The sequence below is a fragment of the Natator depressus genome, chromosome 1, assembly GCF_965152275.1.
Source record: "Natator depressus isolate rNatDep1 chromosome 1, rNatDep2.hap1, whole genome shotgun sequence".
In the NCBI taxonomy this organism is placed as follows: domain Eukaryota; kingdom Metazoa; phylum Chordata; order Testudines; family Cheloniidae; genus Natator; species Natator depressus.
Window position 1 is genome coordinate 228,786,125 of NC_134234.1, and position 488,807 is coordinate 229,274,931.

The window sequence follows — 488,807 nt, forward strand, 5'->3', positions numbered from 1 at the left end:
GCTCCATGGCAATGTCTAAAGTGATGACAGAGGTTAGTTAGAGTAAGATGACAGCAACACAGTATAGTTATGGGTGTATCACTGTTCTCATATTTTCCTTTGGGGTTTTCAGAAGAGGTAGTTTTATCTCACCCACTGAAATCCACCTTAAGTTGAATCTTATCAGACAAGTTCCTGGCAGTTGAAGCATCCACGTTTTCCACCTTTTAAACAAAAATTAAAATCAATTTGGTAACTACAAAGTTAGGTCAGCTTAACGACCTTGCTCAGGGCTGTGAAAAATTTCACGCCATGTGAGATGTAATTAAGACACCCAAAGCCTAAGAGTTCTTCTGTTGACCTAGCTACTGCCTCTCAGAGAGGTGGATTTACTTCATCAATAGAAGACTACCTTCCAGTGGTATAGTATGTGACCACATTACAGTGGCGCAGCTGCAGTGGTGGCGTTTCTAGCATAGACATACCCCTATTTATCCAAGGCAGAAGCAATTGCTAAATGTTTAAGGTGAAAGGAAGTTTTGCGTTAAAGTTTAGGAAAGCTTTAGAACTAGAGGTTCATTGAAAATGTGGTGATTTGTATGTGGAAAACTTGAATCATTTTCTCAAAGTATCAACCAGCACTTTTCACAACCATTAAAATAGTGCTAAGCTGCCAAAGAGGATTGTGAAATAGCCCTCACAGCATTCAATAGACTGAAACATGTATTTGATAATAGAAACAAACAATCCTCCCACCTGGAGCATGGACACCACGAGACTTGTTAGAAGCCACTTCCAACACATTGATCTTCTTAGTGGTAAAGAGCATGACCTTTGATGTTGCTACTTCGAATGCCGAGCGATGTAATCAGGGCAAAGTATAAACAAACAAAATCAATGAAAACTCTGGAATTTAAGGCCAAGTTTGGCTTTGGCTTTTAAGCAGTGTCACAGTTAAAAATCCTTCCCTTAAGTACTAATCCCAAGGAGCATGGAAGATGTAATTGATGGAGATGACCCCTTTACCTTCTTGAGCTTTCCAAGAAGGGGTCCAACCAGTAACTTCTTTTGCAGCAGGGGATGAAGGAGAGTCCAGTTTGCAAGGACACCTCACTTTGCAAGCCAGTCATACACTGCAGAAGAGAAATGTGTGTGGTTCAGTTTCCCTCTGTCTCCCATCAGGGCTTCACCCTTACTGGCAGATGGAAGGGGAATAACTGTCCATCAGCTGCTTCCTCCATCCAGATCTGAAAGTTGCATGGTGGCTTTGCAGAGGGGGGGGAACTAGATCAGGTCCTTACAGTGGCCCATCAGTCTCCTTAGAGATTGATCTTTTGCAATTACATTGCACCGTTCATTTACAAGGCCGTCTCCTGTGTCAGACAGGGAAACAGAGGTACAGAGAAGGTAAGTGACTTGTGCACTCCCCAGTTAGTCACACAGCAGTTCAGTGGCTGGGCATACAACCTTCCATTTTTCAGGGCCCTTGCTCTAACCAAAAGATGAATGGCCTGACCCCATCTAGATATGGCCCTAAGCACTTTGCATTCACAGCCTGCACACTCATGTAATAATCTTTGTACAAAGTATGCCTTGAGTGGTATCATTTGAAAACTAACAACTTGCGGGTCAGTCACATCATGGTAAAATGTATATAGCAACATTATATGTAAAGTTCTGAATTCCCCTGTAGAAAGTCACTAGCATATGTTCAAGACCAGATGGCCTTGCCTAGGTAAAGTTGGGAAATGGATCTATCCTAAACAAAGGAGTGGGTGTTTACCTCAATTTATGTATATGCAGTAAGCAGGACCATCAAGACAGGGGGAGGAGGAGGAGGAGATTGCAGGGAACAGAACAACTTGCATTTTAGCAAACACCAGTAGGAGGATGAGGGGGAAGAACATGTGGGTGAGAAAAGCAATCTTGAACAAAGCCTGTATCTTGCTAGATTAAGTTTTAGACTTTTAGATGCAGATTTTCACTTTTATTTGCTTGTGACCCTAACTTTCTCTTATACTTGAATTAATTTAAAAGCCTGTCTTCTTTTGTTAATAAACTTGTTTTACTATTAAGCTCAATGACCAGTGCTGTGTTTGAATTAAAGTGAATGTTAACTCCAGTTACTATGGCAAACTGGTGGGTTCTCTCTCTTCAAGGAGCAAATGAATTTTATTATCCCTCTGAATGTTGCAGGAGAGGGCTTTAAAGTGGTTTGTGTGTGTATTGGTGTTACCTGCTGCCATTAACTAAGTCTGGTAAGACCAGAATGGGTCTGTGATAACTGCTGGCAGGCTGTTGGATTCCAAGTGTTGAATCAGTGTTGTACAGCAGACAGAACACAGAGTGCATGCTGACTGCGGGCTGTATGTATGTCCTGGGCAAGAAGCCATAAGTAGAAACAGCATGTAGGGGCACTTAAGGTTATAATAGAAGCAGTGACAACCTCTCACTGGTCTGAATTGCACCCCAGAATGTGACAATAGATGTTAGAAGTAATATGCTGAAGGACAAGGAAAGCAAAAAGTTTACCAATTGTATACTACTGTAAAACAGTTAAATCAGTACCACCATACTCAGTATAATATTTAGGACCCCTAAGCAGAAATAGGAACATGTCTTTTCGAAGGTCTCTTTCCCATAGGAGAGCTAATGAAATAATAAAGCATGTCACTGGTCTAATGACATGCAGTAGCACTCACTAGCTCAGCAAAGCCACACACACACGTACGTTAAACCACTTTATTCTTTGATGCAGAATTAAAGAATGGAAACAGCCACATTGGGTATTCTCTTCCTGTCATGAGATGGGATCTTCCCATGCTGATAGCCTGCTGGTTTACATATAAGCTAAACAAAGGATGGTGCCTCCTTCAGTACAGGCCCCCTAAAATTCATGCTGTGGTTTGCGTATAGCTGCAGATTGTTGGGTGGCAGTGAGGCTCTGGAACAGCTGAGGTCTGATTGTCCTCTCAACTAGAGAAGTGCAGCTCATTTACTGCTATACCGGATGGGATGCTCAGACTCCCCTGGCTCAGGGAACGGAGAGAAATATTGTATAAAAAAAAAAAATCAAACAGATACCAAACTCAGTTGTTTCTCCAAAGCTTGACTTGTTACTAGCTCCGCTGATAACTGAGGGCCTCACTCTTGTAAAAGATGCACAGCATACTTGTGAAACAAATGTATAATTTTACCCACCAAAAGAACTACATGTGCTTAAAAAGTTTTATATATATAATCAATGTATATTATTGGTATCATTCCTTCTACCTCACTGAAGCGGCTACTACTGTGTAATAACCAATTGCCCAGTAAACACCGGTGTCTTAAGGGGTCACATTGCTCTCATTTCTCAGATGCTGCACAATCCCAGTTGTGCTGCCCAGTGCTGCTATTCTGCAGTCATTGCATTTGGGGCCCACATTCTTTCCTGCAGGGTAGCAGGCTGGGTGGGGTTCAGAAATCCTCTGCTGCTCTGAGGCTGGGGGTGAGAACAGTGGTCTTAAAAAAAAAAAACAAAAAAACAAAACTACAAGAATAGAAAGGAGACTTGCATGTAAAACCAGATTGTTTTCCACATTAAAAAGGGCAACTTGGATACTACAATAAGTAGGGCCCTACCAAATTCACAGCCATGAAAAACACGTCACAGACTGAAATCTGGTCTTTTATATGCTTTTACCCTTCACTATACAGATTTCACAGGGGAGACCAGCATTTCTCAAACAGGGGGTTCTGATCCAAAAGAGTTGCAGGGAGGTCACAAGGTTATTTTAGGGGCGGGTCGCAGCATTGCCACCCTTACTTCTGCGCTGCCTTCAGAGCTAGGCGGCTGGAGAGTGGCAGGTGTTGGCCGGGTGTCCAGCTCTGAAGGCAGCACCCGACCAGCAGCAGCACAGAAGTAAGGGCAGCATTACCGTACCATACTTCTGCATTGCTGCCTTCAGAGCTGGGCAGCCAGAGTGGCAGCTGCTGACTGAGGGCCCAGCTCTGCAGGCAGCAGCGCAGAAGTAAGGGTGGCAATACCATACCAGGCCATCCTTACTTCTGTGCTGCTGCTGGAGACATCTCTGCCTTCAGAGCTGGGCTCCCAGCCAGCAGCCACCGCTCTCCAGCTACCCAGCTCTGAAGGCAGCGCCGCCGCCAACACAGAAATAAGGATAGCAGTACCACAACCGCCCCTACAATAACCTTGCAACCCTCCACAACTCATTTGGGTCAGGACCCCTACAATTACAATACCGTGAAATTTCATATTTAAATAGCTGAAATCATGAAATTTACAATTTTTACAATCCTGTGACCGTGAAATTGACCAAAATGGACCGTGAATTTAGTAGGCCCCTAATAATAATGGTATCAGTGTGGAAAACCTGATGGCAAAACACAGGAAAGCCACCTGGTTTAATTGTAGTGACTCCTAGCTGCCCTATAGGCTTAAATTTGAATGCATCACCAGCTTTCTACAAGCTCCACCCCTCCTATTACAGGTCTAGTCTACCCGCTTGGAGTTCTGATAGGCATACACCTTCTGGTACAAGCCTCCTCACTGTACTCAGACCAGTGGTCTGCTCCTTTTCTCTCTCCCCCCTTGGGGTAAATTCCCTCTTTAGGCGAATAAATAGAGAGCCCAGATGCTCAGCTTATGTCCAACACAACTTCAGTTATGTTGACATAGTTAATGAATTTAGAATAAACATTTCTGAAAGCCTTTTAGATATATGTGCGGTATGCTGTCCTGTCTTCCTTTCATACCAGATATTCTTCAATGCACAAAAACTGTGACAACTGCAGTGTGTTAATGTGAGATGTACAATGCATGCCAACAAACCACGGATTGTAGAGACCCAATGATTCAGGGGAGATTTATTGTACTGGAGAATATCCAATATTTTTCTTCATAGCACTGAATAACAATTCATGAAAATAATCAGAAAATATAAGCTTTTTAAATGACAGTCAAAAGAGAAACTAATATAATTACATATAATACAGATTTCCATCTTGCAGTTAAAGCAAAGCAGTACTAAAAATGGTCATTTTTGTCTTCACAGTTAATGAGCATTGCCTCTCCTGTTTAAAGCTTCAGCAACTCAAATCTCTTAATCACTGTGTGATTATGTTCAGACCGAAGCTGCATCTGGGTTGTAAACATATTCTTCAAATCTTCCTCCTCTGTATTCTATAGAGTGGACACACTTAAATTCATTCTATTTGTGGGAATAATAAAGGTTTCAGAGATACCAACTATACATAAAATGAGGAATCATCACTAGAACTGTTCTCTCTCGAACCAGAATGAACTTTTTAAGGCTATAATTCAGCAAAGCGTGTGTGTGCTTAAGCACGTGCTTAAGTCGCATTGATTTCAATGAATTTTGAATCATGCCCTTTATGACTGTCAGTTTAACGACTAGCCCTAATTAGCATCTGCTTCAGCGATGTGCTGAACAGGGATGGATTTAAGCATATGCTTAAGTGCATTACTAAACTGGACTTAAGTGCATGTACTGTGTGTGTGTTTACGTAAATACTACACACATGCACACACAGTTACTGCCATTAGCTTTCTTGTGTTTGAACATTCTATACACTAGGGCAGAACCTGCACTTGTTTTGGTTTCTACAAACATAAAGAAGTGCCTGAAGAGAGCTATTGCAGCTTTCAATCAGGCACTGTATTGGCACTGAAAGCTTTATTTTGAAAACGATAAGCAGCAATACTGAATAAATAGATAGAATGATTGTTTTGTCATCTCCATACAGCCGATGGCCTTCATCCAAAACATTAAAATACTGTAGCAAATAAAACAAACATGCATGTTTCAATGTTCCAAAAAAAAAAAAAAGAGGCATAATATAAAAGTAACACTTTGACACTTATTTTAATACCGTACAGGCCATTAAAGATTATTTTCTGGAAAAAAATGAATAAAGTTTTGCTATTTACATAGATAATTAAGGCCCAATTCATTCTAAGTAATGCACACTGGGAAACTGTATACTTCAGTTCACTAAAAATCACAGGATCAATTTTTTCCCCACACTCATATAATCCCAATTCACCATAATGCAATACATAGTGTGCTTTTTTTTTTTAAAGGCAGTTATAGCCCCAATTAGAGGTTTTCCTCTCTCTAAAAGGTCTTCTCTTAATCACAAAGAAAAGTAATATTTGCAGATTCTGTAAGCTAGGATAGTGATGGAATGTTCGCTTTCAAGTTTCAGAAGATGGGTATCATTTTCAAAAATGCTTGAGTGACATGGGAGCCATTATGATCTTTCAATGAGATTTACTTTTTTTGAAAATTTTATCCTAAATCTTACTCTATTTTTCCATTTATCTCCCTTCCTACACTTGTGAGTGACAACATGAGGGATTCACACAGTTAATTTCCATTAGCAATAACAGGAGTCTTTCATATAAATGTCCTGTGCACTTAGAGGAAAATAGATAGTTGCATATTGAACTAGTTAATGAAAACAAAAATCTATATTTATTACGCTGGCCAGTATAGAATCTGGCACCTGTTAAAGTACATGCTGTTTTTGTTCTACTCACGCCCCTTTGACCAGGTTTGAAAACGCTTTTGAAAATGGAAGCATGATAAAAAAAAAAATCTACATTTCAAAAGGGTCACACGTTGATATGGAGTGAAACTCTTAATTCTTTATGATGCTGCGATTGAATCGAATAATATAATAAAAACACACAACTCTAGGGCATGCCATTTTTTTAGTTAATCTACAGACATGGCACAAACATAGGACCGTGTAAAGTTCAACACGTCAAGAAGATGGAAAATAAAGGGATTTTCTCAAATTTTTAAAAACATTTCAGTGAATGTATTGTTTTACTAACAGCAGCTCTGGAGCACCAACTGTTCTATTTACCCTCCTGGTGAGCAGAAGCAGTGAAAGCTCCTCAGGTGCCCTGATGATATTCTTCAGCTTTAACCTGGGGAGAGCAGAAGACGGGATGCTAGTCTCCAAACCCACTTACTGCTTGACCTCTCTGCCAAACAGCAGTCACCACTCATCTATGCTAAATTTAAACCAGTAAATTAAGGGGAAAGGCTCCAAATTTTATTACTGGAAAAATATCTTGAGCCATTCAAAACCCTGAGTTTTCTCACCCACCCACTTAAAGCACAATAAGACACACCATTCTTATGATCTTAGCACTCATGGAAATCAATGGGAGCTGGCTCAGACCCTTACTGCATAACAGGATAAGTACATTTATCTGCTTTAACAATCCTCTATATCAGTATGCAGAAAAGATTTGATTAAACTTTTCTTTGTGATTAAGTGACATAGGTTCTTTGCTATGCAACGCAATTTGGGCCCGATACTGCAAAGTGCCGACTGCCTGAACTCCAGTCGACTTCAAAGGGAGTTGAGGATACTAAGTATCCTACCAGATTGGGCCATTTGTTTGGCAAAACTGGACCTGGAAAGTAAGGCATATATGCCCCTTGGACACAGTATAATCTCCAAATTATTTGTGTGTTTTATATTAACAAATACATTTTTATATAAGAAAAAGTTATGAGCACAAACATACATGAGCACAGAATCATCAATAACTGATATGAAAAACTGAGCGTGGCAAAGATTTTTTTAGGCCAGAGCAGCACATTTACCAGTTTGTTCACAAGTAAAAAGAGACATGGATGCTGGCTATTTTTGAACTGAGTCTGTTCTTCACAGCCTCATTTGAAGTTGCTGTTAGTCTAAATACAGCAGCATTTTTAGTATTTCTGATGCTATTAATAAAAGAGAAATGCAAAAAAATTCCATTTAATGGTGATTCCTTCATCTCATGCTGTATCCTTCAAACTTTGATTTACTGTTTTGATGTGGAAATTCCTGGTCTTTTTTTAAATAGGAAAATTAATTTAGTATTTATCTGGGCACAAGTAAATCCAAGCAGGAGCATGTATATTTTAAAAATAAAAAGATTTCTAAAGTATTATTCTTTAATTATTAAAGCTTGGGTTTTTACTCACCAGGGATGAAATCCTGATCCTACTAAAGTCAAAAGAAGTTCTGCCATTGACTTCAATGGAATCAGGATTCTCCCTCTAGATTTTGATTTTTGGGGACCCGAAGGGCTAAATTCTGCTCTGGATGCACAGGTACGGCTCCCACTGAAGTCAAAGGGATCTGCAGGCATGCAATGGCAATATCTGGTGCTGTTATAATGGGCAGTCCAAATGCAATACATAAGGCCCAGATTCTGTAATCCGATCCATGCAGGTGGACCCCCCAGGTCGGCAAGAAGGAGTTCCACTGATGCCCATGGTGTTCTGCACAGACTCAGCACTGTGTCCACTGCATTGATCCGAGTGCAGGACCAGGGCCTAGCATCATAACCGCACTTTATTTGGAAGTGTTTACTTTTACATTCTGCTGGGGAGCCACTTTATCTAAACCTTGTTTTATTTTTGGTTGTACTAGGTGACCTCAAAATATTGTAAAAATAAATGGAAGTCTACTAGTGAATCTGTGAAAGTCTATCTTCTACCTCTCACTTGTAAAATACATGCTCTATAAAACCCTGAACAGAAATAATCTTGCATATCTAAGGAAAAACATGTTCCATAATATTTTGGGGAGCAGGAATGAAATCCTGGCCCCAATGACGTCAATGGGAATTTTGCTATTGATTTCAATGGGACCAGGATATCACCCCAGCTCTTTTAAATATCATTTTGCTAAATGGTGTGTGTGTTGATTTTTTTTTTATTTTTTTTTAGAATAGCAACATTTACAGGAAAATAAGAACACTGTCATTGCTGGTGAAAAAAAAAGTCAAAACCACACAGTGAGAAGCCTCACACCCCCTTTTAGTAAGACATATGATGAAGACCCCTTATATTGTTTCTCAAAAGGCATACACAGTGTGGCACAATATCTCAAATATACATTCTATATAATAAAATACTGTCTAACTAGTGCATCCTCAATCATATGCTGGAAATATCCTTACCAAGCCAGCTTTAAATTCCATAATATCTTTTAATGATTCATTCAAGGCAGAATCAATAGGAAGCTAATCCCACAAACTCACCTTTCAAGCCTAAAAAGGTAGCAATGGATGTGATGATGCATCATAATCCACAACGTAACAAACAAAATCAGTGGTTCGAGACTATTTTAAAGATACAGCACCCCCACAACACTCCTGTGTTTGTGAATTGTTAATGTGATGAAACACTGGACATTTATACACACAAAAAAGTCATCTGGTCAGACTGAGAAATACGATATTCTATAATTAGTCACAAGTTTAAAATAATAAAATAAACACCGTAAAGGTCAACATTCACACCACCATGGATTGCATGGAATAAATTAAACCTTAAACCAGTTGCAAACAGGTTCCTTCACTCTGCTCAGTCAGTGTTTTATTTATGCCTATACATCGAATAATACTTTTCTAAATGCTTCTGAAGTAGCAGTAATACAAATGAAGGCTTTTGCATCAATAGTTATTGGACAGTAACTTCAGCATTGCCAGCTGGGTAGCTACACAGTTCCTTTGTTCTTTTGCATCAGTGCAGGGGGTATGGCTCCACGTGGTGTGTAGAATGAAGAAACGCAACATGTGGTGGCTTAAAGAAGAAAAGCTTCTTTCATTCATCATTGGTAGAATCAAAAAGGAAGGAACTTATACTGTCCATGGTACCTTCATAGGTCCTCTCCAGAAGAGGTATATATTGTTATACATAAATGCCCTCAGGGTTAAAACCAGACGACAGTGGATTCTGTAGAATTCGAAGATTACTGGGGAGCTGCCTTGATGAACCTGGGCGTTTCAGGGACCCAGACTGAAATGTTGTCTCTACACAAAAAAGATGATAATTAGTCTGATTTACTTAATAATTACTAAATATTATTCATAACATTTAGAGAACACACTTATTCCCTGGTGTACCAGTGTACTTGGGTGCAGCACAACCATAGCCATTTACATAGAATCAGCCACGCCATCAGGGGGCTCGTTCACCTGCACATCTACCAATGTGATATGTGCCATCATGTGCCAGCAATGCCCCTCTGCCATGTACGTTGGACAAACCAGACAGTCTCTACATAAAAGAATAAATGGACACAAATCAGACGTCAAGAATTATAACATTCAAAATCAGTCGGAGAACACTTCAATCTCTCTGGTCACTCAATTACAGACCTAAAAGTGGCAATTCAACAAAAAAACTTCAAAAAACAGACTCCAACAAGAGACTGCTGAAATGGAATTAATTTGCAGACTGGACACCATTAAATTAGGCTTGAATAAAGACTGGGAGTGGATGTGTCATTTCACAAAGTAAAACTATTTCCCCATGTTTATTCTCCACCGCCACTGTTCCTCAGACGTTCTTGTCAACTGCTGGAAATGGCCCACCTTGATTATCACCACAAAAGGTTTTCCCCCGCCCCCTCCTCTCCTGCTGGTAATAGCTCACCTTAAGTGATCACTCTCGTTACAGTATGTATGGTAACACCCATTGTTTCATGTTCTCTGTGTATATAAAATCTCCCCACTGTATTTTCCACTGCATGCATCCAATGAAGTGAGCTGTAGCTCACGAAAGCTTGTGCTCAAATAAATTGGTTAGTCTCTAAGGTGCCACAAGTCCTCCTTTTCTTTTTGCGGATACAGACTAACACGGCTCCTACTCTGAAACCTTACATAGAATAGATACGCAGGTGACTGTAGAATGGTTGACATTTAGACACACAACTGCCACTCATTTTAATGTGAGTTGTTAGTTGGCTTTGAAAATATAACCCCCCCACACACCCAGACAGTGCACATATATAGTAGGATGCATGTAGACATGCACCCAAACTACCAACTCCCTGCCCTCCTAAAAGAAACACCATGGCATCATTAGCAGAAGGGCTCTACACAAGGGTTGACAATAAAGGCCTTGGAAAAAGGAGTGTTTGCAGAAGATTTTTGAAAAGTGGAAGGTATGGGCTGAGATGAAGGTCCAGGGAGGACTTGCAGGGCTGTCACAGCAGAAGCTCAGTTACCTGCTAGGTACAACAGTGGTTGCACCACTGGCACAACCATAAGTTGCATGAGTATATTTCAGGGGGGTGTGTGTGTGTGTGTGTGTGTGTGTGTGTGATTTTTTAATGTATGAAAAAAGAGAACTTGCATAGCATGCTCTTGCTACTTAGTTATCATTATCTGCTAGTCCCTCAATATAAAAAGAGTTCATTTGATGTTTACTGTATTAGTATTAAAGGAAGAGAGAAGAGTATTTTTTTTTCCCTTACAAAACTTTCAATTTTGTACCTCTTTCGAGCTGTGTGAGAGAAGCCTCCACTTCAATAGGGTCTGCTGGAAGCACTGTGACCTTTGTTCCTGTTTGCTGGATAAATTGTTGGAGATTTACTTGTCTTAGCTCCTTCGTTAGCTGCTCCAGTTCTTGTTCTCTGTCCTAAACAGAAAGGGGGAAAATAAGTCTGTTTAGAGGTGGGTAAGTCTGGAACAGCCGTTCAAAATTCTATCCATCCATTTGTCTCTGGGGCAAGTAATTTTTTTTCTTTGATGGGTAAATAGAAAGTTAGTTTTTAAGATATTGTTTTTTTTGAAAGATGGTTTGCTGCATAACTTACAAAAGTAAAATGATACTGAGTCACGTGGACTTATCTACTTGTTAGCAGTTATCAGATCTTTATATTTGCTTCCTTGTCCTCTCTCAGACACTACTCAAGTCACCTGAACAGAAACGTAGCACAACAGCAGCAAGAGGCCCTGATAATCCATATCCTGAATGCTACAGAGGCTAACCTTTTGTTTAAGGCACTGGCCAGAACCCTGAAAATCTGGCTCTAATTTGTGGTTCTGCCACAGATTTCTTGTATAATTTGGGCAAGTCACTTAATACCTCCATGCCTGAGTTTCCCATCCGTAAACTGGCGATGATACTTCCTTTCTCTGTACCCTTTGTCTTGCATATTTCAACTGTAAGCATTTCTGGGCAAGGACTGCTTCTTGCTATGGGTGTGTACAGTGTCTAATAAGTACATTTCAGAGATTGCTCTGGTTTTAAGAAAATAAGTCCTCACAGATTTTTGCCAAAATTCTTCAGAATCTATTTTGTCTCAGCTTGCATTAATATCTTACATTCCGAAATCATGCACTCAAATGTCAGGAAATTCCAAAAATGGATATCCCCCCCCCCCCCATGTTAACTCTGTATTTGTTTACTCTATCCTATAAAATACACAAAAACAGTAATGCACTGAGGCATTCATTGAACAAAAGGAAGAGGATCAGAAGACATTAAAAACATGTAAGTAGCAATACTAACAGTGTGAATAACCTCAGCCTTTGGAATTTCCTGACTTGAGTGCTGGAGGGTAAAATTTTCAAAAGTATCCAAGTCCCATCGAATTAAGCTCCTAAATCACTTAAGAGCTTTTGAAATTTTTCCCTTGAGGTCTCACACCTAATGTTGCATCAATGCTTTTTTTTTGCATTTTAAATCTTCTCCTTTTCTAAAAATGCCAATGGCAAGGAAAGAAAGGAAAATTGCTAAATCACAGCACATGCTTGACTGAAGGTGTCCTTAAAAATACAGAAGGAGAAGAGTGATTAGGAAATTCTCACATGCGTACATGAAAATGCTGACTTTACATGTTCATAGCCTTAGAACTACTGAACCAATTTTCTTCCCTTCCTTATTATTCAGCAAAGACCATAAAAAACAAGCCACATTTAAAATTTCTAATTTCAAATCAGTTAGTTATGCAAGCACTAACACTTCAATCTGAGATTATAGAGAAACATATATCCCCCTCTCCCTTGCAATAACTCAAACACAGCTGAACTGATTTTGCTCAAACTTTCTGGAAAAAAAAAATCTTTAGTTTGAGAACAAGCACTGAAAATTTAGCCTACTAGGAATTTGCTTGCGACAGCCAGAGCATGTGAGAATGGGAGTCTGAACTGAGTGAGCCTCAGTGGATGTTATCAGCATTGTTATTTAACTAAAATAAATAAATGAAAAGGGGGTTCTCCTGGCATCACAGTAACTAAAAGGATAATTTGTAATGTCACTAGAGGCTGGGGATGGGTGGCTAAACATATATGCTTAGAGTTTCATGTGTTTTTTTCAGATGCCCATATTAACCATATTTTTATTTAGTAAAAACAGCTTAAATTGATATGGTACTGGAACCTGTGATTCTAAGGATCCCCAAGTCCTTTACATAGTGACAGCAGAATCATTTCACACTACTCAGCTACCGTGGAATGCAGCAGCAGTTTAGTACAGGATATTAAAATAAATAACAGTGCTAAAACCAACTGAAACTGAGTGCCTTAATTCTAGGGTGCCTGGGATATTAGACATACCAGGAATAGGGAAATTTGCTTCCCAGTGTCATTGTATCCCCCCTTGCCACTATTTGCTACAAACTGGATTTCCATTTATATTCATTATTTCATGCTCTACTTAGGTCCAAGTGACACCATTAACTTTTGCAGGAAATAAAAAACAAACAGTGACTTGATTCTCCGGTGACATGGGCTCTATAATTGCTTGAGGTAGACAGAAAACAGAATCTTGAACTCAAACAAGTCAGGTAGGAAAAAGGAAGAGCTAGTCTCCAAACAATTGTTTTATAACCTATTAGTTACTTTAACACACCCATTCTGATACTACTTTTGGATCTGTATCTTTTTTCTAAATACTATGCTCATGGAAGATTCTGGAGAGCAGCACTAGATGGCTCTGGGTGCTGCCTCTGCCGCAGGCGCCACCCCCGTAGCTCCCATTGGCCACAGTTCCCGGCCAATGGGAGCTGCGGAGCCAGCGCTCAGGGCAGGGGCAGGGCGTGGAGCCCCCCTGGCAGCGCCTCTGCCTAGGGGCTGCAGGGACATGTCGCCACTTCTGGAGAGCCGCATGAAGCCAGGTAGGGAGCCTGCCAGCCCTGTGCCAACCAGACTTTTAATGTCCCGACTGGTCAGCAGTGCTGACCAGAGCAGACAGGGTCCCTTTTCAACCGGGTGTTCTGGTTGAAAATTGGACACCTGGCAACCCTACTGCCTGCCACTGAACCTGCAACTAGAGGTGAAATGTTCTGTGTTGCATTCAGCACTAATTCCTCAAGTAATTGAGTCCCTCTGAATATTTAAAGAGCAAGCACACAAAAATCTTTATCATCTAACCTGAGAGACTAAGGGGCAGGGGAATGAGACAGAATCACTTATGTCATGGGATTAGGACTGGCTGGTCCAAAAATTGCAAATTCTGAAAATTTCTGATGGAGAAAAGACAGACAAGTTTTTCACAAACATCATCATGGAAGATTTCCCCTGTTTTTCTAACCAGCTCTGTCAGATCTTTGACTAATTAAAAACTTAAACCTGCTATCTTTCCCCAGGCAGAAAAAAAATGTTCTTACCTGTAATCTTTTGGTGGCTTGGCCCAATGACCTTTCTACAGCTTTAATGCCATTTTCTAGCCTCAGACTCTGTTGGCCCTGAATATCAATTTCACTTTTCATCTTTTCAATCTTCTCTTTGACTTCTTCTTCATTCACCTGCGACTCCTGAACTTCCCGGTGCAACTTCTCTGCTTCAAGGCCACTCTCCATTCTGTGGATTTGAGCCATATAGTCTTTTAACTTGCTCTCGCACTCCAGGATTCTTTGCCTGATCTCCAGGAGTTGTTCCCTCAACTGCTTCTCATTCTCTTGCTCAATCTGCAGTTCATTTTCCCAGAACTCTTCCTCTTCAATCTCTACTTCATTTCTTTTGATTTTCTGTTCGAGTTTGATAATTTCCTCTTCCAGGCTGGAATTGTACTTCTGTTCCCAGTACCTGATTTCAGCCTCGTTTGAGTCCAGCTGCTTCTCAATGGACTGAAGCTTCTCAGTCTGGAGGTGGATCAGTTTTTTCAACTCTTCAGCTGTTGTTTTATAGTTGAGCACCTTTTGCTTGAACTCAGATTCTTTACCTTTCCCAAAAATGTCCATTAACCCTTTTGCACCCCCAGTGAAGGTCAAAGATTTCCTTTTTGGCTCTCTCCTTTTTATTAATTTGTCATTCTGAGGCCTTAGCTTGGCTAATGGAGGTAAGCTTTGTCGGTACAAAGTTCTTTCAGGTATTCGAGCAACACTGTCTGAAGTCGGCCTCTCGCTGAGAGATGGCCCTGTGCGGCGTAATATTAACTGCACATCACTTGCATACTGTCCCCATTTGTTCAATGAAATTATAGGATTTTCATGAGGTGCCAAATGCCTCTCTGTATCTCTCCATTTTTCTATCAATGTGTATCTTCCAGTACGACCTAGGGGAGAAAGAATAATGAGAAAGGTGAAAATTGCATGTGTAATACCTAAAACAGTCCAACAGAGGGAACTATTGGCTAAGGATATATACTGACAAGTTATAAGAGTGCTGCATAGTCTAGATAATCCAATCATACATTTTAAGGCTAGGAGGAACCATTACGATAATCTAGTCTGATTTCCTGAACACCACACATGATAGAATCTCATCCAGTAGTTCCTGGATCAAACTCAATATCCCAAGTTCCATGTCAGAGCATTAGTCTCCCACTGATTTTCGAGAGTACGTTTAAGAAGTGGTATATGGGAGGTAGATGTACAACTCTAAATTACAACAGGATTAGCATAGATTTTTTTTGTATGTACTTCCAATACAATGCTTTAAAAATTATTAGTCTACACAGCATTAATCTATTATTATTTAGATTGCAATTGCACCCATAAGGAGCAAAGTGCTTTCCAACACAGATGAAGACAGTAATCTACTATACTAGAACAGGTTTTAAGTGAAGGCAATAACATCTATTTTGAAAAATTTTGCGCAAAGTAATACAGTGGGTGCCCCGACTCTTTTTAGTCATGAATTGTGCTAAGACAAGTTCTGTTAGCATACAAGAGTAAATGAACAAATTAGTACTGGGTTTCCTTTGAATTTGTGATTTGAAACATAATACCTCATGGAAGCTGTAGGACAAGAAATCATATTTTCACTTTGCATTTCAATATAGCAAGCCACCTAGTCTACATTATAACAGTGACCCAATTAACTCTGAATTCTAGCAATGGGAAAAGATGAGAGTTTATTATTAGAAAATGACAAATCAGAGACTAGAAAAGTTTCTAAGGATATTTTCTATCTCCACCTATATAATTTGCAAAATTAAATTCTGTGTTCTCACCTGGACAAAAAGTCATCAGTTAGTGGCCACTGTTATAAAGACCATAACCCACAATTAAATCCCTAGTTAACCAAGACGATGCTGACACAGCATTATTCTAGTCTAGGCCATGATCAGCATTGTGTTAATTAACGTGATTGCTGACAACCATGTCCAGACTTCAATACAGTAGACGAGGCTAAAGAGACACCACTAGAGGATGCCAAACTTGGTGATTGCGGATACGTGGCTCAGAAAATTTACATAGCAGCGACCAATCAGATCTTTTTTTGGGCTTCAGAGGATTCAGAAAAATGCTCCGATATGTTGAATCCTTTTACGATTACTGTGACGATCTCTGACCTCTATCCAAGCAGCTGGCTTTACGATGTAATGTGGTTATATTTTCAATAGAGAAAATAAATTATGTTTTTGCTGCCACCAAATTATCCCTTACATATTTATTCATGACCCAGGGTCATCTCCTCCTTGCATTCCTCTATAATTAGATCCAACAGAATTAGATTTTTATTTTTTATAAATTCAATGGATATTCATATTTATTTGTAATCATTTCCCCATTTTTATTGATTAAAATGTTCACAGTTGCATGAAATTATGGAAGGGGCTAGAAAATAGGTAGGAGATCAGCCAATTATTTAGATATTGAGATTCAAAAAGTTAAAGCTTTATAACCAAACACAAACTGTCAACATCACATGTCAAAACATATAAAGTAAATATCCTTAAATCAGACTCAAATATTTTCTCAGGCAAAGTAGGAAAAATACTGCTTATCCTTAAATTTCAATTAGCTCTACAGAAATTTTTCCCCCCATCAGTTGGTGGGTGGGTGGGTGGGTGTGTGTGGTGAAACCGACATTTACCAATACAAATTTAATCCTTCCAAGCCGATCTATAATACTGCATATGAAGCCAACATGTTAGTCTCCTTCTCCCCACTCCCGCGCCGCATTATTTTTTAAACACTATTGTTATTTTAAAATAAATCAGTCTTCACAGGTAGGGAAAAATAAAACTGAACTCCCCCTACCTTGTGAAGACTGATTTATTGAAAAGTAAAGGAGTACTATGGAAAGGGATCTGGGGGTCAGAGTGGATCACAAGCTAAATTTGAGTGAACAGTGTAACATGGCTACAAAATATTATATTAAAAAAAGTAGCATTATATTTAAAAAAAAGAACTGGGAAAGAGTCTAACTGCTTTCAAAGCATGCTGTGCAATAGTTTGTGACAAAGCTCCATAACTATTAGTTATCAGAAAAATGTAATCACATGCTCTCTTAATACAACCTCTCAAATACATTCTTCAGGGGAAATCAGAATGAGCCAGGCAGTGCTGGATTTCATCACTTAATAAGTGCCTGAAATGCAAGTCTTTTTAAAATTTCTCCTTTTTCGAAGCAATTGTAATTGTTCCTTATCCCAGGTAAATGTGAACAATGGATGTCTATGGGATAGAATTTCTTCCCTTTTTCAGCTTTGTACACACTAAGGGTATGTCTACACAGCCTGTGGGGGTGAGCCTCCCAGCCCAGGAGGCTTCAGAACCTGAGTTCCAACCCAAGCTACAACTTCAAAGCACTGTCTACACAGATTTTTAGAGAGCTAGTCCGAGCCTGTCTACCTTGATTCAGAGGCTCGTTGCCATGGGGCTGTATAGACATACCCTTATTTAAGAGACTGATGGGGAGTTAAGGTTATATCAGAAGAAGTCCATGAGAGAGCCATCTGGGGAGATCCAAAGCAAAGATAACCATTCCCCAAACCACTACTCCTTTCCAAACATCAAAAGGTATTTTAATCTTGTGTAGAGTTGCCTCTGGCTTGCAATTACATTTTCTCAAGACAGCACCCTCAGATAGAATTTTTAGGACGCACACACACAGAGTGCTGTTGTAGGTCAACTAGTTGGTATCATCTGATATCGTCAGATCATCCTTGGAAATCATGTTTTACAGCATATAGATAAAGCGTCCGAAATTATTACTTCTGTATCACTTTGGGAGCTCCCACTTCACTATGCCCAGGAACTAAACATTAGCTTGAGAGGGATTGACTAGAAGAGAGAAAACTAGAGCTGACTAGTCATATTAACAAGACAAGGTGGATGTAAGATCAGTTATTGGATCACCATCTGTTGGTGAGAGAGAAGCTTTTGATCCTACACAGAGCTCTTCTTAAGGTAGCCCAGACCCAAAGAAGAGCTCTGTGTAACCTCAAAAGCTGGTCTCTCTCACCAACAGAAGTTGGTCCAATAAAAGATATTCCCTCATTCAATTTGTCTCCCTAATACCCTGGGTCTGACATGGCTACAACAACATTGCATATAGTCATATTAATAATATTTAGCCAGTTAGCAAGAGGGAAGGGAAGAATAGGTCTCAATACATTTCCTCAGAGGGGAGAGGGTATGTAAGTAAAGACTACCCACTGTTCCCACCCCCATGAAAGAGATAGACAAAATGAGGCAAGTAAAAATGGAAACCGCAGGCCAAATTCAAAACTAAAAACCTCTTTATAGTGACTCAAGATAAGCACTGGAGGAAATTCTATCAGTGTACCAATCTACTTGGCTGAAATTCTTGGAATCAGTTTTAATGTTTATTGGAATAAAGTAGTTGAAAAAGAGCCAATGTGCCAAGAGACACAGCTGTAGATTTGCCAACCCAAAATATTCTACATTTAACATGCAGTATCTTAAGAGTTTGTACTAAGCATCCATGTCACTATTGGTAAATCAAGCCTAATGCAGTTCACCACGGCAAATTAAACACTACAAATCCAGGAGAGGAAAAACATGTTCCAGGATCTCAGAGCAAAGGTTGTAGCTTTGCACTCTACATTGTTAATCCTAAACGCTCATAGCTCTTTTATCTTACAGTCACAGTAATGCTACGAATGTTATTTTGTGTCAAAGAGCCAGGTTCAAATAAACCTTGTAAATCTAAACAGCAGCCCACTGGGTGAGTGCTTGGCATGCAGTTTCCATTCAGTTTGCTACTAAATGCACTACTGTAAAGCAACATGAGAACAAGATAAAATAAGGGGATAAACATGGCACTCTCAAAAGAAAATGCAAGAAGGATATTTACTGAGGTGCTGGACAAAAACATAGCTGTTCGTATCTTGGGTTATGGTTCAAGGTCAACATACAATCTTAAAACAATAAACTTAATGGTCCCAACTCAACCCAAAAAACTGTGGCCCAGATTGCAGAGTTAGTGATTTTATATAGTGCAACAACCATGCTTTGAATCCAGTGCCGCCCTAAAACAAAATAACCTTTTATCCCAGGTAAATATTTTTTGGTTTGTTCTCCAGGCCACTTATGGTATAGATTAATCCTCTTTGCTGTAAACAAACCTCAAACTCTAGTTATGAGAATGCTAATTCACAAGTAAAAATGCAACCAAAGTTCATTCAAAACAAACCTCAGAACGTTTCAGAATCAGAAACCTTTAAAGCTAAATTGTTGTTTGTAATCTGCCAGCATTAGCAAAGAAAGACAAGCTGCTTTGATTCCTAATAAAGACCAGCGGTTCTCAGGTTAAAGAAAAATTCACTGTGTTCTGTTTCTTGCAGCATATGTTCCATGCCAGCAACTCGTGACTCAGTAAGACATAGTGTTTCTTTCTGAATTGTGCAGTTTAGATATCTAATCACACAAATCCGTACAAAAAATGATGTTGAGAGAACATTAAAGTTGTACAGTTAAGCATCAAAAGGCATAAAATGTCAAAAGCTAAGGTTGCATGCACAATTTTAACACTGACCCCTTGTGCATATTTATCATGATACAATCTTTATTTACAATGCCTGCTTACTACATCCCAAACAATACAATTACACATTTTTCTCTACTCACTAAGGTACATGGGTAGCATCTTAGAATAGTCTTATTTTTGTACGTGTCTGCTGGGTCAATGTGCCAATGAAAATGATTTGTCTATCGAGGGACAAATGATATAGTAAGTTCATTATTGATAGAAAAGGAGTCAGAAGTCCTGTACTACACAATTTCCCTTCAGACAAGCAGCAATTCAGGAGAAGCTAGTGATAAATGCAGGTCCCCTACATAAGCCAACAATTTTTCCACTAGTAGCCTAATATTGTTACACTTCCATCAGAAGTACACAGTGTAATAAGGACTGTACTTTGCAGTTTTAATATAAAATTACTTCCATTGACTGAAAGTATGAGTTTGTATTTTTTTTTAAATTGGCAAGATCATGTATAGAGGTTTGGCCCCAGCTCCTTCTACAGCTCATAGACATCCCTTTTTCAGACAGCCAGAGTTAGCTTTAACAAGTGAGCTGTGCCAGCCACTGCTACACTGGAGGGTCAGGACGTAAACACCAGCACCTTGCATGGCAGGCCACTCTACTGCTGGTCTGGCATTGACCTTAGTTTTAGGGTATAAGAGAGACACAGTTACATGGAACTATGATTAAACTAATGAAATATAGTTACTGTGGAATTAAGGTCTTTTTTAAACTAACCTGAAAAATGTGGATTTGTAGATCATACTTCATGACTATATAGTTTATAATTAAAAATGAGCAGGCTTCTGGTCCTATTTAACAGTGATCATTTTAAACCCTCTGTTTAAGTTTAGCACTTCGGTTACAATCATCCCACACAGGATTATTTCTGTTAGTTAAAAACCAGTGGAAGTTCAAAGTAAAAGTGGTACCATTTCCACTCCCATGAAATACCTTTGCTGGGTCTGTAATACAACTGACCACCAATACTGCATTTAAAATCAAACAACACATTTTCACAATTGCACCGCTCAATGTGTGATACACACACCCTGAGCTCTTTTGGGCAGAGACCATCTGTATTTGTTATATGTCTGCTCAGTGCAATTGGGCTAGGGCCTCTAGTTATTACCACAATACAAATAATAAACAGTATCAGTAGCAATGATAATGAAAGCACAGAATATGATTTCAATGGGATGGTCCAAATTTGAACTAAATACAAGGACATTTAGTCACCTGTGCTCCTGCCTTCTTCGTAAGACCTCAGAAATCATCTTTTTGCTCTGTTTATACACAGCGGGGTCCTGCTCCGTAACTAGAGCTCCTAGACACTATGGTAATACAAATAATAATGTCCCTTTAATAGCCTTGCTGTGCTTGTGTACCAGATCAAGCCAGACTTCTCTCCCTCCCACTGCACCTCCCATTGCAGAAGCAACATCTACTCTTGTACTATGAAATGTGAGGTGTGAAGAAGAGCACTGTGCTTGTGCCTCAGTCTGGATTCCTAACATGCCAAGATATTGGCTCTTCTCTTGATCCTGACACAACAGTTTTCATTGGTAGATCTTGGGATTAGTAGGGGCCCTCACTGCAGCGGAGGACAAAAAGACAGAAAGGTAAGTGAAGGAATCGAGAGAAAGAATGTGAGACTTTCGGAAAAGAAAATCAGTGACTTCACCATCCCCAGTCTTCATAAGCCAACCAGCACAAGACAAGAAGGATCAAGAAGAGATGGTAATATGAACAAGGAATGAGAGAAGGGAAAGAAGGAGAAAAAACCCTGAGAAGCAGGACAAATTATATAGAAAGAGGGAGAGGTGCAATCAATAAGGTGGGTTTTTGGTGGTAGGGTAAAGCAAGGAGAGAAGAAAACAAAACAAAAACAAAAACAGCAGGACCTAAAGGATCCAGGGTAAGAATGACACACCAATGGGTTGGGCAAAGAGAGACAGTGACATGGGGCAGAAGAACAAATGAAAATCCCAGAGCGTCCCAGTTAGAAATGAAGAGATTCATTCTGTGAGGCCCAAACCATGAATAGTATAGAGAAGGTAGAGCAGGTTCTTCTGTTCACCTTCTCTCATCATACAGAAGGACAAGGGGACATTCCCTGGAATAAAAAACAGCAAATTTTTAACTCACAAAAGTAGTACTTCTCCCTTGCAATATACACTCAGCTTTTGGAACTCACTGGCATAATATAACACTTATTAGGATTCAAAAAGATAACAACAATATCCAGAGTTACAACAGTCAGGATTAATAGCCACCAAGAGTTTGGAAGGAATATAAACTCTCATACTTCAGGACTTAAACCAAATTCTAACTGCTGGGGATTAGAGGAAGTTTTCCCGGTTGTCAGGTTATTCCATAGGTTAAGGTGTCTACCACCACGGTTCTTCCACTTCGTTCTGACATGTGGCACTGGCCATAGTCAAAGACAAAAACAGTGGACTCGATGGACCTTGGCTCTGGTCCAATCTGGCAATTGCTAGTCAAGATGTGACCGCTATAAAAACAGCTAGAAAAGAGAGCCATTTGTTTATCTAATGTAAGACACAAATAGGACTAATCTGGTCCCTTTACTATCTGTTTGGATCTCTCACATGTGGCATTCTAACCCCAAGAAAGAGATGGAAGAGAGAGAAATTTAACTCTGTCTTATATATCATGACAATTTAAAAGGCTGTTTTCTAACATGGCTGTTTTTAGAGAGAGATTACACTGGCTGAACTGTACTTTTAATCAACTTTTTTTTTTTAAAGGTGTGAAACATTTTAGGTTAGATTTTGTTTGATTTAGCAAAAGTAGTAATGCTAAAGCTCTAATGGCATTGATGGAAAAATAATTGCGAGTAATTTTAATAAAAATTTAAGGTTTGAACTCAATACCTTTGAACTATGAAGCTGACATTTGATCCACTAAGTGACAGAGGCTTAAGCAATTTAAATCCATAGCAATTTAAAGGCATGATTCTGGTTACCTGAGAACTCATTTTCCATTAAATGCCAAGAATGATTAAAAGAATAAAAAAAGTAAAAGTAAAGACTAGAGAGTTTAAATTACTATGTGCTCCCATGATCTCAGAAAGTAATGGAAATCAGATTTAGATCCTAGTCTTATAAAAACCAAACACAGACGCTCAACTATACTGATGTAAACAGTCCTATTAAATTCAATGGGTAAAAGTGAGTAAAGTTATTCATGGGCAAAAGTATTTACGTGACTAGGGCTTATCTACATGTCAAGTTACAGTGCGGCAAGCCAAGGTGTGAATGTACAGTGCACCACTTTGCTGCACAGTAATGTCCCATGTGGACACTGCTACAGCACAGCAGAAGTCCTAGAACGCTACTGTACACCAAGATGCACTCTGGGACTTTCAGTGGACTGTAGCAGTGTCCATACAGGATAATCCTGTACAGCAAGCTGATGTGCTGTAGATTCACACCCCACCTTGCTACATGGTAACTTGCCATGTAGACAAGCCCTGAGCTTATGATGACCTCCTTCAATAGGAAAGTGTGAGCGCAAGGTAATACCCCTATATTCAGGCAAGCTATTATTTTACTATAAAATACTTTGCACTCCTCTATTGCCTTCCATCTGAGCATCTCAAAGTGCCACACAAACATTAAGCCTTACACATGATATAACAATTTTACAGATGGGTAAAGCCAGGCAGAAGATGTTTGAGTAAGCAGCTTGCCCAAGATCAGAGAGCAAGTCATGGCAGATTTGATGATAAAACAAGTTTGGCTCACACTTGCATTCTCTACCACTAGACAAGACACTCCACCTTATTAACAGGAGCAGCAAAAAACAATTTATTTTATGTGATGACAGTGTTATTAGGTCTGTGGAAAAAAAGTCAGAAAACTTATTTGAGCAAGTCAATATCCCAGATTCTAAAACACAAAGTTGTGGGGTCATCCCATCTCACTGCTATCTTATACGTCCATTCTATTAACAACTCTGTCTTTAGAAACTGCAAAGAATGTCATAAGTTACATATTTAATTTGCAGTGTTTTTGTAGCCGTGTCGGTCCCAGGGTATTACTGACACAAGGTGGGTGAGGTGATATCTTTTATTGGACCAACTTCTGTTAGTGCAAGAGACAAGCTTTTGAGCTATAAAAGACCTGAAGAGCTCTATGTAACTTGAAAGTTTGTCTTTCACCAACAGAAGTTACTCCAATAAAAAGATATCACTTCACCCACCTGTTCTCTCTAGAAGTAACATATGCAAGTTTTAAGCTGTACTACTTTATACTACATGATTACTTCAGTGTTTCTGTAATAACAAACCTGAGTTTGCACTTTGATTTTTTTTTTAAACCCAAACTCAAGCAATAATGTGCTCCTTTTTTCTAATCCACTGTCGATTTGGTGCAACTCAGTTTCATCTTGGAGCTTTTACAACAGGTGTGTTCCACAGCCAACTCTGGTGTTTTCTTCAATGGAAATTACTTGCCAAAAAAGGTAGCATTTATGTGATTTCCCAGATCTAATCCCAGCTAAGCCATAAAATGCTGTAATGCAGATTTGGAACAACTTTAACAAATCTTTGCTCTTTCTTCATGAGTCCATCTCTCTTTCACAAAGAAACAAATACACTCCAGGAAGCCAATAAAATATTGCTTTGATGGACTGCATTTTTTTTTTTTTTTGAGGAGACAGCTGTGTTTCTTGTTCAATGGGCCCATGTTTTGCTGATATTCCGCTACAGCTAAAAACATCCCTATTTAAAGCAATTCTGTCATTTTAATTATTTTCCACAGGAAACTGTGGCTAGGATAGAAGAAAAAACATAAAAGGGCTTTGGTTAGAAATTCAAACTTAACCTTCTGGAGACTGAAATATTCTGTTTCCATGAAACAAACATACATTATTGTTTTGACTATTAAGGACCCATTTATTCCCTGGAGGGGATGGAAATCATAGCAAATGCAATGGGTGGTTATAGGGGGTAGGAGTCAGAGGAAATCACTACTGAAAAACAGGACAAGTGTACTGATGACAGTAATATTCATTGTTCTTCCTCTGGAGGATAGGTCATATTTTAGCAGGGTAGGGAGAGGAGTTTTGAATGGAAAAACACTAAAGAAAGATTACTAGTATCCACCTAAGGCTTCCCATTCTAATCAGCGAGGAAGGTCACACTGTGTTCTTTGAGATAGGGATCATTTTTATTCTACAGCCCCAAACTTGCAATGCGATCTGGATGGGTGGACAACTGTGCTCACTTGTACCACAATGAAGGACTGGGGTCTGTGACTGGATAGTACTTAGTACAATGGGGTCCTGATCTGTCTGGGGATTCGAAACACTGCTGTAATACAAATATTACAGACATGTTTTCACCTCTAAGTTCCTTTTTAAAAAACTTAGCTTGTACTTTTCAACATTAAAAAAAGGGGAATTAAAAGAAGATTCTCTTTATCAGAAGCTGCACTGGTGAAATGTTCATAAGACCCCTCGCAGAACAACATTGGAAGTACTAGTCCTGGTAAGAAGCAGAAAACTAGCAGGACATTTTTTTATTAATTATAATTATTATTATTAATAATAAAACTAGACAATGATGAGTACAATGGAAAAAGCAGCTCACATCTCCTGGCAAAAGTTCCTTTTCATAGTGAGACTTCCTACTTTTCCATTTAAGCTGTAAGCTGCTTGTTTTTAATTTTACCTTTTGGAGAAAAAAAAACCCCAACCTTTCTCTCTTTATGGAAATTGTGTTTCTCTGACTCATCCAGCATGGTTAAGTTTTCCTCACCTTGTAACAATCATACAGTACTAGATGAAACCTGTACAGTGTAACATAATTGTTCCTCAGTATTCCAGTGGGAAGCTTTTTCAGTAGAGGCACACACACACACACACACAACTTGGTAGTTCTACTTCTTTACTAAAGAGAGTGTAGCTCATCTCCTCCAGCTAAATCATTTCCAGCTCCTTTCAAGACACAGCTATAGGAAAATGTATTATCTGAAAAAGTGGTATTCCTTCAGGCATAATGATCTCCCTGAAGGTTTTTTTTCAAATCAGCGTTGCTATTTAGTTCAAAATTTGTGCACTTTTCATGTTTCTTTAAAGGCCAAGGAGAACTCCAGATGTAAAAAAAACAAAAAAAACTGACTTCCACGTGAGATGGAAACTGAAATCTACTTTGAGTAAAAACTTTGAGCAGTATCGTTTTCTATTTATACCTACATATAGAGGGGGAATAAATGGGATTCTACATGAAAAGTCTGCTGTTTTCCACAACATATCTGAGCAGTTACATCCATCAGAAATGCAATCTCGATGGACACAAGATAGAAATGCGCTTTCCATGGAAGGGCCAACAGAAAGGGCCACACACTTGTAAGGCACAAGTTAAAAGCCTTATCCTGCATCAAAGTATGTGAGTGGCAGAACTCTTACTAATTGCCACAGGATCAGGCCCCAAGTAGCCAGGGAGCAGGTCCTCACCTGATATAAACTATCATCGGTCCATTGTTTTGAATGGTGTTCAAATAGCATTCCTCCACCTCAGTCTCTATCTGGCACTTTCCCATCCAAAACCCTTACTGAGGGGTAAGCAACTTCTGGTGATTTTTCCATTCCTTACTGAGATGAGGAGGTTTTCACCAGTCTTTACTGGTCGAGTGAAGTGAGGCCTAACACTCAGATTGATGGCATTTCTTTGCCTGTAATGTGATAACTTTTAAAGACCTGCAGCACCAACTGGCCACTGTCAAGGGGAGAGGTGATGAAGGCAAGCATCAGGGTTAGGGTTTAAGGTTAGGGTCCCTAGAGTGAGTGATGACTGCCTGAGTTAGTTCTGGTGTCAAAATATTACTGCTTAGGCTTCTCTGTTTGCAGCAACAAATGAGCACCATCATGGGGAAGATGTTGATATGAAACTGATTAAAACAATGAAGAGAAGCAGTTTAGACACCAGTGAAATTTAGGTAAAATTTAGGTAAAATAAAAAATCTTGTAAAACTTCTGTGGGTTCAGGGAGAGATGGTGTTTCTGCCTGTCATTGTTGGTTGTTTGGCCAATAAGAGATTGGTAGAAGTCCACTCAGCACAGCAAGGAATGGAGAAATCAACAAATGGTGCTTAACACACAATAAGAGTTTGGGACAGAAAGTCAGTCCAGGAATCGGAGAACCACTTATTGGGTGAGCCAAAACAGCAGGAGTCATTCGTGTACAAAGGAAGTGCAGCCATTCGACTGGAGTGGAAAGAGATACAGGTGGAAAAGTGCCAGACAGAGACTGAGCTGGAGGGATGCTGCTTGTGTGAGAAGAAGCAAGCATGTCAGATCCTGCTACCCAGAGGTGAGACTGGCAGTTCCAGAGCAAGAGACAAAGAGGGGAAAAAGTTGAGTAAGTAAGTACAAAAGCACAAGCCAAAAAAAAGGAGGGAGGAGAAAGGGAAGAATGAGTGACGTAGTGAAGAACAGAAACAAAGTGCAGAATCAAAAGCAGAGTGGCCTCTTTCTGACCTCCCCAAGTGCCCTTTTAAAAACCTGTTGTAAAATTATTTCTTCAGCACTGTGAGGAAAGAGGCAGCTGTATTGTATTTGAGACCATTCGTGAGCTATGAATGACTTTAAGGGGGTAATGGCAGTTACCACTGGCCAGTGCTTTCATCAGACGATCCTACTGAAAATCAGTCTGATGGTTGCAAGAGCTCCTGGTGTTGTTTTGGCATGAATGATGTACCTGCTACATTCCAGGTTGGTCAATAAACAGGTTAATAGGTCTGTGCAGCTTTGGAATGGTTTTTAATTTAAGACAATCACATACTCGTGTACAATTAGAAATGGAAAAACAAAGTATCTGCAAAGCTTTGGAAACATGCCAATAGCAGCCTCTGAGACAGATGTTTATTAGCTTGGCATGGCCAGTGTGACTTACTTAGGACACAGACTCTGCACCATTAAAAATTTAAGATCAGAACCAGCCAAGGTGGAGGCCAATAGCAACTGGCTCATATCTACCGCAAAATGCCAGATGAGGGCTTTCCTAAGGCACTGACGGCTTATAAGTGGCTATAATTTTTTTAAGCCCCTCTGACAGATGCTACCGATGACTAAGCCACCTGACAAGCTGCATGGATGGACAAATCAATTTGTATGAATGCACATAAGGGAGTGCTTAACTTGCTGCTGGCAGAGATGATTATTCCCCTTGTTGTGCGAGTTTAAAAAAAATAAAGATGTCATTTTATCCAGTAGAATGCACAATCTATCTCAAAATTCATGGCAGGCTTTACAGAAGGCCTAGGGGAGGCAGACAGTGATACACTGTTCTCCTAAAGGGTTAATAGCCCCTTCCATTTTGGTACCTGATAGCCTCGTCTAAAATGCCTGGCTTGATGGCTCGAATGCATAAGCCATACAAGTTTAGTACATAAGTGACTTCACTTCAAAGATGTACATGCAGAATGCAAATTGTGCTGCGTGTGGGTGACACACCAAACCATTATCATCAAACAGGCTTGATGTCCTTCAGTAGGCTCTAGAAGCATAGGGAAGATGTTGGATCATGAGAGAAAGGGTTGGTTGGTGGGGGAAATATAGTGAGAGCTGAAAAAAGCTCTAGAGGTGGGTCTCTGGCCAAGAGGGCCAGATTAGGGGATAGGTGTTACAGGAATGTGCTTGTGCCCCAGCTCCTAGAGTCAAAGTATATATCTAGCTCTCACTGTTACAAGAAAACACGACCCAAGTGTAATTGATGCACCAGTGTTTGCTGGACTTTGCAGAGAAGCCATAGCTTTGAGAGGTGTGAACTGCTCTATTCATCCCAAAGGGTTGTGAATTCAAAGCTGCTGGTTTTGGGGGGGGGTCTCTGGCCAAAACCCCCAATAGTGGACTCTGTGTGGGGGGCAGAGGACCTTTGCTGCTCTCAGCCCACCATTGTTCTGCTAAGGTGGTGTCAGCAGAGGTTCTCCATGGCATGGGTTTTTGTTGCTTGAGTGGGCTCCAAGACTTTGTAACTATTTTTTTAAAACCCTACAAAATTTGAGAACAGAGTCTGGCAACACTGATAGTTGGCCACTGTGGGTATGTCTGCACTGCAAATTAAGCCTGGGTCTGTGGGACTCAGGCTTGTGGACTCGGTGTTTCTAAGTCCGTGCTTGAGTGTCAACAGAGCACTGTAAACCTGGGCTTACAATAGCTGGACTCTGGTCTCACAGCCCAGCTAACTCATCCATGCTGCACTATGCAGACATTCTGACTTGGGTCTGTGGCCAGATCTGTGGCCACGCTGCAAAATGATAGCGCTTGGACCTGAGTCACAATAGGACTCAGGCTCTGACCCAGCCCCTAGGACCTGGATCCTGAGTGCTTGCTGACCTGGGTCAGACTGATGTGTGTGTAGATGGAAGGAGGGGCTAAAACCTAAGTCCGAGCCTGGGCTTAGTGTCCAGGATAGACATACCCTGCAAGCACTCAAGTGAATGATGTCTACACAAACTGTTTTAGCAAATAGCAACCAGAACACTAAACACACTTAAGCAGATATTCAAGACACACCTACCACCACACAATGCTAATGAAAGGGTAACATTAAGAAGAGAAGAACTGAAGAGACTACACTCTGTTGATGGGCAGCTAGGAATACTTGCATTGTATATAATTTCAATGAATATCACCAGCTTGTAAAACAGACATCTAGTTATTTTATGCTAGCTCAGTTTTTCCTTGGTACTTCGCAACCAGCACTGACAGTTTAGTCCTTAAAGTCTATTAAAGAAAATATGTGGGCTGTATTTACAAACTAAAACGAAGAGCAGCAGCAGAGGGGTAGCCGTGTTAGTCTGGATCTGTAAAAACGGCAAAGAGTCCTGTGGCACCTTATGGACTAACAGACGTATTGGAGCATAAGCCACGAAAGCTTATGCTCCAATATGTCTGTTAGTCTATAACGTGTCACAGGACTCTTTGCCGTTTTTAAAGAGCAGCATGTTATTAGCTGGAGAGTAACTTTATGCAGAACTAAAAAGTTTGCAGATATGTGCATACATTTCCTTTTTGCAAATTTCAAATGATTCACCATAGCTATATATTTTAGCCAAACCCAAAGGGCCTTAGAAGAGGGATACTCAAAGTTTAAGTCTAGAAAGGGACCAGCAGATCATCCAGTCTGATCTTCTGTATATCACAGGCCACCAACACCACCCCCACACTAAACCCAACAACCAAAATTAAACTAGGGTATTACAACCCTCAGGAGACTAGGCTATCTTCCATCTGGTTTAATAAAATACATCACACCAATTCATTCCCACCAATCCAAATAATCCTTTTGCATACCTATAGCCTGAGCCAGGGCTATCACCACCTCCTGGCAAGTTGTGACTTCAGTGACCCCACAAACGATTCTCTGGACTCCATCTACCCATACTTTGAGCTCCATGGTGCACCAGATCATCCAAGAGCCATGAATGTAGTCATCAGGATGTCAAGTCATGTTTACAGCTACACCAAAGACGACGAGGCTGACTTCTAGTAATCAGCTGGAAAAGAAAATAATGCTGCCTTTTAGTGTAAGGCATTGACAAGTTATATTACAAACAATAATTTATGGGGCTGGGGGAGGCCTACTTCAAAGTCAAACATTTTAAACCAAGTTAGGTTTTGTAACATGGAATGAGATGTAATTTTTATTTTAAATGAACTCATTTTGAGGGCATTTCTGCATTCTCTTTTAGGGCTGGAAACCCTAGCACAGCAGCACTGTGGTAGGTCTCAAGAACAAGAAAATGAAACCGCTAATTCCTGTTCAAGATGAGAAAATTTCATACACATACAAAATAAAAATTAAAAAACCTAGCAGAAATAAGGTAGAGTAAACCCCATTTTAAAAATTCATATGGTTTTAATAACCTGCAGCTTTACTAACAGTTCTTTAAAAATATGATTTTAATTTTTACCAGTGTCTCTTTACTCGCTCTCCTCTTTTCCCTCAGCTACATCAGTTTACTCTAAAGTAATAAAGTTTAAGGTTTCATGCAAGTTTTTTGCCTGCCATATAGTACTTGGCAAGTATTTACAAACAGAACACTCAACATTTTGAGAAACGGGCAGAAAGTAATTCCTAAAATAAAAATGAGAAATAAAATAAAAAGGCCCTAATACATTGATTGGATCTCTCAAGGGATTGGTAACTCGTTGCAGAATCTTTTGGCACTAGTTCAGTTGCTTAAATAGGTAGTGGTTTCCAACTGATTGCTCCTAGAGTGGGCTTCAGACCCCACCTCTTCCCTTTTGAAATTGAATGCAGTGGAATGTGGGTGCTTAACTCTTAGGATACTTTGAAAATTCTAGCCCTACTCATTTCATGAAGCAATTTGGTGATCACTGTTCAGTTCCTACTGCAGAAGCATCCACATCATAAAACCCACTGTTACCTTGCATCATTGATGGCAGACTCAGCAAAGAGACCAAACAGACATGGAAACAGACACAGCTTAATGGGACTAAATCAGGTGGCCCAGATAACCTCCATCCAAGAATACTGAAGGAACTGGCACATGAAATTGCAAGTCCAATAGCAAGGATTTTGAATGAATCTGTAAACTCAGGGGTCGTATCCATGACTGGAGAATTGCTAATACAGTTCCTACTTTTAAGAAACTACAGTCCTGTTAGTTTGACCTCAATTGTATGCAAAGTCCTGGAACAAATTTTGAAAGAGAAAGTAGTTAAGGACATATAGGTGAATGGTAATTGGGATAAAATACAACATGGTTTTACAAAAGGTAAATCGTGCCAGACCAACTTGATCTCCTTAATTGAGAAGATAACTGATTTTTTAGACAAAGGAAATGCAGTAAATCTAATCTACCTGGATTTCAGATACAGTTCCACATGGGAAATTAATAGTTACATTGGAGAAGATGGGGATTAATAGGAGAACTGAAAGATGGATAAGGAGCTGGTTAAAGAGGTGACTACAACGGGTCATAATGAAAGGAGAACTGTCAGGCTGGAGGGAGGTTACTAGTGGAGTTCCTCAGGGATTGGTCTTGGGATCAATCTTATTTAACACTTTTATTACTGATCCTGGCACACACAAAGATGAGCATGTGCTAATAAAATGTGCGGATGACACAAAGTTGGGAAGTATTGCCAATACGGAGGAGGACCGGAATATCATACAAGAAGATCTGGATGACCTTGTAAACTGGAGTAATAGAAATGGGATGAAATTTAATAGTGCAAAGTGAAAGGTCATACATTTAGAGACTAACAACAAGATTTTTTGCTATAAACTGAGGGCTTATTATTTGAAAGCGACAGAGGAGGAGAAAGACCTGGGCGTATTGGTTGATCACAGGATGACTAAGCTGTCAATGTGATGTGGCCATGAAAAAGGCTCATGCAGTCCTAAGATACTTCAGGAGAGGTATTTCCAGTAGAGACAGGGAAATATTAGTACCATAATACTAGGCACTGGTAAGACCTCATCTGGAATTCTGATCTTCCACGTTTAAGAAAGATGAATTCAAACTGGAACAGGGGCAGAAAAGGGCTACTAGGATGATCCAAGGAATGGAAAACCAACCTTATGAGAGGAGACTCAAAGAGCTTGGCTTGTTTAGCCTAACCAAAGAAGGCTGAGGGGAGATAGGACTGCTCTCTATAAATACATCAGAGGGATAAATACGAAGGAGGGGGAAGAGTTTAAGTTAAACACCAATGTGGACATAAGAACAAGTGGACAAACTGGTCTAAAATAGTTTAGGCTTGAAAAATAATTGAAGGTTTCTAACCACCAGAGGAATGAAGTTCTGTACAGTTTTCCAAGTGGGGGGCAAAAAACCTAACTGGCTTAGAGACTGAGCTTGATAAGTTTATGGAGGGGATGGTATGATGACCCTGCCTACAATGGCATGTGGCCCATCAATTTTCTACTCGCACAAAACCGAACACCCCTGCCTGGCCCCTCCTCCGTGGTCTCTGGGCTGAGGCAGGGTGTTGGAGAGTGGGAGGTGGTATGGGCTCTGGGCAGGGCTGCAGGTTCTGGGGTGGGGCCAGAAATGACGGACTGAGGATGCGGGAGGGGGCTCTGGACTGGGACATGGAGGACGTGAGGGCTCTGGCTGTGGGTGCAGATTCTGGGGTGCGGCTGGGGATGAGGGGCTTGGGGTGCAGAAGCGTGCTCTGGGCTGGAACCGCGGGGTTTGGAGGGGGATCAGGGCGCTCCGGGCTGGGATCAAGGAGTTTAGAGGGCGGTAGGAGGATCAGGGTAGGGACAGGGGGTTGGAGAGAGAGAGAGAGAGAGAGTGTGAGCACGCGCTTACCTCAGGCAGCTCCCAGAAACAGCAGCATGTCCCCACTCCAGCTCCTATACAGAGCCGCGGCCAGGTGGCTCTGTGTGCTGCCCCGTCTGCAGGCACCACCCCCGCTGCTCCCATTGGGTATGGTTCCTGGCCAATGAGAGCTGCAGAGCCAGCGCTTGGAGTGGGGGCAGCATGTGGAGCCCTCTGGCTGCCTGTACGCGTAGGAGCCAGAGGGAGGATATGCCGCTGCTTCCGGGCCACAGCAGGCAGGCAGCCTACCTTAGCCCCACTGCGCCGCCAACCAGACATTTAATGGCCTGGTCAGTGGTGCTGACTGGAGCCGCCAGGGTCCCTTTTTGACTGGGTGCTCTGGTCGAAAATCGGACACCTTGCAACCCTACCCATCGGTGCCGGCCAGTAGTAAAAATCTCTGTAACTGGAAGTCTTTAAATCATGTTTTGAAGACTCCAGTAACTCAGCCAGAGATTATGGGTCTACTACAGGAGTGGGTGGGTGAGGTTCTGTGGACTGCAATGTGCAAGAGGTCACACTAGATGATCACGATGCTCCTGTCTGACCTTCAAGTCTTTTAGTCTATGGACATTGAACTATCTTCTCATCTCACTTGCTCCCGATCTGGAAGAAAGGACATTGGGAAGACACTTTCACATATACTGAACCTTTCACATATACTGCATTGAATATATTACCAAAACAGAGACAAATTGCATCGATCTGCAGCTGGCATAATTCAGTGTATTTCCATTGCCTTCAGTGAAAATATGCCAGGTTACTCCAGCTGAAGAACTGGCCCATTGCATTCTATCACCACCACATCCAACATTAAAAACAAACTTCCCAAGAGAAAAAAGAGATACTTCTCTTCAATTTTAAAATTTAATTTTGAGTAAACAGATATGCAATATAAAATGTATTCCCAAATTCATCACTATGCTGGCATTTGAAAGAATTGAACTGAAGTACAGGAACAGCAAACAAAAAGTTGGGAGAACTAATTTGTGAGCACCTCATAAGAACATTTTGTTCCTTGCCCATTCCTTGTGATAAGCTGCCAGTATAGACCTACCCCCTCATTAGCAACAGTCAAACTATGCAAGGGTTGTCAGCTTTAGTTTCAAACTAACTATATATCTGAATAAATGTGGTTTTGCAACAGTTCAGCTTTCCAAGGTTGTGAGAGTGTGAGAGAGAGCGCGCGAGCTGAAACAAATCTGTCTGGATCATGTCCCACAAAAAGTTAATTTCTTGCCAGGACAGTGAAGATGTTGAATTTCAAAGACTTCAAAGTAAACTCCAGGGAAGCATTACCTAGATGGCTTAAGATATGATACTAGCGATGTTGGTTTGCCTTTTAAATCGTAAATGACAGCTGAATTATATAAACAGATGGAGAAAAATAAACCAAGTTAATTCAGCAAAGGAAACTGAAATATTTGTGTAATCCCACATGGATAAAAGGTGATCAAACAAAAGAAGACTTTTTAAAGTATCAAGAAAGTGGACAACACAGGGACAAAGAAAAAAGATCTGAAAGTTACTTAGAGGAGATTAGCAAAAGATAAAAAAGGGCCTGGTTGCACAAAACAGCTGGAATTTGATGATGCTGATGGATTTAGTACAATTGTGCTTGCAGGCAGAATTGGGGCAGAAAGAACTCAAAGTAAATACTAAATAGTTCACATTTTACAAACTGTAAACTGAATTGCATTCTTCTTAGGATGCAAACATTCATCAGCTTCTATATGTAACAAAATAGGAGTCCAGCCCAATAGTTATAATATAGAAGAGATTATTCAGTTTTAAACCCAGCATCTTGTTGCTACAACTGGCAGGTATCTGAAGTGCTGTTCAGGAGGCATACTGATCCTCATTAGGGAGGGTGTGACTCAGAGCCAACAAAGGACTCCCTTTGCCCCCCCAACATGCAAATAGGGCCTGAACCAGTTCCCACTCAAGTCTGTGATTCAGGCCCTTCTGAAGCAGCATCGAGGGACTCGGCTGTGAAGTCTGTCCAGCGCACACAAACAACTGTGTGAAATACATATTTCAAAAAACAAAAACAAGGACGAGTGAATATTTGATTCCAAATGTATGAATAAAAGCAGATCTCAAATATGTTCAACTCTTTAAACTCAAAGTAATATATGTCAAGACTCTTAAGAATTCTACTTCACACACAGTAACATTCTTTTCAGTAAGCATCGTGTAAAATTAATCCATAGGGGGTTTAACAGTTTAAACAAATATACTTCCCACACATAAGATTGTATTTCAAACACAACCTGCATATGCAAGTATTACTAATACAAATACTGCAGTTGCTCATCTGGTTAAGACTACTGCCATGTACCAACCAACTAAGGAGGTCTTTTATTGGCCCATAATATAACAGTATGACTGAAAAGCCTCATAAAAGGTCCCATCAGTCACCTTTAATTGTTTATTCTTCGAAAGGCTGTCTTTGCAAACAAACAGACTTCACATTCCAAGTGAAAATGTAAAGAACTTTGCTAATTAATTTAATATACTGCTGAGAGCTGGACAGTTCAGATTTACTGGCACAAAACAAGCCATCTCTCTATGTGACAACACACACATCAAAGCATCCAACAGCCCTAATTGTTTTTCTGTCTGTCAACATCCAAAGTATTATTTTAATTTAGCAAGACAGACAGTGCTTCCCCCCGCCACCATGCAGTCAGCATACATAATGAACAGTCCTGCATTCAGTGTAACACACGATTTTGCACTTCCATTTTCTGAATGCCTTTATTTGAAAAAAAAATAAAATTGTTAGTAGAATATTGCAGTCACTTCCTGCTTCAAAAAAGCAAAATGTTCTGAACAATAAAATCTCTTTTGCAGTAGTTTAACTTAAAGAAAAATACTGACATTTGAAATTTAAAAGGGCAAAATAACCTTACTGGAACAAACAAGAAAAGGAAAGCAAAACAACAAAAGCAGTTTATTGTATGTGCTTCAATCAGCATGGAATCAGTGCCCAGACACAGGACCGAAGGCAAGAACTGCATGATCACCAAAGACATTAATATGTCAGGCTTCCTAATATCTGCCAAATGGAACACACACATGGACTTCAGACATTACGGTCTGATGTAGTGATTTCAGAATATATATTACATGCTTCCAAATAAAGCTAAAAACTGTTATCAATCTAATGTAATGTGGAATGAATCTGGATTATAAGACTATACTATAAAAAGTTTACAGGAATGTTTGAGAAAGGAAAAAAATCTTTTGGCCTTTATAACCATCTCTCTTCCCAGAAGATCCACTCACTTATGAGGCTAGACTACCTTTTCTATTACAATTTGTTCCCGCCTGCGCCCCCTCCCCCACTCCCGCCTCACATTTATTCAAGTCATTGTTTGTTGCCAGAAAACTCTTAATATTGTCCAGTTATTGGTTTTTCTGCCTTCTCAGAGTGGTATGTGCTGGTAACAAAATAATATATATATATTTTTTTACATTGGAATTAGTGCTCAAAATGTGTTAGGTACTTTCCAAACACAGATCATAACTCTTGCCTTGAATAGCATATAAATCAGTCACCTTAACTATTACTGGATAAGAATAAGAACTAGCTTGGACCTCTTACACTAAATGGAAACTTAACTTCAACTACCTTGTAAGTTTGAATATAATTCAACTAATAAAATAAAAATCTGTGCCATGTTGCCTTAGTTCCTGGTTTTAGCAAGGATTGGAAAGAGCTGTAAGGATGACTCATTGTTCTATAATATTTCTAAACCAAAGGAGCTTTGAAGCTTATCTGGTGGGCATGAGACATAGTATGGCTCTCATCAGAAATGTCCTAAAGTTCTTGTATGTTTTAGGTCCAGGATTTTGGTTCAGCTTCATCTTAACCTGAGACAAACCTTTTCAAGTTTGACAATTACAAAGCTACACCTTCTTCATCTCTTTTCTGTGCCTTCTTCCAATTGGGCTCATGTATCTGGATCTCCTCAATTATTTTGATTCATCATGCACAAACCCTTTCCTTTAAGTCCCCCCTTTGTCCCATTCTTTCTTAGATCTTCATATTCTCTTATTTTCTAAAGGAAAAAAATGAAGTGCCACTATATGTGGGTACACTAACTATATTATTGTTACCCTCTATCCCGCAGCTTCCCTTCACTGCTGGTTTGTCACCTGCACAGCTACGCTAAAGACTGCAAGCTCATTGGAATAGGTATCCTATTTTTGTGCCTTCTCTGAAGTGCCTTCCACTCTTTCAGGTGCTGTGGAAAGTAATTCATAATAAATACCTATAAAATCCCCAGAAGAGTTAATCATTTCTGATAATTTTAAATTAACATGGCAGTTTCATACCATCCCTCATCTCTACATTGTCCATTTAGATTGAAGGCATTTCTGGACTGGGATTGGGGTGAAGTCCTGGTTCTATTGAAATCAATGGCAGAATTCCTGCCGACTTCAGTAGCACACCCCTGGTCTTCTTCTTAACTGTAAAGCAACTAGCACACCACTCAGGCTATATAAATAACTTCATTACTAAGGTCAGAGCAGATTAGCACTATATTGGTCAAGAGTTTACCAAATCTTTCCTCTCCATTTCTCATCTCTCCAAAAAAAATTTATTTCTTGCCTCACTCAAAGCTGCACCTTCTTGTCCCCATGTGCGACTTGACCTAAATGATTTGACCAGAACACAACTCCTCCTCCCCTAGCTCCCAGGTTCCACACCACCAGTCAGCTGTGGGCAGTGCCTTCTGCTACTCAATGACATTCTACTGCATCAGAATCTAGATCCCAAATACCTTGCCTTAATCCTCCCCTACATCTAGGCTAGGTTACGGGCAAGAGAGTCTGTCCAGCTCCTTTAGAAATAATATATAAGCATCTACAAGGGTATGGCATTACAACTGATGGACAGGGAAGGAAGAGACTGTTCCCCCAGCAAGGAATTTCTGGTATCCAGGAAGAAAGTAAAATTTTCCAAACGACTAGGAATGGAGAATGTGCCATTAGGAACAAGACAGCTAATATTTAGCTAAGCCTCCTGCACAATATGGTGAATGGGAAAGATCCTGTAAGGTGTTCTCTCTCCCACCAGTAAAATCCTTTTTGATTACACATTTGACTCAGGAGACCAACTATGAGGTCTCTTTTCTGTGATGTTTTACTTGGTTCTTTTACATAGTTTTATGTCGCGCCTCATCTGCCTGTGCTAGCTTTGGACATGAAAATACCTGCCTATAGAAGGTACATCAAGCCTCCACATTTTTGGTGGGTCACAAGAGAGCTCAGCTTATCATCCCTTTCAACAACTTAAGAAGGTCTCAGATTATCAGCATTGCCTAAGGAATCCTTGAAGACAAGGATGGGGTGGGGTGGGGTAGGGTAGATGGGGAGAAATGATGGACCTTGCCTCACAGGCAGTGCTTAATTTCTGCCAGGTCTTAGACCCAACACCTCTAGGCTTGGCAGTTCATATCCCTGGCACCTCTGGGCTTGCCGTGTCAGTTATGAAAGTAAAAAAAATTGGTTGAGCCCTGGCACCTCTTTCATTACAAATTAAGCACTGCTCAGAGGCCTAACTCATGTCCATGCCAAGATAAAATCAGTTCCATTCAGAAGTCATGCAGGATCAGGACAAAGGAAATATTGGCTTAGCAGTGCCAGAAAGCCCTGATATAAAAATGTATCTGAACTCTCCATTAACTGAAAGAGGTGTTCCCTAGCAACAAACACCTTCAGGGAGTCTCAACTCCAGACAAGGAAAGAGGCCAACCCAAAACTTGTTGTTTCTGATACAAGATATTTAGCTGATTTGCATCCAGGGAACATCAGAAGTAGCAATCTAGCAACAGTTGGCTGCATCATTGTGGTCTTAACTTGTTCGGCATCCTTAACGGTGCTGCACGGAATTGAGGAAACGAAGCGTTGCCTCAGAACAGAATCCACATCAAACCTGCATTAATAAAATTCTTCCTGATATCATAGAAGATTTCCTCTCTCTCATTAGGTTTCAATTTTATTTTTCTGTTGTAGAGATAGGGAGAAGGCAGAATCTCCCCTTTACAACTGCGTAGGGAGAATTTTTCTTTTTTGGATGAGGGGGCATGGATTGCCATAGTCAGCTGGATTGGTAACTGAAACACTCAAACCCTCCTCCCACCCTAAATTTTACACAATTTCTTTCAATATTTTAAATTTCTGTCTCTTCAGTTCCCACCCTCACCCACAACCTCGGGATTTGTCTTTTTCTTTATTCACATATCCGCTCCCCCACTCCATCTTATTACCTCCAGCTCCTTCTATCCCCCCTCTAGTCCCTATTTTTCATTCTTGGCCCTCTCCTAGTACATGATTTTTCCTTCCCTCTCCCTTGAGAAAGAAAGCTTTGCAGATACAGCCAATCCCCAGCTGGCCATGTTAACTGAAGCCTGCTGATCAGATGCTTTAACTCAGTGTTGTCTCTTCCCTTTCTTTACTGCATTCCTGGTGTTAGTGGGAAAGATGGAGCCCGTAGTAATTTCCCTACTGTGTCCTCATGATCTCTTATGAATAAGCTGAAGACCCCACCAGCATGTCTAGCTCTTCCTACCCTATGAAGATGCTGCTGGAACAGATGCAGCAGTGCTAGGATGTAGGCCACATTTGTTGACCCCTCCCTCTCACTCCTGCTGGCAGGTGATTGGCTACAGTGTTACCTAGTGCTGAGCTGCAACTCCACTCAGGACTGAATCAAGCTGACCATGAAGTGAGATTCTCTGCAGGATGGCTTTAAAGCCTCACGATTGCAGAGCAAATTTTAAGTCCATCTGCCTATTCAGAACCAAGCCCTACCCGTTGCCATTGTATTTGGTCAATACTTTGTACTGTTAATAGTTTCAAAAGCAGCTCATTCAAACCTTGCTTCAGTGCTTCAAAAGTAGGAGTCAAGGTGCAATGAGGCTTGGCACACTTTGACGCATCTCAGAGTACCCTGGAAGCATCACAAAATTGATTGCAAGGAAACAAAATGGAAGGTATACTAATGGAACAAATGGCCTATTTAATTCCCTCATTTTATTTTGCCACTATTAGGAATGGAACTTTAGCATTTGTAACATTTCTTAAAATAAAAACAAAACAACCCCCCCCATATATACACTTAATCCAACAAGAACAAAAACAATCTGGAGCTAAGGTCCTCCCTCTGTCAAGCCTAAATATAAAAAAATGCTCTATTCTAAGATCACTCCTGACCTCAGGCACAAAGGGGAAAGGTTTTCAGGCTATAGGCTTAACTCGGACATACCACTGAGACCCAGTGATTGTAATTTCCATCTACTGCACCAGATCTCAGTGCAGCACAGAGTCTTGAAGTAGACAATCTAAAGCACAAAGATAGGTACCAGAACATTAAAAAGAGTATTCCATACATTTATTGCATCTCTCCAAAATGATCCCATTAAACTTATTTTTATACGTGTTTGGCTCAGACTCAGGTGAGGACTCCTACTAAATAGGATCTGAAAACTTTCACGTCCTGAGTCACCACTTTGAATCTGGCTCAGTTTGGTAGTAACTATCTGATGAGGGATTGTTGTTCTGTATGAAAAACTGGCAGCATCAGTCCACATTCCAGGTGCCCACATTACAAAATCATTGGCACAACTGGTTTTAATTGGCAGTCTAAGTAGAGATCAAGGATTGAATGGGCATGGGAAGTAAACATCTCATCTTTGTACATCAGCCCTGCAGATCTGGGATGGGATGTGTTGCTTGTGTAACATAGGGAAGCTTATACTGATGCTATCTGGGTTTCACCTGTTTAGTGGACAGAAGATGTCACTCTCCAGAGGTATCAATCCAAACCTTTCTTCCAGTGCTAACTACACAACTACCCAACCAATCACACACACACTTAATATCAATTCCAGTATGAGTCATTCCATGTCAAGTCAACAGATAAATTCACTACATTGTGGTGACCTCCTGGGCCCCTAAAATCTCACTTCCTTTGTACCTTACTTATGGAGAATTTACTGAACCTATGTAGCAAATGCAACGGTACTGAAAAATGGCAACTTTCAATGGAGGTAACTTCTGAAAGGGCTTAGGCACGTGGTCCATATTTGTACAATTTAATGTGATCTGGAGTAGAATGGCTTGGTATTAAAAAAAAAGCCGAGTCTAGGGAACAAATTCTATTGTAGCACAAAGATTTATAAGACAACTGAACTACAATCTATGCAAACTGCTTCAAAATTCCCATGATGCCACAAGTACATCCTGAGTTTATCCCTCCAAATATCCTCAATTCATAATGGTGTTTCTTCCCATTGCTGTATGGGAGCAGGTTATTTTCTTAATGGGCTTCACAAAACATTAGTTAAGGCAGAAAATTCCTGTTTGTTCACAGTTCACAATATCCCCTGTACATGTTGCCTGCAATTGCTTAAGACCTTGTCAGGAATTTGAGTGAAGACATTTGTCCACAATAATTGCCTGCAGTTCGACCAAAGCACTAATGAAATAACCAACTCAATTTCAACAATAAGTAGTTTAACCCTTCTTTCTGTGAAGTTAAGTCAATTCTTTACTGTTCATTCAGGAACACATGCAGTACCTGCCAAGTTTTTCATTTCTAGCAGTTTTCAGTCAAGAGGAAAAGAGCATCTGAAAAAAATTAACAGGTGGAAAAAAAAGTTTTCATCCTCTAACATAAAAGATTAATGCAAATTGATTAAGCTTAAAAAAGCCACAGAACCCCTAACTACACCTCCCCTACTTCTTAGGCTGAGACGCAAACAAAGAAAATGACAGGTTTCAGAGTAACAGCCGTGTTAGTCTGTATTCGCAAAAAGAAAAGGAGTACTTGTGGCACCTTAGAGACTAACCAATTTATCTGAGCATAAGCTTTCGTGAGCTACTGCTCACTTCATTGGATGCATACTGATGAAGTGAGCTGTAGCTCACGAAAGCTTATGCTCAAATAAATTGGTTAGTCTCTAAGGTGCCACAAGTACTCCTTTTCTTTTTGCAAACAAAGAAAATGTCACCCTGAACCACTACATTTTTTAAAAAAAACAAGGAGTCCGGTGGCACCTTAAAGACTAAGATTTATTAGGGCATAAGTTTTCATGGGTAAAAAAACCCACTTCTTCAGATGCATCTGAAGGAGTGGGTATCTGAAGAAGTGGGTTTTTTACCCACAAAAGCTTATGCCCTAATAAATCTGTTAGTCTTTAAAGGTGCCACCAGACTCCTTGTTGTTTTTGTGGGTACGGACTAACACGGCTATTCCCTGATACTTGACACCATGCAAGGCACTATATTTTTGCAGAAAGTTACAGGTGTGGAATGAACTGACATCTCATCCTTAACGCTTTTCCTGAAGATATCTAAAAAAAGAAAAAAAATTAGGCCTTACAAATGAAGTATTTATTTGTTTTAAAGGAATTGGCTTAGAAGTTTTAAAGTCAATTAAGTGTATGGTTTACTGCACACGTGACTATTAAAAAAGGAGAAATTATCTCAATGCAAATAAATAAATGAAGTTTATGAAACAGAAATAAAGCAAGGCATTTAAAGCTCAACCAGCATACCACGGATTTTAAAATGGTGACAGACTCTTGACAATTTTCTTCAGCGTTAGAAGGTCACATCATTCCTTAAATAGGCAATCCTCTAAGAAGCCCCAAGTTACCAACTCAGAAGCCCTTAAGGGAAAAGGCCTCAGGGTATGCCTGTATAACAGGGCAAACCGGGATATAATTTATTTCCACAAGGGAGTTTTTAAAACAAACTGACCTGAAACAACATCAGTGAAATAAAGTGAATAGGCAGGGAGGAGAAAGGGGAAAGTTCTCTTTCTAAAGTTTGTTTTGTTGACTGCACTTACTTTCACAATTCCCCCAGGACAAAAAGAACAAACTTCTCTGTGCTTTTCCATCCCCTATTTATAAGGGTCACCTGCATCAATTAAGTATTTCACATCTCTAGGCAATTGTTAAGATTTTTTTAATTGAGTTTTTACATCATGGCAAATTTACATGCAGTAAAGTCATAATATAAGGCAATAGGTTAGATACTCCTAGGTACTTCAACTCCAGGCTGGGAGATATGGAGTTAGTTCCACTAGTCCTGCTTTTAACCCAAATACAAAGAGATGGGAACTCAAATACTCATTTGCGAAATTGCCAAGAACCTTCCAGCATCTGCTGGAGAGGCAAGGAGCCTGGCTGCTCCACTCTCTACCTTCCAGAGTGAGGGGATAAGGCTGATGGTCACTCCACCATTCTGCTTCTCTGGACTCAGAACTTTGACAAAATCCTCCCTAGTGGGCAGCTGGAGGAGTTGTCATTTCAATTTTTCCTGCTGGAAAAAAATCAACATTTTATAGCAAAATTGACGTTTTCCTGCAGAAAATTTCAGTTTTGCCAAAGGACATTTTTCATTAGAAAAACATTTAGATGAAAATATTCTGACTCGCTCAGGTCTTCATTTCAACTGTGTCACTCTCACTGAGTCTCTCCAGCAGCTCCCTCCTTTCTCCACTGTATCAGCCACAAGCCACTCATCTTCATTTTAAGGCCCTTCACTCCATATGCCCCAGCCTACTTATCTGGCCTACACTCTCCAGACATTGACCCCCATCTCTGCTCTGCCAGCAATGCCAGCTTTCATCACCCATGTGTTAATTTCCCATGTGTTAATTTCAACTGGCACCATTGCATTTCTCATGCTGCCTCCTACACATGGGAGGAACTGCACATAAACGTCAGCTAAGCCACCTTATTGTCCTCCTTTAAATCCCTCCTTTAAATCCCTCATCTGATGCAATGCATATAAAAACCTCAACACTGTTGGGCAGCTGGTGGGCTAGGACCACTACTTTTCATGCTGACCAGTTTTGCCTCAATGTCTCCTTGTGCAACCCCTCTCTGTCTGTTGGATCCATCTGTTGTCTCTAACATTATACTTGGATTGTAAACTTAGGGCAGGGAAAATCATTTTATTATGTGTTTGTACAGAGCCTAGCATAGTGGGGCCCTAGCCCATGACTGAGACCCCATGGGCTACCAAAATACAAATAATGGTAATGATAATATGGAGCAAATATAACGATAATGAGCAAAAATAATGATAATATGGAGCAAAACAATTTTGCATAAAAAGTAAATTGTGCACATATGGTATCCCATGTGTAAGTTCTTTGAGAAAGTTACTACCATTTAGAAATGGCCATTTTCTGAATAGATGCAATTGCATGGGTTTAGTGATTTGATCAATCTGAATCTAGGGAACTGAAAAAAGTTAGGATTCCAAGGCAGCCTATCATTGGTCATGGGAAGAGCATGTAAGCCCTTCCCAAAAACCAAACAAGGCTCTCTCAATGCTCTCTGCTCCCTACAATGTATGTCCTGATTTAGTAGGGAGCAGCCCTTCTAGCTGTTTTGTTAAAGGAGTTAAAAAATTAAGCTAGTTTACCTACATTTTGGAAGGAAAGATTAAGTCCTAGCTCTCAAAGGAGAGCTCTTCTCCGGCCCTGAAGCCCATAGCAATGATTCAAATAATCATTAATGTGTTTTCATCATCACTGGAATTGAAGTACAACTCTCTTTTAGGCATGCTGGATTGCTTGAACTTCAACCTGAAACACTGACATCATTGTCAAGGGAATTGTTCAGCATTTTAAAAACCTCAACATGGGCAATGCAACACAGCTGACAGTACTTTTTTTGTTTTCATTTTTCCTAAAAAAAGAAAAAAAAATAATAAAAACAAGAATTCACTGCTGCACACAAATTGCAGGGAGGTATATGCAAGGCAGACTTAAAGCTCTTGTTTTCCCTCCCAGAGAATCTCTGCTGGAGGATACAGAAGTTCTGTGGCAAGGGAAGTTGTTTTTGGTGTGGGATTTACATACTATGTAGGTGGTCAAGCTTGTTCCCTCCCCACCCAATGGAAGGATGAGAGAAATTCCAGGCATGGAAACAGCTGAGTTCCACTCCCCTATATGGGAGTAACCCACAGAAGAAAAAGACCCTTAATTAAAAAAAAACAGTTGAGGTTGAAGTCTGATTTGTCCATTTATTTACAGCTGTTTCACTTAGTGAAATGGACTGGTGACATCCTAGTTGCAACACGAACCAACAGGTAGGGTCAGTGGGTTTAATTTAGAAACATTTCAGAAAAATTTAAGTTGATAGTGCATTTTATTTGTTGTATTGTTTTTAAACTGCATATCCATAAAGACCTAAAAATGATATTGTGAAGTCATAACTGAAGTTTATGAGTTCACAAAGTTAAAATTCTCAAACTGCAGCATAAGGTCACATTCAAAAGCTTCAATACATAGTCCTTATGTTTAGGTCTCTTCACAGAAATATAAAAGCTAGAGAGAACAGTATCACTTTAACTGAATTCCAGTGCTGGCTGGGCCTACGGTCATATTGTTTCCATGTGCAAACACCACGTGGTATATCCTGCACTTTGCTGACAACCAGCAATCTAATACCAGTCTTCTGAATCCTAAACAAACAATACCGTAATCCACTGTCAGCCACACAATAACTGCTGCACTCTGTCAAAACATACATTAAAAAGATAAACGCTCAAAGGAAACCTGTAGGAAAAAAGCCCAGATTCTAGTCTAGCCTCTTTTCTAATGTGTCTCTCCATATGCGGTCACCCTTTGAATTTTGATGTTATGGATGCAAACCCATACAGGAGTATGAGGTTCTAAAAACTTTGTACCGAAAGCTAAGAATTCCAACACACACACCTCTATCTTTTTTCTAGCCAAAAATAATTTAGATTAATGCAGTCTTTTAGTGAACAGTAAGTATCTAGGCACCTGAATTGCTCAAACAGATTTCAGCACAGATACAAATATTACTGTAACTTCCTGTATTTACACTAAAGTATTATAAAAATAATTAGTTTTTGTCACAGCACCTGATAATATAAAAACTGACAAATCATTCTATAGAATTGTAGTTGGTGAAGAACTAAGTTTTTAAGTCAGGAACTTTCCTCTTACGTCTTTCAGGAATAGATGGTAATTATTCATTTGAAACAGGACTAAGCCATGGAAAGACTTGGGAAACCTGGGTTCATGTCCTTGCTCCACCACTGCGCCTTCTTGAGTGACCTAGGGCAAGTCATTAAGTCTCTCTGTGCCTTAGTTTCCCATCTCTAAAATGGGGATAATAGCATTCTCCTATCTCCCAGGGGTGTTGCTAGGATACAAACATTAAACACTGTGAGGCACTCTGATTACAATGTAATAGGGACCATACCAGTAGGTAGATAAATGAAAGCAGTTAAAATGGATAGGAGGAGCATTAATTTTTACATATTTTTAAAACCATCCCAAAGAGAAAAGGGATTCAGAGTTTAAATAGCATACAAGTATCACAAGCAACTTTCAGGAATGCTAAAAAGGAAACCGATATAGATCAGGTGTTGAAGTTTAAAATCAAACACTGAGCCTCACTTATTTTGAAAATCAGTTTAGATTTTCAATATTTTTGCATATACCAAAAAGAATAAACAGGGATTAGCAAATTTTGAAAAGCCCACACAAAATAACATGCTCAGAAATTTCACTTTAATCAGTTTAGAACACATTCTTGGGAAATTTAGTGTCACCTCTACATTCCTATCAACATAAAAACGTAACAAAACACATTTTAACTAGGCAACTCGATGAACAAACAGTATATCTTACCTACAGCAATTTTAATCCCTGGTTCAAAAAACATACTGAATTCTTCATTAAGCGTGCATTCCCTCTTGTGATAATACTCAGAGGGATCTAATGAAAAGTGACCAAAAGTGACCATCTACTTTATTAAATTTTGACTTTAATAACCAGGGGGCAGCTGGAACAATTAAGCCTTCAGTTCTGTGATGCTAACAGACCTCTGGTATTGTTAAGATTTATTGCTTTCGCTGCCAATTTTCCTTGTGATGTTGCAATACTAGAGGAAATGCAGCTCTTGGCACAGAGATTCAGTACAATACAATTGGTAGTTTCTGTCCAGACACGACAATATGTTGACTTTTTAAAAAATGGCCTCCCAGAGGTCAAGCTGCCCTTCGTGTGCTTTACTCAGCAATGGGACTCAGCCTTGAAATCCAACCTTAAAATCTGATCTAAGGTTAGTTTTAACTTCGAAGCTGTCATTATCAAAGTCAAACACAAGGGATGTGTCTTGCTGCAAGAGCAGTGGTAGAAAGTGCTTGTCTTTTCACCAGGCAAGTACTAAAGTGCTCTGTAAGCCTTTAGACAAATGAAGAAACCTGCCACTGAATGAAGTGCTTTACACACTTCATAGAAGAAAAACAGATTCACCTTAAAACTTCTACTCAAGTAGCACAGCATGAACAGATCAACATTAACACAGAGCTTATGAAGACTACAATGGAGCTTTCTTAACCTAGTTATGTCCTATGGCATTAGTGTTAGATCACTGCAAAAACAAATGGAGTAAAGCTAAAATTGTGCTATTAGCTGAGTTTAACTGAGTATTGTACTTCACTCAGTGAAATACTTAAAATTGGCCCAGTGCAATACCTGAATACAGATTATAGGAATTTTTCTTGAACCAGAGAGATTGCACAGTCTCTCCACTGTACAACTTACAGACTCGGTATTCAGTTATCATAAAAAATTAAACTGAAACTGCACGATTCCAGACAGAACACAGCTTTCCCTGAAAAATGCCACTGAAGGCAACAGGTTGTAACTGCTATACTGTGCAGAGGTGTCAGCTGGCCACCACAAAATGAAAACTAAAATGGACATAGAAGAAAAGATGGAAAAGTAATTAGTGGGGAAAACCTAATTCAGTTCTAAACAAAAGCTATCAATTTAGCATAAATCACTGCCAATATATATTTTTATCTCTTATACCCTATGAAATAAGCACCAAATTCCCCTTATTTAACAGGCAAATTAATCAGCTTAGGCCAAAGGTCATGATTCAACCCACACACATGTGGGATGAAGTATCTACAGACTTACAAATCCTTAATGAAAAACAAACAGAGGAACTGAAAGTAAAGCACCACAGATTTCCCAAGCTCATCTCAGATCTTAACCAGTAAATTAAGCACCAGAACAATATATACAAGTTTACAAAGAAATAAACCCATGGCTAAATTTTTAGTTTAAGTTGGTGATGTCTTATATGATACATGGCAATTTTAGAAAATGATCTTTAAGGGAGATGATCACCTACTACATCATATACAGTTTGTTTCAAAGATTCCAGAGCACTTTACAAAAATTAATCCACAGGTAATCATGTAGATAGGTATTTTATACCCACTTAGACAGGAACTCTGAGACAAAGCGTTTAAGTGATTTGCCTGAAGTCTAAGTGAGTTAGGGCTTGTTTACAGAGGACAGTTATACTAATATAAGGTAAAACATGAATTTGAAGTATTATTGCTATACTGGTATAACCCCATTGTGGATACTCAGATTCCATTATGTTAGTGCCTTTCCGCAGTTCAGCTTGTTGCTTTGGAAGCGGTTTAAACTAACCGGGAAAAAGCTAATCTTATTGTGGAATGAGAGTGCCCACACATGGACTTATGCTGGTATAACTACAATGGCTTAATTATACCTGTATAACTTGTGAAACTTTCCTATGTAGACAAGGCTTTAGTGGCACATCCATCAATAAGACAAATGCTACTCTGTCATAATTTCTTTGCCACTGCTTTCAGGATTACTGTAATACAATATTTGTTTTAAAGTATCACTGAGGCCCCAACTAAGATCAGACTCTGATTGTGCTGTATGAACATGTACAATAAGTAACAGTCCCCGCCCCAGAGTTCAGAATTTAAATACACTAGATAGAAAATGGGTGGGAGGGGAAAACGGAGGCACAAAAGAGGTGAAGTGACTTACTTAAGGTCACAGAGCAGAAAAATGGTACAGCCAAGAATAGAACCCAGGTCCTACTAGCTCCCAGTCTAATCCACTATCTGCTAGGCTATACAGTCTCTCAAGCAATTTGCACTGAAAAATTGAAAACAAAAAAGAAAAAACTCTTTTTAGGAAGGGTCTGGGTGTTTTATACAATTTATAGCTCATTTTATTTATGTGCCTATTGTCTAAGATTTCTAAATTTTCCAACTGTTCACAATACAGATTCTGCTCCCCCTTCTTTAGCTAAGCCTTCTAGTGCTACGCTTAAGCAGTCTATATGTCCCCCATCATTAGACTCAAAACTTTACAAGTTAAAATGTTGGTAAAAAGAAAAACCGAATAAAAATTGGACAACTATGGAAAAATACATTACAGTGGAATCTGCAGCAACACCTAGGGAATCTATACAAAATATAAGGAGACATTCCCTTATGTCTAGTTCTCCAGTCAGAACCACAGCATTCAAACCTGTTTGGCTCATTGACAAAGCTTTCAGATTTCCCTAATCTTCTATTCCTCTTACACGTACAGTCTCTTTGAAAACCATATTTCTTACAATTCAGGGATTGGAGACAAAAATCTGCTGTGTTTAATTTAGAGATTCAATAACAAAGTTAGAGTGAAAAACAAAAGAAGAATTGATTTAAACATTTTTTTTTAAAAGAGAAAGAATGAACTGGAACCTGAACCATTTATTGATGCATTAATCGGAGATACTTCCTTTATATACTTTTCAGAAATATTTAGTTTGCTGTATAATAAAACATTCCACATTAGAATACTGACATTTTCTGAAGTATTCAGAGGAGGAGAAAGTTCTTGATTTAAACAATTCTATAGCTGCTTTTGACCTCTCTCTGGATAATAAAGGTATTCAGGATATGAAAATAAGTGTCACTGTCATCTAAATCTGCAAGGTCAAGTTTTCCCTCGAGTGTAATCATAGCTTTTACATCAATTGTAGACAGGGAAATATTTATGCAACAAGTATGGAAGAGAGAGTTTTATATAAGGATAACAGCCATATCTTTCTAAGGCCACAAGGTGAAAATTATTGCTACTTAGAATGCATTGATCAAGAATCGTTTGGTGTTGTGGGTTTCTTGTTTTTTTGCAAAGAAGTTTTGTGCACTGCAAAGCTCTACTTTTTAAAAAAACAGAATATACTTTCTGTGATGACGACGACTGTAAAGAGCCTCTGATTGCTCCAGTGTCGTTAAAGAACAACACTTAAAAGTCTTGAAAGTGACTGAATTAGAGATTTTCAACTGATGCAATTTTGAGGCCCTGTGGCTAACATACTTTTAAAAAAAAACCCCTTTGTGCTGTTGATTACAGTGTTGTTAGATCTTTACGGGCTAAAGATAGAGCAATAATTAACAAACTTGGTTTTCTTTGCTCCCCCTTCTGAGAGATATTTCTACTTTAAGATGTTAAGTGGCTTTAAACATCATTGAGAAACGATGATGTATAATTATTGTGAGATTATGTAGTTGTGCTGTTTGAGGCATTTTGTTTTGGATACTGTTTATTGGAACAGCTTCTGAATTTAGAAATAAAGAGTCAGCTAAATGATGGGCCACAAGCTGCTGCTGAAAATGGAGCCAGAACACTGGGGAGAGCAGAAGAGTTCACATTGTCAAAGGAACTTCATAGAAGAGGGAGAGCATGCATGTAGGCAAGAAGAGGCCAGGGAAAAAACATCAGAAAATACAAAAGGATGAGAGTTTTTCCCCCTATCTACTATACTCTTAGCTTCCTACTTTGATTTTTTTTTTCAGAGCAAGCAGACACAATGCAAAACCCTTCCAAAGATCATTTACAAACATAAAAAAATTAAAAAGAGCCATGTTTTGATAGCAACAGGCTATACCAGGATGTCCTGTTTATCAATAAGTTACTGGCACATTTCTCAGGTGGTTGGTGACTACCAACATGTGCCAAAGGTATGCACAAAAAACCTGCTAGTGACAAAGCACTAGGACAAATTGCTTTATTGGATTTGAAATGCACACATGCAGGACCTGACTCACCTCATTTACACCTATGTAGATCACTGAAGCCAGTGGAATCATATGGGTTTAAAGCCAGCGTGAAAAGAATCAGGCCCATAGGGTACACGTAAATCAAGAAGTGATAGTATAGTTTTCTGACTGGTTCTGGCATTCATAAGTACATGATGTCCTTTTGCCTTTTTTAAAAAAAAAGTGATGTGTTTTCAACTGACAACTGTGTTCTATACATTAGATTTCTGCAAAAACAAATTCTTGAACTCTCAGAGTATAAACCCCTTTTCTAACAAACCGTGTATCTCATTTCTAGAAACATTACATGCCCTTCTGACAATCAGTCTTGCTAACCCCACGCATTCAAATATCAACTCAGGTCCCCAAAATATCATGAGTTTCACTTAAAAATAACGAGAATAAAAACAACTATGAATCTATAACTATGAAATCTGGGGTTTTTATTTTCCTAGTGGTTTTTGGGCCATTAGGTCGTCACATTTTCAAACTTTTCTCTGCAACCACGATGGATACAAAAGTACTTTTTTTTTTTTTGGTTCAATGAAAGCTGAAATACTCCTGTAGCCACACATCTCCAGGAGCTGGAACTTTAAGAAATATCACAAGACTTGCAATAAAATCATGAAAGTTGGCAAGACTTCAGGCATTGTTTTGAATGCTCCTGCTCTGAGGTAGGATTTAAGTAAAAAGCTACTTACTGGCTATTTTGTTCAAACAAAACTGGGACAACAGATAATAAGAACAAGGGCACAAAAAGCAGGACTTGATCCATGTGAAAGTGACCAGAAACATAAAAGGGGACGTATTCCTTAAACTGCCTGGTGAAGTGACCAGAGTGCATTTAGGAAAAGGGGACCACGGGGAGCTTTTCTGGGCAGGGCCGGCTCTAGGCACCAGCAAACCAAGCACGTGCTTGGGACGGCACTTCTCAAGGGGCAGCACTCTGGCCCCCCCGCCTTCCCCCCCCCCACCTTCCCCCCCCCGTTTCGGCTGCACTCCGGCTTTTTTTTTTTCTTTTTTTTTTTTTGCTGCGCGCTTGGGGTGGCAAAACGCCTGGAGCCGGCCCTGGTTGTAATCAAACAGTGCCAGGAAAGACCTCTTTGCATTTTCCCTTTGCCTCCCCTGACTGACGGAACTGGAAGACCTTACACATTACTGTTACTGAAATTCACTTATTTTCTCTTTTGACATGCACTTGGATATAGCCCATTCTTGCTTGCTGCCACAGCCAGCAGTCACTGTCAGCTTGGGGCAGATTTAGTTTGCTATTACAATTTTATCAGAAATCCCTATTTTCTCCATTGGACTGATCTGGAGTATAAACCACTGTAATAAAAACATGACCCAGTCCTCATACTCAAATTTGTCGAACATAATCAGCGATCTAAAAAAAAAAGTTAAGGGAATTTACACCACCAGTATGTGAACAAACAGTGGGCTTCTTTATGTAGTAGGGTCTATTTCTCCTCCCCCACCCACATACATAAGGCACCAAGGCAGAAATACAGAGTTCCTTGTCAAGCTATTTTTATTTCCATACTGTTTCCTAACCTTTCCTGCATAGCCTGTGACGATATCATCATAGGGTGCCTAATCATATTTCCAACTCATTAGCACAAAGGTAACTCCAAAATGTATGCATGTGCATAACTTTTTAACAGATGAACTCATGTCTGCAAAATTCTTTGCGGGGATAAGGGACAAGGTTTATAAATTATACTTCTGTAGTAACAATGAGGAGTCCTTGTGGCACCTTAGAGACTAAGAAATTTATTTGGGCATAAGCTTTTGTGGGCTAGAACCCACTTCATCAGATGCATGGAGTGGAAAATACAGTAGGCAAGTATATATACATAGTACATGAAAAGACAGGAGTAGCCTTACCAAGTGGGGGGTCAGTCTAATGAGACAATTCATTTAACAGTAGAATACCAAGGGAGGGAAAAAAAAATCACTTTTGGAGTGGTAATGAGGGTGGCCCATTTCAAACAGTTGACAAAAAGGCGAGAGTAACAGTAGGGGGGAAATTAGTTTTTGTAATGACCCATCCACTCCCAGTCTTTATTCAGGCCTAATTTGATGGTGTCCAGTTTGCAAATTAATTCCAGTTCTGCAGTTTCACAGTGGAGTGTTTTTGAAGTTTTTGTTCTTGAAGAATTGCCACTTTTAAGTATGTTATTGAGTGACCAGGGAGCTTGAAGTGTTCTCCTACTGGTTTTTTGAACGTTCTGATTCCTGATGTCAGATTTGTGTCCATTTATTCTTTTGCGTAATATAATCTTTTTCTCATCTTGTGAAGTATTAAAAAAAAGCCTCCCTTATTATGTTCTGACTCATCCCTTCTTTACAACATACTAAAAATGCAACTATGTTACATTATTCTTTTGTACATTTGCTCACTCTCACTCACTCACCCATCCACTCTCACCCCTCTTCAAAGGCAATGCTAAAAAGAATTGGTACATAGTGACATGCTCTGTATTTTGTTTTTAATGGAGAAACAAAACACCATTTTAGAAACCAAAACAGATATTTGTTCCTGAACAGGATAGTCTTCCTACAGATTGCAGCTATCAGACCTTCTAGCATGTGAATATGATAAGTTCTTGTGACAAGGCTTCCCTCTGTGAAGTTGTACAAAAACAACCCCCAAAAGGTGGACATAACTGTATGCTGTTGAAAAATAAGCAAACTTTTTGCCATGTATAGGAGTAATTTTACACTTTTAAAAGTAGAAAGATAGGATTGCTTAGAGTGAAAAAAAAGTGAAAAAAAAATATGTAGGAATCCATGTGTTTTCCTTTCTGACTTGAGTTTTGAGTGTATTGGTTGTAAAATTATTTGTAATCTACAAAAGTCTTTCTAGACTTGAAATCTGCAAGGTATTAGACTTTAAGCTTGCCTCATTCCGATTCCCATCTGACCTTTTTCTTCCCACTTTTACTCGTGTTATTTTGGTGCTATCCTGAAAACAGCTAGAGCTTGGAACCAGTGCTTTATGCCCCCAAAGCCTGGAATCCCAGTTTTCAAACAACATAAAGCCTTTCTTTTTAGTGATTGAGAAATATGGAACAGTTAAATTGAAGAGGAGAAAAAACAAGATTGTACTCAGATTGACACTCCTCTAAATGTCCAGTCTTCCCTCAAGCTAGGCTAAGAGTGACTAAGGTGCATTTCAATGAGTTTAAAATCAATACAACATGCAAGCGCAGGTTGTGAGAGAGACTATAGCTAAGTTTTCATACGGGTTTATACAAAACATTAAGAGGTCGAGCTTTGTCCCCTTGCCATAGATGGTGTGTGTAATACACATATTGCTTTTGCTCTAAGCATTTTTAATAGCTGCATACAATGAAGCTGGCATCACATTTTACTATATCTGGCTACTGCAATAATTAAGCATAATTTCCCAGCAGTCGATAGATCAGTGGAATAACTGAAGCTAAGCTAAACTATAAACTATAAAAGATCAGCTAAATAAACTATAAATAAAAGTATGATTTCATAGGAAGGATACTAGTTTCATTCTTTTCACTGCTCCGTGACAAAAATATCTAATATTAAAAGGTTCTATTTGAAAATATAAAAAAAATTGTTCAGATGTTTTTGCAGTACAACAGTCTGTATACATTCTGATCTTGCCTTCCTTTGTATGTAGTACATTTTCTTAGAGTGATCTCTTCTTCCTGTAGTCTATTTCTGTGTCCACTCCCCCTCCACATGTTCCCAGATGCATTCTGTCTCAGTCTTCCCACCTTTAAATTTTCACTTTGGCACTTAGCAGGAAAATGAGAATGACTGCAAACTCCAAACCACCATCTAGAGATACATTAATGATCACATTTTTAGTATTCCCCCCCCCCTTCCCATTACCCAGCAACACATCCAAAACCTGTTTTATCTTCAAGGGCAACACCCAATCACACACCTGCCCCCCCCCCCCCGTACCTGTTTCAAGAACAGTAAGTGACACTTTGCATTACAATTTTACAGCAACTGCAGAAGTCAATCAAAAGCCATTCACTGGTGCTTATGCTTTTTTTCTGATAAAAATCTACCTCTGCCTTGTAAATCTAGTTTAACATTTGACCATCTGCAGGAAGTTTATCATTTTAAGCCTTTTGCAGTACACTTGTTCAATATAATGAAACTACAAACCAGGAACAACTTGCAGGGATTGGAGGGGGGGTGGGGGCATCTGATCCAGGCTTGATCTACAGCTGACAGCGGTAGGTTCATGCTGTTTCCTGCCCTTAAACTGCCTACTGGGGGAACAGGAAACCTGCAATCTCCCCCCCCCCCCACCCCGGCAAAAAAACCCAAAACAACCCAACACAAAAACCACCACAACAGACCTGTGGTGGTTATCTAAAGACAGGGAAAAAACACCCTAGAGCAACCTAGGGAAAGAATCAGTTGTCCCTCTGAAGACAAGTTTCGGGCTTGGAGGAGAACAAGCCTGGTGGTTAAACACAGGAATTACAGTCAGGAGATCTCAGTTCTATTCCCAGCTCTGCCAGATTTCATGAGACACACTTTTGCAAGACACCTTGGCCAAAATTCTTATTAGGAGGTGACTCACTACTTTAGGTTTTGGGTGGCCAGCCGGAGACACTTCAAAAAACAGTCTAATTTTCAGAGGGTGGGTTTTCAGCACTTGCTGAAAACAAGGCCTCTTTTAGGGGGGTCTCAAGTTGGGCACCCAAAATTGAGGCACTCCAAAAATCACCAGTCGCTTTTGAAAATTTCAACCTCCTCTGTACCATCATCTGCACGCTGGAAGATATACTTGCCTATTTCAGTATGGTGTTCAGGATAAATTCATTAATATTTGTAAGTTGCTTTGAGAGCCTTGAATGGAAGGCGCTATACAATTTATTATATTTGCATGTGCAGCTCTGCACTTCAGCAGTTTTGCATTAAAAAGATGAGAGGGGAAAGCAAGCACTCAGTCATTGTGACAAGGGCTACAAGCAAGGAAATGGAGAAAAGAGATGCTTTTATCATGATATTCTACAGCTATGCTCTCTCACCAGTTTGAACAAGTGCAAGGTCATTAAAAAGCTACAACACAGACAGTGCAGGAACAAAAGGCACATTGTGTTTTGTTCTACTCTGAAGAGGGGGGGGGAAAAAGGGAGAAAAAGATGACAAGCGATCTTGTACAGTATTCAGAAAAATGAAGTAAAATCCAAGAGTTGGGTTCCAGAGATAACATTGTCATAAAAGGAATCCTGATTTTCTTTTCCATGCAGCTGTAGCCCAAAAGAAGAGAAGTGAGGCAGGTATGCATAGCAATGCTGAAATATTTGTTAGAAACACTGAAAAAGCTAGAGGTAACACTTAAGTTTCCTTTCTGATTATTCCCTACACCAGCCCTAACTTCCAGGGCAGCAGAAAGGGGGCGGCGGGGGGGAATACTCCACTCTCCAGACACCTTTTTATAGATTAGCTTGGAACTCACCCACCTCTTCGTTCCTCTCTGTGGATGCCAGCAGCAAAGTGAAGATGAGAATCAGAGGAACTTAAGTCCCACAAACAGAAGCGTGATGAGACACCCCTACATTCAGAGAGATGAAGTTCTGCTGCATTAAATGATCCAAGTGACGATTTTCAAATAGAGAATAAATACAAGCCTGTTTACCAAAAAGGGCCTCATGTATAGTGAGCAAATATGCCAGCAGGGTTGAATGTTAACAAGGCTGTACAGAGCACATTGAGTCAGTGGGCACTGGGCTCAGTCCGATTCTCAGAGGAATAAGGCCATCCTTTGTAAAATGGGATGGCTCTTGGTAATTTGCCCACTTTAAAGGGTGCTGCTGGAGCTGAACAAGAGATCCAACAAACTATGAGAACTATGAGCTGAATTGTAATGGAAAGGAAGAGCTGAAGAGGCAAGGGAGTGGAGAGTTCACCAGTCAAAAACGTCTGCAGCCTGTGCAAAACAGCTTTCCAAAACGCTGATGGAGAGGGGTCCTGGAAAAATCAAGAGCACTGCCTGAGTTTATAGCAATAGTGTTTGCTGCAACAGCAAATAGGAATGAAATGTGCTGAAAACAACAACCAAAAGAAGCTCCCTATCTCCACTTGTTGATGCAGAAGGGTGGAATCTTAATGTTCATGCCAATTTTGAGCACATGGAATGTGTCACTGATCCCATAAATCTAATTCTTCGTTCCTTCTCAAGCCTCTAAGCAAATGTAATATCCTATTTCCGGTGCTGTAATCCTGTCAGTTTTCAGGAGCTAAGTAGAGAACTGGTTAGTAGCTCTACCATCTAAGTAGATGGAAAAAATCAGACCATTGCAGGAAGTGGTATCAGTGATTCAACAGTTCTCTTCCTCCTGAGTCAATAACGAATCAGCGTTCTAGAATGTTAGCGGGCAGAGTACTGCCGAAGAGTCATGCTTTGAAATAAAATTTAAACTGAGGTCATGACTGCTTTTATTCATTAAAGGTCCCTAGGCACTTTTTTCAATTTAGAGAAAGATGTTAGATTAATAGATTCCAAGACCATTGTGATTATCTAGTCTGACCTCCTGCATAGGGCCTTGGAATTTCCCCAAAATAATTCCTAGAGCTGAGGCAGAGCAGGAAGCAGATGAAAGCCTCAAGGGAGCTTGGATAGCGACACGGAATGACCCACCACCTCTCAGCTCTTCTAATAGGTCCAGGTTTGTTGTAGAAGGAGGGTCTTATACAAGGAAGCCCTTTCTGGTGCGTACAAGGAGGACTGGCATCCTCAGAGACAGTTGGTAGTTCCAACTAAGTATTGGGGAAAGCTCTTGAGGGCCACGATAACCCTATTGGCCATGCTGGGGTGAATAGGACCAAAGACCGTTTGGGAAAGTCATTCCACTGGGAGAGAATGGGCAAGGACGTTTCTACCTATGTCCGCTCTTGTGAGATGTGCCAGAGGGTGGGAAAGCCCCAAGACCAGGTCAACACCTCTCTCCAGTCACTCTCCATAATTGAGGTTCCCTTTCAGCATGTAGCTGTGGATATTCTGGGTCCTTTCCCTAAGACAACACCCAGAGGAAAGCTGTACATACTGACCTTCATGGATTTTACCACCTGATGGCCGGAAGCAGTAGCTCTAAGCAACACCAGGGCTAAAAGCATGAGCCAGGCATTGGCAGACATTTTGCCAGAGTAGGTTGGCCCTCCGATATCCTTGTTGATTCGGGAACGAACTTCCTGGCGGGGACCATGAAACATCTTTGGGAAGCTCATGGGGTGAACCACTTGGTTGCCACCACCAAACGAATGGCCCAGTGGAGAAGTTTAATGGAACTTTGGGAGCCATGATATGTAAATTCATAAATAAGCACTCCAATGATTGGAGCCTAGTGTTGCAGCAGTTGCTCTTTGCCTACAGGGTTGCACCATATGCCAGTTTGGGGTTTTCACCCTTTGAACTTGTTTATGGCCACGAAGTTAAGGGGCCATTACAGCTGGTGAAGCACCAATGGGAGGGGGTTACATCTTCTCCAAGAACTAACATTTTGGACTTTGTAACCAAATTGCAAAACACCCTCAAAGACTCTCTAGGCCTTGCTTGAGAAAACCTACAGAGTACTCAACAAGAGCAAAAGGCCTGGCATGATAAACATGCAGGAGGGCATTCCTTCAGAGTAGGTGACCAAATCATGGTCCTGAAAGTACTCGAGGCCAATAAGATGGAAGTGTCATGGGAGGGGCCGTTTATGGTCCGAGAGTGCCTGGGAGCTGTTAATTACCTCATAGTGTTCCAAGACCATACCCTAAAACCTAAATTAGACCATGTTAATTCTCTAAAGCCCTTTTATTCCCGAGAAATCAAGGTTCTCCAGTTTCCAGACTAAGAGAGAGACGATGATGCTGAGTGGCCTGAAGGAGTCTACTATGGAAGGGAAAAGCAATGGTGGCGAAGAAGAGGTGAACCTTTCCACAAGCCTTGGACGTAAACAACAGCAAATACAGGAGTTGTGCACCAGCTTCGCGCCAATGTTTTCAGCCACCCCAGCACGGGCAGAACGTGCATACCACTCCATTGACACAGTTCAGGATCCTGACGCAGGGAAGAAAGGTAAGCAGCAGGATACGGACCCTGGACTTCAGGAAAGCAGACTTCGACTCCCTCAGGGAACGGATGGGTAGGATCCCCTGGGGGACTATCATGAAGGGGAAGGGAGTCCAGGAGAGCTGGCTGTATTTCAAGGAATCCCTGTTGAGGTTACAGGGACAAACCATCCCGATGAGTCGAAAGAATAGTAAACATGGCAAGCGACCAGCTTGGCTTAATGGTGAAATCCTAGCGGATCTTAAACATAAAAAAGAAGCTTACAAGAAGTGGAAGGTTGGACATATGACCAGGGAAGAGTATAAAAATATTGCTCGGGCATGTAGGAAAGATATCAGGAGGGCCAAATCGCACCTGGAGCTGCAGCTAGCAAGAGATGTCAAGAGTAACAAGAAGGGTTTCTTCAGGTATGTTGGCAACAAGAAGAAAGCCAAGGAAAGTGTGGGCCCCTTACTGAATGAGGGAGGCAACCTAGTGACAGAGGATGTGGAAAAAGCTAATGTACTCAATGCTTTTTTTGCCTCTGTTTTCACTAACAAGGTCAGCTCCCAGACTGCTGCGCTGGGCATCACAGAATGGGGAAGAGATGGCCAGCCCTCTGTGGAGATAGAGGTGGTTAGGGACTATTTAGAAAAGCTGGACGTGCACAAGTCCATGGGGCCGGACGAGTTACATCCGAGAGTGCTGAAGGAATTGGCGGCTGTGATTGCAGAGCCCTTGGCCATTATCTTTGAAAACTCGTGGCGAACGGGGGAAGTCCCGGATGACTGGAAAAAGGCTAATGTAGTGCCAATCTTTAAAAAAGGGAAGAAGGAGGATCCTGGGAACTACAGGCCGGTCAGCCTCACCTCAGTCCCTGGAAAAATCATGGAGCAGGTCCTCAAAGAATCAATCCTGAAGCACTTACATGAGAGGAAAGTGATCAGGAACAGTCAGCATGGATTCACCAAGGGAAGGTCATGCCTGACTAATCTAATCGCCTTTTATGATGAGATTACTGGTTCTGTGGATGAAGGGAAAGCAGTGGATGTATTGTTTCTTGACTTTAGCAAAGCTTTTGACACGGTCTCCCACAGTATTCTTGTCAGCAAGTTAAAGAAGTATGGGCTGGATGAATGCACTATAAGGTGGGTAGAAAGCTGGCTAGATTGTCGGGCTCAACGGGTAGTGATAAATGGCTCCATGTCTAGTTGGCAGCCGGTGTCAAGTGGAGTGCCCCAGGGGTCGGTCCTGGGGCCGGTTTTGTTCAATATCTTCATAAATGATCTGGAGGATGGTGTGGATTGCACTCTCAGCAAATTTGCAGATGATACTAAACTGGGAGGAGTGGTAGATACGCTGGAGGGGAGGGATAGGATACAGAAGGACCTAGACAAATTGGAGGATTGGGCCAAAAGAAATCTGATGAGGTTCAATAAGGATAAGTGCAGGGTCCTGCACTTAGGATGGAAGAATCCAATGCACCGCTACAGACTAGGGACCGAATGGCTAGGCAGCAGTTCTGCGGAAAAGGACCTAGGGGTGACAGTGGACGAGAAGCTGGATATGAGTCAACAGTGTGCCCTTGTTGCCAAGAAGGCCAATGGCATTTTGGGATGTATAAGTAGGGGCATAGCGAGCAGATCGAGGGATGTGATCGTTCCCCTCTATTCGACACTGGTGAGGCCTCATCTGGAGTACTGTGTCCAGTTTTGGGCCCCACACTACAAGAAGGATGTGGATAAATTGGAGAGAGTCCAGCGAAGGGCAACAAAAATGATTAGGGGTCTAGAGCACATGACTTATGAGGAGAGGCTGAGGGAGCTGGGATTGTTTAGTCTGCGGAAGAGAAGAATGAGGGGGGATTTGATAGCTGCTTTCAACTACCTGAAAGGGGGTTCCAAAGAGGATGGCTCTAGACTGTTCTCAATGGTAGCAGATGACAGAACGAGGAGTAATGGTCTCAAGTTGCAATGGGGGAGGTTTAGATTGGATATTAGGAAAAACTTTTTCACTAAGAGGGTGGTGAAACACTGGAATGCGTTACCTAGGGAGGTGGTAGAATCTCCTTCCTTAGAGGTTTTTAAGGTCAGGCTTGACAAAGCCCTGGCTGGGATGATTTAACTGGGAATTGGTCCTGCTTCGAGCAGGGGGTTGGACTAGATGACCTTCTGGGGTCCCTTCCAACCCTGATATTCTATGATTCTATGATGCTCGCCCAATTAGAGTCCAACTCTACCGAATGGCTCCTCAAGCCAAAACCACAATAGAAAGAGAGATTAAGGACATGTTACAGATGGCTGTAATCCACCCCTCAGAGTGCATGGGCCTCTCCAGTGGTTCTGGTTCCCAAACCAGATGGGGAAATCCGCTTTTGCATGGACTACTGTAAGATAAATGATGTAACTCGCCCAGAAAGCTATCCAATGCCATGCGCAGATGAGCTGTTGGAGAAACTGGGATGTGCCCAATTCATCTTCACCATAGACTTAACTAAGGGGTACTGGCAAGTGCCGCTAGATGACCCCGCCAAGGAAATGTCACCCTTCATCACCCACATAGGGCTGTATGTCAAAGAAGCAGGTCCAATCCTTCTTGGGCTTGGCCAAGTATTAGACTATTTGTACCACACTACAGCAAAATTGCCACCCCACTGACTGACCTAACCAGGAAAAAAACAGCCAAATGCAGTTTAGTGGACTGAGAGGTGTCAAAAAGAAAAGGAGTACTTGTGGCACCTTAGAGACTAACCAATTTATTTGAGCATAAGCTTTCGTGAGCTACAGCTCACTTCATGGGATGCTGTAGCTCACGAAAGCTTATGCTCAAATAAATTGGTTAGTCTCTAAGGTGCCACACGTACTCCTTTTCTTTTTGTGAATACAGACTAACACGGCTGCTACTCTGAAACCTGAGAAGTGTCAGAAAGCCTTTAACCAGCTGAAGGCGGCCCTTATGTTTGACCCTGTACTAAGGGCCCCGGACTGTGACCAAGACAGGCTTTGCATCAAGCCCTGATAGTAAAACAACAAATTCCAGAATCCATCTCCACCAGAAAAAAAACTCAGCCACCACCCTCTTATCTCAGTGCAGTTAGAAGTACCTTGTGAATGACCACTTTTTGGAAGATCAATATAGTAGAGAAAAAGGTAGCCATGACCCAGAACTACCTCAACAGAATTCCAACTCCAAGAGGAACTGCTGTTCCTTAGGAAGAGAAGTGATCACTACAAGGCTTAAAAAGGATAGTTTAAAATAACTCTTTGCACATCTATACAATTGCACTTTCAGGTGGGGGAAAAAAAAAAAAAAAGAGTGTAATGGAAATTTGAGAATTCATTGCCATGGCTTCATATTCCATACCTCTAAGTGGAGACACACACAGATTAATTCTGTTGTGAAGATGTTTACGTGGGTTCTGTAGACTTAACGCTACCCTTCTGCTTTGAATAAATGTAAACAATTACATGTTTAGGGAAGCCAATTGCTAGAATAGAAACAATTTTGATTTTCTAATTTAAACAATTTTTCAAACAAAGTTTGTTCAGTGTAAAATTCATGTCTTTTTTTTAAAAACCAGAAAATCATCATCATCTCTGGGATAAAATGAAATGTAATACAAGTGCGTTTTAATTTGTTAAAAGAATCCCATTGTGTCACATTTTACTGCTATAAATAAGTAAAAGTGGTACATAGTAATTCAACAGCTTTCTAGAACAGCATGAAAATTAAACAGACACCATATAGGTAGTCACGAGAGTCTACTAATGCTAAATTCTAACTAAGGGGGGAAATTATTTTCTTAAAAAAAAGCTTGTGAAATAATCCAAAATCTGGAGAAGTTCCAGATGTAAAATTTCCAAGGGCACTAAGACTATATACCCATAATTCCCCTGAGATATTGGCAGATTGGTTCATCCAGGCCAATGACATAATGCAAATAAGGAACAAAAAACAGACACAATGCAACACAGATCTCAACTGTTGGTTAAAAATTAAGACAATTAAACATCCCTTTCACACTGATATTAATTATAACATCAGTGTTTACTATATTTCTACAATAGCATTACGTTTACAAACACTGTTTTATAGCAAGTCACAGCCACCAAGTAGCGCATATTTATAGATGGTTATTTTTAAATCCTTGCCACAGACCCTCTTAAAATTACTTTAACAACATCTATTACCCTTAATGCTAAACAGGAGTTTTTAATATATTGATGGGGATCTAAAGGGAAATCTTTCCTTGCCTTTGAGCCCCTCCCCATTTTCTGTAGGAAGTTACTTTATTGTGACAAGACACACTACCTTCCGCCAAGCTACCTGTCAATCAGAGCTAGACATACAGATTAAATAAGTGGATGACCCATGCGAGTATGGCATAAAGAAGTTGGAATGTGGCATGTCCTGTTAAAATACAAAGCTAAACAAGAAGAATGCATCAATCAGATACCAAGTTATAGATCACAAGGACTACACATTAAACCCTTATGAGGATAGTTATTTCGTTCTAAAAAGGTACAAATTAAGATGTCCAATAAATGCTGAAGTTCTAGGCCACCTCATTCTCAGCCAGTGTCTCAGGCTGTATACTTGATTTTCGTTCACAAGGCAGCATTCATTAAGTGTAAAAACCTCTAAGTTTTCATGCTGGTTTTTCCTTACCAGTTACATTGATTGCTGTTCCTATTTGGGCACAAGAGATAAGACACCTTTCACAGCCTATAAAGACATTTATAGACATCAAAGCAAATGTATCTCTTACAAATTATTTAGATCCAAACAAACCATGTACCAGTAGGAGAAGTTAAACAGCCTGTCAGTTTGCCTGAGTGATAGGAGATGAGATGCTGATTGGCTCTGGGAGGGTCAGATTTCTCCAGGAGAGCCCAACTATATGACAGTTCAATTTTTTTTTTAAATTAGGGATGTGGCTGGAGTGTGGGAGAGAGAGAGAGTGTGGAAGCAGATGCTTGGCATAAGCAGACTGGAGAAAAAACAGGCAGGATTGTTATGCATAAAAGAGAAGATTCATTACAAAGTGTGTTTTTTTTCTTTTTAAATATGCATTGACTGATGTTAGGGCTTTAATAATGCAGTCAGGAAGACTTCCAAGGCCTGAAACGTTGGTACAGAGTATCAGTAAATGTGGGGTAGGAGATAGACAAAAAAAGTGCAACTAAAGGAAATCTTAATGTCAGTCCAAAGAGATAGCTGGTGGGAAAGTTTCCCTAAGGAAGGGAGATGGTAGCTGATTCTAAAGAACAAGACTGGCTAGGAAAAGCATTGGAATCCCATTCAAAGGGCCATGAAGGGTTTTTGCCAAGATTTTACAAAAAGGAAGAAAGGTCAAAGGGGATCCATCAAAATGGCTGATTAGTGAAAGGGATATTTGTTTAGGTTACCCTAGATTATGCGAAAGGGCAGGGGTTCAGGAGAGGCTCTCACAGCAGGGAATGGGAGAGCTGTATCATGAAAGTATGGAGGATCTACCACTATACAGGAAGTTGAGCAAATCTCTGCTGCAGAAGTTCCAAAAAAGGGGAGTTGCTACAGATTTTGTGGGGCGGAGGGAGATATAGAGTGTAATAGGCTAGGAAAACCAGAGAGCCATGAGAGGCAAAAGAATGAGCCTCAGATGGAAGTATTAGACATCTAATAGACCTATTAGCCTTGTTTAAGCATATATTAAGTAATGAACCTTAAAACATGGGGGTATTATATGTTGAATTATATACCAGTTATGATACTACTCTTAATGTACAACTTCTACCAACCAATGACCTACTGAAAAGTAGAAAACTACCTCAAAGAGTGAGCTCTCTTCATGAGCCAGTATGCACATATTTCAGAATGGTTGCCTTCATCCCCATTTCTAATTATACATTTGAGTAACTGCTTACTCATATATACATGCAAATGAAAAACACAGAATTCAACATATATATTTTATACTAACACACACACTATATATTGTTTAATGGAAAACACCTGTGTACTAATTAAAGGTTGTGTGTTAACCTGAAACCACGGGTGGAGACATTATGTAACCTTTTGACCATTGGCAACTGTGCTTATCTTCTCTTGCAGCTAGATCTATCCAGGGGTTTGGGACTGCCTACCCAGTCATTTCCCTCTGCCCATAGAAAATCCATATAAACCATTGTAATCAATTGTTTGGCAGTGTCTCTGAGCCTAATAAGCGAGGTGACACTCCATCAGCGCGGCATGTAATAAACCCACGTGCTTGATTCTACACTGTGTCCATATTTGTTCCTTCACTTATATTTCACCTTTATATCCTAAATATACCTGACATCAGGACTCCTATAGCCAAGGATAAAAGGTATGTGATCTGGACTCCTGTAGCCAAGGATAAAAGATGTCAGGTCTATTTAGGATATGAAGATGAAAATATAAGTATTAATAAGTATAATATAGGGCCTATTGGCCTCAGGCCTATAAAATATTCACTTTAGTCAAAGTAGACCTTAGGACTTCAGGTAAGTTAAAGTAAATAATAAACCTGCTGAGCTTGTGTCTATGTTTGTGATATACTTATGTTCTGAAAATAACTACTGAGTTTGGATAATAGTGTCTATGAGAGATCAGTATAACAGCACAAGATGACTATTGGTAGCCAAGGCGACATGTTACTGACTTCCTTAAAGTCATCGCCTGTTCATCATCGCCTGTTCCTTAAAGCCATCGCCTTGTCATCGGTGACAAGGTGACAAATGTTAATGAGTACAAGGGGAACTAATGAGTTAGCTTATGAAAAATGGGGCACCCCAAATGAAGTGGGGTGTGGAAGTTTAAATAAGGAAAAGGGAGTTAAAACCTTCATAAATATGTATGAACCCCAGTGGGTGTCAGCATAACACAGTATAAAAATCTGTATCCTGGCCTGCATGCCTTGGTGGGGGTTGGGAGATGCCAGGATGACAACCACTGGTGGTGAGGACGATGGCGAGGATGAACGCTAGCACGGTGTGAGTAATGCAAATGTTACATATTCTGTGTTGGTGTGTCTCTCTCGCCTTTACCAGATTGCAGTGTGTGTACTGTTTAGATGGTTAATAAAAGTAATTATTTCACAAAAAGAGCACTATGCAGTCTCTGTTGTGCACTATGTGGTCCCCCTTCTATTCATTACCTCTCTACAGTAGTAATTTTGGGAGCTGAACTCTCATAGATTAAAGTAGGTGTGAATCCTCACCTTGGAGTGGGTAATTGGTTAAAATAACCCACAACTATAGATAAGACTACACTCCACATCACTTATTTCTCATCCACTGGTAAGCCAGCCTGCCAGGCCTCAAACATCGGCTACGGCTTGGCAGAGGGGAGACACTGGTGTCAAAATGGGACACTGGTACCAGAAGGAGTAGAAACAAAATCATGAAATAGAAAAGACTGATAATGTTGCAACACATTGGTTTATTCTAGGCATTTGCTGGGAAGAAATGAATTAGTTGGCGAAATATATACTGGTTTTGTATTTTCCCCAACAGCTCATGCATACCTGCAGGTTTGTTTTTTCTTCTTCTTCTAACAATCAGTTCAGTTACTGTTTAAATAGCAGTTTGTTCTTCTGTTAATTTTTGGTCGAGTGTAAATATCACTATACAGCCTCCCATGGCCAAAATTCCATGTTCTCCCATCCCCTGAAAAGGTTAAGTGCAGGAGGTAACTGATTTTCATTCTACATCTGAAATGTATTTATGGTACAATAAATCTGCATCCTGAGTTGCATACCAATTTTTAATGCTTTCATATACAATTCAAGCACAAAACTTCATTTTATTTATGCAAATTTATACAAAGAATGAAAAGTGGTTCCTCTCCAAAGCTCCAGATGCCCCTGACATAAATTACAAACAAAACTGCCTACAGAACACAAACTCCCCTCCTACTAACTAACAAATATAGTCTATCAGAATAATAGAAAGCTGACTTTATAGACTCATGCGGGATTTTCAGAATAAATTCTTGTGAAATGATGCCTTGAATTTTGTACCTTATGGGGACCCATCACAATAATAAAAAAAATAATTACATCCAGCTTCTATTTTGTATGTCAAATTACAGCTACTGAGTCAAGCACCAACCTTAACTATCAGTGTGAATCATCAAAACTAGGGCACCAATACCTCTTATCAAAACCCATGTGCACTGATGCTAAGGCATATTAATAGGGATATAAATAAAACTGCAATGTACCACAGTGACTCAGTTTATCTGAAAATGTACATCTGCTCTGGAAAAAGCTGTCAGAAATCAGCTTCAAGACAATCCATCAATTTACTGTAAATGAAGACAATGGTAGAGACTGTCAAGGAAGGTCAAAACAAGTATTAATTGAAATTCTTCCTGTTAACTGCGCCATCAGTCTAGTTTAACACTCAAAAGGAAAAAACGGCCAATTTTTACCTAAAAATGTAGTGGCTGTGATGCTGATCCATCACTTCGGACTGATGGCTAACCTGCGGCCACAGCCAGAATGATATTTATTTTAGCTCCACTTGAGCACTAACCCCTGAAAAGGGCTTATTCAAAACCTCACAAAAAAAGTTTTGAGTGGAGAGGGGTATGGGGAAAGTCCAATCAATCAACACCATTCTCTCCTTAGAGAACCACTTCTTTTGTAAATCCAGTTTTGCAGCAACCACCACCAACAGCTTTGTGTCCTCAAATCAAATCACTTCCTGACAGGATCTTTATAACAATAAATCCACCAATCAAGCTATGGCTGGGAAAGAAAGATCACTTGCTATACCAATTTCCAGAGAGCTAGACATCTTGGGACAAAAAGGATTCTGGTAAGAAAAAAGCAGTCCAAGCAAAAATGCTGAAATTATATCTGCTCTCACACACTAACCTTCTAGGCTCCTAACTCCCAGTGCTTCCTGGTATGGGGCCAGGCACAGACGGGAATTACTACACAACCCACATAGTATGTATGTACTACCAACAAAGTAGGAAGGCCAGAGGAAAAACAGATATCAAGATCAACTTACTTCTCTGTAATACTATGCAACCTCTGAGAAAACATACATAAGTGAGGATCTTATGATGGAATCCAGCAATCAATCGACACAAGCGTAGTTTTACAAAGGACGCACTAAGCTTTAGACTACAGAAAGGACAGAAGCAGTGGACTGATTTGGTAGGCTGGGATATCTAATTTGATTTAGATCTCTAGGCTAATAAAAGCAAGAATGGGAAGAGTAATCATTCTATCCATGAAGAAGGAAGAAATAAAAACCCATTTTTTTGTATATTTTATATATACTGTATATAATATACACACACCCCACCCCCAACAGAAAGAGCCACAGAGGACGCAGCTGCCTACTAGGCATCCTATGGCCTGAGAGGAAAAACAAAATAATCCACTCAAAGTATGGCTGCCCCTTGGCCGTGAAGTTCAGCATGTAAACCCATCAGTCTAGTTTGGAAGATATGCAGTCAGAAGTGCAACTTTTCTTCAAAGTAGCATCAGTTGTGGTATGTGTTAGGTGCTCCACTATAAGAAATGCAATAAAGAACACAGATGACTTCCAAGAGGCAAAATACTTTTGGTGCTGTGCAGCTATTTCAAAAACAAAGCATTTCCCAATCCTCCCTGCTAGTTGCTCAAAAGATCTTAGAGCAATACACGTTCAGTAGAACTTAGCACTCATTATGACCAAACTTCTGAAGTGTAATCACTTTACATGGCATATAAATAGTTAAGCTACAATATAACCTTATCAGATTACATAAACAGGAATTGAAAAAAAGCTCTCAACAGTGGAGACCAGGAAGTTTCTTTTGGTAAGCCAATAATTTAAACTTTTAAAGAATTAAAAAGACTAAGATCTTATTTCAGACAATTCAGTTTCTAGCTCTCATAGCTGTCACCTTCTTAACACAAGGAGAAGGAAACAAGTCCAGTGCCTATGATACTGCCCTTTGCTTTGCCAAGCTAGAGTAGGGTGAAATTAACAGGACTCTGATCAGTTTCAATTTTGCTATTCAGAACCCAGTAGCAAAACCTTCAAGAATCAGGTCAGTTTCATGCTGCTGATGCTGGGAAAAGCTACCAGTGACACTGTATTTATTCATGGAGGAGACACTTTTTGGGTGGGTGTGTGGGGAATGGAAATACAGTAATGCATTCACAGCAACCAAGAGGCTCGGGGCAGTGGAGCAAGAAAGAAGAGGGGAGACAAAAAAAAAAGTTCAGAGTAACAACCGTGTTAGTCTGTATTCGCAAAAAGAAAAGGAGTACTTGTGGCACACAAGTACTCCTTTTTGAAGAAAAAAAAAAAGTTTCTCTCTTGTAGCATCTTCTCAGTCTGAATCCTTCCTGCACTATCAAACTTTGCTTAGGGTATGAACAAGGTTCCACCACCACTGTGTATTCCGTGCTGCTGTTTGCATGTCCTCTATGTCGCTAAGACCCATAAGTGTTCTCTATCTCTCAGTACTGTTCAATGGAGTGATTCTTTCAGTTGGCCCTTTTCACATGTTCCTTCAGCTGCCAAATAGCATGCAGGACAAGGTGGGTGAGGTGATATCTTTTATTGGACCAACTTCTGTTGGTGAGAGAGACGAGCTTTTGAGATACACAGAGTTCTTTAGCTCGAAATCTTGTCTGTCTCACCAACAGAAGTTGGTCCAACAACATATGATATCACCTCACCCACCTTGTCTCAGTAATATCCTGGGACCGACACGGCCACACCACCACTACAAACAAATGGCATGGATATCACGGCAAATACTTTGGCTTCATTCCTCACACGTCTCAGATATTTTCATCTTCTTTGCTGGATAACTTTGGAGATAAGGAGTTGTTGAACTTTCTGATAAGCCTTGGCATTTGTTATAAATTCATTCCTGTTGACCTAGAGACATTAGCTTCCAAAGGCGTTTAGACATCTGTCTATACCTCTCATGGATTTTTAGCTTTCACATCCATATGTGAACACGGAAATAACATTTCAGTTGAACATTTGTAGTTTGGTTTTTACGTAATACATTTTTTATAACAATCTTAAGTTGGTGAATGTAGCAGCTGCCTTGCCAACTTGTGACATTATTTCTTTCTGGATATCTCCACTGGCTTGCACATCACTGCAAAATGCATCAGAATCAACCAACCAGACACCTAGCTACAAACTAATGTTAGCTAACATATGGCAAGAACACACTTTTTCCCCTTACTGAAGGCAAGATGCAAAATAGAGGCCCCCAAACAAGGTTCATCGACAACATCCTGAAATCGCAGCAACATCCCATTTCCCAGAAGAGGCGGGGCACTGGACTTCTCAGCAGGATGCCATCTTTGGGCAAAGCTTGTGCCTCCTCCTCTCCACTTCATCATTCACATCCACAAGAACACAGCAGGAGACAACAGGATGGAGAAAAGATGTGCACACATATACTAATGTGATACTTCCAACTGCTTCCATGACAGGAGGTAGGAATTTGGACCATATGAGATATTATTCTTCATATGTGTGCTCATCTTTTCTCCCTCCTATTTCCTCTTCTTCTGTTCTGGTTATTTGCTACTAAATGGTAGCCCAACAGCTATATCATGCTTCCACTGAAGTCAAGGGCTAAACTTTCACAGTTTCAAATGAAAGCAGGACTGGGTTTATAGTAACTCTTTCTGACCTTAAAAATCACCCTTTATTCACTCTGTAGTTGTTCTATAGTTTACAGGATAATGGCCAAAATGATGTGCCTGACTATTTAAACTGAATTAATCCCTTGTTAAGGGCAGTCAAATTGAACAAGAAGCAGTTTTTGACACTGAAAGAGACCTTTTGGAAAACTGAGGGTTGAAAGAAATTTTAGAAACAGTTGGCTTTTGAGAAGCGTTTTTTGTATAAATACAGGAAAGCAGGATTCTTGATGACACGTAGGAACTTTTAAATGAAAGTCCTTTTTGTCTTTGTTGAAGTTAAGCAGCAATTAACCACAGAGGGAAAAATATAGGCGCAGGAATTGCAGAAGACTAAGTCATTATCTCTAAGGAGACACTGTCTATAGTTTAACAGGGTCAGAGTTTTAGTCAGTTGTATAGGAGAACGGAAGTTGCATGATGTTAGGCTGAATGTCTGTCAAGCTAATGACAATTCTCGAAGACCATAGTAATCAAGTGACATCTAAGGTTGCTCATTATTAGACTCTAGGTCATCCAATAGAAGAAAAACCACCACATCTTGTTACAGCCATAAGTCTGCAAACGTTGTGGGTTGGTGGTGCTGGAAGGGTATGTTTGGTTTTGGGCAGGATAGCAAGGGAAAGATTGAGTGGGACAGGTTGGGGAGACTTTCATATCCAGGTTATTTAGTACTAATCACCCCCACATCATTAGTAGTGATCAAAAAAGTGATCATATAAATAGCTGTATTAGCTTATTGTGAGAACAGTGTTATCTCTGCCTAGTTTCCATTGCCTGGGGGAGAGGGTCACGGGGGGAAGCTTCTGTATCACAAAACCATATCAACAAAAGGGTGGGGATCTGAATTGCTATGGAGAAGGAACTATATCCTCTTACTGATGTGGAGATGGTTGTTCCAGGTTAGGAATGAGATACATTGTTAGAGCAAGATAGGGAAGCTCAACCTGCTGCTGCCTTTGCTGGACCTAGTCTGTGGATGTATTCATATTCCAAGGTAGCCAATCCAGCACGTAACAAGATTACAAAATTAACTTAAAATCTCTAAATAGGTTTTGTTATACTTGCTGCACACCAATGATTGAAGGATCATCAACATTACATGGATAACCTATGTGTTTTAATTCTATTTCTAATGTGCCCATTACCATGGTATTTGAAATCTTAAATGCAAAGTATCTAAAAATTCCTGTTTATGTTATTACTCTTTCTAGTTCATCATTTTGGCTAGAACAGCTTAACGTATCTATACAGTGAACAAATATTTAATAGTGGACTCTTCAGTCTAGCAGAGAAAGGTATAATACACCCCAGTGGCTCAAGGTTGAAACTAGACAAATTCATACTGGAAACAAGGCAGACATTTTAACAGTGAGCGTAATTAACCATTGGAACAACTTACCAAGGGCTGTGGTGGAGTCTCCATCACATTCAACTTTTAAACCAAGATTGAATTTTTTTTTAAAAAGATACGGTGTAAGAATTTTAGGGAAGTTCTATGGCCTGCGTTATACAGGAGGAGGTTAGATTATATGATCACAGTGGTCCCTTTTGGCCATGGAATTTATGAATGTCCAGAGCTTCCAAATCAGGAACTTTAACATTTACTGGAATGAGTGGAGTGACAGGTTTTTAATTCACATCTCTGTATTAGGCAGGGGAGACATGACATCTTACTTTCTAGTCACTACTAATATTTCGATGCAACTGTCTTAGGAAGGAAAGAAACTGAACCACAATTGGCATTTCCAAGTCCAGTACTCATTACAGTTAGTCTTCCACAAAGGATGTTTATACAGGCTTCTCCATCCTCTATTTCAGCATACTTAAAACATGTTGAACACTGGAAAGACCATGTCAGACTTATTGAAAGGAAGAGTTAGAGCAAAATCTACTTGATGTAAAAGACCGCCATTGCTGTTACAATTTTATACAAATTTTTTTGGGGGGGGGGTAATGTGTGAAAGGCACCTGCTTCCATTGGGTCAAATAGCAGTGGACTTACATTAAGGTAATACAGCTCTAATTATTGTTGAGACCAGAGGGGAAAACTCTTTGGTAAATATGGATTAGAAAATAAACTTTAAATTTTAAATGGAATGAACTCGAAACAAAGACTAATCAGTTAAATGTGGGATTTTTATTTATTTATATTTGTTAGGTTGTTTAAACAAGCATTCTAAAAGAACCACACAAATAAACCAAGACGACTATAGTATAATTAAGGAGCTCAGCATAGATAGAAACTTCATTTTCCTATATTTGTATTCTTGTTCCTGCAAATGAAGAGATCTTCTCGGTGTTTCTAAAAGGTGTATCCTTTGGGTAGTCAAGCTCTGAATCTCTAAAACCCATCATTGTAAGTTTGCCAGAGTTAAAAAGATACACATGTGCCAAAAACACACTGTTACAGCGCATCCATAAACTGCCTGAGCTCAGCCCTAGGTACTGATCCCCCTCACACTTCCCATCCCCAGGTTGCTTTGGAATAACTTGGACATGGGCTGCATAGAGACCATTGTGTTTGTCTACCTACGTTGCTGCAGATGTATATTCATGGTCCAAACCCTGAGATAATCCTCCATGACACCAGTTGGAGAATGTGCAAAGCAGTCCCTCCTCATGACATTCTAGGAAGATATGGGATAGTCATCTTTCATCATGCAGTGTTGCCGGTTGCTGACGTTCATATCACTATGTACATCTATGGCAGAATAAGATAAAGCAATACATAGCTTGTATTGCAATGGCATTGAAGAAATATGCATAAACTATCATAACTGGTTTTTGTAGGTTTTTTTTTTTTTAAAAGGAGCTAGATTTCATTAACTCCACTTTTCAGATAGAGAAATGGAGGTACAGTAAGGTTAAATGACTTGCACAAGGTTATCCAGTAAATAAGTGGCAGAAGTTAGGACAGACTTTGGGCCTCCTCATTCCAAGGTCCCCTGGTCTAACCACTAACATTTGTGTCTTATCAAAAGGAATGTCTAAATTGGTTTAATTTTATTTAACTGAAGTAAGATATCTTTTAAAAAAGCCAGTGACAAACTAAAATATGTTCCTTTAACTATAGAATGAGAAAATATTATCTACATAGATTTGCAATTCTATAACTTCATCCAAAAAGATCTCAAAGTACTTTTTGTGAACACTCATATCACCCATATGATGATCTCTTTAAAAACACCCACTAACCCACTCAAGAGTAAATGAATACAGTACCCTGGAACAGATTCTCCTTTTACTTACACTGGTAGCTACATCATTGTAAAAACTGGTGCATATGGGAACAAACCATGCCTTTTTCTTTGTCACTACACGAATACCCTAGTCAGCATGTGAGTAGCTGTAATGTGAGAACAGCAGTAGTGTAAATGCACAGATTGTGTTTACAATACACAGACTCCAATAACGCCATGAGTTCCCTCAAATGTAACTGACATTTAATTCTTAAAGAAATGATTCTCCACTTTTGAGACATTGCCAGACAACAGTAATTTCCACTTTCACCTAATGACAATTTGTAGTCATGCCAAGAAATCTGTCATATTAAAAAAAAAATCTTAAACTGTCATCTTGGGAAATGGAGGACATTCATTTCTGTTCAATGGATTTTATCTATCTTGGGCCACTTCTCACAAAAAAGAAAAGAAAGGCTAAACTGGGGTGAATTTTTCTTCAGTACAGCCACTAAGTTTTAATGTTTATATACTCAAATGACAGTGGCAGGGCAATGGCTAAACTGCCAGTGTTTTTAAATTAATATATTAATTTTAAAAAGTCTACTTATTTCATTTTATTAAATCGTGGTCCCTTCTGACCTTAATATCTATGAATCTATGATGCAGTCAACTGCCCATTTACTATGTGTTAGCATGAACTTGGCCACGCACTTCACCTCAGAGACCATAGCAAGACTAACAAAAAACAAACCAGAAATGTATAGTTTTTGCAGAATCTACAGATTTGTTGGATAAAATTGAAAATGGTTATTTTAGTTCACAGATAACCAAGAAACAGAAAAGTTGAGCAGTACATTAAATATCTTAAAAATTCCAGTTTCATGGGTAATGTGAAAGTCCAGATCTGCCTCCATTTCTCTCTGACCCAGTCAATTCAGAACACCAGGGGGTTCTCATCTCAACAAAGCAAAATGATTCTCAGAGACAGGGCCATCCCTATAGGGATGTGGGGCAAATGTGACATATTCGTCTCTTCCGGGACTGACCGTACCAGCCAATCACACCGGCCCGCGGGGCCTCGAGCGGTTGTCCCAATTCGCCCTACCCAAGGGACGACTCTGCCCAGAGATCAAATTTGGCAGGCCTGGTTGCATCTGCATTAAGACCTGCTTTATGGTGCTTCGTTTCCAGCCTCCCTTCCTGTAATATAGGCAGATACGTAGTTCATAATAAGAAAGCACATAAGTAAATACAATTCCAAGTATTAACAGGAAGAGGCAAGACAGACATGGATTGTGCCATTTCTAAAGAGCTGCATTCACTTCTTTTTTCCTTCCCATTATGATGGAACTCTCACATGCAGTTCAGGACTTTGCCTTTGTAGTTATGTACTAGATCATCAAAGCTTTTTCTTAATTGTTCACATAAAAGTTAAAATGTTTCATATAGTTCTCCACCATCAGACACTTTTACTTCCAGTACCAAAAACTGAATGCACTCTTTGAAAGACTGCAGCTCCGGCACACACTGGTAGAGGCAACAAAGGGGAGATAAACAGCACACTTTTTTCTATTCCCTCCTGCTTGCATTTTTTTATTCACAAATAATACTGCTTAGATATTAAACATGGTTTAGTGCAAGATCATATAAAGGTTAACAAAGAAAATGGCTACAATGAAAGAGCACATACAGTGACACTTGAACAGAACATGGGCACGATATGACACACTCAGCCTGGGATAGCTTCTGATTACCACCACTTTTGCTTCCTTCATGTATACTGGATGGAGAGGGAAATAGACAGGGCCCTACCAAATTCATGAACCATGAAATTTGGTCTTATGTACTTTTACCCTATACTATAGGATAGAACTATACAAAAGTATACAGTTTTTCTCAAACTGGGGGTCCTCCTGACCCAAGAAGGGGTTGCAAACCTATTGTAGAGGGGTCATGGTGATTGCCACGTTTACTTCTGTGCTATCAGATTTACAGCCTATTTCTAGGGTTCTACTTAAATCGTGGAGAAATCACAGATTTTTTGCGGGTTGGTCAAGGCCTGAACAACAAATTTCACGGATGTGCTCATACCATGCCACCCTTACCCTCTACGCTGCCTTCAGAGCTGGGGGCCCAGCCAGCAGCTGCTGCTCTCTGGCTGCCCACCACGTCTTGATATGAGGATAGTTCAAGTCTCCATTTTATTCCAGGAGCTAAACGAAATCAATTAGCGTTTCTTCTGTTGCAGACACATGACTATTAGGAACTGACCAATCTATTACCAAAGGATACATCACACAACAACATTTTTCCAGGTGTACTAAGGTTGAACTGGTCAAGGTCAAAGGGTTCTACATTCAATTACCAATACTCTAGGCTCTTCTTTCGTTATTTCTGATCAAGTTTTCCCAAAAGACCCAGGTATAGTATGTTGACTGCAACAGGATGGCCAATCAATAATTGACTTTCTTAGAAAAAAAGTTGTAGAGAAATAATTGTATGCACTATTTTTTTAAACCAGGTTATTACATCATTTCTTCTGATGTTTAATTTTTCTTTTTTCCCCATTATTCAGCTAAAATTTAAATAATTGCATAGACAATGGGCAAAACTGACAGCTGATATACCCCTATTTCCACCGGCCGAGGACCGGGCCTAATGTTCCCATAGATTAGTCCCCACTCTTTCCTAGAGCACATTTATACGCATGGCATTCAAACTCTAAAAATCGATATAGTTGATAAAAACATTATTTGTATCTATAAGCGAAAAGGTAAAACGAGAACAAAAGCACTGGGAAGTGTTCTCTGGTACAACAACAAAGCCATGATTCTTTTAAAGCTGTCTATTCATTGAAAAGTGAAACATTAAGACCATTGAAGATATTTACTGAGTCATTAAATAAGACTGTTTTACACACAAGTATGAAAGAGTAGCAGCAGTTAAAGAAAAAAGAAATCCTTTCTTGCTTACATCTGGAAACTTCTTCAGAGAAATATCTAACCTGGTATATTAGGACACATCTTCCAAATTAGAGAGAGAAGGTGGGTGAGGTAATATATCTTTTACTGGACCACCTTCTGCTGGTGAGAGAACTAGGCTTTCAAGATTACACAGAGCTCTTCTTCAGGTCTGGGTAAGCTCAAAAGCCTGTCTCTCTCACCAGCAGAAGTTGGTCCAATAAAAGAAGATATCACCTCACCCACCTGGTCTCTGTAATATCCTGGGACCAACATGGCTAAAACACTCCACTCATCTTCCAGATGGCAGTCTCTCTTTGTGCCATTTGTTCTGCCAAATACTCAGCTCCTGTAAAATGAACTGCAAATGCCTCTAATTGCAAGCACACATAAGGTAATTAAAGGTGAAAGTACTAAAATATGCAGCTGCTATTTATATTGTGGCTACAAAAATAGGGTCCCAAATTGCACCTGCAGAGAGGGAGGCTGGGCCTCAAATCTTTTGAAAACGTGCAACATAATTTTCTTCAACAAAAAGGTTATCCCTTGTTAGAGATGGGGTCTTTCCCAATCCTTCACCAGCCCCATGCCAATTACCTTCCTCACCCCCCCACCTTTTATTTTTTTAAACATGGTAGGTTTTAAGGGGTTTGCTATAAAGATTTACCATTTCCTAATTCTGTTTCTATACAAGTGAATGAGTGTTTCCAAAGTGCATAATTTGCTTTTAATACAATTTTCTGACCTCACATTAAATTTTGTTTGGAGGTTTAATTTTCTATTTCATTCATTACAAAGCCAAGCGCCACCAAAAGAAACACACTTGGATTAGCAACGAGTCACTGAAAGAGGTAAATGAAAGCTAGCTGTAAAATTATTCAAAGAAAATTTTTCAAGTTGCATAGCCTTAAGAACCGCCAAGTCAAACATCCAATGGTTACAGGGCCGGCCCACAACATATTGGCATCTGAGGCAGGGAGCTCAAATGACGCCCCCATGCCCCCTCGCTTGGGCCAAAACTTTGAAAGGTCTCAGTTCTGCCTTCTTCCTGTTCTACTCCTCTCATGGTACTGCTCTGCTACCTACCCCAATAAAGGAGAACTAACAACTTAAAATGCCTTGTTCAAAAATGTTAAGTAACACTTTACATTTGCTGTTCAGGCATTTGAAAGTTACTTTTCTTGTCTACATAGTAAACAGTCTGCATGGTGTCAAGTATTATGGGGTAGCAGTGTTAGTCTGTATCCACAAACACAACAAGGAGTCCGGTGGCACCTTAAAGACGAATGGATTTATTTGAGCATAAACTCTTGTGGGGTTTTTACCGACTCCTTGTTGTTTTTGTAGTAAACACTGGCATTTTTATCTGTTTGAATAATCAAAGTGGTGCTTTCCGTGCCTTCTTGGTTGCAAAGATTTGAACTGCTTCCTGAAGGTCCACAGTCTGGGCCAGCTCGTGCTCTATTGAGATGGTTGCAAGGCCGACCAGCCTCTCCTGTGTCATTGTGGAGTGTAGATGTGGTTTTATTAACTTCAGCTTGGAGAAGCTGCGTTCTCCACTGGCAACTGTTACCGGAAGTGTTAGAAGTATGCGCAGAGCAACAAAAGCATTTAGAAAGAGGGTGGTCTTCTTATTTATGCACATAAATTGCAGAACAGCCTTTGGAGTTGATCCTGCTGAAATGTATCTTGAAAGGGCTTTCAGTTCATCACCTAAATCACTCGCATCAATATCGCGCATGTCATCATGTGTTAACACTGTCTCTAGTGCCCTGCATCGCTGGTGTAGGTCTTCTTCAGGTATAGTGAGGAGTTTTGGAATATCCTACAACAACATCGCAAATATACTGCTGTGTTCCTTGAGCTGCATGAAACGTTCAGCTGACTGTATTGCACAATCTAGCACCTGGTTAAAGAATTCAACTCTGAATTGTTGTTTGGGGTCTTTTATGGGATTATCCCATGCCTCGTAATCAAAATGTCATCTTCTTCGGTGACTCTTGTATTCTTGAATGGGTGGGAAAATAGCTGCAGTGTGAAGTTCCTCTGCCAACTTCTGTGCACTCTTCAGAATGTTTTGAAATCCCTCATCTGACTGGTAAGACTGTAGGTCTGTCTTTGCTTTGTCCAGTTGTTCCATTGCTCCAGATATATCAAGGTCAACACCTTGGAGTCTCTTGCTTACAACATTTCAAACAGTGTGGCATGCTACAACACTAAGCCACACAAAAATTTGAAAGTTATGTATGTGTCTGGTGATTCCTTTTCCCTCTGCCACTGTTCTCCCATGAACAGTTCCTGTCATAGCATTATCCTCCATAATGGCAACTATGTATGGCATCATCTATCTTCCCAATTTGGTGTTCGATAGGCTTTATCGCCTCCACTCAACTGTCTGATCATGTGGCACTCAGTGGTTTCAGTGTCAGAGAGGATGTTCCCAGATGTTGCTTCAAAATTTGCTATCAATGAGTTGATGCAGAGAAAGATACATAGATGCTTTAAATGTAATTCAAAAATTCAGCAGCTTCACTAGAAGCTGATGCTGCATCACTGACCACCAAGTTCAATGGATGAGAACTGCATGGGACAAAAAAAGCTCGAGGGTTTAACTCTCGGATCCGTGTCTGCACTCCTCTGTTCTTTCCTCTCATGTTGGCACCATTATCATAGTCCTGACCTCTCATGTCAGCTATTGCAATTCCCATATCTTCCAGCTTTTTAAGAAGCACATTTGTCCTACCAGCTCTTGTAGTATCATCAATGTCAATAAATTCTAGAAAATGCTGACAGTCACCACTGCAGGGACATTTTCACTAGGTTCGGTTATTGTTACAAAAATGCACCATTAAAGTCATTTGTTCCAAAGTGATCTGGGTAACTACAGGCCTGTTAGTTTGACATCTGTAGTATGCAAGGTCTTGGAAAAAATTTTGAAGGAGAAAGTAGTTAAGGACATTGAGGTCAATGGTAAATGGGACAAAATACAGCATGGTTTCACAAAAGGTAGATCGTGCCAAACCAACCTAATCTCCTTCTTTGAGGAAGTAACAGATTTTTTAGACAAAGGAAACGCAGTGGATCTAATTTACCGAGATTTCAGTAAGGCGTTTGATACCCTGCCACACGGGGAATTATTAGTTAAATTGGAAAAGATGGGGATCAATATGAAAATTGAAAGGTGGATAAGGAATTGGTTAACAGGGAGACTACAGCAGGTCCTACTGAAAGGTGAACTGTCAGGCTGGAGGAAGGTTACCAGTGGAGTTCCTCAGGGATCAGTTTGGGGACCAAATCTTAATTTTGTTATTACTGACCTCAACACAAAAAGTGGGAGTGTGATAATAAAAAGTTTGCGGAGGATACAAAGCTGGGAGGTATTGCCAATTTAGAGAAGGACCGGGAAATCATACAGGAAGATTTGGATGACCTTGTAAACTGGAGTAATAGTAATAGGATGAAATTTAATAGTGAGAAGTGTAAGGTTATGCATTTAGGGATTAATAACAAGAATTTTAGTTGTAAGCTGGGGACGCATCAATTAGAAGTAATGGAGAAGGACCTTGGAGTATTGGTTGATCATAGGATTACTATGAGCCGCCAATGTGATATGGCCGTGAAAAAAGCTAATGGGGTCTTGGAATGCATCAGGTGAGGTATTTCCAGTAGAGATAAGGAGGTTTTAGTACCGTTATACGAGGCACTGCTGAGACCTCACCTGGAATAGCGTGTGCAGTTCTGGTCTCCCATGTTTAAAAAGGATGAATTCAAACTGGGACAGGTACAGAGAAGGGCTACTAGGATGATCCGAGGAATGGAAAACCTGTCTTATGAAAGGAGACTCAAGGAGCTTGGCTTGTTTAGCCTAACAAAAAGAAGGTTGAGGGGAGATATGATTGCTCTCTATAAATATATCAGAGGGATAAATACCGGAGAGGGAAAGGAATTATTTAAGCTCAGTACCAATGTGGACACAAGAACAAATGAATATAAACTGGTCATTGGGAAGTTTAGACTTGAAATTAGATGAAGGTTTCTAACCATCAGAGGAGTGAAGTTTTGGAATAGCCTTCCAAGGGAAGCAGTGGGGGCAAAAGACCTATCTGGCTTTAAGATTAAACTCGATAAGTTTATGGAGGAGATGGTATGATGGGATAACATGATTTTGGTAATTAACTGATCTTTAAATATTCATGGTAATAGGCCCGATGGCCTATGATGGGATGGGATCTGAGTTACTACAGAAAATTCTTTCCTGGGTATCTGGCTGGTGAATCTTGCCCATATGCTCAGGGTTTAGCTGATTGCCATATCTGGGGTCGGGAAGGAATTTTCCTCCAGGGCAGATTGGAAGAGGAGGAATCTCTGTAGTATGGGACACAGGTCACTTGTTGGAGGATTCTCTGCTCCTTGAAGTCTTTAAGCCATGATCTGAGGACTTCAATAGCTCAGACATAGGTGAGAGGTTTTTCACAGGAGTGGGTGGGTGAGATTCTGTGGCCTGCGTTGTGCAGGAGGTAGGACCAGATGATCATAATGGTCCCTTCTGACCTTAGTATCTATGAATCTAGGGCTGATGTCAGGTGTGTAGTCCAGAATAACAGAGTAATATCTTGCTGACTTCAGATCTGCCACAATCTTCTGTTTGACTTTTGTTGCCAGTAACTGTATGATCTCATTTTGAATTGTTTTTCCAAGGTAGTGGTGTGTACACATTTCTTGGGTGGTTGAGTCTACTTAGATGCTCCTGGAGTACAGCATCAAACTCAGCCATTAGCTCCACAATTTTAAGGATGTTTCCATTGTTTGGCACATACAGCTGATCTGAAGTGCCACGCAGTGCTAGGTTTTGGGTAGCAAGCATTCTCACAATTGCAATGAGCCTTTTCAGAACATTTTGCCAGTAAAGAGAGACTGATGCAATCTTCTCTTGATGATGATCATCTGTGGTGGCCTTTAACCTTAGTCTCATCTCAAGCTCTTTCCACCTACGGAATGCTCTCTGGTGATTTGCTGCCTTCTCATGGCATGCCAGATTTCTTGCCAGATTTTTCCAGTCCTTTGTTCCTGTAGAACCCAATGTGGATGGAACATTAGACTGGAAGAGTTTGCAACAAAAACAGTATGCAGCATTCTGGGTTTTTGAGTACATAAGCCATGGTCTCTCCACTTTGTCACCATTGGGGATTTCACGCCAGTAATGTGTTGGATGGAAACTTCTATTTTCATTGTCTTTGAGGAACATGAAGTTTTTCACTTGCTGTGGCCCATGCAGTACAAGGAAGTCCCTCAGGCTACTGCTGAAGTCCTGGATCATCTAGATTTAAGGAACTGAACTCAGCAGCAGTGGTTACTTGCGCCTCCATCACACTCTTCTCTGGTCTAAACTTTTCTTCAGGAATGTGCATGGTTACATCCATTTGAGATGGAGATATGGATGCTGCAGTAGCTGCCAGGTCACCTGTACTCTGACTAACTGGAAGATCAGGCATCTCCTCACCACTCACATCCTCACTGGAGCCGAAAGGCTGACCATGAACATGTGTGTCCATGTATCTTAGGAGAGCTCCTTCTTCCTTAGATAGAAAAGCTTCCTTTGCTTTCTTTTTTTCCTGAATGCTGCCCCAGAGGGCGTTTTCTTCTTTCACTGATGACTGCTGTTCTGTGCCAGCTATAGTGGCTCTCAACACTCAATTGAAGGGGACAAATAAGCAGGCCGGTAGCAGGGCCTGAGTGAGAGAAGATATCAGCGTCTTAAGGGCCTAACTGGCTCCTACTACTTCAGCCGAATGCCTGTTCTCTCTCCTCAAGTGGGTTCAGGGAAGCAGCAGGAAACAGGAAGCTCCCTGAGAAGCTGGTATTAATCAGTTCAGGCTCCTGGAGGTGCTAGAGAGGTACATAAGAGGCTGCTCCTCCTCTCTCTCCCTGCAGCTCCTGCTGCTTTCTGTTCTTCCCTCTCACCTTTTCTCCTGCCAGCCTGTTATGTCTCTTGTGTCCTCCTTCTTCCAGCACAGCACTCCACCATCTCTGTGCATCTAGAGCAGAGAGAATACATATGCACCAGCAGCAGACACAATTTTCTATACTCTGGGTCCTAGTGGCGCCCCCCCACAGTCTGGCACCTGAGGCGGCTGCCTCAGTTCGCCTCATGGTAAGGCCAGCCCTGAATGGTTGAAACAGCTGAGGTCAGCAAAGGCTGCCAAAATATGCATATTAAATAGCTGCTCTGGTTCAAGATTCTACCTCTACTGTCCCCCAAATTTTTAACTCTAACTAGAAGCATTTGTTGTCATAACTCAAATTCATCCTGAAGATGACAAAATGGATTTTCCTGCTATATGAAGGTGCAGAGGAATCATTTGTGATTTCATTAGGAACACAGAACATAGGAATGGGAGTGACCTCTTGGGTCATTGAATCCAACCACCTGATCTCACAGGAAACCCCATCACATAATCCTCTATGGATAAACTCCTCAAGATCAATCTTAAAACTAGTTAGGGTGTTTGTCCCGACTACCCTTACTGTGAGGCTGTTCCAGAATCTCACTCCTCCAGTTAGACCTACCTTCTACTAGTTTCCATCCTAAACTTATTCATGTCCAGTTTATTCTTGTGCCAACGTTTCCGTTTAGATACCCCCCCTTCTAAAAAAATTAACAAAAGAGGTAACAATGTTGGACAAATTCACACCTAGTGTAAACAATTACACCATCATGTCCGAATTTGACCTACAAGATCAAATTATTGTACTATTACAATTTTTAAAATAATTTCTCAGATTAAATACATCACTGTATTCTGAAGGAAAATGAAATTCAAGGTTAAGTTTCTAAAAGGATTTGTTTAGTGGCGGACTGACTTCTCAACCCCCCTTTTCTCCCATGAAGCATTTGACGTAGGCAGGAAAAAAAAACCTCTAAAGCATTGTCTACGTGGGAATTTTTTTTTTTTTTTTTAAACAACCAACTATAGAATCATAGAAATGTAGAGGTGGAAGGGACTTCAAGAGGCCATCTAGTCCATCCCGCTGCGCTGAGGCAGGACCAAGTATGCCTACACCATCTCTGACTGGTGTTCATCTCATCTGTTCTTTAAAACCTTCAATGATGGGGATTCCGCACTAGTCTAGTACTTAGCTATTCTTGTAGTTAGAAAGTTAGGAGTATAGTAGACACCTACTGAGATGTTGCCTCTTTTTTCCCCCCACCTTTTATCTTCATCCACAGACTTTCTACTGGTCTACCTCCCATCCCCTTCTAGACCTCAGAATGAGTGAATGAATACTTTACTGATGTCTAGTGCAACACCTCCTCCCTTTTTTTTGTCTGTCCTTCATGAACAAGGTGTACCCCTCTGTATCAATACTGCAGTCATGAGATTTATCTCACCAAGACACCAATTAAATCAATTTAGCTTATGTATGAAGACATCCAGAGTTCTTCCTGTATATTTCCCAATACTCCTTGCATTTTTGCACTAATATCTAAAGATGTTGAGCAGCTTCCCCCACTGTATTCCCTCTTGCTGCTCCAGTGACCTTATTGTAATTGTAGTGGTCTAACCTCCTGTGTGGACACTCTTATTCCAATAGAAGAGTGGCTTTTTTGGTTTTGATTAAACCCCTTCCCAAACAAGAAACACTAGCTTTTTTTGGTTTCAGAGTAGCAGCCATGTTAGTCTGTATTTGCAAAAAGAAAAGGAGTACTTGTGGCACCTTAGAGACTAACAAATTTATTTGAGCATAAGCTTTCATGAGCTACAGCTCGTACTCCTTTTCTTTTGGCTTTTTTTGGTTTAGCTTATGTAACATGGGAAGGGGTTTAACTAAAACCAAAAGAAGCCACTCATATACGGAATAAGAGTATCCACAGACAGGGTTAGACTGGAATAAACTATCCATTTAAATGAATGAATGAATGAAAATTAAAAAAAAAAAAATCACACCTTGACCTAACTATTTTGGTATAAGCTACGTTTATTAATAGCAACTTAGCCATTTGTTGTTGTGCCAAAACCAAAATATATTACAATAAAACTTAATTAAATCCAGAGTTTTAAAATATTAAAACACATAATTACAAATTAAAAAAGAACAAATCTATTAAACCATATATCTATATATCACCATTCTACTTGCCTTTTCTTTAATTTAGCAGCTGACAATGCAACAGGGCAACCAATCAGATCACAGATACACTGCCAGTTCCTAATAAATGTTCAATTTTCTGAGAGATCGTAGAAAAAGGTATTTGGAACAAAAATTACCGGAAAGCCATTTTGACCTCAAGGGCAACACAAATTACAATATAGTAAGTAATGAGGTAGGTCTTCCACCTGCCCAGAGCCGCCTGGACAGAGAGGGTTACACTTCTCAATGGCACTATCTTGGCTTTCTAAGTAAGCTGACTGCACAGATCGAAAATAGAGAACTGTAAAAGTCCTCCTTAGCTTGTTGTTGGACATATTGTCTAAATATCTGGCATACCCATGAGTCTTTAACAAGCGGGAGCCAAGGCAAAAATGTTTGGAATGCAAACTGACATATCTAGTTGCTTATTAATATCTTCTAATCTCAACTTGATTAGAGATTTCACATTTTTAAATTTAAATCTGCTCATTTCCAATTCTTAGAGGCCTAGAGAATGCAACAAATTTTGAATATTCTCTAACAATAAATACTAAAATAAGTTCTTGTATAGTCAAGTCTCAAAATACTAAACATGGATTTAATAAACCAAGGACAATAGGAATATCCCAAGTATTATCTGTGCCTGTGTAAACTCGATACGCAAAGCTAAAATTGATCTTAAATTTGTTTTTCTACAGACTCTCCCCCATCAGCACTAAACAATATAATTTTACCTTACTGAACATTTACATTAAAAACAAGTCTTTTAGAAAGTAGCTCGGATTCCTACAAGACTTTCAGGAATAAATAGTTAAGTAATAATGACTTCTGGTTAGACATTTCCTGGTAGTTAATGGACTTCTGGAGGAGCTGAGACTCAGCTGGCGACCAGCTGCCAGGAAATGCTCAACCTGGAAGAAATTGCTATTATAAATTTTGACATTTATTTAGAAGTAAAAGCTATTTACCTTTTTATGGTGCTGCAAAACTTGAAATATGTTGCCAGGGACACAGGATTCTGTTTACAGTACTGGTCTTTTCCTAGCACTTAAAAGCCAGCTGTAACCAATAGGAACGCAGCACTTCACTCAGCATTCCCTTAGGTTTACAATTAAGCAGTAATACCCAACAGGGTGAGTATTATAGTCTAATAATGGCACACCTTACTGGATGGCAGTAGGCCATCCAACGATGTCTATCACTTAGGTATTATTACATCAAAATTCACAACTTGTATTATCTCAAGTTACATATTAGGACTTAACCCTAGGTGCTGTGAAACACTTCTGTCTACTACCAAAATCAAAGGGAATTGGCGACACCTGATATCCACCAGAATCAGGCTTAAATCTCTAGGAAAATAATTCTATCCAAGGAAAAAAAAATCCTAAATATAAAAGATGACATTAACTTAAGCACAAGGTTAAATTTGAAGAAAAGTCAGAAATAGCAAAAGTTTCCATGATAAGCATCTGACAACATATCTTTAACTTATTTTTCTCAATGTGCCAATTTTTGTGCGTGGAAAGAATACCCGCTGATACAATACCCTGAAACAGAAAGTATCCCTTACCTCTTACAGGAGGATGGGCATGATCCGATAACTCTTTTCCCATCTCAAACTCCTGGTCCTAAAAAATGACTGGTATGTAAATTCAGCTACAACGAGAATTTTAAAGTTATTTAAACTGTGTCTAAAGATCCAAAAAATCCAGGTGCTTTTGTTTCACAATGCGATGTTATGCTTTTCAGATAAATTAAAGTTGTGGAGGCGGGGGAGAGGAATCGTGCTTTCATAACCAGTTAACACTGTTTACCAGGGCAAAACACAATAGAAGGTACATGAAAACAACACGGATTGTATAGGAACTGCATTACTGCAGAGTGTTTAATAGTTTGGCAATGCTAGCAGAAATTTTATTGTACAATAAAGTAACAATACGCAAATATACAGCACAGCTTATTCTGAGATATTACTAAGCCTGAATATCAAGAGGTCATACCCTTCCTTGATTTCTTTAGAAAGGCCCCAGCCAAAATTAGGAGATCCTGTCTGGCTTTTTGCAACTGGTTAATTTAAAAAAGTTACCTCATCTTAAAATCAATTCAGTGCTAGGGAAAAAAAGTAGAAGATGTTGGATTAGACACTTGTTCCTGCTGAGTATTAAATTTTGAACCCTTTGTAGACAATTATTCAGACTCCTCGTTACTTAATTTTAAACGCCCCATCCCAGCTCTCTCAGGCAGACTGACAAACTGTCGTTTTTCCTCCCAGGTTCAAAAAACCTCAAAGTTAACAGAATACAAAAGCTCAAGAGCACAGAAAGCAACAGCTTAGCCTGTCACACCTTTATTACACTGATCCCAGACTTCATTAGCAACTTCTTCATGAATTAGAACACACACATCCTTGGAACTCCCCAAAATAGCTCTGTAAATGAAGTACATTACACCAATAATCTGTGGGAAGTGCCCACTCACTACAGCAGTTAGTCATGCTTCTGTAGCTAGAAGTTAAAACGCTTTATGTGCACACCAATGAGGTGAGCATACTGTAAATAGCACTAACGTCACTGTATGGAAAACTTCATTTCTTCAGTGCAACAAATATGCTTCCTGAAATGCATGATGTATTATCACAGACCCTTCAAGCCCCCATAGTTACGTGGAAGGGTCTACAGGGAATCCAAAGCAGCAGCTTGTAGTTCAATACAGATCTTCAAAAACTGATTATTTAGAAGTCTAAAGGATCCTAACAAGCCTCCTGACCCTGCTTTCAAAGAAATACTGAAGAATAGCCTATATTCATTCATGATTTCAATTAGCAAGCATTGAGGTAACACACCATCTCACAGACCACTGAGAAGTCACCTGGGCAAAAATGACAACTTAGATTAAAAACATCCATTCTACCAGAGTCTGTGTGTTGGCTGGGTGAAGTTGCAAATTTATAATTTTCCCACTAACGCCATTCAGTCTCAACATTTAGCTTGCCACTTTTGAGCTACTGCAGACGCAATATCTCCAACACTACCTCAGGAGACAAGAGGTATGTATAAAAGGCATAAGAGATGGGAAGGATGGTCCATTGGTTATGGCACTAGACTAGGCCTTGGGAGACCTGGGTTCAAGCCCCTACTTGCCCACAGACATCAAGTGTGATCTTGGGCAAGTTAGTCTCCCTGTTCCTCAGTTTCTCATCTGTACAATGGGGAAAATAGTATTTCCCTACCTCACAGGGGCGTTGTGACGACATGTACATTAAAAATTGTGAGGCGTTCAGATATTATGATCATAGGGGCCCTATAAGTACGTAATGTGGACATAATGTAATCAGAACAAGGGCCAAATCATGTGGTCTTACTCATGAAGGTTCCTATTGATTTCAATGGAAAAGTGAGTAGTGACTGATTTTAAGTTCTCAGAATGGCAAAACCACCTACAAACAATACATCAAGCACACCTCTGCCGCTGATTATTTCAAAGCAAGTATTGCCAAAAACATACTAAATAACAGAGTGGCTATTACAATTCCAACTAGCAAAGGCAGAGATCACGGATCAAGGACTCTGTGCTTGCAAGTGGGGAAGTATTGCCTCTTAGGATCCCAGGGGTGGTGTGTAATTTTCCCAGGTTACTGGGTGGGGGCTCAAGCTGGTTCTGTGTTGTATCGATGGAAAGGAACCTCTAGATATCAGTGTTACAAGGTCTACAGGAAGAGGGAAATGGCTTGAGTGGTGGCACGTGGAGTTACGGTACAATTCGAGAAAACCAAAACCAAAGCACAACCCCAGAACCCCCTTGTTTAAAACAGTACTCTATTGAATTCAAGTCCGCACAGAGCCAGGGTAACGTTGTACTACCGGTACAGAACATTTTTTGTCAAAAACGTATCATAAGCAAAACAATGCGTAGTATAGTTCTAGAATGGCAGCAGAACAGCCAAGTCAGCATAACCCTTTTCTAAAGCACATAGTTCACACCCTGAACCACTGGCAGAGACACATTTTGTGCTCATGTCCTTCATTTTGTGCTCTATGTACAATTCAGGGGTAAAATGTACTCTTCACTGCTCTCTGGGTTCCTCAAACCTGAAGCATAGCAAATAGCTGCCAGTCAGCTTTTCTAAGACAGGCTGGCTGAAGAGGACTGCATCAGCCAATACTCTGTACAAGGGCCAGCTAGGTCTGGGGACAGGCTGTTCTCCTAAAAGGGCTGCACTAATAAGGCTGATTTTTCCAAAGGTTTCAAGTGCCTCTTGAGAGTTTTGATTCAATAGGATTCTACTGTGATTGTTACCGTACATAAATATATTTCGATTTGAGATCTATGCACATGTGCGCACACACAGTAAACAAACTGGTTTAGCAGACCAAATTCGGTGATGATCATGAGGCATGTTGCACATATGCTAAGAAGTAGTTTAAATAATAAACTGGTTTTAACCTCTAAGGTTTGCATTCGTCCTCCCTCCCCCCGCAACTTTTTGGCATCTCCCAATTCCAACAACAACCAGAAGCAAAATTATCTTGACTTCTAATAACCCAAAAGTATGCTAGGTGCTGCACAGAAACAAGGAAAAAGCCTACAATCTAAATTCAAACATAACACAATAAGTGAGGGTCCTGTACAAAAGAGATGAGGAGGGATAAAGGGAGCAGGATTATTGAAATAGCACATGAATGACTCAATTTTGCCTGTTCAGTAAGGTTTGCATAAGCAACTGACCCTGTGAACCTTTGGATGTTTGCCCATAATTGGCACAGGTACAGAACATGTGAAGTTATAGTATGTTTCTTTTTCTTGAAACTGAATGATCAGAGCTATATTTTTAGTTATGTTGTCTATTTTAGAAAGTAGAGTCAGCTTGGCCCCAAAATATTTTGGCGATCACTTACATTTTCAAGATGTTTGCTAATGATTACATTCACTTCTGGGACATTCTTGCTATCAGGCAGAACAGTTAAAATAAAATCTTGGGGATGGATGGGCAACTCCTGGATCCCAGACAAAAAGCAAGGCTCCTCTCTACAAGACATTTTTCAGATCACTAGCAACCATTTTACTATCACTATTGAATAAACCTATTTTAAAATTTACTAACTGACAAAACTATGACAATAAATAAGTGAAGACAGATCTATCAATTGGGAAACCATCTGCAGAAGTTTGGCTGGCACATATATTTTAATTATATTCAATACCTTGCTCCAATATGCATCAAGCATTTTTAGTCATTATTGCTAACATTAATGGTCTGATTCACTATTCCTCTGCTCAGTGCCCATCTGTTACACAAGACCCCAAGAACTTTAGACCTGCCTCATTACATTTGGTTTCTCCTTCTCGGTTCTGAAAAGTCTGTCACCCAGACAACTTTTCCATACAGATGCCCAATCCTGCTCCCATAGAAGGTAAGGGGAATTTATCAGGAGGAAGCAATTTGGTAACTTTGACAGCCCCAAAACTCAGCCACCTAAGCTTAGCTCACGTGAGGCCCGCACTTGCTTCTTGTCAAAGGCTGTTTGGACTGCAGATCTTGTTGATCATCCCAGCCCAAAGCTTTTAACTAGAACTGTGAAGTTAGGTAACATTGTTACCTTAAAAACTCCCATGTTATACTTTTTCCTGGATTGAAAGCAGCACTTGAATTACAAGGGCACTTGACAGGACCACACTTAACTCTCTGCATTAATAAAATATATGGAATGATCCCAGGGAGGGCTCAGTTCTTAGGACCTGAGCCAAAAGTCCACTGACATCAGTGGAAGCCTTTCCTTGATTTTAATGTGCTTGAGCCCCTTCAATGCTCCATTCCAAGAGGAAAAACCTCTCTGGGTATAAGGTACCCAGACCTGTCTACTCTATCATAAATCAGATCCAGCTCCTTTTCGCTCTTTCCTAACTATACACACTCCGTTATTGGGGTTTTCCTTCTTTCAAGAAGGAAGCATATCGCAATCCCTTGAGTCAACCAAGGATGCTGGGGCATTTTCATGAAGAAATTTTCATTTTATCATCCTGCATCATTCATGTATTAAAAACAGACTGTGTTTAATACATGAATGATGCAGGATGGGAAAGTGTTTTAGTTCCACCCCACATTGTATTAATCAAACCCAAGAGTTATGCAGATCTATGTCATGGTATTTTGCTGTACCATGAGCTTCCCCACATTCCTAGTTAAAACTTGAAGTTTTATGATCTCAAATATTGGGGGGGGGGGTCATAGAACTGGTTTGTCATTAACCCCTTTTCCTTATGCCAACCCTATGTTTGTGTTTACCATACCTATGGATGATCTAATTAAAAACATTTCTATCCAAGAAGAGGGCTGGTCAGAACACTGCTCCTTTGCCCCATACCCATAAATTACTTCAGTCCCAGATTGGGCAATGAGCTCGTGCAGACACCTGTGCCCAAGAAGAGCCTGCCTCATTGCAGGACTGGGACCTTAAAAGTGCCATACATACACTATTTTTTCATTCGAAAAATCTCTGTTCATTTTCCCGGAGTCTCTGTATTTGTTTCTCTCGGTCCTTTGGTTTTCACTCTATGCCACTTCCTTTTCAGATGGTCTCCCTGTAACAGAACTTGGATAAAACTACATTTGAATTGCAGTCAAACTTTTAAACCCATCCATATTACAGACGAGCAAACTCATTTTGCCTAATTTCAAACCCAAACCAATTCTAACAACTATATCACTTTCAAATCCTTTTTAAAATTCCTAATACAAACTCAAAACTAAGCAAAAATTTGATTTTATAGCTGGGAGATGTGGGAAAGTTTTCAATAAATTAATGACATACTAATTGTTTAAATTAAAACCAACAGTTTTGAAAATGTTTACCAGCTATGGTCTTCTTAGTCATAGGAAGATGTCAAATTTCAGCCATAATCCTTTTATCAAGTGAAGAGAGTGAAAATACATCAATAGCAATGAAAATTTTATTCAACCCCAAAGAGTAATAAAAGCACCTACCTATAGCTTTTATAGTATGTTAGCTGCAACACACAAATGCAATATGAAATTCAGCTGCAGTGCTTATGTATTCTCCTTGCACAGGATAGCATAACAAATAAAAACCAAAGACTTCATTTTTCCATCCTCTGCTCTGTTCTTCTGTAACTATCACTACACTGAGGAATGGCCAATGTATAAGAGAGTCTTGAATGAGCTCTAGCATCAGCTGTCTTATGTTAAGGCTTCTCTGTATTTTAAATTGCCAGGTGAAGTGTCTGTCTCACACCAAGTCTAGCCAGTCAGTAGACCAGCTAGGAGGGCAATAATGCTCTTTGATATGATCCTGGTTCTGCCAAGTGGATGCTCTGCACAGTAGACTGGCCTCTATGCCAACAAAAACAAGCATACTGTAGGGAGAAATGCCATATAAAGAGAACCATGTACCATTTGAAAGGGTTCAGAGAAGGGCAACTAAAATGATTAGGGGTTTGAAACGGGTCTCATATGAGGAGAGATTAAAGAGGCTAGGACATTTTAGCTTGGAAAAGAGAAGACTAAGGGGGGATATGATAGAGGTAAATAAAACCATGAGTGGTGTGGAGAAAGTGAATAAGGAAAAGTTCTTTACTTGTTCCCATAATATAAGAACTAGGGGCCACCAAATGAAATTAATGGGTAGCAGGTTTAAAACAAATAAAAGGAAGTTCTTCTTCACACAGCTCACAGTCAACCTGTGGAACTCCTTGCCTGAGGAAGTTGTGAAGGCTAGGACTATAACGGGTTTAAAAGAGAACGAGATAAATTTATGGAGGTTAAGTCCATTAATGGCTATTAGCCAGGATGGGTAGGGAATGGTGTCCCTATCCTCTGTTTGTCAGAGGGTGGACATGGATGGCAGGAGAGAGATCACTTGATCATTACCTGTTAGATTCACTCCCTGTGGGGCACCTGACATTGGCCACTGTTGGCAGACAGGATACTGGGCTGGATGGGCCTTTGGTCTGACCCAGTATGGCCGCTCTTATGATCCTTGAAGACCCAGTTTCTGTCATCCTTATTCACATCAAGCAGTGCTTGTGCACACAATCAAGTCCCTTATCTCAATGGGACCCCTCATATAAATATATTTCACTTGAGTAAGGACAAGGGAAATGGGGCCCAAGTGAATTCCGTCTGCAAAACGCTGAGCAGCTAGTTCTTGTCTGTGGGGGTTTTGGGCTGAAATGTGGTACTGGACAAGGCTGCCCCTTATTTCCTTCATTGTTAGCTACTTCCTGTGAATGCGTGGCCCAGAGAATTTACACTGTGTGAAAAAGTCAGGGATATTGATAAAAAGATTACTAGCAGCACCTCACTTTTTCCAAGCCCTGTCCTCTTGCCAAGATATTGAAGCACTCTTATTTTAATGGAGAATTTTCTGGATTAAAAAAATATTTTATTTTCATACTGTAGATGTGGCCAAAATAGGACTAACAGGATTTCCATCATTGCTGGAAACTACATTATTGAAACAGTCTCTTGTAATTTAACAGTACAGGGAATTCTTATGCAACAAACTAAAGAAAGATTGATGGTCTCTAGATTAAAGCACAAACTACTGATAAGAGTCTTCAAGCAGTCTGCCTTATCTAAAAAGGCTGTAAAGAAAAACTACCATAAATAATAGAAGGCTGGACATTACAGAAAGTCAACTAATAGCTAAAAATAGACTTGAAGAGGTTAGATAAAAAGGTAATGCCAACAATTTTTAAAATCATTTCTATACAGCACCATAGGTTTGCACACTCTTACTGAGAAAAGTAAACAGCCCCTTCCATGAAGGGCTTATAATCAAGGTTATATATCCAAGATATGATGGAGAGAAATTACAACATCAAACAAGGGAAAAGAAGAGGGAGTTTGAGGTAGGTAATTTTCCCAGGATTCAATGTGTGTGTGTGGTGTAGATATATATAAAATATATAAAAAAACCTGAGGGTTGGCATCTGAGCATGAATCATTGTCAAAAGGAGTGAGATTGTGTGTTCAATATTTTCATTAATAACTTGTATAATGGAGTGGAGAGTATGCTTATAAAAGTTGTGGATAACACCAAGCTGGGAGGGGTTGAAAGCACTTTGGAGAACAGGATTATAATTCAAACTGAATTTGATGATTTGAGACCAATTCTCTAATTTAACAAGATAAAATTCAATAGAGAAAAGTGCAAAGTACTTCATTTAGGAAAGAAAAAACAAATGCACAACTACAAAATGGGGAAAACTGGCTAGGCAGTAGTACTACTGCAAAGGATGTGTGGGTTAGCGTGGATCACAAATTTAACATGAATCAACTATGTGATGCAGTTGTGAAGCAGGGTTATATCAGGCTAGGGTGTTTTAACAGGAGTGTTGTGTGTAAGATCTAGGAGGAAAGTGTCCTTCTCTACTCGGCACTTGTGATGCCTCAGCTGGAGTTCTGTGTCACAATTTAGGAAAGATGTGGATAAAGTCCAGAGGAGGGTAACAAAAGTGATAAAAGGTTTAGAAAACCTGACCTAAGAAGAAAACGTTAAGCATGCCCAGCTTTTTTTAACCTAAGAAAAGATGACCGAGGAGGGACCACACAATCTTCAAATATGTTAAGGACTGTTATAAAGAGGATGCTAATCAATTGTTCTCCATGTTCACTGAAAGTAGGACACGAAGTAATGGGATTAATCTGCAGTAAGGGAGATTCAGGTCAGATATTAGGGAAAAAACTCTCTCTAACGTTGAGGGTAGTTAAGCTCTGGAATAGCCTTCCAAGGGAGATGATAGAATCCATACCTTCAGAAGCTTTTAAGAACAGCTTGGACAGACCCTGCTCAGGGGAAGGCCCAGGTTTACTTTGTCTTGCCTTAGCACAGGGGGCTGGACCTGAAGACCTTTCAAGGTCCCTTCCAGGCCTATATTTTATGATTCTATGAGGGAAGTGAATTTGCAGAAAGAGTTTGACAGTGATTTTATGAATGTACACAACAGGCGTTCAGAACTCCATGAAGGAAAAAAGCAGCACTAGAAGGATAACTATCTGACCACTGTTTTATGTGACAGAAAAGAGAGTCAAATCTTATAGCATCCAGGAGATCCTTGGCAGCATGCCAGGGGTGGGAGTCGGGGAGAAGTGTCTTCTCCTCAGATCAAAGTCTGAGGACTGACAAAATGCAAAATTCCTTGCCCGCATTTAAAAAAAAAAAAAAAAAAAGACATTGACAATGGAAGGGTGAAGGTTGCATATTCTTCCTGTCTCTACCAGAGTATGCTTGCATGGAGAGGAAAAAGTTATACAGACTGTAACATCAATCCCAAATAGGTAAGACCATATTTTCAAAAATCCAATAAAGCTACTGTAGCCAGATCCCCCACACAACACTGTATGTTCACCCTTGTGCCTCTCTCTCCTAGAGATAGCAAAAGCCTCTCCCCAAAAGGACACTTTGTTTCACTTTCCATTCTTGTAGCCCAGAGGTGGGCAAACTATGGCCCACATCCGGCCTGCGGGACCCTCCTGTCCGGCCCTTGAGTTCCTGGCTGGGGAGGCTAGCCCCCAGCCCTTCCCCTGTGGCCATGCCGCTGCATGGGCAGCGCAGCTGGCTCTGGCCTGGTGGCAGAGCTGCGAGCTCCTGCCGCTCTGAGCTGCATGGTAAGGTGGTGGGGCAGTCAGAGGACGGGGAACAGGGGAGGTTGGATAGGCATGGGAGTCCCGGGGGGGCTGTCAGGGGGCAGGGGTGTGAATAGGAGTTGGGGGACAGGGAACAGGGCGGGTTGGATGGGGAGTGAGGTCCCGAGGGGGCAGTTAGTCCCGGGATGGGGCGGTCAGGGGACAAAGAGCGGGGGGGGGGGGGGGTGTTGGATGGGTTGGGAGTTCTGAGGGGGGCAGTCGGGGGTGGTAAGTGGGAGGGAGCGGATGGGGGCGGGGGGGCCAGGCTGTCTGGGGAGACACAACTTTCCCTACCTGGCCCTCCACACAGTTTCGCACCCTGATGTGGCCCTCAGGCCAAAAAAAGTTTGCCCAGCCCTGTCCTAGCCTCTCTCAAACCACACACACATCAGCAACCTAGCTAGTGAGGGAGGGGAAGTCCATTATACTATAAATTGAAGCTTTTTCAAAAGATGAATTAAAAGTTCACCAGACCAGAGTCTTGGAAGAAAAAGCAGAGTCTTAAGGTTACATGCAAAAATAATGCAGATTAAGAAGCCTACAATGAGCATTTGTAACTATGGCTTACATTTGATGCCTAATTAATTGAGGAAAATAACTTCTTTTTGTGGAGAATTTTTTTTTTTAAAACCAGCATAAGCACTTAATATCGCTTCTAGTTGTGTGACATGGGACACTTAATAATAGCTACGCTCATTCTTGTAGATAACGAGTATCTGACTTTTTAAAAATAAATTTAAAACAATTCTAGACACGTTTCACTAATTTTTAATCCTTCTTGAAAGAGTTCCTTGTGACATTATTTTGTATGTGTTAAACTATAATATGGATAGCACATTCTGTTCTGCAGATTAAAAGCAACTATTTTTTGTATAAAAGTAATCAGAGTTCTGCAACATATTTTATGGAATTACTGTTAATTCGGTTTCATCAATAAAATATTGTGTTTTTAAGATATGGGCAAAGAAACTAGACCAAAATATTCTAACAACAACAACAGAACTTTACACCACAAATATTATAACAGGAGTGGAAAGGACATATTGCAGACTAACAAATGATAGATAATCAAGGTCCAGGATGAACACAAATTGCTAACGTTTAAATCCTTGGAAGACCATTTAATTTACATCTGTAAGAACTCAAAATCCAAGATAAAAAAAAAATCTTTTGAATCAGAGCTATGGAGTTAATTATTCATTCAGTTTTAAACTCTTGGAGATGTATACGCTAAATTTAACATCATAGTTTTCCTTGATTTGTCCTATTCAAAACATAATGGATCGCTTCATTTTTTAACTAGTACTCTGAGTCATGGTCAAGTTGGTTAACAACCTCACTTGGGGATGATTTTAGTTCCAAGGGTCTAAGCCTTACTCAACATATTAGATGGTTAAATTATTTTTAAGATTGCCCATGATCTATTTTGGAGGTAATAATTCAGAACAACTTTCCAACCCCATTCATCTTTGCTGTAGGAAATTTCTTGTCCAGACTGTTTGCTATCCAACATTAGTCACACCGCAAATTGGTGTGTGTTTCTTTGCTTTAATACATTATTTCCTAATACTGCTGTGATTCTGCATAGAAGAACCTAATGTACATTTAGGAGTACAGTGATCCACTGCACATTATTGCATAGCTGAAATACAGACATGACGTGTATGTCTGCACATAATTCCAGAAAATTTGGTATCAATGGATGTTTCACTCAAAAAAGGGGTAGTGGACGATAGTAGCAGGCTTGGTACAGGTCAGGTTTGTGGTGTGTTGGCAGAAGTATATGGAGAATTTGTACCGTAACATCTGTACACAGAGTTTCTCTCTAATCACAGCCATTAGTTCTTCAACTTAATCCAGTACAAAATTTACTCACAAAAAAGTAATTAAGTTTCCCCATCAACAGAAAAACTTGGAAGGAAGCAATAGGTCTAACCCAGAATTCTGCCTCTCAATATTTTATCTAGCTGTTAATAACACTGTTAAAACAAGTAGTTAAAAATGAAGGATGGGAAAACACATTAAATTTTAAGCCATATGTATAAACCAATATCATAAACTCTAATCTGAAGTCACTCTGGTTAGCACACACTGCGAAATGACAACACAAAGAACTCACTGAGAATCCTGCAATATTTTTGTGAAAGTTTAAACCAATTTTTCCCCACATTGTGAAACGCTAGTGTTAGGTTATAGGGAGGTCTCTCTTCTGAGTAATAGAGGAGGAGGAAAGCAATTGGAATGTTTACCATCAAAGAAATTCTTCAGCCTTAGTATCCCAGGAAGTGCTTTAATGCAGGTTTCCATGACTACTGACATTGCAGAAAACATGCATTCCTATCTCACCAAGTTGCCTTTCTTGGAAGACATCAGAACCCTACTCAAGGTTGTACAAATGAATTGTCTTTGACAACATACACACACCTCATTATAAGTGTTTTATTCTGGAGGGCCTCCCATTAAACCTTAAAATGGAATACAAAATAAGTGGCATTAAACCTAAATTGGCAACAAATAGCTATGCTGACTGGAGAAGCACAAAATACCCTTCTTGAAAATGAATTTGGGGGTCATTGTGAAAATCACTAAGATGCAGCCAGTGGTGGAGTGCATCCAGATAGCTCATTGGATACACTGCAGACTAGGGTTACAGTATGGTGACATTGATTATGGAACTAAGACCTGTTCATCATCATCCATTCATGACTAAAGCTTTGTTGTAGCTGTTGTTGGGGAAAATGGGGACAGATGAATTACTCTACTTTCAATTAAAGCGGAAGGAAGGAATCTGCACATAATCCAATGCTGTGCTTACACCAGACACACATTGAACTAAGTCTTCTCTAACAAGTATGGAATCAGTGTTTATTGGCCCTCAGTCTGCTACCTTCAAACCAACTTTAGGATTATTTTCCCAAATGGTCAGCGGAAGGGGAAAGGTTATAGAAGAAAACCAGAATCACAGACCAATGTACCTTAAAGAGAGGGGATGAACAGCTCAGACAACAGAGGTTATCATTTTAGAGAGAGAGAGAGAGATTATACTGTGAAGATTAAGGACATAAGAATGGCCATACTGGGTCAGACCAAAGGGCCAATGCAAAGAATTTATTTAGCTTCTCCGCAATGGCCTTATCTTCCTTGAGTGCTCCTTTAGTACCTTAAGTGTCCAGTGACCACACTGATTTGGCAGGCCTCCTATTTTTGATGTACTTAAAAAAAATTGCTGGTTTGTTTGTGTGTCTTTGCTAGTTGAGCTTCAATTTATTTTTTGTCCTGCCTAATTATACTTTTACACTTGACTTGCCAGAGTTTATGCTCCTATTTTGGTTTCCTCAGTAGGATTTTTCTTTCAGTTCTTAAAAGGATGTCTTTTTACCTCTCATTGCCTCTTTTACTCAGTTGCTTAGCCATGGTGGCATTTTTATGGTACTTTTACTATCTCCCCCCCCCCCCCCAATTTGGGTTACACATTCAGTTTGAGCCTCTATTATGGTATTTTAATATAGTTACGATGCAGCTTGCAGGCATTTCACTCGTGCCTATTCCTTTTAATTTCCATTTAATTAGCTTCCTCATTTTTATGTAGTTCTCCTTTCTGACGTTAAATGTGACTGTGATGGGTTTCTTCAGTATTTCCCCTCCTACAAGGATGTTAAATGTAATTACATTATGGTTGCTGTTACTGAGCAGTTCAGCTACATTCACCTCTTGGACCAGTTGCTGTACTCCACTTAGGACTAAATCAACAATTGCCTCTCCCCTTTAGGTTCTAGGACTAGCTTCTCCAAGAAGCAGTCATCAATGGAATCTAGAAATTTTATCTCTGCATCCCGCCCTGAGATGACATGTACCCAGTCAAGAGAGGGATATTTTTGTAGCCTCTCTAATCTCCCTCATCAGGTGGTTGGTAGTACATTCATACTGCCATACCCTAGTCAAGCATGTAATTTCTACCCAGAGAGATTCTATGGTACAGTTTGAGTCATTTAACATTTTTACTATATTTATCTCTCAGCTTTCTTTCACATATAGTGTTCACATTAAATTCCAATAGGACAGTATATCATAGAACAGCCATTGGGAAGTTCTGGAAAGGAGTCATTTGGCACACTTGTTGATTCTGTTAGCCATTATCACACAAGCTCAGAAATGCACATTTGCCCCAAGACCATATGCATTTATGTATTGAAAACTGTTTGTATAGTCTCGGTGGAAAAAAGTTATGATTTAAAAAACACAGCTTCATTTATTCTGAAGTACTAAAATAATAATTAAAATTGACTTCCTCTGTTGAACAGCTGACTAAAGGCTATTTTAATAATGTGATTTATAGATCTGTGTAAATCCCATGAGTGTGAAGTTATGGGAGCTAATGAGTCAGAGAGCCAACACACAACAGTCTTTGATCCTAGGTGTGAATAGACTACTCTAATGCTCACTGACAGAAGAGCTGTAACTAGGAGGGGAAAAAAAAAATAAGAACACAGTTTTTGCTGCTTGGAAGGAAGAGTGCAAGACTTGCAATTATATGTAATGTCCTGAATACATACAAATGCCCACTACAGCTCCTAGAGAGAACTAGCAAGAGCTTCCCAGTTTTATATCTGCTCCAAGTATAGCAAAATATGAGAAGACAATTTACCACACACAAAAAAGCCAAGAGTAATCAAATATAAATCCTAAAATATTAAAAATAAAGAAGGGTCAATAAATATTTAAGTCCCACTAAATAATGGGAAACAGAATCTTTATACAGCCCCAATCTTGCTAATATATCAGTCTTCAAGCTGACAAACTGGCTTGAGTTTTTCTTCACTGTCAGCGCCATGATGACATAAGTATTATACAAGGCCGTATATTTGTCAGTTCATGTGTGCTGCTAGTTCCTGGCATGCACATTGCTGGTAATAGTTCTCGGGCAGGAAAATATTAATTCCTAGTACTGAAAAGTTTAGGGTTAAATATTTTCATAAGTTAGTTTTGGAGGATACCACAGATTCTAGTGAGTTATATCACTTTCAACTGTAAGGATTAGAGACTGAAGTGTTACTTAATTTGCAACAAAACCCCTCAATGCTACTAAAAGGAATTAGGACATGGGCTAGGTCAGACAATTACTGGTACAGAAATCAGAGCTAGTTGAGAATTACATGGATGAATAATTTAACCCCAACAGTAGGTGATAGAACCAACTACTTTTAGTAATCAAGAAGTTTACCAGTGACACCAGAAACCTAGTATTACAAGTGTACGTTAGTAGTTTTTGTATCCATTGATTATGTGGCAAAATTGAAAATAAAATGTCATTTCACTTTCTATTTAATGATGTTGTTGCAATGATATTTAACTTTGCTAGGTCTAAACCTAGCAGATGAACTATGATATCAATGAATAGCTACTTACAAACTGTGTAGAATCCCATGTTTCAGGCAGTCAGGAGCAACTCCTCCAATCACAATACTAATTAATTTTATCCTAATTATTTCTTTTCGAGTGGATGAATTTAGTGTTCACTGAAGTGAAAGACCAATAACAAGGCCTGGAGATATTTTGAGCTCACATTGTATAAGCATATCTTACAGTTCTATCCATACAGCTCAATTCTAATGTGCAACATACATACTACAAATAGAATTCTTGACTGGAGATGCCAGTTGTGCTAAACTACCTGGTCATTCTGTAATATGGAAAAAATGCATATCAGTGACTAGAAGAGGGAAAAATTCATTTTCACTTTTGCAACAGATCATGAGAAGCGAACAGAAAAATGCATCCTCACTGCACCATACAAGGCCATCATGACAGTAGTCACAGACATCAGGGTCCTGGCCCTTAAGAGCATCTTGTCATGCAGGAAAGACATTTTATGCATTGTATAAGCTCTATTCAGGAGCTCAGTGTTATTCAACTGAATTCATCTGCAAGGCAGGAAAACCTCACAAGAGAGGTGGAATGTTAAAAGGGCCAGGACTATATTGTCTGTAGAAGTGGGACTTCCAGGCATGACTAAAGTAGAAGCGTCACAGCAGTCAGGAGTGATTACAAGTATGTCAGTTACTTTGGGAGTACTTGCAGGTATCCAAAATATACTGAGTGTGCACACAATGACTAATCTGCCTTTTTAGAAGCTTACTTTCCACTACATTTCAGACTTAATGACTGCTGGAATGAGAATAAAAATAACTAACTGCCAGATAATTAATATGTAAATATATTTTAAACCTACAATGCAATTTCTTCATAATAAAAGCCATGATTTCTTGGCTACAATTAATTTTTACAGGTAGTAACACACTTATTCACTTACGATTTTGGGTGTGGGATTGGGATAGAAAGAGCAGAAAAAAATGTATGAAAAATGCACCTGCCAAAACTCCCATTGTTTTGCTATCATTTCATGCTAAAAATTTGCATTTTTATGCCTGAGTACTTTGGAGTTCTAATAAGTTTGTGCATATGACAATGTAAGTCCTTAGTGTTCCAGAACCGACCTTGAGTTTCCTTCCCCAGCTGGTGACAGCCGACAGCATCACAGAAGCAACACGCCATATTCTGAGGGCGGCATGGCTTGACAATATTTGGAGCCCTTTCTAAAGGCTGCAGAAGTGTGCTGCACTGCAGCTAAACCAATAGGCAAAATGAAATTGGGATTAACTGAAGGGGTGAAAAAGCCAGTCCGACAGTATGAAATGAATGAGAACGCTGTACCTCACATGGAAAACGAAGAGAACAATCTCAGATACATAAAGTTCACTGACACAAAGTAAAAACAATCCATAGAATAAGTAATTTGAGCCCCACGACAGTAAAGGGAAATAGAGAGCCCAGGCAGACATCTGTGTCCATTCAGCACGCCAATGACTTCACTGGTGCTCCATGTGGTCACCATGATCTATCTCAGCATGATTCTCTTTGCAGGATCAGGGCCTTCATCTAACACTACATTAAATATTGCCCACTGCCCCCTACATTTTTCCATTCAAACTACCAGACTGCAAATTTCAAAAGGTAGGATGCACTTCCTATGACTAAACTGATATTTGTGTAAAATTAAATCTTAAATCACAAATGGCATTTGCTTGCCTAAATTGTGGAAGACACCTTCTTGCTAAAATACCTATAAAATACTGTTCTAGAGTTATCCTAATCTCATGTTTTAAAAGCAAGGTGGCACCTTCCTGTAGGCTAATTAAATAAAAAATGGCATTTATTTGAAAATGTAAGTGGTTTCTCACCTTTCAAATTGTCATACCATTGGGCAAATAAAAGTAAAGGGAACACTCTTTGAAATCTGGCTTGTATTTATAAATTGCTCACATTTAAAAAACAGTCACATCCTACCCTCATTTTCACAGGATAGTCTCGATCCTGAAGAATTAAGAATTTAACACCTCAGTCCTGCAATGAGCTCCATGTAGGGAGATCACTGTGTCTGTACTGGTTTCACTGGGGTTCTACATGGATAGTCCTTGATATTGCAATAGGTGCTAAGGATTTAAATGAAACTGTCCAGTGAGAACTCCCATTCACCACACCACTATCCCACCCAAAAATGGAGGTACTTGCTACAGATAAGTAGATTAGCATTGTCTGTACAATGATCACCACTAAAACTTTTATCATTTTACCTTTTGCATCAACTTCACTGTAATATTCCCTATATATTTTACATATTATACACTTCCTCCCTCCCCCATATGTAATGGTTAATTACTTTCAAAACAGTAACTATAATGGCTTTCATGGGCACAAATGCATCTTAAAGTGACAGCAGAGGTCACAGATAAAGCATTCCAAGGTAACTGGAAAAAAAGTGAGCAGTGGTAACTGGTCATGTGACAATCCTGAACCTGAAGAAGAGATTAGAATAGCGACCTTACCCACAAAACTAAGAGTCACTCATCCGTAAATGAGAGCCTGCCAAGTTTCTCCAGTCAACACTTGCCCTGTACAACAGAGTTTTATCATTAACAGACTACAACAATATTCTCTATGGATATCCCAGAGAACATATCCACCATTCCATTGTAGGAGCCTTCTAAAGTGAAGATTTCCTATGCTGCTTCTTCTAGAAGATAGATTTCTGTCACCTGCTTTTGGTGTTACCCACTTGGTGCAGATAAAACCATTTCTGCCACTGTGTACTAGCATGCAGTGTAGCTGTAGCCATGTGGGTCCCAGGATATTAGAAAGACAAGGTGAGTGAGGGTAGTACATTTTATTGGACCAAATTCTGTTGGCAAGAGAGAGAAGCTTTTGAGCTTACACAGAGCCCTTCTTCAGTATCTGCATTTTACATCAGTACTTAGTGGTATCAGATCTGTTTGGTCAGAGAAGGCAAAGAGTCATACGGTTAAACTGAACCAAAGGCTTTCGGAAAAAAGACAAGAGGAGTAGAAACAGTAATATATGTACATGTACATACGTACATGCATTCACACATGTGTAATGTAAGGATCAAACAGAACTTACCAGAAAAATACAAATAGGTGATTACTTGGCAAAAACTCTGAATATTTAGATACCAGATTTGCACTTCACGAAAACAAAGGAGAAAAATAGCAATGAAAGCATTTCAGGTACTCTTCCAGGCCTCCACTAAAACATGTAGCACTGCTATACAAACATTACTAGACTGCGATGCTGAAAGCCTATAGATACAGTGTAGAAAAACAACACTTTAAATTTTCTACAGGCAGGCAGCCAGCTGCTGCAGCTGACAAGTGACAGAATAAAACTTTCCACTTCCATGGAAATGGACTTTTAGGCTTTGAAATCTTTGTTTTTAAAGATCCAAACAAAACCCTACATTCCTTGTATTTTTTGATCCCACATCCATTTCCCTGGGAATTAGGAGTAAAATGACAAGTAGCAGCTAAATTAATAAGAGCTCTGACCCACCAATTCATTATTGTTACCATTTACACTCAGAGATGGGCATCGTCTCACAAATGATAAAGCAATAGCATCAAACTGGCCATGATGATACTAGACAACCAGTGATATTCTAGAAATACTACTGTGTTTTAATTGGCAGATTCCGGAGCACTGAGAGGGCAATACCTACATGTGTTATAAGCAGCTAGCATTCCATTCATATTACACTGCGCATTCGAACAGTGGTAAACTGAAAGTCACCTTGTTACTAGTAACACTAGACATAAAGGCACTAAAACACATTACGACCCAGTTGTTTTTATTGCTAACTGCTCACTGGTAGCCAGAGTTGCATAGTAACAGCAGAACTCTGGAAATTTTTTAAATCATGAAGATATATCCATGAAACACTCTTAAGCAAAAGCTGAAAATGCTTATCCTGGTTTCACCTATCTGATGTTTCCTCAGAAATGGAAACAGAAGCCGGTAGCTGCAAGTTTAAGAACTCTGCCTTGTCAATTTCATCTGCAAGTTGCTCATTGACAACTGAAATACCACTTTGCAAACAGTGTGTCTGGCTTCTAGTTCACGTACCATGTGCTGGGTAATAAGACTCCATGGTTCTAAAACTAAATGGGCTCTTTATTAAGAGAACTATTTACAGAGGTGTTACAACTGTAGCTTGCACGCCAGCCATTTGCAGACAGAGTCAGACTTACTTTCCGATGTCCCATGCAAACTGTTCCTGTCAAGTGCAATGCAGGTTGCTACAGTTCCTGAAGTCTATAATACTAGTTGTTAAGGGACTGTGGAGGGTAGGAAGAAAAAATGAGATGGCACCCTCAAAACAGCTACCTTCAGAAGAGTCAGGGTATTGTAGACAGGTTTGTAACTAGTCTACGTTTGTCACTGAAACACAGCCTTGGATACTGCGTGCAGATGTGGTCGCCCCATCTCAAAAAACATATATTGGAAGTGGAAAAGTTCCATAAAAGGGCAACAAAAATTATTAGGGGTATGGAATGGCCGCCGTATGAGGAGAGATTAATAAGACTGGGACTTTTCAGCTTGGAAAAGAGACGACTAAGGGGGGATATGATAGAGGTCTAAAATCATGACTAGTGTGGAGAAAGTAAATAAGGAAGTGTTATTTACTCCTTTTCATAACAGAAGAACTAGGGATCACCAAATTAAATTAATAGGCAGCAGGTTTAAAAACAAACAAAAGGAAGTATTTCTTCACACAACACACAGTCAACCTGTGGAACTCCTTGCCAGAGGATGTTGTGAAGGCCAAGACTATAACAGGGTTCAAAAAAGAACTAAATGAATTCATGGAGGATAGGTCCATCAATGGCTATTAGCCAGGATGGGTGGGGATGGCATCCCTAACCTCCATTTGCCAGAAGCTGAGAATAGACTGGGAAAGGGGATGGATCACTTGATGATTACCCATTCTATTCATTTCCTTTGGGGCACGTGGCATAGGCCTCTGTCAGAAGACAAGATACTGGGCTAGATGGACCTTTGGTCTGACCTAGTATGGCTGTTCTTATGTTCTAATGGATAGAGTGCTTCAGTTTTCACACATCATTCTGACACCTTTCATAAGTACTAATGAACAGATCACAAATTCTGAAAAATTAAATATACAATTTAAAGCACTTAATAGATATCCAACACTTTTCTAGGTATGAGCTTTTTACCACTATCTGCACTTCCAGATGATTGCAGGTATTTGCCTTCAGGTTCATCACGGTTTAAAATTACACATCGCACACACCGACATTTGGTATAATTACTCCACTAAATATACTATTGTTTGACTTATATTCTACAAGTGCAAACAAAGTACAGAAGTTTTGTTTAAGAACACAAAATATTCTGTGCATTTTTAGTACGTGGGATAACCAAGTTTGCAATAGCGCCCTAAAATAGGCCTGATACTGAAAGGTGCTGACCCCGTACAACTCCCACTGACACCTGCAAGCACTGCAGATGCTCAGCACTTCTCAGGATTAGGCCACACTGTTAGCACAGAACATGGCAAGACCATCTGCCTTTATGAGCCAGCTTAATATAACAGAGCATTGCATTTGGTTGCCTATTACCTGGGATGCAGAACAAGTGCTTTAACATTTGTATTGCTGTGCAAGGGAAATATAGATCTTTAAGTTATTGGGTTCAATGTAGGGATAACTCAGTGAAATTTTATGTTCTATTCTGTGTTATGCAGCAGATCAGACTAAGTTATCCTAATGATCAGTTTGGGTCTTCAAATCTATATTAGTATGTAAAATAACTACTATTACAATTCATATGCCTGTGAATCCAGGGCTGTGTCTTCCCAGAGTTTACATTTTGTTTATTTCTACTTTTCATTTCAATGACAACTTGAATAGGTTACTCAGAAGGAAAAAAAAAACCAAACAACAACAACAACTTAGTTTTGTAAGTTGGAGAGAACCTTTAGGTACCAACGTACCTCAAAGCAAATTTTGTGTCAACAAGCTTTCCCCCAATTTATTATTTTAATTATTTGTAAATCCCTGACCACATGAGCAAGTCTAGACAAGCGAGGGATTTTGACTAATCCTTTCTCCTCCCCCACACCAAACCCCTAAAGATAAACTTTATGGAAGCAGGTTAGTGTTACAGGGCATAGGCTACCAGAGCAGTGAAAATCTGAAGGGCTCTGATCAAATAAATTTGCATTTACATATAGCACTGAATTTTACTTTAATATTAAATAAAAAACTCCCCAGCAGCTTTTCTGACCACAGAAGTCTGTTCTAGCTACGCTGTTTTTAGTGGATTAGACTTAGTTACCCAGTCTTAATACCCTTGTTTTCAAATTAACCATCTGTTCCGTAGCATTTAGACAGATAGACCCAGAACAAATAGAATGCCAACATAGATTTGTTTTACACCTGAAAAATACACGACAGATATGTTTTCAAAAGGGCAAAGGCACCATCTTTCTAGAACATGTAACCTTCCCAGAAAGGAAGTAAATTACAGTCTTGATTTTCTAGTCTTTTTGGTCTGATTTTATCTGATTAGCACAAAAGAGTCCTAAAGAGAATGGTAAGCATATTTATTATATCTTTTAAACTAATTAGCATGCTGAGAGAATAGCCATTAAAAATAAATCTACAAAGCATAAGAAGCTGAATATGTCTGAAGGGTTTTTTTTTTAAAATAAGATCCCAACAGCTGTAGGTCAGACAGAGATCTTAATTTAGCTCCTTTTAAAGAAGATTGCCAAAAACAATGCAAGCTGTACATCAATTGTCACAAAGGGTATGTAAAATTCTTAAGTGAAAATGTACATTGAAAAAGAAATAGGGTTCCATAGGCAACATGATACATATATTTTGAAACATCTAATGTAACTTGAAAAGACATGGGCTTCTCTTTACACATCTGTGAATGGGAAAGAATAGCAAGGATGCCCAGTTGTTTAAAGCTACATTAAAAAAAGTTAGTTAAATGCCACTTATAAACCCTAACAAAAACTATTAATGGATATTTTTAATCAAGTAGTCTATTTCAGAGAAGTGTGCCTTTATATTAATGGATACATTTGTCTTGCAGCGGTCTGTCAACAAGAGTACTTGTTTGAAAATGAAAAACTGAATCATAAATGGCTGAAGCTGGCCTAAAAAGTAACCCATGAGTACCTGGAGCAAGATCACCAGAGTACTGAGATCCTCTGGTGCCGCTTCCCTACTTAAGAGTTATATGTAGGATCCAGCTCCCTCTGTACTGGTTTCCCACACATTGCCTTTGCTTCACTGAGTGCCTGTGCTTGGAACAGTAACTTGGGGTCTCCAAACCCTGGTGTCATATCAACTAGTCCACTTCCCCGCCACCCCCAATAACAAGTACCCTCCACCTGACCCTCTCCAACTTCCAGAACTTTACTGCAAACATTTATAAGCCACCTCCCATTCCTTCAGCTGTGGACCCTGACAGTATTTCAAGATATCATTGGGTACCCCCATACCAGTCAATTTTGCTCAAAGAAGGAAGTACAAGGTCTATATCTTCTTACAAAGGTAAAACCACAGAACCTACAGCACTTATTATTACCTTCTCTAGAAGGACATATGCACAAGTGCCTCAAAAAATCAAGTGAAACAACAGGCAAATTTAAGCTAACTGGCGTGTTTTTTCAGCAGCACATACATTGAAAAAAACCGTTTGCAATGCACTGCAATCCAGCTTGTTATGGCATCTTTTAATTGTAAGTCATTTTTCCATTACATTGTACTTTTAGGGTGGGACTTCCGAAGCACTCAACACTGGGATAACTTCGCTACTATTGAGCTCCAAAGGAGTTTTACCATGGATTTCAACAGAGTTAGATCAATGCGGAGTGCTTTTGAAAATCCCTCCCTTAAATTTCCAAAGCTAGTCTCTTTTCTTGGATTCTAGATTAACTTTTAGTGAAATAAACCAGCCAGCTTGACAGCCTATGCGAGAAGCTAGTTTAGACCATCAAATGCATCAAACCTTGGCCATTTACAGGATCTGCAAGAGATCAGAACGCTGGAAAGCGGCTGCTCTTCGTGACCCCAACAGCAGCTAAAAGCACCAGTTACCTGTCATTTAGAGAAGGAAAGTGGAAGCATGCACCTCAGTATTACCAATGCCAATAATTATGAATATCAGTAGAGGGTGCCAGAGTATTTCATCTTCCCAATGCCTTTTTTCCCCTGAAGATTAACATTTTAGGCTCTATAAAATACACTTATCTGCTGCTTTCTAACCCAGAAATGCAGAGCCAAGAGTTTCAGCACTGGGAACCTTAAGATAGGCATCTCCCACCGAGGTCTGAGAGACCTGCTGGATGCTCAGCACTTCTGAAGATCATGCTACTTATTTAGGTGCCCGTAGTGGGCTTCATTGGAGGCCTGGCAGGCTACAGCTGAACAGTTGTCTTGGGACGTCCATCTTGGGGTGGCCTTGCTGGACAGTCAGAGGGCCTGGTGAGTTATAGGATGTCATCCCGTAGTCCTCTGTGCATTCTCTCAGTTGGATGGAGGAGGAGGGAAGGGTAGGAAGAACCAAGCCCTCCCCCTTCATCAGGTCCCAGCCCAGGTGCCCAAGGGAGAAAGAGGTGGGGAGAGTCTCAGACCCCTCTTAGTTGATGCACCAGACCAGCTTCCTACCTCCCCTGTACTCTCTTCATTTTGGAGCACAGTCCCAGCCCTTTGCTTCCCTGTCAACAGAAGGTTGCTAACACAGTCTCAACAGATCAGATAATCAGCTGGGGATGGCTGGAATGCCACCCCTGGAATTGTGCTGCCCCAAGCCCATGCTTGCTTTGCTGGTGCCTAGAGCCGGTCCTGGTTGTTCCCCTTTATCATGAGAACTGGTTAGGGGGAAAAGGGGTCAAGCCCTGGCCACATGGTTGGGTCTTACCCACAGTCCAGACACCTCCCCTGTAGATCGCTTGGACTGCAGGAAGGCAATCAGGCTGCCACTTCTGGGGCTCTCCCACCCCCATTTCACTGTCAGAGTTCCCTTTTAAGCAGGTCCTCCATGTGGAGAATGCTCTGCAGCTGCTGAGGGGCAGGGCCTTCTTGCCCCAATACTGCTCTACCACTCCCTTAGCCTTAGCATGGGGTCTGTAAACCCCACCAGAGGGGCTAACTATAGATTTGGAGCCTAACCTGGGCCAAGATTTTTAAAAGTAGGAGCCCCAAGTCTTCCATTCCACACTTCCATAATTTTCTGCTGACTTACATTTTCTATAGACAAATGGGGGAGGGAATGCAAAAATGAATCATTTAGTTTGATTTGCTTGCTCTAGTGTCACTTTTCTCTAGCATAATTCTGAAGTCACTAAACGTGTGCATATATAAAAGGATAAAGAGGGTGAATTTCCATCTGAAAGATTAACCAATCCACAAAGGTCACATTAAAATTACTCTCTCTCAAAGTTGTGTGTCATTACTTTTATTAACAAATTCTATCCTAGCCCACAGTTCCATTAGAAAAATTAATTTCATAACCGAGTTCTCACAACACAGAACTAATCACATGGCATCAATCAGATAGTCCCATAATTTTGTTTAAAATATCTGTTCTACTACTGCTTTGTAGTCCGTGGCTGTAAAAGGCCAAAATTTGTTGTCTAAGGAGTGAGACATGTCCATAACTGCAAAAGATACCATGGGTAAAAGACAGACTTGGCTGTCACATGAGATTGTGAAACAGTCTAACCTGCACAATGAATAACAGAGTGGGTGTTGCTTTTTACAAAGGAACTAGTGTCTGAATAAGCAGACCTGAAATTCTGGATCCATTATTAGCAATTGCCTTCTTGTCTGCAGCCTCGGTCAAGCATGCAGCACACCTGCTTACGAGACTGGTCTTGTTGCTTCTGTTCTATGGAAGTGTCCATATTTTTGACTCTTTATTATGGCATTAATTAGGTTGTATTTATGCATGAAGTACTGGGGTTTAAACTGCTCCTCCTTGTTCTTCTTTTGATTAAAATATATAATGCCAATATAGGCAGCCTATATTAGATACAGTGTAATTAATGACAGGTTTCAGAGTAACAGCCGTGTTAGTCTGTATTCGCAAAAAGAAAAGGAGTACTTGTGGCACCTTAGAGACTAACCAATTTGAGCATAAGCTTTCGTGAGCTACAGCTCACTTCATCGGATGCATCCGATGAAGTGAGCTGTAGCTCACGAAAGCTTATGCTCAAATAAATTGGTTAGTCTCTAAGGTGCCACAAGTACTCCTTTTCTTTTAGTGTAATTAATACATGTATAAGTAAAGCAAGGAAAAGCAGAGAAAAAAAAGTCCACCTAAATCATTTATAGGGAATTTCAATGCGTGATAATTTATATCAAACACTCCTAAATACACAAGCTCTTGTCTGATGCTGCATAGAAGCAAAGTATCACCCACTATGAAGAATTTCAGTTCCTGGAATATTTGAGAATTATTTTAAAAATTGGAGGTGGAGGAAGGGTTCCTCCTACATGAAAAACTTTTAACAAACGTACTATGGTGCCCATGGGAGGGGATGAGCTGACAGCCTTAGAAGTCCTCCAGTTATCAACAGAGAAGGAACACCATAGGCAATAGAAGTTTTGGTTGTGTACTGAGGGGAAGCTTATATACCTCAACCTTAACTTGGAAAGACCATTTGTAAGACTGAGAGTGTAATTTACCCTAAATATCTATTAAATTCTTGGCCCCCTTCATGAAACTGCCAATAAGGGGATCCAATTACAGCCAGTTGTGATGTGCACACTTCTTTTCTAGGAAATGGACCTGAAACCTTTAAGAATTCAAAACACAGGACACCAAATATTAATTTCAGACATCATGAACTTGGGCCAGATCTGAGCCAGTAACCTAAAGATAAAAGCTTACATACTCTGCTACCATGCAGTTCCTATTATTTACTTTTTGCGGGGCAGCGTTAATAATTATTAACCAGAGGAGAGGCAAAATATAATACAGTTCAATGTTTTGTATATTTTCCAACATATTCTGAAGTGTCAACACGATAAACCAGGCACAATGCATTTTTTAAAGTTTTGCACTGCATATTCTTTGTTAATGAAAATGCATTTAGTGTATTTACTAAGTCAAAGCAAATGCCTAATCCTAAGTGAAAACACCTCTTCATAAGTAACTTATCAAAGGGTCAATGGCAGGTCTATCAGAACAAAGAAGGTAGAGCACAATTCTGGATTGAAAGGAAAGCATCAGCTGACCTGTCATGAATGATAAGCCAAACATCAGTGCTTTCACTTCAGCAAAATCAACCAACTCTGATTTCATTCCATACAAATCACATGGGTGCCAAAATCTACATTATAATGTGTTATCAGCCTGCTTCTAAACTGCCCCCACTTCCACTAGTTTACAGTGGATTCAAGCTACGATGTACAAGCACAAACAAAATTAGTGCACTTCAAGTAGCAACATATGTAGCACCTGATGTAACAAAAAGGATTAGCTTTGTTAGTTTGCCCTGCTCACTGGTCTACAGAAGATACCATACTGACAGAGATATTCGAACAGCTGTTTACTCTCCCCCTCCTTTCAGTTATACGGACGTGTACAGATACTTCAGTATTTTAAAACCTCAATTTGTATTTGTTATGTTAGCGTATCTTACAGAAAGTGTGTATGTTTGTTCATAAATCATATGCCAACAAAACACTGCTAATTATTGGAGTTATATGTAACTCAACACCTAAAGCTATTCTTTGACCATGTACCTGCTAATGCTGTGCAAGCAGCTCATTTAATATAAAGCTCTTTTTAAAGGAAAAAACAAGACTTAGTTAACTTAGAATTAAGGCTGCTCAACTATTTCCCCCCACACACAATACCAAAACTTAACCAAGGAATCTTAAGGTAAGGCAACATTTACATCCTATACAATGCCAATCTCCAGGCATTAGTTCTACCATCAAGCCATTCACACTCTAACAGTCACTTTAAATTCAATGTTACCACCCACGATGCACAGAGGCAGCACAAGTCACATTGGACAGGGCAGAGCTGGGAAGGTACTGGAGTGGGGGGCAGCAAACCCCAAGGCTTCTGCAGGTGAACCAGGAGAGGAGACCCTCACCTGTACACCTTAGGAATTGCCCAGTAGAGAAGTTCTCCTGAAGCTCTTAGGAAGGCTGTAAGAACACAAATCCCCTCCTGTAGGCTTCCGAAGGTCCAGGAGACAGACCTCTGGATACAAGAGCTTGTTTACGTGTTAGCCTGTGAAGGAGTGACAGTCCTTTTAAAGAAGAATGCACTGTCCGCTTCTCTGGGGTATCTTTTTCTGAAAAAGACAACATACAATCCATTCCCTCTGTTGAAATAATTACTACAAAATCAATTATGCCACCATATCCCCCTCTAAAATGTTTTCCTACAGGCTAGAGAAAAAATATTGGATAAATATCTGAGGAGTCATGATTAGCAGAGCTCTTAAAAATAAAAATGTGCACATCAATAAAATTCAAAAATAGCCCAAGTCTTGGATTTGGGGATTTCATATCAATTGCAGGTTAAGTTCTGTCATCTAAGGTTTCAGACCTCAAAAACTTTTGATGCAAACTTATGTGTCACACAACCCATTAGTCATCAAATGCATTTTTCAAATACTACAATAAATCCATGTGTCACAAACTGGATTTTTCTGCTAAAACCATAACCATAGAAATAATGCTGACATGTGGACCCTGAATGTGCTTAACCTTGACTTCAGTAGGGCTATTCACATGAATAAAGTTAAACATCTGAGTAAGGGTTAGAAGAACTGGGTCATAATCTGTAATCTTTAGGTTACAGAATGAACCACGCAATTGAAGGGAATCAGAAACAATTCACACTTCTCAGAGTGATTGTTTTAGGCCACCTGTAGTCTTTGGAAAATACTGCATCTGTTAAATTTTTTTTTACATTTTCAAAGTTACTCCACAACCATGGAGGTCAGTCTGTCAGATGATAAGCACCATATAAGAACCTATACAGAACAGAATAAAAAGCATAATTCTTAAGTGAAAGTTTACATTCTGGAGCATCCTTTAATATTTTCATCAAATATTTGTCATCTAAAGAACCATTTTTACAATATTGGTAGAAATAGCTATGACTGACAGCATTAATAAATAAAAACAAGCAATATAAAAAGTAGCCTACATGTTAGATTGTAATACAACCTAGCATCAAGTCAGTTTTCAAATCTCGAATCAGGAACTTAATTGTTAGAGGAATTTTAAAAAAGAAAGACCACTACAGTTCTTAAAAGGGGACACTGTAACGTGTTTATAGTGAAAGCTAGCAAACAGATCCGTTTGACAATTCTCAGGAAATCAAGGACTCAGTCTCGCAATGAGCTCTGTATGGGCAGACTTCTATGCCTGCACGGAATTTATTGCAGGAGTAGCATTTTAGTTTGCAGTCAAAGAGTAAGGGTTGTACAAGATTAGGCAGAGTATACTGTATTATTTATATAGAAAGAGGTTTAATCCCTGGTTTAAAGACTCAATCTAATGTCCATGAAGATTAATGGAAAGACTCCAGTTGACTTTATTGGGTGTTCGGTTGAGTCTTAAGTTCAAATGTTAAGGTTAACTACAGTGCCTCAATAATTAGTGAAAGTCAGATTTTCTTTATTAAAAACTAGTTTACAGAAGTCAGTCTAACATGGGAGTACTCACACTGCCCTTTTAAAAAAGAGGTCTATGGATAGTAGCTTTTCATAATAAAAACAGAATTCTTATACTCTAAGATTATTCTCAAATTCCGTTTTGTATAGGAATACACACAATACATGAGTCAAATGCAATACAAAATAAAACTGAGGATTTGGTTACTAGTCCTTAATGCACTCCATCTCACAGGAAAAACAATGCAGAAGTTTCAGCACAGGGAGTTGGTGCCTAGCTACTACAATGATTGGCAAATACAATGGTGTTACTTACACACACAGCAACAGCTAGGATCAACAAGGTGAGCTAACAATGCAGTAATATAAAGAACAACCTCCTTAATTTGCTCTAATGGTAGGGACACTGACGGCAAATTAGCACATTTGTGCTAATTCAAATGTGCTAGGTCACTGAACAACCGAATCACATGACTTTGACAGTTGTAGTTTATTTACTGTCAAATATTTTGTAAACAAATAACAATCTTAGTAATGTGTGAACTCATACCAGCACTCTACCATTAAATATTTGGTAAAAGTCAGAAAGAGACCACCATTTATATTTGCAAAAGTACAAGTTAGCCATGTTTATGTTTGCAAAGTTCTACTTTATTACAGAGAACACTTGCTAGAATTTGTTGCTGATATGATCTCTCATTTGGCTTGAATGTGCCTTTGTCAAGGACTGGTCCTATAGACTAATATAGTTAACCAAAAGTCAAAACCAATAAATGTGCATACATAAAACTGTGGCTCAGTGCTCAAATACTGAAGCGATGAGCAGTACAGAACACACAGAGAGATGAAAGAGGTGGTAGTTACACAACTGGAATCAACTAACGATCAGGAAATTAAGGTTTTAACATTTATTTAGGATCTGTGAGAAGTGGTCCAATTTTTTTGGGGGGGGGGAGGGGGGAAGAGACTGAAATTTGGCAACTATCTTTTGCCACTATCATTAAGCTGTTTTGCAAGTACAAGGCATACGTCTCCTGTTTTATTACCTGTTTCAATATTGTTCTTGGTTTTGTTTACCTGGGCAGGGGTCTCACACAGTGCTTTGGCACACTGCCTGTTTTATTGTACTTTCCATAGCCCATGAAAGTACTTATTTCTCCTCAAAGTTCTGCCAATTTGAAAGGAAAATACTTACTGTTATGAATACAGAGCACATCTCCTCCTTGCTCTAAATGACAGTGTTATTTTATTTCCACTCCTTATCCAAGAACAAGATGCCTTGAAGTTTGTCTCATTAGTTTAATGCATCTGCTTTCACTGAACAGTTGAAAAGTATTTAACAGATTCACATTTCCTCCCACTTCCCAGCACAACTTTTGCAGATGGCTATGGTCAGGTCAGCTGACCATTTACATGATTTTTCTACAGTGCTAATTATTATTTATATTGTGGCAGTGCATGGAACACCAGTCATGGACTAGGACGCCACTGTACAGACAGAATGAAAAGACTCTCCCTATCCCATAGTTTAAACATTAGGTGTTTGCATCTTCTAACACTTAGCATGCAACAGTAGACAGGCAAAAACCATTTCAGTCTACTGTCGATAAACACTGGGTCAACTGTACACTTTATAACAGAGGATGAGGAAAGAAAAGAAGGCCTTGCAGTTAAGAGATGAGGCTTCAGATCCCAGTTCTGTCACACACACTCCTTGTGGCCTTGGCAAGTCCCGTTGGACTACACTGCAAAAAAGACCCACAACAGTGAGTCTCAAAGCTCAAGTCAACTGAATCAGCCTTGCAGGGTGCACGCTACAGGCTATAAATAGCAGTGTAGACATTTGGGCTCAGGCTTTGAAACCCAGCAAGAGGGATAGTCTCAAAGCCCAGGCTCCAGCTCAAGCCTGAATGTCTACAATGCTATTTTTAGCCCCGTAGCCAGAGCCTGAGCTACATGCAGTATGCTGATTTATTTAAGAAACAAGATCCAAATTAAAGATGGGGAAAAGAGGAGAGAACCCATCAGCTGTCAAGTTGTGACATCATTTTCACCCCCTTCACCTTAGAGCTAGAGTAACCTCCTGCCATAAACAGACAGGAACACAGTGAGGGTGACAGGTTTCAGAGTAGCAGCCGTGTTAGTCTGTATTCGCAAAAAGAAAAGGAGTACTAGTGGCACCTTAGAGACTAACCAATTTATTTGAGCATAAGCTTTCGTGAGCTACAGCTGTTGCATCCGATGAAGTGAGTAGCTCACAAAAGCTTATGCTCAAATAAATTAGTGAGGGTGAGATATCCTGGCCATCACAGAGTAAACCTCCCTTCTTGTTCTACTTCTCTTTGCATTCACATTGCAAGTAAAAAGGTTTCTGCTGCATGGCTTCATGCAAACATGAGCAAAAGAAAGAAATTTACTCCTAAAAACAGTACATAATTGTATGCTATTTCACTCACACTGGTTATGCTAGCAAATAAAGGAGAGGTTCATTTGAAATCATGTCATCCAAAGCAAAATACAAGTTGTTCAAGACATCTGAAATACTTGTACAATCTCTCAGATAACAGCAGGTCAGAAGGTACTCTGTTCTCTAATGACATTGTCTGTTACAGACACATTCAATGGTGAAAAATCTAAAGAGCGTATCAATAGAGCTGAAAGCATTCCCTGAATGCATATATTTAATTATTCATACCAACATCTCACACACAAAATCTAGTCATCCACTTTTGCCCCACTCACATTAAAATAAATATTTTATGATATTACAAAAGTGGAGACAAGCAATTAGATTAAAGGAACAATTTCGACAAACAGGCTGAAAGAATACGGTATTGTTATAGCCATGTTGGTCCTAAGATATTAGAGAGACAAGGTGGGTGACTTAATATATTTTATTGGACCAATTTCTGTTGGTGAGAGAGAGAGACTAGCTAACGAGCTTACACAGAGCTGAAGACGACCTCTGTGTAAGCAAGAAAACTTGTCTCTCTCACCACCAGAAGCTGGTCGAATAAAAAAATATCACCTCACCCACCTTGTCTCTTTGACAGCATGAAAGAGCAGTTCCCAAGCAAATCGGAAGCCATGTGTTTGAGATGGATGATCCTGCAAACACTTTCACATGTGTTGAACCTTAAGCATGTGATCAGTTCATTTAACGTCTATGATGATTTGGGTGAATAATAAATCTTACTCACGTATAAAGGTTTGTAATTCAGTGAAAGGGCAAAACTTGTCATTGTTATTCAGACATAGCAAAGACTTGTCTTTTCGATCTTTCCTGAAAAGTGTCAGTTGCTAGAAAAAAAACATAGTTAGCTTCTTTAGGTCCAAGATTTTAAGTCATGTTTACCTGATAAACCTGTTGTCCCAAGAATCATGAGCATGAGACTGATGCAAACCAATGGAAACTGTCCATACAAGCAGTCTCACATTGAAGCAGACTGAGATACAAAAGCATCACAGGCGTGGTAGACAGATCTGGGAGCAGGTACATAGCTCAGTAACATGGGGATTATTAAATGGAGAATATTTGTTACTTCTCCATAAATCAAGTCTGACGCTCAATTTTTCAGCATGAATAAAGTATATTTCATTTTCCATGCCTCTCTCCTGAGGCTACCAATATAAGAATCAATATGAAACAATTGTGGCATTTTTTGTAATCTATAAACTTGAATGAGACCAACTCATCTGACACTGATAGCAGGACAGCAATCAAATGGTAACAAGTTTTGGTCATTATATTGACCTAGGTAGCATCTGAACTAGTAACCTAGAGGTGAACAACTTAACAGATTCTTCCATTCCCAGTCCTATGAACCGTATAGTCACACAACGTTACTTTGTTAGTATAATTAAGGTCTGTATCAATCTTTTATTGTAGTTTAGCATTCACAGGTATTCCAAGTCCTAGGGACAAATAAGAGCAGATGAAACTGATTCTTATTTTTCCATTGTTCACAGCTACAAACAAAACACACAGGAAAGTGCTTAGCTAAAATAGTCAGTTTTCTAAGAGTTGTTTTCAGGACTATTTTCCAAGGAGAATGCTTGAATTTTTTGACAGAGTTGAGGTTCAGTAATTGATATCAGTAAGTGGGAAGAATTCCTTAGAGTTCTTAAAATAATGTAGACATTTATTCTTAGAGTAGTTCTTGTTTTATCTGAGGAGAAGGAGATGTTGGCAACTGAATTTTGATGTTAGTTTATTTTATGTATTATTTTTTTAATTCCTGGCACTTAGAAGGGGAATGTGCGGGAAAGAACCACTATTTATGCAACAATGATTTTGATATGAATAATCAGTCATAACTTTTTGCTACATACTATGAGTATCTCATTTGCTATTTTATTTTTCCCTATACTGAAATCCAACCCATCCATTTTCTTCTGCATTTGTCACTCTATGATATGTATTTTTCATCTGTTTTTATTAGCATATCCTACAACTGAGGTTGCAAAATAGCTTCAATTAAAATGCTCTTCACTCTGATATAGGGTTAATTCTCAAGATCTAGGATTAATTTGGGGGAGGTGAAAGTGGAAATTTATGCTGTTTCTTACCCATCATTATTGATCAATTAAATATATTGTGTGGCATGTAAAGTAATATATACAGAAAATATTTATACACCATAGTAATTTTTGTACTAAATTAAAATTAATTCAGGGCAAAAGGGTACAATACCATGTATGGATTTGTAAAACAGAGCGAGTTAACACTTACGAGAAGTCATCTGAAAAAATTTAAAAGGTGAGAATGAAAGGAAAACCGCAGAAAAATGAAAAACATAATTTTGTCAAGTACACAAAAGGTCAGTGAAGGACCTAAGAGAAAAAAATTGCTAAAATGTTCTTTTCTTGAGTTTTTTCAAAGGAGGATCTTCTAGAAACAAACCAGTCTCCTCAGAGGAAGAAGAGAGAACATATAGTGGAGGAAGTCAGGACCAGGACAAAAGAGGTGCTCAAGAGATTATCCATATATATTATGTACATCTCCTAGTAAAAGAAATGGCAAAAAGTTCAGGATACACCAGAGTAGAAAGGATTGACTGTGCTGCTTAATGCACTGAGCACACCAACAGTCCACTAATTAAAAGTGTTAACAGAACAATAGCAGGTACTATGTGGAATCAACAGTGAAGGTTAAGAAGATTCAGCATACATTGTAAAAGGTAGACTATACAAGAAATAAGTAATCTGATAACAGAAACCTGGAAGATATGTGGGAGAGGAGATGTACAATGGATAAAGAAAGTGGAACACAGTGTGGGCTAATGAATGGGGCACACATCTGGGAGACCTGAATTCTATTTTTGACTCTGCTACAACCTGCTGTGTGACCTGGGGCCTCTTGGTGCTACTATAATACAAACAAACAGTAACAACAACAATTGAAGATGCTCAGATATTGAGGTCAGCAGTTTGACAGAGAGAATACAATTGCAAACCTGAAAGGGATCAGATAAGCACACAAAACCTCTTGCCCATTTATGTCTACAAGACTGAGCTGGAAATCTCTCATAGGATACCTCCCATCTGAAAATACTACAATGAATGTTGTAGTTGTGGTATTTTGGAACTTCTAGTCCCAGCCAAAAAAAAAAAAAAAAAAAAAAAAAAAATCAGATGTGAAACAAAATGCCACTTGGATATTTCCGAATATAAAGGGATTTCTTTTATTTCAAGTCTACAGGTATAAAAATGGGTCTCCTCCTTCTTCCTTACGCTGCTTGGTCAATCCCTAGCAGAGTGTGATGAGAATTGGTATTAGGAATTAAAAGTTCTTCACCTTTCTAGAAGATCAAGGACCACTGGAATCCTGTGGTACTACAGTCCAAGTTCTGTGGCAAGATTCCTGAGGTTGTGTCACACTGACTGACTTCACAAACTATTTACCATAGACCTGTCTTTGAAAACCCCTGGATTAGATCATAGTTTCAAACTTCATTGCACCGCATCCCCCTTCTAATAACAAAAATTACTTCAGGGCCCGAGGAGGAGGGACCAAAGCCTGAGCCTGCCCAAGCCCTACTGCTCCAGGTGGGGAGGCGAAAGCCTGAGCCCCCCCACTCTGGGCAGGGGGGCCAAAACTGAAGCTCAAGGGCTTCAGCCCCAGGCAGGGGCCTGCAACCTGAGCCCTGACACCTTCTGGCTTTGGCCATGAGTGGTGAGGTTTGGGCTTAGGCCCTGGACCCCAGCAAGTCTAAGCCAGGTCTGGCGACCTCATTCAAAGGGGGTCGTAAGACTTTGCGGTCCCAACCCACAGTTTGAGAACCACTGCTCTAATCAGTTTCAGAATGTACTTTTTGCTTCCTGTTTTATGCAAAGAGAGCAAGCAAATGAAAAACAGCTTGTTAAGCTTTCAGGGCTACCAAATGCCTCAGAACATGGCACTGCAATAAGGGTGCAAATATTTACCTATTTTATAATTTGCCCTAAAGTTCTTTTTTCGGAGAAGCAAAGCACAACCAGGTTTAGCATATTCTGTCACTTACAGTCTAAAGCCAAAATGAAAGTTAATTTTGTGTAGCAAGAGTTAAACAGCTTGCTGCTATCTTATTAGTTATTGGAATGAAAGCATATGCCAGAAATAACTGTTAAAAACACAGTAATTTCCAGTCAGATTATTCTGTAAACTCTTGCTAATTCATCCTCGGTTTACCTACAGTTCTGGAGTTTGAACAATGTTTCTAGCAAAGGGTTTCACCACAAAATCAGATGGCCTCTCTCCAAACCAACAGTGAGGTGGAAGCATTGCACAACACTCAGCTGCTGTTCTCCATTAGTTTCTTTGCTCATCAGTACTGCTTGAAACACATGGCCTGCGCAGGGTGTCCAATCCACATCACAGAAGTGCTTTACTTAGTAAAGGCCTGATCTGACTCCCAATGAAATCAATGAAAAGTCTTCCATTGACTTCAGCGGGACTTGGAATAGGCCCAAAGAAAGCGGATATGATGCACACAGGGAGCAGCACTGATGAGTAAGGTGTTTTTTGTTTTTTTTTTAAAAAGTCACTTTCTGACTGGCAAGTGCAAAGACACACTTTTCCTGCCACATTTCTATTTGAATGCTAATTACTCTAGGTACTAGTATTAATAAATATTACTCGCTATAGATATTAGCATTACATTTGTATGGCTAGCAGTATTAACTAATAGCACATTTAAACAACTCCTATCTAGATTGTTTGTTTTTTAAAGTAGTTAGCAAACAAACTATTAACTCTGGCCTTTTTCCAACCTTTCGTCCCCAGGAATATTGTGACATGTACACACTGGATAACTTACTGTTATATCCTCTGCTTAAGCCTAGAGTGATGAATAACACTGCTTCTCACTCCAAAATCTCCTTTGTGTGCTGTACGAGGGTATGTAACTGGGTATGATTTGGGAATGTGAAGCTTTTCTAGAGTTTTTCCATTTTTGTTATCTGCTAGCTAAGGTAAATTGTTATCTCTAATTATTTAATGCTGCTGGTTGGTATGGTTAAATTCTCTGTACATAAGTATTAATGCTGCTGGGTAGTTATTGTAAGCCTAATTATTGTCAAGGCACTCAAAGCTTTTGTATGGGTGTTATTTTTTAATGTTCAATCTTAAATCACCACCACCATCAAAACGTCGAGAAAAATCTACTCATTATTTGGAACTAAGGATTAATACCCACCTCTTATATAGTGCTTTTCATCAGTAGATCTCACAGAAGTTTACAAAGTATCAGTATCATTACCCACATTTTACATATGGGGAAACTGAAGGATACAAATGTGAAGCGACTTGTTCTCGGTCACGCAGTAATCCAATGGCAGCACTGGGAATAGAACCTAAGTGTCCCAAGTCCCAATCCAGTGCTCTATCCTATAGACCACACTATCTTCTTTTTTTGTATACACTCTTTGCACGTGGAAGTTTCCCTTGCCCCTCACAGCTTTAGGGAACAGCTGAATTTAATTATAAAGCCAACATTTAAAGGGCAGGGGAAGGTTTCTGGGGAAGATTCTAAATCCCCTTTAAAAATAGAAGTCTGAAACACTGTTAAGTGATTTAAAAGTCTAATGACCAGAAGATATTATTCTCCAATTTCCTTTCAATTCTGTTGAAGAAATGCAGTACTTTAAACTTCCAAATGTGAAAGACAGCATTGAAACTACCCCAGCCACTTCAGAACTGGATGATCCAGAGTCATAATAGAGGTGTCTGTCAGAAACAATACATGTTAAGTATTGTTGCAATGAAAGGGCTAACAACACACAAGGTTATTTGTGGTACAACTATCAGAACAATACATTTGCCCTATTAAATGAATTCAGACTACCATAGAATCATAGAATATCATAGAATATCAGGGTTGGAAGGGACCCCAGAAGGTCATCTAGTCCAACCCCCTGCTCGAAGCAGGACCAATTCCCAGTTAAATCATCCCAGCCAGGGCTTTGTCAAGCCTGACCTTAAAAACCTCTAAGGAAGGAGATTCTACCACCTCCCTAGGTAACGCATTCCAGTGTTTCACCACCCTCTTAGTGAAAAAGCTTTTCCTAATATCCAATCTAAACCTCCCCCATTGCAACTTGAGACCATTACTCCTCGTTCTGTCATCTGCTACCATTGAGAACAGTCTAGAGCCATCCTCTTTGGAACCCCCTTTCAGGTAGTTGAAAGCAGCTATCAAATCCCCCCTCATTCTTCTCTTCTGCAGACTAAACAATCCCAGCTCCCTCAGCCTCTCTTCATAAGTCATGTGCTCTAGACCCCTAATCATTTTTGTTGCCCTTCGCTGGACTCTCTCCAATTTATCCACATCCTTCTTGTAGTGTGGGGCCCAAAACTGGACACAGTACTCCAGATGAGGCCTCACCAGTGTCGAATAGAGGGGAACGATCACATCCCTCGATCTGCTCGCTATGCCCCTACTTATACATCCCAAAATGCCATTGGCCTTCTTGGCAACAAGGGCACACTGTTGACTCATATCCAGCTTCTCGTCCACTGTCACCCCTAGGTCCTTTTCCGCAGAACTGCTGCCTAGCCATTCGGTCCCTAGTCTGTAGCGGTGCATTGGATTCTTCCATCCTAAGTGCAGGACCCTGCACTTATCCTTATTGAACCTCATCAGATTTCTTTTGGCCCAATCCTCCAATTTGTCTAGGTCCTTCTGTATCCTATCCCTCCCCTCCAGCGTATCTACCACTCCTCCCAGTTTAGTATCATCTGCAAATTTGCTGAGAGTGCAATCCACACCATCCTCCAGATCATTTATGAAGATATTGAACAAAACCGGCCCCAGGACCGACCCCTGGGGCACTCCACTTGACACCGGCTGCCAACTAGACATGGAGCCATTGATCACTACCCGTTGAGCCCGACAATCTAGCCAGCTTTCTACCCACCTTATAGTGCATTCATCTAGCCCATACTTCTTTAACTTGCTGACAAGAATACTGTGGGAGACCGTGTCAAAAGCTTTGCTAAAGTCAAGAAACAATACATCCACTGCTTTCCCTTCATCCACAGAACCAGTAATCTCATCATAAAAGGCGATTAGATTAGTCAGGCATGACCTTCCCTTGGTGAATCCATGCTGACTGTTCCTGATCACTTTCCTCTCATGTAAGTGCTTCAGGATTGATTCTTTGAGGACCTGCTCCATGATTTTTCCAGGGACTGAGGTGAGGCTGACCGGCCTGTAGTTCCCAGGATCCTCCTTCTTCCCTTTTTTAAAGATTGGCACTACATTAGCCTTTTTCCAGTCATCCGGGACTTCCCCCGTTCGCCACGAGTTTTCAAAGATAATGGCCAAGGGCTCTGCAATCACAGCCGCCAATTCCTTCAGCACTCTCGGATGTAACTCGTCCGGCCCCATGGACTTGTGCACGTCCAGCTTTTCTAAATAGTCCCTAACCACCTCTATCTCCACAGAGGGCTGGCCATCTCTTCCCCATTCTGTGATGCCCAGCGCAGCAGTCTGGGAGCTGACCTTGTTAGTGAAAACAGAGGCAAAAAAAGCATTGAGTACATTAGCTTTTTCCACATCCTCTGTCACTAGGTTGCCTCCCTCATTCAGTAAGGGGCCCACACTTTCCTTGGCTTTCTTCTTGTTGCCAACATACCTGAAGAAACCCTTCTTGTTACTCTTGACATCTCTTGCTAGCTGCAGCTCCAGGTGCGATTTGGCCCTCCTGATATCTTTCCTACATGCCCGAGCAATATTTTTATATTCTTCCCTGGTCATATGTCCAACCTTCCACTTCTTGTAAGCTTCTTTTTTATGTTTAAGATCCGCTAGGATTTCACCATTAAGCCAAGCTGGTCGCTTGCCATGTTTACTATTCTTTCGACTCATCGGGATGGTTTGTCCCTGTAACCTCAACAGGGATTCCTTGAAATACAGCCAGCTCTCCTGGACTCCTTTCCCCTTCATGTTAGTCCCCCAGGGGATCCTACCCATCCGCTCCCTGAGGGAGTCAAAGTCTGCTTTCCTGAAGTCCAGGGTCCGTATCCTGCTGCTTACCTTTCTTCCCTGCGTCAGGATCCTGAACTCAACCAACTCATGGTCACTGCCTCCCAGATTCCCATCCACTTTTGCTTCCCCCACTAATTCTACCCGGTTTGTGAGCAGCAGAACCTTGGGGCAAAGGCAAAGAAAATTCAGGCAGAAAAGAACGGTATCTGTACATCTACATTCACGCAAAAGAGCAACAGGGAAATAAATATACAATTAAAATTCTGAAGCAAATGCTAAATCCTGCTATCTTAAAACACTAGAGAGAGAACTTCACTACAGCAGCCACCTAAAAGAAGGAACCACGCACTCAAGGGATAAAAGTCACATGAAAATCCTAAATCAGGAAGTCAACAAAAAAAGGCAAAGGCCAATAACATTCAGAGTTACCTGCATGGTATGGAGTTTATTTTGGTATTTCACGTTCATAAAAAAAGTATCATAAAAGTCTTGGGAACCAAAGTACTTTCTTTACTGAGTCTGTTCTCCCATCAATGTGCACACAATTCCCATTAGCACTAAGAGCAGGAGACTGGACCCACTACAGACAAATAAGTAATGTGAATAGGTTACAACATCAATGTTGCTGACCCCAAATGTTCAAAAATTATGAAGTGTAGTTGTAGCCACGTTGGTCCCAGGACACTTTCACCAACAGAAGTTGATCTGATAAAAGATATTAGCTCATCCACCTTGTCTCTCAAAAATTATGAGTCAGGCCCCAAAAAACATGATATTTTAAATATATTTTGGGTTCTTTCTCTTGGCCTTTTGATTTCTGAACTTTTAGGGTGAACTTGGGTCACATTTTCAAGCTTTACTGTGAAACCATGAGAGCTAGAAAGTTATTTTTAAATTAAATCAGAGATTCTCACGTAATCAGTTGACTCCAGGAATGGGGAATTTAAGTGAAACACCAAATAAAAATCACAAAACTCAAGACAAAATCTCGGGGTTAGCAGCACTGCAATAGACAGACAAATTGATAGAGAAAATATATTTGATAAATATGTAGCTTATACAATTCAACAGAGAAAAACAAACACAAAGAGGAAATATATTCTCTATGCTCAAACTTGAGGACGATAAAAGAATTAGCTGTAATTATTAAGGTTTAAAAGGACTTTTTGTTTCACAAGGTCTTTGGCAGAATGTGTTGCTTTTATGAGGATTTTCATTAATATTGTTGGATTTTTAAATCCATATATGATTTTTTGCAAGCATTTGGGATACTTAGCCAATAAGAGTATTATATAAATACAATTCTAGTATTAACAAAATATATGTATAATCAATCATTTCAATTATGAAAGGAGAGGGCATCCCTATATGGCCTGTTTCTCTTCTTCTTCTGTTCTCATTATAATAATGCCATGTAAAATAAAATAGAGCACAATACCACCAGGAATTAGGTAAAGTCAATATTATATCAAAAGGCATCCTTGACAAAGAGCCTCATCCTTCTTTACTGAAAAGGGATTTTGAAGATCTTAGCACTGATAAAATAGGGAATGTTTAAATGCTAGCTTCCCTCTAGGTGGTCCTCCAAAGTAGGTTCCATTTCCAGATGTAATTGCTTGTCAGCCCTAACTGGATGCCTGAACAGTCTCTGATAGTTCTGTAAAGTACTTAAACAGCTGGATGGTACAGACCATTGAAACTAAACTCTTTTTTCTCTTGCCATGGCTCTATTTCACTGCCTTCCTTTGAAGTCTATGCCACTGAGGAATCAACAACAGCTGAACAACATGTGTTATCATACAACATTGAGTGCAACGACAATACTGAACAGCAAGACATTTTGTTCAATAATCCTGGACTGTAGGAAGAATTGAGATTTCTATTGTTGGGAATAATCCCTTTTTCTAACACAATATTAGAGTAAACAAGACAAGCTAAATTAAAAGGTGACCTGATTACAGGAATGCATTATGCATATAAAATGCAACAATCAATTTTTTCCTTAAAATTAACAGAAGTGTTTCCTACAGAAGTGAACTGCTGCTTAAATCCTCACAGGCAAATTCCAAACAAAGTCTTCACTTATTTGTGGCAACATAAAACTGAAAACTTACAATGATATGAATGAAAGCACTACAGACTGATGGAGCTGTAATTACTGTGGGGGATTCACCAAATATTCACTTCATGGGCTGTAGATAATCCCATTTTCCTGTCCCATCTACAGCAAATTCTGTGCTCTCAACTCAACATCTAACAGCCAAGAGTATCACAGGACTATCATACAACTTGACACAGGCCTGTAGAAAGAACCATATATTCTGCCAATGCACAAAAGATTTAGGCAAACTCCTCTTAGTGTCAAAAAGGAGAAAATAGTGTCAATTTCCTTTCACCAACTGGAAAATAGTTCTGAGTTAGTTATGGGCAAAATTTTCAGTTGTGGATACTCAATGTTAGACCTCTGACTGAAAGTCTGGCCACTTTTATTTGGGTGCCTCAGTCTGAATACTTTGGTCTAACTGTCCAGGTAGAATTCGGGGTTCTGACAGCAAGCAATTTAGTCGTCCCTACAGCTAAAGTGCACTCAAGTCTAAAGGTGTTCCATCCATACAATATTGTGGCCTGATGCTGCAAAAATCTCACTCCTGTAACTAGTTCTCCAAACACTACATCATCAGAATCTATATTATGACTGATCCTAAACCTTGCAGAAAAGCAAATATTTGAGATTACAACCTGGACTCTTCAGTGCACCCTGAATGCTCAGAAACCAGAAGGCAACACAAAGAACCCCAAATGTTTGTGTGTTTTTTTAATCTCATGATTTTTGGGACATGACTCAATTTTTAAATGCTTATGGTTCGCCATGCTGTTTGTAGATATTACAAAAGCAAATAAGATCAGAAGTTGTATGCACCAGAGTTGATGGCACAGTCCAGTTCCTAGTGGACATTTCTCCACACTGCAATTTGGACTAATTGGTCTCCTTTCTGCAGTGTCTGCAAAGAAGCTAAGAAATAAGAATGGAACTATTCCTTCAGGTCAGGTTTGAGATACACAGATGCGGTATTATGAGGAAGCATATACTGATATGTCAAAGCCATGCCTGCTCTGTGGATAAAAAGAACTTCTGTCTCCAAATGTCTCAAGCCAACACTAAATTCCCATCAGCTCATGTATGGTATATTACTTTCAAAACATAAAATAAATTGTGTGCATCAGGAATTTTTTTACTTTGCAGTTTTATAAAAAACAATATAGTGCATGAACACACATGGAATATTCTAACAAATATGGTTCCTCAACTAGTATTCTAAGGCACTGTCCTTTTTAAGCAAATATACTAACACATTTACACGTAGTCACTTTCAACAAATGACCTTAGAGTAATTTACAGACATGAATGAAAAGCTCAGCACCATCATTCTCAGGTACAGATAGGTAGACCAGATGGGTAGACCAGATGGGTACTGTATGTAAAGCTCCCACTGCTATTCAAGGCAGAAGTAGAAACAGAATCCATGCTCTTTCAGATTACTGGGGACACCACCAATGAATGAAGTCCAATATATAGTTTTAAAAGATTCACAAGCTTGTTGCCAACAGTATTTGCCATGTTCCTGATCTGTCTTCTATGAACCCATTCAGAGTTTTCTTTTAGTCTCCAGCATGCTCTGTACAGCCAAAGAACCATCTTTTTATTAGCTGACTAGTTTAAAATAAGCAGGGTCAGCTTCTATGGGGATTGTTTTTTCTTTCGGGGGAGGGAGGAAGTGGATTTACAGGTTCTTATATAGCTGTAGAGACTGCATTATACAAATTATTTTGTTATTGAGTAGTATGTCTTTTCAGAACAACTCTGTGAATGAGATATAATCATTTCTGTTCCCCAGGGACAGAATCATTGTGCTGTCTTTCATTGAAAAGATTGTTTTCAGCAATTAAATTTTGTTTAGCTTTAAAATGTTATTACAAAATAGGTAAGACTTGACATTTAAAAAATTACTAAGCCATAAAAAAAACATTGACCCACTCCCCTACCTCTTTACCCACAAAAAATGAGAAGGGAGGCATCAGATCAATCTGTAATGGCATTTTCTGAAAATATATACAGTGGGTTAATGCAACATAACCAAGATTAAAACTGACTGGTTCAATTCTAGATAAAGTAGTCAGCATTTTATTCATGAATTATACACATTTTTGCTAAAATAATATAATCAGACCATCAGGTTAGCGTTCTCTATGTTAGTCATATAACACAATCAACTAAAAAAATCTTTAACCAGGTATCTTCATAGAAATCAATAGATAATTGGTTTACTCTCTCTCTACAGTTCAGTGCATATTTAATTTTAACTAGAGGTGCTGCCTATGGACCGTGCAGAATACAGTAAAGCACAAGCCAGACTTCATAACCCACAGTACAGCACACTTTGTCCTGGATGTAATTACCATCTAGTGGTTTTTGTTATTATGTCAAGCTTTGATATCTTTGCAAGGGTCCAAATGCAAGATGTGACAGGTGTGATTCTACAGAGCATGCCAAAATGTGTACCCTCGATCTCCTTCATATTTACAACACTTATCAAATCCAAGGGTAATACTGACCTGCAATTTAACGTGTGGCTCTGTTGATCACATCAAAATGACATTTAACTGTGAAGCAAAAGGAGTTAGCAAACAGGAATATGACAAAAAAAATTTAAAAAATGTATTCCATAACCAGAAATCACCAATAGCCACAGATCTTTACAACAATCTTCACTACTGCATAAACTAGGGACCAAAATCCATCTCCTTATCCCTTAAAGTTCCAAGCCTTGTTCTTGTACATGAGTCACTCAAGCTTTCCTCACACTGTTCCTAAAATGTGATCCATTCCCTGCTGGCAAAACAGATTTACTTATAATCTTTCCCTCCCCCTCTACTAGCAGAGAGAGGGGGCAGGGGAGAGGAATAAGAAAGATTAACCATCAAACAAACAGTCACTGCCTGGACAGGAAAAACAAAAACAAAAAACAGTCCACGTTGCCAAAAAAACAAAACAACAACTTCCTAATTTCCATTCAAGAAAGAAAGAAAGTAAAAAGGAGCCAGAGATTCCTCTGCTCAGGAAAAGTGGTGTCTAACCTCTCGTCTCAAGGACACAGAAAAATACCTCTTACTTTTTAAGACTTGTATGCGGCTGCTATAAGAGACAGAAGATACAAGAGGGACGGGGGAGGGGACAAAACTGCAAGGAGGCAGGCAAAGGTGAAATAGGAGGGGAGAGGAAACGTACAAGGAAGGAAGAGAAACGGGAAGGAGAAAACCAGGGAGAGGGGGAAATGCAAACGGAAACAGTAAATAATAAGGGCTGAAGGTAGAACTGCAAAGAGGAGGGGAAAGTTGGGGATGGCAAGTCGGAAAAAGGGAGATGAAAAATTCTGAAACATGAAAAATTGAAGAAGAAAAAAGAAAGAGGAAGAGATAGGGGGATTCGGGAAAAAAGGGAGAGGGAGAAAAACTGCCAAAAAAAAGGGGAAATACGAAGGGAACTGAAAAAACGCAGGAGAGGAAGGAATGGGGGGGGGGTGCAACAGAAAGCGAGAGGAAGAGGAGGCAGGAAAACACAGAGAGGAAAACTGCTCAGTAAGAAGGGAGCGAGAGGGCTCCTGGCAGGGGAGGAAGAGAGCGGAGCGAAGAGAGAGCCCGAGAGCGGCTGCCAGAGCCGGGGGCTCTCCCGGAAAAACCACTCCGAAGTTTGCACTTACAGCTCGGCCATGGCAAAGCCCCGCGGCGGCTGGCAAGTCGGCACTTTCCCCGCACCGGCTCCTCCAGACAGGCAGCAACCCCAAGTGCGGGCAGCCCGCTCCTCCGCAGCGGCCAAATAGCCTGGGAAGGGGGCGGGGGATGCCGAGCGCCTCGCGGCCAAGCGCAGCCGGCAGGGGGCTGGGGCGGGAGAGCGCCGCTCAGGCGCTGCCGCGGGCGGGCGGGCGGGCTGCGGGGCGGCTGCTGCTCCCTCCCCCTGTCCCGGCGTTGCTGGGGCCCGGGTACCCAGCTCCTCCCCTGTGTGTGTGTGTGTGTGTGTGTGTGTGTGTGCACGGGCGGGGCGGGGCGGGGCGGGGCGGGGCGGGCCGGGGGCTGCCTCGCACAGCGGCGCCCTGTGCTGCGCGCCCTGGCTCCTGTGAGCGCACCGCGGCGGCGGCCGGGAGCGAGAGTGTAACGGGAACTGGGGCACCAGCGCGGCATTGTGGGAGCTCTTAAAGCAGCCGCCGCCGCCAAGCACAGCCCCAGCCCCGTCCCCCGACATCCCCGGGGGCTGCCCGCCCGGCGCCCCGCAGGGAGGGAGATGTCCCCGCAAGGGGGGGAAGAGGGTTGGAAGTGCCTGACTGCAGCACACAGGCGTGTGTGTGTGTAGTATCCTCCCCCCTGAGAGGGTTTAAAACCTGGCCTGAAGGAGAACCCCTAAAAAGAGACTCTCCCGTGCCAGCCCCCCAGAACAGGGGTGTGACACTCAGGGATGCGCTGCCTCTGCCCTCCCAACGCTTCTGGGAGTCCGCCGTCTGCATCAGCACCAGCCGGGCGAGGAGCCGGGAGGAAGGAAGGAAGGAGGCGAGCGTGCGATTTCCCATAGGAGATAACAGGTCAGGAAGAGCGATCAACGAAGCGTTGCTCAGCTGCATGCTCTTTGGTTTGTCTGACTTAGGTTTTGTTTTTCATTCACCCTGCGCGGAAGCTATCGATTCTGACCACCCGCAAACGTTTGCGGATTTTTGGTTCCACTCATTATAGACCGTGGCCAGTTGGGACTTAATATATTCTTTCTCTAGAGGGAGTCCCGTTATACCACCACAGAGAGAGAGAGAGAGAGATAGGGAATGGTAAATATTTTCTCTAAAACTTTGAAACGCGCTTTTTTTTTTTTGGCAGAAATATTTTAAAAAAAAACCGAAAATCAACATGTTTGATGGTCATTTTTGGTTTCCAAAAGCCAAAAAAGTTTTGACTTTTTTGATAGTTTCTCATTTTTGCAAATGGGAAAAAACCTGGAAATTTTGAAAAATAAAGTAAAAATTTGTGTTCCAAAAAAACCCAAAACCAAACAAAACCAAAATAGACCATTTTTGTCCAAAAAAGTTTTTAATGACCAATTTTTTCCAGCTTTAGTGTATGTATATACATGTACATCCTCAAGACCAACTCAGATGGGGCCTGGGGAAATTTCTAAAAAGATTTTGATTATTTGAAACTTTAAAATAGGGATATTTCATGAAGGTTCTTTTCCTTTTGTTTTGTTTGAGATTCCTCCTGTTCACCTTTTAGCAATACTCCAGATTACTCCTGTAGGCTAAGAGTGTCTGGTTCTGTTCCCGTCTGCCTCTGAGGCCCCAGTCTTTCAACTGACTCCAAGCAGACAGAGTTCTGCACCTGCATAGATCCCCACTGAAGTCAGTTGCTGTAAGGAGCTTTATGGGACTATTCACGTACTTAAAACTAAGCACATGCATAAATACTTGTAAAGTCAGGGGTTTAGATTATAATCTCTTCCTCTTCCTTTTATGTCCTGTATCTCACTGAGCACATTGTGGACACTTCATAAACAACAACGATAACAACATATGGCAAAGCCATAAGCTCCTGCTGAAGCACAGATATCTTGGTATTCATGTGGTCATCACTTCTAGTCCCTAACTTTCCTCCAGTCCCTTCTCTGCTCTTAAGAGAGAGAGGGGAAGGGGCATTCATTTGACTAAAGGGCCAGATGTGGGCTGATAAAGGTAGTGCTCTATTAGATTGGTAAAATGAACAATTTGTCATGCTTTTATGGATTTAGGGCGTGATTGTCAGAAATGTTGAGCACCTGCATCTCTCATTCACTTCAGCTGGAGTTCTGAGTGCTCAGCTTTTCATAAACCAGCATGTTATAAAAGAAAGTTTCCTTCTGTTTTGAAAATGTCATTGATAGCCAGGATTATAAATTGTTGCTTTAGGGAGACAGAGAGCGAGAGCAAGAACAAGCTTTGGAGAGCCCACAGAAGGCTCTGGTTGTGCTTAGAGATGTGCTCATCTCTATTCCTGACAACTGTCTCAACAATTGTTGTATTTTTCAGTTGTTTCTCTACATTAATATGATTACTTTTGTTCAAGGTCTTCCTAGCATAAGTGCAATGTGCCTCAGGTGGCATGTGACCAGGATTGATCACCGAATTTGGTCTGCTGGTAGGATCATTAGCTTCCCCAGCTTGGGCCAGGTACCGATTGGGAGTGCGACGTGAACACTGATCCATGCCCCTCTGTTCTAGATACGAATTTATGAATACACACATCTTGAAATGAAAATGTAGAATTGTTATACTTGCTGTTGGACTATGGTCATGTCCTAAGCTGGTGTAAATGAACATAGCTCCATAATATTGGAATCATAGTCACAGAGTTTAAGGCCACAAGGGATTACCAGATCATCTTGTCTGACCTCCTGCCTATCACGGGCCACCTACACCACCTGGCATCTGTACACTAAACTCAACAACCAAAATTATCCCATTAAGTTGTTCCTTGGCATCTTATTCAACACTTGTAAATAAATACATTTCTAGCCTTTATGGTTGTGAAGATACATTCTGGGCACATTTGGAAAGTTAACATGATACAGTGCCATCTTCTGGAGTTTGTAGTTGGGCAGCTCCAGGTCTGGTCAGTTTCACAGCTGATGTACAAAGCTGGATGGGGAGTGGTGGAACTGTGAAGAATCATGCCAGTTTCATACTAATGCTGCTGCTGGAGAAAGTTAACATAAGCAACAAAAGTTGTTCACTGGGGAGGAGGATCCAGAAAACAGACTAATAGGTTAAATAGCAAAGACCTGTCCCCAGTGCAGTTAGGAGGCTCTGAATTTGAGGGGGGAAGCAAAAAGCTCCGTCAATTAAGGGATTGTAGATCAAAATTATAACCCATCTATATGCTAATACAAAAAATAGAGCTCCTAAATAGGTCGAGGGATGGCACATAAAAGAAATCCCAGCACCCAGTGGCTGGAGATGAGAGAATTGGATTCTTCACCAAGAGAACCTGGACTTTCTTGGTGGAGCCCGCTCCCTGGCTTTCCTATCTACCTGTGCCTAATAGGATTAGTCCTCTGGCTAGATGTCTGGTAAATTTCTCAAGCTCTGTCTAAGCAGGATTCAGTTTTGACGTTCCTTGCTGTTTTTTGTAAATATTTCTGCAAATTAAAGTTTGTTCATATGAATTTTTTACAGAAAGCAAACCCTGGCCCTGTATCTGACATGCATTTCATCACAAAATGAAATTTGCTTTGGGCAGTAATTGAAAAAGTTTACAAAGATTATGCCATCCAGTCAGGGAGAAGAAACAATGCTATGTGATGTAGGTGACCAATCATATACTTTGCCCATAAGGAGTTGCAAATATAGACCATCCCAACAGGATACTTGCAGGAAAAGAAATACTGGCGGCAAACAGTTTGCAATCAGTCCACAAGATGAGATTTGTTTGCACAAAGCATTTCTACAACTAAGAAAAGTGAATAAATTAATATAAGTCACATTCTGATTGCAGAAAATTCACAAACAGGAAAAAAAGCTTAAAATTTGCCAAATAAATTGTTTGTTGCAAGTTAGTTGGCCAGCTATTCTTATAAAGATTGCAAAAAGTACAGCATTCAGAATACCACTCCTCCCTTCCTTCCTAAAACATGCAAGCAGAACAGGAGTTGAAATACTGGCTGGCTGAAGATACAAGACTATTTCTCAGAATCCAGGGTTCACAGGAATTTGTATATGAAAAGGAAAGAAGTTTTGGGAAACCAATTGTTGTTAGCTGAAGAAAATCCTTGTTTAAAAATTTTATTACTTACTAAAAACAGTCACATGATGAGTCATTACATTTCTATTGTTTACCACTTCAAAAGGTCAACAGAACTGGAGCCTGGAACATTTTAAACAATTAGATTTCATATCCAAAACTAGTTTTCTGTCTTCTTTCTCAAAGTTAAATCATACCCTTCTTGGACTTATAATTCCACTTCTTTTGGTAGAAGTTTGTTTAAAAAAAACCCTGTTACATTTAAGTAACTCATGGCCATACTAGAGAGATTTCAAAATATTTTTGATATATTCAGGATATATGTAATAATGTATACAATGTTCACCAATATTGACTTTTGTTTCATCTGCTTGTTTTAGGAGGCTTGTTTGCTAGTAGAAAGACAATGTAACTGTTTTGACTATATTCTCACTCTTCCCCCACTTCCCTCCCCCAATTTAATTGTAAAGGGGAGGAAAGTAGCACAAATTCCTGCTAAATCAAGGTGGCATGCACGGAATTTTCAGAATCACGTGTGCATGGCCTGATAAGCCAATATGTCCAATAGAGGCATCTAATATATTTTTCAGCAATTGTTTTTCAGAGTAAAAAGGGAAATCTTTTGGAAGATGTGGTGATGGGAAGAGGAAAAAATGAAACCTTCTTATTGGCATTGAGTAACCATCTGTGATTTGATATGCTTAGTTCCTGAACTGGAGGTGACAAGAACAGCTGGGAAAGAAAAGAGGAAAATTGGGTTTAAGACAGACTGTCAAGAATAGGGCTAAGAAATATGTAAAAATATCCACCAACATTCTGTGGCATAACAAGCAATGAAGTTATTTTTTCAGCTACAGTGGCAAAGGACAAGGGATCCACTTTGCTGGAAACATAGTGGCTCAGTACATTACATGCAATTCAGATTAATCTGTTGAATTTGGCTTCAATCCATCTTCCCTCTGTATTTTTGGATTGGAAAAGTGCAGACACTGATTCAGCAAAGCACTTACATACACGTGCTTCTTTTAAGCATGTACTTACGTCTGATTTAAGTCAATGGAACAGAAGAACATGCATAAAAGCTAATCACATGCTTAAGTGCTTTGCTGAATCATGGTCATACTTACTTCAAGATATATACTGGAGGAAAAATGGTTTACTCAGTTCTTTTTATTGGATGGTAAAGGGAGAGTGATTGCTAAAAAACAGTTTCTTGCTAATATCTAAGAACAAAAGGTGAGTTTCTTTGAGGAAAGCCAGGGAACATTTAGCTCTTTCAAATGAATTAATGGGGATGTATATTCAATGAAAAGAAAAGGAAAATCAGAGACACTAAATATATCCATATGAGCAAATTACGAACAACTACAACTTAAAAATTGATAAAAATATATAGCTTAATCAAATTACACCCTTGATAAGATATGGACAATTTTTGTTAGGATAAGTAAATTACAAAATAAGAAAAAATAGTACAGACAATGTATGTTTGTTTATGAGACTACGTATTGTGGTATAAGTCTCCCAATCCTGCAAACAGGTAAGCATATGTATATGCAATGGGACTTGAAGTTAGCAGTTAACAGGACTCTTCATATGCGTAAAGTTACACACATAGAATCATAGAAATGTAGGACTGGAAGGGAGCTTGATAGGTCATCTAATCCAGTCCCCTGCACTGAGACAGGACTAAGTATTATCTAGACCATCTCTGACAGGTGTTTGTCTAACCTGTTCTTAAAAAACCTTCAGTGACAGAGATTCCACAACCTCCCTTGGTAATTTATTCCAATACTTAACTACATTAACAGTTAGGAAGTTTTTCCTGATGTCTAACCTAAATCTCCCTTGCTGCAATTTAAGCCCATTTCTTCTTTCCTGTCCTCAGTGGATCTGGAGAACAATTTATCACACTCCTCATCAGTAAAAGTACCTTCTACATACTTGAAGACTATTACCATGTCCCCCCCACCCCAAGACTTCTCTTCTCCAGACTAAATTAACCCAGTTTTTCCAGTCTTTCCTCATAGGTTATGTTTTCTAGACCTTTAATCATTTTTGTTGCTCTCCTCTGGACTTTCTCCAATTTGTTCACATCTTTCCCAAAGTGTGGTAATCAGGACTGGACACAGTACTCCAGTTGAGGCCTTATCAATTCTGAGTGAAGTCAAATAATTACTTCTCATTTCTTGCTTACAACACTCCTGCTAATACATCCCAGAATGATGATAGCTTTTTTTGTAACAGTATTACATTGTTGACTCATATTTACTTTGTGAGCCGCTATATCCCCCAGATCGTTTTCTGCAGTACTCCTTTCTAGGCAGTCATTTCCCATTTTGTATGTGTGCAGTTGATTATTCCTTCCAAAGTGTAATACTTTGCATTTGTCCTTATTGAATTTCATCCTTTTTATTTCAGACCATTTCTCCAGTTTGTCAAGACCATATTGAATTCTAACCCTGTCCTCCAAAGCGCTTGTAACCCCACCCAGCTTGGTATCATCCACAAACTTTATAAGTGTACCCTTTCTGACATTATTCAAATAATTTAGGAAGATATTGAATAGAATCAGACCCAGGACAGATCCCTGTGGGACCCCAATTGAAATGTCCTTCCAGCTTGCCTGTGAACCATACTCTCAAGAGTATGGTTCTCCAACCGGTTGTGCACTCACATTATAGTAAGTTCATCTAGGCTATATTTCCCTAGTTTTCTTATCATGAGGTAAGTGAGACAGTATCAAAAGCCTTACTAGAGTCAAGATATATGACATCTACTGCTTCCCCCCCATCCCCAGGCTTGTTACCCTGTCAAAGAAGGATATTAGGTTGGTTTGACATGATTTGTTCTTAACAAATCCATGTTGACTGTTACTTATCACCTTATTGTCTTCTAGGTGTTCACAAATTGATTTTTTGATTATTTGCTCTATCGTCTTTCAGGGTGTTGAAGGTAAACTGTCTGGTTTGTAATTCCCTGGGTTGTCCTTATTCCTCTTTTAATAGATAGGTACTATATTTGCCCTTTTTCAGTCCTCTGGAATCTCTCCCGTACTACACATGAGTTCTCAAAGTTAATTTCTCAGAGATTTCTTCCGCCAGTTCCCTAAGTATTCTAGGATGTATTGCATCTGGCCCTGCAGTCTTGGAGCTTGTCTTCACTATTGGGGAGATTGACGCTGCTGCAATCGATGCAGCGGGTGTCAATTTAGCGCAGCGGTCACCAATCAGTTGAGTGCGATCGACTGGTCAATGCTGGAGACTGTCCCAGTTGATCGCGATCTCCGGCGGTGTAGCGGGGCTGCCACTAAGGCAGGCTCCCTGCCTGCCCCGGCCCCACGCCACTCCTGGAAGTGGCCAGCATGCCCTCACAGCCCCAGGGGATGGGGGGCAGGGGTCTCCACGTGCTGCTCCTGCCTGCAAGCACCACCCGCGCAGCTCCCATTGGCCAGAAATGGGGAACTGTGGCCAAGGGGAGCTGCAGGGGTTGTGCCTGCACAGAGGGGCAGCACGCAGAGCCACATGGTCCCCTGCAGAGGCCGCAGGGGTGTGTTGGCCCTTTCTGGGAGCAGCGTGGGGCTGGGCCTGCCCGAGGTAAGTGCCACCCCCTTCAATGGGCAGGTTCTGAATGGCTCTGCAGCATTCAGACCAGGAGTAGCATGAGTACAGCAGGCCCTGCTATGCTGGACCAGCATTTCGCTTCCACCACCCAACCTGCAGCCTCCTGGAGCCAGCCCCCCATACCCTTTCCTGCACCCTGTACCCCATCCCAGAGCCAGCACCCCATACTCTCTCCTGTAGCCTGTACCCCCTGCACCAGCCCTGGCCCCCCTCCCAGAGCCAGCACCTCACACCCCCTCCTGCATTCCAACACTCTGCCCCATCCTGGAGCCCCCTCCCTGCCTCCAAACTCCCTCCCAGAGCCCGCATCCCCACCTGCACCCCAACCCCTTGCCCCAGCCCGGTGAAAGTGAGTGAGGGTGTGGGAGAGCAAGTGACGGGGGGGGAATGGAGTGACAGGGTGGGGCTTCGTGAAAGGGGCGGGGCCTCAGGGAAGGGGCAGGGTAGATCCTGGGTTGTCCTTAAATTCAAAATGTGTTCTTGGGCATAAAAAGGTTGGAGACCACTGATTTAGTGGGTCTAGTGAAGACCTGCTAAATCAACGGCAGAGTGCTCTCCAGTCGACCCTGGTACTCCAGCTCTCTGATAAAAGTAAGGTAAGTTGACCGGAGAGTGTCTCCCATCAATGAAGAATGGTGAAAACACTGCGGTAGGTCGATGAAGCCTGCGTCGACTCCAGCTACCTTATTCACGTTGCTGGAGTAGCGTAACAAAGATGTCTAACTTGTCAAAGTTGGTTTTAACTTGTTCTTTTTGCTAGTTTAGCCTCAGATCTTACCCCATTTACACTGATGTTCATTATGTTAGTCGTCCGATCACTGCTAACCTTTTTGGTGAAAACTGAAATGAAAAAGTTATTTAAAACTTTGGCCATTGCTGCATTTTCTGCTATCGTCTTTCTCTGCTCATTGAGTAGTGGCCTACCTGGTCCTTGGTCTTCCTCTTGCTTCTAATGTATTTGTAAAATATTTTGTTACCCTTTATGTCCCTAGGTAGTTTAATCTCATTTTTGTTCCTTTCTAATTTTGTTCCTACATGCTTGTATTGTTTTTTAAAAATCATCCTCTGTAGTTTGACCTAGTTTCCACTTTTTGTGCGACTCTTTTTTGAGTTTCAGGTCACTGAAGATCTCCTGGTTAAGTCCAGGTGGTCTTTTACTATACTTCCAATCTTTCCTATGAATTGGGATGGTTAAATGTTTGCAGGAGTGGGGCCCACATTAGATGTTAACATTTATGTGAAACAGAGTGGAAAAAATGGCTGCCAATTATCTGACAAAAATTATCACAAAATGTGAACTAGCAGGGACATATTTATAAAAGAAAAAAAAAGTTCAAGTAAGACTCCTTCATTTTCGTGAACTGAATCTATGAAATCTGCAAAAGACATTTTCACAGCATTATACTCTCTATAATTCCATGAACTGCTGTTTATTATTCAGTAAAATCACATTATTTGAAAAATGTTAAGGGTTCATCATTAGTTAACTCAAATTATCTCCCCTTCACTTTCCCTAGAAAAAAGATTGGAAGAAGTTTCTATTCTGACTATTTAGAATTTATCTGCATTTATATATTGCATTCCAGGGTCTATAGTTCTTTCATCCCAGTAAATAATACTTCTGATGAGTGGCAACAGTATCATGGATTATGTGTAAGAAAACTCCTAGAATTGATCTCTGTGGATGTAGAACATATAAGAAAGGGCACTTCTTTCAAATACTATTGGAATTAGCACTAGTTGAATACCACCAAAAACAAAGCATGAAGCTTTTTCTTCTAATTTGAATAACATTTATTTAAATTGAAATACTCTTGTGTGAATTTGCTTCGCCCATGTTTATGCCCCTTTTGGATCACTTTCCATGAAAAGTTCAGAGGCTGTATTTTAACAGCATGAATGCCAGGGGAAGTGAACTTAAACTTGTATGCTGACATAGTCATGCTGGAATTGGTGCTCCATATCCTCAACCCCAGCTCCATCCCCTTTGGCCATGCTGGCAGCACAAAAAGGACAGAGAGAGTTGCCCTAATATGTATGGCAGCTGGGGATTTCACTGTATTATTAGATGGCATAATGCTGGTGTAGCTGGTTGTACACCACAAGTCCTGGTCCCACTAGTGTAAGAGACATGACAAGGACATTCCAGAGATGGGAGGGGATAGAAGGAGATGAGGCAGAGTGTGCTGCTCTCCTGAAACCTTGACCTATCAGTCCTGGGGCTTCTCTAACTTGTGCCAGGGACCAAACTTTTCTCCTGCTATCCTCAATCACCTATGCCTCTCCTTCCTCAGATGCATTAAGGGGAGCTCTGGCACACCTGAAGATTTAGGTAAGTATATTTTTTATGGTATGGGACACAGCTTGACACAGTAGGGCAGCAGGGTTCCTAAAACTCCTTGGCAGAGTTTTGGCAAAGAGGCAATTAAAGTATCCAGAAAATATCCAGGAATGTACCTTTGAAATTAGGGCCATGTACATTATACCCAGACACACACATGGTACAAATGTGAGGAGGAGGAAATTTAATGGAAACTCTTCACCCAGGCAATTTATTTTATATTATCCTACTTTTTCTAATAATGGCAGTGTGGGCCAGAAATGAAGGATATACAATTCTCTAAAATTTCCTAATCTCCTGCTCTCCTTGAGCTAATCTTTGACTCTCCTGCTACTTCTGCCCTTCACAATATCTCTTGCTGAGAAGTTCGAAGCCCCAGCGGCTTCTTCAAACTCTTGTCCTGATTATAAGTTAGCTTCAGTCAATCACAGAACAGAAACATTATGTGACTGATTACAAGTAATCAACACAGATTGTGAGTATCAAATATTTACAGTAAACTGTTCGTGATCAATCCACATTGTAAAAATACTAGCAAAAAAGGTCTTGAGTACATTCAAATAGGCCCTGATTCAGCAAGTTAAATTTAACCATGTGCATATATGTAAGCACATTGGCCTAGGTCCTCAGAGGTATTTAGGCTCCTAATTTATATTGAAATCAATGGAAGTTAGGAGCCTAAATACTTCTGAGGATTGAGGCCATAGGCACTACTTATGCGATCAAAGTTATGCATGGTCCTAAGTACCTTGGTGAACTGGGGCTGTAATGAATAAATCTGAGCAAGTCCTACCTGCTTGCAGATATCCAACAAGTATTAAAACAGGCTAATTGTTTTGAGTAGTTTATTTGCTGCAGATTTGCTCAGTTTTAACAGGAACATTTTGAGGGTTATTTTAAATTGTAGATGCTGTCTAAAACACTAGGGAAATATGCTAGCATTAAATTACAATTCTTAAGTGCATTCTTCAAGCTCTTTCTTCTTAGTTTTATTATTCTCTAATTAGTATTTAGTTTGGAGCCTGGAGAGCAATAATTCTTTATTGTTGCTCCTCCACATTTTCCAACTCTAGCTTTGTTGTTTACTATTGATCATTAGCGACGTGTTGCAGCAAATGTAGAGGAAAATACAGTCCCTTCCCCAAGGAACTTCTAGTCTAAAAGATTGGCACTGCAAATTGCTAAATGCCCTCAACTGCCATTGGCTTTAGGAGGTATCAAATGCATTCAGAGACTTTGCGGTATTTAAGTCTGGGCCCAGAGCAAAAACAGAGCAGACACAAAATGGTCTGAACCAAATATTTAGCTGGTGTCAATCGATTTAAACCACCTGATGATCTGGCCCTAGATGATTAAGAGAGAGAACCATCCCATATTATTATTGTTAATTATTTGTATTAACTGTAGCACCAAAGAGCCCCAGTCAAGGATCAGGGCCCCGTTGTGGTAGGTGCTATACAAACACATAAAGACACAGCTCCTGCCCCAAAGAGCTAGTAGTATGTGCTACAGAAGTGTTTTTTTAAGTAGGGGAATAATAGCTTTTCCACAGGTGGTGAAAAAGCACTGATAGGCCTTATGCAAGTGAGTTTTAAGTTGGGATTTGAAGGAGGAGAAGTCAAGTGAAAGAAGGATTGAAAGGGAGTAGGAAGGAAGTGAGAAGCACATATTATTCTAGGAGTGTAAATAACATCTACGTTTCTCTAGTTACCTCTAAGGTGCCACAAGTACTCCTTTTCTTTTTGCGAATACAGACTAACATGGCTGCTACTCTGAAATCTATTAAAAGACAAATAGAGAAGGCCAAATTAAGCCTTTGTGCAACTCCCTTGGACTTCCCTGGAACAATACTGGGTTTAAATTTTGCCCAGAGACTCTAAAGAAGTGTTCAAAAATAAATTTGTCAAAAAGAGTATCCTCGTTATCTTAGTGACTTCCAGTTCTGTCAAGCAAGACATTCATGAACCCAACACATAGTCTTCTGGATAAATCACAGGAAAGGGAATCAGGAGATCTTGGTTCTATCCCTGTGTGACCTTGGACAAGTCACATCATGGTTCTGTGCCTCAGTTTACCCACCTGTAGAATGGAGAAAAAGATATCTCAGAAAGCTGTTGTGAAGTTAAATTCAATTATATCTGAAAAGCACTTTGAGATTTGTGGATGGAAGGTTCTACAGAAGTGTGGAGTATTTCTAGTAAAGGTTTTATTTCCTATTCCCTGGCCATCAAGTAATTAGAACTGAGGAAATACCTACTGATAACCTTTTAAAGTTTTCATAGGCCTGCTTAAAAGGCAACATCAACAACAGTAAGGTACCCAATATTGGCAACTCCTAATTTTATTAAAATTTTGCAATATTTGGCATTTTTCTTGAAGCCCCACCTCCTGTAATCAGATGACTACATGAGAATCTCGCTTTAATTAAAAAAGCAAGTTTCTAGCCCTCATGGTTGCAGAGCAGAGTGGGACAATGCTAACTATAGAGGCTCAAAAACCAGAAGGCAAATAAAAGGAGCCCCCAAAATCTCATAATTTGGGGGGAGGCCCTCACAATCCTGGGCATGCTTTGGAAATCTAACTGTAGTTTGTTTAATAAGGGAATAATCTGCCTGTAGATTTTATGTATTCTGCATTACCTTTTTTGCTGAACCCTGTGTCAGTATAATTTTAAAGCAATTTAAAGGCAAGAAAGTGACATTGTAGCTGTGATAAAGTATGTACGGTTGTCAAGTAAGAGCAATCAGCATCCCTGCATTAACTCCACAATCAATTTGCTCTGGAGGAGTCAGACAGGTTAAAGAATGACAATACTCTAAAGGTACTTTAGGACTCAGAAATCATTTTAAGATGGAGCTACATGAAATCAGTCTTTTCTTTCAGATCAAGATGAGAGGCAGGTGGGAGGGGATTCCAAGAATTAGAAGCAGCCAAATAGCTGGCACAGAAATAGCTGAATTGAACTGGCACTAAAAGACAAGTAATAACTTTGCAACTTGGCATATTAGAAACTTTCACTTGAAATAAACAAGAGGTTTAGTGTAGCAGTGTGGTAGCTTGATGCTGGGCAATTAGTGCCCTTATCTGTCCAGGCCATCAAGACAAAAAGTTCCTGTATATTCTATGAAGAGGCTTCAGAGACTATTTGGTCTGCTAGACCAATGGTTCTCAGCCTTTTCCATAGTGAGACCCCTTTTTCCATAAGAGAATCCCGCTCTCATCTAGCTGGATCCCGAGGACCCACTCCTTCTATTTAACGATAGGAGGAGAAAAGGCTGGACGTGACACCCAGGTAGAGTATCCCATCTCTCTTTGGGCACTTACCTTTCCTTTAAGTGCCAACAGACTTTAAAAAGACAAGAATGCCCCCCTTATTAAGCTCACTAACCACCACCATTTAGCATACATCTCATTATTCTACCTGTGCATTTGATTTGTTCACAAAGAAATGTGTGGTGTGTACTTATTATTCTACCTGTGCTTTTGATTTCTTTCACAAAGAAAGGTGTGGGGGACACTAAGCATCATGGCTAACTGCTAGGCGCCTTGAAAATCACTGGGATTCACAAAGCCCGAGTTAGGTGCCTTGGCTCCCTATACAATGAATGGGGAGAGAGAGAGGTGTCCTCAGAATGGGATTCACAAAAAAACAGTGGGCTAGGTAGCTGCCTAAAGTGGGAAATGCCAGGGTGAGGGGTGTGTCTCAAGCTCCAGCACTCTTAGGGAGTTCAGAGCTTAAGTCCAGGCTGGAAAGAGGCACTTCGCTCTGCTTGGGAGTCCCAGTTGCAAACCCTCTCTCGGCTTTAGGCGCTTATGCTGTTTTTCCCCATAGTGTTTCCCCCAGTGGCTAAGGTACCCACCTGGGATGTGGGAGACAGCTGCTTCAAATCTTCCCTGCACCTGAGAGGAAGAAGGGATTTGAAAAGGGATCTGCCACCTTTCCGGTGAGTGCCCGAACCACTGAGCCATGAGATATTCTGATGTGAGTATCTCCTGTTGAAGCTGATGTCTAAATACCCCAGTCAGTTTTGACTAAGGGACCTTAGGCTCCTAAATCACGTAGGTGTTTTCTGAAAATTTTTACATTCAGTCACCAAGGGCTTGCCCCCACATTCATCGGAGTTATAAGACCACGTTCTGTTCTCCATTTCACAGGTATAAATCCAAAAAAAACCTCACCGTTGACTTCCCCAGGAATAACTCTGAATAGAGTAGTCTTCATGGTGCAACTGAGAGCAGAATAGCTTATGGTCTTCATTTAGGAGCAGGACCAGGTCCTAAGCCAAACCTCTAATCAAAGAAAGCAACATGTAAATAACACTGAAAAACTCAGGTGCACAGGATAAAATTCTCCTTTTTTGGAAACTGAGAACAAGTGAGTCTTAAACAAAGATAGCAAATGGTGTAAAACAATGGAGTTTAAAGTGTCCTATTTGATCCAATAAAGTCTTGTGACCTTGTTAAGGAACCATATTAAAACTTGGTTTAAACATGGTTTCTGATCAAACTGTTTCTAATGCAGCCTGAGTAGGGATGATTTCCTGAATCAGGACCATAGGGCACAAGATAGGCCCTCTTTCATTTTGTGTATTTTAAAAATATCGTATGATCCAAAATAAAATAAAGATTGGAACAAGGTGTTACTGCTAATATTTCAAAATTAAGAATTTTGCATGGGAAAAGTAATCATGAATTTTCATGGATTTCATGAAAAGTTTAGGAATGAATATAAAACTTCACCAGACCCACATATTCAAGAATATTTTGCAGATATGTTAGTTCTTGCTGAGCAAATCTGCCAAAAGCATAAATTGGTGGCTTTGCAAAGAACTGCATTTAACATGGATTCAGCAGGTTAATTCCTCTTTTGAAAACAGTTTCCCTGTTGTTTTTAAAATGTCCCTTTCTCAGGTTTGTTCCTGGCTTTTGCGCTCTGTCAGTTGGGAAATATGAGAGGACATTCAACAAAGAGCTAATTTCTTGGTCCTTATGACCTAAGCATGCCAAGCTTTCCCACAGAGAAACAAATTGGATGACTATTTTAGGATAATTGGGTTACTCGATGCCTTTTAAGTTACTGGAAATCAGAGCTGTGAAAAGCTCTTTTTCCCCCCACTGCCTATCCCAGAAAATGTGTTTTGAGGGGCTTTTTGTTTTTGTTCATTTCAAGCAGATAAGAACAAGATGACCAAAGAAACAAAGCGGGTTTATGAGCAGGTTAACCTTTGTACATTATAAACTGGATGTGTCTAATTAAAAGTGTCAGTCATACTGCTTTTCTCAATCCCAGCCCTTCATTTACATAGTGTCTCTTTAAGCCCCAATCCTGCTAAGAGAGATGTACAAGCAACACCCTACACTTGTTCACATATATACTAGGGCTGTCAAGCAATTAAAATAAAAATCACAATTAATCGCACTATTAAACAATAATAGAATACCATTTATTTAAATATTTTGGGGTGATTTCTACATTTTCAAATATATTGATTTCAGTTACAACACAGAATACAAAGTGTACAGTGCTCACTTTATATTTATTTTTGATTACAAGTATTTGCTCTGTAAAAATACAAAAGAAATAGTATTTTTCAATTCACCAAATACAAGTACTGTAGTGAAATCTCTATCATGAAAGTTGAATTTACAAATGTAGAATTATGTACAAAAAAACTGCTTTCAAAAATAAAACAGTGTAAAACTTTAGAGCCTACAAGTCCACTCAGTCTTATTTCTTGTTCAGCCAATCACTCAGACAAACAAATTTGTTTACATTTACAGGAGATAATGCTACCCCTTCTTGTTTACAATGTCATCTGAAAGTGAGAGCAAGCATTCACATGACACTGTTGTAGCTGGCATTGTAAGATATTTACGTACCAGATGTGCTAAAGGTTCATATCTCCCTTCATACTTCAACCACCATTCCAGGGCAGGGGACATGCGTCCATTCCGATGATGGGTTCCGCTCGATAACAGCCAAAGCAGTGTGAACCGACACATGTTCATTTTCATTATCTGAGTCAGATACCACCAGCAGAAGGTTGATTTTTCTTTTTTGGTGGTTTGGGTTTTGTAATTTCCGCATCAGAATGTTGCTCTTTTAAGACTTCTGAAAGCATGCTCAATACCTCGTCCCTCTCAGGTTTTGGAAGGCACTTCAAATTCTTAAACCTTGGGTCGAGTGTTGTAGCTATCTTTAGAAATCTCACGCTGATACCTTCTTTGCGTTTTATGAAATCTGCAGTGAAAATGTTCTTAAAATGAACAACATGTGCTAGGTCACCATCTGAGACTGCTATAACATGAAATATATGGCAGAATTCAGGTTTAACAGAGCAGGGGACATACAATTCTCCCCCCAACAAATTCAGTCACAAATTTAATTAACACATTTTTTTAACAAGTGTCATCAGCAAGGAAGCATGTCCTTTGGAATGGTGGCTGAAGCATGAAGGGGCATATGAACGTTTAGCATATCCGGCACGTAAATACCTTGCAATGCCGGCTACAAATGTGCCATGCAAATGCCGGCTTATTTACAATGTCACCAGAAAGTGAAAAGAGGGCAGCATTATCTCCTGTAAATGTAAACAAAACTTGTTTGTCTTAACGATTGACTGAACAACAAGTAGGACTGAGTGAACTTGTAGGCGCTTAAGTTTTACATTATTTTGTTTTTGAGTGCAATTATCTAACAAAAAAATCTACATTTGTAAGTTGCACTTTCACAACAAAGATTGCACTACAGTACTTGTATGAGGTGAATTGAAAAATACTATTTCTTTTGTTGATCATTTTTACAGTGCAAATATTTGTAATAAAAAATATACACTTTGATTTCAATTACAACACAGAATAAAATATATATGAAAATGTAGAAAAACATCCACAATATTTAATAAATTTCAATTGGTATTCTGTTGTTTAACAGTGTGATTAAAACCAATTCATCTTTTTAATTGATGAATTTTTTTGAGTTAATCTCATGAATTAACTGTGGTTAATCGACAGCCCTAATATATACTTCTCATCACAAGACCAAGGCCTTAGATGTTAAGCTCTTTGGGGCATGTAGCTTGTCTCCATACATTTCTATAAAACACCTGGGCCCAGATCCCCATAGGTGTCCCAGGTCTTGAACCCAGGCCTGGAGTCCCAGTCAGCCACTGCATCTGCTGGAACTTGGTGGACTGAGAAGCTACTAGGACTATATCCTCAGCCGGGGCACCACCCTCTGGAGCTCTGATTGACGGATCATCCATCTCCAGTGATTGGTCCAACTAAACTATTTAAGCCAGAAGGGGAACAGGAAGTTTGTCTGAGCAACAATGTGATTTCCTGTTGTGGCTGTATTGGACCCTGCATATGCCTGCCTCCTGCACCCGACCCTGTTCCTGATTCCTGCTCTGCTCCTGCCTTTCCCCTGTCTTTGATCCTGTTCCTACCTTGCTCCTGCTGCCTCTGTGATCCTTGCCTTTCCTCCAGCTCTTGCCCTTACACCTTACCTCCAATCCTGTCATCAGTCCTGGCTCCGGCTCTGACTCTGACGCTGGCATTTGGTATCTGACCTCAGCTTCGATTCCTGGTTCTGACTCCGGCTTTACCCCTGACTCTGGTAACTGGCAGTTGACTCTGGTGCTGAGCATTGGCTTCATTCACCAAACTGGACGCTTGTGCCACCCACTAGATCTGACTACTAGGCCAGACAACCTACATCCCAGTTCATAACATTAGGTGCCTAACTCCTATTTAAATCAATAGGAGGTAGGTGCCTAAATGCATTTGGGGATCTGGGCCCTAAATAACTGTTTATATTATATACAGTAACTCCTCCCTTAACGTTGTAGTTATGTTCCTGAAAAATGCGACGTTAAGTGAAATGATGTTAAGCAAATCCAATTTCCCCATAAGAATTAATGTAAACGGGAGGTTAGGTTCCAGTGAAATTTTTCAGACAAAAGACACTATATAATATATATCTATACACACACACACACGCACACACAGAGTATAAGTTTTAAACAATTTAATATTGTACACAGCAATGATGATTGTGAAGCTTGGTTGAGGTGGTGAAGTTAGAGAGTGGAAGAGGGTGGGATATTTCCCAGGGAATGCCTTCCTGCTAAATGATGAACTAGCACTTGGCTGAGCCTTCAAGGGTTAACACGTTGTTAATGTAGCCTCACACTCTACAAGGCAGCACGAATGAAGGGAGAGGAGACAGCATGGCAGACGGAGACACACACCCTGTGTGTGGGGGAGAGAGAGAGAGATGCTCATTGTCCCTTTAAGTACGCTGACACCACTCTAAGTACATTGCCTTTAAAAAGATCAGGAAGTTGAGACAGCAGCTGTGGCCAGCAAGCTCTCTCCATCCTAACCCCTGTCGTGTCCCCGCCCTGCTCTATATGGAGAGGGGGTAAGCGGGGGGCAGGAGTAGGGGGACACCCTGCCATTAGCCCCCCTCTTCTCTCCCCTGCACAGCAAGCAGGAGGCTCTGGGGAGCAGCTCCAAGGCAGAGGGAAGGAGCAGCACATGGCAGTGGGGGAGGGACAGCTGAACTGCTGGCAACTGGTAGCCTGCTGGGCAGCTGCTGCACAGGGAACTTAGGGGAGTAGGGAGCTGATGGGGGGCTGCTGGTCCGCCCTGGTTCCAAGCCCCAAGCAGCTAGCTGCAACAGGCTGCTCTTCCTGCAAGCAGTGGACAAAGCAGGTGGCTGCCAAACAACGTTATAAGGGAGCATTGCACAACTTTAAATGAGCATATTCCCTAACTGATCAGCAACAAAACAATGTTAACCGGGACGACTTTCATGAGGAGTTACTGTATAAGCAATATTTATTAGTAATATATCATTGACTGGGTATTGAGCAATAAGGAAACTTTGCATTAAAATAGCACTTTTCACTGGAAGGCCTTGAAGATCTTTTAAAATATAAATATAAAAGAAATTTTTACATCCTTATGAGGTAGGTCAATGTTGTGTCAGTTTTTCAGGTGGGTGAACACACACATAAAGGTTGATAGCCCAGTTTTTAAGACCAGCCACAGATTTTTGGATGCCTCCTGCTAGTGGCAATATTGGCCTCGAGGACTTGCTTAAAGTCACACAGCAAATCAGTGACAGGGCTGGGAATGGAAGCCAAGATTCCAGACACCTATGTTATATGCTTTAGCCCCTTGACAGCACTGAACCTCTTGATAATCTCAAACAAAACCCACTTCTCAATAACTTTAAAATTTGACACAAACTAAGCCTAGCAGCCATAAGAACTGTGCTCCATTCCCAAGAGGTACTTCTCTTTCAGGAGCAGTTACAGAACGTCTGATGCTGCCAAAGACTAATCTCGTCCCACAGACTGCTCCCTGCCCAGGTGACACTCAGACTCTTGGGAATTATGTTAGTGGACAGAATGCTGGGTGCATCCTCCAGTATCCCAATACAAGGGAGAGTGCTTTGCACTAGCTGACTGGCAGTAAACCAGGCAAATACTTTAAAATCCTCACCCATGTTTTCATCAATTAGCTTGTTGAAACAGTATCAGAAGTTTCTACCAGTGCTCAATATAGATTTAGATCACAATGGAGCACTACAGATGTCATTTACATTGTGAGAACATTCAGGAAAAATATATTGAACAAAACATGGCACTGTGTGCGGTCTTCATGGACCTAAAAAAAGAAGATTTGATACCATGAGAAGAAATGGCCTCTGGATAATTTTAGAAAAGTTTGGCTGCCCCACCAAATTTAACATTGTCTGTCAATTCCATGAAGACGTGACTGGTTAAATATTCTCCGATGGTAGCCTTTTAAGCCATTTCCTGTATGTAATCAGGGTGAAATAAGGCTGTGTGCTGGCACCTACCTTTTTCTGGTCCTTTCTTTGCAGCAGTTCTGAATTACACAGCATACAATCTTCAAAAGGGCATCTAGATAAGTTACACAACTGACAAACTCTGTTATCTCCAGAGGCTAATTGCAAAGACAAGCTCTTGAGGAACTCATGTGAAGCCTTTTTTGCTTACTACTTAGCCAGAGTGAAAGTCGGACCTACAGGTTCTCAGAGGCAACTAAACAGTTTGGACTCAACATCAGCCTGGAAAAAAATGAAGTCCTCTAACCAGCCCCATCAACCATTACTACTGAGACAAATGTTACCTCAGTGGTATAGAGCTAAAGAGCCTCCTCAATTGCTTTGCATACGTTGGCAATACCATCTCAAGTGACAGTTCCCTAGATCAAGAAATATCAAATAGAATACAAAAGGCAAGCAAGGCCTGCAGAATATTTCTTCCTAGGATACTCAACTAGCATGCCATCAAACGGTCAACAAAATTGATGCTGTTCAATGCCACAGTGATAGCAGCCCTTTTATATGGGTGTGAAACACACCGTATGCTGAAGACACATTAAGCAACTTGAAAAATTTCCCATGCACTGTCTTCACTCTGTTCTGAAGGTCCACCAGTGAGACAAGTTCAAATGTTAACATCCTTGAAAGAGCAAAGACAACCAGCATCAAGGCAATGATCAAAGCTCACTGTGAGTTGTGTTTTGAGAATGGGTGATGATAGACTGCCAAAGAAAGTTTTGTATGGCGAGCTGAAGCCGCGAAGGCTCTAGAGGCAGTGGTGCTCAAACTAGGGGTACTGCCGCACCCCCTGGCTTGAAGTAGTAATACCAAACACCAAATACATGGTTTCCATCATCAGCCCCCACCCCGGCTATAAAAATTGTTCCAGTACCCCTGGCTAGAGGGGAGGTTAGTAAAAATGTTTCAAAGACATCATTAAGCAGAATCTCACCTCATGCAGCATAAACATGGATAACTTCAAAGACATAGTTGCTCCACATTTGGATCTGTCCTTGGCTATCATAAAGGTTGTAAAGGAAGATAGATACAAAAACCTGAGTGAAAAAAGGGCCAAGCATCATGCCAAGACTTCAGAGGTAACCTGCACCTGACATCTTTTCGTGATCTTGCTCCTCACAGATGGGACTATACAGACAATTGAGTACACATGTGCTGCCATGACATTGGATATGACGGACAGGCTATGACCTATTCAATTTCCCCTCGTGGCTGCACAGGGGGGAGGATTATTTTAGCACTAAGGCTCTGAGCTGCATAACTCAGGTGGAAGGGGATTTACTACCTATTATTTATTATAGTTACTGTGGTAACACGTAAAAGCTCTGATCAGGGTCCCATTGTGTAAGTGCTGTACACACTTACAAAATAACTGTCCCCTGCCCCAAAACAGCTTCCAGTCTGTCCAGGAATTCCCTAGAATAAGGAATTAGATAATAAATAATGAGTGTAGGCAGGAGGTAACTCATGCCTGAAATGATCTGCCACTTACCAATACTGAAGGTAAGCAACCCCTCTGAAAATAAACCCCTCTGAAAATAAAGCCAGAAAGGCTATTTAGACATACTTTTAATTTATTTTTTTTATTTAGCAGAAGACCAGCATCCTGCTCTTACATTAAAGCCTAGATGCTCTAATGCTTGGAGGATAATATATTTTTTTAAGGCCCAGGACCACATTCTGACCAGGCATAGACGGTCAGAGCTCCAAGTGAGCTATGGTGCTTCACACCCTATGAAGAACTGGTTCACAGTTTCCTTTTCCAAGAAAACAAAAACAGTGCAAAAGTTTCCCCCCCCTCACATATAGCCTGAAATACAACACTCCAGTGAGCAAAATGATGAATATTTCAATGTCTTGAACACAATGTATTTTAATTTATTAGGGGAGACAGAAATAGAGAAAGTGGGAATAGCTTTGGGAAGAACAGATTGTTATTTTTTAAAGGGCATATACATTTGCCTGGTACTCTCCTGTGTAAATGATTTTCCTTAAAATTTGATTTCCTGCTTCCCATCTCTCTTTTTTACATTGTGATTTTATTTTCCACATCAGATGACAGATATTCAAGGGAAAGAAGAACCTTAGAACGTAGTAATGTCTTGGTGGGGTTTGTGATGGTGGTGCACAGCAGGATAGATATGAGTAGAGCCAATTAGAAAATGGCAAAAAAAATAGGTGTAAAATTATTGCTGTTTTTCTAAACACTTCGGCTTCAGATAAGAGTCTGAAACATGAACTGGTAGCAATTTTGGGGCTCCAGTGCAAAAGCATCATGTGATTTTATGCACCCAAAATGTCCCCTGACTTCAGTGGGAAATTTAGGCACGCTAGACAACCAGGATTTGGCCCCTGTTACTTGAATCAATACAGGACATATTAATCTTTCCTTCCTGAACCATCACAGCTGAAAGCTAGGTTTGGATGGTTGGGCAGTAAGTCAAGACATTTATAATAAGACAAACAATGTATCCAGGTGGAAAGCAATAAACACACACTAAATTGCTTATAGTCCCTCTTTTTCTTCATTCAAACAGTGATAGCAAATAACCTCTAAACCTCTGTTTTTCTTTTCACTTAGTTTGTGTCACTCTTCGCACTTAAATCAGAAGACAGTATAATCTTTTTCTGCCATTTCTGTTTGACTGTAGTGAAAGCCTTTAGAAAAAATGGCAAATGCTGTTACAAATTTAACCATAGTTCAGGTAGTAAGTTCAGACTTCTTCCGGATCATAATACTGAGTAAAAATTTAAGTAAGAAGATCTTGAATAAAATTAATTTATTTTTGTAAAGTATTTTGTAAAGGGATCTCTTGACTAACTAGTGAGTTTGTTTTGTTTTGAAAGACTAATAAATCCGTTTATCTGTTGTAAGGTTATCATTCTGTTTATCTATGCTAATTAAATGCAGCTTGTAAAGTAATAAAGACTTTGCACATAAATAATACAATTCATTCAAGGTTCTCTGTGATGGATATTACAGACCTTTGGTACTCAAAAAGGAGTGCTAAGGGGTATGGCTTCTCCATACCAGTTTCTCCAGTTTCCCTTACTAAGACTTGCTGAGGTGTGTAACCTAAGACTTAGAGGAGTACTTCCTGCAGGTGCTGAAGTGGAAAGTAGTAAGAACAGCTGGACCCAGTTCCTAAGAGGAGATATACAGAGGCAAATGGAATATAAAGGTATCTGTTTAGAGAGAAATTCTTCTCTGCTTCCCACCTATGAGAAGGGGGGAGGGATAGCTCAGGGGTTTGAGCATTGGCCTGCTAAACCCAGGGTTGTGAGTTCAGTCCTTGAGGGGGCCATTTAGGGATCTGGGGCCAAAAATGGGGATTGGTCCTGCTTTGAGCAGGGAGTTGGACTAAGATGACTTCCTGAGGTCCCTTCCAACTCTGATATGCTATGTGAGAGGGTTTTAAAATGTACATGTTTTGTATGTGATTTGTTTCTTGGAATAAAGTCTATTTTCTGAGGATCCTTTATGAAGAAAGTTTACTTGGTTCCGGCTCTAAACTGACCTCTTTTACCAAAAGAGGGATCTCTTCCCAAGGCAGTTTGTCTCTGGATGTTTTGTGAGTGGGGTTCTGAAGCTGGCTCTAATCTGTATCTCAGACTGAATTGCAGATACTCATTAGTTAAACCTTACAATGCCCATATGAGGTTAATAAGTAATGTTATCTCAGTTCGACAGATGGGAAGGTGAGGCACAGAGAGATTAAGTGACTTGCCCAGGGTCACATAACAGGTTGATGGCAGAGTCAAGAGTACAACCTCAGAAACCAGGTGTGGGATACAGGTGCACACCTGGCTTAAAATCGCTAGACAGCACTCCTTTCCTTTAAGTAACAAGTTATCATCATGGTTGCAGCTCTAATGTATTGTTCTCTGATGTAGGGTTAAAGTCACATGCACATCAGCAATGGCTTGAACGACTGTGTTGTGTGTGGAAATTCTGAAGGAGTTGGAAGACCAAAGTCCCTTCAGTAATCTATAAGGCCACTATCACTATTTCAAGCTTGTTGACCTCTTCATGACCAGCATAGAATCTCCTCCATGAAAAGCGACACTTTTGTGTAGCTATTCCATCGCAACCCCATTTTGCACTGACATGAGGAGTATATTCAGTGATATGGAGGGTTGTGCGCAGAATTTTCTTGCCTGGATTAATTTTCCCCTTAAGGCATAGTTAATTGCTGGATTGAAGACAGCATAGCAATAGTCCATAAAATTCCATTGTAGAAGACTCAGCAGTGATTTCCCGGATTGAGTACAATGTTCACTCAGGGTAGGATTCACCCTGTGTAGAGGGCCAGCACAAGGCCTATGCACTTCTTAAGCCTTATTTTGAGGGCTTGAGTGGTGTATAGGCATTATGCTGCCCCTCTGGACAGGCATGAATTTCACCCTCAGTGACTTTTTCTCTGGGTAGGTGGGAGGGTTCTTGGGATACCCAGGACTGCAGTCACCTTGTTACTGCCCTGCCTCCAGCATGAAGGAGACTTGTGCTCACCTGGTGTCGGGTCCCTGGCACCACCAGCTTGTGAACTACTCAAGCGCTCTCCTCTTGGGAATGCCAGTCCTTATTTTGCCCCGCAGGTTAAAAATAGGTGTACCCCAGTCCCTGAGCGCCTTTGAAGCATTATCCTGTAGTGTCCAGCCCTTTATCCACTAAACACTCACAAAAATACCAGGACTGCTATCCCCAAGGGAACAGTGTACATACCAGCTTGTGAGATTCAACTCTGGATCAGCTCCTTGTATAACCTTGTGTCTAAATAAGGTCTCCTCACCCCCAAAGTCATTTGTGGCATTTCAGCCAAGGCTGGTTGTGATCTCCTTTTCATGAATGTCATCGCACTACTGCCCGTTTACTTCCTCATTGGAGGATAAGGGCATGTTCTCTTAGTCTTGTACTTATATTCCCTAAAATTCATTGTCTGTTCAGAGTCAGTATAACCACCCACCGCTTGTTTTTTCCCCTGTGGTCTTTCCTGTGGACTTCACACCTCTATTGGACTTTCTATGTAAATGGGTATCTGTTGTGTTAGCTTACAATGCTTCTCAACAAGGAGAGGGGTACACAAACATTTCTTCCCTGCTAGAAAACCTGTTTATTAACCCTGCCTTGTTACAGGCCTTAACACATATTTAGTATACACTCATAACTCCTTACAGAGTATCTGTAATACCATTGTGAACTATATGTAATGACCAGTGTGGCCCTGGCTTTCATTTAAGACCTCACATGGTATTCCTTGGTGAGCCAGAATGTACATACTAGAATCAGGAGATTCCTGTAACCCCCTTGCCAGTTGGCACTGAGGGGTTCTTAGGTGACAGTAGGATTCTACAATATGACTTTGGAGTCAAAACATATGTTAATATATTTTATTACATGGGAGGCAAATAAAGAAAATGAGCTGAGAGGTTGTAGCAGGGCAACAACTCACCAGCATGGTACCTCCTGCTGGTCAACTGGGAATTAGCTCTTTCTAGTCTTCTGAGCGCCCTCTGCAGGCCGGTGTCTTGCCTGCCACTGGCCCCCCCATGTCCCTTCCAGACCCCAGTGCCCTTTACCCTGGGGTTCTGCCACAGCAGTATCCCTATACTCTGGGTCTCCCCTCCCAGGAGAACCCCCAACCCCACCTTGCCTCAGTGGCTACTGCCAGTCATCATCTAACCTCCACTGACTGGGGCAGAATGCAGTCTGTAATGGCCACTCATCATTGGCATGAGTTAGGACCAGCTGCCTCTGCCTATTCCCAGGCTGCCCCTCTGGAGCCTCAGTACCATTCTGGGCCTTTACCAAGGCCTGCAGGTTTACCAGACTGGAGCTCCCTTTGCCCTTCCCCAGCACTGCTCAAGCTCAGGTACCTTGCTCCTAGGCAGCTAGCCCTTCCCACTCCAGGGCTAGAGTGAGACTCTCCCAGCTTCTGGCCCACAGCCCTCTTATAAGGACCAGCAGGGCCCTGATTGAGCTGGCCACAGCTGTGGTCAGCTACGTAGTCAGCTTCCCTCAGCTGTTCTTAATCCCATTCTCTTCTGCAGCCCTCTCTAGGGCTGCCTTTAACCGCTTCAGGGACGGAGCGGGGTGACCACATATGTTTTGGGCTAATTGCTACTGTAGTGCACTTACTGCAAGTACAACTTCACTGCTGAGTTAATGTACAAGTTTACATGTTCCTGATTTCTATTCTCTCTCTCTCACACACACACACGTTCCCCAGATCAGCATTAGTTTTCCAAGTTCTTCTGAGAAAATATGCATTTTCCACTGATTCTTAAAAGGCCTGCTCTTATAAGCATGCATCCTTCATATCTGCCATGTACGTGCACCCTTCATGACCCTATCTGCATGTAACTTAGAGGAATTGCTTCATGTAAGGAATACTACACTGGAAACTAATGTGAGAGTCAGACAGCTATGGCCAAATGATTTCTGACTATGGTTCCCAAAGCAAACTCCACACATCTGTAATATATTTAAGGCACTGCTTACTCATGCCTTCTCCTCCCTGTGGTCCCTTTTAATGAAGGGTATGAAAAATTAAACTCCTTAGTAGATTCCAGCAAACTAAACAGGCCTCCGAACAAATGCCTAGTATTTTCCTCACACACCATTATATCCATAACTGTTACTAGCTGTGGAATTTACATTGATAAATGAAATGGGATCTGTTATGAGTTTCCTGCAACTTATAATACATTTGGGGCCACATGCTGCCTGAGGTTGGGGGCTGTTTTGTGGCCTTTAAATTAGCAATGGTTTTTGTGAGGCAGTAAGAATGAGTGAGCGTACAGTATGTAACTCCAGAATTACATTTATTAACAAAATAACAGCAAAATAGCACAGAGGGGAGTAAGCAGACTAAATTACATTTTGTGATGGGTGTAGCTAAGTAAAAGTAACAGAGAGGTTGTAACTGTTCTCTGTATCCCGCACCTTTAAATAAAAGGAGATTTCCTGTCAGCTGGAGACAGGGCAGTGAGGCAATCCAAGATGGATGTAACTATAATCTACTGGGGAATTACGTAAAACATATTTGTTCTTTGGTTGATTTCCTTAAAGAGATACCATCAACTTAGATGTTACATTTCTGTTCAGTCTGTGGGGTTAATGCAGTTGTTAGACACATCCTAGTGTAGTAACAAGCAATATTTTATTCCTTAGAAGATATGAAATCTGCCAGAAATCCCAGTAAGAATTTGGAGGCCCTGCCACGATCAGCCAAGTTGGTAAAGCCACACAATAGTAGTATAGATAGTAGGATGGTCACATAATCAACGTGCAGTGCCACTACATTCACAAGGAGAATGGGATGCCGAAAACTGGTAACTATAATTTGAGAAGGTGACACATAAAAAGACTCAGACATGGAGGGAGCTAAGAAAGGGGAAGCTCTCTGAACATTAAACAATGGTCATATTACACTTAGAGCTGGGCACAAATTTGGTTTGGTTTGGTGACTGAATTCGGAGGGGGCGGGGGGATGTTTCAGGTCAATCAGAAACAGAAATTTGTTGGTATTCTCAGTGAAGGAAAAACCTGAAAAAAAAATTCATTCTGGTTCAGATAAAATGTTTCATTTGACCTGAAACAAAACGTTTTATTTTGGGGTTTTTTTAATGCTTAAATATTTAAAATTTTTGAAACAAGTGTCATTTCAAAAGGAAAAATCAAAATGTTTTTTTTTGAAAATGTTGAAACAAAACATTTCAAGTTTCCTATTTTTTTTTTCATTTTTTTCAGCCAAAACTGTTTGCCAAATTCAACCCCAATTCATTAATAGCTTTGTTGCCTCTGAAATGTCATCTTTTGGGGGAATTTACAATTCACAAATCAAAAATAAATTTAATAAATACATTAATGTGGCTAGATCTACTTACCGAATATATTACAGTAATGCCTCAGTAACTCCAATCAGAATTAGGCTATTGTTGTGCTAAGTATTGTCCAGACTTAGGGAGAGAATTAACTCCTGTACCCAAGGCCATCCCTAGGCGGGTGTGGGGCCTGGGACAAATCAGCCTCCCCGCTAGTCTCCTCGTCGTCCGCCCGATGCGCCCACCTCATCTGCCCGCCCACCAGCCTCCACACCCCGCTCCCGCCTGCCACTCACCTCCTCACCCACCTGCCCGCCGCTCACCTCCCCACTAGTCTCCTCGCCGCCCACCCGGCGCGCCCATCCCATCTGCCCGCCTTCCTCCTCACCCCCTCCCATCTGCCCTCCTGCCACTTGCCTCCTCACCCACCTGCCCGCCACTCGCCTCCCCACTAGTCTCCTCTCCGTCCACCCGGTGCGCCCCCCATCTGCCACTCTCCTCCTTGCCATCTGCCCACCCACCTGCCTCCACACCCCCCTCCCGCCTGCCCACCCGCCACGCGCCTCCTCACTCGCCTGCCCGCCGCTTGCCTCCTCGCTAGTCTCCTCACCGTCCATCCAGCGTGCCCCCCTGTCCACCCAAACCCCACGCTCCTCCTCACCATCCACCCACCCACCTGCCGCTTGCCTCCCCATTTGCCTTGTCACCTCACTCGCCCACCCACCTGCCTCCTGCCCCATCTCCCTGCCCACCTCCTCACCTGAATATCGGGACAAATGGAGTCCCAATCACACATCGGTCGGGACGCAAGATAAAAGGCTAAATATTGGGACAGTCCCAATTTTATTGAAGTGCGGGGGCCCCCAAAGCATGGGGCCCCGAGTGGTCGCTTCGATTCGCCCTACCCAAGGGACGGTTCTGCCTGTACTGAGGAGCTTACAATCTAACAATATATAAAGAACAAATACAAATACCTCTCAGGTTATTGATTGAATGCCTAGCTTCCAGGAGATTTGAGGGAGATTTCCAGTACAAATACTCCCATCACAAGGCATCACTTAATAAGATTTTTACCCTAATAGTTGAAATGCGCCATTGGGAATCATGATGGTATCCCCAGAGTGCACAGGATGAATGCCTATTGCCAAAGTATAAAGAAGATGGCAGTCTTCCCAGACCATGCATCACCAATAAGGAAATGGTATGGGCAGCAGCTTCATAAGATTGAACCTGAGAATACAAAAACAATCTCTGTTCCAGGAGAAGGCCCAGATGCTAATAATTGGAATGGGAAAATTTATACTTCATTAATGAGGAAGACTGTGGATGCACAAAGTGCCAGCAAAGCAGCTCTATTGGCCAAGCAGTGAGGCTACAGATGTATGCTGAAGGAACATCAATGTCAAAGAGAAATTAGGCCAGTAATCCTCAATGCACCAGAATAATCAACACAGGTTAACTGCCTTGGCTGAAAAACCCTCCTTGCCTCAAAAAAGGGCTGAGAAATCAAATATGACTTCAGCCACACAGCAAAAAACAAAAACAAAACAAAAACAAAAAACCACTAATGAAGGCATCGCTGCTGCAAAGAACTAGTCTGGGGCCTGGGGATACTAAATGGGAAAGCAACAAATGATGGGTTCAAGAAATGCTGTTCAAATCAAGCGCCATTCCACAGGTGCGGCAGAGAGCTGGAAATGGCCTAATTAGAGGCATTTCTGACAGGAAGTTCATTAGCTGACCATGGTTAGGAAGGAACTGAGGCTGAGTGTTCTAGACGGCACTGAGAAGAGGCACTGTCAATTGGTCTCACCATGAGGTGGGTCAGCTGCTTCGGACAGCTGAGGAAACTCCGGCCTGTCTCTCACTAGTGGGCTGAGGGTCATGCATGGGAACTCAGTTGATATGGTATCTTCAGAGAAGCTAAGCTTTTCCTGAGGGTGGGGAGCCTCTGTACTGATTTCTCCTGCACAGGTGCAGGACCAGGCAATGAGGAAATAGGGTGAAAGAAGAAATATGGGGAAAACTTATTTATCAGGCTTTGATAAATGAGAATACGTTTCTCTTTTTTGCTTGGTTAATAAGGATGATACTTCTGCCAAATATCAAATCTAGCTAAGTATGGGAAGGAAAGCAGAGTCCAACAAGCATTATCTCCTCACCTCCCCAAGTTCATGGAAAACCATCTGTGAGAGCAAGACATGGCTGGAACCACAACTTGGTTGAGGCGTGTCAGCTTGGTGGTATGGACACAACTAGGTGATAGACACTCCCCTAGCCTGAGTAGTTTTAGATGGGCTTTCCAGTAGGATCTTGTGCTGCACCACACCTTGCAGGGTGGTTTAGTGTTCGAACTCAGGCAGTCAGCCAATGACAGCATGATTTCAGACTCTGACGCAGTGTTTGAGTAACTCCTCTCTTCCTGTGGGCATTTCCATGCAAGGAATAATTTTCTCCCACATATTTAACAAGAATTCATCTTTATTCAAGAATTTCTTGGTTTACTCTTGCACAATATTTTAACCATAACCCTAATTGCTTCTAAAGCACATCATCTTGTATTTAGCAACATAGCATAAGAAGGACACGAGAACAATATTCACATCTTGTGAATTTCAAGGTATCTTTGTGGAATTTAAAGTAAATTACATTGTTCTTTTGAATAATCTCTTGGGACTTTGAAACTGAAATCTTTCCCTAACTTAGAACATTTTTGTTAATTTTAATGTGAGCATTTGGTCTGAGCACAGGATTTGAATTGCACTCCTGGATCTGCATTTGTGGCCTTGGACAGTCACTTGACCTCTTTTCCTCAGTTTTCCGATCTGTAAATTACTGACATTCCTAATTTAAGCATGCTGTAGGGACTAATTTAGGGTGGTTGAAGTGAAGTGCTTGAAGCTATACACTGCTACACAAGAGCTAGTCATTATGATTCCTCTGTTTTATTCTGTGACAGCCTGATTCTGTAAAACCTAAAGAAATGTCTGCAAGGCATCTTTCTGGTAACATATGGACACAGATTCCATGCATCAGTTTTTTGGCAATGTAACTGATCCTCAGCCATGAAAAATCACTAAAATCCTAATAATTAGGTGAAGGAAAGTAGTAAGCAGGGAAAAAATTGGGACAACCTGAATAAATGGAGATGTCAGAGGGTAAGATATTTTTAAGTGCCTGAGTGATTCAGGGGCACAAGTCCCATTTGCTCCTAAATCACTAAGACACTTTTGAAAGTTCCACCGAGAGTCTTCAGATAAATTCTTGGCCCAGATCTTCAAAGGTATTTAGCCACCTAACTCCCTTTGACTTCAATGGGAGCTAGGCACCTAAATACCTTTGAGGACCTGGAACATTCTTCTGAAGACTACCTGAATAATTAATAAGGGGAGCATGTTCTCCAAAGACTTTGAACGGGCATTCACAAGACATTTCCTGTGTTAATTAAGTTTTAAAGATGAGGAGAAGAGTTTGCACCCTTTTTGTCTTTTCTTCATGTATAAAGAAGGCCCAACATATTTTTAAAGGTATTTTCTGCTTGTATTTTTGCACTGGAAATTCAGGTCTTGTCTAGCCTAGAAGAATGTCTAATGCCTGGAGAACTAGTGAAATGACGACATCAGGAGAGTGAATGTTGAGCACTTGATAGTGGAGAGGAATTCTAGCCAGACTGTTTGAAATTCTGTGTCTTGTTTGTGTTTAACTTCAGTGACTCTACCGTAGATATTAAAAGATCTCAATGTTAATGATTCAACATCCCACTCCTTACATTAAATATAGGAGGGAGTTACAACTTCTGGGACAGTAGGTTCTCCTGCAAAAGGCGGGGAGAGTTGATGTTCCCAGGGTTATGGTTTTATCCTGAATGTCATGATAATTGATTATTTTTTCTTAAAACCCTAAACCCTGGCATCATGTGAATATACCAGAATTTCAGCTTTCTTTTTTCTTTTTAAAGAAGTTTTTAGCCCTCATGTTTTTTGAGAAAAGCTGGAAAACACAAACCCTAAAGGCTCAAAGGCCAGAAAGCAAATAAACAGGATCCAAATGCATTATTTTGAAAATCTCATTATTTTTAAGACAGTGATTTTTGAAAGTTTAGTATTGATAATGCTGAAGTCCTGATATTTCTAAGAAGAAAATAATTAAGCATTTTCAGGCCCTGTTTATACACCATAAACCCAAACTTTAAAAAAAAATCCTTACCAGATTGCTTTAAGAATCTTTAGTATTACAGATACACTTGTTTCATAACTTTATCTCCACTTGTCTCTTGTTTAACAGCATAGAGGACATGGATTAAGAAGGAAGGGAAGCAGTCTGGCCATGACAATCAAAACATCCTAATAGAATATTATACAAGCTCATTTGCAAACTTCAAATCCAGAACTGAGTTTGGATTTTGGGTGTACTCAAATATGGTGGGCTGATTTGGGCTCATATTTATTTATTATCAAAGGTTGGAAGAATGACAAACAGGGAGATAGAGTCAGGAAGGGACTATTAAACACAGCTTTAAAGTTTGTGTTACTCTTGGTACTGGAAAGAAGAATGACCATAACCAGTTTGCTATGTGTTTATAGTTTTTACCTGGATATGTTGTTTGTCTTATAATAAACCTCTTGACTCACTAATCAACTATCCAGAGTAACTCTCTGAGCTATGACTGTGCAAAGATGAATGTCTTGGGTTTTGAAATTATGCAGCAAAAGGCTACTCTGAATATTTTAGCTACAGCATGATATATTATCTAATAAAATACAAATGAGAGAGGCTTATGGTATGCTGAGAAACAGCAGTCAACAGGCTGCTCAGAACAATGGGAAGGAGGGACTCAGTGAGGTATGAGATGCAGAGACTCAGTTCAGCACAAAACCTACAGGCATTAGCTGCCACTTACAATGTGAAAAACTCAGTGAAGTATGAGGTGAAATGGAAATCAATACACTATAGCTGGGTTACATTTCAAAACAGTTGATTAATAAATTAAATTGGCTAAAAGGAAATGAAAGTGAATATAAAAAGCATTAATATGTCTGAAATTATCATACAATTAAAACACAATAAATACATTTATTATCTTAATTTGCATACAGCAAGGCTGGTCAGGTTCATTATTAGCTTGAAAGATGTGAATAGCTGAAAGTTATAATGATTCATTTCTATACTTACTGGTGGTATAAATTACTAGAGTTGACACATGGAGAAAAGTGTAGCAGCATTGTGAAAATATCTATATAGAATGTTCCAATGGGCAGTTCAGGCAAAACTCCCATTAACGCTCCTTGCTTGGTCAAAAACTCCTCTTCATCTCCTTTTGCTTGAGTCAGGACTGCAGGATTAGGCATTGAAATCTTGTTTATTCCAGATGGATAATTTGAGGTAGTTTATGGAAGGCTAGTGATTGTGAACACTGAAAGTAAGGTCCTGTGTTTCTGGTAGAAAACATCTGAATCTGAGGATTCACCATCTTTCAATCAAGGCTGGATGTCTTTCTAAAAGGTATGCTGTAGCTCAAAACAAATGTTATGGGCTTGATGCAGAAATTACTAGGTGAGGTTCTCAGGCCTGTGTTATGCAGGAGGTCAGACTAAATGATTACAATGTTCCTGCTGGACTTGAAATCTATTAATTTATGAAGTGAAGGTCTCAAATTGGAATGTTACATAGTAGAAATCAATAGTTAATAAGGTTGTTAGAAAAATAATCTTTGCAGACAAGCCATAAAAGACTGCAGAAGAAAGTGATGGCTATTAATCTGATACAATGAGACAGAACAATGCGAAGAATCTCTTAGGAAATCACAGTATGTCATTCCCCACAACTATTACTTATCATGGTCGGGCTTAGAGGCCAACCAAGAATGGGTCCTGTGGAAAACAGCTTGTGTTCATTCAATTAAAGACTGTATCACAGTGCCTACACCAATAGGGGGCGGGGATTAAGGTTAGACAGGCAACCTCAATTCTGGCATTTCCCAACTTTTGAGTGCTTGATTTTGGAAAGTTAATGTTCTTCTAACATAGTTCATGTTGTATGTGTATGAGACTTCCTCAGTTTTTAAAAAAGTAAACTGAAAAAAACGAATTCCATCATGTGTCATCACATTGACACCCACATGTTTCATCAGCAGGGTTGGAACCTTTAGATCTGCCACACAGACCTCTGCCGTGTGAACTAACAAAGTCACTGATACTACTAGTAGGCTGTCAATCCTTTTGTGGCCCATCACTTCAGAGGGATGAGGTGCTTTGCCAGTGGCTTTTCACAGACATTTGCTGACTGCGGTGGAATGGTGAGACTCAGGAATCTTTGGTTCCTTTTCAGGCCCTGGAGAGGAATGTGCTGTAGTAGATACAGACTTTTCTGCCCACTTTCCCCAAGCATGACCCATTCTGCCCTGTCTCTTCCAATCTGTCTATGCCCCAGTCCTGTCTCTTCCCCACCCCTGGCTCCTTGTCCCAGTCTGATTCCCCTCACCTAGCCAATGCCAGCCTCCACTCCTTAGGCTTCTCATCCCAGTCTCCTTCCCCAGCCAGTCCTAGTTTCCCCTTTCTGACTCCCCCTACCCCTGCTCCCAGTCTCAGTTTCCTTACCCAGACAGTCTGTTTCCTCCCTCCTGGCTCCCCATCTGATCTCTCTCTCCCTGCTCCGGCCTCCAGTTATATGCCCAGCAACCACATTCCCCTCACCACTGGATCCCAGGCCTAGTCTCCCTTCCCAGACTCCTCGTCCAATCTCAAGGTCCATCCTTCGCCCAGCTTCTTCTCACAGTCCATTTGGCCAGGAACTATGGTTCTTCAGCAGATCTGTTTCCCCTCTCCTCACCTCCTTTCCCCCCTCCCCAAAAAAGTTTACAGTCCCAGTTTCCCTGTCAGCTGTTTGTCCAATCTTAATCTTATCCACTGACTCCCAGTCCCTTTCCCCATTTCCCTGCCCAGCTGCCAGTCCTAGTCTCCTTGCCCCAGCGGTCCTGGTCTCCCCCAACTTCCAGTCCCAGTTTCCATTTCCTCCCCCTCCATCAGTCTCCCATGCCAGTCTTCCTCCTTGGGCTCTTTGTCCCAATCTGGTTCTTCCCCCCACCTTCCACATTTGGCTCTTTTCCACTCTTCATTTGTTTCAGGTGCCTTCCTCTTCCACACTGCCTGGGCATCAGCAGGGTGGTGGGGGGAGTATTGAGAAAACAGGAGAGAGAGGCTCCCTGCGCTCAGTTCCTGTGCCTGGACCCAGATCTGAGCAGCCAAGAAAATTGAAGGGAAAGTCATGCTCAGCCCTAGACTGCAGTATCTTCAGTGTAGATGGAATCTTCTGTGAATTAAGCTGTGAAGTTCTGGCAAGTATCTATTCAGCATGTGAAATCTGCAATTTTTCGAAGATTTATAACTTGGCCAAATTTGAGTGGATTTTCACAGGGATGGCAAAAGGCAGATTCCTGATGCAAAGGTGACCCCCCCCCACACACACCAAATTTGAAGCTTTCCCCAAAGTGCAGGGGTGCTAGAGCTTCTCAAAGAAGAAGTTGCCCCAAAAAAACCCTAATGTATTTGCCCCCTGGCCTCGTTCTTAAAAGAGGCTGAACCTTTTGGACTGACATTTTCCAAAACTTTTCAGCCTGCGGCAGACACCCAGCATATAAAATTACTGTAGAAAAAGTTAAAGGTTGGCAAAGTTGTAAGCAACGGAAAATAGAGCTTTCTAATGGGCGGTATTGGGCAACCTTAATAATAGGCGGTACTACAAGTCCTTCATATAATGAAAGAGTTTTCATGTTTTTTGGCAGAGACCAAGATTTGAATGAGCACAGAGTAAAGCTGGACAAATTTTGTTGTTCAGTTTCCCAATGATTCATCAACACGTCTTTGAAAGCTCCCAGTTACTAACTTTGTTATAATAACACCTCTTTAGCACACACAATATGCTTTGCTTCAAAAAAGTAGCATTATAATGAGAGAGGAGTGGGAATACATATGCTTTTCATCTATGCTGAATAAAATCCTATAAAATGTAAAGCAAGTCTTAAAGGCACAAACAAGCATGAGACAGAAAAATGCTAGTAAAATAAATCCGTGTGGAAAAACATTTCAAATGCGTACTGGAAGCCTTTCATACCATACTATATATTAGAACTAGACTGAGAAAATTGTGTTATGAGTCACAGAATGGCTGATAAAGGCATGTCTCCAGAACTGATAAACAAGTTCCATGCAAATCTCTTGCATGTCATGTTACTTTTCCTCTGATAAATATTTAAAGAAGAGATTTGTCTTATCACAATCACTCTTTAATGTAGGACAGTGAGAAAAGACAGCAGATTTTTTTTATTATTGCACATGGGAAGTAACTTTACGTCTTGTGATTTTTTTGATTTTTTTTTTTTGGTCTGTGTAAGCAGAATTATAACAAACTTGTTAAAAACTATACCATACAAACTTTCATATACTATAGCCAGGAACCTGCAAACACTTAGGCATGTGAATATTACTCACATACATAAAGTTACCGACATACGTAAGTGTCTGCAGGAATGGGGGTCTAAGTAAATTTCTTTATAAGCAGTTGCTGTTCTAGTTTGCCTGTTTTCTGCCAGCACCTCTTGTGGTTTGCAGTGCCCAAGGAAACAGTAGAGCACAAGCTCCACCCTTCCAGTGGAAAGTTCATGGCAACCATCAATCAAAATTAGTTGCCTCTGGCAACCAACAACAAATCTGGCTGAGTTAATCACAGGGATCAAGCATGATGTGAGACATGGTTATTAGTACATTGATGTTCCGCTGAGAATTCCTGGCATCGGGAAGATTTAACATGCAGGAACTTCCAGAAAGTAAGTATTATGTAATGTCTGAAGGATAACTAAAAGAGAACAGCAAATTCCAGGATTAATTTAAAGCTCCTACAGCTTGGTTGTATCCAGTTGCTGTAACTTAGAGGAGGAAGATACCCAGAGCCAGCATTAAAACTAATGATCAGAAGATTAAACTCTTGCTCCTTTGAGATGTGCTTGATTATGTTATGGAGGAAAGCTACATGCTGAGAACTTCAGTCCTACCCAGTATCACTTGCAGTCTGCAGCAGTGTTTCTCCATTTGAAAATCTGCAGACATGGATATTTTATAGTGCTTGCATTTTTAATTTCCTAGTCTTATTAACTGGTTTATCATTTGTATCTATTTGTTTGTTTGTGTAATTCCTTCCACACCTCAGCAGGGTAAGAGGACTTGCATATAGCATGCGGTATACTGGGCCTGATTCTCTATTTCTAGGTATGCTGGGTAGTCATTTGCATCAGTGCAATACTTGTATAAAATGCTTCCATTCTTACTTAGGAGCATCTTACACCCACTTCATACTGGTGCAAGGTGCATGGCAACAAAGAATAGGAAAACACAGACAATTACACTCACACATGCATTATGTGCATGGGGCCAATTCATGCCTTTCACGAGGAAGGGCCAGAAAACAATGTGCAGCATTCCCAGGCAATCATCCCAACAAGGGCTGGGTATAGTTTTACAGCTTGACAAAGTGGGAGAGGGGCGGTAACACTCCAACCCAGCAAGGTCCAAACATCAGTGCACTCTGGATTCCATGGTGTACTTTCCCTTAGCTGTCTGCACCAAACCTTTTGTCTTTGACTGCAGGAGGCTGATGGGGGAAAGGATAGGGTTAATTTAAAGAGATAACAGGCGCACCTTTATCTTCTGCAAACCCAGGGTTGTGAGTTCAATCCTTGAGGGGGCAATTTGGGATCCGGGGCAAAAATTGGGGATCGGTCCTGCTTTGAGCAGGGGGTTGGACTAGATGACCTCCTGAGGTCCCTTCCAACCCTGATATTCTATGACTCTGTGAAATCCACAACGTTTCAAAAGGGAGCATGCAGCAGAGAGTGACTATTCTTCAGCTCCACATCTTTCCTGAGTTCCAAACGTAGGGAAGTGGCCTCTGTCGGGTGGGAGGGAAATGGATGCTGCTGCATTACAGCACTTCTTCTCCCAACAAAATCTGGCCCATTTTTGTGGAAACTCAGCTATGTTCACACCCTCTGTGGCACTTTCCTGAAGGCATGATCTGGTCCAGTGGTTATTTTTCCTATTCTCCTAGTGCCCTTTTGTAAGAAACGTGACATTTTTCAAAGAAGTCAAGTCAGAGTTCATCACTGGCTTGGCTTGACATTCACACATATATTGTAGATCAAGAAATGGAAGAATGATTTTGGCTAATGTAAAAGGTGAAAATTTCTGCAAAGTTTTAAAGCTCTCTCACGCTTATTCAAGATCTAAAAATAATTTCCTCCTTTCATTAATTCATTAGCAAAACCACAAACTGTATTGATAGAGTGTGACTTAACACCTGGTGCAGCACAGAAGTCATGGTAGAAAAGTATCCGGCAATGCAACTATTGCAGCAAACTCGCTGCCCTGATCACTTCTAACATGTACTCCCACTCAAGAGGAAAACGTTTCCATTTGGAAATCAGTGATTGAGACAATGTTGCCTAGTGAATAGAGCATGGGACTTAGATGACCTGTGTTCAGTTCCTGGCTCCCTAGCTTGCCATGTGACTTTGGGCAAGTCGTGTCACTTTTTTGTGTCTCAGTTTCCTCATTTGTAAAATGGAGATAATGATACCTCAATTGTAAAGCGCTTTGAGATCTGTGTATGAAAAGTGCTGTGTAAGAGCTACTTATTATTTTAACCTGGTTTTGATCATGCATCTTGAATTCAACAAGAGTCATTCCTTTCCCTGGTACAAATCGGTTTAGCTTTCCTGAAGTCAATGAAGCTGCACTCAGGGTCAGATTTAGGGGCAGTCAACCCAGGCAACCACCTGGGGTGCCAGGCTTGGGGGGCTGTTTTTGTCGTTAGCAACAAAAGGGAAAATAGAATGTTTGAAGTAAAATGTTTCAGGTGTTCTGTATGTGGAAATCAGATCACTGACTTCAAATTTCTAGTCTCAACTGTGGTTTGGTATTCAAACATTTAACAAATGGAGGGGGCGAGGGGCATGAAGACACTGCACTGATTTACCCCAGCTGAGGATCTGGCCTATCATTTGATATGTTTGTCTGCATTTGTGCATCAGCACCTTTAATGAAGTTACCTCTGCTTTGGTAAGTGTTGAACTACTGCTATAGGGCCTGAAAGGGGAGCACACAACTTTGTTTCTGTGTAGGTATTAAATATTGTTTTTTGTGGTTTTTGGATATCTTGGTGACAGAGTGGAAGATTACCCAAAAAGGAATTAATAGGATAAAATATACTTTTCAGCCAATTACGGGCCGAATTTAAGATCTAAACAATTTGACAGTAGTATTTATTTGTATTACACAAGCATCTAGGGGTCCTAACCAAGATCAGATTCCTGGTAGGTTAGGCACTGCAAAAACATGTATGAGAGAGTCCTGCCTGGAAGATTTTACAGTTTAAGTAGACTATACAGACAAAGGGTGGTGATTGGGCCTCAGTTCTCCATCTGTACAATGGGAATAAAGAGAGGAAATGACTTGCTCCAGGTCATACAGAAAGTCCTGGCAGAGCCTGCAATTGAAGCCCCATCTCTTGAAGCCCGGGCCCGTGCTTTAACGCTTTCCTCTCCGTAGCTTTTTAGTTTCTCTTGTTATTGGGGGAAGTAAACAATACCAATTCCTTGGCAAATTATACCTTTCAATGCATTGCATGTTGAGAAGATTTGGAAAGAATTTAGTTTTCTCCCTGCTTTACTAATAGACTTTAAAAATAAGGTGACATATGTATAGTAATGAAGGATAAAGGAATAAAGATATAAGAAATCCTAATTTGTATTATACTGGTACATCAAAGAGCTGCTTTTCCTTAATCCACTTACTGCCTCTGCACTCCTCACACAAAACCAAGGAAAATCCCCACAGAACTTCAAGAAGAAAGGAGGAGGGAGAAGTGAAGCAAATCTAATAGTTAGGAAAAGTATAATTTATTGGCTGAGCACATAAAAGCAAATATATGGTTACATTTAAAGCCGTTGTGTTAGAATAGAATGGAGGAAGCAATTGTATCAACAGCCAAAACCAGACCAGGTTACAGAGCCAAAATTTGGCCAGGTTTGGCAAGGTTCATGAACCTAAGGGGAACCAGTGCCAGGTTTTGAGTGACCTTGCATCCAGTTATGAGTTTGGGTGAAAGCCACGCAAAAGGCAGTTGTTTCATAATGTTTAACCTTGAACCAGGTGAAATTAAGTGATTTTAGCTGAGTTTCACTTTGGTTTTTTTTTGGTTCAAATCCGATTCTAAATTCCTAGGGGTGCAAACTGACACGAAGCAAAACTGAAAAGGGTCACATAAATCCCTAAACTAAACTAAAGCCCCCAAGTTTAGAAAGTTCAGCTTTAGTTCTTGATTCTCCCAGGTTTACTCATGCAGAATAGTACGAGGCAGGGACTGTTCATTACAATGTAGACCCTGATCCTGACTTGGGTGTCTATGTGCTACTGTATTAGAAATAAATAACATATGGATCAAAACTCCAGTGCAAACAACCCCAGGACTTTGGGGAAGTTCAGATCCACATCTGCACTTGGGGCATAGGTTCATCTGTGCTCCGGTCACAACAAGATGCACTGGTGTGAATGTGGAGTGACTTTCCTTAAGTCACACAACAGAGGGCTTGTTTATGTGGACAGTTGATGCACAGGAAGCTTCCCTTTTTTTAAGCACAGCTCAGGTTGTGGGCTCCCAGCAGTGGTACATTCACACTTAGTTGGCATGTAGGAGCATGCGCCACCCATAAACTCCATCCCGCCGTGGCCTCTACAGAAGACAGCGGGCAGAGCACCAAAAGTGGTTGGAGCCACTGTTGGAGGAAACAAGGTCTGGGAAACACACTGATCCAATCAGTGCCCATTAGCTGGGCAGCCTCCATTAGTTGGTTCTCAGCCTAAGTTAAAGCTGCATTTCCCCAGCAGAACCTCTGGCGGTGGGAGGGTGTGTGTGTGTGCTGGCATTCCCACAACAATCCTCTCCTTCCAGGGTTGAATGGCACAATAACTAGGTCTGAGTGAATATTTTGCAAAGAAAAATTTATCTGATGAATTTCCCCTCTTTTGTCTCATGGCATCGCTGAGCAGATCAGGATTTCCTCAAATTTATTATGTGAAAAGAATTGAATTCTGTGGCAATATTTATTCTTAAGGCTGTGAATTGATCATGAAGTCTTCTCTGCAGGGACTTGTCATTCAAGCTGTGCTGCTTAGTTGTGACTGGTCAGATCCAATACTGAGGCCAAATTCCAGCCCCCATTATGGTCCCTCTTCACTGCTCCAGTAGTGGAAAGAGAACAGAAACAACCCTGGGGGAATTCCCCAGTGCAGGACTAGTATCAGGCTGGTATATGTGACCCTACACTACTTCCTCACAGCCCCTGGTATATGGGTGAGCTGGAGACAGGAGAGGGAATGGCTAGTGGTCTGTGCACCCAGAATCCTTGTAAAACAGCCTACAGTCAGCCAGATAAGCCTGCCATAAATTAGAGAAGCCCCTGGAACTGCTGTAGTTTACACTTAGGGCTACACAAGTCATAGGAGCAGCCCAGAATCTGGGAGATATGAAGAAGTCTAGAGCCACCTTTGCCCTCCCATCCCTCTCTTGGGCTGTACCTTTTGTGATGTGTCTCCTGAGAGACAGCACAGAATCTGGCCCAAGGCACTAAATCTGTTTCCTGATTGCATGCCTGTGCCAGAGACACTTTTGCAAATACTCATGTATGCTAAAGTTATGTCTCTGCCAGTAACTTTTGTGCCAGTACAGCTTCACTGTGGGCAAGATTTACAAATATGCCTAATTGATTAAGAGCCCCAACAGATTTAGGCACTTTTAAAAATCCCACCTGGTCTGGGTAGCCGCACAAAGCAAACAAATATAATTCATACTCCTGGAATATAAAGTATTCACAGAGCTCTAAAAATAGCAATGATAAAGAAAAGCACATCAAGTTAATACAAACAGCCTGAGTTGTCATGCACCAAACACCTATGGCTAAAACAATTCCCAGCTCTCAGAAATCAGGAGTCATGAGACCATGCGAAAAACTCTTCAGTTTAACATTTAATAACATTCTATTTTCAAAGCAGCCCTATTTTATCACAAGTTGATTCAACTGTACAGTAGTTTTGACACCTCTGATTGCTAATTCACCATTACTTGAAGGCCAAAGACCATCCAAGGTTAGGAACACTCTAGTTAAAAATAAAATCTTGCCAATCCTTCACTTCATGCCTTTCTTCCCCTCTGCTGTGATATAAAGTATCTCCAGCTTTTACTTCAATAAAAGAGCAACTCATAATATCGGCTTGAACCAGTTTTCTCTGATTTGAGTCTCCCAAGTATTTTATTAATTAAAAGCTAGTATTGTGTTCATAGAGTAAGAGAAAAAGGCAGGAGTGGGGGTGGACTACTGAAGGTTTCATGTTGCATTTAGCATTTTGTTTTCATGCCTAGATCCTGAGCCACTTTTCACCACAGTCCCAGCAGACAGGGGACGTAAATCTAGTGTAGCTGGCTGAAAGGATCATCTCAGTGTGTAGTGGAAATTCTCAATGGCCAAAGCAACTCCTGTGCCAGCTCCTAGGCAAGCACTGGGAATGTGGCTGCATGAAAAAAATGTGGCTCATAGATCCCAGCTGCCAGATCAACACCCTAGAGCCCTCTCCTTGCGAGTCCGAGCAGAAAATCTAGCACAGGGGTGGCCAGCCTGAGCCTGAGGAGGAGCCAGAATTTACTGATGTACGTTGTCAAAGAGCCACAGTAACACGTCAGCAGCCCCCAATTCCCCCCGCTCCCAGTGCCTCCCATCCATCAGCAGCCCCGCTGATCAGCGCCTCCCCCTCCCTCCCCGCACCTGCAGATCAGCTGTTTTATGGCGTGCAGGAGGCTGTGGGTGGAAGGGGGAGGAGGGAGGGCGTGGCAGGCTCAGGAGAGGGGGCGGGAAGGGGTGGAGTGGGGGCAGGGCCCGTGGCAGAGCCAGGGGTTGAGCAGTGAGCACCCCCCGGCACACTGGAAAGTTGGCGCCTGTAGCTCCAGCCCCGGAGTCGGTGCCTATACAAGGAGTCGCATATTAACTTCTGAAGAGCCACATGTGGCTGCGGAGCCACAGATTGGCCACCCCGATCAAGCATTAACAGAGACAGGAAGTGCTAGGGAGTAACATCTAGTGTCCGCTAGAGGAAGGTAAAGAAAGAGCTTTGGGCCTCACAGGAATCTTGTTTCAGCTTTTGTGACATGGGTGTTGGGGAGGGAAGGAGAGTTAGAAAAGATGTCTTTGGTAGATAGGTGTAGGAATTGGCAGGCTGCGGGCAGGTGAGGACATTGGACGTCTGTAAATTGTTATGCCATTGTTACTGTGGTTCTTGAAGAGCTGTTACGTTCCACATTGGAGGGGTCTATATCTGAGTGTGTATAATGGGGTAGTAGGGCAACAGAAGATGAAATTGATGGACGTGATCCCCATATATTCCTTTTCTATCTTACAATTGCATTATGAAGTGTAAGTAATGTTTGTAAAATGTTTTGAAACCCTCAGAGGGAAGCTGCTTTAGGAATGCAACATATTTTCATGGAGAGTACATCACCTTTTACTGAGGAAACTGACTCAGGGCCTGCTCCTATGTAAATCCATGGGAGTTTTGCCACTGACTTCAGCGGAAACAGTATTGGGCCTTCTGAATGGCAACAGGTAATAACATCAGCGAGGGTGTTGGACGGGAGCCACTATGCTATTGCAAATATACTTGTATTTTCTCAGCTAAGTAAAGCCTGCAGGGTGAGCATCATTTAGGAAGGACCGTCCCTATTTCTTACTAAATATTTCCCATCCTGCCCTTCGATAAAGCTCTTGTATTCCAATGGATTTCCAAGGGGGTATCAATGGGGCATTGGGGGCATGGGTCATCATTCATGTGGCACTCCCGTCAGTACCCGGCCCAAGCCGGGGAAGCTAATGATTCAACCAGCAGACCAAATTCAGTGATGACTCCTGGTTACATGCCACTTGATGCACGTTGTCCATATGCTAAGAAGAAAAATGGGGCATTCCCCAATTGTCCATATTTATAACATTTCAACCATACCTGCCAATGTTTGCACTGGTTTAATGTGGAACAGAAAGTGCCAGACCATCAAACAGCAACGTGAGATAGATGGTGCAAAATAGTTGAATTAAGAAGAACTGCTTCCTATCATGACCGGTTTCAGAGTAGCAGCCGTGTTAGTCTGTATTCGCAAAAAGAAAAGGAGTACTTGTGGCACCTGAGAGACTAACCAATTTATTTGAGCATAAGCTTTCGTGAGCTACAGCTCACTTCATCAGATGCATAAAGTGGAAAGTACAGTGAGGAGATTTTATATATACACACAGACCATGAAAAAATATACATTGTAAGGAGAGTGATCACTTAAGATGAGCTATTACCAGCAGGAGAATGGGGTGGGGGGAGAGAAAGCCTTTTGAAGTGATAATCAAGGTGGGCCATTTCCAGCACATTTCCAGGAGTTAACAAGAACGTCTGAGGAACAGTGCGGGGAGGGGGGAGGAATAAAAAAGGGGAAATAGTTTCACTTAGTATAATGACTCAACCACTCCCAGTCTCTATTCAAGCCTAAGTTAATTGTATCCAATTTGCAAATTAATTCCAATTCAGCAGTCTCTCGTTGGAGTCTGTTTTCGAAGTTTTTTTGTTGAGGGATAGTCACTTTGAGATCAGAAATTGAGTGTCCAGAGAGATTGAAGTGTTCTCTGACTGGTTTATGAATGTTATAATTCTTGACATCTGATTTGTGTCCATTTATTCTTTTACGTAGAGACTGTCCAGTTTGCCCAATGTACATGGCAGAGGGGCATTGCTGGCACATGATGGCATATATGACATTGGTAGATGTGCAGGTGAACGAGCCTCTGATAGTGTGGCTGATGTGATTAGGCCCTATGATGGTGTCCCCTGAATAGATATGTGGGCACAGTTGGCAACGGGCTTTGTTGCAAGGATAGATTCCTGGGTTAGTGGTTCTGTTGTGTGATGTGTGGTTGCTGGTGAGTATTTGCTTTAGGTTGGGGGGCTGTCTGTAGGCAAGGACTGGCCTGTCTCCCAAGATTTGTGAGAGTGTTGGGTCATCCTTCAGGATAGGTTGTAGATCCTTGATAATGCGTTGGAGAGGTTTTAGTTGGGGGCTGAAGGTGACGGCTAGTGGCGTTCTGTTATTTTCTTTGCTGGGCCTGTCCTGTAGTAGGTGACTTCTGGGTACTCTTCTGGCTCTGTCAATCTGTTTCTTCACTTCAGCAGGTGGGTATTGTAGTTGTAAGAATGCTTGATAGAGATCTTGTAGGTGTTTGTCTCTGTCTGAGGGGTTGGAGCAAATGCGGTTGTATCTTAGAGCTTGGCTGTAGACAATGGATCGTGTGGTGTGGTCTGGGTGAAAGCTGGAGGCATGTAGGTAGGAATAGCAGTCAGTAGGTTTCCGGTATAGGGTGGTGTTTATGTGACCATCACTTATTAGCACTGTAGAGTCCAGGAAGTGGATCTCTTGTGTGGACTGGTCCAGGCTGAGGTTGCCAACTGTGCCCACATATCTATTCAGGGGACACCATCATAGGGCCTAATCACATCAGCCACACTATCAGAGGCTCGTTCACCTGCACATCTACCAATGTCATATATGCCATCATGTGCCAGCAATGCTCCTCTGCCATGTACACTGGGCAAACTGGACAGTCTCTACATAAAAGAATAAATGGACACAAATCAGATGTCAAGAATTATAACATTCATAAACCAGTCGGAGAACTCTTCAATCTCTCTGGACACTCAATTTCTGATCTCAAAGTGACTATCCTTCAACAAAATACTTCGAAAACAGACTCCAACGAGAGACTGCTGAATTGGAATTAATTTGCAAATTGGATACAATTAATTTAGGCTTGAATAGAGACTGGGAGTGGTTGAGTCATTATACTAAGTGAAACTATTTCCCCTTTTTTATTCCTCCCCCCTCCCCGCACTGTTCCTCAGACGTTCTTGTTAACTCCTGGAAATGTGCTGGAAATGGCCCACCTTGATTATCACTTCAAAGGGTTTTCTCTCCCCCCACCCCACTCTCCTGCTGGTACTAGCTCATCTTAAGTGATCACTCTCCTTACAATGTATATTTTTTTATGGTCTGTGTGTATATATAAAATCTCCTCACTGTACTTTCCACTTTATGCATCTGATGAAGTGAGCTGTAGCTCACGAAAGCTTATGCTCAAATAAATTGGTTAGTCTCTAAAGTGCCACAAGTCCTACTTTCCTTCCTATCATGAGCTCTGATAAGATATGATGCAATGGAAGAAGAGGAGATGGCAGTATTGTTACCATCTGATAGTTTCAATTTAAACTTTTTTTTTAGTACAAAATAGTGATCAGACAAGAGTGAACCAAAAGCAGCAGCTGATTATATTGGCGGCATTATAATCTCATTTAAAAATGAATGCAGAACAATATGTTTATTCAGCTATAATGGCAGTCTATCCATACAACACGATCTTGCCTTGTTTTGCAAACACCAAAGGAACTGATTCATGTCAAACAAACAAACACTATTTCCCCCCCCCCTCCCATGAATAATTCCTGTTCATGGTATATACTTTGAAAGATAAATATTTTCTCTTGTGTATTTGGACACAGTTCAGAGCAATTAGAGCCTCTAGGATGGTTCAGACTATTATTTGTTCTACTGACAGGTTTAGAAAAGTCACACAGCATGATCTATTTTAGAAAAGACATCATGAATATGGCCAAAGTAATGTATGCAGCTGGGTTTAAGTGCTTCATTTCCACTATTGTTTGTGTTTGTATGTAATGGTGATGGAGATTGATGCTTGTGCGCATTCATCAACATGTATATTTCCTTGACTGACGAGTCAGACAATGGCTGTGACACAGCTTTCAGTTAGCATCCCCAAGGCTTCCTGCAGATGTTTGATGGGCACTCATCTCCACTGTTATTTTGAAAGCCCATTTGGAAATAATAGCCTTATTACAGGGAACAGTAAGCGGAGGCAACATTATCAAAATGATTTATCCTGTCTGATCCAAACACATTCCCTAGGGCTTGCAGTTGGATATTTATCCCCTTGTCCCTGTTCCCCCCCGCCCCCCCTCCCCTGCACATTAAAATTATCCTGGGAGGTGGAATCAACTTATGATACATTGCAAAGATCCCCTTGTCTCTGCTCCCTAACTCTGGTGGATACACAAACAAACAGTCTGTGGTCCCAGAATTCAAATAAATGTCTTTAATGTCACCGTATTTGCTGTGATCTTTAGTTCACTGCAAGGCCATTAGTTCTATGGTGGAATAGGAAGGCAATTTTTAAATGATTTCCATTAATTGTTTTTGATGGGCTTTGCACTTTCATTTCTTTCAGGACCTCCACCACAGCTGAAATAGCAGCTAGCAACAACTGTGTTTAAACATGAACTTTTGCAAGCAGGGGGTCTAGTAAAGTTTCCTTGACTAGAGGGAACAGGTGCTTCTAGTCATCTTCTTCTTCTTATCATCTGGGGTTGGGTCATCATGCACCTACACTACAAATTTTACTGTGGTTAAGCAATGTACTTAAATAGTGACCTGACCATGACACAGCTAGGTTTAGTCTTGTCTGTGTAAATGGAAGCAAAATTGGAAAGTGTGACTCCTTAACTTGGTTTTAACACAATTTGATCTTCTCCCCACATATCTGCCCAAACTGGTTTATAGCAGACAGGAGACTACCACATGTAAGCATAGTGCTTAAACATGATCCAATCTGGAGTGTAAGTAGAGACTTGTTCCGTAATAATACCTGGCACTTGTGCTGTGTTTTATTTACATCTATGGATTTCAACATGCTTTACAGTGAAAAGCAAGTATCCTCATTAGGGCTGGTCAAAGAAATGTACTTTATTTTCTGCTAAGAATTTTTAAGAAAATGAAGAAAAGTCATTTGGGTAGAATATTTTGGGATTTTGCTGAGAAAAACGGAACAAAAAGCAAAAACCTGACAAATTTCTACAATGGAAATGTTTTTGCTGAAATTTCCATTTTGTCAAAGGGCTGTTTTTCTGGCTGAAAAGCTTTCAGCCTGCTCTAATCCTTACCCCCTATTTTACAGAGGGTGAAGCTAAGGCACACAGAGCAGCACTTGTTTGCCCAAGATCAATGGAAGAGCCAAGAACAGAACCCAGGTTTCCTGACACCCAGTTCAGCACCTTATCCCCTGTTTTCTATTGCTTCTTTTCACATACCCTGGCTTTACAGTGGCCAAAAATCAGCGTTTGCCAACAGTCACACGAAATGATATCAGATATGAGTTTTCCTGGTACTTAGGACAGCAGGCTGCTGTTGTAATTGCATGATATCTGTTGACAAATATAGCTCTCATCTTCAGCATATCCCAGAAAGCAATGTACTGCAGAATGATATGGAGGTACACAAGAGTGTGAGGAATATTATTATTATGTGTTTTCCTCCCCTACTATCTAGCCAGCATGTGCCTAGAGGAGGCAATATAAGGAAGTGGAAAGGGGGAATCAAGTTAATGAATTGAAGTCTATAGCCAGCTCTAGGGTGTACAGGCACTTATACAGTAAGAATTCTGGCTGCATTAAAGATGGTTTGATATTAAAGAAAAATGGTTTGGTCTCATTTTGATACTTCAGCTGCTTCAGTATCAATGCAAATAACAGACCCTTCCTGTCAAGTGTGTAGATTCCAGCTTTTTGTGCATTAGGAATACTTTGTATTGACATGATCCACTGCTTATTTAATGTTCTAGATGCTGAATACTGGAAAGGCACATTCCGTACACTGACATGATTTATCGTTGTGGCTTCTTCTGCCTCACTGGAATCAGGGCTGATATAATTAGGTTTCTAAAAAAAATTTGTCCACTGTTATGTGCAAAAGGATTTGCTAGGACACAAAGCCTGTCACAGCAAGATAAGAACCATATTTTGAATGTGAGCCTCTGCTATTTAGCTAATAGTTTTAATTAAGTTGGATTGCATTTCTCAGTTTGTCATTGATTAGAGAACATACCCAAGAAGAAGACAGTGCTTCAATAAATGGAGGGAATAGTTCTTTACCATTTTTTAAATAATTACTTGTCAACAAGCTGTGTCAGCTACTCAGTGTATTCCATCTGTGAAGATAATATTTATTTTTAATGCTTTTTCCCCAGGGAATATTGACTAAAGATTTTCCTCCTCTTTCCTTTATCTCACCAGTAATCGTTATATATTTTTCTGTTACAAAGCTTATCATTATATCCAGCTTTTCATGAATGATTAAAGAAATAGACTGAGTAAAACTTCAGGTGTCAGTATCATGTTCAGATGTCATACAACAGGTTTCATTAAGGATTGCAAGGAGGAGTTTAAATTGATATTGATCAAATGTGTGGAAGACTGGAAGCTACAATAAATATACAATATATTGCAGGGCTTAGCATAGTGAGCGGGGAGTCAGGACATGCATTCTTTCCCCAGCTCTGATACTATCACAATTGCTGTGCAACCTTAAGCAAGTCATTTAGGCTGGGATTTAGGTGCTCAACTTCCATTCATTTTTTCCTAGTGGAAATTGGGTGCCTAAATCTCTTGGACTTCTTTGAAAATCCCACCCTTGATCTATCATTTGCTGCTCTATTAAATGGTAATAACACACTATCTTTTCCAGCTGGGGGTGTTGTGAGGCTTCATTAAATAATACTTTAAAAAAACCTTTGAGATCCTTGGATGAAAGATACTGAAATGTGCAAGGTATTTACAAATATGACTAGATCTGGATAATATTCATTGGGTCAAAGTGAGATAAAATATTAGTATAAACAAGTGAAAAAGATACATCTTGGAGGGGGAAAAATCTAAACCTAGATATAAATTAAGGGAGCATTATTTAGAATGCAGCATATGAAGAGAGAGACAGGCTAACTGTGGATTAACTACTGTTGACAATGCAGTGTAACTGCAAAAGGGCCACTTGTCTTTTGAGATGTGTATACTAAAACCAGTAAGGTTATTGTACCATGTCATGGTTAAAGGGCTGGCTGAACCTCTGACCCATTCTCTGGTCTCTCTGAGGGTGTTGAGCCTTGATCTTTACCTCCCTGGCGTGAAGGCACACAATTCTCCCTCTCTTTGACCATATGTCAGGCTACAGCTCCCTGTGGATTAAGTGCACTTATCCCAACAGGTCTGCCTGGGTTCTGGTACCTGCAGATCCTCCCTTTGGGATTCTGTGACCACTAGAGAATATAATGGCAAAAGAGCCTTCTTAAAACAAAGTATTGTTTAATGTTAACAGTGGGAATGCCACAGGGTGCGCTCACCACTAGTGGATGCCTCCTCCTGGCCATCCTGGGGATTAGCTCTGCCAGGTGTTGCACCCGCCTCTGGTGGTATCGTCATCTGTAATCCTCTTGTCCCGCGGACCCCTCTCGCTCCAGGAACTGCAGCCTCCTCTTCATGACTCGACTCTCCGGCTGGGTCACCATACGTGTTCCCCCCTTCTGGTGTATCAAAGTCTTTCCAGGACAAATCATCCCAGGCAGTCCATTGTCCTCTGCCTGGTCTGTGCCACATCCCTAGTGGCTGGTAGGGGAACCTGGGCCAACCCTCTACTCTGGGTTCCAGCACAGGGGCCCTCCGGATAGCAGCCAAGACCTGCATTGCTATTCTTTGCTGCTATTCCCCTGAGCACCCTCCTACCTTCCTGGTTTCCCCTCCTCCCCCTTTGGGTTTGCCAGCCTCCCAACTCCCTCCTCCCAGGGAGCAACTGTGGACTACTCTCTATAGTCCCAACATACTTCCCTCCTCCCAGGGATTGCCTACAGCCTACCTTCCTGCAGCCCCCTTCTGTTGCTAGCTTCTTGGGTTATATAAGCCCCATCTGTCCCTGCCTAGCTGAGCCTCAAGTCTAATTAATCAATTCCTGCTCCCTGGCTCCTCCTCCACGTGCAGTCTGGGCAGTTAACTGGGCCTAATTTACCTTTCAGGGCCAGTGTGGAGAGTACATCCCATCCAAAGCATAACATAGGAGAAAAGGTTTTTAAAATAACCGAGGTCTACACACATCTCTCTTACCTAGCAGGCTTGCCGTTCCTCGTAGACAATAGACACATCTAAGTTCCCAGATACCCCATCCTCTGAAGTCTGGGTTCCCCTTCATTACCTCTTCTCTGAGAATGAGACTTTAAATCAGGCCTCAAGTCCTATTGTTCTCCTCTGTTTTCTGAGCCTGGTTAAACTGGTCTGGGCAGCTCAGTAAGAGCTGTGAGTAGTAACATTAAGTTCTAGGTGTTTGCTGAGAAGCTGTTATCTGGGCTATTGTCCTTCCTGATTCCATTTCCTGACAATCTTGCTGTGAATTAACTCACTATATTCATACACTGAACCTTTCAATAACCCCGTCACATACTGTATTCATAAATTATTACTGAGCAGGCACCACGTGTTTCACTGTGCTGACAAGTGTTTTGTACAGCAACAGTAAATCCAAGAACACACCTATAATACTGTACATAGTTCTTGTCAACTGCCTTTGAAAAAAACACAGACTGTGGATTTACACTAGCATAACAGAGGAGAATCTCCTTTGGGGACTTGTAAAACTAAGAAAATGGGATACAAATGTTATTGAGAGAGAATGGGTACACTTTCTACAGTATCGTCTTTACACTTTCTTTTGCCATCAACGTTTTACAGGCCAGAGCCTGGGCTGCACGTGAACAGCTTTGCACTTTTCCACCAGAGCAAAGATTTCCTGAAGTACACTTAGCATGCCACGGGAGGATCACCCTAAGAGAGCCACTGTAGCAGATTCTCCATTGTCCCAACCTCCCACCCTACTCCTTGTAGCTTGTAGAGATGGCATGCCTGGGGAAGGAAACTGAATTTGGATATTGACTCTTTAATGGCAGTCACTTTAGATGCTGAAAACTGCTGATATATTGATTAGCCCTATATATCAAGAAGGTTAGACGAAACCAAAGAAATAGATGAGATCGCATGTATTCCGTTAAGCATCATTGTGGTGAAATCCTGATCCCATTAAAGTTGACAGGAAAACTCCCATTGACTTCAATGGGACCAGGATTTCACTCCAGTAGTCTTTCTAGAATGTAAGGGGAAGAATAACATACAAGAGCAGCAAGGGACATGGAGTGTAGTTATGTAAAATACAGTGCTTTGTTCTCCTTTGTCAGTGCTGATTGATTATGTAGTCAATGTGATCACCATCACCTCCTATGGAAGATATTTATAATGATAAAATGTCATATTTATAGCAAAATAATGCATTATACAATTGATTCATGGTTACTGAAACCATTTGTCACTTAACATTAATGTACTGAGTGGTGGTTTCTTAACACACTAGTATATGTCAGCTAAGAATAAGCTCAGGGCCAAGTATAAAGTAAGGGTGCTTAATGTATCTTGACAGTCAATAAGTGGTTGATAAAGGACTGGTAATGAATTCATTATTCTCCTTATGAACCCATTCCTATTTATTGCAAACAATCAAAATATTTTATTGTGGCGAATGAGATCTCACATAACAGTTCTTTCACCAGAGGCTGCCATGAAAGACCAGTGGGACTAGAACAAAGGACAGTTAATGATAGGTTGTTTCTCAGAGAATCAAACACTAATTGGTCAATCAGATTGGGCATTTGAGAAGGGAAGAGTTGCAATTATATTAAAAGCTACTTATTGTACTTTGGCAGCTTTCTCTCTGCCGTGGGCGATTCTACAATCTACATCGACTTTCAGGTTCATCACAAAGTTCTAAGTTTCTTAGCAGTGCCAGGGTCAGGTTGTTAGTAGGGCTGTCAAGCGATTAAAAAAATTAATCGCAGTTAATTGCACTGTTAAATAATAATAGAATACCATTTATTTAAATGTTTTGGATGTTTTCTACATTTTCAAATATATTGATTTCAATTACAACACAGAATGTGTTGTGTACAATGCTCACTTTATATTTTTGATTACAAGTGTTTGCCCTGTACATAGTATTTTTCAATTCACCTAATACAAGTACTGTAGTGCAATCTCTTTATCATGAAAGTTGAACTTACAAACAAAGAATTATATACAAAAATACCGCATTCAAAAATAAAACAATGTAAAATTTTAGAGCTTACAAGTCCACTCAGTCCTTCTTCTTGTTCAGCCAATCACTCAGATAAACAAGTTTGTTTACATTTGCAGGAGATGATGCTGCCCACTTCTTGTTTACAATGTTACCTGAAAGTGAGAACAGGTGTTCTCATGGTGCTGTGTATCCGGCGTCTCAAGATCTTTACATGCCAGATGCACAGGCTTCAACCACCATTCCAGGGGACATGCGTCCATGTTGATGATGGGTTCTGCTCGAAAACCATCCAACGCTGTGCGGACCGACGCATGTTCATTTCCATTATCTGGGTCAGATGCCACCAGCAGAAGGTTGATTTTCCTTTTTGGTGGTTCGGGTTCTGTAGTTTCCGTATTAGAGTGTTGCTCTTTTAAGACTTCTGAAAGCATGCTCCCTACCTTGTCCACCTCAGATTTTGGAAGGCACTTCAGATTCTTAAATCTTGGGTCAAGTGCTGTAGCTAACTTTAGAAATCTCATATTGGTACTGTGACGGGTTGGATCACAGAAACCCCCTTGGGGCTGCCAACTGACGTGCCAAGACTACTGACGTGCCAAGATGAGTCGAAAGAATAGTAAACATGGCAAGCGACCAGCTTGGCTTAATGGTGAAATCCTAGCAGATCTTAAACATAAAAAAGAAGCTTACAAGAAGTGGAAGGTTGGACATATGACCAGGGAAGAGTATAAAAATATTGCTCGGGCATGTAGGAAAGATATCAGGAGGGCCAAATCGCACCTGGAGCTGCAGCTAGCAAGAGATGTCAAGAGTAACAAGAAGGGTTTCTTCAGGTATGTTGGCAACAAGAAGAAAGCCAAGGAAAGTGTGGGCCCCTTACTGAATGAGGGAGGCAACCTAGTGACAGAGGATGTGGAAAAAGCTAATGTACTCAATGCTTTTTTTGCCTCTGTTTTCACTAACAAGGTCAGCTCCCAGACTGCTGCGCTGGGCATCACAGAATGGGGAAGAGATGGCCAGCCCTCTGTGGAGATAGAGGTGGTTAGGGACTATTTAGAAAAGCTGGACGTGCACAAGTCCATGGGGCCGGACGAGTTACATCCGAGAGTGCTGAAGGAATTGGCGGCTGTGATTGCAGAGCCCTTGGCCATTATCTTTGAAAACTCGTGGCGAACGGGGGAAGTCCCGGATGACTGGAAAAAGGCTAATGTAGTGCCAATCTTTAAAAAAGGGAAGAAGGAGGATCCTGGGAACTACAGGCCGGTCAGCCTCACCTCAGTCCCTGGAAAAATCATGGAGCAGGTCCTCAAAGAATCAATCCTGAAGCACTTACATGAGAGGAAAGTGATCAGGAACAGTCAGCATGGATTCACCAAGGGAAGGTCATGCCTGACTAATCTAATCGCCTTTTATGATGAGATTACTGGTTCTGTGGATGAAGGGAAAGCAGTGGATGTATTGTTTCTTGACTTTAGCAAAGCTTTTGACACGGTCTCCCACAGTATTCTTGTCAGCAAGTTAAGGAAGTATGGGCTAGATGAATGCACTATAAGGTGGGTAGAAAGCTGGCTAGATTGTCGGGCTCAACGGGTAGTGATCAATGGCTCCATGTCTAGTTGGCAGCCGGTGTCAAGTGGAGTGCCCCAGGGGTCGGTCCTGGGGCCGGTTTTGTTCAATATCTTCATAAATGATCTGGAGGATGGTGTGGATTGCACTCTCAGCAAATTTGCAGATGATACTAAACTAGGAGGAGTGGTAGATACGCTGGAGGGGAGGGATAGGATACAGAAGGACCTAGACAAATTGGAGGATTGGGCCAAAAGAAATCTGATGAGGTTCAATAAGGATAAGTGCAGGGTCCTGCACTTAGGATGGAAGAATCCAATGCACCGCTACAGACTAGGGACCGAATGGCTAGGCAGCAGTTCTGCGGAAAAGGACCTAGGGGTGACAGTGGACGAGAAGCTGGATATGAGTCAACAGTGTGCCCTTGTTGCCAAGAAGGCCAATGGCATTTTGGGATGTATAAGTAGGGGCATAGCGAGCAGATCGAGGGATGTGATCGTTCCCCTCTATTCGACACTGGTGAGGCCTCATCTGGAGTACTGTGTCCAGTTTTGGGCCCCACACTACAAGAAGGATGTGGATAAATTGGAGAGAGTCCAGCGAAGGGCAACAAAAATGATTAGGGGTCTAGAGCACATGACTTATGAAGAGAGGCTGAGGGAGCTGGGATTGTTTAGTCTGCAGAAGAGAAGAATGAGGGGGGATTTGATAGCTGCTTTCAACTACCTGAAAGGGGGTTCCAAAGAGGATGGCTCTAGACTGTTCTCAATGGTAGCAGATGACAGAACGAGGAGTAATGGTCTCAAGTTGCAATGGGGGAGGTTTAGATTGGATATTAGGAAAAGCTTTTTCACTAAGAGGGTGGTGAAACACTGGAATGCGTTACCTAGGGAGGTGGTAGAATCTCCTTCCTTAGAGGTTTTTAAGGTCAGGCTTGACAAAGCCCTGGCTGGGATGATTTAACTGGGAATTGGTCCTGCTTCGAGCAGGGGGTTGGACTAGATGACCTTCTGGGGTCCCTTCCAACCCTGATATTCTATGATTCTATGATTCTGTGATACTTCTGCCCCCGCTTTCCCTGCCAGCTTGGGACTTCAGCACCCTGTCTTGTAGAGCCAGACACGCCAGTCTGCTCCAACACAGACCCAGCGTCTGAACCACATGCCCCAAAGCTGCAGACTTAACTGAAAGCAACTTAAGAAGTGTTCCTGTCTTTAACACTCAGATGCCCAACCCCCAATGGGGTCCAAACCCCAAATAAATCTGTTTTACCCTGTATAAAGCTTATACAGGTTAAACTCATAAATTGTTCACCCTCTATAATACTGATAGAGAGATATAGACAGCTCCCCCAAGGTATTAATACATACTCGGGGTTAATTAATAAGAAAAAAGTGATTTTATTAAATACAGAACTTAGGATTTAAGTGGTTCCAGGTAGTAACAGACAGAACAAAGTGAATTACCAAGTACAATAAAATAAAACATGCAAATCTAAGCCTAATACAGTAATAAAACTGAATACAGATAAAAAACCTCACCAGTTCCAGTAACTACAGACTAATCTCCTTCTAATCTGGGTCCAGCAATCACTCACACCCATGGGCAGCAAATTCTATGGGCCCGTGGTGCCCAGGCACCAGGAATATTCCTGTCCCAGGGGCCTGGCTCCAGCAAAGTTTCTCACCTCCCCACCCCTCACACACTCCCCCCGGCCCCACCTGCCACCCCCGGGCGATTTAAAACAGCCTGGGGGCTCCCGCCGCCACCCAGCAGCGCAGTGGGGCTGAGCGGCTTCCTGCCCGCTCGTTCCACATGCGCTGCCGGCAGGTCCTTGCAGCCCGTGTGAGGGGGTGGTGCCGCTGCCCCCGCCCCAAACACCCCTGCGGCCAGTGGGAAGCTGCAGGGGCGGTGCCCGGAGACAGCAGTGTGAGGAGACCCCCCTGCTTGCCCCACCTAGGAGCCGCTGCCGGAGGGGGTGCCCCAGGTAAGCATCAAACCCCCCATCCACTTCCAGAGCCTGCACCCACACCCCCTCCGCAAACACCCCCTTCAGCCCCCAAATTTCCTCCTGCACCCACACCCCGCACCCCTTCTCGCCCCCAAACTCCATCCCAGAGCCTGCACCCCTCACCCCCTCCTGCACCTCCATCCTGCACCCCTCCCCCAACTCCCTCTTGCATTCCCACCCCTCCCCTGCACCTACTTTTGTCCCCAAACTCCCTCCCAGAGGCTGCACACCCACCCCCTCCTGCACCCCCGCCCTCTGCCCCAAGCCTGCACCCAGCACCCAAACTTGTTCCCAGAGCCTGCACTCCAGACCCCCTCCCCAACCCAAACTCCCTCCCAGAGCCCGACCTCTCACCGCTTCTGCACCCAAATTCCCTTCCAGAGCCTGCACCCCAATCCCCTGCCCCAGCCCAGAGCCTGCACCCCTCCTGCACCCCAATCCCCTGCCCCAGCCTAGAGACTGCATCCAAACTCCATCCCAGAGCCTGCACCCCAGGCCCCGTCCCCCACCAAACTCCCTCCCAGACCCCAACCCCTCACACCCCCTGCACCCAAACTCCCTCCCAGAGCCTGACCTCTCACCCCTTCTGCACCCAAACTCCCTCTCAGAGCCTGCATCCCCATCCCCTCGTGCACCCCAATTGCCTGAAGCCCAGACCCCCCCGCAAACTCCCTCCCAGAGTCTTAGGCAGGTGTGTGTGGGGAGTTTGCGGGGGGGGGAGGGTTCTGGGTGTTCTGGGCACCACCAAAATTTCTACAAACCTGCTGCCCCTGCTCACACCCCCTGTAGTTACTGTCCTTTATTCCAGTTTCTTTCAGGTATCCTTGGGGGTAGAGAGGCTCTCTCTTTAGCCAGCTAAAGACCAAAATGGAGGGGTCTCCCAGGGGTTTAAATAGACTTTTTCCTGTGGGTGGCCACCTCCCCCTCCCCCTGTGTAGAATCCAGCTACAAAATGGAGTTTTGGAGTCACATGGGCAAGTCACATGTCCATGTATAACTGAGTTTCTTACCAGCCAAGCCATATTCCAAGGAAAGCTCAGATGTGGATTGGCATCTTCAAGATCCATTGTCTGTTAAGTGCTTCTTGATTGGGCATTTAACTTGCACATTCCTTTCTCAAGAAGCTGACCAAATGCTTACTAAGGCTACTTAAAAAGAAAAGGAGTACTTGTGGCACCTTAGAGACTAAGAAACGGTTGGGGGTGGAATAAACATGGGGAAATAGTTTTAATTTGTGTAATGACCCATCCACTCCCAGTCTCTATTCAAGCCTGAAGCAAATACTCCCAGCAACCACACAACAGAACCACTAACCCAGGAACCTATCCTTGCAACAAAGCCCGTTGCCAATTGTGTCCACATATCTATTCAGGGGACACCATCATAGGGCCTAATCACATCAGCCACACTATCAGAGGCTCGTTCACCTGCACATCTACCAATGTGATATATGCCATCATGTGCCAGCAATGCCCCTCTGCCATGAACATTGGTCAAACTGGACAGTCTCTACGTAAAAGAATAAATGGACACAAATCAGATGTCAAGAATTATAACATTCAAAAAACAGTTTGAGAACACTTCAATCTCTTTGGTCACTCTATTACAGACCTAAAGGTGGCAATTCTTCAACAAAAAAACTTCAAAAACAGACTCCAATGAGAGACTGCTGAATTGGAATTAATTTGCAAACTGGATATAGTTAACTTAGGCTTGAAGAAAGCCTGGGAGTGGATGTGTCATTACACAAAGTAAAACTATTTCCCCACGTTTATTCCCCACCCCTCACCGTTCCTCAGACGTTCTTGTCAACTGCTGGAAATGGCCCACCTTGATTATCACTACAAAAGGTTCCTGCCCCATCTCCCCCGCCCCCGCTCTCCTGCTGGTAATATCTCACCTTAAGTGATCACTCTGGTTACAGTGTGTATGGTAACACCCATTGTTTCATGTTCTCTGTGTATATAAATCTCCCCACTGTATTTTCCACTGAATGCATCTGATGAAGTGAGCTGTAGCTCACGAAAGCTTATGCTCAAATAAATTTGTCTCCAAGGTGCCACAATTCCTCCTTTCCTTTTTGCTAATACAGACTAACACGGCTGCTACTCTGAAATAAGGCTACTTAGAAATCAAGCCAGTACACAGCCAATATTCATAACTTTGGATACAAAAATGATACATGCATACAAATAGGATGAATAGATTCAGCAGATCTTAACCTTCACAGAGATATGTTACATAGCATATGTAGCATAAAACATATTCCAGTTGTGTCATATATATATATACATTCATAAGCATATTTTCATAAAGCCTTATGTGGGGCACCGTCACAGGGACCTTCTTTGCGTTTTGTGAAATCTGCAGTGAAAGTGTTCTAAAAATGAACAGCATGTGCTCGGTCACCATCTGAGACTGCTATAACATGAAATATATGGCAGAATTCAGGTATAACAGAGGAGGGGATCTACAGTTCTCCCCCCAATGAGTTCAGTCACAAATTTAATTAACACATTTTTTTAACAAGCGTCATCAGCATGGAAGCTTGTCCTCCTGAATGATGACAGAAGCATGAAGGGGCATATGAATATTTAGCATATCTGTCATGTAAATACCTTGCAATGCTGGCTACAAAAGTCCCATGTGAATGCCTGTTCTCACTTTCAGGTGACATTGTAAATAAGAAGAGGGCAGCATTATCTCCTGTAAATGTAAACAAACTTGTTTGTATTAGTGATTGGCTGAACAAGAAGTAGGACTGAGTGGACTTGTAGGCACTAAAGTTTTACGTTGTTTTGTTTCTGAGTGCAGTTATGTAACAAAAAAAATCAACATTTGTAAGTTGCACTTTCACAACAAAGAGATTGCACTACAGTACTTGTATGAGGTGAATTGAAAAATACTATTTCTTTTGTTTATCATTTTACAGTGCAAATATTTGTAATAAAAACAATATACACTTTGATTTCAATTACAACACAGACTACAATATATATGAAAATGTAGAAAACATCCAAAATATTTAATAAATTTCAATTGGTAGTCTTTTGTTTAATAGTGCGATTAAAACTGTGATTAATTGCTATTAATTTTTTTGATCATGATTAATTTTTTTGAGCTAATCGCATGAGTTAACTGTGATTAATCGACAGCCCTAGTTGTTAGATAACTATATAAAGATGTAGATATTGATTTACTGTTATCGTGTGGTGAAATTCTCTTAGTACCAAGGGTCCGTGCACCATTTTGAAGGCTTAAGTGGCGCTTAAGCAGGACACAGACCTTTCTGCATGGGGTGAATTTCACCCTGGGGTGCCTACCAATGAAGATATGGGGCCAGATCCTCATCTGATATGAACTGATGCAGCTCCACTGGAGTCGCACTTAGTTACACTGGTTGAGGATCTGCCTGTAGATTTCAGTCTTGTTTTGTTTTGTTTCTGCTGCATTTTCATCTTCTGAGGTTGCAGTCCAAAGCAATGAGATTCATTTACGTTAATTACTGATGAAAACCCTTCCACACAGTTCCTCAGTTTTCCATCCATAAAATGGGGACAATAATACTTCTTTTCTCTCCCAGCTATTGTCCGTCTTGTCTATTTGGATTGTAATTTATTTGGGACAGAGTCCATCTGTTACTGCGTGCCTGTATAGTGTCTAGCATGATGGTGCCCTAGTCTTGGTAGGGCCCCTACGTTCTACGGTAATAAAAATAATACTAACCATAGTCTGAAATGTAGCATCGCTTTACTGGTTTTATGGCATCTCATATGAGCCAATGAGTTGCAGCAGCTGTTCTGCATCAGAGAAGAAGTTCTATCCTCCCACACTCAAGAGAGTTTCTAGCCTTAGAAATGAATTAGAACAACAACACGAACAAGAAAATAGTGCTCCATTCTACAGTGGGAAACTGATTTTGAATGCTAGGTAATTTTTGATCTGGTTAGATGGTACCAGAGGCTATTGCCTCATATTAATGAAAGGTCAAATCCCAGACTCCATGCTGAGTTTGTATAAAGTGCACTTGATAAACGGTGGTTTTGCAGAATCACAGAGAAATAACCCTTCCCACAAGCCATAAAAGAGCAATAGCAGGGTTGCTTCCTGGATCCTACTGCATTCTCAGTGAATGGGTGTTTCAGAGCAGTCCAGAGTCCATCATCTTGAGTCTGAGAGATGGGTTTTTCATTTTACAAATTCAATACACAAGTGAATAAGTTCCAGTTTTGTAAAGTTGTGTACATGGTTTTACAAATGTGGGCCTAAGTGACAAAGGCAAAACAAAATTGTAGGATTTTAACGTGGGGCAGAAGGAAGGCAAGCCTTATCCTACACTACTGAAGTCAATGGGAGCTTTGTTATTGCAGGGTCAGGTCTGAAATAGGAAACCTTGGGAAGGAGGTTGATTACAACATGACCAGTTTTTGAGCTGGCAAAACAGTTACAAGTGGCCATTTCTTCCATCTTTTACCATGTAGATTGACCTGTCATCTGGGGCTCACCATTTAAAAGATGGGATGGCTGCCATTTCTGGCATATATGTAAAGAAGGAGATGCCTGCACCTCAGGAACAACTAGAAGTGAGCAATTGTGGCGAGATGAGAACTGAAATCATCGGATACAAGAATCCTCAAATGGAAACCAGATCCCAAAGCAGGTTTGTTTTCTTCTGCACCGAATACAGAGTTCTGATGGAAAGTTGGTTTTCTTATTTAAAGAGAGCAATAAGGTGGGTGTGGCATTTTACAGTTCAATAAAAGAAATTCCCTGCCCTAAGGAACTTGTGATATCCAATTTTGCCGACCTCAGGCATTCAAAAACCATGAATCAAGCCTCCAGAAACAGTGAAATTTAAAAACAAATAATAAATGTTGCATTCTTCACATAGTGGTTTCTGAGGCTTTAGGGTACACTAGCTTCACATTTCCAAGCTTTTCTCAGCTCTGTGAGGACTAGAAATGTACTATTTTTTTTGTCTTCTTTTGTTTTCTGTTTTTCCCAAATACAACTGAGATTCTTATGAAATGTCTTTATTCCAGGAGCTTGGGCTTTAAGAAAAACACGCAAGATGTGCTAAAATCACAAGAGTTGGCAACAGTATCTAGAGATGTCAAGGACAACCCAAAGTAGCTTATTGTAATGCTTGACACCTCTTTGAATAGACTAACACAAGAGTGATCAACAATGATTTTCTTCCTAATCACAAGGATCCACCCTAGGACAATGGTTTGCTACAGAGACTGGTCAGGCTGAAGGAAACCCAGTTTGGACTGTAGGGGAGTCTGGAACTTCCTGGCAAGACACCTGAAAAAGGTCTGAAGCTGACCATTTGGTCACATGGCAAAGGGGGCAGAAACCTTATTTAAAGGCAGGATCAGTTCCAGTCTCCCTCTTCTTCAGAGTCTGACCATTGCCAGCAGTAGAAGGAGAGGCAGGAGGGTCCTACCCACCCGAACACGGAGTGGGTCCAATGGCTCAGAAGAAGGGCTGAGCATAGACACAGTGGGGAGTGTGTAAAGGCATTTGTTGTTTTGCCCAATGACCTGCACTCTTGTATGCTTTGAGTCAATGTTACTATGGTTTTAGAAGCCCTTGTGCAAAGCCTGTGTTCCTTGCTTTACCTGCCACATGATCCCCGAGGGGTTAAATCGCCCACAGAGATGGAACTCTGGTGAAAGCATGCAAAAGCAACTGGGAGGTCAGAGCACTGACTTCAGGGTCTAGGGCAGTTGGACCCTAGAGTCCCACATCTTAGGCAAGGGTGGCAGACAGGGAGTCTGCTCCTTAGAGCTAGAGACTGTGACTAGATGCTGGCCAGACCCACTGGCTTGGAAACGTGGGATCCAGAGGTTGGGACCAATTACAACAGACTGGTGACTGTCCACTACGGGAACTCAATCAGGTCTGTAACACCATCACCATCGCATCTAATTTATGCAAAAATAGGGATTTAATGGGGATTTAAGTGACAGACAGGCCTCGTGCTGGCCCACTGCACAAAGGTAACTTTGCCCTCCATGCTTTGCTTTGTGTATGCAATTAAATCTTTGCAGAGAAGTAGGATAAGACCACACTTCTTGTATGAGAATTATTGGCCTTGTAGATTAACAGAATGAGAAATGACAAGATTCTACTGTACTGTATTGTTTAATAGCACTCACTGAGACTACAGTTTAGGAGCCCAAACTAGGGTCAAGAAAACAGCAAGGAATGATTGCATGCATGTGGATATACCAGAATAACTTAATGGATTTTATGTACTGTATCAAAAAGAACACCCCCCCCCAGAACCCTGAGTTAACAATTTAAGCAACAATAACAGCAGTTTTGTCAACTTATTTTAAAATATTGCACACAAGCCATGTTAAAACAGTATTAATAATAAGGTTTCAAAATCAAGAATCCAAAAGTTAAGAAATGCCGGAATTAAGGTTGCCTGTGCAACTTTAATCAGCTCCATTGTGCATATGCATTATGATGCATTTAATTACATGATCACATACTATTTTTTCCACATTTTGTCCTTTTTCTCTGCACAGGATGTACCTGCTCTGGGGATGAACCAGGGCTGTGTAATGAAGGGGAGTTCATTAGCATGCTTAGTGTGGGCAGAATCTTCAAGGAATGAAGCTGCAAAGTTTTAACAAGTCTCTACTGAATATGTGTGAACTGCAAATTTCAAAAGTTTATAATTTGGGTAGATTTTCTTGAGGAAGGCAAAATGCACATTCTTGACATAAAGGCCAATCCTGCCAAATTTCAAGTCCGTGCTCCAAAGTATATTTTCCCCTCGCCTTGGTCTCAGAAATAGCTGAACTATTTTGGCTGAAAAAAAAATTCAACCTAAGGTAGAATACCCAGCATGGAAAATTTGAGCCCAAACAGTTAATGTTTGGCAAAGTTATAAGCAAGTGAAAACAGGTTCTTATAATGGGAAGTGTTGGGCAACCTTAATAATAGGTAGTGCTACCAACCTTGCCTATAAAGAATATGGTATTGAAAAGTCTGCATTTTGGAAAGTAGACCCATTTCAGTAGTGGCAGTGGCTGGAGGTATTCTTTTTGTGCTGAACAGATGTGCAAGGTTTTGGGAGTTGGGGTTGCGGGAGAAAGCTCCATGTGTTGTCTGCCCCCCATTGTGCACCTGAGTAGGAGCAGCCAGAATCTGGCCCTATTTTTTGTTTTGTTGGTTCGTTGGTTCAATTTATTACAGTTTAATTTTCATTTTTCTAAAAATGGAAGCAGAATAAATCTTTATTTTTTGGATCTGACTGATATTTTGTGTGTGCTCAGACAGGAGGAGCTGGATACCATACTCTTGAAGAAAGACGAGGACTTAAAGAATTTAAAACTTCTCATGGCCCAGAAGGAAATAGATTTGCAAGAGCTGAAAACCCAAAGGACATTATCCTCAGTACAGCTGGATCTAGCCATGAAAGAGCTTGAGGAGCTAAATAAAAACATCCTGATGTCTCAAAGAAAGTAAGAAACTAAGTTTAGGTTTCGGGCAGAAATTTGCACGTTTCTCCTTTCTTACCTCTGGCTATTTCTGTTGTATTCACAAATAGCTATATCTCTTAGTCTTGTATCAAAGAGCAATGTGTATTTAAAGATACAAGCCCAGACACTCAGCTGCATCCAAGCTGTGTTTGCTACATCTCAGGAGAAGGAGGGCAATGGTGGCTGTATTGCAGCTTAGCAGCCCGAGGATTCTAAAACCATCTCAGGGCTGATAGTCTCTGGCATGAATTAGAGCAGCCTTTGGCACTATCCTCAGAGGTTGTTTTTGCAGTTGGGAATAGCTGGAGTGCAGTGATGCTCTGGCCCCACCCACTTTCTTGTGGTTATAGCTGCTACACTGACAGAAAAAAGATGGACTGCTGATTCACTAAAAGAAAAGGAGTACTTGTGGCACCTTAGAGACTAACCAATTTATTTGAGCATAAGCTTTCGTGAGCTACAGCTCACTTCATCGGATGCATGAAGTGATGCTGATTCACTGGCCTTATATTACCCAGAGATTTCCCTGTATGCAAGTGTACTTCTCTTGTAGCCATTTAAGCTGGCTTTCTGGCATGGAGGCACAAAGCAGCCAGAGCATAGTCCTAGACGTAATCCACAATATCCTAAATACATCAGAGCAAATCCTATTTGGTAGCACTACTGAGTTCTGCAATGCAATATCAATGAGACTTCTCACATGTCAGGATTTGGCTCATAAGGAGAAGCACTCTTATTACAGGAGTGGTGGTTTGGATAACATACTGTTTTTTGTAAGGCATGGGCTGCTTTAGAGAGAGCATAACTCTTTTGAGAATAATTTCAATGTAAAAAGTAAAAAACACAATAAAAAATGGATTAAAAAGGCAGAAAATGTCCTGGAAGTTTCTCTCGTTCCTTTATTTGAGACATAGTTAAACTCAGGAGCTTGGCAAGTTGACCCCCCAAAGGGTTTTCCTGGCTCTCAGAGCTTTTATTGTCTGTACAAAACACACTGAGCACCCTGTGCTGCTTGTCCTCAACTAGCAAATGTCAACTGTGCCAGTGTAACCCAGGTTTATTTAAAATAGCTGAGCAGAGCTCATGGGCGTGACAAATTCAAATGAGCTGCTTTGCTGCCAGACTTAATGGCTGTATTCTGCTCCGCAAACTTTGATGAGAAGCAATTTAGAATAATGTGACATAGCAGCAGTCAAAGGAGCTCGGAAAATTGTTGTGGCTCCCGTGATTAACTGTTCAATAGACTGTTCTGGCTGCTTCTTGTGTGCCTCTCAATATGAGCAGCAGCCATTCATCTACGATCAGTGGATGCATTGATCAAGGAATTGCTTCGCGTGTGTGGTCGGGCATGGAGCACTGGGCTTTCACATCCTCTCCTTTCCCCAGTAAGAGAGTCACATGACCTGACATCCTTTGACTTTTTGCCTCTATACCTAATTGAAAGCACCGGACCTCATTGTATGTTTTAAGTGTCCTTATATTTCCCTATCAAACTGTAGTGCTCCAACAGAGGGAAGAATGGATGCAAATCAGAAAAGTGCTACTTATAGCCCTGCATTGTATTAATGGAAGTACATGGAGATAAGTAGACTCCCATTGTGTGTCAGCTTCAGGGTGGCTGGCATTAGGATATTTAGGGGCTTCCACTGTGACTATTTAGTGGGGTCCCCCTTCTTTGCAATTTGTCCTTTCCCCCTAAAAAATTCTCACCATTTTCTCTTCTCCCATCCCCTTTCCACTATTAACTCTCTCCCTCTCACTCAGTCAGGAGCTGTTGAGGGCCAGATGATCTTTCCTTTTCTGACAGCCCATGCCATAGCACCAGTGAAGAGAATCAGTGAATATTTGTGGTCTCCCCCTTTCCCACTGTTATGACTGGTGACAGACCAGAGACGTGGAAGCTGGGGTTTTTCTAGCAGCAAGTCAGTGGAGAGCACATTGATCTTCGCCCTACCTAAGAGCTAAAAAGCACCTAAAAGAAGAGCACTGATCAATGCATTTTAGGGTGCAATTTATCCCAGTGCACAGGGCCAGCAGTACGCACATCTTAGTCCCACACAGGCTAATTTCACTCTTAGGTAGTAATACGCCCCTCATTCCCATGTTAAATTTGAAATTGTCCTGCACGTTGGAAGCCCATTATGAGTTGAGGTCCCAAAATAAACAACATCCAGGCTATAAAGGCTCTGATAGCCACTATCAAAGAAATATAGCTATCATAATTGCATGTCCATTTATCCTATCACATGGATACCTAAGACAAACCTACAGTACTTGGTATTTAATTGATACTTATTACTATTTTTCATGGATTAATTAAATTTGTACCCAGCAGATTACGTGATAATTATCCTTACATTTGTTATGGGAAACTAGAAATTGCATGGGTTGTTAACAACAAGCAAACAGAATGTAATTGCAAAAACACAACATGGTTATCTGTACAAGATTTTGATCACAGATGTTATCACTTCAAAGAACCAAGGCTATCTTACAAGATAAAAACTGGCCAGTTTAGCACCTGAAAATATGAAAACAAAGCACCGAGTGGGAGCTTTTCCGCAGGCTGGAAGCAAAATCTTGATAAATGTAGGATTGAGAAGTTGAACAGTTTGCTATCCCCTATGTCTAATTAAATGTAGAAAAAGAGATTCACCTTGTTTTTTTGTCCTGTGGAAGACAGAGTGTTCTTTGGATGGGGCACGGGTCTGTAAGTCAGGCAGCTTCAGTTCTATTCTTGGCTCTGCCACTACATGTAACCTTAGGCAAATAACTTCACCTGCTTCCCCTCCCACCCTTTGTCTGCTCCAGTGGCTCTCAATGTATTTACCATTGTGGGCTGCATCCAGTACTACCTATATGGCTCTGAGAATGTCACATGGGCCGCAGCTCTGTGCTGATTGGGCCATAAGAGGCCCCGCAGGCCACAGGTTGAGAACCACTGGTCTTTTCTATCCATTTAGACTGTAAACATTCTGGAGCAGGGACTGTCTCTTACTATGTGCTTGTACAGCACCTAGCACAATGGGGCCTCTAAGTACTACCATAATGATACATAAATAATATAATATAAAAGTGATAAATAATGGTACATAGAAATGGTCCACCATCAATAATAGTGACTACATTCTGAATTATACTGTTGGTAGCAAGGAAATCCATGCTTCAAGGATAAACCTTGAAGTCCTCTGTCATGCAGGATTCCCAGTGGAGTCAATGGGAGCTTGGCTTGAGTAAAACCTGCAGGATTTAGCCCTAAGGTTGTCATTTAGCCCTTTCTGCCTAGTTAATAAAACACATGGGATGAGAACCATTGTCCAAGACTCTTGCCGAGGTCTGAGCTGGAGCAACGACAGCCTTAACGTGGAGGCTCTCCATTGTCATTTTAAAAATAAATTTAAAATTCTCTGATTTAACTTTTGGTTTTCTTGAACATTTATTTTAAACATAGATTTTTTTAAAAAGCTAAAAGCCCATCATGGTCCTCCCTAACCTGGAAAAATACTTCGCAACAGCCACGTAACCAGCCGGCCCTAATGTAACTTAGAACTCCTTGAAGCTGTGTGTCTGTTGACGTTGCTTTTTGTAACGGGTGTAGTTTCTTTTCTGACACTGGTCTGTATGCATCTGTAGCATCCACATACACCTTTACATCATCTTTGAGCTCACAGGTAGTTGAGTGAGATACTGACTCCATGGTAGAGCATCTGCTGCTACCAAATTTTTCCCAGGAACATAATGAGCAACTGGGTTAAATTGCATTAACCTGATCAAAAGATGTTGGCATCTCAGCGTGGCTTGACCAAGGTCTTTTTCAGTGAAGAGGGTTACAAGAGGTTTATGGTCTCTTATCAGTGCAAAAGAATCCAGCCCACACAGATATATGTAAAAGTTCTCACATGCCAGTAGGCTTGCCAGGCACTCCTTTTCACTCACTGTGTACATTTTTCTGCTTCTGTGAGTGTTCAGAGCAAAATTCAGCTTCCACTCAGATCCACATTGTTGCCATAATATACCACCTAGGCCATAGCTGCTTGCATCTGTACTCATCCTTGTGGACTTGTTCATATCACAGTATTTGAGAACTGCAGCTCTTCAGATAATTTCTTTTACCTTTTTTGAAGTCAATTTCTTGATTTAGCACCCATGGTCATGATGTGTTGGACTTTAATAGTTCATTTAGTTGTTTTTGTTGCTGTAGAAAGGTCTTGTTGGTATTGTCTGAGGTAATTTACTAACCTAGGCCACGTATCAGTTCTGGTACATACGTTGATGCATTCAGTTCTTGAATTGCTTTTACTTTGTCAGGGTTACGACTTTGTTTTTTGTCCACCCCAAAAACCTCGATTTAGGGTAGACAGAAAACTCACTTTTCCTTGTTTAGCTTCAGTCCAGGCTGACTGAACTCCTGAAGGATGGGACCTGCCAAAAGAACAGATCAGAAAAAAAAATGTCGTCCTACAGAAGATGTCAGTTTTTATTATCGTTGAAAAACAGATATCCTGAAAAGTTAAAATGTTTCAGTTGTGGCCAAAAACTGCTGAAAACTGAAAACAATTCAGCCAAAAACTGGGGGCAGGAAAGAAGAATAATTTTTGTCAAAAGTTTTCAGTTACCCAACATAGAAATCAAAATATTTTGAGGAAAACAGACCTTTTTCGTGATAACTTACATTTAGTTAAAGTCCCACAAAGTTTCAACAGAAAATTTTCAACCAACTCTAATTGCTAATTTTATTTGTCAGTACGATGCCATGTGCATCTAAATCACTTCCTGAACTATCTTAAACAATCATCCTCTTTCTCTGTGTTAAATATTACATATATGACACAGCCTTCCACAGTCTTTATTAAGACAAACCTTCCAATTAAGTCATGAAACATCTTGGGCCAAATTCAAGGAAGTCAGTAGACATGTACAATTTACACACAGGCTGGATTTGTCTCGACAGCTTAATTTGGTGCATAAATATAACTTAACTGAGCCTGTAACAATAGTTTTATGGATATGACTACAAGAAATGTTAAAAAACTAACAGAACATTTTATTAGTTATTTCTAGTCATAATATGTAACTTGTTCCTGGATACATTTTGACTCCCTCACATTACATACAAAAAGCAGAGCTAGAGTCTAATGGCTGAGGACCTGACCCCACTGGGTTCCATCTGAACTAAGGAACTATACTGAAACTGGGTTTAGATATATGTAAGGAACCAGATGTAGCAGGTGTGGTCTGGTGGTCATAGCTGGGCTGGTGTCTACAAGTCAAGGATGGCCACAAAGTGGTAGTCAGTGAGCAGGGATTGGGTAATCGCTAGAGCCAGCATCGATCAACACAGGTCAGAGTCAGGGTATGGCCAGAGACTGGAGATCAGAGACAGCTACCAGGCTGGAATCAGGAGGCCAGAGTCAGGATGGGGACAGAGACGAGATTAGAAAACAAGATGAGGTCTGGAGTCACAGCAGGCCAGAAGTCTTTGTGATTCCCAGACAACTTCCTTGGTTACCCTCCAGGGTTAAATATTGTGATTGGCCAATCAGAAGGCCACAGGCTGCTGTCACTCTGGACCCTTTGGGCAGTACTTCCTGTGGTGTCTGATCTCCACAGTGCTCCCTGGGGCTCTCCCAGGCTCTTCAGCTCTGGGTTCTAGACTCATACATGGGTTCTAGACCAATGTTTTTCAAACCATGGGTCGTGACCCAGTACCAGGTCACCTTGCTCTGGTCAGCACCGTCGACCTGGACGTTAAAAGTCCCATCAGCAGTGCTACCCAGTTAAGGCAGACTAGTGCCTACTTTTTCCAACGCCACGCTGTGCCCTGGAAGTGGCCAGCAGCAGGTCTGGCTTCTAGGTAGGTGGGCCACGGGGTTCTGTGCGCTGCCCCCACCCCAAGCCCCGTGAACCAGCCAATGGGAACTGCGGGGGGGGGGGGGCAGTGCCTGTGGGCGTGAGCCTCCTCCTAGGAGCCGGACCTGCTGCTGGCCGCTTCTGGGAGGCAGTGCAATCCACGATGTACCCCGGCTGTGCCGCTGACTGGGAGCTGCCGGAGGTAAGTCCATGCCCCAACCCCGTGCCCCAATCCCCTGCACCAGCCCTGAACCCCCCCAAACCTGGAACCCCTTCCTGCACCCCAACCCCCTCGTCCTCAGCCTCACTCCAGAGCCTGCAGCCCCTGCCCAGAGCCATGATCCTCTCCTGCACCCCAACCCCCTGCACCAGCCCTGAACCCCCCCAAACCTGGAACCCCTTCCTGCACCCCAACCCCCTCGTCCTCAGCCCCACTCCAGAGCCTGCACCCCCTAGCCCAGAGCCCTGACCCCCTCCTGCACCCCAACCCCCTGCCCCAGCCCAGAGCCGCCTCCCACATCCTGAACCCCTCATCCCCAGCTCCGTTGGGTCGTGGGCATCAACAATTTTCTTCAACTGGATCCCCAGAAAAAAAGTTTGAAAACCACTGGTCTAGACTTATCCTTTCAGCATGATTCAGTCTAAATTGGTTCCTAACATGGGCTCCCAATTCTGCAAATAAAAGTAGTCTCATTAACTAGTGCTTGGCCGGGAAGTAGAAAGCCTCGTCTACACGAGGGCTGTTTGCCCCAATAAATAAATAAATAAACAAACCCCACCATTGCTGACAGCAGAGAGAAAGGGAAAACATGAATCAGGAGAATATTTAAAACTATTCAGGGAGAATAAGCCAGTAATTTAAGAATGCCCTGACTACCCCATTACCAAAGCAAGCACTTTTCACATGCTTATTATAAAACAAAGATGGGATCCCAAAGACTTACTTGCAACTTCTGGTTGCTCTCTCTCTCTCTCTCTCTCTGCATATTGAAGAAGCTTCAGCCAAATTGCAAAGTAATTGTCCCTTTTTCAATAAGCAGCGTTTTTCTAACATTTATGCTATTTATACGTCTCCATTTATCGTAAAACTACTACTCTTTTCCAAAGCAAATTCATCACTAAAAGCTGTGAGATCCGTTTATAGTCCAGGCACTTTAGGCCAGACGCATTGGGAAAAGCCCTGACCTCACGAAAGACCGTGAAAAGGATCCTGTTGATTTCAACAGAGCCAGGATACCACTGTAGTTGCACTAGGGCTCCTTTGTATTAGCCAGGCTGGCAAAAAGGCAAGTAGGACAGGCATAATCTCTACCCTCAGTGAATAACTTCGGCACAAAGGGCCTGCATGTCAGGTGCAGTGCTGGCCTTCATGCCTCTCCAGAATAGTCTTTTGCTTCCCCCAGGGCAGGTGGTGGTCTCGGTGGAGGCAGGCCAGAGGGGGCAGGGCTAGGGTACAAACTTGTCTTGGTGATTGCATCCCCTAGCAATGTCCCATGTGGCCTTTGTAACAGGACCCGTTAAGGCTGTGCAAGCCATAGTCAGCCCCACGGATCACACCAGCTGTCTGTAACCTCTGAACAGGGGAGGCAGAGGAATGTGTCTGGCTCTTCATCCTCCTGTGGATCATCCCCCACCGCAGTCTCCCCAGTGGATGTGCTAATAGTTCGTGTTTCATAACCACTTTGATTTGGACTGATACCTTGTGAAAGAACAACAGCAACAGATCTTTCTCTTTATCCTGGACTACTTTAGGTATGAAGAGGAATTTTCCCAGCGACTGAAATTACAGGACCAGATACTGCAACTCAAACACCAGCTGGAGCATCAAAAAGAAAATTGTTTACAGGTGAGGCTAATAACCCTGCTCCTAAATGGTGCTTTTGAAGCCTATTCAGCATCTCCTAATCAGACTGCTAAAGTGCCTGCAGAATTGTCCTTCCTCCAGCAATGGATTAACATGGGCTGCTCTTTACTCGAGCACGCTTGGGAAGCTGGTGTCTGTGAATGTTTATAGGGCCAGGTCTCCATAATTCCAAAGATGATGGAAGTTCACCACTGCCCAAAAGCTTGTTTGCATATAGAGCCAGCTTCAGGATTTTCCCACCAACCCTGCCATGTGAGTCAGCTGGATCTCTGCATTACTGAAAGCCCTAGCAAGTAGTGTTTGTGCTCTTTAGTGCCTTCTTCCTTGTCTATCACAGTAGCTTAACTACGCTGATGTCCATATCATCTCTATGTATATATTTTCTTTTCATCTTCTTGCTTTGGCCAGGAAGGATGGTCTTTGGTTAGAGTCAGAAACCCGGATCATATTCCTGGCTCTGTCTCAGTTTTCCTGGCCCTGATTCTTCACTACCTCACACCTTGTGTGGTCATTTCTAAGAGAGCAAAGGTGGGCATAAAATGCTGCTCCTGGTTTAAGTGATTGGAGAATTTGATTGTGGTCGTGTTTTGCTCTCCTGTTGCCAGGCTTACATGATTACACCAAGTGAAAGGGGAATCAAATCCTCTGTGTGAAGGTAGGCAAATCACTTCCTGTTGTGCTGAAGTGTGAGTTGCTGTGAGGAAGCAGAGGATTGAAATCTCCATTCTAATGTATTGACTTTCCTCCCTGTACTCCAGCACGCTGATTTAAACCACAGCATGGTTACTGTGAAATGTCAGCTGAGACAGGCAGTAGGTGGGAATGGCTAGAGAAGTGGAGAAGATAAGTGACATCTCTTAGCCCTGGTCTACACGGGGTGGGGGGGGGGAGGCGAGAATCGATCTAAGTTACGCAACTTCAGCTACATGAATAACGTAGCTGAAGTCGACGTACTTAGATCTATTCACCGTGGTGTCTTCACTGCGGTGAGTCGACTGCTGCCGCTCCCCTGTCGACTCTGCCTGTGCCTCTCGCAGTGCTGGAGTACAGGAGTCGACGGGAGAGCGCTTGGGGGGTCGATTTATCGCATCTAGAGTAGATGCGATAAATCGATTCCCCGCTGGATCAATCGCTGCCCGCCGATCCGGAGGGTAGTGAAGACATACCTTTAGGAGTGTTGTGTGTGTGTTTTTTGTTTTTTTTTAAACAAAGCATAGATTAGCCAAATGGGGCTGATTAGCTGATGCCAAAAGGAGGTTGAGGTGAGGCCCATAAAATGCCAGCAGCTGCAAAAAGCAATTCATGTCACACATTCTGAGCAAAAAATGTGGATCTTATTGGGGTAAGCAGTCATAAAGTTTAAGGCTAGAAGGGACCACCAGATTATCCAGTCTGATCTCCTGTGTATCCCAAGCCACTAAACCCCACCCAGTTACCCCTGTATTAAGATCAGTAAAATGGATTAGACTATAGTAGTACAGCTTTCAGAAGACTAAACTATTGTGTGTCACAGGCAGAGAACAGAAGGGACCAAGAAGCACCAATTCCTGGGGCCTCTGGAATGGCAGGGAACTGATTTGGTGAGAGATACCTAGGTGATTCATTAGTATGCCTCTCCTGGCTGCGGGTGTCTGGGTTTGCTATTTTTATTTTTTGAAACGGAAGTATGAATTTTCTCTTTCCGGATTGTTTGTTATACTAACTAAACAATAAAAGGGAAGCCCCATAGCTTTCTCTGGCTTGTAGGCATCAAGGGGGCAACCAACATCTTCCCCACCCATGGAGATAAGACACTGATTCATGTGTGTTATGTGTTGGAAATACTCCTTTGCTCAGACAAGGAGCAGCAGTAAGAAGTCCTTTATGTAACGCAGCAACTACCTTGCTGATCTAGACCAGTGCTTCTCAAATGCGGCCACCAGGGGCTTTTCATGTGGCCACAGCCTCCTGGATGGTGAACACGGGGGGAGCGTAAAGCAATGGCCCCTCCCCAGGGGTGGGGCTCTGCCCCCCTTTGGAGCCACAAACACTAGAGAAGCAGGCAGCTGTTGTGAGTTCCCCACCTTCCTGAGGGCAGTGGGGCTCAGGCTTCTGGCTTCAGCCTTGGGGTGGCAGGTGGTGGCTGCAGGGTTTCAGAGTCTGGACGCAGGACCATGGGCTCTGGCCCCGAGCCCCAGTCATGCGGCAGCGGGTGCCATCCCCAGGCTTACCACCCCCCATTGCTCCTTGTCCCCACTGTGTCCTCTGGCCCCGGGCTTCAGCTACGCGGCTGCAGAGGTCCAGTCCCTGAGCTCTGGCCCCAGGCTCACTAACACCCCATCGCCTGTGGACCTCACTGCCTCTCCTGGCCCCTCATCCACCCACCCCATTGCAGCTGGCTCCCACTGCTTCCCTACCTACCTCCCCATCCAGGGCTCAATTTTTAACCTGGCTTGCCAGGACTGAATAAGTCTGTTGTGAAAAGTGATATTTGTATGTTTGTTAATATCACTTTTCGCAGCCTCCCAGCTAGCTAGCAAGTCTGCTACTGTGAAAAGTGGTATTAAAAAACATTCAAATATCACTTTTCACAGACGCAGATTTAGTAACTAGCAAGTCTTTATATTAAAAAAAAAGCAACCAAAAAGCAAAAGAAACAATTACAAAAGAAGACAAGAACATGCAAAGCACATTATTTGTTTCTATTCTGTTTAGGTCCAGTAAAGAATAGAGACAACTGTACATTATTTTTATTATTGAGTCTGCAAAAAACCAAACAAACAAAAAAACAGACATAAATAAATTATAAGGATTTGGACATGTATATGTGCATATTAATTAACTTTAGGAAAAACAAATAAAGTATTTTAGGAAAAATTGTCAGAGCGGCCACCAGCAAGAGTTGGTGGTCACACTTTGAGGCCAGCAAAATATGTGTTGTGAGAACCCCATGACAATTGGGAGAGGTGTTTGATTGGAATCCCTCTGAGCGCAGACAAAAGAGAGGCAGCATTGCCCAGTGGTTAAGGTGCCAGCCTAGGACTCTGGAGAGCTGAGTTAATTTCTCTCTTCCACCACAGACTGTCTGTGTGACCTTAGTCTGAGAGTGACAAAGGAACTTAAAGGCACCTAGAAAATCCCTGGAACAATGGGATCTATAAACCCTGTGTTAGGTGCCTAGGCTCCTATATAATGCATTTTGGGGGGAGAGGTGCCTCAGAGTACATCTACACTGCAAACCCCTACCAACACTGAATCTCAGAGTGTGGGTCAGCTGACTCAGACTTACACTATGGGGCTGCGTCTCAGAGTCTGAATGACAGCCCAAGCTCAAATATCTACCCTGCTATTTTTAGTCTCATAGCATGAGTCTGCAAGCTGGGCAGGAAGCTGTCTAGGCTAGTCAATGGGAGATGCTGACAAGAGGGTTTGTCCTAAACCCTGCCCCTTGCCCAGAGTTTGGTGACTAAGTCTGGGCTACAAGGAGCAGCCTATCTCTGCTTCACATAGCTGGAAATCCTCTCCTGGAGTTATGTGGCTTAGGTGCTTAAGATGTTTCTTGTAAGCAAGAGGTGGCCTCCCTTATAACCTTTCACCCATTGGTTAGAGCACAGGCTCTCAAACTGGGAGTTGTGCCCCCGTGGGGTGGGGCATGGAATGTATTCTGAGTATGTGTGAGAAGCTTTGGACGGGGGGAAACTTACTGCCCACAGTCAGAGCTGGGCGCCCAGCCAGGAGCGGTCACTCTCCGCTCTGCCTTCATACCGGGCCACCCTTACTTCTGCACTGCTGCTGGTGGCAGCACTGCCTACAAAGCTGGGCCCTCTGGCCAGCAGCTGCCGCTCGTGCTCTGCCTTCAAAGCTGGGCGACTGGAGACTGGCAGCTGCTGGCCAGGCACCCAGAGGGGGGTTACCAGATGTCTGGGTTTTCCCAGACATAGCGGTGATGGGTTGTCCCCCTTGGGGTGCAGTCTGGGAGCTGTAGGAACTGCTGTGCTTCTCTAAGACACCCACCTGTGTTGGGGACACAGCCAGCCTCACCCAGGCCCTGTTATCACCCAACACGACCGCAGGTGCCGCCATGCACCCAAACTGGGCTACCTGAGTGCAAACAGCAGACCCCAACCAGTTTCCCAGCTCCCCAGGCATGCACCTCCCTCTGGAATAGAAAGCCAAAATTATATCATCTTGAACTACACAAGGATCTGCACAGCGTAAACACAATATGTCTGCCCCTCCCTCAAGGTAGAGAGGAATATGCACACTTGTAGTAACCAAGCTGAGATTTTTCCTGAAACACTTCATTTAAAGGCACGCTGGTTTAGGATAAAATATAAAACAAGTTTATTAACTATGAAAAGATAGACTTTAAGTGATTGTAAGTGATAGCAAACGGATCAAAGCAGATTACCTTCTAAATAAACAACACCGCAAACTAAGCCTACGATACTAGAAAGATGGGATATGAGTTAGTAAATTCTCCCCCTGGCTGATGATACAAGCAGGATTTCAGATTCTTAAGCTTTGCAGCTTGGGATCATCTCCCCTGTTCCAAGTCTTTTTCTTTTGGAGCGTCTCTCAGGTGTTGAGTTGTGGGGGAGTGCAGAATAACAGATGGTGTCACTCCCTGCCTGATCTAGCTTTGGCATATGGTGGGAACCCTTTGTTCCAAAAACAGTTCCCAGCCCAGTTTGTGGAAAAATACAGGTACCCAAAATGGAGTCCAGAGTCATGTGGGCTGGTCACATGGCCTTGCAGAGTCATAGCAGCCATTATCCATAGGCTGTCAGGAGCATTCTCAGGATAGCTCGCTAGGTATGGGATAAGCTTCTCATAAGGCCTATTGTTTTCCCTAATGGCCCATTACCCTGAATGGGCCCTTTGCAACCAGCTATTTAAACTGGAAGCATCTTGCCTAGTGGGTGTCATTACATGTGAAATACAGATACATAGTCAATATTCATAACTTCAGATACAAAAATGTTACATGCATACAAATAGGATAATCAGATTCAGCAAATCATAACTTTTCCAATGAAACCTTACACGACCCATCTTGTACAAAATGCATCATAATTATGCCATAATCATATCAATAATATGTCTATGAAAAATATGGGGTGCAATGTCACAATAGCCTCTTTCTTGATTCTCCGACTTCTGTGCAGGCAGATCTTTCAAATACCAGGCAATGTCTTGGATTTTTGCAGAGCAGTTGTTGAAGCTCAGAAAGAGCCCCGATTTGTCCCTCTGTGTATCTGTAGGTGATTGGTCCATTCCCTGGCACCCGCAGCTGTCAGATCCCTGCCCCCCACCCAGGCCTCGGCTCCTAGCCCTGGCGGGGGGGTCCCATAGGGAGGTACTGACTGATGAATGGTGCTGCATCTTGGGCTTGCACCAGCCAACCTGCCACTGTGATAGGGAGCAATGCTGCCCCCTCACTCCAGTGAGTACCCCCCCATACACAGGGTACCCCCTCAAGTACACACACATCCCTCCAGCACCCCTAACTATACCCCCCTCCAGCTGTCTTCTGCCCTCCCTATATCTCCCCGCCCTCCCTCCCCCCACACTTCTGCTACTGTCCTCTTTTTGGGAACCTGAAATATGGTAACCCTGGGCATGAGCTACTACAGATGCAAGGAACAGGGGTAGCATCAAATAAGTCTGAGAACCCCTGGGTTAGAGCACACAATTGGATGTTGGAGAGCTTGGTTCAACTCCCTCATCTGCCTGCTGAGGAGAAGGGGGTTGAGCAGAGATTCCCTACCTCTCAGGTGAAAGGACTTAATGGACCATGGAATTGTTCCACAATGGCACATTCTGTGGTCTTATTGTAAGCCTGGCAATGATAAGCTCCGTGCAACAACGTGCTTAACACCAGAATTTATTCAATAGATATATAGTTGATGTGGATGATCTATAGAACCAAAAAGCAGGCACAAGAGCAACAGCTTGTACTCCTCTTGGAAACCAGCTGGAAACAGCACCACCCTTTCTCTTTCATATATTGCCAAGATTGTATTGCTGTACTGTACTCTGTTCTAAATACCAGTACCCTCTAGTGTGCATCCAAGCAAAGGCTCCACCAATTTACACACTGTTACTATATTTTCTCTTCTCCTGTATTATTTATACAAGAGTCTTCAATTGTTATGTAATGCAGCTTGTCTGCTATTGCATTGACTCCCACTACATTGGCATGAGTACTGTACTGAGCAGGGGAATATTCGTTTTAGCATCGCTGCAGAGTGAAGGAGGGGGTCTAATTTCTGAAAGGTAGAAATTCAAGTGGGTCTTAATGCTGCCACCGTAATGAGCGGTTAGATAAAACGTCATTGCTCTCCCTCATGCATGATGGGCTCCCCCGGTGCAGGTGCATTGTGGGGGAAGTGGATTCAGAAAAGCCTTATCTCACCAAGCCTTGGACATCTGAGCAGGAACTGGCCAAAATACAGCTCTTGTGCTTCTTTGAGCATTAAGATGATGGCCCAGTTAGCATGGTTAGCGCATTCCATCTTTCCACAGGGAGCATGGCATTCAGGTGCATGACACTGGCTGAGCCCTGGTTCTCCTGTGTACCATCTATTCTAATCATGCAAACACCGCCCCCCCCCCAAAAAAAGACTGGAGATAAACATCCTCCATGGTGTTCTCCCTGAGTTATTCTGTTTGTAGTAGGATAGGTGTTTCTCCATGAATGGCTAGATTTTTGCCTTCTCGTATTCTGAAGGTGCAATTTGGACCCAAGGAAGTATTCAGAGTGGTGGTGGGAGGAGGGCGGATCACTGAGTGAGATTTTAAAATGTAAATGAAAGGGTGGAATTGTCCAGTTGTCTGTCAGCCGCAATAACTTTTCAGCCCTGGGGACCATTTGGAGATCTGCTTTGATCCAGGCGTACAAACCATGGTTGATTTAGACAAGCCAGCAGATGTATTTGAGGAACAAGCATAAGCCACACATACCCAGTGTTAGAAGGGTATCACAGAAAACTATTGCCCTGGGGATTGAACAGTGGCTGACAGTGGGGATTAGATGCACTGGCCTTGGGCATTGTTGCCCAATGGAGGGAAATTTAGAATTTAAGGAGCAACAGGTCTCACCTTAGCTAAGAGTGGTAGCCTTTCTGTATACAGTGTGGTAGAACCCCTTAAAGAATGGAAAGGAACAAAAAAGCAACTCTCTTTTGCCTAGCTGGCTGGTTGCCAGAGGAGCCCTTGGCACCTGCTGCAGGTTGACAGTCTTGGCCAGTTTGTAGTTGGCTGAACCAAGTGTTTTTGGGTTTTCTTGTTTTCTCTGCCTTCTGATTAGTTAGTTTTCTTGGCTGTTCCACTGCTTATGTAAACATTTCCTTCCCTAGTTCCCGTGCCTTTGTTATTTCCCCTGGTGAGTTGATGCTGTGACTATTGAATGATGATTTTTCTTTTCATCTCATTTGCAAGCATGCAACGAGGTGAATTAACATGTAGGGGGAAGGATTGGGTGGGGAAGAAACTTAAAAAAGTAAGAGCATTGCCTCAGGCTTTAAAAGGAAAATCGTTCTTGATTTTGCTAAACTTCTCTCTTGAGTCTGATTATTTCTGGATGAATAAGAGATGGACCTGAACTAAAACTCTGAATCCAAACACCCCATACTGAATGCATACATGTGTGTGTGTGAGAGGGGGATGATAGGGGTCAGATCTGAATCCAAATTTCCCAGATGGACTCTATCTTTATAATGGAAGAGCCCAAAACCTTACATCTGAACTTTGGGGGAGGTTTTTGGATGCAGATTCAAATGTCACAGTTCAGGTCCATCTGAAGTATTAGCTGAGGTCACTTCTAGATTTGCTAGTTTGTCCTCCCATTCCTTGCTCCTGCTTTTTTCTTGTAAAGCAGCTCTTGATGAGATGAATACATCGAAAACAGAACTGTTTGATCTAACCATCCAGCAACACATGTGCATTACAAGAACTTTGTGAATCTCATCAGTCATGGACTTCGAACCAATATTTGCCCTCTTTTTAACACTGGCCTCAAACCCACCATTTTCCATACCACTGGGATTAGCTGCTGACACTGTGCATGCAGAGAACTTAAGCTCTTTGAGACTCTGCTAGTACTTCTCATCGCTCTGGAGTGTGATTCCATTTGAAGCATAAGTTATGACCTACAATTCAGTTTCATCTCTTTGAGGATGATAGAGCAGTATTCCTTCAACCCAACCATACTGAATGTAATATTCATGTCAGTTGTGTCTGATATGTACAGTAATAAAGGATAAAACCTTTTTCCGTAGAATAGAATCTAAATTCTGCTGCATCTTGGGCTAAGAAGTGTTGCTTAGGGTGTGTTTTCAAATAAAACAGTAATAACAGAAGCTTGATATTAAAGGGTGTTAATTCTTAGAGTATTACCACTTTGTCATTGCACAAACAAAAATGATATTGTAAAAAATGACATCCACAAGTTATTTCAGAAACCCGACCTATTCTATTTTTTTTTTTTGGTGGCTTAGACCCCAGACTTCCTCTTTGGTGCTTTTTTTTTCTCACTTATTAACAAAATGGACTGTGGAAATGAGACTGTGAGCTGTGCTATAATTTGCAGCACTACGAACAGTGCAGATTAAGCTGATGGTGTGATATGTGATATCATTCCTCCATTATTTTCCCAAAGCATCAAGTTAATAAGACTAATGCAGACTGGCATGTGTGTTGCGGCAGCCATCACTTCTTCTGAATGTAATGACTCTAGGACAGGAGGCAGAAGATGTGGATATAGTAAGAAATAAGCATTTTAATTAGATGTTAGTGATTGTGCTTTTCATTAGTAGTGGTTAAAGTGTATCATTAACTTTTACAGCTACTTACTTAAAAGGTAAGATGTGTCTGTATAAAAAAGATAAAGTGACTTATATGTATGTATTTCCTCTGTGGGAACTGCGAAATAGGTTGTGGTTGAAAAGTTTAGGGTTTTTTTTCTGTTCTCTGAAATTGGCACAAGTGAAACAGAAAAGTCCAAGGAAACATGCATTTTTCTACACTGGCTTTTTTAACAATTCATCATGGAATCAGGGAAAATAAGTTTGTTATAAGTTACTCCCTTAAAAGTACTTGGCAATTAACTAGCAGTATTATCAAAATTCATTTACTGGCTTATTTTCAATATCTTATATCTTTTAAGGACACAAATGATTTCTTTTTCACTGTAAAGAAATGCTCTTACGGTTTTTTAAGTCTAATTTTTGTGACCTCTCCCCTGAGAGAATCCAATTCATTCTTCTTCTAAAACAATGATAGGAATCCAAACAGATGAGACAGAGGCTTGCGTGGTCAGAAGTTCTCATACTCCAACTAGAAGGAAAACTCCATGAATTGAGCAATGGGGACTCAGATTCAATGGCAAAAGTTCAGAAAATTCGAGAAGCCAATGAAGCGGAGGTGAAACAAATCCAAGAGGAAACTGCAACAGCCTACCATCAAAATGTAAGCCTATAATATAGAACATGTGTTCCCTCTTTCATTTGTCTACTTTACAAGAGTTAATATACAGTATTTGCAAGGTTCACAAGGGGGCTTTTCTCCCTCTAGGCTACTAGCTACAGTTACAGCTTATCCAAAAAGTTAGACTTTTCCCCTAACTGAAAAGAGTTTAATAACATAGCCTTAAAAAAAGAGAAGGAACAAAACTAATGAGCATTCTGCTTAAACAAACATAACAATACAGTGCCAGAGGAAATGAATTGGGCCAGGGTGAATTTTTTTTTACTTGTTAAGAAAATGTAAAGGGTGAAATCCTGGCCCCATTGAAGCCAATAGCAAGACTCTCTTCAACTTCAATGAGGCCAGGAGGATTTTCCCTTACAGTATACATAATGGAATTGTGGTACTGACTCCTTCGCTAAAGACAAAAGGCAGTTAGGTGTTTGACTGAGTGTCTAACTCCTATTTGTAATTTTGAATATCTCCTCCAAAGTTTCTAAGCTGTTTTCCAAGGTCTACTTTTGAAAAACGCTCATTTTGACTTTTCTTTGACAAAAGAAAGTGTCCTTTGCACCTCAGAGTGTATATATGAGGCCAGATCCTCAAGACCAGCCATTTGGTGCTTGGCATTGCTCCCTGACAGCTGACACTTTATTTCAGTACACTACTGAGAAGCCTGAGGGCTGCTCTAAATTGCACCAGCGGCACACAGCACCAACAGGCCATTTTGGTAACCAAAGATTGCTAGAGTATAAGAAAATTCCAGCCACTCTCCCTTTTTCTTGGCCTTTGCCACCCACACTCACACCCCTTGTCATAGTGGATGAGAGTCAAGGTGTGGGTGTACCATGGATTTAAATAGTGGCATTATGATATTTTCCAGTTTATTATCTATCCTTTCCTAATGGTTCCTAACATTGTTAGCTTTTTTGGCTGCCGCTGCACACTGAGCAGGTGTTTTCAGAAAATTAGCCACGATGATGCTAACATCTCTTTCTTGAGTTGTAATAGCTAATTTAGACCTCATCATTTTGTATGTATAGTTGGGATTACGTTTTCCATTGTGCATTACTCTGCAGTTATCAACATTGAATTTCATCTGCCAGTTTGTTACCCAGTCACCCAGTTTAGTGAACTCCCTTTGTAACTCTTTGCAGTCAGCTTTGAATTTAACTATCTTGAGAAATTTTGTATAATCTGCAAACGTTGCCTCCTCACTCTTTACCCCTTTTTCCAGATTGTTTATGAATAAGTTGAACAGCACTGGTCCCAGTAGAGATCCTTGGAAGACCCTGCTATTTACCTCTCTCCCCTGTGAAAACTGACTCTCTATTCCTACCCTTTGTTTCCTATCTTTTAACCAGTTACTGATCCATGAGAGGACCTTTTCTCTTATCCCATGACAGCTTACTTTGTTTAAGAGCCTTTGGTATGGAATCTTGTTAAAGGCTTTCTGAAAGTCCAAGTACACTATATCTACTAGTCCAGTGGCTCTCACCCTTTCCAGACTCCTGTACCCCTTTCCGGAGTTGGATTTGTCTTGAGTACCCCAGGTCTCACCTCACTTAAAACCACTTGCATGCAAAATCAGACCTAAAAATACAAAAGGGTCACAGCACACTGGAACTGAAAAATTGCTTGCTTTCTCATTTTTACCATATAATTATAAAATAAATGAATTGGAATATAAATATTGTACTTACATTTCAGTGTACAGTACATAGAGCAGTATAAACAAGTCATTGTATGAAATTTCAGTTTGTACTGACTTCGCTAGTGCTTTTTATGTAGCCTGTTGTAAAACTAGGCAAATATCTAGGTGAGTTGATACCCCCTGGAAGACCTCTGCGTACCCCCCAGGGGTAGGGGTACCCCTGGTTGAGAACCACTGCCCTAATCCACATGCTTGTTGACACCCTCAAAGAATTCTAATAGATTGGTGAGGTGTGATTTCCCTTTACAAAAGCCATGTTGACTCTTCCCCAACACATCATGTTCATCTATGTGTCTGATAATTCTGTTCTTTAGTATAGTTTCAATCAGTTTGCCTGGTACTAAAGTTAGGCTTACTGGCCTGAAATTGAGAGGACTGCCTCTGGAGCCGTTTTGAAAAATAGGTGTTACATTAGTTACCCTCCAGTCATCCGGTACAAAAGCTGATTTAAATGATAGGTTACATACCCCAGTAGTCCTGCAGTGTCATATTTGAGTTCCTTCAGAACTCTTGGGTGAATACCATCTGGTCCTCGTGACTTATTACTGTTGAATTTATCAATTTGTTCCAAAACCACTTCCGTTGATACCTCAGTCTGGGACAGTTCCTGAGATTTGTCACCTAAAAAGAATGGCTCAGGTGTGAGAATCTTTCTCACATTCTCTGCAGTGCACACTTTCTCTCTCTAATGTTTCTCCAAACTGTTTTAACCCTTGGTAGCATTCCAAAGGGCTCATTTTCTCACCTCTTCACATTCCCTATTGTCCATTATGATCTTTCCCATTACACACTTTGCATGCAGTGTTTATTTTGAGTAATACGTTACCACTGACTGAATTGAAAGGACAGAGTGTGCAAGTAGATCAACAGTAAAGATGTTTTCTTCTTTCCTGTATTGTCAATGTAATCAAATTCATTCTCATCAGAACTGAAATCCTCTTAACTTTGCGCCAGCCCGAGCTCCTGTTGTACACTAGATTCCAGGGGGAAAAAATCTGGACAATGCACTGACACTAAAGTAAAGCTCATTATTTGTGCCTTTTCCCCCCCCAAGGCTAATTTTGTTTTGAGAACATCAAATTGCAAACTATCCTTGCTGAATATCCTATTTACTAAAAACTGAAACAAAAATACATTCATTTAAAGCTGGCAAAACATAGCCGTGATCAGGATAGGGTCAAAGTTGTAATCAGCATAATGTATCCAGTTGGCTATGCCATGTATCTGAGGGACCAGAAATATGCCCTGTCAAAAGAGGGATGCTTCTCAGAAATCCACAAATTCTTCTAGAAATTAATGAGTGATATGCAGCTTATTTTGCTAACAGAAGCACAAAATGGGTCTTGCTTTTCCAAACTGTAGAATTTCTAAGAAAAATTAGAATCATTCTTTCATTTCATTGTCGGTTTGCTTATTCCTTTCCATTAATAGCAGATTAGCAGAGCAGCAGTTGTGTTAACAAACAAGCAATTCCTCTTAAAGCTAACATAGTCTCCATTTTGTTTCAAATTCCATTGATTAGAATAAGAAAATCCTGAATCAGAATATCAGATAACCAAGTTATAATAGTAGGTACATGTAAAATAGTGCCTGAACTCCTGAATACTTTTCTATTATATCAAACTAGGCCCCTGATCCTGCACAGGAAGACCCCTGTGTACACATGGTACCCCACTGAAGTGATTGGGTCTCCATGCTACTGAACGGGTCTGCTCATTGCAGGATCAAAGCTTAGAAACGGCCCAAGATGTAAAGTCCAGATCCAAACTTCCCACTGTTTGAGGTGCTGAGACTTGGAGTTTAAGTCTGGCCATTAGCACTTGAGATTTATGGGTAAGAAACAGGGAAGAGCTTTCAGTATAAAAAAATGCATTAAATTGTTACAAACTTTCTCTCAAAACTCATACTGGATCTGAAACAAACTTTTAAGGTTCTAAAGGGTCAGAAACATTTTCCCTTTCTTTTTTTGTGGACATCTTTACTTTGTAATTCCAACCAGGATCAGAAATGAATGTGCTAAAATACTATCTAGAGAGGTTGTTGGACAGTATTTCTAGCCCAATCAGAAGCGTGAAGTACTGGAAATCTCCCTGGGTGCTCCAAAGATTTTACCTCTAAACCAGGGATCTCAAACTCAAATCACCAGGAGGGCCACATGAGGACTAGTACATTGGCCTAAGGGCCGCATCAGTGACATCCCACCCCCTGGCCACACCCTCACTCCACCCCTTCCGTGAGGCCCTGCCCCTGCCCCGCCTCTTCCCACTCCTTCCCCAAAGTCCCCACCCCAACTCCACCCCCTCCCTGCCCCTGTTCCAACCCCTTCCCCAAATCCCCACCCCTGCCCCGCCTCTTCTCTGCATCCTCCCCTGAGCATGCAGCTCCCCGCTCCTCCCCCATCCCTCCTGGAAAGCGCTAAGCTAAGGGGGGGCAGCGGGTACGGGGAGCTTGGTGGGCCGCAGCAAATAACTCCGTGGGCCGTGTGTTTGAGACCCCTGCTCTAAACTGTAACTACAAGAGGTTTGGTTACTTTAGATGACTGTGGACGTTTTGTGGTGGTTATCCATATGGAACTTTGCCCTTTTAGAATTTGGCCCATGTCTAGTGTAGTGGGAATGTGGGGTCGGTGAGAGACAGAGAGACACACACTCTAGAACCCACAAGAAAACCAACCCCCCAAACTTTTATTTTGCAGAGTAGTTGTAAAAGCAGGTAGTGAATGTTAAATTAAGCAGAGTATAATGCTCTTCTGTAATTGCCATATATTAACCAATAACATGCTTCAAATGTGTGATGCTGTAGAATTTTTTCACAGCTGAATTCCTTTGATTTGAACTATGGTCTAATAGAGTATGGATGTGAGGGAATAGATCAGAACCTTTTTTGCTACATGTCACAAATAACAGTTTCAGTGCTATCAGTGCTTGATTTGTGGGCCTGTTCAAAGCTTTCACCAAGCTGGCTTTTTTGACTGGCTATGATCATAACCCTTGCCTTTGTGCAGTCAATTTCAGCCTGAGTACTGCGGTGACCTTAACTACCAGGTCTGGTTACAGGGTCTGATTTTATGTTCAGATCTTTCAGGGCACAGAGTAACACTGTTTGGAATGAGGGGCTCTTGAAATGTGTATACAGTGCTAACAACTCTGTAGAATCCATATAAGTTGAATATCAGCAATTTGTGTTTCTATGTTTTAGTTCATGGGCTTGCTAAATTTTAAAAATAAACTTGGTCACACTTTATATTAAGTATTCATTTTATAAATAGTTTATGAAGGATTAATACATAAAGTTTTAATAAATGGTTAATCAATTGTTATATATGGTTATACAGTCCAACAGGTCAATAAGTTGCTTATAACCATCTATAACACCACCTGCTTGTGTATGCATTATAGATGGTTACAAGCATTACCTGCTCCTGCAACATGTTTCTAATGTCTATTAATTATTTATTAACCCATAATAAACTACTAATAAATGTACCTTTAGTGTAAAGTGTGAACCAGAGTTTTATTCTACTTTTGGCTTTTTCTGCTACCTAGAATTCTAAGTAGAAGATTTAATAAAAAAAAATTAACTAACAAATGAGCCCTGGACTTATTCCTGGTCCGACTGAAATCAAGTGGAATTTTCAATGGGGATTTTCTAAAGTTCCTCATTGACTGATAGTCAATGGGACTTGTGCTCTTAAGTCAATTAGGCCCTGATTTTGCAAGGTATTCAGGCACCTAACTTCCATTGCAATCAATTGGGATTAGGTGCCTAAATACTTTTTTAAAAAATCTGGGCCTTGGGCCCTTTTAAAAATTCCACCCTTTATTTACTTTAATGGGAGTGGGTTTGGGTCTCTGCGGGAACCATGACACATTGCTTCAGTTGGGGAAAAACGGAGGAGGCATATGATCACAGTTCATCAAAAGCTCTTCTTTACACAGTGTTTCTGATCAGTGGGTGTCCTCTTCCTGACAAACTGTAAATGTGTACTTAATATTGTATTGTCTATTAACTCACAAAGTCAATAGATTCCCTGGTAAGATCAGAACACTTCCAACATTAGTCTCTGTAGTAAAAACAATAAAGGTAATATTTACTCTGTGTAAAAGAACCCTTATTTAAACATTTATAGAGTTCTTATGAGTCTAGGTTGCTTTCCTAAAACATTAATTAACTACAGAGAATACATACGTGTTTTTTTAAAATACATAATAGAAGCTTTGCTTCATTTAAGAAAATAAAATGTTTTGGACTATTTTTTCTTATAACTTTTCTGGCATTTTTGTAGGATTTAATGTTATATTATTAGAATTCACCTGAACCTGAACACATAAATTAAAATAAACAAAACAAAAACCAAAACCAAAGCATGTGATGACACAGGGCATGCCCACCTTCCCTCATGGCTTGAGAGTACTGTCTCTTTAATGCTCCCTTGCATTCTGGCCCGTGGAATGGTAGGCCAGGTTTAGGAAAAACATTCAGGAAAGTTCAGGATTCTATCAGTTTGTTTGTCCACTGAATAATACAAAATCCTTCTGTGTCTCACTTTTTCTCTTCATCCTCACTCCCCCTCCACCTACTACATCATCCTGCAAGAGAGCCACAATAGCAACTCTGCCAAGGCTTTGACTTCCAGATTTTTGCAATATTTTAGTTCCTGTTTTTTTAGATTTATACATTTGTGTTTATGAAGATTAAAAGTTTGGCAAAGGCAACAGTTTAACTCTGGGAAATGATACAGAGTTCACTGTGGAGGCAGCAGTAACACCTCTGTGGAAAACACACAGTCCTTTTGGAGTAATGGATAGGGCCCTGATCCAAAGCCCATTTAAGTCAATGGGAGTCTTTCCGCTGACATCAGTGGATATTGATTCAGTTGCCTAAGTCAACAGTGGCTCTTCCGTAGTGGTAGTCAGCTGCTTTTAATACTACGTTGGGGACTGGTGAAAGGCAGAAAGAAATCTGACCCAATATCACCAAAATCCATTCTGATCACAGATTCCTGTTGAAATGGAGAATGTGTACGTATTGGATTGTAAGTAAGTCAAGGGCAGCCAAGAAGAGGGAGGAGTGTCAACTGGATGTTCTCTGTGTACATGAGAAAAATGGTGGGAACACAGCAGTGCTTAAACTGGGTTTAGATGCAATAAACAGAAACTCTATCTTGTTTGAGGATCTAGTAGTGCGGAAATCAAGTGTCTGACTTGATGTTGGTATATCACACAGATACAGATGGCCAAAACCTTTCGAAGAAACAATTAAAACTCTGCTACAAAAGCATGTCAGCCCCACTGACCTCAGATATCCTTATCTGAAAGTAAGGGCGGGTGGCACTGACACTGTTAAACATCTATGTCATTTGTTAATCTGAACTAGCAGCCAGAGGAACAGTTTCACTTGGTGTAGGAACCCAAATGGCTGTGAAGGAAGAAGTTTAAGAAAGGATCAATACGCTAGTTAGTTACAAGGGCAAGCAATAAATTCTGTCAAGCAGGGTACAAATATTTGACAGAGCAGTTAAACATATGAAATTGAAGTAGCAGAATTATAATGTATGTTCTAAATGTGTGTCTCTTAAGAGAAAAGGCAGGATGTTTCTAAGAACTTGATACCTAAGAATAATGTGGTCACACTTTATATTCAGGTTCATTTATAAAGGATTAATAGATGTTGTTATAAGCATGTTACAGACATGAATAGTATGTGTCATAGATGGTTATATGTAAGCTATTGAGCTGTTGGATTCTTAACAGTTCACTACTTAATAACATCAATTAATCTTTTAATCCTACATAGAATATTTATAAATGGAAGCTTAATATAGTGCAAGTCCAATAATGCTAGAAGTCACGGTAAAGAAGAGACATACTCTGACCCAGCTTTTCATTCCCAAGAATTCATTATTAACTTTGGGTTCTGAAGATTGTAAGGGTACGTTGGGTAGTAAGAGACTATATACTGCTTCTAGGCCTGCTAATTGGACCTATTGTAAGAAACGGGAATTTATTGTCCTTTTCCTTGCAAGTATTTTACACTGAGGTAGCTCGATTGATTTCACTGAAGTTATTCCTGCTTCACGCTAGTGTGAGTGAGAAGAGAATCAGGCCAGAGGTTTAGGTTTGTGCTGTTTCTTTTGTCCTAAATCTGGGACATTTTAGTCAGGTTGGTAGAATACTGCAAATACTATGAACTTTGGTAAATGTAAAGACTGCAAAGCAGTAAATGTCAATTTGTAATGGGTCACATAGTACGGGGGTGAGCATCCAGTCTTTATGTAACCAAAGTCCCACTGAAATCAGAGAGCGACTTGCCTGAGTATTAGAAGAGTATTTGGCATTTCTCTAGTACCTTTCATTCAAGGATTCCCAAACCCTTCACAGACATAAATGTATTAAGCCTCCCAACATCCCTTGGGGGTAGCTAAGTAGTACTGTGCATATATTTGTAGATAGGGAAACTGAGATGCAGAGGTTAAATGACTTGTCCAAAGTCAAATGGCAAATGTGTCAGAGCCCATGTTAACTGTGAGAACATGCTTCCGCTCTTAGGCCCAGAACCCATGTCCTTTAAAGATCATGAAAAGTCCCCCAAAACAAATCCAGGGGCAAGAGGAGGCATTTTGGAGCCTGGGGAGCATGGAGCCAGCGCACACTGTGCTCTGACAATCCTCACTAATGTAATGGGGTCACCGCAGGCTTGTGTGAATTAGAGCAGCTGGGCTGCTCTCACTTGTGCTAGGGGACGGGTTGGCCCTCAGCCAATCCCAGAACTGGTGCTGGAAGCAGAAAGGTGGCTTATAATCCCCTTTGCCTTCCACCTTCAGTGATGGCAAGTCAGCTCTAGCACATCTGAGGATTTAGATTAGTTAAATTAGTGCCGGTTAAATGTGTAGGATTGACAGAGGTAATTTGTGCATACAGCACAGGCATGAGTATTGGAAGCTTCCCCACCAGTATGGCTCAGCCCTGACCTTCAGAAACTACCTCTCTGGGTAAGAGAGCATTTCTATCTCACTTATTTAATCTTTGGCTTCTCTGAGGCTACCAACAAAACCACACTGATCAGTGCCAGTTGTAAAGGTTTATTTTGATAGGGACACCTGTTCACTAGGAACAGGACTGAGACTAGCAGCTCATTTCACATAGACTATAGAACAGCTGTTGATGATAGTGACTTTAAGTCACTGTTGAGCTATATTTCTATCTTTAATCTGGAGGGGAAAGGCCCACAATATTAAACCCCTGAACCATCCAGTCTCCCTAGTGCAACCTTTCTTTCACAGCACAAAAAAACTCCAAAGCAACAAAAACACTGAATTTCTTGTGACACTTTCACAGAGAGCTGGACAAAGAAGGAGGGAAACAGAGACTTCATTTATCTTTGCTTATTTCTTTGTCTTTGAGGTCTGGTGAAGACCATCTCTCAAGTATTACTCCTTGGGCTGAAAAACTCCAACCTGCAATTAGCGATGAGCACACAGAGATCGGAGGAGTTCAGATCTTGAAAGAAAACCCTGCTTCATAGACTTTAAGGGCAGAAGAGACCATCATGATCATCTAGTTTGACCTCCTGAACATTGCAGGCCACAGAACATCACCCACCCACTGCTGTAATAGACCCATAACTTCTGGCTGAGTTACTGAAGTCCTCAAATCATTATTTAAAAACTTAAAGTTACAGAGAATCCACCATTTTCACTTGTTTAAGCCTACTATGATGAGATCAGTAAAACGTGAATACAATAGGGAAGAGGCCCCTTTCTTTCTTTTTTTTCACCTAACTCTTGTACTCTCCCTTAGAAACTTTCAGTCGTTACACCTCTAATTCCACAGGTTGAGCTTTTCACTTTGATCTATGATCAACCTTCTGGTGCTCAGAGGGCAGGAGAGGTGTATGGTGTGTTGTGTCTGCGTGCAATGAAATTAAACACATTAGAGCCAGATGCTGTAGGACTAATGACCCTGATTCAGTAAGGTAGTTAAGCCTGTGCCTAATTTTAAGCATGCAAGCAGTCCCACTAACTTCTGTGGGACAACTCTCTATGCCTGTAATTATGCACAAGTTTAATACCTTGCTGAATCAGGCCCAATTTGTGTCATTGCCCTTTCTGGCCCTGCTAACATCATGAGCATTGCCAGATGGTAATTCACCATATCATTCTTTAACGCTGTCTGTTAACATGCCTACGACTACCGCACATTTACTGTCAGTGTATAATTAATTCTATCTATATATAAAATATACACACACAGAGTAAATATGTGTTAGTTGTAGGCATGTTAATGGACAGAGTTAAAGAATATATATACTGGTGTATTCCCGACTATAAATGTAAAGCAGAATCTAGAATCAACCTTCCTTTACCATGAAACTGAAGGCCAGCCTTTGTATCAGTGACTACTTGCTGAGTCCAGATTCTGCTGCTGTTGCTTTCAATATGTAGAACCCATCCTCAGTGAGTAGCCCTATTGATTCCAGTGGGGTTAGTTGCAGAGCATTGTGCTACTCAACATAGTTTGGGACAGAATCTGGCCCACAATTTCCACTCCTTTTCCCTCTTCTCTCATTTTTCTTTCTGTCTCTTTCAGGAATAACATATCCATGTGATGCAATGCACCCCTGTATTCACATCCTACACACTATTGTAATAATCTCTCTGCAAATATATCTTGCAAGGTATCATTTGAAAACTAAAAACTTGCTGGTCAATAATATCATGGTGGAATGTGTGTAGCAACATTATCTGTAAAGTTATGAATTCACCCAAATGATGTTGGTGGCACATGTTCAAACCCACATAGTCCCAATTAGGCAGAACTGGTTAAGCAGGTCTGAAAGAAAGGAATGTGTGTTTACCTCAGTTTACACATAAGTTGTAAACAGGGTCCTCAGGCAGTGAGAGAGGGAAGACAGGAGACAAGAAAATCTGCATTTCAGCAAACAGAGGTGAAAAGAAAGAGCATAGGACCTCTTTCACTATTAGACACCAGGCCGCCTCCTTTACAGTTTGAATAAACTTTGCTTTGGGAGGTAATCTTCAGAAAAATGCATCTCAGAGGGGACTGGACTATAAAAATGAGGGGCAAAAACACTCCAAGTTATCTCTCCCTATCCATCTCTCTTTTCACCTATCAAGACAAAAGAAACAGCCTTTGGACTTTGGGAGCAGATCAGCAATGTTACTGGAAATGTGGTAAGGGATTTCACCTTGAACCAAGTCTAGTTTAAGTTCAGAAAGCATTTTCTTTATTTTTCTTGTAACCATTTCTGACTTTAATGCCTCATTAGTTGTACTCACTTAAAACCTTTCTCTGTAGTTAAATAAACTTGTTTTATTCTTTAAGACTTTAATGCCTCATTAGTTGTACTCACTTAAAACCTTTCTCTGTAGTTAAATAAACTTGTTTTATTCTTTAATACTAATCCAGTGTTGATTATCTTATTATAGGCAACAGACCTAATATATCTGGACTATCCAGGAGAGGGCTGAGTTTTTTGGGAAAATCCAGAACTGGGAGTGTGTTGGGGTCACCCTGTAATTAGTAACTAAGGCTGCTGGAAGTCAGAATGTGGCTGATGTGTAGCTGGCAGGCTGCAGCTATACACAGACACTCAGGGTGTGACCTACATGCTGGAAGACTGTTTGTGAGAGGCCCAGGAGGGAGCTGCAGCAGCAAAGCATTGTGAGGCACCCAAGATTGTAGGGCAGGTGGTGACACAGCCCCTCACTGGTCTGGATTTCACCCCAAGATCTCATCATAAGTCAGAGAGAAAGGAAGATCTATCAGATCATTTACTGCATTAGTGCAGGAGTTTTCCTATACAGTGTTTTAAATGGGGTCTTTTCCTACCAAGTAGAGTTTCCACCTCTTTCCTTGGGAGGCTGTTTGACGCTCTACTAGATCTGTTAATGTAATGGGTTTGTTATTGCTTTTCAGTAGTTCAGAATACTTTCACAATTACCCTCAGAGGATAGGGCCTGATTCTGCTCTCTCACTAGGTATATGCCAATATAACTCTAATAATTTAAATTGAGTTACTCCTAATTTACAGTGGTATAAGTAAGAGCAGAATCTGGCTTGTAGTGTCCAATGAAATGTCTTGAATGAAGGAATTTCTGGAGAAATCTTGCAGATGTACTGTATAATACTTAAATATAGAGCCATGATCAGTATACCTTGGTTGCACAGGAACATAGGGATTGCCATAATGGATCAGAGCAATGGTCTATTGAATCTGATAGCCTGTCTCTGACAGTGTCCAGTATAAGCTGCTTTAGTGGAACGTGAAAGAAACCCTGCTGTAGTCTGTGGTATAACCAACCCGCTGGGAAAGTTCCTCCCTAGTGCCCCCTTTAGTTAAATATTGCTGTATGCCCTGAGCCAAAGAATCATAGAAATGTGGGGCTGGAAGTCCAGTCCCCTGTGTTGAGGCAGGACCAAGTAAACCTAGACAATCCCTGACAGGTGTTTGTCCAACCTGTCCTCCAGTGATGAGGATTCCACAACTTCCCTTGGAAGCCTATTCCAATGCTTAACTATCCTTATAGTTAGAAAGTTTTTCCTAATAGCTGACCTAAATCTCCCTTGCTGCAGAGTTAGCAAAGGAGATTGAGATTAGATTTTAGGGAAATCTTTCTAGCTGTAAGGATGGGACAGATATTCAGCATTTTTTGTCTTCCTGCATAAAATGGTAAAGTGCACGCACACCAATAGTGCTATAGAAACAGTGAATAATATTAAAACAAAAGTTAGTTGGGAAATGGGATTCATTTGTTGTAGGAAAAAATTACTTTTCATTGAAAAATATAGATATTTGACCAGCTCTAATTAAAACTTGCTATCCAGCTGCGTCCCACTCACTTGCTTTGCTCTAATCTCAACCCCTTTTCAAGGACTTCCCTTAATGGGGGTTCATTCTTCAATGGTCCTTGACCTTGGAAGGCCAAAATGAAGAGCATAATATGGAATAAAGGGCACAAGAATATTCGTGTACTACACAAAGAGTTAAGGGACATGAATTTCTTTACCATAGCTCACATTTTCTATAACCTCATCCTTACTAATATCAGTAATTTACAGCAAGAAAAGGGATCCAACATTTAATGTTTGTGGGCTGCTAGTAAATCTGGGTCACTAATAAGGAGCATATGAGTGATACGCTGCATAAGTTTAGGCTGCTTCCTCTCTCTGGAACCCCTCCCTGTCCCTACCTCTTTCACCTTGAGCTAATGAATCACTTCCTCTCTTCCCCAGAGTGATTCTGGTTGGGTTTTTTTTTTTAAAAGCATCATAAGGTCCCATGTTTGTTGACTTTCATTGGCTGTTAGAACAAAATTGTTCAGCTCACAAGTAAAGAGATGTTTTTTTTCTAAATGCTGCCGCTGCAGGCTCACCCTGGGAGCTGAAACTCAAGCTGTGTTCTCTTCTCTGTCTTATTCATCACTGCTGGTAATTCCAAATCTGCAGGGCAAATTAGACTGTCAGAAACACCAGTGAAAATCCTCTAACCCTGATTCTCTATTCCACTATGGCCTCTTTACGCTACTCTGTCACGTAAACAGGTTGTGCAGCAGGCAGATCATCCCACTGAGGAATACCCATGGCCTAACAGGGTTCCTGAGCCCCTCTCACGTCATCCAATGTATGGGGCACGTCAGGAGTCAGAAGGAGTGTGTTGGGAAGGGAGGAGGATATGGAAAACAGTGTACCAGCTATTCTTTTGGGTCCTGGGGCAGTCTTAAGGCCGCTCTAACTTAGGCTGGGGACCAAGGAAGCAAGCCCCTGGATGCCCTGAGAATATGACAGGCGCAAATGATGTTTTAAGCCACCTTTGACCTGTCTCCTGGCTTTTACACTTCAGTTTTTTTATTTATTCCATCTTTGTACACTATTTTTCTCTTTCTGCCTCTAAGCGAGGCTCTCCTCAGTCCCGTGAAGCCTTATCCATCCCTTTCTGTATGCGCTTTACACTCACTGCATACCATTGAAAGAGAAGTTATATTGTTTCCATAGCAACAAACTGATGTCACAAATATAGGATTATTACTTCACTTGAGGATCGAGCAGATGGCGAAACTGGTGTGTGAAGAAGAAAGCTCTTCCTCAAACCCAAATATTAGCACTGGGAATACAGGAGATTGCTAGCAAAATTAAATTGAGTCCTGAAGACTGAGGAACGTAGCACAACACAAAAAGAGCATTTCTTTTTATTCACCAAACCTGAAATTCACTTCACTGCAGATGGCCTAATCCAAGCCCTACGGAATTTAAGTGGTGCATTGGTTCTTGTGTGAGCTGCCTGCCCTGGGGCGAAGGTCACCCCACATGTACAGGTTCTTATTTTAGCACAGAATTATTCTAGATACACAGGAATTTGGATAGGCTTCTTACTTTAACTGAGTCACCATTCCTTACAGTGTTGACACCACTGGCTACAGAGAGCCCCACTCTGACAGGCGTCTGTCCCCCATGTATTCTACCTTAACCAGAATTGAGGCAGAGGGTTTATTATCTGAAACCCAAGTCCTACTACATTATAGGATCAGGTTGAGCCGTAATAGTACAGCGGTTTAACTATAAACTAGTATAGCTTAATCACATACAGTTCTGCTACAGACACTGAGACAACTATAATGAGACTATAATATTTCTCCTTCCTTATGCTTTTTTCAAATGCTTATGAACATGTGAAAGAGCATTTCAGGAAATAACTGACAAGAGAGTGTTGAAAGCATTGCTCCGTTTGGGAGGAATAGCGACTGTGAGAGAGTATTGCCAAGGGAAGTGAGCATTTGTCTACTTTCCATTGTTTCTTGCAGTTAAACATTTTCTCGGCCTGATTCACCAGTTCATTAGAGATTCTTTGCAGTGCTCTGGTGGCACAAAACAGCCTTAAAGCCAGATGAAGTGACCATTGGAGAATTCCTCCTGAATAGTTAGTTCTTTAGTGGTGTACAGCTGCTGTAGTGGCTCTTACCTCCACCTGCTTTTTTCTGGCTGTCATTTGGCACAGCAGGGAAAAGGTGGGGTGTCCGGGCCATCTCTTGTATAACTGATCCATAATAGCCTCTGGAGACTGTTCATTAGATTAGAGCAGTTTTTAGATTGCTGTCATAATGGGGACTGAGCTGATTTGTAACTGGCTGCCAGGAACAAGAAGGCCCAAAAGGGGCATAAAACCACCTTTCCCGTACTCCTCTGGACTTGTGCTGAACGCTTCTTGGCTAGACCAAAAAATCAGGGCCAATATCTATTTTTAAAGAAGGTTACAGGATTTGCAGTGAAATACCTAACTATCAACGCTGAACTGCTTAAAAAGTCCTATCACCTCAGGCTTGAAACCCATTTAGTTTTGGAAATACTTCGCACTTTCATCTAGAGTTCCCAAGACACTTTATACAGATATTATTGTATTAACTTTCACAACCCCGCTGCTTGAGTTTGGGAAGTATTATTTCATTTGATTTACAAATAAATAAAGAGGGTCATGTAACAAGACAGTGAACTGTGAAAATAAAGCCCAGGTGTTGTCGTTTTCCATGCAGTTTTAACCATAGATTTTAACCATATTACCTAGTTAGATTCCCTATACACAATGCACTTGCATCAGGCAAAAGATTCAAAGTTAACATAGCTATATAATGGGTTATGGTATGATTGGGACCATAATATTGCACATTAAATAATCTTAACCTTAATGCCCCTCTGCATCTTCTGTCTGATAAAATAAATGAGTCTTGTGGTGGATAAACCGTTTGTTAACAGCATTTTATATATATAAATCTATAAATTGGCAATTTTCCCCCAAAAGTTACAATAAAATTGGGAGAATATAATTACAGCGGCTGATAGACAACTTTTCAACCACCAATAAAATAACACACTTCTGCCCATAAACTTCAGTACATAACTTCTTTTAGACAGGCTGGATCTTAAATTTGAGCAGGATTTGTGACTGGGAAAAGCTTTAGTATATTGAAACCTTTGAGAAGAGAGGATTTATTTTAGTACAGAAAAAACTCTGCTGTAGCTTCTTATCTTCATGCTTTAATTGTTAGCATTGTAATACATTTTTGGATATGGTTTTGAATAATAATACCTTGCACTTTCATAGTGCCTTTCATCAAAGGCTCCAAAGGGATAAAGAAGGCCAAAATTCACATTCACATCAGCCACTTCTTAATTACAGATAATTATATACTTTTATTAAATAAAAACCACAATTTATCATCAAACTACATATTGGCAGGAAGATGATGTAGTTCTACACACCCACATTTTAAAACATGGGCTTAGTACAAATGTGGTAAAGCATATTCCTTAGTGCATAGAATTTGTTTCTAAAAATGGATTGTGTTGCATGTTTTCTGTTAACTCCAGCAAAGATGAGAGCTTTTCAATTATTCATATATGGGAGTATCCATAATGGATTGAAGATGTATGGAATTAGTCATGCCTGTCTTAACTACTGTTGTTAGATAAACATGACAGTGTGTGATTTTTATTTATTATAATAATAATAATAAAAATTTACATGTATGTGAATATATTGCTGGTGAAGTTGGAAGAACAGGTCCTTGGATTGAAGTCCCCTCTGTTTCAAAGCATAGTTAGAAGAGAAGAGCACAAGCCAGTGTGCCTCAAACCTGACCTTTAGGGATCCTGGTGGATAGTTCAGTCTCCATGACCATTCACTCCTTGTCCTCTGTGCTGAGGTTGTCAATGTGATGTAGACATCTGTCTAATAGGAACAGAACTGAGAACACCCATTTCACTGCACACTCATCACTACTGACTTGATTTGGAAAACAAACCCCTATATGGCGCCCCTCAGTGTCCAAGGATTAGATGTTGGCACTTTTCAAGCAGCTGAAATTTGTGCCCACTCTTTTAATAATTGGGGCCCGGCAGGCCTACCTCAGTTGTGGGCTCAACTGTAGGAAAGTGGAAAAGGTTCGTAAAGTGCACCAATCACCAAACAAATGTTGATTGGAAAAGGTACAAAAGGGAGAAAAAAAGACTGGGTTAGTCCACACAAGATTTCTCCTGATAAAACTCAAGGACTGTGTTGATATCGTGCCTGGTAAACAAGAGGAGTGTGGGACCAGAAGTCAATGTACCAAAATTGGTGTGTCGGAAATTATGCCTAAGTGGGAAGAAGAATAACAAGAAGATGGGTTATTCTGCCCTTTTGGGCTTCCTTAAAAAAGGAGACTTGGAGGGAGAGCAGACTGGCAAGGGGATTTCTGGAGGAGGGGGGAAGGTTGACTTCTGCTCACTCCAGGGACTCTGTCTTTTGCTCGTGAACCTTGAGGACCACTGGATCTGATGATGCGCAGACCTCAACACACCTGACCATCACCGCTGTCCCAACAAGACCTCAGCATGGAGCTATCACATGACACCCTGCTCTGTCTTCCCTTCCCTCATGTGTTTGTCCCCCCACTGTCTTTCCGTTTCTTTCGGCTTTTCTCCTGATCCTGAGAGCAGCCACCACACAGCACCAGCATGATGGGATGAGTTGCCCCAGCTAGCTGTACCCAGACTCAGAGAGACCAGTAAAGCACAGGTCCTGACCAGACCAGACCAGACCAGCCAAATGATGTCCCAGACTGGAAAAGTGAGCCTGAGTTGCAAGTTTTGTGGTTTACCTGCCAGGTCAATGCATCTGTCTGTGTCTGATGAGCTGCCCGAGAACATCAACAAAAAGCCATATTTTCACCACCTTTACTATCCTATCTGTTTTCACCTTTAGTCTGTCTGTTTTGTGAAAATCTGGGAAAGTGACTTGTAGCCCAAGAACTTTTTAATGCCAATTGACAAGGGTGTACAAAGGGGTACAGTTATTTCTTGGTTCTTGTGTGTGCATTCTGGTTCACTGAAGAATGTCAGGTGAGGTTGCAACTGACAGGTGTTGTCACACTGGTAATTAGTATAATTGTGCAACGTATGTACAGATACTGTGTAAGGAGTTACGTGTATATATACTGAAAATATGTTCTTATAACCTGCATCAAGGTATTAGTCACCAGCAGAGGTGAAAGACTGATTTTCCTCCAGACAGGAGGAAATAAATGTATCTCTCTGTCGGGATGTAAAAATTAAGATAATACAATGGATGCCCATTGAAGTCTGATGGTAAGGAAGAGATATGAACTCAAAAGGGAAGCAACATGGGGGGGAAACAAACCCCACAGGTTTATACTAGCTCTAAGTACAGACAGCGAAATTTGGGGCATATGTAGGAGGCAAAGAAGATACCTCCTCATTCTGCACCTAGGAAGTAAACAGACAATGAGTTTACATTCATGAGAAAGGGATCACAACTACTCTTGGTTGAAAATGATCCAGAGGATTTTGGACAGGAGATTAACCTGTTAGTTAAGTTTAGTGTCTAGAAGTCATCTTATGATTTTGTTTTACATGTAACTATTTGTTGCAAATATCCGTACTCACTATCACTTGAATCTTTGATGATAAACTTATTCTTGCTTTAACTATAAATATATCTTAGTGCTGTGGTATTAAGCAAAGTGCTGATCCTCAGTTGAATCATGCAAAAGGGCTGATCCTGAGTTGCATGTAGTGTAGTTGTAGCCATGCCAGTCCCAGGATCTTAGAGAGACAAGGTGGGTGAGGTAATATCTTCTTTTGGACCAACTCCTGTTGGTTAGAGAGACAAGCTTTCAAGCTTACACAGAGCTCTTCTTCTGGGAAATGTACTCAAAGTGTCACAGCTAAATACAAGGAGGAACACATTGTTTAGCATAAATGGTTGACATATTTCAAGGGACCATTCAAAGTGACACCCTGTTAATGAGAGGCCCATTAACACCCCTCCAATCATTACAAAGAAAGGATATCACAAGGGAATGATTCAGAGGGACTCAGGGATGGGCGTGTACCTATTGTTAAACAGCAAGGCAAAGTAAGGGCTGGCATAGCCCAAAGGAGGGTGCTTGAGTGGTAACAGGATGGTTGGGGAGCTGACACGCAGCTAAGCACAAGCCAGACTCCCTCACACTGGAGGCAGGGGTAACAAGGTGACTCTCAGTGCTGCATACCTCAAGAATCATCACAGTGACTATCATTCACAACTCAGAATTGAACAAGAGAACTACTTTGTCTTCTCTACCCAGAAGGATTGCCTGACAAAATAAGAGACTCTAACCATCAACCGCTCTCTGAGAAAGGGACTTGGACAAGTTTTTTTTGTTTTGCATAATCACTCAATTTTAATTCCAGAATACTTTCTCTTGTTCTGATTTTTTTTTTTGCTTGTGTATCCTGATCAATAAACTCCCAAACTTTGGCATTAATTTTCTAGTGTGTTTGCCATGGTACTAAGCAGGCTGAGTTCTCGGCACTCAAAACCCAAAATCATGTTTGACTGTTTAGTGTTAGCACAATGACAGGGTTGTGTTAACACTTTTGACTCTCTGGGCCCATTTACTCCAACAAAATTAAGACCCTACCACCCTATCTCTTCTTCTCAGTGACAGTCCAGGAAATCCCTCAGGTGACTATATGGGGTGGACCCCTGATTGTGACCAGTTGGCTAGAGCATTGTTTTTTTATTGGCCTTTCAGGAGCTAAAGAATAAATGTTACGCATGTGACGTGTAAGTCTACCTTCACAATGTTTAAAAGGGTGAGAGCTTCCTCTTGGACCAGCATTTCTTTTCCCTCACATAAACCACCTTTCCTCAAGATTGCTGTGCTCTTGCAATGTTACCCTTCAGTCAGAAGAGTATCTAGGTACACACCTCATCTAAGGCTGATGCAAAAACTGCTCCATGGATAGGGCAGCAGGACTGGTACTCATATCTACTCTGCCCTGGCAGAGCTTTGGCTTCCTGCTTGCAGGCCATATCATAGAATCATAGAAAGATACTACATAGAATCAGAATCATAGAATATCAGGGTTGGAAGGGACCTCAGGAGGTCATCTAGTCCAACCCCCTGCTCAAAGCAGGACCAATCCCCAATTTTTGCCCAGATCCCTAAATGGCCCCCTCAAGGATTGAACTCACAACCCTGGGTTTAGCAGGCCAAAGCTCAAACCACTGAGCTATCTGAGCCCTATGAGACTGGATTTGAGCAGGCTATCTCTCTGTGGGTCATTGTCATGTATCTGGCATTTGTGAAAGGATCCGTTTGTAAAATCCAAATCTCAGAAGTTGCTAGGCAAGTGTCCTGCCTTCAGATTCCTGGAACACTGAGTGAAATTTTGTTTAGATGATACATTGCCTGTCAATTAACACAGAATTTTATGGGTGGAGTTCTGTGAAAACCATTGTAAACTGGTTCAGACCAAATTAGAGCACGTTATAGTAGAGCACTTTCCTGCTCAGGTAGTTGAATTTTATCCTAATAAACACTGATCATATTCCATAACACCTTTGGACTCATAGCTATTACACCAAACACAACCGAGAGAATTCTAATTCAAGATAAAAATACTGTAAGTTGAAAGTGGAAGTCTGGGGTGCATGTAGCTTCTGTAACTTACATCCTTTTTTGCATACTGCACCTTTACATTTCTAAGGAGCCTTGCTGCTGTGAGAGGTTCTCCAGTCTTTCTGTTCACGGGGGCTGTTATTACAAAGTGTGCCTCACTGTTGCACGGAGATTTTACACGTGTTATTTCTTTTGTTGACTTTCTTAATTTAATCTAAGTAATTGAGACTGGAGTACATGGTTGCTCTTTGTGCATGGGAAAACATGAAAAAAACCCATAATAATTCATACCTAGTATGTTGCATTCATAATTGTATAGCTCACCAAGATGCCCAGATCCCATGTTTATGGGAAAACACATTTGGGAAAAAAGCAGTAAAGGCTAAACAAATATTATATGAATAAAAATCCCATGTCTTATGTGTGCAATTATAAGATCTATGAATTAATTAAGTTGCTGAAAGAATGAATTTCTGGTAAAATGCAGTGCAATGTAAAAGTAGATTAAAACAAACTGATGTGTATCTAGCTTGCTCCTTAGATACTTTCCAGACTTATTTTTAATGAGTCTTTAGATTAATATTAATATAAAGAACTTTTGTGGGGGGGGAGCAATAGAGACTGGGACAACATCAAATCATGCTGTGTGTAAGAAATTTTGCTAATCCTACAGTGTGATTCATTGCCTAATCGACTTTGGCATTTGATTCCTGTTTTAATAATCATGTAAGTTGCTTTGTCTAACAAGTCCCTGTACTCTTCCTCAGTTTCTGGAATTACAAATAAGGTTACACGCTGATCGAGTCATGCTGGGGAAAGTGCAAGAGGAGAACCAGCGCCTGAACCAGCGAGTTGATATGGTGACAGCTGAAGCCATGGCATTACAGAAGAAGGTGAGATCAATATAAATATAATCGAGGTGCTATGGATTTTTGAAAACTGGAAGTGGGTTAAACCACTGCTCAGTTGTTATATCTCAGTGGCTTTGTGTGGACAAGTTTTCTTCTGCACACCACTGAGTATAATTTACTGTGTGGCTAACATCATAATGCTATTTATTTGAATGCATCCTGAAAAGCTTAGCATTCTCAGTCATACAGGTTTTTGGAAAGCATTCAACTGCAATTTGCTCATACATTTCTTTGATTGCTGAACCATCAAATAATCCAAAAGGGGAAATAGAATTTTTTTAAAATTAGGGCTGATACAATTTTAATTTTCTTTTTTAAAGTAGGAATATTGTGTAAATATTTAAAATACAAGTGGCACTTGGCCTTCACATAGCTAGGGGGAAAATGCTTTTATTACTGTAAACAATAAAACACATTTCACCGCTGTGGAATACTGATTCACCAAATTACGTTCTGGTAGATTTGACACAATAATAATAATGAAAAAACTGTTTGTTACAATATAAACCTGTGCAAACAGTGTTGCTAAATTCCCATGAAGTGCTCTTTGTTCCTAATGATAATGACACTCCAGCCCCCAAAAACAAATGAGAGCTGGAAGCTTACAGGCTTACAAGCTTGTTTGTATTATGTTATGTAGCAACATTTGCCAACAGGTTTGAATATTTTAAGTGAATTGACTGCACTGTAAAGGTGCCTTGAGAATCAGTTCCTTTCTCTGTCCTCACAATGGTAACAAAATAGGCAGAAGAGTTGCAAAGCTTAGCCATTCTGCCAATGAACCTTAATCCTGAGCGGGAGGATAAGAGGATAATTTAATCTCTGTGCCTTATTCAGTCTTTGGCCTTTCTATGGAGATATCAGTTAGAGCCAGTTGTGAAGGGCTGTGGTTTGGACAGCTATCCTCTATAACCATGACTGTCAGCATCACAAGCCCTCATCCTCTCAGTCCCCACTCTGAGTTCAGTGTTGGTGGAGGTGAATTTGTCCCTGAGTCAGTATTCACTCCGAGCTGTAGTGGGATAGTATGGAGCATTGAACTGTTGGAGAAAGTGTCTTTTGGATGAGATGGAAAACTGAAGTCCTGATCCCTTATGGTCTTTAAATATGTTGCTGTTTGTACAAGACTTTGGATATTAATCCCAGTGTCCTGAGCCAGTTGTGATGAGAGCCATTACACTCCACCTACCTACATTTATTCTACAGCTGTAATTGGATACTGTATTCTTCCTCAGTTGTATTCCTAAACTTTTAGTGCTGTTAAACAACTGCTGCATTTTGCCCCAGCTATGGCTGTATTATAGTGGTGGGTGAAGTTAGTCCTGTCTATGAAGTGTGTAAAGCATTTTAGGACCTTTTTAGGTAAAAGGTGCTTATAAGTAGCTAGAGTTACCATTCTGTTCAAATCACAGAGGAGACACATATTGGATGTGGTCCAAAATTACTTCCATCCTGGGGTTCATTTTTATTCACTCAAATAACAATGTAACATAATTCTCAAAGTAAGCTGTCTCTTGCGCTTGGCTATTCCATGTAGGCTTTTTCTCCTCCGGGACCTCTTTGTCTTTGCTCGAGTCCCCTCCACCTCCTAGAGGAACTCAAGTTTTCTTTTATACCTGGGTTGGAATAAATAGGACCAGCTCATAGGACATCAGAGAGAGTCAGCAACTGTAACTCTGCATATCTATGGATAGTTCTAACACCTGACAAGACAACTTTGCAAAAGAGTCTTCCATTTCTGTGCAGGGTCCTTAAACTTCCACACTGTTACAGAGCTACATATGTATATAACACATTCAAAATATTCAAATGTTTAGTTTTTTATTTGTGTCGTGTATTCATTTATAATGTATATCCAGCCAAAATAAGTAGCCAGGTTTCTGAGAGAGCTCAGCACCTGAGAGAGCTTGTTTGAAAATCTAGCTGTAAAGGTCACAATGGAAGATGTGGGTACTGTTGTCTTGGGAGAATCTGGCCCCACACAATCAAGTACAGTCCCTCCATGACATAATGAACTTGTCAATAATGCTCAGCGCTTTGCTAAAAGACTTAGTCAGAAACTAGAGATCTGGCTTCTGTTCCTATCTTTCCCATACACTTCCTATGTGACAATGGACAAAACGCTTCATCTCTGTTTCCTTGTCAGTAAAATAGTGATAAATATCTAACTTGTAAGTTGTGTCTAGATAAGCATAAAATCAATATTGTAAAATCATGGTAGTTAAAACATATTAATGAGCATGTTTTAAAAATACACTGTGTATCCTAGTCTGGATAAGTCCTCAGCAATGTAACACATTTAATTTTTTGGTTTGATCAGAAGGCACTTATATAAATGCAAAGTATTATTTCCGTCCCACTGAACTGAACTGTTTTTCCCAATTGCTGAATGAAGTATAATTTAGGCCTTCCGTTCCAAAACTAATGTTGCATTCTTATTTGTACTGGTGGTTTTTTTTTTCCGTTTGTTTGTTTTTTTAGGATAGAGCAGAGATATAGAAGCTAATTTTCAAACATTTATTATACATTCATTTAGCACCAATGTACATCTGGCAAACCAATACAGTCCAATTTAAAATGACAAAAAGACTACTAGAGAATTCTCATAAGCTTAATACATCTGTGCTTTTAAAAACTTGGTCTGTGATAAAGCTATTATACATGATGGGTACAAACAAACACAACCAACAACTCCCTTCCCCCCACTAACTATTCTCACTATAAATATCAAGGCTGCAAAATCCATCTCGCTGAGATTTCTGAATTGCTTTGTTTCCAAGAATAGTCTTATAGTAAGGGTGTCAGCTGTTCTTTCTCCAGTTTACACTCAGACTCCATTAGAAATCATACACTGGATGCCCATCAAGCCTGAGGTCCCTGTGCTTACTGCATAGCTCGGAAATGAGACTTCTGATACTGTACTTGAATGCTACTGATAAAATACTTAACTATTTCAGATAGCGTGCTCCTCAGTCCTTCACTAGACTCTGAAATGCTTTCCAGTGTGTCATTGTGGAATGCACATGCACTTCCACAGTTCCTAGCAACAGTCAAAAGCAATCAGAGGCAGCTATCCAAAGAGAATAGCATCTTTTTAGAAAGCTAGATTTCTTAATCAAAGGCAAAAGAGGAGACCATTGCAAAGGAACTGGACAAAGACCGTATTTCCATTGCTTTTCTGTGAATAGTGTCCTTTGAAGGGAAAGAATATTAAAGAAATTGTGAGATGGGTAGCAATCTTGTGTGTATATCCTTTCAGATAAGGACCACACCAGCTGTTTTTATTGTCAGAAAACCTTTTATCCTACTAGAATTGTCTTTTGTAGCCTGACCACACTACTTTTTTGATTCAGGAGCCATCAGATGTTTATATCAGAAGGGCACTCCTTCACTTTCTGTATAATGAAGCACTCACCATTTACTCCGGGTGTTGTCTACGGCTTGCCAGTCTGTTAGAACTGGGGATCTGCAGAGGCAATTTTATAATGAAGAAAGGAAGGTTATTCTGCAGTAACTGGAGTTCTCTTGATCTGTTGTGTAGATCTATACGGCTTGTCCTTCCTTTTCGGCTTCTTTGTGGTTAAATTAGCTGAAGTGTAGAAGAATGGAAGATGATCACAGGGCATGTTCCTGTTACTACTGCATCTTGAAGTGGTAGATCCATGTTTCGTATGCATATTGCGTCTCTGCAACAGTCATAGTGCTATTGAGCTATTCTGTTAACCACAGCATGTTAAGAAAATATTTAGAAGCCATTTCACGAGAGAGGAAAGCTAAGAAACGTTCCTAAGATCTCTTACACTCAGACACCCAGGGCAAGAAAAACTATACCATTCAATGAGAACCTTCCCGTGTACTTGAAGGAATGGTATTCCCAGCTTTTTCCTTCCAGTGCTCTTCTTTTAGACATGCCAGAATAAAAAAGTGGCAAGAAACCCCATTCTGTGCAATGCAAGTTCCCTTCCCCCTATGATCCCAGAGGATCAAAGGGAGGAAAAAGCATGTGATTGTCATTTTGGATGTGATCCCAAGGCCACTGAAGTCAGTAAGAGTCTTTCCTTTGACTTCGGGGTTTGGATCCTTTTGAAGAGGGTCAATCTGTCACACACTTGGGTCCATTGCAGCAGATAGGTGACATAATTTAAGGAAAGAAAGCTGAACAAGAGATACCCCAATGGGTTAAAGGTTGTGGAGAAAGGCTAACCCAGAGTGCGTGTAAATTAAATCAGAGGAGATTATTGTGGAGCATATGATTTGTGTTGACTAAGGAGTTGTTGTATGGTGTTTTAATTCAGTGGATGTTGTGAGTGTACTCCAGGTGAGCAGAGGGTAGTGAAAGGTTATAGCAGGTATGAGTGATCTTTGGATGACCAGGATTGGGTCCTTAATAAGTAAAAATGGGGTTTGCCTGGACACTGTCAAAGGCTAAATCCTTTGTATGTTTTTTGCTACCTTTTGATTTGTGGTTGAGAAGACAGTCTAACCTCATGCTTCAGATTGTGGGAATGTTTTTTGTCTTGTGTTTTTATTATTTTTTTTTACATTGGAAATATGAGAGAAGCCTATCTATAGATAGATAGACTGATTAAAAGAACCATGAAATATATTTTTCATTTTAATATACATGTATCAAAACCTACATGGATTCTTTTTTATTGTTTTTTGAAGAAAAAAAACTTTGGCAGAAATCATTTTAATTTACAAACCAATATGTGCAAAAGGATTACAAACAGCAAAATAACAACTACAGAGGAAAATCTATTTATCAATATATCCCAATGTGAAATGATCAAATATATTTAGACAATATTCTTCTATCTCCTGTGGAGAAAAGTTTCAAGCTGCCATGTTAATACAGTATGTAATGTAGTGTAGCAGTATCTTTTGTGGACAAATTTGTTGCTATGCTCTGATATCACAGTGAATGTGATGTCACAGTAAAATCAGATCACTTGATATAGGTTGCACTTTCAAATGAAATGTAGACATTTCAAAGGCAATAAACTCCTATAGACCTTGATTCATGTAGAGAGAAATCGTTGGCCCATCAGAATGGATAACCTCCAGTCAGTAAGTGTTGCCTTTGTAGAAGATGATATGGTAAAAGCAGAAAATGTACATTCCTAATAACAGCCTAAAGCTTTTTAAGGTTTTTGCATGCTCTGCACAACTTAATTTATGTATTGAACTAATAGCTCTTATATTCTTAGCTGGGGAGAAGTTGTTGGGTTGTTTTTTGGGGGGCGGGGCGGGGATTCCACCCCTTGTCTAGGGATTGGGCAGGAAATCTGTCAGTCTTGACCCTCCTGCAAGATTTCTAGTAGTAATTTTTACTTGCTAGAAACCAGGAAATACATGACCAGTCTTTATGTTGGTATCTTGTTACTCTTACTAACCAGAACAAGGAAGTAGAGGCATGTGAGAATTAAATGGGGAAAGAATCATTTTATTTATTTCTTTAAAACCCGCTAATCAGTTTGGATTCAGGTCTGATTTTGAGTTTGGACTGGTTTCCATTATATCTGAGCTGGCTTGCCCATCCCTATGAAAGTATTAAGCTTAAAAAAAAATTCTGGTGTTCAAAACTTTTCTGGGTGTAGTTGATAGATTTTAAGGCTCAAACTCTTAGATTTGTGATTTCTCATTTAAAGTTGAAAAGTCCTTAAGCTGTGAACTGTTCTTGTAAGATTCTTACCTTTTGCATTTCTTCATTGTATTAACATGACATTGACATGACTTGTGTGTGCTAATATATATAAACACTGTATATAGAAAATGCACCTACCATTGCATCTAGCTACGTATATCAGTTAAACAAACAAACAAACAAACAAAAAGCCATGGATACATAATTGACACAGCTTCCTCTCCAAAAAGATAAAGCTAAAGTTCAAACCAAACATTCCGTATTTATTCAATATTATATCTGTCTTTTCTTTCCATTCCATTTTTATCCATCTTATCTATCAATCACATACACTGATATAGATGTGGTTTGTTACCATATGGTACAGGTAGGTGTATGTGTGTGTGTGTATATATATATGTGTGTGTGTGTGTAATATTTTATTGCTTTACATCTGTATTCCCTTGTTCAGAAACTTCCCTTATACATTAGGAAAAACCAGCGATTTCCTCAGGAGAGAGAGAGAGAACTGAAGATCTAAATAACCATTACAACTTTGAGCGCACCCTTTTAGGCATTAGTCCTGCAAGCTGCTTCCTGCCCGTGGACTCCTGCTGGTTAAGCCATTGAGGTGCCCTCCTGAAGGCTGTGGAACTCCATGCAAATGCAAGGGTCTGCCAGCATGAGGCAGGATTGGGGCATTAGTTATTTTTAACGCTACTTCTCTTTATACCAAAGTCTTTCATGAAGATAGCCTTTGCGCATTAACTTGTTTTTAACAAAAGGGCTTTAAAATAGCCAAATACAAAGGGATAAGTAACAGTCAGCATGGATTTGTCAAGAACAAATCATGTTAAACCAACCTGATAGCTTTCTTTTACAGGGTAACAAGACTTGTGGATAGGGGGGAAGCGGTAGACGTGGTATATCTTGACTTTAATAAAGATTTTGATACTGTCTCGCATGACCTTCTCATGTACAAACTAGGGAAATGCAACCTAGATGGAGCTACTATAAGGTGGGAGCTAAACTGGTTGGAAAACCATTCTCAGAGAGAAGTTATCAGTGGTGCACAGTCATGCTGGAAGGGCATAACGAGTGGGGTCCCGCAGGGATCAGTTCTGGGTCTGTTTCTGTTGAATATCTTCATCAGTGATTTAGATAATGGCATAGAGAGTACACTTATAAAGTTTGTGAATGATATCAAACTGGGAGTGGTTGCAAGTGTTTTGGAGGATAGGATTATAATTCAAAATGATCAGGACAAACTGGGGAAAGGGTCTGAAATAAATAAGATGAAATTCAATAACGACAAATGTAAAGTATTCCACTTAGGAAGGAACAATCAGTTGCATACAATCAAAATAGGAAATGACTATCGAGGAAGGAGTACTGTGGAAAGGGATCTCGGGGTCATAGTGGAACACAAGCTAAATATGAGTCAACAGTGTAACACTATTGCAAAAAAAGCAAACATCATTCTGGGATGTATTAGCAGGAGTGTTGTAAGCAAGTCATGAGAAGTAATTCTTCCGCTCTACTCTGCGCTGATTAGGCCTCAACTGAAGTATTGTGTCCAGTTCTGGGTGCTACGTTTCTGGAAGGATGTGGACAAATTGGAGAAAGTCCACAGAAGGTTTAGAAGACATGACCTTTGAGGGAAGATTGAAAAAAATGGGTTTGTTTAGTCTGGAAAAGAGAAGACTGAGAGGGGACATGATAACAGTTTTCAAGTACATAAAAGATTGTTACAAGGAGGAGGGAGAAAAATTGTTCTTAACCTCTGAGGATAGGACAAGAAGCAATGGGCTTAAATTGCAGCAAGGGAGGTTTAGGTTGGACATTAGGAAAAACTTGCTAACTGTCAAGGTGGTTAAGCACTAGAATGAATTGGCTACGGAGGTTGTGGACTCTCCATCATTGGAGATTTTTAAGAGCAGGTTAAACAGACACCTGTCAGGGATGGCCTAGATAATACTTAGTCCTGCCATGAGTGCAGGGGACTGGACTACATGACCTCTCGAGGTGCCTTCCAGTCCTATGATTCTAGGAAACATGGTCACCAGTTTAGCACATCTTATTTGTACCCATAACCACTTCATATTCAATGGGAAATGGCAGGAGAGAATCTGTAGATGCAAGGTACAGCTATGGGAACTCCTGACCCTGTCCTGTGTGAACACTTTCCTGGATGTAATATGACTTTCAAATATAAACTGTTAGTATGTAGGAAATACAATAATACTTTCCTTACATGGACTAACTTCCAAGAGGTAATTGATGAATTCATGTTATTTATCAACAACATAGGCCTTCCCATCAAATGCACTTGCAGTGATGCTGCATCTTTCTTCCTTTCCAGGATGTATTGTTATATATTCATAGCAAAAACTAAAAACAGATTTGTATAGCAAAGCAACAGATGATCTCTTGTATCTTAACGAGACTGCATCCCATTTCTGCCACGCCAAATATAATATAATTTATAGCTAGCGTTGAAGAATTGGACACATCTGCAGCAGTAAGAAAACCTGCAACATAAAACTACAAGTAGCTGGCAAAACAAATGAAATGCAGAAAGTTCACACTACATGTCGTGAGATGACAAATCCTGTCATGGTTAGAACTGAACAGGAGAGCACACATCACAGAGAAAAAATATTGGGATTGAATTTTGTTGTGGATTTTTATCCCGCAGCTAAATACATAAAAGTAGCCAAAGAAACCTAGCCTCCAGTTTCTAATTCAGATAAGTTACAAAAGGCCATAACAAAATACCCACTGATTTACTATCAATTTTCTTTTTATATCATCCCTAGAATACTGTGATCAGCAGGTACAGTGCAGCTGTTGTACTCAGATGACCACTTGTCAAAGCTAAAGACAAGGCATTCTCAGTGAACAATGTCATGCTGTGTAACTAAATAGGATGAACCTCCTCGTTATTTGGAACTTCAATGAAAGACTTAGCTATTGGCACAACAGAGGTGCCCCTCTACCCCACACACAGTTGTGTATCTACAACTCCTAAGGGTAAGGAGCAGAACACCCTGTAGGCCAACCACGGAAAGTGTTGAAGCTGAAAGAAACTCGGTTGCTTAAATCCTATGGTGACTGACATAAATAAAATGTATGTAGAGAATGATAGAATCTCTCCTAGGTACTAGAATTTCCTTACTTGTTAGATGATAATTAAAATCTAAAATTGTGATCACAGTAGTGATTTTTCCCTCTCTTTATGTCTCATCTTACACACCTGTGCAGACTACCTAGATCACTGGTCACAGCGGAGGGTGAGAGAAGGCATCACAGGTGGGCAGACAGGGACAGGGAATGGGTGTAGTCTTGAGTCCCACTCTCCACACTGAACAGCTCAACCTGAGCTGGCATAGACTGAAAAAATTTGTTGTTGGCCAAGGGTAGTAGCAGGTTACTCTCCCCTCTTTCTTCCCCCCAGAGAAAGAGGAGCAAGGGAATGAGTTTGTGGTCCTAGCTCTTTCAATAAGAAGCTAATAAAAGACATGGGATAGCTGTTCAGCAATGTTACTGAGGCAAAATACTGGAATAATCAAGGAACAATTAGAAATATCTTTGAAGGAACTGAAGTACTATGATAATTTGTGGCTCTGAGTCACAGTTTGTTCCTGGTTCTGCTTCTGGAATGATGCAGTTACAAGCTGCCCTTTATGCAGGATATCAGCATCTTTTCTGAGGGAGGCTGGGCAACGAAATATCTATGTCAGCCTGACATTGTTGAGCCTTAAGTGAGCCAATACAGTACAGATAAGACATGAGTTTTCATCTGTATTTTTGAGCAGAGGTATTATTAATAGACCAAGGAGCCTGTAATTTCATCTGTGGTTCTCTACCCCTCCCTTGTGTTTCAAGATATCATCTTGTATTTTCCACCCTTCCACTTCCTGATTGATGTTGCAGGGACCCTCTGTGTTGCTGCTGGGTGTTGGAGAGCTTTATTCTCGGAATGAATGACGGCTCCCCGGTGAACCTCTTGTTTGGCCATATGTTGACATCCAGAACATTTCTGACAGCTATTGCAGCTGGCTATTGCAGCTACACAGTGCTGCTGGCTTTCCCCCCTTTTTATAGTCTAATAAAGCAAGTTGTATGAAATGTCAAAAAGCATGATTATTAGAGCTGGTGGGAATTTTCAAAATGAAAAAGGTTTTTTTGGGTTAAAAAATAGGGGTTTGTCAAAATGAATTTTTTCATTAAAATGTTTTGGGTTTGAGTGACATATTTTGCTTTTCATAGAGAAAAGAGAATTTCTTAGGTTTTGGTAGCTAAGACCAACAAATTTAAAGTGTCCAGTTTTCAGATTTAAAAACTTGACATTTTTGTAGAAAAGAAATCATCTCTCAACCACCTCTAATGACTATAATGTTTATCTTAACTCCTTTTTGAGTGTGGAATCATTCTCCATGACACAGCCCATGTTCTCCTCTCTTATGGAGAAACCAGTAAAAAGGGAGAAACATATTTGAGGACCTATAAGCTTAATTCACGGAGTTCCAATCAAGTTACCGACACTGATAAAATACATTAAAACAATAGCACTCACACTCTGATTTCCAGTGCTGTCTAATAGCAGAGCTGATTCTTGCAGTCCTACTTCGCTTCACCCAGGGGGATCCTAGCAAGAGGACCCAGTGGGACCCCATCTATGCATAGATAGCAGTTCTCTTTGAGAGGGACAACAGCGCCATTAGCTGAATGAAGATACTTGAGACCATGACATATTCTTTTTGTGGAATCCACGTACAGTGGTCGTCTGATGGTTTTAAAGATAATTCTGGTCATCACATGACCATGGTGAAGCTCCCTCTCACCTTGTGAGCAAATTACTGATGGAACAGAGGTGCTTCCAACAAGAAACTTTTTAACTTGAAAGAGGGGGGCCACAATGGAATCAGAATTGTGCTAGCTACACGAATCCTCTTTTAGGGCTCAATCCTGCAAGTGCCTGAGCACTTTAGCCCAATCCACAGAAACACTTAGGCCTTGTCTACACTACAAAATTAGGTCGAATTTATAGAAATCGGTTTTGTAGAAAGCGTTTTTATATAGTCGATTGTGTTTCCCCACACAAATGCTCTAAGTGCATGTAGTTGGTGGAGTGCTTCCACAGTACCGAGGCAACCGTTGACTTCCAGAGCGTTGCACTGTGGGTAGCTATCCCACAGTTCCTGCAGTCTCTGCCGCCCATTTGAATTCTGGGTAGAAATCCCAATGCCTGATGGGGCTAAAACATTGTCGCGGATGGTTCTGGATACATATCATCAGGCCCCCTCCTCTCCCTCCCTCTGTGAAACCAACGGCAGGCAATTGTTTCGCACCTTTTTTCCTGAGTTACCGTGCAGATGCCATACCCCGGCAAGCATGGAGCCCGCTCAGCTAACCGTCACCGTATGTCTCCTGGGTGCTGGCAGACGTGGTACTGCATTGCTACACAGCAGCAGCTTATTGCCTTTTGGCAGCAGACAGTGCAGTATGACTGGTAGCCATCATCGACGTAGGCCAGGGTGCTCTTTTAACCGACCTCGATGAGGTCAGTGGCACCTGGGCAAACATGGGAGTGGCTCAGCCAGGTCATTTCCCTTTTAAGTTTCATCTCATGGTGATTGAATCCTACTGGCAGTGCACTGTCTTTTAATCAGCAGCCAGGAGAAGACGATGGCCAGCAGTCATACTGCACCGTCTTCTGCCGAGCACCCAGGAGATGATCATGGCTAGCGGTCGTGCTGCACAGTCTGCTGCCAGCAAGATGTATAAAGACAGATGAAGTGGATCAAAACAAGAAATAGACCAGATTTGTTTTGTATTCATTTTCTCCTCCCTCCCTCTGTGAAATCAACGGCCTGCTAAACCCAATTTTGAGTTCTATCCTTGAGGTTTTGAGTTCTATCCTTGAGGGGGCCATTCTGTTTCTCGCAAAGCCACCCCCTTTGTTGATTTTAATTCCCTTTAAGCCAAACCTGTAAGCCATGTTGTCAGTCGCCCCTCCCTCTGTCAGAGCAAAAGCAAACAATCGTTTTGTGCCCTTTTCCCTGGATTGCCCGAGCAGGAGCAGATGCCATAGCACGGCAAGCATGGAGCCCGTTCAGCTCACCGCAGCAGTTATGACCATTGTAAACACCTTGTGCATTATCGTGCAGTGTATGCAGAACCAGCACCTGAAAAACCAGGCGAGGAGGTGACGGCAGCGCAGTGATGAGGACATGAACACACTTTTCTCTAAAACTGTGTTCCCCCGCAATTTGGAGATCATGGTGTTACTGGGGCAGGCTCATGCCGTGGAACGCCGATTCTGGGCCCGGGAAACAAGCACAGAGTGGTGGGACCACATAGTGTTGCAGGTCTGGGATGATTCCCAATGGCTCTGAAACTTTTGCATGAGTAAGGGCACTTTCATGGAACTTTGTGACTTGCTTTCCCCTGCCCTGAAGTGCAAGAATACCAAGATGAGAGCAGCCCTCACAGTTCACAAGCGAGTGGCAATAGCCCTGTGGAAGCTTGTAACACCAGACAGCTACCGGTCAGTCGGTAATCAATTTGGAGTGGGCAAATCTACTGTGGGGGTTGCTGTGATGCAAGTAGCCAACGCAATCATTGAGCTGCTGCTATCAAAGGTAGTGACTCTGGGAAATGTGCAGGTCATAGTGGATGGCTTTGCTGCAATGGGATTCCCTAACTGTGGTGGGGCTAAGACGGAACGCATATCCCTATCTTGGGACCGGACCACCAGGGCAGCCAGTACATAAACTGCAAGGGGTACTTTTCAATGGTGCTGCAAGCACTGGTGGATCACAAGGGATGTTTCACCAACATCAACATGGGATGGCCGGGAAAGGTTCATGATGCTCACGTCTTCAGGAACTCTGGTCTGTTTAAATGACTGCAGGAAGGGATTTACTTCCCAGACCAGAAAATAACTGTTGGGGATGTTGAAATGCCTATAGTTATCCTTGGGGACCCAGCCTACCCCTTAATGCCCTGGCTCATGAAGCCATACACAGGCACGTGGACAGTAGTAAGGAGCTGTTCAACTATAGGCTGAGCAAGTGCAGAATGGTGGTAGAGTGTGCATTTGGATGTTTAAAGGGTCGCCGGCGCAGTTTACTGACTCGGCTAGACCTCAGTGAAACCAATATTCTCATTGTTATTACTGCTTGCTGTGTGCTCCACAATCTCTGTGAGAGTAAGGGGGAGATGCTTATGGCGGGGTGGGAGGTTGATGCAAATCGCCTGGCTGCTGAATACGTGCAGCCAGACACCAGGGTGATTAGAAGAGCACAGCAGGAAGTGCTGCGCATCAGAGAAGCTTTGAAAACCAGTTTCATGACTGGTCAGGGTACTGTGTGACACTTCTGTTTGTTCCTCCTTGATGAAAACCCGCCCCCTTGGTTGCCTCTATATTCACTGTAAGCCACCCGCCCTTCCCCCTTCAATCGCAGCTTGCTTGCAAAGGAAATAAAGTCACTATCATTTTAAAAACATGTATTCTTTATTAATTGATTATAAAAATAGGGAGACAACTCACAAGGTAGCCCAGGTGGGGTGTTGGAGGAGGGCAGGAGGGAAGGAAAAGGCCACTTTAAAACATGTTGAATGCCAGCCTTCTGTTGCTTGGGCTGTCCACTGGGGAGGAGTGGTTGGGTGCCAGGAGCCTCCCACCCCGTGTTCTTGGATGTCTGGGTGAGGAGGCTATGGAACTTGGGGAGGACGGAGGGCGGTTAAGCAGGGGCTGCAGCAGGAGTCTGTGATCCTGCTGCCGTTCATGAACCTCCACCAGACGCCAGAGCATGTCCGTTTGATCCCGCAGTAGCCCCAGCGTTGCCTCATGCCTCCTCTGATCTTCCTGCCGTCACCTCTCCTCACATTCATCGGCCACTGTCCTGTACTCTGCTATTGTGTCCCTCCACACAGCTCTGTCAGTGCCAGATGACTGCATGAGCTCAGAGAACATGTCATCGTGCATGCAGTTTTTTTGCCGCCTTATCTGAGATAGCCTTTGGGACGGAGGAGGGAGGCTTGATACATTTGCAGCTGCTGGAGGAAAAAAAGGGAGTGAAGTATTTAAAAAGATACATTTGACAGAACAATGGCTATACTCTTCCATGGTGAACAACACTATTTACATTACATAGCACATGTGATTTTGGTACAAGGTCGAATTTTGCATCTTATATTGAGTGCCTACGGCTTTGGTGTTAGAGATCACAAACGCAGGGCCGGGCAACAGAATTCGGCTTGCAGACGGCCACGATAAGCCATAGTCTTTTGGCTTCTGCAACCTTCATAACAGCAGCCCCCTCCTTTCCCATACCAAGCAAAGCCCGTTGAGTTGGCCATTTAGTGCTGCAGTTTTCCTGTTAACGTGCAGCAGCAGACACCAAACTAACCCCTCCCCCCATCTAATTCTCTCGGATGATCGCTTTTCCCCTCCCCACACCGCCTGGCTGGTATCAGGGAAGATCCCTGCTAGCCAAACGCGAACAGGTCAGCGTCAGTGCCGCTCCCACCCCTCCCCTGTGTGGTTAACTGCTGGGATGATTTCTTTTCAGCCACAGGCAAACAGCCCAGTAGGAACGGGCACCCCTGAATGTCCCCTTAATTAAATTCCCCTATTTCAGCCAGGTTACCATGAACGATATCACTTTCCTGAGGATAACACAGAGAGATAAAGAATGGATGTTGCTTGAATGCCAGCAAACACTGGGACCATATGCTGCCAGGCTTTGTCATGCAATGATACCAGATTACTTGCTACTAGCGTGGCGTGGTAAAGTGTCTTACCATGGAGGATGGAATAAGGCTGCTGTCCCCAGAAACCTTCTGCAAAGGCTTTTAAAGTACCTCCAGGAGAGCTTCATGGAGATGTTCCTGGAGGATTTCCGCTCCATCCCCAGACACGTTAACAGACTTTTCCAGTAGCAGTACTGGCCACGAATGCATCCCAAGTCCTCAGGGGTACTTAATCATTAAAAAACACTTGCTTTTATAACACATATTATATTTAAAGAGGTACAGTCACCAGACGTCCCTTCTCCAGCTTCGTTGGGTTGGGACGGTATTTCAGTCAGGGTGATAAAAGATCCTGGCTGTCGGGGAGAATGGTGTGCTGTGTGCTCTCCCCATGCTCGTCCTCCTTCTCCTCATCTGCAAAATCCTCAGCCACGGCAAAGAGTACCCCATCATTGGAGTCCACGGACAGGGGTGGGGTAGTGGTGGCGGCCCCCCCTAGAATTGCATGCAGCTCAGCGTAGAAGCAGCATGTCTGGGGCTCTGTCCCGTAGCATCTGTTTGATTCTTTGGTTTTCTGGTACGCTTGTCTGAGCTCCTTAAGTTTCACGCGGCACTGTGTTGCATCCCTGATGTAGCCTCTGTCCCTCATAGCCTCTGAGATTTTTTGAAATGTTTTGGCATTTCGTCTTTTGGAATGTAGTTCTGATAGCACGGATTCCTCTTCCCTACAGTGATCAGATCCAGTACCTCCCGTTTGGTCCATGCTGGAGCTCTTTTTTGATTCTGGGACTGCATGGCCACCTGTGCTGATGAGCTCGCCTGGCCAAACAGGAAATGAGATTCAAAAGTTCCTGGGGCTTTTCCTGTACACCTGGCCAGTGCATCCGAGTTCAGAGTACTGTCCAAAGCAGTCACAATGGTGCACTGTGGGATAGCTCCCGGAGGCCAATACCTTCGAATTGCGTCCACACTAACCCTTATTCGAAATGGCGATGTCAATTTCAGTGCTAATCCCCTCATTGGGGAGGAGTACAGAAATCAGTTTTAAGAGCCCTTTATGTTGAAAAAATGGCTTCGTTGTGTGGACGGGTGCAGTGTTAATTCTGATTTAACGCTGCTAAATCTGACATAAACTCGTAGTGTAGACCAGGCCTTAAACACTGGCCTAAATTTGAGTGCATGAACAATCCCATTGACATCAGCGGGACTCCTCATGTGCATCGCTTTATGCACATGCTTGTGTGTTTTGCTGCATTGGACCAGAGTGCTTAGCACTTTGCAGGTTGAAGCCCAGAGAACCTGATCCACCACCTTTTCTCATGTTGAGTAGAGGGGAAGCTTTGCAGTCTTTACTACAGTGGATACCACCAGGCACCTTCTGTAATTGAAATAAATAAATCTGTCTACTATATATTTACTCAAGGGAACTATTCCATCTCTTGAATTGGTTACTCATTTAAAAACAATATAAATATGTTTTTTTTAAAGGCTGAAGAGGGGAACCTTGAGATGTGTTTATCCAAGAGAGGCCTTCTGTGATGTTATAAATATGAATGATGTCTTAAAGACCCTGAAAACATACTGTACTTATCTTTAGGTTAAATATCCAGTTTATAATTACAGGCTTCCTTGAATGACGTAAAAAAATGAAGTTTAAAATTAGAAATCTTTTGGCATATGCATTGCCAGTAAACAGATACAGCCGGCTTTCACAATAAAACACATGAGGAAATGAGGGCATCCAGTTCAAGCAAAGAAAGCCAGTGCCATGACAGCCTTCTCCAAGGAGGAAATTATTTTCATGCATGAGCAACTGCCTATAAACACGGCAGGGATAAATTTAGCGTAAATGTTGTCTCATTCAACCAAAAGTATTAAAACTCTGGGGGCGTTGGCGTGGTCTAGTGGGGAGGGCACAGGACTGGTCTGGCAGCGTTAGAAGTGTGTTTTATTCCCAGCTCTGTCATTGACCTTGAACAAATCACTTAACTACTCTGTGTCTCTGTTTCCTCTCCTACTCTTCATCTGCTTAGACTAGAAGCTGTCCTGAAGGGAGACTGTTTCTTAATATGTGCCTATACAGAGCCTACCACAGTGGGACTGATCTCAGTTTTGGCCTCTAGGCAGTAATAATATAATAAAAATAAATAAAATAATAATAAAATGTAATATTCGAGAACACTGACCAGATATGCAGGATAAGTTTTTTCGCCATTGGATCTTTTCCGGTAAATAGTTGCTTCCGTTTTTTAGCGCACTATGTTTACACTACACACCATGTCTACACTACAGACCTTTTAGTGGTCCATGTGTATCGCGGCAGCTGTGCCTCTGTAAGGTCTCCTGTGTAGCTAGCTGCTCTATGCCTGCGGGAGAGAGCTCTCCCACTGGCATAATTAAACCACACCTAAGAAGCAGCGGCAGCTATGTCAGCGGGAGAGCATCTCCCGCTGACATAGCACTGTGCGCACCAGCGCTTTGGTCGATGAAACTTTTGTCGGTCAGAGGGGTGTTTTTTTCACACCCCTGACCAACAAAAGTTTTACCAAGAAACGTGCTAGTGTAGACATAGCCTCAGACAGGTATGTACCCCCTATAATGCTGCATCTAGTGGTGTAAATTTTCCATAACAAAGAGAGTCTGTAAGGCTCCAAATAAGGCAGCACAAAACTCTTTCTCCTGGTGGAGAATGGGAAAAGCTCTCTGTTTGGTTCATATAAGTTCCTTCAGTAGTTCCTGCATATAAAACATGTGACTTATCACAATATCGTAGAATCTCTGGCCCCAGTCCTGCACACACTTAATGCATGTGCTTCACTTTACGTGCTTGACTAGTTTCCCTGAAATCCGCTTGAAGTGAGACACCTGCATAAGTGTTTGCAGGATCAAGGTCTGTGCTGATTATCTTTTCTGTGGGTGAGTATGATGCTGTTAATGAGATGGAACAGTGTTATTCCACCTGGTGGGAGGGCCTAATCCTGAGGTCTGCCCAGCTGTGGAGGAAGGTGCACTTAGGGTAAGGTAGCTGTGGAGTACACCCAGGTCAGTGTGGATAACTGGCTGTACTCCAGCTATGGAAGCTCATCCTTTCAACTTGTCAGGGTGGTAGAAACTCCACAAGATGAATACAGTCTGTAGGCCAAACTAACTCAGAAGCTGTTGTGCTTGAGATATTACCAAAGTACTGAGCATGAGGCTATACCAGGGTGGTGACCTGCTCCAGGGCTGAAAGGGCTTGAAACCAGCCCTGGGAGAGTGCTGGGGCTGCGAGAGGGCTGCTGCTGAGGAAAGAAGCAAGCCTCAGCTGATTGGGGAAGGCAGCCATAGCTGGGGCCATGCCCCAATCAGGTTGCCGCTGGCCCTATAAAAGGACAGTGAGCCAGGTGCTTAGGACTCTCTCTCTAGCTTTTGAGAGGGAAGGACCTGGCTGTCTGGGAACTGAGCAGGGACCTGAGGTAGGGGAGTGCTGGGGGAAAGGCAAGAGGGGCTAGGGAGCTCCAGCCTGACAACCCCCCAGGCTGCAGGGCCTTGTGCTTTGCAGCCCCAGGTGCTGGGGCTGCAAAGGGGCAGCCTGGGGCTAGGCAGAGGCAGCAGGTCCTACCCCCCATTGCCAACGATGAGTGGTCATTACAGGCTGCAATCTGCCCCAGTGAGCGGGGGCTAAATGATGACTGGCAGTAGGCACTGAGGCAAGGTGGGATTAGGGGGCTGGGAGTTCCCCAGGGAGGGGAGACCCAGAGACTGAGGGGATACTGCTGGGGCAGAACCCCCAGACAAAACAGCACTGGAGTCCAGAAGGGACAAGGGGGGCCAGCGGTGGTGACAACACTGGCCTGCAGAGGGTGCTCTGGAGCTGAAAAATGAGCTAATTCCCAGAGAGCCAGCAGGAGGCGTCGCTGGGGTGAGTCGTGCATTGCTACAGAGGCCCAGGAAGGAAATGGACACTTGTGTCCAAAAAGTCTTTATATGTGTAAGCCCTGGATTTTCTTAGTTGATCCATCACCTTGTTGACTGTCACCATGCCATGAGAGGTACATTTTGTGAAAGTGTGTCATTGTGTGAATGTTACCTCTTCAGTCTATGTTTGTTACATCCACACAGCTTGTATCATCCTCTTGTCACAGATGAATGTCCCCCCAGCTCAGTGATCTTTGCGTTTACTGAAATACCAGTATAGTTCTGTGGCTGATGGCACAGCACCTTGAGAATCAGATCATATTTTAGTTGCTGAAGCCTCACTTTGAGTTTGTTTAGAAGAGAGTTTGGTACTAGCTCTTGCATGAAGAAGCTAATAAGACCTAGAATAGCTGCTCAGCAATGTTAGAGGCAAAATGCTAGAATAATCAAGAAACAATTAGAAATATCCCTGAGGGAACAGGAGTACCATGAAAGGACAAGATTCAATGAGACAAATGACCTTTACTTGTTTCCAACAAAATCTTAAACGTTCTATTTTTTTCCCCCTTACTACTTATGGGGTTAGCAAATACAGCCATAAATCTGTATGTGTGAGACATTAAGTAAGTGATTGCTCCAGTACCACAGTGCTAAAAGAAGCAATGTGAGGCCGTATTTGGATGGCCAAGCTGATAGAGTTGGGCTTCCAAAGAATCTATTCTTTAATGGTGCATTTTTCAAAGGCAACCTATTGTTGGTAACTGCTCACAAGCATGGAATGATGACATAACCATCTTCCGAACATTTAATGCCCTGACATGATGTAGGGCATTGTGGGAATGAAATGACAGGCCAGAACTGCTGCCTTCTAACGGGGCCTGTGAGTTCTTGTGACTGTGGACAGAAATCAGGGTACAGACAGGCATTTTGGGCTTTGTGTCAGTGATGTTCCCTTCTCCACATCCTGCTGATTCCTGAAAGCCAAGTGAGCTGGCGCAAGCACTGCAGAAAAAAACCCGACAGAGTCAAGTGAAAGCAATTTCTTAGTGACTAATGTATGGTTAGCATGTTTGTTTTATTCAAAGCATTTTTCTCCCTCCCTGCCCCCCGGCTAATATATTCAAATTAATGAGATTAACAGAAATAATAATAATTCATAATCAAGTAAAAAGGCTGTACAAAAACCAACATTTCCATTTTGTGCAGACATTTATAGTTTATACCACTAATTAAATCTTCCTCCTACAATGTAAATTGGAAGATGGAGTCTACAGTTGTAACTGGAGTTCACCAAATATCAAACTCCTTTCCCTCACTGTGAAGCATAGCTTCACTTTCTCAGCAAGGAGTTCGTGGTATGGCTGTTGTACCCTACTAGCTGAAGGCCAGGGTGCAGATGGGCCCTCACTCCTCTCTTCTCCAATCAGGACTTCAGCTGCTTCAACTCCTGGAGAGAAACCATGTCTGCTTTCGTACTAAAGAAACAGCCAGTTAACTTCAAAGGGTAGGTATCATGTGTTTTCCCTGCTAAACTGACTATGCTTAGCCCAATGCTAAGCCTCTGAGCATGCCCTGTATAAACTAGTTGTATATAAAAGAGGCAGTGTTGCCTCCTGGATAGAGCATCAGATTGGACTGAATACACTGGGTTCTGTTTCTGATTCTGCCACTTGTCTGCTGGGTGACCTCTGGCAAGTCACTTTAACCTCCCTGTGACTCGGTTTCCCCACCTTTAAAATAGGGGATAATGATACTGATCTCATTTGTAAAGCATTTGTGATCTACTGATGAAAAGCACCATATAAGAGCTAGGCATTATTATTATTTATTACATGTTTTCAGAAGCTTGAGCAGATGCTGACAGCACACCTGTAGTTAATAAAAAATGCTATGCTATTCCTCCTGACTCCTGAGCATTAATTAAGCATTACAGCTATGCCAAGGGGCTAAGGAAGTAGAAAGCCCCCATAAGAGCTGTTACTAGCTATTGGTGTGGTGATTGACACTCTGGTTGAAATGGAAAGTGAGATATACCTCTCTGCAGACAAGGAGAGTACAAAAATCCATAAGATCTATTGTCTGTGAGAGCTTCTTTTGATAGGTAAAGTAATTGGATTTAAACATCATGTAGAGAACTGATTTGGATGACATGGTGCTGACCAGAACTAACTCACCAATGTAGACATGGACAAGTCACAGGGAGTGCTGTGTTTATCAAAATCAACTCCCCACAGTCCTATTTAAATAGGCTGAGGTTTCTCTGTGAACATATAGACTTGGCTTTGCTACTGATGTTACCATCACTGCTTTGTAGGGTTTAAGGCCTGGTTGTCTTTCCCCACTTGTCATAGGTCATACAAAACTGTGGTACCAGAGGTTTGTGTTATCTTACCCTGCTGCTACCAGTACTCAGACCTCTTAATAACTAAATACATCTATAATCCATGTAATTGTTTGTCTGTACCAGAGCTATAGTTTCTTTTGTAAGGGATTGAGCCAAAGTTCATTGAAGTCAGTGAGAGCCTTTCCATTGTTTTCAGTGGACTTTGCATCAAGCCCTAAACCCAGATTTCATTAGTGTCTGCCCAGAATGCTACCACTAGGCTCTCAAAGAGAAATGCTATTTTAATGAACTTGTTTTGTAAACAATTTCAGTAAATTTAGGGTCAGTTGATTTCCCTGTTCCTTTGACTAGATATTGAAAGCTAAAGGAAGAGCCAGAGTCAGCTACTTCTCTTGCATTTGCCACTGACTATCACAGACAAGTGCTCGCTTAAAAAGAAAAGTCCACAGTATCATCATCTGGGCAGAATGAATTCCTGCAGGTCCGTGAATAAAAAGGAATAAGGCAAAATGTGAATTTTGAGCTCCTCTGCCTCCCTGAAATGAACTCTGACTACATCTCTGTAGGTATCTGTGCACGTTTGTTAATTGGGTCTGCAAGCATCTCATTTTTTTTATTCATTGGATTGTCTATTGCAGTAGTGCTTAGTAATGTATATGGGATTTACTCTTATACTTCAGTGGATCTATGTTGGACCGTATGACAGGCTTTTAGTGGGGACCTCTCTTGTTTAACTGTTGCTGAACAAGTAGGGATAGGCTCAAATGAAAACCTTTTAATCCAAACACCCTTGAACTCAGGTGGGGAGAGGGACTGGGAGGATGTCTTGGAAATTGGACCTGGGTCTAAATTTTGTAGCTTTGCCCCTCCCTGTAATCAATTGAGCAGCTGATTCATCCCATACCATTTGACTGCATTGTATCACAGTTTGTGTGGTACATCAGTTGTGTTTCCTATCTTTCCTAAAATAGACTTACAAAGCTGTGTAAGAAGAGAGAGCTCCACAATTGTCCTGGATGTGACATGTTTTCGATCGATCTACAGTACTTGAGTCATGAAATTCCACTGGTCCTGTGGGAAGAAAATGTCTTTTACGGGAATTCACTGGTATTCAGTGTGATTACCCCAGCAGGGCAAGAACTTTCCTGCAGGGCAGATGAAATGTAATTATATCCTGTATATCTTCCTATGGATGCCTATGGATATGTCTCTCTATGTGTATGTGTATCTGTCTGCCTACCCGCTCAGATAAAACAGAACTCCGAGATGGACATTGATCCTTGCTGCATTGAACTATATTGGAAACTCTGAGCGACTTTTGCATTTGGTTACAGGCACCAGAGTAGTGAAGTTGCAGCACAACCAGGCTTCGGCAGAGGCTGTACAAGCCCACCCAGAACCCTTGGTAATTACTCGGGGAGTTAAGCTTGAGCTGAAACTCAGCTTGCTGCGGCATTGCTGCTCCAGGACCCGAGCTGGTTAGATCAAAGCTAGCTCTGGTATGTCTACACGAGCTGCCATCGCACCTTGTGATTGTAGTGCAGATGCATCCAAAACACTTGTGGTCATGGGCCTAGTTTTGAGAGTGTTTGAGCTGAGCTGCGGTTACAGATAGAGCCAAGCAAAGCTTAGAAGTTCTGCTTCCTGTGTGGCTTTGGATTAATTCAAAATCGAAGCAAAAGGGATATAGTCTGCAACTATAGAAATGGTTCACATTGAAACCCCTTGAATTGAATCCAACACATTGCACATGGGGGGTACATTCTAGTGTGTTGTGCACTAACTGGCCCATGTGGTCCCAGCTGGTGTGCACTAAAAGTTCCCTAGTGGGCATGAATGTAAGCCCTTTTCACACAGCCCTCTGTTAACATGCACTAGGGAACTTTTAGTGCACACCAGCAGGTTCCACGTGGGCCAGTTTGGATATGTCTACACTGCTGACTCGGGCTCACAGTGCTCTGGCTAAGGGGCTGTTTAATTGCTGTGTAGACTTCTGGGCTTGGGGTAGGGACAAGGTTCTAGGACCCTCCTGCCTCACAGGGTCCTAGAAACAGAAATCTACACTGCAGTGAAACAGCCCCACAACTGGGAGCCCAAGTCAGCTGGCATGGGTCGGCAGCAGGTTTTTATTTGCTGTGTAGCGATACCCTTAGTGCACAGCACACTAGTGCATGCTAGAATTGACACCCCGCTAGTGTGGACTAAGACACTGTGTAGACAAGTCCTTAGGCTTCTTTTATTTTTATCCCACCCTTGCTTATTATTTCCTTCTCAATCATCACCTAGGTCTTTTTTTTGCACACGGGTGGGAGGGGGAGGAATTGAAGTACCATGTCTTGGCAACTTTTTCACATGCTGAGCAGCATGGTTTTATTTTCCCTGTTTGTCATAACTCCACTGTTTCAGTTTCAAACATGCAATCTCCACAATGACCTTGATTTAATATGAGGAATAAAAGGAGTTTGTTTCATCATAAAAAGACATTGCGTTCTCTATCTGTCTTTTTAATTGGTTTAATTGCATAGAACACTTCATTTAATTCATGTTGAATGCCATAAGTGGGGGAGGGAACACCTCGCCAACTAGTGCACTGTGTATGGGGCCATCTCTTATTTAGGAAGTGGAATCAAAAAGATACAAATAATAAAAGCCCACTAAGCTGTGCAAAACCATATTTTCTTTTAAAAAATTGTTCCAAGTAGTCATTACAAAAGCAACACACCACAAAACTCCATAAATAAAGAAATTATGACATGGCAGCAGGCCCAGCACTGTAAAACTATATTCTGGGGTTAGATAAACATGAAGAGCCAGATTCTCAGCTGGTGTAAATCAGCATAGCTATTGAAGTCAGTGCAACAATGCTCATTTACACCACCTGGGGATCTGGCCCAAAATGTGTCTGTGCCTGTTTTGTTCTGTTGATCTTTGTAGATACAGCTTTGGAATGCATAGACTTGTAGCGCTCTGCTAGAGCAGTGAATTCAACAAGCGTAACAGTCTTAGGACTTGTTTTTTATATATGCCGAATGACTAGGAGCTCCTTAAACCAAGGCACTAAGATGCAGTCTTAAGGTACATAACTATGAGCTTTATTTATCATGTCTGCACTGCCTGAGGATTTACACACAGTAGACTAAACTAAAATCCTGTCTCAACATACACTGCACTTATTAAAAACCTGGGATGGATTCTCTGGGAAGAAATCTTTCCTAGGGCTGTTCCAAAAGCCTTCTCTGGAATCTGAAAGAGTTGGTCTAGAGGCCTTAGAGTACCAAAACAGCTTTAGGGCACGTCTACAAATCCAGTGAAGTGGGTTTTAGCCCACAAAAGCTTATGCTCAAATAAATTTGTTAGTCTCTAAGGTGCCACAAGTACTCCTTTTCTTTTTGCGGGTACAGACTAACACGGCTGCTACTCTGAAACCTACAGATTTACAGTAGCTCTTCTAGTGAAGATGCTCTAAGCTGATGGGAGAGAGCTCTCCTGTCAACTTCATAACTCTACCTGTGCGAGAGGCGGCAGCTACATCAGCGGGAGCGCTTAGGTTAGTATAATTATGTCACTCAGGGGTGCGGATTATTCACACCCCTGAGTGACTCAGCTATACTGAAGTAATTTTGTAGTGTAGACTGGCTTAGTGTTTGCATCATTTTAACACACTGAAAATTCATTGAGTACGCTCTTTCCCTAACCCAAACACAGTAACCTCTTTCCTCCTACCCCCAGTGGCAGAAAGGTGAAGATTCCCGCAGGTCATTCTGGGAGTTGCAGCTTTCTGACCCTTTGCAACCAAGAACAGCTGACCACGAACTTACTACAAAATAGTGACCAACATAATTTGCATGCAGGTGAACAAAGTTAGGTGGTTTGGTTTCACAAAATATCATTGGTCACTTTTTGGTTTTCCCAACTAAAAACAAATGAGTTCAGACCAGGATCCTGTTTTAACCACATTTCTGAAGCTGTGTATTGCGAGGGGGGGAGTGGTCAGATGCATGGTTTTGGCTTTGGATCATCTTTTCCATGAACTCTCAGCAACTCAAAACTCACTCTTTACATCAGTTTTTGTAATGCAGAAAGTCATCCAATAATTTAATGCAATGTCCTTTGGGTCTTATTTCTTCATGGCTTGCCTTTGACTTCAACTGGCGCAGGATCCATTCCATAATGCATAGTAATTCCAGGACTATTTGGTTTATAGAGAATAATTTTAAAAGTAATCATCCTTTTTTAAGGGAGTTGCAGGTCTTCCACACCTCAAAACTAAGGCAGAATTTGTCTCAAATTGGGGACCCAAAATTAAGGCACCAAAAGTGAGTGAACATTTATCAAAATGTGGCTGTGTATAAGTTAAAAAGACACCATCTGCCATTTCACGATAGTATTTGAAATCCAACAATGTTCTCTGCCCATGTTGTTGTTTTTGTAGGTTAATTTTTGATCATGATTATACTCTCCCTAATGTCTTTGAACAGCAGTATAATTGTTAAATCATAGCTCTGATTAAGGGTCAATCATTATAGTTAGTCTGAAAAAGAATTGAGCTTTAGTTGCAGTTTTAAAAATATATCTGGTTTAGTTGGAAAACAAAAATGTTTTAGCCCAGATTTTAATATGTTTTTTTTTTCTTTTTTGACCCTGGCTGGCTAATATTCAACAATGCTTGCTTCGACATGAGTGCCTGAAGGCATAACCTTTCCTGCATTTTATGACTTGGTTTGTTATTTCCTCTAGGAAAAACAAATACTGCGTTAAGTTACATCCTGGAGTGGGTTACCTGCAGACTTGAACTCTGATCCATTCTAGCAGCACATGTGATTGCAACACTGGCATCTGAGAAAGGAAAAAGTCCCGGGTAGTTCAGACAGCAGAAGTAGGAGCAGAGTTGCAGACTTTTTTTTTCCCCCATGCAATCTGAAGATCTTTTTGGTTTCTCCCAAATCCCATTATATTTATACATATCACTTCATGTAAATCTGTTTAGTTATGGCTAGTTTAACTAAATCGCCTCTTGTATTTTTAATTGGATACTATCTTCTCTTCCAGCTTTAATTAAAATATTGTAGTGTTATGTGCTGTTAAGCAGTGGGTCTGTTCCTCACTAGAGGTAGATGTATTTGAATGGTTGGTTGAAGAAGGCCCTATATCATATAACCCAATTTATCAGAAGGGCTTTGGAGACATTGGGTACCTTCACAAAAACAAGGCAGCTGATGAGTGGGGGGAAGCAATGTGTGGTGAGGTTGCTGGTTGCAGAAATGACCCGCCATCAGTTAACCACAGGCTGCTAAATTGGGTTATATGGTGTATTGATTGTAAATCATTTGCAATGAGGGCTGTAAGCAATTTAAAAAACTAATTGTGATTAATCACACTGTTAAAGAATAATAGAATACCATTTATTTAAATATTTTTGGATGTTTTCTACATTTTCAAATATATTGATTTTCATTACCACACAGAATACAAAGTATACAATGCTCACTTTATATTTTTGATTACAAATATTTTCACTGTAAAAAAACAAAAGAAATATTTTTCAATTCACCTAATACAAGTACTGTGGTGCAATCTCTTTAACATGAAAGTTGAACTTACAAATGTAGAATTATGGACAAAAAAACCCTGCAGTCAAAAATAAAACAATGTAAAATTTTAGAGCCTACATGTCCAGTCAGTCCTACTTCTTGTTCAGCCAATCACTCAGAAAACAAGTTTGTTTACATTTTCAGGAGATAATGCTGCCCGCTTCTTGTTTACAATGTCACCTGAAAGTGACAACAGGTGTTTGCATGGCACTGTTGTAGCCGGTGTCACAAGATATTTACGTGCCAGATGCGCTAAACAGTCATATGCCCATTCATGTCTTCCAGCAGTGGCTAGTGCCAGATGCTTCGGAGGGAACAAACAGAACAGGGCAATTATTGAGTGATCCATTCCCAGCTTCCGGCAGAAAGGACACCCCTGAAATTGGGGGTGGGGCAGTAACCCAAGGATCTGTGAAATTAGAACCTAGGTCTATAGAGCCTAGGACAGCTGACACCACCGTATCACCTACTACTTTGAAAGTCAAAGCATCTTGAGGGTGATTGTTACCTTTCAGTGGCTAGCCTACAGGGCATGTAAACCCTAATGCTGCTACCATGGAGGGAGGTTCTCCTTTAGTTCCAGTGAAAGGTGTATGCCTTTCTGAAAGAGTTTAAGTCTCGCCAATGACCATGAAGTCCTATGTGGTTCCAATGTGTACAATATCTGCTGCCTGTCAAGTGCATGCTGCTGTGGAATACCTCTCCTAGCCCTGGTCTACACTAGGATTTTAAGTCGAATTTAGCAGTGTTAAATTGATGTAAACCTGCACCCGTCCACACGATGAAGCCCTATATTTCGACTTAAAGGGCTCTTAAAATCGATTTCCTTACTCCACCCCTGACAAGTGGATTAGCACTTAAATCAGCCTTGCCAGGTCGAATTTGGGGTACTGTGGACACAATTCGACGGTATTGGCCTCCGGGAGCTATCCCAAAGTGCTCCATTGTGACCGCTCTGGACAGCACTCTCAACTCAGATGCACTGGCCAGGTAGACAGGAAAAGAACTGCGAACTTTTGAATCTCATTTCCTGTTTGGCCAGCGTGGCAAGCTGCAGGTGACCATGCAGAGCTCATCAGCAGAGGTGACCATGATGGAATCCCTGAATCGCAAAAGAGCTCCAGCATGGACTGAACGGGAGGTACGGGATCTGATCGCTGTATGGGGAGAGGAATCCATGCTATCAGAACTCCGTTCCAGTTTTCGAAATGCCAAAACCTTTGTCAAAATCTCCCAGGGCATGAAGGACAGAGGCCATAACAGGGACCCGAAGCAGTGCCGCGTGAAACTTAAGGAGCTGAGGCAAGCCTACCAGAAAACCAGAGAGGCGAATGGCCACTCCGGGTCAGAGCCCCAAACATGCCGCTTCTATGATGAGCTGCATGCCATTTTAGGGGGTTCAGCCACCACTACCCCAGCCGTGTTGTTTGACTCCTTCAATGGAGATGGAGGCAACACGGAAGCAGGTTTTGGGGACGAAGAAGATGATGATGATGATGAGGTTGTAGATAGCTCACAGCAAGCAAATGGAGAAACCGGTTTTCCCGACAGCCAGGAACTGTTTCTCACCCTGGACCTGGAGCCAGTACTCCACCAGCTGCATGTGTTTCAATGATCACAGGATCTTCTCCTTCCCAGACGCTAGTGAAGATTAGAAAGAAAAAAAAACGCACTCGTGATGAAATGTTCTCTGAGCTCATGCTGTCCTCCCACACTGACAGAGCACAGACGAATGCGTGGAGGCAAATAATGTCAGAGTGCAGGAAAGCACGAAATGACCGGGAGGAGTAAGTGGCAGGCTGAAGAGATTAAGTGGCGGGCTGAAGACAGGGCTGAAGCTCAAATGTGGCGGCAGCGTGATGAGAGGAGGCAGGATTCAATGCTGAGGCTGCTGGAGGATCAAACCAGTATGCTCCAGTGTATGGTTGAGCTGCAGCAAAGGCAGCTGGAGCACAGACTGCCACTACAGCCCCTCCCCAAGTTCCATAGCCTCCACACCCAGACACCCAAGAACGCGGTGGGGGGGCCTCCGGCCACCCAGCCACTCCGCCACAGAGGATTGCCCAAAACACAGAAGGCTGGCATTCAATAAATTTTAAAGTTGTAAACTTTTAAAGTGCTGTGTGGCATTTTCCTTCCCTCCTCCACCACCCCTCCTTGGCTACCTTGGTAGTCACCCCCCTATTTGTGTGATGAATGAATAAAGAATGCATGAATGTGAAGCAACAATGACTTTATTGCCTCTGCAAGCGGTGATCGAAGGGAGGAGGGGAGGGTGGTTAGCTTACAGGGAAGTAGAGTGAACCAACGGGCAGGGGGTTTCATCAAGGAGAAACAAACAGAACTTTCACACCGTAGCCTGGCCAGTCATGAAACTGGTTTTCAAAGCTTCTCTGATGCGTACCGCGCTCTCCTGTGCTCTTCTAACCGCCCTGGTGTCTGGCTGCGCATAACCAGCAGCCAGGCGATTTGTCTCAACCTCCCACCCCGCCATAAACATCTCCCCCTTACTCTCACAGATATTGTGGAGCACACAGCAAGCAGTAATAACAGTGGGAATATTGGTTTCGCTGAGATCTAAGCGAGTCACAAGATATTTACGTGCCAGATGCCAGCGCGCCTTTAAACGTCCAAATGCACATTCTACCACCATTCTGCACTTGCTCAGCCTGTAGTTGAACAGCTCCTGACTACTGTCCAGGCTGCCTGTGTACGGCTTCATGAGCCATGGCATTAAGGGGTAGGCTGGGTACCCAAGGATAACTATAGGCATTTCAACATCCCCAATGGTTATTTTCTGGTCTGGGAATAAAGTCCCTTCCTGCAGCTTTTGAAACAGACCAGAGTTCCTGAAGATGCGAGCGTCGTGTACCTTTCCCGGCCATCCCACGTTGATGTTGGTGAAACGTCCCTTGTGATCCACCAGAGCTTGCAGCACTATTGAAAAGTACCCCTTGCGGTTTATGTACTCGCCGGCTTGGTGCTCCGGTGCCAAGATAGGGATATGGGTTCCGTCTATGGCCCCACCACAGTTAGGGAATCCCATTGCAGCAAAGCCTTCCACTATGACCTGCACATTTCCCAGGGTCACTACCCTTGATATCAGCAGATATTTGATTGCATGGGCTACTTGCATCACAGCAGCCCCCACAGTAGATTTGCCCACTCCAAATTGATTCCCAACTGACCGGTAGCTGTCTGGCGTTGCAAGCTTCTACAGGGCTATCGCCACTCGCTTCTCAACTGTGAGGGCTGCTCTCATCTTGGTATTTATGCGCTTCAGGGCAGGGGAAAGCAAGTCACAAAGTTCCATGAAAGTGCCCTTATGCATGCGAAAGTTTCGCAGCCACTGGGAATCGTCCCAGACCTGCAACACTATGCGGTCCCACCAGTCTGTGCTTGTTTCCCGAGCCCAGAATCGGCGTTCCACAACATGAACCTGCCCCATTAGCACCGTGATGCCCACATTGCCAGGGCCCGTGCTTTGAGAGAAATCTGTGTCCATGTCCTGATCACTCACGTGACTGCGCTGACGTCGCCTACTTGCCCAGTATCGCTCTGCCAGGTTCTGGTGCTGCATATACTGCTGGGTAATGCATGTGGTGTTTAATGTGCTCCTAATTGCCAAAGTGAGCTGAGTGGCCTCCATGCTTGCCTTGGTATGGCGTCCGCACAGAAAAAAGGCGCGGAACGATTGTCTGCCGTTGCTCTGATGGAGGGAGGGGCGACTGATGAGACAGCTTACAGGGTTGGCTTACAGGGAATTAAAATCAACAAAGGGGGTGGCTTTACATCATGGAGTATTTCAGGCAGGACTTCACGGAGGGTTCCAATAAGAAATGGTGCACCTAAGTAATTGTTCTTATTGGAACAAGCAGGTTGGTCTGGCCTCTGATTGATACATGGCTAGATTTACCTCGCTGCACCTTCTCTGTGAGTGACTGCAGTGTGACCTAGAGGAATGAGTCCCCTAGACGGGGGAGGGGAGGAAGCGAATGAGTACAAAACAAATCTGGTCTATTTCTTGTTTTGATCCACTCCATCTATCTTTTACATCTTTGGCTGGCAGCAGACGGTGCTGAAGGACTGCAAGACATCCACATCTCATGGCTGCTTGGCAGAAGACGGTGCAGTAGGACTGCTAGCCATCCTCATCTCTTGCCTGCCTGGCAGAAGATGATGCAGTAGGACTGCTAGCAATCCGTATCGCCTGCCTGCTCACCATAAGATGGTTCAATAGGACTGACTGCAGGACTAAAGAGAATGACCTGGTCAAGTCACTCCAAATTTAGTCCCTGCACCCATGTCTGCCCAGGCGCTCCTGGCCAACGTGGCCAGGAGCACCTCGGACATGACAATGACAGCTACCAGTTGTACTGTACCGTCTGCTGCCACAAGGCAATGGGTTGATGCTGCTGTGTAGCAATGCAGTAGCACGTCTGCCAGCACCCAGGAGACATATGGTGACGGTTACCTGAGCGGGCTCCATGCTTGCCGAGGTATGGCGTCTGCACAGGTAACTCAGGAAAAAAGGCGCAAAACGATTGTGTGCCCTTGCTTTCACGGAGGGAAGGAGGGAACGGGGGCCTGATGATATGTACCCAGAACCACCCACGACAATGTTTTAGCCCCATCGGGCAGTGGGATCTCAACCCAGAATTCCAATGGGCAGCGGAGACTGCGGGAACTGTGGGATAGCTACCCACAGTGCAACACTCCAGAAGTCGACTCTAGCCTCGGTACTGTGGAAGCACTCCGCCGAGTTAATGCACTTAATGCACTTAGAGCATTTTCTGTGGGGACACACACACTCGAATATATAAAACCGATTTCTAAAAAACCGACTTCTATAAATTCGACCTAATTTCGTAGTGTAGACATACCCCTAGACTCTGAGGTCAGAAGGGATCATCGTGATCGTGTAGTCTGACCACCTGCACATTGCAGGCTACAGAACCTCACCCCCCCATGCCTGTAATAGACCCATAACTAGGGCCCTACCAAATTCATGGCCATGAAAAACGTGTGTCTGACCATGAAATGTGGTCTTCCCCTGTGAAATCTGGTCTTTTGTGTGCTTTTACCTATACTATACAGATTTCATAGGGGAGACCAACGTTTCTCAAACGGGGGGTTCTGACCCAAAAGGGATTTCCAAGATTATTTTCGGGCAGTTGTGGTATTGACTCCCTTACTTCACCCAGCTCTGAAGGCAGTGCCCTGCCAGAAGCAGTGCAGAAGTAAGGGTGGCAATACAATACCAGGTCATCCTTCATTTTGCTCATGGCAGTGCTGCCTTCAGAGCTGGGCTCCAGGCCAGCAGCTGCCGCTCTCCAGCTGCCCAGCTCTGAAGGCAGCGTCGCTGCCAGCAGCAGTGCAGAAGTAAGGGTAGCAGTACCACAAACCCCACCACCACCTACAATAACCTTGCGAACCCCCCACAACTCCTTTTTGGGTCAAGACCCCTACAATTACAACACAATGAAATTTCAGATTTAAATAGCTGAAATCATGACATTTACAATTTTTAAAATCCTATGACTGTGAAATTGCTCAAAGTCCTGATGGCTCAGACTGACCATCTGGTTTAGAACATTACCAACATTTTTTTCAAAGTACCTTGTTCTTTTCATGACCCTGTTACTGCCACTGTGGGAGACACAAATGCTATTTATATATGGAACAGGGTTTTTAATCTGTGGGGGGGGGGAGGTGGCACGGAGGCTGAGTTCCTCAGGGACAGGAGATCAGTGCCATAAACATTGTCCCTACAGGCCAAGGAGAATAGAATGCCTGAATATTTTATAGGGGCACTATCAAGATAGATTTCCATCCAGACCATCAAAATTACCTTTCTTTTTACTTTTAAAATGCATTCTTAATATAAAGAAGGAATTGGCTTTCCAAAATGAAGACTGCAGAAGTCTTAGAATTAGAAGGTTTTGAGTCAAAACTTCTAAACTTATGACACTTTCCTAGTGGGACAGCAGGATAAAATTGTTTTTTCCAGCAGTGGCTTAGATGTACACTGTGCTGTTATTAAACAGTAATCAAGCAATTCAAATGCAATTTAATTTTTTAATTAAATGATTTAAAAGAGCTATTTTAAGGGCACAGTTTTAATCAAATACTACTTTCTATTGCTCTTTTATCAAGAACTTAATCCACAATATTTAATATTTTATAGTGCCAGGGGCATTATATTATCTCGTCAGATATTGCCAACTTGATAAAAAGGCCTGACTAATTTCTTCACACAGTAGGGTACAAAATTATTTGACAATTTGTTAAAGGGGAACATGCTGCTTTGAAAATTCAAATGAATAAAATAACATGAGCATTTGGAAATACAGCAACGTTATACCAAAGAATTCTCCAAGATTTTTAATAGACTGTTCACTCAAACCTCAATTACTGAGGATCCTTTCTCCTCTACTTGTGTTTTTTTGGGCCAAGTTCAGCTCTCCTGTGTAAATGGGTGTAACTCCAATGAAATCCAGTGGAGCTGAATCCTTTTACACCAGGACTGAATCTGTCCCATAACAATGTTGTTGTTGTTTTTTTGCAGTCAAAAACCCTGTCCTGTCTTTTTCTTTATAATGTATGTATTCACTCAGTTACAGTGCCACACCCATAAGCCACTGATCAGACAACTAGCTATGGTTCAGTGCTGACAGATCAGTCCTTTCTTGGCTTGGGAGTACACGTGATAATTCTTGGGGCACCCACATCTGTGAGTCACCTTGTTACCTCCTGCCTCCAGCACAAGGGAGTCTTGCTTGAACTAGTTGGGGTGTTAGCTCCCCAAAACAACTATCGCATCAGCCACTCTCCTCTGGGCTACATCAGCTCTGTCTTCATTTTGTAGGTTGACAACAGATGTACCCCAACCCTTGAGTCTCTTCAAAGTGTCCCCCTGTGGTATGCATCTCCTGATCACTGGATAGTCACAGAAATCCCAGATCCCCGTTCCCAAAGTACCACAGTTTACCAGTTTTACCTTAAACTCCCTCTCCTGTATCACATACAGCACTTGAGTTCCGTTATAAAAAAAGGTTATTTATCTAAGAAGGAATAGAGATTCAAACAAAAACTGATGTGAGAGATGAGAATCAATGATTTCATATAAAACAAAATCATAACACACTTTCTAGAGACTAAGCTTAACAAAAAGAAAAGGAGTACTAGTGGCACCTTAGAGACTAACCAATTTATTTGAGCATAAGCTTTCGTGAGCTACAGCTCACTTCACAGGATGCATCCGATGAAGTGAGCTGTAGCTCACGAAAGCTTATGCTCAAATAAATTGGTTAGTCTCTAAGGTGCCACTAGTACTCCTTTTCTTTTTGCGAATACAGACTAACACGGCTGCTACTCTGAAACCTAAGCTTAACTAACAAGTCATTCCCTTATCTCCTAAAAGATAGCTTACCCTGTGTTCTTTCCCCAATATTTTCAGCCAGTTTGGTTTTGAGACCCTTCTCATAAGATCAAGCTTGCTGGCAGTTTGTCCTTGCAGATTGAAGGAATAACTGGTGGTTCATCTACAACCTCTTGAAATATTCTTCCAAACCATTGTTTTAGTTTGCAAACAGGATAAACCCCTGCAGCTTGTTTTTTCCTGTGTGCGTCTTCCATGTTGATTTCACATCCTTCCGTTAGTATTTGATTCAATATGTTAATAGGTTTCCATTTCAAAGCTTGCAATACTTCATTTACATGTAGCCAGAGAGATAAACATTTATCTCCTGTCTTGTGGAACCATTGTAGGGCATGTCACCTTACATGCTTTAAGAACATATTTTGGAGAGATATATAGCTCCTTAAATATCACCCGTACATGCGCTTCACAATGCTTGAGGACCTGTATGACATGAACTGTCATTAGAGACATTACATGACTCTCTTTGGTGAGCTAGAATGTAAATACGAGAGCCAGGGGATCACTGTAATCCTTATGCACCCTTTATGCCGGGTGTCTTTTGGCATCAAGAGGTCCGTGGGTCACAACATGAACTCACTAGCATTGGCTTGTTGGGTTCAGGGTGAATAAAGCCTGAATTCAACCAGTATTAATTCTCAGCAATAGTTTTACCTGAATGCAATTTCAGAGAGAGAGAGAATCCAGAACCAAAGAAACATGTTTAAAAGATTCTCTGCATTTTTTTTTCTGAGCTAAGCCTGGAGATATTTAAAGAGATGGGTTTCCCCATGCTCTTTGGATCCCTAATCAACAACAAGCCCAATGTTAATACCTCCCAGAGGTACTGGGGTCACCATAGGTATGAGTAATTCTCATTGAAGTAAATGGGAATTACTCAGACCAGGCTTGATCCTGCAAGGTCCTAGGTACTTTTTAAAACTCTAATGTAGTGCCTTCAGTCAAATATACTTGCACTATTTCTGCACATTTTTCATATGTTAGGGTGCATATGTTCTATGCATTTCAAAGAAAAAATAATTAACTGCAGCTGAACACAAGCCTCTGGATAGGAATTACACAGACATAGTTACGTTCAAAATTCAAATGGGAGCAGAAGCTTCGCCTTTTATACCTTTTAAAAAGGTACAGCATATGTACAGTTCAATTTGACAAAAATACATGCCACTTCCTGGCCTTCTATGCTTTCCATACTCCCCTTTCAATGAATGACCGTATGCTGCTATCCCATCTAACTGCAACAGTCCATTTGCTTCCACACCTGGCTTTCCATTCCTTTTATGAAATCAGCCTATTCCCTTCATGTTCTATGCTGGCCACATATAGTGGTCACCATTAAAAAGTTAATATTTACAAAGAGTTGCTACACAGCGGTACCATAAATACCAGCGCTACTTCCTTATATTTAAAATAGGAAATAACTGTTACAGTGTGATACTTGTGCAATTGGTTAGCCAATTTCTTAATGCTCAGTAATGCCAGCCGTTCACTTCATCTTGTCATCTGTTTCCCACCACTCTCACTTTCTTATTGTAGAATGTTACAACACTAATCGTTGTAACTTCTGAGCATTGTGGGATAATAGTATATATAATGCATTATACATTTTAAATATATAGAAGGACTGTTCGTAGAGGGCTCGGTTCACACAGTTATGTCCCGGATGTTTTTTTGCTGCTCCAGTAATGCAGAGCAGCCATAAAGTTCACTTAAGCAGAATCTTACTTGATGCTTAATACAACCCAATGGGCCCGATTCACCAAAAGACTCCAGATGTTTTACCCCATTCTGGCAAATCAAAGCAACCAGAGTATTCTGGTGACACTCACACTGAATTATAGTGAGTATCAAGTAAGATTATAGAAAAGAACTGCAAATAGGATTAAGTTTGTTAAATTACCAGGCACAAAAGGACTACAGAACTCGTTGCAGTGGAACACATTCACACCTACCACCAAAAATATACCAGTACTACTACTTCACAAGATTAGATCTGAAAGAGAAAGTAATTGAGTACCAAAAGGAAGTGTATTTCTATGAGGCAGAGAAAGAGCATTCCCATTGTCAGCAAAATCTGGTATTTGTAGGCCAGGTGAATGTTGAAATCTGCCAAAGAAACAACTTTTCCACTTCCACCTGAAAGGCATTTACTATCAATAGGGACCTGGGAACAATAGCAGGAGCAACAATACTAGGAGCAGGTATCAACAAAGGCTTCCTTCCAGACTGTAGACTCTAAGGCCTTGTCTACACTACAGGAGATATTCGATCTAAGCTATGCAATTTGAGTTATGTGAATAGCATAACTCAAATCGACGTAGCTTAGAACTACGCGGGGTCCACACTACACGGGGTCCACACTACGCGATGTCAACGGGAGACACTCTTCCATCAACTCCCCCTACTCTTCTCAATCTGGTGGAGTACAGGAGTCAACGGGGAGTGATCTGTGGTTGATTTAGTGGGTCTACCACCGATGCATCAATTGCTGCTCGTCGATCCCCCGGAAAGTGTAGAGAAGCCCTAAGAAAGAAGTGATCTCCCATCAGACAGTAGAAAGCAAGGTAGAGCATGGAATGTGTCTACACTTTTCAGCTGCTTTCTTATTTTTCTGGTAGATCCTTTCCTCTCTTCTTATCCCACTGAGGACTTTTCATTCTTCTCTTCCCCTTACTATCCCAACTTTATGCCAAGAGAAGTGTGGCAAGGCAGGGGAGAAGAGGCTCAGAGGGGGATATGTGACTTGTTTGTTTGTTTTATCAAATACTTAATGTATTGAAGTTTAAGTCCCTTCAGAGGTTACCAGACTACCAGATTTACAAGGGAGTGGACTCTCAGAGTTTTTCTCCAGGGACCAATAGGGACTCCCAACCCTGTCCTCTGTTTAAACTTCTGTTTTCTCTCATCTTATATGGTATGTTGTGTCTGTTTTCCTTGTCACCTGGCTGACATTGAGATTTGATTGTTTTATTTGTACAATCACTGTTTTAGAGGTGCTATGAGAATGCAGTAAAAAGAGGATTTGAAGGAGGAGATGAAAGAGTGTGGCTGCAGACTTCTTGATGCTCAACGGGAACAGAAATATCATGGTGTCATTCTATAGTCATTCTCCCTCAGCTGTTAGAGATGAAAGATCATACAGCTGACAGTGAGCATGCTTGCATAACCTACAATGAGTGAAATATCAATTGTGATGGAGACTGGACTTGTTGACATGAAGTGTAATTTCCTTTAAGGAAAGGAGCAGCATTAGGTTCTGTTTACAATAACTTTTTATTAGTGGCAGATGAACCATCAAAAGGTTCAGAGGTTCATTTTGGATACAGATGCAAAAAGTCTGAAGCTTTTCCAAATTTCTCTTTGGTCTAGAAATCAGAGGGGATCTGGCATTCTCACCCAAGAAGTTGGGGAAATCTCAAAGACAGTACAGAGCACAGGAACAGAAACCAGAAGCTATTGAGTTCTGACATGTGACTTCGGGCAAGACACTCTAAGAATTGCAGAATAAGTGCCAAGCCCATTCTTTCTTAGCCTGTTGGCCTTGCTAAAGTTATTCAGGCTAATGTACCCTCCTCACTACTAATTTTTAAATATGTTTTGGAAAGGCAAGGCGTTTGAGAGTTCGTGCACTCTCCTGGACTGGTTGAGGATGTAACATGTGGCAATGCTAGTAAAGTTACAATTGAAATGACTGCAGCAAAATGCAGTGTAATTCCCAGTAGGCTAAAGCAAAATGAAAATGTGCTTGAACTTGGTATGCTCCTTGTTCACCCTACTTCACTTTCTACAGAGCTTTTACACCCTAAGAGAATGTAATGGTAGCCTCTTGCATATATTTAAGGGCTAATCTTGAAGTCAGTGGTGCTCCCAGTGCGCATAAAGGTCCACCTGCCTGGTTCCAATTTCAGGACTGTGGCCTTTGTGTGTAATTTATACAAGCAGAAAAGTTAAGTTCTTATGTAGCATCTGGTTTCGAAAGAGCCCCCCGTCCTCTTTTCCTGCAGTGATGAAGGCCGAAGGGATGAGGAAATGTTTTATCCGATGACATCCAGGCTGAGAGCCAGGGTCCTCAGTGCATCCTTTCCAAGTTGCGTGGTCTCACCACTGGGGAATGTAGGCTCACACAGGGAAGATATGGTTGCTTTATTTACACCCAATGTTTAAATTTAAGGGGCCATTCCTCTGATGCAGTTAATTCCCCATTCTGAATATTGCTAAACCATTCCTGTTAAAGATGATCTTTATCCTGGTTTGTAAAGATTTTTTATTGTAACCCGATCTATAGACTATATACATATATTTTATTAATTACTTAAGAATCCCCAGTTATCAGTTTGAGGGTTGAGAGGTTCTTGTCCCAAATATTATTCAGGTCTAGTATTATTCCAATTATTATATAGTTGGGAACCCCGATGCACAGTTGCAACACTCACTATAGGTATTCCTCTATATTTACAAATAGTTTATTAATACATTTAGCACAGTTGCAAATGCCCCAACTCAGTAAGGTAGATAAAGATACTATAGAATGTACATCTGCACATCCATATACTCACACCATCCTTGGTAGAACAACCTGAAATGTTAGCCATCATCTTCTTCATCACCTTCCCCATCATCACGAGTGGCCATCATTCTGGCACCTCCCAAGGATTACATCTCTTTCTCCTACTGCCCCTAGGCTGGAATGCAACTTTTATTATATGATACGCTGACGCCACCATGTTTGATGCATATTCAGTAGGGATTTTCCCCCTTTTCCTTATTTGTATTTCCTCACCTTACTAATGTTGGTGTGTCCTTCTCCTGTAAGTTAGTATATCAGTGATTTCAACTTATTATCATATACATCAATTCGTTATCATGGCCCTCTTGTGGTTAGGTATCTGCAGATGTAGCTCATGTTACCTGTTTCGTATGTCAATTCATTGCCATGACACTTTTATGGTTGGACTCTTGGACACCCTTGTGGTTGGTTGTTCATGTGGTGAGAAATTTCCCTTAAACACTCTATATCCAGCTCTCCAGTACTTGGGGTTTTCCATTGGGCCATTTATCTGTTCAAAGTTTATAGGCCTCAAGCCTTATGCTAACTTGTGGAACCTAATATCTTACAGGATTCAGGCCTGTAGGTTCCTTGCATTACTGCTGAATATAATGCAAAGCAGTGAATATAATAAAGGCAAGCTAGCCCTATGGGCTACACTATATAAATACAAAACATGCTACTTGGTATGATTTGGCGCATCCATTATTCACTGCAGAGGGTGTTCCTGCTCTTCTGTCACTCGTAAGGACTTCATTTCCCCAGATAACTCTCTGTCACCTAGTCTCTAGATTAAATACTGGTCATGTTTGCATTCCTAGTGCCTGGATGTTCATAGTGAATCATGAGGCCTCCCCCACATATCTATAGATATCTGTTTGTCTTTGGCCCCTCTTACCATAGTATATGAGCCACCTCTGTCACAGGATGACTGACCCCTTTAAGCAGAAATGGGGCCAGTCCCACCCGTGCCACAGTTAGCAGCCTCCCAGTGTGAGGGGGTGGGGCAAATGGGGTCAGGTGGTTGCCTGACGAACACCTGGGCCTCATAAGAAAGGGCTGAATGAACTCAGCAAAGAGAGGAGCTGCAGGAAGGAGATTAGGCTCCTGTTAGACACACTGAGGTAGCATCTATAGGAAGCAGGAGGGTCCCTGAGAGAAGCTGCCAAAGTACCCCGGGAGAGGGGAGGCAGTGGGAACCTGCCAGGAAAAAAGGGCCTCTCCGGGGAGAGCCCTGGGTGGGGATGCTACACTGAAAGAGAAAAGAACCAGCCTGCAGGGTCCGCAAGGAGGGACAAAGAGCAGGGAACTTCAGAGGGGTCAAGCACGGAGCCCAGAAGGTGGGCTGAAGCGTAACCCAAGAGAGGCAGAAGAACCTTTTGTTTGTCTGGACTTCTAGTTGTGCTTTTGGCAGGGAGTTGAACGTGAAAGGTGACCTGTCTGGAGGGCTGGGCCGTGGAAGCTGCAGACATCTGCAGAAACAGAACAGGCAATAGGGGACGCTAGAGTAGAATGAGACCTGCAATGCCACATCATTGCATGAAGGAATGTTCGGATACTGAGTTTACCCATTACCACTTCACAATCTGTAATATATTTTTCCTCACACTACCCCTGTGAAGTAAAGAAAGTGCTATTGTCCCTGTTTTACAACTGAGAAACAGAGGCACAGAAAGACAAAGTGACTTGACCAAGGTCACACAATAAGTCTGTGGCAGAGCAGGGAATTGAGCCTGGGTTTCCTGAACAGCAGGCTAGTGCCCTAGCTTCTGGGCCATCCTTTCTCATTTAGTATTGTGTCATTACTATCATTAAGATTAGCATTAGCATCAGGATTTACAGGAAGTCCTAGTGTTGCAACTTATTGGGGTATGATGGGGAAGATTTGTCATGTGAGGTTGTTATTGTGATATAGTCAACATAATAAATAATTTGCATTGTATAGCAAAGACTCTCTGAGCTAAATTTTTCTCTCTGTTATACCGGTACCAATAGCACTAAAATCAGTGCAATTGCACTGGTGTAACTGGGAGCAACATTTGCTCCTGTGTATGGAAAGTTTCCTTGTACAGCCAAATTATCAAGGAGGAACACTCCTTCTAGTGGTCACCTTTGCAGTCCTTAAACTGAATAGCATTTACTCATGTGAATAATTCTACTGAAATCAGTGGCACTACCCATCATGAGTAAGGATTGCAGAGTCAGTCCCCTCATGTACATTAAAGACAGGAAGGTGATTGCAGAGAAAGGCATGTGACAATCTACAGAACTACGGTAGAAAGAAAAGGAGTACTTGTGGCACCTTAGAGACTAACCAATTTATTTGAGCATAAGCCATCTGATGAAGTGAGCTGTAGCTCACGAAAGCTTATGCTCAAATAAATTGGTTAGTCTCTAAGGTGCCACAAGTACTCCTTTTCTTTTTGCAAATACAGACTAACACGGCTGTTACTCTGAAACCAGAACTATGGTAGCTAATTTTGGATTTAATGAACTGTTTAAAATTAAACATAATGAGCATGAAAGGTGCTATGTAAAATGACATTCTGTCCCACTCTAAGCATTTGGGTATTAGACTTCTCAGAAGTCTGACAGAGTTTAGCTTTTGGGCTAATTTTTAAAACATTCAGTGTGAAAGTTAGAGGAAATGATGATCATGTCTTCTTTATGGCAGAGCATTTTTATCCAGGATGCAGATGTGATTTTGTTCAAAATCCACAAAGCAGATGCCTTGCTCAGAGTAAAATGTTTAGTCAGGGTGAGAATACGTATTTTTGCATGGTTTATTTATAATAGACATTTCCTGCTATCCAGATGATTTCTCCCCCGCCTCCTTTCAGCAAGTGCCAGTGCAGTCTTTTTGAGCTGTGTAAGGTCTACTAAGTCTGGTAAATAAGCAGCAGCCTTTAATTTTCATCTCAGTTGGAAAAGAAGATATGCTGTTCTACATTCCCCATGGAATAACATTGGGTTGTGCCTTAAAGGATGATGCTCAGCTGGGAGGACAAAGAACCACTTGCCCTGGAGAGGTGGCAGCCTCAGTGAAATCATGATGATTGGGCAGAGCTGTTCAGAAAAGGCATGTGGCTGGGGCAGATCTCAGCAATGAGGGAGCTGTAATTTCAAGATGGTGTTGAGAGACTTTGGTGTTTTATCTTTTTGTCTCTATCTTAAAAGGAACTGGGCGGGCGGGTGAGTTTTGTGAGGCCTTGCTAATATTCATCCAGGCAGTGTGCAATTCCTGGCCTCCAAAAGGAAGCTGTGCAAAGACACAAACCCTGGGATTGGACTTCCTTCTTTTCCTTTAGCTTATTATTATTATTGTAGCTTTTCATTTAAATACACATAGTATAATCATACCTCTAAATGTGGAGCTAAACCATAATCCTGAATTCAAATCCCCCCTGAACTTGGAGAGTGTATGAAATCTAGATCCTAATTTTATGAAGTACCTCTGTTTCTGTATTTCATAAATGGTAATGCATCTATATTAAACCCACTGAATTTCCTGTGGATAGCTACTGACTTCCTGTATGTTTTCTTTAAAATTAAATATAAGGGGCTTACTTCTCTGCTTCCTTACATCTTTTGTAGTCATTTACATCTGTGCCAAAGTGGGTGTAAAATACTGTGAAATGGTAGCATGCTACACCTTATTTGCATTCAATTTGCAGAGGTATAAAATCATCACCTAAGGTGCCAAGCAGTAGTTGAATAGGTCAAAGTGGGCGGGGGAGCTTACCAAGTGTTCCTTGTGATGGTCATGAGGTGTTTTGGCTTTGCATCATCATCTGGTGATGTGGCTCCCTCAGCAACAGAATGGGGAGAAGAGAACAAATTTTTAACCTGAACCCTGCTCTCTTTTGCATATGCATTATGATTTAGAGCTTTATATATGGTCACATGCTATTTCTCAAAGAACGATAGACTAGCTCACCATTTTTTCTAAAACCTTAGATATACACGTGTAGCCTGTTGTAGTCCTAGTGGTAAAGCATAACTGGAATAATAATTAATACTTGTCATCTATAGATCTCAAAGCACTAGAAGCGGAGGGTAATGGATCATTATCGTTTACTCTTATCCAGATGGGAGGGGAAAAAACTGAGGCACAAAAATGTTAAATGACTTCACCAAGGTCATACAGCAGGTCAGTAGCAGAACCAGGAATAGAACCTTGGTCTCTTGGCTCACAGTCCAGCACCGTAGCCACTGAACTACACATGACACTGTGCACCCTGTTTTGAGAAAATATATACATATTACACCTCTGTAAAGACATGCACCATGCTTTCGAAAGCTATTCATCCTTGTGCAGAAGAAGTCGAAAGTAAGCAGACTGCTGGGAAATTGCATTACAGAGTGCATTTAAAATCCCTCTTATAGCTATGACAAACCACAGGTAATGTTCCACAAATGACCAGGAGCACATCTCTGTGTTCTTTGTATGCAGTGCTTGAAGCTGGCACATCCCAGTGGGTCCTTCCTCTACAAAATGTCAAACTACACACGGCAGTTTCCTTCATTTTAAAAGATTTTAATAAAGTCTGGAAGAGAGAGAGTATTCAACTGAAATCTGCCTCGGGCATGGTGTGTTCTGTTAAAATATCAATGAGCCCAAACCGTTGAGCCCAGCAGGCCCCACTTTATAAAACCGGAGCAGATTCTCCCCTCCCCCCCCCCCGCGCACACATTTTTTCATCCATAGGAATATTGAGTTTCTCTGCATACCACCCATATGAAGCCCAAATCTCCAGCTTCCTTCTACTCAGTCATGTTCCCTGACATCTATATCAGATATGTGCATTGCAATGCTCTATACAACCATTTAATTTTTTGCTCACTATATCTTCCAAGTTTTCGGTTCTTTCTCTTCCTTTCCGTTAGTCACTCCACTCTACTGCCTTTTCTCCCTTTTCCTTCATCTAAATTCATTCACTGCCCCCACACCTCTTTGTCTCCATGCTCTATTCCATCAGTTTCCTACATTTGTAAAAAATGTAAATATAAAAAAAACAGCTCAAAATCAAAATGAAACATTTATTTTCAGGTTGAACAAAATGTTCCATTTGACCCAATATGAAATGTGTTCGACTTTTTGATTCGTCAAAAATTTTGTTTTCAGGTCAACTTGAAACATTTTTTTTAAGCTGCCAGCAAACCAAAACCTCAGTTATTTGCACAGCTCTACAGATGCTACATATTGATGATCTTTAACCTTAGAGAGGAGGAGTAAGCCATGAGGTGCTCCCTTTTCTATTCCCCCTCTTCCCTGGCATTGGGGTGGTTCATCCCTCCTGGATGGACTAGGGAGTTGGTGAGGGGACAAGCCTTTCTATAGAAGAGGCGAATAGGGGACATCTCTTCTTTTCTCAGCAGATGCTGCTGCAGCCACTGGTATGAAGGATGGGAGCTCATGAAATTCTCCTGTTCCTCCCTGTGTTGCCACATCAGAATCTCCAGGCTGGTATGCCCTCCCTTCATAAGCCAATATAGAGGAGGGGAAACCCAGGGAAGGAATGCTGTGCTCCTTAACCTGGGGAGGTGGAGCTGTGATTCTCCTGCATTCCACTTTACTTTGACCCCCAAAACTAATAACCTCCTGTGAGCATATTGATAAATAATGTTGACTGTAGCAAATCTTTCCCCATGTTTGCTTATCTAGGATGTTTGTTGTATGTGAGTTTATAATTAGAAGCACTAATATGCTTATCCTGTTTGAGAAGATCTGAAAAGGGTCGTTGTATTTCCTCATAAGCCTTTACATTGTGTGGTGCCATAAAGATATAGTGGCCTTTCATATGCTCTGTCATCTTTCTTTTCTCTTAACCACTCTTCTGCTGGTGGCTTATCCTGCACCATTTTCTATATATTTTTCCCTTTTTTGGCCCAAGCGGTTAACCAATATTCAGGGCTTTCCTAGGTTATTTCCAGTGGGAGAAAAAATTAATTATATGAGATGGGTATTGCTTTGATGCAATCCTTTCTATATACAAGGAATGTACACAAACTCCTGTTTCCCTGAATACAGCAGAAACAAACAGGAGGCAGTTTCCTTGTTCAGAAATCCAAGTCTGCTGTTCCAGTCAGAACTGTGCCCAAAAGAAGGTCTGTCTCTCATCTTCCTTCTAGGACCATGTTCACTACTGCTTCTCTCACTGTCCTCAGGCAGAAAGCCAACAACCTGCAGCTGCAACCAGTTGATCCCCCAGCCCTAGGTTTTCAGTCGGTCCCAGGGAGTCCCCTCTGCCCACATAATTTAGCTTCTGACCAGCCTTGTCATGTGGTTCTTGTCTTGGGTGGTGGCTTCCTTTAGTTTCATCTATTACTATACCAAGAGGCATTTAATTGTTCCTTCCGTTCAGCCTGAAAGAAAGAGGGTTAAGTCCACATACTGACATTAACCAGGGCTGCGATTGCTCTATAGATCAAAGACATACTTGATGGCAGCCATTCACATCTTCCAGCATCACAATCAAATTATACGATTTGCCACCAACAGAGCTGATATGCAGGGACTTCAGGGCCACATCCTGAAGTTTTTACCTAGAGTTCATTTGTACCTTACAGGCAGTGGTCCACCTTGAACATGAATGTCGAACTGCACCTCCCTGGAGCTCTGAGATAAATTCGGACTCCTTCGCAGGGGTTCAGGGGTATCAGAACTACTGCTGTATCCCTTCAGGGGGCCCAGTGTACTACATCCTGCACACCCAACCACCTCCGCTGGCCAGTGGGTAACATGGAAGGAGGGCATGGGCTTACCTCTCACTATCACATCTGGGGTTTCTTGTGGCCCCGGGATATTAGGAGGGACCCAGTCCTTGTGCTTCAGGAAGATCAGCGGCAACACTATGCCCGGTCGCTGGACAAAGTGAAGGTGAGGGGCTCCAAGGAAGGGAGGGGTTTTTCCCTCCCACTTACATGCTTGTGCACCTCACAGGAACCAATCACAATCTGCTCTATGTATTTTAGTCAACTAGCTAGTTGCCTCCCAGTGAAGTCAATGGGAATTTGAACTGAGTAAGAACTGAGTGAAGACTGAATAAGGATTTAGTCCACTTAAAGCTCACTTCGCCACTGAGTTATGCAGGCCCACTTCACATGCTGAAAACATCTCTACGGAACATTTGTGCTCTGATGGCTGCAGCACGGTTTCCAAAATACACCGCAATGTGTGCATCTGCCTCTGTCGGCCTTCAGATCAAGCACTACATACCTACTGCCGGCTCACGGGGCCTGGAGTAATTAAGTTGACGGGAGAGCTCTCTCCCATCGGCTTAGAGCATCTGAACCAGCAGCGTTGCAGCTGCGCCGTGGTAAGCTCTGTAGTGTAGCCATAACCTTAGATCTCAACAGTAACTAGAGATGGCCACATCTCGCCCATCACTACAGTCTGGCAGAGCTCCCTGAGCCCAGTGGGCATGTTCCGGTTTTTAAACAGGTGTTAATCTAATCCTTTGTTCCTATAGTAAGCATATTTGCTTGGAAAGTTAGACTAGCCCTCAGGAATCCCCAGGGTCTCCATTTATTTTGTTTATATATCCTACAAAAAACAAAGCTTTTGAAAATAAGAGGAAGTAAACACCAAGATCAGAATCATGGTTTAATATCCTTTTGCAGTTAGAGCTTCCATAGCGAAGAAGCCCATTAAAGCACTGTGATTCATTATTTAAATGTATTGCTCAGGTTTCAGTGTTCCTCCTCTGAGGCTTCTGTAACAAGTACAAGAAATATCCGGTGCCAAAAATGTCTGCAATACATACTTTAACAAGCCCCCTCAGCCCTTGCCATCTTACTACCTTCTGTTTGCATCTTTAATATGTGTACGTACATGCACATGTACCACAGGTCTGACTAAGCATCTAAAATGCCCATTAGAAGCAGCTCTGAGTTAATACCAGTCCCTCTGAGTTTGTTGTTCATTCAGATGAACAGTTATAGGGACTATTTCCTTCCACCGTCTTTACATAAACACAGCTGTTTCCCAAAACTCTTCGTCTAGACGTACTTTTAAACAGGGTCTCTCTCCTGCAATACAAAGCTGCGGTACAGCACCAATGGGCCTGCTCCTGGGAAATGCAGAGAGCCCTCAACTCAGATTAGCTTCACCAGGAGTTGAAGGTGGTTGTCACCTTGCAAGAGGTGCTCAGGCCTGAACCGCTGCAGTATATTGGCTGGAAATTCCTGTGATACAAACTGGGTCAGGGGCCGAGCCCTGTGAGCCATAACATTGGGAAGATTTAGGGCTACTCTAAACTAGCAGCACTGCAGTGGAGCAGCGGCACCAATGCAGCTGTGCTGCCGTAGTGCACCTGGTGAAGACACTTTATGCTGATGGGAAAGCTCTCGGCGCTCAGGTTGGTGTCACTTACGTTGCTCAGGGGGTGGCTTACTCACACCCCTCAGCAACATAAGTTATACCCACATAACCTGTAGTGCAGACAAGCCCTTAGTTTTGCTTCTCAGCTTGGCTTTTCTAAAGAAAACACCAACTTTAGGGAAGCACCCGGTACGTATTTATGGTCCCCATGACACATACTCGGTGTACAGATTCTAATCAGTTAAAGCAATGGAGCCCCATTTAGTGTTGTGTCATCAGTTCTGTAATTCAGTAATTGAAACAAATGTATCCTACAGCCAACAGAATGTTGGATGCAAAGTGAAGCACTCAAAAGTTGCCTGTGCAACCTTAATTCCATGCACTATGATAGTCTTTAATTACATCCGATGAAGTGAGCTGTAGCTCACGAAAGCTTATGTTCAAATAAATTGGTTAGTCGCTAAGGTGCCACAAGTACTCCTTTTCTTTTTGCGAATACAGACTAACACGGCTGTTACTCTGAAACCTTTAATTACATGATCACATATTATTTTTTCCACAGACCTTTTGCCTTGTAAACTTTGATTTTGTTGTTTGTTCATCCTTTAGAAGAAGCTGTGTGTGTCATTAGCAATAAGAGATGCAACAGGCATATGGAGCTGTAGAAAAGACATCTTTATTGAGTATGCTGCGTGGCCTGGATTTCATATCAATGCTCTAGAGTTTTTACGTCCAAGCAGCCTGGACCCGGATTCCGTTCCTGAAGCGTTGGTGCTCCATCAAGCTGAGTTTCTCCTGAAACCTGACTCATTCTCTAGTTCCCCTCATCGCAGTACGCTGTGCGCAGCAGCCGTAACTAAATTAGTATATAACATTGTTAGTTTGAAAACATTTGTCTTTTTTTTTGCCTTCTGGTATTTACCATCTCCATTTCTCTTTCAAAGGTCTGGGTTAAACTGTTTCTAGCACTCTGATAATGCAATGCTTGTAGTCTGGAGCAGTCTTTACAGTTTAATAACTTTTTATCATCTTGACAATTGCCCTCCCATCACCAATTTTAACTTGTTTAGAAAGCAGAGGAGTATTTCTTAAGCTTCAGTGATCAAATATTAATCGAATAATTATGATTATTTATGAGTTGGTAATTGTTAATAGAAAATGTAAGTACCCTGTTGCCTGTGCCTACACTGTGTCAGTCTGATCAAATATGATTATCTGGTAAATTACTTTAAAATGAATCCTAATTTAACCACAATAGGACAAATTCATCACTAGTGTAATTCTTCAGACTTCAGTGAAGTTATGCCAGGAATTAAATTAGTCCATTATTTCGTATATCGAAGGCCCCAAACCTGCAAACTTATGCGCACTTTTACATTTTCTCACACGCATAGTTCTACTGAAGGCCCCGATTCAGCAAAGCACTTAAGCACATACTTTTTGGCATGTGAGGAGTCCCACTGACATCAGAGCTCAAAGACTCCAGTCCCAAAGACGTTGCTTGCTTGCATTCTTAAAGTTTAAATATGTGCATAATTGTGTGCAGAAGTGGGTCTGCACTCTGAACTGAAAATCATGAATTCCAGGAAGGTGGGTGGGTGGGTGGGTTTACGAACATTTCAATTACAAGACTTCCTCTGACATAGGGAGATTCTTATGTTTGATCTTATTGAAAGCACCTCACAAATGTACTACAAATAATAATAATAATAATAAAGTTAAGTCTGAGAGCTCTTGATCAGCATTATTGTTGTATGGGCTGTTCAGTTAGCCGCTATGTTGGAGTTGTAGCTTGTGTGTGTGTACAGATGCGTGCACATAGATTTATAGGTATTTAATATTGCAAAGTGCCTAGAGTTCTGAATGATTGGAGAATGAATAAATAAATCATCATCATCATCATCATGTTCCCATTACGCCTCTGAGGTTTAGGGCAGTGACGAAGCTCCTCCACTCCTGTCTGTTTCTGGCAAGTCTTTCAATGGTTACTGAGGTATATTCTCTACTGTGGTTACTTTTACAGCAGAGCTTACAGAAGAGCAGAATTATAATCCACATTGCAGTTTCTTAGAGTATTTTGGAGAAAAATGATACTGAGACATACCTCCCGACATTTCAGTCATGACAGGTCCAGGGGTGGGAGGCCAGCGGGAGTTGCAGAACAAGCTTGCCCTGCATCCCACAGCGGCAGCTCATGTCCTACCAGGACTCGTTTCCTCACTCCAGGCATTGTAACCTGGCCTCTGGTGCATGGGGGCGCAGATCCGCTTAGGTATAGCCCAACTCCCTTGACTGGGGGCAGGGACAAGAATGGGCCAAATTTGAGTGAGTGGCGCTGTGACTTTGTGTGCTAAAATGCTGTATCACTCACTGAAATTTGGCCCATTGGCTGCCACCCCATGTAGGTTACAATATGTGGAGTGGGGAGTTGAGCCCAGCAAGCCCTGTGGGACAGGAGCCACTTCAACCTAGTATAGTGGGGTTTTGTGGGTCAAAGAGGGGCAGTCCCATGAAACCTGAGACTATTGAGAGGTATACTGAGATTGACTGGGAGATTGCTTGTTCACATCCTGAAAACAGAGCTTGAATTTGGGATGTTAGGACTGAAACCCTCAATTATATGTCCATAGAGCAGCTGTAGCACAAGTACCGTAGGGCAGGCTTCCCTGCTCTGCGTAGCAGATGTGCTGCAGCTCCATTCTGAAGGGAATGCTTAAAGGAGTCATTCCGGAAACCTGAGCCATAACTAGGCATTTTAGTCCCCTGAGCGAGCAAGCATATTTGCGCCCCTACCATTTTTGAGACCATGTGAGTTAGTATATTATAGAATAATGATAATGAGTTTATTTTTGCGTATGGGTGCGGTATGTAGACAATAAAAGCTACTATATGATTCTTTTAGGTGTCATATTAATTCTTACACAATCCTTTAACATCCCTATAGTATCCTCCTATATAGTCTTTAAGTGAACTCATAGATTGATAGGAAAAAAAACCAAGGACTGAAAATAATCATATCATAAACATGGATACTGCAATGACTGAATGGCATGAAGCATATTCAAAACGAATATGCATTTCTGTTTATACAGTTGACTAAAAGAAAATGTGTTGTTAATGAGTCACTCTGTAACTAATTCATTTTATAGAATTCTTTTTTAGCTGTTTACAGAAGAGCTCTCCTGGACTTCACACTTACACAGTCATCTACCACAGCATTAAAGTTGATTGAGCTTGTTAAGTGTGTTACAGAGATGTTTTTGTCCAATTGAAGACCTCAAAAGTTCTTCACCAGTTTCAGCTTATTGAAGCTCTGATGCCACAAGATGCTACTGTGACAGGGAGAGTAAAAAAATATGCAAGCCTCTCTCACTATTGGAATGTGCAGTACTCAGACACCCCTGGTGGATGAGGTTCTAAAGTGTCTGTGGAGTTGCTGTACAGCAATCTGGGAGGATGGCAACAGCGTGGAACTTGTTCCTTCAGGTATTTCATTGCCAAGTCAGTCGCACACTTTTCATTTGACTAAGAGGCATGTTTGAGAGGGCAGGCTCGGTGAGGAGATCTCAGACAGTGTCTCTCATCACCACTGAAGTTGCGCGTTCAGCGTGTCAATAGCTTTATCAAATTGTGTTTTAAAAACTAGCTCAGTGTGATATTGAAATCTTTGCCTTGGGCTTCATCGGAGTCCAGTCGTCTTACCTTCCTATTCATCTTTTTAGGAAATTCTGAAGAAAGATCCATGGATTGAGCCTGGATCCATTACTGCATCAACCCCTTCATCACACACATGTTGCAGTCCATTCCACAGTCCATTTATCAGTTTTCCAGCTTGGTCAACAGATAATCCTTTGCTTTGCAAAGCTAGACTGACATAGTCAATATTACTTAAAATTCAATCCCACGTAAGTAGAGTGCATATGAACTTGAAATTAATTTGCAGCATAAGGCTCTTGGCTGTTGAAACTATTTCTAGACATGAAGTCTGTTCGGATATTTCATGCAATGCCTGGAGAACACCTGGCAGTTGTTGACTTAAGGCCTTGATAGCACGGGCTTTTAATGACCACCTGGTGTCACTGTGACCTTTGAGCGTGATTTTAAGAATATTGGTTAAGACTTCTCATCTGCTTATGGAACTAACAAAACAAACAGTCGCTGAACAGTTCCAAAAAATGATACCATGCCCACAGAGGAACCAGCTGCATAAACTCCTACTAAATTCAGTGAATGTGCTGCACATGAAACAAATCTAGCCAGATTGTTCATTTGTTTCAGTCTAGTCTTCACACCACTATACTTTCCAGCCATGTTTACTCCACTGTCGTATCGCTGTCCATGAGTCTAAATCTAATCCTTCATTTCAGAGCTTCTGTTCTGTTTCCGCAGAGAGACCGCTGCCTGTCTTATCAGTCATTTTAATAAAATCTATAAAACTCTCTTCAACGCTGCGTTGGTCGTCAGCAATTCTAACACACCTGATTATTTCACAGAGCTGTTCCTTGTGTGCTGTGTCCGGAATGCAATCAAAGATCATAGAATAGTACTTAGCCTCTTTGATTGTGCTAACTAATTCTTGTTTCGCAGTGTTGCCAAGACAGTTTAAAAACTCATTTTGAATTGCTGGTGAAAAATAGGAAACTATTCCCTTCTTGTGATTTGAAATATGAACCGCTAACTCAGGATTGTAGTGGCTAATCATTTCAAGCAAACTGAGGAATATTCCTGCATTGGATTGGCCAACTATATCATTAGAGCCCCAAAGAGCTAGATTGTTCTTGGCGCAGAAAATAATTGCATCAAGGATTATTTTAAAGACTGTACGCCAGTTCTCCTTTTCCACAGAGAGCACTTTGAAATCCACTGTCAATTCCAGTACCAAGTTTTATCTCTAAAGACCTCCAACTTAAATAACTTTGACAATGCTCTGGTGAGTTCTCATGTTCTCCTATTCTGGGGTTAAAATGCTTCCAATCAAAGAAGCCTCTCTTAGGATTTGCAATGCAGATGCTTGGAGTGGATGGTGATTTCTTTCCAAAGAGTGTGCAGGGGAAACAAAACACAGCTCTTTGTGTCTCTGAATACATAACCCATTTGCACTCTACTGTTTCTCCATTAGGTAGATTTTTAATGAACCAGTCAAGACTAAATCACCTCCTGTCACTAGAGGTTGACAGAGTGAAATCTTCATCTTTCTGTTGCTCTGGTCCATCTTCCTCTAAACAACACCTCAGTTTGTCCGTTTGGCCAAGAATGTAGATCGTTAACATTAAGTCCCAATGAAGCAGTGTCATTCTCAAATTTGTTTCAGAAAAATTGTTTACACTGACACTGATATTGCTATGGAGTGGAGTGTCCATATTGGTTTCGTAACTCTTGTTTTTAAAATTAGTGCCTGCCGCAGCTGTTACCTTGATGGCGTTCTGCTCCTCCTGCTCTGTGACTGAACTTGAACTTGCTGCCAGGCTTCTACCACCTGAGTTGGTGACCTTTGTCAGCCAATTCTGCCACCACTGAGAAAGCTTACATGCTTCCTCTCCTCTCCCCATCTTCTGATTTCTAAATTTGGCTCCAGGTGGCCTTTTTGGAGGCATCTTGATAACTATTTAGTTAGTCTTCACTCTGTAGTAAAAGTTTCTCACCCCACAGCATGTGTCACCTCGCTGGTGAATTTCAAGGGCCATTTTAGTACAACCCGGTTTGTGGTGGTGAAGACCATTGCTAAGGAAACACTTTCCTGGCTTTTCACGTGCAGAGGCACGAGATCTTCAGTACAGGCAAGGGGGCCTGGGCAGCTGGAGAGTGGCAACTGCTGGCCTGGCTCCCAGTTCTGAGGGCACCACCACCATCAGCAGCAGTGCAGAAGTAAGGGTGGCAATACATTATACCATGCCTCCCTTGCGTCATGGTGTATTGCCACCCTTACATCTCTACCGCCGTGGCTTTGCGCCCTGGGCGGCTGTCCCGCTCGCCCTGCTCTGGTTGTGGCCCCGCCGGTAGCTCATTTGCCATACTTAGCTTCTGTACTAAAATTGCCAATAAGAGTGCCCAGGATTGCTATATGTATTAGTGGCTGTTTGATGTGACCATCTGATAAATGGACTGTAGCCATTAACTCATTTCATATACGTCAGCAAATAGTCTTCTGATGTGAACTGACTTGAGATAATTTAAACTGGTGATATAGAGGCATAAAACTCCATATCCTACTACTGAACCACCCAATTCCCCAAACTTTCTCCTTAGCACAGGATTTACTCTCCCTGGAAAGCATATTGTCATCCTGTGTATTGTATTGCATGTTAGGTAATATAGGAAAGAACGCTCTTTATGGGAGGCCGGTGGAGAAGGGGAACCAGCAAAGTTTTCTTCAAAAATTCATATCTTTTTTTCCTTATCTTTGTTTTGGTGTTAGTGTTTTCTACTGTTGCATATTCATTATCTAAAGGGTAACACTATATTAATTATAATGACACCTATTAATTAATATGACTGATGTTTCTGAATGTCATCTTCAAAAGAAAACACTGAAACACTAGGGGCTTGTGCTGAAATTAGTGGTAAGAATCTAAAGTTACAGGTTCTGACTGGGACTCCAAGGTGCAATAGGACACTTTCAAAGAAAGCTGCATTGAGTAGTTATCCCTTAGGGCTGGTATTTTCAAAGGAGCCTGAAAGAGCTGGGTGCCAAACTCCCATATATTATTTATTTGTGTTTTGGTAGTGCCGAGGAGCCTCAGTAATGAAGCAGGGCACCATTGTGCCACGTGCTCTACAAACAGAAAAAAAAATGCTTTTTCCTCCATAGAGTTTACAAACCATTGCATTTCAATGAGATTTGGGTGCCAAAATCCTTCAGACACAGCACAGATAATTAAATGAATCCGTACTAAGCTATATTTATTGATGCCCTACATGGGTATCTATTTCTAATATTTAATTAAAATGTAATTTATTTTATATCTATATTCTAATTTAAGTATTTATTTTAAAGGTGTGAATGCCACCAAGCCCTGATCCTGAAAATGCTAATGCATGTGCTTAATTTGACACCTGAATAGTCCCACTGACTTCAGTTAAGCATGCCAGATGGGCAGGGATGGTGTCCCTAGCCTCTGTTTGCCAGAAGCTGGGAATGGGCGACGGGACGGATCACTTGATGATTGTCTGTTCTGTTCATTCCCTCTGGGGCACCTGGCATTGGCCACTGTCAGAAGACAGGATATGGGGCTAGAAGGACCTTTGCTCTGACCTAGTATGGCCGTTCTTATGTGTCTCAGTGTTTGTGACATCAGATGCCAATCTGAACTTTTCAAAAGCGTCGGGGTTTTCAGATCTAGGGTCTTGGTTTAGATTCTTATCTATACTTATTATGAATTTTCAGAGATGTTTCTTTAGGTGTGACTGCTGCTGTTTCAGTATCTCCATACATACAGAATAGGGCAGGTTTGTCTTACTGAGAGCCATGAGGGTGGGTGGGAAGGTGCAGTCTATCGGTGTAGATAAGGAAACAAACTCAGCATTTGACTTAATTATGAGTGTAGGAGACTTGCAATGTTTCTGTAAGGAAAAAAATTTTTATTTATAATTTAGCTAATCTAACAGTGGGTCATCATGCATCCAAATAAGCCTGGTCCAAAGCTCACTGAAATCAATTGAAAGGCTTTCATTGTCTTCAGTGGGCTTTGGATCAGGCCTATAATGCTGAATTCCCAGTTTCCTGGGTAGAACTGGCCGAATACTGCTTACATTTTTCCATGACTGTTTTATATGTCCTTGCTTTGGCCTTGCCTATATCCCTTTGGTGTTCAGTTTCCAGCATCCAGAATCCAGTGGCTGATTCTAGGGAGCACATAAAACAAATTTAAAACTTGCTTATGCAAATATTGACAGTCACTGAATTTTATATATGCACGTTTTCCCCTCACTTCCTGCACACTCCAGTTGGGGAAACTGAATCAATACCCTGGAACTTGTGACCAATCACAACATAAGCAACACAACTGCAATTCTGAATATCAAATACTCACAAGCAAACTGTTCACAATCAGTCCATACTGTAAAATTTGTTTAAAACAAATTGGCTAAATAAACTCTAATCAGTAAATTCAAAGAATTTGTGATTTGTGGCTAGTCTGTGTGCTGAAAAGAGGCTAAATTCATTGGATAAATTATTTGTTGTCACTTATTCATTCAGCTCCTGTAACAATAGTCATCAAGCTGGTAATTTCCTGAACACACTTGGTGTTTTTTCATTGGTTTACTCTCCTTTGTAGTGAGATGCAAGGGGTAGAGTATTTTTATATTTCAATTCAGTTTTCCTTTCAGCTGTGAGAGAAATTTTCTGATGCTGCTGTATCCCTTTTCACCCCCAGGACAATAGATTTACTAATTTCACATAGTATACTACCTTGCCCTAGTATCTTTCCATTCGGTTTGAATACCTCAAAGTTTGAAAACCTTGCAGAAATCCTATTCAAAAACTAATCATAAAGGGACTATAAAAAGATGACTCAGATGAAACCAAGAGAGACTAACCACTTAGCATGTACTGGTTGGTGCACATATTGCTTTATCATAGCCATCAATCAGACAATCCAGTTGCGCTGCCAGAACAAAACTTTTATTTTAGTTTTTTCAATTGTATTGCCATTTTCAGTTACAAGAAAAAAAAATTATTTAAAACTTAGGAGCTAATAAGGGGCATAGGTAAGAAACTGGGGTATATAAAGCAAATGTAAATGAACTAGCAAGGTTCTTCTGCCACCTAGAAGCTTGGTGTAATTAATCAAATGCCTTTATTATATTAGAGCTTTTCCATAATGTATGCTTGCTGATTAATAGTTAATTGAACAAAGAAGTCCTAAAAGAAAGACTTGTGTGAACTGTGGGCTTAATTTTTAAATGTTAAATTCCTAATTGGATATTCATACTTAGCATATGGATGCTCAAATCAACAAGTATTTAAGTAAAATGGACATTTATGAACATACAGTGGTTTCCATTACAATATAAACATTTGCCAAGTTATACTGTGGAGTTATCACTGTTGTTTTCCTATTCTGTGTGGCTGTGGTATTCCAGATACGGTTCTGTGGTAACATTTTAATAGTAAGCTCTGTAAATACCAATTTGAGCATCCAGCTGTGGGATTTGGAGGATGCTCTCCTTGTTAGTAAATTGAGCTCTGTACTGGTAACATGCTGTCATAAATATAAAGGGAAGGGTAACCACCTTTCTGTATACAGTGCTATAAAATCCCTCCTGGCCAGAGGCAAAACCCTTCACCTGTAAAGGGTTAAGAAGCTAAGGTAACCTCGCTGGCATCTGACCCAAAATGACCAATGAGGGGACAAGATACTTTCAAAGCTGGGGGGGGGGAGGCGGGGGAACAAAGGGTCTGTCTGTCTGTGTGATGCTTTTGCCGGGAACAGATCAGGAATGCAGCCTTCCAACTCCTGTTAAGTTAGTAAGTAATATAGCTAGAAATGTGTTAGATTTCCTTTTGTTTAATGGCTGGTAAAATAAGCTGTGCTGGATGGAATGTATATTCCTGTTTTTGTGTCTTTTTGTAACTTAAGGTTTTGCCTAGAGGGATTCTCTCTGTTTTGAATCTGATTACCCTGTAAGGTATTTACCATCCTGATTTTACAGAGGTGATTCTTTTACCTTTTCTTTAATTAAAATTCCTCTTTTAAGAACCTGATTGATTTTTCATTGTTCTTAAGATCCAAGGGTTGGGGTCTGTGTTCACCTGTACCAATTGGTGAGGATTCTTATCAAGCCTTCCCCAAGAAAGGGGGTGTATGGCTTGGGGGGATATTTTGAGGGAAGACGTCTCCAAGTGGGCTCTTTCCCTGTTCTTTGTTTCAAACGCTTGGTGGTGGCAGCATAGGGTTCAAGGACAAGGCAAAGTTTGTACCTTGGGGAAGTTTTTAACCTAAGCTGGTAAGAATAAGCTTGGGGGGTCTTTCATGCAGGTCCCCACATCTCTACCCTAGAGTTTAGAGTGGGGAAGGAACCTTGACACATGCTAACACATTCAAAAAGATACTAATGTTACACTACACTACAGTCTAAAGAGTAACACACTTTTACATGACTGCAGCAGAATCCACTTAATTGGGACCCTGATAATACAAATGTTAAATAATAGTAATTTATGGTGCACCATCAGTCATAGCCCAGGAGACCCATCCACAGTCACTAATAAGTTTAAGATCTTCCCAAAATTCAGAAAAGCCACCCAACATCCACAGGTTTTCGGGCCCCAAAGGCCAGCTCTGGGTGGGTATGGTGGGGACTGAGAATAATCTATGAATTTCAGGAAGAATCATTACGATAAACATTAAACCCTAGCAAGCACCTTACATTTATAATACAATTGCTGCAAAGAAAGGGGCTAGAAACTTGCTTTTTAATAGATAAAAAATAAAACTGCAATTAACATCGGTATCTGGTCGTTGTTGTTTATATTACAACAGAGTCTAAAAGCCCCACTGAGGATCACGGCCCCATTGTGCTAGGTATTGTACAAACACATAAGAGGCAGTCCTTTTCCGTACACTCTAAATTGCTGAGAGACAAAGGATGGGAGATTGGAATTAGTAGTAGCTCCATTTTGTAGATGGGGAATTGAAGCCCAGAGACCAAGTAACTTGCCAAAGGTCTCCCAGTAAGTCTGTGGCAGAGCTGGGAATGGAACTCTGTTGTCCTGAGTCCCATTCCAATGCCTTTACCATGGTCATCTCTATGGTACATCTGGCTGCCCCTGCTGGATCAACTTCAACCTCTAGCCCTCTGAATCCACCAGGACTGTGATTTTTACCGGCATCAAATTCACTGAAAAACATATAGAAGACTAACAAGAACAGAAGCTGCTCTTGATGGTGGACATTTTGAAAAACACATTTTTTCAGTGTTTTCTAAACCCAGTTTCGTGCTTTAGTCTGACTATGTATGAATTGAAGGAACAGTGTGTTATCCTGGGGGGAAAGGAACTTGCTTTCCAAACCACCCAGGCTGAATAATTTCTAAAACTTTTGAATATCTTATTTCTCTCATAATAAAATCAGAAACCTCCAGTCAAGCATTCAGTACACAGATCTTTCAGGTCACTGGATATGAACATGTTCTACTTTCTGTTTTACTTTCTTCCTTTTTAAAATGTATGGGTATTTGGGGCTTATAACAATGAGACTCAGACAGCACTGGCTAGCGAGGCATCTGATGCAGCTGTGCCAGTCCTCATTTCAAACTTCACGGACATGATCCATGTTTGTTTCAGCTTTGGGCCTCCCTTGAACAGAGACTGCTGCTTGTGGGATGTATACATATGGGGTCTAGAATGAGGATACCAAAATCCTACTTCATCTGGGAGCCCAATGAGAGCATGAAGTCAGGTGCCATTAACCCATTCTACCAGCTACGTGAAGGGGTACTTATGACTGTATACAATCAGCAAACGGATAAGAATTTAGAAGTCAGGAAGAATGTTTTGAGGAAGAGTGTATATTTACATGAGGTGCGGTGGCTGATTTGTGGAGGTGCGCAACTACAATTCTGAAAGCTGTGGATTTGAGTCTTGCTCAAGCTCTCACTTGAAAGGCTGCCTGTAGTTCACCCTGCTACAAGAGGAGTACGTCACCCATAGGATAAGGAAGGTCAGAGGCAGTTCAATGTGCTGCTAGCCACATCACTCCCTTGTGTTCTGTTGGGGATGGAAACCAACATGCCTTAAACCATGTCAGCCTGATGAGCCATCTGTGGCACAGGGCAAAATTTTACCACTTTGTGTGTAATTATGTAGCTGAAGGCCAAGATTTTAAAAAATGGGTGCTTAACATTAGGCTCCTAAATCCATATCTAGGCACCTAATGTGTCTGATTTTCAAAATGATGAGCACCCAGAAGATCCAGTTGATCACACTGTGTACTTGCTGGGTGCTCAGCATTTTAAAAATCTGACTACAAGGCTGTATTGTATCTCTCATGCTCCGGGGGCAGAGTTAAGATTATGGATGTGGCCTTAACTTTGGCATTTCCTTAAATGTGCACAATTAACTATGCAACCTTGAGTTTCTATTAATGTCAGTTTGTCATATGAATGCATATTTCCCCTATATAATATGCATACTATTATTAAACATTAATTCTGTTTAAAAATGAGGAATTTTAGTCAAAGATCGCATAGTACTGGAAAGTAATTACCAAATAACTGATATGTCTGGGCCTGCAGTTGGACATTTGGATTCTTGTTTTAGCAATTTATGGCCGTTTTGAAAAAGAAGGCTGAGTTTGGAGAGATTGTCTTTTCTTTGAAAACTAGGCTAATTTTGATTTGCCCAGATTGTTTTCCATTGCAGGACTATGATGACATGCTATCTAAGAGAGCAACCAATAATTTCCTTTTTAAATTGGATGCCCTGGGATAATGCTGTAGCTAAATTTCTTTGCAGCTGTGAATTTCATAGACAAAGCTGTTTAATGGATAATTGGCTTAAGAGGGGCTATCTTCTAAAGCACAGGAGTTGTAATTGGTATAATTTTTTCTAGGTAAAGCTGCATTCAAGAAGCTACTTGCTTAATCTTTGCAAACTTTTTCTCAGAAACGAATTCAGCCATCTGACCACAGGAATTTAGTTTGATATATCAGTTGTTTTTGTTTAAAAAAAAAGGGGGCTATTATAGTATCTCTTTCATATTTGGAAGCTCCTGCTTGGAATATGCTAGCAATTTAAAATCCACTCCTTTCCAATTCTTTCTTATGTTGGGTTTTGATCACTCTTGAAAGAAAAGTAGCCTACATCAAAAGGTTATCATTTCCTTGCAATATATTGGGTGTTTGGTCCTCCTCTTACCAAATGGATGTAGATCTCAGGATATCCTTTCTCGGTGATAATAATAACCTGAATATTAGTTAGTTATGTTTGTTGTAACTTTCAGAGTCAGGTAGTGGAGTTTAACCAGTATATGACATTATTCTTTAATAATTTATTTACTGTGATCCCCTACCCTTCCCCTCACACTTCCTTTTCCTAGGCTATAGCTGCTAGAGCCCTACCTTTCCACTGGCATTGTGGAGTTCTTGGTTACTGGTTTCTTTTCCTCTCGTGCAATAGCAAGAACCAGTGGTGTTTTGTTAGAAGTGTACACAAAGTTGCTGGTGGGGAAGTGGAAGAAAGGTTGGCCATCAGCAGCTAATGAATCCAGGAAGTTCTGGCAGCCAGGGTAGAAGAATTGGGATTTGCAAGAGGGGAGCAAAGCCATCACTCTGATTTCCTCCCCACCTTCCCCACTCCCATCCCTGTGCATCTGTGATATTTGTAATGGGGGGAGAAGGGGGACGATCTCCACGACAAATCTTCATTGCTGCTCATAGTTGTTTTAACCACTGTGTCATCTAGGCTTACTCTGAGCAGGGTTACATGACTGGGGGGTTAAAGTGCTGAGGAGCTGTCTCCACTAGTGCTTCAGTGTTGCTACCACCAAGGCGTAATGTGGTTGAATGGACAAAGGCACCGGCTTGGGAGTCAGACTTGGGTTCTATTCCCAGCTTTACCATGGTCTTGCTATGTGACCTTGAGACAGTTACTTGGACCATTCTTAGTCTGTCATGTCCATTTAGATTGTTAGCTTTTTGGGTTATGGACTGTGTGTTTGTACAGTGCCTAGAAGAGCTGGTCAGAAAAACCGCTCTGAACCATTTTCTGAACCAATGGCAAGTCCATTCCATCAAAATTTCATTTCAGAGAAACACTGAGGAGGAAGTTTAAACAATGCTGCAAGATCCTGTTTCAACATTTTCAGAAGGAAACGTTTCTATTTTTTTTGTTTTGAATTGCCTTTTCATTTTTTAAATTTTTTTTTATACTTTCAAATTGATTGAAATGTTTCAATCTGAGGTTTTTTTCTGGAATTTTCCTTCGTGGATAATTTCAAAATCTGAAATTCTTCATGAAATGGAATTCCTGTCGTCCACACTCCTCTAGTGCCTAGCACAATGAGGCCCTGATCTTGTGTGGACCCTCAAGGCACTACGGTAACACAAATATTAATAACAGTGGTGGAGTCAAGGATTTTTACTGCTCTGTAGCAGTGTCTACATGGGATGTTAATGTGTGGCAAGCTGGTCCGCTGTAGATTCATAGCATGGCTTGGTGTGCAGTAACCTGTCATGTAGACAAGCAAAAGTTTGTTACAAGAACCCATTTTAAACCCACTTTACATTAAAACTGGCGGAGGCTAAAATGTGTGTATTGGGCCAATCCATGTTTAACAGGGACAAAACTCCGAGCCAGTCCATGTTTAAACTGCCATGTTGGGCTGGCTAAGCCATATTAGCTATCCTGAACCAAGGAACAGTTTTAGTCCTAGTATAGAAAGGGCCCTAGAATATTTTTATAGTCCCTTGTTTGTACTCGGCTTTTGTGAGTCAGTCACATACTGAATAGCTTTTATGACTGTTTTTTAGGAGACAGACTTCATCACGACTGAGGTGGTTAAAAAAAAATCATTGGAAAAGGGAACAAAAAAGAAAAGGAGAAAATATCTCGAGGGCTTTTGCTATTTTCCAGTCTCTAGGCAACTCAGGACTGAGGGCAAAGCTAAATTAAATTTTGTAGTAACAGACTGATTTGTATTACCTTAGCAGCTATTTTTCACACACATGCATCTAACCTATCTCACAACTGATGGCTTTATTTGAATCATGGCAATTCATTGGGAACAAAGCATCTATTTAATTTATCTTTATGATATTTATCTCATGAATACCAAATATGCAATTATTCACACAGCATTCGGTACTACCGACATTATCCACCAATATTGTCTCTTTTCTTGCTAACTATGGCTCCTGAAAATGAGTCCTATTCAGTATTTGACCTGCTATGTAAAGAAAGAATTAAACGAGTGTACGGTATGCTATTTAACATTATACCAATAGGTAGGGGAGGGGAGTGTGTGTGTATGAGAGAGAGAATAATGATTTTTGGTCAATGGTATAAGCTTGAAGGAATTAAGGGAATGACTAAATGGTAAATATTATTGCAATCTAAAGCCCCTGAAGTATGTATTTCTTTACAGTGAATAAAATTAGGTGATAGCCATATATGAGTAATTTATGAACATAGAGCTAGAACATAAGAGCATAACAATGGCCATACTGGATTAGACCAAAGGTCCATCTAGCTCAGTATCCTGTCTTCCGACAGTGGCCAATGCCAGTGCCCCAGAGGGAATGAACAGAAGAGTTAATCATCAAGTGATCCATCCCCTGTCGCCCATTCCCAGCTTCTGGCAAACAGAGGCTAGGGATACCATCTCTGCACATCCTGGCTAATAGCCATTGATGGACCTATCCTCCATGAACTTATCTAGTTCTTTTTTTAACCTGTTATAGTCTTGGCCTTCACAAAATCCTCTGGCAAAGAGTTCCACAGGTTGACTGTGCCTTGTGTCAAGAAATACTTCCTTTTGTTTGTTTTAAACCGGCTGCCTATTAATTTCATTTGATGACCCCTAATTCCTGTGTTATGAGAAGTAGTAAACAACACTTCCTTATCTACTTTCTCCACACCAGTCATGATTTTATAGACCTCTATCATATCCCCCCTTAGTCGTCTCTTTTCCAAGATGAAAAGTCCCAATCTTATTTTCTCCTCATACGGAAGCTGTTCCATACCCCTAATCATTTTTGTTGCCCTAGATTCTGATCTGGATTACATGCTTACACAGGGCTAAGAACGCCCCTTACACATCTGGTGGGCTGTACACACTTTGGATCCAAGCCAGTGTTGTATGATCTGCTGTTTCCCTCTACTGAACCGGTGGTCAAGAAAATAGGTGATGGCTTCATTCCATTCCCGACCCGCACAGCGTGCCAGCAAGCACAGCTGGGCTTGTGTTGGGAATGTTACACTTTACTATTGGTACAGGGCCACCCTTCTCTCTCCCCTTAAGCCAGGGACAAAGTTGTGTCTGAGGGGTATCTAAGGCACAATGTCTCCTAGGTCTGCTCCAGGGCTAGTACTGTTTTCACACTTCTTACTCAGAGCTGGACCTAACGGCACAAACTAACTCTTACAGTGCGTATGTACATACATAAAAATGGATCATTTCACATGCTAGTTGAAATTGACCCACCTCTGTAGTGGAACTTAGCAAGTGTTTAGCTGCGTACAGCAACACTATAGGAGAGATGAGATCAGAAGTGATAAAAATCCCAACCAACTGAAAGTACAAGGGAATGTTTGAAAGCAGAATGTGATTACCAAATCTGAAACTTGGCCAGGACACTGGGGCTACTATCTCTGTTCTTCCATAAGAAGTCATGGGATCATCAGGGTAAATCCTATTCCATCCTCCAAGGCCATCAAAGGCCCCAGAAGCAAAAGGCATGCATAAATTAATGTAACTGAGGAGCCTGCATGCAGAGTTTGCATCTCCTGCATGCAGTGAAGCACAGCTTTATTGGTGCTCCTGTATGTATCTGTGGAAAGATGTGTAGACAATGAAGCAAGTGGAAGCTATAGGAAGACTGAGAATAGGGCCAGTAGATCCATTTCTACTCTAGTCAGATGGCCACATAGACCCCTACGGAGGAGCTGTAGGAGCTTTTGCAGCTTCAGGGCTGCAATAGAGGCCACACAGTAGTGGAAGTGGGAGAACGCCTTCTCCTACCCATCTCCTCATACACCATGGAACTCTCCTGTACCAAACCCAACCACTTGGTTGATATAGGTTGAAAGACTTAGTTCTTCTTCACAGCTGGTGCTCATGTAGTTGGTTTTGTATTCCTTCTGAAAGGTGGCCCTTCTTGCAGCACAATACGTACCAACACCAGCTGGAGTGTTGGTTCAGCAGCAACTCAGAAGGAAGACAGTAACCTACATGAATCATCAGTGTCACTTCCTGCACACCGAGGAGATCTATATTCCAGTAACTGAGCCCACCTCTCCTTTGCTTGGGAGACCCAACAAGAGCATCGGATTGGGTGGCGTGGCTATCCTGGCTACAGTGTTATCCTGGTTATCAGCTAATGCCACTCTTGTTAATTTCACGTGGGTGAATGGATAAAATCCATGACAGTGATTTTCTCCTACTTAGATGGGTATTGACTAAATGTTGTTGCTTTCAAGTGGCTTTCTCCTGACCCATGTGAAATGAATCTTTTGGCTTTAGTGTCCCAGACAATTCAGGTAGGTGACATTCTTCCTTCTGAGCTGCTGCTGCATCCAGCCTGAAATGTCCATATCTCAAAAAAACAAAAACAAAAAACCACCACCACCACCAAATTTGGCAAATGTATCACCCTTGTCAATAAAGAGGGCAAGGACTGAATACTTATAAGTCGAACAGTCACCTGATGTTGAGGCATATTTATGCAGCAGTGAAATGCAAACTTCACCGCTATTGTCCTTGGTATATCTATAAGTACAGATTTCTGGTTCCTAGGCTGACAATCCCAATGACATTTACAGGAAGACTAAATTCAGTTATTCAGCTGCCAACTCCCAAGGCTTAATCATGGAGAAGGTTCTGGGTGTTGAAATATTTTAAGGATCTGTAATTTAGCCATAGGGTGGAAAAGCCTTATAAAATGAGATTCATCTTAGTGAACTCTAAAGCTTCACAATTTGCTGTGGTGAAAAGCACACACACATATGCAAGGTAGCAGATGATATAGAAATTGTCTTCTTGGCAGTGGAACATTTGAAGGCATCATACTTTTGCCTAGCATTGGAGCTTTGGTCATAAATCTTGTAGTTATCAGTTCAGCACCCAAAACAACTTGTGGTAGAATTTAAACTAACAAAGCATTAAAAAGAAGGCAAAGAAATTACAGAACCCCTAAAGCTCTTCTCCTAATCTCTGCTTGAGGAGAGGTTTACAGGGGTGATATGTAGATTAATAGTGGGTGGGAGTCTCCCAATACTGATTTTAAGTTGAACTATGTGTCTTAATATTGTTTAGCCTTCCTTTCATGTGAAGGGCATTTTTGTAAGTTAATAAGTCAACAATACATATATAAAGCAGCTTGCATCCGTTCTTTGAGGTGCAAAATACATGCCTTGTGTTTTCAGCCTCAAGCTGCCCATTTAAATGTCAGTGTGGAAATCCATGACTCAAACTGTGTGAAACAGAGGAGGAAAATGCTGGGCTTAGACAGTAGAACCAAAATCTTTGTCTTTTTTGAGTGTGAAGATTCCTAAAAAGTCAGTGTATATTTTAAAAATGTTAGTATGCAAAGGTGTCATGTGGCAGTATTCTGAGGTCAAGTACGATTTCAGACTCTGAAAGTCATTGGTAAAGTTGGCAGCATTAATTCTTCTTTTGTTGGTTTAGAAACATCTTGTACGTCCCTTGTCTTTTGCCCAAATTCAAGGGGAAATAATCCTTCACCCTGTGCCACTACGACTGTGTCTAACAGGAAACACAGGGACAGGGTAGACTACAGTGTGCAATGCACATGGCCTATTGCCGCTAGTGCTCTGTGTTTATCATAAGGTCCTGGGGAAGAATAATGAAAATTTGTACCAAGAGGCCATGTCTGCACTGGGTATTTCAGCGACCAGTGTAGATGCATCAGTGCAAAACCTTAGCCTAGACAGGCAAAGCTGCGATAAGCCTTGACTGGCACCAGTGCACTTTATCCCAGTATCAAGCAGGGGTGAGCTGCCCGAGTGCAATTTATGGTTATTGTTGATTTGGCCTGACTATGCTAGGGGTTTGCACTAGTGGCTGCCCACTGATGGCTGGGATCCCCAGTGTAAGTCACAGCCTCCATTGTGAGAGGCCATTACCTCTCCTGTCATCAGGAGAGAGCAGTGTATATTGCACATGGAAATTCTGGACCTGTCAGTCAGTCTTGAGAGTGTCGCTTTAAATATGCTTTTAATGGCTGTTTATGGAGCGGTAATAACTGCCATTAAAGCCATATCTAATCTCTTCAGGTGCTAAATGTAAATAAATGCCACTCTGCATAAAAATGATTTTTGCCTGATTTTTTTTAAGCATGTAGTAGAGAATAAAGGAAATGTTTTAAAAATGTATTCAGACCCTTAAGGGACTCTGATTGCTTTTAATTGCCATGTGTGATGGTCCTTATCCAAGGAAAGTATACTGCATGGACTATAAGCCATTTTTATCCCATAGAGCATTTAACAGAGCATGCCTGGAACTAGCTGAGCTCCTTCCCTCTCTCTCTGATCTCTATTACCCTTCACTGTGATTTTAAACACAGTGTTTCAAGGACATTTAGAAAGGTTATACGAGTTATAATATTCTAATTGTCTTGCCTGAGCTCTTCTGTTTGTCCTCCATGTTTATTACATCACGTGTGAAACGGAGGCTCTCTTTCCTGTTTAAAAGGAGAGGTTAATGATGCCTATGAAGATATGCTGAGGTTTTTCTCTGTGTCCCAGCAGAGAGCTCAGGAAGAATTCCATTTATTGCCAAAGACCAGGAGTACCCCAATAGGTAGGAGAGCTTTTGTTCTGCAACTAACATTCCAGGTGCCCACAAAACAGATTGACACCTTTTCATAAGTGACAGAGCCTTGTATACCCTTTTTAAAGAGACATCACTGACTGTTTTTCCTCTTAAATTTCAAAACAATTTAGTGCTTGTGAAAAATGCCAAATTGAAGGCCCCTGAGATCCTCTCTCCACAGGACAGATGCAGGAGAGTGCAAGCAGGGGCAATACAAGCTCTACCCGTGTCACGCTGGTAGTGTGTCTCAGCCCTGGCCCTGGTCTCATTTGGTGTTGCCCCAGTCCCCTCCGCTCTTCCAGTGAGGCCAGCTTCATCTGTCCTCTTTTCACACAACTATCTCTCTGCCATTTTCCGTGCCACCCCTACACATGGCACGCCCTGCCTCACATATGAGGCCACTACCCTCTTCTCATTCAAGTCCAGCTGTGTTAGCTATGGGAGAACTAGATGACAGATTCTGACAAGCTTGGGGAATAACTGGGAATTGTTTATATATCCTAATTTAAAAACAAACAATAAAACTACTCGTTGAGTCAACATAGATGTGTCCAATCAGTATCTTCATATAACTAAGATGTAGCCAGTCACCTCCTTGAGTGGTCTACTTATATGTTATATCCCTTAGTCCTTTTCTCTGTTTATCTCCTTGGCTGCCTTTAGACTATGACCTTCTCAGGACAGAGACCATGCCTTCTTTTCTGTCTGGAAATCTCTTAGCACATCTAAGAGTTCGGATGATTATCCAAAGCTCTTGTGTGCAAGTGTGTGCTGGAAATTTTCTCATTCATCAAGGACCCAACACCTCTTCCTCCTTTCACCTTCCTCTGAAGCATCTGGTCCTGGCCTCAGGACTTGTCTACACAAACCGTTAGTGCAGCAAGCTGTGGTGTAAATCTACAGTGCACTAGCCTGCTGCTCATTAACTGACCGTGCTGACCCTGCTACCATGCACCAAAAATTGCTTCCCATATTTTGATCTAGCCTGCTTTAAAGGGGGAGTATATCAGTGTGCACGGGGGAACTTGTAGCAGGGTCCACGTGGCCAGTTAGGGCACAGCAGGGTAGTGCAGGGTAGATTCACACTCTCGTTTGCCACACACTAACCGTTCATCTAGACAAGCCCTCAGAGAGAGAAATGCATTCAAATATTTCAAAACTTAAAACAGAGAGCTTGTTAATCCATTTTTATAAATATGTGAAGGCAGAGAGCTGAGAGAAATTCTGATTTTATCTTAAACCCCAAGCAGTTCTTAATGTTGCTGAACCAGGAGATTCATCCTTATTAAAAATATTTCTCTTCTTCTCTGGTCCCATTCATACTGGGTAAAATACCTTGTCTTGTTTCTGATATAGCGGAAGCCAGTAAGATCAGCCCATCTGTTTACTTTCATGTATGTACCTCTGCAGCAGATGACCACAGCAGAAATGTACGCTGAGAAACTGCTGCTGTTTCCAGTTATGACTAAAACTGAGGAGGCTGTTTTTGTCTGGAGTGTCCATGAACAAAAGACTGGATATGTACAATATATTTTTTTTTCTCAGCAATAGAATTATCTTTTTAAAAATCACATTTTGTAGAGAAAAGAGGACTTCTCCCATTAGATGAGGATTATCACGTTTACATTTTACAAAGGCCACAGATCCACCCTGCCATAGTAACAACTTTCAGTCACTACCAGTGCAGGCTACATTTGAGATGCTGTCTTTGAGATGAAAGGCTCTCTATCCCCTTATCAATCCCTTGAGCCATCTAGCAACTTGCTGCATTTATTTTTCAGAAACTAATTTTAAAAAAAGAAGCAACTGTTTTTGCAAACAGTCCTTTGACTTCTATCCCAGTGGCATTTTGGAGCATTATTGCAAATTATTCAATTTAAATGCGTAGTCAAGCCTACATCATTATTCCTATTTTATACTTCAGTGAAAAAACAGCCAGCCAGACTAGAAAAAACATGCTTTACCAGGTCAAAAAGTAAACCAGAAACCTTACATGGAAATAATATTGCTGTTTACAAGGATGTCTTGTAGGAAGATTCCAATTACTGCAGCAGAACTCAGAGATATATGGCATTATAAACGCTCATTAAAGTATTTATGTTTTTGGCTTTAGACAAGACAATCCTGCATTCTTAAAAATTAATTAAAATTATTACAGAGACTTATGTTCATACCTAAATGTGTTCCAACTAGCAGCTATCCTTTAGTCACAGAATAATGGGCCAATCATTAACATCCTGTGAGTTCCAAGGTCTTTTTAACCACGTACTGCCCCACCCACCCACCTGCCCCATATAGCTTGCCTTGCAATCAGTGCTTCTGATGGCAAATATTAAGAAATAAAAAGCAATGATGATACCCAATAAAGCATGACTCATAAAGCTGTTCCTCTAATATAGTATAAAGCACTTGATTGGTTCATTGTTCCTACATCCAATTTCTGGTCTTGAATGGGAATGTTCAGATCCAAATTTGCTGCTTATAACTATAGTTCCCAGCTCTTTAATTTTGTTTTGAAAGGGAAATGGGACTTTACCAGCACCCCTGGCCTGTTCCATTACGACCAGTGATATTGCGATGACTTAAGAAGCACAGACACTCTGAAATAACAATGTTTGGGATAGGAAAGGTTAGATGGTGATAAAATTGGAGGCTTCCGAAGTGCAAGATGTTGTAAACCCAAAACTTATGTTAGATTTACCAGTGTGCTGGCAAACTTTAGTTAGATAGCAATGGTGGGTCCTCTACAGATATAACACATTAGATAAATTGGATAGTTTTCTGCAAGCCTGAGCCAAGTAAACAGTTCAGATCAAAACTTTGGTTTCAACTCAAAACAAAGGAAAACTTGACACTTTGGGCCAAGTTTTTCTTCAAGTTTTGGGACTTGTATGATCCTGAAGCTCAGATGGTGTGGGCACTTCTGTCATCCTTCCAGCCTCACTTCTGTCTTGCCTGCCAGGATGCAGGTTTAGCTGGGTGCTCTTCACCCACTTGCTTATTTTGGCTAGGCTTTGAGAAAGCTGGGAGATGGTGCTGTTGGTTTGTTATAAAGGAGATGAAGAGCTTGGTGTTGTCTGAGGGCTGCTGGAACATCAGCTTGTTGTGCATTCTCACTATGAGCCATCGGGACCACTGTAGACCTCGAATAATATGGGGGAGAGGACTGAGCCTCACACGACTTTGCAAGTAAGGACTTTGGAGGTGTGGAGACAGTAACCCATAATGACTCTCTGGGCTCTGTCAGAGAGGAAGGACCTCAGCCATTTGTGTTCACCCCAGCAAGCATTTGGAGGTGGGACAGGAGTATCTAGTGATCAAATACTGCAGAGCACAAGCAGAGTGAGCCTTTCTACACTGGGTTTGTTTGTAGAGAGGTGGAAGTCAGCCACCAGAGCAACAAGTACTTTCTCTGTACCATGCCCTGAGGCATCTGTGTTGTTGGTGACAGACAAGCAATGCTGGAGATTTTTGTTATGCTTGTTTCCCAAATAGCTTGCTTAGAAAAGAGAGGTAATTTCTGATGTCTCTAGCAAGGTCTAGATCAACAACTCAAAGGACACACAAAAGTCATGTGATTACTGCTGACCTGGGCTGGATTTGAACAGTGGGTTAGTTCTGTAATTAGCAATCCCTTGAGCCATCCAGTCTCCCAAAAAGAAAGCTTTTTTTTTTAAAAAAAAAATTGCACTACTAAGATTTTATACTAAACATTTATGGAGTTTATTGCCCTCAACTTCACCTTGGGCTTAATTGGTTTAAATGCTTAATTAACATAGTGACAATTAACGTCTAGTGGCAATTAATTTTCAAGGGATTATTTTTTAAATTAAGATCATGAGCACTGTATTAACATTATGCAACCAAAGTTCTGGAAAACCTTGCAGTGTGTTTTGTTTACAACAGCCAAATCATTTGCATTTCACTTCATTGTGAAGATTTGCCCTGTGGTAGCAATGATTAGGGCTGGTATTAAACCCTGTCCTGTGTATGGAGATTAGAGCTGTTTTGGAAACAATGAAACATATTTGTTGGGCTTGCATGATTCATAATTAAATGAGAAACAATGAATGAGTGTCATCAGATAATACAATAACCACACCCATAAAGGATACTTTCTGAATACTATGTATGATTATCTTCCATTTACCAAGTGCCTTTCATGCAGAAGGACCCAAAGTGCTTTACAAAGTGATTTACTACAAATATGTTGTTCTGTTACTTTATATATAGTAACGTTGTGTGTGTGTGTATAAAGTAATGTATCAAGTCATAAGTGTATGAGACTTTGAGAATAAGACATTTTTTGCCTCATCCCCCACTGTTTGTGACACTTTGACAGCAAAGTTTGGTTGCATTCTGAATTATATCTCAATGCATGTGAAATTTGGAGATGACACCAAAAGATGAAATTTGCCTAGGGTTGCCAACCCTCCAGGATTGTTCTGGAATCTCCAGGGATTAAAGATTAATCTTTAATGAAAGATTATATCATGTGATGAAACCTCCAGGAACACAGCCAACCAAAATTGGCAACCCTATATTCACCCCATCCAGAGTGTCTAGTCACCACTTATATCCCACTCTTCGAGGATGTAGGCTCTGCCTAGGTCTTTTGCTGACCTTCCGCACATGGGAGAATTTTCACCTTAACCAAAAAAAGAACAGGAGTACTTGTGGCTATATAATAGGGATGACTCGTCCCTGATGAAACCGTGGTGATGTCTATGGTAGGATGAAACATTATAAGATGTCTATGCTGTGAGATGTTATATGGGGAAACTGTGTGCCCCCAGATTTCATATAATACATTGAAAAAAAAAACACCCAAAAAGTAAAAATTCAGCAGCAACATGTCAATATTGAAAGGTATAATCACTGAATAAATCTGTGAGTTAAGTGAGATCTGTTAATTATCCTCCTACAGATCAGGAAACATTCACTTTATAATTTTCTTTTGCAGTTTTGTATCAAATCATAATTTAACTTCTCCCCCACCCCTATGCTAAACACATGCCATAAGCTAGCAAAACATAGTCATCCAAGTGTGAATGGACTAGAAGGCTCTATTCAGATTGATTATGCAAATGTAAGAGGGAAAGTTTAATATACTGTCTATTGTAAAATAAAACAAATATTCAGCTAGCATGTGATTTCTCTTATATATTATAACCTGATTTATACTGACTATGAGACACATGTTGTAAATGAATCGCTGAATTTTATATTGTTGTTGTTAATAGCCTGTATTTATACAATGCTTTTCATCCTGCAGTGTCTCAAAGAACTTTACATGTTGTATATGCAGGCAACACTTAACACTTCAGGAGTGTAATGCAGTAGTATAGTCACTCAGTAACATCGCGCAGTCACTCTTCCGAATAATTCAGAACCGGAAGTGAAGAATAACATCTTAACCAATTAAAACTCCAGGAAGAAATTAGGCAATGAGTTTAGGATTTGGCCAGATGTTCTGGAAACATGTTGCTTCAGTCAGTGTCTACATTAATTATTAAACAATATTTACATATAGCTGAGGTGGGAGCTGCTGCAGCATCCCACTGGCCCAGGGGCCAGAGCCCAAAGAACAAATTTGTTGTAGTGGATACTCCAAGGTGGGAAGCCTCAAAACTGTGTTGTACAGCATGGTTGCATGATACTGGCCATTCTCTAGTAGTCTGCAGCATCTGCATGGACTGATGTCCTAATGATTATCCACTGCTAGCTCACCCTTCCTCCAGATGAGATCAGGAGCTTAGGGGACAGAGCAGACATAAATGATCTAGCGTCTGAGCCAAGAATCCTAATGCCCAGCCCTCTGCTCTAACTACAGCCCTCCTTCTCACACTCAGACAATATAACATTTACCTTTCAAACTCTTGTGGTTATACAGGCTAGGACATTAACTAGGGGGCCACTTGGGTTTAGGAAACTAGGTGTTGGGTTGGTACTATCCCCACAGACTGTTGGAGTCGTCTTTTGGGTTAACATCAAGATCTGTGCATGTGCAGATGGTGCCAGCTTTTACTTGGTGATCAAGTGCATGTGAAAAGCAAAACCCTCATGACTGTCTGTCACAGTTGGCAAAATGTACAGTCGGAGACTCATAAAATTCCACCTGGCCTGCAGAGAATATCTTGCCCTGCTGGGTGAATGCCATTGAACTCCTATTTAATAATAATAATTTTAAAAAAAGACAAGTACTGCAGCATGGCTGGAATTTTAGTGTTGCCCGAGTAGCTCTCATCCTCTCATTCCTAGGAAAAGGAACAGTTGTGGGTTATAAAGTCCCCTTTTTAAATCTCCCTTACTCCTATCTAGGAATACCAGAGAGGGGTAAAGGCAAAATTTCAGCCTCAACATTGAATTAAACTCTTTAGGGCATAGACTGTCCCTGATTTTGTATATCTGCAGCATTCAGCACAATGAAGCCCTGATCCTGACTGGGGACTTCAGATGTAATAGAAATACATACTGATAATGTCCTGAGTTTTGGCAATACCGTAACATATTTTTGCATGTGCATATATGATAATAAGTGTAGGGTGGTGGTCTTATCCCCTTCATAATAAAATGAAGGTGCTCTTCAGAGTACAGCAAGTAAGCAATAGCTGCAGGTATGGGACTGGGCAATGGTGCAGGTTGAACTGAAAAAAGGCTATTGTTTTGCTGTAGTGCGACAGCAAGCAGGTTTGGCAGCATGCTGGAGATGGTATATAAAGAAGCTAATTATTCCTTTACAGTCTCTTTGTTGGACTATTTCCCCCCCCCCCCGCACTCACAAAGAATCTTTCTTATCCTCAAACAGCTCCTCTCTGAAGAGGCCAACAACAGTGCATTCATTGAAAAGCTGCAGTCGGAACACAGGGGGAGACAACAGCACATTGGGGCCCTAGAGGCCAGGCTAGAGGTCAGTGTCTGTCATTTTGCTGGTAATTGCACTCCCGTGCCACTATAAAGGGAACTCTTAGAGGCAGATGGAGATTTTCCATTTAGTTTCCCTGTATATTTTTTTAAAATGTGCCGTGGTCTCCCCTATAAAGGCAGTTATGTTTTCAGTTAATAATTAAGGCTTTGGATAAATTCTCCATTTCTCACCGACTTTTTGGAGGCATATTCTTTGGCTGTTATTTTCATAGTGCATTGTAGAGAATAAACATGACCTTGATTAAAAGACCATCGGGTATCTTGACTGTGATCCACACTATCGGGCAGATTCTCTGCCCTAATCAGCTTCTGGAGCAGAACCCTCCCCTAACTCACCTGCTGAGAATGCCCTCAGCATGGAGAAATCATCAGGGGAGCATAGAATAGGCAGAGCCAACTCCTACTCTTCTCTCCTTGTGGGGAACTTTATGGGGGGTAGCAGAGGAGTGGCCTTTTAACAATCCCCAGCTGGTTTATGTTCCCAATTTGCAGTAGCCCCCAGTTTGTGCGGCTCAAACTTGGGCCAGGGTGAGGGCTGGAGAAGAGAAACAACTGGCTTCTTGAAAGTCCCCCACACCCTGCTGTGAAGAGCAGAATCTACTTATGGTACAGAACCTGTCCCTGTAAAAACAAACTGTGTCATGGGGATTGCTTACAGCCTGTTGTGCCCGGTCACAATAAAACCGTGGTTCTCTAAGTTTTGTATTGGTGACCCCTTTCACACAGCAAGCCTCTGAGTGTGACCCCCTTTATAAATTAAAACACTTCGTTTTATATTTAACACTATTATAAATGCTGGAGGTGAAGTGGGGTTTGGGGGTGGAGGCTGACAGCTCGTGTCCCCCCCATGTAATAACCTCATGACCCCTTGAGGGGTCAGGACCCCCAGTTTGAGAAACCCAGCAATAAAAGCACAATTTCTTATCGCAGTGTAGAGGAGACCTAACTATGTTCTAACCCAGCCTGTGAATCATGCTGCAGACTATGGCCAAAATGACAGACCTTGAACCATTCTCTTGGCTGTAGTACTTTTCAGAGGCATAGTTAAGTCTAATTTACACAGCAAAACTCAATCATGCTTAAAATACATTGGGGATAATCATGTTGTAACTGATTCCCCAGACAGCTGTTTTTACAAAGTAGACATGCCATCAAGTTTGAAACCGAACAAAACCCCACCATCAGTGGTGTAACCGAAGGCCAAATTTGACCTACTAAATACAGGGAACTTTGTAAAAATTGTGAATTATGTAGTTTAAAACAACTCTACGTTAAATTCCACACATGCGTGCTCTGTAACAGTTAGTATCAAAGATATGGAAAGTTGGATAAAAATCCAAGCAAGATGCTCAAATAAATTTGTTAGTCTCTAAGGTGCCACAAGTACTCCTTTTTTTTTTTTAATTGTTCAGTGTGTGGCCCCAGGCCTTAATTACTGTGTACTATTAAAACCCTGCTCTGAAGACAGAATTAATTTCCTCATACTCTTTTCTAGGGCACTAATCACTCCAGTATCTGAGTGCCTCACAAATAGTAATTCATTTATTTTTAATACACTTTTGAGTTGAGGGGTTGGTATTATCCCTTTTTTACAAATGGGCAATTGAGGCACTAACATTGAGGTCAAAAGTATCCACTTATTTTGGATGCCCAATCTGAGACCTCCAACGGCCTGATTTCTTGAGTACTTAGCATTATACAGCACTTTGTATATTCAAAGCACACCTTCTGTTGATTTCAGTTGCAGCTGTGAGTGCTCAGCACAATAGTTTCAAGTTGGGCACCCACAAAGTGAAGAACACACAATTAGTAGCCATCTCTGAAAAGACGGGTTTAAGTGACTTGCCCAGCATCACACAGGAACTCTGTGGTACAGTTAGGGGTAGAAGTCATTCTCCCGGGCAGCCATAAACTGCCTTAACTATCATTTATCTTCCTGCAAACTCTGCTTCACTTACTCACACCTTCCACCTTGCGCAACAAATAAGGCAGGAGTCCTACAGACAACACCCTCATTTACTACACACAGGCCCGCCGACAACAATTCTGGGCTCCAGGGCAGAACAGTAAATGGGCATGGCCAGGGCTTCCACATGCCTGCCCGGCTGCCTTAGCTGCTGCCGGTATCACCCCGTGTGTGCCTAGGAGCCCTGTGGCCCGCCCAGGCAATTTAAAAGGGCCCGGGGCTCCTGGCCATCGCTGCTGCTACTGTAGCAGCAGCCAGGGGCCCCTGGGCCCATTTAAATCACCTGGATCCCTGGGCAATTGCCCCCTTTGCCCCCTCTGTTGGCGGGCCTGACTACACAACCCTGATTAAGTCCCAGAGCAGGACTATCCTGTGCACTAAATGAGGAAAGGGTTCTGTGAAAAAAATTATATGTGATCATGTAAAAAGACTGTATTAAAATACATATGCACAAGAGGGTAGAATTAAGGTTACATGGGCAATCTAAAGTCTGGCCTTTCCCAACTTTTGAATGCGTGTGTTACACTCCCAGACTGGAGAGAGTTCAAAACAGGAGCATTTTAATAAACTTAGAATCCAACCCCCCACCCTCCCCAAATGCACTCATGGCATGCATAAGGACAATTGCTACTGTCTCTCTCTCTGGAGCACACCACATTGCTGCTGCAACCACCCTCTGCTCCCCAGAGCTCTGTCTCTTTTGATCCCTGCAGCAGAGCACCAATCCTTAAAGGGACAGGGTGCAGGTAAATATAACCCTGGCATTCCCTTAGGAGTGCTACATTCCCCCCTTGTCAATGTAATATTGACCTGACATTGCTGTTAACTCAAAATACATTCATCCATCCGTCTGACTCATTAGCAGTAGTGTACAAGCTCCAGGAGTTCTTGAGTGCATCTTTGTCTTGATTTTCTTTCACACGTTCTGGTACCGATGCTGGAAACTTCTGGATTTCTCTTTGGTGTATCTTGCCAATCAAGCAGGAAGTTACTGTGGCAGTTCTAGTTCCAATAGAATGGCCAATTCTGCACAGCTGAAATTCCCCCATATTGATATCTTATGAAAATAACAGTTTCTGCATGATCAGTGGTATATTCGTACAACTGAAAATCACTAGGCGTATGACAAGCCATTTAGAAAACACATCTGCTAAATAAACAACATAAATTATCCAGAACTATAAAACATTCAGTCTAGAATGATATCCATGCCATAAGTCAATAGAACTTCATTTACCAATATAATATCAGTCTTGGATAGAAAACAGGATGAGGTACAGAAATAGGTACTTGGCATGCGGAGTTGACCTCACAGTTGTCCCATGCTATGCCAAGTACCTATTTCTGTGCCTTGTGGATAAGTTATTTTCAAACCCTGCCCCTTTATCATGATGAATCCTTTTGGTGAAGCCAACTTTTAAAACAAAGTAATTGAAGACCTTTTCATAGCGTTGCCTGATTTTTTCAGTGGTAGGGTAGGCTTGGACAAACCAAGTGAAGTGATCCACTGTGATGACACTTTATTCAGATCCTCATTCGCTCCTTTCTGGATACAAGATGTTAACTGATACAAACAAAAGGTAGATCCTGATATTACAGAGTTTTCTCAACCCCAGCTAAAATTCAAGTCCTTCCTCCAAAGCATGGAGGTGCTAAAGCTTCTCAATGAAATAGTGGTAACATTTTTTTAAGATGAGCAAAATACTGAATTTTTCCCCATAATCTTGTTCGTGGAAATTGCTGAACCATTTTTGCTGAAACTTTCCAAAAATAGCCTGAGGCAGATGCCCAGGATGGAAAATTTCACCCTGAATGGCTAATGTTTGGCCAAGTTATAAGCAACCAAAAATAAGATCTTACAATGTAAAGTGTCAGGCAACCTCAACTATAATTTAAATGATAGATTGTAGCTTCCAACAGCTTGCATCTTTTTGATTTCAAGCATTCCTCCTGGGAAGCTGATAACTTTCAGTCCCACTTTGCATCATTAGCAGAAGAATCACTGCTGAGAAAAATAACTAAAATAGCAATCCCCAATGAGAGAGACAACCAGAGCTGGCTGTTGGGATGCTCAGAAACCTTGGCCGTGGTCCCTTGCAGAATTTGGGGACCTAGAAATGTGTAGGAATACTAGGGTGTTATTTTAAGTAATTAAAATGTAGATTGGGCTCAGGAATGATTGTTAATGGTTTCACCTTTTTCCACTCCGTAGGCTACTTTGTCTGCATTGAACTTTTGAGAGATGAACCAGTTCAGTATATCTTTTTATAAATGCATGAAAAAGATGAAGCAAGCAGTTATAAGAACAAATATGAGTTAAGCGAAATATGTCACTAACTAGTTTAATTTATATTTTACCTAACCTAATTTACAATGGTACCATGCAATAGTCAAATTAAAATTATAATTGAAATATAATCAGTAAACCAATGGTTCAGTCTGTCTGGATTGTCAGCTACTACAATTAGTAATTACATCTAATTATCATGAACAAGTTAAAGAAAACAATTCTCTCGGGATTTTAAAGGAAGGTTGAGGGGAGAAACCATTCCCATTGATTTGAGCCATTTAGCTAAGAGACTTTTAAAGGCAGAGGCTGTTACTTGCCTTCGTTTTAAGGAAGTACAGTTCTTAAACTGATTTCCTGGGAACTTCCTCCTCTGGCTGCTCTCTCCTGTTATGCTTCACTGTTCATGGAAATCATATCAAGCTTTAATTTATTTAGTCTATTTCTCCTCCCGCTTTAACACAATACCTGCATCTTTCTGGTTGTCTTCCTACACAGATCCAGAATGGTTTCTAAAATCCCACATTTTTAGCAGATTTAGAATGACACTGGTTTAAGGCAGATATCTCTTATGGTATAGATAGCAGACTTAGGTGTTGTGTCCACTTTGGGGAATAGTTAGTGACACACAAAGCATTCATACACACTAATGGGTGTTGGAGTGATTTAAGCATTCTCAAATTGCTTTACAGAAGGGATCTCTGTATTGATAAGATGTAACTTGAAGCTCTTTCGTGTGTGTGTGTGTGTGTGTTTGTATTGTGGGGGGGAGACTTTTGGTCTTTTCTCTCTGTGCTGTAGACTTCAGGCTTGGCTTAGCTAGTGGTCGGAGTCTTTCACCTCTCCTTCTTTGGATGGTCAGTCCAGGGAAGAGAGCAGGATGCAACTCCAGGTGTTGTATTGATGCAAGAGCCACCCCCCCATTCCTTCCGGATGATTAGAATCTTTTGTAGGGATCAGTGACTCCCCTACTCCATCCCAGGGGACACACTTCTCCAATTAGGAGTTCCATCATATTAGCTACAGTTGGCACCTTGATCTTGGGGTCTTGTTTAGTGTGTACATGTCTTGTACCAATTTGTTGATAACCACAAGTAGATATCTCTCAAAAACATGATGTAAGAAAGTGCCATGTGATGAGGAACTGGTAGGCAAACTTCTGTATAGGCTGAAGATATAAATGTCTTAATTGTTTAATACACCTCCTCATGTCAGCGAGTTAATTGGGACACTGGGAAAGTAACCCTAAGAGGTGGGGGCAGAGTTTAGTGACCTTACACAAATACCCTTTTGGCTGCAAGCCAGCACACTGCATTGGACATCTCCTAGCTTCCAGATGATAACTTTGTTAAATATTTGACAAACTAAAGTTACTTGAATCTAAATCCCAATGTGTACCCAACGTATTGCAGGATTGATTTCAATGTGCATGTTTTCAAAAGTAAGCTCTAATGCTGCTTTTGCAAGAAGAAAGATGTCCTTGAAAACATAAACTAATCACTAAAGTCCCAGTACTACAAATACTTCTTCAGGTGCTTAAATTTAAGCATATGAGTAGTATTATTGACTCCACGGGTTGAAATTTTGCCCCTGATTTATATTGAAGAGCATGGGTGATTTACTGTTCCCAACCTCCCTCCACTTTAGTCTTATTTAGTCAGTATTTATTCATCTAATGAAGCTATTATGGTACATTTCTGGATAGTTTTTCTTGATAAGTGTGCAGTGTGTTTTCTTTTGTCAGTTGATGGAATCACAGGGGAGCTATCCATAACTGCCAAGTCTTAATATATAATCTTCATAATTGACCATAAAGGGTTAAAAAATCCACTTTATCTAACAACTTTCCAAAGATCTCCTCACCTCTCCGATTTCCCTCCCATTTGAACAGCTCAAATGAAGATCTGATTTCGTGTACTTGGAGAAAGAAACCCTAATGTGGCAAGATATTTCTGCATTTGAGTTATGCCTTAAAAATAAAAGATGACAGGCCCTGAACTAAGTTGTTGGAGTCAGCATCCAAACCAAAGCAGCAGCTTCCAGTTTGCTATGTTAATAGAAGAAAATCATGTCAGTTGCTTTTGCATATCTATAACAGAATTAATTTAGGGGATGTAATGTTGGCAAACATTATGGGATCTGGGTGAAATCTGTCAAAAACTGTAAACTCTCATTTTCTGAATTCCCAAATACTGCATATTAATATAGCCTGGAGATGTTTAGGTGCTGACTATTAAAAAATAAAGCAGAGAAATGTATAATTGAGCATGTTCCAAGTTTTAAACAATGAACAGTTATTTTAGTTGTCATGAAACATTTGTGCTTTGTGCATTTTTATGTAAGAAAAGTAATGAATTTGCATGCCAAAACAAAGTGACTTTTTAATTATGCATATTATATTTTCATCAGACGCCAAAGGGTTTGGAAAGGTGGTGTGACCAACATGTACGCTATTGCCATCTGTAAAATGACAATGAGATTGGTGATGGATAGAGGATAAATTGGTGGCAAGATTATTGCAACTTGAGGGAAGGAATTGCTGGAATTTTCCGGTATATACTATTGTCTGCAGAACTGTGTAGGCAGAATAACTACAGGTTAGTGTGTTGGCCTCTATCTAAACATCATAAAACAAATTTATAATAGAAACTTATTTGTGCTTGTACTGCACCACGGTTGATGAAATGTCTTTGGAGCAGGTGGATTGCTGAAATTACGCAATGAATGGGAAAGACCCAGAAGGTCTGTAGGAGCTAGCTTTGGTCAGCAGGGACTACTAAAGATCTCTAAACATCCAGAGCATTTGAAAATTAACAAAGCTTAGACTTTGCCAGGCTTTAGGTCATCTCTCAGCTAACTGTTGTAGAGCCGTGAGCACTGGAAGCTGAATAAAGATCTCAGCTAGAGTCTTTTTGAGGTATGCTGTTATGGGTGGTTTATTTACCTGCTTCTGGATTCTTTGGCAGCCAGAGATGGAATGAAAAGTTTGAGGCAATATGCAGTACAGGACACTGACTGAAACTGAGATAGGCTTTTAGATCATCTCACATGTTGATCAAGATGCTAAATAATACCAATGTGGCTGCATTTAATTAACATTATTATATTACGTCATTATTTATTTTACTTCTCCAACACTATGGTTTCATTTCAGCAAAGCATTGAAGCATGTGCTTAACTTTAAACATGAATTGGACAGTCTGTAAGCATCAATGATCTGTAATTAAAACTCATTAATAATGAAAGTTACTTTTCAATCTCAATTATAGCATTTGCTACTCTAATCATTACAATATCACTCCGGAGGTTGTTATTCATTATAGCAATTTAAGCCTCTTGTAAGAAAATGCTGTTTTTCTGAAATCAAAATGCTTTGCAAAAACAATTAGATTTCTGCAACCTTTCAGATTTGTTCAATGAGAATAATTCAAAATGAAATTTAAATTTACATTTTTTTCTTTGAAAAATTGAAATTTCTATGCAAAACTGCTAGTGAAATAATTGCATTCAATTTTTTATTCACAGAAATAAAATTGGGTTGGTTTTTTTTTCTTTTTGCAAGCTCTGTTCTGTCTGCTTTCCCAAGACAAATTCATGAATGTTGGTGCCAGGTAACATTTTAAAAAGTCACTAAGTCCTGCCTACCCTTAAAGAGAAAAGGTGGGTGAGGTGATATCTTTTATTGGACCAACTTCTGTTGGTGGGAGAGACTTAGGCTTTTAATTGTCTGTCACATTTGAAAATGAGACTTGTGCTCCTAAGTCACTTCCATGCTCTTCAAAATTTTACCTAATTATGTTTTGGTCCTCCTAAAAATGTGACTAACAAGTGAGCTGCTCAATAGCTCAGATCACTAACTGGATTGTAGAAATCATACAAAACAACATTAACTGGCAACTTTTTCTCAAACTTTAGGTGTGAAGTGCATTATTTTTGTTCATTAGTCACCACCCCATAATTAAGGTTGCAACTGTATTTCTATATAAACCCAACATTGGCACCCAAACTCTAAAAATCACCAAAAAAGTCTTATTAGGTTCAAATTAGTAGATTAGGCTTGGGGCCAAGGTCAATTGCAGATATTTCTGTGTTACGAGAGCAGATCTGTGCATCAGAGACTTTCTTCTGAGACTAAGACTTCTTTACCCGGGACTGAAGTCTTTAGTGCTTATCAGAGGCTCTTAGCTAAGTGTATTTAATTTTCCCTTTATTTGATGAAGTGAGCTGTAGCTCACGAAAGCTTATGCTCAAATAAATTGGTTAGTCTCTAAGGTGCCACAAGTACTCCTTTTCTTTTTGCGAATACAGACTGACACGGCTGCTACTCTGAAACCTGTCACAGTTGAAGTGAACTTTGAAAAGGTTCTCTTTCTTTGATAGAGGGTTCTCTCCCTTATTTTTGGTTTCCTAATACTCCGACCTGGGTCATCCACACACAAGTACCAAATCATTGTGGGATAGAGCTGATCAAATAGTTGATCTTTTGGTTTGGAGACCAAAATGGGGGAGGAGGGGAATGGTTTAATTTGAACCAAAACTGATTTTTGTTTGTTTTTTTTTTAAATGGAAAAAATGTAAAAAAAAACCATTTTGGTTGAATACAATATTTTGTTTGACCTGAAAGTTTGTTTGGGAGGGCTTTCCCCCTTTTTTGAAAAAATAGTTAAATATCCAAACAAAACACCATTTTATAATGAAAAGTTGAAGCTAAACTTTTCTAAATGGTTCAGACAACATTTTTCAAAATGGTTGAAATGGACTGTTTTGACTTTAAGCCCCTCCCCCCCCTTTTTTTGTCAAAAACTATTCACTGGATTAATCTCAAATTCCTGAGCAGTTCCAGTGCCCCAAAAGTAGTATTCTCTGGGGGGGGGGGGGGAAATCACTCAGTTCTGTTGCTGGAGACCTCAGGCTAACTTTTTTTTTTATCAATGGAAAAAATATAATTTGTCCTTCAAATGTCTTGTGAGGAGACCAGCATGATGGTATTTTCCCCTTCGGCAAACCTCAGGGAAAATGCTTTCTTTCTACCCGCAGACCTCCAGGTCTTCTATTGCTGCTCTGTGGTTTGCAGCAGATGGATGCTTATCTGATGTGAGAACTACAGGTAGCTTGTCAGGTGGAGAAAGCAAGGGAGCAATAGTGTTTCCCCATTTCCTTCTGCTCTGACATGCCTAAGCTTCTCTTGAGCCCTGCTGTCTCTACCTGGACCCCTCTGCTCCTGATTGGCACCTCTTCTAAAGCTCACAGGCATTGCAGAGATGGTGGTTGTCTCAGATAAGCCTCTAACCTTTCCGGGAGTGGGTGCACTTACCCAGGTAGCGCTGTTCTTTGGTGCACAGAAGACAAGCTTCACTCCAAAGGATCTTAGGAAATGTGTATTGGTGAGGTACTCTTTTAGACCTCAGGAAGTCAGGAGAAAGGGGAAGATTGTCTCCTCAATCCTATTTTGCTCTTCAGTTCCATGTTAAGAGTATTTTTTTAAAAAAAGTAATGAAATTCTCGCACAAAAATGTTTAATCTTGAGGCACAAATATTTGCTGTACAAATGTCTGCAAAGAGACATTCCCAGCTCTGGAGAGTTTATAGTCTAAATAAAAGACACAAATAGATGAATGGTTGGGAGCAGGGGAAAACATTCAAGCAAAAGGACATGGTAATAATTGGCACTTTCATTAATCCCACTTTTTGTTGTTTTTTTTATAACTTTTAATAAAAGTAGAGGGTGGGTGAGGGGAACAGGAGGAATGTAGGAGTTACCAGTAGGAAGGGATTAAAGAGAGACTATCACAGATTGTCTTCTGCCTAGCCATGATAAGCAGGCAGGGTTTTTAGGGCATCATGGCAAAGCTGAGTCTTACAGAAGGACTTGACAGATAAAATTACAGTGTTTGTATCGATTTTATCGGGGCAATATAGGGCAAAGAACAGAGGTGTTTGTGGAAGAAGATGACTAATTGGAAGTAAAGGGTGAAAACAGTGGTGGAGTGAAAACAGGCAAACCTAGGCTGTGAAGGGCCTTAAAGGTAAAGATGATAAGTTTTGGTTTGATGCAGAGCTGAAGTGGTAGGCAGTGGAGGGGACTGACATTGCCAGAATAATGAACAAAGAAGACAGTCTTATCATTAACATTATGAATGGACTTGAGAGGAGCAAGGGTGCAGGAGCTGAGGCCAGAAAGGAGGAAGTTGCTAAGGTCAAGACACGAGATGAGGGCATGGGCAAAAGTTCTAACCTTGTGGACAGAGGTTCTTAGAGATGTGTAACAAGTGGCGGCAAGATATGGCCACAGCCTGGATGTGTGGGTCTAGAGGCCAAAAGGCATCCTTTTAAAAACTGAAAGTTAAATCCCACTGAGGAAAATAGAAAGGAGCATAAACTCTGGCAAGTCAAGTGTAAAAAGTATAATTAGTGAAGCCAAAAAAGAATTTGAAGAGCAACTAGCAAGAGAGGCAAAAACTAACAGCAAAAAAATTTTTAAGTACATCAGAAGCAGGAAGCCTGCCAAATAATCAGTGGGGCCATTGGACAATTAGGGTGCTAAAGGAGCACTCAAGGAAGATGAGGCCATTTCAGAGAATTCTTTGCATCGGTTTTCACTGCAGAGGATGTGAGGGAGATTCCCATACCTGAGCTAGTCTTTTGGGGTGACAAATCTGAGGAACTGTCCCAGATTGAGGTGTCAGTAGAGGAGGTTTTGGAATAAATGATAATTAAACAGTAATAAGTCACCAGGACCAGGTGATATTCATTCAAGAGTTCTGAAGGAACTCAAATATGAAACCGCAGAACTACTAACTCTGGTATGTAACTATCACTTACAACAGCTTCTGTACCAGATGACTGAGGATGGCTAATGTGACACCATTTTTAAAAGGCTTCAGAGCTGGTCCTGGCAATCACAGGCCAGTAAGCCTAACTTCATTACTAGCCAGATTTATTGAAACTACAGGAAAGAACAGAATTATCAGACACATTGATGAACATGATTTGTTGGAGAAGAGTCAACACAGCTTTTGTAAAGGGAAATCATGATCCACCAATCTATTGAAATTCTTGGAGGCTGGTCAACAAACATGCACAAGGGTGATCCAGAGTATATAATGTACCTGGACTTTCAAAAAGCCTTTGACAAGGTCCCTTACCAAAGGCTAGTAAGCAAAAGTAAGCAGTCACGGGATAGGAGAGAAGGTCCTCTTCTGGATCAGTAACTGCTTAAAAGACAGGAAACAAAGGGTAGGAATAAACGGTCAGTTTTCAGAATGGAGGGATGGAAATAGTGGAGTCCTCCAGGGATCTCTACCAGGACCAGTGGCATTCAACATATTCATAAAAGATCTGGAAAAAGGGGTAAACAGTGAGATGGCAAAGTTTGCAGGTGATACAGAATTACTCACGATAGTTAAATCCAAATCTGACTGTGAAAAGTTACAAAGGGATCTCGCAAAAACTGGATGACTGGGCAACAAAATGGCAGATGAAATTCAATATTGATAAATGCAAAGCAATGTACATTGGACAACATAATCTCAACTGTACATACAAATGATGGGATGTAAATTAGCTGTTACCACTCAAGAAAGAGATCTTGGAGTCATTATTGATATTTCTCTGAAAATATCCACTCTGTGTGCAGTGGCAGTCAAGAAAGCTAACAGAATGTTAGGAACCATTAATAAAGGGATGGATCAGAAGACAGTAAATATCATCATGTCACTATATAAATCCACAGTATGCCCATACCTTGAATACTGTGTGCAGTGCTGGTTGCACCATCTCAAAAAAGATATATTAGAATTGGAAAAGGTACAGAGAATGGCAACAAAAATGATTAGGGGGTATGGAACAGCTTCCATATGAGGAACAATTAAAAAGACTGGGAATTTTCAGCTTGAAAAATAGATGACTAAGAGGAATGTGATTGAGGTCTGTAATATCGTGAATGGTCTGGAGAAAGTGAATAATAATATACAAGATAAGAACCAGGGGTCACACAATGAAATTACTAAGCAGCAGGTTTAAAACAAGGAAAAGGAAGTATTTCTCCACACAATGCACAGTCAACCTGTGGAACTTGTTGCCAGAGGATGTTGTGAAGGCCAAAACTATAACTTCAAAAAGAATTAGGTAAGTTCATGGAAGTTAGGTCCATCAATGGCTATTACCTAAGATGGTCAGGTATGTAACCCATACTCTAGGTGTCCTTAGCCTCTGACAGCCAGAAGCTGGGAGTAGAAAACAGGATGGATCACTGCCCTGTTCTGTTCATTCCCTCTGAAACACGTGGCACTGACCATTGTTGAAAGACAGGATACTGTGTTAGATGATCCATTGGTCTAACCCAGTACGGCCATTCTTATGTTCTTATGACTAAAATATCTCTGTGCACACTTTAATTATTTCATTTAATCCCCACATTTAGCACAGCAACTCTTTGAAGAAGAATTGGATTTTCTTGGCTATTTTTACTTGTAAATATTCACCGGCTTTTTCAGAGGAAAAGTGTAAATGCTCCATATTTAAAAAAAAAATTGTCCCCCGGTGTCTGTTTTCCCCCCACCACACTACAACACAACCATAAACACCATACTTCATTCACATTTGCACTAATGCCACATCTGGTGTATACTCCTTTTTGAAAGTTACACATTAAATGGAAAAACAAATGGTTCCTTTTACTCATCATTTGCGTATGCCAAGAGTAGCTGATGGTTACCTCAGGATCTGGGTTCTAATATTGCCACACTGTCCAAACTCCCAAACTGAAAGCCTTCTCTTTTAATCAAGTAAAATAAATTTACTGTGCAAGAACTACAATCTTATTTATTTAATCTTGCATAGCAGAATTAGAAAAAATCATTGTGGGAGGAAACCTATTAAATTCCCTCTTAATTGCAGAGAATGCTGCAACAATATTGCTTGTCAGAATCAAAAAACACAAACATAGATGGGCTAAATAATAATACTGCAAGTGTTATCTCCTAAAGTAAGCCCATACTCTGTGCTGAAGCTATGGAATTCATCACTTTGCTGCTGATGACACCAATAAATTCTTGTGTGTTCCAAAGCAATACTTGAAGAGTTGGAGAAAGGAAGACCCAGAATTCACTGAAATTTTGAACAGACAATGGGTTCTCCATTTCCAATGAGAAAACCCATTAAAATTGTCTAGGTAATCCAAATGTTTGTAAACAGGTATGTACTACCCAAGGGCACTGCTGGATTAATGGAACCTTAATGGTAAGACTTTGTCTCTCTCTCTCTCTCTTTCTCTTTTAAATCATGCCATTACATTTGGCAGCGAGTCCTGATGGCCTGAATCTGTCTCTTTGATGTATCTTGGTGTAATTACATTGATGTAAATGGAGTTGCTTCAGGTTTACACTGATGTAAAAGTAGATAAAAATCAATGTGCCCTATGCGCCCAAGTCTCTAAGCTGCAACAAACAGGTTTCTTTTCTCTCTTCCCTCCCCTCTCTCTTCCCCCCCAAGGTGGGTTAAGGAGATGTTTGTATTATTCAGATTAGATTTGGGGTAAGGATTGAAATTCAGGTTCATTGCTGAACCAGAACTTGTGTCCAGGTTCAGATTTGACATATTAATGAGATTTCAGCTAAAAAATGGCAGAAGTCATAGTTCATTAAAACTTGTGAGATTAGCTGTGCTTGTGAAATTTCCATTCTCATGTCTCCTTTGAACAGGATCTGGAAAATAGGCTCCATCTAGTTTTGAGTCTGACCTGGAATCACAACCACAGAAGGTTCAAATCTGAAGTTTAAATTCAGAACTCTGCCCACTGATATTAGGAGGGCAGAAATGGGGTCATATTTGAAGTTCTGATTTAGGCCCACCTCTATTTACAGCAGGTTACATTATGTGCTCTCATACATTCTGTCACATCCAAAACAGCTGTGGCTGTTATCCACTACTGTAGTGCTGAAATCAAGATTGATTGCATTTCCTTCAGTCCAGTTATCTGCTGTCGGTCTTGAATATGGCAAGCAATCTGTTCAGACTTTTGGCCTGGTATTAGCTGCCTTGGTATTGAATAACACAAATAAATATATATTGTACAAACTGGCCTTTGGTGACAATAGACTTACATTATCTACAAAATTCTATTTCTATTTATAAATGACTCTCCTGAGTCACAACTGAGGCTCAATTTCAGGTCAGCAGTATTTGAAATTGATTCTGTGGGCCAAATTCTGGCAATACACCCAAATGCCTGCACAGGGTGTTGTGACTGCTGCTTTCCTCAGGAGTAATGTGCTTTCTGCTATTGGTTTGTGTGTGTGTGTATGTGTGTGTGTGTTTGCCTCTGATAACATCGGAGCTTGCCATTTTTTTGAGCTAGCTGCAGTCCTTTTCCCTAAAGCCTTGGCCCTTGGGTTCATGCTGTATGTACTGTGGCAATAACATACCAAGCTGCTGCACTTTTATGCATTATGGTTAGTTACTGTTTATTTGCAACATCCTGCATCGCTCTCCTCATACATTGTGCATTGGCCCTCCTTAAGCACCTGCATAGTCATGGGCAAGAACGTAGCTCTCTGAAGTGCAGTATTGGGTGATGCTTGCAACTCAGCGATCAGCATGCCAGTATGTTTCATTTTCAGTGCCAGAGGAAAAAATGGAAGAATTGTAGGGAAGCTATTATGTTGAAATATATGTACAAATCGGACTGAACAAAAACTCTGGATCCAAACATTCAAAGTTTAGAGAAATTTGGCTCTGTACTTTGTGGCATATGTTCATTTCTGGATATAGCTTAGAGTAAGCACAGCTTTACTCAGCAATTCACTGTGATGGAATGTATCTGTTGACTCCCTTGGAGGGTAAGAAATGGTGGTTAAACATCATTTATAGAAACAGTTTCTGCCAATGTTGTTTCTACAGTGCTATTAACAAAGTTGTGTCCCATCTCCATCAGCCAGCATAAATGTGTTTACAGAAACATTTTTCAAAAATACTGGCTAAAAATTGTTTCCTATCCCAGAGATCAGACTGTGCCATACACACAATAACTGTTTCAGTCCCCGAACCTTAACCTAGACTGCTCTGTTCTCTCAAAGGTCCATTGTCTATGAACACAACAGAAGCAACTAGAAGATCTGAGAAACTACCCCATAGTGGGTGTGGGAAAGCGAAGAAAGATGAAGTGTTTCTCATTCACCACTTAGCCCCATTTAACTTAAAAGGGCAATAGGCTGAACCCATGAAGCAGGTCCCCACCCTACAGGAAAAATGTGGCCTTTGACATTATAATTTATTAATTTATTTGTATTACATTAATGCCTAGAGGCCCTTTCCCTGTCTAGTATGCATCTGAGTGTTGGCAGCCTACACTGTGTCACATTCAGAGAGAGCTCTGGGGTGACAGGGACCCTACTGTACTTTCAGCACCATTTCCCTCTTGCTTCTAACAGCATCCACTATATGACTTTGTAAAGAGTGCGTAGGTTGATTTAATTGGTAGTGGAGCTTATCTGATACAATGGACGAAACATTTCATCTGTTTGCTGGAATGTTGTTAATAAGAAGTGGGTAAAAGAGCTTAAAGCAAGTAAAAATAGTTCTTTTTCAGAGGTTTCATGATCTAACATTTGGACAGAGTCCTATTATGATGTTTCAACTATGGATTTTTCCAGCTCTTTTTCCCTCTCTATTTACCATTTTTGAAATGTTTTTCCTCTGTATTTTTAGTGGCTCATCTTCTCTTTCTGTCATCATGACATATGGGTTGGGTTTTCTAATGGTTTACTTTGCTTCTGTGGTGTCACTTATTGTCTTGGATTTAACATCATAATTTGCATTCCATCCAAGGACCAGAAAGTGCATTACAAACATGGATTAAGTAAACCTCACTACATCCCTGCAAAGCAATATCAGTTGTGGTCTTAGAAGTCATCACAGAACTCCCGCCTCCACTATCCAATCCTGGGGATTGATTTTCTCTCCATCCCCCGCAGGTTTCCTGATTCCCAATCCCCCAGTTCAATCACTAGATCATTCTCCGTCCAGGAGAGAATTCTTAAGATACCGTCACAAGCTGAAATTTAAGGTTTGGTTAAAAAAAATCTTTAAAGCTAATAGACCTGATTCTCATTAGACTAAGGCCGTTTTACACTGCTCTGGTACAATTGACATTTATGCACAGTTTAAGACCATTTTTTACTGCTAGAGCAGTGTAAAGGAGACATAGGGTATGTCTACACTGCAGCTGGGAGGGTGCATCCCAGGGTGGGTAGTCTGATGTGTTAGCTCTCCTCAAGCCAGCATGCTAAAAATAGCTGTGTGGCCATGATTGCTCAGGGTAGCCACCCGATTACAATCCTGTTCGACGCCCTCGTCGAGTTGCTGTCCATGCTGCCACAGCCACGTTGTTAATGTTAGCAGGCTACCTCAAGCAGAGCTTATGTGTATCGGTCTATGTATGCTGGGAGCCATGCTCCCAGCTGCTCTGTAGACAGACCCCTGGTGTAAAAGAGAATCAGACCCAATTGTAAGCTCTTTGTGGCTTTGAGAAACTGTCATTTTGTTCTGTGTTTGTACAGCACCTAGCACAATGGGTTCCTGGTCTGTGATTGGGGCTCCTAGCATCTACTGCTATATAAATAATAATCATTAATACAAATGTTCAGTTAAAACAGGCTTTTTGGTTGGCACGTCAGTGAGGTTAAACACTCCCATGTGGTTCTGGAAGCTCACATACAACAACATTCTGTCTGTGGCAAGAGAACCATAAAATAAAAAATGACAGTTTTTGCTTCATTGTCATAGTGGAGTGAAATGAAACAAAGTAGAGAAAAGTAAATGGGATTTTAAAAATATGTTCTGTTTTAATGAACTATGGTGTTAGTTACCTAGTAAACCGATTAAAAAAAGGGTATTTTATCTTTACAGCATCACTTTATTTATACCACATTTTGCTTTTCTTTGGTTTTTGTAGCAAAAAGAAATAGATTTTACAAAAATCATTCACAATGAACACTTGTGGAAACAGTGCAGATCAGCTTAAATATATTAGCTGAAATGTCAGAAATATTGGTGAATTGCAATTCTTGCCTCTCAGGCTGCAATGAAAGAACCATATTCATGGCAATTTTGGCATTATAGAAACCCAGAGAAGTGCAAGCTGAGCATAAATAAAAAACTGCAACCAGGGGGATAATGACTTACCAACGAAAGGCATTCTGTAGTTCCTGCCTACGGGCCCACCTAGAATGATATTTCTTCCAATTATTTCCCCCAGCTAATATCAATTTTCCCATCAGTTCTGCATCAGAGAGCTTCTTAAATGACCTCAGTGAGTTGGTTGGGATGCAGATTTCCGAAGTACAACCTACTTCGAAATGTAACATGGCCATTTTATATGATTAGTCAGGCGATTCCATTTGTCCCAATGGTTTGGTATACACAGACCCAGGGAGAGCGGAATTTTGCTTTCAAAACCTAGGAGTGACTTTAGAATCTACCATTCCACTATATTTTTTTAAATGTATGGCAGGAGAACAGAATGTGATGCAGGTTGGCATACTGATGCTGACATTTCTTGCATTTGCTATGATTCATTAGCCCAACCTAACAGACATCCAGGGGTTCATAAAACCTTGTCAGGGTCTTGTTTTGAAAGAAGCAGAAAGAGAGGGAACTAGAGTCCTTTATATTCTACCATAACTTTTTTCTCACTTTTCTATAGAGAGTAATAGATTCATAGATATTAAGGTCAGAAGGGACCATTATGATCATCTAGTCCGACCTCCTGCACAACGCAGGCCACAGAATCTCACCCACCCACTCCTGCGAAAAACCTCTCACCTATGTCTGAGCTATTGAAGTCCTCAAATTGTGGTTTAAAGACTTCAAGGAGCAGCGAATCCTCCAGCAAGTGACCCGTGCCCCATGCTACAGAGGAAGGCGAAAAACCTCCAGGGCCTCTTCCAATCTGCCCTGGAGGAAAATTCCTTCCCGACCCCAAATATGGCGATCAGCTAAACCCTGAGCATATGGGCAAGATTCACCAGCCAGATACTACAGAAAATGTTTCCATGTCCCTTTAAGGACTGAGAGTATAGTCTTTATTTTCATTGCTCTTTGGTCAGTTTACAGCTGTCCTGTTAAATAAGTATAGAAAGGTACATATTGCAGTGCTTCTGCTAAAATTCTCCTTTGGGAACTAGGAACTTCTTTGCTCCCTTCATAGACTGCAGCCACTGATCCATTCAGCATGCTGATGTGTGTTCAACCTCAAGTCAGATAGTGGGACAGATCCTCAGCTGGTATAAATGGTTTTAGCTAAATTGACATCTGTCCCAATTGCTTTTTCTATCTGACAAAATTAAACTTACACTTAGTGGCAAACTAAAATATATTTTTAAAAGATAATAAAAGTGTACGTGGGGCTCCAGACTCAGGAGCAGGGTGTGCTAAAGCTTTTAATACCCTTCTCTCTTCCCTAGGGTAATGGAGAAACCCCAACCACCAAATCTAATATCGCTAAAGTAGTAGGTAACATGCCTACTACAAAACTCTTTAGATTTCATGTGATGACTTTTGTGAAGATGCTTGAGAATGGGAGTGGGCTTTTAACTAGTTCTGCATATATGTTTAGTATGACCCAGTGAGGATGAATCTCTCAGTTAAATCAACCATAAAACTGGGATAGCTCTTCCACTCTTCAAATATTGAATATTATGGCAGAATACCTTGTTCTTGAGAGGGACTTGGATTACAATTTCTTCAAGGTAGGGACACCGAGACAGACTTCAATCTCTGTCACATTAACTTCAGTAGAGTTATTTCTCATTTACACAGGTGTAAATTAAATTTGTAATTTAAGCACCGTACACCACTGCAGAGCTGTTGACACAATATTACGCAGTTTTAATTTATTTTTGATACAAATTTCATTTTTGGACTGATTTGAAGTTTTTTAAAGGAACAGTTGGAGCAGTTTTGTTATTGTTTTTAAAAATACCAAATTTACAGACAGATGCCTATGGGGCCAGATAATCAGCTGGTGTACAGAGTAGCGCCACTTAAGTTAATGGCGCTGTGCCAATTTATAACAGCCGGGCATTTTTCTGATACGCTCCGTGTACACATACTCGCACTAATTTTCAGCGAGTTAGCGTGAAAACAAATGGCAGTGTAGCCGTGGTGGCACAGAGAGCGGCGGTGGAGGCCTGGTGCAGCCATACGGCGTACACACCCACTCATTTCAGGCGGGTTTGTACACAGCACGGCTAACCTATGCCTCCACTGGCACTAACCATGCTAGTGCAGCTTCACTGCTGTTTATCCTCACGCTTGCTTGAGGAGAGCGAGTGCAAGTATGTGTACACAAGCGTGGGACTCACACCTCTAGCTCACGTTGTAGATGTAGCCACGGTCTGCCTTGGAAGTGACATCTGTACAAAGTTGGCAGTATGATTCTGAAAAACTTCTCTTCTTTGAATTCAGTAGAAATGAGCTTACTATGCTATTCTTATAACTCTATCATTTATTTAATTGTGGCATTTCAAAATTGGAAGGATCTGTATGGGAGGAAACCTACTAAACTGCGTCTTTATGGCTGAGAATAATGCTACAATATCTGCTTTTTTTGGAATCCAGAAATGCAAAGCAAGAGACGGACTGAATACTAATTCTGCAGTTATCTCCTGAAGTAAGTCTCTCACCTCTTCCAGTGTTGAAACATTGGCATTCTACTGTTGACTACACCAGCTGATGGCTGTGTTCCAAAGCAATACCTGAACAATAGAAAGGAAAACACAGAGTTCACTGGAACTTTGGACAGGCAGCCAGTTCTCCGTTTCCAGTGGGGAATCCCTATTAAAATGTTCTATGTAATCAAAAATAGGTAAGCAGCTGTCTACTATCCAAGGGCACTCTGGGGGCTGGCCAAGCACCTGCCAGGCATTGGCCTGTTGCAGCTCAGCCATAAAGGTATTTAAGAAGCAGGTAACATCAGCTAAAAGAGATTGATATGATCAATTTTTATGTCATACCTGTTAGATTTTGGATTAGGCCCTTGGTTAGAGCTAGAATTGGTCACATAAATGGTCAGTTTAAAAATTTGCTTGTTAACAAAGCTATAGCATGTCCTGCAGAAGCCAGGGGCTGTGTTGCTGATCTACTGCTGTTGTCTCACATTAGAGAAGCGTGTAAGAGGGGCTGTGGTTTCTCTCAGGCTGCTCACTGAGTCAGTTTATTATTATTTTCATTATTGAACATTTAAGTAGCACTATAATATACTAGGGTGCTTGATAGATTTTTAAGTCTGCTTAATTAGCACAGTTATCACCACATGGAAAGTATTCTCATAATCCACTGGTGGCCTTGCTATTAACACGAGACTCGCCTGTGAGAATGTGCATTATTGCCTGACATAAACAAATTACACATGAAATTAACTGCCCCCTTGTGGAGTTCAACATTTGAGGTGAGGGTAACATTGAGGCTCTGCTGGTGTATATTGTTGCTTTTCTATCGTAACCATCACAGCCGGAGCATGAAATCAGAAAATATGTGTATGGGAGGGGAATCAAAACCAAAAAGACCCCACAATCTGTCTCAGCATAAATAGGTTTGACTAGACACTAAAATAGTTGCCAGCAGCCTATTCCACAATACTGTTCCTTGGTGAAGTGAGCCCAAAAGTGATTGAAAAGTCAATTCATATCTTTACCAATGTCTTGGAAAGGATAAAAAAAAATTGGGAAATAAAACGTGTTCATATGGTTTGGTGCCTTTAGTGTCAAAGCATAGCTGGCCAGAGGGAGACTGGAACACACAGTCTTCCCGATAGTCTAATCCAAGTGTTAAACAACATCACCAGTGGCCTCTTTGCTCTTTTTTCTTCCCCACCTCGGCAATTTGCTATTGTGCAATAACACCTATAGCAGAAGCATGAGAACCTTAGTTACTTTTGGAGCTCACACACAATAAATGATGAATATGGACCATAAAATGTGTCTCCACTAGTATATTACATATGCATGCACCCATCTCTCTAGCTATCCATTCTGTCCAGGCATTGGTCGCTGATGTGTTCGGAATTCCTAAAGTATGTGTCCTGGAGGCAGCAGAAGTATCCTCAAGCTGGGCTTTTGGCTCACCAGCATTATTTTGCACTGCAGGGCAGCAGGCCCTGGGTTTTCGATATACTCAGGACTTCTGCGCCCCCAGGACAGAGGGGAAAAATGAAAAGTAATTAGGCTTGGGCAAACAGAATAACACGTTTCCCAAATAGCACAAATGTCTGGCCTGTCTGGTGAGCTGCAAATATGAATTGGAAAATACTCAACTACCAGATTTTCAGGAGTGTGCTAGCCAGACTGGGGTAAGGAGACAGAAGGGGCTTAGAGGAGGATTTCCAAGGCTCAGAAGAGCACTCCAGCCAGTTTGTGGCTAATTAGTCATGTGTCCTATGTACCTCAGTTATATTACAGTCATTTCTCACTAGATCCACACTCTGAATCATCACTCGGCAATAAACATTAGAAAAGAAACAAAATCTCAGTTTGCTTTCTCTTTACCTGGCCTTGTGGTGTTGCTGCTTTCTCTCCCCTGAACTCCATCCTTTCTATTTTACCCCTCTTACTTTTGTGTTTTGTTCAAAAATGCATATTCCCAGTATTATCCAAATAGAATCTTCAAATATATGTCTCTGGGGCATTTGCCTATCCCTACAAAATATAGCCAGCGTTTTAAGATTTGGGTGTCAAAGGCACATAAAACCACACTGAGACACTTAAGTAAGTCGCTTGATGTTCAGAATGCAGAGCACCTGCAGCTCCTATGGACATCAAAGGGTGTTGTGGGAGACCAGAACCTTTGAAAACTCAGAGCATGTGTTTAAGGTGCCTCGCTTTAACTACCCAAGCTTGAAAATTTTTGCCCATATGTTTAATATCTGGGGCAACTGGGAGTGGAGGGAGAACTACTTCATGAGCATGCTCCCTACAGGACAATTGATGGAATGGTATTAATAACAAACTCTGAAAGATGCTATGTGCTCTGCTCACTTGAGGCCCGATCCAAATTCTCTCTCTATTGACTTCAGTGGATTTTGGATCATGCCTGTCTTTAGCGCCAGTCACTCAGAGCACCCCATCATAAGGCTGACCTGTGCTTGGTGAGTGCAGTTGCCATAGATAAAATCTGCCAGTGTAAACTGATGAATTATTTGTTCCATAATTTTATCTTTAGTAATAAATTGTAGTTTTGAAAAGAAAAAGTCCATCAAATGTCATGCTTCAGGGAATATATTGATCTGCAGTTGTGTCAGGAAGTTCCCCCCCTCCCACAACATCTCACACATAGCACTGTATGATTAGCTAGTTAATTATGGGCCTTTTTTCAAATGTCCTTGCAGCAGCAGTCATTGGCCATTCGTGAGGCACAATATCACACCTGCTGGGCCGATGCAATGTAATACACATCCTGCATTCCAATGATTGCCAGTGCTTGGATACCTGGGATGGCTATCACAGCCCTTGACAGTAACCGAATTATAATTTGCAAGGACTCTTGGGATTCTCTCTGGGAATATCTCTCCTGTCTGTGGTGATCAGTGTATGTTGCTGTGCCAACATAAGGAAGGTTATGGGTGTGTTAGCACATGGAAGATATTATCTGTATTATTGCATCTCCTCTAATCAAAAGAGAGAATTGGGGGAGGGACTCTTTAAAATATCCACAGATACGTATACATAGAATGTGTGATTAATTCTTGGGATGCATAAGAAATGTTGAGTCCCAACAACATGAAATTGTTTTTTATTAAGACACAGTCAACCAAGAAACAACTTGAAAATGATGCAGATAGGCCATCATTGGATTAAAATGTGATCTTTTATAACAGTCACCATTTTTTATAAAAATTAATGGGCAACTGGGAAGATACATGATTTTTTGAACCAAGTTAATTCAGTCCATGTATATGCATATATTAGGTGTAATGTGGTTTTGCTGCCTGGATGCATAGATGGCAGAATACATATCCATAAATTTAGATGATTTATGGATCCTGATTATTTTTGTGAACACAAATGACATAGAAAATATCCATTGGCAAGGAAATAACCCTGATAATGTAATTGCATTGGCTAGTGTATATGTCAGTCTCTCCCTCACGGGATGGTTGCCGTATGTGTCATTAGCAAATGTCTCTGCACAGCTTACTTTTTTTTTTCTCGCATGTCTTTCACATGTTCCTGAAGAACATTAAAAGACTTTTCAATGTTTCTTGTGTTGTTTAAAATGACCCATGAACAATTTAATCTGGCTAATAACAGCGCTTGGAAAGCAGTCATCATTAATGTTGGAGCAGTTTCTTTTGACAACAATGTGTGTCTCAGTAAAGTTTTTAAAAGCCATTGTTTAAATAGAAAAATCACACTCAATTGCCTCTCCCCAGTCTAGGTGACTTTCACAGGACGCATAGTCAGTGAATGAGAATTTGAACAAGACCCAATTGTCTGCTTATAAGCAGTGGCAGTAGCAAAGTGCTGACAGGGTCTGGCTCTTGAAAAGGACAGACTATGTTGCTAAATGGATATGATCTGACATAGTTGTCATCGAGCAAGAATCCCCTTTGTGATATCAGGCTGGCCAAAAAAAGAAAGCAAAGTGGCTTGTTCTGCTACATGCACAGAGCTGGGGCTATTGAATGAACAGTTTACGCAACCCAGTTGGATTTTTAGGTTAATATTATAAACGTCCTTCCTCAGACGTTTACACCTGTGTGGTAAATAACAAAGTGATAATGCAGCTCACTCATTCCTGCTTGAGAAGGAATGGGATAGATCAGTGGTTCTCAAACTGAGGTCCGCAGACCATCAGTGGACTGCGAGCTCCATTCAGGTGGTCTGTGGATAGTTCCCTCTAAGGTGCGAGCTTGAGCGGCCGCACACAAGAGAATGAAGGGCCGCCCACCTAATTAGTGGAGCCGCGCAGGCATAGCTCCACTAATTAGGTGCCTGGACCCTGGAGAAGATGCACATGTAAGGTGAGGTGGTGGCCTTGGGGGGAATAAGGGGTAGGTGGGAGGGGGCAGTGGGGTGAGAAGAGGGGGTGGCTGGAATTTGGGATGTGCAGTGCTGGGGCAGCCAGAGAAAGAGGCGACTTTCCCCAGCTCCAGGGCTATGGCTGTCGGGGAGAGACTCCCCCCCCTTCCCAGCCCCAGCTCGGGGGCTGCTGTGGTGGGAGAGAGAGGGCACATCAGTCACATTAGAAAGGTAAGACTGACTGTCTGATCCTTTGGGATTGGTAGAACTTTAAGTGTGGTGAATAGGATTTTCAGTAACCTCTCACTATATTAGACTTGGTTGTTTAAATGGAAGCCAAGGGCTGGAATGCCTAAAGGGGACTATGGCTGCTTGTTAACCAGCGTGGTGCTACGGAAGCTGTTTTGTTACTGGTTTGGTGAATCTAATTTATAGAATAAACCACCAGTTTTGGGGATTATCTGCCCTATTTCTTACAGTCTGCTCTGATTGTGGCATTCTCGGTGTGGCCCATCCATTCACCCGGTCACAGTTACATTTAACAATCCTGTACTGGAAGGAGAGCGGACTAGATGGCCAAATTATTTTTTTCCCCTCATCTTCAATGATCGTCGCAAAATGCTCCATCAGAGAAGGCCAGAAAAATCCTATGGTCCTTGTCAAAATGGCCTAGGAAAAAATTCCTTTTTGGTTTAAAGTTGGGGAGTGATGCTCATAACTCTTTATGTGTGGAAAGGGGAGCAGGTCTGGTGAAGGGGCACGTAAAGTTGCCAGGGTTATACCCTGTTCTTATCACAGGAGGTTATATGTGGAATTTAGCTTACCACTCTTTCTCCATTTCCACTTATAGCATTAATGAGGGTTACAAAGGCTCCTGTGCAGAGTCCATCTTTGGAAAATTAACTTTCTGCTTCAGGTTTAAAAATGCAGATGAGTTAATCATTCATATTATCGCAGGAGGAAATCAGGCAAATGCTGTCTGGGTGTGACTACAACTACTTTCAAGGGGGAGCAGCAAAAGGAAGAGTGAGATTGTACGAAGGAGGGAAGGGCATGGAGGTGCTGTACGGATTCTTGGGGATAGGGTCAGACAAAAACTGACAACACTAGTTACTTCAGGTTTCTTTAGCCAGGGAATTTTGAACATGTATCCATTTTGTGGGAAAACGCATCTATATCACAAACCCATGATGTTAGCATTTTGAAATAGTTTACTACTTAGGTTAGAACTATATTAGAACCTCACTAAATCACACTTCACTAATCCACACAGCCCATCATTGCTGGGTATTCTGACCTTGCTTGTTGTTTTTACATTAGTTTAACTCTGTTGACTCAGTGGAGTTGTTTCTCATTTACACCAATATAAGCAAGATCAGAATATCCAGCAGTTTCTCTCTGTTTCTCAGCAATCATTTAACAGAAGCCTCTGGTGTGGTTTCATGATACTTCGTTACTTTCACAATATACACTGTGGAACATTGTCTAGGATACGACAAAGTATCATCATCAATTATTAAAACTACAATTGTCGAACAAACAAGTGCATTCTGTGATGCATTCGCCTTGATTTTTTTTAATCCTGTTTGTTCACTTACTACTTAATTTGCAAAATTCGGTAATACCTTGACATGGATTGCTCAGTCATTAGTGTGGATTAATGAGGTTCTACATGATGTGACAATGTTAAATCCATAAAACGGAGTTTCCATGTTTAACTTTTAATCCCAAAGCCTGTCACCTCAGAAAGGAAGACTTTTAAATACACATGCATGGCCACTCAGTGTAGGGCCTACTTTAGCATAGGCAAATTATCTGAATTTCATGCAGACTCAGCAACTGAATCATAGAATATCAGGGTTGGAAGGGACCTGAGGAGGTCATCTAGTCCAACCCCCTGCTCAATGCAGGACCAATCCACAGTTTTTGCCCCAGATCCCTAAATGGCCCCCTCAAGCATTGAACTCACAACCCTGGGTTTAGCAGGCCAATGCTCAAACCACTGAGCTATCCCTCCCCCCAAAACTGAAGAATGGGCAGGAGGAAGGAAAGCAAACTGCTGTCCAGCTCAACAGCAGGAGTAAAGGGAGAGCCAACACCCTGCTCAAGCTCGTCTTTCTAGCAGTTTAGGGCTAGGCTTTTGTCTGGGTTAAAGGTAAGGGGGGAGCAGTGAGGAGGTTCCCCTTCCTCTCCCTGGCTTGATGTGGTGGGAGTTCTCTCTCCTGTTTCAATCTACTCTAACGTCTTTCTGTGACTTCAGGGAGGGGTGTGGAGGCATCACCTTCTCTGCAGAGTATGTTGGCTGACTGAGCTGGCATTGGCCCAGCAACTCTGCCCTGAGAGCTCTGCTGCCCTTCTCTCTGGCAACAGCGGTTTTTCTCCCCCAGCTGGAACCCAGGATCAGTTCCCCCTCCCCTAGGCCTGATGCTCCAGCACAGCAGCCACAGAGAACATATCTGAGACCCTGCCCCACCAATCCTCTCCCCTATTCTGCCCCACTTCCTTAATCTCCCCATACACCCCCCATGCTGCTTTCCCCAATGCCTTCCTACTCTCATGCCCCTGCTCCTCCACTCACTGCCTCCTCAAGTGTCCACTTCCTTCCTCTGTCCCTCAGACTGCCCCTTCCTCACAACTCCTTCCCTTCCCCACTGCCCCCAGAAGTCTCCCCCTCCACCAACTGCTCCTCGCCCTCCCTACTTCCTCCCCCCCCCCAGCAATCCACCTCATTGTATTGCAATTCACCCTCAGGTACCCCTTTCACCATTTCTGAGCAAGCAGGTGGTGCTGGTCCTCTCTGTGTTGGCCAGGAGGGGCCCAGCTTCTTTTCCTGATGTACCTGGTCATCAGACTTGGAAGTGGAGGAGGAGGAGCTGGGAGCCAGAGGACCAGCCTCATGGGACCAGGAGGGGAGCATAGCAGTCTCATCCTTTCTTGGGAGCAGTGTCTGAAGAAGAGGCACATGACCCAAGAGAAGCTCAGCGGGCAGCTACACAGCAATGAAGATGAGGAGACTGTGTAGCAGTAGGGAAGGGAGTCACTGTGTTGATTATTTGAGGGAGGGGGTAAGAATCAAAAAGTGGTTAAGAACTGATGGCATGGGAAAGGGGGAGCAAAAGTAGCATTGAATTGATTGTGGGGTGGGGATGCTGAGAATTGAATTGAGGGGAAGCTGACAAAAATTGAACTGATAAAGTATGGGTGAGGATCTTGGAATTATATTGATGAAGAGAAGGAGGGGTTCTGAGAATGTATTGGGAGAAGGTGGCAATGAATTGTGTGAAATTATGGAGAGGTGAATTGGGGAACTGAAGGGCTTGAGAACTGAAATATCATGGAGGGGATCAGGAAGTGAACAGAATGAAGGGAAAGGAAGTCAGTAATTGAACTGATGGATTGGGGAGAGGAAGTGAGAACAGAAGATTGAATAATGAGGAGGTGGAGGTTGAGAAGCGAATAAATTGGAGGAGGGTTGCGGAATAAGTGAACCAGCGAAAGAAACATAGAATTGGGGAATGGACTGCAGGAAAGGGAGCACAGATTATAAAGAGAATGTGATGCAGAATTGATGAATTTATGGGAGATAGTGAGGGACAGCTGTAGGTGGGCAGAGTGGGGTAGATCTAAAACATATGTTCCTGAGCAGGGGGAAAAGGGATGGAAAGAAAGAGTGGATTGTGTTATGTAAAAATGGAGAAGAAAAGGAGAGAGAGATGAACTGGGTAGAGAAAGGGGAAAGTATGGCTAGGGAGGAGAGTGTATGGATTTGGGGAATGAGGTCAGTGGATTTTAGGGATTAGAGAGCAGTAGAAGTGGATGGGGGAGGAGGGAGAAATTTGGAATCATGGAGAAAAGAAAATGAGGGGCAGAGAAAGACTTAAAAATGTAGAAAGGGGAACAGTGGGAATGGAAATGGAAACGTATAGCATGGGTTACAGAGAGAGGAGACTGTCTGCATATGGGTCTGGGAAAACGTGCAAGGGCATTTGGTGCTCTTTGCTTTTTGTGTGTGGCATCTACTGGTAATTTAATATAATATCATTTGCCTACTGGCAGCTCATTCGGGTAAAGACTACCAGATAAATACTCAGTAAACTTGCTTATTTAATATATAAAATGAATATGTACAAATGCTTTAAAATCTACTTTTATTGTCATTGTGTTTTTAAAATTTTGGGGGATGACCCCTCTAGACACATTCTCTTCCTCCCCGCCCCCGTTCCCATTTAATGTTGATGCTCCCTTGTAGTTTCTCAAAGCCTCCCATTTCTTTTTGGCTAGCTATAGGCATGCTCAGGGCCTTGAAATGTCTGAAAGTAATTATATGCTAACAATATTGGGCTGTGTTGTAAACTTTGCTTAGATCAGCATAGCAATTTATAACACACATTTCAATACATGCTTATCAATTTTAGTTGACAATAGATTATGGTACTATATAACCTGCTGGCATAGGCTCCCCCAAATGCAAATTGTATCGGTGGAGAAAGGGCCAATGGCTTTACTATAACTTTGCGACAATTGCTATAATGGTTCCAATATGTTGGTTGCTTTACAGACAAATATGAAGACAATCAAGGTTACAATCTAAGGCCTTGATCCTGCAAAGACGTACTCTTGTACTTAACTTTACACACTAGGATTAATTCCGTTGATTTTGATGAGACTACTCCCGGTGCATAAAGTTTGAATGTGTGAATTAGTCTTTGCAAGATTGGAGACCAGCACTCTGATTCTGCCCTTGGATGTGTCAGGCAGGCCCTTGTGCTTCTGCAGACTTCTGCTGACTTTAGTGGAACTCCTGGCGAGGTGGATCCTAGGGAGATTGGTACCTAGATAATGATTATCTTAATGAAATTTTGTATTCATTAGTGGAGCAGGAAAATATGTTCTCATTGTGCTGCAGTTGTAGGAAGAGTAGCAATATTAGTTGAGATTCCCAGAGGATTTCATCAAAGGAAACAGAAGTCCTGACAGAAGCAATTGTGAAACTAGCCCTCTTTTAGTAGCCCATTTATAAGGGTGCTTCCAGTTCTGCGTTTCAAGTCAGGAAAACCGGAAATATTAAGCAACAAAAGAGATATGCTCTCTCTTTTTTTAAAAAAAAGTTATCTATGATTTACAGTAGCACCCACTACATGCTGGGCACTTTCCAAACACATGATAGTGAGCACTGCTCTGAGGAGCTCACAATCTGATAACAGACAAATAGACAGAGGTAAGGGGGGAAGGAGGAGGAGCCACAATAGAGAACGTACATACCATTCATATAGTCAATTCAATTCAATTCGCTGTAAGCAGCTTGGCAAAAGTGGGCCTTTAAAATGGACTTAAATGTGGAAAGGGTAGCGGTGGTGCGGATGAGCTCCGAGAGGCCACACTATGTATAAGGGGCCACGGACACACAAACCTCATGTTTTGCTACGCTGTTATTCAGAGCTAAGGAGGAAAAAAGAGAAGAGTGCTGTAGGTGATCTATGAAAATGAGAGACGGGTTTATATACAGTTTCTTGAAATAATTTAGTACACATTTCTATTTGTTTCCAAACTAGTCAAGTATTGCTGATAAAGTAAACTGTTCCAGAGGTACATATTTGATAAGGGAAACCCAGATCTGTGTAGCAGGCATGTCAACTTTAGTCGGGTGGTTTAATTTTTTTTTCCTTAACAAAACTAAGATACTAGTTATGGGGAAGGTTGACGCAGTTTCTGCCCAGATTAGTACCCAAATGTGCACTTCTTCAGATTACTGGGAAATACAATCGAAATTGAGAGAGGAAATGCCTATATAGATTGGGAAAAGGAGGCAATGCCTTGATGTATACAGTGTCTTGCAACTATGAAGCATGTTTTTATGTACTGAGTTGCAGAGATGAAGTGAACTAAAACATCTGTGTGCAATAAAGAGTTGTGTCTCTCTTAAATTATTGGCAACCGTAAATTTGTGTATAGCCTCCACAGTTTATTCCCACTTCTTTTCCAGGAATGTTGTTTTATTAAGTCCTAGGAAGGTGGAGTGTTTTAATGTTTGATAGCGTCTAGATATAAAACCTTTTTAAGGCCAGCCAGAGCCTACAGTGATTCTAAAAATAGTACTGGAAGGGACTGATTTTTTCCAAATAGCTTTTCTATATGTGTGCTTCTTGGCAAAAGAGTAGTAAAGTATTTAATTTCTTTTGCATAAAAGAAAGTTTATGTAGGACATTCTTAATTCTATTGACTTCATCCTAGGCTCAAGCATGTGCTCAGTGCAGTCATGGTGAAGCTCCCATTGAGTTCAATGGTGAAGATCAAACACTATGGTCCCAAATCAGGGAAGCACTTAAGCATATTCTTCACTTCAAGCATGTACTTCAGTCCCAGTCACTTTAATGAGATTTAAGTATGTGCTTAAGTGGTTCCCTGAATCGGGGCCTATATGACAATAATTTATCACTGTTTAGGAGAACTTAATAATAAGAGATTCTCTTCTACTGGAAAACTGGATTACCTCAATGTTGGTTTGAACTATTTTATATTGATGTTTTATTTTCATCTGTGTTTTCATGCTCCCTTTCGTGATGGATTATATAGCTAATACTTTGAGGGATGTATTTGTTCTGTTGGGCAACATAATAGCTTAGCAGTGTGCTGTTCAGTTTGTGTCTTGAGTGGTTATAAATCCTCTCTTGTCCATGGTCTCCATATGAGGCCTAGGAGCGGAGTTTCAGATAAGCAAGATTTAGTCATTCTAGTTCAGCCATTTTGGAATAAATGTAAAAACAAACAAATAAATCACTGGAGAGCTGTGGGCTTTTCCACCCACTCTTTAGTTGAAGACTAAATGGGAAAGTGATGCATATGAGAGCTGAGGACAAAATATTTTCCATTGACGGGATCTAGCTATGGAATAAACTTCCAAAAGAAATTAGCTGAACCCAGAGTCTGACCACCTTTAGAAAATGCTGCAAAAGCTTCCTCTTTGATAAAGTGCTTCTCCATCATAACCAGAATGGCATTCACAACCTAAAACAAAATACCCACACCTCACATAAACACAAAAAGAAAAGAAAACCAGGCCCCACCCAGATCTTTCTGTTGCCCAGAAAGGGAGAGGAGCCTGAGACGCCATGAAGTCCACTCGGACCTTTTCCCGTGTTTTATATGGAAGCCCCTCATATGCTATGGTGATGGGCAACAATACAAGACCCTGCGATAGATAGATAGGTATGGACTCAGCATTTTTTATTGCATAGCATCATCAGGCCTGCTTCTGCAAGCCTCACTCATGTTATCCAGCACCTTACCCTGTGAATAGTCTTACTGATATCAATGGGACCATAGGTGCCAACTTCGTGGGTGCTCCGGGGCTGGAGCACCCATGGGGAAAAATTAGTGGGTGCTCTGCACTCATTGGCAGCCGAGCTCCCCTCACCCCCTCCTCCTCCTCCTCCTCCTCTTCCCCTGAGCATGCCGTGTCCTTGCTCCTCTGCCTACCTCCCAGCGCTTCACGCCCGGCCACTGCCAAACAGCTGTTTGGCAGCGTTAGCACACTCCGGGAGGTGGGAGAGGAGAGGGAATGTGGCGCACTGAGGGGAGGAGGCGGGGAAGAGGCGGGACCGCGGCGGGGATTTGGGGAAGGAGTTGGAATAGGGGCAGGGAGGGGGTGGAGTTGGGGCGGGGACTTTGGGGAAGGGATAGAATGGGGGTGCGACAGGGGTGGGAAGAGGCGGGGTGGGGGTGGGGCCTCATGGAAGGGGTGGAGTGGGAGCGGGGCCGGGGGCAGAGGAGGGGTCGAGCACCCAGGGGAAAGAGGGGAAGTCGGTGCCTATGAATGGGACTACTTGGGTGATGAAGTACTACTCACTTTCTGTAAGGCTGGCTAAATCTAGCACATACTGCTCCTTACCTTCACTTTTCATTTTCTGTGTGGTGCAGTAGTTACTTATTGTATCCACTTGTACTTTTCAGGCTGTTTCCCACCTGCCATTCGCCAACAAAGTATTTATTCTCCAGCTGGTAGGATGGGGACGTAGTCTGTTTTGTTGATTCTGTGATATGGCTGCATGTTTTATATATGATAAAATCATACAAAGATCAAGTTATATTTAAAACAAACAAACAGAAACCACAATGACCTTGAGTGGATATTATCTACACCAAATCCATGAGATGATCTGAACACACACTCTGGATAATCTGATCATAAAAGGTAGGGATGGAAAAGTCAGATTAAATTATGTAGCGTCATCCAAAATTGGTGAAAAAAAGGCACAGAAACAAATCTTTGATATACTAGTTGTCATCCTTAAAATCACCGTTATTGGACTGCGGGCTTTTCTAAAAAAGATCGGAAAAAACGCCGTTCAGAAACCATGAAATACTTAAAAAACAAGATCCTATCACAGTCATGTCAGAAAACTAGGCTAAATATATTTGAAAGTATCAAAACTGGCAGTCTGTCTTCATCAAATGAGCATCATAGAGGAGTTGAATTGACCTGACAGCTGTGGGCTAAATTAAAAAGTTGAAGAATGGAAAACAGTTCAGATTTGGAGCGGATGTACTGGTTTGGATTTTAAAAAGAGGCCTTTCCCAGCACCTTTCCCAAAACCTGGAACTGAAACTGAACTTGGGTGGTTTTTTGAGCAATTTTTTGGTGTCTTGATTCGGTTTGTTTTGCTGCTGTTAATACACCAGCCAGTGTCTTTGCTGTTGTGTTCTCCTGCTGGGGGGTATTTCTGTTTGCATTGTGAATTAAACTATTGTCAGAGCATGGAGAGCTCAGGTATAGACAAGGTGTTTAGTATCTTTTTGTTTTGTTTTTGAGTAGGTGGTTTGTCCCACCAAATGAGGGTAGATCCATCCCCATCATCGTATCCACTCATTATACTCCACACCTGAACATAGCCATTATATGGACAACATACCCCCATATCTCAATGTCTGTACTTTGACTGGTTAAACTTTTACCCCCAATCGGGGAGATTGCAGATTATGTATTCCTTACGCCACCCGTTCCTAAACCGAATTTCACACCCCTTGATAATCTGTACCTTTTTCCCTGATGACCAGAAACTTCTATGCTTAAACTCTGTACCGTTTTCTTTTTACTTCAACATTATCTTTTTGTTTTGTTTTTGAGTAGGTGGTTTGTTTTTGTCTTTTGCCTAGTAAACTGAAATTAAAAGAGTTGGGTTAAACCTATTTGCATTATTTTTCACTTTGAGGTTCCTGCAATTCCAGGTTACAGCCAAGACTGGACGTGCCAAGGTGCTGTGAAAAAGACTGCTTGAGAAACTCCCTGTCCAAATTTTCAAACCCACGACGGTGAGACTTGGTTAAAATTTGAGGAGGGAGTGCTGTAGCCCTCCTTAACTGAACACCTCACTCATTGGGGACCAAATTCTGAAATCTACACTCAGTTGTTACACACGGAACCATATGTCCCCCCAGTCCCAAATCAAACTCAAGGGGAGTTGCAAGTGCTCAATACTTCTAAAAATCTTGCCCCTTGTTTAGGTGATGAGAAAATTTCGACCGAAGTAACTTGCCCAAGGATATGCAGCAAGTCTGTGACAGAGCTGAAAATAGAATCTGGGAGTCCTGGTTCCCTGTCCGGGACATTAACCACAGGACCATCCTGCCTTCCTTTAAAAATAATTTTACTTTTAAAAAAAAATGACAGTGCATTGCAGAAAATAATGTGTGAAAGAAATGGTAGGATCCCAAAAAGGCTTGTGTGCTTAACTTTGTCAGTAGTCCCATTATACTCTGTGCTTAAAGCTAACACAGCCATAAGTTTTAGCAGGATCTAGGCCTACATTTATAAGTCACCTAGAAATTAGTTTAGAGTAAAATAAGGTGTATACACAGGATGTGGGCTCTAGAAACCATTTGCAGCCTTTTAAAAATATATGTAAAAAATGAAATAACATATGGGATGTTATGAGGGACAAACGTGTAACTGGGTTCAAAAAAGAATTAGATAAGTTCAGGGAGAATAGGTCCATCAGTGGCTATTAGCCAGGACAGTCAGGGACACAGTTCCATGCTCTGGATGTCCCTAAATCTTCAGCTGCCAGGAGCTGGGACTGGACGATAGGATAGATCACTCATAGAATCATAGAATATCAGGGTTGGAAGGGACCTCAGGAGGTCATCTAGTCCAACCCCCTGCTCAAAGCAGGACCAATCCCCAACTAAATCATCCCAGCCAGGGCTTTGTCAAGCCTGACCTTAAAAACTTCTAGGGAAGGAGATTCCACCACCTCCCTAGGTAACACATTCCAGTGTTTCACCACCCTCATAGTGAAAAAGTTTTTCCTAATATCCAACCTAAATCTCCCCCACTGCAACTTGAGACCATTACTCCTTGTTCTGTCATCAGCTACCACTGAGAACAGTCTAGAGCCATCCTCTTTGGAACCCCCTTTCAGGTAGTTGAAAGCAGCTATCAAATCCCCCCTCACTCTTCTCTTCTGCAGACTAAACAATCCCAGTTCCCTCAGCCTCTCCTCATAAGTCATGTGTTCCAGACCCCTAATCATTTTTGTTGCCCTTCGCTGGACTCTCTCCAATTTTTCCACATCCTTCTTGTAGTGTGGGGCCCAAAACTGGACACAGTACTCCAGATGATGCCTCACCAATGTCGAATAGAGGGGAACGATCACGTCCCTCGATCTGCTCGCTATGCCCCTACTTATACATCCCAAAATGCCATTGGCCTTCTTGGCAACAAGGGCACACTGTTGACTCATATCCAGCTTCTCGTCCACTGTCACCCCTAGGTCCTTTTCCGTAGAACTGCTGCCTAGCCATTCGGTCCCTAGTCTGTAGCGGTGCATTGGATTCTTCCGTCCTAAGTGCAGGACCCTGCACTTATCCTTGTTGAACCTCATCAGATTTCTTTTGGCCCAATCCTCCAATTTGTCTAGGTCCCTCTGTATCCTATCCCTACCTGCCACCGTATCCACCACTCCTCCTAGTTTAGTATCATCCGCAAATTTGCTGAGAGTGCAATCCACACCATCCTCCAGATCATTTATGAAGATATTGAACAAAACCGGCCTGAGGACCGACCCTTGGGGCACTCCACTTGATACCGGCTGCCATCCAGACATGGAGCCATTGATCACTACCCGTTGAGCCTGACAATCTAGCCAACTTTCTACCCACCTTATAGTGCATTCATCCAGCCCATACTTCTTTAACTTGCTGACAAGAATACTGTGGGAGACCATGTCAAAAGCTTTGCTAAAGTCAAGAAACAATACATCCACTGCTTTTCCTTCATCCACAGAACCAGTAATCTCATCACAGAAGGCAATTAGATTAGTCAGGCATGACCTTCCCTTGGTGAATCCATGCTGACTGTTCCTGATCACTTTCCTCTCGGGTAAGTGCTTCAGGATTGATTCCTTGAGGACCTGCTCCATGATTTTTCCGGGGACTGAGGTGAGGCTGACTGGCCTGTAGTTCCCAGGATCCTCCTTCTTCCCTTTTTTAAAGATGGGCACTACATTAGCCTTTTTCCAGTCGTCCGGGACTTCCCCCGATCGCCATGAGTTTTCAAAGATAATGGCCAATGGCTCTGCAATCACAGCCGCCAACTCCTTTAGCACTCTCGGATGCAACGCATCCGGCCCCATGGACTTGTGCACGTCCAGCTTTTCTAAATAGTCCCTAACCACTTCTTTCTGCACAGAGGGCTTGCCACCTACTCCCCATGCTGTGTTGCCCAGCGCAGCAGTCTGAGAGCTGACCTTGTTCGTGAAGACAGAGGCAAAAAAAGCATTGAGTACATTAGCTTTTTCCACATCCTCTGTCACTAGGTTGCCTCCCTCATTCAGTAAGGGGCCCACACTTTCCTTGGCTTTCTTCTTGTTGCCAACATACCTGAAGAAACCCTTCTTGTTACTCTTAATATCTCTTGCTAGCTGCAGCTCCAGGTGCGATTTGGCCCTCCTGATTTCATTCCTACATGCCCGAGCAACATTTTTATACTCTTCCCTGGTCATTTGTCCAGTCTTCCACATCTTGTAAACTTCTTTTTTATGTTTAAGATCCGCAAGGATTTCACTTTTAAGCCAAGCTGGTCGCCTGCCATATTTACTATTCTTTCGACACATCGGGATGGTTTGTCCCTGTAACCTCAATAGCGATTCTTTGAAATACAGCCAGCTCTCCTGGACTCCTTTATTATTCCCCCAGGGGATCCTACCCATCAGTTCCCTGAGGGAGTCGAAGTCTGCTTTCCTGAAGTCCAGGGTCCGTATTCTGCTGCTTACCTTTCTTCCCTGTGTCAGGATCCTGAACTCGACCAACTCATGGTCACTGCCCCCCAGATTCCCATCCACTTTTGCTTCCCCTACTAATTCTTCCCGGTTTGTGAGCAGCAGGTCAAGAAAAGCTCTCCCCCTAGTTGGCTCCTCCAGCACTTGCACCAGGAAATTGTCCCCTCCATTTTCCAAAAACTTCCTGGATTGTCTGTGCACCGCTGTAGTGCTCTCCCAGCAGATATCAGGGTGATTGAAGTCGCCCATGAGAACCAGGGCGTGCGATCTAGTAGCTTCTGCGAGTTGCCGGAAGAAAGCCTCATCCACTCAAAATTGCCTTGTTCTGTTCATTCCCTCTGAAGCATCTGGCTCTGGGCTAGATGGACCATGGGTCTGACCCAGCATGACTGTTCTTATGATCTTAATATGAAAAAGCTTTTGTCCTAGGTGGAAAAGTGAATTGGGAGGAGGAAAGAAATGCTAGGAATTATGGGAAGAAACAAAGTACACCCTTTCTTTGTTTGTGAAGAAGGCAAAACTGGGTGTTTTGGATGAGAGGATGTCTCAGGAAGGACTACATTTTTCACTTGACACAAAACTATGAAAATAAATGTACTATACTTACATGATAATTCCTGATGGAGGAGTATAGAAGCCAGTGAACCATTTTTTGTGACCAGCTAAATATTGAGGCATTAGATTATTGCAACAGCTGCTTATTGCAAAGACTATGCCCTAGCTTCACGAACAGGGTTCCTATTATCCCAAAAGGCAAAAAAAGCTTCAACAAAGTACAGTGTAAAAGAAAGTAACTTTTTTGTTTCTTTTTTTGCCCTAAGAGGGTTTGGAATTAATCTATGTTGCCACCTTTTAACTTTTAAGTTCTAGCACTTTGAGGCAGGAACTAGCCCCCTTATAACAAGTACTACAGCATTCTCCAGCAATGGTCCCACATGGAACCATATATCTTACTGTGTGTTTGGTGCCATCACTTAGAACATAGTAATACTTTTAAAAAGTGGGGAAGCTTCGGTGAATAAATTGTTCTAAGGTGGACATAACTCAAAGCTATGCTGAACAACCGGTAAAGTTACGGGGCAGAATGAGAGGAATCTCTAACCTGCTGTGAGACAGTAAACTTCCTATTGTCTTAATTAATTTTGATTTTCCTGCAGCCCAAGGTTCCACTTTGCAAGAATGCTACAGGCAGCATGAATGTCGAGCTATAGTTAAGCATTTTCATTCAAAAGGCCTTTTCAGTTGCTTATATTTTAATTGTAAGTGAAATAGTCAGATCATATCCAAGTAGGTGATGGTGGAAATCTGGCTAATCTGGAGAAGAGATCAAGCACTGTGTGCTGTTAAAATGACTGTACTTCTGCAGACGTTAGTAGAGAATGATAATCTTTCAATGGAGTTTGCATACGAACCTGTACAATTCTTTCGCAGTGAGATATAATTCTCTCAATTTCTAAACCTTTTAATAATTTCTATCAAACTCTGTTTAATTCAGTAGAATCCTATGGAATTCATCCCTATTTGATTTTTTAGGGTTTTTTCCATAAAGGTACATGGTAAAAACAGTCCATGATTGTATGTTTAGAGCCACTATTTGATAGAGTGGTGTGGTGTTGAAATGGTGATGTGACTGAACACATGCCAGTATGGATTTCAGTGAAGAGTATGAGAAGACACTGCTTGATTTCCCTGGGCTTTGATTGGCTGAAATCCTTCTTTTGTCTTTTAATGTAGCAGTATCATAGTTACAGAACTCCGATTATTCATACCTCCCTATTTACCAATGGGGAGGTGTATCCATCTATCCAGAAGTGTTCTGTTAATTTGTCAAACTGTCATTACTTTGCCAATTGTTGGCTTATCCACTTTCAGTAATCCGTTTCCCATTTGTTAGTTTTTCAATTTGTGAATTTTAAATTGACTAATTTTTAATTTTGTCACTAACTGTTAATTGACTGCCATTTACAAGGCAGTTAAACTGTCTATATTAACATGACTTGCCCAAATAAATCTGTTAGTCTTTAAGGTGCCACCGGACTGCTCATTGTTTTTGTGGATATGGACTAACACGGCTACCCCTCTGATAAGAGAAAGTGGGGAGTTTTAATTTTATACAAGAAACTGAAGTTAATGAATAGTTGGAACACAGGGTAAGAGTGGTAGTTCTGTCTGGCACGCGTGGAGTTGAGAAGTCTATGGTTATTTTGATCGGTTGAAACTTGGGATTCGGCTCAGATGCCTGTTTTGATATGAATTAAAGAGGAGCAGAGAGGTGGTCCCAAACCACTGATTGCTTTCTAGATTGAAACCAACATCTTACACTTCACCAGGAAACTAAAATAACTAAAATGGAGGTTCCTAGGCATCATCACTGCAATCATATTTCATCCCTCTGTGAACACAGTGTGGCAGTACTGAACAGGCACACCACGCTGATTCAGGGATGGTGAGCACTTCTGACCTATGCAATTGGCTGATGAGAGGCTCTTGGCCCTCACTAGGGACCTGATCCGATGCCCATTGAAGTAGATGGAAAGACTCCCACTGACTTCAGAGGGCTTTGGATCAAGCCCTAAGTCCCCTTTGCACGATTTCAGAGATTCAGAGAGCTACAAGCAAGCAGCTGAGGAAGAGCCACACTGTAGCCAGTTACTCCCCCACATGCAGTATAGGGTGCATGTCAGGGTGGGAGAAGGGGAGGGGCTGGAGTGCACAGTCTGATCCTTGACTAGAAGAGCAGTCGGTAGCACCCTTTAAGCCCCTGAGTGTGACAAGAATTAGGGGACACAAACGCTGGGTAGAGACACTTTTGCCTCTTCTCCACTGAGCATGAACTGAGCACAGTTCAGGATTGAGTCCTTCTGCTTTGTCAAAGAGAACTCAATGTTCCCCACACATTCTTCAGCCACCAGAAAGGACAGCCTCAATGTTTGTTGTTGTCCATTTGCAACTGAAGTCCTTACTGTGTTTGAAGGTAAACTGGAGTTCTGTTAGGGGGTGTTAAAAGGTCCTCTAGAGATTGCACAGCCCTGTGGCTCTTTCTGTGAAAGCCAGTCATTCAAGGTTTATACAGTGCTCTAGTTGAAAATGTCTTTGTGATTTAAAAGGAATTTGGGAATGAATGCAAATGAACTGTTGGAAGCACTTAGATGGAAGATATAAAGAAATTTGAATTTTCCGGTTGTAGTGAATGGAGAGAAAACGTTAAAGCTACAGAGAGATCCAGAACTGTACCATCTGATGGAGAAGATCCTCTTAAGTTCACCCAAAAAAACCCTAGGCAGCTTTGATGATGACATTGTGTTCTTAGAGAGAGTTCACAGAAAGGTTTTACATAGAAGTGGGCTCAAGCTGCAAGCTTTGAATCTGAATTTTTCCCTGGGTGCTAAGATCCACGCTCTTAGGTCAGACAAATCTGTAGTTTTGTAGTTACCCAGACCAGAATGCAAGTGCTCAGCATCCATGGTCAGGGGCATGATTTTCAAAAGTGCTCAGTTCCTAGTTAGGGGCAATGAATGTCCATATTTCCAAAAGAGCTCAGCACATTTGAAAATCTGGCTCTTGCTTAGATGCCTGTAAAGGATCTGAGTTCTCTTCAAAATCTGGCTCTGTCTGTGGGTGCTGAGCTCTTGAAAATCTGGCCCCAGGAGTCTTCCTTTAAGAGAAAGTAACATAACCAATGCTTCTGATAGAGAGCATTGGTTTGTAGTCACAGCAGATCCAGGGTTTAGCCAAGTAAAGACAGGTGAGCAGCTCCTATAATGGTGATTACATTTGAAACAGTTGGCTCAGTGATCCACTTAAAAAAAGAAGAAACAGTTATTATTGGAAAGCTTTTAGTCAGGCTCCACTGGACTGAGTTAAAAAAAAAACTGCCCTGAAACAGGATTGACTTTACAAATCAGTGTTGATTTTAATGTCAGGCTAGGCAAGACTCACATGTTGACTGGGGTATCTTTCTGCAGCCAGCTTGGTTCTGATGACTATATAAAGTCTAGGAAAATGCACTTCAGTAAAGACTTGTTTGTTGGAGAGCCTCTAGGCTGAGTTCCTGATTAAATTTTAAAAATACCTATAGGATTTAGCCTAAATGGGATCATTCTTTTGGTATCATAAAATTGCTGAGCCATGAACCGTCCAAATAAAAGCCCAAACTGGCCAAATACATATAATAAGCACAAACAAAAACAATTTAAAAACCACAGAAACTCTACAAAGTTACTGCAGTTGCAATTCACTCTGTAATGATGGCTGTACACCGCTCTCTCCTGAACATGCTTTGATCAGGGATCGGAAAGCGACAGCTTTCGAGATTTTGCTTGCCTGGAAATAATTGTATCTTCAGTCTTTCTGCAGTGGGTGTTTAATGCCTGTATACTCCACTGTTATCATTTAAACATACTGATACTTCATCCTAGGAATGAAGAGAAGGGAGCCAGTTAAATATTTAGATCAGAGGAGGTGTGTGTCCCTGCTGAGTTGAACACCACCCAAGCTGAATTTTGGGAGGTTCCTTAACCTCTGCTCTTGAGGTCGTTATGCCACCAGTGTGTTTAAACTCTTAACCGAACAATGCACTCTGGAGCATACCATTACGCTTGGTTAATTCTAGATCTGTGAGGGGACCTTACCTCAACCACCTCCCCTTAAACTTAGTGGGCCAGACCAGTCCAGCATACAAAGAATGATGTCACTATTGTGAAAGAAAAGAAAAACTCAGTGGAAAGACAAGAGCCAGACCCCCAGATTAAGGATCCTTTGTCTAAATACAAGAGTAGACAGACTCTAAAAGATCAAAATGCTTTTGCGTGCCAATGTGGCATGTTATGTCAAAGATAAAAGGAAAGCTTTTTTTCAGAAGCAAGAATGTTTTGGGGAGAGAATGAAATCTTAGTGTCTATGCTGAAATGCATAAAAAACACATGTTTCTGATATTGTTTTCTCTTATGTTAAAAGGACTGGACATCTGGTAATATTTTACATAATTAAATTAAGAGACACTAAATCATTGCTCCACAAAGCGAAAGGTAGTACAACCAAGTACATCAAATAAGGTAACAATGAAATGTTTGGCAAGACTTCAGAGTAATGGAAACTCTTGCAACCAAAAGGAGGTGAAACATCTTATTGTGATATATAGGAGGCTTTAACTTCTCATTTATCTGTGATATTTCTTACTACATTTTACAGTAAAACATAGTGTTCTCATTCCTGTATATTTCTATATTTTGATGCCAAAACTCCAGATGTTTTCTAGGTAAACCTATGGAGATTATTTTATTTTGTTTTATTTCACCTTATTTACAATGCCCTCTGAGCTTTGATCACTAGGATAAAAATCCATAAACTATACAGTTTGGCTGATTGGATGTTTTTGCTCCACATTCATGATAGAGATGGGTTCACACAAACCTTGAACTGAATCAGAATCTTTGAGTTTGAAAAAGTTCTTCTACCTTTTTTTCATTTTTTAACTCTTGGAACACTGAGGAATTAAAGATATCTCCGATATGCTTATACATATTTTTATTTGCTCAATCTTTCCCCTTCCCCCCCATCCCACTTCAGCCTTCTCTATAACAAGCCCGATCCCTTCCCTCTTCCATAATACTTCCACAACTCCTAGCCACAGGAATGTACCTCAACCAAATTCCATCCCCAGGACCAATTCCCTTTCTCTCGGTCTCTCCCATCTGCCTCTTTTCACTCTGTCCTTAACCAGTTTGTTCCATCTGTCATATGTTCCCTGTCCGATAGAAGTTTTTATGGTTATCTAAATCACACTGTTTGAGGTTTGCTCACCACATAAGGGCAACATTCTGGCAAGGAACCTCTTTTGCCACTCCCATACACCTACACAGTAGCCAGTCAGAACAGGTGCCTAGTACTTCCTTGGAGGCTTGGCAAGGAACTCAACTAACCCACCCAGCTGTGCTCCATAATCTCAAGGCCTTCTGAGTACACAGTACCTTTAACAGCAGTCGCTAGAGAAAGTGCACATTCTGCTTCTCTTCAGAGGAGCAATAAGAACCACTGCAGAACCTGTTGTAATCTCTTTCCTACCCTCTCCTCCTTCAAGATGGTACACAACTCTTCCAACAAGTCTACAAACCCCAGCCTCCCACTCAGGGAAGCATTCAGAACCCTTATCAATTAAAATATAATAATGGCTGTGCCTTAGGTCAGTGTGCACATTCGCAGTTTCTTGTCACATCTCTACTCCCTCCTGCATTTCTCTGACGTCGTCTTAGATTGTAAACTCCTCAAGGCAGGGACCTTCTCTTTTTACATGCTTGCAAAACACCTACTTGATGGCATTCAATAATAATTATCCATCCCTTTGGTGGCAACTGAACTTCAGTTACATTTTAAAGGATGACAGGGTGCAGTTCAGATTTAAAGTGATGAGTTGTGTATTATACATTCTGTATATGCCATCAGAGACATGCTTGAAAAGTGAACATCAAATGTCTATTTGTATATATGTATGTATGTACCCTATATGTATATAACATTCCATTGCATGTCCTAATAACTTGCCACTACTTGGATTAAGCTCCCCAGGGAGGGAAACACTGGGAAGGAATTGTTCAGACAATCATCATTCCTCTTGTGCTGCCCTTTCGCTCCAGAGTAAAGGAAGAAGGAGGGTAACTTAGTGCAGCCCTGAAAAGAGTTTTGCGTACTTCCACGCTCATGTCCAACTAAAAGGCAGTTGGCTATGGCTATGGAGAAGCTGCTGAAGTACAGGGGTTACATGCCACTGGGGACCCGGAACTGCAATGCAGGTAGCTTTAATATGACTACGAAAAGGTGTGGGGAGGTCTTACTATCTCTCCTGCTTGTTAGGTCCAGTAAACATCTAGCCCTATATGCTGTGACATGGCCGCCCATTGAATTTTTGGTAAATATATCAATTTAGTCTCATGAGCTTTGCCTTGCTGAAATATCTATGGACAAGGGATATAATGCAATTAGATATTTTATAATCTGTGCTATTACTTGTGTTTTATTGAATTATTTGTTTAAGAAGAAATAGAGCATATCTGTATGACTTGAATATTTTATTTCTTGTTTCATCTATGTATAGGTATGACTGCCCTAACTGGTATCCTTATTACTTGCAGAACTGAATATTTATTATAATGTATCAAATCATTTTAAACTAAAAAAAAACAAACTATGCACAAATTGCAAGAGTTAAAAATCAAGGATTTTTAAAAATCAAAATCCCAGATCTGAGCACCTCCAGATTCTGGAGGAATTTGGATCTAAATTCATAGATGGCCCTTTTAATAATACTGTAGTTAGCTCTTTTCATCTGTAGACATTGAAATGCTATATAAAGAAAGGTAAATATAGTTATCATAACCTCCATTTTACAATGAGAATGAGAAACTCAGGGACAAAGAGGTGAAATCACTTGTCCAGTGCCACACAGTTGATCAGGAACAGCTGGGAACAGAGGTCTTCTAATCCCCAGTCCAATGCGCTACTCGCTGAGCCACACTTTTCCTGCTCTTTAGAATAGGCTGGATTAAGCCGCTGGACCCAAACACCCCTCAACTTTGAAGGAAGCTCAGTTCCAAATCCAAACTCTGTGCCTCGAGCTCATCTTAGAAATACGTAACAAACAAAATTTTACAGCAGGTTGTATGAAAATAATTTACAAAGGAAACGTCAAAGTACGGTATCTTGCCCGAGTGTATTACACAGAACACAATCCCTAGCAAACCAAAGGAGGTATTATGCTGATCAACCATTTTTAAGGAGAAAAAATTAATAAAAAGACAGGCAATAAGAAGCACTGATAGAGGAAGTTATATAGGCCTTATTTTGTTCTAGTTACTAGAGAAGATTAAAAATCACCTATTTCAATGTACATAAAATTACATCAGCATGTTCTTCTAATAAGCCCATCTCATAATTGCTGATGTTCTGAAAACTAGCCCTGCTCAAGGTTTCTGGGCTCTGTAACCATTTGTGGAACGGACAAGAGGACACTGTCAGGTTACATATTATAAATTTGGAAGAATTAAATTATTACAAATGGTAATACTGAGCACTTCAAAAGTACTATGAATGTGCTAACTTTTACTATGTTCTCTTCCTTTCAGTGCATTCATGTAACTTTCACCAATGCTTGGGATACTTACATTTTCCATAGTGCCAGTCAGTTGATATTTTAAAAGATTTTCTTGATCAATCAATTTCTCTATCCAGCCTGTTCCTCCTGTTTAGCTCAATAGTTTTCAAAGGGTTAATGCTAATGATACGCGTGCATTGACTGCAGAATATATCCTTAAGTCTAGCAGACGTGCCTCTAAAATGTCATTTTTGCAGTTCCAACAAAGGTCATTTGAAAACATACTTGGCAATTCATGATAATGCAACAAAACCATAACTGAAAATATACACACACACACAAATTACAGACAGAATCATGCTTTTAAAAACTGGCTCGAATTTTGTGCTTCTAATTTAGGTTTATATAACATTTTTCATGCATACGTCTCACAGTGCTTTACAAAGGAATGTAAATATCATCATCTTTGTACCACTGAGGGAGCTTGGACACAGAGAGGTGAGGGTTAATATTTTCAGAAGAGCCTAACTCACGCAGGAGCTTAAATCCGAGTGATTTTCAAGGACACTTAGGCTCCTGATTATCTGTCACTTTTGAAAACAGGGCTTAGGCTCCTTAATTGCTGAGGTGCTTTTAAAAATGTTCCCTAAGTGACACAACATGTCAATGGCAGAGTTGGGAGTAGAACCCAATGGCTTCACTTTGTGTGACATTGGAAAACTGAATTGCACATGAAAAAGCGTATGCGTGTATTCAAAGTGGGTGGCTGTGGAACTCCCAGATTTGTTTACGCAAACCAGATTTTGTTTATGCAAATAGTTTTGCACATAAAATTGTGTGCTCAGCTCAATTGTAGTGACCTTTCTAAGGCCCTTTTGAAAACGTTTCCAACTGTTGGATGGCTAAATGAGCATTAGATTCCACCAGAGCAAATATTTAGCACAATGCTCCATGCTTTAATCTTAATGCTCCAGTTAATAATGTTTTTTTGATCCAAGGAAAAAAAAACCCACAACACAGCCTTATACCTAGGAAGGCGTAATGGTCTAGTGGGTAGGGACTGGACTAGGAGTTAGGAGATGGTTCTGTTCCGGGTTCTGCCACTGATATCGGGCAAGCCACCCCACCTTTCTGTGCCTCTCCTTCACTGGTCACTCCTTGGAGGCTTTGTCTCTTTAGGTTGTAGGATTTTCTGGGCAGAGACTGTCTCTTACTATGTGTTTCTCCAGCGCCTAGCAAAATGGGGCCCTGATCTCCGTGGGGCCTTTGAGGATATGTCTACACAGCCTGCAGCAGTGAGCCTCCCAGCCCGGGTTGACAGACACAGGCTAGCTGGGCTCTTGCTAGTGCTCTAAAAGTAGCTGTGTAGACAGTGCTTTGACGTTGTGGCTAGGGCTCAAGCTGACTTCAGAGCCTGAACTCAAGAGTTTTTATGCAGTTTTATTCCAGCCTTTATTTTGTAATTGCTCTATGTAATGGCTTGTGTCTCTAGGTGGTTCATAACAAGATTTTGTTGTTCGTTTTCTGTTCAAAATAATAAAAAGTCTCTTTTTAGGGTTAAACCCAAAGAAATACCCTTGTAAAAACTTCCTGGTATGGTTGGACTGCATCTTTCCAAGGCTGTTTGGTGCTGATAGGGCACCATTGCCTATCAAAATGTCAGCAGCCCAAACTTTCAATCCTACCTGTTAGCAAGGGTGCAGAGAAGAGGCTTTCAAATAACTGTTGACCATCCACTGCCATAAGTACCACAACTAAGGAGCAACTTGAAGTCCTGCTGTTACCAAACTATTTTACATAAAAATTAGTGTGAACCCTGAATGAAACAACATTCCAGATTAATCAATCCAATTCTACACTCCTTGTTCATGTGACTTACAACTGACATCAGTGGAACTACTTGAGTCAGGATTATCCTCGAGAGGGGTTTGCAAGCTTGGATTTAAACACTGGGTGATAACAGAGACACTACAAGGGACACGCAAAGACTAGCCACACGGGATACCCACTATATATTTTGATCTCTTAGCTTCCCAAGTGCTGGAACTGAGAGCAGCAATGATCATGTAAGTTTTTCCTCTTTGAAAGTCGGATGGAGAGCACTAAAGGCCGGAGCTCATTGGGAGAGGAAGGAGAAATTGAAGAAAGTGCCATGCCTTTGCTTTCTTTCCACTTCAGTCCAACCAGGTGATGCTTCCATTTTCATACTGCTCCCACTGAAGTCAGTGGAAATAGAACCAGGCCCAAAAGAAGCAATGCTGGGACTACCTGATAAATGAGTGAACCTTCACCAAAAGAATGTTTCCATTGGACCAAAAAATAAAATAGAATAGAAAAAAATCAACCTGGTAAAGATCTATAGCTGAATACATTTGATGTGTACCAAGCAAAAATATATTTCCCATAACAAAAGAGTACTCATTAAAGGGAAAGAAGCCAGATTTTGGACAGCAAGGGGAAAAAAACCCCACCAGCATTAATTCTCTCCAGACCTGTGTATGAACACGGTGCATTAGAGCATTAATATTCATCCAAGACCTTGCTGTGAAGAGGTCCAAAGGGGAGGGTCTTGCGTAACTCATTTCCTGTTGGAATAGGAATACTTTTTGCATGGAGCTGTGCGCCAGGCTCATTGTTGGGGTTTGCTATCCACATATGTATATGTGCAGATGTATGTGGATCATATTCCCTGAGTCTTTGGCAGTGGCTCATTAAGCTCTTCTTTTGTTTCTGTCACAGCAAACTTATATAATGGGCTTTCAACTGTACTTTTAAAAGAGCTGGAATATGAACAACCACCTTGCTTCTGCTGCTCATATATGTGTATGCCAGAATTTGGCCCAAATACCTGTAAATGGAATAAAACGTGTGCCAAAAGGTTACTAACTTTACAGGTTTCTAATGCAATATTATTTATAAAATTTTGGGTGCCATTATGCAAGTAAAGAAAAGGCAGATTGAGGTGATAATAATAATAATTGAGCTCTAAAGGCAAAGGTTTGAGAAAGTTGCAAGTGACGGAAAACAGGAGGTTAGAAATGCAACCTTAACTAAAGCATCCACTGCTGCTCCCTCTAGAATACACTGCACTAAAACACCAGCTGGTCCTTATCATTATCTAAAATACTAAATGGAGGAAAGGTGAAATGAATCTTCCAACTTCATGTTTCCAAGAGGCACTTTTGGATTTGCAGGTCCCCAAACATAATTTCTTTCTTAGCCATAGGTAAACACCACACTATGCCTCAGAAACATCAGGATTTCCACTAAGTTAAAGCAATGCTGGATCTGCATTCTGGAGTTACCTCAGCAATCCTCTAATGAGAAAGTTCACCCAAATCTTAGAAAATTCCATGTGTGCTCTGCAAGATTAACAATAAGACAATATATATTCAGCACCCCTCTTGTTCCATGAAGCACCAACTGCCCCTTGTCTTCCTATTTAAGGCCTCAATTGAGCAAAGCATTTGAGTATATACTATTTACTGGGTCCAATTAAAGACATTTCTGAGAAGGGTGTGAACTTCTGTTAAATTAGGGGCTCTATGACCCAAAGCTTATATTCTGGAAAATTTTGTCTTCTATGTCAGATCTCATTTGTTATAAGATCACATCTGCCCTCTGCTGTCCTTTTCAGACAATATGGAACTAAATCACATTCTCAGAATATAATAATTATTATAATAATTAAATAAAAAGTAAGAAGAGGAAAGTGGCTTTAAAAAAACCCCAAACTTTTGTATTAATCTTTTGTAGCAGTGGCTCTGAACCAACCCTTGTGAATCTAAACACTACTGAACTTTGGGAAATTTTCTGTTCACATTCAGACCATTTGTTCCTTGGAAGATTTCAATAAAAATGTACTGAATTCTGAGGTTTAACATATAAATTGCAAGGAAGGTGTCAAATTCTGCCCCTTTGAAAATGTTCCACAAAAATAGCATACACTGAGTGATATACAGCAAAATCAGCATTACCATCATATCTGTTCTAACTAGCAGTTACCACCTGCACAGATCTCTCCCCATCCTCCAACACAATTTATTCTTTTTCTAAGCAGTAATAATTTATGTGTGAGGTTTCTGGATGTATGTGCTGCTGTTCAGGCTGGAGATGTAACCACACCAAATGACAACCATGCACTCTGTCCCCTACCTCCCACTCAAGAATGCCCTTCTGCAGCTATAGATGTGGAGAGAACCTTTTGCCTGGCCATGTAGCTACCAGAATGTGTAAGGACTCACAGCCTAGAACCCAGGTGTGCAGAGCTTGGGACAGCTGATATTCCCACAGTGCCACTGGACAACCATACAAAACCACATCGAGGGAGCACTATGGAGAGTAGGTGCTGCAAGAAGTGCCACCCAAGAGACTCAGAGTCACGATACCCTGTAACCCTCTGATTGGCCAAGCCCCCTATTTTACCCCAGGGATTGGCCTAGGAATTTATTTGGGTAACCATCCAGACTTCGGCTTGTTGAAAGGCCAGATTCTGCTTGATTTCCAGCCTGACTCTGACTCTGATTCCTGCCTTGATTCTAACCTGGTATTGCATCTGATCTCTGGTCTTTGACCCTGGCCTCACTCTGACCCTAACTCCTGCTTATGGAACCTCGCTCTTGCAATACCTTCAGCTCCTGCCTGGTGACTACTGTCCCTGGTGGGCAGGCCTCAGCCCAGCTGTGACCACTAGGCCAAACTGCTTATGTCCTGGTCCATTAAAGAATGTAGTTATGTGCTGTGATTATGAAAATCTGCAGCACACACTGAAAATGCTTATTTAAGAGCAGAACAACTAAATTCATATTTTATTTACAAATAAATGACACAAGGAACACTGCACTACTTGTATTGTCCATCGTCACATTTAAGTCAACAAATCCCTTATTTTTTTTAATTTAACTGAAGCTGCCACAGAATTTCCAGGGCATTGCAGAGGAGAGCTGCAGAAACAAGGGATCCTTGCTGAAGATTTGAGTTCTACATTGTTGTGCAGTAGATTGTGTAAGGCCTTGATTGTAATATCTGAAAAGAACTGTGCAGCCATTCTGAAGTTCACATAGATCTTATCAAGTAATTTCAAGGAACAGATCCTTGTGTGTGCCAAGCTATGCTTGTTACAGAATCTCTCCAGGCCAATTTTGTGCTTCCTCAAAAGTGGATACAGCTGCAGCTGTTATGGTATAGAGCTGCCTACACCAGCTGTATACAGCTTGGAAATTTCCCCATATAAGAGGAATTGTCAGCTGACTCTTCAAGGTAGCTTTCAAGAAGCCTTTGAGCTACTTGGAGTGGTGGAAAGTGAATAGAGCAGGGCAGAAGATATAGCATCAGAATATTTGACTATTTTCAGGAAGCTTGTGGTCAGATAAGTTAAAGTCAGGCCATCGGATAAAATCAAACTTGGAGTTTCTAGGCGAGGCCATTTTTATGATAATACAAGTCAAAAACTTTGAAACTGTTTATGAAATGATACAACCTGTCATCTGAATTCTCATGGCTCCTAAGTATCTTGTCTGACTTGCCTCAAATTTCCTAAATAATCCCACCCTGGCATAAAATCACTCCTGTAAAATTTCAGGCAAATTGATTAAACGTTGGCAAAGTTAGGGAAAGAGGGTATAAAAATTAAAGTGGGTCAAAACTCAAAATTTCCGTTTCAAGAGAATTGTTGTCATTTCAGAATTTGTTTTTATTCTAAATCAGAGCAAAACCAAATATTTAAAAAATTTCCTGTGAAATGAACATTCTGAAAAAAAAATTGAAACTTTTGTTTGGGGAAAGTTTTTGAACTTTCATATTTTTATTCTAATAGTTATTGGTTTTCCATTTTAGTATTTTTATTATTTTACATTACATTACTTGTCATGATGTGATGTCATCTTATGCATTAGGTTGGACATTAGGAAAAACTTCCTAACTGTCAGGGTGGTTAAGCACTGGAATAAATTGCCTAGGGAGTTTGTGGACTCTCCATCATTGGAGATTTTTAAGAGCAGGTTAGACAAACACCTGTCAGGGATGGTCTAGATAATACTTAGTCCTGCCTTGAGTGCAGGGGACTGGACTAGATGACCTCTCGAGGTCCCTTCCAGTCCCACGATTCTATGACTACTAGTGACATGTCATGAAATTATGTCCAAGTAGTCTGTTCTAGTCTACTTTTTTATTTTTATTTTATTAAAAAAAATTAAGGGCAGCTTCTACTTTGTAAAGATTGAAACACATTATCTTATGTTCTGGATCAAGGTGTCTCCCGACTGTGTTGTAAGGAAACAGTTTGACCCTTTATCTTATTTTCTTGTTGAAAGTGTCAAATTGTCAAACTGTTTCCTTACAACACAAACAGGTGACACTTTGAGCTACAAAATGTGATAAGATGTTTCAATTTGTATTAAGTAGCAGCTGTTCTTAATGATTTTAAAAATGCAAATAAAAAATACAGCAATAAAATAAATTAATGGATATATAGACTATTACATAATATGTCACATGAATCTACATAATATGTATATATGACAAATATCTCAAATTATGTCAGTAGTAACACAGAATACCATTTCATATTATGACATGACATGTCACATGACATGTAATTATGTACTACTACTATTGACATGTCACGGAATAATGTAGACAAATATATACAAATAAAAAAGATACTTTTTAAATGAAAATTTGCATTTCAAAGGAAATTTCAAAATTTCCTAAAACTAAATGTTGCTAAACAAACATTTTTTGATTTTGCAGGAAGTTCATCACAATTTCACACACAAAAAATGGTTTTCTCAAAAATAACATTTTCCAGTGGAAAACTTTCCATGAAAAATTTCTCACCAGCTGTACTCCAAATTGATCCCGTAATGGAAAGTTAGTTACATCTTTACCTGTGTGCCTCTTCCCCGTACTGAGATCCTTGATTGTCTTAAATATGGTATGCCTAAGAGGTAGTTTCTCATAGGCAATCAGCTTTTAAAAAATCTCTGTTAAATTTTAGGTAGCATATAATGTACTCTAGCACCACATAATGGAATTAAAATATTTACCAGAATAAATTTTTACCACATATATTTTTCTTGAGAAAAATGGTTTCCATCTTCCAAGTACTGGTTAAACTGCTCCATGCCTTTTTTACAAATTATATATGCAGTATTTTAATGTTTAATAACTGTTAAACATCTATTACATAACCCATTTTACCTTAAGTCAGTGGAAGGACTTGTATTGACTTCAGCAGGCTTTGGATCAGGTGCTTAGAGACCACCTGATTCTGAGTGTGATTCTGGTGCTGTGGTTATCAATTTAGGTGTTTGAGTTAACCTCTTCCTTATTTACATGGGTTGGGCAACAGGCCTTGACTAACAGAACCTGGATTTGGTAACTTTTAATTCCACTGGAAGGTTTACCAGGCTTTTCCTTTGGGGATTGATTAGGGTCCAGGAGTAGATGGCATGGGAGACATTTACTTTGGTAGGTGAGGATGTCATTTTGAGCAACATGAATTTGTAATGATTGCCTAGCCCCTAGGGTTCTGGGTAGGTACTTCTATTTATTTATTTATTTCTATTCCAATAAGCTAACAATGTGTTGTGCATTTCCTGCCCCAAAGACATTACAATCTGAGAAGACTAGCAATAGCTGAGGGGAGAGGAGAAGGATAAAGCATATAAAGTTTGGGTTTTTTTTAAATTCAATGTTATATAAAAATAGCACATTCCCTGCTGTCGCTGCAAAGGAGGAGAGATGGTCAAATAGGTTGAGACTAGCCACACAATAGGAGAGAAGAGTGTAGGAGTATGGAGAGGCAGAGTTCTGAAGGATTAGAAAAAGGACAAAAATCTTGTAAAAGGAGGAGTCCAGAAGCAATTTGCACTTGGTGGTGACAGGGTCAGAGTGATGATCAAAGAAGCTGATCTAAGTAGCAGAGTTTTGTATGGACTTGATGGGGCTGATAATGGTATTAGGTAGGCCAAGAGTGAGTGATATTGCAGTAATCGAGAAGTGGGATAAGGGTCTGGAAAACAGTTTAAGCTGTTTAGACAGAAAAAAAACCCGACAAGATCATACAAATGTTATAGAGAAAGTGGAAAGAATTGGAAGTGGCCTAAATGTGTAGGGCTGGGTGGAGTCTACGGTTACATCTACACTTATGCCAGCATGTAGAGTATGGCACTGCATGCCCAGCTCACACAGGTGTAAATAGAAGTGTAGCCGGAAAGGCCTTGCTTAGGAGAGTAGAGTGCCTGAAATGCATGAACCTCCAGGATATATACCCAACATGATTTCTCTACACACTCAAGCAGTGCCTGCCACTGTATTCTGCTGTTTTTAGCAGTGTAGTGTCCTGCTTCCTCCCTGCTGCTGGAGTCTTTCTTCCCTACCCTACCCACTGCAAGAGACTTTCACTGTTATGTGTAGCTATACACATAGTGCCTGTACTCTACATGTCCCCATAAGAGTAGACATAGCCAAAGATGATCTTCATTTAGTTTGTGTAGGTCCTGCTTTGAGCAGGGGGTTGGACTAGATGACCTCCTGAAGTCTCTTCCAGCCCTAATATTCTATGATTCAGGATACAGATCTGAGTAACAGGGAGGATGTTGGTATTGCTGGAACAGTTTGTATAGTGGGGGTGCTGAGAGCCATTGAATCAAACTGTAAACCCTGTATGTGAGGGAAACCACTTCAAGCCCCAGCACCCCTAGTTCCAGCACCGATGGACACATATAGTACACTTCGTGGCCTTTTTACTAAATTAATACCTTTGTACGAGCCACATAGTCTACTTCTTTGTAAAATACTTGTAAATAGAATTGGAAATACATCATCCTGTGAAAGTCAGCCATCAGCAGAGAAATCCAACTGCCAGCAGTGCAAAGCTGGTTTGAAAGTTTCAAACGTTCCCGCAATAGCGAATACTCTGAACAGGGCTTACTTGTTAAATCTTGAAAGCTGAGCCAGAGGTGGCCCAGGACTCCTCCTCCTACAGGAAGAGGAGTGTGCCCTGGCAGCAGCAGTGTAGGGGAAGGTTCTTTGCAGACATGCTCTCATTCTGTTGAGGGAGGAGTGGTGGAAAAACCCTTCGGCAATGAAAAAAATGGAAACATTCTCAGGGCTGACTCTTCCTAAGGCTACCCCGGTTAACTCAATGTTGTTGATCTGAACAACTAAGATAAGTATGAATAATAGGCTATTTTTTAATTAGATCATAAATGGCATCGTTCCCATCAGAACTTTCTTTAGAGTAGCGTGATAAATTGACCTTAGACATGAAATTCATGACCCCTGGACAGTATTTAGGAGTTAGATTACAGTATTTAGTTTATTCCTTGTGCTTGTTTCTATGACTAAGGATTCTGTGTTTGGTGTTTCTAATATTTTTAACCCCAACTAATTCTGTTTATTGTGGTGGTTTTGGATTTTATGTTATCAAACTTCCACTATTAGTCCCCAACACTGGTCAAAGGTCAGTTTTAGTACTGAGTTGCTTGTTTATTTTCAAAATATTGTACATTGCAAAGCTAGATCTACCAAATTTAGATTAACTGTGCATTCACAGGGCCTGATTCTTCCGACATACACTGATTTTGCTGTGGTAGAACTCAATAAACCTCAATATTGCTACTCCTTATTTACTCCAGGGTATGAAGAGAAACCGACCCATAATTTCTAACAGCAGCAATACAAGCTCGTGCAATTTCAGATTTTTCTCAGAAATGATGCAACTGTCATGTTCTTGAATATCAGCTTTTTTAAGTGAAAAAGTTCTGGGCATGGTGGGGTCCTAAAAGTATTACTAATGGGATCATGTGTCAAGAATTCATGATTATTAGAGGAACTAAACATGGTTTCTCATTATTCCTATACTGTGCGTACAAATTAATACAGAGCCTCTAGCACGTCATCATCATACCTTACTTAATTGACTTTCACAAGTCAATCAGTTACTGTCAGTGTTACAGACGTTTGGGAGGTATTTTCACTCTAAAATAAATACCGACAATAAAAAATCAACATTTGCTCATAGTTCCTGCACAGTGGTAGCTGAAATGCCACAGTTATTTCCTATACTAAGTACAAGGAAATACTGTGCAATGATCCCTACCACTGGTCACCTACCAGGGCCTTCTGCACCTAAGTACAGACCTCTACCACTTGAACTAAGGAAGTGACTCCATTAGTGTAACGCAATAGTAGACCATTATCCCCTGTCTAGACTAGCAACTATGGTCATGGTACACACTCTACTGTATCTCAGCTTTGGTGGTGGAACCAGGGAAAAGGGGATCTAATGCTCCTGCAATGGAAATAGCGTGGGGTCTCTGTCCCTCTGTAAACTTGCACATACCTGGGGATGGGAGCAGAGGTGAGAACAGGACCCAGAGGGGCTAGAGTGGCCACCACAGGACCTAGGATCAGGCTGGGGAGCCCAGAGTGGACCCAGAGGAGCTGGAACGGCCCCGGGAGCTTTTGGAACCACTGGGACCTTCCTTCCCAGCCAGAGGCCAGTTTCCTCAATCCTCTTCTCCCACTTCCCTGATGTGTCTCAGTACCTCCCCTTACTCCTTCTCTAATACCTCCTCTCCCCCCATTCACAGGGAGCTTTCTGGTAACTCTTGATAAGTGTTGGCTCCCAGTGACCACCACTGTAGGTCAAAATGTGTTGAATGTTATATTTTCAGGCTGACTCACTACCATAGGGGTCAGTTGTGCCTGATAGGCACTGGACTGCATTGGGCATGGCATAAAGCCTATCTGTCCACAGTGCGCTCCCAGAGCTTCCCGCCATGCAGGGGAAGCACAATGCTCTTACCTCTGTTCAGGGGCTGCAGAATACTCTCCCAAGCGTGCCTGGCTCAATTTGTTTTCAGTGCAAAACAAAAACTAAGAAAAGAGATTTCAGATAGATAGAATTTGCATTTCCCAGTAAGATCATTGGCACATATCCTTCTCCAGAAGTGACCAACACATAATTTAGTAACACATGGAAAAAAATCTTCTATAATGCACTGGTCCAATTGTGCAATGCTGCGCATGGGGTGTATCTATTCTATTCTATAGAAGTTCTTATACTGCTCTCATCACTGTTGTATGTTAGCAGCTTCCCATAGGACATTAGGAACATAAAAACATAAGAACGGCCATACTGGGTCAGACCAAAGGTCCATCCAGCCCAGTATCCTGTCTACCGACAGTGGCCAATGCCAGGTGCCCCAGAGGGAGTGAACCTAACAGGTAATAATTAAGTGATCTCTCTCCTGCCATCCATCTCCACCCTCTGACAAACAGAGGCTAGGGACACCATTCCTTACCCATCGTGGCTAATAGCCATTAATGGACTTAACCTCCATGAATTTATCCAGTTCTCTTTTAAACCCTGCTATAGTCGTAGCCTTCACAACGTCCTCAGGCGAGGAGTTCCACAGGTTGACTGTGCACTGAGTGAAGAAGAACTTCCTTTTATTTGTTTTAAACCTGCTATCCATTAATTTCATTTGGTGGCCCCTAGTGATGTGTCTAACCTCTGTCCCCTCTGGTTTGTTCCCTCATCCTCTCCCCATGGGGCAAATTGTATGTGCAATGGTGAGTTTTATTTTGGAAGGTTTTTTTTTTAAATGTACACACTGCTAACTTTGTGTGTGTGTGTGTAAGTACTTCCCTCCTGACTGCTGAAGTAATCAGCTTATACTCTGAAATATGATACTTTTACCTTTCATGCATCATGTTTAACTACAGCTGTTGTTATTGATTATAAAATGATCTAGCCGCTACTTAAAATGCAAAATTAAATAGAATCTAAGTAATGAACACTAATGCTTTGGAGACCGATTGCGAACGGCTGAATTTAGGACTTAATGAGTAAATGAACCACCCCATTAAGTATTTCATTTCAGTGGTAGAGAAAGGCATCCTTGTGTACAATTTATAAATGTAGATCAGATAGCTATGTTTGTAAAACATTTGGGGATCCTTTAGGTTGGAAGGCTAAATATAAGGATCGTATTGTGTTAGGATACATTTAAGATATTTATGATTTCATATGTGAGGGCTATTATATATCTATATAACAGAACCACCAACTTCAAATATATTCACTGCCTGATTTCCTGCTTTTACTTTCTCAGGAATTACAAGATCTTCTTCTAGCCAAGATGAAAGCACTGGAGGCTGTTGAGGAGAAAAATCTTTCCCTGCAAAATGAGATCAGTTCACTTAAAAGCACGTTTGGAGGAGAAAAAGGGTAGGAACATTAACTAAGCAAGGGCTATTTAATGACTACATATACTCCAGTTTTGTTGAACAAAACTTTTTAAACCTTCTTTGTAACTGCAGCCCCAGGTTTTAGTGACTTGTATGGTAACCAAAGAGCATGACCATCATCATAGCTCTTAGTCCTTCATAAAAGTGCCGCAGATATCAGAGGCTGAATTCTCAGGGGACAGAATGGCATAGTTGTAGTGACACCATTTATTTAAAGAAATGCCAGATGATATAGCACTTGTTTACATTGTTATATGAGGAACCACTAGAAGTGTAGGAGTGTAAATGCACACATGTCCCTTGATTAACTTCTCTAAAACTTATCTCTGTCACTTATATTTTGCCTAAGCCTCCTAGCTTTGAGGATCTGGACATCAGTTACTATCTACTTTTGCATCCGATGAAGTGAGCTGTAGCTCACGAAAGCTTATGCTCAAATACATTGGTTAGTCTCTAAGGTGCCACAAGTACTACTCCTTTTCTATCTACTTTTGGTTACCTTTGGTGCATTTTTATTTCAAGAGTACATATGAGCCTGTGAGACAGACTTTGCATCTGGATCTAAACATTCCCCAAACTTCTGGACTGGCCAGATCCAAAAATTTGATTTCAGTCCTGTAGCAGGGCTTACCCAGTCTGACTTTAGGCCTTGCTGCTGCCTCAGTTTCCCCCTTCTTTCTCAGTTAAGAAAACGTCAGGCTGCAGGTGTTTCCTCAATAACTCTTCTCTTTTGGGGAGGAGTAATGAAAAATTCCGAACAATACACATCTTGGCTGCCTGACAGATTACTTTGGTCCCAGCGTGCTGTTTGTTTATTTAGAGCAGAGGTGGGCAAACTACGGCAGCCCACAGGACTCTCTTGCCCAGCCCCTGAGCTCCTAGCACAGGAGGCTACCCACAGCCCCTCCCCTGCTGTTCCCCCTCCCCTGCAGCCTCAGCTCACTGCATCGCCGGCGCCATGCTCTGGGTGGCGGGGCTGCGAGCTCCTGGGGCAGCGCAGCTGCAGAGCCCGGCCTGACCCAGTGCTCTGTGCTGCGTGGCTGGCTCCAGCCGGGTGGCACGGCTGGAGCGCCGCCAGTCACCGGTGCTCCAGGCAGCACGGTAAGGGAGCCGGGGGCGGGGGGAGGAGAGGGGGTTGGATAGAGGGAAGGGGAGTTCGGGGTGGTGGTCAGGGGGTGGGGGTGTGGATAGGGGTTGGGGTGGTCAGAGGGCAGGGAACAGGGGGGTTGAATGGGGGCAGGGGTTCCAGGGGGGTAGTCAGGAAGGAGGCGGGGGGTGGATGGGGTGGCAAGGGGCAGTCAGGGGACAGGGAGAAGGGATGGTTGGATGGGGCAGTGGGGGGCAGGTAGGGGATCCAGGGGCGGTCAGGGGACAGAGAGAGGGGGTGGTTGGATGGGGCAGGGGTCCCAGAGGGGCCCTCAGGAATGAGAGGAGGGATTGGATGGGGTGGCGGGGGGCAGTCAGGGACGGGGGTTCCGGGGTGATCAGGGGACAGGGAGCAGGGGGTGTTGGATGGGGCAGGAGTCCCGGGGGCGGGGGGGGCGGCCGTCAGGGGGCGAGAAGCAGGGGGTGGGGGCGGGTGGGGGTGGGGGCCAGGCCACGCTCTAACTATACAATTTCCGAAACCCGGTGTGGCCCTCAGGCCAAAAAGTTTGCCCTCCCCTGATTTAGAGTATACTATAGTAGAGTCGGTCAGCACATTCTACATCTTAAGCGCTGATGGAGCATGATGGATATTTTAATATCCTCCCACTTAATCCAGTAGTAAAACCAGAGAAGCTTTGTCTGGACAGAGGATTCCATTATATGGTTCTAAGCCTAATACTGTAATGTCTCAGCCCTGTGGATAGTATTCACTGCCACAGCGGTTTCTTTACTAGCTAGCAGAATAAGAAGGATTGTGGGGTTAAAAATTGCAGTGTAGATGTTTGGGCTTGGACTGGAGCCCGGGCTCTGAAACTGGTGAGGGGCCTGGGTCTCAGAACCTGGGGTCCAGCCCAAGTCTCAATGTCTACATTACAATTTTTAGCCCCTCAGACAAAACGCTATGAGCCAAAGTCAATTGACCTGGGCTCTGAGACTCATTGCAGTGTTTTTTATTGCAGTGTAGAGATATCCTAAGTGACTTGGGGCTCAGGAGGGCTGTGGAAGTAGTTCTAGGGTCGAGGCAGGAGGACCCCGGGGTACTGCTGCCCAAGAAGGGTGTCAGACACACACTCTGCACCTGGCAGTATGCCTGAGAGACCCAGAACTAGGCACACTACCCAGACCCCAGGAGCTTAGCATCACGTAGGACCCAGTGGTTGGATCCCATTACAACACACTGGTGTCCATCCAGAGAGTGGAACTGTGTCAGGTTGTGACAGCAAAATTGGCCCCAAGGTGTACTAGATATGTCAGATGTATGAGCATATTGCCCTGAATGGGAGGGTTGTGCTTCCTGGATGTTTTGGATAATTTATGCAACATTAAAGAGGATAATAAAAGTCAAGAAATAATTGTAACAATAATCAGCAAGTAGTAATCATCTTGAAAGGAGGACCAGGCTGGATGTTATTCTGTTGGTTGATATTGATCTTGTACCTCTACCAGATTCTGCCCTACTTTACTTCCCATCCAGCCCCCTGGAAGTAAGTGAGGTTGTACAATATATACACTGGCCCTGAGCAGTGAATGTGGATTTCATGGACCCATTGTGAATGAATGTAATTTCACTGTTTTTAATACAGAACGGAGGCAACCCATTTCCATTTGGCACCTAACTCTGGTCACTCCCCTGTTACCTCAAATTCCATCACAGATGCATCACCCCAACCTTCAGAGAATGTACTCTCACCACAATCACTTAAGCCTGCTTCTGCAGCACCCAGACTGGCCAAATCCACCAGAGCAGATCCGACTACACAAAAGAGAGTTTTAGGTAAGCCCTCAAAAACTCTTCTATAACTCATATTTAGGACAGAAGATTGCAGCACTTTATATGCTCCTATTCACCAATATTTCAGCTGTGCCCCATGATGATTTCTTACTGTGGTTGGAGTGATTTCCTTACATACACTGCAGCTATTAGAACTTTCAAACTAAGCAACGTGTATCCCTGCTGTGGGTGGGATTAATCAACTGGTTTTGATTACAGGGGTGGCTGGTGGCATCTTGAAATTGTGGAGAGTATTACTATTTTATCTGAGCTGGGTCCCTTTTTTCCCTGCCATTTCAATACAATTATTTCCAAATTACAGAATATTTGTGGTTTACATTATTACATGGTTTAGTTTTGCCTGTGTAAACTAGAACAAGTTGTGTTATAACAATGCAAAGAGAATTGTGCTATACCCTTGAAAGAATTCATTCAAGAAGAGGTGGCTTGTCCAGAAAAGGCAGGTTAGGCATAGGCAACCCTGGTTTTTATTACAACAGATGTTCTCTCTGCACTGCAGTTAGAACCATATTTGGGAATCCAGTTACAACATAGTTGTTCCCAGACATGTTATCGCACTCTTTGTTTTTACCTGTGGTGACTAGAACAAGCCATGTTACAATCATGTTAAGGGAACTGTAATATAGTCCTGCAAGTGTAGGGTAATAGCATGGCTCTGTGAATGCAGTTATAACTAGAGCTGGTCAAAAATTGGAATTTCTATCCAGTGGGGAAATTCTGATATTTTGACACAGTTTTAAGCCTAAATTGGGACAAGAAGTTGAAATACTGAAGTTTTTCATGGAACAACCAATTCTGTAAATGTTAAGATGTTTCATTTTCACTGAAATGTTTTGACAGTCCTGAATCTAAACATTTCCTTTTGGTTTGTCGAACTGAATCAAAATGTTTTTGTTTGGCTTGGTTTGACATTGAACTGCATCTGGCGGAGATGCCACAGTGCCTCCTGGGAGTTGTGGTTCAGGTGCCTAATGTTCCCACTGTCCTCTATGGATCAGAGTCCCCAGCCAGACTACATCTCCCATGATGCATGGTGATTGTAGGACTCTCATGATGCCTGGTGACCGTTCAGCAAGAGGGGAGACAGCTGTGCATCAAGGGAGATGTAATCCAACCAGGGAGCCTAGCCCATAAGAAAAAATGGGGGTATGAGGCACCCAAACTACAACTCCCTTGGGGTACTGTGGCAGTTTCGGCAGATGCAGATTAATGTCAAACTGACCTGAAATGAAACGTTTTGATTCAGTGCGGCAATCCAAAATGTTTCAATTTGGGTTGACCTGCAACACAAAAAAAATTGCTTTGATTTTTCCCAATGAAAAAAATAAAAAGTTTCAGCAACTTCAAAATTTTCTGTGGAAAAAAATGTTTGATGAAAAATTCTGGACCAGCTCTAGTTATAACTCCTTGTCTGTTCTGGACTGGCCACCCCACGACTTAAATATCGATTCCAGATCTTCCACCTTCTGGGTGTATTTGCGAGCTGCATGCATTGTTACATGAACTGCAACATTTTACATAAAGTCAGATTGTGTGCTGCCCTTGCTCAGCCACACTGAGGGTCAAGGGAAGCACAAGAAGCCTCCCTCCACTAAGGTGGCTGCTCAAGAGAAGTCCATAATAGTGGTCCCAGCTATGCTTATTCTTGTTGCCCCCAGGGAGGTGAGAGTGGGTAGGGAAGACCCAAGGCTGTGATCCAGCCCAGCCACCACACTAGGCTACAGAGCGGAGCCAGCGTGCTGGGGAAAGCAGTCTATGTCCGCCTAATAGTTGATTCAAACGATGCATCCCTGTTCAGAGAGTGCAGCATGGGGGAAGACTGTGTCTGCCTCTGGGGCAGTGTCCCTCATTGTCCTCAGGGAGGGTGCAACTCTGCATCCTCTCACACTTAGGGCTTGTGGCTACGTGCCTCACTTTAGGCTAAGAATCCCATTGATTTCAGTGGGATTTGGGTGCCTAACTCCCTTAGGCCCCTTTTAAAACCCCAGCCTTTGCCCACAGTATTCAGTAACACAGAAAAAGCCACCACCAATGTGATCCAAGAAACAAACTAACTTATTAACACATCACTAAAAGCCAGCTTCAACACAGTCTGCTCATTCTGCTGCGGCCCGTTCTGCTGCTGCTCTGAATATTTGATCTAACAGAGATTCTAGCGTGCACAGAGCAACAGAGTCCAACAACTCATCTAGCTTCCTGATTATGGAGCTCATGGGCCGTTGCCCCATTTCTTCTCCAGCAAATCCCTGAACACCATTCATTCTTTTGTGCCTCCTAGTTAGACTCAGCCTCTGCAAAATTCACGCTCAGTTAAGCTGCACACCTGCCATGGCTTTCTGTTTAGGCCACTGTGCTGTAGCTTTTACCCTCCTTATTACTCAGATGTTATTACATTTGGCTGCAAGTAATTCTTCACTTGCCAAGACAAGGAGACCCTGTTTCATTGCCCAACGACTGGAACTGCTGTTTCATTTGAACTCTACCACAGAGAGTCTCAAGGGCGGGAACTACAAACAAGATATTGAAATGGGGGCCTGCCCTGTGTCACTGCTTTGGTATAATGCACTGTAAGATGGAAAAATAGAAACTCAAACATCTTGTTTTTACAATCAGAAAATCCCATTGGAAAAAGCAAATCAGCATGCCTGATTGGAGCCAGCATTCCTAGTACAATGGGAAAGCTAATTCATGCAACGTTATTACTCTTGCTGACACAGTAATGTTGCCAAATCAAGAAGGGTTTGACTTTTAGCCATCTAAGGGACAGATCCTATGAGTACAGAGCACCTCCTGTCAGGTACTTTAACTCCCATGGAAAACAATGAGAGTTGAGGCTGCTCAGCACAGGCTAGGATCTGCATAGGGATAGTCCACCTGGCATGGCATCCCCAGCCCATCTCTTTGGGATCCAGAACTCTGGGAGGGCTGAAAAGCAGGACTGAGTCACAAGCACTGACAGGATCTGGGGGAAGCTGATTTCTGATGAGACTTCAGTGGGAGACCAGGGGATCTCTTTGTGAGAGAGGGGTTCACCAGCAGCATTCACTTCTCCCCTGCTCCGGATCCTACAGTCTCAGTGAGAGTGGGGGTGCCCAGGTGGTGCATGGACACATGTTTTGCGATCTTTTGCACAGACAGCGAAAAGTCCAAAGAGGAGGAGAGGGTATTTTCACATTCATCCTGTAAGTGGAAGAGAGGCTCAGTATGTTCAGTCCCAACTCACAGCTGATGCTACACCTTATAGCAGCACTGAAATTGCAGGATGACACTTATACTGCCAGCAGCATAATTTATTGTTCTTTAGCTACCCAACGTAATTCCACCAAGGTAATAAATTGACATGTCACTAACAAAATATTCACTTTGCCAGCTGTGTTCCATTTTATAGCCATAGGTTTAAAGCTTCCTGAGAAGGGTTCACTGAGCACCGTTTTACATTAACAACTCAAGGGAGAGGAAGGAAATGAGATTATGCAATTTTTGTTACAAAAATAAATGATGAAAAATATTGGGTTCTTTTTTATTTTGTTGTTTTGTATCTTTTACATCACTCGTTGTCTGTCTCTCTTGCTTGTTCAACAGCTCAGGGCAGCACTAATACCGAGTCACCGAAGTGGTCCCGTTCTAGGTCTAGTTCCCTCAGCCTTGATACGAACACATTAGGACAAGGTCAGGACTATTTCAGCTCTTTGTTTACTGACTCAAAGAGGAATGTCCAGCATCCCGGGTCCTTGGAGAGACTGGGAAGGACACCGTCAGCAGCTGAAGACTACACCTCTTCTGCATCCAGGTACAGGTGCAGCGTTAAGCCATCAGATGTCTAAAGACTTCATTTGTTTTAGCAGTAAGACTCTGTAATTGTGTTTTTATGGGGAACTTCCCTACAATTTATTTCTGAAGGGCAGAGATGGTGTGCCTTTACAGCCCTCTGTAATATCTCCATTAGGTAAGACAGCACTTGGTGAAAGGCCAAGCAATTATCCACAAGACATAGGAGAATGTCAAAGGTTTGAAGGTTTGCTTAAGATAAGTCACCAAAATTGTAGAGGTCAGACTGAGTCCTTCACAGGCAGCTGCCCCAGAGGTGGAATTCACCTTAACTATCATGACCTACAGGTTTTGAAACCACGTCTGCAGGGCTCCTAGGGGGTCATCACTCTCCACCACTCCACCCAGTGGTTTACTGGCATCAGCTAGAATCAGGACTCCTTGAAACCTAGCTCAAATAGGAGGCTCCACCACGGGTCCTGATTGGTGAAATACCAGAGCTCCTGATTGTCTCACTCCCCCTACTTAAGCCAGGAGGAACAGGAAGTCATCTGTACAACTGGGCTTCACCCTGCTTTGGACTACTCAGCCAGTGCTGCCTGCTCTTGAGTCCTGGTCCTGACCTCCTGGTTTCTTGACCCAGCCTGATTTCTCGTATCTTACTCGTGATTCCTGACCTCATCACCTGACCTTCTGGTTCTGGCTGGTGTGGGGACCAGGCCCTATGCTAACCACTAGGCCTATCTGCCTACTTTACAGCCCTGATGTTGGGAGAGTACAGCAATTATATTCACCATCCTTCTTTCAGAGTTTTGTTGCAGGAGGGTCACTAATAAACTCTGGTTAGTGCTCTAGAGAGGCCCTTCTAGGAGGCTGCCCAGAAAAGGAAATAAAATTCTGCATCTCCTGGCTGGTTTGGCCCCACTCTCTCTTGGGCTTGACCTGCTCATTTTTCATAGCTCCAGGCCCATAAGTGGAGCTGGGGTTGCAGGTGGCTTGAGGGGGATCCCATAGTTTTGGGTTGGACCAGCAGAACCTGAAGTAACCCAGGGTATGAACTGAGCCCTAGATGGTTAGCCAAGGCTAGTCCAAATTTATTCTAACCTACTGAGAGCTATATCATAAAATATATTGGCCCGAGGGATAAACTCTTTATCCCAGTATATCTTCCTTCCATCTCTAATTTAAAATCTTAGATATTAGAGATGGGAAAGACCTATTGGGCCAGATCTTCAGTTGGTGTAAATTGTCACAGCTCATCAGCTGCAATGGAGTTAGGATAAGTGACACCAGCTGAGGATCTGCCCCATTAGGTCCAGTGCATCCCATACCCATGTGGATTGTCCCGTACAGTATATTTTCTAGTGCTTTGTTCAGTACAGATCATGTTTAAGGCCCAGACATCTTAATGTTAGGAAGCTTTTCCTGATATTCAGCCTAAATTTTCCCTTTTTTAATGTCATCCCATTGCTTTTAGTTGAACCCCCTTGTACCAACCTAAGTAATTCTTCTGCCTTCTTTTAATTCCCAGCCCTCAAGCATATCTGCTCTCTTACCATGTCTCCCTGTCCCCTTGGTGATTCACTAGCTAAACCATATGTATTTAACTCTTTAATCTTCTCTCAGAACTCAATCCCGCCAGCCCCTGAATCCATTGTTTGGAACCTTTCTAGAATTCTTTCCAAAATGTCGATATTTTTCTGCTAACTAAGTGCCCAGAAATGAACACAGTGCACCTGATTCTGATCTCACTTCCACCAACATAAATCACGAGCAACTTCTTTCTAGTCCGTGGAGTTACACTAGTGTACGTGAGAGGAGAATCAGGATCCATATTGCAGGTGGTTCCTCCACAGAACTGTCCAAAGAGAATCTATTACCTCCCTGCTCCTTACTTTGCATATGCAGCCACAATTGGAACAGCTTTTGTTTGTCCCCTACAGTGTCACAGTGACTGTCTGTTTTCTAACCTTTCAGCACTACTGCTTTCCAGGCTTTTCCCTGCCACTGCATTTTATGCTTTTGATTATTTCCCCCCTTTGTGTTGTTTCTCTGTCCCTGCTCTTCTCCTCCTATCGCGCCTCTCCGCCCAATTTAGCATTATCTGCATATTTGATTACCCAGCTCTTCTACTTCCTCTTCCCAATCATAAGTGAACATGTTCCATGAGATGGGACCTGACACCATCCTGTAGGGGACCTCCACACACACACACAAACATGCAAGACACTTCCTCATGGTTTACCATTATTATTTGTTTACAGTCTCTCAGCCAGTTCACGTGACAGTATTTATACCCAAGACAATAGGAACTAATACTCTGAGAAGATTCTATAACAAATGCTTTATTCAATTCCAAATCTATGTTACCTGCTGCTTTCCCTTACTCGTTAATTTTATAATGATTTCGATTTTATAGACATTTCTCTAGCAGATAAGGTCTTCATAAATCCATGACACTTAACTGCTTGTGTTTCTATCACTAGACCAGTGTAATTCAGGACATTACATGTATAGCTATGAAAAAATAGCTTTGAAAGCCAGTTAGAAAGCTGAAATTGTTTCCAGAATTCTACAGCATTTCCAAATCCTGAGATATGTCTACTGTTTGACTGGGCATAGGCAGGATAAGTCTAGCTAAACACAGAAAGATAAGCGATTACCTTCTCCTTCATGAATTTCCTTGTATTGTGAGAACTATTTTCCAGTGGGGGATTGTCACATCTCGTCTCACACAGAAAGCAAGAGAAATCATTAGCTCTGCTAACTGTAAAAGATAAAGAGTAAAATGTGGTGACAGTTTGCTTTGTGTGTGGTTAAAATTGTTTAATGCATGAAATAGGCAATTTTTTAAAAATTCTCAGTTGATTAATTACCGACCATCATGACACTCAACTGCAACAGCACACAAAGACCCTTTTGAACACACCCACATGAAATTTTAAAAATATACTCCCTCTCAGTGCCCACCTATACAATGGGGCTGCCTGCGCTAGCAGGGGACTAGACTTGGTGACCCAAGAAGTCCCTACCAATCCTATGTTCCTAGCAATTTGATGTTCCCATCCAATGAAATTACGCACAATCATATGCACAATCATAATTCCAGCCTGTTGATTTATAATTGTATTATATAACATATTATGAATAGACATGAAATGTGGCGTATACACATTTCAATAGTATTTCTGTATAGCTGTGTTTAGTAGTGTATATTTTTTGATGGAAGTCACAATGTCAGTAACATTATTTAGTACACAGAAATTTGGTAGAAGTTTTTGTTTTTGATAAACTAAGATATTTTAATCAGCAGTGTGATTTTATAATTTTTAATTCACTTTAAATTCATTTGCTGTGTGGTATGCGTCAATGCTAAGATTGCAATTGTACGGTTGCAATCATTACTAAATTATTAAATAATGGAGCGGTGGAAGGTGGGAGTTGAGGTTGTGCCCTGCAGTGAGATTTCCCTTTTTTTTTTTTTCATGTATGCAGCTAAGGTGGTAGTATTGTTGAACCAAAAGTGCTAGAGTATAATGACAATAGTGGGCTAATGTTTGGAGACTGGGATTGTGTTGGATGTGATTTTAACTTTTTCCTTGCTGTTCACGCTTGAGCAACCTTACCTCTAAATCAAGTAGGTTTTTGTGTGTTTTATTGAATGTAAGAAAAATGGAGTTGAAGCACTCTAAACAATGTAAATCATCAATATCTATTTTGCAGTAAGTACATCTGCATACACTAATTAGGGCTGAACTAAACCAAATCCAGATCGCCAATCCGCTAAACTTTAAAACAATTTGGATCTGTATCCAAACTTTATATCTCAGATGCATATCTGACACTAATATGTACAGGGTATTTTGCAATCCTAGACAAATTTCAATATTTATACCCCCCTCCCCAAGTCCATTTCTGCTCCGTCCCAGACCTAGAGCTAAATCCCCTGGCAAATAAATGTATAGGCCTTCATTTGCATCCATTTAAATAAACCTTTCATCCTATATTTCTCCTGTCATAGTAATTGTACCAACATAAACCTTTCCTTTCAAAAGTTAAGACTTCTGGGCTTAGAAAAAGGTAGGATGTTTTCTATTAAAGGGACACTGTTAAGTTAAAAATACAAGGCCAGATTCTCCAGTGAGCTGGAAGCTTTGTACTGGCATACCACCCAACAGTCCCATTTCCTATCCCTCGCTTCTTCGTTTTTCATCATTCTTGTGTCAGAAAGGCCCCCATCAGATTCTGACCCCACCCCTATCCCATTTACCCTTCCTATACCTCCAAGTCCAGATTCAAGTCTTGTCTAGAAACAAGTCTTCCTCAAGCACCTACCGGGCACTGCCACTGGCCTGCTCAAAACTCCTTTTTTTGCTACCCCATATGTCCTGGTATCCAGGATTTTCTCTTGTTTCTTCACATGGCCCAGGTTTCCTCCAGTAGCAGCCTCTCTTTGATGGAATGGGAGGCACTTCTAGCAAATTTTCTCATGGGGAAGCAATATGGCGTATCCTTCTTATCCTCATGCTGCAACTGAAGTCTTTTTTGCCACACAACTTGTTGTCATCTACGCCTGTGCCAAGTGTGAGAACACAGGGAACATCTTCTCATTCTGTGCTTGTACAGCACTTACCACAGTGGTCCATGATTAGGGCTCCTAGGCACTACGGTAATACAAATAAATAATGATGATAAATGATACCAGACCAGAAGGACAGCATTTTACACCCGCTTTGCGTCAGTTTAAATCATGTTTCACTGTGCAAGGTACCGTAGAGAATCAGGCCCTTTTTTCCATGGGAAGCTCCCTAAAGGACTCCCTCTGTTGATGGGAGGAGCAAACAGACTTGTATGCTTGTTCTCTGCCCAGAGAGAGAAGGGACTCAACAGAGGGCCCAAAGATGCAGCAAAGGGAGAGGAAGGGAGGGTTTCCTACATGCTGCATAGCACAGTATTGCGATCAGTAAGCATGTATTCTTAATTCCTGTTGGGGGAGATCATGGACAGCTCCCCCGCCCCTTTCGTATCTGTCACTAGGTGCTGCAGACTGCAGGCAGCCTCGCTGTCATGTGAAAGCATGACTCCCTACTGTGCAGCATGAATGAATTTTTGGGTGGGCGGGTGAGTGGTTTTTGCCACTCATCAGTTATTATTTTGCCACCTTACACAGACCCATGTCTATCTGTGCTGTAGTGCCAGGCTTGAATACAGGCACAAACACCTACATATTAAACTTATCAGCAAAACAGAAGAAGGCATGCATAGCCAGGGCAAAGACATTACACAGACAGGAGACACTGACAAGACATTACAACAAAGGCTAAACAATTAACTAAATCACGGTGTATGTCGGATGGAAAAGTGGATGATTCCTTGGACTTCTTTCACAACTTGTCTGATAAGACAACTAACGAGCATTATAGTCCATAACTGCATTTTAGAAAGAGCTTTCTTGACATGTGTGAGTTGCTTAGAAGAGGAACGCTCCAGAGATAAATTTGTTTTCCAGTGCTTGCTGAAGATAAAGGGTTCCTCTGCTCACTCAAGGAGTTCCTCTGCTTTCTGCAGATAAATCACAGACCCTTGTTTTCTATGTTTCTGAAACGAAAGAGAGAGTAGGTCTTAATTGTTTTAACGTGGTGTCTCTTAGATATTGGTTAATAATATCAGCTTCCCTTTCCTCCACAAAGGAAAAGGAAAATGAAAATGAGGGACAGGCGGAAATCAAGAAAGGAGGGAGAAAATATATAGATGAAGTCAATGACTGAGATTTTCAAAACTGACAAGGGGATTTAGCCACACAACTCCCATGAATTCTAATGGCCAGATTGTGTGGTCAGCCTTAAAAATGTTAACCTAAATACATTTAGAAAATACAAATAGCAAACTGAGATGATGATGATTTTTTTAAAAAAGTACCAATTAATTTCCAATGGTAATGTGGGGCCAAAAATATGTAAGATAGCTAGTTTGTGTTGATATATGTAAAGCACACTGAGTCTTTCAGATGAAAGGGTCTGTGTAAAGTGCAGATTATTACTATTGTAAATAGTCTGCATACAGTATGTTTATTATGCAGACATGAGGGCAGGCTGTTATAGTTAAAGGCATGTGTATTTCATTTGTGAAATGCTTTTAAACCTTTGATTCTACTTTTATTATTTAGTGCTATTGGCAACTTAAAAATTGCAGAAGTTCATTCAGGTGGTCATTTTGTGAAGATCCTTAACTGTTCCCCTGATAAAGAGGAGGGCATTGGGGAGTATACACTCCAGCAAAATGTCAGCGGCCATCCAGTAACTCTATTCAGATTCCCACCAAGGATCAGAATGAAGGCCAATTCTACTGTAACCGTGAGTACAGAAGAGGAATATGCCAAATGAACTCGGAGGGGATAGCTAAGAGTTTATATTCTGTAACTCAGTTGCTCTTCATCACTGTAATGCAAGGTCAAAATTTCAAACTTAAAATGCTTGAAGTCAGGCTCATAAATCCATACTTTCAGAAGTCTGAGCACTCATAAATCCCACTGAACTCAACGGGAGCTGCAAGAGCTCAGCACCTTTGAAAATCAGGGCACTTTTATTTAGGTGCCTAAATGTGGATTAAGGAGCCCAACTTTCAAAATTCTGTAGAAAGTTTGAAGATTCTGGCCTGATATCATAAAGAATTTTCCCCATTTCCCATTCTCCCCTCTAAGCATTGCTTCTGTAAGATCTCTCCATACTGCAACATAATTTCCAGTACAAAGAGATTGATCTGAACTGAAACCGTGGATCTGAAGGTCAATCCTTTAGAAATGCTGCTAGCAAAAGTAAATTAGGATCATTTGACACGAGAAAAATGTTTACATCGTGGTTCCCGTTGCTGCTACAATTGTGATCAAGGCCACAGATAGTGGGATAATTGCATCCAGTTTGCAGAGCATGATGTTGTTAACATCTTCTGTATAACATGAAAGGAGAAAAAATTACTGTTGCCCAACTGGAACTGCCTGTTCCCACACTGGGAGGCTCCAAAATCAATCGTGGACTGGGATTGTAAAGGCCTATGTTGCAGGCCCGTTAAAATACCCAGCATAAATAAAAAGAAACCTCCTATTGAGGTTAATCTGACCCTCAGCAATATCGGCTAACACCCCCTTCCCCCAAACTTAAGGTTAGTGCCTGAAAAATATGCCCTCATATTTATCTCGATTAATCCACTAGAGCAGGTCTTGATGATAATAAGTATAACCAAGCCATTGCTACAGATGTTGAAATGCAGTCCCTTTGGCTTTGATTTCATGGATAAAAGCCTTGAGAGAGGGAAACCTGCTGCTTCTTACTGAGGACCATCCTCTCTATATCTGACTACTTCCTTTGGATTGTTGCAGGTATGGACAGCAGATGCTAAAGTGCTTCATAAACCTCCATCAGATTTCCTTTGGAAGGAGCAAGATAGGTTTAAAACAGGCCCAGAGTGCACTACCATTCTTTGTGAACCTAATGGTCAAGTAAGCGTTCTGATTCTTATGAGCTGTTTGTCATGTAATTAATAGAATTGCTAAATTCTTCTACTCATCCTTCTTAAAAGGATGGCCGGATGTATGGATAATTGTAAAGAGCAGCAATGACATGCAAAGTTTTGGCAAGCAAATAACCCAAGAAAGTGGCAGGTATACTGGTATGTGAGTCTTGAAGCTTAACAAACCCAACGTTCCGGGTACGTTGAATATGTAACATCGAATACTTGCGCTTTGCAAGTGGGACTGGACAAATGCTTTCCCCCAGTGTCACCCCTCTCCATACCTTTTTGAAGTCTGGACTTGCCTATATAGTGCTAGCTCCTGTTGACAGTAATGGGTCTATTCAGGTGCTGAAAGGTAAATGAGCTTAAGTGCTTAGCTGGATCAGGGCCACAGTACTGAGGACTTTGCAGGATTGAGCCCATGAGCCCTAACTGAGCAAATCACATAATGTGAGTAGATCCTGGCTGTGAACCTTGTGTGAGTTTACGAGTTAATTACTGAGACCTTGAGGACTAAAGAAAGGGGCTAGATTGACAGCCTTGCCGTATGAAGGTCTACTATGCATAGAACAGGTACAACATGGACCCCGGCAGTGCAAGTTTTCTGCAGGTCTCCTTGCCAGTGTGCTTCTTCCTTAACCTAGAGAGCCCCCCATAGAGGTGAGAAGTTCAGTTATCCATGTCTATTCAGTCCATGGGCAAACCCTTTAGCAATTGCCAACAATATTGGCAGTTGTGGTGGGTTTTGTGAGGTGGACCTTTGTCCACTTAGAAATGAGACTGAGACCAGACTTAGAGTATGTCTAAGCAGCAAACTAAAACCCACAGCTGGCTCATGCCTGCTGATTCAGGCTCACAGGGCTCAAGCTGTGGGGCTGTTTCACTGCTATGTAGACTTTGGGCTTGGGCTTAGGCTCAGGCTGGAGTCCAGGTTCTGGGGCCCTCCCATCCTGCAGGGTTTTAGAGCCCAGGCTCCAGCCCGAGCCCAGATGTCTACACAGCAATGAATCAGCTCCACAGCCTGAGCCCCGTGAGCCCGAGTTGGCTGACATGGGCCAGCCGCAGGTTTTACTGTGCTATGTAGACATATCCTAAAAGTAATCCAGTGGCAATGATTTTTTGGCCATTTCTAGCCTGAGGCAGACTTGAACCAGTGACCTGGAGACCAATTTCCTCAAACTGTCCAAACTATCCAGTCTCCCTTTTACAGTATTAATCTAATTTACTTGATCCAAGCTGTTTTTTATTCAAATTTTTATACTGTTTTCCCCTCTCTTCTTCCTTAGTTTGGCCAAACTTGCCATTGCATTGGTAATAGGTCTGTTTCATTTAAGGCAAGCAGTTGAATTGCAAAGCTGTTACATTATGAATCCAGCCTATAATTTTAAGAACTGAAAATGGATTTTAAAGATCAAATCAATGGCTGTGATTTGATGCCTTGCCATTATTCTCCGGTGCACACCTTTGAATATAGTCAGCTCAAAAATATCTTAGAACCTTTACTTCCCTTGCCTCTTTTCTCGCCCCCGCACACACTATTCCTTATGTAACAGAAACAATAAACTTGCTGGTTAAATGAAGTAACTGAATGAGTTGCATCTTTTTCTTCAGGCTGTTGCTTGGTACACACCTATTCACTGGAACAGAAAGCAAGGATGGGAAGAGCAAGAAGATGATAAATACCTTAAGAGCAGCAAAAAGCCAATTATGCCAACAAAAATGCAAAGAGATGAATGGGAAAAGGAACCAGAGTCTGTGATAATTGATACAGAACAGGAAGAGGCTGTCCAAGGTCAAACAGAGGAACGAGGACTGGTTTTCATTAAAAGGTAACCATCCATCTATTGACTGTACTCTGTCATTATAATATAGCACTATTCCGGGCTGGCTGTGGAAGGAAAGTTTTTAAAATGAGCATCTTGCAAAGAAAGTTGTTAATAGGATGGGTGAAATGGGCAGGATAAAATAAGAACTGACCCGAACCTTCAAACAAAATCCAAACCAAACTTTGTTTTAGGTTCCGTGCGAGAGAGCACTAGTTTCAGTCAATGAAGTAATGGGACATTTTGCAAGAAAACCTGAGTTCATTATATATTATTCACTCACTGAGCACACAAAAGCGTGCCAGGCAACATCCAGGCAGAAAAGACACATTCACTGCCTCAAAGAGCTTATAGTCTAAAGGTTGTGATGTTCATAGAATTATTCACACTAGTTTGTGAAAAATGTGGATCTAAAACTCATAGTTTCCTGCTCCAGTGCAATGCATCTTAATCTAGGCCACAGGATATTTTGAAGGGGAAAAGCAGCATGGGCAATTTTTGTCTATGTCACCTCCAGAGATTTAGTTGTTAGATCCTTGCAGCATGCTCATTGAAGAATGGGAACATGTGCAATGCACTTGAAATGTTTTGAAATTCAAAGGTTAAGGGTTAAATGTGTTCTACTTTACATGTGCCAATTGCAATTTTCTGTGGCTTATAATTTGACCAAACCAGGTCAGATTTTTTAATGAGGACAGTAAAAGGCCCCTCTCTGCCCCCAGGAGTATTCCTCTGCTAAATTTCAACCTTCTGCTCCAAGCTGTGGCTAAAGCTGTTCAAAAGACAATTCAAAAAATGTTAACATTGGCCAAACTAACTAGGATTCACTAGCCTTGTTCTTGGAAATGGTTGAACAGGTTTTGCTTAAATTTCCAAAGAAATTCAACCTGAATCAAAGAGTCAGTATGGAAAATTTCAGCCCAAGGGTTAAAGTTTGGCAAAATTATAAACAACTGTAAATAAGGGATTATAATAAAATGTTAGCCTTAATATAGGTGCTGCTACTGCTCCACCTATAATTCAAGTTATATAAAATATATGTGTACTATACATATATATTAAGATATATACAATATACAGAATACAATCATTTGTATTTCTGTTTACAGAGAAAAAAAGATCCCAGCAACCCTGTTCCCTACTCAGAATTCTTGGTGCCGAAGTCCAGCTTCTCCGACACATCCTCATTTTTCTCTGCTCAGACCATTAACCATGGGCAATGATGGCAGCAGTCTATGCAGGCAGTCCAGGTGTCAGTCAGCAAAACCTGACCCAGCACCAGGTGAGTTAGAGAGCAGTGCTCGTAGAAGGTTCAAGATGCAAGATATTGTTTTCAATAGGCAGAAATGTTTTGAAATTTGCTGGAAGAAAAAGATCAGTAGTTCTGCAGTAGTAATGTATATGTGTTATCACTCATATCATACACTTATCCTGCATGTATAGGTTTTTAAAAATAAGCGTTACATGAGTTTATTATTGTTGGTTTTAATATGGGTTGTTTCCAGTTAGGATTGACTCTTTTTTAGAAAATCATAATACCAAGATTCAGTGAGAGAGAGACACTTGTATTGACTATGAGTTGTTAATTAGGCATTGGTGAGTATCCTGTGTTTAACTCTGGTATTTCAAACCCAGGAAGTTATTGACAGACTGGAAGGAATTCAGACAAGAACGCCAAAGTAATTAAGAGTATGAAGAGATTGATTTATGAGGAAAGATTAAGAAGTTGTCACAGTTCAGGGCAACTGCATCTGTATTTTCCCCCTCTGTGGTCCAGCAAGGGCATCCACTCTTAGGCTTCCGGGCCTCCCCCCCAACCCCCTCCCAGCCATCACATTTCTTAAGTAGAGACATACCTTTCTCTCTCCTCCTCTCTTGATTGGGGTTTTTCCAGGTTGCACAGTTTCCTGGCTGCACTGTGAACAGCCCAGCTAGTCAGCACACTTGACTTGCCTTCTCCTCAGAGGCTATAAACAGCATAATGGCCCACAGTTACCACACAGCTCTTTCTAAGCAAGCACATTTATTCTTAAGGTAAAAGCATTACACAGAAAAGATATTAAAAACAAAAGAACCTGTATACATTCTAATTAGGTTACAAGAGATCACCCCTCGCACCAACAAGGGCTCTGGCAGGTAAACAGTCATTCAAACCCCAGACAACAGTTCATAACCACCTTGGCTCAGAACGAGGACCCCCATGAATAGGTCAAGTCCTTCCAACTCTTCCCAGGAAGGATTTGGGCCTACCTTGGACAGATGGTCCTGTCCATTTGCTGGATCAGAAAGCAGGCCCTGAGTCTTTGTCTGCTGGTCTCTAGAGAATCCAGTTTGAATCAGTATATTCAGGTCTGTCCAGGTGGTGGTACCTCTTCAGAGCTGTTGCATCCTGAGTGAATTTGCCTAATCACTCTGCCCATTTCCACGGTTCTTAATTCCTGGAGGGCTGTGGGCAGCCTCCCCTATTGAATTACATACACTCCATAGCCCATGGTGATACATAAAATTAATACAGTAAGATCTCCCAAAGATATTGCAGAAAATTCCCATATCTGTCACAGAAGTAAATATGTTTGACAACCAAGGGACAGATATAACTGCCAAATGTTTGGAAAGATAAAAACACCAAGGAGGGAGAAGAAGTGTCTGACGGTTCCAGATAATAGAACTAGGAGGAATGGGACCAAACTGAGCGTAGGAAGTTCTAGGCTGAATGTTTCTTACCAATGAGCTCTAGTAGTCTGTAATATAGTCTCCCAGTGGTAGTGGTGAAGGTTTCACCTGAGATTTTTAAAGCCATTGTGGTAGGGTGCTGAACAAATACGAACAACACTATGGTCCCTGGTCCATAGAGCTTACAGTCTGGAGGTTTTCATTATACATTATATAAACATCTGGTGCTTTTAAAAAAAATCCTGCCAAGCTCTTGGCCTCAATGATATCTTAGCAATGGGTTCCACAGGCTAATTATGTTTATAAAAACCATAAGCTCTTTGAGGCAGGGACTGTCTCTTTATTGTATGTATGTAATATGCCTAGTACAAAGGGACCCTAGTCCTAGATGCTACTGTACTGGGAATACAATAATAATCTGTAAAAATGTCTTTTCTTTTATCAGTTTCAAATTTGTTGCCTTGCAGTTTCCTTGAAAGTCCCTTGTTTTGGAGGAAGGGTAAAAAGGAATGCCAAATTTCCTTTCTATATACCATTCATTATTTTGTATACATCTAGTGTGTCCCCTCTTCCTCATCCCTTCTCTAAACTCAACAGTCTTTTCAGTCTTTCTTCACATGGAAGTTTTGTCCATATAGCTAATACTTTTTGTCACCAACCTCTGAACCACTTCTATATCTGCTACACCCTTTTTGAGATATTAATAATAATAACAGCACAGTATTCCAGGGAAGGGTGTACCATAGATTTGCACAGACACATTATAATATTTTCAGTATTGTCTTACATCCTATTTCTTATGCAACCTAACATTTTCCCTTTTTGACTGACACTGCACATGGAACAGAGGTTTCATTGAGCAGTCCACAATGACATCCAGGTCTTGTTCCTGAGTGGTTATGGTTAATATACAGTACAGTTACCATACAGTAAGGTATATGAATAGTTATTCGTTGCAATGTTCATTTATCAGCATCAAATTTCATCAGCCATCATGCTGTCCATTCACCTAGCTTTGTTAGCTCCTTCTGCAGTTCCTCTCAGTTTTCTCTAACATTGACCCACCTAATTAATTTTGTCAACTGCAAATTTTGTCACTTCAACTCTAACTTGCTTTATGTGACTGATGAGTAATGTATTTCCTGCTTATATTGTTGATCTGCCTAATTATATTCCTCTACACTTGATGCACTAAGTGTCTCCTCTTTCCCTTCAGCCTCCCCCGTGGGAGGGGAAAGCAGCTACTGACACAGCTCACAAGTTCCAAAGGGACTTTCTTTATATTTCAGTTATATCACACAGTTCAACGTATCTCCCTTGTTCCCCAGAAAAGTGCCACACTGGTTCCTTATTTTGTTGTTGCTGCTTCTGAATTTCGCTCTGAATCAAAATATTAAGCTGTGAACTTTTCAATGGGTTTACAAATAGCCAGGGCATGAATTGAAAAGCAAGCACTTTGAAGTCTCAGCCAAACACAAGTTTTGTCAATCCAAATTTTTTCACGTCTCCAGTGGCTGAGAAACACTACTTAAACATTCAGTGGAAAATGGAGAATGAGGGGTAGGGAGGGAGGGAAGGGAGAGGATTTTGCACACATTTTCTCTAAAAAGGAGCCATGCATTGCCCACACCCCTCATCTTTATCCAGTGAAGCAGGATCATTTTTTATTCCCTGTTATTTTTCCTCTTCTGTCTTTTGTCACAAACACATAGGGCTCAGTTCTCCACCCCTCACTCACTTGGAGGAGCACTTACTCTCATGAGCTGTCCCAGTGACTTTTGGAGTCAGTGGGACTGCCCATGGAAGTTCTAGTTAAAATGAGTAACGGTTGCCGAGTCATACCCATATCATTTATTGTAGGATGCTGACATGTGGCAGACAGGGCTGTGTGATAAAATGTGCCCTTGTAAATGAGGTTATATAAACACACTGTTGCGCTTTTGGAATAAACTGTACTAGGGGCATATATAATGACAGTGTGAAGGTTAAACAAGTGATTATGGCAACAGCACAGGGGAAGAAACTTAATTGTTTTCTCAGACAGATCAACTAACTACACCAGATCAATCAAACATTCCTGTCAGCATCAAGTCACAAATTACAGCACCCCAATTTCTCCAAAATGCTATCATTCAATATGACTGACAGCCACTCTGCACCTTAACTTGCGTTTTGAAAGCCTGCCTTCTTTGTCATCTCTAATTCCTTGAGGACAGACTTCCAACCTTCAAAACCGTAAACTGTCTCTTCAGATGAAGAAACACAGAAACTGTCCCACCCTGTTTCAAGCCAATCACCCCGAACTGAAGCACACAATCTCACTGTGGTGCTGAGGAGGGCAAAGGCCCATAAATTTAAAAATAGCCACTCTGGAAGCACACTATAGAATGGAGTTTCATGTATAGGCACTGGGGGGACTGTACAGCTATTTTGCAAATGCAATAGAATCCTGATTTTCTAAACTCCACTATCTCAACCTCATTATCTAATGACCTGCCAGTGTGTCTACCTGCCTGCCAAGCAAATTGCCAGCCTGTCCGTTTTTAAAATGTCCAGTCTGTTTATTACTTACTGCTTGTAAGGGACTGCAGCCATTTGTATTTGTGTGTCCTTGGTGTGCCAGAAAAAGCAGGGTCCTTTGATCCTATCTTGGAAACTCAAGATAGAGGAAAGCCTTGGAAAAATTCTGAAAATTCTGAACATTAAATATGGCATAAGAAGTTCAAGAATACATAAATTAAGAAAAAAATGCAGAGACTTTGGGCCAGATCCTCAGCTGATGTAAATCAGCACAGCTCTGTTCTAGCCCTATGATTCCTCCCCAGGATCAAAGAACTTAAAATTATGAATAGTAAATGATCCTGAGAATGATTCAAAGATTTAATCTTTGGTTTTGATGAGAGAGAAGAAGGGAGCTGCTCTTTCAGGACCCGTGCTTAAAGAGAAAGCACTTCAGTTTTGCTTGAAGCTGAATGGTCAGGAGCCAGCAATCATGTCTTAAAAAGACATGGAACGAAGTGGCTGAAATTGTACAGGAAACAGATGAGAGCAGCTGATGAGGTTGCTAGGCTGTGCCTGTGCCAGACAATGGAATGTCTATAATGGCCTGTCACATGAGCCAATTTAGAATGACAATAAAACAGGCTTCTTGGTATTTATTGGTGTCACTTACCTAGTAAAAGGTTGTCACTAGTCTGGGATTTGGCACTCACATACTCTGTCTCCTGCTGACAGAGAGACCTAGAGAGTGCTTCTCTCACGTGAACATATTGAAACAGACTGGTCCACTATACGTATCAGAAGAGGACCTGAACAAATGGCACACTCATTGCTGTTTACTACTCTTACAAGTTGATCTCTCTGTTGAAACTCTGTTTGCAAGTGTAAGGTTTGCCTCTGAAAAGCAATTCTGCTCTTGGATAACTTGGAAGTGCAACCTGATACTTGTTATATTAAGCCATCCCTACTCATGGCATTTCACATTTTCCTGCCTCCTGATATAACATGCCAGCTGTAACCAAAGCATACTACGGAGTTATGAAATAAAGACTACAAAACTCTGCACTTGGATGATAAAAGGAAAGTGCTACTTTATGAAATCATCAAGCGATCAGACTTACAAGTGTTGGGCATGTCTTGCAGAACCATGGGGTCATTAAAAAGCTGATTCTACGGAGAGAAAGCATGGGTATTGTCAGGCTCTGAGATCAGCCTTCAACCAAAGATTGAGGAGACACCCAAAATTCAGGTTGAAACTTCAGCTAAATAAAGTGAAAAACTTGCTTCTTCCTACCAGACCCAGTTTCTGATAGGGAATGTGTGAAGGATTGTAGATTGCAACAACAGTGAGCAAGGAGACTGCCATTTCTGTGATGAGACAGTTGTGGAGATAGTCTGACATCTACACGGAAAGAGCGAACTAGAGTGAATGTGACAGTGAGGAGGAAAAGGACACAATCTCCATGTTAGTTTCTGCACATTCGAAAGCTGTGGAGCATTTGAAAAAAATGTACGCTGTACACGGAAAGCCAGCGTGACTGCAATCCTGTCTAGCATGGGATGCTCCCACAAACTCTTCACACAAAGTCTTCAAGAGATGATTTGATACTTTATTATAGCAACTGGGGGGGGGGGAATGCTTTTGACTGACTTTTTCTCACAAAAATAAACTCTAGTATTTTCAAGGTACAAAGGGCATTTAGCCAAGGGAAACTGAGTGCCAAGCAGCCATTTATGCCTTTGAAAATCTCTCCCTCCACAAATGTTATTCAGTGCACAGGCTGAACTGGTTGTATGAAATGTATAAAGTCACAGCGTATAATCCAGATGCATTGCATTTATTTTATGTTAATTGCATAAAATTCAGTTTATTTTTAATTGGCTCCCTGATTAAGGAAAACATCTGGTATCACGCAATAAGGATACTACGCTCCTACGTAAACAGGGAACAACAGGCAGAAAACAAATATCATGCTCTATGGTTCCTCTGAATATACCTTTTTGCCCAAATTTTCAAAGGATTGTGTTTGAACTCCTCCCCCGCATCTTGAATTACTCACCTGTGTAAAAATGACCACTCCAACCCAACAAAGCAACATACGTTCACCTAACTAAGCCCTCTTCCTCGTTAGCTCTCCCTTAACTTCGGATTCCTCCCACTGTGCTTCCTTTTGACCAACCAGGGATCATGGGATATGTTCTGGAGTTTGGGCCCAGATTAACCCACCTCTCCCCATGGAGGGGCGCTTTATGTGTGGATCTCCCCTTGTCTATGAAGAAAGGGTATTGGAGTGCCTCTGTGGTACTCTTCCCCAGGGACTCTCTGTGCGGAGCTCTCTCTGTGCAGGCTAGGGTCTGTGCATAGGAAGGAAATGGGGTCAGACCAGACCAAGGTAAGAGGGGCAAGCTGGGGCAGGACTGGAAATATATCCGTCATCCACCCTTTGGCGAAGCAGAGCTTCTTCAACATGGTGCTCATGCTGTATTAACCTTTTCATAGGCCCCTCCCACACCAGAGACCCCCAGAGGGTTTCTCTGGCAGGTCATTTTCAATGGAGCTTCGCTTACAAGAAGAAAGGGCAGGCAGCCTCCAGGATCCTGACCCACAGTGGGAGTACAGGACCTTGTGTGGATGACCAAAGTCACATGCAGATATTTGGGGCAGCTATTCTGAAGAGGGCACATTCCTGCCTAGCCCCTTTCTCCCACTGGGAAGTTCTCTACAAGAAAATTCTCAGAAATATTGGAGTAAAAAATGGCTTTTACTATGCGAGGGGGCAACAGCAGGGGCCTAAATACATGTCAAACTGTATTATGCAAATATCCCATCCTTCCTTCCTTTCTAAAAACTGCTTTTATCATGCAAACAAACTCCCAACCAGTGTTTAAACATTAAACAGCATTGATGTAATAACACAACAACCACTTCCCATTATCGATATATCAATACATTTCTCTTTTCAGGAAAAGATTTGTTGGCCCTCATTACCCTGTTAAGTCTGTTTTAAACATGCTTCTTTTGCAACTCTAAATTGCCTCCATCCTGCATGGATTTAATATTTATCTCACTTCTACTGTCAAGTATTAGAAGCAGGAATACAAAGCGACCACAAAGCAAAGCTGAAATTGTCATTTATTATAGAGAATTCAATACCACCTCCTCTTAATCCATCTGCACTACTGTCTTGGCTATTTGGTTCTGTTGACTCAAAGGTATAGCCAATTGTTTGACTGTTCTCGCAGTTTGTTCTTTAAAATGTTCACGAGATGAAATAATTGAATTTAGCCAAATGTATTGTCTAAAGACAAAACAGTACAATAAGAAAAGGAGACATACACACCCTCTTTTTGGGAAGCAAATTCTCACAGCATGTTCACCTAGCACAGAAGGTGTTCTTCAAAGAGATGCATTTCAACTAGTAGTATTTGTAGGATGATTTTACAAGTTACAAAACTGTTTATGCATCACTAAAATTGAACCCACTAGTTCCTACCAATCCTTAGCTGCTTGTTCTGTACCTTCCTTATCTTTGTTTTGGATACTTGCATTCAGGGACACTAGTATTCCTGGCTTGTACTGGGGCAGAACATTAATGTATTTTGCCTTTGACAAATGTCCTATTTTCTAATTCCAAAGCTGACTTCAGCTTTGCAAAGTATTGTGGGATACTGGACATGGGGCAACAGAGTTGTGGGTAGAGCATAATACATTCAGTTAACATAACTTCCCAACAAGTATTTATATTATGATACAGAAGGGCCAGGAAGCAGTGGGAGAGTGCTAGAGGGGAAATATATAAGCTCAAGGCTAATTAAGGCGTGGTTCCCTGTAGACTAGGGAAGGTGGCTGCAGGTTAATTGGAGCACCGGCAGTCAATTAAGGCCCTGTTAGGAACCTAATAAAACCCCCTGCTTCAGGCAGATAGAGGAGGAGGAAGAAGAGAGGGCTGGAGCTTGGAGGTGTGCTGTAAGACTTGGAAAATCAGAGAACCAAAGTAAGGGGGACCCTGCCCTAGTAGGGGAGGGAGACTCCCTTCCCCAGCATCTAAGGACTGCAGGTAGCTCACCCAAGGTGGAAGAGGGTAAGAACCTGCAGGGGCTGAGAGGGACTGAGGCTCAGAGTGAGAGGCAAGCCCAGACCCCTCCTCTGCTTCCCTCCTTTACCACCTTCCTGGGCCACTAGTGGGGCCATTGATGCCCCAAGAACAGGGGCAAGGGGTGGCATCTTAGCTCCCTGCTAAGAAAAGCGCAAGACCCACCAGACTAACATTGGCCATCTTGTCACAATATGTAATGTATATTCTATTAATATCATGCCACTAATACCTTTTTAATGTGGTGTGTACTATGCCTAACATATATGTAATATTGGCTAACAGTCCACACTGTCCCACATTTGGGTCTTGGCAAATAGACTCAACTGTTGAGAGTCCAGCATACCAGAGAAAGTTCTCACTTTGTGCGGGTGAATGGGTTTGGATAAAGACTTCCACCCCCATCCCTGTCCCCCCAAATCTTTGCACACAAATTGAAATTAGCCTTTTTTAGTTTTGAAAAAGATCAGTAAACTTTCTCATAATTATTCATTTTCTCCCATTTCTTTACTTTTGGTTTCTGACCAGAACCAGATGTAAATACCGTGGGTGAAACCTTGGGCTTACTGATATCCATGTCAAAGCTCCCATTGACTTCCATGGGGTCAGGATTTCAGCCTATAGGAAGAGCTGTTCTCATGAGATTTTCAATTCACTTTTGCAAACTCAAAAGTGCTGGACAGTTTAGATAAGCATGACCAAGTCTCTAAATCATTTAAAGTTCACCCTTCACTTGTTTTCACCAACTTCTTGGGAAATTGAGTTACCTGCATCTTAGTAACAACCAAGAAGGTCTAGGTGACCATGGATTTATCACAATGTGCTTTTTATTTAAACCTTTTTCCATAAACTGAGAGAAAAATGAGGATTTTTGTTGTTGACTTTATTACTTCTGAGATTTATTTTTCCTTTTAAAATCAGTGTAGGGAAATAATTTTTGTTCCCACCAACAGGCACTCTGTATGCAGGAAGCAGCCGGGGCAGAAACACAGCTACAGGAAGTTTTAATGGAAAAAGTAGAAGGCTGACCTGGTCAGCAGGGGTAAGTAGAGACTAAGACAAATTCCCTTTTCAATAAAGCAAGAACAGTGGGGTTCAGATAAAAGAATTTTCAACAAAATTAAGTTTTTTGTTTCCTTTTCTTTATTTGTGTTCTAAGAGAGGCCTACATCAGAACCAGTCATTCAAGACTCAGATCTGACTCTGTATTGAAACAGTGCAACTTGATCACATCTATATAATGTGACCATTAGAAACATCACTGTATTAGCAGGAAGTTTGCATTCACAGCTTGAGAGTATGGGTCTGATTCTCATTTACAATAAGGCCGTTTACACTGCTCTGGTAGGGTAAAGAGGCCTTGAAGTGGTTGTACACTTTCACCCACTTTAAGACCTCTTCATATTTACACTATCCTGTAGAAAGACTCTCAATCAAGCCCTGTATAATGGGCCCATCCCAGGACCCTAAATTTGTAAATCCCCAAACTGGGAGAATGTTAGGCTCCCAACCCAAACTTCCTGGCTTGGGTTCATCTCTAATTTTTTTCTAAAGATCAGTTCCATGATTTTTTGCAATATAGAATACTTAACTAATAGGTAAATGCAGGAGATACCTAGGAAAATGCTAAACATTGCTTCAGTATCAGACCCACACTTAAGACCTGAGTCAAAGCTCATTGCAGTCTACGGGCTTTGGCTGTTAATGAATACTGAGCTATATATATGATATATATTCTATAGGTCTATAATAATATTATTAACTCTATTATGGTTAATGTTCTGCAAAGTTCTGTATGCATTTACACAGATGTAAAAATGTTTATCAACAGCCAGTCTATGTACACTACACTGAAATGAAAAAGAAATCCTGGAGGAATTTTTAAAATATTGGATGTGCTTGCTTGTTAATTAACTGTTAACATGGTATAGGGTTCTTTCACTAGGTATAGGCCTGTGTAAATAAACATATCAGTGTCTCAGTTTTCCCTTCTGTAAAGTGGTGGCAATAAAGCATATCTCAAGTGTGTTGTGATGCTTGATTCATCAATGTTTGTAAAAGCACTTTCATATCCTCAGATGAAAGGCACTTTAGAAGTGCAAAGTATTAGCATTAGTAACACTAGATAAAATGCCCTTTTGAGTATGAATCATGCTTTTGCCAAGATACTACTTGAATTCAAAGAAGCTGATTATCCAGAAAGACTGTTTCCAAACATCTGTGTCTCTAATCTCTTGGTTTTCTAAGTAGCATTCAGGGTTTAGCTGAGCAATTCAACTTTACTGTCACAGTTAAAAATAACCCATGTGATGTTTTGGAAATGTAGGGGTTTCTTTATTTGCAGCCAGAGATATGAGACCTGATTCTTATTTATACTGAAAGCCCCTTACACTGACATCCTTAGAGTATGTCTTCACTACAGAGTTAACCCAGGCTTTTGTTCCTAGTTCCCTTCCTGTCCCTACACAAAAACCTCTTATGTTTGGTGGTGCTTTCAACCAGGGTAGCTGGGGCTATAGGCCAAAGCCAGAGTGAGACTTTCATTTGGGCTGGGAACCCACCTGCTTTGCAGTCAGGGCACTGGCTTAGACACTCAAATACTGATAATCCTCCACTGCCTTCCCAGAAGGACAAACAAGTTCTCTCATAGTTCACTAGGAAAGAATCATAGAGCGGTTCAACTTACTGTAGCATCAAAAGCCATGGGATATGCCCCCAGGAGTCCTAGTGACATACATGGGGAGTGCAGCACCACTGAGGACACAGTAACTTGTGTCTTTGCCATGTGGGGGGCTCACTACTGGGCTAACCTAGGTGCTGATCACTTATTGTCGGGGTGCTGGAACAGTTCGTATAGTGGAGGTGCTGAGAACCATCAAACTAAACCCTGTATATGGTGGAAACCACTTCAATCCAGGCGTGCAACAGCACCTCCAGCACCCCTAGTTCCAGCACCTATGCTTGTGGTAACCACAGTGAAAACATGTCGTTAGAGTAAATAAAAACGAGGCCTATGCTCTCCCAGGTGCACGTGCATGGTACAATGGTGATGTCACCAGCTAGCTAGGAAATTCTGAGAGGCACCAAAGATTCAGCTCTTCTGGCATAACCTTCAATGGAGGCACACAATTCAGAAGCCCTAGAGAGTTGATCCCATATAACAGGCTTTTCTACACAGGGAAATTTACCAGTATAATTCTACTGCTATAGTTATACCAGAGAAACTCCCCCTGTGGAGACTTTTATTGTGGGATAAGAGTGCCTTTTTCTGCCTTTACCTTATACCAGTTCCAAAGTGACATCAGCTAAACTGGGAAAAGGCACTCTTCTTCTTGAATAAAAATGTCCAGCTAGGGAGTTAAACTGGTATCGCTTTAGCCATTTAAAGATATCAGCATAATTATGCTGATAAATTTCCCTGCCTAGACAAGCCCCCAAAGTCCCTTAGAGAGGCTTTCAAAGTATATGTCCTCTGCTAAATATTCATTTTTGAAAAGCTGCTCTCACTGGGGGGCTAGGTGACTCAAGTGACTTGATAATGACATACAAAGCCTTTCATCTCTTGATTACCAGTTCAAGTCCAGCCCAGGCTGATAATGAGTGACTATGTGATGACTCTATTGAAATGAACTGATAGTCTGTTTCCAGTGGACAGCTGTCCCTCTTGCAACAAACGAGCCTCCTTTGTTTGACATCTCAGTAGACAGACTAAAGACAGAATGGGAGAGACTGTGAATTGCTGTACCCCCTGGCCTCAAGAAGAGGCTCCTCAAGGGTAAGGTAGAGACCCATTGTTGGGATGGAATAGGGAAGCTTGCATTGACACCACCTTTTAACGGCCATAAATTCACTAAGAAAGAAAATGCAGAGATCAGGATCCCATCTGCCTGCCTAATTCAGCCCAGTTCACAAAGAATTGTTCACATGTTACTTTGTGTTACAATTTTACTTTTCTTTAGGAGGAGGAAATGCAAATCTAATGAACAATGAGATGTCCCAGGGTATGGGGTTCAGTCATCAGCTCTTGAGAGAGAGAAAGAGAGAGACTGCAACTTGTAAGGAATCTTGTTGATTTTGGAAAGGATGAGATCACTGGGAGGGACTTCAGACTATCTTCTTCCTCAAGCAGGAGCAGAGGCCATGGTATGGTTCAGGTGTTTTCTAATTGAAAAAAAGGCACTAATCCAAAAAAAAAAAAAGTCTGCTCATTCTTTAGGTTGGCACTTACCGAAGACCGTAGAAAGTGCTAATTTCATTCTCCACCCTTTGCCACTAGCACTTCTGCAGCTGTTTCTGCTTTTCATGGGAACACATTTTGCAATAGTGCATTGTGCCAGGCAATCCTACCTCCTGTGATCAAGGACATTTGCATTTAAAGACACTTTCTCATGACAAAAATATACCTTCCTCAAATGGGCTTGACTGCTTCAGTGCTATGTAGCCATTAGAGTTGGGGAAGCACTGAAAGGTTAAGATGCTACTCAGATAATAGAATCAGAGCCAAAAAGTTCAGCTGCTCACCCAGCACTGCCGTCTGGCCATTGGGTGGAAGGGGATGGTGAAGAGGGCACTCCTAGCTCTTCCCAGAATTCTTCTGTGGCCCTGTAAGTAGTGGAGGATGGGAAACAGGACTGGCTTACCCCAGAGCTGCTCTGTGGAAGCAAGGGGAGAGAAGCAATCTGGCCCTGGATTTCCCATTTGTGGTCCCCATCGAGCAATTACATCCTCTCATGCAAAGCCCCACGGGGGCTCTCTGCAGGTGCAAGGGTCTGGCTCATATGGATCCAATTGCAGAATTGGTGCCTTTTTTTTTTCCCCCCCATAGCCGATGCTTTCAGAATGATGGAGTGATAGAGTCCTGCAGGCTATGTGTCATTTTGCCTTTCCTCATTAATCTCTCCTTCAGTGCTATCTCCTTCCATATCTGAAATTTTTAAAAAATGAAACAAAAACAATCAGATGTTCAGATTTCTTTGAAAACTGTTAGATCTCCAATAAGCTCTATTCCTTTTCCCCCATATTCTCTGTTGTGGACTTCGTGCTTCACATCCCCCTGCCACTGTCTGATGCCGTTCCGAATGATGTTGTTTTACTAATTTAGAATGTAAGATACATAAGAAAGGGGTTTTGACTTGTTACACATCTGTAATGTATCATGCAAATCGATAGCACAACATATATAACCTCAGACAATTATGAGCCACTCGTTACTTGAACTATGCAAACTTCATTGGGATCTGAAAAACTGGACTGAAGAACAGGCCTGTTCATGAAACTTCCAGTGTTCCCCGCTTCTAACTACAGTATGTTCTCAATACCAAGAGAGAGGCTTTTTTTTATCTGTTGAGACTTATTCTCTACAGGGCATGGATTATCTCTTCCTCTGTATTTGGAAAACACCCAGCAGCCTTTTGGTGCTACCACAGTCTCCATAATAAATAATAGTAATCAATTCATCTTTTGTCAGGATGTAAAGAAGATTTAAATGCTGTGGTTTTTTTCCCCACATAATTCCCATATTCCACAGACAATGTGCTTTCTGTTTATTTTTGATGAGAACCATTCCTATGATTTTGACTGAAATACTGTAAGCAGCTGATTAGGTTACCCATAAGATCTCTAATGAACAAATTACAGCTTTCTTAGCACATTGCATGGTAGCACATAGGAAGGCAATAACATTATTTGAATAATGCAAGTTTCAGTCTCTCTTTAACAGCATGACTCTTTGTCTCTTTATACTTTGATTTCATAGGGAGGGCCCTCTACTGAATAAATGACAATTTTTTCTGACAGTAATTAAATAATTCAATCAAGCCTATCCAAAGAGATTGAAATAAAAGGAGGAAATTATGTTGTTTTCCATAAAAGTGACTTGATTCCTGAAGTCTTGATTGACTCTAGAGAGGATTGAATTAATCAGTGTTTGAACTAAACAGAAGGTACAGTGCATACTGTGTGTGTATTATATATGCACACACGCACCAACTACACCTTCAAAAAGTTATAAATGTACTTCTAGATGATAGTGTATTAAAATTAGGTGAATAAAATAAGTAAGTATCCATAATCACAGTGAGGCCAGTGTTGGAATCATACATAGCTGTATGAATACTGATTTTAGTACTTCCACTGTTATCACTATCGTCATTGTGCCCACCCCCATCCTCTGAGCACATACATAAATATCCATCATAGTAGGTCTGAGCACAGATATATTATCTTGTTCATCCCTTCCCTCCATACTAGGTTGGCCAGAGTAATAAAATAACAAATGGCACCAGGGATTCATATGTTTGGACGAGAAGGTGAAGCATTCAAGTTCCGCTTAACGCAATTTCTTTTTTCCTTCTTACCTAAACTGTTTCATTTGCACTTAGCATTAAGATTGAATAGCTCCAGCTGGGAGGGTTCATTGTCTCAATGGATCAGTAATTGACTGTAGAGCCTTTCACCTGTATGCCACCCATTCAAATCCAGCGTAGGTCATGATAACCAAGGATTGTTACAGCCATATGGCTATGCTATAGTCTGTTTGCAAATGAGTTGTGAGCCTCAGTCCAGTTTCTAATGGACAAGTGTGCACATCTCAAAGCACCACCTTAAAGTAGCAATCTCCGTAATGGGGCCAAAGATGGAATAGACCTGGGATATGTCTACACAGCAGCTGGGAGGATGCTTCTCAGTGTGGCTAGACAGACACAGACACTAGATCTGCTCAGGCTACCCGCTAATCTTAGCAGTGTGGTCACAGCGGCTCAGTCTAGTTGCCTGAGTACGTCCCCAGGGGTCAGGGAAGTCTGTATTTGAGCAGCTAGCTCAAGCTGTTGCCTATGCCACCGTGGCCACACTGCTATTTTCAGTACGCTAGCTCAAGCAGAGTAAGCGTGTCTGTCTACCTGGTCTGGGGCGCAGCCTCACAGTTGCTGTGCAGACATCCCTGTAAAGAATGAGCTATCTACTCATCCTTAGAGTTGATCCCTCCTGGACAGGGTTGAGGCAGATTGGTGGGACAGCATGAAGACACTTACCCTGCTTACCACCTGTGCTGTGGGTAGATGGCAATCAGTTTCAAGTGCCATCAGGATTGCTTGTTTTATAAGCTTTAGTTAATTTCAAGCAATAAAAAATAGATGGAGTCATCATACAGATCTGTGAGGATATGCTTAGTGTATGTTTCACTTTTCTTTCCTTCCGCCCCACCCCCATCTTAGACAGGCACTGAAGAGCAGGTTAGGGCTATTCTGAAAAAAGAGACCAAATTCTCCTTCCATCTCAGTTCCTTCATATCTCTTACTAATACTTATGTCCAGGCAAGTGAATACCCAGGCACCAACAAGCATTCCTTTTTTTTAACCTGAGTGGAGCTAAGTCACTCCATGTTCCAATTCACCATTTAAAAATGGGAGACTCTTTCAGCGACATCTTCAGTACTATCAAGTAGCTGGGAAGAAAACTGATTTCAAGAAAGCAAGTAGATTCCATTGGCTTTGTCCATGCCTGACATCATCCTTAGGCCCCATCTACACTCGAACTGTAGCCAAGGCATCTGACCTGGTGACAATATAGTTGTCCCTTGACCTGGTTAGAGTCTGGTTCAAAGTTGTAGTGTAGAACTGACCATGTCCTGTTAACTGGGTTCAAGCCTTGTTGCTCAGTCTGGAGTTCAGGGTCTTGAGCTCACCCCCTCTGTAGGCTTTAGTGCCCAAGCTCCACTCCGAGCCTCAACCCCAATGTGCTGTCTATGCAGCTAGTTTTAGAGGGCTAGTGCTAGCCCAAGTCAGTCGGTTCGAGGTGGGAGGTTTGCTGCCACAGGCTGTGTAGACATACCTTATAGGAACAAAGCTGAGGTGTTCAGATTGCTATTCAGTAGCTCACAAGGCTATGACCTAGGAATGTAATACAGTTGACAGTGGAACCTAATAACAGTCGTGGGTGTTTTGACAATGGGGAATGAGTGTTCACTGAAATGCTTTAATGGCTTGGAAAATGTGGGTGTGAAGAATTAGTGGCAAATACTTTTATGTTTTATTCTAAGGTTTGAAGGTGTCCACGTGCCACAAGATGGGGTTGGTTTAGTACTTCTGTAGCATCAAAATACGAGTGCCTAACTCTAGTATCACATCACATGCACCAGTCCCTGAACAGTCTCAACAGTTCTGGGACTGAGCACTAGTTTTGCAGTGATCACAGACAGGTGTACAATAAAGTGCAGGTCCCAGACAGCAGAAGCACAGTAGTGACCCCATGCTGGAATATTTGCACATTCATAATGATGACAATATGGAGCCACCTTGGGCAATACCAGGATGATGAAGAGCAGCTCCCTTTCTTAAGTCTGCTTCTCTGAGCATCAAAAAAAATGCTGCAAATCACATCAGTCTCTCTATATGCTACAGCCAGGAGAGGCTGAAACGCATCATGAAACTCCATATCGATCTGGGCCGGGCCGGGGGCTGTGGGGGGGGGGGGGCGGGTTTGAGCCCCGCGCACACACACACACACACATCCCCCGGGGCCCAGAGGAAGCCAGCACCTGTGCCCAATCCTCTATAGTTTCACCCTTTGCTAACATACACTGAATTGAAACCTGTCGAACAGCTGAGAGGTAAATGTATTCTGGGAATAGATTTGTTCCATTAGCTGAAATTAGTGTTAAGCGTGTTCTGTTGTCATTTGCTTCCCATACAGCTGTCACAGCATGTGTTGTGGCATTTTACAATATATGTGAAATATAAATGGAAATCAAACAACTGCAAATGGTTAGGTAAAGGGCAGCTTCTTTTTCTTTGATTCAGCATTAGGAAAGATCCTGCTTCCATCTATATTGGCTTTGAAATTAGTTTTAGCAAATAGGTACAGGAACAGTACACATGAGCATGTTGGAAATAGTGAGCATGTTTAGGAGTGTCATTTAAGTGTGTAACAGCAGTGCTGGCACAGTGACCCTGCAGAGATGATTATGCTGGCTAATGATGATTAAAAAATTGCAAACAGCTGTTTCTTTAGCCTGTGGAATTGCAAGAGCAGGGATTTGAGGCAAAGAGTGCCAATCACAGAAGAGATAGTCACTTCACACAACAGGAGGTCCAAGGGCATGCTGTACATTCTCTGTATGTATTTATACAACTGAGTCAAAGTGCTGCTTATAGAGGTAATTGAATTTTTATTGATGCATTGTAACTTCCTACTCCTTAATTTTTTGTAACTTGCATTTAATTTTTGGTTTTATTGTTTATACACACACTGAGTTTTACAGTTTAAACAAACTTAATCTACTTAAGAACATAAGAACGGCCAGACTGGGTCAGACCAATGGTTCATCTAGCCCAGTACCCTGTCTTCTGACAGTGGCCAGTGCCAGATGATTCAGAGGGAATGAACAGAACAGGGCAATTATTGAGTGATCCACCCCGGTTGTCCAGTCCCAGCTTCTGGAAGTTGTAGGTTTAGGGACACCCAGAGCATGGTGTTGCATCCCTGACCATCTTAGGTAATAGCCATTGATGGACGTATCCTCCATGATTTTGTTTAATTCTTTTTTTAACCCAATTATACTTTTGGCCTTCACAACATCTCCTGGCAACAAGTTTGATAGTGTGCTGTGGTTTCATAGTGGTTTCAAGTTTCATAGTGTCCTTACGTTTGTTTTAAATCTATTGACTATTAGTTTGGTTGAGTGACCCCGGGTTCTTGTGTTATATAAAAGGGTCAATAATGCTTTCCTATTCACTTTCTCTACACCATTCATAATTTTATGGACCTCTATTATATTCCCCCCTTAGTCGTCTCTTTTCTAAAATGAAAAGTCCCAATCTTTTCAATCTCTCTTTATATAGAAATTATTCCATACATCTAATTATTTTCTCTGTACCTTTTCCAGTTCTAATATATCTTTTTTGAGATGTGGCAACTAGAACTGCGTGCAATATGCAAGGTGTGGACTACCATGGATTTATATAGTGGCATTATGATAGTTTATATTTTATTACCTAGCCCTTTCCTAGTGGTTCCTAACATTCGGTTTGCTATTTTGTCTGCCAATGCACATTGAGCGGATGTTTTCAGAGAGCTATCCACAATGACTCCAAGATCTCTTTCTTGAGTGGTAACAGCTAATTTAGATGCCATCATTTTGTATGTATGTCTGGGATTATGTTTTCCAATGTGTATTACTTTGCACTTATCAACAGTGAATTTCATCTGCCATTTTGTTGCCCAGTCACTCTGTTTTGTGAGATCCCTTTGTAACTCTTTGCAGTCAGCTTTGGACTTAATTATCTTGAGGAATTTTGTATTCCCTGCAAACTTTGCCACCTCAGTTTACCCCTTTTGCCAGATCATTTATGAATATGTTGAACAGCAGTGGTCCCAGTACTGATCCTTTGGCGTCCCTACTATTTACCTCTCTTCACTCTGAAAATTGACTACATATTCATACCCTTTGTTTCCTATCTTTTAACCAGTTACTGATCCATCCTTCCCTCTTATCACATAACTGCTTACTTTGCTTAAGAGTCTTTGATGTGAGACCGTCTCAAAGACTTCCTGAAAGTCCAAGTACACTATATCCACTGGATCACCCTTGTACACATGTTTGTTGACCCCCTCAAAGAATTCTAATAGATTGGTGAGCATGATTTCCCTTTACTAAAGCCATGTTGACTTTCCCCCAGCGTATCATGTTCATCTATGTTTCTGATAATTTGTTCTTTACTACAGTTTCATCTTGTTTGCCTGATATTGAAGTTAGGCTTACCAGCCCATAATTGCCAGGATTGCCTCTGGAGCCTGTTTTAAAAATCTGTGCTACGATAGCTACCCTCCGGTCATCTGATATATACGTCTGATTTAAGCAATAGTTTACGTACCCCAGTTAGTAGTTTCATATTTGAGTTCCTCAGAATTATTAGGTGAATATCATCTGGTCCTGTTGACTTATTACTGTTTAATCTTATCAATTTGTTCTGAAACCTATTCTATTGATACCTCAGTCTGGGACGGTTTCTCAGATTTGTTGCCTAAAAAAGATGTCTCAGGATATAGGGATCTCCCTCACATCATCTGCAGTGAAGACTGAGGCAAAGAATTCATTTAGCTTCTCCGCAATGGCCCTAGCTTCCTCAAGTGCTCCTTTAGCACCCTGATCGCCCAGTGGCCCCCCTGATGGTCTGGCAGACTTCCTGCTTCTGGTGTACTTTAAAAAAAAATTGCTATTAGTTTTGTCTGTTTTGTTAATTGCAATTGGGGGGGTGGTAATAAATTTTGTTTGAGGCTCTATTATGGTGTTTTTAAATAGTTTCCATGCAGCTTGCAGGTATTTCACTCTTGTGACTGTTTCTTTTAATTTCCATTTAACTTAGCTTCCTCGTTTTTGTGTAGTTTTCCTTTTTGCAGTTAAATACTACTTTGGTGGGTTTATTTGGTATTTTCTCCTCTACAGGGATGTTAAATGTAATTACATATGGTCACTAATACTGAGCAGTTCAGCTGTATTCACCTCTTGGACCAGATAGTGTGCTCTACTTAGGCCTAAATCTAGAATTGCCTCTCCCCTTGTGGGTTCCAGGACGAGTTGCTCCAAGAAGCGGTCATTAATGGGATCTAGAAATTTTCTCTCTCTGTCCTGTCCTGGGGTGACATGTGCCCATCAATGTTGGGATAGTTGAAATACCCCATTATTATTGAGTTTTCTATTTTTGTAGCCTGTCTAATCTCCTGGAGCATTTCATGGTCACTGTCACTATCCTTGTCAGGTTCTCTGTAGTATAGTCCTTGTGTATACTCTTATTATTCAAGAATGAAATTTCTCTTCATGCAGATTCTACAGTACAATTTGATTCATTTAAGTTTTTTACCATATTTGATTCTATGCTTTCTTTCACAAACAGAACCACTCCCCCATCAGCATGACCAGCTCTGTCATTCCTATATATTTTGTAACCTGGTAATTACTATGTCCCATTGATTATCATCGTTCCACCGAGTTTCTGTGATGCCTATTATATCAACATCCTCATTTAATACCAGGCACTCAAGCTCATCCATTTTAGTATTTAGATTTCTAGCTCTGTATACAAGTACTTATAAAATTTGTCAATATTTAGTTGTCTGCCGGCATGTGATGGAACTGAAGGGGACTCTTTTTTATTTGACTGTTTCATTCAGGTCCTACCTGTCCTTTACCAACTTCTATCCTCTCCTTTTTAGTAGCATATAGACTACCCCCTTTACTGTATCCTCCCCTAAGATATGTCTCTGTCCAAACCCCATGCTCCTCTGCACCTGTTGGCTTTCCCCCAGCTCTTAAAAACCCCTCTGTGACCTTTTAAAATTTACATGCCAGCAGACTGGTTCCTTTTTGGTTTAGGAGGAGCCAAGCCTTCCTGTAGAGGCTCCTCCTATCCCAAAAGGTTCCCTGTGTTTCTAATAAACCTAAATCCCTCCTCCAAACACCATCATCTCATCCACACATTGAGACCCTGCCGTTCTGCCTGTCTACCTGGCCCTGACTATGGAACTGGAAAATTTCAGAGGATGCTACCATGGAGATCCTGGACTTTAATCTCTTACCTAGCAGCCTAAATTTGCCCTCAAGGACCTCTCTCTTACTTTCCCTATGTCAATGGTACCTACATGTACCACGACCATCAGTTCCTCCGCATCACTGCACATAGGTCTGTCTAGGTGTCTGGAGAGGTCCACAAATTTTGCAGCCGACGGGCAATTCACATGAGGTCTAAATGCAATAAAACCTTGCTCATTCTCACTTAGCTAATCTGCAGATTTGATAATTCTGCTAAAAAAGGCAGCCAATAAAGATTTAAGAGTGCTGGGGTCAGATCTCCTATTACTTCGTTACTTTTACAAAACTCAGCCACAGAACATTCACTGGCAATCTATGAAGTATTATTTCAAATAATTAAAACTAAACTATCACTTCAAAATAAAGGAAGTACTTTCGGAGGTGCAATATTACTGATGATTTTAATCATGTTTTTTATCTTCCTAATTTGCAATATTTGGTAAACTTCAGTGAGCGCAAATTTTAGAGTTTATCAGAATTTCCAAGCTCACAATCCTGGAGACTTACATTTATCCAAAAAACAGGTGAAGCTTGAGAAATGGCAACGCAGGCTTCCTCTCACTGTCCCGCCAATGTGCTTAAACCAGGGGTGGGCAAACTTTTTGGCCTGAGGGCCACATCGGGGAATAGAAATTTTATGGCGGGCCATGAATGCTCACAAAATTGGGGTTGGGGTGTGGGAGGGGGGTCAGGGCTCCGGCTGGGGGTGCAGGCTCTGGGATGGGGCCAGAAATGAGGAGTTTAGGGTGCAGGAGGGGGCTCTGGGCTGGGGTGGGGGAGTGGGGTGCGGCAGGGTGGGGGTGAGGGCTCCAGCTGGGGGTGCAGGCTCTGGGGTGGGGCTGGGGATGAGGAGTTTGGGGTGTAGGAGGGTGCTCTAGGCTGGGACTGAGGGGTTCAGATGATGGGAGGGGGATCAGGGCTGGGACAGGGGTTTCGGATGCAGGGAAAGGCTCAGGGGTGTAGGCTCCAGGCAACACTTACCTCAAGCGGCTCCTGGAAGCAGTGGCATGTCCCTCCTCCAGCTCCTATGGGGAGGTGCAGCCAGATGGCTCTGCATGCTGCTCTGTCCACAGGCATCACCCCTGCAGCTCCCACTGGAGCACCAGAGGGGGGCCATGCTGCGGCTTCTGGGAGCCATGTGGAGAGGCCCCCAACCCTTCGCCCCAGCTGGAGCCCCAGAGCGGGGTAAGCCCCAGACCCTGCTCCCCAGAGGGAGCTCAAGGGCTGGCTTAAAATGGCTGGTGGGCCAGATTTGGCGAACCATAGTTTGCCCACTCCTAGCTTAAACCCATTCTTTATACTTTGATCTTCATGTCCTTTCATTGCTTGGTACCTCTGCTGAGGCTATCGGTATAGGTACCAAACAGTGATGGGGGTGTAGTGATTTTTATTAATGTAGAAACCTGGCCAAGGAGACCTGGACTGAGCTTATATAATCATTTACAAAGGCCACCAAACAGCCATTAAATCCATTATTTCAACAGAGCTGCTGAATTTGTTGTGGATTTTGAGAATGTAGTAGTCATTCATAGGTATTTACAGAATATTTTAACAAACAAATTTGAGTCTATGGGTTGTTTGTCAGCTATTCATTTTAGTTAGTTATTATATATGGAGTCTGTCTGATCCTGTAGATCACCTGGTATTGTTTTTGTGCCCTGATGTGTTGGTTGAAACTTTTTAAATGAGATAACAATGAATAACAAATGGTGAATAGTGATTACACTTGTTTTGTGCACAGATGCCTTAGTCCAATATGACTATGGGTATTTGCATGGTGATCCAAAACTCAAACCAAACCTACGCATACAAATGTGCAGGAACAGCAACTAGGGAATATAAAAGTGGTTGTACCAAACAGCTGTCTGGAATTCAAGAGGAATTCATGAACACTGTCTTTGCAATATTTGACCATCTCTAACTTTCGGTCACTACCAACCAGATTCAAACCTGTGACACAAAGGTGAATGTTTGGGGTCTGCACTAATGGAGTTTCTGGGCAGTGCTGCAGCCCCTCAGGCAGCCCTGCCAAAACTTAGACAGGGCTGTTCACATTAATTCAGGGGCCTCTCCAGCCCCCAAGCAGAGTCCAGGAGGGTGCAAAGGTGGCTTAAAGCTATCCTCCTAGAAGTGCAACAGAGATGCTCATCCAGTGGGTGCAGTTAGGATAATGACGCTGCAACATGAAAATGAGCTATTACAGATATGCTAGCTCTCTAGCCCAGGGGTGGGCAAACTTTTTGGCTGGAGGGCCACATCAGGGAATAGAAATTGTTTATCGCGGGCCATGAATGCTCACAAAATTGGCGTTAGGATGTAGGGTGGGTGAGGGCTGTGGTTGGGGGTGCGGTCTCTGGGGTGGGGTTGGGGAGAAGGAGTTTGGGGTGTAGGAGGGTGGTCTGGGCTGGGATCAAGGGGTTCAGAGGGGGATCAGGGCTGGGGCAGGGGTGTGGGAAGGGGTGCAGCTTTCGGCTGGGGGTGCAGACTCTGGGGAGGGGCTGGGGATGAGAGGTTTGGGATGCAAGAGGGTGCTCCATGCTGGGATCAAGGGATTTGGAGAGCAGGAAGGGGATCAGGGCTGGGACGGGGGGTTGGGGCATGGGGAGAGGCTCAGGAGTGCAGGCTTCGAACAGCGGCTCCCAGCAGCAGTGGCATGTCCCTTCTCTGGCTCCTACGTGTGGTGCGGCCCCCAACCCAGCACCTCAGCTGGAGCTCATGGGCCGGCTTAAAACAGATCACGGGCTGGATCCGGCCCGTGGGCTGTAGTTTGTCCATCCCCGTCTAGCCTGTAGATAGGACAGACCAAGTACTCTATTATTTTAAGCTTGTGCTGTGTTAAATTGTAGCTGCTTATTTAATTTGTAACCACTTCAGCCTTTATGCACTACATGGTAACATGATGTAGATTATGTAATCACAACAGATGGATGCAGGGATCAAGTAAGAGGCAGCAGGTTTAGAAGCAAGAGTCAGAGATACTTGCAGCGGTTAGCAGTGTTGTCTGCTCTTTCAGTTTCATCATAAGCAATGGTATTTTGGCCTTTGCTGCAGACAGTCTCAGGATGGTGGGAGAAGCTGTAGCTCACACACAATTTCCAGCCCTACCCAGGGGAAACCCCCCTCTGATTGGCTGCCTTCCCCACTTTTCCACCTTCTGGGGAAGAGCAGCCAATCAGAGCTGATGGGAGGCAGGCAGAGCACTTCTCCCTGCCCCTCAGGAGCCGAGAGTAGTTTTCAGCTAGGGAGGGGAGATGAAGGAGCAGAAGATCCTGCAGCTCAGGGCGGCTCTGGCTTGGGAAGGGAGAGAGTGTGTGAAGAACCCCTGGAATTGCTGCTGACTGTCCACTTCCCGAGCTCTGAAAAGGGCACCCTGCTCTAGGAAGAGCAATAGTTCACTGAGGGGCATGGGGCAGATGTGGGACTGGAGGAGCAAAGTTGATGTGGGGGTTGAGGTGTATAATTAGTTGCTGAGATGGGGAATGGGCAGATATGGGAGTAGGAGTCCACAGAATTAATTAGTATTTTGGGGCATGGGGAGAAGCTGGACGCACCAGGCAGCCAATGAGAGCTTCTGCACTGAAAGCCAAAATCACCTTACTCTATCAATTTGGGAGAGTTGCTTTGGCATTGGGCAGGGGGAGTTCAAAAGTCAAAACCACAGTAATATAATGTTTAAAACAAATCTCATGATCTGGGGGACCTGACTTGTAATTTTTTAACTTTAGAGGTTGGCAATACTGAGTTAGCTAGTCATCCACTCAGCAGACCAGGCATACTTTACATCTGAGGATCTCAATGTGTTTTACAAGCATGGATAAATTTAATTGCATTGAACCCTCATGAGGATAATATCCCCATTTTAGAGATGAGGCAAGTGTTGCCCAGTGAGATGGACTGGCCCAAGGTAATCAGGCAGTGTGTGGCAGAGCAATAAATGGAATCCCAGGTCTGTTGACTTCCAGTTCTATATTTTAAAAGTTACTTGCAACAGGTTTGGAGGGGTGGAATTAAGCTTTTGGGAAAGCAAGTACCACTATGTCTTCCTGAGTTTGTACAGTGTCAATGCTAAACAGATAATAAATAATAATTAATAATAGTAAACATTCATATGGAGCCAAGCAGTCTACAGATGACAAGTCTGTGGTTTATCAATTTCTTGGGATGCACATCAACAATCCATTCATATTTATTGCTTCTGGTATACCTTTAAATTAACAACTATTCCTTTCTGGTTAAAAAATACCCCTAATCATTCATCTTCTGATGAATGATTAGCCTTTACAAAGATCCTTGTCCCCAAACCAAAGCTTCTCCTCTTCAAAAAAATTCCTAATCCTCCAAATTCTGTAAAGTTTGTACTTTATTGGAAGTGTCCTATATAAGCACATAAACAACTGATCAATACGTACAATAACACATTTTAGGAATCGCTCTGATGGTCAGAGCTCAATATCTTAAATAGTGCACAAACTCCCTGATAGTTACATGGGGCCAGATGGCAAAGAGCTAAATGAATAGAATGCTGAGATCCCAGAAGGATATTCTCTTTGCTTTCTGTGCCAGAATATTTTTAGTTCGAAACAGAGATAGGTCAGCAGCTCCAAAATTTGAAGGCTTCAAAACCTGGGGCCAGATTCTTAGCTGGTGTCACTTCTTTGACTTCAATATGTGTACATCATACTGAGGCTCTGCAGCTTGAGCTTATCTCTAGTTTGAAGTGAAAACAGAAAAAAAAATCAGGTATTTTGTCTTGCAATAATTCTGTCATATATCCTGTGTACAGTAAAAAATACAAGTGACTTCTGCTGTTTCATCAGTTCAGGCAGAGGCAAAAAATTCCCCTCAGCATTTATAGGTATCATTTATCAAGTACTCTTCCATCTACCATGTTCTCCCAAAGGAAAATATCCTCATCTCAAACTTCATTTCTGAAACTTTGGAGGAGGAAGGCGGAAATTGTGTAAACCTTTAAAATGGATGGTTTTAATTTTCTGGAAAGTGGCCAAAAGTCTGCTACTCTCTAATCTGTCTCATCAAGCCTTCTGCACCCCAAACAACTGCAGTGACTGCTGTATGGATTTTCTGTATACTGTGTAACATTGCTGTATTCTGTTATGCAGTTTCTGTTCCCTATCCCAGAAGCAGGCACATTTCATATGTGGGTATACTGATTCCTGAATCCAAAGCACATTCGAGTACTTCAAGATTAAAAGGGTTGTATAAATGTAATATAATTTAACACACAGGACCAGATCTTCAGCTGGTGTAAATCAATGTAGCTGCATTTACTTCAAAGAACATATGATGTGTGCATCAGCTGAGTATACCAGTGCCATTTATTTTAAAGACTTTAAGGAAACACCCATAGGGGCTACATAAAGGCTGGCAGGAAGGAAGCTGTGGGGAGAGGAAAGGGAGGAGCTAGAGTGTTAGAAGCCAACAGTCCCTGAAGCTGTAAGCCTGATGCTGTCTGTAGCTACACGGTGGTGGGAACTGCTACTGTAAATAAAGAGCACTGGTGATAGAACCAAAGCAGAGGTCTCTGGCTGGTTTGTGGGTGCAGAAGTGGCTGAAGACAGAGGGGCCCACCTGCATCCTGTTACATGTGGGGACTTGTCCGGGACTTGAGCCAACGGATGTGGTTGGCAGCCTGGAGATGGAGGAAACCCTGTAATGGCTCATCAAACAGAAGGAGCAGATGCAGAAGGCCCTGCAAGGCTTCCAGCAGCCCCACCAGGCTGAGAGACAGGCCTTGCTAACCTGGCAGGCAGAATAGCAGAAAAGCCTACAGGACTTCATAAGAGAGCAGGCCAGTGTGCAGCAGCAACTCCTGCAGCAAATGGTGAGTCCCACGGTAGGGGATGGAACCTGGCTGCCGGGCTTGGGACTTTGTAAAATGGGCCCAACAGATGACCCGGATGCCTTCCTTGGTACATTCAAGTGGGTAGCCATGGGCACTAGATGGGATAGGGCAACCTGGGCCCTATGGCTGGCTCCCTGCCTGGTGGGAGAAGCTCAAGTGGCCTACATGGCCTTGAGCGAGGAACAAGCCCAGAACTATGAGACCATGAGTGTGGCCATCCTAGACCGGATGAGCCTGTTGGTGGAGAAATACTGCCAAAAGTTCCAGTCAGCCTGATGGATGGGGGCTGTGCAGCCCTGGGCATTTGCCTAGAGACTGATGGAATGGGCCACCTGTTGGCTAAGGCCCGAGATGATGGGGGAGATAATGAAGTAAATGGTGAGGGAGATAATGGATGCCCTCATCCTAGAGCAATTGCTACAGGGCCTCTCCGAGAATATCCGAGTCTGAGTCAGGCGACATCAGCCAAATACAGTCGATGCAGCAGTCAAGCTGACTGAGGAGTACCCAGGAGGCAGACATTCCCCGAAGGGAGGGCGGACCCTATAAAGACAGAGAGTTGGGGAAGAAGCTGAGGGAACCCCTTCCTGGGGAAGGCCCCGAGAAGAAGGAGGAACCACAAGGAGCTCCCAGTAGAGTCAGTGTGATTGTTTGCTAGCAGTGCGGGCAGCCAGGACATAAAAAGGGGGACTGCCCAGATATGGAATGTGGGTGGACCAAATTTTCCAGCTGGACTAATGCTAAAGGGTGGACAAAGGGGCAGAGGCTGTCCACCATCCCGGTGAGGGTGGGGAGGAAACTCCATAGGGGCCTGGTGGATACAGCTTCAGCCTGCTTGCTCATCCAGAGAGGGCTGATAAAACCACCCTGGATAATTCCATGTGCACAGATGGCTCTGGAGTGTATCCACGGAGACAGGAGATAGTGCCCAGTGGCCCGGGTGCCCCTAGAAGTGCGGAGCAGCTTTAAATGGAAGCGGGTCGGGGTAGTAGAGGGGTTACCGTACCCTGTTGTGTTGGGTATGGACTGGGGTCCTCCCCCCGGAGGGAAAAGGAAAGGTTCCCTGAAGAACGGGGTGGGACCCCTCCACTGAGAAGCCCCAGGGAGGAAAAGCAGCAAGGTCCTCGGGGTAATGAACATGAGAACCCTAGACAACAGAGCCTGGACAGGGTAGACAGAGGGGAAGGAGGTGCAGAGAAGAAAAGGGACAACTGAAGCTCCCCACACTGCAGTTCCCAGGAGAAGAAACGGAGCCCCCACTTGGTGGCTTGGGAGAACCCGAGGCACAGGGTGTCCAGCAGGAGGTCGGAATTGGCATCAACCGTCTATTGGAAGAAAAGGGAATAAAGGAGAAGGGTCGCCCGCAGGGGTGCAATTGGTGTGAGGACCTGTGGGTGGCAGCAGAGCTAAGGGGACATCCACCCCCCCGAACCAGTGTACTTTTTGTGGGCGGGGAATGAAGGAATCTCCAGGAGATGATGCCGGTGATTGTCTAAAAGAGGGGGAGAGGCTTCCCCGGATGAACCCCACCGGACGGGGGCGGAGATGTCGAGGAAGGACGAACCTGGCAGTTCATAAGGGGGGAGGTGTGTGACAAGATGCTGGCTAGGAAACCCTGAGCCAGACCTTTGTCATGCCAGCTCCAATCAGGAAAGGAGAATTGGAGCTGGCTGAGTAAGCCCAGGCCTAAGTGAATGCATGTTTGTAAAGCACCTTGAAGAAATGGAGCTATATCATGTGAAGTATTATTTATTTAAACAAAATAAAATTGGGGGCTGGGGAGCAATATTCACCTGAGCCTAGAAAACAGAAAACAAAAGGTGGGCCAAAACAAAAATGTCCTTTTATTCTTCATTTGGTAACTTATAATAACCAAGCTGGATTTATCATTTCAAATACATTATCTAATGAATAAGAGTCTTCCCCATCTGTAGTCATGCTTCATGGTACATAAATCAAGCAGATTGCTTATTAGAGTTTCACCTCTTCAAAAGAGCAGCTGTAGTCTTGCTCTAAATGTATTGGGAAGATATTAGAGAGACAAGGTGGGTGAGGTAATATCTTTTACTGGACCAACTTCTATTGGTGAAAGAGACAAGCTTTCAAGCTACACAGAACTATTCTTTGGGTTGAAAAGTTTTCAAGTTGGAAAACTTGAAGCTATGGCCTTTAGGGTCAGAACATTGTGTCCTCAACCAGAATGCAGGCTTATAAAAACCAGTATGAATCAGATGGTAATGTGCCAGGAAATAAACTGAGTCACACTCTGGAAAGCAAAAAGAAAAGGAGTACTTGTGGCACCTTAGAGACTAACAAATTTATCTGATCATAAGCTTTTGTGAGCTACAGCTCACTTCATCGGATGCATGCCACCTTCAGTCCTTTTGGTATGATGTCCATCTGTTTGCATTTGGAAAGGAAGATGATGTCTGTCTGTATCTGTACGAGTTTTTTCATGAAGTTGATAGATTTCTACTCCATACGGCTAAATTCAGTGCCTTGCATAATGACAGGTTTCAGAGTAGCAGCCGTGTTAGTCTGTATCTGCAAAAAGAAAAGGAGTACTAGTGGCACCTTAGAGACTAACAAATTTATTTGAGCATAAGCTTTCGTGAGCTACAACATGCATCCGATGAAGTGAGCTGTAGTTCACGAAAGCTTATGCTCAAATAAATGTGTTAGTTTCGAAGGTGCCACAAGTACTCCTTTTCTTTTTGCAGATACAGACCAACACGGCTGCTACTCTGAAACTCTGGAGAGCAAGATTTTACTTCATGAGCCTATAGGACTGGGCTTCACTGATTCAGCAAGCAAGACCTCATGCTGTGTACTGACCTCAGGACAAAGAAGAAGGTAATTGTTGAAACCATTTACAATGCAAGGCAAATATTTTGCCTTGTAACTAGGCTTCATTTCACTAAATGACATACATGGTGGTTTGCTTTGATGACATGATGCCGTCGCTCGCTATAACTGCAAAACCACCGTGAGTTGACATTGTTTCCATGATTTCACTGGTTTTGTTCTGAGCTTACTTTTTTGGCATTTCTACCTGTTTTGTCCAAAGGAAATGCTAAATTAGACATACCATCAAATATTTCCTTAAATACTATTTTCCTGTTCTTTTAAAGGCCCAGAATACAATTTCACCCCTGTGCAAACAACTAGCACCAAGTGTATGCTTCACTTAGGTCCAACTTAAACCCTATCAGAAGGCATATGCACAACTTAATATTCACTTAAGCCCTCAAATTAGGTTTTAAGTGGGATTTAAAGGGTGGCACAGAGAGCTGTTCAATAGCTGTTCAGTTACAATAATGTCCAAAATGTGCTTGGCCATATACATATGTGAAATAACTTGGCAGATCTCAGTCCAGTTCTCAGTGGACAAAAAACTTTCTCCCAGCTAGTAATTACTGGCACCTATTTGGACAGACAAGGACTGAAAGGACATTGAATCTGAACTACCCTCTCGCCCCCAGAGTTGGTTCCTCCAGAGGAGGGGGAAAAGAGTGCTGTTGTAATATTGTAAGTGTATCACAGGGCGACTGGCCCTTAAAGGGAAATGGGGCCAACCTGAGGAGGTGGGATAATGGATTCCGGTGTTAGCATGGTGAATCCTGGGCCTCATAAAAATGCTTGAGAAAGAACAGTTGTGGTGAGAAAGCTATGGCAGTGGATACAAGAAGCAGGAGGTTCCTGCAGGGAGAGGACCTACAGGGAGCAGGTTAGGTTCCTGTGGAAGACCCTGAGGTAGGGTCTGTAAGAAGCAGGGAGGTCCCTGGGAGAAGCTGCAGGAATCCCTGGGGAGGGGAAGTGTGGTATTCCAATAACTTGAAGACCACTCAGGTAGACAGTGGGATAAACCTGCAAGGAAGAAAAGAGTCTGCAAGGAGAAAGCCCTGGGAGACAGTGCTCAGCTTACGGACCAGAGAAGAAGTCTGCAGGCCTGAGAGGAGGAGTGAAGACCAGGGAACCTCAGTGTGGCCCAATAGGGATAGAAGAACCATTTGTTGGGATGTTTATTTGGATTTTCAGTTAGACTTTTGTTGGCCTGGAAGGGGATTGAACTGAAAGGTGCCCTGGCAGGAGGGCTGGGCTACAAAAGAATCAGAACGCTGCAGAACCAGGTTGGCTGACAATAGGGGATGCTAGAGTGGACAAGCCCCAGCACTGCTGCATCTTGGCTTGAGGGGGTGCTCTGGTATCATAGCCCCTGTTACAGCATGGCTGCTCTGTGGCTCTGTCAGATGTAGTACGGTATTTGACAAAGTCTCCTACACCCACTTATGGTCCCCAATTTGGACCTGCTCCTCAGGAGACCCAAGCTCCCAGAGGTGCTCAGTTTTTTTCAGTTGCACAAACCTAACTGAATGTTGCCTGTTTTCAGCTGGTCTGAGAAGAAAGCTTCAAAAGCTTCCAGAAAAGCTATGTGGACTTGCTCATCCAAAGGAAATAACCAAAGACCACAGCCAGGATTTCATGGCTCTTGTAGGGTCTTACAAAATCCTGTATGCAGATTTGTGTGGTCGGATCACTTTGAAAATAATGCTGCTGTTAGTTGGTGAGGATAACGTGGTGTCACATTGCTGGGGTGAGACTGTACTGCCACTGCTCTGCAGAGGAACAGAGAACTTTATTCTCCAGGGCTGTTTGTCCAGCACTTTTCACCAGTGCTAAGACTACTTCTAAATGGGGGAGAAAAGAGCTAAATAAAGATATGGGAAATAGGAGATGTGATTTGTACCAGGCTCTAGGGGAATCACCAGCTTGATTAGTGTTTGTGTCACACAGCTACACTGCTTCAGTAAATTAGAGCATTTTTATATCCGTATTAAACAATGTGGTGCATAGTCCACCCATATAGCATAGATAGTTCCACATATATCTTCTAGTGAGTCTGCAATAAACAAAGTCTATGAATATTTACATCCAGTTGGAGTAGATCTATTTCCCCAGCTGAAATGTGTGACCAAAGTAATAACATATGCTAGAACAGGGCTTAGCATACTAATGATTATACATGTGTATGATTGTCTTGGATTAGAATCCTCTGATATATAGATACAGGTTCTCTGGAGGACAGTGCCAAGGGGATGTAAACCATCCCTATCTCTGCATCTCGGGATTCTCCTGGTGTGAGGCAGTCGCTGGCTTGAATAGAAAGGGAGTTACGGACAGGGAAAGCAGGGGATGTGGCTTGACAGTACTGCACTCTGGCAATCTCTGACTGGCAGACAGCCTCTTGGTGTCCATGGCCAGCCAGCACAACTTAGAGCAGCCCACAGATTGCACCACAGCATGCCAGAAAACCAGCCCCAGAATAAGAGAACTTCTTTCGGCTACTTTGCTCCCCTACCTTCACCTCATGCACTTCATGATCTGGTTCCCAGTGAGATGTTGTGTAGGTGTGTGTTAAACTTTGCAAAGAGCATCAGAGGTCAATGAAAGGAGGGGTTGTCATGGCAAGTGAAGTGGTGTAACTTTGAAAAATTCAAGTTTCTGGTTATCTGAATGCCTTAGAAAATAGTGAATTGGCAATGGAGCCTTTCATCTCTAGAGCTGTTTGAATCATGTGATAGTAGCTACAAGTCTTTGTCCCTGATCCTCTGGCCTGGCAATTCAAAGGTGGCTTAACAACACCTTTGTACTCTGCTGGTCTCTGGGACGCAGCCCTGGTGCTAGTCAGAGCTACCTCAGGACTGCTGTCAGTTGCCCCATGGGTTACAGTCCCCCAGGGATCGATCCTTTATGTCAGCTGAAAATTACCAGAGTAGAGCAGTGCTCTAGCTACAGCCACTCTCCCTGGCAATGCTCCCTATATCGGGGCAGCAAGCGGGTGGTATAGAACTGGCCATATCAGCTCTACCCCATCCAGAAGCTGGCCAGTGATGGCTGCTTGTCATCCAGCAGAATGGCACAAAGCGGGGCAGGAATAAGGCTGGGGATATGGCCTGTTACCATTTTGTTATTTTCCAGTGTTCTATATGAAATGAGATGATGGCCTCAGTCTTGTTCCGAGAGGACATCTGCCCACATGACAAGTAGTGATGGATGCACAGCCAAAGCTTCAGAGTTCATGTTCAAGTTAGATAAACACTCACAAGTTTGGATGTCACATCTGATTCTCTTGAGTCTGCAAGATTCAGCGAGAAATGCCAGGAGAATGGTCACACTCCTTGTGGCATTTTTTTCTCCCTTCTTGTTTTAATGAGAATTCAGAAATGCCAAGTTATCAAAACGCTTCAGAACCTAAAATAAATTTTTTAAAAGGAAGTTCATTCTAAAGGTGGCCTAGGTGCCAGAGTTTCTTACGTTTTCTGAATCAGATCGCCCATCCCCAATCCCGCCTTCCACCTGTGTTGAGAGTCTTGCCAGAGAAGCTGAAGAATGAATAGCTGTAGAGCTATTCTCAAAGGAATTCCTCCCCATATTCCAGCGGAAGGACATTGGTGGGGCAGGATAATGTGTACAAGCTTGGCTTGATGTCTGTCCATCTGTCTTTCCTTCCAGGTGCTTGTATTCTATTGATAAAACAGGATTACAGTACCCAGGGCAGTCAGTGTAGCACTTTTTATGAGTACTGAATAATATGCAAGTCCTCAGCTGGTGTAAATGGGCCTAACTCTGTAAATGGACCCATAGGTAAATGGACCTATGCCGCTTTATACCACCTAAGCATGTAGCTCCAAGTTTCCAGGGATGTTATTTCTGGAATATACTCCCAGTGTTATTTTTGGATTATATTTCATACCTTAGAGACTTGTTTCAAGTTTTGTGAGCCTCCAGAGATAATTTGTAAGTGCTATTTTTAATTAGCTTGAGAGCAGGTAGACAGGAAAATTGGCTGAAACCCCAGAAGATAAAAGCACTTTGGGGGGGAAGGTAAATTATTTAAATTGCCTTTGATCTGGCAGAAAGAAAGGGAAATGGGTTAGACCAGGCTGGGGAATAAATACTAGGAGCCAAAACTTTTTTTTTTAAATAACTTGCACTGTTTTTGCTGTTAAGTGATATGATGAGTATGCGTGGAATGGGGAGAGAAGAAGCCATGTTGGGGTTGAGAGATTGTACTTTCCCTTTTAAGGAAAAAATTGTGGCAGATGTTGCAGATAGAAAACCAATGTCCAGCAGTCAGGGTCATAGGGTGGAGATTTAACTCTTGTATTCTGGCTTCTGTCAATATCTGCGGAGCAGTCATGGAGGAACATGTGAGAGCAACATCAAGTGTGGGTTTGCATGTTTTTACATAACTAACTAATGGTCCCACCTTTGCAGTTTCCCCACAACAGATTTTGCAAGGGCACCATTTGCATGGGGGTGGGGAAGAGGATCCTGCCTGGGGCTGCTGTCAGCTATGAAATGGGCATACATTAGATCTGCTCTGCACACCTATTTAGGGGGGATGTTTGTGGAGCCTCAGAATTTGCCTCTGTTTTTTAGGATGAGGCTTTGTGAGCTGAACCGAATGGCATACAGGAACTAAGTTATTCACTCATTTTTTAAACATATTGAAATGCGCCTAGAAACTATACAAAAGCAGTACGTTAAGGGCTTTCACTTTCATTCTGAAAGAGTTTTATTGTATCTGACACCCACCAAGAAGAGCAGCAGAAGGCTTTGAGTTACGCCCAAAACCTCTTCTGTGTTTGCAAGAAAGGAGGTAAAGTGCAGCAAGTCTGGAACCAAACTAGTTTTTCTGTGCCAAGGTTTAGGATTTCCATTGATTTCCCTACCACATAGTGCAATCTGCACAGTGATGCAGCTGTATAGCACTGGGTCCAACTCAATGAATAAAGCCTCACAAATCATGAGGAGTAAATATATTGAACAAGCAATAGGTGTTCACAGACAAACAGTTTATTCCTAGGGTCACAGCTCACTGGGACTCATTCCAGAGAAAGTTTTGATCTTATCCAAAGGCAGTGAATCGAGAAAGCAAGCTGCAATTCCCATCTGTGGGCTTAACAAAGATCCCAGGAGACCCAGTGTGCTATCAGTGAACAGAGCATACTGATGAAATTGGTATATGACTTACCTCCTCAAGGTCCTTCATCCATTTTACTTGTCATGGACAATTGAGCCAATGCTATGTAAGAAGCGAAAGATGACAAATTTGCATATACCACATTTTGCACACCGGATGAACTACTAGTGGAGGAAAAGAGTTCGCTGGAGTGAAGGGAAGGGGAGACCTAAGAATAAGAGTCTGTGCGGAGGATGTCTGGGGGCACTTAAGTTTTGGGAAACCCACAAAATGTGGGGCCCCAGTCTATATCATGTTGTTGGCAGAAAGGGAGCTTTTATTTTAAAAGGTTAGAGATGGGCTTAATGGCAAAATTTTGACTTAGGTTTCAAGCACCTCAGCGTTTGGGATGTTCAGGTCCACAGTTCTGGATCAGCTTGTTTGGGAGACGAAACTGATTTACAAAATTCAGATTCATTTCTTGGCCATTCCCCATGTTTTGGGAGCCTTAGATCTGTGGTTTTGGTTCAGGCAGGTCATTTTCTGCTAATCATATCATATTTACACAACAGGATAGGAAAGGAACCCTGAAACTCCTCCTTCCAGGGACATTCTTCACACTGGGTGATCAGCACAAGGCCGGTTTACAATTCTTACAATCAGTACAGAACCTCTCCTTCCAGCCCCCAATGCCACGTCCACCACCTTTCTCAGCATGCTGAAGCTTTACCCTTCACCTAAGGTCAGACTTTCACATTTATTTTATTTTTCCCTTGCAGGAGTAAGATAAAAAGTAGAGCTGGTTGGAACAGGGGGTGTATGTCATAACATAAGAATGGCCATACTGGGTCAGACCAATGGTCCATCTAGACTAGTGCTGTCTTCCAACAGTGGCCAGTGCCAGAGGCTTCAGAGGGAATGAACAGAACAGGGCAATTATGGAGTGATCCATCCCCAGCTTCTGGCAGTTGGCGGTTTAGGGACACCCAGAGCATGGGTTGGATCCTTGACCACATTGGCTAATAGCCACTGGTGGACGTACCCTTCACCTATCCCCTCCCCCGCCCCACCGTCATCTCTTTTTTCTAAGCTGAACAGTCCCAGTCTTTTTCATCTCTCCTCATATGGACACTGTTCCATTACCCCTCATCATTTTTATTGCCCTTCTCTGTGCCTTTTCCAATTTTAATATATCTTTTTTTGAGATGGGGCAACCAGAACTGCACGCAGTATTCAAGGTGTGGGCGTACCAGAGATTTATATAATGGCATTATACTATTTTCTGTCTTTTTCTCTATCCCTTTCCTAATGGTTCCCAACATTCTGTTCCCTTTTTTGGCTGCCGCTGCACATTGAGTGGACGTTTTCAGAAGCCTATCCACAATGACTCTTAGATCGCTTTTTTTGAGTCGTAACACCTAAAAAGAATGGCTGATAGATGTGGGAATCTCCCTCACATCCTCTACAGTGAAGACCAATGCAAAGAATGTATGTAGCTTCTCTGCAATGGCCTTGACATCATTGATCGTCCAGTGGGCCTCACTGGTTGTTTGGCAGGCTTCCTGCTTCTGATGTATTTAAAATTGTTTTTGCTTCCTAAGAGTCCCTGGATAATATGCATCCTGGGAGATGTAGTCTGGCCAGAGAGCCATACAGGAGCATAAGGTGCATCAACTAGAATTTCCATGATGCACTGGGGTGTCATTTTCAATAAAAAATATTTTAATGTTTGGGTTTTTTTGATGAAATATTGAAATTTTCCACAGGAAGTTAACACTTTTCATGGAAAAAAAATTTAGTTGAAAATCCAATTTTCCAATGAAAAACAGTACAGATGGAAAATTTTTGACCAGCCCTAATAAAAATAAAATCAAAGCTATATTTTTAAAAGTCTATGCCACCCTCAAGGCTGCTTTATAAGAAATCAAGATCTCTAAAATGAGCCTGAATTAGGGCTGTCAACTAATCACAGTTAACTCACACGATTAACTCAAAAAAATTAATCGTGATTAAAAAATTAATTGTGATTAATCACGGTTTTAATTGCATTGTTAAACAATGGAATACCAATTGAAATGTATTAAATATTTTGGATGTTTTTCTACATTTTCAAATATGTTTATCTCAATTACAACCCAGAATACAAAGTGTACAGTGCTCACTTTACATTATTATTTTTATTACAAATATTTTTCACTGTAAAAATTATAAACAAAAGAAACAGTATTTTTCAATTCAACTGGTACAAGTACTGAAGTGCAATCTCTTTGTTGTGAAAGTGTAACTTACAAATGTAGATTTTTTTTGTTACATAGCTGCACTCAAAAACAAAACAATGTAAAACTTCAGAGCCTACAAGTCCACTCAGTCCTACTTCTTGTTCAGCCTATTGCTAAGACAAACAAGTTTGTTTACATTTACAGGAGATAATGCTGCCCTCTTCCTATTTACAATGTCACCTGAAAGTGAGAACAGGCATTTGCATGGAACTTTTGTAGCTGGCATTGCAAAGTATTTAGGTGTCATATATGCTAAACGTTCATATGCCCCTTCATGCTTCGGCCACCATTCCAGAGGACATGCTTCCATGGTGATGACACTCCTTAAAAAAATAATGCGTTAATTAAATTTGTGAGTGAACTCCTTGGGGGAGAACTGTATGTCCCCTGCTCTGTTTTACCTGCATTCTGCCATATATTTCATGTTATAGAAGTCTCGGATGATGGCCCAGCACATGTTGTTCATTTTAAGAACACTTTCACTGAAGATCTGACAAAATGCAAAGAAGGTACCAATGTGAGATTTCCAAAGATAGCTATAGCACTCGACCCAAGGTTTAAGAATCTGAAGTGCCTTCCAAAATCTGAGAGGGACGAGGTGCGGAGCATGCTTTCAGAAGTCTTAAAAGAGCAACACCCCAATGCGGAAACTACAGAACGCAAACCACCAAAAAAGAAAATCAGTCTTCTGCTGGTGGCATCTGACTCAGATAATGAAAATGAACATGCGTCGGTCCACGCTGCTTTGGATTGTTATCGAGCAGAACCCGTCATCAGCATGGACGCATGTCCCTTGGAATGGTGGTTGAATCATGAAGGGACACATGAATCTTTGTTAGTTTCTAAGGTGCCACAAGTACTCCTTTTCTTTTTATGAATCTTTAGCACATCTGGCACGTAAATATCTTGCAATGCCGGCTACAACACTGCCATGCCAACACCTGTTCTCACTTTCATGTGACATTGTAAACAAGAAGCGGGTAGCATTATCTTTTGCAAATGTAAACAAACTTGTTTGTCTGAGTGATTGGCTGAACAAGAAGTAGGACTGAGTGGACTTGCAAGCTCTAAAAGTTTACATTGTTTTATTTTTGAATGCAGTTATTTTTGTACATAATTCTACATTTGTAAATTCAACTTTCATGATAAAGAGATTGAATTACAGTACTTTTATTAGGTGAATTGAAAAATACTATTTCTTTTGGGGTTTTTTATAGTGCAAATACTTGTAATCAAAAATAAATATAAAGTGAGCACTGTACACTTTGTATTCTGTGTTGTAATTGAAATCAATATATTTGAAAATGTAGAAAACATCCAAAAATAAATGGTATTCTATTATTGTTTAACAGTGTGATTAATTGTAATTAATTTTTTTAATTGCTTGACAGCCCTAGCCTGAACCAAAGCCCCAGGTAAGAACACTCACGAAATCAAAGAAGATCAGCTCCAGATCCAAACTTTGCAGATGCTCACTCTGTAACTCAGAACACTGGAGAAAATTCAGATGTGGAATTGACATTTCTTCTTCAGTCAATGGAAGCAGTGGCAGGCTCCTGAACTTCACAGCTTGGACCTAATTACAATGTATTCTCAGCATGTTAGAAGATTCCTAATTTAATTACATTCCTTTGCAGCTTCTCCATTACACTCAAGGTTTAGCATCCAACAGGAATTGTAAAGAGAGTATAGTGTAATTGATAACAGATGAGATTAAAAATGTCATCCTTAAAGACAAAACAAAAGTAAACTAACACATTTATGCATTACAAAAGAATTGCACGTTTGTAGCCTAACATCACTCTGTGAAGTATTAATAACCCTGTTACTTGTCAGGCCCCTTGCCAGTGCCTCCTCCGGGCAGGAAAGTGCCTGCAGGTGCCCAGTCTCAGTTTCCCCCCTTCTCCAGGTCACTGCAAATACTCCTCAAACACTATCCTGGGCAGAGGATCCCTCGTCATGGGATAATTCATTATTACCTGGCTCAAGGATTTAAACTCAAGTGCCATACTGTAACTCAAACCACTTCATGCTCTGTCACCTTTTTCACTCTTGACTTTCTTCAGGCTCTAGTCTTCCTTGAAACAATGGAATAACAATGTCCACCCACCCTGGGCTTAATAAAATCTCATGTCCCTCTTGGATTCTTTTCCAGCTTCCTGCCCTTTGCCCAGGATAGTTGCCGCAGGGGCACTCCCCTGGGTCTTTCTCTTGTTCCAGAGTCTCCTTCTCCCACGACCCAGGCATCCTGACTTGTAGCCAGTATCCCTTTTCTAGGGTGCAGCGAAAGCCCCATGTTTGTTCTCTCAGTCACTTTCCTGATTTGTCCATGTTCCTTCCGATATAGCCCAACTGGGAGTCAGCGGACAGGTCACAGATGCACTGGCCTCTTCCTTCTTAAGGGGGCAGTGCCACCTTGTGACAATCCCCATTTTACAAATGGATAAACTGAGGCACAGAGAGTTTAAATGAATTGCCCAGTGATCATGTGGCAGAGCTGAGAATAAAATCCAGCAATCTGACTCCTAGGACCAAATTCTCAGCTGATGTAAATGGATGCAATTTATTTACACGAGCTGAGGATCTGGAACCTAGTCTTCTGTTCTTACTATCTCATACAAGGTGTTGCATTTATAAAGGACTGATCCTGCAAAGTGCTGACCACCTCCTGGGTGGTGTGGAGGGTGGGGGTACCACAATTCCCATGGGAATTCCAGGCCCTTTTCTCCACTCAGGAGGTTCTCCACACTTTGTAGGATTGAGCCATAGCTTGTAAAGTACTTTGGGGTCCTGTGTGATGAAAAGCGTCTACATAACTGTAATGTAAGATGTTATCATCTTTGTGAATACATTACCTTCAGTTCATTATCACGTAGAGATTTAGTAAAAGGGTGACAACTCCATTCTTAACCTTAATCTAAAATGAAGAAAGGCAATCCACCTGATTCCCTTTTAAAGCTGCCAATTTGCTCTGAGCAATTACTCCTGTAGAAAGTCCCTTTGTGTTCTTTTTGTAGTCCATGTAGATTCCTCCACTGGGCAGGAGAGTGAGATAATTATTCTACAGCGTCAGATCCATCAATCAGGCTGATGTCTGTTACCCCAAGTTTTACAAGAATTACCCTAATGGCTTTTTCCTGACATCTTAATTTGGAGGTGAGCCATATCATTGTGATTATAGCCTACTCTTATCCACTGCCAGGTGGCCTTAGTGAGGTCATTAGAGCCAGGAATACTGAAACCTGGTCTACACTGTGAAGTTAGGTCAATGTAAGTCACCTTGTGTCAACCTAGTTGTGCGTGTGTCTACACTCAAATTTGTCTCTCGCTGCTGTAAACGCACCATTACAGCGATGCAGTAACAACACCTCACTGCACAGCACTGAGCCACGGTTGATGTAATAGTGCAGAGCTGCGAAGGCTCCATGTTTCTGTCAGAGAGGGCAAACAGCGCCACATGGGATTGTGGGATTTTAAAAAAGGTGTGAAAACTATGGGATGGAAAAGGGTGCACGACAGGAACTTGACCCCTTGCTCCCAGTCACCCCTGCACAGCTCTTTTCTGCCACCTATACATTGCTTTTGGGGACATTTTGGCAATGTTGTGGGTGATGGCAGGTTGTACACTGGGTTACCCGCCCAGGGTGTACTCCACTATGCATCACCACAAGCACTCCAATTGAGTACACACAGCACCGATGCAAGGAGCCAGGTATGCACGAGTGATCTACTAATTGCAGCAGATGTCAGAACTATTCTTTATGAGTATATTGTGTGACAATATAATGATCTTGAAACATCAGCCTGATGCCTTGATGGTGCTCTTTGACACGGTCATTTTAAGGATGGAGTCTGGTACAACCCAATCTTAGAAATATTTAAAAAGCATCTTATCTAAATGGCATGAGGCTCATCAGGGTCAATTTTTGCTTAAATAAAAAGTGATGTTATTGTGAATTTAACTGAAAAGTATTCCCATACAATACCTCTGAGTTGTTATTAGGTCATATTGTAAGACATATATTAAAGTACAGGTAAAGTACTGTTAGAAATTGATGAAGAGTTAGAAAACCAAATGCAGATTAAATAGTAAATTTTTACTGTGGCGAAAGATTAACAGTGGAGTGCCTGAAGGATCTGTGTACTACAACGTGGTGTTTATTAATGAAATGGAAAAGAGGGTGAGCAATAAGGTGACTACCTTTGCAGATGACACAATAATTTAGCCCAGATGAAACTAAAGAAGACTGAAGAATTTCAGAAGGATCTAACAAATGTAGGCAGACAGACATTATGATAGCAGATGAAATTTACTGTTGTCAAATGCAAGATAATGAACTTTGGAAGGAATAAGTTTACTGCTCTTAACCATTGCTGAGTTCTAAATTAATTGTAACCAGTCAGGAAAAATACTTAGTCATTGTTGTGGCAGCTGAGTGAAAATCTCTGCTTAATGCACAGCAGCAGTCAAAAAGGTGAATCATGCTAGGACATATAAGGAAGTGGATAGAAAATAATAGGAATTCTATTTTGGGAGGTTTATTAATTTCATTTGGGATGGGTTATTTTTAGCAATTTTGAGTTTTATGTAGATGTCCAAAAACTAGTCGTTTGGGGGCTTTCTATTTGTAATACAGTGTAATGAGTAATCTCTTTGTAATATTCCTTAGTGCACTTCAGCATAACACTGTTTCAAACAGCACTATGTTAAAGCGCACTAAGGAACTGTTAGTGCACACCATCTGGGTCTACACAGATCAATTAATTTGCAACGCGTTAGTGCACTTCAGAAATCACACTCCCACAATCTACACTACTGCTCCATGTAGACGAGACAAATACTTAAATACAAACAACCATTTCCAGTGTTTTCCTGGTGTTTATTGGTTAAACACTTCTTTCTTTCTTACTTTCTTTAAATCAAGAGTGCTATGGTTTCATTCATAGATAAACCAAAGTTATGACCATAGCTAGAATACTGTATTCAGTCCTGGTCATCTTATCTCAAAAAAAATACTGCAGAAATAAATGTGTCCAGAGATGGTAATTTAGATGATTAGATGAGAACTTTTAAATTGAAAAGATTAGGACTGTGGTTTAGAAATGAATAAAAGGAAACATGAGAGAGACAAGATAAATTATGGTATAGAGATATAGGAAACAAAGGGACATTAAATAAAATTAAAATTAAAAACAAATAAAAGGAAACTCTTCCACTCAATGCATAATTAATCTTAGGAACGCATTTCTACAATATGCATTTGAGGCCAAGAGCTATCCTATGAGGACGTTATTCCATAATTGTCCACTATAGTGTTTCTTGTATCCTTCTTTGAAGCAACTGGAGTGGTACTGGCCACTCTCATCTATGGGATGCTGGACTAGCTGGACAAGTGGTTCGCCTTGCTATTAGAATTCCAATGTTTCTAAATTCAGTCTTGGATTCCACAGCCCAACATAAAAAGATGCACATTTCACAAAAGAGAATACTTTCCACTCTATAATGTTATGTAATAGGTGTGTTTGTGTCTAAAAATATTCTATATCTGAAAGGGACCGTGAAAGATTAGCTGCATGCCAAGATACCTACCAATGGGTGGTTTTGTTTTAGGTTTGTTGGTTGCTGTTTTTTTTAATCCCGGTAGGATTAAACATAACCAGACCTGGGGATCAGATTATAATAATAATTCTTTGCCCCTTTCATATGAGGATCTCAAACCACTGGAACAAGATTAATTAACAATTAGCCTCACAAACGCCCTTATGAATTAGATATTATTAAACTTAGGCACAGAGAAATTGTGCTACTTTCCCAAGGTCACACAGCAAATCAATGGCAGAGCCAGTTATAGCCCTCAGGATTCCACCTGACACCTACTCATCTTCTCTAACCACTAGGTCACCTCCTTTCAAAATACAATTTCTTTCTTATTCCTCCAGAGGATGTTTTTTCCCAGGCAATCATGCAGCTGTCCTTGACTCAGCTCCCATCTCTGTATGTACAAAAAAGTGACGTGTGACCAAGATTTTTTCAGATGTGAAAAATCTGTGTTTCTTACAGTGTGCATTTTAAGTAAATAGTGGAGAGCTGAAGTTGGTCTGAATGTGTTATATGTACACTAGGTTAGAAGCAGTGCTTCTCAGGGACTGGCAATCACTTAAAGCCATATTCTGCCTTGTGTATGCAGACCTGTCCTCTGGAAATCTATTGGAGCCACATGTGCACAGCCAAGGACAGAACATGCCTCTGATGGGGTTTTTGGAATCTTTCTAATAAGAAGCACAGTATAAGTCTGCAAACATTATTGCTAATAATGAACACAGAGCCTGAGCACAAAGCCTATATAAGAACTCCTATTGACTTCAACAGGGTTTGAATCAAGGCTCTATATCCTATGCCTAGTGAGTGCTCTAGCATTAGCACCATCACTGTAATGACTTCACACCTGTTTTCAGGGGTCCAAGAATTAGGTTTTAAATTTCCAAATAATTATTTAAAGCAATAATCAAAGAATGCTTCTTAGCCACCTTGGCTTTGTCATTGGTATATTTGTATACTGACTGGAAGCTGGCGTTCAGTTATAGATTACAATTATACAATTATAGATTATAGATGATGATATCAGCTTCTTGGCACAAAATTTTGGCAGAAATGTCGGTTCCCCTTCCAGTTTCAGTGTGGAAAACAATACATTAATTTGATATATAATCTTGTTAGAGTTTAATATATTGGTACATTTAAACATGCCATTGTTTTTCCCCAGTTCAGATTATTTTAGTTTTTGCAATATTTATTAATAATTTTCAAAAGTGACTAGTGATTTTTTGGATGCCTCCGTGTTGGGGGACTCATCTGGAGACGCTTCAGAGGAGTCTGATTTTCAAAAGATGGGCACTCATCACCTTCTGAAAATGAGGTCTCTCTAAGATACCTAAAATTATTAGTCACTTTTGTCACCCACTAATATTAATAATATATTATTATTTTGTCTAATGCCTTTTGAACTATTGACCTTCAACTTATTCCATTGTCTAGTGTCACTTTTATAAGAAAGGAGCTAGGAGAGTTACTGGGTGGCTCAAAGAATTGGTAAAGACTAAGATTTACCAATATTACTTCTAAGATGCTGCACAGAATTTCTCTCAGAACACTAGTGACTAAAATGTGAATGAGTTGGTGGTCTTCGTCCAGTTCCTAGTGAACAAATGTGCACAGAACTCACACAATCCTCCCAACTGGCTCCCTTGCGGCACGCTCAGCAGAAGGATCAGCAACTGAATGGACAGTTGAATAATCTCTCCAGGTCAGCTGACTGCCGTGGCGAATATTTGCATTGCTACTCTATCTGTTCTGTGGCTAACTAAGACTTCAGTCTCCTACACCATTCATGAGCCCTTCAAACATTAAGGGGAAAGAAAAATTAAATTAACTAAATAAGGGCAATTTAGAGAGTATTGGTTTAATACTATAAGCACTTACTCTACCTCTAAAACTTACCAGGAATCTTGTTTTTCTTTTGCAGCCTAATTTAGGTGGAGTGATGTACGTAGGTTCTCCTGCACCCACTGGCTCTGCTCTACAGAAGTACTTTGTCAATTCACCTTACATCTTCAGTCTACCAACCCCGACTTCTTTTACACCCACCACTTTCTCTAACACTTAACACAGGATCTATGAATAGGAGTGTGTGTACGAGGAGGGTGTGGGAGCTCCTTAATGCTCTGCAGCAAAAATAGTAATATATGGGTCATTGCTTCAGGGAATGAGGAAACGAGGTTGTTGAGTGACACTATAGAATTTAAATGTTGTTTCCATGTAGACTGATATGTACCAGAAAGTTTGTTTCACTGACTATTATCATTACATTTTTATTGATTATATATTTGGAATGATTGATAATAGGGTGTATATAATATGTAAAGCATTATAGAGAGAGTGTATACGATATATAATGTTTTACATATTATTTATATAATCATTCAGTGTTTTAAGGGGATGGGAAACATTTAACTACCAAAGCAAATACCTTTAAAAAATAACCACCTATTTTGGTTGCACAGGGGGAAAAGATGTTTAAAAGTATCTGCAATGTAATATTTCTTATACTGTGATGATTTATTTCCCCCCTTTTACACAGCTATCAAATCCAGTGGAGGCAGCTGATATATGAAAATGGGTAGGCAAAGTTGGCCGAAAAAGGTGTCCTCAAGGCCAGCAGTGGGTAATGATCATACTATAATGGAATCAAAACAGGGTAGGCAAAACAGGATAGACTGTGACTGCCCTGGTAAGAAGATTCCATTGGTCAAATCTATCCCCAGGACAGTATTCATGTTAACTAAAGATGAGTTTTAGATGCAAAAGACAGATCCTAACTAGCTTCAGATTTGGGAATGTTAACATGCTGGCTTTTGATTCAGCCAATTACAAGGATAGGAGTCTGCTTTAAAATTTTGGATCCAGATATAGATCCAAAAGTCCTCAAAATTTGGCATATTTGGATTCAAATTTAATTTCATTTCCATCTCCAGTGAAAACAGGGAGAAACTTACCCAAAACTTCTTCCACAGACATCGATCTCTTTTACACTGTTTTAAAATCTAACCTAAATTTGGGGATATTTTCCCACTGCCTGGATTATAAAATCACAAATTATGAATATATTAATAACTCCCACCAAAAACAGCCTTCCAGAGCCTTTCTCAGTAGCCTGGTGGCAAGATATTGCCTGACGTTGAGGAGCAGTGTCTGGTTTCCTGTTTACTAGATGGTGGAAAATGAAGGAAGAGTTTGTGAAGTTGGAGGCTGCATCCCCAGGGGAGCAATGCTGACCTACCGGCTCTTTAGATTGTAATGGTTAATCTGTGCAAACTGGACACCATTAAATTAGGCTTGAATAAAGACTGGGAGTGGATGGGTCATTACACAAAGTAAAAACTATTTCCCCATGCTAATTCCCCCACCACACACTGTTACTCACACCTTCTTGTCAACTGCTTGAAATGGGCCATCCTGATTATCACTACAAAAGGTTTTTTTCTCCTGCTGATAATAGCCCACCTAATTAATTGGTCTTGTTACAGTTGGTATGGCAACACCCATTTTTTCATGTTCTCTGTGTATATATATCTTCCTACTGTATTTTCCACTGCATGCATCTGATGAAGTGGGTTTTAGCCCACGAAAGTTTATGCCCAAATTAATGTGTTAGTCTCTAAGGTGCCACAAGTACTCCTCATTTTTTAATCAAAGAAGAGAGGTTCACAAGCTGTGAGTTGGGACCCCCAAGAGGTGAGGGGAAAGTCAGCTGAAATTGTCTGGGATAACGTGATGAGTTCCTGGTCCCGTTCTTCCTCTGAAGTCAGATTTTTCTAAGCCACTTGCATCTGGGTCCTTAGATTTTACCTCCCTGAGTCTCACGAGGTGGCCTACTTTGAAGGCCCCAGAGAGGATACCCAGATGAGTCTGGGAGGAGCAGTTGCATGGGTGTAATCCATGCCTGCTTGGTGTGGCACTTTGTTCCCCTCTAGTGGCAGCTAGCCCAGCTACGGATTGATGAGTCTGCTACAGCCTTGGCTATTAGCCATGTGGCTTTTAGCTTATTCAGTAGAGGTTCATGCACTAAGCTTCAGTGGTCCCAGGTTCAATCCTGCCCACAAATTACCTGGGTGTTGGCATTATACAGGGCAGATGAAGAAAAGTAGCCCATTGCAGAATGAAGTCTTGGGCCTCGGAGCCAAAGAGAATTAAAGAAACCAGTTATCCATTTTTCAAGCATTCATTGGATTTCTACTTGAACCTTCACAGGGGTTCTGAGACTGATTTTTCTCTGTGGCCTTGGGCAAGTCATTTTATCCCTCTTTGCCTCTATTTCCCCATCTGTAAAATGGGGATAATGCTACTTACCCACCTCACAGGGAGTAGGGTGTCTTAATTATTTGTTTGTAAAGTATTTTGAATGTCAAAAAGTTCTATATTAATTCTAAAGCCCAGCTCATCCTCTGTTATCTATTCAGGGACTGGACCCAAACAGGTCTCCAAGGATGGGGGGGACTCAAGCAGTTCAATAGCACTGTCCATCCCCAGGGACCCTCAGAAGAGGCTTTGTAGGACCAGGATCCATGCAGGGGAGAGGAGGGGCGGGGGCGGGCTAAGGGAGGAGTTGGTGGGTCATGACTGTGGTGACACCAGTCATCCCCTGTCTGACCTTACGGAGATTCCTGAAAAGGTAACACAGTCCCCAGGCTGTATATTATATATTCTGTGGAGTTCCTTTCTCCTGATAGAACAATGTAGAGGGATCTCTGTGACTTGATGCTCATGGAAATTTCTTCTCCTCAGCTCAATCCCATGGGTTTTACCTTTGGGAGAGAACAATCTATCCAAACATTATCAGAGAGCCACACCTGTCCCAGGATTCCCAGCTCCATATAACCAATGATCTTTATAGGTTCATGGCTCACAACCTATCAGGAAACAGCTATTTCATGCCAATTAACATTTCTTCTTATTACCTTTTATAAACATTAAACACTGAGTTTGTCCTTACCATAGTAAACCCTCTTGCCAGATGCTGGGAAATGCTGAGCTGATGTTGAAATCAGTGGGAATTGCAGGTGCTGAGCACCTCTCAGGATCAGACCCTGTACACTGAGGCATTGATGCATGAATGCAATTGGAAAAAAGGACCTAGAGACAGGTTTCCCATAATCCTTTTCAAATATGATGCCCATTTTTGGGAAACTGGCTTAGCTGCTAATCAAAGAGAACCTGCTCTACTTCTGTAGTGCAGAGCGAGCCACTTGAATGCTTTGTTAATTCCACAAAAGACATCAAGAAAAAGTTTGGTGCCCAGCCTTCAAGTCATATCTGCTTGCGCTGTACTTTTCATTATGCTGTATTCACAGTCTCTGGTTTGTCTGGCCTTTTTTTGGTCTGTCAAATTACTACTGTCTTATGGAAATCAATAAACATAATTTTAAAATCTTCATTGTTCAGTAATTATTATTACAATATATAAATAATGCCTTGGAAAATGATTTCTAAAAATATATATTATTTCATCTAGAGGGATTTATTTTGTTTTTTTCTCATAAAACTTCCTACTTTTTATAATAACATACATCTGCTTACTCGCAAAGGGCCAGAACCTGGAAACACTTACTACCTGGTGCTGTTCTTACTACAGAGAGTACAGGCTACTGCAAGGGAAAGGAAAGGAGAGTCAAGAAGAGAGTGACAGGACAGACCCAGTTAATCCCTACAAGGTGGCCTCTGGTACCATTTTACAACCATGTTCATTTCTCATGCAAAGCATAGCTAATAACACAGTGAAGTACAGTTTGCAATTGCTGAGTTTCGTTCAGCTCCAGCAGTGACTCTAGGACAGCGCCTTTGTTGGCTACTTAGATTGTAAGCTCTTTGGGGCAGGGACCATCTTTTTCCTCTATGTTTGTGCAGCACCTAGTGCAGTGCGTCCTGGTCCATGGCTAGAGCTTGTAGGTGCTACAGTAAGGCCTGGTCTACACTGGGGGTGAATAACGTAGCTGAAGTCGATGTACTTAGATCTGTTCACCGTGGTGTCTTCACTGCGGTAGGTCGACTGCTGATGCTCCCCTGTCGACTCTGCCTGCGCTTCTCGCTCCAGTGGAGTACCAGAGTCGACAGGAAAGCACTGGGGGTCGATTTATCTCGTCTTCACTAGACACGATAAAACGACCCCGGTTGGATCGATCGCTACGGAGGTAAGTGTAGACATGTCCTAAGACATTCTCAAGTGCAGAGTGGGGGAAACTAGCTCATTATTGAGCCTTATTGGGATCCAGGCAGTACTAAAGGATTCCCCCCCAGCCTAAGAGGGGGTCCACAGGACCTGGAAAACCAAATAATTATGGGGGACAACTAATGAACAACAGGGACAGGAGTGCGGTCAGAGGGTCAAACGGGAACTGGACGGGGACACTGAGAAGAGAACCCCGGACAGCACCCACTGCTCCTCGAATGCGTCAAGGGAGTCAGTGGACGCTGCCCAGAGGAACTCTGCCCGGATATGTGAACGGACGGAGGATCGGAAATAGGCTCAACCTCCTCACCCTGGTTTTATAGATGGCCACTTTCGTCAGGGCCAGGAGGAGGCTGACCAGGTTTGTTGAGCCTTAGGCACCTTTCCATTGCTGTCTCTTTGCTTGTTTTATGCTGTTTATGGAGGATAGTGCATGGTGGGAGGGAATTGGCCTTGACTACACCTTTCTGTAAGGCCCACTTCTCTAACAGAAAGCCTGATCCAGTACCCCTTGAAGTTACTGGATAAACTCTGATTAATTACAGTGAGCGGTAGATTGAACCCAGAGTGCACAAAACACATGAGCAACTAATGTGACATTACTTCCTCCCCCACAGTGCTCCTGATGACAGCGTCATGGCAGAACCTTTACCCTAATTTCTACTAGCTAGAATGCAACCTGTCCACATTTTTTCCTGATATGCACAAACATGATATGGACCCAAGGAGGGAAAGAAATTGTTTAGGGTGGGTCCAGCCGTAACTAAGGGTAAAGGGAGGAAACAGAACAGAGAAACATTTAGGCTGAATATCAAGAAAAACATCCTAACATTGAAGTTGAGTAGGCTGTGGAATAATCTCCCAAAGGAAGTGGTGGAAACCTTATCAATGAGTCATTTCAAACCAGAGAGGACAAAGCACTGAGTGTAGGGAACAGTCATGCACTGGAAGGGAATGGAAAGAATGACCTCAGAGGTCGTTTCCATCTCTAATTTCTATCATCCCTACAGTCATCCATACTGCAGTTTGCTTTTTATTCCGAAAGAAAATTGGTCTGCAAATACAGTGCAAGCAGTAATGACGCTTCCTAGGAAAAAAATGTTTCTTTGAGTGGAGGAGCCTAGGAAACGCTTTTCAAATCAACTTGGATAACATGAAGTATGTTAATGAGATTTAGAGTAATTTTCTTTTTCATCAGCGCTGCCAGAATGTGTGTCTGTCCTGGCAGCAGTTTTCTTGCAAACTGATGAAACATCAGGATGTTCTATCCAGCCAGATTAGAGTAGAGTGTTTCCAGGAATGAGTCTGAAAGGACAGATCCGCAGCAGCAGCAGCAAATCAGGATAGCTCTGTTGATTTCAGTGCAGAGCTACACCAGTTTACAGCAGCTAAAGATCTGGCCTATTTACTGTTAAAAATAAAAAGATTCCTTCCATTTTACCCAAAGTTTTGCTAAAAGGAGGCACAATTGCCTTTTCTTTTTATTAAAATTGGCCTACATGGGTAATTATATTTTGCCTTCTGAAAATTCCCTTTGTAGTTTCCTTTGGCCATAGTATTCTGCACCTCCTGCTCCAAAGAGTTGTGAGCCTATATTCTGGTAGATTAGTGTATCAAGTCTGTAAGGCACTTCGGTATCCTTGTGGACAACAGGTGCTATATACATGTAATATTCTTGTCATTTTTTTAAAGCTGAACTCATTGGCCCACCTTGGCTATTTTTTTAAATCAATGATTTCAAAATAACAGTAATAATAATGTTACTTGTATATATTATACAATGCTAGTCATGTTGCACCATACATCCCTGGAAAGTGCCAAGATACCATGGAGATGGGTGTGGGATAAGAACCTGAATAGAATGTAATTTCTTACCTGAAAGAGTTGAAGACATCCTGAGGCTTGGCTTGAGCTGGTAATTCTTGGTAAGGCAGAGAGCGCTTTTTGGCAGCTTACCACGCTAAAGCACACACGTAATGTTGTTCCAGTGGAGACAAGGGTAGATTTTAGTGGAGTCCTGCTGCCAGTTGCCTGAAGGTTGCTGGCACTCTGTGATGCGAACACCCAAAACAGCCACCGGGGGCACCATCCCAGTCATTACTAACATGAGGCAGAAATGAGCGGGTAAATGGGAGTACTGAATGGAGTAATGCAGAGAGGCACAAAGAGCATTGAGAGGGTCCAAATATACCCAGCTTCCTCTCCTGGACTGAAGAATGTGCTGAAGACCAGATGCTTCCCAAAAGTACCCACCCTCAGCAATTTTGCCTGACTCTTGGCGCCCTCTGTGGCAGCCTGCATCCTCTGTTATGACAGTGTATGAGAGTTATAATACTGCCTACCTGCAGTGGAATTTCCCTGGCATAGACACTGCATAGGACAGAGCAGCTGTGAGGCTGCCTAATTTACATATAGGGTTGCCAGGCTCCAGTTTTCAACCGGAACACCCAATCGAAAAAGGACCCTGGTGGCTCCGGTCAGCACCACCATAGGAGCCCGGGACTAAGGCAGGCTCCCTGCCTGCCCTAGCTCCACGTGGCTCCCGGAAGCGGCCGCCATGTCCTTCTGGCTCCTAGGCGCATGTGGCTCTGGCTCTGCGCTTTGCCCCCACCCCTAGTGCTGGCTCTGCAGCTCCCATTGGCACGAGGGCAGCAAACGGAGCCTCCCTAGCTGCCTTGGGGCTGCAGGGACCTGGCAGCCACTTCCTGGGAGCCGCGGTAAGCGCTGCTGGAACCTCGCAGCCCAAACCCCCTCCCGAACCCCCAACCCCCTGCCCCATCCCAGAGTCCCCTCCTGCACCCAAAATCCCTTCCAGAACCCTCACCATCACCCCACACCCCAACCCTCTGCCCCATCCCGGAGCCCCCTCCTTTACCCCAAACCCCTCATCCCCAGCCCCACCCCAGAGCCTGAACCTCTTGGCACCAATCTGGAGTCCCCTCCTGCACTACAAACCCCTTATCCCTAGTCCCATCCCAGAGCCTGCACCCCCAGCCGAAGTCCTCAACCCCCCATCCCAACCTCCTGCCCCAGCCTGGAGCCCTCTCCTGCACTCTGAACCCCTCATTTCTGGCTTCACCTGGAGCCCGCACCCCCAGCCCAGAGCCCTCACCCCCTCCCACATCCCTACTCCAGCCCGGAGCCCACTTCTACACCCCAAACCCCTCATCCCCAGCCCCATCCCAGGCCCTGTGCCCCCAGCTGGAGCCCTCATGCCCCCTCCTGCACCCCAACCCTCTGCCCCAGCTCGGTGAAAGTGAGTGAGGGTGGGGGAGAGTGAGTGACGGGGGGGGTGGAGTGAGTGGGGGCGGAGTCTCAGAGAAAGGGCAGGGACAGGGCCTTGGGGCAGGGGGCAGGGGGCAGGGCAGGGGTGTTTGGTTTTTGCCATTAGAAAGTTGGCAACCCTATTTACACGAGAGACAAGGTGAGTGAGGTAATATCTCTTAGTGGCCCAATTTCTGTTCGTGAGAGACCCATGCTTTTGAGCTACACAAAGCTCTCCTTCAGTCCCAGACCTGAGAAGAGCTCTGTGTAGCTCAAAAGCTGGTCTCTCTCAAGAACAGAAGTTGGTTCACTAAAAGCTATTACTTCACCCACCTCATCTCTCTGATATTCTGGGACTGACCTGGCTACAACAATATTATGATTTACACTCGGCTGTTTTGTTCCCTGATCAGTCCAGAATCCCCCGAGCTGTGTGCTCTGGCTTAAATCTGCCTTTGCCCTGAGCCGTACCTGTGTTTGTTGCACATAATACAAAATATTGCCTCAATATTTGCATACAAATATTGTATGCAAACTTGGAGGCATACAAAATATTGCCTCAATCTTTGGCTTTGAGGGGATTTCTCCAGCCTCCGTACCACCTCCAAAATCTCAAGACTTTTGGCTGTGGATACCCCAATCCTGGCAGATGCGACATTAATGTGACATTAAATAGAATAGAAGAGCTCTAAACAGATGGAGCCTGTCCAGGCAGGCCCCCCAAAGAAGATAATTCTTGAGCTCATTGTTTTGGTTCACTTTAAATTTGGGGCCTGTCTTGATTAAAAGCTGTTTCATGTCTTTTTTTCCCCTCTCTCATGGCTGAGATAGTACCTGCAGGCAGGGGCTGGTGTCAGCCAAGAGGATGGTGTCATCCAGGCTTTTCAATAGTGTAGGCAGTTGCACGGCTCTCACCAGTTCCCATTGCCACATGGAGGAACAAGGGGAAGAAAGCCAGCTTCCCTCTGTGCCTGAAAGGGTTAAAGAAAAGAGACTGTCCCCATCCCATCAGCAGCTCCCTCACCCCATGGCAGATGAGGGGAAGAAGAATATGCCTGTGAGCCTGACTGAGCCCTGGTCTACACTAGGACTTGAGGTCGAATTTAGCAGCGTTAAGTCGATTTAACCCTGCACCCGTCCATACAACGAAGCCCTTTTTTTCAACTTAAAGGGCTCTTAAAATCGATTTCCTTACTCCACCCTGACAAGGGGATTAGCACTGAAATCGGCCTTGTCGGGTCAAATTTGGTGTACTGTGGACGCAATTAGACGGTATTGGCCTCCGGGAGCTATCCCAGAGTGCTCTATTGTGACCGCTCTGCACAGCACTCTCAACTCAGATGCACTGGCCAGGTAGACAGGAAAAGGCCCGCGAACTTTTGAATTTCAAAAGTTTGGCCAGCGTGGCAAGCTGCAGGTGAGTGCAGAGCTCATCAGCAGAGGTGACCATAATGGAGTCCCAAAATCACAAAAGAGCTCCAGCATGGACCGAACGGGAGGTACGGGATCTGATCGCTGTATGGGGAGAGGAATCCGTGCTATCAGAACTCCGTTCCAGTTTTCGAAATGCCAAAACATTTGTCAAAATCTCCCAGGGCATGAAGGACAGAGGCCATAACAGGGACCCAAAGCAGTGCCGTGTGAAACTTAAGGAGCTGAGGCAAGCCTACCAGAAAACCAGAGAGGCAAACGGCTGCTCCGGGTCAGAGCCCCAAACATGCTGCTTCTATGATGAGCTGCATGCTATTTTAGGGGGTTCAGCCACCACTACCCCAACCGTGTTGTCTGACTCCTTCAAAGGAGATGGAGGCAACACGGAAGCAGGTTTTGGGGACGAAGAAGATGATGATGATGATGAAGTTGTAGATAGCTCACAGCAAGCAAGCGGAGAAACCAGTTTTCCTGACAGCCAGGAACTGTTTCTCACCCTGGACCTGGAGCCAGTACCCCCCGAACCCACCCAAGGCTGCCTCCCGGACCCGCCAGGCAGAGAAGGGACCTCTGGTGAGTGTACCTTTTAAAATAGTATATATGGTTTAAAAGCAAGCATGTTTAATGATTCATTTGCCCTGGCATTCGCGGCTCTCCTGGATGTACTCCCAAAGCCTTTGCAAAAGGTTTCTGGGGAGGGCAGCCTTATTGCATCCACCATGGTAGGACACTTTACCACTCCAGGCCAGTAGCACGTACTCAGGAATCATTGTAGAACAAAGCATTGCAGTGTATGTTTGCTGGCATTCAAACAACATCTATTCTTTATCTCTCTGTGTTATACTCAGGAGAGTGATCTCATTCATGGTCACCTGGTTGAAATAGGGTGCTTTTCTTAAGGGGACATTCAGAGGTGCCCGTTCCTGCTGGGCTGTTTGCCTGTGGCTGAACAGAAATGTTCCCCGCTGTTAGCCACGGGGAGGGGCTAGCCACGTGGTGGGGGGAGGCAAAATGCGACCTTGGAACGAAAGCACATGTGCTAGGTATGTAATGTTAACAGCAAGGTTTACCATGAAAGAGCGTACCCATTATTCTATAAAATGTGTCTTTTTAAATACCACTGTCCCTTTTTTTTTCTCCACCAGCTGCATGTGTTTCAAGGATCACAGGATCTTCTCCTTCGCAGACGCTAGTGAAGATTAGAAGGCGAAAAAAACACACTCGCGATGAAATGTTCTCTGAGCTCATGCTGTCCTCCCACACTGACAGAGCCCACATGAATGCGTGGAGGCAGACAATGTCAGAGTGCAGGAAAGCACAAAATGACCAGGAGGAGAGGTGGCGGGCTGAGGAGAGTAAGTGGCGGGCTGAAGAGAGGGCTGAAGCTGAAAGGTGGCGGCAGCATGGTGAGAGGAGGCAGGATTCAATGCTGAGGCTGCTGGAGGATCAAACTAATATGCTCCAGCATATGGTTGAGCTGCAGGAAAGGCAGCTGGAGCACAGACCACCGCTACAGCCCCTGTGTAACCAACCGCCCTCCTCCCCAAGTTCCATAGCCTCCTCACCCAGATGCCCAAGAACACGGTGGGGGGGCCTCCAGCCATCCAGCCACTCCACCCTAGAGGATTGCCCAAGCAACAGAAGGCTGGCATTCAAGAAGTTTTAAACTTTTAAAGTGCTGTGTGGCCTTGTCCTTCCCTCCTCCACCACCCCTCCTGGTGCTTCTCTCCTCCAACACCCCTCCTGGGCTACCTTGGCAGTTATCACCCTATTTGTGTGATGAATTAATAAAGAATGCATGAATGTCAAGCAACAATGACTTTATTGCCCCTGCAAGCGGTAATCGAAGGGGGGAGGGGAGGGTGCTTAGCTTACAGGGAAGTAGAGTGAACCAAGGGGCGGGGGTTTCATCAAGGAGAAACAAACAGAACTTTCACACCGTAGCCTGGCCAGTCATGAAACTGGTTTTCAAAGCTTCTTTGATGCGTACCGCGCCCTCCTGTGCTCTTCTAACCGCCCTGGTGTCTGGCTGCGCGTAACCAGCGGCCAGGCGACTTGCCTCAACCTCCCACCCCACCATAAACGTCTCCCCCTTACTCCCACAGATATTGTGGAGCGCACAGCAAGCAGTAATAACAGTGGGAATATTGGTTTCGCTGAGGGCTAACCGAGTCAGTAAACTGCGCCAGTGCGCTTTTAAATGTCCAAATGCACATTCTACCACCATTCTGCACTTGCTCAGCCTGTAGTTGAACAGCTCCTGACTACTGTCCAGGCTGCCTGTGTACGGCTTCATGAGCCATGGCATTAAGGGGTAGGCTGGGTACCCAAGGATAACTATAGGCATTTCAACATCCCCAATGGTTATTTTCTGGTCTGGGAATAAAGTCCCTTCCTGCAGCTTTTGAAACAGACCAGAGTTCCTGAAGATGCGAGCGTCGTGTACCTTTCCCGGCCATCCCACGTTGATGTTGGTGAAACGTCCCTTGTGATCCACCAGAGCTTGCAGCACTATTGAAAAGTACCCCTTGCAGTTTATGTACTCGCCGGCTTGGTGCTCCGGTGCCAAGATAGGGATATGGGTTCCGTCTATGGCCCCACCACAGTTAGGGAATCCCATTGCAGCAAAGCCATCCACTATGACCTGCACATTTCCCAGGGTCACTACCCTTGATATCAGCAGATCTTTGATTGCATTGGCTACTTGCATCACAACAGCCCCCACATTAGATTTGCCCACTCCAAATTGATTCCCGACTGACCGGTAGCTGTCTGGCGTTCAAGCTTCCACAGGGCTATTGCCACTCACTTCTCAACTCTGAGGGCTGCTCTCATCTTGGTATTCATGCGCTTCAGGGCAGGGGAAAGCAAGTCACAAAGTTCCATGAAAGTGCCCTTACGCATGCGAAAGTTTCGCAACCACTGGGAATCGTCCCAGACCTGCAACACTATGCGGTCCCACCAGTCTGTGCTTGTTTCCCGAGCCCAGAATCGGCGTTCCATGAATCTGCCCCATTAGCACCGTGATGCCCACATTGCCAGGGCCCATGCTTTGAGAGAAGTCTGTGTCCATGTCCTCATCACTCTCGTCACCACGCTGACATCGCCTACTCACCCGGTTTCGCTTTGCCAGGTTCTGGTGCTGCATATACTGCTGGATAATGCGTGTGGTGTTTAATGTGCTCCTAATTGCCAAAGTGAGCTGAGCGGGCTCCATGCTTGCCGTGGTGTGGCGTCTGCACAGAAAAAAGGCGCGGAACGATTGTCTGCTGTTGCTCTGATGGAGGGAGGGGCGACTGACGACACGGCTTACAGGACTGGCTTACAGGGAATTAAAATCAACAAAGGGGGTGGCTTTACATCAAGGAAAAACAACTGTCACACAGAATGGCCCCCCTCAAGGACTGAACTCAAAACTCTGGGTTTAGCAGGCCAATGCTCAACCCAATAAGCTATCCCTCCCTCTGGTATTTCAGGCAGGACTGAATCTCCAGGAGACGTACGGTGACAGTGAGCTGAGCGGGCTCCATGCTTGCCGCGGTATGGCGTCTGCACAGGTAACTCAGGAAAAAAGGCGCGAAACGATTGTCTGCCGTTGCTTTCACAGAGGGAGGGCCTGATGACATGTACCCAGAACCACCCGCGACAATGGTTTTTGCCCCATCAGGCATTGGGATCTCAACCCAGAATTCCAATGGGCAGCGGAGGCTGCGGGAAATGTGGGATAGCTACCCACAGTGCAACACTCCGGAAGTCAACACTAGCCTCGGTACTGTGGAAGCACTCCGCCGAGTTAATGCACTTAATGCACTTAGAGCATTTTGTGTGGGGACACACACAATCGACTATATAAAAACGATTTCTGAAAAACCGACTTCTATAAATTCGACCTATTTTCGTAGTGTAGACATACCCTCAGAGAAAATGGAAGAAGACAAGCAATGAGCTGAGGGGGGAAAGGAATGAGAAGGGGGGAAGGACAGACAGGGAACAAGGGTGGGGTGGGGTGGGATGGGGAAGGAGACTGAGAAGAGGCTACCAGAGCATGTGAGAGTGGTGCACCAAAGGAGAGTGGGACTGGGAAGGTGCAGGAGATTGTAGCAGGGTAAAGAGAGAAGCATGGGGGTGAGCAGGGATTGAGACACACAGGGAAGTATGGAGAGCCCTGGGGAAAGGGGGAATGGAAAGTGATTGGGGATAAACAGAAAAAGAAATGAGGGGAGACAAAGAGTGGGAAGAAACGGAGATGGTGAAAAATGGAAGAGAAAATAAAAGAGAGAAAAGGAATTAACAGAGAAGAGGAAATGTCATGGAGACCAAAGGAAAAAATAAACTTGGAGGTGGGAGGGGAGGCCAAGAAAAGCCATATTTGACCTGCAGGTTTGTACATTGTATTTCATGGCTTCGTGTTGACACTTCTGTTATATTTCCCTGTCAGAAAGGGGGAACTGAAAGGAGCAGGGGACTCTAGAATCTATGGACCTATTGATGCCCTACAAGTGGAGGCAGGCAGCGAGAATCTTTGGGGCATTTGTGTGATTGGGCCCTGGGATGGAGACTGGAACCTGGGGCACGGGTTGTACTAGCCCCTTTCCCTGCTCTCTCCTCAGTTTCCCTGCCCAACCCCTCAGTGAGAATCATGATGAAGTGGGTTTTAGCCCACGAAAGCTTATGCCCAAATAAATTTGTTAGTCTCTAAGCTGCAACAAGGACTCCTCGTTTTTATTGCTAGTTAATTTGCTTTACATCATTTCACTGGCAACAGTGCACTCTTGTGGCCAAGTAAGGATGTGTCAGAAGAGCTATATTTAAATGTGTGATGCCGCACTCCAGTTTCAGTGACATCTGTTAGTTCATCTCTTTCATTTTCATAAAGATGTGAAATTTCACGCTTCCAGCTTGCGACTGGGTTTATAATTTGGCAAATAATTTTTTTTTAAATCATGTCATTATGAAGCATTACCACCCATGCATTAGCGCCTTAGTACAAAGCCCCGCTGAGAGCCAACTTTCCAGTGTAATTTTCCTGCATGTCTGCCAAACAGTCCATGGAAAGAACCATCTGTGATGTCTTATGGGGGCATTTCTCGGTCATAGCTTCCAAAGGGTAACTAAAAACTCTGCTGTAAAACATAAGCCATCAGCACACATTGCGTGGGTTTTCACATAAGAGTTTTTAGAACAAATGATAACATCCACTCTTTGGTCTTATACTTTTAGATTCCATCTGTATCTTGAACTAATCAGACCCACTGGCAAAATTAAGGTCTTATATGAATTATGTCTCTCACGATCCAATTTATACTTAAAGACTATTCTTTGTGAAGGAACTTTGCTGCTTTACAGTACATCGGCTAGGAACAGTCCATTAAAGTTTGTCTAGTGGATAAGGCAACATCTTGGGTAAACAAGTTCCTGATTAAATTATAATTTTTAACAGTGAGGGTAATTAATCATTGGAACAACCTACCAAGGGACGTGGTGAGTTCTCCATCTTTTCATGTCATCAGATCAAGCCTGGATGCCCTTCTGGAAGATACGCATTAGTCAAACACAAGTTATTGGGCTCAGTACAAGAGTAAGTGGTTGAAAGTCTATGGTCTGTGCTAGACAGCAGGTCAGACTAGATAATCTAATGGTCCCTTCTGGCCTCAAAAATCTATGAAAAATTCCCCCAAGTGCAGGAGTATTATGGGAAAATTCCAAATCAGTCCATTACCCTTCTATTACTTAAACTCCTCCTATGGCTATAAGAGTGTTTCTGTACACTCTTGAGTAGCTGCATTTTATTTTCTTGGTAGCTTTCTAAAAAAGAGATCCTTTAGCTATTGGGCTTGATGCAGGAAGTACTAAGGGAAATTCTCTATTCTGAGTTATGTCATAGTCCCTTCCAGCCTTTAAATCTGTGAATCTATGATTACAGTGGTCTTCTCAGCGTGTGCGCAATGTTCGTCAGGTGGCACGTGACCAGGATTCATCACCAAATGTGGTCCAGTGGCTGGATCATTAGCTTGCCCAGGCCAGGTACTGACGGAGAGCGCAACATGAACGCAGATCCATGCCCCCCAGTCCAGTGGTGAGCAAGGTAATTCCATGGCCCAGATTCTGCCACTCTTATGCATGTTGGATAATCTCTTACTCGTGAATCACATGGGACAATTGAAATCAGTGGGGCGATTTGCAGAGCAAGGTACTACTTAGTATAAGCAGGGGTACCAGAATTTGGCCCTATCTATTTTTTATTTCCCACTAGTAACAAAATCTATAGTTCCAGTTGGGTTACACTACCAATTTTAATCTCACATTTTTGGTGGTTCTAACTTTCTGACTCACATTTTGTTTTGGATTGAGATTTGCTTGCTTGGGTTCAGCACAAAAGTTCATTTTGGGTAGAAGGAAATTTAAGAAAATTCAGTTCAGGTGGTTTTGGGTTTTTTTCTTGAACCCTTTGTGGTGAAGCAGAGAAATCATCCACCAGCACAGAAGGGGTTAAAGAGAGCCTTTGGGCCCACCTAGCCCCGCCCTGTAATACTTGCAGTCAGTATCAAGCCTGATGGAGAGAGAAGAGGGCTGGCTAGATGAGGATGGGAGCTGTGGTGAAAGCTCTCTTTAGCTGGTCAAAGGTGACTTGAGTCTCAGGAGACCAGACAAATCGGACTCCCAGAGGAGCACCAACCTAGAGGCTACAGGGTGGGAAAACCCCTTGATAAAATGCTAGTAAAAGTTGGCAAAACCAAGGAATCATTGTACTCGTCACCCATCCCTCAGGAGTGCCCACTTGGAGATGGCAGGTAACGTATGTGGCTCCACTGTCAGCCCTTCAGGGAAAACGATGTACCTCAGGAACTCAATTGTGCTCTGGTCAAATTTACACTTCTCCAACTAGGCATAAAGGTGATTCTAGGAGCCTTTCCAAGACACGGCATGCATGTTGGTTGTGGAGGGTTCTCAGAGAAGATGAGGATATTGTCAAGGTAGAGCATGATGAACTGATCCAACATGTCTCTAAAAGTATCACGGATGAAATGTTGCAACATCAGAGGGGCATTATACAATCTGAAGAGCATTAGCAAATACTCAGAGTGCCCTCTCAGGTATGGAAGTCTTCCACTCATCCCATTCCTGAATGTGGACCACATTATAAGTACCATGGAGATCCAGCTTGATAAAGATCTTAGCAGAGTGAAGTCTCTCAAAGAGCTCAGTGATGAGTGGCAGAGGGTATTGACTCTGGATGTTTACCTTATTTGATGCTGGATAGTCTATGCAGGGGTGCAGGAAGCTGTCTTTTTTTTTTTTTTTTGGGTCACAAAGAATATTGGAGCACTTGCCAGGGACATGGATGGGCAGATGAACATTTCCAGAGTCTCTCAGAAGTATTCTTGGGGTGCCTGCAGCTCAAGCTCTGGTAGGGATTAGATATGTCCAAAAGGAACTTTGGGTCCTGGCTGGTTGTCAATGGGGTATTGTAGCAGTGGTGTGGCAGCAATGTATCATCCTTCTTCTTATTGACCACCTCTGCCAGACCCCTTTACTTCATCAGTACAGCTTGGGCTACTGGGGGAACTGAGGATGCTGACAAAGGTTTGCCTGACATGATCCCCACTGTTCCAGAATTCCCCGCATGCTGGGGTTCCTCAGGTTTAAACTAATGATGGCCTCTGGCACGGAACTGGGTTTGGGGAGACAAGACTGACAGCAAAATGATGAGCAAAACCAGTGAACATGCAGATCATGTGTAGCAAGCCAGGAGATGCCAAGAATGACCAGGAAAGTTGGGGAGCAAACCAGGCCTAACTGCAGGGTTTTGCAATGGCTCTGATAGTTGGACTTCCAAGGGTGCTGTTTCTCATATGACTGGGCCTGTTGAGAGGAGGGACCCGTCAGTGGAGTCTACAAGATCAGGAATGGCCTTGTGCTGTGTCGGGATCCCATGTGCTCAGGCGAACTTCAAGTCCATAAAGTTACTAGAGGTGCCAGAATTGACCAGCACTTCTAGACTGACCTTCTGCATGTCAGGGTGTGCAGATAAAGCAGAACATGGAGAGGCCACCGGTTGGACTCCACAAGAGGTCCTGTGGAGAGGTGCAGGCTCTGCATGCCAAAATGAAGGGAGGAAAATCCACCCATCCCAGACCCTTCTCTCATGGCCAGAGCATTGCCCAATCGAGGTGTGGGTTGGGCCTTCCACAGGCAGGACAAAGCAAAATGCTCAGGTTATCCATAATAGAGACAGAGACCCCTGCCTGGCATCAAGCCTTCTCCCCTTTGGCATTCCAGCTCATGTTGACCCGCATGGGTTTGAGCTGTGGTGTGGGGACAGGACATTTAATGGTTGGGGCTGTCAAAACTGGCATGGTTTGGCGTGTCACTCTCCTTTCTTGGCAGCGTTCAGATAGACAGCTGTCAAGTTTAATGCACAGATTGATAAAAGTATCCAGGCTAGCCGGAGGCTTTTCCTAAGCCAGCTCATCCTTAATGTGATCATTAAGACTGTGCTGAAAATTATGGCGCTGAGTGACCTCGTTCCATTCTGTGTCCACCACAAGGTGCTGGAAGTCAGCATCCTTCCCTGAGGGTATGTCTACATGGCAATTGAAAACCTGCGGCTGGCCTGGGCTATGGGGCTTGGGTTGCAGGGCTGTTTAATTGTGGTGTAGACATACAGGCTTGGGCTGGAGCCCAGGTTCTAGGACCTTGTAAGGTAGAAGGGTCAGAGTGTTCAGGCTGCAGCCTGAGCTGGAATGTCTATGTCGCAATTAAACAGCCCTGCAGCCCAAGCCCCATGAGCCCGAGTCAGCTGGCACAGGCCAGACACAGATGTCTAATCAGTGTAGACATACACTTAGGGTCTGGAGCCCAGCATGTACAGTCTGAATCACCGAAAGTCACCAATATAGCTTGGACAAATTATTGAAACTAGATCAAGAGGAGGCTGGACTTTTCAAGAACATAAAAATGGCCACACTGGGACAGACCAATGGTCCATCTAGCCAAGCATCCTATCTTTGACAGTGGCCAGTGCCAGATGCTTCAGAGGGACTGAACAGAACAGGGCAATTATCAAGTGATCCATCCCCTGTCATCCAGGCCCAGCTTCTGGCAGCTGGCAGTTTAGGGACACCCAGGGCATGAGGTTGTGTCCCTGACTGTCTTGGCTAATAGCCATTGATGGACCTAACCTCCATGAACTTATCTAATTCTTTTCTGAACTCAGTTATACTTTTGGCTTCACAACATCCCCTGGCAACAAGTTCCACGGGTTGACTGTGCGTTGTGTCAAGAAGTATTTACTTATGTTTGTTTTAAACCTGTTGTCTATTCATTTCATTGGGTGACCCCTAGTGCTTTTGTTATGTGAAGGGAAAAATATCACTGCCTTAATCACTTTCTCCACACCAGTCATGATTGTATAGACCTCTAACATACACCCTGTTACTCTTCTCTTTTCTAAGCTGCACAGTCCTGGTCTTTTTAATTTCTCCTCCTCTGGAAGCTGTTCCACACCTATACTAATTTTTGTTGCCCTTCTCTGTACCTTTTCCACTTCTAATATGCCTTTTTTGGGCTGGGGGAACCAGAACTGTGTGTAGTATACAAGGTGTGGACGTATTACGGATTTATATGGTGGCATTATGATATTTTTTGTTTTATTAGCTATCCCTTTCCTAATGGTTCCTAACATTCTGTTCGCTTTTTTGACTGCTGCCGCACATTGAACAGATGTTTTCAAAGAATTATCCACAATGATAACGCTAAGATCTCTTTCAGGAATGGGAATAGCTAATTTAGAGCCCGTCATTTTGTATGCATAGTTGGACTTCATAGACGAGCAACATGTTATCAGTTCAGCTGATGGTGTTAACAAAAATACAGAGAGAAACAGAGATACGTAATAGCTTGTAATTGTTATCTGAGGGCTGGGTGGAGTGCTTATTGTAGGGGGAGCAGTTGAGAGCATGCATATCTGGATTGGAAAAGCTGACACGATAGAATGCCTTTGTATGTTAGAGAAAATGACTTTAGTTTACTCTGATTCACCTTAATTTCCCAGCAGGTGCACAGCTGTACAATCTGCCAACTTCCAGGATTAGCAGTCCTAGGTTTGCAATCAAAGACCACAGGGCGACAACAAGAGTAGAGGGAGAAGCAAATGCATTGTAAGGGTACATTTATTGAATTATTCATGTTTATATATTTCCATATTGTTTATCACTGCACTAGCTGCAGCAAGCACTCTAATTACAAATATTTTAAACCCACAAATTACATTTGCCACACACATAAATGGTGTAAAACCTGAAAATATTGCTACTATAATTGTTGCCAAGAAACGTTAATAGGCCACCTGTTAGGTGAGACGCAAAGCAACTATAAACAAGCAACAAATTAACTGAATGCCGGAGAAAAGAAACGAGCCTTCCATAATGCCCTGGAACCTTTCCCTTTGGCTCTGTCTGTATGGTACATACATACACACCAAAACATGCTCAACTGTAGAATCGACAGTCCGAACACTGCAACTTTGATTTACCAAGATACCTTAAGAGGCCAACATGAAAGCGATCTAGGGAAGATGCTTGTTGATGCTCAATTTGTGGTATGCAAGCAGCACCTGGCTCTTCATAGCCTTGCTGTGAAGGGGCACGCTTGTCCCGCACTGATTCTGCATGGGTTAACTCCACCCTATAGGCCGAAGAGGCCACGCCCCCTCAGCCCTGCTGGGCATGCTCCGGCTCGAAACCAGGTATAAAAAGGAGCAGCTCGGCTCAGTTGGGGCTGACTACCAAGGAGGGAGGATTCATGTCACAGGCTCCAGCCAGGGAGCTGCTGAAGCCCCAGACCGCGAAAGCCAGAGGCGCCAAGAGCCAGGCAGATGCCGAAGGAGGGTTGGAACTGCTGGGAGCTGCACAGGCTGAGGAGCTGAGAGACGCCTAGACCACCACAGCAGGGAACAAGGTAGGAAGTAGCCCAGGGGGACTAGTCACTGGGCTGGGTGGCATCAGCGTGTTTTGGTTGGATCCCCACTGACTCTGTGGCAAGCACACTTGCTGCTGCCAGGGCCATGGGCTGGGACCCCCTATCCCAGCTCCCACCCATCGCTAGGTGGCTGCTCATTTCCCTGAGTATGGCCATTGGGCCCCCCAGCCCTGCTAAGGAGGGCAGCCATATTTGACTCTGGTAGTTGGGTCACACGGCCCTCAGGGAGAGGGCAGCCATATTTGACTTTGGCCCCTAGGCTGCACTACCCCAAGGCTAAGTGTGATCATGCAAACTTAGCTGAGGGGCTATAACAACCCTTACCCCACCCAAAAAGGGGATGGGGCACGTTTGCCCTGTGACACTTGCACATAGCTCCTTCTCGGGTTTGAGAGAGGCCTGGCGCACCATCCTAACTACAATGCATTGGTGGCCCTGGGAAAAATGCCAGTAAAAAATGTAACCAGAGACATTCAGGCTCCCTGGGAGGTAGCGATGTTGACAGAAGCAGCCTTCTCAAAATGTGACAGATGTCAAATGTCAGATCTCTTACTGAGCCCTAAATAAAACTGCTTGGATTGCAGCCTTTCCCAAGCTGCTTCAATGGTTGTGTTTTCTTATAAATGGTATTTGTATTCTTGTATTCCAAAAGCGTGATCCTGGTGTGGCTGATTGGACCCACCATCTTCAACTGACCACTTGGCTCTTGTAACCCAGTGTGAAGGGCCTGGATTGACAGACAATAAGCAGTCACTTCCTCATCCTCTACTTCCAGATAATCTACAGTAGCAAATGTTCAATCCGGTAGAAATTCACATCCGTGCAGGAGGTCCATGCAAGATCTGTGCTCTGCTTAAATTCCACTTTAAGCCTATTTTGAGGCTTAAATGGTGCATATGCTTTGTGCAAGGTACAGGAATGAATTGTACCCTTCCTGTATATGCAACAGAGGCTAGTAAAGGGTAGGCATTTTCAGTTAGTCAAGGACATCAGACCTCTAGAGAGAGACTTGAAACTGGAATGTACAAAGGGTTTTTTAGGTATGGTATCTGTTGCCATGCCCGTGTTTGGACAATAAGCTGTTTGGCAGAGGTGTCCCGTGGCCAGTATTGGGTCTTTCAGATAGGAATTTGCCATTAAAAAGTTTGTAAAAACTTTTTCTGAAGAAGACATTTGTGTTTCTTAGGTGGCTTTGTGGATATGCCATGGGATGGATGCAAAAACCTCCTGAGTATATTAAGCAACCACAAGCATTTTAAAGCTTTTTGCAGACCTGTATTAGTATTTCAGGCAGGTGACGTTGCAGATGGTTTACCTACTGCAACCTCTCCGGGCTTGTCTTCACTACCGCACTAAATCAGCGCTGCTGCAATTGGTGCATCAGCATCAATCTAGCAGGTCTGGTGAAGACTCAATAAATCAATGGGAGAGACCTCTCCCCTTGACTCAATTAATGCACCTCAAGAGAGGCAGAAGCTATGTCGACGGGAGACCATCTCCCGCTGCCGTAGGGTGGTGTAGATACCGCGTTAAGTAGATGTAAGTTATGTCGCTCAGGGGGTGATTTTTTTACATCCCTGAGCGATGTAACTTATGTCCATTTAAGCGGTAATGTAGACGATTTAGCCTCAGTCTCCAGCACATGCTCTGCCTCTATCATCCGGAAACTTGCAGCATTAGAACTTGCCTCCAGAAGTTACTTCATACACAGTTTTGTTGTCCCCTGCTTCTCCCAACAAAGGGTTTTGTTGCTTTGGAAGAATGCATTGATGCTAAATGGAAGTGTAAGCACCAGGTGTTTGCCAATGTGGAGGTCAAGGCTGCTGCTTTAAAAGAAAACCTTTGAACTGTTGCCGGCACCCAGTGCCGAGAGGCTAAACAACAGCTGGAGTTGGTTCGCTACCCGGTGTGCTACACCCAATAATCACAACGGGGTGGAGAAGCAGAAAAGTTTATTTGCAGCTGCAAAAAGGTATAGGGAGAATAAAATCTCAAATCCTGCACACCGAGCAGGAAGTTACACAGGCTTTTATACATCCTTTTTCCCAGCATACTTATCCAATAGCAAGCTGCCCTAAGTATCCATATAGCCAGCCAATCCAATTCCCAGCTAGTGCCCTTGTGCTCTGTATCATTTCTTAAACCATACATAAAGCTGCTTTATTCAGCATCGTTCTTCCATATCTGCCCTGTTTGGCCTTGCTTAGTTTCAGGCAGTCTGACTCTGCAACATATTGTTGCAGATCCTCAGCATAACTGCTGTGAGTGCCTCTAGGCGGGGTGGGGCCAAGGACACTTGGGCCTAGTACGCAGAGCCGCTGCGAGTGCCTCCAGGCGGGAGGGGGGCCAAGGACACTTGGGCCTAGTGCGAGGGGCCTTCATCGACACTCGTGGTCTTCCATCCCCTCGAGCTACCCTGTGGCTATGCCCCAGTGTCCCCAACAGAACTGTGAGTGACATAGGCTGGAGATGACTCAGCAGTGAGAATGACAGTGTCAAACTATCTGCTGCTCCAGTTAAATACAAGACTACCTTGAACAGAAAAATAGAGGATGGGGGTTGAAACTGTTAAGAACAGTATGACTACCAGGAGGTGTAGCTTAAATAGTACACCACTGTTTCACCATTCCAGGTTAAAGCACATACATATTAATGGATCCAGGCACTACAAGGTTCTTCTTTCGAACCTTTGAAATGAAGGCAAGTGTAAGGTTATAATGTGGTCAGAAGTGGTGTTGTTCACACTCATGCTAGTGCACCAGGATGGTTATTGCAGTATTATGGCAGTTTAACTTGTACTGGGGGGGGTAGGCGGTTTGATACTGTATCATATTTTTATCCTTTGCCCCAAGCAGTTAGACAAAGTTTGAGGCCTTGCGGCACTGTTTCCATTTGGAAGAGAAGTCAGTCAGTCAGTTATATTCTTGGTGCAACCTTGTCTATTTGCAAAAACTGAACACAAAGGCCTGTTTCCCTGAACACAGCATAACCAAGTGACAACATGCAGTTTCCTTCCTTAGAAATGCCCAGGTGTGCTCCTGCAGCAAGCTATGTGCACAAGACACACCATCTCTGCTCTGGCTCATGCTCACAACTCCTCCTCATCCTCCCACACACACAGCCTACAACCAATCTCCTAGCCCTCCACCTGCAACCAAGGAACCCCGCCTTAGCCTACAGGCTTAGCTCTCACCTGCCATGCAGCCTATTGCCTTGGCAGGCCCCACATTGTCTGCAGTTGTGTTTGCTACATAAGGGGGCTTGATTTCTCCTTCTCTGGAGCCTGAAAGAGTACTTGGAACATCCATTGCATTTACTGAGGTCTGTGATTGTCTTTGGATCCAAGACTCAGCTGATGCAACCATTCGCGCCTTCCACCATAGCTATATATTTAAATCAATGTAATGCATGAGTTTGTCTTTAGGGTCATTTATTCTTTATTATATATTTTAATTATTATAAAGCTTATGATAGACACTGGATGAAACTGGTTAGTTAATAAATAAATGCATTCAATGACTGAGGTAGCAGTATGTCTTGCATGAATTAGGCCTTGTCTCTATTTGGAAATAGTTACAATTCCGCAGTTGTTGGATGGCAATGGAAGCATCTGCACCAGTGCTGACTCCTTAGAGTAAATAACAGGACACACAGGAATTTATACTAATTCAGGTGACATTTAGTCCTTTTTTCAGTTGGGGTAATCCCTTGTTAGCTCCCCCAGTGCAAAACCCAGCTTGCAATTGTCTACATTTAGGAGTCAGCACAGATGCAGCTAATGTTCAACTTAGCTCTTCCTGTGTGCGAACCAGGTCTAAGATGGTGTGGGAAGCTGAGGCAATTCAGTCACTCTCTCTTCCTATTAACCCTGCCGCAGTCCTACGATGGAGGACAAACTGGGACCCTAAAAATGTAAAACTAACTACTCAGGGTTAATTTTTTAGTGTGCCAGGTTTTGAGTCAGAGTTGTGTCTGGTTAGCAACAGTTAGTTCCTCAGTGAGAATGTGACATTCTAAAATGTTCAAAACGGTACATAAATTAATTGGACTACTTTGGCATACCAGAGAGAGTGGAAAATAGTAAAGATGCTCCAGAAGCAATGTGGGGCTTGACAGACCTTGGTTAAGAGCATGGTATAAATATTTAAAGATCATAGACCTGATTCTCCATTGCCCTGCACTTTGGGTAGTCATTTATACCTGTGCAAAGTAGGTATAAAATGCCACCCATCTGATTTAGTGGCAGTTGACTCCCACTTTATGCGAGAGTGAATGACTGCACAATGGAGAATCAGGCTCATATAACTTTATGGAATGGCAAAGCTAATCATGATAAAAGGTCTTACCACCTGATTGATTGTATGGCTCACTCAGAGGTTTCAATAATAACAGCATTCTTGGGGAAGATGGGAGATCACGTGTAACATCCTTGTGTGCAGAGACTAATGAGTTAAACTCAAATCCAGGAATGACTTAATACAATTGGATTTAGACTATAATGCATCGTGCACACGCAGGAGTGTTTTTCCATGTAAACCCACCCCTGTTCTGATAGAAAAGCAAAGCAGACTTATAACTTACACAAATTCAAGGCTGTAGGACAGAATTTTACAGTTCCTGTGGCTGGGTGGTTATTCTTGGGAAAAGTTGTTTGAAGTGTTTTGAATTTTGATGAAATATTTGGGGAGGGAGGGGTGCGAAAGTTGACATTTATGTAAAATTAGTTTTCCCTTTTTGACCAGCTCTGTTATTGGGAATTGAGCAAAATACCTTTGACCTCTAGGTTGCTGGGTCAAGTTCAGCGTATGACAGTAAGGCTGAAATTTATTACCATTTAATGACCGTTTAGTGGGTGTGTGAATGAGTTTGAGACCCTTGCTCCACTCCTGGGAGACAAGTATTTGTAAAATAAACTACCAAAAAATGGCACTGATAAGTAACTTTGTTGGCAGCCTCAGCAGATATGCCAAGAAATGAATGGGCTTGGAGACTGCCTGAGACACCCTATAACCCTTTGAGAAAATCCCTCCCAAAAAAGGTTAAAGCACTTTTGGGAGGGCAGTGTGCGGGAAGCTTGTCCTGCTGCTGTCCATGCTGTACTGAGTCTAGAGGGCTTCAGTCTCCAGGACTCTTAACCTAACACCTTTCACAAACCCAACGTTCACACACACAACTATAACTTTAAAGCTGTAATAACCTACTACCACCAATCATTAACTTATGGTATTCCTAGTGTTTGCAACAGGACCTCACTGGAGGGAAGGCGTGTTTACATTTAGTTAAATGTTCACATCAAAATTAGACCCCTCATCCCAAGACATTCTCAAGGAAACAGGCTGCCAGACTTGTTTGGGATGTCTGGGTTGTATTGTTTTCTAATCGGTCATAATTTTAATATTTTCAGGGACGAGTAAGAAATCCTCTCACAGGTAGGGGGCACTCTGCCACTAAAATCCAAAGTCCTTTCACAAGTTGTGAGGGAGCATAATTTTACTTGTTACTAATCAGTCAATTTGAACAATCTGATGCTGATTTTTGGCTTGCACTATTTTTTGGAGAAGTTATTTAATGCCAAAAATAGGGCAATGTCAGACCTCTAGGCATTTACAAAGTCCAACTTACTGAGATCATTATTTCTGGCTTACCTAGCATATGAGTAGCCTCTGATGAATAGATACTATTTCTTCCGGATATAAAGCCAGAAATAATAATTTGCTGTTGCAGACTGAAAATTTGGGATGTTAAAGTCTGCTCTGAGCTCCTTTTTCCTCACCATTTCCCCATACCAGTATTGAAACAAAGATTCGAAAAGAATTCTATGCAAAGGAAGATCTTAACTTTAGGAGTTTATCACAAGAATACAGCCTTATGCTCAATGGTGAGTACAGTTTCTTTTTCTGGGCATGCAAATAAAACGGTTCCCCAACCCAGAGCCATTAAGTGTCACTTCTGATTAGCATTAAAACCTGTCTTTATTTATTTAATTTGCATCTCCCTCACATCCCCTCTGAGAACAAACCCTTCAACAGCATGTCAAGTTGCCATGGTTGCAGTTAAATTATTGCTTCCCAGCATATAAACTATAGCAAGATCTCTCCATTACAATCCTAGATAATGTATTGACTTACAGTAATGGCCAACATTTTAACCTCTAAGATAACTGGAAAAGATCTCTTGAAAATGTTCTTCCCCACCCAGGTCTCATGCATTCACTTTTTTCCACTGCTTTTGGCCTGAATGTATAACCATATGTGGGCTTATGATTTGCGTTCAAGCTATAGAAAGCTGATCAGTGCAGTTCTATATGGCCTTATTTAAAAACCCTTTGACGTTTTGCAAAAACGTATTTAAAACATTCTTGGAAAGAGTTGCAATAGGGTCATTGGGTATATTTTCTGTATTTCCTCACTTCAGTCTTTATTACAAAAATAATTGTACGAAAGCAAACGTATTGAGACTTTGGCTCTCACTGCTTATTCATCCCCTGAAGTAGTAATTCCCATAAGGCGCTTGCAATCAAATTTCTACAAATCTCTTGTAGCGCTTGACCTTGCATTCCCTGCGCATACCAAACTCCCACTTTTGTTAACTCAGTTTGGGGTGCTCTGTAAAAGCAGAGTCCGGCCCTTTCTGTACACAAGTGAAAGGATAATTGCCAAATGTGTGGCCAGATCCAGCCTGAAACAATACACTGACAGCCACTCCCAGCAACAAAAGTGAAGGAAAACAAAAGAGAAGAGATGATAGCAGCAGCTCTTTCTAACTGAATCTGCCATGTGCACACATGTGTATTTATATAAACTGGCAGGCTATCTTCCTCACACTTCAGAACAAAAGCAGGACAGCTAATATTTTTTAAATAAGCTGTTTTCAATTAGAGCAGGATATAAAAGTCAAAAAGTGCAAAAATATAGTTTACAGTAGCTTGCATTTTCAGGCCAGATCCTCTGCTGGCGTAAATCATGGTAGCTCCACTGAAGTCCAGTGGGCATTGGACCAGGACCTTTTCCCCCATCCCATAGCAGAATACACAAATTTTCTAATGGTTGACATTGCTATTCTATTTGACTGTTCTTTGCCATCAGGGGTATGTTTACACTGCACAGTTGTCGCCAAAACTTTTGTCTTTTGGGGTACTTAAAAAAGCCCCCCCACGAAAGACAAAAGTTTTGCCGACGCAAGCAGCAGTGTGAAAGCGGCTTTGTCAACAGGAGTGCTCTCCTGCTAACAAAGCTTATGCCACTCGCCAGGCTGGATGCTGGAAGTATTTTGTCGGCAAAAGTGCAGACAAAATACAGCAAAAGAGCGTTCACACACGCTGACTTTTAGCGACAGGGCTGTGTCGACAATAAATAAACTGATATTTGCCCTCAGTTATAAAAAGATAAAAATTGAATTTTGCCAAGCCTAAATATAATTAAAGTAGGGTGGTTCTTAACCCCTTGCTGTAGTAGCAGGGCTGGTCACAGGGACACTGATTGTTTTAAGGTTTCAGAGTAACAGCCGTGTTAGTCTGTATTCGTAAAAAGAAAAAAGAAAAGGAGTACTTGTGGCACCTTAGAGACTAACCAGTTTATTTGAGCATGAGCTTTCGTGAGCTACAGCTCACTTCTCTTGAAAGGAATATTTACCAAGTAGAGAGTGAGGAGCTAAGAGAATTCACCTTCTTCTCGACTCCCCCCACTGTTCCTCAGACGTTCTTGTCAACTGCTGGAAATGGCCCACCTTGATTATCACTGCAAAAGCCCCCCCCCCCCCCTCCGGCTGGTAACAGCTCACCTTAAGTGATCACTCTCCTTATAGTGTGTATAGTAACACCCATTGTTTCATGTTCTCTATGTATCTAAATCTCCCCACTGTATTTTCCACTGCATGCATCCGATGAAGTGAGCTGTAGCTCACGAAAGCTTATGCTCAAACAAATAAATTTGTCTCTAAGGTGCCACAAGTACTCCTTTTCTTTTTGCTTATCATCTGGCATTAAATATGCAGTAGTTTCCAGCTTGGGAATGTATTTCTTGCCTCCTCATCCCCCTTCAACCCGCACACACCTCTCTGTCTGTGGTTCGCATTGTCATTTACTGAACATTATTACAACACACTATTGACGTCCACAGTTTGGAAACCTTTGTTTGTCTTTCCCACCCCGCCCCTGAGGAATTCCAAAAATACGTCACTGAGCATGTGTGAAGTCAAGTAATTCATTACAGCGACGATGGACCTGACTCACACGAAGTCGGGTGCTGGAGCTGAGGTCTCCAAAAGTTTTCAGATCTTGCAATTTGGTTCTGGCCTGCTACAGAGACACAGTGCACAGCGCCCCCCTTGGTGGAGAAATGGGCATTTACCCCAGTCGAGGATCTGGCCCAAAGTTTGGCCTCTAACTGCTCCAGAGAAGGGGGTGGGTGGGTAGAAGGGAGCGTTTGCAACTTGGGTTTTGGTTCAGGCTCCCTGCCGGAGTGGTTTGGGTTTCTAACTCTCTCTCTCCTTCATGCCTTTCACCCCTGGGCGCAAGAGAGAAGGCAAAGGCGCACACGCGTTCTTTTGGCTGAATCGAGGTCGCCCCGAGCTTGCAAAACTGGAGGTTGCGGGGACCCAACCGGGAACAGTGTCTCCACGTGACTAAAGGGCTCCACACTTCACAGGCGGCCCGGCCCCTGCAGCGGAGTCACACGCGCGGCCGCTGCTGCGAACCGCGGCACGGGGCGCTCCGCGGGCCGCGGCGGCTACCGCAGCCAGGGCGGCGGCTCCAGCTGTGCGGCCGGGGCAGGGGGCGGGGGAGGAAGGAGCGGGGACGCTTCGATCGCCGCCCAGTTGTGCGAGGTCTGTATGCAAAGCAGCCGGGAAGTGGCGACCAATCAGGCGCGGGCCTCCGCCGTAGTATTTATAGACGGTATTTAAAGAGCCCTTGGGAGTCTCCGCTTTGCTCAGCTGGGCGGTGGCGGTGGCACAGCCGGAGCTCTCTGGCAGGCGCACGTGCTGCCGGGCTGGTGCAGCTGGGGAGGGGGAGGGGGAGGGGGAGGGGGAGGGGTGGTGCGGTTAGTGCCTTTGGTCTGAACCCTGGTTCTTCCCACCCACGCCAGTGCTGGGAGAGAGAAGCAATTCCAGGGCTGCTCCTGTAACCATTTCCTCGCTGGAAACCAGAGCGTGGGCAGGAAAGCAAAACAAAACCCCCTTTAAATCTTCCAAAAGAAATGCACTTAAAATCTAACCCTAGATTGCCCCCCCTGGGGTTTTCCCAGCCTCTTTGAAACAGGATTCGGCCTGTTAACTGTTTCGGGGTGGGGTGGTAGGACCGGCTGCCACCTATTTACTGAAACAGTGGGTGGAAGGTGAAACTTTATAGAGCCGCCATCTCTTTTGTCAACGTGTTACTTTAGTGTCTGTCAGACGCTGCCGATGTGCTCAGTGTTGTACAAAACTTCGAGGAGGCTGGAGATCCTTCCTACGGAGTTTAAAATCTGCGGATTTAAATTCCCTCCGCGCCCATAACGCTTCCCAATTGAAGTAGGATCCGGGTATGAAAGGCATTGTCTGTTCCATCCCTTTGCCAAAGAAAGAAGCGATACAAATTTCCCTGAGTGAACCGAGGAAGATGATTTTAGAGTATTGTGCATTTTTTGTAATGGGTGTAAAACGGCCCTTCTGATTGAGGTGGGTGATACCCACAGGCTTGCTACAAGAAATAGGTATTAAGAATATTTGAATGAGGAGGGGTGGCGGTCACCATTAGCACAGGGGAGGGACAGGCAAAAGGGGAAATCTTTTGAATGGTTTCAGAGTAACAGCCGTGTTAGTCTGTATTCGCAAAAAGAAAAGGAGTACTTGTGGCACCTTAGAGACTAACCAATTTATTTGAGCATAAGCTTTCGTGAGCTACATCCGATGAAGTGAGCTGTAGCTCACGAAAGCTTATGCTCAAATAAATTGGTTAGTCTCTAAGGTGCCACAAGTCCTCCTTTTCTTTTTGCGAATCTTTTGAATGAAACTGCTGGATGATTAGATTAAATCCCATCAGTAGAGCTGGCGACGTCACGACACATATTTGTGCAGTGAAACTTTAAAAGCACACATTGGCTAGAGGAGTCAGCACAGTGAATAAACCAAACTTGAAGCTGCTGGTGCTGCTGCCAAGAACTAATGTGTCATGCTTTATTACATAGTTTTAAATAAGACACTGTTGCACAGTGCTTTAGTTGTACAATTCTTGACTTAGGGAAGTGCACAAAAAGAAGTCCAGGCTGCAAACCAAGATACATGGGAGCCTAACTTTAGGCACTCAGAAGGGAAACATCTTGGCCATTACTCCCCCCTCAATGTAATTTATTCTTTACCTTTCTCTCTGGAGAATGTACCTTTCTCACAGGAATTAGAAGAGATAGTGGCTCTGGCACTCATATATTGCTAGAGAAATCACTAATGCAAAATAGTACTACAACAATTTTAATTCACTGTGGGCCCAATCCAATGAGTTGCGCTCCCATGGGCTTCGGAGAGAACTGGGAGCGATTTGCACCGGTGAGGAGATGCTCTGCACGTGGCGGGATCAGGCCCCAGCATCCTGCTCCTGACAGGCATGAGCACTCGCAATTGCCTTTGACATCCATGATCAGGCATTAAAGGCTGATTCTCCATTACCTTGCCCCTTGTGCAGTCACTGACATGTGCAAAATAGCTGGGAAATGCTACCTTTGCACATGACTGCTCAAATTATAAGAGCGTGGAGAATCAGGCCCTAAACCTTCATTTTATGGGAAACTGATGTTCAGTTGGAGGACTATTAAGTCCTCCTATGAACCTGAGTCTCTTCTCACAGAGAACACTTCTTAAAGTAGTGGAACAGAATTATAATTCTAATAGTAGCAATGGGTGCACGCTTTCTGAATCCAATAGCAGGCCATTAGGACCACTGCATTTCATACAGCATACAAGGCATTTCCATGGACATTGTGCTTTGTCAGTGAGGGTCAGACTCAGCTCCCATTGAAGTCAATAGCAAAATTTTCTTTGACCTCTGAACGCTTTGTAATAAATAAAGTAACTCTTACGGATGATTGAACTACAATGAATAATCACTAGAAATGTGTTATTTTAACAGACATGTTGTAGAAGCATGTACAAGTGATTTTAAAATATTTAGTAGATGATGCCATCACAGCCTGTTGCCATACAAATCATGTTAAGAACTGTGGTACAGTAGAATGCAAATCAGGGCTGCTAACCCTTATTTACTGAAGATGCCTCAAACAGCCAGGTTTGGCTCAATACAACTTTAAAGGACCCTGGTATAAACCTCTGAGAATCAGGTTTAGCTTGAATAGTAAGTTTATATCTACAATAAAGCCCCTGTTTTACAAAAGAACTGGGGATTGAAGAATTCATAACATCAAAAAGTTCACAGTTCACTGTTCCCGGCCAATGGGAGTTGTGGGAAGCAGCGCAGGGATGTATGTGCTGGCCACCGCTTCCCACAGCTCCCATTGTCCGGGAATGGCAAACCGCGGCCACTGGGAGCTGCAGGCGGCTGTGCAAATGTAAACAAACCGTCTGGCGGCCTGCCAGCGGATTACCCTGATGGGCCGTGTGCGGGCCACAGGTTGCCCACCACTGGTGTAAATACTTCCTACCTTGACGGAAGGCTTTTTTCCATCAATGTAGTTAATCCAGTTCTCTGAAAGGTGGTAGCTAGTGTGATGGACTTCTCTGGGGTGCAACCTGGAACTGGGGTACTGCTGAGCTCTCTGGCATACCAATCTGGGCCCCTCTCACACTGTGAGGCTATTACAAGCCGCAGACCGCTCCCAGTCCTGCACTCACACAAACCTTTACACCTTTACGCAGGCAGGGACACACCTAGCTGCAGTTATACAAATGCTTCTCCTCAGCCACTCATGAACTAACAATAGAGAGGCTTCAGCCAGTTCCCGCCCCAGCTCCACAGCCTAGGACCCCAGAGCTGTACCATTTTGTCCTCGTCAAATCCTGACCAGTGTTAGTTTATTACCCAATCCTCCCCTCCTTCAGTATGGAGAGGACAATGCACCAGCCCCTATTCCTGGCAGATTTCCCTTTGCACTTCAAACAACACACTGTTTTAGGTAAAAATGTATAAACAGATTTATTAACTACAGAAAGGTAGATTTTAAGTGATTATCAGTAATAGCATACAGAACACAGCAGATTACCTAAGAAATAAAACAAAATGCAATCTAGGCTTTATAAACCAGATAGGATTTTAATCAAGCAGTATCTCACCCTCTTAGCTAGTACAAGCAGGTTACAGCTTTTGCGTACACAGGCTGGAATTCTTCTGTCCTGCCTGGGACCTCCTTCCTCAGTTCAGTCTTTGTTCCTCAGGTGTTTTCAGGTGTTGTATTTTAGGGGAGGGAGGCCAAGTGATAATGTCACTTCCCCTCTTTTGTAGCTTCTTTGCTTATAACGTGAGGGTCTGTCCCCCCCCCCCCCGACTCCCCGGCCAAGCATCCTTCATTGCCTGGTCAAGCCAGACCAACCTGATTGCCTTTTTTGATGAGATAACTGGCTCTGTGGATATGGGGAAAGCGGTGGATGTGATATATCTTGACTTTAGCAAAACTTTTGATACGGTCTCTCACAGTATTCTTGCCAGCAAGTTAAAAAAGTAGGGATTGGATGAATCGACTATAAGGTGGATAGAAAACTGTCTAGATCGTCGGGCTCAACGAGTAGTGATCAACGGCTTGATGTCTAGTTGGCAGCCGGTATCAAGCGGAGTGCCCCAGGGGTCGGTCCTGGGGCCGGTTTTGTTCAATATCTTCATTCATGATCTGGAGGATGGGATGGATTGCACCCTCAGCAAGTTTGCGTATAACACTAAGCTGGGGGGAGAGGATAGGGTCCAGAGTGACCTGGTCAAATTGGAGGATTGGGCCAAAAGAAATCTGCTGAGGTTCAACAAGGACAAGTGAAGAGTCCTACACTTAGGATGGAAGAATCCCATGCAATGGTCTGGCTAAGCGGCAGTTCTGCAGAAAAGGACTTGGGGATTACAGTGGATGAGAAGCTGGATATGAGTCAACTGTGTGCCCTTGTTGCCAAGAAGGCTAACGGCATACTGGGCTGCATTAGTAGGAGCATTGCTAGCAGATCGAGGGAAATAATTATTCCCTCTATTTGGCACTGGAGTATTGTGTCCAGTTTTGGGGGCCCCACTACAGGAAGGATGTGGAGAAATTGGAGAGAGGCCAGCAGAAGGCAACGAAAATTATTAGGGGGCTGGGGCACATGACTTATGAGGAGAGGCTGAGGGAACTGGGCTTATTTAGTCTGCAGAGGAGAAGAGTGAGGGTGGATTTGATAGCAGCCTTCAACTACCTGAAAGGGGAGTTCCAAAGAGGATGGAGCTAGGCTGTTCTCAGTGGTGGCAGATGACAGAACAAGGAGCAATGGTCTCAAGTTGCAGTGGGGGAGGTCTAGGTTAGATATTAGGAAAAACTATTTTACTAGGAGGGTGGTGAAGCACTGGAATTGGTTACCTAGGGAGGTGGTGGAATCTCCATCTTTAGAGGTTTTTAACAGGGCTTGACAAAGCCCTGGCTGGGATGAGTTAGTTGGGGTTGGTCCTGCTTTGAGCAGTGGGGTGGGCTAGATGACCTCCTGAGGTCTCTTCCATCTCTAATCTTCTATGATTCTATGAGCTCCTTGACAATTCCTGAGATAGTCTCTGGGAGTGTGGATTCCCTTTAATGGGGCCATTAGCACTGTCTAGCTTCTTCGTTGTACCTGAAAGGCTGGTTGTGGGTGTTTCCAACTTCACAACATATTTCAGTAACACACACATAGCATAACTTCATATACAATGACAGCATATACAATCCAACAGGATATTAATGTTCAACAGATCAAGACTTTTACAATGATACCTCACAAGGCATACTTCATACAAAAATATCCTAATTACATGACAGTGGTGAATATAGGGGTGCCAGGGTGTTGCTTTGGGGCACAGAGTGTCACAGCTAGGTCAATGGAAGAATTAGTTGGAGGCATTGTTCTTCATTCTGCCTAGTGGTCTGTGCTTTGAGAAATCCTTTTTGCCTGCCACTCAATAAGTGTGTTGAAGTCAGGGCTGTGAAAAATGTCATGCCTTAAATGCAGTAACCAGATAAATCTAATTTTTAAGTGTAGATCAGGCCTGGGGCCTGGTCTACACTACAGAGCTATATCAGTATAACAACGTTGCTTAGGAGTGTAAAAAATCCACACCCCTGAGTTGACATACTGTAGTTATACTGACCTAACCCCCATGTAGATAGTGTTACTGCCTCTTGGGGAGGTGGATTAACTACGCTGATGGGAGAAGCTCTCCTGTTGATGTAGGAGTGCCTTCACTAAAGAGCTACAGCAGCGCAGTCCTTTCAAACCTGTACAGCTACTTGAACATTGGCTGAAGGACTGATGTCTCATTCATCAGCAGAAAGATGATTTTGGCAGCAGAAATATTGTTCATAAAATCAGAGTTCTATTGTATATAGTTTATTGGTACTTGTAGGTAGTGTTTTATCATTCAGTGAAAATGCTCATTTTGAAATGAAAGTGCTGCTGGCTATAATGTTATCCCCATACTGCTTTTTTTTTAAGGGTAAGATCAGCTGCTCATCTGGTATAAATCAGCATAGATCCATAGACTTCATTAGAGCAACACTAATATACACCAGCCGGCACACTTGGATTTGGCCCATTTGTTTCAACATTTTGAGCTATAATATTTTAAAGTTAAAACATATAGCTTGTTAAAGTTTGCTACAGTGGAGATAATTATTGCTGTATGTAAAATGATCCAGTGATAATATTTTTAAGCTGCATAGTATTTTTTTAAAAAATCTTTGTGTGTGTGTGTGTGTGTGTTTTATATATATATATACACACATGTGAGCCTGATCCCACAAAGTGCAGAGCACCTTCTCACTGGTGCAAATCACCCCCAGTTCTCACCGAAGACAGTGGGAGTTGAAGGAGCAACTCACAGGATTGGGACCAGACTGAATTAAAATGTTTGTAGCACAATTTCACGTTAGTGATTTCTCTGGCAACATATGAGAGCCAGAGCCACTACCTCTTCTAATTCCTATGAGAAAGGTACATTCTCCAGAGAGAAAGGTAAAGAATGTGTGTGTGTGTGTGTGTGTATATATATATATATATATATTCAACATAGCAAAGCCACATTTGTAACTGCTTGCAAGTCTAGATTATTTTAAACTGCAAACCTAAGAATGACAGATGTCATGACAAAAGAAGTTTTGTTTGTTTGAGACAGTTAGAAGGGTGACAAATTTTGTTACTTACTGTTGCCCTGTACATTGTGACCTCACCTGCTGCTTGCCCTTGGGTTAGTTACTTCTGTGCTTCAATTTCTGCATCTGTAAAATGGGGATAATGATACGAACCTCCTCTGTAAAGTGCTTTGAGATCTGTTGATGAAAAGTGCTAGGTATGATTATTATAATTTATACCAGTGCAAAGTGGCTGTAAAATATTACCAGAGTAGAATGACAGCCAGGGGCACCAGAATGGGAGAGCCAGGGGGCCATGGCCCCACCACTTTTAAAAGGGGGCTATGCCCTCCCACTTTTTATGGGTCATAAGGGCGAGTGACATGCGCAGAGGGTGGAGAAGAGCAAGCAGGGAGCGGGGCAGTGTGTGTCCAGATCCTTGGGGGGAGGGGCAGTGTGTGTGTGGGCCCTCAGGCAGTAGGGGTGGCGCAGGGGGTGGGGGGCGAGGCCATGGTTCGGGCACCAGTGGCCCCCCCCCATACTTTTAGGGAGCTTTCGTCGCCCATGATGACAGCATTGTGCAGTCACTTTGCACCACCAGTGTAAATGACTACCAAAGGTGCAGGGCTGGGCAATAGTGAATTGAGCCCAATCCTGCAAGCCCTTTCCTACATGATTCATCCTGGCTACAATATAGCTACTCACCTGAGTGAGTGTTGACAGAAATGAGCCCAGAAATGACGGGAACTATGGAGCCATGATCTAGATCTCTATAGTAACAATGCTTTCTGACAAAATATTTGACACAGATCCTGCAATCCTATTGAAGTCAATGGGAATTTTCCCTGACTGAAAAATTGGGCTTTAGATTCATAGGTTCTAGAACCAGATTTTACAGTTTGGTTCAATGGCTCTCAGCACCCCCACTATAAGTATTGTTCCAGCACCCATGCTTATATTTCTAGATTTCAAAAATATATCTATCCTCTCATTTGTACATTCATTCCATTCTCCTATGTTTTCTCTCTTCTCCCCACCTCCCCATTGTCAAGCACAAACTGCATAGCTATTGAAAATGTCTTTGCTCTTGTTTTGAATAAAACTACCACATCACTCACTTGGCAAGACAGTTTGATTGCGCTGCTAATGGAAATACAGGGAAGGGGGGCACGGACTGGGGGGGCGTAATAGACAGTCTGATGTGTTTCCCTGTCTTTCATTAGGACATGCCTTAGATAATTGAAAAATCTATTCTGAGCGCTGTCTGCATGACTTCAAACAACACCAAACAGCCTCTGTTAGCTCTTGATAAGTAATTTTCTTAGGCTGTGGGTTGGTATTGTCAGAACAGATTCACTTAACCCCTGTTTTACTGGAGCACTATATTAGTTTCCAGTATGAAATAGAAATGGATCAGAAGGGGGTGGGGAAGGTTACAAACAAACCAGTAAATGAAAAGAGTGCAAATTTCTCAGCCTTGTTGTGCATCCAAGCCCATTGCAATCAATGGAAAGACTGACACTGATTTTAATGAGCTTTAGATCAAGCCTTTAAAGAAGTGGTATGCACAGATATTGTGATGGGTCAGTGCATTTTACATGAGCATTCTGAGAGGCCGCATCCCTGTTTTCTCATTTGTTATAGGTATCAGCTATGATCATCCCAAGACAAGGAGGAATAAATCAGCACTGTGTTCTTCTAGATAGAATAATCTTTACTTGTGTTGTTTTATTCAGTCCTATTAGCATTAGGGTGACCAGACAGCAAATGTGAAAAATCGGGACAGAGGGTGGGGGATAATAGAAGCCTATATAAGGAAAAGACTCAAAAATCGGAACTGTCTCTATAAAATTGGGACATCTGGTCACCCTAATTAGCATCTACTTGAATGGGAATAACAATGGTAATTCAGTTTTAGAACTCTGATTTTTATTATTCTTTGCAGTTTCATCATATATGAGTCTCGTAACATTGCACAGAGAACTGCTGTAACATTTAAGTGGATGAAATTGTGCAGATAGGTAATTACGTAGCTTCTTTATAAGCTGATTTCTCTTTAAGAAAAACAACGTAGAGTGAAATTTCTCTCAAGTGACCACCATAAGCACCAGCAAATATCATGCACCTAGAACCTGTTGTGGTTTTTAATATAATACAAATCAGACCCCTCTCCCCAAAATGAACTGCTTTACAAAGTTAAAGTAATGAGGTACTGGTGATGAAGAAAAGAGATCTTTTAATATAAGAGATTAAATGAGATTATTATTACTTGAATTATCATAGTGCCTAGGAGCCCTAGTCATGGTACAGGACCTCATTGTGCTAGGCACTGTACAAACAGAACAAAAGGTTGGTCCCTGCCCCAAGGAGCTTACAGGCTATGTCTAGACCAGGAGCATTTTACCAGTACAAAAATACCAGTACACTGTACTGGCAAAATGCTCCTAGCTTGGATACAGTTATACCATCAAAGCTGAGCTTTCTACCAGTGTAGTAAAACCACAACCCTGTAGCTGGATCTAGGCTACAGGCTTTTGTCAGCACAGCTATCATGACTTTTTGCACCCCTGACTAACACAGCTGTGATAGCGGAAGTCCATAGTGTTGTAAATGTGGCCAGAGTCAAGGAAGCAGAGAGACTTAGGCTGTTTGTTCCTGATGCAGCTGTTGATAAGAAGGCTTTTGCAGAGAAGAGAGAAAGACCAAGGAGCCAAATTTACAACTAACGCATGAGGTGGTGTAAGTTAGTGGTACACGTTTAGGCGAAAAAACACACCCCAGAGTGACATAAGTTTCGCCTGCTACCACTAAGTGGTAGTGTGTACAGTGCTACGTCGGTGGGAGAGCTTCTCCCGCCGGCATAGCAGCCGCCGTTTGTTGGGGATGGTTTAATTAGGTCAACGGGAGAGCTCTCTCACATCTGCATAGGGCATCTACATGAGAGAGCTTACAGCAGCGCTGCTGCACAGTGAGCCCTTTAGTGTAGACATAGCCTTAAAGTTTTGCTGCTAACTGTGCCAGTGTAGTTAAAGTGGTAGATCCCCCCTAGTGCGGATGCAGTTATACTAGTATAAAAGTGCTTATACTGCTTTGGGAACTAGCGTAAGCTATACCAGTATAATTACGTCCACACAAGGGCTTATACTGGTTTAATCATATCACTAAAAATCATATGCCTAACCAGCTTAGTTATACCATTATAATTTTCTCATGCAGACTAGGCCTGAGCATATGTCTACATAATGGAGACTCTACCAGCATAGCTATGCTGGCACAGCCTATACCGACAGAAGGGGTTTTTCTGATGGTGTAGGAACAGCACTGCTCCGAATGACATTAGCTACATTGATGGAAGTGCTCTTCCATGCATATAGCGGCGTCTATGCTTGGGGGAAGGGCAACAGAACTACTTTGGTCAGGGGTGTATGGATTTTTCATACCCCAAAGCAATGTAAGTGTGTACTATGTAACAGTGTACACCAGGTCTGAGTCTCTGCCAGTGTTTCATGAAGGAAGAAGATAGGGCTTGTCTAAACCCAAAAGTTGTATCTCTTTTAACTATACCAGCATTGTTAAAGCAATGCTACCTGCTTAATCTGGACACAGTTATATTGGTATAAAGGTGCTTTATTACCAGTGTAGCTATTCCTGTATAGAAAAGGGAACAAGCTGTACTGGTCTAAGGCACCTTTGTAAGGCAACTGCATCCACCTGGGGGTTGTACTGGTATAACCATTTCAGTAAAACATCAGACCACCTAACCAAAATAGTTATCCTGGAGCAAAATCTGTGCAGGGAAGTTCTTAGAGTAGCCCTGACCACCAACGCTACTTTAACTTACACCTTCTTAAATCTTCTGTTACGTCAGCATGCAAGTTGCACCAACTTACATTCCTTTACACATCATTAGAGTCAATGTAAGTAGGTCAAAGGGCATATGAGCGTAAAGAAGCCAGAATGTAAGGAAGTCTACTTTACATCAGTGAATTTGGCGCACGGCCTGTGCAGAGCAAGGATCATTGTAGGGCAGGATCCTGACAAGGAGAGAGCCAGTGGAGATTCCTGAGAAAGGATGGGGATGGTTGTGCTTCTCGCTAATGGGTGAACAAATTGTAATAGAATCAGGTATACTTTAAAGTGGCAATATAAAAATGAGATTTGCCTGGTGGAGATAGTCCTTGGTGTGGTTTTCATGATAGGCTTTCAAAACAATTAAGTTAATTATGAATCCAGTGTGTTGGGTGCTACATTCTTGTCATAGGGAACCACACTCCTCCCATCTCCTTCCATTCTGGGAGACTTTTCGCAGCCTTGCACTATAAATCTGTGGACTATAATTATTCCTTTATGAGAGCTTGAATTCTAGAAATAAATTCAGGCTGTGTAGAGGGAAGTTTGCAGTCTAAGTATTGCATGTAAGGATATAAGACCTCACTAAAGACAATTGCTTAGTGATTAGTAAAGTGACCTCAGGTTCATGTGCACTTTGCTATCTTTTCAATATGTGCAGCTGATTAGAAGGGAAAAATAAATCTAGTATTGGAACTAGTGTTTTGCTGGAACTGAATCTTGATTTCTGTGCATAACTTCTTACCTATTAATTTTGTGAGTGAATGCTCTTTGCTTAGTTGAAGCAATCTAGATGTGATTTTTAAATAGAATGCAAATCTGTGTTTCTGTCACATAAGTTAATCCCAAGATATGGTTTATCTATCTCTTTAGTTTAGTTTTCTCAAAAATAATAAAAATAATTATCATATTTTGCATGTATATAGGACCCTTCATCCAATGATCTCACAACACTTTATAAATATAGGATCCTATTGTGCAAACACTTACTCATGTGAGTAGTCCCAAAATGGTCCCCCTTCCATAAGTAAGACTACTCATATAAGTAGGGGTTTGCAGGATCAAGCCCATATGCTAGTTAATCCTGGCATTGCCATTCTGAGCTAAATACATAATAATATTGCACCTTTTTTTTCAGATATGAAAGCCGGGGAAAATATTGGCCAAAAGTGGCTCCCATCATGGGTGTTTAAGTTTTTGGGTAACTAACTTGGAAAATGGATGACTCAAAGTTTGTTACCCAAAAACTGAGAAACTCAAAATTAGACAGCAGTTTTGAAAGTGGTCCTATATGACTTTCCCAAAGTCTCCCAGCACATAAATGGCAAAGAGCCAGGAAGCGGGTAGAATTCAGAAGTAGTGTTTCTTTGTCCTCCTTCTGCATCAGTAATACAACCCTACCTACGCTCCCCCAGTGTGAAATATCATATTTCAAACACTGGGATGAAATTTGCCAGTACATTATGTTCAAGTCCATTATAACAAACTATAAAATATAGTTTTGCAAGTTGTATTTCCCCTAATGTTGTATTTCTTTAAGACTAGGTAGCTCATTCAGTGCGGAATTCTGATACAACCTGAGTAAGTAGCTGTGAATAGCCCCATTGATTCTACTTGTGGACTAAGGTACTACTCAGCAAGGACATGGGTGGCAGAATCTGGCCCTCAGTGAACAAATATTAGTATTGGTAGTTAGAAGAGACCTTTCACTGAGAAAATAATAAGGAGTTTACCCAAATAAAAATAAGTTTTCCATCTGCATTTTCAGTGAAAGTAAACAATAAAAGCTCTCCCAAATAAAAAAACAGCAGTGCTGTTATTTAATGTGTTCTTTAATGTTAGGGCTCATTTATTTTACAGTTAAAGAAAACCTGTTAGATAAGTTAGGGTGGATGCTACCACACCGTGAACTATAGTAACTTGCACTCCTTTGCTAATGGTCTCAGCATTTCCTGGGTTCTTGTTGCTATTAATAAAAAAAAGCAATAGTCCTGGATTTCTCAAGGATAGGGAATCTCATTGGTTAAGGTATCAAAATTGTATTTTGGATTCCTGGATATAGGGTGGTTTTCATGCCAGATCTTTAGTTGATATAGATTAGCTGGAGTGGCGTTACGCTAATTTACACAAGCTGAGAAACTGGCTCTTTTGGTTGTAGACTTCTCAGACCTATGGAAAGAGTAGGAAGCAGCAAATCCATTCTGTTTGTGAGACTGGTTTTTATTCTGACACCTTAAAACAGAATGACAGTTGCCAAATGAAAAGCTGCCTGAACTTGCTTACTTGAGTAGTTCCACTGACAAATCATGTAAGTAAAAGTTGCAAGAATAGGTCCTTGCTTCCTCAGATAAGACTTACTAAACCTCTTTTCTCATCGGTTTTCAAAGCAAGGACTTTCAGTCCTCTACATTCAGGCTAGAATGTAATAGAGGCCTGCAGTGCCTGGATAGTCCCAAGACTAAACCACAGAATTGGTTTTGAATATTTAGTGTGTCATACTTGTGATCATTTGCATGGACCATGACTGTTACTGGCAAAAGGTGGTTTTTTGTTTTTGAATTGCTCAATTGTGAAGTAAGTGGAACTGCACCAGGGTTGAATTTGGCCCCGTGCTTACAATATACCCTATCAGTGACAGCAAAACAATAATAATCAGAATCACTGTTTAATCTGGAGAGAAGCTGTTAAATCTCAGAGGAAATTAGCTTTTGTAAAGCAGGGAGAACATGTCTATCTGTGGGGTGGAGGAAGGGCTAATACATGGAGAAAGAATATCTTGTTTTACTGAGATGGTGTTTCTCTAACACAATGACTGAGTTGTGATTGATCAAGATGTTATTTCTGTTCACTGACTGGATGAAGTGTGTGCAAGCACTTCTAACATGAATACTTGCACATTCAATTTTGAAATTCATTTTCTGCAAATACTTGATGTATACAACTATGACATTTGCTCAACATCTCAGATATCTGCAGAAAGCAAACACAAAAGGGGTGTGAAAATGGACAAAGAAAATTCATTTAACAACTTGAATGAATAGATTTAAAAAATGCATTATCCGTTCAGCTCTAATGGTCACTACGTACCCTTGAGCTCTCATGTGCGCAAACAGAACATTCTAAGCCCATCAATCCCTGATTTTTATTCAGAGAAATAAAGTGTGGAAGCAAAATCACAGACTACATGTTATAAGTAAAGGCAGATACTGACTGGTATATTAGATACTTCATTCTAACACTAAAAATTTCAAATTGAATTAAGCTGTTTCTGTAATGGAGTCCTCACTGAAAAATGAAGTAGTGAGAAAATAATGCAAAGAGCAGACCATTCCTGTCATTATGACACATCTCTTCTAGGTCTTATTCCTTAGCCTGTTGCTGATTTACTGTGTTATCTTGGGCAAATGACTCAAAATGTCTGTGCCTCAGTTTCCCCAGCTGCAAAATGGAGACCATCCACCAGACAAGCATGTTTTTAGCCTTAATTAAGCAATTTTGCAAAATGATTTGACATCCATCTATGAAAACTGCTACTAAAAGTGCAAAGTGGTCTTCTTCTATGGATTGTTCTCCAGTAGCACTTCTCAGGGTCAGAAGGTAACCCTAATGTCCTAGCCAACACACACTTCCTCAGAGACATGTACAGCACAGTATGTAAGCTATTGCTGAGAACATATCTGCTGAGATGCTTTCTTGCACAGTCATACCCACTAGCATCTAGCTCAGTGGTTCCCAAAGTTAGGTTCCCAGAATCCTGGGGGGGTCCTCCGTGGGTTATGCTGGGGTCCATCCCTTGAGCTGGGGTGGAATTAACCAGAACAGCATTTTGGCATTTTTGCCACATGGAGGATTCCGTTTTGTTATCAAATCGCATCCTTTGCACACCATGACATTGCACATACCATGTGTGAGAGCTCATGCTGGCAGGGGCATTCTCATGCTGGTAGTACTTGCTCATTCAGGAATACACCCTTCCTGTGAAGGTTTAGAAGAACTTTTTCTGCCACAGATGTCTGCCCCCTTCCTGTGCAGGTGCAGCAGATCCTCTGGCATCAGAACTGGGGCAGTTTCACTGCACAAATGGGTACAGAATTTCAGAAGGCTGTGCAGTGGACACACCCCTCCTGAATGGTATAGGCAGGTCTACACTAAAGAATTACTTCGGTATAATGACGTGGCTCAGAGGTGTGAATAACCTGCACCCCTGAGTGACGTAGTTATTCTGACCTAAATTCCGGTGTAGACAGCACTATGTCGGTAGGAGAGCTTCTCCCACCAACATAGCTACGACCTCTTGTGGAGGGAGAGCTGATGCTCTCGTATGCTGATGGGAGAGCTCTCTCCCATCGGTTTAGAGCATCTTCATTAAAGTGCTACAGTGGTGCAGCTGGATTGGTGCAGCTGCACCAACACAGCATTTGAAGTGTAGAGCTGCCCTTAGAGTCTATCCGTGAGAAGGTTTCCCTTGCAGCCAGATACAATGAGTTTGAATTGGCTGTTAGGGCCATAGAATCCAACGTTTTGTCAGTTTTTCTCCTGTCCCATAAAAGGGACCCATTAGGCTATAGAGCAGGGGTGGCCAAACCGTGGCTCCCGAGCTGCATGAAGCTCTTTTACAGTTAAGGTGTGGCTCGCAGAGCCCAGCATGCTCCTCCCCACCATTCTCCCCCTACCAGACAGGGGGTGGGAGGAGAGCTTGGGGCTTCTGCCCTGCGATGGGGTGATGGGGCTTCAGCCCCATGGAAGGCACCTGCCGGGGCTCAGGGCTTCAGCAGGAGTGGGGATTCAGCCCCGAGCCCTAGCAGGCTCTTCCTGTGGGACTGAAGCCCCGAGCCCCAGTAGGCCTGCCCAGTCCTGGCAGGCCCCTCCTGTGGATCTGAAGCCTAGCTCCACCATCCCGATGCAGGGCAGAAGCCCCGAGTCCCGGAAGGCATGCCTCACGGGGCTGAAGCCCTGAGACTCCCCTCCCCACAGGGCAAAAGCCCTGAGCTCCACCACCGCACTGCAGGGCAGAAGCCCTGGCAGGCACGCCTGGTTCCTGAACTTCTGAAGATTCATATGCCGCTCGGAGGGTCAGTAAATTTGGCACCCCTGCTACAGAGGCTAGTTCAGCATCTAACAGTAGAGTAGCCTCCACAGATCTGCTCCACGTTTTTGAGGCAGATTCGTCCCCACTCCTTCTCTGGAGATTCCCAGCACCCAGCCAAGTTACTTGATATGTTTATTGTATATATGACATTGACTCCATGAGAGAGGAGGAGGATTGTTGCACGACATGCAAGATGGCAGTACTAAAGGAGGAGAGCAGGATTCTGTAGAGCAGGATGTCCATGTGGTCTTTGGATAGCCTTCAGAGACATTCGGCAGCGTGGAAACAGAAGCAGAGGCAGTGGGTGCTATGTGAGAGCCCGAGATGGGGGAGCCAGTGGGACCCATAATGTGCTGAGAGAGGGACCAAAGATCTGAAAAATAAAGAAGAGAAAGAAGGAAGGAAATACTTTCGGTGAGTAGGAATTCTTTAGGATATCATCATCACAGGACAGAATCAGATCATCCCCTGGTCTGCCAGGGGGTACAATCTTTCGCTCCAGCACTGCAATGTGTAGCACATGGGGCGACTGCCTCACCACTACCGAGTCCTATTGAAGTCATTGCCTGCCTGCTATAGATTGCAGGATGAGGGCCATAGCTGGCAAAAATTCTTTTTGCATTGCCACCCCTGAAACATAATACCTCAAAGTTTGGCAGGCTCTCTGTTTTACTAAGGCCATGTCTACACTACAGGGACTATAATGGCATAGCTAGGGCACCCTAGTTGGTGAAGGTGTGCTGCTGTAGCGCTATACACGACGACATGCCCTTAATCAGTACGTCACTTAATTAGGTTGTCTCCTAGGGAATAGATTAAGCCTAATAATTATAATAATGAGTCTTGCTTAACTGGAAGAGTATTAGTATAAATTCCATTTAATTGAAAGGTTTCAGAGTAACAGCCGTGTTAGTCTGTATTCGCAAAAAGAAAAGGAGTACTTGTGGCACCTTAGAGACTAACCAATTTATTTGAGCGTAAGCTTTTGTGAGCTACAGCTCACTTCATCGGATGAAATGCATTTGGTGGGTGTTGAAGAGTTAAGTGTTGCTTAACCAGGTGTGGATTAGGTATTAAATTCACAGATCCCTCTTGTAATAAAGAAATTGCTGTATAAAGTTTAAAGAAAGAAGACATAAAGATGGAACGTGAGACTCTATATTGCTTTTGTGCTTGTATTTTTACCGCATAGAGCATTCTTTTTCAACTTTTAAAGTAATGACAATAAGCCATTCAAATTGAGTAGATTCTATTGCATATTTTTTATGGGAGGGAGTGTTGTCTACAGGTTACAGCAGAGAATGTGGGAACTGAGAGACCTGGGATATATTTGCAGCTCTGCTACTAACTTGGTATGTGAATGTAGGCAACATATTTAAATCCTGTGCATCTGTTTCGCCATCTTTAAAATTGGAACGATAATATTCCCTTCATAAAAAACACTTCTCAGCGAAAGATCACAAAGCATTATGAAAATGCAAAATATTATGTCTAAACTTGAATGTGTATCACTGATTCTCTCTCTTGTGACAACATAGCAGTATGGCTGCATAGATCTTATAACTCTCTCCAATCAGCTGGTCTAGGGTCAGCCAGGTAGGGTCAAACCTCAGCCCAATATGGCAACCAAGCCTGCAGGATAGAAAAACAGACTGGCAGTGGTTAAAATGCTGGAGAACCTTTTCAGCTGGGGTCCAGCTGCCAGTTATATAAAGGAAGCAGGTAGGGGTTGTTTCAAGATGGAGAGGGAAGGGCTTGATAGCTCAGTTTGTACTCTAGAAATAAGAAAACTCTATGTTTGCACCCTGAAAAAGCCCATTATGGACAGAATGAGCATCTGAATGTGAACCTATGTTCCTGGCTGTCATGCCCATCTGCCTCTGATATACCACACAAGCTCTGGCTTTGGAAACTCTGAGCCAAATCATGCAGTCTTTACTCAGACTAAACTTTCATTGCCTCTGGCATAGACGCTGACTCTGCAGGTGCTCCGGGGCTAGAGCACCCATGGGGAAAAAATAGCTGGTGCTCCGCACCCACCGGCAGCTGAGCTCCCCCATCCTTCTACCCCATCCCAGTGCACCGCGTCCCCACTCCTCCCCCTCCCTCCCTCCCAGTGCTTCCCAACACCCCCTCCCCCCGGCCGCCTAACAGCTATTTGGCGGCGCTTAGGACTTTCGGGGAGGGAGGGGGAGGAGCGGGGACATGGCGTGCTCAGAGAAGGAGGCGGAGAAGGGGCAGGGACTTTGGGGAAAGGGGTGGAATGGGGATGGGAAGGGGGTGGGGACTTTGGGGAAGGGGGCGGGGACTTTGGGGTGGGGAGAGGGCTGTGCAGGCTTGGGAAGAGGAGGAGTCAGGGGTGGGGCCGGGGGGGGGGTCGAGCCCCCACTGGGCAGAGGAAAGTTCGGCGCCTATGGCCTCTGGTGGGAGTTTTGCCCAGTGAGGATTATTAGATTTGCTCCATAAAGCTCTATTTTGGGTATTGGTCCGTGTGGGTGGTAGAGGGAAGCTTAATTGTTTTTTATACAGGGTAGCAGCAGCATAATTTCAAAAAATTGCTACAGAAATTAAATCAGTATCCATTTTACAGTCAAACTTTGTTCGCTAAGAGACCCACAGGGCTGACAGTCTTTCTTTAATGTGACATTTGCATTCTTGCATCTGTACCAAAAGATCTGCAGACAGATAGTGTGTTCATGTAACTATGAGTCAGCATTTACTGTTAGTGAGTAAAGTTTAAGACTCTAGCACCTGTTTGATGTCTGGTTTGGTATCAGGTACAGTAGATGGTGGAACATAAAAGAAAGATAAACATGAATCTGTTCCTTCCCACGAGCTATTTACTTTTTCTATTAACCTACAATAAAAAACAAAAGCTGTTGTCAAGGGTGCTTACGGAGGCAGAGCCAGTGAACAAATAGCCTTGTGGGGATGTCTCAGGTCTCTTGCTGCTTACATAGGATGTTCACTTTGAGAGGTATGGTCTAGTGGTCTTAGGATAGGAGTGGAAGCCAGGTATTCTGACACTGACTTTCTGTGGCCTTGAGGCTTTCCTTTTTAGCCTGTGCCTCATGCCATTTCTGTTGAATGGGAATAATTCTACTTACTTATCTACCTTATGGGGAAATTGTGAAGATGAATTAATTAATGAACTAACACGAGTAAAGCACCCTACAGATGAAAAACACTTGTAAAGTCCTAAGTATTTTTGTCATTAAGGTACCAGTGAAAAGATCATCAAAAAGAAGACTAATAATCACAGAAGTAAAAGGCAGAGTGAGGAGCTTGCCTTGCATCAGGCACAGAGCAGTTGCCGGACCCAAGGACAGGATAAGTCAAGGCACCACTGGATACCCCAAAATGGGGAGGGTGCCAGGTGTTTAACTATAGATTCATCATATTGCTGCAGATTTACACTCGCAGATTTTAAGCATACAACTTAGCAAAAAATGTATCCTCATTTCTGCCCTTTTTTCCCATTCTCAGGACACAGAAGCATATCAGAAGTAGTGTGCTTTGCCCTGGAGGGGAATGGAGAAGGTGGAAAGTGCCTCAGGTTGTTAGAACCCCACCAGTTGAATAACAACAGTAACAACGTCCAGAGGGTGTCCTGGCCACACCTTAGCCCTCTGGGTAAAACCTAGAGAACCCATGCTTTCCAAGACGATTCATGGCAACTGATTCAGCTGCTTTCTGCATACATGGTGAAGTCTCCTTGTGAAATTGCCATAGAAGTCACCATTTTTAGAACTAAATGCAAAATTTGTTTCAACTTATTGAGGGAAAGCTAAATTCCTCCTCCCCCACACATGTAGACAAATAACGCCCACCACCCACCAACATGCAAATAAACCTGCAAGCTACACCTAACTATTTCTCCTACAGTCTGCCAAAGAAGAAAGGGAGATTGTTATTTGACTTCTATTTTTAAATACTTGGGAGGTGCTTGCCTACTACAGTTCAGGGGACTATATAAGTACTGAGATAGAATCTGATAACTCCTACAGCAGCACTGACACCAGCTTAAACAGCTCGATTATGAAATTCTCCACCTAAATGGTGATCATTAGCAGAACAGTAGCTTCTGGTCCATGCTGATGCTCGCATAAACATCCTTGCACTTAGTCACCTTGTTAATTACAAGCAGGATGAAATTATTGTAGCTACTCTCCCCCCTTTTTGTTTTGCATGAAGCCAAACCCATCAATAATAACCTACGAACTTGCACAGTCATCATCCATGTTAGTCTACTATATTTTGGGCTGCGGTTTAGTATAATGATGAAGTGGTTTCTTTTAATAGAAACTTTAAAAAGTCTGCCACTCTGAGTGGGATGTGAAAACATCTGACACTCTGGAAAAGGATATATTCTTGGCAGTGTTGATCTGCTGAAATCATTTATAAGGTGTCTCCACCAAAGTCATTTTATTGTCACAGGAGCAATTTTCTGCACAACTTTATTTTTGTTTGATGAGCCAACATCAATCCCATCCCAAGAGAGAAAAGAACCCAGGGAAATATAACGCCACTTACACTACCACACTTCATATAATAGAGTTTCACCTTCCCTACCCCCGGGCTAGATGCCGCGAGTGCAGGCAGGTGCTATGCAAGCTTCCCCGCACAACTCTGTTAATGCCTCTCACTTTAGGCTTGTGACATCCAGGGTTGTTCAAGGACTTCTTGTAGGTAGACCTGGCCAGCTGACCCCAAGTGTTTGGTGGTTTTGTGATGTAGACAAATGGGAAATAGGATGAGCTACCAGATGCCTTTTTGCTTGTGTCAGGGTTCCTTCCCCACTCTGAACTCTAGGGTACAGATGTGGGGACCTGCATGAAAGACCCTCTACGATTATTCTTACCAGCTTAGGTTAAAAGCTTCCCCAAGGTACAAGCTTTGCCTTGTCCTTGAACAGTATGCTGCCACCACCAAGTGTTTTAAACAAAGAACAGGGAAAGAGACCACTTGGAGACATCTTTCCCCAAAATATCCCTCCCAAACCCTACAGCTTGTGACCTAAATTGAGATTTGAACCAATGATGACACAGTTTCAAGGATGGTGCTGGACAGGTAGCTTAGAAGCCTAATCATCAGGTGTGAAACATCAAGGGCCAAATTCAGAGGTGAGTTTTAGGGGGTCAAAACTGGTGTAACATACACCTTCTTCTGGCCTCTCAGCCACCAACTCAGTCAGCCTTTTAGGGCCGAGTCCCCGGGTTCAGCTGAGCTGCACTCAGCAGAGGACATGAGGCAAGAGGAAGATGATTCTAAGGCTATGTCTAGACTACTGCAGTAAGTCGACCTAAGTTACACTACTCCTGCTATGTGAATAACGTACCTGGAGTCCACGTAACTTAGGTCGACTTACTGCGGTGTCTACACTGCGCTGGGTCGACGGGAGACGTTTTTCCATCAATTTACCTTACTCCTCTCGTTCCCGGTGGAGTACTGGAGTTGACCGTAGAGCGCTCTGCCATTGATTTAGTGGCTCTTCACTAAAGACCCCCGGTGCATCGATCGCAGCAGCATTTATCCCGCGGTAGCGTAGCCATGGCTTAAGCTACCTTTCTACTCCCTTGATCCTTTGACTGACCAGGGGCCAAAAGGCTGCTCTATATTGCACCAGCTAAAATGGTTCCCTAGGGAGTGTTCTGTCAGCTAGGGGTTGCTGGAGGGCAGTGAGCAATCAATAGCCAGCCTAAGAACAGCCCCTACGTCTGGGGGGGGGGGAATGGGGGGGTGGAGCAGGTGGCATAAAACTGACTGTGCCAGTTTTACACCAAATGTATATTCCTTTTATGTCAGAGGACTCTCCCAATGCCATTTTAGGGCAGCTCTTTGTCACCTTTGTGCTACTTTAGCAATGCAAAGGGGATGAAGCTAAGGTCCAGGGGATGGCACTTGGACTTGCGTCTACTTAAGGTGTGTGTATCTTGCATCTTCTTACACATCACTCCTGCATTTGTCACACTGAGTCTAAGGGAGTATAAGCTGGTGTAACTGACCTGAGGATGGGGCCATAAAAGGGGGGTAGCAGAAAAAGATAACAGGAAGATGTAAGTTAAAGTAAGAGGTGGCCTACTTTAATTTACACCTACTTATACCTTCCTGTTTGCTTTTCCTGCTCCGCACATCTTCTGACCTCTCAGAATGTAAATCACACCAGCTGAGATTCAGTTAGATCCACCTCTGAATTTGGCCCCTAGACTCTGTGGAACCAAAAATTCAAACTTTAGAAGGATTGACTTGGCCCTTTATACTTCCAAGGTAGGCAAACTGAGTCCATGTAGTTTGCATGGAACTGATTTGGATGAGACCTTAACACCATCATTCTGTGGGAGATCAAAAATCTCATGGCAATTTTGGTTTGTCTCTGAGTTCTGAGCCAAAATGTCCCCTCCCCATGCTATTATATGGCATGGTGTATGCTGGTTGGTTGATCGCCTCTCAAAGCTAGCTGCATTTCATTGGTTCTGTTTGTGTATGATTGTCTTAACAAATGCTTTAGGTTGGAAGGTGCTGTATACACATACTGGCCAGATCTTCAGCTAATACAAACTGATGTAGTTCCTTTGCTTTCAATGGAGCTATGCCAATTTATATGAGCTGAGGATATGGCCATAAAACATTAGTATTAAAATTCACATTACCTAGACTTCAATGTTTAAGGATTATTACGTAAAACAGTTATTCTTGAATGTGAAAGAGGCCTGTGAACATAGGTGCTGGAAGCAGGGGTGCTGGGAGTGCTACTGCACCCCCTGGCTTGAAGTGGTTTCCATTATACACAGGGTTTACAGTATGGTTCAGTGGCTCACAACACCCCCACTATAAATAACGTTCCAGCATCCCGGCCTGTGAACAATTTAAAGAGGGAGGGGACTTGCAGATCTCAGATTTCTTTCTCTGTCAGAATGGAAGCAGATTAAAAAAAAAATTATATGAATAGAAAAAATTGGCCCAAACCAATCTCTCTATCTTCTTATTTTCTTTTTAATCCTGAAAACTGAGTTAGTAACACTTTTTTTCTCTTTAAAAATATTGCTAAAAATATTCTCCTGGTGTGAGGGCTTTGACTGCCAAGTTTCAAGTCCGCAAGCATATTTTTACAGCCAAGTTACAAATCCATGAAAAATAGATTTATTGTCTAAGTATAAAATAACTTGGCCATCTCTGGTGCCAAGATCCACAAGATTCTTCTATGTCTCAGGAGGAAACATATTTTTTCCCCTTAGCTAATGCAGTCTATAAAAACTAGATATAAATATGCAGATACAAAGGCCTCTTAAGAATGCATCAGAACTCAGACCATTAAAAGACAAGACACTTTAACAACAACAACAAAATTAAAAGTAACAATTTTAACTGATTCTGTTTCCAAAAATCTTCCATGCCCTAAGTCAGTGGTGGGCAATCTCTGGCCCATGGGCCGCACACTGACCATTAGGGTAATCCGCTTCCTGCAGCTCCCATTGGCTGGGAACAGCGAACCGCGGCCACTGGGAGCTGCACGCGGCCATGCAAATGTGAACAAACAGTCTGGTGGTCCGCCAGTGGATTACCTGATGGGCCGCATGCGGCCCGCAGGCTGCAGATTGCCCACCACTGCCGTAAATGAAATAATGAAGGCTAATTGATGGCATTGCCAAATCTTGAAGTCACTCAGTGGACTCATAATGAGTGCTTGCAGCAGGCATTTGGCTGTTGTTCAGTTGTGTCCCTGTAGCTACTGTACTGTGGATGAAATCCTGACCCCATTGAAGTCAATGGGAGTTTTGCTATTACAATCAATGGGGCTAGGATTTCAGCCTATACGTTTGTCACTCTCACCTGGCAATGATACACAGATGGTGGAGACCCCCTCGGAGTACCAGCTGCTGGTCCTGGCTGCTATCACCACAATTGGAGATCTTGTGGACTACAGCCAGTAGGATTGGGTGGACCCCATAGCACTTGCCCAGTGCATGGGGAGGACCAACTTCATGTCTCCCTCTGTATGCTCCAAGAGGCAAAGGCCACTCTTCCCGTACCTCTCTTGCATACCTTGAGCGAGTCCTGCAGAAGGGTGCTTCCTACCTGGCTCGTCTTCTGGAGCTCAAAATCAGGGCCCCTGCACATAAGCTCCCCTGCTCATCCCCAGCTCACCATTTGAGTAGGCTGCTCAATCTTCAGATGATCTATCTCTAGACTGCATTCAGAGACCATATCTAAGCACTTGTGCGCCATACTGTGCATTTCCGTGCCCTTTTGTCCCACTCTGACACCAAATGACAGGATGTCCTTCCACCTAGCGAGGGTAAGGATGCCCAGTGGGCCAGCCTCTATTCCATATTGGTTCCACAGCCCACTGGGGACACATATTGGTGGCTCCTCCATGGGGCTGTGAGCATGGGCATGTGGCTGGTGCATAGAATCATAGAATACCAGGGTTGGAAGGGACCTCAGGAGGTCATCTAGTCCAATCCCCTGCTCAAAGCAGGACCAATCCCCAACTAAATCATCCCAGCCAGGGCTTTGTCAACCCTGACCTTAAAAACTTCTAGGGAAGGAGATTCCACCACCTTCCTAGGTAACACATTCCAGTGTTTCACCACCCTCCTAGTGAAAAAGTTTCTCCTAATATCCAACCTAAACCTGCCCCACTGCAACTTGAGACCATTACTCCTTGTTCTGTCATCAGCTACCACTGAGAACAGTCTAGATCCATCCTCTTTGGAACCGCCTTTCAGGTAGTTGAAAGCAGCTATCAAATCCCCCCTCATTCTTCTCTTCCGCAGACTAAACAATCCCAGTTCCCTCAGCCTCTCCTCATGAGTCATGTGTTCCAGTCCCCTAATCATTTTTGTTGCCCTCCGCTGGACTCTTTCCAATTTTTCCACATCCTTCTTGTAGTGTGGGACCCAAAACTGGACACAGTACTCCAGATGATGCCTCACCAATGTCGAATAGAGGGGAACTATCACATCCCTCGATCTGCTGGCAATGCCCCTACATATACATCCCAAAATGCCATTGGCCTTCTTGGCAACAAGGGCACACTGTTGACTCATATCCAGCTTCTCGTCCACTTGAACCCCTAAGTCCTTTTCTGCCGAACTGCTGCTGAGCCATTCGGTCCCTAGTCTGTAGTGGTGCATGGGATTCTTCCGTCCTAAGTGCAGGACTCTGCACTTGTCCTTGTTGAACCTCATCAGATTTCTTTTGGCCCAATCCTCTAATTTATCTAGGGCCCTCTGTATTCTATCCCTACCCTCCAGTGTATCTACCTCTCTTCCCAGTTTAGTGTCATCTGCAAACTTGCTGAGGGTGCAATCCACACCATCCTCCAGATCATTTATGAAGATATTGAACAAAACCGGCCTGAGGACCGACCCTTGGGGCACTCCACTTGATACCGGCTGCCATCCAGACATGGAGCCATTGATCACTACCCGTTGAGCCTGACAATCTAGCCAACTTTCTACCCACCTTATAGTGCATTCATCCAGCCCATACTTCTTTAACTTGCTGACAAGAATACTGTGGGAGACCATGTCAAAAGCTTTGCTAAAGTCAAGGAACAACACGTCCACCACTTTCCCCTCATCCACAGAGCCAGTTATCTCATCATAGAAAGCAATTAGATTAGTCAGGCATGACTTGCCTTTCGTGAATCCATGCTAACTGTTCCTGATCACTTTCCTCTCCTCTAAGTGCTTCAGAATTGATTCCTTGAGGACCTGCTCCATGATTTTTCCAGGGACTGAGGTGAGGCTGACTGGCCTGTAGTTCCCAGGATCCTCCTTCTTCCCTTTTTTAAAGATGGGCACTACATTAGCCTTTTTCCAGTCGTCCGGGACTTCCCCCGATCGCCATGAGTTTTCAAAGATAATGGCCAATGGCTCTGCAATCACATCCGCCAACTCCTTTAGCACAATAGTGCAATTCTTGGACACTTGCCCCTTCGGCAAGAAGGAGATCATTGCTCCAGTGTTCCGGGCAACAGGCCCTGTTCTGGATCTTCCAGGACCTCTTGCACTTTTCCCCACATCTACTCATCTACGCACTCTATCCATGACTCCATGAAATCAAGAGACCTCGTCCTCAGTCTCTTCCTGGCATTGACCATAATGGCCACTTACCAATCCAGGAAGAGGAAGCTCTATGGGGAGGTTCTCTGTGATTGTAAGGATTATTTCCCCACTCCGGTTATCTCACATATCCAAGAAGAGTTCTTCTGGGCAGCATTGACTGACTCTTCACACTCTTTTGTGGAGCAGAGGGCACTGTCTGAGGTTTTCTGCTCAGTTGCCCATTCGCTGTCCATTCACTGTTCTTTGAACCACATTTCCGTTTTTGGGTTTTGCTTTGTGGTCCATGACATTTCGTTGTTTTCTGGACTCTGTTGCCCCTTTCTTGATTGAGGGTGTGGGCTTTTGGCCTAAGTGGGCTTAGGTCACCCTCCCAGAATTCAGATAGGGTCAGCTAACAATAAACACAAGGCGTATTAGTTGGTCACCAGTTATTTGCGGGTTTTGTAAAACTAATATGTATTCCCCAACCATTTTCCTCTGAAAAGATCCCCCAAATCTTGCATTTTAAAAATAGTTTGAGTATTACAATGACAATGCTCTGTCAGTTTTACTTTATATATATATATGTATATATATATATAAAATTATTAATAATACTCCTCAGTTTGTATATGTGTGTGTGTGTGTATATATATATATGAGATATATAATATGTGTGTGTGTGTATATATATATCTGCAAGCATAATGTAAAGCTTTAAAATAAACTATAAGTCATCAAAGAGACAAGATGGGTGAGGTAATGTCTATTATTGGATCAGCTTCTGTTGGTGAGAGAGACAAGCTTTCAAGCCACACAGAGCTCTGTGTTGCTCAAAACCTGATCTCGCTTGCCAACAGAAGCTGGTCCAATAAATGACATTACCTCACCCACCTTGTCTCACTAATATCCTGGGACTGACATGGCTCAAATTACACGGCATATAAATCATAAGTCATTTTGTTGTCATCATTCACGCCCAATCTGTAAAAGGCAATAGTGACAAAACAATTCACACTAGTATGAAGACAATAATATGAAAGAACAAATGGCCTTAAATAAAGAGGCAAACATATTAATTGATATATTAGTTATATAGCCTGTTTCAGGCCAAAGGATTCCACGGCCACTTATAAATGTTATGTGCTGAGCAATTGCTTTACCCACCACTAAGATATAACCTTTGGAATTGTGTGCATTTGTTTAACTGTACACAACACTTCTACACAACCGTTTAGGCTATGTAGCAATATTTTATCCAGTTGAAAAATGGCAGGGGGACTTTAGGAAGGCAGAATGCAATTACCAGTTGGAGTTTAGCCAGGAGTTTGAGATTAACATCCTTATACTTGGGGTGGGGGTGGAGGGTGGGGGGAAGTGTTTTTCTTCAGAAAGGGCAGGAGGATTGCACCCATAGAAAGGGAGTCTAACTTTCAACTGTGGGCCCCAAATCCTGTATCTGAGTGCTCAAATCTGCACTTAACCTCTTAATGTTGGTACTTAGTCACTCATTGAGGATCCCTCCTATGTGGGATTTGGGCATCTGTTATTATTTATTAATTACCATATGGCATAAGAGCCCTAGTCATTAACCACCTATCTTTGATGCCCATGTTTGAAAACTGGACCTCATGTACCAGATTTCTAAATGATGAACTCCATTTTTATGCCCACAATTTGGAGCCAGAATTTCCCAGATTTCTGGAGTGTTGATTTGGGCCCCTCTTTAATCCCCAAAATAGAGTCTTAATTGATCCAAATTTCCAAATTTTCTTCAGATTTTCTCATCACTACAAATTTACCACTGAAAGGAATGTGCTTTGAAAAGACAATAGCTGCCTCTCTTAAGGAGAAGAGGAGGGGGAAAATTCCTGATGTGACTTCATAAAATACTAAACAAAATATTTCAAGTATTCATGAGATCTAGTTCTTGAAGCTCTGCTAAAGAAAAGACACATTCTTACCCAGCTCCCACATAGCTAACACTCTGCTTTGCAAAGCAAATCTTTGTAGCTCACACGTTCAGTCAAGGGTTTAAGTGCCTCAGCCAAGACGTGGGTCTAAAAGATTGAGCGTTTAATATTTAAACTTTAAATATTTAATATTAAACTCTGGTAGCAGAGCTTTTGTGAATGAGGGAAAAAAGTATATGCTTGTTGTCCTCTTTAAGTGTCTTATATCCCTGAACAAATCTATTAGGTTACTACCTTCCTTTTATTTCAGATCTTTCATCAAGACTCACGTCTGCCATGAAATGTAGAAGAAATCAGCAAAAGAATAATGGCTAGACTGAGATGCATTTGAGGAAAGTGGCAGAGTGGCAATTAAAGAAAGTCAATACTGGTTTATTTAGGTCATTACCAATAAGTGCTCCGTTCTACAGTTCAGTGCATCGGGGTGCACTGCTGTGCACATACATGGTAGATTGCAGGACTGAGGTCTAAACAAATGAAATAGTAAATGTATATGGGCCTGATACAAACCCCATTAAAGTCAGTGGAAAGACTCACATTGGACTGAGGTCTCTCTCTCTCCCTCTCTCTTTGCTGCGCTTTGTACATTGCTTATCTTCTTAGATTCTTTGGGCAGGGACCATATCTTCTGTGTTTCTACAGTAGAGTGGTTCTCAACCCGTGGCACATGGGATGCTAGCATCCCAATCACACACAGCTGTGGCCAATATGACATCCTCAAGGCCATAGAGGTAGTATATATATTGTGTGGATGCAGCCCACATAACACACAGAGAGTTGTATATGCAGCCCACTATGGTAAATAGGTTGATAACCACTGGTATAGTGTCTACCACAATGGGCCTCTGGGCACTAGATTAATATGAATATTAAATAATATTTTACTATCTGGTTACCACTTATTATCCAAATCTAATAAAGTTGCTACTAAACCAGCCAGCCTATATCCAGTTTCTCCTTAAATCAAAGAAACTAAAAACAGAATCTCTTCACTTGACTGAAAAGTCACGCTAGGCTTGCATCCCTTTAAACTGTGTTGATATCATTAGCTGAACAGGATTTTATCTGATAATATTTTTAATATAACTTACTTATACCCCTTTGCCATGCTTACACTTTTATTTACAATAAATTATTTTCATTTTCAATTTTCTTAATTACATATACTCTTCAAAACTGAATTTGATGCCACAAGTTAGATTTTTTTCCCCAATGATCTTTGAGACCTCAGTTCAATTGGATTGAAGTTTTAAAAAAGAGAGAGACCTTAGCCACAAAGTTCAGATGCCAATGTGGAGCTGAACTTTCCCAAAGTTCGGTTCACCTTATATCACTCCCCAGTGTTCTTCAACACCTTCCTTTTAAAGGAAGAATGAACCTTACACAAAACCCCAGATCCAAACATCTCTGATCGTTCCCAAAGCTTCCACACATCCCAAAGTTCAGAGGTGTTTGGATCTGGGATTTTGTCTAAAGCTGAGTCATATCTCTGTTAAAACAAAGGCTGTGAAGAAGTGATATAAGATTATATTGGTTCCTTGAGGTAGGAGAACAAAAAAAAAAAAAAATCAGGAAAAAAATCTGTAGACAAAAGAAAAAAAATCTGCCAAAGCAAGTCAGTTGTTTTTAAATTTTCTTTAAGATGCTTTGTGGCAGCAAGAAATTTACATATCAAGGAAAACTATTAAGAAAAATAGCAAGCTAAGCTCATTCCCTGCTGCCTGCTTGCCATTGATTGTAAACTCTCATAACCTGTGTGAAATCATGAGGTCTTCTAACTACCAGTGAGAATAGTGAAGGTGATCTTGAAAGAAAGTAACGGCAGACTTGAAGCCTATAAAAGAACAACCCTGGTATTAGTATATTTTTACCAGGAAGAAAATGTTAGGTAAGTGAATTTAATAGCAGTGTTTTTATTTCTTTTATAGGAAAGTTGAGAGAAAAGGCAAGAGAGAAAGAAAGAGCAGATCTTGATTGCTTTGCCCATTTCCCACCCAGAAAGAACTTTTAGTTCTTAATTTCACAACCACAAGGCCTAAATAAACATTAGTAGTCTCTACTAATTATGTATGTGAGGGTGCTCAAAGTACAGCCTGGAGGCTAAATATGTCCCATGGTGTCCTAAACTCTGCCTTCCATGATCATACTCTCCCTGTAATTGTAGTATGAGGACAGGGGAATCAAGGGCAGGTTTTTATTTCTGAAGAACAACCACCATTTCTATAATAACACTTTGCACCCTTTACTATCACCCATTCATGGATCTCGAAGAGCTCTACCAACAGTGATGTGCTGTCAGAATTTCATGAGGGGTTCCCTCACTTCTTTTACCTTGGACAGCAGTACATGTGATATTCCCTGGTTAAGGTACTCTTCTTCGCCAAAAGCAATCATGTATCCAATATTTTCTTCTTTCCTGTCCCCCCATCCATCAATCCAATAGTTTCCCTTCCCACCAAAATCCATCAACTCCATACTCTTCCACAACCAAATCCATCACCATCCGCCTTCCATATATCGAAAATCTTTCTGTTTTATGTCTGCTCCCTCCCTAGCCCCTTTATGAAGTATCTGTCTAGTGGCTCCCCCTCCCCCTGCCCCTGACAGCTGTTCCTCACAGCACCAGTACTGGAGGCAGACAAATGTCCTGTGGTCTCTGATGGTGGCCATGGCAACTCATTGAAAAAGTGTCTCTTATATCACTTTGTGTCTCCTTTAACATCTTAGACCCTTACACAATCAGGATTGAGACCCAGGCATGTCATAGAGATGGATTTACTAGCATTAAAAGATGGGCTCCTTTGGGGAATATAATCTCAACCAGAAGCTATGGCCTTGACACAGAAATGACTAATGAGGTTCTTTGGCCTGAGTTATGCAGGAGATTGGAATAGATGATCACAAATCTATTAATGTTGTTTAAGCCCTCCCCAATGTTTGGACTGCTCATGCCAGTGAGTAGCTTTCAGCATTATTGATCACAGAGTGCTACTAAGCCCACATACAAGACCGAATGAGAATGTATGGCATAACACTCAGTGGGCCTCCTTTCAAACAGATCCTGCAGAATGGAGGTGAGCAGCAGCTCCTCATCCTCAAACTCCCTCATATGTGGAGACCCACAAGAGTCAATCCTGTCCACTTTCCTTTCTAACATATATATGAAAGCCCCAAGAGAGGTTGTGCAATGCCACAGACTACATTGAAACCCATATTCTAACAACAAACATTTTCACAACCCCTTCTCAGTTGGCATGAGCAATGCCTTCATACACATGACACAGTGCTTTCAAACAATAAGAACCTGATGCGAAAAACAACTCATCCCAGTAAAGAGGGAAGTGATGCTTACAGGAAGAGGGAAACACTTAAGGACCTAGCCAAGACCCTGACTGTATCCTTTTCAAAAGTGCACATCCTACTGGAATCCTCTCTGCTCCATGAAACCAAATGTCAGAAGCCAGAGACATACTCTTCCAGATGGAGAAAGTGAAGGACAGATAATTTAAGTGACCTGCCTAAAGTCAAATGGTAAAGTCTATGGCAGAACTAAAAATAGAACCCAGACTTCCTGACTCCTAGGCTTGCATCTTAATCACAAGGCCATACATCTCATCATCTTTCTATTTACCTGTTAAGGACAGATGCACATACAAGTAAATGCTATGGGAGTGTGCATCATTTGTGATGCAAAGGATACACGAATTTGAGGGGCTCCTCATGCTGTCAACCAATTGTCATTGCAGCCCTTGGTTTTCCAAGATTCAGATGCGTTTGAAGATACAGAATGTTAAGGGAAGAGCGACACAAATAATAATAATAATAATAATGATGATCAGCCATCCAATGAACAGATTTGAGGGCCACAAAAGCTATGTAATTGGAGATGGACATTTAAGTGGGAAGAAAATGTAAGGACCTATGAAATTAACACTTCTTTGGCTAAAAAGAATTAGCTGGATTTTTATTTTACTGAGGTCTTTGGCTGGCCAAATGTTTGTTTGTGAACTGATTCCTAATTCTAATTATTCAAGAACTGTATGTGCATTTGTATATCCCAACAAAGTTGTTCATCTCTTGGTAAACTGTTCATCTCTGCATTTACAGCATTTCCTCAGAAATATCTGTCCCTGTAAAAAGCAGGTTTTACAGGAGTCACTGGACAAAATATGACGGGTAAGAAAAGTAACTGTAAAAGAAATGTCATTTTTCCCTCTCATTCAGCTCTGGATGCTATAGACAAGAAGTAATAGAGAATAACTATCGGGCTACATAAGTGTAACTGAGAGTAGCCCTCAGACTCTGAAATAACATACTGTGTGAAAGTGATAGGAAATCATAGGCATTGCTTAGTGTGCTATCTTATGTCTATGGAGGTTCTTGACTGTATTGATACAGGTGCACAAATGTCATTAGCAAAATGCAGTTTATTGAGATGTGTAATGTTACTGATCGCAATGCCTCTTCAAATATAGTTTTCTGTTTGTATCCCTTGTCCCTCCATCATCCCTTGTATCTACAGATGTTGGAAGAGGCACTTCTTTACAGCCAAGTCAAGAGGATAAATATGTTGAGGTCCTCTTACGTGCTAATTATTTCAGTGAATACTTTTTAAGAATAAATGTTCCATGTGCCAAGTGAAATTAAAGAAATACAGTGGAGATCTTTGTATCATAGATATTAGAGATGGGAAAAATCTATTAGATTATTTCATTCATTCCCATTCCCTGATGGAAGGATTGTCCTTACAATACAGTATCCTGTCTAGTTTCAAATGAGTCATACAATAAGATCTGAGTATCAGCTAAAGGAATAAACCGATTTAGAGGGATAAGTATGCAGAAATAGACTATCCCTTTTCAACAGAAAAATTAGTCAGATAAAAGGAGGAATCTGTTAAATTAATACAATATTGGGGCCAAATCCTTCTTGCTTTGCTCATAGGAGCAGTTCCACTGGACATGATTTCCCCCTTTTATTTCCACTGGTGTAAATAAGGAGTAACTCCACTGAAGTCATTGGCATTACCTGAGTGCAAAATTGGTGTAGATGAGAGAAGACTCAAGGCCAGTGGAACTACATGGACAGCATTTGGCCCCATGTGTATTCAACTAAAACATATTTGCCCTTTTACAAGTGATAGCAGACTTTGATGCTATGTAGGACAGTTTCCTACTGATGCTGAGTCAGGTATTTTCTTCATGTAATGTGTTTCCTTGAACAGGGACAGTAACAGACTGCACACAATCAGTCCACAATCTTTTGCTGAAACTTCAGATAAGATACCACTGCCTTATACCACGAAAAGGTGACTTGGGCTTCTGTCTCACTTCAGGACTTTTACAAACTCAGATAAATCATGCTGTTTAAACACATTTTGTGCCTCTTTCCCTCCCTCAGTCCCTGCATTTTACACATAGGAAATCCCTAGTTCAAGATTTCTGTCTGACCAAATGGTCTGGAAAAGCAGCCTGGCCAATTAACCCTTCTTTTTGTGCCACAGATCAGTGATACAATGGAAATTCAGAAGGTATAAGAACCCAGACAAAAAACAGAGCTTTAACCCATACAGTGCCCTTAACAATTTTCTGAGTGCAGTTACTGCATGGCATCTTTAACTCTTTCTATGGAAAATTTCATCCTGGGTGCTTATATATCAATGACTCATAGGGTACTTAGTCCATCGTTCCTTTCACTATTGCTGTATATTTTCTAAAACCCCTTAAAAAGGCTTTAAAAATAGTAAAGTGTTGTAAAATATTATCCATTCCTGTTCTGTTGCATATTATGTCAGCAGCTATCCAACAATCCATATTGGATGTCAGTGACTTATATTTGCAATTCCTAGAGAGTGATGAAACCCTCATGAAGGGTCTTGGTGCTTCGGACTAAACAATGTGTAATGAAATATTTAACAAATGAATAATGCAATCCACAAAAAACATATTGAGGAGGTTGGGGAAAAATGAAGCTACTGAATCTTGAGAATTAAGGAAAAGAGAATCTGATTCATTACTATATGACCAGTTTTAAACTAGTGCAATAGATCAGCAAAAAAACGACGACGACAAAATCGGTAATGCCATGATGAATGAAAGTATGCAATGTTGTTATAGCCATGTTGGTCCCAGGATATTAGAGGGAGAAGGTGGGTGAGATAATATCTTTTATTGGACCAACTTCTGTTGGTGAGGAAGACAAGCTTTTGAGCTTACACAAAGCTCAGCTTGAGAGCTTGTCTCTCTCGTCAACAAAAGTTGGTCCAATAAAAGATATTAGCTCACTCATCTTGTCTTTTTGATGGATCAAACTGAAGGGAGAAGATCCCCAGATGATGTAAATCAGCACAGCTCCATTAACTTGAATGGATATATAACATGAATTTGTTCCATTGTTTTCAATGGAGGTATGCAAATTTACATCAACTGAAAATTTGGCTGTGTCTAAAATGAGGGCATTTCTTTGACTTTTCCCTCTTCCCTTTAGACGTAAATCACTATTGCATGTTTTCAATCTTCCTGTAAGTTTTCTATCTAGTGGCATAAACTCTCCAAAATAAACAAATGTGTTTCCTTGCTTGGAACTGTGTATCAGGTTCTATTACTTACCACTGCAATTGCAAATGATCCAAAAAATCACTCAGAAGAGATCAAACAAAAGGGTTTTTTTATTTTTAAACCCTCTCTGTCGATACTGGTGATACTAAACTATGCTTTCGCCTTGCCTCAGTCACATTCTTGCAAAAATTCTAGGTTAAATTTCTGTTATACTAGTGCAAACACAGAGGGACTCTACTGAAGGCAGTAGGACAAATTCTGCTCTCAAGTATACTAATGCAAATCTGGCGTATATGAAGCTATTACATACATATTACTGTATATGAAGCTATTCTCCACAAATTCTGCCCTCAGAATTTCACTAGTATACCTTAATAACTGTGAATTGCATCAGAACAATGTAGCAGTTGCAGTCCTGATGACTAGTGACTCTCTCTGTAGCATAGAGTGAAATGCTAGTGTAGGGAAAACAATGATTTAGTTAAGAAGTGCATTCCAACAAACAATTGTGAATTATACCTTCTTAATCATTTATTTTTTATTATTTTGTTTTTTGTATTGTAGTAGCATCTAAATGCCTCAGCCAAGGCCCCCTTCTGCTGATTTGCTGTAAAAACATGTATTAAGACATAGGACCAGATACTTAGATGCTGTACATCAGCGTAGCTCCCCTGAAGTAAATGGAACTATTTGATTTACACCTGCTAGATATCTGGCCCACAGTCCTTCCTTTAAGGAACTTTCAATCTAACCAAAGGCAAGATGAAACACTTACACTCATGAGATGTGAGTGTAACAAACACCCCAAATGTTCTGAACAGCATTTTAGTTTACACTATTTTGAATACGGATGGCTCCAATTCTAAATTCTCCAGAATTTTGGGGTGGGGTGGCATGGGATGGGTGTTTGGAATCTGGATGCATACCTGCATTTCTCACCTGTGTAAAATGCTGCTATTCTGATTTGGTAGTGTAGTAAACTCACATTGCATTTCCTTTTATAATGGTGTAAATGAATACAAAAGGCACAGGGCAACAGAGAATATGGCCCAGTGTAATTTGCAACATTGCAATGGAACAATTTAGCGGGCCAAATTTTGTCCTTTGTTGCAGCTGTACAAACACATGGAAATCGCTGAGGTGTCATGAATGTAACTGAGCCCTGGTCTACATAGGACTTTAGGTTGAATTTAGCAGCGTTAAATCGATGTAAACCTGCACCCGTCCACATGATGAAGCCCTTTATTTCGACTTAAAGGGCTCTTAAAATCGATTTCCTTACTCCACCCCTGACAAGTGGATTAGCGCTTAAATCGGCCTTGCCGGGTCGAATTTGGGGTACGGTGGACACAATTTGACGGTATTGGCCTCCGGGAGCTCTCCCAGAGTGCTCCATTGTGACTG

General features: G+C 41.9%; 2 protein-coding genes across 11 annotated transcripts; one reads left to right on the forward strand and one right to left on the reverse strand.

The window, feature by feature from the left end:
* Positions 1 to 4,844: 4,844 nt before the first annotated feature.
* RASSF8 (Ras association domain family member 8) lies at positions 4,845 to 131,285 on the reverse strand. Of its 2 annotated transcripts, none has more exons than XM_074937295.1 (5): positions 131,152 to 131,285; positions 30,293 to 30,495; positions 14,419 to 15,305; positions 11,300 to 11,444; positions 4,845 to 9,832 (listed from the first exon to the last, which is right to left on the reverse strand). In XM_074937295.1, exons 2-5 carry the CDS (start codon positions 30,408 to 30,410, stop codon positions 9,711 to 9,713), a joined length of 1,272 nt encoding a protein of 423 aa, XP_074793396.1. In that variant the 5' UTR covers positions 30,411 to 30,495; positions 131,152 to 131,285; the 3' UTR covers positions 4,845 to 9,710. The 2 variants fall into 2 exon arrangements, with proteins under 2 accessions (XP_074793396.1, XP_074793404.1); XM_074937303.1 differs by lacking the exon at positions 131,152 to 131,285 and adding an exon at positions 130,007 to 130,209.
* Positions 131,286 to 131,540: 255 nt separating this feature from the next.
* Positions 131,541 to 427,206, forward strand: LMNTD1 (lamin tail domain containing 1). 9 transcript variants are annotated; one of them, XM_074937313.1, is made up of 17 exons: positions 131,541 to 132,024; positions 192,066 to 192,244; positions 194,880 to 195,068; positions 202,689 to 202,782; positions 212,065 to 212,250; positions 233,189 to 233,314; positions 306,165 to 306,266; positions 363,038 to 363,153; positions 365,903 to 366,093; positions 369,694 to 369,901; positions 376,046 to 376,232; positions 377,255 to 377,374; positions 379,000 to 379,217; positions 380,321 to 380,493; positions 389,431 to 389,519; positions 415,465 to 415,634; positions 424,695 to 424,819. In XM_074937313.1, exons 2-16 carry the CDS (start codon positions 192,105 to 192,107, stop codon positions 415,612 to 415,614), a joined length of 2,289 nt encoding a protein of 762 aa, XP_074793414.1. In that variant the 5' UTR covers positions 131,541 to 132,024; positions 192,066 to 192,104; the 3' UTR covers positions 415,615 to 415,634; positions 424,695 to 424,819. The 9 variants fall into 9 exon arrangements, with proteins under 9 accessions (XP_074793414.1, XP_074793431.1, XP_074793451.1 ...); XM_074937322.1 differs by lacking the exon at positions 131,541 to 132,024 and adding an exon at positions 167,500 to 167,691; XM_074937330.1 differs by lacking the exon at positions 415,465 to 415,634 and having other exon boundaries at positions 131,542 to 132,024; positions 424,695 to 427,206.
* The last annotated feature ends 61,601 nt before the right edge of the window (positions 427,207 to 488,807 follow it).

Bases quoted from the DNA above. Each gene is read 5' to 3' on its own strand.
- RASSF8 (XM_074937295.1), bottom strand. From the start codon at position 30,410: ATGATCTGGTGCACCATGGAGCTCAAAGTATGGGTAGATGGAGTCCAG. The intron at 11,445-14,418 runs GTAAGAACATTT...CTTTCTGTTTAG, and splicing joins AAGCCACCAAAAGATTACAG to GACAGAGAACAAGAACTGGA. The intron at 9,833-11,299 runs GTACAAAATTGA...TTTTTTGTGTAG, and splicing joins TCTCACACAGCTCGAAAGAG to AGACAACATTTCAGTCTGGG.
- LMNTD1 (XM_074937313.1), top strand. From the start codon at position 192,105: ATGGCTGCCATTTCTGGCATATATGTAAAGAAGGAGATGCCTGCACCT. The intron at 369,902-376,045 runs GTACAGGTGCAG...TTTATTATTTAG, and splicing joins TACACCTCTTCTGCATCCAG to TGCTATTGGCAACTTAAAAA. The intron at 389,520-415,464 runs GTAAGTAGAGAC...TTTACACAACAG, and splicing joins GGCTGACCTGGTCAGCAGGG to GATAGGAAAGGAACCCTGAA.